This window comes from Hyperoodon ampullatus (assembly GCF_949752795.1).
Source record: "Hyperoodon ampullatus genome assembly, chromosome: 8".
Classification (NCBI taxonomy): domain Eukaryota; kingdom Metazoa; phylum Chordata; class Mammalia; order Artiodactyla; family Ziphiidae; genus Hyperoodon; species Hyperoodon ampullatus.
In genome coordinates this window covers 115,548,629-116,026,128 of record NC_136921.1, presented here as the reverse complement: position 1 = coordinate 116,026,128, position 477,500 = coordinate 115,548,629, and the positions used below count along the sequence as shown (strand labels likewise).

Genomic DNA, 477,500 nt, shown 5'->3' with positions numbered 1-477,500 from the left:
ACAGCTAGTGTGGCAGCCACGGAGATGCCTCTGCCCTCTGCTCTCAATTCAGAACCTGTTGTTCAGCTGTGGGAACACAGGCCTCCAGCCCCAGGGCAGCATCTGCAGGACCTGTCTCCTCATCTGGGTGGAAGCCCCGGCCTTCCAGGGCAGCTCCAGCCAGGGTCTGAGTTGGGAGGAGGGATTAGGGCCTGACCCCTCCTGCCCAGCGGGGACTCCCCTGAGGGGCCATCTCTGTCCTGCGATCTCTGGCCAATCTCTGGCCGAGCCTCTGTGGTGTCTACATGTTGGTCTGAGGTTCTCCCTCCAGATTTTGTCTTCCACAGGCCTTATATCTCCATAAACCTGTCCCAGTCCCAGGCCTGTCACGGTGTCTGCAGCCCGGACGGCCCGAACTGGCTCTGCTGGGGAGGGCAGACCAGGGTAAGCCGACACCTCCCCCAGGGACCCATCACAACCACCGCTCCAACCACTGCTTGGCCTTGAGGGCAAAGGCTGGAGGTTTCAGAAGGACAAGAGGTGGGGCCGGGCTCTGTGAGCCCTGGAGCGCCCGGGGTGGGGGAGCACTTCCACCTAGGCTGATGGGGGAGCAGCTAAGATACCCGGGCCGGAGGATGGGGAGCGGTGGCCTTGCCCAAGGTCACCAGCTGCTTAGGGACACAGCCAAGGCCACAGCCCCGGGTCCCCGAGCCCCATCCGAGTTTGGATCTCCTGCCTGGCCAAACTGACCCGGAGCTGCAGCCCTGAGGAGGGAGGAGACCGGGAGGCTGGGAAGCTGCGGGTCCACCCCTGAGCGGCAGAAGCAGCGAGGACCCTTTGAGGTCCTCCCCCTGGACCTCCGCATCTCCCCGGGCAGAGCACAGACGGGCAGCAAGAGGTTGGGGGTGGGAGGGGGAAGCCCCTCCCCGACCCCTGCATTGACTTTGCCAAGTGAGGCAGCCTCTCTCATCCACAGCGGGCAGAGAGCCCCTTCCTTGCAGGGGAATTGGCGGTCTTCAAAGAGATGCAGTGTAAAGAGCTCCCGGCCAGGCGTCTGGGGCTGCTGCCTGGGACCATCTGACCATGCCTCACCGGGGCCTGCGTGCTGGCTCCCCACACACTCATTTATGACCGGGGTGACCTGAGGCCTCTCCCGGGGGCTCTGGATGCCGGCTTATCGTCCCACCATCTCCAGGGCTAGTTCATCTTATGACCAGCAGGAGAGAAGTTTGGTGAACTGGCTTGACAAGTCTCGGCTTCCGCAGGTGCACAGCACGGCTCTCCCAGGCAGGGTCCCTCCCTCCCTCCCGCCCTCCCTCCCCACCGCCACTGCGTCTGAGCTATTAAAACGTGCAGTGTGTGTGGTGTGTGTATTTCCAATAGGCAGACCGCCTGGCGTCACACAAAGCAGAGGCTTTGGAACCAGTCAGATCTGGTTCAGTTACTTCAAGTTATTCCCTGAGCCTTGGACTCCTCATCTGTAAAATGGGCTAATAATGCATCGTTAGGCTGTGAGGATTAGATGAGATTGTGCAGCAAAGCACTTAGTCTGCTCTCTGATCTGGACTCAGTAGGTTTATTCATATTCATGAAGAATGAGGGAACCAGAGAGTACAGGGCGGCCCTGGAGGTGGAGCTGCCTGTCCCACTGACTCAGGTGGGCCCCTTGGCAGTCTGCATTTTTTTCCTTTTTTTTTTTAATTGAAGTATAGTTGACTTACAATATTGTGTTAGCTGTAGGTGTTCAGCAAAGTGATTCAGTTTTATATATATATATATTCTTTTTCAGATTCTTTTCCATTATAAGATACTGAATATAGTTCCCTGTGCTATGCAGTAGGTCCTTATTGATTATCTACTTTATCTATAGTAGCGTGTATATGTTCATCCCAAACTCCTAATTTATCCCTCCCCCCAACATTTCCCCTTTGGTAACCGTAAGTTCATTTTCTATGTCTGTGAGCCTGTTTCTGTTTTGTAAATAAGTTCATTTGTATCATTTTTTTCAGATTCCACATATAAGTGATATCATATGGTATTTTCTTTCTCTGTCTGACTTACTTCACTTAGCATGTTAATCTCTAGGTCCATCCATGTTGCTGCAAATGACATTATTTTGTCCTTTTTATGGTTGAGTAATATTCCATTGTATATATGTACCACATCTTCTTTATCCATTCATCTGTTGATGGACATTTAGGTAGTTTCCGCGTCTTGGCTATTGTAAATAGTGCTGCAATGAACATGGGGGTTGCATGTGTCTTTTCGAACTAGAGTTTTCGTCTTTTCCAGACATATGCCCAGAAGTGGGATTGCTGGATCATAGGGTAGCTCTATGTCTCTCTGCATTTCTGAACACTGATCTGATGGCTGTGGTTACTGTCCTGTTTGAAGAATTTGCACAAACAGAATCCTCTCGCACACACACTCTTGCATATCCAGGTGCATCAGCCTGTATCTGGGCACACATCTGCCTGCACACTGGAAACCACACTCTGTTACAGAAGTGGCTTTGCATGCACTCCTGCACATCCAGATACATGCACACATTCACCACGCCACACAGGCATCTCATGTATGTTGCACACACAGAGTCCTCCAGACACATGCCGTATCCATACACGTGCACAGCCCTGCCCCCACGCGCGCACACACACACATGCACACACAGGGTCCCATGCCTCTAGCATACATGCAGGTACAGAGAAGCAGGCTGACAAATCCCAGAGCCAGACCAGTGAGTGTGGTCGGCTCAGAGATGCAGGCCCAAGGAGAGGAGGGAAGAGCAGACGTTTTCAGCTGCTGAAGGACATCCCCAAGTAAAAATAGCCCAGCTGGGGCCTGCCCGGAGGGGTGCTGGGCAGAGCAGTGGCCCTGACGCCCCAGCACACCCATCTCTCCAGCCTCCAAACCAAGGTCTTCAGAGGACTTGCTCATGCAGCCCAGATGCCACGCGAAGGAGACGCAGTGAAAGGGCGGGACGCCCCCAGCTCATCCCCGGTGTCAGGGCGCGGGTGGGATGGCTGGAAAGCTGGAGGTGGGGGGAGCCCAGCATTCAGGGGCCCTGCTGTTGCCCATTTAGCCCTGGAGTCGTCTGAGGACCGCAGGGCAAAGGCACATGGTGACCCACTGTCCCCGCTGTGCCTGGCTGACTGCTGTGGTCCTAGGACTGCAGGGAGTGGGTGGAAAGCCAGGGTGCGGGAATGAGGGACCTGGCTGGCAGGAGAGGCCAGCACTCGGGGGCCACACTGGCCTTTGTGTTAGGAAGAGTGTTCAAACCTTGCCAAGCAGGGCCCTGGCTCCTGTGGGTCCCAGCTTGAACAACCTCAGCAGAGGGAAGGGAGATGAATACCAACGCTACTCTGACTCATAATACTGCATGTATGTCATAAACAAAAATACATGGCCATCCTTGACTTGTACATTTCAAGGAGGTGAATTTCACTGTATGGGAATTACACCTTGGTGCAGCTGTTTATACACAGGTCCTCTCACTCCTCCAGACCCCATTTAGCAAGACTGGCAGGCTGGGTTTTTCCTTCTCCCATTTATTCAGTCAACATTCTGTCACTGAATCTAGATGTCCAATATCCAACTGGGCCAGGGTTTCCCAAAGTCCAGGATCCAACACAAACATCACCTGGAATGCTATCAAAACGCTGATTTCAGACCCACTCCCAGGGTTCTGCCTCAGTGGGCAGGGCCAGACCTGTTTGGACCTCCTCCACCCCCCAATCCCCGGGGCCAGGTCCCAGGCTGGACGGGGGTGGGGTGCAGGCTCCTGGGCACCAGGACAGGACAAGGCTGAGTCACAGTGCGTTTGTGTTCGGGTATTAATAGAAACAGAAAACCCCCGATCAGCCGTTTCTTCCCCCTCTGGACAAGCCCAGACGGCACGGACCGCTCTTCAGAGACTCTGACCTCTGCCGTGTATTAAACAAGAGGCGGCGGGTCACATGGACACCTCATTAAATCTCCCTCACCGAGCGACCTTGGCGGAGGACGCAGGAGAGGGACAAGTGTCCCAAGGGGCGGGGCCTCTGTGAAAGGATAAATTAGCGCATCCTTTGTTTGCCAGTCAATAGGTGCTTCCAGGGGAGCTGGGGAGGTGGGAGCGGACTTTGTTTGCCCAAAGCAATTAAACAATACCCCTGCAATCCTGTTTATACTCTTCATTTGCTCAGCAAACCTGACCCTCGGAAATCGCTTGGGGCTAAACTCGGGCCCAGCTGCTGGTGGAGATTGCCACGTGGCCTGTCTGAGACCCCATGGGGCAGGGCTGCTCTTGGCTTGCACAAGCGGGGCAGGGGCTCCAAATGTACACAGTGCCCAGCTGGATACACACACACACACACACACACACACATACACACACCACCACCACCACCACCCCAGCCCTTATCTTGCAGGGCAAGGGAGAGTTAAACATCCCGGTTCAAGTTCATTCCATCTTTTAGCTAAGTACCTGACTTTTCAAAGGTCAGAGCAGCTGCCAGTTTGTCTCCTGCTCTCCAGAGGGCAACCCTCCTCCCTCTCCCTCTTTGCTAGGCTGCTGGTCCCCTGGGTGCAGGGGACAAGCCATGTTGCTCTCAGCCCCCCTCAGTCCTGTGGCCGGGGTCTCAGGGTCTGTTCACTGCACCTAAGCCGTGCAGGGGGATTGATTGCTCTGGGCTCTGCTTCTGGGTTCCCCGCTCTGGGGGCTGCTGCCCAGAGGTCCAGCCATGACCCCTAAGGACCCTAGGTAAGGCTGGCTGCTCTGCAGTTCTTGGCTAGACGTCTGACCCCTTGGCAAGTTCACGAGGCACTCGTCAGCGTCCTGCTGGTTCTCTTCCACGAAGCCTGGGGGTGCCGGTCCAAGCCCCTGTCATGTCTCCTGAACCTGTGTCACTCTGGAGGGCAGCCCTGCTGTGAAGTTTGGCCCCAGGTTCCAGGAGCACAGGGGACAGGGAAGGGGGGAAGTGCAGCATCCCCTTTAGCCTGTGGACTTTCTTTCTTCCCCCTCTCCTGGGATCCGGCCTGGGCTGCCCGAGGCACCGGGTCCCGTGGAACCCAGCAGCATCCTCAGCTGTGTCTGCCCCCTCCTGACCCCTCTCTTGCCCAGCTCCAGCTCACCTTGTGGTCACATTCTGTGTCCGCTCTACCGTACAGCAGCTTAGAGTAGCCCTCAGGGCTCAGACCTCCAGGCGTTGGACCTGATACATGAAGGACAGCATGCAGAACTCAGCAAACCTCTTCTGCTGCTGCAGAGCCCGCTTCCAAAGCTCTCGTGCTGCGACTTGGAGGTCCTAGTCTGGATCCACGCTCACTTTCTCTCTGTGCCTTGTTACAGCCCTGGTCCTCCCTGAGGCAGCGGCTGCCTCAGGCAGGCTAGTGGGAAGGTCGCATATGAAGCAAAGAAGAAAAAGCCTGCACAACCCCGCTGTTCTAGACGTGGATCTGCCCTGGGGGGAGGGGCTGGGAGGGCAGGGGGCGAACGCAGGAGTGTGTGGAGGTGGCCCCATCTGAGCCCAAGGACCTCCTGGCATCTAGAGGACAAAGGAGCCCTGCCCCTTAGCGAGTGGGAATGAGAAGGCTGGTGTCACCAAGGTATGAGGATTGAGAGGTGGAACTCCTGAACTAGACTAGGGGCCTCAAGAGGGTGTCCACCCCTTACCCCTGGGAACACGTGGAGATGCCCCCCGTCTTGCTCCCCCTTGGGCGGATCTTAATGCCCAGCTAGACCACGTGGGCCCTGACGGCGGCAGTTTGCCCTGCCTGCCCCTCAAAAAGTAAGCTTTGGTGGCAATGCCGAGGCAGAGGGACACTGTCCCCAGGTGTGCAGGACAGAAAGGAGTCCTCCCAAAGCAGGAGTCTTTGAAGGATGAAGAATCCCGCGAGTCCAGTCGCTGGAGGCAGATGCTGGTGCTCACGTCCCACCAGGCCACCCTCCACGGGCCCCACCCCTGCCTCAGCTTCCTCCCTGTGTGGTGGACACCCAGCTGGGGCCAGAGGGTGGGGGGAGCAGGGGCTCTGCAGCGCACCCCCGGTAGGAAACCAAAGGCAGTCTTCTTCTCGTGGCACGTTTGTACATTGGAATACTACTCAGCCGTCAAAAAGAATGAAATAATGCCATTCACAGCAACATGGATGGACCTACAGATTCTCATGCTAAGTGAAGTAAGTCAAACAGAGAAAGACAAATACCATATGATATCACTTATATAGGGAATCTAAAAAATGATACAAATGAACTTATCTACGAAAGAGAAACAGACTCAGAGACACAGAGAACAGACTTGTGGTTGCCGAGGGGGAGGGGAGTGGGGGAGGGACTGGGAGTTTGGGATGAGCCGATGCAAAGTATCATGTACAGAATGGTAAACAACAAGGTCCGCCTGTGGGGCACAGGGAAGTATGCTCAACAGCCTGGGATAAACCATCATGGAAAGAATATGGAAAAGAATGTGTGTACGTGTATAAGTGAGTCACTTTGCTGTACAGCAGAAATGAACACAACGCTGTCAATCAACGATAATAAAACATATCTTTTCTTAAAGCAACCCTCTCCTGGCTGCTTGCGAGGGTGGCTTCGCCTGAAGGTCAAGATAAAGTCCGCGATGGGGGGGTGGGAGTGGGGTGGGGAGAAGCCGCGAGGGTTTTGTTTGGTGCAGCGGCCGGCGTTGCCTCGGTAGCTGAGAACATCAGCTCTGGTCACGCTCCCCTCCGCTCCAATCCTATTACTCCCTGCGCTTGGGCACCGAAAATAGTCCCTGTCAGCCCCATCATCACAGTTCAGCGTTTCCACCACCGGCCACTGATTGTTCCTCGGACACAGGCCTCGTTAACCCCTCCGCTGCCAGCCAGCCGGGGGCACCTGGGCTGAGCGGCCACCTTTGGGAAAATGGTTTTATTTTCATTCCCTTCATCACGGCGGGGAGCTCCAAAGGGCGCCGAGGGGCCTCCGTGCCAGACACTGCCTACATCCTTTCACTTTAACTCGCTCAATAACCTGCCCTGCAACGTTGGCGGTTCTGTCTGCGTTTGTTGGAAGGAGGAGGGGAAGTGACGTGCCCAAGGTCATCCAGCCGGTGTGCGGCTGAGCCCAGGTACAGACCAGACCACCTGACTCAGGACCCCGGACTGCACCCAGGAATCTGTACTTTTAACCAGCACCACACACATGAGTGTGATGATGAAGTCCGTCAGGGACCCACAGCTGTCCTGACATGCTGCCGGGCCCCCAGACAGCAAAAGAAAATTGGCCTTTTTGCCATCCAGCGGGCTCTCCAGAGTATTAACATACATCACTCTACTTCTTTTCATCACAAGTAAATTTTTCACATCAGAAAATGGAGATTTCTTCCATGGCACCAGATTGTTCTCTCTAAAGAAAACAGCCAACAGTTTTACAGCAAAAGACCAGCCTGGAAAAAGAATGCATGTGTCACACGGTCCTGAGTGTGGAGTAGGCTCCCAAGAGGAAAGCAGCTGAGACAGTGGCTTTGAGGACAGGTTCTGGGACCAGACAGCCCCAGAGTTGTTGGGGGCTTGAGTGAGATGGTGTGGGTCTTGGGGCTGGCACAGGGCTTACCGCTAGTGGTAACAGCTGAAATACACTGAGGCCTTGATATGTACAAGACTGTCCTGAGAACTGTCTATTTATTAACTCATTTAGACTTGTCAGGCAGATTTTGCTACTAGCCCCATTTTACAGGTGAGAAAACAGAGGCTACTTAGTCCCGGAAGTACGGTTGGAAACTAGGCACCTGGCTTTGGAGCGTTTGTCCTGTCATCATTAGATGTGTCCTCCCGATGACCTTGACCCGTCACTCAGACACCGGTCTTTCTGCACCTGCCGGGCCTGGACCAACCACTCCTGGGGGCCCGTGGGGTGCCCTGGTAGGATGGAGGGATGCTCCCGCTCACTGGATGCGTCCCTTGCTGTCAGGAGGCTCTGTCCACTGGGCTCTCTCGCTGGGATCTGTGACATTCCCCGCATCCCCTTTCCTTTAGGCCTGGAGGTGGGAAGAGATACCGTGTGGGGACCAACAGCTTGGCCTTAACTTTGCAGAGAGTTCTTTTTATTAAACTCTCCAATCCTTCTACTTTGAGCGCGTGATCTGTTTCCTACTGTTACCCTGACTGGTACGGTAGCTAAAATATACAAAACCACTGAAATAAAAAAACCCAGGTTTTAGTGGACCAGAGCTAGAGGCCCTGAGATGGGTGGCTACCTGCCCAACTGTGCCCATGAGTTAGTGGCCCATGTGGGCCCCCCGCCTCCTGTGCTGTTCTTCACACCTCAGGCTCTCTGGCCCCAGGGGGAGAAGGGCGCTCAGTCTGCCCGCGGAGAGGAAACCCCAGACCCAGGAGCAGTGGACGCTGGACCCTGGGAGTCCTGGGAGCCGAGGGGATGGCCCTCGCTCGCTATGGGCCAGCTGTCCCCACCCGAGCCAGAAGCTGGTGGCCAATCAGACCTCAGAGGCTTTTGTAGGGCCTCTCCACTTCGTCTGTGAGCTTTCTGCCACGTTACTTCATCTTTGGGTTTTGTCCCTTCTAAGGGAAAGCAGTGGGCTGGCCAGGGGCCCAGAATGCCCCGTTCCCCTTCTCTCTCTCACCTGCGTGTGGACACAGTAAAGCTCCCACCCTGAAAATAATGCCCAGTGTCCCACTCAACGGCTAGTGATCAGTGCCTACTCCATGGCTTAGCCTAAGGCTCCGATTACACCTGACATTCAACTGCGACAGACGGAGTGAATTGGCACCACTGTATAAGTGAGCTTAGCAGAGCTCCACCTGCGAAAATACCCTGATGAAAGGAAGGACGTATTAGTCACAACGCTCAACGAAATCTTGCTCAAGTCTGAAAGGGCATTTGTGAGCCTTAACCTCCTTGTCTCCAGGCTCAGGCTCTGGGAGTCTCCGTGCCCCCCTCTGTCTTGGCACTGCTGCGTGCCCAGGCTTGGCTGTTTGCGGGCTGTTCCCCCACTAGCCGCAGCCCCTCCAGGCCCAGGGATGTGTATCGGAATTAATACGAACACCTTTCTTCACCCCCATCTGAACTTGGTAAAAGTTTGCCTCCCTCTCACACACAGCTCAACATGGCTCTTCCTAGGGCGTGGGAGCCCTTCCACTGGGTCATGCAGCAGCCCCACGGGAGCCTTCTCACACCCCTGTGCACAAGTGCCCAGGGCACATTTGAAATATGACTAGCACAACGGAGGAACTGAATTTTGCCTTTTACTTAATTTCCATTTACGTAGCCACGTGTATCTAAGTGGCTGCCATCTGGGCTGGTACAGCCTTGTAGCTTTTTGCTGGATCTTCTGATTCCAGCTGGAAGACGGGGGAGGTTTGGAGATCATTCTGAGACAGGCCTGGGACGTGGCAGTTGCCTCTTTTGCCCATGTTCCATCGACCAAAACTCATGCCTTGACCACATCCCCCTGCAGCGGACCCTGGAGCTATAATCTCGCAGGCGCCCTGGAGATAGAGGAGTGAGTTTGGGCGAGAATGGGGCAGCCCTTACCCCACACCCTACTGATCTCCTCCGTGCTTCCCAGACCTAAAAGTGCCTGGCAGGAGGCTGGCATTCAAGAAAGGGTTTTTGAATGAATGGATATGAACATGAGTAAGTTCATGTGTCTGAGTATCAACATGGATGAAGTGGTGAAAAAACGAGTGAAGCCTGGGCAGTGGATTCAGCTCCCAGTGGCTGCTGGGAGCTCCAGGCCACTTCACTGACCCCAGGTGCTCCCTTCCAGGACCCAGAATACAGGGCAAAATGCAAAACCTCAAACACAAGCAAATAGCACCATTTAAATAGCAAATATTGACCCTGCAAGGAGATAAGTAGAATACAAAGTGCAGAAGCACCAGGGCAAACTCCCAGCCAAGCCAAGCATGTGGGAGGCCATCTCAGAGCTGGGACCCCGGGGTCAGGGACAGAGTGGGCGGTGAAACCTTTAGGTGAACCTGCACACAAGCCACCAGCAAGGGGCTTGTGGGCTGCATTCTAGGAACCAGGGTCTGTGTCAGAAGGTGGGAGTGGCCACGGGAGGGGTCCCGGGGCAGGGAAGGGGTGTGGGGGGGAACCCAGGTTGGGGGTCAGGGGTCCTGAACTCTAACCTGCTGTGGGCCTGCAGGCAATCTCCTCCCTGCCCTGGGCTTCTGCAGCCTGAACAAGGAGAAGGCTGGACATAGGATTTCTGAGGCCCCTTCAGCCTGAGAGACATGAAATTGAATCTCACCTCTGCCCCCAAGAAGCTGTACAGACTCCAGCAAGACCTTTGACCTTCAGAGGCCTCAGTTTGCCCGACTATGAAATGGGAGGAATGCCGATAACTTGGGTCTGTGGGAGAAAGCAGAGCCTGGGACTTAGGCAAATGGTCAGAGTAGCAAGAGATGGATGGACCACCTCCCTGATAAGCCTGGCCTCTCCGCCCCCAGCACTGAGGACTGGGGGTCTGTGGGGGTGATGTGATCCCATGAGGTCTGTCTCCTTCAAGGAGATGGGAGATCCTTGAGGGCAGAGGCCCTGCCCAGCAGGGAGGGGTCGGGGGAAGCCTGACGTCCATTTCTATGGTGTGGATATGCCCACCACGGCCAATTCCGAGCCACCAGGGCGTCACGGAACATGGAGCTGGAAAGAGACGTCGCGGGTGCAGAAGGCTGGGGGCGGCCCTGGGGTCGTCCTCACAGACAGCCTGAGCGAGGCCTCCCCTTCTGCAGGTCAGACCCCGTGTGAGTGCGTCGGAGCCCTCAGAGCAGGCCCAGGCATCTCCTGGGCCCGCTTAGCCCCCGCCCTCAGTGGCCGTGCCCACCCCTGCCCCTCCCCACTGCCCCTCCCCACAGGGAGGCCTCGGGCAAGACTCTGCATGGCATTGACCGTGGGTGGGCCCGACTGGAGGGTCCAACAGGACTTCACTGGCACGCTGGCATGTCTGGGTGCAAACTCAGGGTCTCTCCAGGGTGGCTGGTACTTGGGCTTCTTCTGGGATGGCTGGCTTTCCCAGAGGGAGCATCCCGGGAGAAGGAGGGGAAGCCACGTGGCCTTTTCTGATGCAGGCTCAGAACCCGGGCAATGTCACTTCCGGCCCTGGATTCAACTGGGGCGGTGGGGGGCTGTTGGAATCCAACTTCACCTCTTGACGGGGAGTGCAGGGCCAAGTGCAGAAGGACACGTGGGGTGGGACACAGCTGTGGCCAGCAGGCACCAAAGGGGACCCTGTAGCCAAGCTCTCACCCAGGTCACTGCCTCTGTGGCAGCCTAGGGAAGGGCCCGATTCACAAAGTATTACTAAGAAAACGCTGGGTTATGACTGTCCAATAACGTGATAGTTAAGATGATCTGAGCAATAACTGTGTGCCAGGCAAGGAGTCCTCAGTGTACACACAGGTTATCTCATTTCTTTCTCACGACAATCCTATGGGGTAGGGACTGTTATTCTCCCCATTTTACAGATGGGAAAACCAAGGTCCATAACAGCTAGGCAGTAGTCTCAATAACTTGCCAGGGAGAAGCACAGGCAGACACCAGCATCGGGCCCCAGAGCGCCGCTGAGCCCATAACCATCGGCTCTTGGGTTTCCTTCCCGGGAAAACCAGGGCAGAAGCAGCAGGCTGGCCGCAGGCCTGCCACTTCCTGGCTGTGTCACTACTTCCCTGAGGCTCTCTGGGTCCCAGCTTCCGTGCCCATGAGACTGGATCCCAGGGCTTGCCAGGGGATGATGTGGAATCACGCATAGTAGTGTCAGGCATGGGATTGGTACAGAGCAAACATTAAGTTCCCTTCCTTGGCCCCCTCAGGAAGGAAACTTGAAGGCACTGCACAGAACAAAGCTCTATTGTTCCCCAGGAGGGTGGGGACGGTGGAATTCTAGTGATGCTGTGATGAAAACAACAGTGAACCCCACCTGGAAAAGGTAAAAGGGGTGATAACTGTAGCTAATCCTTACCAAGTACATCTGAGCGCCTACTGTGTGCCAGGCTTCCTACTAGGTGCTTTGCATCCTAAGCCCTCCCAACAAAGCTACAGGATGCAATAAAAGCGGCTGAGATTCAGGGAGTTTAAGCATCGGACCCAAGTCCCAAAGCAGTAACTGAAGAAGAAAAATTCGAACCCGGCAGCCTCTCATTTCCTGCGTGCCCTGTGTCTTGTCGGGGCTCCTGAGAGGCAACGCTGAAACACATAAGCTCAGGATTCGGAGGAAAAGTAGTTTGGGAATCACCTCTGGGAAGGGAAATGACAGCCTGCTGTCAATTACACAAATGAGTTGTTGGCCTGTGGCCAGCTGGTGTCAGATCCAAACTCCTCTTGGAGCCCGCGAGCCCCTGCCTGCTCTGGGTCCCTGGGACCTCTCTGATCTCATCTCCTCCCGCACCACCTCTGCTTGCCCCCTTGCTGCTTTTGCCAGTCACACTCCTGCCTCAGGGCCTTTGCACTTGCTGTTCCCGGAGTTTGGAGCACTCTATCCACACACCTGGGCGTGGTCCCCCTTCACCTCATCCAGGTCTCTGCGCCAAAGGTACGACCTCAGCGAGTTCTTCCCTAACTATTCTATGCATCATTATACCCACCCCATTCTGTCCCATTGTCCTGCCTTTTTTTCTTCTTTTGCCAAACAGCACTTGGTACTACCTGACATTACATTTATTTATATTTATTTTCTGTCTTCCCCACTACAATGCCAGCCCTCGGAGGGCAGGGGCTTCTTCTAAGCTGGATACCGCTGTATCCCTGGGGCCTGGAGCACGGCCAGCACACAGCAAGTACTCAGTACAGAGTCACAGTAATAAAAGAAAGACTTGATTAGCAGGACAAAGGGCAGGGCACGGGGCTGAGAGCCTTGTGACTTAAAAATCACGCTGAAGGAGAATCTACTTAAGGTCTCATTTTTGTTTTTGTTTTTTTTTGTTTTTTTGCTGTACGCAGGCCTCTCACTGCTGTGGCCTCTCCCATTGCGGAGCACAGGCTCCGGACGCGCAGGCTCAGCGGCCATGGCTCACGGGCCTAGCCGCTCTGCGGCATGTGGGATCTTCCCGGACCGGGGCACGAACCCGTGTCCCCTGAATCGGCAGGCGGTCTCCCAACCACTGCGCCACCAGGGAAGCCCTCATTTTTGTTTTTAATCAAAGCTTCATTGGTCTCAATGGATGGACACATCCTTGCCCACTGATTCCAGAATGTTCAGCAGGTCTTTCCTAATAAGGGAAATGTTCCTCCACGGCTGAGCATGACCACCTTACAGGCATTGCCCCAGAAAGGGTAGTGGTCATGATATCTTCACAGGACACACTCAAGGCATCTATTGCCCAAGACCCAGAGGCCGGGCTACTTCCCAGGTGTGCAACCATGCAGGAGTGCAGGGCCCGTGCTCAGAAGGGCTGCATGCTGCATGTAATGCTCTGTCGTCACCATCTTGAAATTCTTAACGTTTAAACAAAGGGCCCACGTTTTCACTTGCAGTGGGCACCGTAAATGGTGTAGCCAGTCCTGCCCAAAGAATTGACCAACGGTGGAGCCTTAGGCTTTCCAGATGTTGGTTATTTGTGGACAGAGGTTCCTTGGGGGGTGCTGCTCATCCACAGCTCCCAGAGTGCCATGTGCATCGCCAGATGAATTCACTGGGCACCTGTTGTGCGCCGGGCACTGTGTTAGATGCCGTAGGAGAAGAACAAAGGAGACATGGCACCTGCCCCTGGAGTTGCCAATCAAGACGAGAGACTGGCAGGTGACGGGAGAGGTTACAGGGCTCTCGCGGGGGCAGGGTGGGCACAGAAGGAAGAGCAACGTCGGCCTGCGTGGGTCCAGGTGCTGTTCAGCCCCAGGCAATCTGGCCCCCAAGCCCACACTGTCACCATCCCCACTAAAGCCTCTGCAGAGGCACCAGGGGGGAGGGAAGGAGGGGGACAAAGAAAGCAACATGGCTGGTCCTGGAACCACGAGTTCTGGACCCGCCTGGGGCCCCGGTGCCCAGGAGGAGCCGGAGCCAAGGATGCTGACAGGCTCAGGGGCTCGGGCTTCGTCCGCTCCGTTTGACGGCTGTTTTGTGGGTGACGGGAGCCCTGCAGGGGGTTAGACAGAGGGCTCTGTGTGATGACCTCTTGTCGAGAGAGCTTCGCTGCAGCTACCGCAGCCCCTGGAGGAAAGCAAGGGAACTCCCAGGAGGGAAAGAGAAAGTCCTTTCAAAACCTCTTCTCTGCTCCCCACACCCGAATCGCCCCTCCTTTACGGGGCCTTGACCGTGAATCGCCTTCCATCCTTACAAGCAGCCGGCGTGTTTGTTATTAGCCCCACGTGTCGGAGAAGGAAACAGAAGCATGAGAGCCGGAGTGCTGGGCTCCCGATCACACGGTCACAGGGCCGCAGGAAGAGAGCATCTGGGGGCCCGAGGGCATGGGCGCCCCAGCAGGGGGAGAGGCTCAGGCCAGCCGCCGGCTGGCGACTGTTTGCCACGGCGGTTCCCCACGTGGGTCCTCGGAGGGGGTGGCCGGCGCCCTGAGCCCCCGGAGGAGCCGCCGAGGGGCGCGGGCGCGGCAGGAAAAGAGCCTCCAGCTACCGGGGCGCTCGGCATCTGCGCGCTGGGGGTTCACGGCGCCCGCCCCGGCGCCCCGCCGGCCGCGCTTCCGCCTCTTCCGGGCTGTGCCGAGCGGACGCGCCGCCTGCGTGTGAACAGGGCTTGTTTTCCCTTCACGCCCTCGGGCTCCGTTTTTGTGAAGAACTTCCTTCTGTTGGCGCTTTGGGAATATTCATTCCTGGCGTGCGCAGCGCGCGGGCGACAGTTGGGCTGGGAAATGTACCCGCGGCTTAATTAGGGCATCAGCAGGCCGCGCCAAGAACCCGCCCCCGGACCCCAGGGACCCCAGAGCCTGTCCCCCGCTGCGGGAGGGGGCGTCACTGCTCCCGCCGTTGTGCGCACCATGATGGCTTCTGCTGCAGCCCGCGGGCCCGGGTCCCCAGCCTGCCCTCCGCCCTCTCATCCCAGCTCCTTCTACCCGCCTCCCCCAGCCTTCACTCACCCACCCGAGGGAGAGTCCTTCCCCGCCAGTGGGCGTCCTAAGGCCTCCTGACGCCCTGGCTCCTCAAACAGCCCTGGGCAGGTGGACCGTGATGGACCACCTGCTCTCCGTTTCCTGCATCCTCACCAGGGCATCCTCAGGAGGATGGGGTCACATGGAGGTTTCACCCTGATTTTGAGGAAGCTGAAAGTGACATTAACAGGAATGCTGGCAAAGCTGGGTATACACATCATCAGCCTACATGGTTCAGGCCAGGGTGAGGGGAGACCTCACACCCCCAAAGCCCAGAAGAACACTGCAGAAGAAGGCCAATTGGATTGACAGTAAATGTCAAGCCGAAAAATAAATATTGAAAATTTGACTGCATATTAAATTAGAATCCTGCTATAAAAAAAAAATCTGGAAAAATATTTGCAACACATATGGCCAAGGGTGAGCTTCCTTAAATGTTAAAGCGCTACTACAGTAGGATGAAATCAACAAGCCCAAAGAAAACGAGCAAATAGCAACAGGCACTCTCTCAGAAAGGAAGCACAAACGGCTGCTAAAGAAATGAGATGTGCAGCCTTACTCGTAATGACAGAAACAAATGTGGAGGGGGGAAATGACATGGTGGTGTGAATTTGATAGAGAAACCTCAAGATGTGTGGTCTCCTGGGAGAAAAGGACTGCAGGGAGGCGCTGTGAGCGGCTCCCACTGGATGGAAGGCCAGGACTGCATCCTGAGTTCAGCGGATGACGGGTCACTCACTCCTGGTGAGTACAATGGGCTGTGCAGGGGTGAAGCCTGGGGTGAGTCTTCAGCCAGACTCTGTGCAAATCTCTGCTCCATCACCTCCCAGCTGCATGACTGCAGGCAGCTTACTTTTATTCTCTGAGCCTCAGTTTTCTCATCTGTAAAGTGAGGTCAGGATGTGCTTCCAGGGAAGATTAAGATGCGGTTAGCAGAAGGGAAGAGTCCAGGAATGATGCTGAAGTTGAGAGAGGGAGACCTGGGAGGGGAAACAGAGGGGGCAGCCCTGGGACTGCGGAGGGGATGGGGTGAAGTTGGAGTTGGCCTTGGAGGTCCCACTTTCAAGGTTATCTGGTGGTGAAGGAAAGGGGAGAGCTTGAAGGAGGGATAGGATACAGAGGGGAAGGTGGTCAGGTTGGGGGAGATGAGCTACCTGCAGGCTGTGGAAATGACTTCAGGCTCCCAGGACCCCTGCTCTCCCAGCAGCATCTGAAAGCCAGGCCTACAGCTAACACTTACAAATGAGCATATTTTTTTTCCCACTTATATTTTATTCTTTTAAAGAAAAAGATAAACAATTCAATAGAAAAAAGTGAGCAAGAGATTAGAACAGGCCCATCATATAGGACTGTGTGTAAATGGCCAATAAATCCATTAGAAATAAGGAAAATGCAAATCACTACCAGAAGATACTGCAAATGAGCATATTTTATATGACCCAATCTAGCAGAAGTTCTGGTTACGCTTGCAGGGCCGAGGTACACACAAGGCCCATCGGAGGATGGGCCAAAACCCAGCCTCCTGGGCATTGTTGGAGATGATGACATTTAACCCAGAGCTGCAAGGACAGCAAAGCCAGAGGAGCAGTCTGAAGCTTATGTGAAGAAGGAAGTGAAAAGTCTGGCCTAAGGGGAGCCAGGCTCCATGGCCAAACAGCAAGGCCGACAGGAAAACAGATCCCGGGACCAGAGCGGGGAGCGAGCCTGAAGCACATGCTCGTGGAGTGGTGATGGACACGCTCAACAAACACTAGTCAAGTACATCCCTGGAAGGAGGCTGTGAGACATGAAAACAAGCTGTTCAAGCCCGTGCCCATGAGTACAGTGAGGATACAAAGACACGGTGGCTATGAAGCCAAGAGCTGCTGGAAATGTCGCCGCGGGTCGCAGCACTGACCGGGTCGGGCCCAGTGGCCCTGCCCTTGCAGCTCTTGAGGCAGGCATCGTGCCCCCCCACCCCCTGAAAAGTGTAATCGGAACGGGCAGAAGATGTCTTGCTAGGGCCGCGCAGCGGAGCCCAGGCTGTCCGGATTCACAGGGTTGCGTTCCTTGATGCCGTGGGCTCCTTCCACAGAGCAGGAAACCCTATTCGCCTTGGAGAGAGAAAGGGAAAGGTTATCAGGCTCCAGGGCTCACAGATTCCAGGGGCTGTAGGGGTGTGGCGGGCAGGCGGGTGAGGGAGAAATGAGGGCAGCAGTGGGGACCTCAGGAACAGGTCGCAGGACGCAGACCGCCCTAGCGTCCCCGCTGTTGTCTGGCCTCGGTTCCCCAGCTCCCGGGGCCTCCCAAGCAGACTTGGACAGACCAACAGACATATCTGTCCAATCAGCTCCAGGCTGGGCTTGCGGAGGGCAAACCTGGTTGGGGAGAGGAAATGGCACGAGACAAGCAAATTAACTGACGTCTGGGTCGTCCTGAGCGATGTGTGAGATGGAGGAGTGCCTGGCAGTGGGATCAGCCGGCCTGGGCTCCATCCTGGCCTTAACGGGCTCTGTGAGCGCAGTGCATTCTCTCTCCGAGCCTCAGTTTCCTAGATTGCAAAATGGTAGGAATAATGCGTTCATCACAGGATTGTTGTGAAGGGAAAATGACACAATAAACAGGAGAGTGTTTTGTAAACCGCAAAGCTAGAGGCCAGTCGTTTTATTTCACACCAAAGGGAGTGAATGTTTTGGGGTTTTATTATATTTTACAATGAACCTTGGTCCACCCCCAGCCGACGCTGGACACAGGTCAGACCTTAGAGCTATATCCTCAGCCTATGAGAGAAAATGCGTACAAGGTTTCCTCCAGAATGCACCGGGCTGCACAATCTTAGCTCCGGTGGCACCTCTGCCTCCGGGGAAGCTGGTTAGGCCCTCCGGGTCTCAGTTTCCCCATCTGCAAAGTAGAATCCTTGCCCCGTTCACACATTGCTGGAGGATGAACTTACTCTGTTTCCTCTTCCCTCTCTTCCTGTCTGGGGTTCTGTGGTTGGTAGCAGCCCTTGGGAAGGAAGGAGCCCTTGGAAACTTCTGCATCCTCACCAAACTCTCCCTCCTCCAAAATCCTCTGACACTCTGGCCATCTGCCCGCACAGCCCAATGCCAGACAAGGGTGCGTTTTGCATTCTAGTTTTAATGTTTCAAGTGCATCAGTGACATTTTCACAACTGGATTATAAACCTGAGAGGTTGTCTTTAACCTCCTTTGTGGAAATCACAACTGTTCTGTCTGCGTGACCAGAACGGGAACCCAGCAAAAGTTTGTTAGAGGAACCGGAACGGAGCAGCCATCCTACAGCGGGGCTTCCGGACTCAGGGCTCCTTCCCGTCCTGCTCGCAGCCTCCTGCTACCACACGGTCCTCAGCAGTCCCACAGCTTCAGTTTCCCGGACCTCGGATCCTGGGACCAGGCGAGGAGGGGCTGCCGCTCCCAGCTCTCACCCCGCCCGCAGGCCCGGGTGTCATCTCCTGCAACAACTGACAACGACGCCTCTACCGTGCTGGTGTCACTTTTAACACTGAACGTTCGCACCCCCGGCTGTCTGCGCAAGGAGGCCCCAGCAGAGCCGCGTACAGCCGCACCCCACGTGTGGAGCTGCTAATCCGGCAGTTGTTCAGCAGGTTCTCTCCGCCCCACATCCAAACGTGTTACTTCCGGAACGGAGCTGCACGAGCACCGAGAAGCAGCAGCGGGACCTGCCTGTCCCGCGCCGGCCTGCGGAGGCGATGGCAGGCAAAGATCTGGGGCCTGGGCCGCTGCCCCCTGCACACAGCTCCCCAGAAGTAAGAGGGCGAAGAGAAAAAGGAAAGGGGAAGCGCGTCACCACAGCACTTTAAATGTTTTATCAGAGCTGCATGTTTACCACGTTTTCAAAGAATATTTCATGACGTAATGGTTAAAGACAAAAGCGGCAGGCAGAAGCCTATGCACAAAGTGACAGCAACTCTGTAATGTGCGGGGTAGACATCACCACTGCTCACCTCTATCCGCCCCCCGCCCTCAACTGCCAGGCGCGCTGGAGGATCTCACTTCCTCATCCGCGGAGAGAAGGCGTGGCCACGTGACTTGCTTTGGCCAATGACGTGTGAGAGAAGTCAAAGCGTCACTTCCTGGTGGCAGCCTTTAATTGCTGGCTCGCGGCTCCCCAGCTCACACTCTTGCAGTTTCAGGCGCCCTGGGCGAGTGCGTGGTGTGCAGGGGCCTGGAGGCTGCAGGAGCCACCGGTGGGGAACAGCACCCCTGAGAGTCACCCCGACTCCTGTGGTGTGGGTATGAGCAGAAATAAACCTTTGTGCTGTTAAACCACTGAGATTTTTGTAGGGTTTCCCCAGCAGCATGAACTATCCTATATTGACTGGTATAATAAATAGATGATGGGAGTTCCCTGGTGGCCTAGTGGTTAGGATTCTGGACTTGTACTGATGTGGCTCGGGTTCAATCCCTGATCAGGGAACTGAGGTACCCACAAACTGTGGAGCCAAAAAAAGAGCAAAAAAAAAAAAAAAAAAAAAGCCAAAAAATATCATCAGAAAACATTGCAGTCGTGGGCGATTTTCGTTTTTGAACTTTTCTAAAATTTCCAGATTTTGTATAGTCAACACATATTACTTTTATGTATTACTGTTTTTCTTTCACTTTTATTGAGATATAATTGACATATAGCATATGTTTAAGGTGTTCTTTTGTGATTTTAAAACGTTGTTAGTTTTATCCATCACTAGCTTTTTAAAGTAAATAAATGTGTCCTTGGAGCTGTGCTAGAGGTTTCAGCTATGTCATTTCATTTCATCCTCAGAAAACCCTAAAAGAATTTTCTTGTTTTAAAAAGGAGAAGTCTGAGCTTTAGAGAGATTAGGAGTCAGGTAGTCTACACTCATTATCCCATTTATCTCCTCAGAGGCTCCGAGTATTTTGTTCCAGTTTCACAGATGAGGCTCAGAGTAGTTAAGTGAGCTACCTAAGGCTAATCACTTGGGAATTGAAGGAACCAAAATTGAAACAACAATAACCAGGACGGCAGACGTCTTTATTGGATGCTTCCCTGTGCAGGGCCAGGTATGATCTCATTTTATCCTCTCAGTAACTCGGTGATGTAGGTACTAGCATTATCTCAACTTTCTAGATGAAAGAAACGGAGGCTCAGAGAGACTGAACATCTTGCCTAGGGTCACAAAGCTAATAATTTCCAGAGCTGGGACTGGCATCTTGGTCTGTCCAAATTTTGGTCAGCTCATTTTGCCGAGAGCAGAAGTGGTACAAAAGGTGCCTTTAGGTATTGCACACATGAACATTTTTAAATTAAATTTCTATTTTATCAAAATATTTATGCAGAAAAAATTTTAAGTCAAATGGTTCCGTGAAAGTGATAATAAAAAGCAGCAATCCTCTCTTTCCTCTCACCACCCAGCCCCCTCCTCAGCAGCAACTACTTTCAACTCATTTAGCTCTTCCTTCTGACATTCACTTTGATATTTCTAAATATCATTCTTGACCATTATTTTTTAGATACTTATTGGCTTCCTCCTGTGTAAGATTGCTGATGCTCCACCAGACATCACACACAAACCCACACTTTTCCTTCCAATATAGTTCTATGACAGTTGCTAAATGAATACTCAGTACTTACATTATTTATATGTGTATTATTCATAGCTAAATAAAATAGTATATAAGGGTTGTAATTGCTATCTTCTACAGTTTTTTGTTTTCCCTGGAGTTAGTAATTCCCTCAGTTTTTCATTTAATTCGTTTTTTTAGGTAACATCACTAATCCATCCCACAGACATGTCTAAACATCTAGTGATATATTCAGACACATCTGGTAATGTATCAGTTCTATTTTTTTCTTGAAGCCCTCTGTCCTCCCTCTCCTGCCTGACCAGTTGCTCTCCTGGCTGTCTGTCTAGTAGAAGTACTGACATTTCTGTTCATCGTTATCCTGACATTTCCCTTCACCTCTTTCTTGTGTTGATTCCTTGTTTCTTAGCTCCTAAGCCATCTTCTCTCTTGGTTGACTCCATTCATTTTGCTGTAATATGTACGCCAGTAGCTTCCTTGGAAACTGCATATGGGAGTTCAGTTATTGGATAATTGATTGACAGTTTGGCTGAATGCCTAAATCTTGGTTGGAAATCATCTTCCCCCAGAATTCTGAAGGCAGCTCTCTATTAGCATCTGGTATTCTGGGTTGATGGTAAGAAGTCCAATGATCCACATTATGTGTCCTTTTCAGTCTCTGAAGTCTTCTAGAATCTTCTCTTTATCTCTGATGTTCTAAAAGAATTATTTAATAAAATTCAGTGTTTATTTTTATTTTAAAAAAGCTAATTTTAAGGGGGACTTCCCTGGCAGACCAGTGGTTAGCACTCCGTGCTTCCACTGCAGGGGGCTCGGGTTCAATCCCTGGTCGGGGAACAAAGATCCTGCATGCTGCGCAGCATAGCCAAAAAAAAAAAAAAAAAAAAAGCAAGTTTTTAAGAAGTTGAACTAGATAGATAATGCCATGAATTGACTTTTATATATTTTAACCCCAAGCTGGGGGAGATACTAGAAACTGGAAAGGAGGTAACCTATCAGTTTGAAGATTATTTGACTGTTTACTTGGAAATGCCACAAGAATCAACCAAAAACTTATTGAAAATGACAAAATAATCGAGTAAGGTAACTGGATACAAAATTAGTTTTCTATTATCAGTAGCTTTGAAATATACAGACAATAGCCAGTACTAAAATACAATGGAAGAAGACTCCATTAGCAAAAGCAACCTAGAAATAAACTTCTTTTAAGTGCAAACGCTCTGTGAAGAAAATTTTTGAATGCTACCAGAGAATACAAATGTGAACTTATACCACATTCATGGAAAAAAGATTCAGCATTATAAGGATGTCAGTCCGCCCTAAGTAACATAATCATAGTGACAATTCCAGCAGGAATTTTCGTGGAACCAGACAAGTTGATTCTAAGGTTGATATGGAAAGATACCCAAGCAGGATTAGCCAGGAAAAGTTTGAAAAAGAAATATAAAGAGCAGAGATAACTCTATCAGATATTTCTGTGTATTTAAAACCTATTATACAGCGAAAATAATTAAAAGTATAGTGCAAGTCCATGGATAGACATATAATGTAGAAATGATAGGAAGTCACCCAATATATATATAGGAAGTTACTATATAGTCAAGTTGGCATTTTCAAAACAGGATTTATCCATATTTGGTATTGGGACAATTGGCTACCCATCTGTAAAAGAAATGAGTGTACACCCTCACTTCATATGTTACACCAAAATAAATTCGACATGAACCGAAGGTCTAAATGAAATCATGAAAGCCTTAAAGGAGCAGGAGAAAACAGAAGACATTGACTCTCGCTATTCCAGCTCAATGCCTGGCAACGGTGAGCAGTCCCAACTTGTGGGTTGTTGACTGAATAACAGATTGATTGTCAGCTTCTGGACTAGATGCCATATGAGCAGCTGTGGATCAGAAGGCCTGGACTAGCTTTGCTGCATGGCATTTGTTTGGTTCTACCAGTGTTAAAACATTTTTGGCCTTGAGCTAATGTTTGGGGGTTTTTAAAAATATTTATTTATTTATTTATTTGGCTGCCTCGGGTCTTAGTTGCGGCATGCGGGATCTTTAGCTGCAGTTCGCCGGCTCCTTAGTTGTGGCCTGTGAACTCTTAGTTGCGGTATGTGGGATCTAGTTCCCTGACCAGGGATCGAACCCAGGCCCCCTGCATTGGGAATGTGGAGCCTTAGACACTGGACCACCAGGGACGTCCCTGAGCTAGTATTTTAAGAGTGAGAGATTGCCCATACAAATGGGGATTTCAGACTTACCCTGAAATGTCTAAATGTCTGGCAGCACTGGGCCCTCACTGCTGCACTGCATGGGCCAATCAAATGAGCCTGAGGATGTGGTGTGGACTCCAGTGACCAGAGCGGGTGAAGGGGCACGGTGGCCCATGAGCCGGAGCCCTGGGGTGGGGGTGAAGGAGTGAGGCTGTAGTTGAGGCGGGGGGACGGGGGGCAGTTCTTAGGTTGTCGTCACTCAGGCAAGATGTCATAGCAGAGGCAACAGAAGGGACAGGCTTGGCCAGAGGCAATTTAGAGTGTGAATCCACCAGGCTTGGGGACAGATGGGAGGTGTGGCTGTGTGTGTGTGTGTGTGTGTGTGTGTGTGTGTTTGGGGTGGGCAGGGGAACTCTTGGAGGAGGAACAAGGAAAGGACCTCCAGATTCTCCCTCAGGCGGGTAAATGCTCGTGAACACGGAAGCCAGATCAGGGCACACTCCTGCTTGAAATCCACACCCCTTGCCTGAGCCGTGTGGCCACGGCTCATCTCTCCTCCTTTCCTCTCACTGTGCTCACCTTGCACCCCAAGCCTTGGGCCATCGCAGAAGCTGCCGGGGGCTTTTTGGCCTCAGAGCCCCCGTTCTGGCTGTTCCCTCTGCCTGACACGCTGTTCCCCTGACTCTTGAGGTGGCTGGTTCCTCCTCACCCATCAGGTTTCCTCTTTAACATTTTCTCCCAAAAGAGGTTTGGAATATGCCGAGGGATAGTAAGAAGGCTGATTCCATGGGACTTTGGGGGCCCTAGAAAGACATGTAGATGTCCGAGTGCAAGAAGGCTTTGAAGGGGCTGGCGCTGCAGGGGGCACAGCGACTGGATCTGATTTACCTCCTGAAAGGCTGCCTCTGGCACCTGCTCGGGCAGGAGATCCCAGGGCCAGGGGGGCAGCAAGGAGGAGAATTCAGGGTACCTGTCCGGACAAGGAGGTGGCAGTGGCAGTGGCATGAAGACAGGTCAGGAGGTACTTTGTGCATGCGCGGGGGTGGGTGGGGTGAGAGCCGTGGGTGTTGGCAAAGAGAGTCAGGGGACTGCTTGGGTTCCAGCCCCAGCAGAGGGGAGGGTGGTGGTGCCGGGGTCCTAAGGCAGGGACCCTGGGGCAGAAAAGCACCAGGCAAGTGTTGAAGAGCCCCCGTCCGTGGTGGGCCTGGAGACAGTCTGATGGCGGCGGTGCTGGGGGCGGGGGAAGGGGGCATCTCAGCCCCACCAATCACGCCGGAGGGTGTGCACAGGTCTGCAAAAGGGAAGGCTGTGGCTGCAGAGCCCCTGGCCTGGCTGCAGCCTGACTGAGAGAAAGCACAGGGCCAGTGACCGGGGAGCAGGCAGATTCCACCTGTGACACGCCTCCCGCCCGCCCCTCACCGTGTTGGTCAAGCTCATCTGGAAAGTGAGGGTCTGGTGGGGAGACACGGAGGCTACCGCAAGGGGGCCCAGCACCCGAGGACCTCTGCGTTGTTCCCAGAAGGGGTGGCATTTAGTTCAGTTAATGTGCAAAACAGGAGTTAATGCTGTCCTTCAGGTGTAGCTGTGCACCTTGAGACCACATACCGCACCTCTCTGGGCCACCGTTGCTAGTCCGGAACACTAGGAGTTCATTGTTATGGAAATCAGGTAACTGGAGAGTACTGAGACTCCTAAATGTTTCTGATCTGAGCTTACTGCTCGTGACCCATTATTATGCTACTAAGGCTTGAATGAGGCCCAAAGCCTCACTTCCTCACACTCAGAAGCAAGCCCAGTTATTCCCATTGTACAGCCGAAGTCATTGAGGCAGTGTAGTTCACACAGGCGACCCAGTGCGTATCCACCTGGATGCCTCCCAGGCTTTTGGTATTTTATTAGGCAGCTCCCTCCACCGGGAACATCACCTCCAAAGGTAAAGTTCTGCTACCCAGGCACTGTCCCAACCCTTCCTCGTGCCTCCTGATTCGAGAAACTTAACGGAGCTCTTACTTTGTGCCCGAGCTCTTCTAGACTCTGGGGATTCCAGAACAAAACCGGGGATGCCCATATCTCGAGGGAAAGTGAGCAGGAAGAAAGGGTGGAGCTGACAGGCTGGCCTCTCTGTGGAGGTGACGTGGGAGCAGAGACTGAAGGAAGTGAGGGGGCCGTCAGGGCAAGGGCGAAGGCCCCGAGGCAGCCACCCAGGAGGCCGGTGAGACTGGTAATGTAGGAGCGCAAAGGGGCGTGAGTGGCCGGGATGGGCACCCGGGTGCTGGCTGACACTGGGGTCACCTAGTCTGGATGTCAGGGGTTGCCAAGCTCCCAGGGGATCCCCTTGGCAGTCAGGATGGCTCAAAGTTTAAACTTGGCTCTGCTGGGGTTTTGAGCAGAGAACCGACACGACCTGCCACCCTGACATAAAGGTTTCTTTATTTCAAGTTTAAATCCTTTTGTCTTTAAGCACTGATTTTACAAAATGTGATAGTTCCAAAGGGGAACTTCATTTCCAACTGAATTTGTTCATGTTAATTGCCTTCCAAATACATCGCAGCTAAGATGTGTATACGTTTTTACGTGTGCGTTGGAAGAAAGCACACAGAAGCAGCTGCTTTTTCAATATGCTAGGCTGGTTTCCCATCTCTGTCGGTCAATCCACCAGTCATGTGAGGGGAGAGTTGTCTGGACCTCGTTGTACATACTGAACCATCCGGGTGATGATTCATCTTCTCTGCTTGTACAACAACTCGGGACATTAAGCCAAATGCCTGATTACAATTTTTGAAGGAGGACTCTTTTTTTTTTTTTTTTTTCCCGGTACACGGACCTCTCACTGTTGTGGTCTCTCCCATTGCGGAGCACAGGCTCCAGACACGCAGGCTCAGCAGCCATGGCTCACGGGCCTAGCCGCTCCGCAGCATGTGGGATCTTCGCAGACCGGGGCACGAACCCGTGTCCCCTGCATCGGCAGGTGGACTCTCAACCACTGCGCCACCAGGGAAGCCCCTGAAGGAGGACTCTTTGTAGATGGCATCTCTCACTCAATTCCGACCAGCCTGCTGCTTTAAGGTCAAGTATAACTTGGTTCCTATCCTCTGCTGTCAGCCAATCAGTGTCTGCTGACAGGGCCCAGAGGCTCTGGCTCCAGCCCCACGGTGTCACCCACGAACAGCCTCCCACCCCACATGCCCAGGGTTTTCTTCTGACACAGGGTTTTCTTGACAATCCTTCTGATTGTGTGTGGAGACCAGGTTGTAGAGGGACAAAAGGAGAACTTGGGAGACCAGGTAGGGGACTGTAGCAATAGATGGGTGCAGCCGTAGGGAAAGTGTCAGATTCTGGAAAGACCCAGAAAGACAAGGGTCAAGGATGACGCTTACGTTTCTAACCTGAGCTACTTGGTGAACGGAAGGACCGTGGGCTGAGAAGGGCAACTCTTTTGAGAGTTCTGTGTCTTACCCCTCCTTCCAGGGCAGCACATCTCCAAGGGGAAGAAAGGAGGGCTTCCAGGTCACACGTGCCCCCTATACACACACCCTCCATGTTTTAGAGCTTCCTGGTCTGTTTCTGATCCAGGCTCAGAACAATCCAGCCTTTCCGGCATCAAACAAGCCAAGCATAGGGTTACCCCATGCCTTCCACAAAAATCCCAGGCCCCTTCGATCCCATGTGTGGCCCAGACATAAACCACACACGCAAGATGTGGAAAGCCCACGGCTGACCTTGCTGCCTAGCATCCACTATGGGTTAAGCAATGCTCATCAAGCATTTCCATTTTCCATATCTCCTCTTTTGCCTCCAGACAACTTACAGAAGCATTAAAAAAGCACAGCTCGGGGCTTCCCTGGTGGCGCAGTGGTTGAGAGTCCGCCTGCCTATGCAGGGGACACGGGTTCGTGCCCCGGTCCGGGAGGATCCCACCTGCCGTGAAGCAGCTGGGCCCGTGAGCCATGGCCACTGAACCTGCGCGTCCGGAGCCTGTGCTCCGCAACGGGAGAGGCCACAACAGTGAGAGGCCCGCGTACCGCAAAAAAAAAAAAAAAAAAAGCACAGCTCACCTCTTCTGGCCTCAGCTATGGTGAGTGATTTCCCACAGTGCTACCTGTTGTTGGCCCCAAGGGTCTGACCTGGGATTTGACACCCTCCACCTACTGGAGGCCATCTGGCCTTAGGGACAAGTGAGGGCTGCCACCAGCCCCTCTGAGCTGCGCCCAGGCCCCAAGCCCACCAGCCCAGAGGAGGGGGTGCCTTTTTCTAATTCCCATGAAGGCACCGTGTGGGCTGAGAGCAGTCCTGCTCGTGGCAGGGGCTGCGGGTTCATCTCTAGTGTCTGTTCCCTCCTCCTTTCTCAGTGTCAGGAGTTTTACCAGGATCCAGGTTCCCCTGGAACTACATTTCCCAGCCTCCCTTGCAGCTGGGTATGGCTATGTGACTAGGTTCCCACCAATAGGGTGGGAGCAGAAGTATCATGTGGCAGCTTCTGGGAACCGTCTAAAAGGACAGCTGGTATATGACCCCTACCCCCCTTCTTCTCCCATTTTATCATGAAAATTGTCAACTATACCGAAAAATTGGAAGAGTTATATAGTGAACACTCACCCATCCATCCCCTAGATTCTGTATGATCTAGCATCGATCTCTGTACCTATGTATCATCTATCTATCCATCCTTTTATCCCTCCATCAATATTCCTATTTTTGATTCATCTCAGAGTAAATTGCAGGCACCAGTATACTTCCCTCCAGATACTTCTGTGTATATTTGTGTATATATACTTCTTTACATATAATGAAATGAACAAACTTTCAGTGTACATTTGCTGAGTCCTGACAAATATATGGAGAATCAGCAGTCCAGAAAATTCCCCCACACCCCTTCCCAGTCAATCCTCGACCTTCTCCCCACTGCTAGGCAACCACTGTTCTGATTTTCTCCACCATCAATTAGCTTTTCCTGCTCTAGGATTTCATTTAAGTGGATCATTCACACAGTATATACTCTTGTGTCTCATGGGTTTGGGTCAGCATCCTGTTTTTGAGGGTCGTCCTCATTGTTGCTGTTTCGGTGGTTTCTTTCTATTGGTGAGTGGTAGTCCACTGTGTGAATATATCCATGCCCCTGTTGATGGACCCTGGGCTGTTTCCAGGCTTGGGCTATCGTGAGTAAAGCCATCTTTTGAAGGATGTTTCTATTGTGAAGAGTCTTGGAAGAAAACATGTCTCCCAATGGAGCAAATGGTGGGTGTGCTTCCTTCCCATTATAAAAGCTCCAGATTCCCTAATCCCCTGTAACACACCTCACTGCATGTGCAGCATCCATCTGGGCCCATCCACGTTGCTTCCTGGGACTTGGGAACAAGAGGAACTGACGCAAATATGCTGACGCTCTTACTACTTGCTGTGCTGTGAGTAATAAAGTCCATGGTTCTCACATCTTCTGCCAACCTCTGTAAAACAGTGGCAGGCTGACACACTAGCTTTCATGTTGAGTAAAAGCCCCTTCATAGCTCTTGACACTGAACATTCTTGTAACGCGTGTTTTGGCGACCATAGGTTTGCCCCCTTCCTCTTTGTCCTTCCATCCTGCTGCCTGGAGTGCAGATGTGATGGCTGGAGCTCTAGGCACCATCTTGGCCCATGAGGACCAGAGCTTTTCTCTAGGGATAGTGATGCAGGAAGGTGCAAGACCTGGGCCCCCCAGGTCTTTACAGATCAAAGTCGCCGTACTAGCTCTGGAATTTCACATGAGAGAGAGATGCCTTGCTTACTCTATTGTTACTATGGTGTTTTCCAACCCTATCTAATGCAACCCACATCATCACTCATCCCTTCTGAGGTATCTTCCCTTCCACCACTCCTCCCCTTTCCCTGTTAGGTAACGTACATTGTGCTCACCTCAGTGAATGACCCTGTCATGCCTCTAGCCCTTTCCACAGTGATCGCTTCCTGCATCCCTGTGCCTAGTATAGTGTCTGGCACCCAGTAGGTACTTAGGAGATGGTCATTGACAAAGTGGACAAATCCATAAAAGAGAGACTCAGGTTAGTAATGGTGGAAAAGGCCCATCCTCCAAGTGGTGGAAGAGGAAAAACATCAGATTGATATATGGAGGGAGTCAGAGCTTTAGGCCTGTGCTGTGTGACCGTGGGCATAGCGCCTGCCTCTCTGGGCTCAGTTCTCTGGCTCTGCAATGTGGGCTTTGGCTCAGGTGATGAATGTCCATGGACCCCACTGATTCTTTTTTTTTTTTTAAGATTTTTTTGATGTGGACCTTTTTTTTTTTTTTTTTTTTTTGCGGTACACGGGCCTCTCACTGTTGTGGCCTCTCCCGTTGCGGAGCACAGGCTCCAGACACGCAGGCTCAGCAGCCATGGCTCACGGGCCTAGCCGCTCCGCAGCATGTGGGATCTTCCCGGACCGGGGCACGAACCCGCGTCCCCTGCATCGGCAGGCGGGCTCTCAACCACTGCACCACGAGGGAAGCCCTGATGTGGACCATTTTTAAAGTTTTTACTGAATTTGTTACAATATTGCTTCTGTTTTATGTTTCGGTGTTTTGGCCCTGAGGCATGTGGGATCTTAGCTCCCGGTCCAGGGATCGAACCCACGCTCCCTGCATCAGAAGGTGAAGTCTTAACCACTGGACCACCAGGGAAGCCCCCCCACTGATTCTTAAGCCCTGTACTAACCCTGAAACCTTGGCCTTCCTGGCCATGCTTCCCTGCATCCTCTCCTATATGTTATGCTGGACCAGTAGCATCTCTTGGTGGCCAAGGGAGGACCATCCCTTGCTTTACCCTGGACTGCTCTCCACCCCAAGGTTGGGGAAATGTAGGTGCCTGGGCCACTTCGCAGCTGGGGGAGACTGGCAGCTGTAGCGGCCCAGCTGGTGGCATCATGTTGTTGGGTGCCTGGTCACCATGTCAATCTGCTCTTGGTGCCACTAATACCAATTTGTGAGCAGACAGCCAGGATCAGACAGGCCAGCTGTTGGGCAACTGTGGGCAGATCAGTATGTGGTTTGATTTTATGGCTTAGGGCGGGAATTAGAAATTAATTAGCAGACTTAAGTTTCTGGAGCTGTTTCAGACAGGTAGCTCCCAGGGGCCAGGTGACACCCATTCAACCCAGTGACCCCGACCCAGCCAGCCTCCTTCCATCCTGCTGCCATCCGGGGAGTCAGTTCTGGCTCCAGCTCTGGCTGCTGGGCGACCTGGCTGAGCCCCTTTCCCTCTCTGTGCTCAGCCTCCTTGTCTGGACCACAGAGGACTTGGGCTGGATGCTCTCTGCCACCTTCCCAAATCCAACCTCTTGTGATTCTCATTAGGCACAAGATGCCCAGCAGAAAGTAGAGCCCAGCAAGTCCTCTGTCCACCCCCTGTCCCCAGTGGGACCACTTCCCCCACGGCGCCCCTGTAATCTTTGCTGAGCTCCAGTATCCCCGTTTCCAGAAAAACCAGGCAGTAACGTGGAATGATCTGAAGCTGCAGTGCAGCTGTGTCACCCCCTCCACTGAATCCTCCACCCTTGCTGGGAAGGAAGCCCCTAACTTTGGCTGCAAGGCCCTGCCTGCCCGAGTCACCCCTCTCATCTCACAGCGCCCCCGCTCCCCCACATCGCTCACAGGGCTCCGGCTATAGCGACCTTCCCGCTAACCTCTAAGTGCCACCTTCCTGCCAGACACAAGGGCCTGCCACTCTCTGCTCGGTGGGAACCTCCCCACTGCCCCCCCCACCCTATCCTCCTCCAGGTCTTTGCTCTGATCCCTGCCCTCCCCGACCCTCATTAGCGCTCCCTGTGCGTTTCCATGGTACCACTCAGCACAGTGGGAAGCATAACTCTTAGGGTCATTTGTCATTTGATGTCCATCACCTCATCTGGCCGTGCGTCCCCTCAAGGCAGGAGCACGTCTGTTTTATTCGCCAATTTTGTTAGCACCTACTAGTTGTCCCCCACCATTTATTCTCTCTCACACAGTGACAGACCTGATTTTTAGCTTGGCCAGTGTTCACCCCAAATAAAGACCCCATTCCCAGCCTCCCTTGCGGTCGAGCATGGCCATGATCCCGAGTTCTGGCCGACGGGATCTGAGTGGGAGGATGGGTACCACAGCCAGCTGTGCCCATCCTCCTGCACCTCTTCCCCTGGTGGGATGCAGGGGTAAGGCAGGGAGCCCTTTGGGCCATGCGAACAGGGGCTTCACTCCAGAAGTGCCGAGCGACAAGGCAGAGGGGCCTGAGCAACATGCCGGCTGGGACTTTGACAAGAGAGAATGTCATGGTCAGGGTCCTCCATAGAAACAGAGCCAATGGCATATATAGAGATATACCTAAGGGGAAACTTATTATAGGCATCGGCGCACGTGATTATGGAGACCCAGAAGTACCACCATCTGCTACCTGCAAGCCGGCACCCAGGGATGCTGGTGGTGTTGCCCCAGCCCAAGCCCAAGGGGGCGGGAACCAGGGAGCCAATGGCGTGAGTCCCAGTCCGAGTCTGAAGCCCCCAGAACCTGTTACAGGGCGGGCATCCTGTAACCATGCTCAGTGATTTGTACCTCGGTGGGTGTGGGTTTGGGAGCTCACTGAGCTGATCCAGAGCTGGCCTTAGTGGAGGGAGGGGGAGGGAGTGGGGGCTGGAAACGAGGAGGGAGGCCAGAGCTGCAGGTCACCTCCCTCCCAAACTGGGCTCGGGAAAGGTCGACAGAAGAATGGGGCACTGACACCTACTTTGCCAGGGAGAACAGACAAGTGGCAGTCCTTCCACTCCATCAGGGATTCTAGGTCCATCCCCTTTGGGGGGTGCAGGGCAGTGGCTCTGAGCTCCCCCAGTCACAGTTTGTCCCCAGCGGGAAGGGTTCCCTGAGGCCATGGGGGCCAGCTCCCTGCCTCAAGGCAAAGATCCACCCAGGCCAAGCTGGATGGATGTGCACAGGCCGACATTTAGGCTTCAGGTGTCAGAAATTATCCACAGAAGCCGGGGCTCAGGAAGATCCCACGTGGCTTGCCTTTGCCACATCCCTGCAGAGATGCCGTGCAGGTGGGCCAGGCCCGAAACTGGGTAGACCAGAGTGCCGGCTCAGCCAGAAGATGAGTCAGCAGGCGGTTGTGTACTTTGTGCAAGTCTCACCATACGAAGGGATCTCCAGGCTTCAGCTCACAGCAGGCTCGGCCGGGGAGGTGAAGCTCCATCTGCGGTCACGACAGTGCAGAGGGACCCGGGCTGAGTGGGAAGGAAGTGAGCATCTGTGGCCTGGATCCTGGCCCCCAAGTGTACCTTGCTCTTGAGGAGCCTGAGGCAGGTCACTGCCCTGCTCTGAGTTCCGCGTTCCTTCCTGAAGAGGCTTTGGTCTCCACCACCCCCGAGGCTGGTCAAGTCCGTCAGGGCTGCTTATGAGCTGTGTGACCTTGCACAGGTGACTGGACCTCTCTGAGCTCCAGCCTTGTCAGCCGTGGAAAGAGGAGCATCACCACAGCTGTCTCGGAGGCTTCTTTTTTTTTTAAATTTATTTTATTGAAGTCTAGTTGATTTACAATGTGTTCATTTCTGCTGTACAGCAGTGTGATTCAGTTATATATATTCTTTTTCAGATTCTTTTCCATTGTGGTTTATTACGGGATATGGAATAGAGTTCCCTGTGCTCTACAGTAGGACCTTGTTGGTTATCTGCGTTTTTAAAATATTTATTTATTTTATTTATTTATTATTTTTGGCCGCACTGGGTCTTAGTTGTGGCACACGGGATCTTTGTAGCGACATGTGGGCTCTCTAGTTGAGGCGCGCGGGCTTAGTTGCCCCGCAGCATAGGGGATCTTAGTTCCCCGATCAGGGATTGAACCTGCGTCCCCTGCATTGGAAGGCGGATTCTTCACCATTGGACCATTAGGGAAGTCCTGGTTATCTGTTTTATGTATAGTAGTTTACATCTGCAAACCCCAAACTCCCAATCCATCTCGGAGGCTTCTTATGAAAATTAAAATGAGGTACCAATGACAGGCACCTGGAATGAAGAAGCTGACCCATTCAGTACAGTAAATGGGCCCCTTGGTCACAAACCCCGGCTTCAGACACTGCTGCCTGGTCGTCTGCTTCTGAATCGCATCACTTACTTCCTGGTGTGTCTCCATTGCACAGGGCTCAGGGCTGGCCCCAGGACTCAGACCTCAGACTTGCCTGCAGCAAAGCTGACTCAACCTCCAACCAGTATTTATTTATTTTTAATTTTTAAATTTTTTATCTTACACATAGGTTTTTTTTTTACATCTTTATTGGAGTATAATTGCTTTACAATGGTGTGTTAGTTTCTGCTTTATAACAAAGTGAATCAGTTACACATATACATATATCCCCATATCTCTTCCCTCTTGTGACTCCCTCCCTCCCACCCTCCCTATCCCACCCCTCTAGGTGGTCACAAAGCACCGAGCTGATCTCCCTGTGCTATGCGACCAGCCAGTATTTAAAAAGTCAAGATGTCTCTCTCTCTCTCTCTCTCACACACACACGCACACACACACGCACTCAAGTGTGCACACATACATACACAGACACACACCCTGCATTTCTGCCTATTCTAGATAAATCAGAAGACTGGGCCACCCTAGGTGCCAGTTCCTGCCGGGTACCAAGCAGCTGTCGCCCTTTCAGACAAGAGCCTGGGCTCTCCTCCCCCCGGCCCCCTCCCCGCCCTCTAGGTGACCTCTCACTTGCCCCTTCCTCGCGCCCTGACTGCCCCTCGGGCCACTGCAGTCCTGGCCTCCTCCTTGCTGCTCTATGTCTGCTGGGCTCATCTCTCTGGCATCCTCTCTCTGCACCCCCTAAGCCCAGCCCAGCCTGCAGCCCGGAGCCCGGAGTCGAATGCAGCCAACACCCGGCGACTGTGGTGCTTTGCTCTTTCCCCACAGCGCCCCCCTGTGACCACGCGTGGGGCTGGCACGCGCTTCGGGACAAAGCAGGTGCTCACTGTGGACTGGCTGTTTGAGCCACTGAAACTGGTGCCTCTTTAAGGAAGATCAGAACTCAGTTTCTGTGCCCCCTGGGGTGTAGGGTAAACACATGGCAGCGGGGCTGTCCAGGGAGGGGCATGGGGCCGCCTGCCCACGCAGACCCTCCAGCTCTTTCCTCTTCTCAGCTGACCAGGCTGGCAACACCCCGGGTGGCCTTTGAGGCCCCAAGAGCTGAAGATCTCAGAGCTGTGGGCAGCTTGGATCCCCAAAGGGCTATGTGGAGTGAAGCCCCTGCCAACCTAGTACCTGCCTCCTGGACTGTTGGACGAGAGAGTGATATGTCTCTCTTGGGCTTAAACCATCACGTTTTGGGGTCTCTGTGCTACAGCAGGTCAGCCTGGCCTAACTATTACAATCTTCAAGAGCAGACTTCCAGTCTTGGGATGTCCGGTTGCCCATGGCTATCGAGAATTTGGATGTGCACGCAGGCAGGGCACACACAGGTGACAGGCCTGCCGGCCGGTCACCACAAACAAGAGGTCCTCACTGGGCAGTGGGAGGCTGGCGTGAGGGCCCACTGGCCCAGGAGTGGCCACGCCATGACCCCGTGGTGGCGTCCCACCCTCCAACCCTGTGACACCCTGGTTATGTCCCACCCTGCGGGGGGCTGGGTCCTGGCCCTGTGGCTACTGCAGCTCAGGTTCCCACCCGAGCACCCTGGCCACCCTCCTCTGTGTCTCTCTCACACACAGGACCTGGACAGCCCCTTATCTGCCCTCCAGAGTGGACAGTCGCTCACTCCGTTTCCCCCAGAGCCTCTGTAGATGGAGGTTGGTGACACTGGTTTCCAGGACTCAGAAAAAGCCAGAACACTGCAAGGCAAAGCCGTTGGGTCTTCAGAAACAGAGCTGCCTGGGGAAAGGTGTGGGGAGGGATAAATTAGGAGGTTGGGATTAACATATACACACTACTAGCATAAAATAGGTAATCAACAAGGACCTACTGTACAGCACAGGGAACTCTAGTCAATAGTCTGTAATAACCTGTAAGGGAAAAGAATCTGAATAAAGGATGGATACATGTATGTGTATAACTGAATCACTTGGCTGTACACCTGAAACTAACGCAACACTGTAAATCAACTATACCCCAATATAAAATAAAAATGGTAAAAGAAAGATTTTGCACAAGAAAAAAAAAGTACTCAATGCATATTTTGAATAAACAGACAAATGGGGAAAAAAATGTGGAGCTGCCTCTCCCCCTCTTGCTGGCTGTGACAGCCCCGCCCTGTCACAAAGCCCTGCGTGGGAATGGCTGTGGCCAGCCTCACAGCTGAGGGAGGGACCACAGGCTTGCATGTGGATGGATATGGGAGCTGGGAGCATCACCCACGCTGACCACAGCTGCAGTGGCAAGCCTGGGCAGTGGGATGGTGTCAGGCCAGATGCAATGGGACACCCCAGGGCCAGGTCCTTACAGCTGATGGACTTCCAAGCAGCCCCTACACAGCTGTTTTTTATTTTCATTTCTCATCCCTTTCCCCCAAAATTATGGACCTAAACATGACAAAGGTGCTGATTTTACATCCCAGGGACCTGACCTGAGGGGGCTCTATTGGGGGAACCAACCCCTTCGGCCTGATGGAGCTTGACCGTGTTAGTCTGCAGGACTGGTGGTCACTCCAAAGCCAAGTTAGGAGGCTTCACGGCCCCAGAGGTTCCCAAGTCCCATCTCTGTGTCCCTCGCGAGGCCACTTTGCAGAAGGCAGCTGAGGGCTGGGTGGAAAGAGCGTAGACACCGGAACCCAAGCGCCCTGGCTTCCAAACTGCATCCACACGTAGTAAGTGTCTAGGCGTCAGCAAGAGTCATTACTCCCCAAGGTCTCAGTTTGCTCATCTGCAAAATGGGAAGAGGAATGCTCACTACACAGGCTTGTTGTGAAAATCAATTAACTACAAGTTTCCAGCATCTGCCATGGACCAGACATGTGACTATTAAGAATGACAAAGCCCTTCCACCCTCATCTCACTCACCCCCTGGTGATGGCGGCTTCCTTCGTGGCACCAGGGGTCCAGCCCTCGATGTCCCTCCCTACCTGAAGCTTAGTGTTGGCTCCTGACCTCTACCCAAGCTCTTCCCACCCACGTGTGCATACGCCTGTGTGTGTGTGTGTGTGTGTGTGTGTGTGTACGTGCGTGAGAGGATGAGGGGGCGGGGCCAGGAGCAGGTGTGTGTGTGGACCTCGGCGGAGATGTCAGGTTGGCAGCTCCACCAACCCTGGAGTCACTGCCCAAGGCCCTTCTCCTGGCATCCCCAGCGCCCCTTCTCCAGCCCAGCCCAGACCCACACTCCATTCTGCCCCCAGCAGGCCCCCTGAGATCAGACTGCCACCCTTTCCTGCCTTACCTCTGTCTCTGCAGGGCAAACCTCATCTCCTCCATGCCGGGCCTGGGGCTGCCTGCTGGCGGACCCCGAAACACAGGACTCGGGCCCTGCCTGCCTTCAGGAGCCTCAGAGCCTCCCGGGGAGGTGGGCGGGGTCACCAGAGCATGGATCAAGGCAGGGCATGCGGAGAGGAGGGTCTGGGCTGCAGTGGGGGGCTTTCAGTGTCTCCTCTCCCAAGCTGGGGTCTCCAGCCCCCCCTCCCCTGTTCAAGGCAAGCCCAAGGGCCTTGCCTTTCTTTTACAGCTTGTCCAAGCTAATAGCACAAACTGAGCTCTGAGAGGTAAGAATGGTTCACCACCTTTCCAAGTGGGTCCAGCCTGGAGCCTGGCCTGTACATCTGGCCGTCTCCTAGGTACCAGCCTTCTCACCAGCTGGCCTCTGCCGCCCACCTCCAGGCCTCAGGCCAAGGCTAAATGCTGCCCCGCTGGCTCCACCAAGAGCAAAGTCCACAGAGAGGTCTCATCACTGTCCCAAGAGGCCATCAGGGCTGGTGTTCTCTGTTTGGGGGCACAGGTGGCACTGTCTGCAGACAGGACCCACCCGTGAGCTGTGCAGTGAACCCTTCAGCCCACCTACGCTAAGTACTGAGCATCAGCCATGCTCCGGGCCTCACATTCAGAGCGGCAGGGACTCACAGAATCCAGAGCAGTCCCTGCCTCTGGGGGGATGGAAGATGAAGTTGGAGAGCTGGGTTGCAGTGGGAGGTGGGGACCTTCAGGGACAAGTTCTGTGGATGCTCCAAGGAGGGAGAGGGCTGAGGATCGCAGGTGGAGAGGTAGTCAGGGAGGGCTTCCTGGAAGAGGTGGGGAAGGGACCACAACTCTGAAAGGAATGAGCTGTCCTCTGTGTATGTGCCTGCTTCTCTCAACCCCTGAAAATGTCCCCTTCAGCACATTTAAGGGTTACAGCTAAATGGGTAGCTCAGCGCACAGGGTTCAGCTTATCCAAGGAGCGGGCCCGGGGTCTGTGGTCCATGGAGCAGCATCCCTGGCTGCCTGGCAGCAGCTCGGAAGCTCGGCCACATGTCCGGCTGCCCCTGAGCCTCCGCTTCAGCTGCGGTGTCCCAGCTCTTGTGCATCGAAGCCTCCAGTCCCCGCACCGTCTACTCCCCGTTCCCAGGAGCAGTGCTGCCCCACGGTCTCTGCACACGGCCTGCTCTCACCCTCCCTCTCTCTGCTCTCTGGACCCTTCTCTGTGTGTTTTGCATCCAAAAGCCCCAAGAGAGAGCATCTGTTTTGCTGGACAGACCCTGGGCTCTGGGCCATGCGCTCAAGCCAGGCTACTGACAGCTGCCCGGGGTCAAGGCTGCAAGTCTGGTGTCCCCAGCTGAAGCCAGAGCCTAGGGTCGCATGGAAGTGCTGGCCCTCCTCGGGGCAGCACGAGGGCGGCGAGAGCCCGGCGTGCATGGGGGGTGCCTTCTCAGGAGCCCTCACATCCAAGATCACCCAGCAATCCCAGAGCCCCCCAGGGCAGCCTTGGGCAGTGCTGCAGCCCGGCAGGAACTGAGGTTGGCAGGAGCTGTGAGACGCCCGCCTGCGACGCTGCCCCTGGGATGCTTTGCCTCGGGGCCTCTGAGGGACTCAGGCAACCACTGCGTGGCCCTCGACAAGCCACGAGCCCCGTCCTCTGACCAGAGTCAGGGCGACAGACGCTGAAAGCCGCTCGGAGCTCGCCAGACCTCAAGACTTTTTGGGCAAAGGAGTTTGGTTTTTTCCGCCACACGAAACACTTTTCTTTGATCTTGCCATGGTTCTTTCCAGGGAAATCTATTTTTAAAACCAAAAAAACATGTTTTCTAACCCACAGGACACAGGCGTGAGCCAACAAATATTTGATCTGAAAGCAATGCCTTGCTCAGTTTCAGCTTTGTTTTGAAGGGACGGGACAAAACATCATCCCCAGCTGTGCAGAGCGTGTGTTTGGCCCCCGGGAAGCTCTATGTTCCTTTCAGCTCGGAAATCTGGCCAGAGGTGTCTAACCAAAACCCCGTTGTGAGGGTCACATCGTTTCCAGTCTGGAGGGTGAGGTGGGGCTGGGTGGCAGCAAGATCTTCCCTTAAATAAGGAGGAACCAACATACCCCGGGCTGCGGCGTTATCGACCCCAGGTGCCGTCTTCACACACAAGGCGGCTTGTGCGGCAGAGCCACGTCCGCGTCCAGGCTCAGGGTGATGCTGTGGACGGTGCAGCTAACACGTAACCTGTTGACGGGTGAGCTCAGGGTGATGCTGTGGACGGTGCAGCTAACACGTAACCTGTTGACGGGTGAGCTCAGGGTGGTGCTGTGGACGGTGCAGCTAACACGTAACCTGTTGACGGGTGAGCTCAGGGTGATGCTGTGGACGGTGCAGCTAACACGTAACCTGTTGACGGGTGAGCTCAGGGTGATGCTGTGGACGGTGCAGCTAACACGTAACCTGTTGACGGGTGAGCTCAGGGTGATGCTGTGGACGGTGCAGCTAACACGTAACCTGTTGACGGGTGAGCTCAGGGTGGTGCTGTGGACGGTGCAGCTAACACGTAACCTGTTGACGGGTGAGATCAAGCTGTTCTGTTTTGTGCGGGTCTCTCTGTCTCTGGAGCGACTCGGCCACCCCTGGGGGATCCCTTCCTGACCCCACCTCCTCCCTGCTCCAGAGATGCTGTCCCCCCAGGCCTGGAGTTCCACTGACGTCGCTGTCCCCTAGGTGTTCCCAGCCACTGTCTCGGGGGCCAAATCACACCCTGCTCCCACCCTGAATAAGAGGGAAAACTGCCAGGTCCATCCAGTGACAAGAAATCTTGAAGGTGAAGGGTGAGTCTCGGGCAACCGGACTTCTCTGAGACCCGGGGGGTGTCTCGAAGCAGAGGCAGGTGTGGGGCAAATCCGAGAGGGTGGTGGACGCTCAGCCCCTCCCAGGCTGAGGCTTCGCACACATGCATGGAGACTCTCTGGGCTTCAGTGTCTTCTCCAAGCCACGAAGCCAGTATTTCATGCCTCGCAAGACACAGGTGAGGTGAGGACATAAGGCCCCGTGGCTGAGGTTGCGTGTGGGGACCCACCCCACCATGTCCATTCTCCCACCTTTCCCAGTAACACAAGCCTGGGTTTCACTGGGCACAGAACCACCCAGAATACACTACGTTCCCCCAGACTCCCTGGCACCTGGGTGTGGCTGTGCAGTTGGCCAGTGGGAGGTTAGCACAAGTGCTGCGTGGAGCTTCTGGGAATTTCCTTCCAAGACAGGACTTCAAGTTCACACTTGGCCCACTTCTTCGTCCCACCCTTGTGCTGTGATAAATCATGATAACCAGTCTCCTCAGAAATATTCCCACCTATCCCTGCTGGCCACGAAGTCCAGTACTTTATGGACGTCATTTAATTCACCTTCCCAATAATTCTACCATGAAGACATCATATCCCCATTTTACAGATGAGAAAACTGAGGCTCAGAACAGTGGCTGATGCATAATTTGAACCCATGTCGTAGAGACTCCAAAGCCATGTGCAACTGCCATCCATTCAGCGAACACCAATTAGATGCCTGCTCTGGGCTGGGCTCAGGATGGGGCCCTAGCAACAGAGCCATGAGCCACACCCATGAAGGGCTGTGGGTACCCGTTCGGCAGGGGGCGCAGGATCCGGCTCCCAGGCTTCACCCTCCTCTCCGCTTTGGCTCAGAGTCAGGTGGTGACGATTGTCAGGCCTACAGACTATCAGACCAACCTTCTGACTCCCCGTCTTTGCCACCTGTGAGTACCCACGTGTTCTTTCCTGCCCTCGTTTGGGATAAGACAGGAGCCCCTGGGAGGGATGCTGTACTTTGGCCATGTGGCTTCTGGCGTGTGTCTCCCAGGACCACCAGCCGGCAGGAGGATGGGGGGGCGGGGCATGAGCATGCACAGCCCCCCATGAGATGTAAATGGGGACACCCCAGGTCAAGCAGACCCAGAATCCCTTGGTATTCGGAGTCCGACCCCTCAGAATCTCTTAGGACCCAAGAGCTGTCAGAGTTGGGATTTTCCACCTGGTCCTGCCCTCTGCACCGTCCAAAGCACAGCAGCTCAGCATCTTTTCTTAAGAATGCTCTGCTACTGGCTCCAGCATTTTCTCTTGAGCCACTGATGCCCATCCTGCAAGTTTTAATGTGGGTGCCGGGAAAAGACAACCGAGTCACAACAGCAGCCTGGCCTGACAAGGACTGTAAAATGCCCCCAGACTGTGAAGATGCCAAAGTGTAGAAAGGGTCATCATAGAGTCCATCAAACATGGCAAGACAAGGAAGGAGGGTGGGTGCCGTCTTGAGGAGAGACCAGCCTGGCAGTGACCTGTCCTTGGGCTCTTCCCCTGGCGGGCTGGCTGGGCTGTGTCAAGACCCCGGGTGGCCACTGGGGTCGGAATGCGAGCGCTGCGTGCTGCTGGCTGGGTGCCCTTTGTTGACCTTCCTGGGCCTCTTGTCTCCTGGTGTGAAACGGGGCCCATAATACCCAACTCACAGTCGTTATGAGGCCTCAGAGAAAATGTGTAGAAAGAAGATGTGGGTGTTGATGCTTAGCACATATGGGAGCCTCTACATATCTGGTGGTCAGAAGGTTGAGAGGGGGCATCAGACAGGCCTGGCCCAGCTCCTGGCGGCCCGTGTCCGTAACCCCTCCGCAGATGCAGGACAGCCACGAGCCCACCTTGTGGGGCTGGGAGGGTAAATGAGGGAAGAGGACGGTCCATGCGCAGCGGCCACTGAGTTCCCGCTGGCCCCGGGCACGGCCTCCTTCCCTGTATGCTCGCCCTCATCCTCCTCAGCGGTGCGAGCGGGCACGACCGTCCCGGCCCCGCTGCCTGGCCAGCACCGAGCGAGGGCCTCAGCCACCAGCGCGTCCGCCCACCACCCCCGCTGGGTCCCCCTGGCCTCTGGCCTCTGGCAGTTGTTTCCAACCTTTCGAATCGCCAGCTGATCAGCTCCCTGAGCTCAAGGACCAAGGTCAGAGGCAGAAATAAAGACAAAACAGCTTAGCTGTCTTCAGTCACATTAGCTGTTGTGGGAAAGGTCAGTAAAACAAAGAGGAGATATCAGGTCTGACACAGAAACACAGAGCAGAGTGACCCGGGGGCAGATGGCAGGCTTTGGAAGCAGGCAGCCCTAGGTGCTATCGGGACAGCCTTGGGCGAGCCCTGCCCCCCCACCCCACCCTGGGGCCCGGCCCTTTGGGCTCAACACAGCAGTGATTACTACGACCTTTAGTATTTTCAGTCTCATACATGTAGGAGGCCCACGGCTCTTCTCTACACCGCCCCACCCCCACCCCGGGTGTCTTCACCAGCTCAGGACTCTAGTCCCATCCAAGGTCTGCTTCCAGCTGGGTTTCTCCCCTGAGCACACACACACACATGCCCCTGTGAGCTGGATATCTGCCCCACGGCCTGGTACCCGACTCTACGTCGGCGCGTCCAGAACTGAGCTTCCAGCCGCCCTGGGTATGGACCAGGTACTGTGGATGCATCTATGAGAAGAGGGGGGTCCGGGCCTCCTAGGAAGGGGAACCCGAAATCATCGGAGGGAGGAGGAGACTTCACAGGGGCTGCTGAACAGCCCCCCACCCCACGATCGCTGAGCTGAAAGGGTGACGCCGGAGCTGGCGTCCTGCCACGTCTTGTTGCTAGGGTACCCCTGCCCCGATTGTGCCGGGAGACGGGTCCCTGCTTCTTTGCCGGGGTCAGCTCTGCCTCTGGGACTCCCACCCTGGAGATCTGGATTTCATCTCTCTCCAGACAAAGGAAAAGTGGGGCTATAGGAGTCCACCGCCCGGGATTCCAGGAAGGCCTCTGCGGCGTCTGCTGCTTGATTTCCACGGACAGCAAACCTGCCCTGAAGGTGCCCTGCAGTCACCCAAGGGCTCCAGCAGGCCCACGATCCTCGGGCCTCCCATCTTGACCTACCAGCATCACACACCCCAGCCGCATCCTTCCTCAATGAGTTATTTTTTCCTTACTGGAAAATTACAATAGTGGTATATGTTAGTTGCTAAAATTCTATGATAAAGAAACAAACAGGGGCGCTTCCCTGGTGGTGCAGTGGTTGAGAATCTGCCTGCTAATGCAGGGGACACGGGTTCGAGCCCTGGTTTGGGAGGATCCCCCATGCCGCGGAGCGGCTAGGCCTGTGAGCCAGACGCCTGCGCGTCTGGAGCCTGTGCTCCGCAACAAGAGAGGCCGCGATAGTGAGAGGCCCGTGCACTGCGATGAAGACTGGCCCCCGCTTGCCACAACTAGAGAAAGCCCTCGCACAGAAGCGAAGACCCAACACAGCAAAAATTAATTAATAAACTCCTACCCCCAACATCTTCTTTAAAAAAAAAAAAATGTAAAAAAAAAAAACCAAACAAACAGGAAAGATGAAAAGTCAGTCCTCAACTCACCTCCCCCAGGGCTCCCTGCTGTTGACCGTTCTCTGGACAGGTGTGTGTGTACATCTGTGTGAATGCACGTGCAGGAAACGCTGCAAAGGGGCAAAAAAAGATGCAAAGGGGGTCCTGCTAATGCTGTAGTTCTGCATCTTGCTTTTATTTTCACTTACTGAGCTCAGAACTTTTCTCAGGGCCAGAGCAGCGTCTTGTTATTGGCTGTTATAGTTCTTTGTCATGCAGCCACCTTCCTGCCGCGGGACACACAGGTGGCTCTGCTTTCTTCTTGCCCTAGTACAGACCACGAGGCATGGGACACCTTCGGCGTTTGGCAAGGATATGTTCCTAAAAGTGGGACTTCTGGGTCACAACGTGCGTGCATTTTACATGTGGCTAAGCCTGCCCAGCTCAGCTTCCCGCTGAACGAGGCACTACGCCCGTCCCGTGTCTGTGGCACAGGTGCATCCCTGACCCTCCTTTCAGCTCTGCAGCCCCCCACCCCCGCCGTGGGTTTTTCCCATGACTGCTGAGATTAGGGACCTAGTCAACTGTTCACCGGCCAGGGGTGTTTCTTAGTCTCTGAGTTACCCCTTTCTCTCCTTTGCCCAGTTTTCTCTCCTGGGCTCTATGTGTCTTACTTATGGGCTCACGGAATCTCTTTAGAAGTCACACTATTAATCGGTTGTCCGTTGTACATGTTTTAAATATTTTCTCACAGTCAAATGTCCTTTAACTTTGTTTCTCATGTAATTTTGCCACGCGTCAGCTTTTTATTTTTATGGCCTCAAATCTGTCAGGCTTTGCTTTTCTAGCTTCTGGATTTTGTCTTGCTTGTGAGGCTCTTCCAAGATCTTGAAACTATTCTCCTCTCTTTTCATCCAGTGATTTTATAGCTTTGTTTTTCCCTTTCACAGGCTTGATCCATCTGAAATGTATTTTGTGGTGTGACACTCCCTTTCTTGGGAAACCTGGTCCAGCCTGGGCATACACACAGATGCTCCCACTGGTCCGTTCTCCCATCCACCCATTCCTTCACTTGTGCCCTCCACAGTGTTCTGAGGCTTCACTACACCCCCAAACACTGAAGATACAGCAGGGCCTGGCCTCACAGGGGTCACGTCTGCGTGGGGGAGACAGGTGGCAAACGAACAAACACGTGGTTAGCTAATGCGACTTCAGGTAATACGGCGGGGAATGGGACAAGGGGACAGAAAGTTAACACGGAGGTGATATTTTCAATAATGTAGTCAGGAACGGCCTCTCTCAGAAGACAGCCAAAGCCAGACATGCTGAGACATGAGGGAGGAGCCGCCTGGCTGCCTGGGAAGGGGCTCAGAATGGAGACAGCAGCAAGTGCAAGGTCCCCGACGGGGACGTGCTCCCCCAGGTCAAGGACAGCGTGAAGGTCGTGTGCTCCAGGTGGGGGCTGGGGGGTGGGGGGTGGGATTACGGGGCCTCGGAGGCCCCTGGGAAGGGGCAGGTTTCACTCTGTTATTGGGAGTCTTAGATGGTGGCCTTTGGTACATGCGGTGTCTTAGGAGGAGGTGGGCGGGTGGGCGTGTGTCTTTCTTTTCTGTCGGCCTTAATGTGGGTGCAGGGGCCCCATGCCACACTCCCCACACTGCACTCTCACTCCTGTGGGCTTTCTTCTTTTAATTTATTTACTTTATTTATTTTTGGCAGTGTTTGGTCTTCATTGCAGTGTGTGGGCTTCTCATTGCGGTGGCTTCTCTTGTCGTGGAGCACAGGCTCCCGGCGCGCGGGCTCACTAGTTGTGGCTCATGGGATCTAGAGCACAGGCTCAGTAGTTGTGGCGCACAGGTTTAGCTGCTCCTCGGCATGTAGGATCTTCCCAGACCAGGGCTCGAACCCATGTCCCCTGCACTGGCAGGCGGATTCTCAACCACTGCGCCACCAGGGAAGTCCTCTCCTGTGGTTTTAATAGCCACTAACGTGCAATGCCACACCCTGGCATATAGGGAGCCTTCCACGGGCATCCGAGCACACCTCATTGGAGCCTCACACCCAAAAGCTGCCACTGTGAACTCCTTCACTGCCTCTGCAGGCTCGAGAGAAGGACCTGGGGATGGAGGCTGGTCACCGGCTGGCCGGGGAGGCCACGCAGAGGACAGCAAGCCTGCCACCACCTGGACCAGCGGAGGCTCAGCCTTCGGCTGCACACTGCTCCCTGGACTTGGGAGACGGTGACAGCGGGTCACCCAGGTGATGGCACCCGTGCCTCATCACACTCCGGGAGGGTCTGCAGAGCTGGCCAGGACGAGGAGGGAGCCCCGAGCCAAAAGTAGGAGGCATAGCTGTCAGGGCTGGCCCAGCGCTGGGCCCGAGGCCCACGGTGAGAGGCAGCCGGGAGGGGCAAGGAGACCCTCAGTGTGGGGGAGGGGAGAAGAGGCGGGCTATCCCAGGGGAGGGGGCAGGGACTCAGAGAAGTGGGGAGACAAGGAGCGACCCCACAACATGGAAACAGTATCACAGTTCACCAAGGACTCACGACACCAGGCTGTGCTGAGAGGTGTCGCTCAGGGAAGGCTCCACGTCCCACGGGCCTGAACGCTGAGATTCCAGCCAGGCCTGCCTTCACCTCCGGGCCTCTTTTCATTTCTTTATTAACTCTTGTCCTTCAGAGGTGCCAAACCAAAGCCTCCTAATGCCATCTTTGTCCATCCTCGGGAGGGAAGGGTACAGCTAGCAGCAGAAGCAAGCAGGGTACGTGGGCCAGGGGTCATTTGGAGAAAGAGAGCCAGGCCAGATGCACAAGGTCCGGGAACCCAGGCCTGGGCAGACACAGATGCGCTTGGCAGGTGGGGGGCCTGGGAGGGAGGGAGCACGGGGACAGGAACGTCCCAGGGCCAAGCTTTCTCGGGCCGGCTTCCCACGGAGGGGCTGGGTGTCGTCCCTGGCCGGAGTCCACCATCTCCCCCCACCAGGAGGGCCGTGTGGAAGGGACACTGGGGGCGAGGTAGGCGGCAGGGCCTCCGGGGCAAAACCACGTAAGCTCTGGCCGACAGACTGAGGTGAGGGCTGGGCGGGGGCGGGCAGAAAGGCGAAGCAGGAGGAGCCGCAGACCTGGACCTCGCAAGTCGCGTCCACGTGAGTGTGGACGCAAGTCTCCTCTTCTGCATCGGGGCCGTTTTGTCCCTGAATGTGGACGCACTTCCGCTCAGGTCTCTGGAACTAATGAAACCCTTAGGCAGAGAAGGATATAGATGCTCCACACGCACATTCCAGAACTCAGAACCATTCAGCTGTCTCTCCAGACCCCCTGACCGTGACCCACAACATCCTCTTCACCCTCAACTCCACCAGGGTCCCCAGAAGTTCCCAGACACCCGGCCTTGAACTTGTCCGGTCCCCTCCCCCAACCCCGGGGTCCTTGATCTGGCGCCTCTTCCCCCAGGACCCCTCCTGCGGAGTTTTGACAACTGGCCTCCTCTCATCCTCCCGGCTCTGCCCTGGTGAGGCCCTTCCTAGACCCCCGTCCACCTTCTCCAGTATTCCCTTCCCACACTATACACAGGCTGTCATGCTTTGTCGCACATATTACTAACTACAAATAGTCGTTCCTTATTAGCTAGTTAGCTGGCTGCTTAATCAGTTATTCGGTTCCTGGTTTATGTCCGCCGCACCCCCCCCCAACTTGGTCGTAGGACCCAGAGGACAGGGACCTTGCTTGCCCTACTCAGCACTGTATCTCTTTGCTTAGCACAAAACGGCACAATGTCTCTGTTGAATGAATGAATGAATGAATGATTGCATCTACTGGACACACGTCCCCTGAGCACTTACCGAACTTTCCAGCACAGGGCAGCTCAGAGGAAAAGGACACGGCTTTCCACCCCGCACCCCCCAGGAGCTCCCAGCACCGGGGGTCACCTCTGTTGTCAGCCTGGCCCCGACCCAGAACCTCAGCCCTGACAAATGGCCTTCTTCTTACTTCCAGGCTGCCGGGTGGGCAACAGCTGCAGGCCCCTGGAGGGTGGATGCCCTGGAGGGGGAGGGGCACGGTGTGAGCCAGCAGTGGAGGGATGACCCCCACCCACGCAAGGGATGAGCATGAGGACCTCCAGCCCTCATGCCCTGGGGGCCAGGGGTGCCGAGGACACGGGCTCACCTCACCTCTGGGGAAGGCCTTCAGGCTCAGTACCCCTGTCACCAAAGCACACAGCTTTGGGAAAATCCAGCAATGCAGCCTGGACACTTCAGCAGCTTTAGCTCAGTTTTTTCAGAGTATGAGACCACTTGATTCCAATCTCTACGGCTCACAAAGAGGTCAAAAGAGGCTGTAAGCACATGGAGACAGGGACCCCATCAGTGAAGATGCTTCCACTGCAAGGAACAGAAAAAACCAACCAGAAAAGGCACTGAAGAAAATTTTACAGAACAAGAAGGCTTGAGGAAGGACAGCACCAGGTTGATCAATTCAGCAATTCAGTGACATCGACCCAGGTTCTTTCCGTGTTCCAACTCGGTTCCTCAGTGTGTGAGCTTTGTCCTCAGGCTAGCTCCCCTCATGGTTTCAACACAGCTGCCAATGTTCCAGGCATCACACACAGACACCACGGAGGGAGAGAGAATGCACATCTTCTAACATGTCTCTTTAGTCAGTGCGAAACCTCTCCCGGAAGCTCCTCCCCCAGCTCATTTCCTCTCACACCCTATTGGCCAGAATTGTGTCACATGCTTACTCTACACCAATCACTGACAAGGAGCTTGGGATTGCCATGTTTGGCTGAGAATAGTTGGGGTTACCCTTGAACCACAAGTGGAGGAGGCATGGACACCAGCAAATCCAAGTCGTACCAGTAAGGTGGACAGCCGTTGAGGAAGGGACTGGCTTCCAGAGCAGAGAGAACAAGGGGGGCCTTCAGAACCACAGAGTCCCAAGGGCCCCATGCACGATGGGTGTGTGGAAGACTGGAAACGCAGCCCTTGACCACCTAGCCTCCCAGGTGACAGCACAGATGCGTGTGGACCCCCGCCAGGGCCGGAACTGCAAATTAACAGACGAGGGAGCTTGTGAATCAGACTGGACGCCCGACCCTCTGGGCCGATGCTGTCCGGTGTGGAGCGCTGGGCTCCATAAACCTTTTGTCAAAGGAGCGCCTACGGAAGGGAATGAACTCTGGCTGGTGGGGTTGGCCTCGACTCAGAAACCAGGGCCTCCACCTCTCCAGAAGCACCCAGCCCAGGCAGCTGTGGGCACCTCCCATGCTCCCAGGAAAGACAGGCTCCTCCCCGGATGGTCAGTGAGGGAAAAACCCCACCCTCTGGGACTGCATCCACTTCCTGCCGGAGAATCTTCTCGGCCCTTTACAGGCGGGCGGCTTCCCAGAGACTCCGGAGGCCCTCAGCCCGCCATGAGGCTCCGCAGCACGGAAAGGGGCAGAAATGGACCCCCACCCCCACCCCCCGCCCGGGGTCGTATCTTCCCGCATCTTTAGCCGCTGTTGATGGAAAGTCAAATCACCCTTGAGTGGGAGGCAGCACGTGGAGGAACCTACATGCTTTTAGGGCCCGTTTTCCCATCTTGTCATCTGCTCTTAGCTCAGGGCTGAGCTAAGGCTGGTTCTTCCCAATTCCCAGCTGCAGTGTCATTTGACATTTCGCAGGAGCCCAGAAAGGCAACAGAACAGCCCCCATTCGGGCCATGATGTTGCAGCCTTCAGAGATTTCAGGGTGAACTCAGGCGCAGGAGTCGAGGAAAGCTGGAAGCTGAAGCTTTTTTTAATTTTCAGATGAGTTTCTTATCGATGAGCCCATCTAATTCGCTTTACAGCCCTGTAAGGCAGGCGACCTGGGGATTTTCATGCCCATTTGACAGATGAGGAAATTGAATGAATTACAAAGTCCCACCTTGGGTGACTGACAGAACTGATATTAGAATCCTCCCAGACCTATATATCCGGATAAAATTATAAGTAAAAAGATACATACACCCCTATGTTCATAGCAGCACTATTCACAATAGCCAAGATATGGAAACAACCTAAATGATTCACCAACACATGAATGGATAAATGAGATGTGGTACATATATACAATGGAATACTACTCAGCCATGAAAAAAAGAACAGAATGATTCCACTTGCAGCAACACGGATGGACCTAGAGATTATCATACTAAGAGAAGCAAGTCAGAAAGAGAACGATAAATACCATCATATGGTATCACTTATATGTGGAATCTAAAATATGACACAAGTAAACTTACCTGTGAAACAGAAACAGACTCACAGACATAGAGAACAGACCTGTGGTTGACAAGGGGAAGGAGGGTGGGGGAGGGATGGATTGGGAGTTTGGGATTAGCAGATGCAAACGAGTATATATAGGACGGCTAAACAACAAGGTCCTACTGTAGAGCACAGGGAACTATATTCAATATCCTGTGATAAAACATAATGGGGGCTTCCCTGGTGGCGCAGTGGTTGAGAGTCCGCCTGCCGATGCAGGGGACACGGGTTCGTGCCCCGGTCTGGGAAGATCCCACAGGCCGCGGAGCGGCTGGGCCCGTGAGCCATGGCCGCTGAGCCTGCGCGTCTGGAGCCTGTGCTCCGCAACGGGAGAGGCCACAGCAGTGAGAGGCCCGCGTACCGCAACAAACAAACAAACAAAACATAATGGAAAAGGATATGAAAAAGAATGTATATATATGTATAACTGAGTCACTTTGCTGTACAGCAGAAATTAACACAACCTTGTAAATCAACTATACTTCAATAAAATAAATTAAAAAAAAAAAAAGGGAATCCTCCCAGCCCTGGGCTGTTCAGTTACACCACTCAGGATGCTCTGTGGGTGAGCAGGCCCTGCACTGGGAGGGGGGCCCAAGGTTGTCCTCTCCACTCAGGCCCCCTCCAGCAATGCCTCCTTTTCATGAGACTCTTTCCCAAGGCACCAGGCTGTCCCTTCCGTTGGTTGAAGCCTCACGAACAAGGCTGGCTGATACACTCTCGGTGGTGATGCGATGCTTTGATTTTAGCTACCGACTGGGGGAGTCACTTGTGCCCGGTTGACACCTTCCCTTGTCAAAGATAACCGAGGCAGGACTTGGCCCACTTGGCTCCATCAGCAGAAAGGACACAAAGTCTCTCTCTCTGGGGTGCCCAGAGCCCCAAGATGCCCAGCCTACTGGCACTGCGCTTGTTGGGCAGCTGATTTTCTGAAGGACATGTGCTCCCTTGGACCGATAAGGCAAGACCCAGCTCCAGCGTCCTTGGTATCGCATTGCGAGGGGCTGCCCCGGTGCCTGCTGGGACCTGAGCCACCAGAGCACGGCCAGCCTTGGTCTCTGCCATGGGCGTGCGCCCCTCCCGTCTGGACCTGTGAAAAGGATGAGCCCTGGGCTCCCCTCTTGCTCAGGAGCCCCAGCCTTCCCCTCTGGGTCCACCCGTCTGGAAGGCAGCACTAGAGGTGCTCTGTGCTTTGCTCCTTTCCTTAAGCCCTTGACTCCGGGGAAAAAGCCATCATCCCAAAGGGACAAAAGCTGCCTCGAGCTCACTCCAGCGTGTCTCCCTGGCGGCTCTCAAGGCCCTCCGTCTCTCCCAACGCCAGGCCCTCCTCTCCCTATCTGTGAGGCCCGGCCAAAGCCCCTCCCCACCCGCATCCCGGGCCTCCTCGACGACCGTCAAGGGCCAGCTCAGGATTTTCAGTCCCACTCCTGTGTGGACAACCCCTGGATCTGAATCTCCAGTCGGGGTCTCTCTCCGGATCTCCAGACTGGAAGTGTCGCCCGGCCTAAGCCGCAAAACCGTTCGCGGCCAGCTTCTTCCTGGGGGAATCACGGTGGACGCCCCACCCCCACTCTGCTCCCCAGGCCAGTCCCAACCCCCCACCCCCCAGCCCCCGGAGCTTTGCTTTCAATCTCCGACATCTCCTCCCGTCCCCCGCACTCTCTTTCCCAATAGGGGCTCCTCTCCTGGGTCCCATTGCCCGAGATGGTCTCCCAGCTGAAAAGTGAACCCACCGTAACGTGCTGTGGGTTGCCCAGATCATAAATATTTGCAGCGCTACTAGAGATTTGGGAGAAGTGCCTCGGCCCAAAGGAATGGACAAAATGGGTGAGGTCGCTGACGGCAGAGGCACTGCGGTGGGGGAGGGGCGGGGTCTTCCAGCCCTCCGCCCCTCCCCCACTCTGCCTCTGCTCTCGGCCAGCTCCTGGCCTGGGGGATGAGCAGCAAAGGACCGGAGGCTCGTGTCCCGACCTTCCCAGCTCCGCTCCACCCTGGCCTGGGACCCGTGCGTGCAAAGCCAGGTCCCCGGCTGGAGGAGACCAGGTGGCCAAGGCCGGAGTCCCACGAGCAGAGAATTCAAGACTTGAACCGTTCAAAGTCTGAGTCCATTTAGAAAACACAACTTCCGTTCCTTAAACATCAAAGGGGAGTGATGGGTGGGGAGAGAGCGCAAAGCAGCTCGTGAAAGGGCTGCGGGTCCGCGGCACATCCCCGGGCTCCAGAGAAGCCGCCTGCGGGCGAGCTCAGGGTGAAGGAGTGATCACATATGGGCGAAATCCCTTCTCCATTATGCACCCGCCAGAGCGCAGGGGGAACGGCACACAGCACGGCCCCGGTTCAACGAGCTGGAGGGTGCTCTGAGTCACGGAGGGACCCCAAAGGCAATCAGCGCTCCCCGCCATCCCTCTCTGCCTTCCGCTGTGGAAACACCTGCGCTAGACGACGCCGGTGGGGCTGCCCCGAATCCCCGCGGTCCTCCGCTCTCCCGGACACCTCGGCCCCCAGCGCAGCTGGGCTCGCGGCCCGTGTCTGCCCTCCTGGCCCTCCCACTCCATGCCTGGGCGGTGGCCCTACCACCCCCTCGGATCCTTACAACAGCAACGGGCCTCAATGAGGGGGCGGGGGGCAGGAGGGCCTCCCGCACTCCGTCCAGCAGGGATGCTCCAGCAGGGATGCGGCTTCACTGTCCCCAGGCCTTCCTCCTGAGCTAGGCCTGTGCTGCCCGCAGCAAGCCCTCCTGGGTGGCAGAAGCTGGAGGCCTCCCTGGAGGAGGGGGCAGGGCTTCCTGTTATGGAAGGACCCCGCTGAGCCCCTGGACCCACTGCTCTCATCCCAGCCTGCCTCACGGCTCGTGTCCTCCTTCTCCTAAATAACTGCTCCTTCCAAATTCATCACCACCCTCCAGGCCTTTCCGAGATCCCCGTCCCCCAGGAAGCCCTGGGCTCACAACAGCCACTCCTGCCCGTGGCTTGTGCCCGTGCCCCGTCAGAGTTGAGGGCAGGTTCTGTTGCTCCGTCCTGGCGTTTGGCTAGAGGACCCAGCAATGCAGGATCCGGCTCCGCTCATCACCCCGCCTCCTCTGAGGTCCTCAGGAGAGATGCGCAAAGAAGCACGAGAACAAGGTGGCTTCGCGGATGCCTCGCTAGGTCCCACTTCAGGGAGGGAGGACTCCTGCAGCCGCTGGGAGTGCTACCCCCTTCTCCCCGCCCACCCGCCCGCCCGCAGTCACCTCTCTCTACCTTAACCCCCTCAGGATCCCCTCCCCGAGGACACGCCCCCTTCCTCAGCGGGACCGCTGCCTTGAGTGAGGGACAGCCTCAGAGATACAGAGGCTGGGGCTGCATCCTCAGGAGCCCCTCAGGGTGGGCCCAGGCCTTTGTGGGGGCTGCCTGGCAGCTGTGCACCCCTGCCTCTGCCCTTCCCTTCCATAGGGGTGTACCCCCAGAGCGCTCGCAATAAACATCCCACAGGCAGACCTCCTCTCCGTGGCAGTGGGCTCCCTGGGGACCCCACCTGCAACACATGCCAAGCAGGACATGGAGAAAGGGCCATTTTAGTAAAAACCGGTCTCTTCCATCTTTCCGTGCAGAGATCCGGAGAGCTGGGTGGAGAGCACATGTGGGTCCTCAGGCCGGAGAGGCTTCCTATTTCCCTGTAAACACGAATCCGAATCTTTCTTGACAGTCACGCCCTAACCCACACTCTTAGTCAGCATGCAGACGGATAAAACAGTCCAGCCGGGGCCCTCTTCCGGGGCCAGGAGAAACAGAAGACCCTGGAAGAAGGCAGCCCCATTCACTGCACATCTGTGAGGGTCAGGGTCCTGCCCATTGGTGCATTTTGCCATTGAGCAGAATAGTAGCTTCTCTTCCCTTGGAAGGAACATGGAAGGAAGCAAGGAAGCCAGTGGGGCAGTGGAAGGCCGGCTTCGCCTCTGAGCCTCTGATTTGAAGCTGAGCCCAGGGACCACCGCAATTGTTTCCGTCTCCACTCAGAGATTATTATTAAGCAGACAGTGATTTTAATCCTCGGAGCCTTGGTTCACTCCACTCTAAGATGGCAGCAGCTGCCCCACCCTGCCTACCCGGGACCTGGGTGAGGACGCGCTGAGAAAATGTATCAGGAAAGCTTTGTGAGCCGTGAGGAGGTGCACAAGAACAGAAGCCTACGATGACAGTGATGCTGAAGTTTTTCCCACGAGCGGGTCTGGTCCTCCGCTCCAGATTTCCACCACTCAGCAGGGCTGGGCTCAGGCAACTGGGCTTCCCGCCAGCCAGCAGAACCAGCCTGGACACAGGTGTTCACCAAAGCTGGCCACATGAATGAATTCAGGATTGAAAGGATCGGCGAGCACCCATTCACTTTCTCCCAAGGGCCCGAAGGCACACGGACAGATAGGAGGATCAGCGTGACACGGAATCTAGCCCAGCTGTTAGGAGACTTCGTGTGGCATTCCTCTCCATAATTATTTCATTCCCTCTGTCCTAACACATCTTGCGTGTTGATTTCTGTGCTGTTTGTGGTTGGGCTGAGACAGGGTGGGGGAGGGGGAAGGAAAAGAGAGACTTGGTTAATGCACACAGGGGATCTGTGGACTTTATGAAGAGTCCACGGCACCCAGGATACTACTCCTCAATATACAGACTGGGCACTGCACCAAAATGCCCAGCTGGGGGGGCGTGGGGAGGCTCAGGTCCAGCCTGCAGTCCACGGGTCAAGCCCTGTGCCCAGAAAGGCATTTTTCTCATTCTTACAAAGATGCCCCATAGGTTGGCGGTGCCTTCAGAGGAATGGTGCTGTTTTACAGCAGGAGAAGCTGAGGCTCAGAGAGGTTAGGTAACTTGCTCAAGGTCACACCACAGGTAGGTGGTTACAGCCAGGACACAATTTCATCTCTATCTGACTCCACCCGGCTGGTTTATCCCTGAGTCATACAATCTGGGCACGCAGATCATCCCTCACATGGGATGTGTTAGAGTTCTTTTGATTTCAAGTAACACAGACCAAACCAGCAAAAGAAAAAAAAAAATCCATTAGAAAGATGCTGGGAGGCCTGGTGGAATCTGAGGAAGGAACTAGAAATCCCAACAGGAAGACCCAAAGGACAGAATCCAGGAATGTCTGGGACAGCTCCGAGGACCCCAAAGGTGGAAGTTCATGGCCTTCCGTCCAGAACTCTGTCATTAACTTGATTTGGTTTCTGGTCCCTTGATTAAATTTCCAAAAAAATAATCTTTTTTTTTTTTTTTTTGAGAGAGAGAATGTGATTGGGCAGCATGGGTTAAATGTCTGCCCTTTCTCCGATCTTTTCCTGGGGTTGGGTCCCACAGGACAGTCATGACAGCCAACAGCCTATGGGTCATAGGACAATTGCCAGACCAGGTGCCTTAGACCCAGCAAGAGGGGCCACAGCCCTGGGCTCCATGCTTCAGAGGCCTACATATGAAACACACATACACACACACACACAATTGTAATAGATCCTTTTGAATTTTTTAGAGAAAAAAATACTTCTCTGAAAACATGAAACAAACTTTTTTTCCTTACATTTATCATAATTCAGATTTTTTGATGGAAATATATTCAAATTTTATACACTTTAAATATAATACAATTACACTTTCTTTTCAATCCTTCGGGTCAGGGCTGGCCAACTTTTTCTTAAAGGGCCAGATAATAAATATTTGAGGCTTGCAGGCAATATAATCTGTCCCAACTACTCAACTCTGCTGTTACAGCATAAAAGCAGCTATAAATAAAATGTAAATAAATGTGTGTGGCTGTGTACCACTAAAACTGTTTGTACAGAAATGATCTGTGTATATGTTGCTTCATGTGTAAGACAGTTTTTGGAGTTAAGATGAGCAAAAAGTGTTCTTTGATCAACTGTGAACAAAGATTGTCAAACCTCACCATACTGTCCACCGAACATAATATTCAAAGAAAGTCAATTCTGATGAAATCATTGTCGAACTTGCAGAAGCTAAGGCTCAAAATCAGAAACTGTAATGTTCTTCACTACTGTGACTGACCAATATTTAGATAAAAGTATTTTCGTTTTCCAAAAAAATAGAAAACCCACTGATGTGGGAGTTTGGGGTCAGCAGATGCAAACTATTATATAGAGAATGGATAAACAACGAGGTCCTACTGTGTAGCACAGGGAACTATATTCAATATCCTGTGATAAACCATAATGGAAAAGAATATGAAAAAGAATGTGTATGTATATATATATATATATATATATATATATACACACATACATACATATATATATATAACTGAATCACTTTGCTGTACAGCAGAAATTAACACAACACTGTAAATCAACTGTACTTCAATAAAATTAATTTAAAACAAAAGAAAATTCACTGATGTGACTTAAAAGTATGAATCCGTCACGTTTCTACTCCTTTCCTGTCTCCCACATCTGTTAGGTGCTGAGAAAACTCCAGAAGCTTAGGCTGTGGTAAAATAGTCTCTCCTGAGGGCAGGTCTTATTGAGAAGATCAAGGGTGGGGGGCCCTTGGGAGTTTGGGTGTCTGGGATTGACATGCACACGCTGCTAGGTTTAAAATAGATAAGCAGGGGACTTCCCTGGTGGTCCAGTGGGTGGGCTCCACACTGAGAATGCAGGGGGCTCAGGTTCCATCCCTGGTCGAGAAACTAGATCCCATATTCCTGCTGCAACTAAACAGTCCGCGCGCCGCAACAAAGATCCCGCACGCCGCAACTAAGACCTGGCACAGCCCAAATAAATAAATAAATATTATTAAAAACATAAAATGGATAACCAACAAGGACCTACTGTACAGCACAGGGAACTCTACTCAATATTCTGTAATGATCTAAATGGGAAAAGAATAGATACTTACGTACATATGACTGGTTCACTTTGCTGTACACCTGTAACTAACAGTGTTCATCAACGATACTCCAATGTAAGATAAATTTTTTTTTAAAAGGAAAACCGGGGCTTCCCTGATGGCGCAGTGGTTGAGAGTCCGCCTGCCGATGCAGGGGACAGGGGTTCGTGCCCCGGTCCAGGAAGATCCCACATGCCACGGAGCAGCTGGGCCCGTGAGCCTGCGCATCCAGAGCCTGTGCTCCGCAACGGGAGGCCACAGCAGTGAGAGGCCCGTGTACCGCAAAAAAAATAAAAAGAAGAGCACAACCAAATGTAACATTTGGTTCTCTCCATGTTCCTTCCAAAGCCCAAAGGAGTTCCCAAAGCATCATGCCTCCTTCTTTGTAGTAGAAGATATAGTGAATCAATTTCTCCTTCACTTTGGAGGGAGTATCTCAATATGTCCGAGACACCAGAAACCAGAAACTTCAGTGAGGTAGCCTGAATTTTAACGGGATTTATTGCTGATCCTGTAGCGCATGTATGTCTTGCAAAAACATTTAAGTACCTGTTACTTTCTACCCCCCGTGACCCGTGGGCTTGAGGTCAGCAAGGCAGTACACTAGCGTTATATCGTGTGGGGTGATGAGAGCATCGGAGTGAATTGTACCACAGAGCCAGGAGACTGAGGTAACGCAGACAGCAGATGGTGAAGATGCACTGCGATCCTTTCAGGTGAACTCTACTGAATTCCTGATGCCTTTATGCTCAGAGGGACTGCAAAAAGGAAAGGGTTTACCAGCTCTGATGCCTATCAAGATATCTCATCTAAAATAACAGCTGAAATTGAAATGACCACTTGAATAAGCTTACATGATCTGTATTCTCCAGGATGGACCTGTGCTCTGTACCAACTAAACAGGCAAGCTGTATGAGAGTGTAATTGAAATCACTTCACTGAACTTTTCTCAAATGTTCCACGTTGGCACAAATATCTGAAATTCTTCAAGGGTGTGGCATTGTATGGGCTGATGGCTTTGATAGGGAGGTGGAATTCTGGAAGCTTCCCCATGGCCCTTCCCTACTATAATTGTCACTATTCCACAAACCAAGGAGTCCGTGTGGAGATTCTGTCAATCCCCAAGCATGTCCAATCAAATGAGTCACTCAAAACCTTGGCAAATAAACATGGGGTAGATTCTGGCTCCCATTGCCTTCACTGAGGTGGATTTGAGTCAAAACTCCAATTATCACCTTAGCCGCAAAATCCTCTAGCTGGCCACAGTGATGTTTTGAGTTTCCAGGAATCAGTCTCAGCCCCAATGTTCAATAGCCATTTCTCCAGTGCAGAATTACCCAGCCAATGACCTGGCTCACTTTGTGGGAGGTCAGGAGGAAGATTCACATTCCTGCAAGGTCCTGCTTTAAGGGTGATGGATTCTTTCCATTGATTCTGGGTCTGTGCATAGAATCAGGTCTAGGGATTGATCGGTTAAGAGGCCATGTCTCTCTGTCATGATGGCCCAAGCCAGGTCCGAGAGGCTGTTAGCAGACTACCTGTCTATTTCAGCCTAAGATCCCCGAAATCAAAGCCACACCCAAGATCCCCGCAGGTCAGACGATCATCATTCCAGCCCCACCCTCTCCAAGGGTCACCACGCCCATTGCCTCTGATGGTCCAGTGCCACTGCCCGGCCTCTGCCCCTCAGGCTCCTCCATCCTTGAAGTCAGTGCCTGTTCATCCACACCATCTCTGACCGCATCCCTGGTCTTCAGAGAACAAGCATCGCAGCACTTTCCAAAGATGCTAGCACGTCCCTCACCAATGTGTTTCTGGTCTAAGAGGTGCCTCTTAGAGAACAAAATTAAGGGAGGGTTCCTGTGTAACAGACTCACTTCAGAAGCGTCATTTTACGGGGAGCTTCTGGCGTTTCGATGGTGGCCACCACTGAGTCCAGGCTTCTGTCACCAGCCAGAAAAGAGAGCTGCTTCCAGCTGCTTGGGACGCACATTGGACCCACATCTCCGGGAAGGCCCTGGGGTACCCCCGATGTAAAGCCCAAGGCTTGAAAGGTGCTTAGAAATAGAGCCCACAAAACACACTGATCGTGTGCCCTGGAGTCTGAGGAAGAGGAGATTTCAGAGATGATTCCCGGGTTTTGTCAAGAGGAGCTGGTGGATGGCATTTTTCTTTGGTGACACGGGTAAAGTGACAGGGATGCAGGTTTGAGGTCAGTGTTGCTGGTATGCCCACTTTGCAGAAGTGGAAATAAATGTCTCAAGGATGTAAGCAACTTGACTGAGAGCATACAGCTGCTAAGTGACAGTGCAGGATTTTTAAATTTATTTTATTTTTGGCTGCATTGGGTCTTTGTTGATGCGCGGGCTTTCTCTAGTTGCGGCGAGTGGGGGCTACTCTCTGCTGGGGTGCACGGGCTTCTCTTGTCGCAGAGCACAGGCTCTAAGCGTGCGGGCTCGGCAGCCGTGGCTCGCGGGCTCTAGAGCACAGGCTCAGTAGTTGTGGCGCACGGGCCCAGCCGCTCCGCGGCATGTGGGATCTTCCCGGACCGGGGCTCGAACCCGTGTCCCCTGCATTGGCAGGCGGATTCTCAACCACTGCGCCACCAGGGAAGCCCCGACAGTGTAGGATTGAGCCCACCCCGCCCCCGGCCACCCTTTCCTGCTCCCTCGCCTCTTTGGCTGTCTCCTACCCAGGTCTGCCCAGCTCTAGACGGTGCGTTTGGAGGATTCAAGCTAAGCACTTCGCATACTGTTTAAACTTAATGCTCTCTGCGTCCCTGTGAGGTAGATTCAGTCATCCCCAATATTCCAGATGAGGGAACTGAAGTGCAGACATGCTAATTAACTGCTTAAATCTACCAATGACTGGTGCTACCTCCTATGCTTTATCTCACCAGGCTATTAGGAAGATCAAAAGAGAAAGAGTTTGTGAAAGTTCTTTGAAAAGTTTGCTTCCCCGGGTATAATGCAAAATCAACTGTCCGCGGTCCTTTCTGTGGCTTCTTGCTCAGCGGCTGGGCAACTCTGGTGAGTACTGTGGCCAAGGAGACATTTCCTGTGGCTCAGGGGTGGGGGCCCAGGGCCCACCCCACGACTTCAAGAGAGCAGCCAACAGCAGTGGCCAGACCCCTGCTGCCAGGGTTAATGGGGAGGTCCAAGGCCTAGGCCTGCTCCAGTCAAGTGCCACCTCTGCTCAGCCCGGTCCTAGAGAGAGGGCTGGGCCGGGGGACGGGAGCGGACGCGAGGCTTGTGGATTTGGTGGGAGGAAAGGGCTCTGCGATGGAATGTGTTTCCCTTCCCTCCCCATGGAGAAAAGGGTGGCCTCCTGCCACGGTTGATTTTACACATCAATTTGACTGCACTAAGGGAGGCCCAGAAAGCTGTTAAAAACATTATTTCTGGGTGTGTCCGGGAACCGGGAGGGTGTTTCTAGAAGAGATTAGCATTTGAATCAGTTGACCCGGTGAAGACCACTCTCCCCCACGTGGGTGGGCATCACCTGATCCGCGGAGGGCCTGCATAGAACACAAAGATGGGGGACGGGTGAATCTGCTTTTTCTGCTTGAGCTGGGACCATCTTATCCTGCCCTCCACATCGGCTCCCTGGGTTCTCAGGGCCGTGGACCCTGGCCTTACAGCATCCGCACCTCACCCCCCCGTAACAGGTTCGCAGGGCTTCAGCCTCAGACGGCGAGCTCCACCGCGGGCGCCCCTGGCCCGCAGTTCTTCCAACTCGGGCTGAACTCCACTCTCTGGTCCCTCACCTTGCAGGTGGCAGATCATGGCATTTCCTGGCCTCCCTGATCTCGGGACCAAGTCCTGTAATAAGGGAGGGATCCGCGTGAAGGGGAAACGGTCCTCGGGAAATACCCTTGTGCTGGGTGTGTGACCACCACGTCAGCTCCCTGCCAGCTGCAGAAACCAGGGACAACTTCCCGCTGTCCTCCTCCCCTGGCCTCACCGTGAGGGTGGCCACGTCCAGAAGCCAGGCCGGGGTGAGGCGAGAGGGAATGGATGTCTCAGAAGAGACCCCTTTTGCGGCGTTCCTGCTATGACGTCAAGTCTGAGCGGGGAGCAAAGTAAGATGTACTGAGGTTGGATGGGAGGTTGAAACCAGAATCTTCTACTAAAAAAAGTTGCTCGATCCGCTTGCCACGTGGTTAAAGATTCAACAAAACTCGCTCGCCGACAGCCATGCGTTGTAGAGTTAAACCTCTCTAAACCGACCCTCTTCCGTGTAACTCCCCACTAGACGATCTGGCACGCGGCCCCGCCCAGGTGGACGCTGTTTCCCACAAGCCCTCTGTAGAGGGAAACCTGCAGGTCCCAATTCTCTCCTGTTAGCCTTGGCTGTGACCCCAGGCCTGCGGCCGGTGCAGAGAGGAAAAGGAGGAGATGCTGGATGCTGGCTCAGAGCTCAGTGACAGCACTCCCACCCCACTGACAGCGACCAGATGGCGAAGCCCTGTCCGGGACCACCCAGCGCTCACCGCGGAGCGCGCCTGTCCATCACAGGCCAGCAAATTAGCCCTTCGGGACCGCTGTTTGCAGCCCAGGGCTTGCTTCTTTAAGCCTTGTCCTCTGTGTCGGCTGTCTGTCCGTCAGAGATGGGTTTGAGAAAACCAAACCTAACACTTTCCCTAGGAAGCAGAAGTCGAGGTCAGAGGCTGGTGGCTTGGGAGGATTCTGCTCGTTCCTTCTGGCATCCGACCAGGCTGCATGGCCCGATGGCCCTAAACGTAGGGCCCGGCAGTCAGCGCCGGCACTGTGATCACAGCCACCTGTAGTCAAGGCCCGAGGGTGGGAACCAGGCTTCACGCGTTTCAGCACAGAGACGCTGGCCTGCCTGTTGGTCTGCAGGGAAAGTCAGATGTGGTCCTCAGCAGCTTCCGTCACTTCCTGTCGTGATGCTTTGCGTGGGATGGAGGGGCAGGGCCGCCCCATTCCGGGCCCAGCCCTGCAGCACGCGCACAAGCGAGGGCTCTAGGCCGGCCTAGGCCACGCCCAGGCTCGGAGTGCGTACAGCAGTGGCGGGGGGCGGGGATCAAACAGGGAGCCTGGAGCTGTCTTCTCGAAGGCTTCACGCAAGGGGCAACGAGCCCCAAAGAAGGATGAGTTTCAGGGTGACTTGGGGAGCAGACCGGGGGCGGGGGTACCCAGGATGAGACTCAGGGATGTGCTGCCCGAAACTCCAGGGAGGTCTCCTGCGTCCAGGCCCCGGGCTGCGGCCGAGGATGCGACCACAAGGGGCCAGCAGGACAGCGCCCTCAGGAGCTTCCTGAGAAGACACAGGAGCCAGCAGCCCGGACCAGGGAATGGTCCTAGCGGAGCGCTCGTGCGGGTGCGGTGCCGGAGGACTCCCGGGCGGGCCTGCGTGTCTAGGAGGCTCCGGACGAGGCCCCGCCCACCAATGCAGCCTCCCCCCCACCCCTTCCAGCCTCGACTGAACCCTTCCCCCTCCACAGCTTTCTTCTTTGGTGCCTTGGCCGGTACTGTCCGAAATGCTCCTCCCCGTCTCTGACGGGCAAACCCCAACTTATCCTCAGCCTCTCTCTGAAGCACCACCTCCCCTGTGCCCCTCCCCAGACGGCATGGGGGGCCCCTCCTCTGGTCTCTCCCAGACCCTGATGTGAGCGTCATAAGGGTATCAAATATTAACTCATGTTATCCTCCTCCTAACTCTGTAAAGAGACATTAGCATCTTCATCTTCGAGATAAGGCCATCAAGGCACAGAGAGGTTAAGTGCATTGCCCAAAGTCACACAGCGACTTCCTCTATAGCAGAAAACTCTTGTAACTGTTGACAGGTCTGACTCCCTTCCTGCCCAGGAGGGTGTCCAGATGCCAGCGGGCCTTCCCCACCTGGCTTCACGGTGCTTTTCTGGGCCAGAGTCCAGGGGATGTTTGTCCAGCAAAGAGTGCACCCTGGCCCACAAACCCCCGCCAGGTGGCGGGCACGGCAGTGATGCCTGTCAGGTGATGTTGCCTCTGCTTCCCCAGGTGCTGCCCTCCCATCCCAGAGAGGGCGGGTGACGGTGGGGCACGGCCTCCAGCAGCAAGAAAATAAACCTCCCCCATTTCTCGGAACTGGATGCTCTCCTGGCTCAGGCGTGAAGGCATTCTTCCAAGGGGGACCAGGGAGAGGCAAGAAAGCTGTAGACGACACGGAGTGAAACATGGGCCAGGCCTCATGAACCATGCTCTGGACCTTTGCCTTGACGTCAGCCCCTTTCACCCGGATGCCACCGCCCACGGTCTGTGCAGGCAGGTGGCTGGTCCCACGCCTGGGGACAAGGGAGCCTCAGGCATCAGCCCTCAGCCCACATGGCTTCCATCCTCAGGACAGGCTGGCTTCTTCTCTTCCTGGGTCCCCAGGTCTGTTTGTCACGCTGGCACCTTCCCAGGTGCCTGATTCCCAGCACGGTTGCATTTAGGCACATACCACAGGGCCTATCTGATTTGATTTTATTTTCATATTTATGTATTTATTTTTTGGTTTTGGCCATGCCATGTGGCTTGTGGGATCTTAGTTCCCCAACCAGGGATCGAACCCTTGCCCTCTGCAGTGGAAGCCCAGAGTCCTAACCACGGGACCACAAGGGAATTCCCAGGGCCAATCTGATTTTAATCATGTCTCCATAGGCTGGATGTACCCCTGCTCTTGTCTGCCTCTGTCTTCCTGACAGATGCAACAACAACTAGTGGGTAAGCACAGTCCATTGGCCCCGCCAGCCCTTCTGCAAACACAGGCAAGCACACGGGGCCACTCACAGCTACGCACATGCTTTTGCACAGATATGCACACACAGGCTTGGGAGTTCTGATCTCTCCCGGTACTCTGGACAGGCCCACTCTTCACACAGAGCTCTCCCAGCCACATCAGGATGAAAACAGGTCCCCGTTAGTCATGGATGGCTTTCCCAGAAGCCATTGCCTCAATACTCTTAAATAATGGGGAACTCAAGCAAGGCCATCAGCAAGGCCACCAGCAAGGCCATCGCAGCCATGACCAGTCAGAATTAGGTTCAGCCAATAAAAGTGGCTTACACCAGTGTTTCTCAAACTTTAAAGGGCGTACAAATCACTCAGGGATCTTATTAACCTGTGGTGTTGATTCAGCGGGTCTGGGTGGGACACGAGATTATACATTTCTAACAAGCTCCCAGGAGATGCCAATGCTGCTGGTCCTTGGAACACACTTTGAGTAGCAAGGGCTCAAACAAGATAGCTTCTTCCTCCCTCATGTTCTTGAAGTCCAGAAGGAGCCAGCCCAGGGCCTGTGTGGTGCCCCCTGGTCTCACAGACCAGCGTTGCTCCACCACGTGTGATTTCCATCTTCAGAGTGACTCTCATGATCCAATATGGCTGCTGGAGCTCCAGCTCTCACACTGCATTTCATCCAGCCCCTTTGTCATAAAGCAAGAGCTGACAGAAGAGTATGCCCCTTCCCTATGAGAACACGTCCGCATTTGCACACTTCCACTACTATCCACTAGCCACAGTGAAATCACATGGCCTCATTTATCCCTCCCGCCTTGCCCCTTTGGTAACCATAAGTTTGTTTTCTATGTCTGTGAGTCTGTTTCTGTTTTGTAAATAAGTTCTTTTGCATCTTTTTTTAGATTCCACATATAAGTGATATCATATGATATTTGTCTTTCTGTCTGACTTACTTCACTTAGTATGATCATCTCTAGGTCCACCCATGTTGCTGCAAATGGCATTATTTCATTTTTTTAATGGCTGAGTCATATTCCGTTGTGTATTTGTACCACAGCTCATCCATTCGTCTGTCGGTGCTGCTCCCACCCTCTTTGCACAGATGCCTTCATCAATGTTCACACGTTTGCACACAGAGCATCCCAAGACCCTCCTGCGTTCCAGGTGCCAGGCCTGATGGTGAGGATTTAGGGCCATTTCGCACGTGGGCCTGCCCTCAAGATGCCCACAGTCTGGTGGAGAGACAGGTAAGTCCGTAGACAATTTCAACCTGGGGTGGCAAGGGCCCCAGGTGAGGGACAGCGAACACAGACCCCTTTGGGGCCCAGAAGCCAGCCCCTCGTGCAGCATCAGAGGGGTGAAGACGGGGGAGGTGGCCACGACATAGCCTGCCCCAATCTGCTCTCAGCGGACCCTTAAGATGCCTCCAACACGGCCCTGGAATGAACCTGCGGGCTGAGAGCCCCCTGCGGTGCCAGCCGTGAGCGGTCCTGGGGGGTGGGGGACACTGGCCCCTCTGCTGCCCCCTCCTCCTGCGCCAGGACCTGGCGTTCTCGTGCCCTCCGCCTCTTGTCTGTCCTGGCCACTCTGTGCCCAGACTCCCTTTCTGAGCACTCCGTGGGGTGAGGCAGACTTTGTCTCCAATGAAATGAAATGATGGCAAATGAGGAGGGTTTCCGAAGGGGCCCCTGTCTCTTCTGTCCGAGGTCTTAGCCCAGGAGGGTTTTCACAACAGCCCTGGACGGTGCTCAGCATGAAGCATCTTCAACACACTTTGCTCAACAAACCCTTCTCTGACCATGAGCTCATCGCTGGGGATCCAGAAACACAAAGCCCCAGGCCTTGCCTGCCCCCAGCCCCGCGCTGGCGAGGGCCCAGGCCTGAAGGGTCACACGCACCCTGACGGACGTTCCTAAATCCTGGAGTCCCGGCCTGGGGACTCCCAGAGACACCAGACCCCAGGGGGCCAGCTGCCCCTCACCATGCGGGGCTCATGCTCCCTGGAGAACAAACAGCGCGCTGGGTGGAAGGCGGGGTGGGGGGCAGTGGGTGGATAGGACCGAAGCCGCTTGTCCCTGTTTACTCACCGCCAAGCCAGAAACACTCTGAACTTACTGGAAAGCTCCTGGGACCTTGTTTTCCTGAAGCAAGACAAAAACAGGTTGGACTTCTCCAGTGTTTACTCAAAGACTTAATTACCTAATTATGAACTGGGTTGCCTGGCAGGCTGGCAAAGGCCAAGGTGGGGCAAATGCATTTGTTTCTCACGTGACCCTGAGAAGTCTCAGGAGGGGGGCCGCCCTCCCCAAGACTAGAGGAGAAGGCCGAGGCGGGGCTGGAAGGGTCCTGGCTGCAGAGGAGGACAGGGCTGGTTGGAATGCTGTGCAGCTCTGAGCAGCTTACTTAACCTCTCTGAACCAGTCTTCATCTGCTAAGTGGAAATAGCAATACTTCCTCCACTGGGTTGTTGGTTAAACAGTGATGGCCTGGCACCCAGGACCAGGCAAAGGTGGCTGTTGTTAGTAACAAAGTCCTTATCTGGTCAGGCTGTTGGGGACCCAGATGTTCTGGAGACCCACCCACCACTTTCACCCTCCTTCACAGGTTGATTCCACCCCAGCAGGCACCTTCAGTGCCCACCCAGAGTTTGCTCCCAGCCTCGTTGCCCCCAGCACGACTTCAAGGCAGCAGGTGATGTCGGCAGATGTGCAATCACCACTGATGACAGGAAACTCTTCCAGCTGCTGAGAGAAGCTTCCCCCAGGTCACCTCGGCCACATCAGGACTCAGTTTCCCTCTGCTCTCGTCTTTCTGAATGCCCGAGGTGCCATGTGCGTGCCCTGTGCCCCGATGGCATCAGGCTATCCCTTCAGTCCCCTAGGGCCATCACCATGTTGCTGCTTGGCCCCCAGCACCATGGATGGGGAAGAAACACAGACCTGAGTACAGTGAAATTCCTGGTGGGACTCAGGGCCATGCAGATGGCTCAGAACACGTTTACATGCATTTTTAGATTAAAGTGAAAATGAAAACACACCGTGTCTTAATCCTCAAGAAGAAGCTGCTGACTCCAGTCTGGGCAAGTGTGGATTGGGGCCACCAGGACCTGGCACAGACCACCCGACCCTCCACCCCACGTGTAGCACCTCTGGCTCCTGACCCTCTGGGCACACGGGAGCAAGGGTGGGTGTTGGCCCAGAGCCCTCACTGTGACCACAGGTAGATCGCAAACAGCAGGCGAAAGCTTTCTTCCGTCCTGTCTCCAAGTCCATGCAATGAGGCTGCAGCGTCTTCCCCCAGGGGCTGGGAGAGAGGTGTCTGCTGCCCAGCCCTTGATCCAGGCCGGCCGGAGGCTTGCTCCGACCAGCGAACACAGGAAGCAAACATGCTGGGTCTGAGCCAGGCCTGAGGCCGGCGGGCTCCCCCTCCTCATTCACCCCTTGGCTCTTCCCTCTAAACCCAGAGTCCTTGGCGTTGGTAAAGTGACTTGGAAACCACAGCCCCTTTCCTGTGGGAGAAGCACCTGGCTCCTGTTTCTGGTGGAGAGAGGGCGCCGAGCAGGTGGTGAAGGAAGCTGGAAACGTACAGGCCTCCAGCCCCGAGCTGCAGAGGGGCTCACAGGGCCGCACTGGGCCTCCTTCCCCGTCGGAGGGGAAACTCCAGCAAGCTGAGTACCTCCCGGCTACAGTGATGCTCCAGCACAAGGGCAGGGTGCCTCGTCTGCCTGCATTATGGCTGGACTGCGAGGGGACCAAGTCCCCCTCAGGGCAGGAGCCCCAGCTCTTCTGGAGCAGCTGCTGCTAAACCGTGTCATGCTGCAGAAGGGACACTCCCAGCCCAGAGATGCTGTGTCCCTTTCCCAAGCCACGGAGCAAACGGGGGGCGGGCCTGGACCATCTCATGAGCAGGCGCGTCCTCAGCCTTTCACCAGGAGAGGCAGGTCCTGCCCCAGCCCTGCCACCTGCCCCTCCCCCACAAAACCCTGGACAGCGCAGATCTGAGAGTCTCTCTTAAAGACAGGAGCTCCGTGGGAGCTGGACTCCTGCCTGCTTCATTTCTCCGTCCTCCTGGTGTCCAGCGCTGTGTCTGGCCAGAGGAGGGACCAGGACCGGGCTGCTGAAGCAGCTCTTCTGACTCACTGTCCCTGGGTGCAAGGTCAAAGTCTCCTGAACAGAATATACAGCTCTTTTATAGATGAGCGGTTATCTGAAGATGTACGTTTGTGAGTATTCATGTGCGTGTGTGCACATGCGCACACCCATCCTTGTTACTGGATTGTTGAGTTCCTTGACAGCATGGGCTGTGAGATAAATGATAGATAGATAGATAGATAGATAGATAGATAGATAGATAGATAGGGTAGATAGATAACTGGGTAGGTGAGCGGGTTGGTAGGCGGACGGATGGATGGAGGGAAGGATGGATAGATAGACAGATCCAGCTGTTCATCCCTTATGACCCCAGCATGGTGATTTGATAGATAGACAGATAGATAGTAGGAAGGACTCAGATAACACGGGAGGAAGGAAGGCAGAATCCAGGGCAGTCCTCGTCCCTGAAAGAACAGGAGAGCCGGGAAGACCCTGCAAAGCAAAGGCTCAGGGCTTGACCTAGAGGGCCCAGTGTGGTCTGAGCCACTCAGTTTCTCTGACCTTCCGTTTTCTTCTGCGTAGAAAGGGAATGGTGATAGCAGGCTCTGCCTGTCAAGGATAAACGGGAGGATCAGCCTAGAAGACCATGGTTCACGGAGTGGACAAGCCCAAGGCTTTGAATCCAGACAGGGACAGGGTGCAGCTCTGGCTCTGCTACTTAGGTACTGCTGGACCCAGAGGACACTGCTTGACCCCCTCAAGCCTCAGCTGCAAACCTGGGAAAGGAAGTGGCTCCTTGGCAGGGGTTTGTGAACGTAGACGCAGGTTCCAGGTGTGGGACGGGTGCTCAGCAACGGTGATCGCCCCGTTGCTGCTCTCAGGATCCTTGTCTAGAAGGCCTGGCTCGCGGTCTGGAAGGTCAGAGCGATGAACGTGGAGGCGCGGCTGCCCTGGAGGGTACAGGCTGCAGAGAGGGGCTGAGGGGGCTGAGGTGATAAAAGCTCCTGCGCAGCTCCCGGAGGGGTACCGAGGGTTTGTGAGGAAAGCCCTTTCCTGCCCAGCTGACTCCCAGCAATGGGGAGGATGGGAGGGAGGTGTTGACAAGGCAATAAGAAGAGAAATCTTTTTTTTTTTTTTTTTTTCGGTACGCGGGCCTCTCACTGCTGTGGCCTCTCCCGTTGCGGAGCACAGGCTCCAGACGCGCAGGCCCAGCGGCCATGGCTCACGGGCCCAGCCGCTCCGCGGCATGTGGGATCTTCCCAGACCGGGGCACGAACCCGTGTCCCCTGCATCGGCAGGCGGACTCTCAACCGCTGTGCCACCAGGGAAGCCCAAGAGAAATCTTTTAAAGGCAAAAAATAAAAACCAAAACAAATGACAGGTCTGGAGGAGATGCCAGTGTTTGCTAACCTGTGAATCTGTTCCCCCAGGAAGGGGCTGGGGGCTTGGCTGCTGGAGATGGCCGCTAGCACAGCGGGGGACGGACCTGGCTTCCCTTAGACCTGGAGTGGGGACCAGGGCCACGTCACGGGGGATAAACGGGGTCTGGGGGCTCCACAGCCCTGGGTCCCCAAAGCGGGTGAATAGAGCTGGCCAGCCAGGGGTCCTGGGTTCTTCCCATCTGGTTAGGCCTCTTGTTCCTTTTGGGCCCTGAGATAATTTGCTTCCCTTTGGCCACCTACCTGTCCATGGTGTGCCCAGCTCACACCATGCAGTCCTTGTGTTGGAGGGACAGTCCTGTCCGCTCAGCCCGCTCAGAGAAACCGGCCACCCTCAGCCCCTCTACCGAGGCCACCAGGGTTTGGCCAGGGGTGCCCCTCGTCATCACCTACCCTGGCCCGTGGCCAGAGAAGATCAGACCTGCCTGACCCAGGGCAGCCGACCCAGGGTGGCTGGTTCCCAATAGTAGTCAGTCATAAGCTCTTCTCTACGTACCTGAGCTCCGACAGAATTTTCCAGGAAATGAAAGCCTGGATGCAGAGGGACTGCTTAGCACAGTGGTGCGGATGAGGGGATGCAGGGGCTTTCTGTGGGAGAGGAAGAGACGCTGAAGGAGGGAGGGAGGAAGGGGGCCAGGAGGGGAGAGAGAGAGAGCCCAGCCCCCTAAAATACCCTTCGTGGGGTCCCAGTACCAGTCCCCACAAATCCTTACATGAAATCTTACCATGTTAAAAAAAAGTATAGACTTTATTCTCTTAGGCATTTGTATTTTGAAAAATAATATATAGAGAGAAATATGCATAAAATAACTTCAGCTTAACAAATTATTGGTGAGCTAAATCATAGGCCAGCTGGAGAATGGAGATTGCAGCCCCAGCGAGCCCTTCCCGGTCAGCATCCCCCGTCCCTACAAAGGTGGCCAGCATTGGGCCTTGCAGCTTTTCTTTATTATCTTATAGAGCCACCCAAGCACGCGACCTTAAACACTGTAATTTAATTCTGCCAGCTTTTCAGCTTTACAGAAATAAATTGTACCTACGTGTTCTTTTGAGTTCAGCTTCTTTCATTCAGTGTAATGGTTTCTGAGATTAAATCACGGGTTTTTTTCCTGTGGTTTAGCTCATTCGTTCTCAGGGCTGTGGATGGTTCCATGGACCACACTGCAACGTGTGCATCCGTCTTCCTGTCAACTGACGTGGGAGTTGTTTCCAGGTGGAGACTATTACAAATCTCCCTTCCTGTCCTACCACCCAAATTTCTGTAGGTGTCCTAAGAAGAGCTCTCATTTTTACCACCAATAAGCAAGTTGAACATGAGGAAACAGCAGCTAACTTGAAAGTGGGGAAATCCAGAGAAATCCTGGTCCTTCTGAGGGACCCGATCCTGGACCTCTTAGGGAATGGAGATTCAGATTCATTTCACTTTCTGGGCCAAGACATCAACACAGATTTCTTGAGCACGTGGAGTCTGAAAAGAAGGAGAGGAGGCCAAGGAGGACAGGACCTCCGGCTTCCAAAAGGAAGCAGTCTTTGGGATGGGCTGAGAAGGAGGATTCATTTAGAGTAACCTGGAAATTATTTCAGTCGTTTGTACGGAAACCCCTAGAAACGTCTGAGTCTCCTGGCTTCCTTGTCTTCCCAAGCCAGGTGGGTGCGGAAACCTCTCCATCCCCGTCCAAAGGAGCAGCTGGTCACACCTATCTGGACATTGGAGCCCACTGTCTGCACCTGAGGGCACTGGGGGCCTGTGGGTGGGGACCACACAGGATGGAGCTTGTCACCTGGCAGCCTCCACAGAGAAGATGGTGCACGAAACAAACCAGCTTGTGAACCTCCTGCAACGCTGCTGTCCAATCTGAGTTCCTGTAGATGAGAGTTTGGGTGCTTGGGTTCAAAGATGGGAATTGGATCGCGTTCCCAGGCTGGGCTCTATGGATGCTGCGTGTAAACGCGTGGGATGTGCTCTGTACAGCTATAGGATGGGGACTTGAAAGATCCTGCAGGGCCAGAGGGACACATTCAAGAGACGGTCTGGATTTGTGTCCCACCTCTGACTGTGGCTTGGGAGTGACCGTCCCCCTCTCTGGCCTCAGTGCCTCGCTCTGTAGAATGCGGGGCCGAGTAGGAGACCTCTAAGGGCCATTCACTCTCCAACATCCTGTGACTCTATACATGCTCTGGTGGGGAGAAGGCCTCCAAACTGAGCCTGTACAACATGAGAAGACTTTTATGACCAGGGCTGGGTGTTATACACCAGAGCCTTTCAGGAAGACCCAGTGGCTAGCAAGGGTTCGGTTGATAGAACCCAGATAACCTCAGACCTGCCCTTGTGGGCTGTACTTGTCATGGTCAAGCATTGCAGATGGCTTTTATGGCTCGAAGAAAACACACACACACACACACACACACACACACGGATAAACTCGACACCTCACCACACAACCTTCTTCTTCACTTCGGATGTCAGGAGCCTCCCTCGGGGGGGTGCACAGAGCTCAAGCTCATAATCCATGGAACGGATATAACACAGTTTATTCAACCAGTTCCCCATAATGTACATAGAGGTTATTTCCAGTTTTTTGTTTGTTTGCTTGTTTTGCCAATGGTGATGTAACAGACAGCCTAGTGCATACATTCTCACATACTGTGGTTTCTAGCCCACAGGTCAGATCACATCACTCGCCTCCTCCAAGATAAAACACAAACTCCTCAGCCTGGGTTTCCAAGCATGATCTGACCCTGCCGCCTTCTCTGAGCTCACTTTGGATCACCCTCGTGCCCATCAGCACCAGTTACACCCACTCAGTTGCAAGACCTTGACCTTGCCAAACCCAATCCTGCCTTGAGGCCCCTGTGCCAGCTGTTCTCTCTCCTAGAAGGCTCTTCCTTGATCATCAGTGACTTCTTCCTCACCGTTCAGAGCTCAGGTTAAATGTCACCTCCTCCGAGAAGCCCTCCTGCTTGGTCAAGTTTAAGTACCCACCCTCACTCTCTTATATTATATTGATATTAATTCTCCACACAGCCCTCTGAGGCTTGGATTGCGTCCTTTAAAAAGATACAGCTGTTGAAACTAACACAACATTGTAAATCAACTATACTCCAATAAAATTAAAAATAAAAAAAAATTAAAAGAAAAAGATACAGTTGACCCTTGAATGATGCAGAGGCTGGGGGCCAGGACCCTCCACAAAGTTGAATATCCATGTATAACTTACAGTCAGCCCTCTCTATACGTGGCTCCTCCAAATCCAAGATTCTGTATCCATGGATTCAGCCAACCTCAGATCATGTACTACTGTGCTTTACTATTGAAAATAACACACGTATAAGTGGACCCACACAGGTCAGACCAGTGTGGTTCAAGGTCAACTCCTGGTACCCGTGAAAGGGACTATTTGGAAACACTCTTTGCAGATGTAGTCAAGTTAAGATGAGGTCAGACTAGACTCAGAAGAACCCTAATCCAATTACTGGTGTCCAAATAAGAAGAGATCATTTACACAAAGACACAGAGAGGAGTAGGCTATGTGACAACAGAGATCAGAGTGATGCATCCACAAGCCAAAGGCCACCAAGTGTTGTTGGTGGCCACCAGGAGTGAGGAGAAAGGCAAGATTCTCCCTCGGAGCCTCCAGAAGGAACCAACGCTGCACACCTTGATTCTGGACTTCCAGTCTCCAGAATTGTGGCGGCGTATATCCCAGTTGTTTTAAGCCACTCAGTTCGTGGTAATTTGTTACGAATCCCTAGGAAACTAATACACAGCCCTAATCCCGACCCAGTACGTTTCTAGTTTCTTTGTTTATCTGTGGTCTGCCTTTCCCACAAGACAGTCAGCCCCATGAGAGCAGGGCCCTGTCTGTCCAGTTCGTTGGCTACACCCTCAGGGCCTGACACATTGTCATTTTTGGAATGGAGTGACAATGTGTTACGTCTGAAAGAAGTAGATTCCTAGAGGTGAGCTGACGGACTTAAAATGTAAGTGCATGTTAATTTTAACAGACCGTCAGATTACCTTCCCTCAAATGTTCTAGCGTTGCCCTCCTCCCAGCGGGGGTGAGGGTGCGCATTTCCCACACCCTTTTTGGCTCTGGACACGTGTTACTCTGTTTAATATTTGCCATCTGGAGGGTGTACAAGGGATCTCATTTGCTGTTCTTTCATTTTCCTGACTATTGAGAAAGATGATGACCCCAGCACTGAAAGAAATGAATTTCCAGACTGAAATGGCCCATCAGGCCCCAACCCAATGGAAAACGGAGACCCAAGATGGCAAACCATCATGCAATTTCAGGATACACAGGGTAAAGAGAAGGTCCACACCTTCCGGGGCAAAGTGGGCTGTGTGCGGACTTCTCAGCAGAAACACTGCTAAGCTAGAACCTTAGCCTCAGAGCAAAGCTTTCAGAACTGCCAAGGAAAAGGATTTCCAACGCTATCTGTTACTCTTGTCTCATAACAAATTACTGCAAAACTTCATGGCTTTAAATAATACACATTATTATTTCACAGTTTCTGGAGGTCAGGCATCCAGGAGTAGCTTAGCTGTGTGGTTGTGGCTTGGAGTCTCTCACAGGATGCTGTTCAGCAGTGGACAGAGCTGCAGGCATCTCAAGGCTCAGCTGGAGCTGAAAACTTGCTTCCAAGCTCGCTCATGTGGTTGTTGGCGTGAGTGATCCGGCAGATCGGGAGAGCCCAAGACAGTCTCTTATCGTCTAATCTTGGAGGAGATATTCCATCACCTCTGCCGTATCCCAGACTCCAGACCACTCCAGGACCGCTGAAGCACATGACAGAGTCACGGTGACCACGTTCTTGCCCTCATGGGAGAAGGTCCTGCCGCAGCCTGTGACAGGCAGGAGTCCTCTGGGGTTCGGGAATCCTCCCCATTCCATCTGTGCCCACTTCCCAAAGCCACATCAGCTCTGCAGCCTCTTCATGGGGCTGAGTGCAAGGATCCTCCCCAGCACGCTGCCTGTCCAAACCCCACCTGGCAAGTGAGAGGCGGGAACCCAGTCATCCGGGGAATTGACGAGCAGCCTCACCTCTGAGCTAAGCCCAGGAAACCCCCAAGAAGTGGGACAACACCCAGGTCTCCCCATTATCCGAAGGCTCGGTGTTTGTGGCGCAGAGGCATGGGGGGGATGCAGAGGTGACTGAACGTGAAGACATTTCTATAGTTCACCAGTTCTTTCAATCATTGCACATTGTTGGTGCACCTGCCAGGTGCTGGTTTGCTAGAAATACCAAGATGAAGTACAGACCCTCAAGGAGGAGGGAGGTTATAAACCAGTAATTCCTGTACCAGATGGTGAGGGTAGCATGGATGTAAGGAAATAAAGCATTTATATCCCTAACCTACAACAGGCTTCCGTGAATTGATAAGAAAATTCAAACATAGTACACTCATTTCTGTTTAAAAAAAATTTTTATTGAAGTATAGTTGATTTACAATGCTGTGTTAATTTCTGCTGTACAACAAAGTGACTCAGTTATACATATAGATACATTCTTTTTTATTATGAATTATCACAGGGCATTGAATATAGTTCCCTGTGCTATACAGTAGGACCTTGTTGTTTATTCATCCTATATGTAATAATTTGCATCTGCTAACCCCAAACTCCCGATCCATCCTTCCCCCACGCCCCCTCCCCTTTGGCCACCACAAGTCTGTTCTCTATGTCTGTGAGTCTGTTTCTGTTTTGTAGATAAGTTCATTTGTGTCATAGTTTAGATTCCACATGTAAGTGATATCACATGGTATTTGTCTTTCTCTTTCTGACTTACTTCACCTAGTATGATAAACTCTAGGTCCATCCATGTTGCTGCAAATGACATTATTTCATTCTTTTTTTATGGCTGAGTAATATTCCATTGTATATATGTGCCACATGTTCTTTATCCATTCCTCTGTAGATAGACATTTATGTTGTTTCAATGTTTGGGCTACTGTAAATAGTGCTGCTATGAATATTGGGGTGCGTGTATCTTTTTGAATTATGGTTTTCTCAGGGTATATGGCCAGGAGTGGGATTGCTGGATCATATGGTAGCTCTATTTTTAGTTTTTTGAGGAACCTCCATACTGTTCTCCACAGTGGCTGTACCAACTTACATCCCCACCAACATTGTAGAAGGGCTCTCTTTTCGCCACACCCTCTCCAGCACTTGTTATTTGTAGCATAGTGCACTAACTTCTTATTACTGCTCTAACAAATTATCAGTTTTCTTCTCTCTGCATAGTCTGTTCTTTTAGGTTGTTTTCTTTTGTTTGTTTTCCTTTCTCTCTTTCCTCATGTTGGAGTTTTCCTCAGATGTCTGACGATCTTGGTTTACTGGTTGGTATTTAAGAGTGGAACACTCGGGCTTCCCTGGTGGCGCAGTGGTTGAGGGTCTGCCTGCCGATGCAGGGGACGCGGGTTCGTGCCCCGGTCCGGGAAGATCCCACAGGCCGCTGAGCGGCTAGACCCGTGAGCCATGGCCGCTGAGCCTGCGCGTCCGGAGCCTGTGCTCCGCAACGGGAGAGGCCACAATGGTGAGAGGCCCGCATAACGCAAAAAAAAAAAAAAAAGAGTGGAACATTCAAGAATTGACTGGAAGTTCTTAGGCTTTATTGGGTAGAATGTAGTAGGCAGTGACCAACCTTTTCTCGTGCTGCACCAACCAGAAAATAAAACTGGATAAATTACAAAAACAGTATTTTAAAGATATAGGAGCTCTGTGGAAAGTAAGAGGGCAAAATGAAACTAAAATTCCAGAGATGGAAGACTTCTTCCTAGGCGAGTTGGGTTCCTAGTCCTTTTCTTCCATGAGGACATCGCTGAGTCAGGGTCCACACTGAGTGTTGAGCAGAGAGGTCTGCTAGGGGGAGGGAGAATCCAGCAGAGCTTTGGATAGCCACGTGGATGAGCCTGAATGGCTTTACTGGATTGAGGCTCTAAGGCTGGGGGATGAAGGCTTGCTCACTGTCTGGCATCTGGGCTGGGGAGATTCCAAGAAGTGGGAGCTCCAACAGCTGCAGCTCCTTGGGCCTCCGTGTGTTTCTGTGTGCTCTCCCCAGCACGGCAGCTTCGGGGTAGGTGTTCTTACGTGTTGGCTCAGGGTTCCCAAAGCACGAGTCCAGGAGGAAGAAGGATCCAGGACAGAAGCTGTATCACATCTTACAACGCAGCCTTGGAAGTCCCATCATTTCTCTCCTTGAAGCAGGCACAAAAGCCCACTCAGGTTTAAGGGAAGGAGAGTAGACCCCACTTCTTTTTTTTTTTTTTTTTTTTTTTTTTTTGCGGTACGCAGGCCTCTCACTGTTGTGGGCTCTTCTGTTGCGGAGCACAGGCTCCGCACGCGCAGGCTCAGCGGCCATGGTTCACGGGCCTATCCGCTCCGCGGCCTGTGGGATCTTCCCAGACCGGGGCACGAACCCGTGTCCCCTGCATCGGCAGGCGGACTCCCAACCACTGCGCCACCAGGGAAGCCCGACCCCACTTCTTGACAGGAGAGTGTAGAATTCTCACGGAGCTTGTGGGACAGGAAATACTGTCCTGATTGTATCTGCTTTCTGATTGTCCTACTGATAGCTATTTTTGATACACACTATCCTAATTTTTATGTATACCACGTCCTCGAAAAGTCATTGTATTCATTCCCTATTGCAGTCACCACAAGCGTGATGCTTTTAAAAACACAGATTTATTATCATATGGCTCTGGAGGCCAAACTCCAAACTGCGTCAGAGGTCCAGCTGGCCAAATCAAGGTGCTGGCACAGCCTCAGCTCGTCTGGAGGCTCCAGGAGAACCCATGCCCCTGCCTTCCCTGGCTCCCTTGGCTTCTGGTCCTTTCCTCTACCTCCACAGCCCATCACTCTGCTTTCACTACCACATCCTCTCTGCCTCTGACCCCTCGCCTCTCTCTCAGAAGGACCCTTGTGATGACTTTGGGCCCAGCTGGATAATTCAGTAAGTCTCGCCACCTGCAAAGTCCCTTTGGCCATGAAAGGTACCATGTTCACAAAGTCTGGGGACTAGGATGTAGACATCTTCAGGGGGGACATTATTCCGTCCCCTACACTCACATACGTAGAGCCGCTTGTACGTGTCTTTCTTGGCTGGCAGTCCTGAGGGGCTGCTCCAGTGGACCTAAGAACGCTTCACCCTTATCCCTGGGGTGCCCACCCTCCAGCCAGAAGCATCCTTCACCACGTATAGACCACCCCGGGACTGGCATCAGCTCTAACACCTTCCTCCCTGGGCATCAAGCCTGCTCTCTGCTCCCAGAATTCTGAGCTAATACGGCTCTGTGGTCTCTCATGAGCCTGGCCCAGTCCCGAGAATCTATACGGCACTGTGATGCAGGGCCCTTTTTACACATTTGGTGAGTCCTTGGGTAACACACTGACCCTCTTTAGGTTTTAACCTGAGAGGTGACACAAGCTGGAATAGGTGATCAAAGCCAAGTCCCACCTGTATTTAAATTCAGCTCTGTTAATAGGTCCCTGATGGACAGGTCAGCGAGGGGACAATATGAGGGAGGTGAACGGCGAGATCCTCTCAGGAGGAGGCCTCCTCAGCCTCTGCCCGGGGCGCCCCACTCAGGCTGGGCCACCCCTGTGCTCCAGCCCCTGCTGGACCCTGATGTCCCCGCCTCCTCTGCTCCAATCACCACTGCCCACCCTTCGGCTCCCTCCCAGAGCAGACCCTCTTCCCACGTGACAAAGACACTCATTTCATCTCTCTCCTCTATAATAAGAAATTTCAAAGCTACAGACAAGTGCAAAGAGCAAAATAGCACACATCCATCTGCCACCTGTTCAGTGGTGATAATTTTAACAAAGTTTGCTTCCAAATTTTTTTAAGGCATAAAACACTACAGGTATAATTGAAGTCCCCTGTGTGTCCCTCCTGAGTTCCTTTGTCCTCCCTATACTGACCCCTTCCATCCCTAGAGGAAACCACTCTCCTGGCTTGGATGTGTCCAAAAAGAGTGTGTCCACATTCTTTCCATGTACATGTGCTTCTGTAAACAATAGATTACAGACATGACCTATGGCTACCTACAAATTCAGTGTAATCTCTATCAAAATGTCAACAGCTTTTTTCACAGAAATGGAAAAGCTGATCCTCAGATCCATATGGAATTGCAAGGGGCCTTGAATAGCCAAAACAATCTTGGAAAAGAAGAATAAGGTGGTGGGGCGGCATCTCATGCTTTTTGATTTCAAAACTTATGACAAAGCTATAGTCATTAAAACAGTGTGGCACAGGCATAAGTTATATAGACCAAGGGGATGGAATAGACAGCCCAGAACTAAACCCTCCCAACCCCCCTTTTTTTATTGGCATATAGTTGATTTACAATGTTGTGTTAGTTTCAGGTGTACAGCAAAGTGAATCAGTTATACATATACATATATCCACTCTTTTTTAGATTCTTTTCCCATTACAGAGTATTGAGTAGAGTTCCCTGTGCTATACAGTAGGCCCTTATTAGTTATTGGCCAACTGATTTTTGACAAAGGTGCCAAGATCATTCAATGGGGAAAAGAAAATGTTTTCAACAAATGACGCTGGGAAAACTGGATACCTACATGCAAAAGAAGTTGGACCCCTTACCTAACACCACACACAAAAACTAATTCAATATGCTTCAAAGACCTAAACTTAGGGGCCAAAACTTTAAAATTCTTCTAAGAAAGCAGAGAAGTCTCAACATTGAATTTGGCAACAATCACATGGATTTGACACCAAAAGTACAGGTAACAGAAGAAAAAATAGATATATTGGATTCCATCAAAATTTAGTCTGTTTTAGGAATAAAGACACAGACCTACTTGAGAATGGACTTGAGGATATGGGGAGGGGGAAGGGTAAGCTGTGACAAAGCGAGAGAGAGGCATGGACATATATACACTACCAAACGTAAGGTAGATAGCTAGTGGGAAGCAGCCGCAGAGCACAGGGAGATCAGCTCGGTGCTTTGTGACCGCCTGGAGGGGTGGGATAGGGAGGGTGGGAGGGAGGGAGACGCAAGAGGGAAGGGATATGGGAACAGATGTATATGTATGACTGATTCACTTTGTTATAAAGCAGAAACTAATAAAAAAAATTTAGTCTGTTTTTCAGAGAACAACAAATACCATAATATATTGCTTATATGTGGAACCTAAAAAATGATATAAATAAACTTACTTACAAATCAGAAATAAACTCACAGACATAGAAAACAAACTTATCGTTACTGAAGGGGTACGGGGGTGGCACAATGATAAATTAGGAGTTTGGGATTAACAGATACACACCACTATATATAAAATAGATAACCAGCAAGGACCTACTGTATAGCACAGGGAACTCTACTCAATATCTTATAATAACCTACAATGGAAAAGAATTTAAAAAATAGATGTATATGTATATGCATAACTGAATCACTCTGCTGTACACCTGAAACTAAAGTAGCATTGTAAGTCAACTATACTTCAATTAAAAAGTTTTTTAAATTAAAAAAAATTTTAAGAATATAGAGCTAAAAAAGGAGGATATGAAAAGAGAATATGAACAGGTGTATTACTCACATATGAAGGTTTCTGGGGAGAACCTGGAAACTTCCCAAGCATGTCCAAAAATGGCTTAAGAGAGGAGGGAAAGGAGACTGGCTTTGAGGTCATTAGAGGGTGGGGCTGGGGCTGAGGGGTCACATGCATGGACCAGGGCCTGCATGATTGGAACTTCCTGATGAAGCAGCACACCAGCTTTCTGATCAGCTGGATGGATCTAAGACAGGAGGGAAGAGGGAGTGGTGGGGCTTGAAAGACAACAGCAGTCAAATATCAACAATGGAGCCAGACTCTTTATTACAATCTGTGCCATAGACTGAAGGTGTGTGTTCCCTCAAAATTTATATGCTGAAGCCCTAACCCTCAATATATTCAGAGGTGGGAACTTTGGGAGGTAATTCTGTTTAGATGAGGTCATGAGGGTGGTGCCCTCATGATGGGATTAGTGCCCTTGTAAGAAGAGGAAGAGACACAAATCATCCTCTCTCCACCAGGTGAGGACACAGAGAGAAAGTGGCCATCTGCAAGCCAGGAAGGAAGATCTCACCAGAAACGGAAGTTTGATCTGCGACTTCCAGTCTCCAGAACTCTGAGAAATAAATGCCTGTCGTTTAAGCCTGCCAGGCTGTGATATTTTGTGATGGCAGCCTGAGCTAACTGAGACACTCTGTAAGTCTGCTGCTATTGTATTTTTTCTCGTGTCTATTAGTCTCATGTTTTCCACCTATTCACATGACTTGTAATTTTTTTTTTTTTTTGGCCACGCCGCATGGCTTGTGGGATCTTAGTTCCCTGACCAGGGATCGAACCTGGGCCCCTGGCAAGGTTTATCACAAGATACTGAATATAGTTCCCGGTGCTATACAGTTGGACCTTGTTGTTTATCCATTCTATATATACCAGTTCGCATCCGCTAACCCTAAACTCCCAATCCATCCCTCCCCCACCCCCCTCCCCCTTGGCAACCACAAGTCTGTTCTATATGTCTGTGAGTCTGTTTCTGTTTCATAGATAAGTTCATTTGTGTCATATTTTAGGTTCCACATATAAATGATATCATATGGTGTTTGTCTTTCTCTGACTTACTTCACTTAGTATGATAATTTCTAGGTCCATCCATGTTGCTGCAAATGGCATTATTTCATTCTTTTTTATGGCTGAGCAATATTGTGCTGTGTATATATACCACATCATCTTTATCCATTCATCTGTCGATGGACATTTAAGTTGTTTCCATGTCTTGGCTACTGTAAACAGTGTTATTATCATATGTTTCTTGACAGCCTTTTCCTCTGGCTGTATTTTGCATCCCAAGGACTGAAAAACTGTACCTTGAGAGCCCAGCCCCCAGCATCCTATACTACCCTAGCACACAGTGTCCAGTAAGAAAGTGTAGAGCAGCAGAATTCTCTAGTCATTCAGGCTCGTCCACGTGGCTGTCCAAAGTCCTGCTGGATTCTACCCTCCGCCAGTAGACCTCTCTGCCCAACACGCAGTGTGGACCCTGACCCAGCAACGTCCTCATGGAAGAAAAGGACTAGGAACCCAACTCACCTAGGAAGAAGTCTTCCATCTCTGGAATTTTAGTTTCATTTTGCCCTCTTACCTTCCACAGAGCTCCAATGTCTATAAAATATGATTTATGTAATTTATTCAGTTTTTTCCTAGTTGGTGAAGCATGAGAAAAGGTTGACTGCTACCTATTACATTCTACCCCTAAGTAGAACCTCTCTGGCTGCTTCATTTTTACTGCTGCCTATCATGGGACCATCCTTATGTAGGGGGTGGAGAAGTGTGAAAATGTGGTCAAGACAATAATACAACTTGGTGGATGTTTTAGCTAGTGGAACAGCTCCAGTGGAATTTCCAAATAGTTTTCTTTCTCACTCATGCTAGGCAATTAATGCCTTCCTCTCATACAGGGAGACTTGAATTTTAAGATTCTCATGGCTCAAGCAATGTTTAACTCAAAAAAATAAGTGTCAGTGGTGGTGTTTCATCCATCTGCAATGAGGTGAAGAATAAAAGAAGGTAAGTTCAGGCATGAGGTCTCATGGTCATCCTTTAAATCTTTCTTGCTTCACAACTACTGTCTGCATCTACTCCTTGGGCTGGCTCAGGATCTGAAGAAACAGTAGAATAACTGAAAGAGGGTGAGTTTGGAGTCAAGCAGACTTGCTCTTAAAGCCCCGTGTTACCTTAAGGAAATGACTTAACCTCTCTTAAGTTCTGGTTTCTTCCTCTGTTAAGTAAGACAGACAATGCCCACTCCCAGGGTTGTTGTGAGAATTATGTGGGGTCTAAAGTCCCCCCACCCACAGGAAACATCTATACATGGTCCTCATCGGTCCTCACTTGTCCTCAGCTTACTGCTCTGCAAAATTAAGGTGGTGCCAACGGTGCAGAGTTGTTTTGATTGTGTGGCTCAGAGAGACCATGTCAGTGAAGGCATTTGCAAATGGAAAATACTATGCACAAAGATTTGGTGCTCTTGGTGGCTGAGGCACCAAGTGCCTTATCTCATAGCAAAGTCCAAAGGCTGTTCTGGTTGATTTTTGTTTCTCCAGGCTCTTCACTGTCAGTGCAATCCTCAAGTCCCCCCGTCTTCAAAGAACAGCCAAAGGTCATCTCCCGTGGGAAGCCTCCTTGCAGGGGACCCAGCTGGTACCTAGTGTGCTGGTACTTCAGAGCCCGGTGGGCTACTGTCACCCATCTAATCCCTGGGTTACTCTCACCCTCCCCTATTAGGTTGCCACAGTGGTGCAGAGCCTGGACTCACACAAACCAGCAATCAAGTCAAACCTCTGCAACTTACTAGCTGGGTGACTTTGGGCAAGTCCCTTAAACTTTCCGCCATCACTTTCCTCATCTGTAAACCAGGGACGTAATTATACGGGCACACCTCCGAGATACCTCAGGTTCCATTCCAGACCAATGCAATAAAGCAAATATCACAATAAAGTGAGTCATATGAATTTTTTGGTTCCCGAGTGCACATAAAGGTTCTGTTTACACTATACAAAGTGTTAAAAGTTTTGTTTACACTATACAAAGTCTATTAAGTGTGCATTGTCTTAAAAAATGCACATACCTTAATTTAAAAATAGTTGCTAAAAAAAAAACGCTAACCCCCATCTGAGCGTTCAGGGAGTTGCAGTAGTGACATCAAACATTGCTGATCACAGACCACCATAACAAATAGGAGAATACAGAAAAAGAAATATTGAAACATTTCGAGAATTATCAAAATGTGACACAGAGACACAAAGTCAGCAAATGTTGTTGAGGAAATGGCGTGGATAGGATTGCTCAAGGGCAAGGTTGCCACAAACCTTCAACTAGTAAAAAGTGCAGTATCTGTGCAGTACCATAAAACGAGGTCTGGCTGCACCGATTTTGCAGGACTGTTGTAAGCAATGGATGAAACAACAGGAAGCCTGGTGTACAAGGCAGACACCTGCAAACGGCAATTGTCCCTCTCCCTGGGTCCCTGTCCCCTCCCGCGCCCACATGCCTAGCTCTGCGCTGGGTCAGCATCTACACTTCCTCTCCGCAGCCAAATCTCCTTGAGGCCCAGCTCACCAAAGAACGGCGCCCCCTCGGCTTCCCCATCTCCCTGGCAACAGGGGGCGCGGCTTTAAGGGGGCTGGGCCAAGGGCCAGTGGGAGCCAATGAGAGCGCGAGAAGGCCTCCAGGGAGCCAATGGGCGCGAGGTGGGGCGGGGCCGGGTCCTCTGGATGCCCCTCGCGGGGGCTCCCTGCCGGCCTGCGCTGTCCGTGGGGATGCGGCAGGGCGCCGGGCCAGCCACAGGCTTCCACCCCCTTCCCAGCCCGGGAGAGCACGAATAAATTAGCTATTCTTAGTAGGGCCTGAAAGGGAGCCCTTTCTGTCTAATAAGGAAGCCGAAGGTTTGTATCTATTTCTCAAACCCAAACAGTACAGTGATGTGGTCTGCCCGGTGCCGTGTCGGTGGGGCCCGGGCAGGCCCGGGGTGCTGGGTGCCCAAAGGGGCCTCCTGGGCAAAATCCGAGTGGTTTCTGCTCTGCTGGGCTCTGTCGAGGAGAAAAGATCATCTGTAGGGTTGGGGCATCCCCTGGGGTCCTGGCAGCAGGCGGCTTCAGCCCTCCGCCAGTTTGGTCCCCGGGCCCTTCCCTCGGCAGCGCCTCTGGACCGGCCTAAAGTGGGTGGGGGCTCGGGACTGCCGGTGGCCCCTGCGGACCTCACAGCGGACCTCACAGCCTCAGCCTGAGCCCTGCCCCGGCCCAGCTGCTTCTGCGTCCGCCTCACCCACCACCCCCTGCGCCTGGGCCCCTGGGCTCGTCACACAGAGCCCTTCCCCACGTTCCCCGCAAGATCTTCCTCGGCTGCTGCTTCTCTTGCTTCCGGCCTCAGCTTCCCTGACCACCCACCTGCAGGAGAGCCTTCCCGCCCCGTCATTCTCCAGCACACCATCTGCAGCTCCTTTCCGGGGCTTATCCCAGTATGGAATCATTAATTCATCTGTTCGCTGTCTACTCCCCAGCTAGTGTCAGCAGCTCCACCAGGCCGGGGACCGTGCCATCCTGTGCACTGTGTATCCCAGGACACAGAGTAGACACTCAACAAATACACGTTGAATGAGTGAATGAATGAATCCAAAAATGCCACTGGAGTACCTCCTGGAACCATTCTTGCTGCTGATTGACGAGTCTGACCAACAGCCCTGTCCTCCACCTTCACTAGAAGGGAGGCTCATCACTGGTGGTGGAACCACGTGGGGTCCTGTATTAAGTGACACTGTGGTCCAACACGTCGATACCGCTAAAAGGAGGAAAGCTCCTGCCAGCATCTCAGACCTTGGGAATTTTCTAGAACTGTGGTGGATGGGATGCCCAGAAATTCCTGAATATCTTGCTGATATTTTATTAAGTTGAGAGGGTCTACACTTGTCAAAATAATAATAAAAGTGACTGTTACGTACTGAGTGCTTGCTATGTTCCTGTACCAGGCATCTCCCTGTCTCAGTTCAGGATAACATAATGAAACGCCACAGACTGGCTGGCTTAAATAAGAGATATTTACTTCTCAGTTTGAGAGACTGGGAAGTCCAAGATCAAGGTGTCAGCAAATTCAGTTCTGGGTAAGGGCCTACTTCTTGGCTGTCAGGTGACCACCTCCTTGCTGTGTCTTCACATGGCAGAGAGAGAGAGCTCTGTTCCCTCCTCTTCTTATAAGGGCACTAATTCCATTGTAGGGTCCCCACCCTCATGACCTCATGGAAACCTAATTACCTCCCAAAAGCCCCACCTCCTAATACTATCACATTGGGAGTTAGGGTTTCAATATAAAAAATCTGGGGGGCACAGGCATGCAGTCCATAACATCCCTACAAAGACTATAGTCTCTACAGAAATAGCACAAAGTAAATGATTAATCTCCTTTTGTAGAACTCAGGTGCAGGGAGGTGATATGACTCATTCAAAGTCACACAGTAAAGCCAAAGATCAGTGGCCTCCCCCTGCAGTAAGCTGCTCCCTCAAACCTGCTAGCTCACCCATATCACATGGAGATCACACAACAGGCCCCGGACTCTGGTCTGCCTGGTCAATTAATCATGGAATTCGTGGCTGAAAAAAAACCCCAAAACTCAGAAAAATGGCATCCTGGATTGGATGGTACCTTTTGCCCTAAGCATCCCATTTTATTTTTAAGGTATATTCTTCTTTTTTAATTAATTACTTTATTTATTTTTGGCTGCGTTGGTTCTTCATTGCTGTGCGCGGGCTTTCTCTAGTTGCTGCGAGCGGAGGCTACTCTTCATTGCAGCGCGTGGGCTTCTCATTGCAGTGGCTTTTCTTGTTGTGGAGCACGGGCTCTAGGCGCCCGGGCTCAGTAGTTGTGGCACGTGGGCTCAGTAGTTGTGGCCCGCGGGCTCCAGAGTGCAGGCTCGGTAGTTGTGGCATGTGGGTTCAGTAGTTGTGGCTCACAGGCTTTAGAGCGCAGGCTCAGTAGTTGTGGCAAACAGGCTTAGTTGCTCCGCAGCACGTGGGGTCTTCCCGGACCAGGGCTAGAACCCGTGTCCCCTGCGTTAGCAGGTGGATTCTTAACCACTGCGTCACCAGGGAAGCCCCCAAGCATCCCATTTTGGGTTCGTTCATTTAGTCCTTCATCCCACAACGTGTGTTGAGAATCTACTCTGTATCCGGGGATACACACTGCACAAGACAGCAGAGGGTCCCCAGCTCCACAGGTGTGTTTCTGAAATTCAGGGGCAAGTCCATCAGAAGGACCATCCAGGCAGGGCCGCATCCCAGGGCCCAGGTTTTGCTGCTTCTCTGTCCCCAGGGTCTCCCCCAGGTCCACCTTCCCTCCGTCAGAGCCACCGGCGCCCCACACCTCCCCTTTGTTTCTTTATTTTTTCACCACATCGGAGGAGCTTTTAATGGGGGAAAGGGCCTAGGAATGGGGTTGTTTGAGGACAAGGAAACGAGCCACTTGCTGTGATGAATGTTCTTGAAAAGCAATGTATTTTTTCATGGGTAGCTTGCCGGGCTTGGGAACGAAAGTGCTTTGGCTGCCTATCAAATATTAACAGAGGCGACCTGTTTTCTCGGCGGTTCCCTTTCCCCACACACGCTCGCTTGCGCCTCTCCCTAGGCATGACAGAAATGACATCGAGTTCAAGGGCTCCCTGGGGTCCCCTCCACGGATAAAGTGGCGGCTGCTTTCGTGGACCCTGGGACCCTTTCCCTCGCACCCACCCTCTCCCCTCTCTGCTGCAAGGACACTCCCCCACTTCCCCATGGGAGGGGAAGGAGTGGATCCCCAGGCAACCAGAGGTCAAGTGGAAACCCTGGATGTACCAACAGCTGCCCGCAAGTTCAGCTAGAGAGGAAGTAGCCCTGCCCCTTTGCCCCTGGCCCCCAACCACACCCCCCATCGAAGCAGCCATCCTGACGTCTTCCCTGGTTTTCCAGTCCCCTCCCCAACCCTGAGCAGATTCACTTCCCACCAAGGATGGGCCCCAAGGCATCGAAGTGTGTCTGCGGGGAAGACCTCTGAGGCCACTGATGCTCCTAACCACTCGCTGGGACCCCGCTTTGCCAAATGATGGCTGCATCTGGCTGTCTGGGGGAGGCCTTTCCATCCCTGCGAAATAGGAGCTAAAGCAAGACAGGGCCTTCCCAGGACTGGGGAGGAGCGAGTGTCTGAAACTTACCGTGACAAGAGCCTGAGTTTTAGCAATAATTCCAGGAAGCCAGAAGTCTCCAGCTAGCTTGCATCCTGCGAGGAAGACCAGAACAAACCCCGCCTCTCACTCCGGCTCCCCTTTGAGCTGACTCCTGCTGTTCCATTTGCCAAAGGGACAGTTGTCAGAAACAAGAAGCCAGTGGAGGGGAACCCTCAGCCTGGACAGAGAACGGACCTCCCCGTCTAATCATATCGGCCACGTGTCTGGAGGAGTGACCTACCTTCCCCAGCAGAGGGCTGCGGGCAGGGACTTGGGTTTGTTCTCCCGAAGGGGGACTGACCTTTCCCATCTCAGTGATTACGGAAGAGAAGCCTTTATCCGCTCTGACAAGAACGTGAGACAGGAGCGGGGGTGGGCTTCCCTCGGCCCACTCTGCCAGCCCCGGTTCTGGAGCTGCACAGATCTCTGGACTGAGGTCCCCAAACCCAGCTCCTGGCAGAGCTGCAGAGGCGGGGCGTGGAGGGGGCAGCTCCTCCTTCCTTCTGGGACTGGTAGCCAGACTGCAAAGAGGGCCTCCAAAAGAGCTTGGCCTCCTGGTATCGCCCACTTTCAGAGTCCACTCCCCTGCAGTGCCGGCTGAAGCTTTTGTCTAGCAGAATGTGATGGCAGTGATGCTTGGACTTCTGAGGCGAAGTCCTAAAAAGCCTTGCAGCTTCTGCCAGGGTCTCCTGGGTGATGCATCTCGGGGTAGCTGGGCTCCATGTAAGAAGTCTGACTCTCCCGCCAGGCTTGGAGGAAGTCCATATACAGAGGCCATGTGGGGAGAGAGCTATCCGGCTGGTCCCCAGTCCTCCCAGCCACCCCAGCTGGAATGCCAGGCACGCCAGTGACACAGCCCTGTAGGATGAGATGCCCAGTGAAGCCTCAGGACTCCAGCTCCAGCCACCACCTCAGGACAACCACAAGAGAAGCCCCAAGTGAAAACCGCCCGGCTGAGCTCAGTCAACTCCCGAAAGAAAATGATAACTCCCTATTGTAAGCCACTGTGTTTCAGGGTGTTTTGCAATGCAGCACAGAAACCTGGGACAGAGATCCCGGTCTGGAGAAGCAAGAGCTTTGCAAGGAATTCCCCAGGCCGGCTGGCCAACGGTTTCAAGCAGTGGCTTTGAACTCGCTCAGTGTCCATTGGAAATCATGATTAGAACTCTGATATGGAAAAGAGATAAAAGCGTGGTAGTAGCTCTCTTTTTAAAAAGGTGCAGGAGCAATCTCCCCCTTCCGCACCGGCCCAGCAGCAGCCCCCGGGCAGTGAAGGAGGCTCCACCAGCTCTCCCAGGTGTCTCTCTCTCTTGCTCTCTTTTCTTTTTTCCCAATAAAACAAAACAAAACACGTCACAGCAGGCTTCCTTCAGCCAAGCTCCCCTGGTCTAGAGGGTATCCTGATGGGGCGTCCTGTGCCTCTGAAAGTAGCACACTCAGGCTCTTCCCTTTTTCAGGCCCCATGTCCTCTGGCGACGCCCTACCTTCCTTCATCAAAAGACACCAGCAGGGGGCTTCCCTCGTGGCGCAGTGGTTGGGAGTCCGCCTGCTGATGCAGGGGACATGGGTTCGAGCCCTGGTCCGGGAGGATCCCACATGCCGCGGAGCGACTGGGCCCGTGTGCCACAACTACTGAGCCTGCGCTCTAGAGCCCAGGAGCCACAACTACTGAGTCCGTGTGCCCCAACTACTGAAGTCCGCGTGCCTAGAGCCCGTGCTCCATGACAAGAGAAGCCACCAAGATGAGAAGCCCGTGCACTGCAGTGAAGACCCAACTCAGCCAAAAATAAATAAATAAATAAACAAACAAACAAATAAATAAAAGACACCAGCGGTCCAGCCAGTTCCCCTGAGTTGCTAGAACACCTTTTCTGGCAAGAGACACTGTTACCAAGAGACACTGTTATCAACAGACGTTGTTATCAGCTCACCTGTTAGACAGAGGAGAGGCGAGTAGATATCATCCCTGTGGTGCCAATGGGGAAACTGAGGCCAAAGAAGTTCAAGGTCTCGGTTGAGCAGGAGAGATTTCTCCAGCCTCAGTCAAGCCTCTCTTCACGCTGCTCGCCCAACCCCTGCGTGCATGAAGGCAGTGGGCCTGAGGGCAGGACACACGTTGCTCTTCCAAAGCCAAGCCAAGCTGAACCCCAACTCTTCCCAGGACCTCATGGGGCAGAGTGACCCGGCACGGCCCCTCCCTGGCTGGCTTGCCCTACTTGATGCTGGAGACTCAGCTCCTCCACGAGAGGCGGTGGCCACGGCCCTCCCCACGGAGACGGTACGTCCCGTGTCGATCTCGTTCCCTTTTCATCTTTAGCGCCGAGTCCCCAGACTCTGTTTTGCTCCTGGTGCTGACTTCTCGGGGAGAACAAGCCCTTGCATAACAAGCTCTTGACTTGTCTCCAAAGCCAAGGTTTGTTCCAATGGCTACGACTTTCAGCCTCCCCACATGTCCTTGAGAAGATGAACCATGCTTTTGTACCACAGGACATGCCAGGAATAGCTCCCACACAGTGCTTTTGGGAGGGGAGCTGTTTGAGAGGAAGAGGCCACAGCTCAGCCAGACATCTAAAAGGTACCATTAAGATGGCGGACGCCTTTTTCCGTGGTGCCTTGAGCAAGCCAGTGCGCTTTATTGCTCATCTCTTCCTTGGGGAGATCACGGCGTGAGAGTGTCCTGGGCTGCTTTGCCGGGACGCATGCTCTGGGGTCCACACGCACAGCCTGGGGAAGAAAGGATGCAGCAGCAGGGCCTCAGGATGTTTTACCTCTGCATCCCTGCCTGGATGCAGGGCTTGGGCAAAACAGACAAGGGTCCTTTCCATGCCTCTGTGGCCCCGTCACAGCCACCATCTCCCCCTCGCCGCGATCACCTCCCCCCAAGATCGGCAGATTTTCCCAACTGTCTGCAACTTCCCATCGAGGGAAAAATCCCAGAGGCAAAACCAGATTTCTGACCAATTTAGAAATGTCTGAACACACTCCACAAACAACAGTAGTGATAGCCACCAATTACCCAGTCATTACAACGACCAAGGGCAGTCCCGGGCGCTGGACACCCCCTGCAAAGGGTTTGGCCATCTCACTTGTCCAGAGTCTTGGTGAAGTTAAGAAACTTGCTACGTGGTACAAAAATGGCAGAGCTGGGATTCGAAATGACCCCTGGCTGGTTCTGCCCATTGGTGACACTGCCCTTGTGATTCAGGGGGCAGAATCTAAGAGAGAAACGAGGCTGCATTCAAGGCCTGGGATGATCTGGGTCAGCCTGAGCCAGACAATGGGGGTTGGCGACCTCCCTGCCCCCAACCAGCACTCCCTGGCTGGCCTCCACCAGGCAGACATGCAGGATGTGGAACCGGGCGGATCCTTGGGGAGCATCCAGTGGAAGAAAGGGAATGAGGAGCTGAGGACCCACTATGCAGTAGGGCCATCCCCATAGGAACTTGGTGATCCCTAGAGAAAGCCCATGAGCTGGGGGTTGCCTGACCCATTTCACAGATGGGGAAGTAAAGCCTCACTGGAGTTGCAGGACCCAGGAGACATGCACATTTCAGGCCAGTCCTGTTGAGTCCAAGGACTGTGCTTTCCCACCACTACCCCACGCTGCTTCGACGTGGAAAGAGCCTGACTTTGACCCCAGAGGGACCCAACTCCCTGTTTACCACCACTGGGTACCACTCTTAGGGCCCTAAGCAAACAAGGCTATGTGATATCTGCCTGCTCCCCGAATCATCTTTACGCTCGTATAGGATAACATCTGGGTGATTACTGTGAAAAAGAACAGTTTCTAATTCCTTCACTGTCCAGAAATGGGTTCCGTTGCTGTGCTTAAAAAATTGTTTTTCCCTCCTTTGGTATGTTAAGCCTTCTCTCCTGAAATATTATAATTTTCCTTGTTGACACCGTCACCTAGCTTTTTAAGGTCTTTCTGTGTAAATACAGCAAAGATAAATTTCAGGCCAACTCCCATCTGAATCGTTCCAAGCCTGGAATGCTGAGGGGTCCAGGTGCGTGAGCTTTGGCTGTACCTCGAGTCAAGAGGAGGAATACATTAACCCTGACCTTTCCAAGGGGAACTGGATGACTGAGTCCCATCCGCTGGGGAAAAGTGAGCCTTTCCCGGCACCGACCCGACTCTGTGACCTGAGGCTCGCTCCCGGAGCCTGGAGATGCTCGGAGCCAGGCAGGCACAGGGCAAGGTTCACGCCTGGGTCTGTGCTTGACGCCTTCAGTTTGCAGCCCAGGGCCACCCTTCGCTGGCCCTGCTCTCTGCCCCAGGACGCAGACCCATCTGGGCTCCCTGGCCCTCCACCTTCCTGTGGCTTTGGCCCTAGGAAGCCCAGCAGGAGATGGGAGGAGATTGAAGCTGGGGCATTTACGTTTCTGAGGCTCCCTCCCAGCAGGTCCCCCAGCCTAGCCATCCTCTCCACAGCGGTTCTGCTGACCGCCTCCCCCCCACACACCCACGCCTCTGCCTGGTCAGGGCCCCTCTGGGACCAGCTTCAGGCTGCTGCACTGGTCTTTGCCTGGGAGCCCTGATACTAGGGATAGGAGCCACCATTTACAGAGGCTTCTCTGCTCAGTCACTTTATCTACGTGATGGTGCATCATTCTTATAGCAGCCCTTTGAGGAAGGCATCCGCGTGTTTCAGATGAGGAAACCAAAGCGGCAGCGCTAAGTAGCTTGTTCAACGCGCTCACTGGTAAATGGGGAGGGCAGGATTACAGAGTTTCCGCCAAGCAGGCCACCTCCCGCTGGAACCATGGCGGTAGCTCCCCAGGGCCAGTAACAGCCTCCACCCCCAGGGCAGCCATCCTTGTCCCAGCACCAGTGTGACACTTTTCTAGACCCTCCTACTTCCACTCAAGACTCCTGACCACCTGGGTTTTCCCCAAAGACTGGGCCATCCTTGCTCCCCACCAGTTAGGGATGGGATCCACCACTTGGCTAAGATGCTTGCTGTCCAACCCAGAAACAGTGCATTTTGAACTCGACAGGATTGGAACCCAGCAGTCTCAGCCCCGTCCCCACTTCTGTTCCTGGATCTGCATCACATTTGACCTTTTGGCCTCCTCTCCACACTAACCTCTCACTCCTTTCTCTTCCCCTCTTGTTGCACCATTTCCCAAAAGTGTTCACAAGTGTAGACTGACAAAGAAAGAAAGAGAACTACCTACTTTATAGACAATGAGTAAAGAATGTCACCAGTAGACATAACAGTCAACATTAAGTACATCAACACGATATCGAAATCAGCCCATGAGGAAATAGGTAGGATTGACTAACAACTAAAGAAAGAATTAAATCTTCCTCATGAAGTTTAGATCTGCACCACGTGCTCAAAGGAAACTGGACTTGGGCTTCCCTGGTGGCACAGTGGTTGAGAGTCTGCCTGCCAATGCAGGGGACACGGGTTCGTGCCCCGGTCTGGGAAGATCCCACGTGCCACCGAGCAACTAAGCCCATGTACCACAACTACTGAGCCTGTGCTCTAGAGCCCGTGAGCCACAACTACTGAGCCCACTCACCACCACAACTACTGAAGCCCGCACACCTAGAGCCCATGCTCTGCAACAACAGGAGCCACCGCAAGGAGAAGCCCGCGCACTGCAACCAAGAGTAGCCCCTGCTGGCTGCAACTAGAGAAGGCCTGCGCATAGCAACGAAGACCCAACAATGCAGCAGAAACAAAAAGCAAAATAAGCAAACAAAAAAACTATAACATCATCCAAGATGAATACGCTCTGGAGATCTGCCATACAACACTGTACCTATAGTCAACAATAATGGATTGTACGCTTAAAAATTTGTTAAGAGGGTAGGTCTGATGTTAAGTGTTCTTACCACAATGTAATACATTAAAAAAAAACCTAACATCATCTAGACTCTCAAATGAACACTCTTTAGAATACAGTGTCTGGCATGCAATAAAAAATAATGAGGTGTTAGATGACAAGACCAAAAACCAGGAGAAAAAAATAGACAGTAGAAACAACAGACCCACAGAAGTTCCAGAGAGTGGAGTTATCAGGCACAGATTTTAAATTCTCGCTTAATATACTCAAGGAAATGAAAGAGAAGGTTAAAATTTCAGGAGAAAACAAACTATAAAAAAATTCAAATTCTGAAACTGAAACAAAAAGGGAAATTGAGAACACAGTGGACAGATTTATGAGCTAATTAGCCCTGGCTGCAGAGAGAATTAATGACCTGGAAAGGGCAACAAAAGAAAATATCCAGAGGAAAGCTCAATGAAACAAAAGGGTGGGACAAATGGAAAAGCTCATGAGAGACATGTGAAACATGGTGATGATTCCAGGCCTATAACTGGAATTTAAGAAGAAGAGAAGAGGACTTCCCTGGTGGCGCAGTGGTTAAGAATCCACCTGCCAATGCAGGGGACATGGGTTCGATCCCTGGTCTGGGAAGATCCTACATGCTGCTGAGCAACAACTCCTGAGCCTGTGTGCTGCAACTACTGAAGCCCGTGTTCCTAGAGCCTGTGCTCCACATCAAAGAGAAGCCACCACAATGAGAAGCCCACACACTGCAATGAAGAGTAACCCCCACGCGCTGCAACTAGAGAAAGCCACACGCAGCAGTGAAGACCCAATGCAGCCAAAAATAAAAAATAAATAATAAATAAATAAATAAAGACACTGCCAAACTATTAAAAAAAGAAGAAGAGGGAAAATGGAGCAGGAGACCCTTCTGAAAAGAAAGAGCTGAGATTTTTCTTCATGTGTGTGCTCTTCCCATTTAATCCATTCTAAATAATTCGAGTTTCTGGATTCTTTTGTCTTTGCTTTCCCTATTCTATTTCCCACCATCCCTTGTTCCTAATGGGTACCTTTTGAGACAATTTAGGGTTCAGATGTTGGCCCCTTGCAACATTAGTGAATTAGAAGGCAACATTTTCTGGGGCCTTCAGGGAACTGTGAGAAAGGATGATCTTTCCTCCCCTGGACAGTAGAATGTGAGGCCTGGAACTGCTGCAACTATTTTGTGAGCATACAAGAGTAGTCTTGGGAGGTGGTTAACACTACAGACACAGAGAAAGTGGTCTCTTCTCTCATTAGATCACCCAGTTAAGGCAAGCCTGAAGCCAACAACACACACACACACACACACACACACACACACACACACACACATCTCTGATTATTTGGAGCAATACATTCCTTTTAAGCCAGTTTGAATCAGTTTGTGGGTACTTGCAACCAAATCTGCCCTAAGTGATATAAAATGTTGGAAGTAAAACTTCTCCCTAGAAAGTTTCAAACCAAATCTATCTTGAAGTATATGCAAGGGCCTCCTGCACCCACTCCAATATTTAGTATTGTCATTTTGAATTCTGCTTCTGATAGGCAAAACAGTAATAATTTCTCTTTACTTTAAATTTTCCTATCTCTGATTTCCTGTGAAGTAGATTTTAAGATGTTTATAAACATTTTAATTTCCTCTGTTGTATATTGTTACCTTATGGCTATGACTTCCCAAGACCTTAGATTTCCATTTTTTCCCACTTGCTTCCATTGTTCAATTTACTTCAATAAACAAATGTGTTTTTTTTTACAAGCCTCATCAGACTGAGGGCCAAACACTGAGCTGCATGGGACAGGAGCCACGGAATCAAATGGGCAGGGCTCTGTCCTGGAGAAACCAACTCTCTGGTAATGGTGGACAGACAAGGATGCAAACATCTGGGTCAAAGGCTGATGACAGGCCTGCAGGAGGAGATACATGTTATGTTTATTAGGACTCTTACCTTTTATGATCACTGAGTAATTTGAATTATTTCTACCATCTAACCTTGTATTTTGTTTGTATACGCTTTTCCTTAGCTTATTTTTTTCCCCTCTCTTTCCTTGTCTTCACTTTACTGATTGAGTTTTCATTGTTTCTTTCTGTTCAACCAGTTTGAAAGTTATATATTCTATTTCTATTTTTTTACGTTTCAATATATATTCTAGCGCTAACCCACTATATTTTAAGATGCATACCTAAGCCTAATCAGTGTCTCTATTCTTCAGCCAAATGATACATGGAGCTTAAATTATTTAACTTCAATCAACCAATTAACAATTAGCATGTTATTGCTGTACAGTATTTCACTTCCACCTCATATTTAAACCCCTTCAACAGATTATTTTTTTAATAAATGCTTATTTGGATTTACCCACAGGCTTACTAATTTCTTTGCTTAGTTCACTACTTTCATCACACCCCTTCCTCTGGACCCAATTTTCTTGTTACTGAAGAAGATCCTTTATTGAATAATCAGGTGAGAGGCTGTGAGTAATAAACTCATTCAATTTTTTTTTAACTGTCTTATTTCATCCTCAGCCGTGAATGATTGTTTAGCTGGACACCAGTGATCAAGGTGACAGTTTGTTTTTCTTCAGGTTTTTGATGATTTTATCCCATTGTCTCCTGGTATCAGTTGTTTCTGCTGAGAAGTCTGCTGTCAGCCTAATTAGCATGCCTGTTTCGTTTCTCTCTACTCTGCCTGCTGTGTTTGCCATTTCATAATGATGTGTCTAGGTGTTGATTTGTTTTTATTTCAGTTTTTTGGAACTTGATTTGTTTCTTCAATTTTTCTTCACTATTCCCTCCTCCTGGAGAGAATGTGTATCTGGACTATTTCATTCTATCTCCCAGTCTCCTAACATCATGGTTACAGTTTTCTTCTCTTTATCTCTTCCTGTTGAGTTTTCCCAGACCTATCTACCACCTCCCTATTTCTCTCTGTTTAAATGATCCATTGAGTTGTGAGTGTTAATTACTACATTTTTATTTCTCGAGATCTATTTGGTTATTGTTCACATTTGTCTCACTTTATGTTTTCTTATTTTATCCTTTTAAATATTTTGATCATACTTATTTTACAGTCTTTTTTTGTTCAATTCTAGATTATTCAATTATTTCTAGTTCTTAGAATAGGAATCTTCTCTTTATTGACTCTTCAGGACTATTTTAAGGGACAGAAAAATCCCACATAAAACAGACCTAAGCAAAAGTAAGTTACTTGTTTCATATAACTGAAAAGTCTGGGTTATCTCGTCTTTAGTCACAATTTGACTCAGGACCAAAACACAGGGCCTAATTTCCCTTTTTTTTTTTTTTCTGTCTCTTGGACCCACTTCTTCTGTGTTGGCTCTATTCTCAGACATATAATTCCTCATGAGTGACAAGAGAGCTGCCAGCAAGCCAGCAAGAGAGAACCTCTGGTCCTATGGCTCCTATAAGAGTCTTAATATTGCCTCTGGTTAGTCCAGCTTAGATCGTGTGCCCACATCCGCACCAAGGACTGTGGTCACGGAAGGAGACGGGCTTGGCCTGGGGTGGGGCCCCACCAGTCCACCTCGTATGCAGGAAGGGCAATCACCAAATGGGCCACTGGAAGATGGAAGGATAATGGATGCTGGGGGGCATGGTGTGTGGGTGAGGGTAAGTTTCATTAAATGTTGAAAGACTGAATGAGTTTAGTCTGACTTTTATCTGACTCATGGGTTTGCCTTCTGCACCTGTCCTTCTCCACACACACATGCACACACATGCACACAAATGCACACACCGAGATAGCTCCATCCCCTGTCTTGATAGATGAACAAGCCCAGCCCAGAAAGCTCCTTTCCCAGTGGTTCTCATTACAGCACTGGGGCTGAGACGCTGGCCGGATTAGACCCCAGGCCTTCCCCTGAACTCAGCAGGGTCACTTTGCCTGGCCACGCCTGGGTCACATCCTTCCCCTGCAGCCAGGGACAGGGGCAGCCCCACAGAGCTGCACAGTCTGAGAGTGGGGGAGAGGTGGTCCCTAAGGAAGGTGGGGTGCTTTCCCGAGAGAAGGGGGATGGATGCTGTCAGGCAGAAATAGTAGTTGTCCTCTTCAAAGAGAAACCCACCAGTTCCCAAAGCCAACCTGTTCCCATTGGGCAGCTCAGCCCACCATGCCCTGCTCAGCCTCCCTGGGCCTCCCACCCCCACCTCACCATGCCAAGGACACTTTATGGTTTCTCTGGTATCTCCCATCCACAGATTTACTTTGAAGCTTTTCTCTAATTTCAGCTTGAACCACCTTCTAGAGTAGTGAGCTCCCAAATGGGTCATCCCCTCTCTAAAGCACGGCTTTGCTAGTCACTGAGATCATGAATCCTCACCGGCGCCTCTTTGGAAATCCCTGGTCCAGAACACGATGGATTCCATATTCCTCTGATCAAATGCCTTAATGACTCCATCCAGGCCTCAGACAAGCCTCTCCTCTCCCGAGATGAGCCGCAGCGTACAGACCACCCTCTCTTCTGTGACCCGGCCCCTTCCTGTGTGGTCAGACAGACCACTGCTGGTCCCAACCCCACCACTTAGAAACGGTGAGACCTTTGGTGATTTACCCAACTTTTCTGAGCCTCAGTTCCAAACCTGCAACATCAGTATAAAGATGCTCACCTGCAAGGTCAGGGGGAGGAAGTACTAATGGCACGGCTGGCAGGGTGGCCCAGGCACCTCGCCTGGTTCCTGTTAGCCCTCCAGGTGGCAGGGCCTCCTTCTCTCCTCCTGATGACCCTGGCTTTTTGCTCAAGGACTGGCCAGTCCTTGGCCTCCAGCTTTTAATAGCCACATATCTTTGCATCGATATAACTGCCCATCTGACCTTTGATCTCCGACCTGTGACACCTGCTCCTCCCCCCTGGGATTTCCCTGCTGGCCCCTCCCCTCCTGTGACCCCTGACCCATGAACTCCAGGCGTGGATGCAGCCACCCCAGAATGGGTTAGGGGAAGATGAGGAGGAGATTAGCAGGAGATGAGGACAGGTGACGTGGAGGAGGAGATGGCGGTCACACCAGGAGATGTTGCTAGTAGTTCTTCCTTTCGTCTGGAGAGAACAACCGTGGCTTCCACGTTGTCACAGAGCAAACAGAAGTGAGCTTCCTGTTTCACAATTCAGGCAGCTCGTTTCATGGACCTTTGACAGTTCTTTCATGTGCCTGAAAGTGGCCAGTATTTTCCCCAGGGAAGTTAAGGACAAGCACCGGCCCCCCATGGCCCCGCTCCCCCGGTGACATTATGCCGGCACGCCCAGCCCGAGGACACTCTGTAGTCACCTTTGCTGTGTGAGCAGAGGTTGCCGCACAGGTTTCCAGGTGGTCGAGCCCCATCCCTGCTTCCTCAGGACCCCGACCCTCTGATGCGCCTCGACCAACAGGCGCTGCCTGCTCTGCGTCTCTGGGGCAAACCTCCCGGTTTTGAATCTCTCCTGGGGCCTCAGGGGAGGCAGAGCCCGGGTGGGGGTGGGTGCTGGGTGTCACCCTCTTGCTACGGTTGGAACCACAGCCTAGGTCTTCCAGTGGGACCCTCAGACTATCCCCTGGTTTGGGGCTCATTAGTGTAGCTAATGTTTACTTCCTTCTCCTCTCCTGCCTCCCCCTCCCCCTGCTTCCCCTCCCCAGCCTCCCCTTCTCCCCTCCCCTTTCTCCCCCTCCCCCTTCTCCCCTCCCCCTTCCCCCCTCCCCCTTCCCCCCTCCCCTTTCTCCCCCTCCCCCTTCCCCCCTCCCCCTTCTCCCCTCCCCTTTCTCCCCCTCCCCTTTCTCCCCTCCCCCTTCCCCCCTCCCCTTTCTCCCCTCCCCCTTCCCCCCTCCCCTTTCTCCCCCTCCCCCTTCCCCCTCCCCCTCCCCCTTCCCCCTCCCCCTTCCCCCTCCCCCTTCCCCCCCCTCCCCCTTCTCCCCTCCCCCTTCCCCCTCCCCCTTCCCCCCTCCCCCTCCCCCTCCCCCTTCCCCCTCCCCCTTCCCCCCTCCCCCTTCTCCCCCTCCCCCTTCTCCCCTCCCCCTTCCCCCCTCCCCCTTCTCCCCTCCCCCTTCTCCCCCTCCCCCTTCTCCCCTCCCCCTTCTCCCCTCCCCTTCTCCCCTCCCCCTTCCCCCCTCCCCCTTCCCCCCTCCCCCTTCCCCCTCCCCCTTCTCCCCTCCCCCTTCTCCCCCTCCCCCTTCTCCCCCTCCCCCAGCCTCCTCCTCAAGGGACCCCTTCAGGTCACGGTCCCTCCGACCAAGCTGTGATCGGCCCCACGGGGAGGGAGGGGGCTGTGATGACGGCTGGGCTCCCGTCTGACCCCTCCCTGCCCCTCACCTGCTCCTGCTGCACTGCCCGCCCTTCCGCTTGCAGAGCAGGACCAGCCACAGTGTGGAGCCAGGAAGCACCCTTCTCATAGGGGTGCAGACTTTTGCTGGGAAGCCCTGGGCAGTTTCGCCCTGCTCTGGGCCTCCGCTTCCTCACCAACGCCCACCCTGGACAATAGCCATGAGAGTTACGTGAGGAGAGACGTCTGAAGGGATGGCTTCCAATCCAGCATCATCACGCAGCCAGACCATCACAGCTCACGTTCTCGACATGCTGAACACACACGGGACACGCGGAGCACCGGTGAACTCATCCAATCTGCACGGCAAGATCCCACGAGGTGCCCGTCCTCCAGCTGAGGAGATCACTGCCCAGAGAGGTCACGCAACCACACAGGGTCACACAGCTGGCGAGCCCAGGCATCTGCCCCTTTCTCTTCAGGAGGGAGCCGTCCCCATTTCTCTGAGAAACGTGTTCTGGTCTCTCATCGCCCCGCGTGGCCCGTCTCCCCAGTCCCCACCACCTTCTGGCTCCGCCGGACGCACAGACGGGGCTCTGGCTGGGCCGGGCACCCACTCCCCACGCTCCTCTGGCGCTGGCCCAGCCGGAGGCTCAAGACTCAGGCCCCCTCGGACTGGGCAGGGGACTGAGTTCGGGGCCACACAGTGGCTCTCGGCCCCCACGGCTCGGGCAGGCGGCTCTCGCGGGGGTGCACCGGGCCCCAGGTGCTCCCGGGACGTGTGGCAGGAGGGGAGCCCCAGGCGAAGGGCCCGGGAAGAAGGTGCCTGTTGTCTCCTCCATCTCCGGGAACAATTCCCCTTTTGAGCTTCTTGGCTGCAAGAGTTGAGAGATTCTTTCTCCAAGGCTTCTTCCTGACAGATTGATTTATCTGTTTTGGTAACTCGGCCTTCCTGAGAAACGGGGGGCTGTGCGCCAGGGCTGGCGTGCGGGCTGACCTGGGGGCAGACGAGGACCCGTCCCCCAGCCCCACGCAGCCTCGGACCCTCGGGCCACCTCCCTGCCCCCCGCTACTGACCAAAGGGAGGATGAGACCCATGGGCAGACAGCGGCTTCCTCCTGCTGCACCCCCCACCCCTGGCCTCTGCTCCCCAAGGTGGGTCCTGGACCCATTTTCTGGATGGGAAAGTTGAGGAACTGAAACCCACTGCCCAAGGACATGGTGAGCATGAGGCAGAGGTCAGATGTGGTGCTGAGCTTGGCCGCCTCCACACCGGTCCACGGGCACCTGAGGAAAGGACTCTGAGCCCCAAGAGGGACGTGGGCTGCTGGGCCCGAGCTGAGATGGGTGTGGCCTCCGCAGATGGGGCGAGACTGCAGGCTGACAGTTCTTCCCGGGTGCCCCTCACTGTCTCCTAACAGGAGTGCCCACTTCCTGCCCCGGCCGGCTGTCCCCCAGAGGTGTCCACAGCCCCACAGTCTGACCTGTATCCCAGCACAAACCCCTGCCCACTTCCTGTCTCCCCATCAGACTGCCCGCTCCTCCAGATGGGGACCCAGGACCCGAGCAGAGAGGGAAGGAAGGAAGGAAGGAAGGAAGGAGGGAGAAAGGACAAAACCCCCAGTGGGAGGCTCAGGGGTCCTAGGGCCATGGAGAAATCTACAAGGCAGGCTGTGCTTGAAAAATCTAATAAAATACAAAGGCCCCAAGAGCAGTTTCTTTCCTGGGTGAGGACACTGAGCCACTTCCTCAGGCAGACGACACAGCCTGGTCCTGGTCGTCTTTGGAGGGGGGGGAGTGGCAACGAGGCTGGGCATGAACTGGGGGTCTGAAGCCTCAGCAACCCAGACGCCCTCACCCCAAGTGTACGCCAGTGGGCATGTCACGTCTCCCTGCTGATCCCCACTTCCCATCTCTGTAAAGGGGGATCCTGGTGACACGGGGTCAACCAAAGTGGCACGTGGGGTTACACCCCAAGTTTCGTTTTGTGTATCATTGCAAATAACTCTAGGTCCTTCTGGGAGCAAGACAGGACTCTGTCGTCACAAATAAAACAATGTGTGATAAACATTGGGTGATAAATGAGGAGTTTGGAATTAACAGATATACACCACTGAACACAGCCTAGGCAAACAACAAGGCCCTGCTGTACAGCACAGGGAGCTATACTCAGTATCTTGTAATAACCTATAAGGGAAAAAGGATCTGAAAAAGAATATATATATAAAATTGAATCACTGTGCTGTACACCTGAAACTAACACAACTGTAAATCAACTCTACCCCAATACAAAAGGAAAGAGAGAAAACACTATGTGATCAGGGGCCGCTGCTGGTCCCGGGGGGCTCCTTTAGGCGCTGCTTCAGTCCCACCCTGAGAGCCCTTTCCTCCTCTCCTGGAGGGTCTTCCCGCCCCTCTCATACTGTCCCCAGGCCGCCAGGGCTCCTGACGCACGGTGACCTACCTTCCCAGGGCTGAGGCTGCCCAGGCAGCAGGGGCAGCGTCCGGGCCCCAATCGGCTCTGGCCCCGGAGCTGCTCTCGACCACCCAGGGGGCGTCTCCCAGGCCTCAGGCCACCGCTGGGCCAGTCCCCAGGTGTCCCCTCTGTGTGGCCTGGGGTCCTCACAGCGGCCTTGTTGGCGGCTTGCCGATCCTTGGGAGCCCCTTCACAGCTGAGAAGACGGATGCCCACAGCCAGACACCCGGCACCCGCCCCTCGGGGTCCCTCACGGTCCTTCCACTTGGCCCCTTGGTCCCCACCTCGGGGATTTTCTCTTTACACCTCCATGTTTGGCTTCAACTCCTTGCATTTTTAAAGACACAATTTTAAATTGTTTTTTAACTTGTGGTACGCTCTCCATGACATGAAATTTACCTTGTTAACCATTACCAGTGCAGCTCGGTGACAGAGACATCCATGTGGCTGTGCCGCCATTGCCACCTTCCACCTCCAAGACATCCTCATCCCGTAAAACTTACCCTGTCCCTGTTGAACCCATCCCCCGCCCCAGCCCCTGGACCCACCGTCCTCCTTTCTGTCCCTAGGACTGTGACAACTCCAGGGACCTAGTCTACACGCCATCACACAGCGTTTGGCTTTCTGTGACTGGCTTCCTTCACTCGGCACAAGGTCCCCGAGGTTCATCCACGTAGTAGCAGGTGTCGGAATACGTCTCCTTTTCGAGGATGAATAACATCCCGCTGTGTGAATGGACCACATGTTCGTCGTCCCTCCATCCGCTGAGGTCCTTCTGCGCTCTGAAGCCAGGGCTGCCCAGCAGATTCTTGCCCCTGGTGGGGCTCGCCCACACCCTGCCCTCCCCACCCACCGGGGCAGCACAGGGAGACAGGCCGGGTGAGGGGCTTCTGCCCCCTTGGCCCCGTGGGAGGTGGCCGCTGCGGGGCATCGACAGGCCTTGCTCTGCTGGCGGCCCTCCCCATGGGGCCCCATCCCACCCAGGCTCGTCCGCTGCTGGTTTCTCCCCACAGGGCCCCGCGTAGGATGTCAGGGGCACATGTGTGGCAAGGGGACTCAAGGAAAGGGCCGGGCACACCCCGAGGAGTCCGTCTCTCCCTCCAGGGTGAAGGGGTCAGCCTAGGGGGCCTCGGCCGTGCCCTGGAGGTGCCTCCCACCCAGCACTACTCAGCGGCTCGAGGCCCAGCGCAGGTGCTTGGATGGCCCTGACCCTCAGTCCAGCCGAGCGGCGCTCGAGTCCTGGTCTGCCCAGGACACCTGCCAGGCCCTCGGAGTACCCCCCCATCTGAGAACCCCGGTTCCCCTACCCATCCTCTGCTGACCTAGGAGGAGCCTAGGGGGCCTGAGAGCCTCAGCAGAAAAGAGTGGAAGGAAAAGCAGGACCTGCACCTCGCCCACCCCTGCAGAAGGAGCTCCTGAGAGCCAGCCCCAGGGCCCCCGCCACCAGCCGCCGACTCAGCGCAGGAGGGCTGCGTGCTCGGGGCTCAGCCCCTCCCTGGCCGGGCAGTCAGGTCAGGCCCATGCTCCAGGTGCGCAGAGGTGACCCCCGCCCGCACTGTGCCGGGAAACCTTGAGGCACCACAGTGACGGCACTGAAGGCACACACCGCCCAGCACCAATCGGTGTTCCCAGCACACAGGAAACAGACACAAAAGCTACAAGGGCACAGAGGATGGCATGGTCTAGCCCTGTGACCCAGAAGGGCTGAGCTTCGGTACTTATTACCTCTGTTATAACAATTTATTTAATTGTAAGTTTAATTTAATGTGTGATGACAGTTCTCAGCATTCCAGATCATCTAACTGCCCGTCAGTTCTGCTACCGCCAGCAGAGTGCCGCCCACCCCAGACGCCGAACCTGCAGACCAAGCTTTCAGCGGAGGCCAGCTTCACATCTGAAGCTCCCGACCGGAACCCCCAACACCCCCGTGGATGGTGGGTCCCACTGACATGCCCACTGCCCAGATGAGACCCTGAGGATCATCACAGCCTCATGCGGCTGGCACTCTGGAAGGACGGTGCCTCCCCATCTGTGGTCTCTGGGTGTCAAGGGGATGCCCTGCTGAAGCCCCTCCCCTGGGGGTAGACAGGCAGTCAGCGAGGTCAGCTGCAGCTGACAGAGAGCAGCGCAGGCCCCCAGCCCCACACCTGGGAGGATGAGGGCTTTGCGGCCAGGAGCCTCCGACCCTTCCACCCCCCACCCCCCAGGGCCTCGCTCACCAAGCAGCCTTGGAGGGTCATCTTCTCACCCAGAGAGACTGTGAAGGCCAGAGACAGGCTCCTTGGCAGACGCTGTATGTTAATCAGGTGGCTCGTGGGTGACAAACCAGCAGGCCACTATGGCACACCTGGAGCGCCCACGACCTGAAGCCCAGGGGCAGTAGGTGAAATGGGTGCCTCCCTGTAGGGGTCCCTGGACCCTCCCTTTGGCTGTTTTCCACTTGGGCCCCGTCCAGCTTTGCCCTCACAGAGCTTCTGCTCTAAAGGGGAAAAAAATAAGGTGCAAAAGGGGTCGGGAGACTGGGGGTTGCTTGTTCAATGATCTCATGTGATGAAAGAAAACAGCCACACCCACTGAAAAGGGCCGCTGATTCTGATGGAGCTTAGGCCATTGGGGGTGGGGGGGTCTGATCCTTCTTTTATAAATATGTTTGACTTTTTCTGTAAAAAGCCAACCTCCCCCAGAGGGGTCTGCAAAATGAAAATCAATTCTGTTTTATAGTTTGTGTGTGTGTGTGTGTGGTACGCGGGCGTCGCACTGTTGTGGCCTCTCCCGTTGCAGAGCACAGGCTCCGGACGCGCAGGCTCAGCGGCCATGGTTCACGGGCCCAGCCGCTCCGCGGCATGTAGGATCCTCCCGGACCGGGGCACGAACTCGTATCGCCTGCATCGGTAGGCGGACTCTCAACCACTGCGCCAACAGAGAAGCCCTTTTGGTTTTTTTTTTTTTTTTTAATGTAAGACGCCCCACTCATTCCTCTTTAAAAGCCGTACGTTTCTCTTCATGACCTACAGTGCATCACTTCTTCCCATTCTGACCTTAGTCTGCAGGAAACCAGTCGGTCCAGCCAGCCCCCAAGCCGGTCTGAGCACCTGCTGTGAGCATCCTTCACTGGGAGCTGAGGGCATGTGATCAGCCCCTGCAGGGTGGCTTACTAAGAAGGGCTGGGGCAGGGGAAGGAGGGGGAGGCTGCCCCGGTGAGGTGGTGTAGGCACGTCCCAGGAGAGCCCGGAGGAAAGCTTGGCTGCCAGGCCCAGATAAACCCAGGCAGAGGGGAGGGTCCCGGGGCAGCCGGGGCAAGAGCGAATTTTCTTGAGTAACAACCCCCTCTACTGGTCACCTCGGGTATTGCAGGCAGGACTCCTGAACCCTCAGATGGCTGCGTTTTCACATCACTGATAGCTGATAACACATCCCTACCTTAGCACCTCTGGTTGGAAAGGATGAAAGCAAGGGTGAATCTTACCCACCCGCCTTAAGGAATAAGAAATGTAAGTCCCCAGAATTATCTCCAGACACCAAAAATTCTCCCAGAGGGAAGCAACCCCAATTTTAGACAGAGGCCAAAGCTCGTGTGGATGGACCCACTGCTTGACAGTATCCGGGGAGCACACCTAGAGCGGGCCTGTCGGACACACGTCTGGACCTACACAGAGGCCACCTTTGCTTTGCCAGGGACTCCCTTCAACTCTGAGTCTTTGCCCAAGAAACCAGACTTGCCTCTGATCAAGCCTCTAGCTGCAGTGACCAGGGGGAGAAAATACACACCACGGGGCTGCAACCCACAAAGCCCAGACTTTCCTGTGGGAAACTCTACAGGACAAACAGCCAGTTTCTCCAACAAATAATTTGTGCAGGAAAAATGAAAAGGTGGAGAGGGACATTTGGGTTAAAAGAGACTTGAGAATGAGCGATTGCCAGGGGATATCGTTGAGTAAAAAACAATGCAAAGTGGGAACACGTATCTACCACATGAGATAAAAGGGAGTGAAAAGGGCAATATACATATACCTGCTCATTTTTGCAAAGGAAACACAGAAAGGATAAACAGACACCACTGAGATTGGTTAGCGACAGGGGTGGGAACAGAGTGGAAAAGATGGGTGAACAGGACAAAGGAGCTAGAGGGGGTGACACTTGAATGCACCTTTTTGAACAGTTCTGATTTTTAGAATCATGTTAAGAGTGCATGCACTCAAAACATTTTTTTAAAATAAATTTATTTATTTATTTATGGCTGCGTTGGGTCTTCGTTGCTGCGCATGGGCTTTCTCTAGTTGTGGTGAGCGGGGACTACTCTTTGTTGTGGTGCGTGGGCTTCTCATTGTCATGGCTTCTCGTTGCAGAGCACGGGCTCTAGGCATGCAGCCTTCAGTAGTTGTGGCACGTGGGCTCAGTAGTTGTGGCTCGCGGGCTCTAGAGCCCAGGCTGTGTAGTTGTGGCACACGGGCTTAGTTGCTTCGCGGCATGTGGGATCTTCCCGGGCCAGGGCTCAAACCCATGTCCCTTGCATTGGCAGGCAGATTCTTAACCACTGTGCCACCAGGGAAGCCCCAAAACATTTTTTTTAATAACAAGGATGGAAAGAATCCCAAAATGGAATACAACCAGCAGTCAACGAAACTAAAGAGTTTTACAAATGAATTATATACATACACTGAAAGGTAGGGAGGGGAAAACTCATTGAAGAAGCCTTGGGAAACAGTATTTTTATTATATTCTCTGAGGCTAAAAACATAAAAACCTGTATACCTCTATTATGCCTTAGGTGGTAGGTGTATTTTTCACAGGGGTACAGGAAAGCAATTCCGGATATATGCCCAGGAGTGGAAATGCAGCATCATATGGCAGCTCTATTTTTAGTTTTTTAAGGAACCTCCATACTGTTCTCCGTAGAGGATGCACCAACTTACATTCCCACCAACAGTGCAAGAGGGTTCCCTTTTCTCCACACCCTCTCCAGCATTTGTTGTTTATAGAACTTTTTTTTTTTTTTTTTTTTTTTTTTTGCGGTATGTGGGCCTCTCACTGTTGTGGCCTCTCCCGTTGTGGAGCACAGGCTCCGGACGCGCAGGCTCAGCGGCCATGGCTCACAGGCCCAGCCGCTCCGCGGCATGTGGGATCTTCCCGGACCGGGGCACGAACCCGTGTCCCCTGCATCGGCAGGCGGACTCTCAACCACTGCGCCACCAGGGAAGCCCGTTTTTTTTTTGTTTTTTTTTGTTTTGTTTTTTTATAGAACTTTTGATGATGGCCATCCTGACCGGTTTGAGGTGGTACCTCACTGTAGTTTTGATTTGCATTTCTCTGATAATTAGTGATGTTGGGCATTTTTTTCATGTGCCTCTTGGCCATCGGGAAAGCAATTCTAAAACTAGTTTATGTGCATCCCAGAATTGAGCCAATGAGTCAATACATTGTGGATAATGAGATCCAAGTCACTCCAAATTGGAGAGAGGAATTATAAATAAGGAGAGGAGAAGCTAAAAGGAGCCCTGTGGTGCTGGATTGGAGTTGAGGGTATCAGCATGAACTCATGGTTTTTAATATATATACAGATATACATATCATACATGCATATATAATATATTATATACATATAATAAATATAATAGTGTATACATATAACTCATGGTTTTAAATACATATACATATATAACATAATATATACATATAATATTCAATACATATAACTCATAGTTTTTAATAGATATACAGATATTATATTGATATATGTGCATGTGTGTGTATGTATAGAATTTTTTTTTTACATACATACTTTTCCTAGCTCTATCTGGTGAGAGAGCCCAGGAGCAATGAGCACACCCAGCACCCAGATATTGGTTCCTACAAACCATTCTCAGTGGAACAAACCAGGGCTCCTTAGAGAAACAGCTCATTCGAGGGCTGGCTCAGCAAAGGTACAAGATGAGCCTGGAACACCTTGTGATGGCAGAGAGGAAGGAAACACTCAAAAAATGATAAGGACACATCAGAAAGATACAGAAGCCGATCTGAAGGAGCTTCCGATGGCTAAATCTGGGACAATTGGAACAAGAAAATAAAGGATGATAGTAATGGCCTGTAAACCATGGAATAAAATAAGAATCCATGAGTTACACTGATATAAAGATAAGTGAATAAATACATAAGTGGTGGAGAAAGGGACGCCCTTCCTCACAGAGAAATCTCAAGTATTAAATGTAGAAGGACTGATGGACACAGAAACATGGCTATTTAATTAAAACCTCAGTAATGATTGTTTCAAGCAAGGATTAACAGTGGATGCTAAAACGAGTAGGCAAAAATATGACGAAAAACAAAATATTTACTCACTCTTAAATTATCTCCTCACAGGTTTGGACCTACAATTACAAAGGGACCTACTAATTACAAAGGGAAAAGTGGTAACTTCATAGTAGAGGAATCAGACATCATGCACCCCCAAAAGGCTACACTGAAAGGATGCAGCATCCCCGCCAAAAAACGCATAACCCAAATTGAATCACGGGGAAAGACCAGACAAACCTAAATTCTACAAAATAAGTGGCAGCTACTCTTCCAAAAAAAAAAAGATAACGCCAGACTCAGGAATGCTTCCAGATTAAAGAAGACAATTGAATTGGCAAAATTTAAGCAATATCTGTAGATGAGATCACAGTATTTCAAGCACATTAATTTCCTGATTTTGATCATTGTACTGTGGTGGTTATGCAACACGTTAACATTTGAAGAATCTGAGTGAAGAGTATAATGGGAATTCTTTGTACTATTTTTGCAACTTTCCTGTAAGTCTCAAATTATTGCAAAACGAAAAGTTGAAAAGGGAAGTCCTAGCGGGGCTTCACTCGGTCACTCTGGGTGGATCCTGACTCAACCTGGAAAGGAAATTCTGCCCCCTCTCAGATAACTGGACATCGGACCCTGGGCGTCTGCTGCTGCAGCCGTGGCCCTGCCATCTTGTAGAGATGCGTACCGAAGTATTTTCAGATGGCAGGATATGATGCCTGCGATTTGCTTTAAAATAACAGAGGGGCTGCAGGAGGTGTGAGTGTGGCAAGGCAGGGTGGCCAGAGGTTAATGGTTGGCGAGGCTGCAGCGTCGGTACCAGTGTTCATAATACTGTTCTGTCCACTGTGGTGTGGGCTCGAGATTCCCCCAGATAAAATGTGTTTGAACATACTGCCCAGAGGCAGTTCTCAGCCTGGACAGGGGAAGGCAGGAAGAGCGCTGGGGTTGCCGGTATTCCTCCCTGGACGCTTCCTCTCTCCGTGCCAGGCCTTCCCGGGTCCTGGCCCGGCGGCTTGGGGGCTTGTTCAGTCCCTCCCACGTCCCGATTTCAGAGGTTCTCAGTCACCTGCCCCTCCCTCCAGGAGAGCAGACTTCAGACCTGGGACCACTCGTCACATCTCCCCAGAGCAGCCCCTCCCGCACTCCCTGACCCCATCCCTGTCCATCGGCAGCGCGGCGCGTTTTCACGACAGCTAAATTCACCCCTTCTTTCTGTGGGCAGGGATGCTGTGGGAGTGTCCTCTGGTCCCCTAGGGGGGCGCCGGGACCCAGGGAGAAGGCCATGACTGTGGACAGAAGCATCCTCTGCATCGCAGGAGGCTTGGCATCCCCGACCCACCCTCTAAAAGCCACTCACAGCCCCAAGTCGCTGGGACAACCAGCCAAAGTGTGTCCGCAGCCCTGGTAGCTGCCACACCCCTGTTTCTTGGTCTTGGTCTTCCAAATGTCTCCTGTGGGCAGAGAGCACACGCCTGGTCAGATAAACGCTGGAGAGGACCAGCGGGCGTGTTTTCCACGCCCCCAGCCCCGCAGCAAGACCAGGCAAGAGGCTGGACATAGCGGTCCCGAACGGAGAATCCCAAGATAGCCTCTAGGGACCCAAGGGCAGAAGGGCCCTAAGCCCACCCTCCACGGAGAGCTCTGGGGAGGGACGGGCTGCAGTCTGAGTGCTAACCATTCCCTGAGTTCCCTGCCCACCCCCTAGGTGGCACAGAAGCTGTAGGGAAAGCTTGGGACTCGAAGGATGCTGGGGACGGTGACAGGGAGCCTCACTCTGAGGGGCACGGATGGTACCCGAGACCAGATTGATCTCTCATACACACGTACACACACACACACAACACACACATTCTCACACTCACTCTCACCCTCTAAACTTGAAGCCAGAGACCGTGACCAGCAAGGAATCAGAATGCATTAAGGTCCGTACTCTGCTGGAACAGACACATGAAATAGACACTAAGTTATGGAAAAGAAAACAAGGGACCCCTCTTGCATCCCTGAGTTGGTATAAAAGATTTAAAAATATGTGTCATCATTTCATGCTGTATGTAAGTCAAATCATTATGCTGGTCACCTTAAACTTATACGGTGCTGACTATCAACTATATCTCCATAAAACTGGAAGAAAAAAATAAAATAAAAACATACGAGGGCCTTCCCTGGTGGCGCAGTGGATGAGAGTCCACCTGCCGATTCAGGGGACACGGGTTCGTGCCCCGGTCCGGGAGGATCCCGCGTGCCGCGGAGCGGCTGGGCCCGTGAGCCATGGCCGCTGAGCCTGCGCGTCCGGAGCCTGTGCTCCGCAACGGGAGAGGCCACAACAGTGAGAGGCCCGTGTACCGCAAAAAAAAACAAAAAAAACAAAAAACATGCGAGAGTGCATTTAAAAAAATATTGAAAAGTAGGAGGCAGAAGCGCTTGATAAAATGCCTGCCACGGAGAAAGCCTGCCCTGTGGGTGGGGTCAGCCCGGAGCCTGGAAAATCAGACAAGCAGCTGGCTGGAAACACAGTCTGTCCGCGGGGGTCCATGGCCCCATGATCTGGCACACACACCACGCGGTAAGTCACTGGACCTTGCAGGTAGGATTTCCGGGGTTGATAGGTGTAAACTGGGATGGAGAGAAAGTAAAGGTGTGTAATTCGGTTTTTACTCTTTTCTCCTATGTCCTGACTTTTGGTGTCACTGAACGTGTTTGGGGCAGTGTGGATGGATAAGAAGTGTTGAGTGGTGGGGACCTGGGAACACACTGAACTTTTACAATTAATTATTACAAAACAATGTCCCATTTTAAAGCCTCCCTGTTGTCAATTTCCTGGAGGGTAAATGGGAAATAGACCACTGCAGGTGGGCCCTCTGTAATCGATAGCTAGTGCTGGTGGGCTCATCCTGGCCCAAGCCTCGAGCACCTAGGTCCCTGGATAAGGGCTGGGTCATGTGCACAAAGCCCACCCCGCCCAGACCCCCCCTCCCTGCCTTCCAGGCCGTTCTTGATTTTCTTCTGAAAGAAGAGCATCCGTGAGATCAGATGTCCCAACTGTGGCCTCAGGGCGCCACCTGGTGGTCAGTGTGCGCAGTACTGTTCCCCCCATCCATCTGCTCTGTGTGTGTGTGTGTGTGTGTGTGTGTGTGAGAGAGAGAGAGAGAGAGAGAGAGAGAGAGAGAGAGACACACACACACAGACAGACAGATGACAAGGGGAGGGTGGTCAGGAGCAGCTCGGGAAGGGGCAGCCTTTACTAAACCTAGTTTCAAATCCCAACTCTGCTATTTACTTAGTAATTGACCTTGGACAAATCACTTAAACTCGATGAGCTTGCTTCTTCATCTGGGAATTGGGAATAATATTCCTTCCCTCATAAAGCTGTTGGGTGAGTATATGGGGCATAGAGGAGCTCTCCGATTCTTCCACCCGTGGTCAGCAGGGTCGCTTTCACATGAGATGGGGGTCTTCTACCAACCAAGTGCTGCGCCCCCCATCCCACACCACCAACCAGAGCAAAACACAGTGAATGTCCAGCCCAGCACAGCCTGTGGCTCCTGAGCTTGGTCTACAGCTTTAACTAGCTCATACTTTAACTGAGGGCTGCTGTCTCCCTTTGGAGCTGGTTCCATTAAGGGAGGCTCATGGGAGCTAAGGGTCAGGCCTGCCAGAGCGGGGCCTGTCTGCAGATGCACAGGGCACAGAGGAGGACAGGAAAGCAGCAGGCAAGAGCCAGGCCTGGTGGGCAGATGGGCCGCCAGGTGAGCCACTTCCATTACTTGGGGCTGAACTGGGGTCACCACAACCGTAAAAATGGGCCCCAGCTGCAAAGTCCGAGGTGGAGTCTCTTTTCCTGATAAGCCTCAAGGTCCCTTTCTCATCCACCATGATGTCTCGTTAAAACTGGAAGAGATAAAGCTCTAATTCAAAAAGATACGTGCACCCCTATGTTCATAGCGGCACCATTTACAATAGCCAAGACATGGAAGCAACCTAAGTGTCCATCAACAGTTGAATGGATAAAGAGAATGTGGTACATATATACAATGGAATACTACTCAGCCATAAAAAAGAATGAAATAAGGTCATTTGTAGAGACATGGATGGACCTAGAGATCGTCATACTGAGTGAAGCCAGACAGAGAAAGACAAATATCATATGATATCACGTATATGTGGAATCTAAAATATGACACAAATGAACTTACCTATGAAACAGAAACAGACTCACAGACATAGAGAACAGCTTGTGGTTCCCAAGGGGGAGGGGGTGGGGAAGGAATGGAGTGAGAGTTTGGGGTTAGCAGATGCAAACTAGTATATAGAGAATGGATAAACAACAAGGTCCTGCTGTAGAGCACAGGGAACTGTATTCAATATACTGGGATAAACCATGATGGAAAAGAATATGAAAAAGAATGTATATATATGTATAACTGAATCACTTTGCTGCTCACCAGAAACTAATACAACATTGTAAATCAACTACACTTCAATAAAATAAATTTTTTTAAAAAACACAAAAAGATCTGGACATTCTGTAGCCCAAAACACGCTGGCCCGAGGGGTTCTGGATCAAGGGCTAAGGGTCTGTAGTAGAAACTGACACTGTCTCCTGGCTTATCCACAATGTGCATCCCTTAGAACTGTGAAAACTGAAAATTCTAATTCACTTGCTTCTTCTCACCTCTGTTACCCTGTGGCATATTCTGATTTCTAGTTGTATATTTACACAACTTTTGTCAATTTTCTGGTCACTGTCAATTAGACCATGTTTCTTTAGGCTCAAGTTTGAGGTCAGCCTTTGGCCGAAAACAGCTCAGAACAGCCTGGGCCTTCCTTCCTGTCTCCCGGACCATCCCAGGTGGGGCCAGCAGCCCATCACCTCCCAGCATCTTCTCTCTGCCATTGCCCACGAGCTCTGTCCTATTTCCTGGACCTTCTGGTCCCCTCTGTGAGCCCACGGAGCCCTCCTTAAGTCAGGGTTTCTAGATATTGAAATCAACAGGGCTGCAAGGAAAACCGATGATACAGGAAAACAGTAAATGCAAAGTAGTGGTGACTGCAAAGGTGTTCTGAGTGGTCTGCAACGACTGCGCTGTGAGATGAAAATGTTTGTGACTGAGGACAGAGCCATGGGTCCTGCTAAGGAAACTGTTTTCTTTTCCTTTTTTTTTTTAAACCCACGTACTGGAAGGGAACGTGACATTTCAGTTAGAGGTTACGAAAAGTGCAATTTTTTTCCCATACAAGTTGTGACCACCCTGACTTCTCTCCGTGGACCCTCAGGGTCCAGGGACCCAGATAAAGACCCCCTGAGCCAGTGGTCACTGCCCTGCCATCAGAGCACGATTGTGCCTATGGGGGACCCTGCAGGCAGGTCCTCACGGAGTCCCGGGCAGAGCACGGCCCTTGGAGCACGGGAGGCTGTTCTCACACCTCGTGTGCTGGTTCCGTTGCCACATGCAGCCTGGTAGCCTGGATCAGGTGGAGGGGACCTGGTTCCCTCACCTTGGGCAGAGGGGACAGTCGTAACTGGACAGGGTCCCCAAGGCCCTCTGGGTCCTGCTGATGCTGTTTCCTGATCTGAGTGCAGTACCCTAGTGATCTTTGCAAATTAATGGAAATTAAACTTCTATGAAAAATTTACTTTACAAAAAAAGTCAAGGAGGGGTTGGAGGGCTGACCATAGGGTCTTCTTTAGAGAGAGATGAGCCCTGAGCACGGAGTCTGAGGAGAAAGGGGCAGGTTTGGAGCTGTCCCTGGAAGAGACGGGAGGGGCCGCTGCGCCGGGACAGACTGCAGGGGGTGGGGAGGGATGGGGGAGGCCTGAGGGCGGAGCAGGCTCCAGTGACGCTCCTCATCCTCTCGGGGAGATCCAGACGGGAATGCAGGACCCACCCCTCCGTAGCCATGGCAATGGGACCCTGACCTGGTCCAAGGCGGGGCATTGCTCAATCGTACACCAGGTGTTAGGGCAGGGGCTGGGGTACCAAGATGACCAAGACAGACACAGTCAGCGCCCTCCCAGGGCCCACGGGGCCGAGTGGGGCAGAGAGAACGGCATGCAGTTCTAGGGCCATGTGACTCAGGCCGCAGGTCAGGGAGAGGAGGGCACATAGGCTGAGACCCAGGGGAAGAGTCAGTCGTGTCCAGAAGGAGAGGAGCCTGCCCGAGGCCCTCTGGGCGGACAGCAGAGCAATCCCCAAGCCCTACCTCACACTGTGAGTTAGAGATCTCATCTCACCTGCTCATTGGCTTGTAGGACCCTGAACTGTTGTCTATCTCAGGGATGATCTGAGCATCAGAATGGTGATGGCTACCATTTTATAATAGAAGGCAGTGACCAGGATCTCACTTGATGCTGCTGTTTAATCCTGTTGGTTTCATGTTCTTCTCCCCCTGGTCTAGGCCTGACTGTTGAACAAGTCAGTTGAAACCAGCGTCTTCTCTGTTACCTGGAGATACGTGTGTTTTCTTTCACAGGGGCTTAGATGACTTTCTGGAAACACGGAAGCATGACCTAAAGAAACATCACGCCAAGCTCTCCAGCTCGGCACAGGACAAGGGAAAAACACACTGGCTTTGCACAAACCCTTCCACTGCCTTAACATTTCCAGCCAGTGAAGAAAACATGGCCCAGCCATGCGTTCACCTGCTTCCCTGTTTTTCCCACATGTGATGGGCCTCACTTATATCGAGCTATAAATAAACTGTCATCCTTCTGGGGGAAAAAAATCACTTCATGAATGCTTTGCTGGATTGAAAACAGGCAGCATTTTTTTTTTTTTGCAGTACGCAGGCCTCTCACTGTTGTGGCCTCTCCCGTTGCGGACCACAGGCTCCGGACGCGCAGGCTCAGCGGTCATGGCTCACGGGCCCAGCCGCTCAGCGGCACGTGGGATCTTCCAGGACCGGAGCACGAACCCGCGTCCCCTGCATCGGCAGGCGGACTCTCAACCACTGCGCCACCAGGGAAGCCCCAGGCAGCATTTTTAAAGTGAAAAATTTCACTTTGTGGATGGTGGTTTGGTATTCATAAGGCTATTAACCTGTGAGAAGCTCCAGGACATTCCTCCCAACCAGAGTCATCTCTCAGCAGACTGACCCGGCAGCAGCTGGGGAATTTTATGGCTGTGACACCTGAGCGGAGAGGACTGCGTGAACCCCAGCAGTGCCACCTCCTGACCCCCGTGCCCTCCCCGCTGCAGGCCGGCACCACAGCGACACGGGGAACCCAGCAGGCGAGAGCCTCCAGAAGCCAGCTGGTCCGGGGGCCCCCTGGGCCTCTGATATCCCTGCTCTCACGCCACACCCGTGACCAAGGAGGCTCAAGATTAGCTTAGGGCTTTGAAGGTCCAAGATCATCCACATTTTACACACGTGGGGTGGGCTGGGGGACAGTGGAGGGGACAGCAGCTCCCACCTGGGGGCCGAGACAGCCCAGGCCACCGCGCAAGATGCACCGCAATCCCCAGACCAGCCAGCAGACGCCTGGCGCCCTGCCTGGGAAGGGGCCTCCGCATCCCTCTCTACATCTCAGGGCCAGCTCACAGGACGGGAGACGGGGGATGCGGGGCCCTGGTGTCTGCTCCCTACCTCCCACCGGGAGAAAACAGCCCCGGGGGAGGGCGGAGGCAGTGCGGAGACCCCGCTCCTCTGATGGACGTCCCATCCCTGTGGCCTCCGCGTCCCACATTGCAACTCTAACCCGCCACGAGGGCGGAAGGCGCGTCCTGCGGGCGCTGGGTCATCAGTGCAGCTGGAGACGCCCCCCGGTTCTCTCTCCGCCTGAGAACCCCGGGGTGGAGCCTCTGCGTTGGACGGTGTGACACAACGGTGTGATGCTGAGGGAACCCCTTTCCTCCCGGGGTCTCGCGGCCCCACCTGCCGGGAGGTTGTGAGCTCGGGGCTCAGGTGTGGAGCCCGGGGCAGAGGAGGAGCCTGAGGCTGGTGGGCATGCGGGGGCGGCCGTGGGCAGGACAGCGTCCTCACCCGTCACTCCCGAGGCTCGTGCGCTGAGCCCATCTCCTCACCTGTGTCCCCTGCGGCCCATCTCCACGTCCCCAGGTCCGAGGTCTGCTCCGGCCGGGGCACCTCCCCTCTGGAACAGATGCCCCCCGCTCCACGGGGCGCACCGTGCGCTCCGCCTGGTTCTCAGAACATCCCCCAACAGCCCCGTGGGGGAAGCCCCACTTCTGCTCCCCGTTCGCAGCTAAGGAAACTGAGGCTCAGAGCGGTTACTGCACTGGCCCGGGGACCGCATTGTCGGGTCACAGCGGGATTCGCACGCAGAGCCCACGATCTTGCAGCCTGTCCGCTCAGCAGGCTCTTCTCTCTGGCCAGCTTCTGGGGTTCTCCATCCTACCTCCCAGCTCACTTGCTGCTGCCTGAAAATAATCATTATATTTGCCTTTTTTTTTTCCCTAACAACTTAAGCAGTACAAGGTCATCTTGCAAAAAATCTAGGTAATACAAAAAAGTAAAGAAAAAGATAAAGCCCACCCACCTTTGCGTTCCCTTGTGCCTGGCTCTGTTCTTTGGTTATTATAGGCACAGGCTATATACAAGGTTTCTCAGACTTTTTTTTTACTTATAAAAAAAGTGTTATATTGAGAGTAATTTTCACATCATGAAATATTTGTGGGAAACGTCATTTTCGTGGCTGCTCAGTGTTCCGTGAACAGCTGAACTAAACTGTGTTCAATGTTAAGGGATTATAACTAATTCACCATTCAAAAGGCTGGCAAAGGGTGGGCTCTCGTGCGCCCCCTGGTGGGAGGGTAGAGCCATGCAACCGCTTTAGAAAGCGGTGAGCATCTGGGCCCCACTGGGTTACCACCCAGCAGCCCGCCTCCTCGGGACACACCTTAGCAAAACTCACCAGCACGGGCATCAGCAGATCAGTGCTGCAAGGCTGAGGTCCTCAAGCATGACGTGGAGACAAGATGCAGAAGAATAAAGACTATGCCGTTTATATCAAATTTAAAAGCATGCAAAGCAACACTGTGTTTTTTACAGATGCATGTATCCTGGAGGACTCATGAAGAAATGAATGTGAACTCTGAGCACGGTGTTCAGGACGGTGGCTGCCTTTGGTGGGGGAAGGCAACAGACAGAGATGGCTGGGGTGTGGACTATACCCAGCTACCCAGCTACAGACTGGATAGGTTGATTTATGAAGCTGTGTTATTGGTTACATAGGCGTTATATTAACAGATTAATTTTATTTTGTAAAAAAGTTAATCAAGAAAGAGAGGGAAGGGATCAACAAAACTGACAAGGCTTTAGCTATATGGACTAAGAAAAAAAGAAATTAGAGGCTAAATAAATGGAAACACATTCATGGATTGCCAGATGTCACTACTACCCAAAGCAATCTTCAGATTCAATGTCATCCCTATCAAAACCCCAATGATGCTTTTTTTCAGAAGTAGAAAAACCCATCCTAAAATTCATACAGAATCTCAAGGACCCCTGAATAGCAAAAACAACGCTGAAAAAGAAGAACAAAGCTGGAGGAATCACACTCCCTGATTTCAAACTTACTACAAAGCTACAGTAACCAAAACAGTGTGGTATTGGCATAAAGGCAAACCAATGGAATAGAATAGAGAGCCCAGAAATAAAGCTCACATATATGGCTAAATGATTTTTGACAAAAGACAACACCATTCAATGGGAAAGGACAGTCTTCTCAACAAACAGTGCTGGGACAACTGGATAGCCACATGCAAAAGAGTAAAGTTGGACCCTTACCTATCACCATATACAAAAATTAACCAAAATGGCTCAAAGACCTAAACATAAGAGCTAAAACTATAAAACTCTTAGAAGAAAATACAGGTCAAAGCTTCAGGACGTTGGATTTAGCAACAATTTCTTGGATATGACACTAAAGGCGCAGGCAACAAAAGAAAATATAGACAAATTGAACTTCATGAAAACGTTTAAACATTGTGCATCAAGAGAAACTATCAATAGAGTAAAAAAGGCCTCCCAAGGATAGGAGAAAATTTTTGCAAATCATGTATCTGATAAGGGATCAGTATGCAGAATACATAGAGAACATCTAAAACTCAACACCAAAAAAACCAACAACCCAATTCAAAAATGGGCAAAGGAATTGGGGCTTCCCTGGTGGCGCAGTGGTTGAGAGTCCGCCTGCCGATGCAGGGGACACGGGTTCGTGCCCTGGTCCAGGAGGATCCCACGTGCCGCGGAGCAGCTGGGCCCATGAACCATGGCTGCTGGGCCTGAGCATCGGAGCCTGCGCTCTGCAACGGGAGAGCCCATAACAGTGAGAGGCCCGCGTACAGCAAAAAAAAAAAAAAAAAAAAAAAGCGCCAAAAAAAAATGGGCAAAGGAATTGAATAGACATTTCACCAAAGAAGATATACAAAGGGCCAAAAAGCACATAAAAGATGCTCAACATCACTAACCTTTAGGGAAACACAAATCAAAACTACAATGAGATAACTCCTCACACTCATTAGGATGGCTGCTATCAAAAAAATAAAAACAGAAATTCTCAGGTGTTGGTGAGGATGTGGAGAAACTGGAATTCTTGTGCACTTTTGGAGGGAATGTAAAATGGTGCAGCCACTGTGGAAAACAATATGACAGTTCCTCAAAAAATTAAAACTAGAACTACCATATGATCCAGCAATCCCACTTCTGGGTATATACCCAAAAGAATTGAAAGCAGGGCATCGAAGAGATATTTGTACACCTGTGTTCAAAGCAGCATTATTCACAATAGCTAAAAAGTGGAAGCAACCCAAGTGTCCTTCAGTGGATGAACAGATAAGCAAAATATGGTCCATACATATGATGGAATATTCCTCAGCCTTAAAAAGTAAGGAAATTCTGACACCTGCTATAATATGGGTGAACATTGAAGATATTATGCTAGTGAAATAATCTAATCACAAAAAGACAAATACTACAAGATGCCACTTACATGAGGCACCTAGGAGAGTCACATTCATAAAGACAGAAAGTAGAAGGGTGGGTGCCAGGGCTGGTTCATGCTCTTACTTCACTTTAATTCCGTATCATTAATTCCACACCTCTCCAGCTTTGCGTCTACACGGCCGATCTGGTGAGCTTGTGACAGTTCGGTCACGTGTCCTACTGCTATGCTCGTCACCCAGGTTTACTAGAGGAGAGCTGGTCTATGGTTGATAAGGGGCTGGGGTTTCCCTGATAAAGGGACCCCGCCCAGCCAGTGGCCCCTCTGTTTTACTTCCCTCTCTCCTCTCCCCAGGCTGGGGGTGGGGCTATGAAGGGCTCTCCAGGGTAGAGGTAACAGGACAAAGAGTGAAGTCGATTGGAAAGCAGACTATAGCCATCTTTGTGGAAACACACCAGTTCTAAGTCCAATATTTTAAAAATTGAGGATTTCGTATTAGGGTAGAATCAGGGAGTAGAATACTTGTGCTAACTAGACTGGGGGTTCCCTGTGAGCAGGACCCATGTCCAATTCATTACTGGATCCCAGAGTCCAGCATAGGGCCTCACCCAGAGCTACCCAGTTTAGTCAGCATCTGCTGAACAAATATTGAAGATCTCATCCAACACCACATTCTGTGATCGTACTAAGAAGGAGAGATGTAAGGAAAAGAGGATATTTTCAGGATCTTTGAGTTTGTATTGTGACTCACGTGAATGAAAAGTCCTGGGTAGGTCATTCAGCGTGACCCAGGCACAGCTTGATCCAGGTGTGTACATGGGGTCAGGCACCAGATTCGATTCTCTCCATCTCTTGCCTCTGCTTTTGTCTGAGGTGCCTTTGGTCTTAGGGGGAGTCTTGTCAGGAGGGGGGCAAAGATGGTCCACAGCATCTCCTGGTGACATTCCAGCAGCTTAACAACCATAACAGAAACAAAGCTGCTTCCCTCTAGTTCCAGAAAGGGGAAGCTGAGACAGGAAGCAGAAAATAACTGAGGCTCTGTGTTCATTATCCTGAGATAAACCATAATGGAAAGAATATTTTTTTAAATGTATGTAAACCGGAATCACTCTGCTGTACAGCAGAAATTAACACCACATTATAAATCAACTATACTTCAATTAAAAAAAAAAAAGTGAAAATAACTGAGGTCCAACCTGCAGGTTAAAGAAAGCAGAAACACAAGTCAACCTCTGTGTAGGCAGTTAAAGCCTGCAAACCAGTGTGTCTTGTACTTCCAGGCCTTTTTTAACACAGATGACTTGGGATCCAGAAGACTTTGGGAAAAGTAGAGCCGCAGGACTGGCTGCCAAGGAGAACTGCTCTCACCCCAGAGCCCCAAGACAGGAGGGGCACAAAGAAATTCTGTTCCAGTCGTTTAGAATGTCAGTTCCTCTTCAGGAATTACAACCCATCACGGATGCAAACTACACACAGAGTCCGCCCCACTGTGGCGGTATCCGCTCCCGCCTGGGCGCAAATGGATCACCAGGCTGTCACCCCTGCCCCTCAGCGCTCTCAGTGCAGAGGCTCCAGGGAAAGCACGTGGCTTGGGGATTGGCCAGTGAGAGTCCTGCATGCGTCCCCATGGACACGGTGATTGGTTCAGGGAAGGACACAGGATCCAAACCAGGCCAGCCAATCAGAGGCTTCTAGGACACGCGAAAGCAGGCAGGATCTCAGCGCAGGATATCAAGGCAGGCGGGCTGCTCAGAGGACCGCAGGGTGCTGGCTGGTCAGGAGCCCCCTGCTACTCTCGGTCAGAAACAGGGTGCTGGCGGCACTGCGTGGCCACAGAGCTCCCGGGTTTTCTCCTGAGGACACAGCCTCGTCCACCCTTTCTCTCCTGGCCCAGGTCCCTGATGCATCTGACACCATTTCTTTGGCCCCCAAGAGGACTTCCTGTCTTACAAATGTCACCCCAGAAAGCGCCGCAGGCCACCCATACGGGCTGGGGAGGAGGGAAGGGGCTCCCGCCCGCAGCTGAGAGGATGTAAAGCTTGCTGAGCAAGGGGGGAGAAACACGACTTCAAACAGTGTGAAGGTTGCTTGAGTGGAAACATTTTGGCTTCCGTTTTGGCTGAGGCCACAAAACAAGAGATACCTCATGCTAAAGGTGGGCTGCAAGAACGCCATGAAGGACTTGCAAAAAGGGGGGTAGAGGAAAATAGAGATCCAGGAGGAGGCCTGGAGGGGCTTTTGACTCTGAAGGTGGGGGGCAGCGGGCAGAGCAGCCTCGGTCAGCCGCTCTTCCCCGGGAGGCACCAGGGTCCAAGCTTGCAGATCCTTCCTTGCGGTCCCCCCGACTCCCACCTCCTCCAGGCTTGGCCAACGGTCTGTCTCAAGGCAGGGGCTTCTCACATGTGAAGCAGGTAGAGCCAGCTGCCTTGCTAGCGTTCCAGGAATTGCTGGGATCCCCTGCTGCCCCGGTGGAACGGTCCTAAGGGACAGCAGGTTTGCTGGCTGAGGTCCAAACACTGATCTCCAGGCACCCCCAGCCAGCCCAGGCTCACCCTGAAATGCACCAGACAGGGGGCTCCACTCCTGACCCCTCCCGGACTGCTGTCTGTTTCTGTTAACGGGGGAAGAGCTGCCATCTCTCCGCCAGGTGTCCAAGCCGTAGCTTCTCTTCTGTGGCTTAAAGAGCCTGCAATCCCGTTGGGAGAATGAGCAGAGCTTCTGGGACAGGAAGAACCCTCCAAACCAGGGGGTCGCGTCCCCCACGGGGAACAGGAAGCCTCCCCCAGAAGGTCCGGGTTCCTCACTCCTCCGGACCCACCCGGTCCCTTCCCCCTCCTCCCCCTTTCCTCCGGGGCTGGGGGCGCAGGAAGCCCCCTGAGGAAGCAGGCCCCCAAATGCTCTTGTACGACGCATCCTCACAGCTATGGGCGTTTGGGGGGGACCTGGGGGAAGGGAAAGGCGTTGAGGGAGCAACTGGAACCTTTAAGTGGTGGTGAGGGGATGGGAACACCGAGCGACACTCTCCTCCAACTTTTCAACGGCAGGACTTTGAGATTGGACCCCGCCTCCGAAAGTGCAGCCTGAAAGCCCGCCACGAGGTGGCAGCGTAGAGCTAAGGATCGAGTCACTGCGCGCGGTCCTCGCCTGCGGGACAGGCATCCCACCGCCCAGGGAACTTGTGATTCCAGCTCTGCCTCGTGCAAAGTGTCTGGGACTTCACACCCCGCGGCCTCTCCCTGTCCAAGGGGAAATTACCCGGCATTTACTGAGCATTTTCAGTGTTCCAGACCCCGTGCTGGGCCCTGGGCAATCATGAGTCGTTAAATTGCAGCAGCCCCAGTGACCGTGGCATTTTGAACCTCGTTTTGTAGCCAAGGAAACTGAAGCTCCATGGAGGCTAAGTGGCTGCTCAGTGGCAGAGCCGGAATCCAAGACCAGCGGTCCGTATACAAAGTTAGTGTCTTCCCGGCCCACTGTGCTGGCTCCCAAAAACCCGAAATGACAGAGGCCCCTTGGCTTTTCCCCTCTTTGGGGGCAGAGGGAATGGACCTACCTGAAGGCTGCCTAGGGGTGCAGACGGATTCCCTGAAGACAACACCCCCGAACAGCAACAAAACCGTGCAACACAAACAATAAGGTTGTATCTCACTTCAGCACTTTGTTTTATCTCCTGTGGTCTCAGCATCCCTGGCATCCTTTCATTTTATGGAAGAGCTAATTGAGATTCAGAGGGGTTAGTCCCTCGGGCAAATGCCCAGAGTCTCCTGGTCAGACTCAGACCTCCAACCGGGACCTCTAAATCACAGCCTCGGTGCTTCTGTATGAAAAACTAGAATTGCGTCCCTTGGTTGGTTAAGTCAGGGAGGATATCACTGAGTCTGATTAGAACTTCGTTCCCTTGTTGGCTGGTCAGTTCAGACAGGAAGGTAGGGGCCAGGGAGAGGAGGAGTGGACCAGGGAAGGGACGGGAGGACTTCCTGGAAAAGCTGGAGAAGTTGGGGGATCGTGTCTCCAACCAGTCTCCACTGAAAGAGGCCGGGGATCGGCACATCTGGGTTTGAATTCTGGTACCACTTACCAGCTTCCCACGCTTTAGTTTTACTTTTTCTAAGACTGGGCGTGATTAATCATAGTCTGTATCTCAAGAGGTTTTCTCAGGATTAAATATTTTAAAAAATACATTTAATCCCTTACACCCACTATGATGGCTCCTATCAAAAAAGCGGGAAATAACTGGTGTTGATGAGGTTATGGAGAAACTGGAGCCCTTGTGCCCTGTTGGCAGGAATGTTAAATGTGGCCGCGTTGATGGAAATCCGTACAGCGGTTTCTAAAAAAAATAAAAATAGGGACTTCCCTGGCAGTCCAGTGGTTAGGACTTGGCGCTTTCACTGCCAGGGCCCCCAGTTCAGTCCGTGGTTGGGGAACTGAAATCCTGTAAGCCATGCGGCGAGGCAAAAAAAAAAAAAAAAAAAGTAGAAATAGAGTTGCTATATGATCCAGCAATTCCACTTCCGGTTATATACCCAAAAGACTTGAAAGTAGGGTTTTGAAGAAACATTTGTACACCCATGTTAGCCGCAGAATTATTCATAATAGCCGAAGCATGGGGGCAATCCAAGTATCCATTGAGAGATGAATGGATAAGCAAACTGTGGTCTATACAAAAAAATAGAATATTATTCAGCCTTTAAAAGGCAGGAGATTCTGACACATGCTGCTACATGGATGAACCCTGAGGACATTATGTTAAGTAAAATAAGCCAGTCACAAGAAGACAAGTACCGCATGATCCCCCTTACAAGAGGTCCCTAGAATAGTCAAATTCATAAAGCCAAAAAGTGGAAGGGTAGTTGCTGGGGGCTGGGAGAAGGGTGGAGGGGGGACCTAGTGCTTCACGGGGACAGAGTTTCGGTTTGGCAAGATGAAAAGGGTATTCTATGGGTGGATGGTAGTGGTGGCTGCACGGCAGTGTGAATGCGCCCAATGCTACTGAACGGGGCACTTAAAAATGGTTAAGGGGGTAAATTATATTTATGTATATTTGACCACAATTTTAAAATATAAAAAAATAAAGATGATCACATTATGAATACATAATGAAAAACTAAAGATAATTAGTGTATATATATATATATATATAATTTTTTCTAAATGAGCCTCTGGGTGACTTGATCCAGAGGTGTTTGTTCTCCCCTTGTGCGCCTACAGATTCTTCAAGAGATGGGGGTCTATGCCCCCTTCCTTGAGCTTGAATCTGAGTGGACTTGTGACTAGCTCGTGACCAAAACAACGTGACCGAAGAGACACAGAGTGACTCGCACATAGATCAGAAAAGTCCATTCAGCATCTGCCTTGTTTGCTGGGTTATTTGTGTTGGGACCCCTGAGCTTCCAAGAAAGGAGTTGGAGCAGCCCCCAGGGCCATCACACTGTGAGGAAGCTAAGATGTCACAGATGGTCCACGTGTAGATGCTCTGGTCAGGCGGCACCAGCTCCAGTCCTGGCCTGGTGGTCCACACAGCACGGAGCGGAGACAAGCCATCCCTCTGGGGCCCTAGCCAAGCGCCTGACCCACAGAACCCACGAGCGTGGTAAAGGAGTTGCTTCTAGCTGCTAATTTCCTAAGTTGCTACTGCTACACGGCAATAGTCACTGGAACGTGTGTAACACATCTGGAAATGCGTGTCCCTTTGAAAGTTCTGCCTAGTAGCACACTTCCCCCCTCCCCGTCTACTCCTCCTGGACTCCCTCCCTCTCCCCTTTCTACAGAGACACAAACACGTCAATCTAAAGTGTCTTCTGAGGGTGACCCCAGGTTGGGTTACAAGGAGCCTTGCAGGACCCTCTGCTGTGGAAATGTCCTCTGAGTTCAGGCTTGAAAACGAAGTTAGGTCACCCACCTTCATGGGAAAAGACACTTTGTAGGGAAGGTTGTCTGTCCATCCAGGGTTTGTCATCAGACGTTCTTTTCCCACTGGTGTCCTTTCTTGTTGCAGGGATGCTCTCTGGCCCTTAGGCTTTTCCAGGTTAAGCTCCACTGGACATGTGCTTCGAGCAGCTTCGCTCTGAGCATCACTCAGTCTGTCAGGTAAGGGAGCAGACCCCAGCCCTTCCCTGGAAGCTTGCAGTTTCTCCAGGAAGCGTGGGGGGGCCACCACGGTTCGGCTGTGACTGTGCTGTCCCCGAAGGGCACAGACGGGGCATTACTGGGGGGGCAGGGTTTCACTCCCCACCCTGCCTCACACCAACGGGTCATCTGGGCAAGTCACCTTGGCCCTCGGCCTCCCTCCTGTTTGCCGTGCGTGAGGTGACAAGCACCAGCCCACTTGCAGGGCCCGAGGTGTGCCATTCACTGGACAGGTATGACTGTTTGACACCTGAGCTGCCAAAGGGGACAAAGCAGACCCAAACCCTGCCTTCCTGAAACTTAGGTGCTCGTGGGGCAAGGCAGACATCTGAAACCAACCAAGTATTTACAGGCGGGGAATTCCCAATAATCGTAATTTTTAAACGCCAGATAAAATTTAGTGAAAAGCTGGGCTTCCCTGGTGGCGCAGTGGTTGAGAGTCCGCCTGCCGATGCAGGGGACACGGGTTCGTGCCCCGGTCCGGGAAGATCCCACATGCCGCGGAGCGGCTGGGCCCGTGAGCCATGGCCGCTGAGCCTGCGCGTCCGGAGCCTGTGCTCCGCAACGGGAGAGGCCACAGCAGTGAGAGGCCCGCGTACCGCAAAAAAAAAAAAAAAAAAAAAAAAATTTAGTGAAAATCTGGACTTCCCTGGGGGTCCAGTGGTTAGGACTGCACACTTCCACTGCAGGCGGCACGGGTTCGATCCCTGGTTGGGGAATTGAGATGCTGCATGCCTCACGGCATGGCAAATAAATAAAAAATAAATAAAAATTATGATTATGAACAGTAAGAGAACCAGCCTGACGCGACCACCCAACTCTTCTGCCAGAATCAAAGCTCTGCCGGGGGACTTGACCCCTGTCACATTGTCAGCAGTAGTATTTTATGACAAAGCTTATATATTCTGGTAAGAATCAGGTGGTTTCTAAATGATCTATATCTCCTAAAAGTCTACTTTATGAATGCAGCCTGAGAGGGCATCCCACTGTCATCTGTGTGTCTGGACTCCTGCTCTGTTTAGTGGGCCAGAGACCACCTCTCAGCCCCCTTGACTTCTGCCACACTGCCCCTGGAGCCACAGAAGCGATACAGCCCAGCGGCCTCCTTACGGGGAGCCAGTGTGGGGGATCTTGGAGGTTGCAGCCCTTAACGTTCTGCATCTGAACCCCTCTCTCAGATGGAAATCTTTCTGGAAGGAAGATTGAACTTCTCCCTAATTGCTATTAGCACCTCATTATGAATGAAGCAGCCCCCCAGCAGCTGTGATGCCCTCCCGGGGTGGGCAGTTTTAAGGGCTCTAGAAATGCACTTTCCTGTAGGGTAGCCACTAGCTACCTGTGGCCATTGAAGTTTAACTGTAACTTAATTGAAAATAAAGAAAAATGCCTCCTTCAGTCATAAATAGACACATTTCAACTACTCAAAAGCCACAGGTGGGTGGCTGTCGGGTTAGACAGCGCAGGGATGGAATATTGCCACTGGCACAGAAGGTTCTGTCGGGAGTCCCTGATCACCTGCTGACGGAGCATGGGATGCAGGGATGCAGAGATCCCCTTCCCCCGCCCCGCCTTCCAGCTCCTTCTCCTCCCAGGCTCACCCCTCCCTTGGAGGGACAGAGGCAGCTCTTTCAGCCAGGTTGGAATCCAGCTCTTTCTAAGAGGGCTCCGTTGGCACTTGGAGCCTCTGGTTCTTTGCTCAGGAAGGCCGGTGTGCTGGAGGATGTTTTGCAGCATCCCGGCCTCTGTCCACTGATGTCAGTAACCGTCCTCCCTCCCATTGTGACGACCAGAAAAACATCTCCCGACATTGCCAGTTGTGCTCAGGAACGGGGTAGGGTTGGGGGCCAGAACTGCTCTGGTTGAGAACCACTGGTTTAACTATAAAGACCTACGCTAATCTCGAAGATGGAAGCATCCTGCGGGGAGGAGTACAGGTTAGGCTGCTTCAGCCGTTAGCATCTCCCCAGAATTAATTGCTTAGGCAGAGCTTTGCCCCTTTTCCTAGTCAGGCCTTGAAGCCTTGAGGCCTTGAAGCAACGGGACCAAGAAAGCTCTGAGGGAGGCGACAGCAACAGAAGTGACCCAATTACTGACCTGCTTTGGGGCCTCAGGCTCAGTCTTGACGATCTACCTGGGTCCTGGTGGCCTGAGACCCGGATGCATACTTCGGGAGACGATTCAATGCAGAAGGGCACCAGGGCTCCCATTTATTTCCCCCTCAGGGGCTTATCAGGCAGATAAGCTCTGAATGTCTATCTTGGCTCCTTTCCTCCACCACAGCTGGCTCTGTTGCATCTTTTTTTTTTTTTTTTTTTTTTTTTTTTGCGGTACGCGGGCCTCTCACCGTTGTGGCCTCTCCCGCTGCGGAGCACAGGCTCTGGACGCGCAGGCGCAGTGGCTATGGCTCACGGGCCCAGCCGCTCCACGGCATGTGGGATCTTCCCGGACCGGGGCACAAACCCGTGTCCCCTGCATGGGCAAGCGGACTCTCAACCACTGCGCCACCAGGGAAGCCCTGCATCATATATTAAAATGGGAAAGGACTTCCCTGGCGGTCCAGTGGTTAAGACTCTGTGCTTCCACTGCGGGGAGCACAGGTTTGAACCCTGGTTAGGGAACTAAGATCCTGCATGCCTGGCAGTGCGGCCAAAAATGAATAAATAAAAATAAAATGGGAGAAATGGTTAATGTGCAACCACAAGTAATCCCCAAGTGTCTACTTTATGTGTATGCAGAGCCATCGCCGGCTGCCATCACCACAGATGGCCACAACAGGAGTGCCTGCAGTGACCCGGGAGCTGAGCCACCCTTGCCCAGTGGTGGGTGAGTGAGGAATGGCCCCTGTACAGCCTAACAATTCACAGAGTAATTGGTCCTCTGGGAACTAAGCCCAAGAAATATATTTTTACAGGTAACGGCAAATAAGACCCGAAACTCAACAAAGATGAAGACTGACTCCCGCCACCACCCACAGGAAAATTCACACGTTTTGACAAAGGCAATCTATAAGCCCGCTATGGACTCTGCAGTGCCTGGGATGGGATTGGAAACTGTATTCGTTGCCAGACTTGTAAAGCCCAGGGGAGCCCAAGGGAGCCAGAAACCTGCCCCTCCCCACAGATGACTCAAAAGGCAGAGGTTACCCCATTCTTCTGCTCCGAGTTGGAAGGGGCCTAGACCTGCTGGAATTTCGGGGTTTCTTCAAAGTCTGTGTGAATTTTCCAGCTGGTGTGTGATGGGTGGAAACTGGGGAGGGCATTTGGAATAACTTCCCTCATCTGGTCCCCTGTCAAACTCCTATTCATCCTTCAAAACCCTGCCTCTGACTCACCTCCTCTGTGCAGCCCTCCCTGGATCCCCCCACGATTCCCCCAAACATGGCTAGGACCAGAAATGAACTTTTCCAGAAAAGTCTGGTAATGGCAGGAGGGAATTACCATGCAGGAGAAAAAAGCTTCAGATTGGGCTGGAGCACCCCTGCTCGGCAGACATCTGGCTGTGCAGCCCCACCCACCAGCCTGAGGGAGGGGCGCTCTTCAGGTCTGCTACGAAGGTCCTTCCCCAGGATCCAGCCCAGCCCTCCCCGGGCCCCTTGAGGCCAGAAAGGATCCCTCCCTCACCTGGTTATGGGCTCTCCTCCCCAGTCACCAAGATCATGTGCTCAGAAGCAAATCTTCCCCCCGCCGCCCCCCGCGAGGACAACCAATGACAGTTGCAAACAGGACGACTTAGCCCCTGAGTGCAAACTTTCAGGACAGGAGTAGAATATCTGGCTTTAATTTCACAGTGTTTCCCCCAGCCTTTTCCCAATTAGGAATCAGAAGCTGCCAGAGGCTTACAGTGGGAACTTAGCCTCCACACCGTCACAACTGTAGGTGTGAGCATGTGTGGCCGCTCGGTCCCCTTGGGGGCACGGCCTGGGCTGTCACAACGGCAGGCTGTGACAATCCCCCGGACAAGGGCCGAGTCTCCTGAGGGCAGGACGAGACTAACTCTGTCTGTGTGTTTGCCAGGCTCTGTCCTAAGCACGCAGCTCGTGTTCACTCGAGTTCACAACACCGCCCTACGGGCAGCTGCCAACGTCTCCATTTACTGATGGGGAACCTGGGGCAGAGAGAGGCTGTGTAGCCTGTCCAAGCTCGCAGAGTCGGCACGAGGCCGGGATCGGGGCCGGAGGTCATGCATTGAACCACTACACCTGCCCCTGCCCTCCAGAAAAGTGCAATTTGCCTTTACTTTGGCCTTCGTAGAATCTAGGACAGCCTGGCTGGGGCTTGGAAATGGGGGGCCGGGTTTCCACTGGGCGACTCTGAAGAACACTAGGGTCTCTGCCAGTGACCCCCAGACTCTCACGGTACACCCCTCCTGTGTCTGCCGTGTGCCAGGCTGGGCCCCAGGGTGGATGTGAGGGCGGGCGCAGGTGTGTCAGAGCAGAGGCTGGCCTTCCAGCAAGGAAGCGACCCATGACCTGAGGGCTGTGGGGTGACACTGAGGAGGAGAGGGTGTGAGGGGGAGCCCCGGGGGCCCAGGCCCTCTAGTCTGCCTGTCCAGCTGCTCTCAGCCTCCCTCTGCAAGGACTAATGGCGCTGCCAGCCACCAGGGGCTGCCGCCTCTCCCAGCACTTGCCCAATTCCAAGGCCACTGTCATCTAATCCCAGCCCCACGCCAGGAGCACGGGGGGAATTAGAATGATTGGGAGGAAAGGAAACCCAGCGAGTCTGCTGCCCGAGGTCGATCCCATGCCTGGGGTCACCTGGATCCTCACGCCCTGTGATATCACAGATCCAACCCTGTTATTCTGCTCGTGCTTAAAGTTCTTCGGGGGTCTCCCGTTGCTCTTGGAGTCCATTTCAAAACCCGTGGGATCCAGGGCCTGCCTACCCTCAAGTCTCATTATTCCTCTCCCCACACTGTGGTCCTTCCTACTCTGGGGTCTCTGCTTGGAGCGCTCCATTCCCCCACTGCTACGCCCCACCGCACCCCGCACACACACCTGTATTTGTTTAATCCCAAGCTGGGCTGTATCCCAAGCCCAGCCCAGCGCCTGTCGTTGGGAAGGCACTCGGTAATTATTTTATGAATGAACGTCTTGATTAATGGGTGGATTTGTGAAGGAAGGGAAATAAGACCTGAAATTAACTAGTTTGGCCTAAAGCCATTGTTACCGCTCCCCCAGCTTCCTCACCGGCCACATCCTCTCACCCACCAGCAGATTCACATGCGCATTCTCGCTGGACACCTGCCACTTCCAAAGCCACAGAAATGACAAAACCAAACCCAAAAGCATGTCAAAACCCCAGCAGGTCAATTAGCAAAACAAAGGGTTTTTTCATTAAGTACTCAAAGCTTTGGGTTCCTGTTCTAATCCGCATCTCAGATGTCGCCCTGCCCCCAAAGCCGTTCTGGACCTTGGAAGCCTAAGCATCTGACTGGTGGGAGGGAGAGGAAGAAGCTCTGGGAAAAGCACCTGGAAGCTTGGCCGCTGGGAGCTGCAGCCCAATAGCGCTCCAAAAAGGATGCGCCAGCGCCCAGTCCCAACCGGCCTCAAACGAGTAAGGAAGGCCAATTCATTGTTGGTGGAAGTTGAAAAGCCCTTTGGAATTACTTTCCAAAACTTGATATACCACCTGACCCAGCCATTCTAACCTGAGTTTTCTATCCCTAACTATTTTTCCACTTCCATGCAAAGATCTGTGCACCAGAATATTCTTTATGACATTCTCCATTATCGTGAAAAGGGAAGCAACCTACCTGCCCACCAACAGGGGAAGGGTCCAGCACATCAGGTGCGTCCTCACCGTGGGGCACTGGGAAGCTCTTAGGACAAGGGGTCCAGAAAAAGTTGAAGGGAAAAAGCACATTTCAGAGCAATATTTATAGTATCATCCAGTTTATGTCTATCATATTTGAAAGAATGGGTCTTTCTAGGACATGAAGCGGAGTTGATGGGCCATGGGGTCACAAGGAGAGGACGGCTTCCAGGAGGGACAAACATTCAGCTACCGCTAGGAGGACGAAAAGGGGAGAGCGGACAAGAGGGTGCCCAGCCGTGAGCATGGAGGTGTGATGGCTCCGAGGTGGGCTGTGGACCCGGACAGTAAGGCAGGGTCCTTGCTGGGGGGGCGGGGCGGTGCAGAGGGTGCCCAGGCAGTAGAGGAGGGTGGCAGGCTGCTGGCATCATCCAGGACCTATGTGTCCTGAGAGCAGGAGGGATGACAGGGTGGAAGGTGGAATTGCTAGTGTGTAGCTGAAAAATGATCCTCTCCCTCTCATAGGAAGGGGAAATGCTCAGATGCAACCTGAAGCCGTGGCAGAAGCGGGCTGGAAGGGCGGCAGGAGCTGTCGGGCGGGGGGTGGGGGTGGGGGGGGTCGGGCGGGGGGAGTGCTAGGCCGGGTCCTGCAAGGGGCACTGGCCTCTGCTGCCGGGCGGGAGGATGTCCCTGACCCCTGGGCTTGCAGTCAGGTCTGCACTGCGGGGGCCTCTGTGGGTGGACTCGGCTGGCAGGCAGGCGAGAGAAGAGGACACGCAGGGATTGGGGGAGGTTAGTCCCTGAAAGACAGGAGGTGGCGCTTTTCTCCCGAGACCCTTAACTCCTGACTAGGGAGCCCTCAGGATCTGGATAGTGATCTGCGCCTGACCTCCGGCTGGAACTCATTGCTTCCTCCTCCAGAAAGAGAAAAGGCTTCCCCATTCAGACTCAGTATCAGGACGTCCTGTTTTCAGGGAAAATGTGGGGAGCGGACCTTTTGTTATGTCCTAGAAGTCACTGAAACCAGCAACTCCTGTCACTTTAGAGCGCCTCTCTGAAGACCAGCGCAGGTGATCTTGATCGGTATTGATTGATATTGAACTTGCCCCAAAGGAAAACGGTAAAGATGTTATCCCTGTACCCTCCACATTCCCAGGCAGCGGAGGAGTTTTTTACAATGAGCGCATATCGCTTTTATAATCCAAAATACAGAAAAAAAAAATTACTGACCTGAGCAACTGTTTCAGCACCACCCTTTCTAGTTGTTTGCCCATGGGTGGGACCCCAAGGCCCTGGCTGATGCCAGGATGGCTGAAGACAGGTAGACTCCTGCCCCACAGAATGCAATTCACTCTCATTGCATTTGCATTTATGTGCTTCATAGAATTTGGGATTTGCAGGAGTTATGGCAGTAATTTCCTAGTCCAACACAGACACAAGATTATAATCATAATAGGTGATTCTTTATAAAGGATGAGACCATGTACCAGGCTCTGGGCTGGGCACTGTGTGTGGGGTGGGGGGGGTTCCCTCTTTTCACCCTCACAGCCATCCGTTGCAGTAGGTACTGTGATCTGCCCATTTGACAGATGAAGAAGCTGAGGCACAGTGAGATATTGCCACTAAAAGTCTCTGAACTTATTTTTAAAACAAGCGAAAGTTTAAAAAGGAAAAAGGGGGCTTCCCTGGTGGCGTGGTGGTTGGGAGTCCGCCTGCCGATGCAGGGGACGCAGGTTCGTGCCCCTGTCCGGGAGGACCCCGCATGCCACGGAGCGGCTGGGCCAGTGAGCCATGGCCACTGAGCCTGAGCGTCCGGAGCCTGTGCTCCACAACGGGAGAGGCCACAACAGTGAGAGGCCCGCAAAAAAAAAAAAAAAAAAAAAGGAAAAAGGAATCTACACTGCTGGTGGGAATGTAAATTAGTGTAGCCACTATGGAAAACAGTATGGAGGTTCCTCAGAAAACTAAAAATAGAACTACCTTATGACCCAGCAATCCCATTCCTGGGCAAATATCTGTAGAAAACCATAATTCGAAAAGATACATGCACCCCAATGTTCATAGCAGCACTATTTACAACAGCCAAGACATGGAAATAACCTAAATGTCCATCAACAAATGAATGGATAAGGAAGATGTGGCACATATATACAATGGAATACCACTCAGCCATAAAAAAAGAATGAAATAATGCCATTTGCAGCAACATGGATGGCCCTAGAGATTATCATACTAAGTGAAGTAAGTCAGACAAAGATCATATGATACCACTTATATGTGGAATGTAAAAAAATGACACAAATGAATTTATTTACAAAACAGAAATAGAAGACATAGAAATTAACATGGTTACCAAAGGGGAAAGCGGGGAGGGATAAATTAGGAGTTTGCGATTAACATACACACACTACTCTGTATAAAATAGATGAACAAGAACGTACTGTAGGGCTTCCCTGGTGGCGCAGTGGTTGGGAGTCTGCCTGCCGATGCAGGGGACACGGGTTCGTGCCCCGGTCCGGGAGGTTCCCACATGCCGCGGAGCGGCTGGGCCCGTGAGCCATGGCCGCTGAGCCTGCGCGTCCGGAGCCTGTGCTCCGCAGCGGGAGAGGCCACAGCAGTGAGAGGCCCGCGTACTGCAAAAAAAAAAAAAAAAAAAAAAAAGAACGTACTGTATAGCATAGGAAACTATATTCAATATCTTGTAATAACCCTTAATGGAAAAGAATTTGAAAAAGAATATATATTTATGTATAACTGAATCACTTTGCTGTACACCTGAAACTAGCACAACATTTTAAATCAACTATACTTCACTTTTTAAAAAAAATGATTAAAAAAAACCCTCTAAGAGTAGATATCAACCAATATGGTATTGATCTGATGCTGAGTACTTAGGACCTGTGTTGACATCTTTTAGTCAGTCATGTGTTTCTTTTGGAAATTGTTTAAGATGATGGTTTTCAAAATGTGGTCCCCAGACAAGCATCACACCATTACTGTCACTAGGGGACTTGGAAATGCACATTCTCTGGCCCCGGCCCAGATGGACGGAAGAAGAAACTCTGTGGGTGGCGCCCAGCAAGCTGTGTTTTAACAAGCCCTCCAGGGGATTCGGATGCACCCAAAATTTGAGAACCTTGGTTTAGGCTTGAATTTTAAAGACAATAAACCATTCATCGTCCGTGACTGAATTCTCCTGGGATCTCTCAGAGCTAAGTAATTCCTCCAAATACTTGGAGCTAGAGATTAGTTCAATGCTTCTCACACTTGAAGATGCACAGAAGCCTCTGTGGGGCTGGCTGGGCCCCACCCCCAGAGACTCTGATTCAGCAGGTCTGGGGGGTGGCCTGAGAATTTGCATTCCTGACAAGTTCCCAGGCCCTGCAGGTGCTGCTGATGGGGCGGGGAGGGGGCGGGCAGGGGGCACACACGGAGGACGACTGAAGGAGTGAGTGCCCAGGGAGGACCTTGGCAAATTCAGACAGATCCCTTTTTACTTTTTGGATTAAGAAACTGAGATTTCTAACTGTGAGACTGCTGCAAAATAAGATCCGATTCAGGCACATCCAACTAGAAGAAGTGCATCCGGGACACAAAGTGAAGGGTCGGGGGGGTCCCTTCTCTGCAGGCTCCTTTCTGACAGCCCTGCATGTCCCTTTGAGGCTGGGTTCCCTGCCCATCTCAGACTCCCTTGGGGGAGGGAAGGCAAATCCGGGAGACTAATCTGTGGTGCAAAGGGCCGGGGGGGAAGATGGTTTAGGGGACTGTTGTGGAGCATCTGTGAACAGCCGGGAAATAACAGGTCCACACGGGCCTTCCAAGTCACTCCTGCACACAGACTACAGCTGAAAAGCAGGTAGAAATGCTGCCTTCCTGCCGGAAGGACCACGCAGGACCCTCCCGTGGGATACAGGAGCACGCCGAGGACAGCGCCTCAATGACTTGCTAAGATCACACAGCGGGTCCTGTGCTGAGTCGGCCTAGGAGTCAAGAGAAGAGTGATGCGAAAAGAGCAGAGTTGTGAGTGGAAGACCTACGAGGTGTTAGATGCTGAGACCTTGGTCCTATCTTTGAGGAAGGCCAGAACCGAGGTTACTGCATGGCTGTGTATGGAACAGAGGTCAGCATACAGGAGGGGGTCTAAGGCGGGGGGGTGGGCAGTGGGCAGGGGACACAGACCTCTTGGAAACAACCAGCTGAGCCTGGTTAGATGAAAAGGAGGGAGCAGGGGGTGATAAACAGGACGGGAGCCCTGATGGGAGCCTGATCCTCTGAGAGGATCACAGCATTTTCCGTGGCTGGAGGAGAGTGGGTGGTGGAGCCACTTGCTCTTGCACTGATGCTGTGGGGCCTGGACCAACGCAGGGCTGGGCAGTCTGAGAGGAGGGCTGACACAGGGGTGATGCTCATAAAACAGGAGGGAAGGAGGCAGCACAACTTCTAAAAGAACGACATAGCCGTTGATGACATGACAAAGACTAGTTAGAACCCACTAGATCCAAGATGGCGGAAGGGTCAACTTCCAGTAGACCTTGAGCCTCCTTCTATGCTCACTGTAATGCATTAGCTACATGACACACCCCCAGACGCCATGACAGTTCCGAGGCCAAACACAAAGGGCCAAAAAGTGGGTGGTGGCCCCATTCCTGGAAATCTCCACCCTTTCCCAAAACTAGTTGGACAAATCCTCCCACTCATTAGCCTATGAAATTACGCAGCCCATAAAAACAAACCACCCCATGTTTTGGAGCCTCTTGCCTTCTGAGACGGCCCACATTCTGTCTGTGGAGTGTGTTTCTCTCTAAATAAATCCACGTCTTACTATCACTTTGTCTCTCACGGAATTCTTTCTGTGCTGAGACATCCAGAACCTGAGCTTCCGTAAGTCCTGAGACCATATGTGTGACCTCAATGAAAAGACAGTGGGTTTGGGGCTTCCCTGGTGGCGCAGTGGTTGAGAGTCCGCCTGCCGATGCAGGGGACACGGGTTCGTGCCCTGGTCCGGGAGGATCCCACATGCCGCGGAGCGGCTGGGCCCGTGAGCCATGGCCGCTGAGCCTGCGCGTCCGGAGCCTGTGCTCCGCAACGGGAGAGGCCGCAGCAGTGGGTTCAAGTTCCAATCTGGGTTGTGTCATTTCACTTAGGGGGGAAAGTCTGAAGGACTTGGGAATTAATTGGATGTGGAGCAGGGAGGAAAGCAAGGGCATCGGGGGACCTCTTGGATGCACTCATCATCCTGTGTCTACTTATTAAGCTCCTGCTGCATACTAGACCCTGGATGGCAGCACTGGATTTCTACACTGGAAGATTCCAGAACTGCAATCTGGTCCACGGGTGTGGTTAGGGGACTCATCTTGAAGCAAACACACTGTTTTATCTGAATTTCCTGTTTAGTTGGGGTTGGAAAGAGTGCAGGTAATGAAGAGAGCAGAGGTCTAGACTCTCCCAAATCAACCCAAGTAGGACCTCCACTAGGTCCTAGGGATTCCAAGAAGATTGAAATGTTCTCCCTGCCCTTAACAGCCTCACAGTTTAGTAAGAGAGATGTACCAACAGATAATTAAAATGTAATGTGTCGAGTATGTCGAAGAGACACACACATCACGGCAGGAGAGTCTCCTGGAGAGTTATCTAATCCACTGGGGGAGGAAGAATGATCCAAGAAGACGTCCTGGAGGAAGTGACACTGGAGTTAGTTTTACAGCTTTCTGCCCAGGGCCTCCAGGTGTGGGGCTTGGCTGAGGGTGGGCCATTCACTGAGGTGGAGAATGCCGATAGAGGAGCAGGTTGGGGAGAAGGGTGTCAAGTTCAGGTTCGGACAGGTTGAATCTGAGGCTGCTGTGGAACTCCAAGAAGTGATGTCCAGGAGGTACTGGATACATGGGTCTGGACTGCCACCGTTCCCATTTTATAGATGGGAAAGTTCAGGCTCAGACTGGTTAAGGACACTGCTGACAGTGACACGGCTGGATAGTGGCAGACTTGAGCTTCAAATCCAAGCGGGGTGGCGCCGAAGGCCGGGCAGCTGTGCTGTGGCCCTGCGGGGGTCACCCTCGACAGACGCTTGGTGGCCTAATCAGCTGGCCCATTGGTCTGGAAAGGCCTTTCAGAGAGTTTCTGAAGGTGATCAACAGAAGGGAGAGGAATTAATTGATCAGAACCAGAGGGCAAAAAAAATGCTCCTATTAGAATGAGCTCACACTCTCTTGTCTGATTTCCTTTCGATGGTGAGATCAGAAGGAAAATGGCAGAATGTCAAGTTCCACCCAAACCACCAGGAATCCTTCCCCGTACCCAGCAGCCACAGCCTTCAACCCCCACATCGCCCTCCCACCAGCACTGCACCCTCAGGGCGCCCCCAGCCCCACCCTCTGTGCCATGAGCCTGAGCCAGCAGCACCTCAGAGAAAGGCCCAGGAGGCCCTCCCAACCAGCTGCACCGGAGGAGGTGGGCGGAGAGCTTTGCGACGCCCCGTCACTTCCGTTTGGAGGAGAGGGAAACTGAGGCCCGCGTCATGGGGACTTGGGTCCCCAGCCAACATGGCTCCGGTTATGGGCGTATGTGACCGACACATACGCCCATAACTGGAGCCATGTGGTCCAGCGAAAAGGGCGATTCAGGAGGCGGGCACAGTATTAGTCAGGACCTTGGCCAGGTCATGTGGACTAAATGATCCCCTCTCAGAGAACGTTTAGCTTCCCCCAAATTAACATTAAATGTCCTTGTTTTTTTTTTGGCCACACCGTGTGGCACGTGGGAATCTCGTTCCCCGACCAGGGATCTAACCCGTACCCCCTGCAGTGGAAGCACAGATTCTTAACCACTGGACTGCCAGGGAAGTCCCAGAGTTAAATTTTTAAGAAAAACCAAATTGTTCTTTTCCCCACGACCCCACTATGAGATTTTTTTTTCCCCTCCATTTTTGCTGGTGGTCTCGGTCTTATTAAACAGTAGTGCTCTCAGGGGACCCTGTTTGGGGCTGGCGTGTGGGCCACTCACCCCTTACGTTCAGAAAGGCTGCTTTCTTTACAGGACGCAGCTTTACAGGAAGCTCTCGGGAGCTCCTGCTCCGCGCACGTGCAAACCACAGAGCCCTCATCCTGCCAACAGTCAGGGCAGGGTGGCTGGTGTCCAACAACCAGGTTGCAAAGGGAGGGCCGGGGATGGGCAATTGCCTTGACAAGGGGAGCCCGTTACCCATGCTCACATCCTCTACCTGACGAGGCATGGCATCACCCTGAGCATCCCCAGATCCTGATTCAGAGGCTGGGCAGGGGCTTTGGGTTGGCCCCTGCCCCCCAAGTCCCCAGGGTTATTTTAACGTGCTCCCCTTGGCACCCTCCTGCCCTGTGCGACCAGCCTCCCTTACTCTCCCCTGTCCCTTAGCTTGGGTTCCTGACCCTGAGATGAAGCTCCAAGTGCAAATACTTTACCTGGCACGTCTAGAAAACACCAGCACGGGGGAAGTTTTCCTATGCCAGAGCCGCCATAACAAAGTACCACAAACTGGGAGGTTAAAACAATAGGAACGTGTAGGCTCACGGTTTTGGAGGCCAGAAGTCCGAAATCAAGGTGTCGGCAGGGTGGGTTCCTTCTGAGGGCTAAGCTTCTGGTGGTTTGCTGGCGGTCTATGGCATCCCTTGGCTTGTGGGAGCATCACCCCCATCTCTGCCTTCACCCTCACATGGTGTTTCTCCTGTGTGTGTGTGTCTCTGTCCATATTCCCCCTTTTTATAAAGACACAGTCATATTGGATTAGGGCCCATGCAAATGACCTCATCTTAACTAATTACATCTGCAGCAACCCTATTCCAAGTAAGGTCCCATTCTGAGGGACTGGGGGTTGGGACTTCAACATGTGAGCTTTGTGGGGGGAAATAAGTCAGCCCATAACAGGGATGGAGAAGTGAAACGGGGGAGGGAAGGAAGCCGATGCAGAGCGAACTGTCCCGCAGTTTTCCTCTGTGGGCAGCTAGTAGCCTGTGGGGACTCGGGAGGCGGAGCGGAGCCGGCGTGCGGGTGCTGAGGGGCTCACACACCAGCTCCCATGTGTCCTTGGTGGAGGCTGCTCCCAAGGGACAGAATTCCTGGGGGTTTCCAGCTGCTGTGCAAGCAGAGAGGTTCCCAGTGTCCAGACGGACCCCCAGGCCAAGAGTCAGGGGTGCTGGACGTCAGGCTGCGGGGGGAGTGCCCCAGATGGGAAGGGTGAAGGGATGCACTGCCACGTCCCCACCCGTGCCCCAACTCCCAAAGCCCTCCCGGTCACCAAGTCCGTGAACACAACTTAGGGGTCTGGACGGTCACACTTGGTCCTCAGCAGCCTCACCAGGATCTGATACATAGCCACCGTCTACTATGGCCAGAGCCGGTGCTCACATTTCTTTGAGGGAAACCACACTGGGGTTTTACGGGGGAGGGGCCGTGGGGAAGGCTGACACTGACTCACCAAGCCTTGTTCTTACTACACGTCAGCCTGGCCCGGCGTCAGTCCCCGGACGCCCCATCCTGGCCGCGCCTGCCATGTGCCTCCGGGAAGACAGGCAGGGGGAGGCACCGGAGGGGCCCCGTCTTCCAGATGAGGCTCCCCGGGCAGCAGGCAGCGGACCAGGCCCCAGGCCCCTGGATGCCACCATCTCATTCGAGCTCCGTCCTGGCATCAGCCTCTGTTGGACCCATGTCCACCAGACCAGAAGGAGGGCAGGGAAACTGAGGCACCGTTGCAGAGACGATCCCGTTCCAGTTCCACCCATTCATTCTAGACGTGGAAACAGAGGCCCTTGGAGAGAAGAGAGCTTCTCCAGTCCTCACACCGACTCCATCGTGATTTATGAAGACCGTAGCTAATAATTAAACCCTTCAGATCTACTGAACAGGTCCTGGCATATTAAGTGCTCGTTAGACATTTTCTGATTTTATCATCATGACAGCCCATCGGTAAGTGTTATTTACTGTCTCTGTGTGACAGATGGGGAAACCGAGGCCCAGATGAACTTGGCCAAGTGTGGCTCTGGGCTTGCGGGGGGATTTCACTCTGCAGACAGGGCCACCCCAGGATGAGCCATGCTGCTCTGGCAGGGTGGGGAGCCCCAGACCACGCCGGCCTCCCACATTCCACCTTGGCTCGGACCCAGCAACGGGAACAGACAGGGAGCACCCCGGGGCCTGTCTGCCGCCGGATCAAAGCACCAGGGTGGGAGGCCGCAGGCGCGGGCGTGCAGATCAGAGCAGGGCGGTGGCCTCTGGGCCAGGGAGGCCCCAAAGCGGCCAGCAGAGAGCCACGCCCATGCCAGGCCCCCATCTCACTCGGTCCCCCAGGAGAGGGCCTGGGAGGAGACAGGGAGGCCTCAGCAGGCCTCTTCCAGGAGCTTTGCTTGCCCAGTGGAAACCCAGCTCCCAAGCGTCTAACTGAACCCGGCCCCACGCCCTGCTGGGCGGCCAGCAAGTGTGGCAGCGCGCATACACGCGTCCACGAGCAAACGCTGACCTCTCCTTGAAACGCAGCTGCGGGAAACAAAAGCACAGCCGGACACCTGCAGTCAGAGCTCACTGGCCCCTCTGGCCTCACTGCCCTGGTGTCCCCTCACACCCCAACAGTCACCTGGTGAAGGAGGCTAGGGGTCTGCACTTTTCTAAAAAATTTGTTTCATTTTTTCCGAGTTTTATTGAGACATACTTGACATATGACATTGTATTAGTTTCAGGTGTACAACACGATGATTTGATACATGTAGATGTTGCAAAACTGAACCCCACGATAAGTTTAGCCAACATCCACCACCTTGCAGAGTCACAGAATTGCTTTTCTTGTGATGAGAACTTCTACTCTCTCTCTCTGTATATATATATTTGTGTGTGTGTGTGTGTGTGTGTGTGTGCAGTACACGGGCTTCTCACTGTTGTGGCCTCTCCCGTTGCGGAGCACAGGCTCCGGACGCGCAGGCTCAGCGGCCATGGCTCACGGGCCCAGCCGCTCCGCGGCACGTGGGATCCTCCCGGACCAGGGCACGAACCCGCGTCCCCTGCATCGGCAGGCAGACTCTCAACCACTGCATCACCAGGGAAGCCCTTGTGATGAGAACTTTTAAGATCTACTATCAGCTTTCAAATGTACAATACAGTCTTGTTAACTACCGCCACCATGCTGCACATTACATCCCCTGCTGTACAGGACTTATTATCTCATAAGTGGAAGTTTGTACCTTTTGACCACCCATCTCACCTGGTCCCCACCGCCCACCTCTGGTAACCACCAATCTGTTCTCTGTTTCCAAGAGTTCACTTTTTTAAGGTTCCACATGTAAGTGAGATCACGCAGTATTTGTCTTTCTCTGTCTGACTTATTTCACTAAGCATAATGACCTCAAGATCTATCCAGGCTGTCACTAATGGCCGGATTGCCTTTTGATGGCTGAAAACTATTCCATTATATCTATAAATATCACATTTATATATGTGGGTATATACATATACACACACATATATATCTATCACATTTTCGTTATCCATTCCTCCATTGATGGTCACTTAGGTTGCTTCCATGTCTTGGCTATTGTGAATAGTGCTGCTATGAACACTGGCGTTGTTTCCATGTCTTAACTCTTGTGAATAACACGGCAATGAACAGGAGGGTGCAGGCATCTTGTCCACATAGTGTTTTTTTGTCTCCTTAAGAAGTATTCCCAGAGATGGGATTGCTGGGTCATATGGTAGTTCTGGAATTTCTTGAGGAACCTCCATGGGATCCTGTTTCGCAGCAGGGAAATAACTCTTTCCTCTGTAACATTCAGGGCCAATAAAGTACACGTGCCAAAACAGAGCATCAGAGCAGAAGGGACTAAGAGATCACCCCTGCCCCGAGTGGAAGGAGGGGTCCAAGGCCACACGGACACCCGGCGGTAGAACCAGGTCTGGCCACCACGTCCTGACGCCAGCCCATACTCTGTCTTTTCCTGCATTTGTTTTCTACTACTGCCATGACAAATTGTCACAGACTTAGTGCTTCGAAGGACACGAGTTTATTATCTCACCATTTTGTAGACCAGAAGTCGAGGACAGGTCTCATCAGATGAAAATCAAGAAGACAGCAGGGCGGCATCCCATCCTGGCAGGTCCAGGGGAGAATCTGTTCGCTGCTCATTTAGGCTGTTGGCGGAACTCAGTTCCTTGTGGTTGTAGGACTAGGGTCCCCATTTTCCTGCTGGCTGTGAACTGAGAGCAGTTTCTATCAGACTCCTTGCCTCATGGCACCCTTCCTGTGTCTTCACAGCCAGCCATGGCCAGTGGACCCCTGCTCGGTGCACCTCTCTGACCCACTCATTGGCCTCCTCTTCCCCTTGGAAGGACTCACGTGATGAGGCTGGGGCCACCTGGATAATAACACAGGGGAATCTCCCCATCTCAAGGCCTTTAACTTAATCATCGCTGCAAAGCCTCTGTTGCCAGAGGTGACATAATCACAGGTCCAGGGTATTAAGGCGTGGATATCTTTGGGGAGGGGCGTTATTCTATCTACTGCATCTCCCTGCTCACTTTCAAGGGGACCAAACACATAAAAAAGACAAAAAAGAGTGGACCGCCAGCCTCGCCAAGCAGCTTCCTGCAGCCACACCGGACAGGCAGAGCACAGGGCTGGGGGCGGGGGGAGCGGGGTGGGAAGAGCTGTCACTCGGCCACCCCAGCCAGGCTCCGCCCACATGTGCCCGCCCTCCCCACCGTCCCCTCCTGCTCGCCTGCTTGCTGTGGTCCAGCGAGTGGGCTTTTCCATCACGAAAGAACTACATGAGCATGAAAGTTTGGAAAATACAAAACAAGTGCAAGAAAAAAAAACAACAGTCCCCCAAATAACCACGGTTATTATATTATATTATATATATTATAACCACAAGCTGCTTACTAAGCCCAGCCTTTTATACTAAGCATGGAGTGACGCTTTAAGACTAGAGTCATAATCATGTTATACTAATAAAATTGTATTTTGCTTTTTTCACACAGCATTCTCTTAGCTGTATCTTTGCCACATTGAAATAAATTATTTGCAAAACCTTTTCCATGGCCGACCTAATATTCCATTACGTGGATGAACAGACTACAGCTTACTTCATGATCTCCCCCCACAACGTGGGACATTTAGGTTGTGGTCATTATAAACGACATTTTGATGAACATCTTTTGCATAAACCCTCCCCCAGATCTGAGAAGCATTTTCCAAAAGAAGGGTTGTTGGGTTGGAGAGCATGAGCCCACTTAAAGGTTTAAAATGAGCTGGGCTTGGGGGATTCCCTGGCGGTCCAGCAGTTAGGACTGGTGCGCTTTCACTGCCAGGGTCCAGGTTCAATCTCTGGTCCAGGAAATAAGATCCCGCAAGCTGCACAGCATGCCGCCCACCCCAAAAAAAGAGCTGAGCTGAATTAAACGCCCTCAAATTTTTCTTTTGTTTCTGTCTCCCTCTTCCACAAGCATCGCTGCTAACCCATATCTCTCCAGTTTTTCTTCATGGGATGGGTTTTCTGAAGCTCAGAAATCTAAGATCACATTTCACCAGTTTCTTCTCCTTCTTCCAGGGTGGTGAGGTCTTATCTTTTCAAATTTTGATCCTGCATATTTCAATATGTATGTCTAAAAGATAAGGATTCTTAAAAAAATAACCCCAATACATTATCACCTCCAAAGAATCAATAATAATTTCTTATATTAATAATTCTCCCACCAGGGCTCAAATTTTCCCTGTCGTCTTACTTTTAGCCCTTTTGGTTTGATATTAGTTCAAATCAGGGTTCACATAAGGTTCATCATTGCAACTGGATATTATGTCTCTAAAATCTTTTCTAATTTATAGCTCCTTCTCCAACTGTTTTTTCTTCCTTGCAATTTATTTGTTGAAGAAACTGCGTTGTTTGTCCTGCAGTTTCCCATGGTCTGGATTGCACCTCATTGGTGGTTGTTTAGCATGCACCTCTGTCCCCTACATTTCTGCTAAATCACAGTTAGATTCAGAGGTTTGATTAGATATAGGTTTGATATTTTTTTAGCAAGAGTACTTCATAGGTAGGACTGTCTATTTTTTTCAGGAAGAACAAGGTGTTTACTGTTGGGATGTCTTTCTTTTCGCCATCCATCAATTCACTAGGGGGTGTGAAATGGTGATATCCTGATTATGACATTCCTTCCTTGTTTATCAGGCTGGAATGCTCCTAAAAAGAGAAGCTTCATATATATACATATACATATATATATATATATATATATATATATATTCAATCTGTCCTCACATGGAGATATTTGGATTGTTTCCAGTTTTTTGATATTATGAGTAATGCTGCTAGTAATGGTCTTCTGCATATGCCCTTTTGTACTGTGCCTGAGAGAGATGCCTGAAAGTAAGATGTGTAGGTCAAAGGGGTAAACGCATATGAGATTTTGCTAGATATTCCAAATTTCCCTCCGTCAGAGTAGTCCGTTTTGCATTTCCATAAGAGTGCCTATTTCTCTACAGTAGAGCCTCACTGACAGAATAAGGTGTCAAACTTTGGGTCTTTGTCAGTCTGATAGGTGAGAAGCAGTCCCTTGTCTAGTTTTAATTTCTGGTTATCCCAGTACAGCTTATGAGAAAGCACTTCTTTCATCCACTCATTCCTGATGTTTATCGAAACTGAAAGTTCCATACGCAATCAGGTCTGTTTCTGGATTTTGTATTCCATCCCATGGGCTTATCTTTTTATCCACTCATCGATACCAAATTGTTTTAATTATAGATACTTTTTAAAAGTTGAAGTATAGTTGATTTACAATGTCATGTTAGTTTCAGGTGTACAGCACAGTGATTCAGTTATACATATATCTATTCTTTTTCACATTCTTTTCCCTTATAGATTATTACAAAATATTGAGTATAGTTCCCTGTGCTATACACTAGGTCCTTGTTGGTTCTCTATTTTATATAGAGTCGTGTGTATATGTTAATCCCAAACTCCTAATTTAACTCCTCCCTTTTCCCCTTTGGTAACCATAAGTTTGTTTTCTATGTCTGTGAGTCTCTTTCTGTTTTGTAAATAAGTTCATTTGTAGCTTTTTCTTTTTAGATTCCACATACAAGTGATATCATATGATATTTGCATGTGTCTGGCTTACTTCACTTAGTGTGATCGTCTACAGAGACTTTCCATGATGTTTTAAGGTCTGATAGGTCTGCCTGTACCCCCTACCATTGCTTTTCATTTTCAGGGTTTTTCCTTATCTAGGCCTGCTCCCCCCACCCGCCAAGGAAAGACGGTACTTCTATTTGGATCGCAGGGATTTATACATTAACCTCAGGAGAACTAACTCCTTTACGATGCTGAATCTTCCTAACCAAGAACACATATCTTTCTGTTTGTTCAAGTCTACTTTCATGTGTTTCAATAGTGCTTGATAGTTTTTCACATACAGGTTTTGAACATTTCTTTTTACATTTACTCCTAGCCAGTTTATACCTTGTTCCTCTCTGCTATCACAATCTTGCTATCTTCTGTTTTATTTTCTAACTGGTTTTGCTTATTTATATGAAAACTTTTGACTTGGATGTTAATTTGGGGTGGGGGGAGACTGCTATCTCATACACCCTGTGGGTTAGCCTCAGCTACGGACCAACTCGCGCCTGCGCGAACCAGCTTCCTGCCTCCACTTTGCTGACACCCTCTGCCACGCGGCCTGACCCTGGGTGGCCCCCAAACCATCTCCCTCCTTCTTGGATTGATTCAGAGGCAGTGGGAGCTTGCCTCTCCCCGGCTGACTTCTGACAAACGAAGCTCCCCAAGTAACCCAGGCACAAAATAAAACTCTGACACCAAACATTTAAAAAGACAAGTCGAGAGAATTCCCTGGCAGTCCAGTGGTTAGGACACAGCGCTCCCAAGGCAGAGGGCATGGGTTCGATCCCTGGTCAGGGAACTGAGATCCTGCCGCAAGGCCAAAAAAAAAAAAAAGACAAGTTGAAACATTGAAAGAAATAATGGATAAAAACAGAGGAGGTATCAAAGGGTCTCCCCTTTGATATGTATGTGTATGTGTGTATGCATTTGGGAAGATTTGTATGTGTATGATTTTGTATTTGTATGATGTGTATGCATTTGGGAAGATTTGAGTGTGACTGTTCTTTTTTTTTTTTTTTTTTTAAGCAGAGGTCTTCTTAGAAGCCCATATGATTTAAATTTATTTATTTATTTATTTATGGCTGTGTTGGGTCTTCGTTTCTGTGCGAGGGCTTTCTCTAGTTGCAGCAAGCGGGGGTCACTCTTCATCACAGTGCGCAGGCCTCTCACTATCGCGGCCTCTCTTGTTGCAGAGCACAGGCTTTAGACGCGCAGGCTCAGTAGTTGTGGCTCACGGGGCCAGTTGCTCCGCGGCATGTGGGATCTTCCCAGACCAGGGCTCGAAACCGTGTCCCCTGCATTGGCAGGCGGACTCTCAACCACTGCGCCACCAGGGAAACCCATGAATGTTCTTTTACTGAAGTCCGTAAGTGACCTCCATCCACATCATCTTCTTTCTGCTGGAGAGAATGGAGTGGATGGAACCCCAGGAGATGGATGCCTTGGAAACCAGCCATCTTCCACACTGAATCTCCATTGCTTCCTGGTAACTCCTTAGAGAAGCGACTAATTTAAGTTAAATTCGATACACTATGGGCAGGGAGTGTCTATCCTTAAGATCAACGTGTGGGTCAGTCCAGTATCTTGTAAAGATTTCATCACATTTTAATTAGGAGTCTTTAATAATTTCTCTTTTTTACATATAAAATTTTTTTATATACATCCAACAAATCATCACCACAATCAAGACAATGATCTAGAGATCACCCACAAGTGTCCTTATGCCTGCTTCTTTGTTATCCATTCCTCCGTCCCCAATTCCTCTGTCCCTAAGCCGACATTGATCTGATTTTTTTTTTAACTGAAGCATAGTTAATTTACCATGTTGTGTTAGTTTCAGGTGAACAGCACAGTGATTACGTTATACATATATATATTCTTTTTCAGATTCTTTTCCCTTAAGCGTTATTACAAAATATTGACTATAATTCCCTATGCTACACAGTAAGTCTTATATGTAGCAGTCTGCATATGTCAATCCCAACCTCCCAATTTATCCCTCCCCACCCCTTTCCCCTTTGGTAATCATAAGCTTGTTTTCTATGTCTGTGGGTTTACTTCTGTTTTGTATATAAGTTCATTTGTATCAAATAATTTCTTTTTAAATTGTCTTAAAATAGTGTCTTTCGTTATTATGTGACTGGTGAGGACTACTGATATTCCTTAGAACCACTGACGTCTGTGAGATGATGCTACTTCTTTCACTTCGGTTAAGAAACCGACAAGGGCACTTCCCTGGCGACGCAGTTGTTAAGAATCCGCCAGCCAATGTAGGGGACACGGGTTTGATCCCTGGTCTGGGAAGATCCCACATGCCACGGAGCAACTAAGCCTGTGAGCCACAACTACTGAGCCTGCACTCTGGAGCCCGTGGGCCACAACTACTGAAGCCTGCGCATCTAGAGCCCATGCTCTGCAACAAGAGAAGCCACCGCAGTGAGAAGCCTGTGCACCACAATGAAGAGTAGTCCCGGCTCGCCGCAACTAGAGAAAGCCTGCGCGCAGCAACAAAGACCCAACGCAGCCAAAACAAAAAAAAGAAAAAGAAAAAGAAAAAAAAAAGAAAAGAAACCCACAAGGCCTCTTGAGAAAAGTTCTTTCAAGGGCTGGCCCTGAGGTGGAAGGAAGCCTGACCAACATTCGCTGGATCTCTGAGCCCTGCTGATTTTGCTGCCTGCTCTCCACCCCAATGCCCTTCCGTTCTCTCCCCTCCCAGGACGGCTGCATCAATGCCCCTTGGTCCCTTTCCCCAGGTCTTTCCTTTCCTAATCTACCCTGCACTTGGAAATCTTTCAGAGTCCTTATTGCTCTGAGGCGACACAGGGGCCAGTGGGAGTACCACCCAGACAGGGACTAGCAGGTAGAAGAAAGCAAGGGCTGTATCTCATTCATCTTTTCATCTCTGAAGTTCATGGTACATGGTAGAAGCTCAACAGAGCCGAATGAATGAATACACGTGTGTGCATGAATGTACCCATTAGCCAAAGAGTTTTGGTCCTTCCACACTTGACTCCCTCCCCACTGTGTCCTTTAGGGTAGCCCTAAGAGGGAAAAGGATTTTCGCTGGTTGCTTCTGTGGGAAGGGGTTCCGGACATCTCCCAATTTGGCACAAATCCCCTGTGTGAGTCTCTGCATGGCTTCATCCCACAACGTTGTCTGGCAGGGGGTTGAAGATTTGGGCTATAAATCAGAAATGATTGTTGGTCTTTGGCCCGCCTGGCGTCCTCCCTCTGTGTACCTACCTGTCCTCCTATTGGTGCCCCTGCAGGTGCCATCTTTATGTTGCTTAGTTCTCCTACAGAAGCTGGTTCTTTGGAAAAGATCTGATAAGTTTATTCACAGTGGTAAAGAGTATCCCCTAGCAAGGGTCTGTGTTAGCCCTCTCAGGTGTATCTGCACTGTAATAACAGACACAGCCTAAAGTCATAGGACTCACTCTTGACTTCGCAGTGTCACTGGTCCCAGAGAGCCTGTTGGGAGGTATACTGGGATGGAAGGAGCGGGCGAGACTGAGGGCCATCTCAGGACCCCTGGAAGAGTGACACAGGATCAATCTCCTTTGGGGATTGGCCCTTGTTCTGACGCCTTCTTAGCCGCTGCCCACCCCTCACTTACTAAATCATCTTGTGTCCTTCAGTTGTGGCCAAGTCTGCGTGTCTCCTGATGAAAGTGTAGATTCCTTGAGGGTAGGGATTGGGTGTCTCACTTCTTTCTAGCGTGTCTAAGTGCTACCTTCTGGGCCTTGTGGCCAAGCCACAAAATGACACACCTGGCGGGCTACCTCAGAGCCTTTTTCTAGTCTTTTCTGTGTCTCCGGCCAGATTTGTGTGGCGGATTGTGTATTTCCAAAAGTAGCCCCGGCACCATTTCTGCCCCCACATGCTCTTCAGAATCTTGCCTTTCCCCATCGAGAAGCAGAGTCTAGTTTTCCTGCCCTTGCATCTAGGCAGAACTTTGGGTCTCAATGAAAAGCATGCAGCCAAGTGATGCTGGGTGACTTCCAAAGGTTCCTAAAAAGTGATAGGGTTCCTGCCTGGCTACCTCTTGTGATGCTCACCCTGGGAACCCAGCTACCACCACGCTGTGAGGAAGCCTACACTAGTCTCAGTCCTGAGACCACATGGAGAGGTCCAGACCAAAAGGAACCGAGGTCCCCAGCCACCAGCCGGCATGAACGGCAGGCAGTGGGAGGGGCAAGTCTTCAGAGGACCCCAGTGCCAGCCTTGGAGCCGTCCAGCTGAGGTCCCCACACTGGGAAGGGGAAACAAACCGGCCCCATGATGCTCCGTCGAAAACCTTGACCCACACGATCTGTGTGCATAATTAATGGTTGTTTTACACCGTTGAGTTTGAGGGTGATTTTCTACACAACCCTAGTAACGAACACTGTGCAAAGATGCACAAGCCACTTCTCTTTGCGCCTGGATTTTCTTGTCAACAGGTTCCTTTTACAGGAGAAAAGGGAGAATCGGAGCACCGCTTCCCCCTCTTCCCTCCCCTCACTGACTCTCCCTCAGCCCTTCTATTCCCGTCCCCCCCCCAGCTGTATTGGGGTAGAATCGGTGTATCAAACTTGTACCTACTTAATGGATACAATTTGGCGAGTTTGGACATATGTATACACTCGTATTACCATCACCACAATCCAGATAACAAATATATCCTCCCAAAGTTTCCTTGTACCCCTTTCTTTTCTGTGTGGTAAGAACACTTAACATGAGATTTACACTCTTACATTTTTAAAATTATTTATTTATTTATTTTTGGCTGCGTTGGGTCTTCGTTGCTGTGCGCGGGCGTCTCATCGCGGTGGCTTCTCTTGTTGTGGAGCACAGGCTCTAGGTGTGCGGGCTTCAGTAGTTGCAGCACACAGGTTCAGTAGTTGTGGCTTGCAGGCTCTAGAGTGCAGGCTCAGTAGTTGTGGCACATGGGCTTAGTTACTCCGCAGCATGTGGGATCTTCCCGGACCAGGGCTCGAACCCATGTCCCCTGCATCGGCAGGCGGATTCTTGTCCCTTCCTTCTTTTTTAAGGACGTTATTCCATTGTATGTTTATACCACAGTTTCTTTATGCATTTCATCTGCTGACGTACGTTTGGGCCGTTCCCCTATTTTGATTACTGGGAGTAATGCTGCGATGAACATAGGAGTGCGGATATCTTTTCAAGGTCCTAATTGCAATAGTTTTGGATACATACCCCAAAGTGAGATTGCTGGATATTCTATTTTTAATTTTTTGAGAGACTGCCATACTATTTTTCATAATGGTTACACTATTTTGTACCATTTTAATTTTACTCCACATTACTTGTGCACTGACATTCCCACTGTCAGTGCACTAGGGTTCCATTTTTTCTACTGCCTCGCCAACACTTGCTAACTTTTGTTTTTTTGATGATAGCCATCCTAACAGGTGTGAGGTGATATTGCCTTGTGGGGTTTTTTGGTTTTTTTTTTCCGGCTGAGTAGCACGTGGGATCTTAGTTCCCTGACCAGGGATCGAACCCGTGGCCCTTGCACTGGAAGCGTGAGGACTCTTAACCACTGGACCGCCAGGAAGTCCCTTGCCTTGTGGTTTTGATTTGCATTTCCTGGACGGTGAGTGACGTTGAGCATCTTTTTGTATATCTGTTGGCTATCAGTATGTCTTCTTTGGTGAAATGTCTATTTAGGCCCTTTGCCCATTTTTTAATCAGGTCATTTGTATTTCTGCTATTGAGTTTTAGGAGTCCCTTACATATTTTGGAAATGAACTCCTCATCAGTATATGGTTTGCAAGTATTTTCTCCCATTCCATAAGCTGCTTTTTCACACTGTGGATTGCTTCCTTTGCTGTGCAGAAGCTTTTTTGCTTAAAGTAGTTCTATGCATCGATTTTTGGTGTTTTTGATCCTTCATCCCGTCTTCCTATCAGTGCAGCCTCGCTTCCTCAGGGAAGCCTGCTCGGCGCCCCCAACTGCTGCCTCCCGCTAGTTCAGGTCACCGGTCGTAAGCTCTTAGAGCACTTGGTATTTTTTCTTTACCCAGTTCGTGATTATGTATTTGTTTGTGGTTATTCATGAAACATTAAGCTCCATGAGGGGAAGGATCTTGTTCATTCCACTCATTGTGATGTCGCATCACTTGGAATGGTGCCCGGCACACAGAAAGTTGCTGACTGAATGAACTGGCACTCGCCCAGGGTCATACATTTAGCTCTAGACCTGGGGCCAGGGCCTTGTGTCCAGTGTTCACTTCTCTGCTCTACCAGTTTGCCTCCGCTCCAAAACTTCTGTTGTTTTTGTTCAGTGCCCAGACTTCTGACCATCTAGAGATCAAGGCGTGATGTTTACACTCTCTCCTCAAACCAAAAGATTCCATCTTCTTCTCAACAGCCACCTTCTTGCCAAAATAAGCCAGGAAAGGTTATGAGAGTGCCTGGATTCCAGCAGGAGTGGAGCGGGTCTGAGAAGAAAAACAGAGAAAAGGAACTATCCCAAAATGTCGATTTGTTTAAACTTCTTCGCCAACTTAACAACACAAGGAAACCAACAGAGACAAGCTTGTAATGAAGTAATCAGCCAATGCTGCTAATACTCCAGTAACATGAAATGATTCTGCACATTTCATGGGGTAGATATGAATGGGGTCATTAAAATATGGCCAAGGAAGGGAGGGAGAGTTTACTTTTTCTGTCTCCTTAGTCTGTGTCTGAAAGCTCAGCAGGAATTTAAACAAATAGCATGGAGGAATGGTGAATCTGATCAGATTTAAAGAGAAAGTCCCTTGCAAACTTCTCTTCCCTTTAATAAATACATTGAGTTCTGCAAGTTTGGCTTTTTTAAAAACCCTGCAGGTTTTTTTTTTTCCCCCCCAAATCTGGAGAGCCTATTTGAGAAACTGCATCAAATTGTTGGGATAGTGGTCTGCATATATATATTTTTCTAGATCAAGAAGAAATTGTTCTGTTATGTAAATGAATGTAAGGAGAATAAAAGGAAGATAATGCTCCCTCTTTGATTAAAAAGTGAAAAAGTTAGAGGAGGGTTAATGGCAAATGGAGAGAGCTACTGAGAAAAAGGGATTACATCAGTAAGATAGGCTGGTGAACGGAGGGTAGAATTGGGCCTCTGAGAACTTGGTCCCCCTGCATTCTAGACAAGATCCAACTGTAGGAAGGAGGGCTGAAGGGAGAGAGCTGCTCTCACCCCCACCCCCTACAGGGTGAATTTAGTTGAGCCAATGGTTCAACTAAACCTACTGAACTCGTGGAGGACAGCAGTTCAGTGCTCTGGCCTTGGACAAGTTACTTCACTTCTTTAAGCCTCAATCTTCTCACCTGTAAAATGGGGGAGAAGAAAACCTACTTCACAGAGTTTTGTAGGTTAAATAACGTAAAAGAAATATAACGCGTCACCCAGCACATCGTAAGTGCTCCACAGACGTTGGAGAGAAAAACAAAAACCCTCCCCCAGTGAGGCAGTCTTTGGGGGAGGACCCTCAGCCCTAGAGAGGCTGGGGGCGCCAGCGATGGGTTGGGGGACACTTCAGCCAGCTGCCCCCCGCCGCGCTTCTCCAAGCCGGGTAGCTCGGTGCTGGGCTGCGGTGCGGCCTCAGGGCCCAGGGCTCGTCACCTAGTTTGCTTAAGCAAGTTCTTTCACACACACACCCATACACACTTTGGCCCGAAAATTCGGTGAGGTTTTTTCTTCCTTCTTCCTCTGTTGTTGTTGGGTTCTGATTACTTCCATCTGGTTGAGGCAGCTTGACTGGAGTCTCTAAAAACAAAACAAAACAAACAAAAACCCTTCCTACCAAACACACAGGCACCGAACCTAGAAGGCTGCTTCGCTTCTCACCAGCAGGCGCCCAGAGGGCGACTCGCGCAAGTCGCGGCGGGGGGTGCGCAGGCCGCACCCCGGCACCTGCGCGCGCCGCTGGCCGCCAGAGGGTCGGCGCAGAACCAGCCCCCCTAGAGCCAGCCTCCCTCCCCGCCGCCCTCCCGTCCCCCGCTTCCGCCCCGGCGCCCGGAGAAGCGGGCGCACTGGGAACAGCGACCCGGGCATCTCCCGGCGGAGGGGAAGAGGGAGGCGGGGAGGGCGGGGGATTTCAGAGATTGAAAACAGAGCCTTCCCCGCGCCTCGGCTCCGGAGCTCATCTGACTTGAGTTAGCGACGCACCCCCCCCGCCCCCGCCCCCAGCGCCTTAAAAAAAGTGTTGGAGACTGGCGCGCTCCTTCGTTCTCTGCTCGAACTTTCTTCGTAGGTGTGCTCTCTCTCGCAGGCGCTGGGGAGGAGGGTCCTCGGCCGCCCCTCCCCTCCGGGTCCCTCGGGTCCCCTCCGGGCGGGGGCGCGCGGCGCGGGCGGGGGCTCGGCGCCCGGTGTGCTGCAGCCGGGCGCGCGGGGGCGCTGCGCCGTGCGGGCGCGCGGCGGGCTGGAGCGCGGGAGTGCCGCAGCTCGCCAGCCGAGGCAGCACGGCTCCGCGGACTTTTTTTCAAACTCCCATCAATGAGTCTTCGAGGAGGAGCGGGAGGCGGTGGCGGCGGCGGCGGCGGACGCGAAGGAAGGCGAGGAAGAGCCGGAGGAGCGGGAGGAAGGAGCGCGGGCCGCGCGGCGCGCCCGGGCCTCGGGGAGCTGCTAGCTCGCCGGCGGTAGGGTGGCCCGGCCCCCGCCCGCCTCTCGGTCCCCTCCCCTGCCTGGCCCGCCCCGCCCCGGCCGGACTGAGTCCCGGCACACGGCAGCCCGCGGCGGCTCGCCGCGCCAGCCAAGTTGGGATGGGGGCCCGCAGGCACCGCTCGGCGCCCCGGAGGCCACCTGCGTGCTAGAGGCAAACTTTTGTCTCCCTCGGTAAAGTGTCTTTGGCCTTCTTTTGCTTGCTTTTCGTCGCGAAGTGCCCCCTACTCCGGCCGACTCCGGGCCGAGGGGATGCTGCGCCGTCTCGGAGGGTCCCTCGGCCGGGTACCCGCGCCACGGCACGGGGATCGGGCACCGGGCTAGCGGGCGGCCCGGGTCCGGGTTCCGGCCAAGCCGGGCGGGGACGTAAGGGGGGGTCCGGGGAACTCGTGGCCGGGGGGCGATTTTGCATCCCCCTTCCCACCTGGGGGAAAGAGCCAGTCTTCTTGGGGTGCGCAGCCAGCCGGCCTCCACCCCGTCTCCACCTCGCCCGAGCCCCGGGCTGTTTTCTCGGGAGGTGGGGGTAGCGCCGGAGGCTGGGGTGCTGCGAAGCTCCAGAGGTGGGCGGTGGGAGTGTGTCTCCGGGGAGTGTGCCGGGGGTGGAGGGGCTGCAGCCAGCCGCTGCGAACTTCTAACTGCACTCCTCGGCGCAGCCCGTCCCGAGCCCTGCCTTTCTTTCTTTCTCGCTCCTTCCTCCCCCTCGTCAGGCCCTGTTGCCCCCTCCCCCTCGGTCAGGCTCTTCCCTCCGGCCTCCCTCCTCGCTTCTCTCCTCCGCCTCTATTGCCCTCCGCCCCGAGAGCCGCTTGACTTCCCGGAGGGATCCGCGCGTAATCCCTCGCCCTTTCCTCGGGTCCCCCCCACCCCGCACTTTCTTCCCCGCCCCCACTCATCGTCGCCCCCCCCCCCCCGGCAATCTCTCAACAAGTATATTTGCTGAGGAATTTGAAAAATCCACTACTGCAACTTGATCTGTGTGTGATGGATGGGGAGAGGCGCGGAGAGAGTTGGGCGCCAATCCTATTAAGGGTTTAGAAAGGGGAGCGTTTTCCCCGGACGGGGGCGGGGGGGTGTGTAGAGGGGGGGGAGGAGGAAGGGGCGCGTGCTTGTGTGTGTGAGTGTGAGCGCGCCCGCCGCGTCGGGGAGCTGGAAGTCCACCCATCTCGGCGCCGTTTCAGCCCAGCAGTAATTGCTGTCATTTCCTAGGAAACCCGACTTTTACTGCGCGGGGAGCTCGGGATGGAGCCCGCGCGCTTCACCCCGGGTGACCGGCCGCAGGGACGCTCGTAGGCTTTGGGTCTCCCCCAGGGGGCCTTCTTCCACTCTCCTCTCTTTTGTGTCATTTTGATGTGGCTTTCCGAGTTGATCCCGGCTGGAAAAGTCGCCCTTTCCCTGGAGTCTGGTGCCGGGCCCCGGGGGTCCTTCCTGCGCTCCTCTGCCCTCCGGCCCGGGCATCCCGGGCGGTGCTCGGCCTGCGGCGCGGACTTTGCAGCCCGGTGGCCGCGGCCGCGTCCTGGGCCCCCGCCCCGCCGCCCCCGCCGGGCGTGTGAAGGTTTAATCCCGACAGCTCCAGATAAAGGAGCAGTTGTAAAACGCTCGTATGCTGTTTGCTGACGAGGCTCAGGGGGATGTTGGAGAATTTGAAAGTAAACGTTTCCCTCGCAAGCGGCATAAAATAGTGTTTAAGCAAATATTGTATTGGAGTGCTCAGGGGGCTCGGTGCCAGAAAGGAAAGTAAATAAACGGCGAAATCCAAAATGTACAGCCGTGGAAAGCCACGGAATAGGCGGGCTCGCCACCGGTGCCCCCGTGAGACCTGTTTGCTCTAGCCACCTCGCCTGCGAGACCCCTCCCCGCCCATTTCCTTACCTTGCCTGGGGGTTTCCTTCCCTCGGTGGCTTCCCTGTGTGGGCGCCTGGGAGCGGCTTTGCACTTGGCTCTGCCGGGAAAGAAGTCATTGTGTGGCTCCCTGGGCTGGTCTCCCCAGGGCCAGGGAGGGCACCCTGACTGTGCCTGGCTGCTGTGAGTTTTGGTGCCCTTTAGGCTCTCCCCAACTTCTGGTCCGCCCTGGGGCAGGAATTCTAGACTATAGCCTCTAGGCCACTGCAGCCACATCCCTGCGGAGCCTCCCTGGTCCCTTTCTTCTTCATCTTTCTTGCTTTCGTTTTCCCAGACTTAGTGCTTCCCCCTTACAGCTGAGGGTTACAGGAAATCATGGAGATGTTCTCCCCCAGATTTTAGGTCCCACTCAAACCTAGACGCATGGAGAGTTGTCAGTTGTCAGAGCGTTTCAGAGTTAGTTCAAGTGTGTGATCTTTAAGGTGGTTTGTATTTGCCCTTTGCTGGGAGAAGTACGCTCATTTCATGAGGTTAGTTAGTGACTCTAGGGGGATTTAAGCTAAGGCAGTGGAGGTGAGGGGCCCACTCGGCCAGGAAATAGCCCTCGGGTGACCCGGCGGTCTCTTGGTTTGGCATCTGAGTGACAGACGATAGTCAGAGCAGTCTGTTTTCAAAGTCTGTGGGCGAGGATACCAATGGGAGAGAAACGCTTCCAAAGCAGGGCTGGGCGCGCCGGAACAAGGAGGCAGGACTGGCTGTTAGGGATGTTTTTTTATCTTCCGTGGGGATTGTTTGGAGGGGAATTTGCACAGGGTTCAGACTACTTCAGCAGGGCCTCCCAGGCTGCTTCCAAATTCACACTGACCCTGCCCGTGGCCTTGGAGGGGACTCTTGGCTTGGCCCACCTTGAAGGGTGTATGGGGTTAGCGAGGCCCTTCTGGCCGGGCGGCCTTAGAAAGGCGGGCCCGTCCATGTTCTCAGGGATGCTGCAGCCCACCTGTGGGGAGGACACTGAACAGAGAAAACCCTTTGGGTTGCCTGGCTGGAAGAGGGGGCCGCAGGGCCGCTGGTCAGCGACTCCTTGCCCGGCTGCAGGGGCCTTGGGGGCTGTGTACTGTAGCTGGCTTGTTTGCACTGCAGACTGAAAGATACACAAATACTTCATGCTTTGTGTACACCCACACGTGCCCTGTACACAGTGCAGCCCCTAGGGCTGGATTAGCCAACCCGGGGATTCAGCAGGCAGACTGACAAAATTGAATATTTGCCTACTAAACACCCTTCCTCCAGCAGGGCTTCTCTTGACCCCCCGGGGAAGGGCGGGGGGGACCGTCACCCCACAGATGCCAGCGATTTCTTCCAACTGGGACCAGGAGGTTGTCATGCACACTTTGAAAGGCTGTGTGACTCCTACACACCCAGCTGGCTTGTTCAAGCACAAAACCCAAGTCCCACATCCTTGTGGACTCAAGGGGTAGGGCGGCCTGCCTTTTCCTTGGGCAAGTGTGTGTTCAGCCGGGTTTCCTTTCATCTGGATGACGCTCGCTCCTGCTGGTGACGCTGGCTCCGGGGAGCTGGAGCCACCTGCCCTGCCTCTTTAGGATGGGGACGGGTTCTACCTGTGCCTGGGCCTGTTTCCCGGTACGCGGGGACAGCCAGGCCAGGCCAGGTGGACCTAGCTGTGGACCACTGCAGCTGTACCTGCTGGACCCTTTGAAATGGAACCCCGGGGAAGCAGCTCCCCGCCCCCCTTCTTTTCAGTAAGTGTCAGAGGCTCGCACACGTGAAACACGTGAAGAATGCCAAAGAGAGAAACTGTATTCTCAGATTCCAGAAAATATGGAGAGGCCGCATAGGTGATTGTACTAGCCACCGGAATAGGCAGCATTTTCAGTGAACAAGGCTCTCTGGCTTCTAAAGAAGGCTCCCGGGAAGGGAGGCTTCTCTGTAATTGTGGCCTCAGGCTTGTTTAAAAGACAGTTTGGGAGGGGGTCCTGTTTGTTGTTAGGCAGTGTCTTTTGGTAAAGAGCAACAGCTTCGTGGGTTTTAAATAAATACGTGCCACCAGATTCAATACTGTTACGTATTCCAAAGTGAATTTGAGTGTTTGCTGTGGACCGTAAAGGATTAAAAAAAAAACAACATTGATCATTGTTGTTAGATTTTGAGGGTGACCAAAACATCCTTAAGCTACAAAACTATGTTTGAACCCCTGGGAAAATGCCCCAGCGATACCAGCAGACTTTCTGCATGTTTAGTGCATTATTGTCCCCAATTCCTGCGTCAACAAAAGCATCCTCAATATAGTGGGTTGTGTTTTGATTCTGGCTTCTTAAAAAAACACACATGGGGGAAAATAACTCACTTAAGATATGACCAAAGAGTTCATATTAAACTGTTTCTGAGATTTTTGGTTTCAAGTGAAAAAGTTAATGTGGTTTTGTGTGTGTGTGTGTGTGTCGTTTTTTAAAAAAAAAAAAGGTTGCTGGGAAGTGTGTTTTAACTGTGAGTGCCCTGTTACAGGCATTAGCATAAGAAAAAAGTTTTAGTGCATTTCCTATTGTCTTGAATGAAGAGTTTCAGCAAAGGGAGGGAAGGCAGCAAAAGGGTGATGATCCATTGAGATTCTTGGGCAGCCCGGGCTCATCATCTGCCCCTGAAATCTGTGATCGGATAGCACTTTTATCTCACTTTTCCATTCTCCGGCCTTTTTCACACGTTCACTTTTTGTCAAGGTTTATTGATTATGTTTTCTTCTCTGCAAATCTGTGGAAAATTTAATGAACCAAACACAGCAGTGAGATAAAGGGGGCTTTTTATTCATTAGCAAGGGATTGATTTCCCCCCTTGGGCCGAGGGCCCCTGGCCTCCAGCAAGTGAGTGGAGGGGGTGGGAGGAGGCGGGGCCTCCCCGCAGACCAGCAGCGGCTCAGCCCGGGACTCCCGGCCCCAGCGAATATCAGAAGCTCCTCCTTGATGGGGGTTCCGGGCCAGCCCCAGCCGCTGCCGCTGCAGACGCCGGCCTCGACCTCGGGGGCCGGGCTCCTCCGCGATCGGGGCTCCCTGGGCTTGGTGGTGGGGGGGTGGAGGCGGGGGATGCTTGTCTTCCCCACCCTGACAAACCTCTCGAGTGCCTGGGCCTTCCCGGGGACACAGTTAAGTATGGCTCTTCCTCCAGCCCCGTCTCTCAGACCTGTAATTAAGCAAAGCCCCTGGTGTGATTATGCTTTGCTGACTTGGCTGGGTTTGGAGCCGTTTCTCTCCACGGAACAGGGTGGACTTTAGCTCTTTGCAGAGGCTTCCTGGGCAGACTGCACAGCTGTCTGTCTGTCTGTCTCCCCGACTCCCCCATCTCCCTTCTTCTCTGCCCGCTTTGTCTCCTTCCCTTCTGTCTTTCTTGCCCCCTTTCTTCTCTCTCGCCCCCTCTCTGTCCCGCCCCTCCCCTCCCCTCCCCTCCCCCCCGGGTCTCCCTTCTCTCCTCCCTCCTGTCTTTTCTTCTCTCCCTCCCTCCCCGCCCCGCCCATCTCCTCTTTCCTTGGGCATCTTTTTATTTCGCTCCCTCTCCTCCCCCCACCTTCCTCTCCCCGCCCCCCTCCAACTTCTGCCCCGCGGAGGGCCGGCCGGGAGGCCTCCGGGACGCGGCGTGCCCAGGCCGTGGGGACCGTGTCGGCGTCCGGGGACCCCTCTGCGCTCCGAGAGCCCGCGCGCCGGCCGCGCCGCGTCCCTCCCACCTGCCCGCCCGCCCGGTTTGTGGCGCCCGAACAATGGCCACATTGTCCCGGCCGCGCACCGGCCGCCCCGGCGGGTGGCAGCAGGCGGGACCCTGCTCGTGGCGGCTCGGGAAGAAAGCCAGCGGCCCAGATCCAGATCGGCCGCCTTTGTCGCCGGGTGGGAGACCGCAGCGCCCGGGGGAGCCGGCGCCCACCTGGGGAAGGCGCTTCTCCAAAGGGCGCCCTCCCTGCCCTCGGCCGCTCGCCCTCCCTGCCCCTTCCCAGTGCCTCCCCGCCCCCTTCTCCGAGAAGGGATTCATTCGACTTTAGGTGACAGTTTGCAGAGTGAATGGAGAGCATTTCGCTAGAGCCAGGAGAAGAGCGGCCACGTTACCGAACTTCGGGCGGCATCCGGAACTTTTTCCGTAAGGCATCTGCGCTGGTGCCGAAGGCCCCCTTTTGCCCTGACCCCCACCTTCCCCACCGAGGCAGGAAAGGAATGGTGGTCTCTCAGAGCAGTATCCCCGCCTCAACCCATTCGCCTTGACCTGTAGGGATTCAAGACCTCTTAGCGCTTAGAAAAAGAAGGATCTTTGAATGCTTAGGATGTTAAAAGAGCATCCGTCCCTGCGTCCAAGCGGACGCTTAGCAATGCTCTTTTGTGTGCTGGACAATGCAATAAGTCAGGCCGACTTTTGAGCCACATTTATAAGGAACTGTAAGGGCCGCTCAAGTACACTTGTGCTAAGTTGAATTGATTGAAATTTAATGGCGGTTAGTGGCGATGAATGGTAATGATTTCCCAGCGTATCTTTGGCATACTTGACATTAATAACAGTGTGTGTGTGTGTGTGTGTGTGTGTGTGTGTGTGTGTGTGTGTACCCGCACCGGGGGCCTGCCCCACACGTGAGGCGGGAGCATTATTCATTTCCGGAGATGCCAGCCCTTTGCCTCCTTCCTCTCCTGAAATGCTTTTCCTTCTCACCATAATTCAGTTGTTCAGATGATTTTTTAAAAAAACAGCAAAGGAAAAGAAGGAAAGAGAAAAATCTTTCTCCATTGAGTTCGTACATCATTTCAGCATAATTTTGTGCTCGTGATTTTTTTTCAATTCCTTCGTAAATCAGCTTCTCACATACCAAATCTGATGAATTTGTTTTAGCTGCCATCATGAATTAATGTTATGCAAATAGAAGCTTTGCAGGTGAAATGATTTACTTAATAATTTCAACTTCTAATATTTAAACTCATTCATTATGTTGGGAGTTTGAAAAAAAACAAGTCCATATTTTTAAACCTGCGTTGGGGGAGATTGCTATGCAAGTATTTGCGGTGTAGGCAGGGCTTGAAGGCCGGAAAATGGCTCTTCATGTGTTGATTCTTTCTTGGAGAACCTATAGTTCACCACGCGGTGGCTTAAGAAGCAGGGGATAGAAGTCTTAACAAGTGCCGTCTGTGGGTGGGATGACACAAAGGCATTGAAATAAATCCAAGGTGACCATCACGGTGATATACCCCCGGGGCTGAACATGTTCTGCTCTGGGCTTCGCTTTTGAACTGGTCTTGACTGAGCCGGGTGGTGAAGGGTGAAGGGGCTCCGATGCCCCCTGCCCTCATCTTTGTCATTTGCTGGTTGAGACCATCTTAAGAGCAAGTTTTTAATGCCTGCCCATGAAGGTAGCAGTGACATAAAAAGTTGGGCAGAAGACTGCCCCCCGTCCCCCCACCCCGAAATGCTAACAAGACTTTCTTATGTGTGTCATCTTTTCAGGGTGCTTTCTTCTGGAAAAAGTTGAGGTAGAGAGTAAAAGGGATGGATAAATGCCCTGTGATGAGTAATGAGCCGAAACCCTTGGGGTTACATCTGGGAGAGTGACACCCATCACTCCAGAGCTGGGTGACCCTGTGCCAGTCGCTTGGCCTCTCTGTGGAGGGGGAGGGAGCTAGGCAGATGTGATCTCTCAGATCCTCCAGCTTCACCAGCCTGGGAGCCAGCGCACCCGGCCTCTCACGGCTGTCTTTAAGACTCAGACATCAGGCGGGGTGGGGGGACCAGGGTCTGGGCAAAGTGGGGGGTCTGGGTCTTTGCCTCTGCTTCCGGGGAGAGTGAAGTGAGGCCCTCTCAAGGAATCTGCCTCCGCTTCCCATCTCCCCCTGCCTGTCACCCTGCCTAGTCAGCTGTAGTGCTCAGGGCAGGTCCGGGATGTGGTCACAGGGGCAGCGGGGATAGAGTGGACTAGGGGACGTTGGTGGAGGTGGGGGAAACGCTCGGCAATGCCTTTTCAGACTCTTCTGAAATATGTCTCGGATGTCTGACGATAAGGGTCGAGTTTTGACTTGCTGTCTCCAAAAATTGAGGTCATCGTGATCGGACGACGAGTTGAAGGTTCATCATTCAGCCATTTCTGCAGACGGCAGTGGGTTGTGTGGGCTTGATACATTGTGTGTCCAGGCAGCGACAGCGTATTTAGGGCTGGCCCTCGCCGTCTGCGGAGTGCTCGCTGGCTGAGGGTGCCTCGTTTCTGCAGGGAAAGAAGGAATGTGACTCAGCAGTTGCTCAGTCAGGAGCTGTCGGGTGTGCTGATGGTAGGATGGAACAGGATGGCAGGCTTTGAATGTAATTCAGATGTCTTCATCTTTAGAAGATGTCACACACGTGATGTCATAGGTTACACACGTGAAGTAGTGTGTTAGGCTACTCTTCCGGTTAAGTGTGAATGTGGTGTGTGTGATATCTCTGTTTATGCGGATATACGTATATACCAGGAAGTCTTAACTACCAGCTCTCTTTATGAATTAGATATTTTTCTTCTCCTAAGACGCACTTCAACAAAAAGAGAAATAGCATAAGAGAGTGAAGTCAGAACGGGAAAAGAGCTATAGAGGCAAATCTAAGAAAGCCTCCAGCGGGCTTCCAGCCAGGGATTCAGATGGAAAGCTGGGGAAATATGCAGATTCTCGGGCCCCCACGGAGACCCTACTGAATGTGAATTCTTATGGAGGGGACCCTGAGATCCGCCTTTTATCAAGACTTTAGGGCGGGGTGATGGGAATTTAGTGATTTCTTTCTGTGATGTCCTTCACTTCCTCTGTGATTTTTGCATTAACAAAGGGAGAACGTTTGCTTCTTTAAGCCTGGATGGATAACTCAGGATTTAGACTTTCCAGCTATTTGCCGGACTGGAGGTTGGGGCACACAAACTAGCTGAGAATTGAGCTGCTTCTCCTCCAGAACAGCACAGAGAAGTGGGCTCTCTTTCTGAGACTGTCAGGTGGCTCCGGCAGTCCCCTGGTTTGCTGTGAAAGATACCTGAAGCCCCCAGGAGAAACCACAGAGCAGCGAGCTTATTAAATCAGCACCTTCGTTTCTGTGCTGTGGGTTCTTGGCTGGAGGGTCCCTAGGATCGCTCCTTTGTTTTTTCCTGTATAAGAAACTACCTGTGCACCATGATGGCTGTCTCACTGCTTCAGTGGCCAGAAGTCAGTCCCTCTTTGGGTCCAGTTCTGTGTTGCAGAGTTTGAGCAGATCTTTGGGAAGTGTGACCCCCACTGAGGTTTGACCGAAGGGCTTACCTGTGGTGTCTTTATGGTTCCTGAGAAGGACAGGAAGGATGAGTGAGGGGCTGGTGCAGGCTGTCATGCCTCCCAGCCGTGATGGCCTCAGGCCTGGAGCTGCAGGAAGTCTGCCTTGAGGAGGAGGGGCTGGTGGAGTGGCCTGGCCTCTCCTTTGCCCAGGTCCACCGTGAGGGAAGCTTGTGGCTGAGGTGATCCGCGGTGCTGGCTGGCATCTCGCCGCCAGCTCACAGCATCCGCTGCCTGCATCCTAGCCTTGGCATCAGCATACTTCGAGAACATCCCGTCTCCTCACTAGGACTTGAGTCTCCTTCAGAGTGAGAAGGCAAGAGAGATTCCAGAAGGAGCCTCTGATGAGTACAGGGCAGCTGGGTCATCAGGGTGGGCGTGGCTTCTCAGCTTAGAGTGGGCGTCCTGACAGCTGCCTTCCAGGTGTGTCTTAGTGTGAGATGGGGCTCTGAGTGGGAGCCTGGCATGGCCCTCGCTCAAGGGCAGGGTCCCAGCGATGGTGGCCTTTCCTGTCCCTGAGGTCCAGCTGGCCTTGGAGACTTGGGCTCTTGGGTGCCTCTGGCTCTGACGATGTGGACCAGCTTTGGGGAGCATTGCGATGTGTACTGTCCTGGCCTGCACACTGTTGGCTTTCTGTTAATATTTCAAGTGCATGTGGGCAAGGACTTCCAGAGGGAATGGAAAAGGACCACTTCCATACATTTGAAGCTGGGCCTTGTGGACTCAACCCGTCCACTCTGCCCTGGGTTCCGACTGCGGCCGCTTGGAGGCACTGGAGAAGTGCGGTCTTCTTTCCGCGTTAGCTCAGTTCCTCTGCTCGGTCTAGACCCCCCAAGGGCAGGTTGAGGGCACACTGCCCGGCGGCACCTCTGTCCCTAGGAGCCCAGTGGGAAGTGCGCTGAAGGCTGGTGGCATTCCATCTCCCCTGAATCTCTGGTGTCCAGCATCTGGGTGCCGCATCCGTGTCCAGATCTGGCCCTCAGTCCCAGGACCCTTGGGGCCCCAGGGCCCAGCCTAGCTGTTTTACCAAGAACAGCTAAGGCCCCACGCTCTAGGGCGATGCTCCTTCATTGACACCCCTCTTGCCATCCTCCAGGGACCCCCCCTTGAGCAGGCAGTCGCTGGTGGGCAGGAAAGATGGAGGTGCCATCAGGCTGAGGGCCCCTTTGGTATCTTTTTTTGTTAAATAAATGTTATTTATTTATTTATTGACTTCTGGCTGCGTTGGGTCTTCATTGCTGCACACGGGGCTCTCTCTAGTTGCGGCGAGCGGGGGCTGCTCTTTGTTGCGGTGCGCGAGCTTCTCATTGCGGTGGCTTCTCTTGTTGCGGAGCACGGGCTCTAGGTGCGCGGCTTCAGTAGTTGTGGCACGCGGGCTCAGTAGTTGTGGCTCGTGGGCTCTAGAGCGCAGCCTTGGTAATTGTGGTGCACAGGCCCAGTTGCTCCGCGGCATGTGGGATCTTCCTGGACCGGGGCTTGAACCCGTGCCCCTGCATTGGCATGTGGATTCCCAAGCACTGTGCCTCCACGGAAGACCCTATCTCCTCATATTTTATTTTACTCTCTTTATTACTTTGTTGGGCATTTAGGTTTTTTTCTAGTTTTTGTTATTGTAGATAACACTGGAATAGACATCTTTGTTTTTTTGTTTGTTTTGTTTTGTTTTTTTGTGGTACGCCGGCCTCTCACTGTTGTGGCCTCTCCCGTTGTGGAGCACAGGCTCCGGACGCGCAGGCTCAGCGCCCATGGCTCACAGGCCCAGCCGCTCCGCGGCATGTGGGATCCTCCTGGACCAGGGCACGAACCTGCGTCCCCTGCATCGGCAGGCAGACTCTCAACCACTGCGCCACCAGGAAAGCCCTGGAATAGACATCTTTGTGTGTGAATGTTTATCTGAGATTCTAATCATTTCCCTAGAATAGATTTTTTTAAAATATTTATTTTTAAATTTATTTTGGTTGCGTCGGGTCTTAGTGCGGCAGGCGGGCTCTTGGTTGCGGCATGCATGTGGGATCTAGTTCCCCGACCAGGGATGGAACCCGGGCCCCGTGCATTGGGAGTGCGGAGTCTTACCCACTGGACCACCAGGGAAGTCCCTAGGATAGATTCTTATAAGTGGAATAACTTGGTGGAAGTATTTGGACAGCTGTTCTTGAGGCCCTCAGTAGGGTTTAGAGGATTTCCATTAGTAGTTTTCTAGCTTTTGGGGAGAGATGTGAGATGTTAGATTGAGGTTCTCAGAACAGCTATGTACAAATCAACGTAGAGCAATTAGTTGTGTGCCTTCTGCCTGCCCAGTGACTTGCAAAATATGGACTCATTTTGCAGATGGGTGACCTGAGTCTCAGAGACATCGGATAATCCCTGCGTTTTCCTGAGCAGTGGGAGGAAGAGCCCTGGGCAGAGGCTGGTGCCCAGACCAGGACCGTCTCCTGGAGCTGGCTTCTGAGTGCTGCCCTGGCCCACCCTGTGCAAAGGCTGCAGCACTGATTCTCAACCACGGCTGTTTGTTCCCCAGGGGATATTCGCCCATGTCTGGAGACGGTTTTGGCTGTCATAACTGGTGGTATGGGGTTGCTCCTGAGATCTAGTGGGTGGAGGCCAGGGATGTTGCTTAGCGGCCCGCAGGGCACAGGGCATTCCCCGCGACACAGGATGGTCCAGCCCAAATGTGCCGATGCTGCGACTGAGTGACCCTGGGTGAAGGTCACCAGCAAGGCCTGCTATAGGGTTCCCCTCCCTGGCTGACACAGCAGGACGCTGCGGCCGGGGCTTCGGAGCAGGCAGTGGTGCTTTTTCACACCTCACTCTCTCACCAGGCTGGAAATCTTCAACCTTCTTTTCTGTGCCCTGAATTTGAAGCAGTGCGGCAGTTTCCATCAAGAGGAGTTCCTTGGGCAATCCGTCAGTTAATCAGCCTGCACTTACTGGAGCAGCTGTTCTGGGCCTGGCATGTGTTAAGCTCACCGCCGTAGGCTCACACCTTGCTAACTTGGTTAGGAGCTGGCGGCCATCGAAATCCCAGCAGATTTCTCCAGTGTGCATCTGTCCTCCTCCTGTATCCTCCACGTCTAGCAGGAGGCTACTTTAGGAGAGCCAGCAATTGGCCGGTGTGACCTCAAAAGGCAGTTACCTAGGAATATGAGCCAGGACCAGACACCGCTGTCATCTGAGGGAACCTGTCTGCTTTCCTGGCTTCAGGCTAAGTTTCCTACTTAACAATGAATTTTGTACCGGCTCTTCCTGGCTAGTCAGGGATCATAGAGTCCTGGGTCCTAATAGTGAAAAGCCCAGGGGTGGGGGCCATTGGCGGTGGCTCATTTATTTAACCAAACAGCTGTGCCTGAGTAAGTCCGGGAAGGCTTCCTCTAAGAGGCCAGTGTCACTTGGAGGATGAAGTGTACGGAGGGGACCCAGCAGGATACAGAGGGGCCCTTTATGAGAGCCTGGGATGCTTCGAGGGGGTGGCTTTGTGATCCCAAGGATGGCTCCACCAGCTTATTGTCAGCTGTGGTTTATCTTCATCCAGGACCTGAGGTATAAGCATTCAGGGGACTCAGGTTCTTTCTGGGACTGGAACATTTGCGATCTGATGTGCAAGCAACCAAGTGATTATCACCTGTGCCTTTTCATTTACCTCCTTTTGGGTTTGGGCCAAGTTCATTTCTCAAGTTGCTTTTTTTCTTACAGTTAGGCTTTTCCCTCTTTTGTGGAAAAGAGGGAATTCCCGGCAAATATGCACATACCTCTTCTCATCCCACCAACCCTTGCCCATCTGTAGGCAAGGATATGGTGTCTGACCCTGCCTCCACCAATTCTTGACCTGCTCCCTGAAGATAACTCCTGCTCAGGGTCTGTTGGAGAGAGTGATGGGTGGAAAAGGGATGAGAGGACTTCCCTGGTGGTGCAGTGGTTAAGAATCCGTCTGCCGATGCAGGGGACACGGGTTCGAGCCCTGGTCCAGGAAGATCCCACGTGCCACGGAGCAACTAAGCCCGTGCACCACACAACTACTGAGCCTGTAATCTAGAGTCCGCGAGCCACAACTACTGAGCCTGCGTGCCGCAACTACTGAAGCCCGCACACCTAGAGCCCGTGCTCCGCAACAAGAGAAGCCACTGCAATGAGAAGCCCGTGCACCACAACGAAGAGTAGCCCCAGCTCTCTGCAACTAGAGAAAACCCGCGTGCAGCAACAAAGACCCAATGCAGCCAAAAATAAATAAAATAAATAAATTTAAAAAAAAGGGATGAGAAGATGAACCTGGTTTTCAGAACACTCTTGACTATGATCCTCAGGAACACTTTCAGTGATTTAAGAGTAGTAGTTGTCATGCATCCCACCATCCATTCATCCATCCATCCATCCATCCATCCACCCACCCACCCATCCATCCATCCATCCAACCATCCATTAATTTATCATCCATCTATCCATCCATCCATCCATCCATCCAACCATCCATTCATTTATCATCCATCTATCCATCCATCCACCCATCCATCCATTCATTTATCCATCCATCCATCCATCCAACCATCCATCCATCCATCCAACCATCCATCCATCCATTCATCCATCCATCCATCCAACCATCCATTTATCCATCCATCCATCCACCCACCCACCCATCCATCCATCCATCCAACCATCCATTCATTTATCCATCCATCCATCCATCCATCCATCCATCCATCCAACCATCCATTCATTTATCCATCCATCCATCCATCCACCCACCCATCCATCCATCCATCCATCCATCCATCCATCCATCCATCCATCCATTATCTATCATCCACTCACCCATCCATCTTCCACCCATCCATCTTCCACCCATCCATCTATTGATCCATCATCACCCATCCATCCATTAGCCATCGATTGTCCATCCTTCATCGTACATCCACCCATCCATCCATCCCTCCCTCCATCCACCCATCCCTCCATCCATCCGCCCATCCCTCCATCCATCCATCCATCCATCCATCCATCCATTATCTATCATCCACTCACCCATCCATCTTCCACCCATCCATCTTCCACCCATCCATCTATTGATCCATCATCACCCGTCCATCCATTAGCCATCGATTGTCCATCCTTCATTGTACATCCACCCATCCATCCATCCATCCATCCATCATCTGTCCATCCATCCATCATCATCCATCCACCCATCCATTATCCATCATCCATTGATCCATTTATCATACATCTATTCATCCATTGATCCATCTATCTTCTATTCATCCATTATTCATCCAGCCATCATCTTCCACCGTCCATCCATCCATCCATTTATCATGCATCTGTTCATCCATTCATCCATCCATCTTCTATCCATCCCTCATTCATCCATCTTCTATCCATTCATCCATTCTCTCTCCATTCATTCATCCATCCGTCCATTGACTACAGGAATTTTAAAGGCCTTTGCTGTTGGTCCTTGGCATACCCTTCCTCTCCTATCCATGGAGCCAGTAACTCAAGGGTCACATCCTGCATGGAATCATTCCTGTCTCAGACCTAGGCTTCCGCTTGTCCCTGGGGTTTCCCTTACTTAACACTCATTGATACAGTCTTGCCATCGTCTTTTTATTTGTGCTTAGTAATTGTTTGTTGATCAATGGATTCTAGGAAATTTCTCATTGGGAGAAAATGGCATTTGTTCATTTTCCTTTGACAACCCTCTAAAGAAATATGAGCCAACCAAGCGGGCTCCAGATCGGCTTCCTTGATTTCAGAGAGCAAGAGTGCTTGTTTATAAAATTAGTTTGTGATATGGCAGAGTTGTATTTTATATAATCCAAGTATGTGTTGTAGTTCATTTGGGCCCCCTACATAATCTCTGTGTACAATATTTTTATAACCACTCTGAGGGGTTTTTGGTGGGAGACAGGGTGTTTTAGTGGTTAAGGCGTTGGAAATGTAGCGAGGTAACCGGGGTTCTAGTCTGGCTTTGCCTGGAGGTTAATAGGAGACCTTGGGTGAGCCATTGTCCCCCTCTGAGCCTCTCTTGGTTTATTCCTTGTCCATCAAATGAGACGGTTGGAATAGGTCATTTCAAGCAACCCTTAAGCCATGATATTCAGAGCCTAGGATCACAGTTTCTCTACTTTAGCAATTAGAGAGGGTTGAATTTGGGGTTTTTAGACTCGTGGTTGGTCACATCACTGATTTGCTTGAATAAGGAAGCAGCCCTTGGGGGCTTCCCTGTTGGCGCAGTGGTTGAGAATCTGCCTGCCAGTGCAGGGGACACGGGTTCGAGCCCTGGTTTGGGAAGATCCCACATGCCGCGGAGCAACTAGCCCGTGAGTCACAATTACTGAGCCTGCACGTCTGGAGCCCGTGCTCCGCAACAAGAGAGGCCGCGATAGTGAGAGGTGCGTGCACCGCGATGAAGAGTGGCCCCCACTTGCCGCAACTAGAGAAAGCCCTCACACAGAAACAAAGAGCCAACACAGCCATAAATAAATAAATAAATAAAATTAAAAAAAAAAAAAAAAAAAAAGAAGCAGCCCTTGGCCTTGACATTTCCATAGGAGGTGCTCCATCTCTAAACACCATGATGGTCTCTGGTGGCAGGGCCTTAGAGGCCGTGCACTGTTTTAGCACCATCACCACGGGTTGTGCTAGGATAACAGCCCCATGCAGTAGGAATCATCGTGTGCATTTTAAAGATGCTGTGGAGGTTGTCTGGTTTTACTGGACTTGCCCGAGGTCCCACAGCAACAACAATCAGTGTCAGTTTCCCATTCATGGGGGGCTCTGCCGTGTCCTCGGAGGGCAGAGCAGGGCACTGTCTTTGTCTCCGCAGAGACCCCTCTGTCTGGGAGGCCCGTCCCTGGCAGTCCTGATAGTGGGAATATATGCATGGTCCTCTCATCGGTTCCGACCTGCCTCTTGCATCTCCCGAGCCAAGAGGTGGTCCTTTCTGTGGAGTCCGGCTCCCTGAGTGGGGACAGTGAGCCTCTCCCCCGGGCTAGTTTTTCCCCAGAGAGCACCCCCTTTCCGGGGCAAGTCTGGGCTCTTCACGTTCCACACGACGCAGCTTGGCATCCCTTTGGTGCCGTGGCCAGCACTCCGGAGGGGGACCGTCCAGATGGGAGCTTGCTGCTCCAGCTGTGGCGCAGCCATTGGTGGGGGGAACGGGTGCATCAGCCCTTAGTCTGGAAGGTTCAGGGGAGCAGGGGCTTCGGATCGGGCACAGGAGACAGACTGCGCATCCCAGCTCTGTGGCTCCGTTTTCTCATCCGTAAAGTGAGGATATCTGTGGACCCGTATCCTGGGGGGTTAATGAGGATAAAAGGGTTTATATGTATCAAGTCCCTGGTACATAGCATGAGATCTTTTATTTTATTGAAACATAGTTGGTTTACGATGTTGTGTCAGTTTCAGGTGTACAGCAAACTGACTCAGTTATACATGTATATATGTGTATCTACATTATTTTTCAGAGTCTTCTCCATGCTAGATTATTATAAGGTATTGAGTATAATTCCCTGTGCTCTACAGTAGGGCCTTGTTGGTTATCTATTTTATATACAGTACTGTGTATCTGTTAATCCCAAACTTCTAATTTATCCCTTCCCCCACTTTCCCCTTCGGTAACCATAAGTTTGTTTTCTATGTCTGTGAGTCTCTTTCCATTTTGTAAATAAGTCCATTTACATAATTTATTTTAGATTCCACGTATCAATATAAGTGACATCAGATGGTATTTGTCTTTCTCTGTCTGACTTAACTTCACTGAGGATGATAATCTCTAGGGTCATCCATGTTGCTGCAAATGGCATTATTTCTTTGGTTTTTTTTATGGCTCAGTAGTATTCCATGGTATATATGTACCACATCTTCTTTATCCATTCATCTGTCCATGGACATTTAGGTTGCTTCCAGGTCTTGGCTGTGAAATCTTGATTACTATTAAGAAGGCAGTTCAATGGGCACCATATTTTTGGCAGCTACATCCTACTATCGACTCATTTAAGCTCCAGTCAACCCAGATCCCGGTTCTCATTTGCACATGCTGCAGTTTAAACCAGAGTCCCCAGCACAGTTTCTGCTAAAAGACCTCTTAACAGGGGCAGAGCCTGTGCTTACCAGCACCTGGACACTTTTTGTGCCCTTGTTTCTGACTGGGAAGGCAGTCAGTTCGTTAGCAGGGGGAGTTTCTGAGAGGTGCCTGGCTGTGTCCTGTCTGAGATCAATGAGGCACCCCCTGGACCTTACCTTCAGGCCGCCTGAGGGTGATGATGCAGCCCCACGTCTCTCCTGCCATGCTCCAGAGAGGTCTTTCCAAAGCAGGGCTCTTGGCCAGATCCCTTCACAAGCCAGGACGGTGGCCACGCTCTTCAGCTGATGGACCTGCTCAAGGTTGCAGGTAGTTGCTGGTCAGAGAACATGTGGCTTCACGAGGCCACTGACCACTTGGCTCCCACAGGGCAGCCAGCCCCCTATGGCCCCTCAGGGGTACTCTGCCCGACAGGACAGCTGGAGTGAGGCTCCCTAGCCTAAAATAGGCTTCTCCCCATTCTCACCCCAGCTCAGGGCTCTTGATGGCCCCAATATGAAAACAACAGATTTGTTCCGGATTTATCAAACATTTTGTTCTGCTTTTTGGTCTACTTAATTCTAGTCTCTGTTTTTCTGTTCCTATCCTTACCTCCCTCAGTATTTTACAGATTTGAGATTGTATGGTTTATGGCAGGGGTCCCCAACCCCTGGGCCAGAGATTGGTACCGGTCCGTGGCCTGTTAGGAACCGGGCCGCACAGCAGGAGGTGAGCGGCGGGTGAGCCAGCAAAGCTTCGTCTGTATTTACAGCCGCTCCGCATCGCTCGCATTACCGCCTGAGCTCTACCTGCCGTCAGCATTATGGTGCGTTGTATAAATATTTCATTACATATTACAATGTAATAATAATAATAGAAATAAAGTGCACAATAAATGAAATGCACTTGAATCATCGTAACTTCCCCCCACCAACCGCCCCGGTCCATGGAAAAATTATCTTCCATGAAACCGGTCCCTGGAGCCAAAAAGAGTGGGGAATGCTGCTTTATAGTTTTGACCCTGTAATTTTTACTTAATACCTTTTGTAAGCATTTGTTGTAGGCTCTGTCAGAGTGTTTGGGCTTGATCCCCCTTTTTGGACATAGTTATTTTTTCACTATCGTAAGTAACTCTTCTAAAAACACCTTTGTATATAAATGCTCTAAGTTTCCTAGTCTACTTGACTTTCCTTTTAAAAAAACAAAACAAAAAGAAATCATTTGGGGCTTCCCTGGTGGCACAGTGGTTGAGAGTCCGCCTGCCGATGCAGGGGACACGGGTTCGTGCCCCGGTCCGGGAGGATCCCACATGCCGCGGAGCGGCTGGGCCCGTGAGCCATGGCCGCTGAGCCTGCGCGTCCGGAGCCTGTGCTCCACAACGGGAGAGGCCACAGCAGTGAGAGGCCCGTGTACTGAAGAAAAAAAAAAAGAAAAAAAAAAGATCATTTGTAAACTGTGAAGAAAGATTTAAAAAGAAGGAAGTTGAAGCCACCATGACCTCGGGGTTCTGCTCCCCTCATTTTCTGTGGGGACCCCCAGCACCTTGGTGGATGTTTTTCAGGACTTTTCTACTTATGTTCACCAATATTTTCTACACTCAGGGAATCACATCACACATGCTGTTTTATTGTGGGTTTTTTTAAAATTTATTTAATTTTTGGCTGCATTGGGTTTTTGTTGCTGCGTGCGGGCTTTCTCTAGTTGCGGCGAGCAGGGGCTACTCTTCGTTGCGGTGCGCGGGCTCCTCATTGCGGTGGCTTCTCTTGTTGCAGAGCACGGGCTCTAGGCGCGTGGGCTTCAGTAGGTATGGCACGCAGGCGCAGTAGTTGTGGCACGTGGGCTCAGTAGTTGTGGCTCACGGGCTCAGTAGTTGTGGCTCGCGGGCTCTAGAGCGCAGGCTCAATAGTTGTGGTGCATGGGCTTAGTTGCTCCGCAGCATGTGGGATCTTCCTGGACCAGGGCTTGAACCCATGTCCCCTGCATTGGCAGGCGGATTCTTAACCACTGCGCCACCAGGGAAGCCCAACAGTGTTATTAATACATTGAATAACCTTATAATACGTCATTGCACACATATGAGTATATCTTTGTAGATGACTTCCTAGAAATGAAATTATGGGCATAGAGGTGAGAGTTTCTGTAACTCAGGTAGATATTGCCAACTCACTTTCTATAGACGTTTACATTCCCACCAGCAACCGATGAGTGCGTATTTCCCCATATCCACCCCAGTAGAATGTTACAATCAAACGTTTGGATCTTTGCCAATCTGATAGTTGGAAGAAAAGCTACATCTCAGTGGAGTTTTTTTAAACTGTAAAATTTGATGAGTTTTGACTTACGTCTGCAAACCACAATCCCGAGCGCGACCACATCCATCATCCCCGTAAGGTTCTTCCGGCCCTTTTGTAATCTGTCCCTCCCACCTGCTCTCCTTCCCCGGGCAACCACGGATCCGTGTTTGGTCGCTATAGACCTGTTTGCCTTTTCTAGAGTTTAATGGAACCATAGAGGTTGTGTGCTTTTTTTTTTTTTTTTTTTTTGGTCTGGCTCTTTCACTCAGCGCAGTTCCTCTGGGATTCATCCATGTTGCACAGAGCAATGGTCCATCCTTTTTATTGCTGAGGAGTATTCCATCATATGGATGTACCCTAATTCGTTTATCCAGATGCGTGTTGATGGACATTTGGGTTGTTTCCAGTTTGGGGCTATCACACATAAGGCTGCTACGAACATTTTGCACAAGTCATTGTATGGCTATATGCGTTCTTTTCTCTTGGGTAAATCCTGAGGGGTGGGACTTCTGGCTCAGAGGGTAGATGTGTCTAGGTCATGAGGTAGGTATGACTGACTTTTCAAGAAACAGTAAAACTGTTTAACAAAAAGAATTGTACAATTTTATATTCCCACCCGCAGAGTATGAGGATCCCAGTTATACCACATCCTTGCCAGCTCTTGGAATGGTCAATCTTTTGAATTTTAGCTATTTAAAAAAAAATTATTTTCACTCACATATAGATAGGCCTCTTTTTTTTTAACCATATTATTCACCCATTTAAAGTGTACAATTCGATGGTTTTTTGTATGTTACCTTATTTTGTAAGTGTAGTAAAATATATGTAATATAAAATTTGCTATTTTAACCATTTTAAGGGTACAATCCAGTGGCATTAATTACATTCACAGTGTTGTGCAATCATCACCACTATCTATTTCCAAAACTCTTTCATCACCCCCAAGCAGAAACTCTGTACCCATTAGGCAGTAACTGTCCATTCTGCACCCCCATCCCTGTAACTTCTACTTTCTTATTTTTTTCTCTCTTTTTTTTATTAGTTGCTGCTTTATAACAAAGTGAATCAGTTATACATATACATCTGTCCCCATATCCCTTCCCTCTTTTTTTTTTTAAATTGAAGTATAGTTGATGTACAATATTACACAAATTACAGGGGTACACTATGGTGATTCACAATTATTTAAGGTTATACTTCAGTTATAGTTATTATAAAATATTGGCTATATTCCTGGTGTTGTACAATATATCCTTGAAGCTTATTTTATACCTAAGAGTTTGTGCCTTTTAATCCCCTACCCCTATTCTACTTTCTGTCTCTATGAATTGCCTATTCTAGATATTTTATATAAGCAGAATCATATAATATTTGTCCTTTTGTGTCTGGTTTCTTATACTTAGCATAATGTTTTAAAGGTTCATCCTCATTGTAGCGTGTGTCAGAACTTCATTCCTTTTTAAGGCTGAAGAGTATTCCATTGGATGTATAGACCACATTTCGTTTGTCCATTCATCTGTTAATGGACACTTGGGCTGTTTCCAACTTTTGGCTAGTCTGAATACACTGCTGTGAATATTGGTGTACAAATGAATTTTAGCTATTTTCATGGGTGTGTGGTAGCACCTCATTGTAGTTTCAATTTACGTTTTCCTAATGAATGGTGTGCTTTTTAAAAAAAATTTAATTTATTATTTATATATTTTTGGCTGCGTTGGGTCTTCGTTGCTGCGCGCGGGCTTTCTTTGGTTGCGGCGAGCGGGGGCTACTGTTCATTGCGGTGCACGGGCTTCTCATTGCGGTGGCTTCTCTTGTTGCAGAGCATGGGCTCTAGACGTGCGGGCTCCAGTAGTTGTGGCACGAGGGCGCAGTAGCTGTGGCTCACGGGCTCTAGAGTGCAGGCTCAGTAGTTGTGGCACATGGGCTTAGGTGCTCCGCGGCATCTGGGATCTTCCCGGATCAGGGCTCGAACCTGTGTCCCCTGTATTGGCAAGCGGATTCTTAACCACTGCGCCACCAGGGAAGTCCTGGTGTTGTGCTTTGATGTGTTCTATTGCCATCTGCATTTCTTCTTGGTATAGTATCTGATTTACCCTGGCAACTCCCTTTTTTTAAAACCTTGGTTTGTTTTTTAATTATTCAGTTTTGAGAGTTCCTTATATATTCTGGCTACCAAGTTTCTTATCAGTTTATATGCTTTGCAAATATATTCTCCAAGTCTGTGGCTTATCTTTTCATTCTCTTAACAATATCTTCTGTAGAGTAAAATCTTTTAATTTTGATTAACTCCACTTTATAAAATGTTTCTTTTATAGATCATGCTTTTGGTGTCGTATCCAAAGAATCTTTGCCTACACCAAAGCCACAAAGATTTTCTCCTGTGTTTTCTTTTCAGAAGTATTAAAGTTTTAGGTCTGTGGTCCATATTGAGTTCATATGTATACAGTACAAAGTATGGACCAAGTTACTGATTTATTTACAGACATATCTCGTTTTACTGTGCTTTGCTTTATTGCACTTCACAAATATTGTGTTTTTTACAAATTGAAGGTTTGTGGTGACCCTGCATCAAGCAAGTCTATTGGTGTCCTTTTTCCAACAGCATTTGCTCACTTTGTGTCTCTGTGTCACATTTTGGTAATTCTTGTAATATTTCAAACTTTTTCATTATTATTATATTCGTTTGATGATCTACGATCAGTGATCTGTGATGTTACTATTGCAAAAAGAATATGACTTGCTCAAGGTTCAGATGATGGTTACACTTTTTAGCAATAAAGTTTTGGGTTTTGTTTGTTTGTTTGTTTGTGGTACGCGGGCCTCTCACTGCTGTGGCCTCTCCCATTGTGGAGCAAAGGCTCCGAACGCGCAGGCTCAGCAGCCATGGCTCACGGGCCTAGCCGCTCCATGGCATGTGGGATCCTCCCAGATTGGGGCACGAACCCGTGTCCCCTGCATCGGCGGTGGACTCTCAACCACTGCGCCACCAGGGAAGCCCCAGCAATAAAGTATTTTTTAATTAAGGTATGCATGTTGTTTTTTTAGACAACGCAGTTGCACACTTAATAGACTACAGGATAGTGTAGACATAGCTTTCATATGCACTGGGAAACAGAAAATTGGTGTTGACTTGCTTTATTGCGGTATTTGCATTATTGTGGTGGTCTGGAACCAAACCCGCAAGAGCTCCGAGGTCGGCCTGTATTTATTTATTTGCAGATGGCTATCTAATTGCTCCAGTACCATTTGTTCAAAAGATTATTCTTTCTGCACCAAGTTGCCTTTGCACCATTATATAAAAAAAATCTGTTTCCCGTATATGTGTGGGCCTATTTCTGGACTTTCTGTTTTGTTCCTTTGATCTATTTGTCTGTGTTGGCTCCGACACCATACTTTCTTGGTTACTGAGTTTTATAATAAGTCTTGAAATCAGACAGTTTAGCCCTGCAACTTGGTTCTTCTTTTTTTAATGTTGTTTTGACTATTTTAGACCCTTTGCATTTTCATGTGAGTTTCTCCAAAAATCCTGCTTTTCAGATTTTGACTGAGAGTATGATGAATATAGATAAATTTGGAGAAAATAGCAATACTGAGTAATCTGATCCATGAACAAGGCGTGTCCGTCCATTTGTTTAGGTCTTTTTTAAAGTCAGCAATGTTTTATAACCTTCAGTGTACAGGCATTGTATGTCTTTTTCAGATTTATCCTGAGATATTTTATGCAATTTGAAGCTGTTACAGTGATATTTTAAAATTTCAATTGGCTAGTATTTAGAGATATAAATGACTTGTGTGTATTGTTCTTTTATCCTCTTTTGTAGATTCTATCAGATTTTGTACATAAATGATCACATCATCTGCAAATAAACACAGTTTTATTTCTTTCTTACAATCTGGATGCCTTTTATTTAGTTATTTTGCCCTCTTTACTGTCTGTAGACCCTCCAGTACAGTGTTGACTAGCGGTGGTAACAGCAGACATCCTTGTCTTGTTCTTGATCTCGGACGGGATAATATGGTGAATCACATTGATTGGCTTTCAAACCAATTCTTTCGGTTTTTACTTCCTGTATTTTGAAGCTCTGTTGTTAGGTGCATACATGTTTAGGATTGTTATTTCCTCTTGATGAGCTCACTCCTTTGTTATTATGAGTGACTTTTTTATTTGTTTTGTTTTGTTTTTGGCTGTGTTGGGTCTTTGTTGCTGCGTGTGGGCTTTCTCCAGTTGCAGCAAGCAGGGGCCACTCTTTGCTGCGATGCACAGCCTTCTCATTGTGGTGGCTTTTTTTGTTGTGGAGCACAGGCTCTAGGCATGCGGGCTTCAGTTGTTGCGGCACATGGGCTTCAGTAGTTGTGGCGCACGGGCTCTAGAATGCAGGCTCAGTAGTTGTGGCACACGGGCTTAGTTGCTCTGCGGCATGTGGGATCTTCCCGGACCAGGGACCGAACTCATGTTCCCTGTATGGGCAGGCGGATTCTTAACCCCTGTGCCACCAGCAAAGTCCTGAGTGGCTTTCTTGATCTCAGGTAATAATCTTCTGGCTGTTTTTTTTTTTTTTCTTCCTTTTTTTTCAATTTTTCTTTGCATTTGTAATTTTCATCAAATTTGGTACATTCTTAGCCATTATTTCTTCAAATATTTCTTCTTTCCACTCTCTCTTCTCCATTTCTTCTTTGGGGACTCCAATTACACATATATTAGGCATCTTGAAGTTGTCCCATAGACCACATGCTCTTTTCTTTTCTTTTGTAATTCTCTGCTTTTCATATTGGTTAGTTTCTATTGCTATTTCTTCAGGTTCATGAACCTTTTTTGTGCAGTGTCTAATCTGCCACTAATTGCTTCCAATGTATTTTACATCCCTAGAAGTTGGGTTGGGTCTTTTTATATCTTTAGTATCTCTGCTTAACTTTTAGAACATACGGAATCCGGTTATAATAACTCTTTGAAGGCTCTTGTCTGCAAGTTCTAATGTCTGTGTCTGCTCTGGTTCAGTTTTGATTAATTGATTATTTTCCTCATTATGGGTTGTATTTTCCTGGGGTTTTTTTTCATGCCTGGTTATTTTTTTTAATTTTTATTTATTTTTTTAAAAGCATTTAAAAGCATTTATTTATTTATTTATCGATGGCTGCATTGGGTCTTCGTTGCTGCGCACAGGCTTTCTCTAGTTGCGGCGAGCTGGAGCTACTCTTTATTGTGGTGGGCGGGCTTCTCATTGCGGTGGCTTCTCTTGTTGCATAGCATGGGCTCTAGGCATGAGGGCTTCAGTAGTTGTGGCGCACAGGCTCTGTAGTTGTGGTGCACAGGCTTCGTTGCTCTGCGGCATGTGGGTTCTTCCCAGACCAGGCACAAACCCGTGTCCCCTGCATTGGCAGGCAGGTTCTTAACCACTGTGCCACCAGGGAAGTCCCCATGCCTGGTTATTTTTGATGGATGCTAGATATTGTAAATTTTATCTTGTTCAGTATTGAATATTTTTGTTATCCTATAAATATTTTTGAGCTTCCACTGTGACATCGTTGATTTACTTGGAAGATTTAACCTTGCTTTTAAGATTAGTTAGATGGGACCAGAGCCCAGGGCTAATGATTCCTCGCTCTTGAGGCAAAATCCTTCTGAATTCTCCACCCAGTACCCTGTGACTTCTGAGGTTCTCCAGTCCGGCTGGAGGGAACAGGCAGTGGCCCTGTGTGTGCTGGGCACTGTCCTGGCTGGTGGGAACAGGCAGTGGCCCTGTGTGTGCCGGGCACTGTCCTGGCTGGTGGGAACGGGCAGTGGCCCTGTGTGTGCCGGGCACTGTCCTGGCTGGTGGGAACGGGCAGTGGCCCTGTGTGTGCCGGGCACTGTCCTGGCTGGTGGGAACGGGCAGTGGCCCTGTGTGTGCCGGGCACTGTCCTGGCTGGAGGGAACGGGCAGTGGCCCTGTGTGTGCCGGGCACTGTCCTGGCTGGAGGGAACGGGCAGTGGCCCTGTGTGTGCTGGGCACTGTCCTCTGCTTCCCTGGCCCTGGGACAGCACTGCATGTGCTGGTTGTATTCTGCAGTGATCCCAAGGGGACCCCTGCCGATCTCTGGGGTTGTCTGTCCTCTTGGCAGTCTGTCGTTCAATCTCTTGCTGCCCTGGTCTCCTGCACTTCAGCGCTGTCTCCTCAGGTCAGGGGACCCACCAGGTCCGCTTGGGTTCCCTTCCCTGCCCCGCACCCTGGGGCATTCTACTTAGCGCTCCCCGCCTTGTGTATTTATGTCTCTCAGGACGACTTTCCCTTTGTTGCCTGCTGTGCAGTGTCTTGAAAACCATGGTCTCACAATGTTTTGTCTGGCTGTTTGGTGGTTTCGGGTGGGACCCTAAATCTAGTTCCTGTTATTCCATCTTGGCTGGAAGCAGGAAGGTTGATTTGTCTTTTTCTCCCTCGGAGGACCTTTCCCGTTTTAAATGGCATAGAGAATTCCACGGCGTGGACGGTCCTCACCCTGCATATGCTCATGGCCTGACTTGAGCGGGCCTGGGGCCGAGAGGGGCAGGGGCACCTCCCTTCTTATCCTGGCCGGTCCCGCCTGGGGACAGCGAGGCCTCCGAGAACATCTGTGTGGGCCGGAGGCTTGTGTTTCACTGCTAGCACCACACACAATCTCGGCAGCCTGTCCAAGGGCCGTGTGCACAGTTGAGCGTGGGAGCTGCGTCGGGGCAAAAAAACCCCAGAGCGCTCCGGCTGGCCAACAGAGGCTCTCGTTCAAGATGTTGTCATGGGGAGACGGGGGAACGGAAGTGGGCAGGGCCTGGTGTGGACCACGCAGGCCGGGAGGCCTGGCCCTCCCCGGCCCGGGCCTCTCGGGCCTGGCCGCGGCACCTGGGCTCGGCCTCCCCTCTCCTGTGATGGAGTGCTGATGCCTAGGCACAGAGGTTCGGCCTGGGCCCCTGGCCTGCCCGCGCACTCAGGAGATGGGACACTGGGGCCAGGCCCAGGGCGCAGACCCAGGGCCCCCTTGAACGTCGGAACTCGGCCGCGGCGGTGATGGAAAATGTCTGCTGGGCCTCAGCCTCAGGCAGGGCGGCCGGAGGAGGCTGTAAATCAGGCAGCCGGCCGTCAGCTGCCTCCGCCTTCCTTGGCCTGTGGAGAGGGCCGCGGGCAGGCCCTGGGGAGCCCATCGTCTGAAGGCTGGGCCAGGCCGGCTGTGGCCACTCTGCGGGGCCGGAAGCCCAGAGGGAGAGGCACAGTGAGGCTGCGGGCCCTGGGTCCTGCCACTCTGGTCCTCTCAGGTGGCAGTGGCCTGTCCAGAGACACACAGCCTGACCCAGGGCTGGGTACCGCTGGCTCTCCCCCTCCTGCGGAGAAAAGGGGAAGAAAGGGGCACAGTGACTGGGGGCTACGCTCTTTCAGGGCCTGATCTCACATGAATCGCCCTGTCCGTCCCCCCACCGCCCCGTGGCAGGTTTCCTTCTTTGCTCATCAAGGCGCCATCGCTATGTGTGGCCACGCGGCCAGAGGGTGCGAGCGGACCTGGGCGTTCCCACCTCTGCACCGTCGGGTGAGAGGCCCACCGGATGGCACCTTGGGCGAGTGAGGGGCCTCAGTCCTGGGGGCTGCCTCAGGTGATCGCAGAGGCCCTCCCGCGGCCTTCCTTCCTGGGCCCTGTCGGGTCAGCCCCTGAAGGGCACGGTGATCCATGCTCGCTCTGTGCCTCTGGGCAAGGCCCTTGCCTCTCTGGTCCTCGGTTGTGCATCTGTCAAGCGACGGGGATATGACCATCTCAGGGCCTACACCAGCTCTCAAACTCTTGGAGGCTCCCTTTGCCCTGGGGTGTGAGCTCTCCTTGGGATGTCCAGCTGGGGAGTAGCCCTGGAGTGGGCTCGAAGGAGGGCCTGGGGCCTCCCAGAGGACGTCACTGTGCCTTTGAGGGGATGCCTGAAAGTCTGGACCTTCCAAGGATCAGAAGGGACGAGGCTTCCCCAGGGTGACCTCTGGAGGCTGTGTTGGGAGATCTGGGGGGATTTTTCCCCTTTGGCACCTGTGTGTGTCAGAGGGCTGTCTTCAGGTTATTCTGTGCAGGTGACCACATTTGAATTGTCCCCTGTGGTCCTTGGTGACTTGTCCCCGTGAGCCCCTAACAGCCCCCGCTGCCTCCCCGCTAGCTGGGCCGCCCCCCACCCGCCGATGCCTCAGTCAGCTCTTAGGCCACCGCTGAGGCAATCTTTCCTTCTCGGCGCTTTCTCAGGCCTCACCTCGGTCTCTTTCTGCTCTGTTCTCATGCCCTGAAGTTGTGTGTTTGCCTCTTTGCAAAAGCAAAACAAAACAAAACTGCCACAGTATTTCCAGGTCCTTCTGGAATCCTGCCCTCTCGTTCCTCTTCATTAGACACACTTTCCTCCTCTAAACCCTGTCCCGGGACGTTCTGACCCTGAATGCCCTGTTGTGCAATCCTGAGGGGCTGGTCCAGCACAGGGAGAGTGGGGCCGGAGGGGGCGGGGCTGTCTAGACTGGGCTGCACCTTGGCTTTGCTGCAGCCAGTACTGTTGCCAGGCATTTCTTCCCATCGATTGCCGGTCTGGATCTTGGTACAGTTTCACTGCTGTTCAAAATAAAGGAGTTGGGTGACAGGAGAAAGGCAGATCCCCAAGGAGGAAGCTGCACTCTTGTAGCCGTCTTCAGGCTGGAGTCTGCATGAGGTGGGAGAGTCTGGGGACTGACCGGGAGGGAGAATGTCCGGGCTGGGGCTGTAGTCTTGGGCTTATGGGGCTCTGGAGCCAGGGAGGGGGCATCGGGACCAGCATGTCCTCATCACGAAGCCCTTGTCCCTGGCCACGGTGCCCCATGTGGCCCCAGCTTGGGACGGCTGCCCCCTCCCAACCGGCTCTGGCCGGGGCCGGTCTGAAACCCAACGGCGGGGGCTGCAGCGGGGCAGAGAGGCTGGAGGGTACGGCAGCAGCTGCTCTCAGCTGGGAGCCTCCTCCCCTTCCCCCCAGCCCCCTCCCTTTTTCTTCTCCTTCTCCACCCATCTGTGTGTCCGTCCATCCATCCAGGGAACACTATTGAGCGCCACTGGGAGCCAGCATTGTGCCCAGCTTTGGGGACATTGACTTAGACCTGGTTCTTTCCCCCCCGGTGGTGGGGCTGGGGTGGGGGAGGACCCCTAGGATGTCAGGGGGCAGGGGCTGTGCTGGAGGGGGCTTCGCATGAGATGAGCTGTCGAGGGCCTGTGGCTGCTCCAGACTCGGCACCGAGCCCAGGCCTCCCGGCTCCATCTTTGCCGTGTCCCTCCCTCAGCAGAGCAGAGCCCAGACCCTCTTGGGCCGTGGGTTCCCCATCTGGAGAGTGAAGGTGGGGATCAGAGACCCTGAGGACCCTGGCTCTGACGGGGGGGCCTAAGCTGATGCCGCGGGGCCGGAGGGATCCGAGGAGGAAAGGCTTCCTGAGCTGGGGGCTGGGAAGGGCTTGGGGGCCACGGTTGGGGTTTGACCGGATGGAGAAAAGGGCAGTGCGTTCCAGATGGCAGAGTGCTGGGGCAGAGCCCTGGAAGGTTCTGGAACCTGGCACGGGAGGTCCGGGGTCTGGCCCTGACGCCTTCTCTGGTCTCATGACTCACTGCATCCAGATGCTAACCTATTGCTCCAACTGGACCGGCCTTGGGTCCCGTGGATATACCCGCACCGCTGGCCCTGCTGGCCACGCCCTCCCTGGCGCCAGGACAGACTCCTATCTGGCTGTCACACTTTTGGTTGACCAACTGGGTCTCAGATCTCTGTGTCCCCTGCACCTGGCCAGAGCATTGGCTCTCATCAACCTCGGCTGAGGGAAGGAAGGAGGGGGCGGTGCGGAGGGGAGAGGAGGTGATCACTTTGTAACATATAGAAACATTGCATCACTGTGCTGGGCACCTGAAAGTCACATAGTGCTGTAGGCCAATTATACTTAAATACATTAACTTTTAAGTGATAAATAAACAAAGTAGACATTACATCCTGGGAGGGACGTACTGCTTACCATGACGGGCTATAGTTAACCACAGTGTATTCTACATCTGAAAGGTGCTGAGAGAGTGTATCTCAAAAAGAAAAGAAATACGTAACTATGGGATGTTTGCTACCTAGACTTCTCGTGGTGAGATTTCACAGTCCATACACATGTCAAATCATGATGTTGTATACCTCAAGCTAACACAGTGTTATACGTCAGGTATAATATGTCTCCGTGAAATGAGAGTGGGGAGGGAAGGAAGCATTTGTTGGGTTGAGAGGGTTTGAAGGCCTGGGACCCACTGGGCCGGGGCTGCTGTTAGGAAAAGGCTGAGGGGAAGAAAAGGAAGCTTCTCGTTGAGGATCCAGGTTACGAAGGTCGAGGATGGCTTGTCCTGAGCCGGGGTGAGGTGGGTGCTCAGGGGAGCGAGGCTGGACATCCCGTGGGCACTCGGGGGTCCCGCTGCTGTCTGGCCCCTGGGGGGGGATGGGGGTGGGGGAGAGAGCCCTCCAGGGAGGAGCCAGGAGGGGCCGGCTCAGAGCGAGGGGACCGCCTTCTAATGACAGCCTCTGGACAGAAGGACGGGGGGCCGCGCTGTGTCACCGGCATGTGCCATCTTGTCCCCGGAGGAGACTCTGCGGACTTTGCGGCCTGCCTTTGCTCAGGGATCGGAGGCTGGATTTGGCGTGTCCGTCACGTGTCGGTGGGGTATGGCTGCGAGGGGCAAGTTGGGGCCAAAACCCAGAATCATTTTTAAAGGTTTGGGGGCAGGTTCTCTTCTCAGAGGGTTTTGTCAGCAAGGGGGCCTTTTATGTTTCCCCAGCCGGCCAGGGCTTTGCAAAGCCTGTCTCCTCTGTCCGTGGAGATAATCACAGAGACCTGGGAGGGCATCTTGCTCTGAAAACTTTCCTGCCAGGTCCCAAGAAAAGCCACACTGGTGATACAGACCCTGAGTGTCTCCCAGACCTTTCCTGCTGGGTGGAAGTCTCCTGGGGCCTCCTGTACTGTCACCTGGATGTGTCCAGCATCCTCAGAGCTTCAAGGAGGACGGCCTCTGTGTTCTGATGGCACCGGGCACAGAAGGATGTGCAGATGAGGTGCCAGAGCCGGTGTGTGGCTTGCAGTGCCCGGACTTTGGTGTCGGCCAGGTAGGGCAGAGCCTCGGGCCGAGGTATGCGGCGGCCGCCCTCCACGATGGCCACCTTCCACGGAGCTACCTAAGGACATGCTAGGAAGGGCTGTCACAGGCTCGGGAGATGCCCGCAGGAGACCCAGGCTGCTCCTCCCAAGTTGTCAAGAGCAGGCTTCCTACCTCCAGAACCCAAGACTGTTAGGTGTGCCCCAGGGATTGGCTGATAACCCAGACATACTACATGTGTCAATGAGAAGGTTTAATTTTTTTTTTTTAAGAACTGACGCTTTTAGGTTAGCTTTTTCATGATGTCACCCTCATTTACTTGTACCTCCACCCAGATTGGGAGTGAGGGGTGGATCCCAGCCGGGCATCAGGTGGGCACGAAGCTTCAGGCCCTCCTGGGGAGACCCCGGCCAGTCTGTTGTGCCCTGGGAGGGGGCAGGGAGAGGCCAGGACAGCTCCCTGGAGTTTGCTTTCTGCGGCTCCCCTTGTGCACAGACTCTGCAGACAGAAAGGGCCATGGCCCTTTTGGAGAAAGTTTGGGAGAAGCCACTTAGTCTGGGGCTTTCTGGGATCTTAAAAGCACGAGGTGCTATTTTGAAAGCTCTGCGAAGTCCTCCACTCAAGCAACTTGTTGCATGCTGACCCAGCATTTCTAAAACTCACCGCATGTGGAGCTGTAGTTTCCTTGAGAGTTTTTAGGTGTGTCTCCGATCAGAGGCTTCTGAGTTAGCCCTGGTCTGTCTGCCTTTGTGTCTCTTGAGGCAATGACGCGCTGTCACGTTGATTCATTGCTCCTTGCTGCAGACGCCCAGCGGAAGAGCTGAGGGTCCTCTGTCTAGTGTGTGGTGAGCGCTGCCTTGCTTCCAGCACTGAGGCCCCTGCCATCCACAAGGCCCGGGCTAGTGTCCACCCTGCCAGGGGTCTTTCCTTGAACCTTCTTCTGCCCTTGGGACGGAGGGTTCATCTCTGCCCGTCCCACCCTCTTCCCAGACATCCCAGCCTGGGACCACCGGGCCTTTCCCAGGTGCCCTTGGGGTCCAAGGCCCCATTCACACCCTGAACCCAGTCCTGGATGCTATGGAGTAGGTGACCTTTTGCCTATACCTCTGGGGACAGAGTGCCCTTCACTGCACAGCCCACTGCTGGCTTTTAGCCTTTGAGTGAGGCCTGTCCCAATGGCCGGGTTGAGGTTTTGGGAATATTTTTATGGTACTTTAGAAAGCTTCAGAATTTGCAGGTTTCGAATCATGTGGTAGGGCTTGGGGTCCTCCTGGAGATAAAAGTGGAGTTTCCTTCAGTGTGGCAATAACGCTGTGACTACCCTATGCTTACAGCACCCCTGGTTCCTACCTGTCAAGACTCCCTGTGCTTGGAGACCCAGTGTCAATGCTGCCTCTCCCAGGAAGCCTTCCCTGACAGCCCAGGCTGCTGGCGCCTGCAGTGCCCACTCACCTCTGTGTCTTCCTTTTGCAGGGAATCTGTGAGGCCAGAACACTGAGGACCCCGGGGGGTGGGGTGGGGTGGGGACCGGCCTGAGTAGCTGCCCACCCATCGGGGTGGGGAGGGGGGGTGCGCCTGACCCTTCCCCCTCACCTGTGCTGTCAGTGAGCGCTCGCAGCCGTCCTGCCTCTGTCAGGGCCATCAGGGCTCGTCTGGGGAACACACAGGAGGTTCTGCAGGATGAGATGGGTCTGGTTGGCCCAGCAAAGCTCCGGCTGCCTCAGGGGCAGCGTGGAGGTGAGTCGGAGTTCACGACGTGTGTCAGAGACCACGGTCTCCTTTGTTTTTGAAGTTCGCTGCTTGATTTCCTTCTGGCGTGTTCCAGTGCAGGGCATGAGATAGGAGATGTCGGTGCAGAGGGAGAATTGGGAATTGAAAAAGCAGCAGGAAAAAGGCTCCTGGAATCCGGACAGCATTTGTGTCACAGTGGTAACTAATGCCTGTTTTCCAAACAAGAGTCCCTCTGTGGATGAGGCCTCGGGGGTGTCTGGGTCCCCTGCTAAGCGCCTCTCGAGTGGCCGATGGGGGTTTCCTTACATCCCATGTGGAGGGTTCAGAGGTTCACGCTGGCGAGGCCGGGCTGGGGTGAGTTATTCCTGCTGCTCCTCGGCATGTCTGCAGCCGGCCGACCCTTCCCGACCCCGTAGCCTTCAGTCCTGCTGTGGTGCGTCAGTCTGGACCTATCGGCCTCTCCGGGAAACGCAGCAGGCGGCACGGCCCTTCCCACCCCCTGGCGGTGTGCGGGCGGCCAGCAGGCCCCGCCAAGCACGTGCCCACCTGACGGGGACCCCCAGGACCTCCTCACTTGGGGAGGAATGTCCCCCAGCCTGTCGAGGGAGGATTCAGGGAGAAGCCCTGGGGTAGGTAGGAGGGCATGGAGGCTGCCGTCAGCGGAGAAGACAAGACGGTGGTCAGGAGGGACCCCGTCTCAGAAATGGGAGAGGGCGTTCCTCCCCCTGTAGCACACTGTGCTGTGTTCACTGTAAGTCTGAGAAAGCCAGGGAGGTGGCGAGGGCCGTGGAGGAGCGTCTCTGTGCTCAGGCTCTTCAAGACCTCGTGCCTCAGTTTCTGCATCTGTAAAGTGGGGATGTTATAGTGCTCCCCCCACTATAACACCCGGGAAGGGTGATTTTCACGAGCCACTTAGCGCGACATGACAGAGTCGGCGTCTGAAAAAAAAACCCAGTGGCCATCATCATCGTATTATTATCGGGAAAGATTCCAGTGAAATTCTTGGGGCTGATTCTAGGGGCTCCAATCACGGGAACTCGCCGTGTGGGGCTTGTTCCCAGGTCTGCGGTGTCCCTGGGTGGGAGCTGTGACCGAGAGGCAGGTTCGTCCTCCCAGGAGAAGGTGGTGGGGGCCAGAGGGAGGCCGGGGCCTTCGGAGTCACACCAAGGCCTCACCCACAGGAACTTGGGCACCTGCCTCCTCACCTGTGCGCAGTGGGGGTACTCACGGGCTTTAGCAAGAGTGAGATGCGGAAATGGCCGCAAGGCCTGATGAACATGCAGCCGGCTCTGAGTCAGGGCAGCTCATCTTTCCCTCTGTCCGCAGTGGGCCTTGGGCTCTGTGGGAGGCGCAGACCAGGGCCCCTGAGCACGTGGCTGTGGCCCGGTGGGCTCAGAGCTTTTCCAAGTCAGAGCGGAGTCTGAGGCCAGGACTTTGGGTGCGCTGAGCAGGGCGCGGGGCGCAGAGGGGCGACAGCCTGCACCCCAGCCCCGTCCAGCACCGGGTCCCTAGCACGTTCGGCGAGATCTTTTTATTCCCGATCGGCCTCCGAGGAGACAGCACCCCTCCCCCCCCCGGCGTCTGTTGCTGCAGAGAGGGTCACACAATTACAGGTCTCCTCATTTCCAAACCAACTGGGAAATTAAGTCGCATCTTCATCAGAGCGCTGTTAGTACTTTCCAAGGAAGGAGTAATTGAAAAGAAACCTTTTAATACCCTCCGCAAACTGGCATGGGGACACGGGAGCCAGGGGGCTTCTCCCCACCTCCCCAAGGTCCCCCTGCCCCGCCGCCCCACCTACCGCCGGCCTGTTCTCCAGCAGCCCCAGCCTCAGCCCTGGCTCCGTCCAACAACCTGCCTGACCTTCAAGTTCTTGTCTGTTCCCTGCTTCTTTTTCTCCAACTGGAAAAGGAGGTTGTGCAGGACCACTCCCCATGGGCGCCGGGAGGTGACGTCCCTGGAAGCCGGGGCTCCGCCAGAGGCACGTCCAGAGCCTCCGTGCCCGGTGGGGTGGCTGCGATTCTCCCGTCGGCCCCGGCACCCCGGCTGCCTCCGCGCCTCCAGGCTCAGCCCATGCCCATCGCCTCCCGACCCTCTCGGAACCCAGACCCACCCAGGCTGTTCTCCACTGAAGTCTTTTTACTTTGGTCTGCGCCGCGTACTGCCGTGTTGTTTTATTAGAAGCTGCGGCACCCCTGGTGATGGAGTAGCGGTAGCGTTCCTAACTCACGCCTTTCTTGGGCGTCCGCTGGGGGCCAGGCTCTGGGCTTGGTGCTCCTGTGCAGTGGGTGCATTTATCCCCATTTTACAGAGGGAGGCACTGAGGTTCGGAGAAGTGAAGTGGCTGGTGGAGCTGGGCTTCCCGGCGAGGCCCACCGAGCTTGGCCTGCGGAGCCTTCTCCCCACGGGAGGGCAGGGAGCTCTCCCTGGTCCTGTTTGCGCGTGAGAAGACGCACGCGTTCAGCCCGCCAGAGGGCAGAGGCCACGAACCCTGCTTCTCTGCTGCTGGCTCTGCGCAGATCGTGACTTGAGCTGCCTTCGGTGTCAGGCTGACCTGGTCACTTAGTGCGGCCTGAGCACTCTGTGTCCCTCTGTGCTTCCCTGACTTTGCATATGGGACGGAGGTCCTTGTTCTTGCCTCGTAGGCTTGTCATGAAGATGCAACAACAGTCGGCACTTGGATTGAAGGGATGGGTGGATGGATCTGTCGGTGGAGGAATGACGGGAAGTCAGGAGAAGCTCCTGGGCCCTTAGACTTGCACTCGGCACTGCAGCTTCCTCGGCAAAGTGGGCGAAAGCCAGCATGCCCCCTACTCCTCAGCAAGCCTGCAGCCAATGCTGGGCAGTCGGCACTGCCCGAGTCCAGGGGGCTCTTTTCTTTTGCAGAGTGGAAGTTTCCAGGGCTTCCTGGGGCCTGGGGACACCCCCAGAACCTCAGGGCCCTGTGCATTTAGCCCCTTGACTGGGAATTCGTCTCTGCATGAAGCCCCCTCCAGGCCCTAGAGACCTGGGCCGGACTCCCAGCTAGGCTGGGGCACCATCTGCCCCTGTCCCCCTGCTGCCGAGGCAAGTGCACCCGTGGGGCCGGAACTCCAGAGCTTGCCTTCTAGCGGCGATTTCCCTGAGTTACGGAAGGCAGGCTCAGAGACTTGCCCCTTGGGGTGATCCCGTGTGTGTGCACCAAGCGTGTGCCCCGTGTGCTTCTGTGTGAGGGCATGTCTGTTTCACCTGCACGTTGTGTGTGGCTGGGGTTATTTATAAATGTGCGAGTGTGTCATCGTGTGTGTTTGTAAGTGCATCCATTGCGGGTGAGTGCATTTCTGATTGTGCGTGGATTTGGAGTTTGTAGAAGTTTGAGTGCACACAGTGTGTGTGTGTGTGTGTGTGTGTGTGTGTGTGTGCACGTGTGCAGACATAAATGCACAGACTCTAGACGTTGTCCTCCGCAGAGGGAGGGAGCGGCCCGGAGCAGGCTGAATTGAAGCCCGCTTGGCCAGGGTGCTGGGTGGTGGTGGGTCTTGGAGAGCTGGCAGGATGAGGCGCTCAGGACTTGGCCTTTGACATTGGATCCGAGGCTGAGGTGGGGTGGGATTGACTGAGCCGAGTACTGTGGGGTCTGTGAATCGCTGGGGCCGGTAAGCCTTGCCCGCACAGGAGCCCTTCCTACCCTGGGCTGAGAGGCTCTACTGCCCACTCCCAGCCCCGAGTCGTCCGCAGGCAGAGGCCTTTCCAACTCAAGGGGGCTCGGCTCCCAGGCCGAGGCCCCTGGTGGACCCCAGCAGCGCTCGTTCTGTATCCCGGTCGGGGCCAAGTCCACACAGACTACGCTGGGTGGTGCTCCCAGGAACTGTGCGACTTTGCAGCCCCATGCGAGGCTCGCCGACCCTCAGCTTCCATCTCCCAGCCCCGCTCCCCCCCCGCAGACACTCACACCCTCTGTGCTGCGGGTCACTGGCTTCCCCGGTCTCCTGGTGCTCGCGGCCTCCTCCCCTCCTGGCCTGTTCCTGGCCAGCTCCCCCGGCTGGAGGGCCTCCCCGCGCCATCGGCTCCCATCCAGGACGTCGCTCCGTCCGGTACTGCTGCAGGGCCGCCGGTCCGTCTCCCCGGCTGGACGAGGGGTGTGTGAGGGTGGGAGCAGCCCTGTCTGGGTCCTGCCTTGGGTGCCTGGTGCAGATGTAAAGGCACTCGGGGGCATTGGTGAGTGACCAGGCGACCCGGGAGGGTGCCCTGCCTTTGGGATGTTAGTGCTGGGGGGCGGCGAGGTGCGGCCTGATGGGCAGGGGATCTGCAACGGGAGTGATGCGGGCCGGGACCTGGGTGCAAAGGCCTGAGTGCTTGCCCCTCTTTCACTCTGTGGTCTTGGGACTCTCAGTTTTCTCATCTTGCAAGTGGGCCTGGGAGCCCTCTTGAGTGTCGTGTGGATCTGGAAAGGTTGCCAGTGGGCAACGCCCAGCCGTGTGCTGGGTGCCTGTGTGTGGCTCTGATTATAGTAGTAGTAATTGGGGCGCAGCCATGAGCGCTGGCCCCATCCGGCTGACGGATGGAAGGAGGCCTCCTCTGTAGGCCCACCACGCCCATCCACCTCCCACCTGCTGAGTCTGAGGTAATGTTTGGAGCCCAGGCATTGGTGCTGACGTGCATCTCGGCCCTGCTCGCCCAGGCCCAGAGCCCACCAGGAGCCCTCGTCTGGCCCGGCCACCTGGGCTCCCTGGCGGCGAATCAGAGCGTGTCTTTGGAGAACAAGCCCGAGCGAGCCCAAGGGCAGCCGTGCGATCCCAGCGCGGGTGCTGCTTTTGGGTGCTGCCTGACGCCCGGCTCCCCCACCGCGGCTAAGCCTCTCCACGTGGGCTCTGCACGCAGGGCGGGCTGGTGCACAGGGTGGCAGCCAGCGGCCCCGGGGCCAGCGCTCAGGCAGGGGGACCGATCCTGCACTGCCCCTCCCCGCATCCCTCTGCCGGTCAGGGAATGTGTGGGTGCTCCCTGGGCTCGGCACCCTGCTGGACTCAGGAGAGAGGCCACGCAGCGGGACACACGAGACTCGGGGCCCTCTCTGGCTTTGCCTCTCGCCTGCTCTGACCTCGGGCAAGTGGCTCCATCCATCTGGGCCTGGCCTTCCCCACGTTTGTAAGATGACCAGGTGACACTGGCCGGTTTCCAGGGGCCCTCCCTCCCAACTAAGGGTCCTTGGGTAAATCAAGGGCCATGCCCTTTCTTGAAGACATTTGCAGCCTCCTGAGGAGACAGGACATGTGCCACTGGGGGCCGCATGCTCTGGAAGAGCTGTTTCAGCGAGTGGCTCAGACACTGCGCCGTCTGGGGGCCGTGAGTCTTCAGGCAGGTGCCCGGGGCTGCCTTGGGGTTCCTTCTGCCCATCCCAGCGGTGAGCGGCCCGGTGCAGCCCTTTTGTGCATTCAGCTGCCTGGCCAAGCGTGGAGTCTCTTTCCTTCCAGAGGGCTGAGCTTGCCAGGCCTCCCCAGAGTTAGGAGGAGAGAGGAAGCCGGGCTCAGAGTGGGCGGTGTGGCCCCGTCCCCTCCCTCCTCGTCCCCTGCGCATCACTTGTGGACTGCACGCTCCAGGGCTTGCACTCTTACACAGCTGTCTCCGGCTGGGTCTCTGCTGCCGGCCCCCCTGGCGTCCTGAGTGACCCGCGTCACTCCCTTCCTTAGAAGCCACGTTGCCCACTTGCACAGATGAGGGGTCGTTGCCTGTGCCAGGGCAGTTTGGCTGGGGGGCTGTTGGATGCCCTGCAGGAGAAGGACCCCCCACCAAGGGCTGCTGGGAAACGTGCTGTGATTGATTAGCAATGTCTGCCTTGGGCCAGGAGCGGGGTTGGCACTGCCGGTCTTGCGCACACCTTAGTCCGGGATAATGCTCAAACTCTTGGTAACACCCAAGGCTTCCCTCCTCCACTCCTCTCCCAGCTCCCAGAGACGGAGGTTCTTTTCTGCAGTTAATTACTGGTTTCCTTGTTTTTTGCTTCCACTAAGCAAACCCTTTGGAGGGTACAGACCACATTCATTTGGTATCCACAGGGGCTGGTGTGACACCCAGCAGCCAGGGGGCACTCAGTAAATGGCAGGGGCATGTTTTAGTAGAAACGGCTCATTCTCAGCCCCCAGGAACACCCACAGTGGCCAGTTCCAGGCTGAGTGGCTGGAAGGGGCTGCACGGATGCCCCGAGGCCTTTCCGCGGGCTCAGAGGCTCCCAGCTCCGGGGGACCTGTCACCTGGCTCGTGGTGGGGAGAGGAGAGTAATATCTCTGCTGTGGATAAATGGTCTGGAGTATATTTTTAATTATTATAGATGAACAATCCAGGCTCAAAGTGGAAAGTTCAGGAAAGTATACATGAAGAAGAAGAAAAGCCCCGACGGTGCTCTGATTCAGCAGTGACGCGTGGTGACAGATCTGTTTCCTTCCAGAACCTGCCCCCACACCCCCGCAGTAGGTGACATCAGTGAAGGCATCCTGCTTCATGTGCAACTTTGCAGCCCAGATTTTGTCACTCGGTATTTTAACGTAAGCCCTTCTCACGGCGTTAAAGAAGTCTGTAAATATGATTTTCAGTGACTGATATTCCATTGTTTGGACATGCTGGGATTACTTAACCAGCCCCTCATCTGGGGCCATTTGGAATTGTGTTCACTGTTTTGGGCTTCTGCATTTTCCTGTGACAAGCAACTTTGTAGGAATAGCTGTTGAGGTCTCTCTGTGGGAAGATTAACTCGAAGGGGAACAGGTGGGTCAGAGTGCAGCTGCTATGAAGGCCTGAGTGAGATTTTTAGGGTACTTTGGGGGAAAGGGCGAGCGAGAGAAGGTCCTCGAGTGTATGCCTATAGAGTTGGTTCCAGGATTAGGGTAGCGGGGTGCCCCAAGGCGGGGCGCTGTTCTGAGACTCTGCTTTTCTGGAAAGGGAAGGCAAGGCCTGCAGCTCGAGTGGGGAAGAGTCCCGGCGTCCCTGGCGTTGTGTGGCATCCTGTCGCCTGGGGTCATGGCTCGGGCAGGGTGCCGCCTTTCAGGTGAGAAAGTAGGTGTGTCTCATCCAGGCTGCTCAGCTGGATGTGCTGCCGGATGCCCCGCTGGTCCCCCTGCTTCTCCACCTCCCTCTGCACTCACCCGGGGGGGTGCGCTCCGGGCCAGGCACTGGAGAGAGATGATGATCACCGTTCATCCCTTGTGCGTACCCTCTGGGAGCCTCTCCTGTCCAGGGCCTGCCTTCAGGTAGCTCCCAGTTGGCAGGGGGTGGGGCAAGTGGCCGCGTCCGCAGAACTGCAGGTGCCGTGAACACTGTGATGCTGGTGGCACAGCCTCGGGGCTCAGAGCTGCGCATCCACCTTTGTGGTGGAGAAGCTGAGTTTGGACTGGATGTGGGAGGACCACCAGGGGCTCCCTGGGGCTGGGATCCTGACCAGAGGGGCCTCACCCTGCTCCCTGGCCCCCATCAGCCACCACCCTTCCCTGAGGAGCATCCTGATTCCGAGGTGAGGAGGAAGCTCCCTAAGACAAGCTGACAATTTAGAAAAGCATCCCAGCCTCCACTGATGCTGGGGGTGGGGCTGAGGGCACCGCTGCTGTCTGCCCAGCTCCTGACCCGGAGACATCCTGTACCAGCAGCCCCTCAAGACATGTCTGAAAGATAGTGAAAGATGCATTGGTGAAAAATCTGGCCGCTGTTGGGTGCATTTGAGGTAAAAACCATACCTCTTTTTTTTTGTAACTGCCTTGTTGAGATATACTTCATCTACCATTCACCCTTTTAAAGCACATAATTCCATAGTTTTTAGCTGTACACCTGAAACTAACACAACACTGTAAATCAACTATACTTCAATAAAAAAATTTAAAAGAAAAAATAAAAATGAATAAAAAATTTAAAAAATAGTTTTTAGATGATTCACAAAGTTATACAACCATCACCACTATTTATTTTTATGACATTTTCCTCACCCCAAAAAGAAACCCCACACCCAGTGAGTAGTCAGCCCCCCATCCCCTGGCAACCATTAATCTACTTTCGATGATGACACCCTTTGGTGTGTATTTAGGTGCAGGAATTCCTAGATAAGAGGTCAAATACTGATAACCCTTCGGTTAGGCCTTCACTGTGTTTTAAAACTCGGGAAACCTAAACTGAAAATCCTACCCCTCACTCTGTTGAGGGTCTGGTACCCTGGGCCCGCACCCTCCCATGGGAGGAGTCAGCCAGAGGGGAGCAGCGGCCGTCTGCCCTCCACACTGGGCCTGCTGTTAGCCACAAGCCTCACCACTCTCTATTGCCTCTTATTTGCTTCTCTGCATGACCCGGTAGGCATGGCAAGCGGGGGGTCCTTGCTGCAAACCCAGGTCCTTGCCAGGCTTAAAATCTCTTTTTTCAAGGGTGGGTCTGTGCAGAAGTTGAAGGAACCACCCTCCACTGCCATCTCTATGCCTGGACACGCAGCCCCTCGCCAGGACTGGCGGGCACGGGCGCGGGGTTCTGAGGAGGGACCTCGCTGTCCAGCCCGCCTCCCCTTCCATGACGGGCATTCCACGCACTGAATCAAGCCGCATGTAGACAGGCACCTGTTTAGCATCTTACGCCGTTTAACCTGCTGTGATGGAAGCTGTGGCAATTACGTTTCAATTGAGATGCACGCTGCTTCAGCAGACTTGAGACAGCTACAGCTATTGCTAATTAATTTTCTTCCGAAATGACAGCATTTAATAATTTTGCTCCGTGACGCTCATGTTATGGATGTAGTTTACCTCTCTGGGTGCCGTACGGTGGTTTCTACCCAGAGGTGGCTGGGGGCGTTCTCCTGTGTCCGCGCGGTGGCTCCAGACGTGAGCAGCCGGTTGTGCCCCACAGCTGGGCAGTTCCTGGTCCTCGGGGCATGGGGGCACCTTGCACCACTCACCCCTCAGCACAGAGCCCAGGGCCTCTACCGGCCTCTGATCCTCCAAGGCAGGAGGGCAAAGTGATGGAGTGCCTGGGACCTGGAACGTCCCGTATGTAGACTTGGGTTTTAACTGTGAACTTGGGCAAGTGGCCCTCAGCTGCTTCACTTGTAAACGGGAATAATGGTGCTTCTCCTTGAGGTGACCAGGAGGCTGCACAGACCCCGTGTGAGCCACTGGCCCAGAGCGTGGGCCTTGTGGGCACGGGCTATGGCTCTACCTGAGACAGGGACACTGCCGGCTGTGGAACAGCCGCCTGGAACTCTTCCCATGGGCCCCTGACACTCCTTTTCCCCCCGGCGCTCGGCTCCTGGGCCTTTTTTAATGCTGTCGCCTTAGGTAGGTACAAATTCTGTCCTGGGCTCAGCTCTGCCTGGGGGCTCAGACTGTCCTGTTAGTGAGACAGGGATCCCGCAAGCCCTCTGAGATGGGACTGAACCAGATGCTAGTTTTTGTAGTAATGGCAGCTCCTGAACCCAGGCCAGCACCAGCAGCTGCCAGGCAGGTGGGAGGTGGCACGGTGTGGAGAGAAGGCAATGGCATTGAGCACCTGCTGGGCACCTGTCTTGACACGTATGGACACATTTAATCCTCCCAGTGTGGAATGGTTTATGTTATACCCAATTTCCAGATGGGGGAAGCTGAGGCTCTGAGAGGTTGGGTTACGCAGCTGGTGAGAGGTACTGTTGTTAGCTTTGGAATCCAGTTCTGTCTGACTCCAAGCCTGAGTGCTTTCTCCGCTCTGTCACCTGTTAAGGGGAGACGTGCAGCCTCCAGCCCTGGGCGGGAGCGGCTGAGGTCAGGTAGGACAGGTGTGTGCTTGTGAAGGAGGTGGTCAGTGTTTGTGGAACCCAGGGCTCTGGTCTGGGACCATTTCTGGCAGTGGGTCATGGAGACGCTGGTGAAAGCTGAGGTCCCCCTGCCAGCAAACACCCCGGGGCCATCTGCACACTTTGTGTTCTGGTTGTGCGGCTCCCCCATCTGCCTCACCAGGCACCCGCTGTGCTGCTGTGCTGCCTGTGCTCTGTGACTTGTCCTGGGGACCCCGCTGACACAGGCTGGGAGGGCTGGGGAATGTGGGAATGGACGGCCGGGCACTCCCAGGGCAGGTCAGAGTGGGTGTAGGCCTCCTCGCGCTTTCATTTCCTTGACCCCCACCCCCATCCCAGTCCTGAAGCCTGGATGTGCTGTGAGGGAGGGGCCGCTGCTGGGACGGGGAGGTGAGTTCTGGGCCGACCGTGCTGTGCAGCCCCAGGGAAGTGTCTTCCCCTCTCTGGGCTTGAGATCCCCACCTGGAAGATGGGGGTTTGGTGAGAGGCTCCGCTTCAGCTGGAAGGCACTAGGTGGGGGGCTGGGAGTGTGGTATTGCAGATAGCGGCGTCGTGGCGGGGCGTGGGGGGAGGAGGGAGCGGGGCAGAGGCCGCTGCGGGCGCTGTACGCGGAAGTCCGTTCTGGAATGGAGAGACCCGGGCGCTCCCCGCTCCAGAAACCTCGAAGGAGGCCTTTTCCGTGAGCCCACCCGGCCGAGGGGTCGTGCGAGGGTTCAGAAGGGACCAAGATGCAGTCCTGGCCCCTGGGGGCTGTTCTGGGAAGGTTGGTCCCAGCTGTGTCCTGGAGGCCTGGCCGCTGCCCGCCGGCTGCCCCGAGAGGGCTGCCCGCTCGCCCCAGCGTGCGGGTGGCTGGAGTGGGTGCCTCTTTTTTCCCTGTGCTCCCAGCAGACCCCTGGGCCTGCCCCCTGCCCTAGACCTGTGTGTCCGGGGTGGGGGTGGGGTCTGATTGGGATGGGGAGCAGCGCAGTGAGTCTTGGGTGGCAGCTGGGCCCTGTGGACGGAGGGTGAGATGCAGGGGGCCTGGCCAAGACCCCAGACTCACCGCTGGGCTCTGATCCCCCCATCCAGCCACCTGCGCGCCAGCAGGAAATGGCCGGCTTGGGGCCGTGGAGGCTGGGGTGGGCGCGGGGTGGGCAGGCATCTTGGTAGCCCTTCTCCCAGAAGGGAGCGGGAGGGAAGGGTGCTCTGGGGCGGCCCTTGTGCGGCGGGCGGGGGGCCTCGGAGGCTGCACCGGGAGCCCAGAGCAAGGAGCGTCCCCTCTGTCCCCGAACCTGGGGCCTCTCCCACCCGGAAACCCCCTCCTGTCTCAGCCGTGAAGCTCCTCTCTTTAGAGGGACCGCACCCGGCCCCGGCCCCAGCAGTTGCAGAAGCAGTGCTGGCTGGGAGGGCCCTGGGGTCCCACACTGGGGGCGGCGCTGTCGGGGGTGTGTGTGTGTGAGTGTGAACGAGTGCGTGACTGCAGGTCCGTGTGCAGGTGTGTATAAGTGTGCCAGCATGAACCAGTGTGTAAGTGTGAAAGAGTGTGACTTTGTGTGTGCTTAAGGATCGTGTGAGTGTATGTGTGTAAGCGTGTGTGAGTTGCTGGGGGACTTTATGAGTCTCTGTGCGTGCATGTGAGTGTGTGCTGGAGGGGCTGGGGGCAGGGGTCCCGTGCCCCCCGATCTCTGCCCGGGTCCTGGCCCCGTCGCGGCTGTGGGGCTGCTGCATCTCCCGGAGCGTGGGTTGGAGACGGGGGCGGGGCCTGCAGGCGCCCTGAGCCCCGTGGATCTGCAGGCCCGCGCCCTGCACGGCCGGGGGAGGGGCAGGCAGGGGAGCACGGTGGTGGCTGCAGATAAAACGCGGGGTCTCAAGCAGACATCTCCTCCCTGCTCGGGGGACGGGGGTGAGTGCATCTGCGCTGTAGCTTAGGGCACCTGAGCCCAGGGTGGGTGGGGCAGAGAGAGCAGAGAGTCTCGGACGGGGCAGGCAGGGCCGCCTGGCTGACTGATGCGTCCCCTCCTGCAGCCTCTCGGCCTCCTGAGCCAGCCGGTCCCCGTCCTCAGAGACTGGGGCTGGCGTGGGCTGCTCTGGCCTCCCGGCCTCCCTGTCCTGACCTCCTCCCCTCCTGGCCTCCTCCCTCCTGGCCTCCTCCCCTCCTGGCCTTCTCTCCGTCCCGGCCTCCCTCCTGGCCTCCTCCCCCGTCGTGGGGCACTGGTTTCAGCCCCCCAGCTTCCTGGCTGTCATCTCCTGGCCACGTCCCACCCCTCCTGTGACTCAACCTGCTCCCCTGTTCGTCCTGGCTCAGTCTCAGAAGCTCATGCTGCCGCCCACACAGGCAGAGAAGATAATTAGGGGAGCGAAGTGGATTCTCTGCCAGGTTCCCAGGGCAGGTGACGAAGGTGGGGGCTGTGCGGAGCCCTGGTCTCCGTGGCCTGTTTCAGGAGAGCGGAGGCCGGGCAACAACAATAATAATCATGGTTGACATCTGGCATCTACTGAGGGCTTTCTCTGAGCCAGGGGTACCATGTTATCTAGCTCACTGTGTACAGAGACGTTAGCCAGCTCACCAAGGACACACAGCAAACTAGGGGTAGGGCTGGGGTATGACCCTAAGCACTTGGCGGTCCTGCCTCCCCAGACCTGGAACCACCGCCTCTGTTCTCCTGCCCACACCTGGCGGAGCGCAGGTTGGTGCTGTCTGGGGTCAGCGTGTATGTGTGTGTGTGTGTGTGTGTGTTGTGTCACGGGTGTGTTTGTGTTTAGGCAAGTGGGGAAAGAAAACAACACCCGCATCCTTTCTCAGCCCCGTAGACATCACTGCATGGGGAAGGAATGCGGATCCGGCAAAACATTTATTTCTCCACAGTACGTAAATATCTTGGGGTTTCTCAGTGCTCAGAAAGGCATCTATTACTCAGGTCTTACTTAGCATCATGAAAAGGGAAGCCTGGTGTGGACACACACACACGCACACATGCACACAGGCACGCACCCTTTAGCAGCCGGAAAGCAGGCGCTCCTTGGATTCGGATGAGGCAGGCGTGTTGAGACCAAGGTCTAAGTGCTGGGCTCCGGCTGGGAGGTTGGCCTTGTGTCATCTTCCGTTCCTTCTTTCTGTTGGGCAGACGGCTGTCTCTGCGGACACGCAGGGCCTGGTGGGGTGTCCCTTCCAAGGGTGGGAGAAGACGGGAGGAAAGAAAGAGAGAAAAAAAGGAATGAAAGAGTAAGGAAGGTAAAGGAGAGGGATAAAGAGAGAGACATGACTGCTCAAAGCAGACGCTGCGGAAGCCTTTCCAGGGACGTGGGGGTGGCAGTCACTCACTCCACCTCTCCAGCAGGAAGATGGGTTTCCCCGCAGGCGGGTGTCCCGGGATCCGAGGGGGGATGACGAACGCGGAGGCCCTGGTGCCCTAGGAATCGATGGAGTTCCTGGCGGATACAGATAGGAAACCTCAGTTCGGAGAGGTGAAGCCTCCTGCCGAGGTCCCCCAGCTGGTAGGTGGCAGTGCTGGGCCTGGGAGCCTCATCTGCCTGGCCCTGGCCAAGCTGTCCCCTCCCACTAGGAGGACACTGTTCCCCTGATTCAGGTCCCCGTAGCCCTCTCCGAGGGTCCCTCTCGGGTGAGCCTTCCCCATGCTCTGGGCCGGATGGCCCTGCCCGTCCGTCACCAGGCGTTACCGTGACAGGGACCACGACAGGGACACTCGCTGGTGGACCTGCTCTTCAATCCACCCTCACAACTGGATACCTCCGGAAGGGCTCAGAAACTGCAAGGCCAGGGGCTTGGCCCAGTAGAGGTAAAGTGGAGGGGCTTGTGGGGGACCCACAGCCCGTCTAGAATAAGCCATTGGTTGCCAAGTGTCAAGGAGCATTGGTATCGGGACGCAAAGCTTCGCCGTGTAAACGCGCGTTAATCCTGTCTCCCCTTGGCTCAAAGCCTTCAGTGGCCCCCAGTTCCTTCCGTATCAAATCCAGACTCTGGCCCGTCCTCCTTCCGTGCAGCCTGGTCCCTGGCTGTCCCCTGCCCCCTGCACTTCTCAGCACCTGTCTTACCTTTCCTACCTGTTGTGGGCGTTGCCTTGCTGTGAGTGCTCCGAGGGCAGGCTCCAGGGACCCCTTTTCTGTCCCCAGGGCCTGGCCCACAGACCCCCAAATATGCCGGGAACAGAGCCAGCAGCCAGACCTTGGCTCTCTCTTGGCTCTTCCCCAGGCCCTGGGAGCTGAGCCCCAGGGGCCGGGGGTCTGGCTCCCGTGCAGGCTTGTCTCCGAGCCCCCCTGATGTCTCCCCGTACCCGCCCTGCTCAGATGCTTCTTCCCTTCCCTCGGTGCCAGCACGTAAAGGAGCCCGAGGGGGCCTGGAGGGTGCACGGAAGTACTGGAGATGTGGAAACCGAGGCCCGGAGCGGAATGTGAGTTCTCCAAGCGGTCGTGGCACAGAGGTTCCCAGGGCCCGGTTCCTCTCTCCCAGTGAAGCACGGTGTCAGGCTCTGGGGAGGCTTTTCCGACGTGTTTCTGAGCAATGTTACGTCTCAGGGGGCTGGCGAGGTGACCCCCCCACCCCCACCCTGCTCCGTGCCCACAGCTGTCAGGCTGTCTGCTGACCGCAGCGAGGCATCCTTGCTGTCTGGGCCTGATGCACCCGAGTCCTGAGTGGCTGCCATGGGTCCCCCGCACGCACGTCTCTTTACTCCCCATGGGCTCTCGGCAGAAGCCTCTCTCTGCCACGTTTACGCGTCTGGGAAAGGAGCCACTAGCTGTGCCCACACCTGGGGCTGTCGGGAGGATGGGGTGGGAGATGAAAAGTCGAGCACCCAGCAGGGGCCAGGCCCTCCCAGCTTGCAGGGCCTGTGTGGAGGGCGCAGGAGTGTGGGACACCACCTGTGGGCGGGGTGTGTGATGAGTTCCCAGGGAAACAGGGCTGGGGCTTTGGAGCCAAACCTGCCCACACTGGCACTGGCTCTGCAGCTCGGGGCAGTTTACTGTTGACTTCTCTGAACCTCAGTTTACTCATCTCTAAAATGGGGATCACAACAGTACCTTCCTCATGGGCGTCAAGGTGCAAACCAGTGACGTGGAAGGGGCTCTTATACGGGAAGGAGCTCAGTGGCTATGAATCCCCCGACTCAGTTTTCCTCTGGATCTCTTAAAGGTGTGGCCATTTTAGCCAAGCCTCTTGGAACCGAAAAACAGGACCCAGGCAGGTAGCCTCTTGGCGGTGGGATTTCATACCCTGGGGGTGGGGTGGGTCCTGGGGAATTTAGGAAAGGCGGTACCTGTCGGAAGCAGCAGTCATGCCTGAACCTGGAGGCCTGGGTCGGAGGCGTGATGTCACCCGGGCATGGTGCTGGATCTTTCTGGCAGTTTCTTACCTGTGAAGGAGGCTGATGGCCTCTGCCTTGCTGGTGCCTGGTCGCTGTGGATGGGTGGGCGCTTGGCCGCTGGTGGCAAGAAAGCAGTTTCATTGTTGGCGGCTCTTCTTTTACCTTTAATGATTCTCTTGTTCTACAAGGAGTGGGCATGCGGCCCCCAAGTCCTTATCCCCCTTGGGGTCCCCTCGTCAGGTTTGGGAGATAAGGCACGTCCGGTCCCCTCTGGGGAAGGAAGCAGGGGTTTTCTATAATATCAGCTCCTGCCGGCTCTTCCCCAAATCTTCGCCCCTTGGATTTTCTGGATCTCCTGTTCCCTTTCTGGGCCCTTCCACGCCCAGCACTCTGTGGCCATTGTCTCTCCTGGAGGGAAGGTAGGCAGGGGTCCAGAGGGTCCACCTCCACCTCGGAGGGTCTCAGCACAGGCTCCCCCGACCTGGCCGCACTCCAGCCCTCGTGGGGCCTTGGTCACGGGCAAGGATGGTTCAATGGCTCTGGCTTGGGTACTCTGGGTCACAGGAGAAGCAAAGCGGCTGGCACAATTCTGGGCTTTTGAACATTTCCTTTGGGGATGATTGGAGTGGGCCCTTGGTGGGAGGGGAGACGTAGGGGGAGACTGAGGTTTTGAAGACCGTTTTCACAGGATTTCTGATAAATTCAACTTGGGGCTGCCCATGATTTGGGGCCCGCCTGGAGGTTTCCAGCCCAGTTTCCTGGCCTCTGAAGGGGAGGGGCCTCATTAGGATGGGAAGCCAGGCACCCTGGTGGATGCTGGACCCCGTGGGGGCTGTGCACGGACAGTGCTCAGACCCCCAGGCTGCGTCTCCTGCCTGGCTTCTCTCTCTCCTAGTGTCTCCTCTGTAAGAGGAAGGTGGTGATGCTTCAGAGTGAAGTTGTAGGAAGGGAAGCCTGCTCTGGTGGCCGCTGAAGGGACCTCCTCTCTGCAGGCAGAGGAGTTGGGCGGGCCGACCTTCCTCCTTTGCCCTGCTGCCGTCGGGGCACTGGAAGCAGTAGCCCCCTTTCTGAGGCCTGGGAGGCCACGTCCCCTCAAAACGGGTCACTTTCTGAGATTACTCCTACACCCCTGTCCATCGTGGTTAGAAATAAGGCTAGATTTGTAACGTCTCCTGGCATTTTCTCTATTTTCATTACTAAAGAGCATTTTAACGGAAAAAGCAGTGTGACTTTACATTAAGGAACATTGCCAGAACCCAGCATGACCCCAAGTCCCATCATCCTAACGCTAGAGTTTTTTTCCTCTATATTGTCTCCAGTTTATTCTCCAGTTGCAGTTACGGGATGCATTCAAGTTTGCTTTATTTTCACCTCCCGCGCGACCTCAAACATTTCTGTCTTTATAACAGTGACCTAAAATAGCTGCAATACTCTTCCACTGTGTTGCTAAAATACAATGTATAGAAACGATCTCCCTCCTGTTACCATGGAGGTGGCTGCCAGGGCTTTGCCAGCGTGGATGGGGGGGACATGTTGCACGTGGTCTGGTCCGTGGCAGGCCTGGGGCTCAGCAGATGCTTTCCTGCAGGTGGTGGGCTTTTAGTAATCAGGCTGGCTGGAGTTCTGCTCCCTGGTACACCCTAAAGCCACGCGCCACCCAGCAGGTCTCCTTTGCTTTAAGTGCCTTCTGCTTGTGAGGTGCTGTCTAGATGTTTCGTAGTCATGAAATCACAGTCATTCGTAACAGCCCTGGAACATCACATTCTTAGCTCTGTTTTCCATCAAGAGATTCTAAAGTAAGGAGGAGCTGGGTCACTTGCCCACAGTTTCCAGCAAGAGGCCGACCCGGGCTTTGGATCCGGTGCTTCACTGCAGTGCCTCTCCTTTGGCGAGCTCCCCATCCTCTGGGGGTGATCACGCAGAGGCTGGATGATGAAGTCTAGAGGACTCTAGATCAGGGTTACTCGACCTCGGCTGGGTAATTCTCTGTTGTAGGCGGCTGTCCTGATCCTTGCAGGATGTTTAGCAGCATCCCTGGCCTCTACCCACTAGCAGCTAGTAGCACAATTTGGAAACAATAAAAAATGTCTCTGGGTATTGTCAGTCATCCCCTGGGGGTCAAATTCACCCCCAGTTTCTCACGTGCTGGAGAGGATTCCTAAGTCGGATGGGAGGTTGGTGACTGGATCTCTGAGGACCTCTGGGACCTTGTGGGGCTCCCCACCTGCTGGGATCCCTTGGTGGACTCTGTCCGCATCTGTGGTGGTTGATTGGAGAGACTGGGTATGGTGACATTGGGGAAGGAGTCGTGGGACCCAGGTTCAGAAGTGCCTCTTCTACGTGTGGACCCAAAGTCCAGACGCAAAGCCTCCCAGTCATGCGACGTGCCCTGGGGTGGGTACCCTGCTCCCAGTAACCACGGTGGGTGACAGTCCTGTGACCGGGGGCACCTAACCCTTTACCTTCTCTGTGGCTTCTGGCCATTTTGGAGGACTCGCCTCATTTGAGGAGACCTTGCGTGTCACCCTGGTCTCTGACATGGGCTGGGACGTCCTGGAGCATCTTCCCGGGGGCGGTGCTGTCAGGAGTCCAGAGCCTAGCCCACCCGTGGCACCCCGACTCACACATCAGGCCGGGGTGGGGGGCGGCTCTGGCAGGGAGCCTGTGATCTGCGGGGCTGCGAGTAGACTTGGGCTTTAAAGAGTCCTCTCATTTCCTCTCCGGAAGCCTTCCAAAGGCCCTGGGAACAAAAGGGGCTTGATTGAGTGTCCCTTGGAGAGCTTCATCGAGAGGGGGGGAAAGAACAAGCAGCACACACTACAAAGCCACTTCATTCTGCGTGTGGTGTCATGCCAAGAAGCACTGAAGTGCGGGTACAAGCAGAGAGGCGTGCTCTTTTTATCAGGAGAGTGTGGATTGGCGGTTAGAGCCGAGGACAGCCATCAGCAAACTGTGCAGGGATTTTGGCACCCCTCACTCCCCTCCAGCCTCCTCCCTCCAGTCCGCTCCATTCCTGTTCCCTTCTACTTAGAGACATTAACTTTTTATATGACAGCCACTTAAGGCCCGACCTTACCTCAGGGCACTTTGCATTTCAATAGGCTGTTCTTGAAAAATGAAAAAGCTTCAAATAAGTGAGTCTCTAATGGTAGAATTTCAGGTAGTGAGTAGGAGGTGGCTTTTTTTTTTTTAGCCAGAGAAGTGACTCTCTAATGGTAGAATTTCAGGTAGTGAGTTCTATCAGGCACCTTCTAGGCTGCATCTTTCTGTCAGACTCTCAGGGACAGTTAAATAACTTTAACAGCCATCGACTGTGTGGCAGGCAGTAGTGGGGGACGGTTTAGGAGACGGCTGACTTCAGTACGCCAGGTTTATTTATTACTCTGATGGCTCCCACTCATTGCATATTTGTAGGACACTGACCGTGTGCTGGGCAGTGTGTCAGGGGCTGGGAGCAAATGTCAAAGAGCCAGACCACCCGGAGAGATGGTTAAGCAGAGACTGGAAGTGTCTCCCGAGCGCTGTGTGATGTGGGAACCCTGGAGGCCCTCCTGGAGGAGGTGGTGCTGGCCTTAGGCTTCAAGGTATAAACGGGAGTTCATTGGGCACGGGTGGGGAGAGCATGATCGCAGAGGCTGACAGGCGGTGTCTGGGGGTTGCAGACTTCTGGAAACACCCCCGTGTGAAGGACGAGGTCTGAGTTGGTGGGAACAAGGCTGAAGACGTAGGGAGGGTGTGGGCCTTGGGGGTTCCGTGTGCCCAGATGTGCAGTTTTCCACAGGCTCTGAGGGTCAGTACTCACCCTCTGCTGGACACCGGCCTCCGGCTTCCCGCTCGCAGCCCAGACCCTGCCCTCCATCTGCTTTAGCAGACCTTTCTGGACCTCGCCTTCCTCCCTTTGCAGATGCTTATTCACCTGTTTCTCCAGCAAGCCCTCCCTGACCTCCCTCAGGTTAGCCCAGGCCTCCTGTGGCCCCCTGAGCTAGTCTATCAGGAAGCGTATTCTCATTGTCACTGTCTGTCTCCTTTCAGGACTGTCCCCCCTTGGCTGGGCGCTCTGGGAGAGCAGTGCTGTGTTTAATTCACCTTTGCGATCAAGGTCCCAGCCCAGGCTTGCCACACAGTGGGCCCTTGGGAAATGGTGATCTCGCTCTTGTCCTGAGTCGTGGAGCCCTGGGACTTCCCTGGCCTCCCTGAGTGGGCAGGTCCTCAGGCTGCAGCCCATCCACCTAGGGCTGGGTGGGTGTCAGGTTCCGGGCCTGGGGTCCCAGACAACCGGTTTGAGCTGTGATGTGTGACGGCCAGGGGATGGGAAGTGAGTGTGCCGGCATGTGGTCTCCCAGGCGTGCAGGAAGCCCAGGAGAGGTGGGGACTGGCCAGGCAGGGTCCCAGTCCCGCCTGGGACAGCTTAGCAGGTGTGCAAAGCTGCCAGCCAAAGGCAGGACACTCCTGTTGGCTTCAGTGGCCAGGGTGGTGCTGGCACAGCCTGGGGAAAACCCATGGCTGAGTCTGGCAGAGACACCGATGGAAGAGCTGGGTGCGGGCATCGCCTGGGCCATGTGGGGAAGGCCATGGCCGGGCAAGTCAGAGCAGGGTGCTGCGCAGGCTGAAGCAGGAGATGCCGGCCCACCCACTGGCCTGGGTCCCCCCAGAGCCTTGAGGGCGGAGCCGCTGCCGGAGATCTGCAGCCAGCCCTCCCCACCCTGCTGTGCTCCCTACCCCGGGCCCAGCACCACCTGCGGAGAGGGAGACCTCAGGCCTAGGAGATTGTTGGTGCTCAGTATACAGTTGCTGGTCCATGGATGCAGGTGGCTGGGGTCTGTTTACTTGTGTCCTGTCTGTGCTCCCCACGTGCCCAAATTCCTGTTTCTACCCAGTTGTGGCATGACATGACACTCCCCGGGGGGTCCTGCCTGCCCATCTCGCTGGTGGGGTGCTGAGCCCAGAGATGGGGGGACACTTACCCAGAGTTGCACAGCGAGCGAGTCACGGTGCTCTTCGGACAGGGGAGTGACGTAGTCAGCTGAGGCCAGCCAGCCAAGGCATGAACTGGTAGGGAGCCTCGTGATAGTTCCTTTGCATTGTTGGCAAGGAAGGGGCTGCTCTGTATATGAGCTGCCTGGGCAGGGGACGTTACCAGGTGACCTCTGGAGGCTTTTCTTGGTGCTGGACTCTGGGATCAGAGGAAGATGTGTTTTGGGCCCTAGAGGGGCTCCTTGCCTGGCAGCCTTGTGATGTCAAGGGTCCTCAGCAGGCCTGAAGCAGGGAGATCAGACCAAGGTCCTCTCCACCTCTGGACAAGTTTAGCCTCTTCCTGCAGCCAGCCCAGAGCTGCCCCTGCCACCCAGCTGGGGGCCAGCGCTGCCCAGGCCGCTGCTCAGGAGAGCCTCTGTGACTTTGGTCGCTTGCGCCCAGATGTTTGGAGAGATTTGTCCAGGGTCTGCACCTGGACATCGCCCCCGCGGTGTCCCAGACCTGGGCCGAGGTCGGGGTCCCCCTGCACCTAGGGGCCATGGTCTGGGTTATGATTAGAAGCACGTGGGAAGGCCACCTGTTACCGTGCCTCCGACTCCAAAATGCCATTCCCCAGCCTACAGTTCCACTAGGGGTAAAGAGCTCCTTAGGATGCGTAATGGCTCAAAAAGCAACTTTTAACCAACAAACACTCAATTTTTTATTTGTCTTGAAAATAGTGTGAGCTTACAGCACAGGAGGTAAGTTTCCATAGACTTGGGTCCTCAGCAGTGTCCATGGCAAAGCCTTCCCTCCCAGGGGTTTACGCGTTAAGGGAAGGTGTGCAGTTCGTATGCCAGTAGCGGTTTTGCCCTCAAGACCTTTTTCATCGCTGAGCTGGCAAACACTGCCTGTGACAGGCATTAGGGGTTGCCGACAGCCCCCCCTCCTGGCCTCATGTGCTGCCGTCCACCTCCCCTGTGCTGCTGGGTCCCAAGAGCGCCAGAGCCTTGTGGGCAACGAGGCTTGAGGTGAGGCTAGGAGAACAGGAGGGTTCTCTCAGTTTGTGTGTTGTGTCAGTCATCAAACGTGGACTAAGCCTTTGTCCGGAGCCGGCGTAACGGGGATGGCCACGGCAGCGGTACTCAGTGTACGGTCACATTGGGACTTCCCTGGCGGTCCAGTGGTTTAGACTCCATGCTTCCAATGCAGGGGTGCAGGTTCGATCCCTGGTCGGGAAACTAAGATCCCACAGACACCGTGGCCAAAAGAAAAAAAAAATAAAAGAATACAGTGACGCGGGAGTTTGCCCTCGGGCGGCAAAAGGCAGAACTGGCCTGGTGGGGGGCTGGCAGGGCAGGCTCTGGGGAAGTAGCATTGCAGGCAGAGCTGGAAGTGCGTTAAACTGGGCGATTTCGGGGGGGACCTGGGGGGCGGTGAGCCTGGAGGGGTGGATGGGGGCAGATCCCGGAGTGGGGCTTTGGTGCCATGGAGAGTATTTGGACCTTGCTATGCAGCCACTTCCCCGCCTTTCTGGTCCTTTTCCCGCCTCCGAGCCTCCTTCGGGGGTTTTCTCCACTCACTGGGTCTCTGTCCTTGACTCCCGCCCCTCCCCAGGCTCGGATGAAGGGGCCCTGGCAGGGGCCTTGGTGCCGGTTGATGCCCGTACGCCAGGCCCGTTCCCGCCGTGCCCTCCACCACCGGGCCCCTGCGGGTGGGCGCCTCCCTGGCCTGCAGCCTGCCCAGGGCCGTCTGTTTTTCCTCCTTGGGCCAGAGGCAGGGCTTGTTTTTCCCCCGGCTCAGGAATCGCGCCTCAGAAGCACACAATGCAGCTGTTAAAATATCTGGGTCTGGCCTGGCGGCTGCACAGCGGACCCCTTGTTCACCTCGCAGACGGCGCGCCCAGGGGCCGAGCTGGGACTGCCTCTGCTGGCCGCCTGCTGGGGGGGCGGGGTGGGGAGAGACCCCGGGCCTTGCTCGGGACTTCTGCTGCTTTGGGCCTGTCCACGGAGGAAGGGGACAGACAGCAGCATTTGGAATCAGCACAGCACGTTCCAGAGAGATGCCAACCTGAGCGTTTGCACGTTAGAGCCCAGAGGCCCAGACGCCTGTGGTGGTGGGGGCTCAGGATGGAGAGGAATGGGGGCCAGGGGCTGCCTTGTCCAGTCTCGGACAGGCCTGCTGCCGGTGCCGGGGCTCCTGAGTCAGGTCTTCCTGCCCCAGTTGGCAGACAGGTGTGTGGTCTCGCTGGGGCTGCAGTTAGGATAACGTGGTGAGTGTTTGAGTCGGGATCCCTGTATATGCCAGGCCCTGTGTTCTTAATCCTCTCCATGAGGGACACGCCGTTGTCATCCCCATTTTACAGATGAGGAAACTGAGGCTTGGGGGGACTCGGTTCTTATCCATCGCTCTAGGTAGCGCTGGGATGCGAACGTGGACCTCCTTTCTCCAGAGTCTGCCCTCCCCGTGTGCCCCCCCTCTGAAGGCGCCGGCTGCTACTGACGTGTGCAGGCAGGGGGTGTTGTCAAAGTCTCAGAAGCGGCACCAGGAGGTGGGTTGGCTCTGACTAGGGTTCAGGTGGGAGGGCGTTAGGGCAGGCTTCCCAAGTTTTAAAGCGCGGCTTCCTTGCGTAGAGCAGGGAGGAGAGAATGTTCTGGGCAGGAAAGCAATGGCACAGAGGCAGGGGGATGGAGACGACCTGGTATTTTCAGGGAGTGAAGCCGCGTGCAAGGGAGTGGCAGCTGCAATGCCATCTGAAGGGTGAGCTCTTACGCACACCCTCCCGGAAAGAAAAAGCCTCTTGCCCAGCTCCGGTCCTCCTGACGCCCATCTCCCCTTATCTGAGGGCGGCTGCTGCATTTCCCATCGTTGAGGCCTCCTGGCTGCTGTTCTGGCCCAGCAAGTCAGAGCACTGGGGTCATGATCTATTTTCCTGTGCACCAGCAAGCCCAGGGGCCGGGCACATGAGGGAGCTTTCCTACTTGGAAAAATACATTCAAGGAACGATAAAGAAGCAGGTGCCCCGCTAGGAGAGTGGCTTCTGCATGGTGCCCGCCTCTGGCCACAGCGGGTAGAGGGGAGGCCTTTGACCTGAAGCTCCTGGGAGCAGCTGGGCTTGTGGCAGCCAGGCTGGCTGGCTGGCGCTGCAGAGGTGTGTCCGAGACTCCAGAGGCACAACTCCTCACCTAAACCCCGGTCTCCCCCAATCCTGTCTTCCTTGGAAAAGGGTGCCCGCCTGTAGAGGTTCGCCTGCCTGGCCAGCCTTGAGCCAAACCCCACTGGGGACCCGATGTTTGCAGAGCCACTGCTGCAGGGTGTTCACGGCCCTGCGGGGAAGCTTGACCGCCTTCTTAACCATGCTGGGAGTAGGGAGGATGCTCTGTGTTACAGGGGAGGGGACGGAGGCTCAGAGAGGGAAAGCCGTGTGGCTGGACACACCGCTGATGTGGACCGCACTGGCCCAAGCATCAGTGTCTCACTGTGGAGAGGAAAATACACAAAATACACTTTGGAGAGGAAAATGTCCCTGGCCGTGAAGGGCACGCAGAGCGTCCCCAGCTTGGCGCCGTCCTGGGGAGCCCTCCTCTCCCCCCCTCCCCGGTCCCTTCAGGATGGGAAAGCGAGTGTCAGTTTGATCCGGGGGGCTGAGCCGAAGCCCATGTCTGGCTCCCTCATGCCTCCAGCATGACGGGCTAGGACGCCCTTTGCTTTCCCGTGGCTGCCCCGGCACTGTGGTGCTGGACGGCTGTCCCTAGGGTCTGGAGCGCCCTCTAGAATGTCCATCTTCCAGGTGGCAACACTGAGGTGACGGGAGATGGGAAGACTCAGTCATCCACTTGGGGAGGATGTTGACGAGTCCTCGGGACCTTGGGGCCATGAGAGAGAGGGTCTGCTGCCATCTTTTTAGTTACAGTGTCGTTATAATTATCATTACCAGAACTTCCCTGGTGGTGCAGTGGTTAAGAATCCGCCTGCCAATGCAGGGGATACGGGTTCAGCCCCTGGTCCGGGGAGATCCCACATGCCACGGAGCAACTAAGCCCATGCGCCACAACTACTGAGCCTGCGTGCCACAACTACTAAAGCCCGTGCACCTAGAGCCTGTGGTCTGCAACAAGAGAAGCCACCGCGATGAGAAGCCCGCGCACCGCAGCGAAGAGAAGCCCCCGCTCGCCACATGTAGAGAAAGCCCGCGCGCAGCAACGAAGACCCAACGCAGCCAAAAATAAATAAATTAATTAATTAAAAAAAACCCAATTGTTAATTATTATTACCTTTCATCAGTGTTGCATTGGCGACGCATTTTTCACTCCAGAAACTTTCACGTGTTTTATCTCATTTGATCACAAAAATAAGTCTATGATCAAGGCTGGCCGGGTGTTTATTATGTGTACGTGTATCCAGGGTATGTGTGTGTGTGTGTGTCTGTATCTCTCTCCGCATACGTGTATGTGTGTGTGCGTGCATCTGTATGTAACTGTGTGTGCACTTGTGGGTGGCCCTGTATGAACGTGTGACTGTGTGTATGTGTGCCCACGCTCACACAGGTGACTGGGTACGTGGTCACGGTTGTTGCTGTAGGTTGTGTGTGCTCTGCGTGTGTGCCCATGCGTGTGGGGCCCAGGCAGTGTGCCGCACGGGCGAGATCAGACAGGAGGTGAGAACACCAAGGCCCCGAGTGGCTGGGATCGCTGGGAAACGAGGTTTCACCTCTCTCCCGGAGGTTGATTTTGCCTGGGGAAGATGCTCTCGTTCCTGTGACTGACTCATCAGGAGAGCTCAAAGCAGCCAGGTGGGGGGATTGCAGGATTCAGAGCGATTCGGTCATTCTCCTCTGATTATTTCTTTTAATAAATTTATTTATTTTATTTATTTATTTTTGGCTGCGTTGGGTCTTAGTTGCCGCGCGCGGGCTTTCTCTAGTTGTGGCGAGTGGGGGCTACTCTTCATTGCGGAGCACAGGCTCTAGGCGCGCGGACTTCAGTAGTTGTGGTGTGTGGGTTCAGTAGTTGTGGCTTGCAGGCTCTAGAGCGCAGGCTCAGTAGTTGTGGCACACAGGCTTAGCTGCTCTGCGGCATGTGGGATCTTCCCAGACCAGGGCTCGAACCCGTGTCCCCTGCATTGGCAGGTGGATTCTTAACCACCGAGGCAGCAGGGAAGACCTCTGATTATTAATTTATTCTTCAAGCCTGTTCTTTCACTCCAAGTTCCTCATCTTTGCTGTGCTGTGGCCCACTCCTCAGGATAATGCTGTAAATGCATAGGATAAAATGCATAGGATTGGGATGGATAAATTAGGAGTTTGGGATTAACATATACACACTACTATATTTAAAATAACCAACAAGGACCTACTGTATAGCACAGGGAACTGTACTCAATATCTTGTAATAAAATATAAGGTAAAAGAATCTCTGTGCTGTAAACCTGAAACCAACACAAATTGTAAATCAACTATACTTCAGTAAAAAAATAAAATGCATAGGATTACGACGGAGGCCAATGGTACTGACTGCAGCGATCATAGGTTAATAGATGTGCTTCTTTGCTGGCACAACTGGCAAGGTGCAGGGGTGGTGTCTAATGCCGACCTTGACCTTGAGTGCAGCACCATGGTGAGCACAGGTGATGCCCTGTGACGTGGTGTGAGCCCACCCGTGGCTTGTGCTGGGGGCGGGCTCACAGGCTCTATGCCTTTTAACCACCTTCATGCCCGAGGGAAACACCAACTTCCGGCTCCAAATTAACAAAGATAAAAATACATTTATTTCCATTCATTTGCTTTAATTGGAACTTACCAATTATTTAGAAGCTGGAAGCAGTCTTAGAAGCACCCCATGTAGTTTTTTGCTAAACCTGCCTGTGCATCAGAAACACCCGTGGAGCTTTGTTTAAAAGTTTGGAGATTTTGTCCCCCACCCTCTGCCTGAACCTGTAGCATCGGAATCGGCAGGAGAAGGACCAGGAGTGTTTCCAGAGGCTCGGGGTCCCGCCAGCACCCCCAGGGGTCCCGAGGCCCTGGGGGGCAGGGGCCCTGTGTGCAGCTCCAAATGGAAAGGGATCTTCTGGCTGCAGGTCCGGTGTCCCCCCGTTTTCCCCGGCAGAAGCCCAGGAGCGTGGCTTCCTGGGTAACGTGGAGGTGTTGACTCTCTCCTTGCCCCGTGGGCGCTGCGCTCTCAGCCCCTCTTGTTCCGGAAGCTTTTGTGGAGCCCATGGGCAGTCCCCCAGCCTATACCACAGGCCGCCAGCTGAGGTCTGGGGACCCGAGGTCCCGCTCTGCTGTCCCCAGCTGGGCTTCCCGGGACCCCGGGCGCCTGGTGTTTACCCAGAAATTGTGCTAATCCCGGTAATTCCTGTGACTTACGCAGCCTCTGTCTGCTGCCTCCCTCTCCTGGGAGGGAGGGGGAGGGGGAGGGCCGTGGCTGATCCGTAGAAAACGAGGCCTGTGACACAGTGGTCCCTGCAGGGGACACCCCCCACCCCGACCGGGTCAGCTCCCCATGGGCGCTCGTGGAAGCCCAGGCACTCCCAGGCCCACTGCTGTCTGAATATCTGAATACACCCCCTCCCTGCTACTCTGTCCACCTGGTCCTGGGGTGGCCTCGCTCTGAGGCTTCGGGCAGCGTTCCAGCCGGAGGACCTGGCTCTAGACTTGGCCGCTCTCCCTCCATGGAGACTGGCTTTGGGCAGCTTTCCTCTTCCTCTGTAAGAATCGGGAGGATGCCATTCCCTCTGACAGCGTGAGCCGGGGGGAAGCTGGCGTGAGGCAGCTGCAGCTGCTGGGCCCCAAGAAAACCCTCAGGCCCTCTTCTTTCTGGTCTCCTCACATCCCTTATCAGACGTTGTCGTGGTCCTTTCTTGACTGATCCTCTTTTTGGCCCTGGCATCCCTGATGCTAAAGTCCAAGGATTCTGAGTTGCTGGCCTCAGTTGCCCATCTGCCTCTGGGGATGCTCCCCAGCAGCCTGGGTTTGGTCACTTGGGCCGACCCTGTGGGGGCCTTGAGTCCTGTCCTGGTTTCTGGTCCTTCAAGCCTGCTGCCCTCCAGGTGCTGGCCTGGCTCCCTGGACCCATCTTGTCCCGTCCACAAGGGGTCTGAGCACGTGCTCAGCTGGACCTGGGGACCCAGGGTCGCAAGGCCTGGCCCTGGCCTGGAGGAGGTCATGGTTGAGCAGGGAGCCAGGTGGGTACATAGCAGGTTATGGCCAGGCTATATGAGAGGTGCCGGACCGGGGGGAAGGACACCCAGTTCACTTGGGGTGGAAGCCAGCTCCCGGCCTTCTGCAATGTGAGGCACGAAGCTGATTGTCCATAAAGAATTCTGAAATAAAGAGTTAGGGGAAGAATGTACAATTGCCAACTCCTTCCCACCCCCCCACCCCCCCATCCTGGTCAGCCTCAATGGACGGTGCCACCCGCAGGGGCGTGGTGTTGGCAGGCGGTCCTGGACAGAGCCTCAGCTTTTGCCTATCCATTGGCTGGTGGTCCCCGTCCACCAATCTCGCTTCCTTGGGTGCAGCACTAGGACAGGGCCTGTGTCGAATCCTCCTGGGCTTCTGGCGTAGGCTTCCTCAGACTCAACAAGCACCTTAATGATGCCAGGGGATTCTGGGGCAAATCCCTTTGCACTGCAGGGTCCTCACTCGAAGGACAGCTCTCTGTGATGCTCCAGAGTACAGCTTTGGGGCCAGACAGCCTGGGTTCAAGGCCTGGCACAGCCACTTTTAAGCTGTGCGTCTTTGGACAAGTTATCCACCTCTCTGAGCATTGGTTTCTTCCTATGTAAAGTGTTGTGAGGATTAAATGAACTCACTCTTGCAAAGAGCTTGGCACCTGGTCAATGCTTGTTCAAGGCTTGTCGTTCCAGCTTCATTTTGATTTTTGTCCTTACTTCCAAATTCAAGGTGTGTTTCAAAGTTGAGCCTAAATTCCTTCACCTGACCTTCTTGGGAAGAAAACTCCGATTGTTCACAAAATCACTCGTATTTCCAAGAGCTGTGATTTCCTGCCTCAGAGGTGCAGGGTCCTTGCCCGGCACTCCTGAGCTGTTGATCCGTGCCAGCCTGAGTGGGGAGCAGCTCCGGACCTGGTGGTGATGATGAATACAGATGGGGGTACTGGGATGCTGTAGGGATCTGGAAGCAGAAGTGACCATGATTGGGCAGGAGCTGGGGGGCTTCCCAGAGGAGGTGACATCTGAGAGGCATCTTGAAGGAAGGGTAGGAGTCCATCACACAGAAAGGGTGAAGGGTTTCTGGTGGGTGGTCCAGGGTCAGGGCTGGCTGCTTGTGAAGGGTGGGGGTGGGGGGAGATGAGGAGGCTGCAGGTAGACCCAGGAAGACTTTGCCTGAAGGCCCCAGGGGCTCAGCGAGGCCTTGGCCAGCTTTGGTTCGGGGAAGGTGCTTGGCTGTAGGGTAGAGGGGAACCTGGAGGGGGACCAGAGGTGGCGTGAAGGTGCCCAGGACCCAGAAGGGAAGGATGCCTGGCAGAGCAGCCAGCTGGGAGAGGCCCCGCGGGCCAGGTGCTTTGCGGGTGAAATGATGGGAATCGCAGCTGATCAGATGAGGGGGTGAGGATGGGGTGGGACGGTGGCCCGAAGTGCCAGCCACGTGGATGGGAGGGTGGTCCCTGCGGCCAGGCTAAGGGGGCAAAGAAGGTGGAGCAGGCGTGGCCCAGGGGCTGTCGCTGGTGGCCGCTCAGCCAGCCAGCCTCTTACAGCACAGATTATACAAATAGGCTTAAAGGATCAGCTGGCAATCCCGAAGTCTCCAAGCCAGAGGAAACCTTATAACTCACCAGAATCCTCAGGGAGATTTCCCTGTCCCTCATCTATCTTGGGTTTTCTGGACGGGGGTTTTGAAAGACTGGAAACCAGACAGTCTGGTGGGTGAGGTAAATCCGGGAGGTCCAGAGCTTGGGCTGTTCGCTTAGCAGGCTGGCCAGGCTGCAGCCGCCTCTGGCTTCACACCCGTCACTCTTGTAGACTCCCGCTTTTTGCTTAGAAAACCATGAGAGTATCGTGCAGACGTTTAAAAGGTGAGGTTCTGGGGCCTGCGGATGTAAGATTTGCAGCCGCCGGGGATGGAGCTGACCATCGCCTTTGGTTTCTGCCCCCCGTGATCCACGGGCTCTGCCCAGAACCCTCTCCTCCCACCAGCGTGCAGACCCCCCTGCCTTCCTTCTGAAACAGCAGCTGTGGACCTCTGCTCTCTCCAGTGGCTGCCCATTTTTTTCTTCTTTTCATGGCAAAGATTCCTGACTAAACGTCTGTGCCTGTCTCTCCCTGAGCCCACCTGGGCCCTGGTCACCACCGCGCAGCGCCGGGGCCTCTTAGAGCCTGTGATGGAGATAATCCTTCCCGGCATTTCTTTCCTGGGTGGGACTCCTGGCCCCCACACTCTCCTGGTGATTTTACTTTCTCTTCCTTCCTGCTCCTCCATCCCTGCGCACTTCCTTGGCTGGTTTCTCCTCTCCCTCCTGGAAATGTTGGAATGCCCGGAGTCTCGTTCTGGAACTTTCTCTACTTCTCCCCTCCGCCCTCTCCCTTGGACATCTTGCCCTGTGGCTGCCATATTCCCATCTCTAGCCCCTGCCTCTCCCCAAGCTCTGCCTTGCATTTCCAACAGTCTTGCTTATCTTGAAACAAAATTTTTTTAAACCCTTTTTATTTTCTATTGGAGTAGACTTGATTAGCAATGTTGTGATAGTTTCAGGTGTACAGCAAAGTGATTCAGTGACACATAAGGCATGTATCTATTCTTTTTCAAATTCTTTTCCCATTTGGGTGGTTATATAGTATTGAACAGAGTTCCCTGTGCTACACAGTAGGCCTTTGTTGGTGATCCGTTTTAAATATAGCCGTGTGTACAATATAGCCGTGTGTACATGTCAATCCCAAACTCCCTAAGTACCCCTTCCCCCCACCGTTCCCCCCGGTAACCATAAGTTCGTTCTCTAAGTCTGTGAGTCTGTTTTGTAAATAAGTTCATTTGTATCATTTTTTAGATTCCACATATAAGCTATACCTTTCTCTTTACATGATATTTCTCTTTCTCTGACTGACTTGACTCAGTATGACATTCTCCAGGAATATTACTCAGCCGTTAAAAAGAATGAAATAATGCCATTTGCAAAAAAGTTTTATTGAAGTAGAGTTGATGTACGACATTGTGTTAATTTCTGCTGTACAGCAGAATTATTCAGTTTTACATATATATTCTTTTTCATATTCTTTTCCATTAGGGTTTATCACAGGTTATTGAATAGAGTTCCCTGTGCTCTACAGTAGGTCCTTCCTGTTTCAGTCTCTGCGTGTCTTAATAGGCGTCTCAGACTTAACACGGCCCAGACCCAGCTCCTGGTTTTTGCCCCGAACCTGCTTCTCACCCACTGTGCTCCATCCCAGCAGACGGCACCACCGTGCAATCGTCCAAGTGCTCAGCCGAAAATCAGAGCCATGTTTGACACTACCCCCATTCTTTGAAGAAACTTGGCTTTCAAATGTCTATTCTGTAATATTTGATACAAATACTGAATTAGCAGTATCTGTACATGATGCAGCATCACTTAGTAAAACGCTTGCCTTCAGAGCCACTGTCCCTTTAACCCAGACAACCAGTATCTCCCCAGGTCACTGCAGTCGTGCGCATCCCCCACACCTGCCCTCCGCACACTGGCAGAGTGACCCCTTTGTGCTGGGAGTCCTGTCGCCTCCCCCTTCTGCTCAAAACCCTCCAGGGCTGGCACTCACCTTCCTGCTGCTCCTCCAACAAGCCAGCCTCCTCCCCCCCAGGCCCGCGGCTCCCGCCTCTGCCCTCTGGCTGCCGGGGGCTCCCTCAGACCCTCGTGTGGCATCCCGTCCCGTCCTCAGACAAGCAGGGCGGGAGCACCCCTGCCCGTGCCACCCCGCCCTATCCTGCTCCCCTGCTTTCTTTCCTTCTCTCTCACTAATGAGAGCCGAAATATACATCTATCTTCCCCCTTTACCTATTATGTCTCCCAGGTAGGATGTAAACTCTGTGGGTTGTATCTTCTGCACCAGGCACAATGCTTGATGCGTAACAGGGGCTTGAAAAGCTATTGGCTGAATGTGTGCACGTGCGTCAATGGTGAAAACTCTGTGCAATGCAGGAGTGAACGAATGAATGAAAGAAGGAACGAACACACCCGTGCGTAGGTGACAGGTGGAGCCGGTGAGCTGCAAAGGAACGGGAGAATGCGGGCTCGCCTCTGAGGACCGATGGGTCGCGGTTCCTGTATTGATGGTTCTCGTCCTGTGAGCCTGAGAGGACGGGCATTACTTTCTGACCCCGTTTCTCAAGGTGGTTCTTGCTGGTCGCCACGCACGGTACTAGGAACTTGTTGCTTAGATTTGAAAAATCGGGGGGAACAGGCAGTGAAAAACGCTCGGCCGTGGTCCGTGAGGTCGCTCAGAAGACCAGATGAACCTCAGAACGAAGAATTCTCAAAATTAATTAAACCCTCCTTCGCAGTGATCAGAGAAGGCGCGCGTGGCGGTGGCCGCGGGGGGGAATCTGCATCGCGCGTCCCGGCTGGGTCTGGGGGCCGCGTTGGTGAGTGTCTTTGTCTCCTCCTCCAGGGCTGCCACCCAGGACTATGCGTGGCTAGGATGGAGACGTCCACCTCAGCCACGGCCACGGACAAGAAAGAAGCCAAAGGTGGGATCCTGGAGGGCGTCGCTTTCCCCGACCCCGGCAGGAAGGCCTCGGCCCTCGCCGTAGCCACCCAAGGAGGTACTTTCTGTTCTGCATGGTTGGCGGGGGGTGTTTTTCATGAGCCCGTTCGCACTGAATGAGACGGGAGGCCAATGTCATCGGGCAGCCATGCTGGGTTTTTTGGGTGGGGCGGCCTGGAGGGCGCCCCAGCTTTGGGGACCCCAGGCACCGGAATGGATGCTTGCGGGTGGATCTCGAAGGTCCAGCCGCTCCAAATCGGGGGGTTTGGGCATCTCGGGCTCCAGCCGGAGAAGGGGAGAGGGAAGGCAAGGGAGGCTCGGGGCTGTGGGGCAGCCCTGGGGTGCGTTCTGTCAGCACAGATGTGCCAGAAAGGCTGCTGCTTGCCTCCTGCCCGCCAAGGGCTATTTTGGAAAGTAATTGTCTCCTGATCCCTTCTGGCTGTAATTAGAGGGTCAGGTACAGAATTTAGCATCCTTAGGTGAATTTCTGGCCAACTTAATTATAACAGAAGGACCCCCCCCCCCCCAGCCACAGCCTCTCATTTCACTGCCCCGAAGAGAAATAGTCTCTGGTTTCCACTGGTCCGTGCCAGCATCCCATTGGGAAAGCTTGGCGGGAAGACGAGACCTCCCCTTGTGTCTGCGCGGTCCATCTGGAGGCCACAAAACTATTTCTGTCTCCGAGGAATGGAGAGACTTAGATTTCTTTTCTTCCCCTTTTTATTCAAGTGCATTTAGTCATAGGCCCTGTTGCTCTGGCCGCTGAAGCACAGCTCCCAGAGCAGTGGCGGAAACGCGCCTTCGCCGGGGTGGGGTGTGAGTGCCGGCCGCGCCACTCACATGTTGATGTCTGCAGATCGCGGGGGGCTTTGCTCAAGTGCAGACCCGAGTCGGTGAGTCGGGGCGAGGCTGAGTTTCTGAAATTCTAACCAGCGCTCGGATGATGCTGGGACAGCCGGTCCACGGGCCGTGCTGGGTGCAGCTTAGGGCCAGAGTGCAGGGATTCGGAAAGACACTCAGAGCAGGTAGGAGTCAGTGTTTCCAAGAGCGAACTGGAGGGCCTCTAGGTCATTGTTACTACACTGTTTTTATTTTCCCCCCGTGATTCTCAGTTGGAGGTCATTATCAGGATGTGCCACCCAAGTCAGGAGGGGGAGAGCCCGGGCCAGCCTTCGGGTATTTGGACTCCTGCTCTGCGTGACACCCCTTGACCCCCGTCCCCGCTAGGGGCCGGGCTCTCTAGGCCCTCCCTCTGTGAGGGTGGAGGAAGGAGCCAAAGCCCAGGGTGGACCACGTGCAGGTGGTGTCGGGAGCCAGGGGATGAGTGGAAGGAGGGGATGGAAGACCCAGGGTGGGGGTCTGGCGGTGGTCCCAGGGCTGGCTTGTCCCGGGCCTGGCTGGGTCTGCACGTGGTCTGTTCCTTCTCCTGGGTCGGGGCCCACCCTGGCCTGTGGCGACACCTCAAGCTGTCCCTCTGCCTGATGCAGAGGCGCCTGGGCCTCTGAGGCCTGAGTGGCCTCGGTGCATCTCTGACCCACCCCCTGGGCCCTCAGCTGTCCCCGCCTCGGCCTCTCCCTAGCCCGGACCCTAACTCCCTCTGGAGCCATCAGTGGATCGTGAGCTGCCACGCAGCCCAATTCACTGCCATGTCCCGTAGCCGAGAGCAGACTCAGGTGGTCATTAGAGAGAAATTAGGGCATGATTGGGAAGGAAGTCCTCTAGCATCGGACATGGCTGTCAGCAATGGGGCAGTGATCGCAGATGCTTGAGGGGGTCTTGGTCTGGGGAGTCAGGCCACGGGCCTACAGCTTGGGTGCAGCAGCTCCCCGGAGGTACCGACCTCTCTCTACTTGCCCCCCCCAGGATGCGGTCCTGCCCACCCCGCAGGCCCCGTCCCCAGGGGAGCGCTTGACTGGTGAGGTTCCAACCCTGGGTGGACGTGGCCCTCAGCCCAGTCGCCCAGGACAGGTGGCTTGTTGCCATCAGAGAGAGTCAGATACGTCCCTTGCTCCCTGTAGCGCTCTCTGGACAGCTCATTTGGGAAGGGCCATCCTGCAGTCAAGGCAGAGCAGGTGGCATCCGGAGCGGGTCCCCTGGGGCTGGGGGACCGTGACGTCCGCGTTCTGCGGGTGGGGCAAGGTAGGCCGGCGGTGCAGCGGCGAGTCGCTGGCCTGGGTCCCCGTTCCAGCCCCGGCCTCGGTCCTGGTGTGGCAGGCCATTCCCTCCTGGGCCTCGTGTTCCTAAGCTGTGTTGTGGGGATGTTTGGCAGATGTTATTCCAAGCCTGTGTGATCTCGTGACGTCGGATCTTCCTTAAATCTTACCCCTGGGGGCAGAGGTGCTGTGAGCAAGCCTCCTCTTTTACGCAGCAAACCGGAGTCCCAGACGGCTCCAAAGAGCCTCTGCTGTGGGCCCCTCTGCCCGCAGGGGCGTACGCCTGTGGACAGGTGCGGTGGGGCGCCCGGCAGCACAAGGGTGTCCGTGCATGTCCCCCACATGGAGGTCCTCTCAGGGCCAGGATGCTTGCACTCTGCTCTGGAGCTCAGCACTCGGCTCCAGGCCTGGTGGGAGGCAGTGCCTGAGGGTCCCCTGTGGCCCTGAGTGACGTCAGGGGAAGGTGGCCTCGGTGAGGAGCTGGCCGGAGGCGGGGGGAGCTCAGCCCGCCGGCGTGGGGCTGGTGGAGAGGGCAGGGAAGCTGCACAGAGGCCTGGGAGACGGGCAGTGCTGCCCGGTGCGTGCTGGGCTGGGGCAGGGGTGCGGGGAGCTGAGAACTGCCTGTCCAGGGCCCTGTCCCTGAGTTGTTTCTGGAAAAGATGGGGTAACCATCATGGTCTGGGAGGCCTGTTTGCTGAGGCAGGGGCAGGACTGAGCTCATTCCCTGTGGCTGATCAGGTGACCACTCACTCGGCCACCTGGGCCTTCTGACACCCAGTTTATCCCTTCCGAGTCCACAAGATCGTACCCATGATCCGCACCGTGGTTTGCAGCTTTCCCGGAAGGAGAGGATGGCTTACGCAAGCTCAGTGTTCCAGGGCCTGTTACACATCTGTCCAGAGAAGGGGGAGTCCTGTCTGAGGATGTCGGGAGCATGGGGTAAGGAACGCAAAAGGGCCAGACCCTGTGAACTGGTGGGGCAGTGATCACCCACCTCTGCAAGGTTGCCCAGAGGTGGGAGGTACCCTGTCTTGCAGGCCAGCTTCTGACCCCTCATCTGCCCCCTGCCAAGTGCCACTGGTTCCGGGAGCTTCAATCCCATCCCTGGAATTGTAGGACTTTGGTTCTAGGACTGAGCATACCTTTAGGCAGAAAGATTTCATTTCTACATTATTTGTAACTGTGAACATTTGGAAACAACCTACGTGTTCAGTGATAGGGGATTGATTAATCAAACTGTGGGACGGCTGTTGAATGGAACATTATGTAGACCCTGCAAATGTTAATCAAGCCTTTATCATAAGGGGGGGATGTGTCTGTATTCTAATATTAAAGTGTAAAAAAGCAGGATGCAAATTATATCTCACCTCTGTTGTTACCGACCAGGGTTCTTGGCCTTCCCCAAGCCATTGAACTTGACTAGAGGCCAGACAAGAAATTCAGGCAAGGCTTCATCTGGGCCCTGCTGTAGCAGGGGGAGCGAGAAAAAGCAACAGGTTCCCTTGCTTGCTGGGGGGTGAGCCTTTTCCTTATATGGAGTGGGGGTAGGGGTCTTCCAGGGGTCCGGTTGGAGGCGTGGCTTAGGTTCTCTGCCCACCCCCTTGGTGGTGCTGGGTGCAGTGGGCATGCGCAGGACCCTCCTGTTGCTCCCAGCTCTTCAGAAACGGCAGTTGGGTTTCTTTGGTCTTTTTGTATCTTGTTGTCCAGAATTTACCCCAGCTGGGCGTGCACGCAGTTATTTTTAGTCCCTTACAGTCGCTTTGTATTTTGTTGCTCCAGGAGACATTTGTCCAGGTGCAGGCACCGCAGCCAAGGGCCCCAGGTCCCAGCCTGTCTATCACAACTTTATAGTACATAGAGGTACCCTTAGCAGTGGTCGTCCAGATGTTGGGACTCGGGGTGATGTACATGGCACATAAGAAACTCATCCCTTTGGTTCTTAAGGACCTTCAGCCTTCTAGAACCCACTATTCGAATGTCAGTAAAGGGATATGCCTGGCGGTCCGGTGATGAGGACTCAGCGCTTTCACTGCTGGGGCCCCGGGTTCGATCCCTGGTCAGGGAACTAAGATCCCCCAAGCCGCGTGGCGTGGCCAAAAAAACCCCAAAAAACAAGGAAGTCTGAGACGCAGAGGTGCGCCGGAACCAGCCTGCGCCAGCGTGGGGGAGCCAGGTGTGCACTCCCTCTTCCTGTCTCTGCCATCTGCGACCTTAGGTAGGTCACTGGACCTTGCCGTGGTCGGAGTATTTGCACCATGAAAACTGGCAAGCCCGTGGACATGTATACACTACCCAGCGTAAAGTGGAGAGCGAGTGGGAAGCAGCCGCATAGCACAGGGAGATCAGCTCGGTGGTTTGTGACCACCTGGAGGGGTGGGATAGGGAGGGTGGGAGGGAGGGAGATGCAGGAGGGAAGAGATATGAGAACATGTGTATATGTATAACTGATTCACTTTGTTATAAAGCAGAAACTAACACACCACTGTAGAGCAATTAGACTCCAATAAAGATGTTAAAAAAAAATGGGCAAACCCTAGGCATCAGGGCTGCCTCAGCCCCTCTCCTCTCCCAGAGCCTGTTGTTAAATTTCCCCCAGCACGTGACCCATCATATCTGGAGACTCACTCAGCTTCCTTGGCCTTGTTTGGAATGAGGAAGGGAGTAAGGGTCCAGAGCGAGGAGGTGGGCGATGAGGGAGGTGGGTGTCCCTGGTGGCAAAGCTTGGAAAGGACAGTCAGGAGGTCCTGGGTGTCGGGCTGCGGTGCGGGGGTGGCCGGCACGTCTGGTTCATGGGCGGCCAGAGCCTCTCCGTGTGTAGGTGGGACCGAGATGAGGTGGCGCAAGGACTTGCCCAAGGCCACCTGCTGCTTCCACGGAGAGCGGGGTCTGGGGCTCGGGGCTCCTGCCTCTCCCACGCGGAGCATCTCCTTCCTGAATCTGCTTTAGAATCGTGATTTTAGATTGTTCGCGGGTGATTTGGGTCTTAAAGCCCAGCCCACCGGTACCGTGTGTGAGCGTCCAGCCTCTGCACCAGCCCTGGACAGGCCTCATCTGTCGCCATCCTTGTCATTCCAGCGGGCTAAGAGCGCCTGCTCCCCTCCAGCTCTTGGAGGTCTGGGACCGTGACTTCTTTGCAGGAGGACCTTAAAAGCCTCCTGGCTCGCCCGGCCTCATGAGGCTAGACGTGCTCGGGGCTAGGTGTTTCCACCGGGAGTCCCTACTTACCTGGCCATGATGTGCATCAGAAACACCTTTGCATCACAGGGCTGTACCCAGGGGACAAGCGGACCTGCGGCCAGACCAGATGGCAGAAGCCTTGGCCGGTGGGGGCTTTCCCAGCCTCTTGAGCTGTTGTGCTAACACTTGGGAGGCCATCAAGCAAACTTTAAAAACGCATTTTGACCCAGAGCTATTTTTCCCTTTAATTTTTCACATGGCATAATTTTAAAGGCAATTTGATTCAGATGTTTCTCATTTTTTTTACCCTGAAACTTCCCTAATGCTGTCGTATTTCCCTCTTCAACAGTGGATTTTCTTTCCAAAAATATTTCCGAACCTCTCTGTGTGCTTCAGCTGAGCGCCAGAGACCAGCCACCCCACGCCTCCAGGGTGGGACGATCAGAAGGGCTGGAGCCATAAAGCTCAGAGCTGGGTCTCGACCCAGTGAGCTTTCCTTGTCCCCGAAGTCAAGACAGGCTTTAGCAATCCTATGACGCATCTGTGGCGAGTGCCCACCACGTCCTGGCCAGGGTGCTCCCAGGGTGGCCCCTCCATCAGCACCATCAGCATCCTCGGGACTTGGGCCCCACCCCAGACCTCCTGAAGCAGAGCCTGGGAGTGGGGCCCAGTGAGCCTGGGTGATTCTGATCACTCTTAAATGTTGGGCCCTCTGTGCCCTAGCAGCGGGAGGCATGGCAAGTCTTTCTACGTGAAAAGTGGGACTTACACGCAGAGCGGCTGTGCAGAAATTACAGGCGACGTACAGCGTGCTCACACCTGCTTGGCATGGGCCTCTGGGGGGGTAGGAGCTGCCTCTCTCCTTGTAGGCAGTGTGGAGTCGTAGCCAGAATCAGCCCAGCCTCTGGATTCAGACCACCTGCTTAAGGCCCAGCTCTGCTGACCTCAGGCAGGTCTGTGCCTCAGTTTCCACATCTGTAAAATGGGCACAATAGCTCTACCTGCTTCATAGCGTTGGGGGAATTACCTGAGTTAGCACATGTAAGGTGCTGGGTACAAAGTGAGCTCCAAGTTAAGTGTTTGCTTTATTAACTATCACCAGCTTTCCTTTCCTAAGTCAGGCTCTGCCTGACTTAGAAAGCCTCTCTTCTTTGGTAACCCTCACTAGTGGACCTCCCGAGGCCGGGCAGGTGGTGGGAAGCCTAGATTTCTGGTGTCTTCCTACTCAAGAAGGCGGAGGGAGTGCTGGGCTGGAAATCAGATGTGGGTGGTTCCTATCCTGCTTGGCTCCCGCGGGGCGTCCTGGATCGGTGACCTTAGTGCGTCACCGGCTTCATTAACTCAGCCTTGTGCACTGGAGGGTAGGACCAGATCAGAGGATGCTGAAGCTTGGCCGCACCTTAGAATCTTGTCAGGAGACTATAATAAATGCAGACTCCCAGGCTGCCCAGACCTGCTGAAACGGAATCTCCCGGGGCCGGGGCCTGGGCCTGTGTATGTTTAACAGGCTTCCCGGGTCATTGGCCACGGCATGGACAAGACCCCTGGAGGTGGTGAACTGGTGCGAATTGCAGCTGGTAGTCCTGGCAGGTTGGAGCCCTGCGTGGCTGTCAGCACAGCACTCCCTTGCTACCTAAGGCCTCCGTATCACTAAGCTCCCGCTGGCCACGCCTTCATCTTGTTCCCTGGCTGTTGGCTTCTTGGAAAGTTTCTTCAAAGTACGTTTTTGCCCAGAAGGGAGGCATCCACCTCTGTCTCAGAATGCTGTGCAAATGCCAGAATATGGAAGTAAGGTGGTGGGTGTTCTCTCTGTGATGCTCAGGCCAGGACATCCCAAGTCGCAAAGACCCCACCCTGCCCTGTCCTCCTTAAGTATCTCAGTCCCTGGTGTGTCTGTTTCTGAGCCTCCCCGAGTCCCCCACCCCACCCCGATGCCTCTGTGACAGGGCGCTGTTTGTTCCCCACTGCATCCCCAGCAAGGCAGACACATAGTAAGTGATTGCTGAGTGAGTCTGGTGCTGTCACGCCAGCTGTGTGCCCGGTGGGCTGGGGTGGCCGGCTGCCTCTGCTGCCCCTGAGGTCCCCTGGGACGAGGGTCCTTCGGGCCTGGCCTGCTCCTGGGCCCTGGCTCCCGTCCCGAGGCTCCCTGGACGGCAGGGAACTTGCTGTGTGGGTCAAGCCTCCTTGGCCACCTGAGCTGCCCGGCTGGGCCACACACTTGCTTTGGGCTCGAGGATGCACTCACGTGTGACTAAGTGGACAATTACTCTTATTTAAGTGATTTTCAGGATGGCTGTTGGTGCCGCTTCTGAGCTTGTTTTAAAGGCCCAGCCACACAGAACAGCCGGTTCCCATAAGGCTTTTCCAGAAAGCAGAGCTCAGTTATCTGTGACAGCGCTACACAACCAGGAAGCAGGGTACAGCACAGTCGCCTGGGCGTTTTCAGGGTGGGTTCTGAATGACTTTTTTTTTTTTAATTGAAGTATAGTTGACTTACAATACTGTGTTAGTTTCAGCTGTACAGCAAAGTGAATCCGTTATACACATACATATATATAACTCTTTCTCAGATTTTTTTTCCACTGTAGATTATTACAAGATACTGAATATAGTTCCCTGTGCTACACAGTAGGGCTTTGTTGTTGATCTATTTTATATATAGTAGTGTGTATCTGTTAATCTCCAATTTCAAATTTATTCCCCCTCCCTCGAAATGACTCTTGATGACGATCTGGCGCGGTCTCTGGTGCCAGGGGTGTCCTGGAGGGTCGGGGTACCTGGGTAGAGGGTGAGGGCTGGAGCTTCCTTCTGGTCCTCCGTGGAGTGGGGGGTGGGAAAGAACGTGGCCCCTTTCCAGTTCCTCACTTGTTAGCTGTGTGTTCTAGGGCAACTCAGTTAGCTTCTCTGAAGTCTGGAAGATGGGGATAATGGTCACTCCTTCTGGCCACAATGGGGTGAAATGGGACAGCCTTTGAGAGTGGCTAGCAGAGCGCCTGCCTGGAGGCCAAGTAAATGGTGAGGACGTGGATCTGAACCGGCTTTCCTCTTGCGTATGGTGGCCTCACGCTCGGCGCTGAGACCTCGTGCTCTAGAAGCCACTCAGAGCGGCTGCCACCCCCTGTCAGACGGGACGCCCACTTGCCCCGGTACAGCAGGCTTCTCCACCCCACACCCCCGCTTCCAGCCCTGAGCGTTCGAGGCCAGCCCGGGGTCTGCGCTCTGGCCGCCGCCCCTTGGCTTATGTTTGGACTTCAGACCCGCATTGCTGTGCCGTTTGCTGGCACGTGAGCTGCCCTGGCAGCATAAAGGCGTCCCAGGCACTGCTGTGACTTCTGGTCTTGTTTGTCCCCAGGACATGGGCCCCACCTCGCAGACGCAGCTTCATTTCTCCTGGCTCATTTGCATGTTAAACTGTTGCAGGGTTTGGGGAAATCTTCAAAGTCATTTCCAGCGATGGAACTGGAAGAAGCTTTAGCCATCATCTGGTTCGAATCCGTTCATTTTACAGATGTGGAGACTGAGGTCCAGACACTTGAAGCACAAACGGTCACCAAGGGACACCATTGGGACTGGAAACTGATTTCCCAGGCGCTGCCTATGGGTTGCGGGGGGAACCCAGCTGCCCCCCCAGCCCTGCCCCCCTTCTGGCCGCAACCCCAGCTTCCCAAAAGGACGGTATTTATGTTAGAAACATTTTTCTGAGGTTTGGTTCTGTCAAAACTAATTTTAGCATTTCTAAAGCTTGGTGAAAATACAGCCTCATTACTTTGATGTCAGCGCCTAGTTTACTATTAGTATATTCTGGGGTTTATCATTTTAGGCATGTTTAACACGGCTGCACCAGGCATGCACTATTAAATCTGGCTTATTTTACATTCCTGTCCGGAATTATTTATTTGTAACAATTTCCTCTCTATCAGAAGACACAGCTAATGCTGCGTTTTAATGTGTTATTTACACACAAAATAACCTATTTGCAACTCAGTATGTGCCGGAGGGAGGATGGATGGGTCCCGGTTTCCTGCGTTCTGTTGTATCGGAGTTTAACAATCTGGTTTGCTAATAGAACCATTTATCACTGGTGTGGGGAGGATAATTTATTTTATGTTTGTGGCCAGGTCTCACGGCGTCTGATCTTGGGAACATCTGGAAGATAATGAGGGCAGGCCTGGTGTTCGGGTTGCCTGTGGGACCCCTGGCCTTCCCGAGGCGGCCTGGGGGCCTCGGGGTTCCCTGAGCTCACGTCTACCTCCCACAGATGGTTCTGGAACTCCGATCAGAAATGTGATGGTGGAGACACTGCCTCTGCCCTCTAGGGGCCCCCGGGGTGAATCCTGCCCAGGGAGGCTCCTGGGGATGCGGCGTGAGAGCTGGGCCCATAGGGATGCTCGGGGTTTCTCCAGGTGGGAAGAGGAAAAGGGGGTGGTCCTTGGTGGGGGAGCAGCAGCAGAGCGGCTCCTCGGGGTGCAAGGGCTTGGGGGTCAGCGAGCTGGCCTCCTTGCCTCTACTTTGGGGTGGGTGGCCTGAGAGGGGCCGCAGCCTCGGTGGCAGGTGGAGTGCTTACACCTCCCTCTGCTCCCCAGGGCATCAGGGAGCCAGCCACAGACGCTGAAGGCAGGTCCCCGCCGCGTCAGGTGGGCAGAGCTGGCTCGGAAGCCCAGCCTGCAGTGGGAAGGAGCCTTAGGCAGAGCGGCTGGTGGCAAGGGGTCCAGCAGCCAGGCGTGGCGGGGTGGGCAGTGGCATCTGGGGACCAGGCAAGGAGGAGGCCTTCTGGCTGCCCTGGCGTTAGACCCAGGGCTGGCCGGGGCGCCCAGGTGGGTGTGTGGCCACTGGACCACGCGGGCTGAGGTCCTGTGGCTCCATCAGGGGCCCCCCTTTTCGGCACACCGATGGGAAATGCGGGGAAAAGCGGTGCATCTGAACGCCGACACCAGAGGGGGCAGGTGGGGGTGGGGTGAGAAGAGTCATCAGGACGCAGGAGCCGTAGTGCTTGTCACTAAGGGCTCGGCCCACGGAGAAGCCAGACACCTCGACTCTCGACGCCGATGCGGCACTTGCCTGATGCCTGGGTGATCAGCAAAACTGCAGGGAAGGGGAGGCCCTGAAAGGACCCTGCGGGCTGAGTCGGCCCTGGTAAGGCCACGGCCTGCAGCTGTGTGCCGTGCCTCAGCTGGGGTCCTGCTGGGAGCAGCTGCACACTCGGATCAGATGGCGGGGGAGAGGTTACCAGAAGGGTGTTTGCAAAGTGTGGCGGGGCTTAGAGCAAGCCACGGGGCTGGCGCACGGAGCACAGAGCTCTGGGGCGGCCGGCGTGGTCGGGGGCTGACGCTCGGGCTCGGACAGGTGAGGTCTGAATCCTTGCTCTGCTGCTTTCCAGGTGGGTAACCTCTGCTGACCTGGACCCTGGTCTCCTCATCTTAAAAACGGACAAAGTACTTATCTTTTGAGGGCTGCAGTACAGATAACCAGTGTAAAATGCTTAGATAGTAGTTGGCATATGGTAGACATTCTGTAGGTAATAGTTGCTGTTAGTGTTTTTATGGCTGTTGTTAGGATTATTCTAGAACTATTTCCCAGAGTAGCACGAACGCTTCCAGTAGGTATCTGAGAGTGAAGGGATGAAGGAATGAATGCACAGGTATCTGAGCAGAGTCTTCACAGGAGGGGCAGTTTGCCCGTGATGTGCAAGGGGGATGGCATTGTAGCTGGAGGAATAGCATGTGCAAAGGTCCTGGGGTCTGAGATGGGTTCAGGACCCGGCAGCCCTTGGGGGAGGGGCTCCCTTCACTCCCCAGCGCAAGTCTCTGCCTTGGGGCTGTGTCCAGAGGCCCCGGCTCCATCTGTGTCCTCCAGCTGCTGCACAGCTGTGCGTGGAGGCTGGAGACCCAGCCTGGCCTGACCCTGGAGCCCCACTCCGGGTTCAGCCAGCCTCTCCTCCGGGGCAGGCAGGGAGGGAGGGGGCCGGAGGGGCTCCATCTTGAGAAACTGCCCTTGGCTCTTTCCCTGTGCCTGTGTGCTGGCTGGCACTGCTCCCAGCAGGCGCGGACCACCGGCTTGTGTTTGCGGGGAAAGGGGCGTCTGAAGCCCTGACACCGGACACAGCGAGGCTCGTTTCCACACCTGACTTTCCATCCCATTTGAGCAGCCACGTTTGAGAGGAGGGTTTGGGTCTGGTGTGGTGCTGGCGGTGGACAGCAGGCTTGAGCTTTGCAATCCCGGCCGTCCTGGAAATGAAGCCTCGTGCGTGCAGGGCAGGGTAGCACACTCTACTCCCCACCCTTAGTGTCGCCTTGCCTCTGGGTTCGTGCAGAGGCCCACGTGGTCATTCATCCTTCTTTGTGACCTAGGTTCCCTGGTGCCAGTGTCCTCCCCGGGGACAGCCTGTGGGCACCGGAGTACCAGGGCTGGGGCAGCTGAGTAGGGGTGGAAGAGTGTCCTAAAGGGAAGCACAAAGGACCATAGATGCACCTTGCTGCCTCTGCGAGTTCTGAGGCTGGGCGCAGGTGGGACCTTTGTCCCGTTTCTGGTCCTGAGTCTGCCCATCGGTCACAGTTCTCCAGACTGCGTTGGTGCCAAGGAAAACAACAGGTGCCTTCAGTCAGGTACGAGCGTGGGCCACCCTTGCCTGATGTGTGAAGTGGGGGTGACAGGGCTCACCTGGCCAGCCTGTAGGGGGCAAGGGTCTGCATGTGGGCGGCAGGGGGCTGCTGTCATTATTCTCACGGGATGGTGACCTCACCTGCAGAAACTCCTGGCTGTGCCATGAGCGGCCAGAGCGGTGTGGTGCTTTCCAGCTGACCTCTGCCCACAGCGGTGCCCTCGTGCCAGGCCCCCAGCTCTGCCAGCTCTGGGCTAACTATGGGATGGGAAACAGGGAGAGAGGCCCTAGCAATTCCGCTCCTAGGTATCTACCCAAGAGAATTGAAAGCATGTGTTCGTACAAACCCTGAGAAAACCATAATGCAAAAGCACACATGTTCCCCAATGTTCATTGCAGCCCTATTTACAATAGCCAGGACATGGAAACAACCTAAGTGTTCGACGACAGATGAATGGATAAAGAAGATGTGGTACATATAGACAACGGAATATGACTCGACCATAAAAAGGAACGATATTGTGTCATTTGTAGAGATGTGGATGGACCTAGAGTCTGTCATATAGAGTGAAGTAGGCCAGAAGGAGAAAACCAAACATTGTGTATTAACGCATATATGTGGAATCTAGAACAATGGTACAGATGAACCTATTTGCAGGGCAGGAATAGAAATGCAGCCATAGTGAACAGACGTGTGGACACCGGGGGACGGGGAGGGTGGAACGAACTGGGAGCTTAAGTTTGACACAAATACACCACCATGTGTAAAACAGATAGCTAGTGGGAAGGAGCCTGCGGTGTAGCACAGGGCGCTCAACACAGTGTTCTACATGGGTGGGATGGGGGTGGGGGATGGGAGGGAGGTCCAAGAGGGAGGGGATATGTATATACACACAGCGGATTCACCTCACTGTACAGCAGAAACTAACACAACATTGTAAAGCAGTTATACTCCAATAAAGAAAAAACTTGCATATAAATGCGTATGGCAACATGATTCGTAACAGCCCAAATGGAAATAAATGTCCATTAGCTAATGAACGGATAAAATGTTGTCTGTCCACACAATGGAATATTAGTTGGCCATGAAAAGGAATGAAATCCTGAAACATGCTTCAACACGGACGAGCCTTACTAATAACAGTATATGCTCAGTGAAAGAAGCCAGATGCAGAAGGCTGGGCATCGTAAGGTTCCCTTGGCATTAACTGTTCCGAATGGGCAAGTCCGTAGAGACGGAAGACAGACGCGTGGTCGCCAAGGGCGGAGGGGAGGAGGGAACCGAGTGGCTGCTGATGGGTGCGGAGCTCCTTCTGGGGCGACGAGATGCTCTGGAATTAGATAGAGGTGAGGGTTGCACGGCACGGTGATTATACTAAAAACCACTGAGCTGTATGCTTGAAAAGGGTGAATTTTACGGTATGTGAATTACATCTCGGTTTTAAAAGAGAAGGAAGGAAGGGAGGGAGGGAGGAGGTGAGGAAGGAGGTGAAAGGGGGCGCCTGGGGCACCTGGGACCGACCTTGAGGCGGCCCTGAAACCCCGGCGGGAGTCCCTGGGCTGCCTGAGCACCGCCGCCCCTCAGGGAGGACCCCACTTTCCCTGGCTCATTGGCCAACTCTGTAGGCTCCAGAAGCTCTGAAGTCACTGGAGTGGAAGGACGGTGTTTAATGACAAAGTAAATAATTACATTAAGGGTGTGAGTACGGAAGGGAGCCGAGTAAATCACTTTAGAAGGGGTACCAGCCTCCAGCTCACTTCTGGTCCTTTATCACCGCATGACGGCCTCCCTCGGACTCCGGATAATTGACCGTGGCCGGGCTGCGGGCTCTGCAGCAGCGGGGGCCGGGGGCCTGGCGTGGCTGGAAGAGGTGGCTTGCCAGCATGCCAGGGTGACCCGGCAGCCCTCCTCCTGCTTCGGGTGGAGGAGCCCCGGGGTCCCTGTCCTGCTGGAAATCAGATGCTTGGCTGGGAAGGGCCAGCTTCTTCTGAGCTTCCGAGTGGGAGGGGCTCAGGGGCCACCTGGTCCACTGAGGCCCAGAGTGGGGAGTGGTCTGGCTGAGGCCACACAGCGAGCACAGGGTGGACCACGGTAAGGTGCCAACCTGGGACCCCCAGGCCAGGATGCTGTCCCTGCCCCAGGGTGGGGCTCCCGGGAGGGGTGGGTGCTCAGTGTGCGGGGTCCCACGCCCTCTTCAGAGAAGCCCCACAGAGGGCAAGTGCCAGATGTCTTGCAGTTGCTGGGAAGCGGGAGATGTGGCCAGGGTCGGCGTGATGAAGGTTCTGGGCTCCAGCACGCCCTGCAGCCTCCCCTGGCCTGGCCTGGCACCCAGTCTGACTCCTCCCTTCCCTATTTTCCCTTCACCCCGTGGTCTCAGCCTGTCCTCAGAGAGTCCCTCCTTCCTCTCCCCAGCCCCCTGCCCGCCCCTCAGGCTGGCTCTCAGCCAGCAGCCATGGAAGATGGACAGGAGGCCGGACTTAATGCTGAGCCCCAAGGGGGCCATGTGTGATGTCTGAAGATCCAGGAAATGGCGGTACCCTGGCCTGAAAGGATGACTCTTGATGCTTGGTGGCAAGTGACAGAAACCCACTCAGACCCTCCAGAACTAGCTGCGCCTGAGGCCCCAGTGATGTCACTGGGACACTGGCCCTTTCTCCCCCGGCTCTTGGTGGGATGGGTGGACTGGTGTGTGATGGGGTCAGAGCTGTGGCTCTTCAGGCAGCAAATTTCCTGGTCATTCTGTCTGGGACCTCCTCCTGGGGCTGCCCCTGGAGTGACCAGGCCTGTCCCCAGCGCCTCATTGCCCTTTTGAGCCCCCCGTGGGGGAATGCAGAGCGCCCCTGAGAGTTGCCAGGTGAGAGCCTTAGAGAGGAAAAGCCAGAAGTTTCCGGGGGGTGGCGTCACTAAGGAGCGGTCCTCCAGGAAGGAGGGGCCTGTGGGGGAGGGCTCCGAGAAGGGGACAAGAGCGGAGGCCCGGGGTGGGGATGAGATAGCGCACATGGAGGGCGGGGACCAGGGTGCCTGCTTGCCAGGGGCTTTCACGCGAAGGGGTGGAATGAGAGATGGAGTTGGCAAGGGAGCTTTGTAAGCTGTGGGGAGCCTTGGAGGCGCCTCAGAGGCATCTGGACTCTGGATAGCAGGGAGCCATTGAAGGTCCTTGAGCAGGGGAGGACGATTTCGAATAAACTTGCTTTTTTGCCGGGTTAACTTATGTCCTGTGGCTTGAAGCCCCCGCAAGGGAAATGCCCGCGATTCGGGCTGGATGTCTGCGCTTTGCAGATCCCGCTTCTCCCTTCCTGCTTTCCTCTCCCTCCCTGGCTTGCTTCTGTCTTCCGCACGCGTTCACTGAGGGCCTAGTGTGTCCTGGAGGATGTTATGGGCACCGGGCCTCAGCAGGGGACACTCAGGCAAGGTCTACTTTTCCTGGGGGGAGACAGTCTAGTTGGGCAAGACAGGCAGGTCCTCCCATGAAAGGCCACACTGCTGAGAACCGGAAACAGGGACCCTGGCTTTGGGGAGGCAGGGGTGGGGGGAGGTGGTGTTTCCCAGAAGAGTTAAGGCCGCCGCGTCTTGCAGGTGTGCTGCTGAGACAGCATGGAGATGGCTTCCTCTGCTGGGGGAGTCCGGGGGGAGAAGAGACTGGGGGGCCGGCTCAGGCTGTCCCTGTGCCAAGGGTCAGTGTCTGTCACACCCGGTCTAGCCATCCCTGCGTTGGGAGCAGTGCTGGAGTGGAGCCCGGGGATCCAGACGCCCTGGGTCCAAGCTGCTGTGGCGGCCCGGTCTTTCACCCGGGAACGGGCTCGCCCTGCCTGGTGGGGCTGTGGTCAGGACTGGACCCCTCCTGCTGGGGCTCCGGAGAGGCCAGCCGCAGTGCCAGTGCGGGGGACCGCAGGCCCATCTCTCTGTTTCTGCGGTCATCGTGCCCAGAGCGGGTCCTCTGTTCTTTGGCTGTGATGACGCCTCTGGGTGACATCTGTGAGGGGGTTCTGAAGAATTCTTAGTGTGCCAGGAATGGAAGGCTTTAGAACTCTCCCATCAGTGCTTGGAGCAGCCCTGACCAAGTGTCCCTGCAGGGCTGTCGGTGGTCAGAGATGGTTTTTGTGCCCGTATCCCCAAGGAAGAGTCAGAAGCTCCTGGGATCTTAAAAAAAAAAACAAAAAAACAGAAAACAGAGTCGGTGTTTCCCTGAGCTGTGTTCTGGGCGCTCCATTGCTTTGGGGCTGGAGTGGCCTTTGCAAGTTCTTCCCAGAGGAGGTGTGGGTGGGGAGGGCACCACCTGTGGATGAGGCCACATGTCCTTGAGCTCCGCCTTCCAAGAAACATCCCAGCTGCACCACAGGGAACAGCCTGAGCCCCTCAGCTGGCTGTGTCTTGAGAGGAGAGAACCAAGCCCAGGGGCAGACTCAGACTCTGGGCCCTGCTTGTTGCAAGAACTTAATGGCTGGGTGGCTGCCTGGGGCAGATGGACACCACCTCGCACGTCTGCTGGACCAGCCTCTTGCCAGTGGCCTTACACGTACAGCTGCATCAGGCCCTCCATCCTCAGATGCCTCAGGCCCTCCATCCTCAGATGCCCCCACCCCACCCCGGCCCCCACCGCCAGTCTCTTGAGTGCAGGCTCATCCCCACCAGATCACCAGGCTGTGCCAGTCCCGTAGGCCACCTCATCCTGAGGAGAAGGTCACCCCAGCCTCACAAACCCATCCAGGGAACGTCTCGGACTGTGCCCCGGGTGTGAGGTCACTTGCACACATAGTTCTCATCCTCGGAAGCTCTGAGATGGCGTTCCAGTGCACGTGGTTTACTGGGAGGTTAAGGAGGGGGCTGGGACGTGAGACAGGACAGGTATGGGGTACCTTAGCCAGCCGCTACCACTAGGAACTACTGGGGTTTCATCCCTCAGGGAAACCCCGGGACCCCTCGTGATGTATCCCACCCAAGGGGAAGGGAGCCGAGGTCTGTTTAAACACCAGCTCCTGTCACTTCCGGCCTCTTGTGCAGTGGGGCAAAATGGGCTTGGGAGGTAGAGGAAACCCTCAGACCGTTAACCCCAGGGGCTAGAGATTGGAAGCTGAGCGTGTGTGTGCATCACAGTGGTAGGAGCGTGGGGACATGAGTGGGCATCACAGAGCATCGGCCACACGGAGACAGAAGTGGTGGGTACTCATAGGTCGTGACCGTTGCGGGGTTAGGAATCGTCTTCCGTGTCCCTCTCTGTGATTTCACAGAGGTGCATTCAGGTGGCTTAGCGATGGATAAGTGTGGAGCCTTAGACTCCCCAGGGAGAGGCAGCAACTGGGCTGTTACCAGACGTCAGTGCCTCAGTGGCACAGAGTTATCAGATTCTGTGTTGAGAGAACAGGGTTTAATGGGGGTGAGCCCAGGAGGACAGGAAAGAGGCTGCTGGTTGCAGAAGGGGCCGGAAGCGGGCCTGAGGGACCCGCAGGGCCCCCTTGGTGCATCTTTGAGACAAGGCCCTGAGGACCATCAGTGCCAGAAGACCAGAGCACCAGCCTGGCCTGGAACGGAGGGGACCCCAGACCCCAAGTGCCAGGGATGAGCCTGATTTATAACCAGTCACTAAAAATATACACAGTGAAATGAAAACTGCCGCCACTGAGCAGACTCATGCTGGCCATTGTAAAGATAAGTAACGGCAGTTATAAGGCCACTTAAACCCTTGCCTTTGGGGTGTGAAGGGGTCTCTGCAGACAGTACATCTTTATCAAGAAACGTTTACTCATAAAAAACCCACCAGGAAGCGGGAGAGAAGGTGGCTCAGCCACAGGGCTTTTCTGCCTTTATGGAGCCGCAGCCCATCGGGAACCAGAGCCACAAATCACCGTGTCCAGAGATGGGGGTGGGAGTGAGTTAACCCTGACCTCAGCCGTCCAGACAGTGACCCAGCCCCCTCCTGCATCGGTGCAGGGGACCACGGTCGTCCGCGTTGGCTCCCTGGCACCACGGGCCAAGCGCAAGCTCTGTGGGCACGCGTGGCCCCTGCCCACCTCTCCAGCCTTGTAATGTCCCTCCCACATGCCGGCCTCTGTGCCTTTGCGTGGCTCTCCCTCTTCCCGGATGCCTTCCTCTGCTCATCTACCAGGGCCTCCCGCTGTCCTTTGCACATGCCTCGTGGTCCCCTAGACACCCACTCCTGTACCAGATGCAGGTGGATCGGGGAACAGAGCCGCTGTGAGTGACACAGGACCAGGGCTGTGATGGGACCAGCCCCCAGCGAGCTGCAGGAGCCATGGAGGTTCCGGACGGCTGTGGCCGCTGTATCTGGTGCCCGGCCTAAGTTGCTGTAGGTCAGTGGGGTCTGCAGTGGGGAGAACGTGGCTGTGGGGACAGAGCTCATGTCACCTTCTGTGGGCTCCCAGCCTCGGGCTGGACGGTTTCAGGGGAGCTGCAGAGGCAGCCCGCCCCTTGCAGCCGTTTCCACATCGGGCCCGGGAGCTGGACCAGCCGTCTCTGCCCAAGTCGCCAGGGCAAGCCAAGGATCAGGGTGCCTGCTGCCCTTTATCATGGGTCCCCAAACTTTTTGATCCCTGAAATATGACTGAGGACCCCAAAGAATTTCTGTGGGTGTGGTTTATATCTCTTGATATTTACCTTGCTAGAAATGTCACATGAGAAGAAATTTGTATATTTTAATTTTTAATTCATTTGAAAATAACAATGGTAAATCCATTATTTTTATGAAAAATAACTATTTTCTAAAATTTAAAAAAATTGGTGAGATGAATGGGATGATTCTTTTGTAAATCTCTCTAATGTTGGGCTTAGTGGAAGACAGCTGGATTCTCACACCTGCTCCTGCATTTTGTCTGTTGTGACATGTTGTTTTGGTTGAAATATGGGAGGACATCTGGCCTCACATAAGGCATAGAGTTAGAAAGTGGAGGGGTATTTTTAAAGCCTTTTCAGCTAATTGTAGATATTCTTCTCTGATATTACACCAAAACTTGACACGTGGGTGTTTCTGAAACGTTACTTGCAATGTGGCATCTGAAACCATCTCGAAGCCCTTTCCATATTCTGTTTGTTAAAATCCACTGGTCTACCTTGTACTTGGAAGGGATATTTTTTACCCAGGCATCATTTTGTATCATCACACTTTCGTCCTTTGGAAATATTGGCTCACGGAGTCGTGAGGCTATCCAAACGTACCGACAGGGATGAGAGAGAAAGACACATCACTTCTTGGTATTATTATGAAAATGCCGTGACTTTGCCCCTGCCCTGAAAGAGGACCACTGCATTACAGCATCCTTGCTACTCATCTCACACACGTTTTGCCGTGGCCAACCCTGAGATGGGAATTCTTGGAAATGAAGTGTCAGCTTAGCGATGCCGCCCCGGGGGTCTCTCCCTGAGGCTCCCCCATGCCCCTTGGTGCCACCTGCCCTCTGGCTGCACTTCCTCTCTTCCGCTTCATTCCTGACTGTGTGCTCCCCGGCTGAGCGCACGTCCATCAGGACCCTGCCCCATCTCTCCACCCAGACGGCGCCCAATCCAGTGGGTGGTCTTCATCCCTCCTCTTCTGCTTTCACGTCTCACCAGCTCCCTCCCCTTGACCCTGGCCCTGGACACCCCCGCCCCCCCGCCCCCACCCCCACCCCGCCTTGACCCAAGGTCCCAGGGGCGTGTCCTCAGCCTCTCCTCTTCTCATGGGAGCCTCCTCCCCAGGCTGTCTTGCTCTCACCTGGTGGAGGGGGGCCCGCCTTCTCAGTCATCTCTGCTCCGTGACACCCGCAGTCACCTCACTGGCTCCAGACCTGCTTACCAGTGGCCCACCCGACATCTCGCCTGTTCTTAGGTCCTATGTATCCTGGGCTGAACGCATAATGCTCCTTCTCCACCCACACCTGGACCCCCGCTCCCCCCACTGGGGGAGGCCCCTGCCTGCCCTCCTCTGAGGGTCCAGCATCGTTTACCTCTCACTTGTACATGATGGAAACTTAAGGGACCTGTGCCCCGGATGATGCAAGATGCAGCGTGCCACGGGCCCTACTGCGGATGGACTTTCCTTAAAGCCTCTGTGTACGCTGGGACACAGGAGGCCCAGAGGGGTCCCCAGACTCGCCCACCAGGTCACCACGAGCAAGGGGAAGACTGGAATTTGATGGGGTCCTGAGCCCAGACCCGCACTCCTCCCCTGCTTCGTGCCTTCCCAGGCTTCATGTCCTTGGTCCAAGGGACCGCTTGGCTCCGTGCCTGCACCTGGCAGAGGCCAGAGCTGCCTGAGCTTTAGGGCCCAGCGCCTGGCAGCAGGGAGGCAGCAGGAGCCAGAGAACTCCAAGGAGTGCCAGCTTCCCCCCCACCCCGGGGAGCAGCAGTACCTCCTGTGAGGCTGGCAGCGGGTGGTGGAGGTGACAGCACCTGTCCTGAGTCTGATAACATGGCTGCCATCTGCAGTCAGGATTTTTTTTTTCTCCATCCAAGAAGACATCTCTAAGAAGAGAATAGCTCTGCCATCCCTGAGCAGCCTCCGGGCAGGCGTGTGTAGGTGCCAGGGGCCCAAAGCAGAGGTAAGAGTGTGTGCTGACCTTTTCAGCTGGCTGGGTTCTCAGCTGGCGCTCAGTGTCGTGGGCATTTAGGCCAGACAGGGCCAAGAGCCAGGCTGGGCCCTGACATTGGGTAGGTCCTTACAGGGGAGGGGGTCTCGGCAGGTCGGGAGCCAGGGTGTCGCTCTATTTCAAGACCAGCAGGGCCCACTAAGATGCTGTGCCCACCGCTCCCTGCCCTCCCTTACTCCCCGCTACACCCCCAGCCCAAACACAAAGGCCTTCTGAGCCTCCTGACTTTGGGCTCCCAGGCACGTCTCTGCAGGGGACCTCTCCCACCTCCCACCCGCCCCCAGTGTCTTCCTCTGGGCCACCTGCCTCTCCAAATCTCAAGGCTCCTTCAAGGCCAAGTTCAGTTAGTCAATTCTGTTTAATTCAAAAAGCATTTGGTTGTTTATGGAAGGCCTGCTGGTTAGCCTGTTGCCAAGGCCACCCGGCGATTAAGTGGTACAGCCAGGACTTGAACTTGAGTCTGTCTGAGCCCTAAGAGCAGGACTGTCTTCCTTCCCACTGCTGCTTCCCTACTCCTGTCTTCTGCTGATAGCCTGCTTATCTGGAGCAGCCACAACCTCCTGCCCTCTTTAACTTATACCCACTTACGTCTAATGGATATAAACCTGTTAGAATTGTTTCAAGACCAAGAGTCCAGGGGCACTGAGTAAGGAAGGGCCTCTTCTGTGGATGAATTATACACTACTTGGTGCAAGGCCTCTGAGGCTTAGGTCTGGGGCCTCAGGGGCTTCTTGTCTCTTTCTGGGTTCCTGGCTGCAGTTGATAGACAGTTGCCCTGAGAGGTGAGTGACCTCCTGATGGGTGCAGTGTGTTCCACACTTAAAAAGTACCGATGGTAGATAATTCAGTGCGATAGAACGCTAGTCATCGGGACTAGCGTTTGTGTCTTCTCTCCACCCCCTCTATTTTTCCCCCTTTGCCAGTCCTCTGCCAGCGGCTGAACCCCGACGGCAGGCACAGAGGATTCTCCATGAGCCTCGGCCTCAAGAACAGCAAATCTGAGGGGCTCTGTGACAGGCAGTTTCTTCATCTGGTTGCAGGCATTCATCAGTGTGCAAATACCCCACCATCCAAACCTCAGGGAGCTCACCAGCCAGGAGGAGGGGGTCGCAAGCACAGGGCTGGCATCTCAGGATGGTAAGGGCTTCCAGAGAGGTCAGCTCTAGATGCTTCTTCCCGCCCCTGGGGGAAGAGAGGCCAGGAAGGCTTCCTGGAGGAGGCACGCCTGTGCTGGGTGTTGAGGGATGAGTAAGAGTTCACTAGGCAGAAAAGCGGGGCATAGAAAAAGAACATGAACACAGTCAGAGGTTAGGGTGGCAGCTGAAACGGTGTGAATCCGGGAACCGCTGATGGTTTTGCTGAGGGACCTTCTTCAGCAGCTTCTCCTGAAGCCTCGTACCCGAGAAAGACCAGGGTTGACCAAGGCAGGCGAAGGAAAGATTCCAGGAGGTCCCTTTTGCCTTCTGTCTGGTTTTCCCAGCCATGTCTGTGTTCCCTGTGGCTCCCTGAGAATCAGGGCAGTGGAATGAGGGTGGGTTTTTGGACCAGTTTCCCTTCCCCTCACGCACCCAGGCCCTGCTTTCCCATCTGATGTGAACCCTCAGCTGTTGCCCTCATATCTGCTGAATTCACAGCGCCTGGGCTCTGGGGCCCTGTTAGGGGGACTGTGAGCTTTCATCCTGGTTGGATACCCTGGAAGCCTCAGAGGGTTAAACCGCCGAGCCAGCTGCGGAGCATCAGTCCCCTCTCCTGGCGATAACGTCAGAGGCTGACGCCGGGGACGACAGAGCTGCCTGGAGGCTCTCTCTGGGGTGGACTCGGGCCGGGACCCCGTAGGTAGGCTGGCTGCAGATGTACGGGCCTCCGGACGCCCACGGGGATGGCCAGCATATGGATCCTGGTGGCCTGTGTGTCTGGTTTCTTCTCTGGGAATTCCTTCCGCGGTGGCCAAAACTTCAGTGGGGAAGGAGAGGGTGTGGGTGCTGGAGGAGCGGGCTTCTCCTTCTGGCGGGGAGGGACTGGCTTTTCCTTAAACAGACACTCGGCATCCCCTCGGCGAGGGGCCGTGTCTCTTAAGCAGCGGAGAGAAGCAGGGAGGATGGGCTGCCCTGTGGCTCTGGGGACCCGGAGGGGGAGGTGCTCCATCCGACCCGGCCTGCCAGAGCAGCAGTCCTTCAGTTGGCTGAAGTGCCTGTTTTCTCAATTTGTGTGTGATCGGGAGGCCTTCCGACGGGGCTGCCGGGTACCGACTCGGGGACTAGTGCGTGGCCTCCCCGTGGTTTCACATGCCTCGCCGCGACCTGGGAGACCCCTCTCCCGGGGAAATGGGAAAAGTGTGTGCGGGGCCCAGAGCACCAGGCCCGGCCATGCCGCCACCAGGATGTGACGGGAACGGTGTTTCCTGGGGGCGTCTGTGCCAGGCAGGCTCCCGCGGATGCAAAGGGGTGGACGCGCCCGGTGGATCAGTGGCTCCTGGGCTTCGTGGATTGAGTTTCTTCCACCTGCTACGTGATGTGTTTTTCTGCGTTGACTGGAGGTTGGGAAGAAATGTCCAAATTAGGGATGGGCCCGTGGCTTAGCCGAGCAGCATGATGAGTGAACTTCCACCGTGGAAGAAATGTCAGATCCCAAGAAGGAAATCCCAGCTTTGGGGAGGGTGCTTGGTCTGGCCTAGGCTGTCAGACCCACGGAGGGGCTGGTAAACTAGTGTCCGGCGGGGCACCCGACCCCAGACCCAGCCTTACAGGTGTGTGGTGGGGCCCACCTGGACACCTGGCTGAGAGCCGGGCATGAGGATGAGTGGGGAAGCTTTGGGGGGCCAGGGAGGGCAGGCACACTCTGCCTGGCCCCCTCCACCTTCCTTCATTCTTCCTTCTTCATTAAGTGGATGGTAGGCTGGCGTCCCTTTTGTCCGCTCTGTGCCAACCAGCCCTTTACGAGGTTGCCCGAGTCTGTGCAATGACCCCCAGAGGCAGGTGCAATCCCATTTTACAGACAGGGCAGCCGAGGTTCTTCAGTGTCAGGTGACCGGCCCCGCCGGACAACGGTGGGACGCGGTCAAGCCGAGCCTCGCCTGCGCAGGGCCACCATCCACGCGTGGTACCCAATGGGGGTTTTCGGGCTTCGACTCCACGAGCCAGAGGGGAGAGTTGCCTCGGGGAAGTGGGCTGCTGGTGCATCGGTGTTCGCTGTGTCCCATGCCTCCGACTTGGAGAGGAGGCTGCTGTGGCTCAGACCGGGCCTCGTCCAAGTTCTTTTTTATTTTTTTACATTCTTCGGCCGTGCCTCACGGCATGTGGGATCTTAATTGCCTGACCAGGGATCGAACGTGCGCCCCCTGCAAAGGAAGCGTGGAGTCTTAACGACTGGACCTCCAGGGAAGTCGCTGGTTCCAGTTCTTGCTCTGTTCCTGACCAGCTGGACGGGACTTGGAGCGCGTAGCTTCGCCTCTCTGGGCCTCAGGGTCCCACCTGCAAAGCACCCACCTGCTGGGGGCCCGGATTATCGTAGGCTGTTATCAGCGAAGCAGTTGTAACAGTGCCTGGCAGGCGACACGCTCACGGAAGTGTGTGGGTGAGAACAGCTTTCCAGAGGGAGCACCCCGGTCCCTCATACATCAGGCCGCGGGTGCAGTGCTAACCCTGCACACAGTAGGTGCTCCGGGCAGCGCCGGGAACAGGCGTGGGCTGTGGCTCAGGGCACGTGGACAGAATGGATTTGGAAGCATGTTAGCGAGCAGCCTGGTGGGCCGAGGGCTCCAGAACCTCTGTGTCCCCGCCAACTTCGGAGCCTTGCCCCCATCAGGGGAACTCTTTGCACCCACTTGCTACAATTAATCTGAGAGACTTGGTGACCCCCGCCTTCCCTTAGTACATGGCTGAAGGTCATAAGGGCTGCACACAGGGCTGCTTCTGCAAATTACATGTTTGCCTTTTTTTTTTTTTTTTTTTTTTGGCTGTGCCTCACGGCTTGAGGGATCTCAGTTCCCTGATCAGGGATTGAACCTGGGCCCTGGCAGTGGAAGTGCCATGTCCTAACCACGGGACCGCCAGGGAATTCCCACACATATTTACCATTTTTCTGATTATTAAAGCGATCTGAACATTTGATTCATGCAGAAAAGCACAGTGGACGTGGTAACGCTCTTCCTTGCTTCTCCCTCCCATCATTCAAGTGTCAGCACATTTTTTTCCCAGTTCTTCTCATTTGTTTTTTCAGCGTTAGGTTCAGTGAAGGAAATTTTAAAAACAAGTCCTTGGGCTTTTGGAGCTCAAAGCTTCAGAGGAAATGTAGAATGCAACCCAAAGGACGAATTTCCCGTCTGATTTTATTTTCAACAGACGCCAAACCCATCTGCCGCCCCTTACCCTGGCTCTTCGGCAGGGCCCCCCAGATATTCCCCTTACCCAGTGGGCCTCTCCGCAGAGTGGTCCCCGAGAGACAGCCCAAAAGGGTGTTGGGGGAGACACCTGGCAGGTGTGCCCAGCGTTTGCAGTGAGCGCCAGGTGAAGGATGGGCAGGCATCCCTCCTGGGGCGCCCGCTTCCGCCCCTGCTGGCGGCCTGTGTTTGCAGCGGGGCTGCACCCCGTCTTTGGTATGCCGTTTTGTCCCTGGACTTAATGAGTTCTGCAGGGACGCGCCACTGTAGCTAAAGATCATTTACCTGAATTGCTTTTTAATTTCTGCCATGGGGAGCTGGCCCTGGCGCAGTATAATCACACGATAATTTACAGCAATCCCAAATCTATAAATTTGACCATGCCGGGTTGGGGGAAGGGACCAGAGCTATGTGAGGGCTGGGGGCAGAGGACCCCCCCATTGTTAAATTAGCCTCCGTTTCTGGGTGCAGGTTCCAGGTGCTGGGTGAGCATGGAAGAGGCAGAGAGGGATGCTTCTTGCCCGATAGACGCTGAAGTTTTCTTTAACACCAAGGACGAGTTCGTCTTGAGCTGGCCTGTGAGAGAGGACATGTGTGTGATTTCACATCTCTTCTGATCTGCCCGCGTGGAGCAGTTGTGCTGCGGAGCCTGGGGAGGTGGGTGGCTGGGGGTCGTCTGTGAAACCCATGGCACTGGAAGGCAGGGTTCAGAAGGCTCCCCTGAGTCTTTTAGCACAAACCCTCCCCCCATCCCGCCACCGCAGGCTCAGGAGAGGAGAGATGGTCCTCGGGGCGGGGCGCAGGGGATGCTGGGGGGTCACCCGGACACTCCTCCTGGCTGGGGGCTGATGGAGTTGGTGGCGGCCCTACAAGGGTGGAGGGGACACTGCCGAGGCCGCAGGAGAAGTGAGGGGCTTTCCTCTCTGTGCCCACCTTGTGAGACCCACCTTCTGTGCCCACGGAAGGATGTACACGTGTGGTGGCCCTTCTTTGTCCGTGTCATCGGGTAATTTGCTCCTTTCCGCTGAAACCACCCACAGAGCAAAATATCCATATTTTCTTTGCACAAAGGCAGTTTGTTAATTAACAGAATTCCGTGGTGAATTAACCTTATATAATAAGGAAAAAATAGGCTTTTCTGATTTATTGGTTATAGAAATCTAAATGTTCGTATCTTGGGTGTTTTATACTGGGATAACGTTTGTTTTTAATAACAGTGGGAGGCCATAGCTGTAGCCAAAAAGCCGTGGAGCTTAGGTTCAGAGAGGTTAAGTCACCTACCCCACATCACACAGCTGGTGGGAGGAGATAAGGCATCTGAATAACTCACCTACCCCCAGTTCGCTGCCAGGCTGTCCAGTTGGAGCGACGGGAGGAGCAAGGAACAAACAAGAATTCCTCTTTTCCTGGAACCGGAGGCAGGCGGTGGGGGCGGTGGGTAAGTGTCTGTCTCGATGGTTCTCAGCAGAGCTGGTTGTATGGTGGTGCCCCCGGGGTGCCCTCCCTGCAAGGATGTGCAGCCCCTGTCTCACACCAGGCACTGCCCCTCTCCTCCAGGAGGCTGATGGTCCTCAGGCCTGGCTCTTAGGCCCATGAGCGCTGGTCCTCAGAGGTGGCGGAACCGTGGCTGCGCAGGGACCCTCCAAACACTCCAGCCTGTGCCCCTCACTCTCTCTGGCCGGAAACCCTTTCCTGCCCCCTTGGTCTACACCATCCCCTCTGCAGCTAGCCCTGAGGGGGTGTTCTAGGTGCTCTTTGAGGGTCTGAGCCCACCTGGGGGGCTTGGCCGTGAGCTAAGACATCCCCACGGCATGATGTCCAAACCACAGGGAGCCCTCAGGACTCGAATCGCCCTTGTCAGCGACACCACCGAGAGGGACGTCCCCACGGCGTTTCTCACGGTGGAGCCCGCAGGCCTCTGGCCCCATAGTGTGACGTGAGGATTGGGGGAGAATTAAAGACCCCGCTGAGAGTCGGAGAGAATTCACTGCTTTTGAAGGAGGCTGCTCATCCCTCAGGTTAGAAGCGTAGGCCCACGGGATAGAGCCCCTGACCTGGCCCTGTCCGCCTCTGCAGCCACTCACCTGCAGTGGCGCCCTAAGGCACCCATCCCATCTTTTGCCTGCCGCCTCCTGGAAGCCCTCCCTGATTGCAGCCCTCCCCCACTTGCCCCCTTCCCGGTGAGTCCCTTTGCCCCCAGAGCCCTGTTGTGTCCCCTCCTGCAGGGGTGTGTTCTGGCCGGGAGATGTCTGGATAACCGGGCGGAGGACCACAGGGATGCCCCCTTCCCTTGTCTGCTCTGGTTCACAGCTGTCCCCCTCACGAGCCTGGGCAGCTCAGAGCTTTGCACTCCGGCTGTGGCCCAGCAGTATCCTGGCGACAGCAGGATGCGGGGGCTGAGAAGCCCACGGGCCCTTGTGGCTGGGCACGACAAGAGGCAGCTGTCTTTGTTATGACAGAGCAGGGCCTTGGGCCGCGGCCAGCCTCTGTCCAGAGACAGCTGTGACGCTGACGGCCAGCCCGGCGGGCGGGTTGGGTGGGAGCCCGTGGCCGAGCTGGCTGGGGATGCAGAGACACCGCTGGGGATGCAGGGGGCGTGGTCTCCGTCAGGTCACGTCCACTCCCGCCTCCCGATTCAGGAGCTCCTGGGCCACCTCATACCTCTGTTGTCTGCACGTAGAGTTTTCTTGCGCGGGCCTCTGAACTCAGTCGGCTCCCTCGGGGGCTGCTTGCCTGGGGGCAGCGAGTCTCCATACCGAGGAGCCCCCTGAACCGGACTGGTGAGGGGACAAGTCCACCCGCGTGGGGTCTTCTTGAGGGTGATTTGGGCTGGTGGAGATTTTTGTGCTGTGTCCAGACTCTAGCCTCCAGCCCCTGCAAAAGATGGGAATCCCTCTATTCCTGTTTACACATTAGGCACCCGAGACCCAGAGAGAGCAGGTGCTCCTCAGGTCACGCAGGTAGGAGAGGCGGATCTGGACCCAAGCCCGTAGGATTTCAGAGCCCGTGGCCTCTCCAGGTCACTCCAGGGAACGATTTGAGAATCGGGCTGTTAATTCTCTCTGTGGTTATGTAAGGCCCCAGTGATAACCTTTGGAGCCCATTTCAGATCAGCACCACACCCCCTCCCCGGCCCCCTCCCTCAGACACTGGCACATCCTTCCCCGTGACCTCCTTGGAGCTGCGTCTGCCCACACCTCAGCTTCCAGGACCAGTGGGGTCCCACCGTCTCGCTTTCTCATCCTGAGTCCATGAGGGAGCACTGTGTCCCCTGTCTCCAGAACAGTGCCTAGCACGGTGCATGTCCATAAATGTTTGTCAGGTGAATCAGTGATCAGATGAGTGCTTCAGGGACTCGTCCAGAGCCAGCCCAGAAACGCACACCTCTGACCCTGTTATCCTGCCCCATGGCCATCCTCTTTCAGGCTGGTGGGATGGCCCACGTGCAAGTTTCTGCTGATGCTTCTTGCTCAGTGGCGAACCCAGCCTGCCTGAGCCAGGGCTCCTGCTTGGAGAGGGTGATGGAGAATCGGGAAGATCACACTCTCTGAGGTGGCCACTCTCAAAACCCAGAAAATATTACAAGTGTTGGCGAAGACACGGAGAAATTGGAACCTTAGTGCATCGCTGGCGGGAATGGAAAATGGTGCAGACACTGTGGAAAACAGTCCGACAACTCCTCCAAAGATTAAACCTAGAATTATATGATCTGGCACTGCCACTCCTGGGTATATACCCAAAAGAAATGTAAGCTCTGGATACCCATGTCCATAGCAGCATTAACCACAATAGCCAAAAGGTGGAAGCAACCCAGGTGTCCGTAGACAGATGAATAGATCGACAGAGTGTGGTCTGTAACATACAATAGAGTATTACCCAGCCTTGAAAAGGGAGGAAATCCTGACACAGTCTACCGTCTGGATGAGCCTTGAGGACATTATGGTGAGTGAAATCACCCAGTCACAAGAGGACAAATACCTTGTGATTCCACTTAGACGAGGTCCCCAGAGGAGTCACATTCACAGAGGCAGAAAGTAGAAGGGTGGGTGCCAGGGGCTGGGGGAAGGGGCACCGATGAGTTACTGTTTCATGGGGATAGAGTTGCAGCACGGGACTGTGTGAAGAGTTCTAGAGATGGATGGTGGTGATGGTGGCACAACGTCAATGTACTTAATGCCACTGAACTGTCTACCCTTAAACACAGTTAAAAGGAGACACTTTGTGCTATGTGTATTTTAGCACAATTTTCAAAATTAAATAACAATCAAGAAAAACAATGAGTGGGGAGCCAGGTCCAAAGACCCATGGACTTAAAAAAAATGTATTTTACTGACGTCTAGTTGATTTACAATGTTGTGTTAATTTCTGCTGTACAGAAAAGTGACTCATTTATACCTATACGTACATTCTTTTTCATGTTCTTTTCCATGATGGTTTATCATAGGATATTGACTATAGTTCCCTGTGCTCTGCAGTAAGACCTTGCTGTGTATCTATTCTCTATACATAGTAGTTTGCCTCTGCTAATCCTAAACTCCCAGTCCATCCCTCCCCCACGCCCACCCCCGCCCCGCCTTGGCAACCACAAGCCTGTTCCCCATGCAATTCTCAGGGACTTTTAAAGCTGGGGCAACCATGGGGCCCCGATCCACCGACCAGCCTTGTTTTACAGACAAGGACAGCCGGCTGGGACCCTGCCCCGGTTTTCCCGAGGAGGTGTTCTCGGGGACTCGAGGCCACTGTTCCAGAAGGGAACAGCCCCTGTCTGAAACCCCTTGCCTTGAGACTTCCATGACATTGGAGCTCTCAACCCCAGACAGACGACGCTAAGGGCGAGGCTGGTGGAAAATATGTTGGTTTGAGAAATTTAAATCTGATTTTTCTTTTTTTCTTCTCTGTGAAAAGAATGAAAATCCAGAAGAAGCTTATTACAGGCGGGCTGAGGTTATTTCGGGAAGCAGCAATTAACGGTTTTATACTTTTCCTTTCCCGTTTGCCCTTGCTGCCCGCACAGGTCTGGGAAGCTATTAAACCTTCACCCAGCCTGCAGCCCAGAGGAATCTGTCCTGCCCTGTTTCTCCTCCGCTTGCACGCCTTGGGAAAGAAAAGAAAGTTCCATTCCTATTAATTACAGCCTAATCCTCTCAGTAAGCACTTGGTGAATGTGTTCGGAGCTGAGGATTAAAGCCCTCTTCTGAACAGAAGAGTAAAACGAAAGGAAGCGTGTATTTGGGCGGACGCTGTCATTGGCCACGTCACCCACTTCTCTTGTTGCTAAAATGGATGCTCTGCTGCGGCCGCGACTTCCAGCTGCTCCAGATCACTGTCCACGGTCACACCCTCCCCAGGAGGTCACCTCGCCCCTCCAGGCTGAGGCCGGCTGGGCTTGGGAGAGGCAGGCAGCATACACACACACACGTACACGCGCGCACTCACACGGTCTCACACGCGTGTGGATGTGGACCGCAGGGCGGTAGTTCAGTAAACTCGCTCTTTCTATGTGGGCACGTTGCGGGAGTCTCTGAGTGTATTTCTGACCGCGGTGTGTGTCTTTTTTTTTTTTTTTTTTTGGCCGCGAGGCATGTGGGATCTTAGTTCCCTGACCAGGGATCGAACTTGCGCCCCCTGCTTTGGAAGCGCGGAGTCTTAACCACTGGACCAGCAGGGAAGTCCCGTGGTCTGTGTTTTTATGAGGCCAAATGATTCAATGATGCTTCAGTGATTAAGCCCTCAGGCCCGGGAGTTGGACAGACTTGGGTTGAGCCTCAGCCCATCCGCTTCCTGGCTTTGTTCCGCAAGCAGAACGAGCCCCAAGCCTCAGCTTCTCATCTGTAAATGGGGATCACAAAGTGTTGACCTCATAGGTTGCTTGGTAACTGTCTTCCACGAGGTCTTATCCGCGTCGGTCAATATCATCCTCATTCTCTACACTTGCGTGATGCCCGGGGTCCCATCGCTTCCCTGGGTGCCTTGTGGCTGGGGATAGGGATGAGGGCCTGGGGTGGAGGACAGCCTGCCCCCTCCAGGCTGGCTTCAGGAGGGGGCCGTGTGGGCTGGAGAGCCTGCATGCTGGCCAGGACCCTTTCCTGGGGGGCCTCCTTCCCTGGGGCTTTGGGGTGCCCAGAGGCAAGCGCGGGGCCCTTTGAGCCAGCCCTGTGCCAGGCACTCGGATGGAAGGGGTGTGGCAGGTGGGAGGCACGTGTGTCGGGGAAGGGCGAGGCATGCCTGTGTGTGTGCCCTTGTGCACACGTGCTTACAAGAGGTAGCTTTCAAGCGGAAGTGCTTTGGGTGAAAATTGTGGCAGGTTTGGAGGTCAGCGTTTGCTGTCGCCTGGAGGGAGTCCGGTTGTGGCGGTGGCCTTCCCGATCAGCCACCAGACCCTGGGCAGGTCACAAGCCATCTCCATCTTCAGTCCGAGTACCTGCCGTCCAGGAGGACAAGTGTCAGGCTGGCTTCTAGGTGCAGCCACGTGGGCCGTGCAGTGCCACCCTCAGGGACCCGGTGTCCCTCCTATGTCGCCTGTCTGACTTAATGGCTTAGCTCCCTCTGCCCTTGGAGGGTCCCACCCTGGCCTCTGCCCCGCGCCATGCCCGAGGCCCTGGAAGGTCCCTAGCCCTGGGGTGTTGGATGCACAGAATGGTGGCTGGGCTCCCCCAGGTGGCAGGTTGCTCAGCTTCTGTGTGTGTGTGTGTGTGTGTGTGTGCGCGCGCGCGCGTGTGCGTGAGTTTGGGCTGCAAAGACACATGCAAACTACAGGCACCTGCCAGGCTGCACCCCATCCATGGGGGAGGGCCGCATGGTGCTGGCGACACGTGTGCAGCCCAGCGTGAACCTGGGGGCCCACTTCAACCTGGCAAGGCTGGCCGCGCTCAGGGCAGCCGGGGGACAGCGGGCTTGTCTCCTTGGGCTCTTGTGGGCCAGGCCAGGGCCGTGTACTGTGGAGGGAACACGAAGTTGGGGGGCGAGTTCTCTCTCCAGGACCCTCCCGGCCAGGCCAGCCTGTGGGGCTGTGTCCTCCTGCCTGTGTGTCCCCATCACACTCTCTCTGCGTCTCAGGTAGCTGTCCCCACCGCCTATTTCCCATCCCCACTGTCCATCTCTGCATGCGTTGCAGTGCCTGCCGCTACGTCTGCTTGTCTATCTGTGCCTGTCCTGCTGTCATGCTGTTTCTCTCATTCACTTCCTGTCCCTGTATCCCTCTCCATCCCCCGGTTTCACTGCCTCGATCTCTGCCTGTCTTTTCTCCTGGGCAGTCTCTTTGTTTCTCTGTTATTCCTTTTCTTTCTACCAGTCTCACTTCCTCTCTCACTCTGTTTGTCTCTGGCCCATTAAAAAACATTTTTTTATTTATTTACTTATTTATTTGGCTGTGCCGGAGCTTAGTTGCAGCGCGCATATGGGATCTAGTTCCCTGACCAGGGATGGAACCCGGGCTGCCTGCACTGGGAGTGCCGAGTCTTAACCACTCGACTGCCAGGGAAGTCCCTGTCTCTGACCCTTCTCTCCCCGCATCTGCCTCTCTCTGCACGCGGAGGTCCGTCCTGAGTGGCGGTGGGCCCCGTCCCGATGCCGGGCCTTCCCTCTGCCGGGCCTCTCGAGCACACTTGAAGTTCCTTGAGGGCATTCAGTCCAGGCCCCTGGTAACTGTCCTGCTTGGACAGTCGGCGGGCGCTCCTCCAAGGAAGACCACGGTGCAGTGGCCTCACCGTGTTGGGGACGGGTGCCTGCCAGGATGCCAGCCTCGGCCAGGGCAGCCCCTGGATTTTCCCGAGAGACAGGCTGCATGTGTCACGGCCGATGGGCTCACACTCAGGATGGAAAGGCTTGGCTCGGAGTATTTTTAGTCTGTGCGTTTATTTTGGTTGGGGCTGGTATTGAGCAAAATAATAGTTTCCATTCGGAGAGCATCTTCAGTGTTCCTGAACCCATGGAAAGAGCTTTATGTATATTGTCTCTCATTGTCACAGTCCCTGAGGATTCGTGTCGTTGTCCCATGTGATAGTGGCAGAGAGAGGGAGGGGAAGGGAGGTGGTGCACGCGCTGGTGGCTGGGAGCTCAGATTTGAATCCCGCTTGGACACTTACGAAGTCCTGAGCCTCCCCAGGCCTCGGTGTCTTCATCTGTAAATGGAGTGCGTTGTGATTCTTACCTACCAGGGCTGATATTGGAGGTCCCTGAGGGCATGCTTATAAAGTGCCAGCCTGTGGTAAGGATCCTCTAAATGCTGCCAGCATCGGGGAGATTGGAATATTGCTGCCCGAAATGTGAGCCAGTGAAGGGACTGGTGGAATGGGTCCCTGCTGGGCCGAGTCCACCGCGGTACCTGGGGGAGGATCACAGCCCCTACAGGCACCGCAGTGACTTCTTTTTAGCTGGTTCTCCCAACCAACAGTGAAAAACCAGGCCATCCTGTGGCGTTTGCCTGGTGATGAGGGAATCACCGTGGATGGGGCCCCCGTTCATGCCTGCCCGGTCCGGGGCTCCAGGCCTCTCCTCCTCCACGGGGCTGACCCAGCCTGCGCGCCAGGGGAGCCAGTTCCAGGTAGCTGGGAGCGCAGACCTCCCTCGCCTTCCCCTCCAGGGCACTCGAGGTCAGACAGCAGCCGTCCCCCGGAATCGTGGCTGTTTGGGGATGGCCTTTGTGTCTGCACCGTGCGTCCACCTCTCCGGCACCGCCCCTGCCTCCGGGGTGCGCCTGGCTGTGACTCTGTGCAGTGTGTTTGGGCAGCTGGAAAGTAAACGACTTGCTGTTCTGAAGGGCAACTCTGCACCCCCACCCCCCCGGCTGTGTGACCTGGACAGGTCACTTCACTGCCTGAGCCTTGGGAGGGAGGACACCTGGGCTGCGTCAGGTGGCGGCTGGCCTGGGGAGAGGGGCCCTCCATGGGGCAGCAGCCGATTAGAGACTCCTGAAGCTCTGTGTCCTATCGTCTGGACAGATGGGGACAGCTGGAAGAGATACCCTCCCCCCTAAAGCATGGTGACAGGACACTGTGTGTTCAGGTGGCAGGTCACAGAGAGGCTTGGGGCCGGGAACCTGGGTTTGCAGCCCTGTCTGCTCTTCCCTGGGCTCTGTGTGACCCATTTCCCACTCTGCAGGACCCAGAAGGTCAGGGCTGTCATGAGATTGGCTGGATGAGTAGGTCCCCTCCCGTGTGCTGCTCCCCTCGGAGCCCTTTGCTCCCTGTGGACAGGGGTGTGCAGGCGTCCGGCAGCCACTTTGTGCCGTGGAGGTCACCTCCCTCCAGGCTGCTGGTTGCCAGTGGGGAGCTGAGGACTGCCAAGGCCCCTGGGCCAGCAGTTTCTTTCAGCTCTCCCTTCCTCCTCACTGGTGGGTAGGAAATATGCAGGCCATTTAGGGACACTCAGCATTTGAATTTCAGATGCACTTTCAATAGAATCCACAAACCAAGATTTAGAATTCAGTTGGAAACCAATTCTCAGGCCTTCCAAAGCCGTCTTAGTCCTTAAAACTAGCACGTAGCCCGTAAGGGGTCTGTCGTTGGCTTGTCTGGCCCTGCTGAGGTCAACAGTGTGTTGGCCTACTTCTCGGTCGGATTCAACGTGACTGTGAATGCCAGTGCACGGCTCTGGGGGTGCGCCCCCCTCAGACCATCACACTCCGGGGTCCTCTGCAGAATGTACAATCATGTTCTAAAATGTCGATTTTAGTAAATATTATTCACGTATGGTGAGGCCACCAGGTAGGAAACAGTTGTCACTAAAAGGTAGTGTTATTCACAGACCAGAAGAGGATGGGGCCCACCCCACCCCACAGGGCCATGTAGGGGAGCGCCAAGGCCCAGGGTCAGTCAGGAGGCAGAGGGGGTGGGGACCTTGGGCAGGAGCCTCTACGGTGGTGTTTGCGGGCAGGAGTTGGGTGAGGCAGGATCAGCGGGCTTAGGATGGGCTAGTTTGAACCTTTCCAGTGGGCTCTGGTATGTAGGGCGATCTCAGCTGTCCGGGCTCTGGGGTGATTAGGGCAGAGAAGTGTTGCCTCCTGGGATATAAGAGCCAGATCCAAGGGGTGGTCTGGGGTATGGGCTCTGGACTGGCTGGCTTGCATATGAAAGGCACATTCCCCTGCCACATTTGCAGTCTTTAAGAATTGACCAGCCCTGGAAGGGGCAATCTCTCCCCAGTCAGTGAGGCCCCAGATGCCAGAGCATCAGGAACACAGAAAATAAGAAAATATAGTTAATAGAAATAATCCGGAGCCGTGAGATGGGGTCCGGGTCACTCTAGACCCCTTTGCTCACAGACCGTTTTCTGGCCTCCTTGGCATGTGGTTTCTGGCACCTCTGTCCCTTGCCACGTGGTCATTGCTGCAGGTGTACGGGTCGCCAGTTTTCTGCGGGGGATCTTTTGCATTGTCCCGTCATGGTCCTGGTTTCCTGGACTGGCAGATCGCGTGTAAGGAAGGACCTTGCCGTGCAGCCCTCACGTGGGCGTTTCAGTGACCCTGCGTGCCAGGTTTTCAATTTAATACGTGTGACTGATCTCATTTTAATTTGCACTCCCTCATTCACGTAGTGGACATTGTGTTTTCTTCTCCCCAGATTGGCCCATTCATCCGTCTTCTTTGCCTAGCTTTCTATTGGATGGCTGCTTTCTTCTTGTTTTTTTTTTTAAGAGATACTAATCACTTGTTGTTTAGATGTGTTATAAATAATTTCTTCCAGTCTTTGATTGGCCATTATGTTTGCTTATGGTATGGTTTATCGGGACAAAGTTGTACGTTTTAGCATAGTTGAGTGTATCATTCTTTTCCTGTGGCATGCGTTCGTATCTTAAGAGGTCTTTTCCTACCTTGAGGCCATAAAGATGTTCTCTAATATTTTTTCTAAAAATTATGAAATTGTACATTTACATGTAGTTTTTTTTTTTTTTTTTTTTTTTTTTTTTTGCGGTACGCGGGCCTCTCACAGTTGTGGCCTCTCCCGTTACGGAGCACAGGCTCCGGACGTGCAGGCTCAGCAGCCATGGGTCACGGGCCCAGCTGCTCCGCGGCATGTGGGACCTTCCCGGACCGGGGCACGAACCGGTGTCCCCTGCATCGGCAGGCGGACTCTCAACCACTGCGCCACCAGGGAAGCCCTACATGTAGTTTTAAAAAAACTAGCTGGAATAGTTTTGTCTTTGACGTGACATAAAGTATCAAATTTTGTTTTCGTTGTCTATGTGGATGGATAAGCAACTGTTCCAGTAGCAGTTACTGCATTTCCTAATTTGTAAATGCAAAAGCTATCCCGTGTGTTGCCCTTGTATACACGTGTGTCTGTTTCTGGCCTATCCTGTTGCGTTGGCCCATTCACTTCTCCATTTGCCATCCTATACTGTCTTAGTCACTGTAGCTTTATGTTAAGTGTAATATCTCATGAGATGAATCCCCTCATTTGTTCCTCTTTCAAATTGCCTTAGCTCTTCCTTGGCCTTTGTTCTACCATGAGAATTTTAGGATAAACTTTTTTTTAGATTTCCTGAAAAATCTCCATTGGGATTTTGATTGGGGTTGAAATGTTTTGATTGGTATTGAATTGAACTGATTTGATTAATTTGGGGAAGATGGCCATCTTTGTCATATTGAATTTTCCCCACCTAGGATCATAATCTTTACTGTTTCTTTTATAAGAAAGTCTTTTGAGTTTTAGTTGTGTCATAAAGCCCTTACATATCTTTTGTTAAGTTTTCCCGAGTACCCTACACTTCTGTTGCTTTTGTAAATGGTAAACGTATACTTGAAAATGACCGTTTCTAATTCTTTATTGCTGGCGTCTAGGAATGTAGTTGCATTTTGTATATTAATCCTGTTTCCAGCAATCTTGCTGACATCTTATTAAATGTATCCGTATAGATTTTATAGGTATTTTATTTAGTCTTGTTATTCACAAATTATGGAAGCCTTTTCCTTCCTTTCCAATGTTTACATCTTTTATTTCTTTTTTACATCTTATTGTGCTTTTTAGAATATCACTGTCTAATAGAAATATGATGTGAGCCATTTGTTTGATATAAAAGTTTCTGGTATCCACATTTTAAAAAGTAAAAAGAAATAGGTGAAATTAATTTTGATAATATATTTTATTTAACCCAATATACCTAAATATTAGCATGTTGACATGCAATCAATATAAAAATGATTGAGATAGTTTATATTCTTTTTTATCCAAGTCTTCAAAATCCAGTGTGTGCTTTATACTTAGAGTACATCTTAGCTTGGACGAACCACATTTCAAGTGGGGAGTGCTTATTGTCTTGGACCCCAAGGTCTAGAATCTTCACTGTTGAACAGAAATTTGGTGAGTGGGCATTTTTATCTTGTTCCCGACTTGAAAGAGAATGATTCTGAAGTATTACTATAAGAATAATGTTTAATGGTTTTTGGTAGCTTTCCTATATTAGGTTTAAAATTTCCTGTTTTGTTAAGGCCCCATAATTGTGAAGGGAGGTTGAATTTTATCAATGCTTTTCTACAAATAATGAGACAATGATAAAATGTCTTCTTTATTCTCTTATTGGATTGACTTTTATATTGACACATTTCTATTATTGTAATAGCATTTATTCTAGGGATGAACCCACTTGAGTTTACTTTGTTGGATTTACCTGGTAATATTTTCATTAAGATGTTTGAATCCATGTTCATCAATGAGATCAGCCTATGAATTTACTTTTTTTCTGTTCTTATTTAGTTGAAGTATTCACCAGATTAGCCTTATAACATGCTAAGGAATATTATTCTCTCAAATATTCAAATATTTGTATATGTTAAGGATTTTCCTGAATTATTTGTATATGTTAAAGTATTTGTATATATTTGCATATAATCACATTAGTGTATGTCAAATATCGGCTAAGGATTGTCCTCAAATATTTGCATTATGTTAAGGATTGTTCATTCCTGTGAGGTTTGGAAAAACCCAAACTGCAAAACTGCCTGGTTTTGTTGGTCTGTTAAGAGTTCTTTTTTTAAAAAACTGCTGATTCAGTTTGTTTAATGGTTAGAGGTAATTCCCATTTTTAATTTCTTTTTGTTTGTCTTCCATAAAATCAATCAATCCCTCTCTCTTTAGGAATGTGTCAGTTTCTCCTGTTACCAAATTCATTGACAGTGTCTCTAGTTATGTCCCTCTTTTTATTCCTAACGATGTTGATTGCTGCTTCTCTGTGTTTTGCTGAACAGAGGTGTGTTGGCTTTATTAACCTTTTCCAGTTGCTCGATTCCCTCTTGTTTCTTTGTTTTCTGTTTCATTGATTTTTTCTCCTGTCCTGTATCCTGTTCCTTCTTTAGGTTTGCATCAGTGTTATTTTCCTAATTCCTGGAGTTGGGCCCCTAGATGACTGACTTTCATTCTTCCTATTTTTCTGCTCTCCCTGACATCAGCATGTATCTAAGTGCTGCTTCACCTCCATCGCAAGAGTTCTGATATATTGCAATTTTATTCTTTTCAGATACTTAATTTTTCTTCAGTTTTGAAAATTGTTTCATCCATCATCTCTTCCCATTATGCCTTTCCCACTATTCTCTCTATTCTTTCCTTCTTGGTATGTTCCATGTGGTATCTGTTGACTCCTGCTTGTGGGTGTGTAGGTGTGGTTTGTAATTTTGGATTGTACTCCAAGCCAAAGGAATGAATCTCTAATGGTGAGATTCCAGGCTTGGTAGATTGTGAACAGAGATTTTATCTGTCGGAAACCTCTGTGGCCTGAGTGAGGCTTTCTTCCTCCAGAGTGGTTTTCTGTCTAACTCTGCCACGTTCCTCAGGGGTGGCACAGGAGTGGGATCAACTTTGTATTCTTTTCAGAGCTTGGCGGTTCCTGGAGCCCGGGGACTTCAGTTGGAGCTATCGCCCAGTAAGAAGGGAGGCAGGTTGTTACTAACACTCAGAGGAGACTTTTAAAATCCACTGCCCGTTTCCCAGGCAGAAGTGCAGGCACCCAGGCAGTCTTGGGGTGTCCCTGTGCTGGTGGGCATTGAAGGGTGTCCATCCCCGACAACGCTGTAGCCCTGCCAGTGACTTGACTGCACAGGGGTCTCCCATCCTCTCCCTGCAAGGGTTGCTAAAACAGGACCAGTGGGTTGCAGAGATGCCCTGGGAACCCCCAGCACCAGCTCACCTGTTCCCGCTTTGGTCTCCAGATTCCCTCTTGGTTTTCTGCACACCCCCTCCTTGTCTTCCGGCTCAAATGTGCATCTAAATAGATATTCATTATATTTATTGAGCTGGAGAGATTACCTTGTCAAGTCTCTATGCTGATTTTTTTTTCATATGCAAAATGAAATGTAGGGAATGAGGTTGATGGGGAAAGAAACCCACGTTTGGGGAAAGGGCTGTCATTATTATCCACTCCAGGCAAAAGACCCATGAAGCGGTCGGTTTTCAGGAGAGGAAATCCTTGGCGTCTGCCTTATTCCCAAATCCACTGGCTAAGTCCAGGACTGACTAAGCCTTCTTGGACAGGGACCAAGGCTCCTACATGCCACACCAGGGCCCAGTGTTTGGGGTTCGGCCGGCGGGGGTGGGGAACCCGGTCCGCCTCCTTGCAACCTTGTGCTGGGTCCTCTTGCCCCTTCCCTGCTGAGTCATCTTTGCAGGTCACCTGACCGTTCTGTGAGCGCATCCTTCTCTAGAAAAAAATATTTTGGTGACCGTGATTCCCCTGACACTGAATTCACGGGCTTAAGGTGACTTCAGTGGGATTCGGGGGGATTATTATTGATTATGACTTCCTGAATTTCTTCCTTGTCTTCATTCATTCATAGAATATTTACTGAGCCCCTGTGAGTTAGGTGCCGTTCTCGGCGTGGCACTGTGGAAAACTGCATGACTTTTGGCATGCCAGGGGCTGGAAAGGCAGAGGAGAGCTGGACTTGCCTTTCAGGCTCACCAGAATGTGGTGGGGACAGGGCTGTCCCCAGAGTCCCCGTGCAGAGCAGCAAGAGTGCAGACACGGGCCAGCTGGGGTCTCCAGGTCCTCAGCGGGGATGGCGTCCGTGATGAAGCCAGTTGGGAGGGAGTGTGAGTGTGAGTGTGTGTGTGTTGGAGTGTGAATGCATGTGTGTTTGTGTTCTTGCTGGGGTCTGGGAAAGATGAATGCAGCCTCTTCCCCTAGCTCCAGTTCACCTTTTATTGGGGACAGTCGGAGGTCTTTGGCTTTCTGTTAAGTTTTTAATTATCTCATTATCAGAAATAGTGTATCTTTCACGATTCCAAATTCAATTGTTACAGAAGGGTTTATGGTAAAAAAAAAAAAATGTTCCTCTCCACCCTGTCTCCCCACCAGCCAACTGCTCCTGCTCCCTGGAGGCCACCGATGCCACCAGTTTCCCACACGTCCTTTGCGAGATATTCTCGATGTACACATGTACATAATACATATATTTGGGAATATTTATATACATGTGCCGATCTATAAATTTACACACAGACATACATATATGTTTTTTAATGCACTTGTCAGCATCTAGCTATTTTGGCTTGACAATGTATCTTGGAAATTGGCCCATATCAGGCCTGAAGTGCTTCTTCATTTGTTTTTATGGCTGCTTGGTATTCCATTATATGGACAGACTATAATTTATTTAACAGGTCCCACTCTGATGGATATTTAGATTTCCAGTCTTCTGCTGTTTTCGAACAATACTGCAAGAAATCGTCTTGTGCTTCACACATTTGAGAGTATGTGTAGGGTAGAATGCAGCATTACTAACTTGCTGAAGTAATAACCAGAGCTCCAAGTCAAGGCCCCCGGCATGGGGGCGGACTGGCCTTGGCCTCCTGAGCTTCCTATGGGCTGAACCTGCAGTTATAGGACTTTTCCTAAGACCTTCATTCACAGACATGCCAGGTATCGTTTTTGAGGGAGTGAATGACAATACTTACACTTCAGAGAAATTACAGTTAGTAGCAGTCACAGGAAATAGTTTTGTCACTTTTACAGATTATCTGCGAATGAATTCCAAGAAGGGAATTCTAATTGTATTTCAAATGAAAGCAACGCAGGAGAGCTGCCTAATTAGGCATTCCGTGGTCTGGGTAGAGATCTGGCCGAGGAGTCGTTCACTGCTGTAAATGTCGGCTCGTTAAATTAAAGATGATACAGACGATGGCACGAAAACAATGTGAGAGTCAGATTTGGTGGAAACTTCATTTTTGACCTAACGTAAGACGTTTTCCCATAAGCTACTGTGTGCACCGGGGCAGACCTATAACTAAAGGCCAGGATCCTGTTCTTCTGGCCCAGAATGTGGTGACCGTGAGGGATACCACTTCAGGAGCCTGTGTTGGGGACCGGCCTCTTTGCTGGGATGCTCTCGTCCCGTCCTCCTGACAGCCCTGTCGTCATCCCCACTTTACAGACAGACGGCTGTGGCTCAGGGGGTGATATTACTTTCCTGAGGTCCCACGGCCAGGATTCATGACCAGGACTCCGGCGGGGCTGTTGAGAGCTGAACCCTTCCCCTTGACTCCCCGGGACCCACCTGAGCTGCGAGGTGGCAGGTTTTGACCAGGATCTGTCTATACTTAGAGCTGTGCTGTCAGTCAAAATAATTCCAAACAGGGCATCGGAGGTGCTGTCGAAGGCCATTAAGTCCCCTGTGTCGTCTAGAGAAACATTGCAAGAAGGAAAACAAGCACCCTCCCCGCATTTGGGGTCCCCGCAGTGAAGTCCCAGGAGAGCTGTGATGCTGCGGGTGCCTTGTCGCCGGCCGAGGGCGTCAGAGGGGCTTTGGTGGGGGGAGGCCGGGCAGCCTGGCCCTGCCGCAGCCTGCAGCGTGGTCCCGGGCTGGGCCTGTGTCGCTGTCTGTTACCAGGGGGCTGGGGTCCTCTCTGATGTCACAGCGGAGCCCCAGGTAACCCCTGGCAGGCTGTGCTTGCTGTTCCCCCAGCTCTAGATCCGCGATCAATACACTTGGACTGTCAAGGGCCAGACAGTAAATATCTCAGCGTTTGCGGGCCATACCCACGGTCTCTCTCACACCTCCTCACCCCTGCTGTGGATGGAAAAGCAGCCTGGACAGTCTGTACCTGATGGAGCAGGACTGGGGTCCAGTCAGACAAGGGCTGGGGGTTGATTTGTCCCTCAGGCTGGAGTTTGCTCACCCCACTCCAGTTGACACATGACATTAGGCTGAATCTACACCAAACGAGAGAATCCAGCCCCACTTGGATACAAACCCCACTTTCTATGTCTTTGTGGGTGCAGAACCATTTGGAGGGCCTCCACCCTCTGTCCAGACACCTCACGGCCAAGTGCAGGGGGAGAGCGCTGGCTGGGGAGCCAGCAGACCCGTCTCGAATTGGTCGTGTAGCCTGGAGCAGCCTCTGCTGCTCTGAGCCTCACTTTCCCCACCTGCCAAATGGGAAGGTTGTCTGTGATTTCTCAGAGATGCCTGCCAGCTCCAAAATTAATATTCTCTTCCCTGGACGTTGTAGTTTTAGTTCATGTCTTTGGTCACCATGACAAACTGGATAAGGTAATTTGGTGTTGTAACCTGTCCCCCGAAAGGCCCTTAACCTCTGGGGTACCCCATCTTAGCAGACCCGAAACCTTTAGTTGCCAATTAGGAGGGGCCGTCCTTGGTGCTTCCTTGGCCCACGTCGTGTCGTGAAAAGATGCACCTGTAACTCGCTGGTGAGGCATGTGTTAGCCCCTCCTCTGCTGTCTACCTGGAATTGCCCCCTGTGTAGCCAGGAGGGATGAGCCAGTGAGACAAACAGGGGGAAAAGATACTTTGGAAGAGCGAACAGGGCAAAGCTTTATCCTTGCTTCTGCATGTATTTTGGCTGTTCCGAGGGAAGGTGTGCTGCACTAGGAGGTAGCCCGCTCACGCTCGCCCAAGGAGCTGCGTCAGTCAGGCCCCATCCAGCAGCCACCGCTCAGCCAGGCCCAGGGACGCCCAGGCTGGCCCCGACCTTCAGCTGATGCTCACGCACGAGCACACGGCAGTTGCCAGCTCGGCTGGGTTGGTGCCTCCGGTCTTGTCCTCAGACACTTCCCCCAGCCTCGGTGGCCTGGGGGCTGGAGGAGCGCTCCCTGGGAAAGCTGGAAAGGGAACCCACAGGCGTTGGGAGCTGCATTCACTTCTGGGGCTGACGTCTCTCATTACACCGCTAACGAACTTGGGCCTTCATGGGGACCTTCGGTTTCCTGATTCAAATCATGGGATGGGGTGGGTACCTGCCTGGAGACCTGTTTCCGTGGTAAATATTCATTATTTACTAGGCTCCGCGCACTGTGCCAGAATTTATGTGTAATACGATAGATGTTATTAGACGGTTTTCCTAATTGCTGGGCACCAGGCTGAGTATTACCCAGATCAGCTCATTCGGTCCTTACAAGAACCTTCTCCATTTCATAGACTGGAAAACCGAGGCTTAGTGGTCTCTAGGGTCACAGCTGGGTCTGGGCCGGGCTGACTCCAGAGTGTCATTGGGTGACTCTGCCTTTCCCCCCTGGTCGGCAGGCGGCATCACTGGCAGGGCCCCAAGCATAGACTAGACCTGGCCGTGTGCTGTCATTCGAGGGCTGTGTGCTGCTTAGGTTCTCCCGAGTCAGCAGGTCACTTTCTAGCCATGAGCTGTCTCCCTTCCACCTTCCTGAAAGCCCCTCGTCTGGGGGTCGTTCTCTGGAGCTCTGGAAGAGCCACACTGTGGCCCTGGGCTCTGGACCCTCCATGCTGTGGCCACTGGAGGAGAAAGACTGGGCTCTGGTGCACGAGGGCTCTCAGAAGGGGTTTCATAAAACCCTCCACAGGCTCCAGCCCTGCCTGGCTGGGTCTGGAGGAGCCCTGGCATCTGCATTGTTAGGGAGGCTGCTCTCCTGAGGGGCTAGCACCTCTACCAGGCCCTGCCAGCCCCTGTCACCCCAAGGCGCCTGTCCTGCCCACTCGTTCCAGGCCCCTTGACCGTGCAAGGTCAGGAGGTGGGAACGGCAGCGCCGTCGGACCCCCACCCCCCAACCCCGGAGGGTCTGGCCCTAGCAGAGCCAAGGCCCAGGCTTGGATCCAGGCAGACGCCGGCTTGGCCCTCAGCACCCCTTGCAAAATAACTCCCTTGGGTGAGTTACCGCCTCTCTCTGAGACACGCTTTCCTCACCTAGAAATCGGTGTCCGTAACTCCTTCCCAGAGTTGCTGTGAAGATGGAGGGGTCTGTGTCCTCAGAGGGTGACAGTGGACCACGTGTCCAGCCCAGGCCTTTGCGTGGAGCCCACCCTCCGGAAGAAGTGTTTGTTCCCAGCTCTGATGCATGGGCCTTGTTCCTTGGAACAGACCCAGGTTTCAGCTGTGTCTCTGCAGCTCCCAGTAGGGTCCTGACCCGTGACAGAGCCCAGCCTGGTTTGGTTTAGTCTCCAGGTTTGGGGCGTGTCATGGTTAGACTGCCTTGTCTATCTGTGTTTCTGGGGGACTCTGGGCCTGAAACAGGAAGGGCAAGTGGGCCACCCTAGGGCAGGCCGGCCCTGGAGTCAGGCAGGGTCAAGGTTAGCTCCTCTTAGGCCCTGTGGGTGCGATGCTGAGGGCCCACGATGCTGTTAGGGGCCCATAAAAAATGTTAAATTTTTTTTTTTTTTTTTGTGGTACACAGGCCTCTCACTGCTGTGGCCTCCCCCGTTGCGGAGCACAGGCTCCGGACGCGCAGGCTCAGCGGCCATGGCTCACGGGCGCAGGCTCAGCGGCCATGGCTCACGGGCCCAGCCACGCCGCAGCACGTGGGATCTTCCCGGACCGGGGCACGAACCTGCGTCCCCTGCATCGGCAGGTGGACTCTCAACCACTGCGCCACCAGGGAAGCCCTTAAATTGTTTTTTAAATGAGAAGAGAGTAAATGACTAGAAGCGAGCACGGAAGCCTGTGTTATATTCGTCTTTAAACCGTACGTGTGTAAAATAGAATTTTACAAATGAAGGGGCCCCCAAAGGCAATAGTGCTCAGGGCCACGAGGGTAGCCCCCCTCCCCGGACCCCTTCCCGGGGCCCTGAGGGTCAGGAGGAAGGAGAGCTGGCCAGAGGGAGAAGGGGGTGCACAGCCACGGGCGTCCGGGCGGCGGGGTCCCCCCGGGGTTCCAGCCGTGCAAAGGCAGCGACGGCTGCGTGTCTGGGCCTGCCGAGCCCCAGAACTCTGACTGGGAGGCAGCACGTGAGTGGTGAAAATCACACCCACCCTCCTGCAGCAAGCCGGGAGATTCTGGTCCTCGGATGCTCCTGCTTCCTGGGGGGCCGGGGTGAGGGTTCCTGTTTGGAGCCAGGGAGTTGATTGAATCCAGCCGAGGCCAGGGCCCCGTGCGGAGGCTCAGAATGCGGCTGGGTCCCTGCCAGCACCCCTCCCCTCAGCACATGTGGTTCCAAAGCCCAGAAAGGGGGGAGACCCACGGGGGCCGCAGCAGATGTCACAGCCCCCCGCAACACGCTTCTCGTTTATCTTTTATTAATGGCAGGCGCTTAGGCAGGGGAGGAGGGAGAAGCCATGAACAATACAGGCTGCATCTTGCTGGAGCTTGTCGGGCGGTGCTGCAGCCGGCACCGTGCACACCTGAGCCCGTCTCTGAGGCCCCTGGCCTCTGAACTTGGGAGGAAAGCTTTTCTCCGCCCTGGATGGCACTTGTGGAGCTGCCTCTGGGACAGTCCTGGGAAGACGAGGCCCCGGCCCTGGCCTGTGGTTTGCACCAGCGAGGCCTGGGCCTCCTCCATGAGCAATCCTGTGATGTCTGGGGCTATGCCGCCCTTCCCCTCATCTCATCACCCAGGAAACTGGCGTCCGGAGCAGTGATGCTCACATAGTGTGTTCACAGCGGTGTGGTACCCGACCCCCTGACACTGGTCTGGGCTTGTCTCCAGCCTTTCATTTTATTTTTGGGTTGAGACAGGGTATTTGGGACAGAGACGAGAACTTAGGTCTGTTTTTCATTGTTCTTTCTATTCTTGGCAACTTTTGCCGAGGGACCTGGCAGAAAAGGGACGCTGGGGAGGGAAGAGTCGAAAGAAAAAGAAGTCTCCTTGGCTCCTTTGCCTTTTCTGCTAAAAATGGTGGCAGTTCTGTGTTTCCACTAAAAATAGCTAGTCCTCTGTCAAGGCCACCCACGCAGAGGATCTGGGGACTGGGGGAAATGAGACACGGGTCCTGGACATCGCCCACCTGTGTGGAGAGGTCTGGAAGCTCCCAGATAGACACGTTCATGGGAGACAGGGCAGGATCGGGGAGTGGGCCGGGGTGCTGGCTCTGAGGACCTGAGCTGCACACCTGCCTGTGTGTGACAAGGACAGTACTGTACTGTCGCCAGCTATTCCTCGAAGTTCCTTTAAGAGTAAATGGGTGGCAGATGAATAGGTAAACAAACTATGTACAGACCTACAGCAGAATATTATTCAGCCTTAAAAAGGAAGGAAATTCTGACACATGCTACGTCATGGACGAACCTTGAAGACATTATACTAAGCAGAAGAAGCCAGTCATAAAAAGACAGATGTTGTATGATTCCACTTATATGAGTTACCCTAAATAGTCATTCACAGAGACAGAGAGTAGAGAGATGGTTGCCAAGTACCAGGAGGATGGGGGATGGGCAGTTAGTGTGTGATGGGGATGCAGTTTCAGTTTAGGAAGATGGTGGTGATGGTTGCACAAGAATGTGAATGTACTTAACCTCACCAATTGTGCACTTAAAAGTGCCTGAGGTGGCAAATTCTATATTATGACTATTTCACAAGATTTTTAAAGAAGATTCAGTGGGAGGTGGCACCTCTCTTCCTCGTGACCCCCCCAGTGGAGAATGACTGAGATCGGGTGTTTATCTTTTATGCCAGTTATGACTTGATAATTGGCTTCTTCTGCAGAGAAACTAAACTGACTCTCTTGGGTCACCAGGGCAGACGATGTGGGTGGTGAGCCCCAGAGCCGAGCCTCATGCACCCTGGCATTTAGGGATCCCCCAGTGGAATAGTGAAAGCCTCCACTGGACGAGCCCCACTCAGCGTTGTGGAAGTCTCTCATCTTTAAGAATGAATAGACGTCCAAGGTTTAACAATATCTGGAGAAAGCCTGCTCCATGAAAGAGCAAAGTCAACATAAACCATGGGCAGAGTATTGTTCCAGGAGAAACAGAATCAAGAAGAAATGAAAATCTAAGTGACAAATAGAGCCTTCTCATTGGTGTTCTCAGAAAAACTGAGAAAGCATTGCATCCATAAAACAAGAACAGGATGCTATGAAATAAGAATTTTTAGAGAGCAGAAAAACAGCTTATTAAAAATTGAAGTATAGTTGATTTACAATGTTGTGATAGTTTCTGTTGTACAGCACAGTGATTTCAGTTATACATATATATATATATATATATAATATTCTCTTCCATTACGGTTTATCACAGGATATTGAATATAGTTCCCTGTGCTATACTGTAGGACTTTGTTGTTTATCCATTCTATATATACTAGTTTGCATCTACTAACTGCAAACTCCCACTCCATCCCTCCCCCAGAAAAAACAGCTTTAGATGAACAATATGATGGTGGAAATAAAAAGTTCATTAAAGGAATGGACAGTGACTCATGGAAATACCATGGAAAGGAGAATAAACAGGCAAAGGCAAAGAGAAATAAGAGGAGAGTTGGGAAAGCTAGACTATTAAGGCAGGTGATTGAGCATATAACTAATGGAAGTTCCAGAAAACGGATGAGAGAAAATTATAAAACAATTAATAGAAGAAAATTCCCCATATCAGAAGGGCAGACATCCTTACATTAAAATACTCTTCTGGGGCTTCCCTGGTGGCGCAGTGGTTGAGAGTCCACCTGCCGATGCAGGGGACACAGGTTCGTGCCCCGGTCCGGGAAGATCCCACATGCCGCGGAGCGGCTGGGCCCGTGAGCCATGGCCACTGAGCCTGCGCGTCCGGAGCCTGTGCTCCGCAATGGGAGAGGCCACAGCAGTGAGAGGCCCGTGTACAGCAAAAAAAAAAGACATGGTGTTGTAATGTATTCCTTATAAGGGTCAGGTAGCTGTCAGAAGAGGTAAAAGTAGAAAACATTTTAAAAGTTCAAAGTATAATAAATAGACGCCTCCAGACCATGGCAGGTGGGAGGGGGGGAAATGTCGCTGTTCATTATAAACCTTTCTGTGCTGTTTGATTTGTTTTTCATTGTATGCAGAATTGCTTAGATTTTTTTTAAGTTTAAAAAAGAATCGTGAAAATGAAAATGAAGCAATGTGAATGAGCCATGGTTTGCAACAGGAACTTTCTGGGTTCAACTCAGGGAAGTCTGGACTGGGCTGTGGACCCACTGGCTTGAGCCCGTTGATGAAGCCCTGCTGGGCTTGGATTGAAGTGATCTCTCAAGTGGGGACTTTTCAGTTCTGGTATTTTGCTCTATTTGGGTTACTCTTTGGGGAAACAAATATGCAGACATACAGCCATTGGGCCTGGGCAAGTTAAGAGGCGGTGGAATGGTAGTGGCCTTGCACTTGGGGAGGCCTAGCAGACACTGTCACCTGTGGCTTGGGCACCCAGCTCCTCTGGAATGCAGGCCTGCCCAGGAAGCCTTTGTCGGGGGCTCCTTAGGTCCTGAGAGGACCCATAGGTGAGGCAGGCCCAGTCCCCACCCTTGGGTGTGAGTCAAGGTGGAGTGGGAGGCCCCACCATGGAGCGCTTCCTGGAGGAGGGTGGCAAGTGCCCGCCAGGCAGTGGGCAGCAGGCAAAACCACTGTGGTCCCTGCTTCCACAGAGCTCCTGTGCCCTTGGAGGGTGGGGAGGGTGAGACAATACACAGGTAAAACACACATGAGACCATTTCAGCGAGAGCTGCTGGGAAGGAGATACAGAGAGCAGAGCAGGAGAGGGTAATCAGGGAAGGCCTCTCGGGGGAAGTGACATCTGAGAGCAGAGAGCCGTGGTGGAGCCTTAGGAAGACGGTTTGCAGAGAATCCGACTGCGGCTGGGCAAGGCGGCGCAGAGGCCCACGGGGAGGGAAGTGGGGGTGTCCGGTTGGGGGGAGGCTGGGCGGGTGGGAGAACATCATCACATCGTGCAGAAGTACACATGCCCGCAGGGGATCCCGACGGAGAAGGACAGACGGAGTCTGCTGTCCGTGTCCCACCCAGGCCGATGTCAGGCAGGGACAGGCATGTGAGAGCCATTTCCTGGGCAGGGAGCATCCTCCTGGGCCCATTCGTGGGGCCAGCTCCGCACTGGGCCTGGCCGGGGCCACTTCAGGCCAGAGGAGGTGCTGCAATCCTACCCTGCCCCCTCCGGGCTGGGGTGTGCTGCCCCGCTCCAGCCTTGGATGGCATGCCTTGTGGGCACCCATAAAGTCAACGCAGGACGGAGGAACGGCACTGGGAGCCAGGGCCGGCGTTCCAGAGGCAGGGCCGCCCGTAAACACAGACAGACGAGGCAGCTCTTCCGTGGTTGGCTTGAGGAAGGCCTCTCTGCCCACAGACATCTCTCCTGCCCGCCCCTCCCCAGCCCACTTGGGACTGAAGCCTGGAATTCCGCCATTAGAGGTTCATTCCTTTGGCTTGGAATACAAACATCCCAGTGAGGAGGTAAGCCTTGAGCCATCGCTGGTACTGAGCACCTTGTATGCCTCGGCGGGGCATCAGGGCCTTTGCCATTCCACGGAACAGCTAGCCTGCACCCCCTGTGCCCCGGGGAGCTGTGCACTGTGCTGGCTCTGGGTGTGCAAGAATGCGTCAGTGTCTTGTGAGGGTGTCATGGGTGCTGAGAGAGAGGAGCAGCCAGGAGCAGGGGGAGCACCCCTCCACGCGTTATGGCGCGTGTGTGCCGTTCAGCTCCTTGGGGAAAGTCAGTTACGTCGCTGTGCTTGTCTGCATTTTACAAAAGGGGGAAACGAGGCTCGGGGAGGCTGTTACTTAAGCACGGCTGCACAGCTTGAGCTCAGCCTGGGCTGCTGACTCCAGGGCTGAGCTCTCCCTCCCGTCCATCCTCTCTTCTCTTCTGCCACTTCAGGCCAAGAAGCTTGATGAACGCCCTCCTCCCCCTCTCTGCTCCCTTTGCTTCCTTGGGGCTCCCCTCGTGACACAGCCCAGGAGCGTTTGAGGGTGCAGGGATGCCTGCCTCAAGCTTCTCAAGTAGATGCTGGTATGGGCTCTGGCGGCTGTGCCTGGAGTCTGAGCCGTGGTTGTTGCCCAGCTCATCACCCACGGCCACGCTTTTCCAGCTCCTTCATGCTGGACCCCAGGTCAGGATTTGGGCCACCCATGTATGGCAGGTTTGGGAAGGCTGTTCCTGAGCCATGAGGCAGGACGGCCCACAGAAAGTAAGCTGGGCTGGGGAGAGATTTGGACAGTTGGGGCTTCGCTCTAAAATGGACCTGCACCCTCCCTTGGGTCTCTACTGCCTGTAGGCTGTGCAGCGCCTGGCTGGCTTTGGCCTGGGACCAGCTACCGTGAGGGAACTGGCCTGATGGCCCACCGGCCAACCCCACCGCGCCAAGAATCCCCAGGCCTTCTGAGCTCCGGGGTACCGAGTCCCAAGCCCCACCTGCCCCCCACTCTCCCAGTATTCTGCAGACCAGTGTTTCCTGGCTGCTTCTGTTGTGTATTCCTCATTCTCGGGGCATCTCAAGAAGCCTTGTGTGGCTGGAATGGGTTACAAATCCAGACAGGTAAGCCCCTGATGGGTGACTGGGACCTTGCAGACCTGGCTTCTTCTCAGGCCCAGAGGGAATGGCTCTCTTTGGGTTGAAATGGACCCAGGGGCCCTTTGATTTATGTCAAGGGGGGAGCTGCCTGGGCAGGCAGAGGTGTGGGCTGGGGGCTTGCGGGAGATGGGGGTGGGGGGGATGCTGAGAGGAAGCGCTCATTCCTCCATGCTTTCTGGCAGTGCTAGTCTAAAGACCAGCGGAATGTCTCATGGTGTGTGTGCTCCAATCTGGGTGGGGCTGGGAATCTCGGTCTTTGAAGCCACTGTCCTTCCTCTGTGGGCACCTGCAAAAGATCAGGATCTAAGCTGAGTGTCTGTGGAGGAGAGAAAAAAGGAGAAGTGAGGTGGGGTTAAGAGTCAAAGACAGAAAGGAGGAAATGCTCTGATTAGAGAGCTTCCATCCATCCACATCCCTGTCTACCCACCCATCCCTCCATCCATCCATCCACCCATCCACTCACCCATCCCTCCCTCCCTCCATCCACGCCTCCCTCCCTCCATCCACCCACCTATCCAGTTCATTCTTATTGATCACCTGCTCTGTTCTGCTCATTTCCATCCAGGTCCCACCTCTCAGTGGAGCCTCCAGGGATCAGCCACGCCCTCACCGTTTTTTTTTTAAATCTCTTTTTGCACTTACAACCTGACCATGACCCTTGGCCCTTGCAAGTCGTCCTTACTATTTTCTTATGATTCTCCTTGTTTCTCTTTGTGACCCCCTCAGAGACTGTAAGCCCCTTCACTCAGAGGCATGGTTGCTTCTAATTCTCTTGGCGCTCTCCCTGGAGCGGTCACTCAAAGCATCTTTCGTGGGTCGATGGAAGGGTTACTGCAGACACTTAAATCCCTTGAGATCGGGGCTGCCTGGCACTGGTGGAGAGTGGTTGAGGTGAGAAAGGGGTTCACACTGCTGGTGCTCGGGGCAGGGGGTGGTACCTGCAGAGCACAGCATACTTTGGAGCCAGGGGAGAGTGGGATTGATTCCTGGGGCTGATGACCTCAGGTAAGTCACTTAACGCCCCTGAGGTTCATTGTCTTTATTGTCGAGAAACAAGATGTAAACGATCTGTGCAGTGGAATGGATGTACTCCACGTGGTACCTGCCACGTGGCTGGTGGGTGATGCCTCCCCTCCCCCACGTCCATAGAGCCGAAGACTGATCGAGGCCTCCTTTGACAGCCCCACTCCACCTCGTCGAGCCAGACGAAGCTTTCTGAGGGCGCAGGACTCCTGGGCCAGGGCCAAGCTGTGAGCGCCGGTGGGCGGCCTCTCGTGGCTTCCCTGTCCCGGCTCCACCCTCAACTCCTCGCATCCTGCTCTTTTCCCTGTTGGGCCCCGGAGCCCCCCAGGCGGGATGGGGAAAGGGACACGCTGTTGAGTGACAGGACGGCTTGGGTTCCGCCTGGCGCCTTGTGTGGGCCCTCCAGCTGGGGCCTCCTGTGCAGCCTGGTGGCCAGCAGCCTGGCTCTCGGTACCTGGGAAGCGGTGGAGGTGAGCTCCGGCTCAGAAGACGTCAGGAAGCGGGGAGGGGGCCTCAGCCTTGGGGAAGGCGCTAATTGCTGGGGCCCACAGGCGTTTTACAAAGCCCGATTACCCATTAAATAAGTATCTCATTTAGAAAGCGTTTCTTAACGTAGGGCGGACTCCACCCCAAGGCACGGGTTTTGCAGTGGATTGTCGCCTGTGTGTTCCAGGCTCGGGCAGGACTGGAGCAGCCTGGCCCCGGCAGTGCCTCTGCACCAGGCTCAGTCCCGGCTGGGCTTTGCCAAGGCACAGCAGGGTGGGGCGTCGCCTCCCCGCGCCCCAAGATGACCTGGCTAATAGCCTCATTACAAAGATGCTCTTCATCCATCTCATAAAGGAGGTCGCCTGGCACTGGGCAACCTCCAGTTACTTGCTGTTTTCTGGGACCCTGCCCCTGGGTCCCTCAAACATCTGGCAACATCAGAGTTGGGAGGGCCCTTTTTCCTTTTTACAAGTGAGGCCATTCAGGTCCTGGAGGTGCTACCCTGAGGTCATAACTGAGTTGGTTGCAAAAGCAGAAGCCAGGGCCTCCTGCCTGAGAGTCCAGAGTTTTCCCCACTTCCTCCTTCCTTGGTCTCGGAATGTCACGGGCACCTAAATGTGGCCCCTTCCCCCTCCTGCAGGAAGAAACTGTTTCCTGAAACGTGAGCTGGGAGGCTGTGTGGGACGAGCGAGTGACGAATGAACACAGCTAAGCCTCACAGCAAACAACCCTATGGATGAGCCTCCTTTTTTGTTATTAAAACGTTATGCCTACTTTCTAGAACACGTGTAAACAGTACCGAAGCCCATACAGAAATGCAGGCCTCGCCGGCTCCCAGAAGTCACTGCAGTGGCCGGCAGGCACGCGCCCTCCCCTGGCTGCAGGGTGGAGAATGGATGGGCTTGGCGGCGGGGACCCAAGAGGTCTGGGGAGTTTATTGAGGTCCCCCAGGTGGATCGGTGGTAATGGACCAGGGCGGCGTCCACTCTCCTTTTCTGACCTACAGCCCACACACGGCCAGGGATTTCTGGCTCCTTCCTACCCCAAGATGCCCCAAGGCACAGCTTTGGTCCCAGGGCCGCCGAGGAGCCGTGTGGCTCTCCTCGTCCCACCTGGCCTCACCTGGGCCCCTTCATCTGCACGGTGGGGTCCCTCACCCTTTCCCTGCTTTCATCCTGGCCCTCAGATTCACTCAAGCCTCTGGCCCAGGCCCCGGAGCTGCCTGTGCTCAGCCAGCTGTCAGTGTCATTTATAAAAGCTCTAAAGGCTCCCCTTGGACTTGGCCCAAAGTCAGGATTCTGGGAGTGGGACTCGGCAGTGGTCCCCATGACCTGGAGCGGTGAGGGGCCCTTTGGAGAGGTGGCTGGCTTGAAGGATGAAGGGTGGAGCGTGCAAAGGGACCTGGGGCAGGCATTTCCGACAGCCGTCCTGGTGGGTCACAGATGGGGGGGCGGGAGGCCTGGAGCTAACCCGTTGGTCTTGGGAGAAGGTCCTGTGGAAGAGTCCCTTGTGTGCAGGCCGGGGCTCATCCCAGAGCCTGGGCCCAGCCGCACTGGTAATAGGGAGTCATGGAGGGTTCTAGAGCAGTGGAGGTGCCAGGCACCTGGGAGAGCAGAAGGAGTCAGGCTCCGTAACTCGGTTCCCTGAGAGCTCGGATGAATCACCCCACTTCTCATACTGTAGGGGCTGAGGTCCCTACCTCACAGGATTGTTGTCAGAATTGGAGCTGATTTCCTTACGGCCCCCGATGCAGTGCCCACAGGCGGGAAGTGTGCAGTGCTGGTGGTGGTGATGTAACCCATGTGAGTGATGATCAAGGCTGGGGGCTGGACCACCAGGCCCTTAAAATCTTGGAGCCCCAAGACCCATGCCCCCAGGAATAAAACTGTCATTGATTGTTCTGTGGCAGGTGATGGATGATGGATTAAGGCTCTAAATCCCTCTGCTCTGCGCGCCATCCCAGGGCTGTCCGTGTTCAAGGCGCCGCTCTCCTGCCAGGCTCCAAGGCTGCCTGTAAAACACTGCAGTGGGCACAGGCCGCCCTATGTAGTGGGTGCTAAAGTGAGTATAAAACACAAAAAGTACTGGCAGGCCGGCGGGAGAAGCCGGGGGTGCCCTCCGCCGTGTTTCCTTTGCCCAGGGCCTGGCTTCTCTGGGATTCAGCTCAAGGTGAAAAGAGCTGGGAGGTGGTCCTGGTGCCAGGCCGATGGCTGAGGCCAGCCACCCTGTAGCCATCTGGGCTCCTGTCAAGTCCTTTTGTTCATTTCCTTGCTTTTTAAGACCAAAAAGCAGTCTCATGTTTTAGTCTCTAAGCCCGTCCGGGTCTTGGGCCCCTTCGGGGACGTGGATGCAGTGGACTACTGATACCACAGCGGGGTTGATTGACTCTCCACGGCCCCAGTGCTACTCTCCCGGCTGCCTGACCTTGGGGGCACGGGGGCCGGCTGAGCTGAGCCCCTTTGTTAATACAGATGAAAAAGGCCTTAACCTGCAGGCCCCGCACAGCCCACCCTGGAAAGGTGCTTGCTTGCCCGCACGGTAAGCGCTAAGAGCCTCCCGAGCTGGCCTGTCCACGCTACAGACTCATTAGGGCTGGACCACAGAGGAATCGCAGAGCTAGGCAGGGATTGTGTCTGCAGGCTCCGCAGCTCGGCAGATGTCAGTGAGCTGATCGTTTGTCATTTTTTATTAATGAGCGAGTGCCTGATTCATTATACATCTGAGGGGTGAGCCAACCCAGATGGGGGGAGGAACATGGAGACGCACAGCTACCACGGAAGGGGTGACGTGGCCCCGTGTGTGAGTCTCTTCTTCCTCTTTCTCCCCAAAGGAAACAAGTAAGAAAAGGCGTCTGTCTTGGGCAGGCCAGGTGCATGATGGCAAAGGGGAGGTGGCCAGATGGGATGGTCCCTTAGCCCAGGGACTGGGGCTCCTGGGGAGCTCTCTGTGGCCACTTTCCCCTTCTCTCCCGTTCAAAGTCCCCCGCTTACCTGTGCCTTGGGGGTCAAGCAGGGGGAAGCCAGGTCCCCCAGGCCCAGGGCTCTAGATGGAGGAAAGACTTAGAGAGCCCAGATGTCTGTGCGGGAGCCCTGCGAGGAGACCTGGAATGCACTTCGGGTGAGCTCTGGCCCCAAAGGCATTTACTAAATGTTTGTGGGGTGAACACATGCCTGCACGGAGATGCCTTCTAACAGAAGGACGCAGCTCTCCTGCCACCCTGCCAGCCCTCACTCTGCGCCAGGCTTCCTGCTGGGCGCTGGGGACACAGCAGTCCTCGCTCTCCGGGAGCTCCTGGGAGTCTTGGGTTCCGTCTGTCCTGCCACCACACCGGCCGTGGGATCTCAGGCACTCTGGTCTCCTTATCTGTAAGATATGCTGAGCAGTGTCTGCCCGGCTGCCTCTCCCGTGGGGTGGATCGGCCAGAGCTGTGAGAGCTGGAAGCCCTGGGAAGTGGCCGTGGGTCCGCCAGGAGCACCTGGCGTCCAGGTGAGCTGGCCAAGCGCACCTGGCCCGGCCGGCGCGGACTGAGCTTTTGCATTCTCGGATCTGTGAAGAGATATGTTGCATCTTACTCATCACTGCTTCACTGGTGCGCGTGCTGAGCGGGCGCTCCGCAATTCTGGGCGAACGAGGGGGTCCCCAACAGCCCCGGGGGAGTGGGAGGTGGGCCCCGCCCCCATCGGTTGCCCGTGGGTCTGAAGTGTGAGCGCTTCACAGGAGTGGCCACTTTCTAGCTGTTTTCACTGGTGTTCACAGTATCTGCCTCCTCGGGTTGCAAGACGATCAGAGCCCTGGAAACAGCCCCTGCTGTGGCTGGACCACCAGAGGACCTGGCATAGACTACTCACAACTTGACCTCGTTAAAGTTGAGGAAGGCTTCTTGCCCCAGGTCGGCAGGCCAGTGAGAAGATGATGTGCCCATCCTGGGGTTGGGAGGGGCCTTGGGAGACCCCGGGAGCACGAGGGCTGCTTTGAGGTCCCCCGAGAAGGGCTGTCACAGACGCTTCTGCTGCCCGCTCCACCCCCAGCCCCCTGCTGAGGACTGCGGGAGCCGTCAGTGCCCGCCCCTGCCCCAGCACCCCGAGAGGACCAGCCCCGGCTGTGGAATCCACCCCGGCCATTTCTGCTTTGATGATGCGCCGTCTGCTTTGCTTCAAGCCCTAGGATGCAACAGACGTAACAGACAGATCTTTATTCTCTTGTAATCAAATGCTTAATGGCTTTCAGTCGGCTTCATTATGGGGATTGTACTTTCTATTTTTAATTTTTTTAAATTAATTTTTATTGGAGTATAGTTGATTTACAACGTTGTGTTAGTTTCAGGTGTGCAGCAAAGTGATTCAGTTATACGTATACATATATCCACTCTTTATTTAGATTCTTTTCCCATATAGGTCATTACAGAGTATTGAGCAGAGTTCCCTGTGCTGTACAGTAGGTCCTTCTTAGTTCTCTATTTTATATACAGTCGTGTGTGTATGTCAATCCCAGTCTCCCAGTTAATCCCTCCCCTCTCTTTGCCCTTTGGTAGCCACAAGTCTTTTCTACACCTGTGACTCTATTTCTGTTTTGTAAATAGGTTCATTTGTACCATTTCTTTAGATTCCACGTATAGGTGATATCATATGACATTTGTCTTTCTCTGGGGATTGTACTTTTTATTGATTGATTGATTGATTCATTGACTGCGGTGCGTGGGCCTCTCACTGTTGTGGCCTCTCCCGTCGCGGAGCACAGGCTCCGGACGCGCAGGCTCAGCGGCCATGGCTCACGGGCCCAGCCGCTCCGCGGCATGTGGGATCTTCCCGGACCGGGGCACGAACCCGCGTCCCCTGCATCGGCAGGTGGACTCCCAACCACTGTGCCACCAGGGAAGCCCTGTACTTTTTAAATAGAGGTTTCAGCTGCCGATATGCAGTATCCCAGCACGTTGTGGGTCACCTGGAAACCTACTCACATGACAGTATTCAGCGTGGGAAAATGCATCCAGGGTCCAAATCACTGATTTGCAAAATGCTGAACTTGAGGAACACAGTGCATTTGTAAGTGGGAACGGCCTGGATTCAGAATCAAATCAAGGGTCTGATGTATCCTGTCCCACGCAGGCACAGACAAGCCACGGGAGGGCGAGGCCGGGGGAGCCCTGCCCGGAAGGCTGGTGCTCTGAGGAGGTGGGCTTGCGAGGGCCGAGGGCCGGAGGGAGGCTGTGTGCCGGCACTGCAGGCACCTTAGGTCAGCGAAAAGGCCCGTCCAGCAGCCCGATGGCCGGTGTGTGGGGAGAGCAGAGAAGTAGGCGCTTTCCAAGGGTGGGAACTCGATTTGGCCATCATCTACTGGGCTTTAGTGGAGCCAGGGCCCAGGGTGAGGAGAACCCGTTTCTGAGTGGGGGGCTCCGTGAGGGTGGAGTGGGGACAGGAGGCAGTTGGGGGCCTGGGGGCTGCAGCAGTCCTCCCGCGGGGCCTGTACAGGCCACACGCCTGGGCAGGGCAGCTGCTTCCAGGGAACGTGGCCCCTGTAGGCGAGGGAGCACAGTGGCCACGGCTGTGGCTTTGTAGCCAGGCTGTTTTCCTCTTGCACTCTCTGGTATGGCTTCCTCGGGGCCAAGACAGCTCAAAATGATCCTCCGGGTCTGTGAGTCCCGTTCTGTGCTGAGCCGGCTGCGTCTGTTTGTCCGGGAAAGAGAGGGAGGGGAGTGGTGGGCTTCCTGGAGGAGGGTCCCCTCTCTTACCCCTGAGCCGGGCATTAGACACAGCGTGGCGTTCAGCCTCTCTGGGGCTCTTTTCAAGTCACAGAAGGACATTGCTTTAAAGCTTGGTGGGAGGGGACCAGCTCAGAGTCATTGCTGCGTGTGGAAGGTCTGAACAAAGGGTAAGCAAATGCCTCGGGAAGGGGTGTCTGGGGATGGTTGGGGGCGCAGAGAGCAGCCCCTTTTGTGGAGTGTTATTCATGGTTGGGTCAGGAGCCGTCTCCTTCTGGCCCCGGGGGGAAGAGAGGACAGTGAGGTCCTGCGGTCCTGCCCGCTCAGGCCACCTTGTTTCCGTCTGTGAGTAGCCTTTGGGGTGGGGGTGGGGAGGTGAGGCAGGCTGGATAAATCCAGCTTGAGCTTCTAGAATGTTCAGAGGCGGGACTGTAGGGCTTTGGGAGGCTCCAGAATGGCCACGTGCCCTAAGTCAGGAAGCATCTCGCTGGATGAGCTCAGAGCACGCAGCTTCTAGGCCAGTCCTCAGCCGTCTGGGGAGGACTCCCTGCCGACCCTCACCACTGCTGCCGGATGCAGCGTGGTGTTCTCACCACCGGCAGGGAAGCGGCCGCTCTGGGCGAGGGTTCCCTCAGGACAAGGACCGAGGCTCTGGGCCTTCAGCCTCCGTCCCGCCCCCACTCCCGGACCTTGTGCTCCCTCGAGGCTGAGGCAAAGTTTGGGTCACTTCCCTTGTTTTCTTTTTGTGGGCTTTGTGGTGCCATCTGAGGCCGTACCACCCAAGAAGGGGTCTGCTTTTTCGTTTTGCTGACCCAGGAGGTTTGGGGATGAGCCTTCTGTGTAATCGACCGAGACAAACCTCTGACCCTTTGCATCTCCACCAGCCCCATCTGCTTTGGCCGTCTCCTGCACACCCTCCTGTCCCAGGAAGCAGCCTTGACTCAGCACAAGCCTTGCTCCTTGAAGTGTGGGAGGAGCGTGCAGGCCTGGGATCCGGAGGCCCTGGTGATGCCCGGCCTGCGAGTCCAGACCCGTCTGGGTGTGGGGCCTCGCTGGGGGCTCTGTTCCTGGGGCCAGTGGCTGGCCATGTGCCATGTGCCCTGGGCAGGTCGGAAGAGGGGCGGGGGTGATGGGCACGCGGGCCGCCTCCAGCCCGATGCCGTCTGCCCACGGGCAGCGCTGTCTGGACCTTGCGTGAGGGATGCACTGGGTGTTTATGGTACGGGACCGACCTTTTCCTCCTTAGACTGAGGGCGATGCACACAGTTCCTTCCCGATACCAGGGAGGACCGTGCAGGCCTGGGCTGTCTTCCTACCTTAGGCGTGGGTCCCACAGCCTCCGCCTTCTGTGCAGGAATGTGTCTTGCTTGTTGGGCTCACGTGTGCTCCTGAAGGCATATGGGGGAGGGCCCAGAGGGCTGGGGCAGGGCTGGAGTTTGGTTACACCCAGAGGGGGTCTCCCGTGGCGGCGTGGAGCTGGGGACCTTCTAAAGAGGAGTGGGACCTAAGAGGGTTAGGACGTGGGGAGGGGGCGGTTGGTTCCGGAGCCTCCCTCCTCCAGGTCCGTTCCTTCCCCACCCCTTTCCAGTCCTGGGGTAAATCTCTAGCCTCTTGTACTTCAGTTAATCCCTTTACTTAAGGCAGGATCTCCCTTTGGGGGACAGAATGGCCGCTTTTCATGATGCCTTGAGATCAAATGGGGGAAAGGGTACAGCATGGCGTTGGGGGTGGAAAGGGCTGAAAAGGACAATGATATTGACCCCTCCCCCCTGTTAGGAGAAAATACAGAATCCCTCCACCAGCTCCGCACCTGGCAAGAGTGGGCAGGGTAGAGGCTTCGCAGGATCAGTGACGCTGGCAGACCTCCCCTGGCAGGTCCACAAGCCGTGTGTGATGGGCACTGCTTGTCCCAAGGTAATTGCCACGTCCCCCCTCCCTGTGGAAGGGAAACGAGTCGGGGGAGGAGTGAGCTTCCGCAGCCTGGAAAGGACTCCACACTCAGAAGACCAACTCCGTTAGTGACGTTTCAGCTGGTTGGGGTTGGTGTCATGCTCCCGTGACCTCTGTGTATGAAGGGCCACCCTGCCTGGGGTGGGGTCTCTGCTCCCTGGCTCTGTGGCTCCCAGTGCCCTCAGGGCGCCAGGGAACCTTCCAGAGATGGCAGGGGGACAGCGGCCCGCGGTCCAGTCTTTCACCACCTCACTGGGCACCTTGGGCGAGTCACCTTCTCTTCCCAGGCCTCCGTTTCCCTTCTTAGCATCACGCCCTCTGGTCCACATGGGCCCCTAAGGTCCCAGCCAGCTCCCTCTCCCTCTCTGGGGGTGGCAGAGTGGCGAGCCTGAGGCATCACAGCCCCCCAGCTCTGGACCCTTGTCCCGGGACAGCCCAGGCCCTGGAGGACCAGCAGGCACGCAGCTTCTTCCAGCAGGAAGGTGCCTGCAGCTCCCAGGCTGGGAAGGGTCCCTGCAGGGAGGAGTACACGCTGCCCACAGCGGCAGCTGGATCCCCGCAGGCCAGGCAGCCTTTACTTTAGCTGCTTTCCTGAACGCTCCCGAGCGCGCCAGCCGCTCGGGTCATCAATGATTCACGCGCCCCGCCTCCCTCCCGGCGGCCGCCTGATGTCCCCTCCCGCGGCTCCGTCCCCGCTCCCTCCCGGCCGGGTAAGTTGAAGGAGAAAGGCAGCTCTCCGGCGTCGCTTCAAGTGGAAATGAGGAGACGGCCGCTCTTGTTTGCACAGGCCTGGCCTGCAGCTTTCCCCGGCCCCGCCCTCCCTGGGTCGCCGCCCTCCAAGTTCGAAGCCAGGAGATTGAGCTGGGCCCAGGCCCGGCGAGCTGGCTGGGGGCGGGGAGGGGGAGGAGAGGGAGGGAATGAAAAGAGCTGGGAGGGGTGGGGGGACGGGACTATTGCCGCCCCCCCCGAGAAAACAACGCGAAAGTGAAGTGACTCCTGCTTGGGGACGGGGAAGCGCTAGGTTGTCGGGGAGCCGGTGGAAGGGAAATTGACATCGTCAGTTGCCGGATTTCTCCCTCCCGACAGCCAGCCGCTCAGACTCTCCCGGTGCCAGCGAGAACTCTGAACCGGGAGTTTCTTCTGAGACCTGGCAAAGCTGAGCGTCTGGGAGCTCAGACTCCGCCCCTGCAGTTCCCCGGTGGTCTTAGCAGCGAGGAGGACTCGCAGAGAAGCATCTTTATTGTCTGCGGAGCAGCTCCGAGTTGCTTGGAAAAACATGTGGGTGTTAAAGCTGAGCTTCTCTGGGAAGATGCTGTGTTCGCATGAGGAATGAATTTGGGAAAAGTTGAGCTGAGGAGAGGAGGAAACAAAATTGCATTCAAAGAGAATGTTCTCGAGGCTTGGCAAAATCTGCAAGAGACTTTCTTTCATGGTCCTTTTTTAGCATCCTTTTGATTCTTCCGTCTTTTGGCTTCCTGAGAGTCCGTACTTGGCATGGCCTTCAGGGCCCCAGGAAAGAGGCCCCCAGGGGTCCTGAAACTGGGGCACTTGTTCCAGTCGGGGTGATGGTGCCCCTGAGGCCTTGTGAACTGCTCCCTGGTGTAGAGGAACTCAGGGGAGGGACAAGCAGGGACAGAGGCCCCCTCAGCCCCTGTCGTTGTGTGGGCTGGTCCCTGGGACATTTGTGTTTTCCCCTTTGCCAGGTGGAAGCAAAGTTAGGTAGGGAGGTGAGGCCTTCCTGGTGGCTGCCTTTGGGGGCAGTGGTGATGCGACCCCATATCAAATCAGAGTGTGATCGTGCTAAAGGAGAAGTGTCTGGAAACCCACAGGTAGTGGACAGTAGGGAAACAACTGCTGTCAGCTCGAAAGGTGCTTCTCAGTAGGGGTCCCCAACCCCGGGGCCATGGACCGGTACCGGTGGCCTGTTAGGAAGCGGGCCGCACAGCAGGAGGTGAGCGGCGGGTGAGCCAGCAAGCTTCGTCTGTATTTACAGCCGCTCCCGATCGCTCGCATTACCGCCTGAGCTCTACCTGCCGTCAGCATTATGGTGAGTTGTATAATGATTTCATTATTTGTTACATGTAATAATAATAGAAATAAGGTGCAGGGTAACTGTAACGAGCTTGAATCATCTCGACACCATCCCCCACGCCTCCCCCATCCCGGTCTGGAAAAATTGTCTCCCACGAAACCCATCCCTGGTGCCCGAAAGGTTGGGGACCGCTGTTATAGAGGGGGAGACCCTTCCCAGCCGAGGGAGCAGCATGTGGTCACCCTCTGAGGGGGCAGGAGGAGAGAGGACAAGTCATTGTCCCTGGAAGGTGGCGAGGGGCCAGGGGAGGGTGGGGATGAGGTGGGAGAGGAGATGGGCCCCCTGATGTCACAGACCATGAGGGTTGGGACCCCGATCCTCAGGGCAGCGGGAGGACGTGCCCGGGTGTAGTATGGGAACATCCCCCTGGCTGCCACGGTGAGGCAGGGCTGGAGGGACAGGAGCAGAAGGCCTCGGAGGGGACCGAGACGAGGCCTGGGAGCGATGAGGGTGGCCTGGCCTGGAGCGGGCTGGGGAGGCGAGCTTCCTCCTGCCGGCTGTTGGCGAGTCGGGGCAGCCTGCAGTCAGGGGGCCGGGCCCTGTGCATTTGAGTACAAAGTGCCATTCGGTAAAATGGACACAGCTCAGTCTTGCCCGTTTGTGGTTTTTAAACAAATTGGGATCCCTGCTTTCCAAACAATTTAGGGTTTTTTTCCTAACCAGCCCCATCGCAAACTTTTGAAGCATGAAATGAATTTTGCTGGACCCCGCCAATAGGAGCCTTTCCCTAGACAATGCGCTTTATGAAATGGCTGTAATCCTCCCAGGTAATGAGCGAAAGCTACACTCTCCAGTTGGACCCAGCATTCCTCCTCCTGATTTATGATATATTGGCAAAAATAGTAAACTGATAGCAGTTGCAAAATAGTCATCCATCCCCAGGTGGTGTTGCTTCAAGTATAGGAAGGTTCCAGAAGGGGGGTGCCAGTGAAGGAACAGTTTGGCAATCCCAAACACATAAAGCACCGGTGAAATCAAATCTGTGCATTTGTACTTTGAAGTCGGAGGAATGGAGTCAAGAAGGAACGGAATGCAAGCAAGCCCGTTCTCAAAGGTCAAGGGACGTCCCCTCCTGGGCTCCGGACTGCAGCGCGTCCACGGCTCTCTCTGCTTGGTTTAGTATTTTGTTTCTCTTTCTAGACATTTTCGGAAATGTTCCCCATTTCTAGTATGTATAAGTCTGTTGGGCTAATGTGTAGTATTGTGTTTTAAAGCCAAGTCTATCAAAGGTCTAAGTGGCATCTGTGTATTTTAACTAGGGTTGGAGTACAGAGCCTCCAAGTGTTAGTTGGTGCCTGAGAGACTAATGTTCTTAGGGGAAAAACTAGGTTTGGTTTGCGGCATTGTTTTCACGAAATTGCCTGTGTCTCAGTGAGTTATTTCATCGCTGTGGATTACTTGTGTCAGTGCAAGAGGAAACCATGTCCTTCATTGGCTGAGTGAATGAGTGAATGAATGAACGAATGGGGAAGACTGTGGGGATCCGTCTAGTGTCTAGGCAACACCCCAGCCCCCCCACCCCCACCCCCGCCCCCGCCATTTTATAGCTGAGGAAACTGAGCCCTGGAGAAGGGAGCAGCTTGGTTTGGGTCTTTTGCTTGAACTGGCGAAAGCGATTGGAGTGGGATGGACCCCAGCCAGGGTGCGATTCTCAATGACATTGACCCGAACTGGAACTTCACAGGTGACACTGACCCACAGCGGTGTCAGCCTAGTCTCAGCCCCTCACGGGAGGGCAGGGTGTAAAGTCGGCAGTACGGGCCCCTGTGCTGAGGCTGCGTGGGTGTCTCAGCCCCTCCCAGCCCCACGTGCCGGCTCCAGACCCTGCATCTGCCGGAGGGCCACCAGCTCCCAGTCGGAGCCCAGTGCCTGGATCCTCAGGGCCTTGCTCGGGAGGGCTACCGTCCTCCCACCATGAGCTTCCCCTTCCTACAGAGCTGGCAGCCAGCAGGCATGCAGTACATGCCACCCGTACCCACCTTTCAGTTCAGTGAGCAGCTGTCGGGCGCCAACACTGAAACCCAAGGTTCAGTAAGAGGTGGTTGGAAAGGCAGAGGCCGCTCGGGATTTGGGACAAGGCTGTCAACCCCTGTCCTTGAGGCCAGGACTCCCGAACTGAAGAAGGCAAATCCCAGGACCTGGAGAAACTGATTGGAAGGAGTGGCTGCACTAGCCTTGAACCGGGCAACCAGGAGAACGAGGCAGCCCTACCCTCGGGCCTGTCCTCCAGGCCACGGCCCCTGGGCTGCCGCAGGGGCCCTGACCCTGACACCCCTGGGAGCCTTCCTTATCCCAAGGTCATGGCTTTTTCCTCAAAGAAAGGACTGCGTCCCCCTGCCTCCCCGGGGCCTGCGCTGAGCTGGGCGTGCCCCTGTGAGCATTTGCATTGCGGATGCGCGGGAGGGGCTGGCTCCTTGGAAACGGAGGTGAGACCTTCCCTCCGGGGGTCCTTGCAGGGCTGGAGATCCTGGCCCAGGTCTCCCCCACGCCCCCTCCTGCCAGCGCCGCTGTGTCCTGACACCCGGCCAGCCACACCTGCCCAGGACAGGAACTTTTCTCTCCCTCTGTGCACCTGGGCTGTCCAAAGGTGAGCACTAATCACGGCCGATCTGTGCTCTTACAGGTGTGGGTTTGCGAAGGACGGCTTTTGTTCTGCTAACGTCTAAATCTATTTAATACCTCCTCCCTCGTTGTCCATCATCATGACACATGATTTTCCAAAGGATTTACTATTAGTTAGCAGCACAGGGCTTTCTCCCTGGGGTCGCAGCTACTTGCAGTGAGAAAATGCATGTTCAATGTAGCAATTTGTCTTTATATATATATATATATATATATATTTATTATAAGAGTAAATGAGTTATTGTTGGAGACTTCAATATTATTGCAAATTAGGTGCTGCACATGGCGCCGGGGCCATTTATTATGTTTTCAGCTCCCACGGCAAGCGTGCCCGCTCAGAAATGAGTGGAGAGTTCAGGCCCTTTCTGCGGGGAGCCCAGGGGGACGAGCAGGGTCTGGGCATGACGTGGCACCGTGCCAGGGGCGGAAGAGATGGGGAGCCGTCTGCGGGGGCAGGGAGGGAGCACGGAGGTCGTCCTCGTGCCAGGCGGTCAGCAGTGGGTAGCTGATGACCCGGGTCAGCAGACTGGAGCTTCCTCCATGTTGGCGGCAACATGACCCCAGGCTTGGCGGCAACATGACCCCAGTCTGTGACACCTGCCCTGTGACCTGCTCCAGGTCCATGTGGGGCAGTGGTCAAGGAGCTGAGGTGGAAGGTCTGGGCCCAGTGGGGGACCCCTCAGCTGTGACCTCACTTCCGGGCTGGTGGTCCCCGCTGCAGAGGCTGCATCTGGGTTCTGACTTGGGATGAGCTTCTCACAGATGGGGTGGTGGCTTGACCCCTGCTTAGGTGCTGCTGGTGACCCTGTCCGATAGCCACCTGCCCGGTCTAGAGGTGGACACAGGGGCTTCAGGATGCTTAGAAGAGAGCTGGGTCCTTGTCCACCCGAGTTAAGTCCACAGGGCAGCGTGAGAGGGCCACGTGCCGTGAGAGCCAAGGAAGGGTAGGGTAGAGGCCCTGGTACGCAGCCGCTCCTTGAGGCTGGAGGCCCGGGGGGAGGCCGCCAAGCCAGTGGTCAGGGACACAGGCTTCTGGAAACCGACCAGCCCAGATCGCAGTCCTGGCTGTGCGTCACCTCGTGTTTGCGTGCCCATGGACGAGATGCTCGATCTTGCTCCAACCTGCAGTTTCTGTGCTGGAAAACGAGGCTGATAACCCATAGGTGTCATGGGGATTCAATAAACTCGCGTCCCTGGACCCCTCAGCGTGGTACCAGCCCAGAGGAAGCCTCAAGATGTCACTTGTTCAATTTACTCTTCCCTGGATTTTTCTGAAAACGGGACGCTAAACCTTAAACATAAATTATTCACTTGATCTGGTTACAGTAGTAACATGTGAACGGCAGACCGGAGGGGTCTATCCACAGCACCACCCAGACAGAGCCCGTGGTGAAATCTCAGACCACACGCTTGTCATCTACTTCTGTGTCCACATATTATACACACACATCTGTCTTCTTTTTTACAAAACGGGATCTTGTCGTATTGGCTGCTTTGGAACCTTTTCATGGGCCAGGGCATCCTGTGCACTTCATGACCCCTTGTCATTAAAATTCTACAGCTGCTGTCCTCAAACTTTTGGGTCTCCGGACTCCTTTACACTCTTAAAAATTGTGGAGAACTCCAAAGAGGTTTTTTGGAGGGGGTTGTATCTATTGATATTTACCATTTTCGAAATTCCAACTGAGAAATTGGAAAGATATTTTCAACTCATCTTAAAAGAATAGTCACAAAGCCACTCCATGTTAATGAAAACAAGCCATTTTCATGAAAATATTTTCCAAAGCAACAAAAAAATCAGAAGAATGGCATTCTTTCCGATTTCTCATACCTCTCAACTGTCTGGCTTGATAGAAGGTAGCTTTCTCTTATATTCTCTGCTTTTGATCTGGTCCATGGTAGCCTCTGGAAACCGCCACTGTCCACTTGGGAGAGAGCAAGAGTGAAAAAGATAACATCTTAGTCAAATATAAAAATAGTTTGACTTTGGGGAACAGCTGAGAGAGCCTTGGGGTCCTCGGGGATCTTTAGACTACGCTTTTAACTGCTTACAGTGTTTTGACCTTCACGCTTGAGGCTGGGCCGTGAGCATCCCGAGAGCGGTCAAAGGCTCCCTGGACCCCTCCTCTGAGCATTTGGCTGCATCTTTCTCCCCATTGCCTTAAAATGGGACGGACGTAAAACCTTTCTTGTTTGCAGAGTGTGTATAGATGCCCCGGGTTCTCAGCCGGCCCAGAACCTCGCCCGGGTCGACTTCTATGTCCAGAGGCTGGTCCAGGAAGGAGCTGCTGCCCTCAACATCTGGCCACAGGGGCAGGCCCTCAGCTCCTGCCCGTCCTCACCCCAGAGGGCTCCCGGCCTCAGGCTGCCTTCCCAGCTGGCACCCCACGGGCCAGAGTGATGGCGTTGAACCGCACGGGGCCTCTCTTCCAGAACCGCCCCTCAGGCCAACAGAGCCTAGTCTGTGAGGGCTCAGTGGGTCTGTGCGAGGGCCCCTGTTTGCCTTGGCATTGGTCTGATTTCTCGACTGGCTGGCCAGCCCTTTTCAGAAATTGGCTGGCGTGTTCTGAAACTTTATTTTTCAAAGAGAAAAATTCCTGGACCTGGAGCAGGGGGAAAAGAGAAAAAAAAGTTAGGATAATAATCAAAATAACCAGTAGCCAAAGTAGAATAAGTGAGGGTTTGGAAATGCTGAAAGTCATCCGAGAACAGTGTAGCTCACCCATCAGGAGAGAGGCTCATGGTGGGTGGGTGGGAGATGTGGCCCCCCATTTATGTGGAGCAAGGCTATGCCGACATCTCCCTGCGTCAGCGTTTGGGAAAAGATGGATGTGCCTGGGGGTGGCCTCACTCCTGTCTGTAAGCAGGGTCCACGTCGAACATCTGCAGGTGGCATCCATCATCCATGACCTGTAGCACTTGTACTGGTTGTTTATGGTCTCTTGGCATGCGTTGTTTTCTCGGGGCTGAAATGTAGCACGCTAATGAGGTATCTCTCTGCTCAGGAGGACGCGGGTGGCTCGAAAGATGCCTAGGCAGCATGCTGCCGAGTTTGTCAACAGTGGCAGCTGCTGCAAAGAAGAAAAGGGAGTGGCAGGGGCAGGGGAAGCTGGGAGGAGCTGCAGCCGGGGCACAGTGGGGGCTGGATGCCCAGGAACCTCCGCTCAGCCAAGGGTCTGCCTGGAGGTGACTTTCATTTGGGATGTTTGGGTCTGGGACTGTCGGCCCTGGGACCAGCGATCACTCGGAGGAATGTGGCTCGGGAGTGCCAGGACGACCTGGGTTTGGGTCCCAGCTTTCTGCCCTTTCAGCCTGAAACAGGCCCATTTCTTCATCTGTCAGATGGGGAGAGGACACCCCCGTTTCGGGAGTTGGGAGACTTAACCGTGGCCTGGGACTGTGCTGGGCCCGTGGAGGCGGGGCCGCTGATTTTGTACTCGCACGGCCTCCTGATCAGGGACCTGGGCGTGGGCAAGTGCCACCGCCGTCAGCACCCAGTGTCTGAGCAGCGTGGAGGCTGCGGCATCTCCAGCTGGCCACCGGCCCGACAGGCACAGGGCGGGCTCAGGGGCCCGGAGAGGTGGACCAAACCTGGGGGAACACCGAGGAAGGACCTCAGGCTGGGTGTCTTAGCCAGGGGACTCGTGCCCTGGGTGCCAGAGTGGCCGAGGTGCTTCTCACTTGGAGGGAGGGCACACAGAAGGAAAATGGCCCAGGCAGGGAAGGGGAGGGGCTGGGGAGGACTTCGAAAGCAATTTGCAAGCCAGACAGAGAAAGACAAATATCATATGATACCGCTTGTATGTGAAATCTAAAAGGAAAAAGACCCACGAATGAACTATTTCCAAAACAGAAACAGACTCACAGACACAGAAAACACACTCACGGCTACCAAAGGGAAAGGGGATGGGGGGATAAATTAGGAGGCTGGGGTTGACATATGCACACCACTGTGCACAATGTAGGTAGCCAACGAGGGCCTACTGTACGGCACAGGGAACTGTACTCAGTGTTACGTAGAAACCTATAAGAGAGGGAATCTGAAAAAGAACATATATAGTATACGTAATATATATATAAACTGAATCTCTGTGCTGTGCACCTGAAACTTACACAAGGTTGTAAATCAACTATACTTCAATAAAAAAATTATTTTAAAAGAGAGGCACTGGGCTTCCCTGGTGGCGCAGTGGTTGAGAGTCCGCCTGCCGATGCAGGGGACACGGGTTCGTGCCCCGGTCTGGGAAGATCCCACAGGCCGCGGAGCGGCTGGGCCCGTGAGCCATGGCCGCTGAGCCTGCGCGTCCGGAGCCTGTGCTCCGCAACGGGAGAGGCCACAACAGTGAGAGGCCCGCGTACCACAAAAAAATAAATAAATAAAAATAAAAATAAATAAATAAAAGAGAGACACTGTATCCTTGGACTAGAAGAGCCTTGATAGACGCACCATGTCCTGGGTGAACCCTCCCTGCTTGTAGCAACAACAGCAATAATAATACTAGCCGCTCCTGTTTATACACCACTAGCCATGGCCCAAGCCCTTTGCAGACACCGTCTTTTTTCTTGTCCTCGCACCCAACCTGTGTTATTACCTATAAATTCTTTGCAGTCACAGTCTACATCCCAGGAGGATTCTAATGGAATTCTGCAAGCTGATTGTAAAATTCACGTGGAAGAGGAAATCACCCCAGAGCACCAGGACTGTTCTGTCCAGAAAGACAAAAAAGTGGAATGGGGAGTTCAGGCTGTTTTTAACAAGGATGGCTGTTCAGATCAGCAGAGAAGAATGGATTGTTCTGTTGGTAGAATTAAGACAATGGGTTAGAGAGAGAAAAAAATTAAATCCGTACCCCCTACTCTTTACAAAAATACATTAAAATGGATTCAAGATCTGAATTTTTTTTAAAAAATCCAACTTATGTAAGTGAACTTCTCTATTCACCCCAGTGCTTTGGCTGCCATGGGAAGCCTTACACAAGACACAGATGTGAAAGCCGTAAAGGAAAAGATGAATACATCTGACTATATCAAAAATGCATACCTTGCCCCGACCTTTATTTTTTATTTTTATTTTTTTGCGGTACACGGGCCTCTCACTGTTGTGGCCTCTCCCATTGTGGAGCACAGGCTCCGGACGCGCAGGCTCAGCGGCCATGGCTCACGGGCCCAGCCGCTCCGCGGCACGTGGGATCTTCCCGGACCTGGGCACGAACCCGTGTCCCCTGCATCGGCAGGCGGACTCTCAACCACTGCGCCACCAGGGAAGCCCTCCCCTGACCTTTTTATTATGAGAATTTTCAAACGTTCAACAGCGCTGAAAGGACTTTACATGAACATCCCAGCCCCAGTTCTGCTGTGAATGTGTTCCTCTCCTGGACCATGTGTCTGTCTGTCCATCTGTGCCCCTTTCCTACCTCGGCTCCATCTGATGTTTGAGGCATCTCGAAGGAGATTTCCGCCATCAGTGAAATTGTAAACTTTTGTATGAAAAAGATGCCCTAAACGGAGTTAAGAGACGTGGCAGCCTGGGAGGAAACACGCCACACACAATTGAAGGACAGGAACCTTCATGGAACAGAGAAAAAATTGTCCCACTTTTCTAAAAATGGGATAAAACACAGGCATAGTTAATTACTAGAAGAGGAATTGTCAATGTAATTCGAATAAAAGGAAAACCCCTGAACCTTCTTAGCATTTAGGGAATAGATCTCAAATTGGCAAAGACTTAGAAGTCGGCTAATTTTGAAGGAAGGGCAGGGTGCGTGGAAACAGCACTCTCTCCGCTGCTGGTACAGTGTCAGCTGGCTGTGGGGCTGGGGGCGTGTGGCAGTGGCTAATGACAGTTTCCCTTCTCAGGGTCTACCCTGGAGGAACAGCTGCCCACGGAGCCCATGAGGCCTGCACAGAAAGGTCCCTTGTAGCATTGTTTATAGTAACCAAAGATTGCAAACCACCTAAGCAATACAGAAATGGTTAAACAAACGACGGCGTTTCCATTTTGAGGAATCATACACAGCAGTTAAAAGTGAATGAGATCTCTTCCTTCTGACCTGGGCTGATCTCTAAGAAGCATTGCTAATGGAGCCATAAACAGAATACATCTCTTGCTTGTTCAGTGAAAAGGAGAGAAAGTTGGAAAGATAACAGCCAACCTTTACTGGGTCCTTGCGGTTTCAGGCTCTTTCTGGCATCTCTGTTCCTCAATATGTCTATGTAGTACTATTCTTCCCATTTTACAGATGAAGACAGTGAGGTGAGGCTTGCCAGGATCACACCTGAACTTGCCTGCCTGCAAAGCTGTTGCTCTTTCTACAGCGCCTTTGCTTTGTCCAGACCTGAAAATGTGGTACCTGCACAGAGCAATGGCTCAGGAAATTGAATTCCCTCCCCACCCCCAGTTTTCAGACCTTGCTATTCATTCAAATACTGCAATATCTAAAAGCATATACAGCTGCAGATCAGACACAGCATTTAGGTGCAAGCTGGAGAAGGCAGGGGGCATGTCATGGGCAGTACACTTTGCAGAGGGACGAGTGTCCGGGGGCGGTTCCTCCTCCTTCAGGGCTGGCCGGAACTTACCTAGGATGCCTTACCGGCTGAGCAAGCATCTCTGCTGGAGAAAACAAACTCCTCAGGGTGGTGTCATGGACGGCCACTCCCCCTAGTGTCCCGCTGGGCATGCCCTGACCCGAGGGGTTCACAGAACACCAAGCTGGGTTCAAAGCCTTGATCCAACAGCCAGCCCCTCCCTAAAGCTCATCAGAACCCTCCCGCTGCAAAGATGCATGAGATCGAATCTCGTCAGAGGAACATGTTAAAGTCCCTTCACTGGGTTTAAAACATTCACCAGAGAAAGAAGACAAGTGAGGGATGACAGATGGGAGGGGGCTTGTCTCCCCAGGGTTTGTAGCAGAGGGATGGCCTGATGGAGGGATGCAGGGGCAGCCCAGCTGGCAGAGGTGGTGCCTTCTCAGGAGTGGCCTTGCTCCGCTCTGTAGGCTGGGTCTGGCCAGCCGGCAGGGAAGAGGAAGGCTCTGCTGGCCCCAGCTGAGGCAGGCTCTGGAAGGTACCCGGGGGCAGTCGGGGGCAGGCCAGCGTCAGGGCAAGCAGCCAGGTTCCAGCAGAGCAGTGACTCGCTCAGCAGAGGCTGATGCTTCAGGGCCCTGTTCGCACGGCCCCCTCCATGGCCTTATGATGAAGCATAGACTCATTATTTGGTCTCTTTCTTAAAGAGCCTCCTCCACCCCAGCTATATAAGCTTCAGACCCCCTGGAGCCTGGACCTGTCACTCACACGGCAGGCAGCAGCAGGTTGCAGGGCAGGAGGTGGGCCTGGGGCCTGGGAGGGGCTGGGCCCTTGGTCCGCAGGTGATGCGTCTGCCCCAGGCTTGATCCAAGCCCCTCCCCGGGGTGACCATGGGGGCCGCTTCCCCCGCAGACCCCGAGTGGGAGGCCCTTGCTGCCCACTTGTCCATCATACCGTGTTAGTCTGAGCTTCCTGAGACTGGCCTCCAGACCTGGGGGATGTCCGGATCCTTTATTGGTTTCTCCGGGGCCTTGAACGTAGACACCTGAGAAGGCCTTTGAGTAAACTCCTTGGATGAAGGTTAAAAATGACCACACATCCTTCCAAAGAGTTATGAGGATAGAACATACATACAGCAAACAGCACACATCTCTTTTTTTCTTTTTTTAAAATTGAAGTATAGTTGATTTACAATGTCATGTTAGCTTCAGATGTACAGCGGAGTGATTCCGTTATACATACATATATATCTATTTTTTTCAGATTCTTTTCCCTTACAGGTTATTATAAAATATTGAGCGTTGTTCCCTGTGCTATACAGTAGGTCCTTGTTGTTTATCTATTTTATATATAGTGGTGTGTTTGTGTTCATCCCAAACTCCTGATTTATCCCTCCCCCTACCCTCCTTTCCCCTTTGGTAACCATAAGTTTGTTTTCTATGTCTGTGAGTCTGTTTCTGTTTTATAAATAAATTCATTTGTATCGTTTTTTTTTTTGGATTCCACATATAAGCGATATCATCTGATATTTATCTTTCTCTGTTGGGCTTACTTCACTTCATATGATCCCCTCTATGTCCATTCATGTTGCTGCAAGTGACATTATTTCATTCTTTTTTTAGGGCAAAGAGCACACATTTTAAGTGTACAGTGTGGTGAAATTTTTTCATTTGAACACATCTATGTAACCAGCATCAGATCACAAAACAGACCAAGGCCAGCATCCGGGAGCCCCTGTACCACTCCTAGTCTCTACCCGCCGGGATGACCCTGCTCTCGTCTCTGCTGGCATCTCTTGCCTCTGCTTGCTTTCGTTATTTATATAAATGGAATTATGCACCGTGTGTACTTTTGTGCCTGGCGTCTTCTTTATGTTTGGGGGATTTGTTCATGTTGTTACCTGTCATTGTGGTTTGTTCATTCTCATTGGCGAATAGTATTGATTCCTTTTTGGTGAATACAGTGACATACACTGATCTGTTCCAGTCTTGATGGACATTTGGGTTGTTTCCAGTTGGGGGCTGTTCTGTGCTGCGTGTGGACACCCTTGTACGGTCTCAGTGGGCATACGTATGCATTTCTGCTGGGAACCTACCTAGGAGTGAAACTGGGACCTTAGGTGTGTGTGTGGTCAGCTTTAATAATTACTGCCGATCTTCTGAAATCGTTGTACCAGCTGCCTCAGTTTTGATACTGGGATTTGCTATTAAAAGGTTGTTTTTTTAAAAAAATTATCTGTATTAACATCTAGGAAAAACCATTCGGATAGAGATGGATCCATTACAGTGCTGGCTGAGCCTGTGAGTCCCTGATGGGAAATCAAAGAATTGTGAACTTCAGAAAATAGACCTGGATGAATATTCACTTACACACTGACCCAACCACTCACATATTTGTTCTTCCCCCAGCCACAAATATTCACTGTGGCCTCCTCCCTCCTAAGAAAGAAAAAAGAAAGACAGAATCCTTTGTACAGTCAGATGTGTTCGTTATTTCTTGTGGCCAATAACAGCTCTGACCAAGGAAGCCCATCTCCTTATACAATGAGGTCCATGCCGAGCTGCCTAAGCAGAATCATGGATGCAGTAAAGTCACTTGTAAAGTGTTGAAAGACTTGGCTGAATAAAGGGGAAAGTTTAAATAAATTGATGCCCGTCTATGGAACGAGACGGCATGAATCCGCTAAAGTGATATTTATGCAGAATCTTAATGATCATATAAAAAACTAAAAGCAGAATATAGCATTATGTACACTGTATGAAACATATTTTTAAAACTCATATTCTGTAGCAGAAAGAAAGAAAGCAAACTTGGTTTAATTTTTTCTAGTTTAAAAAAACCTTTCTTCTACTTGACACCCTCTGAGCTCCTGGATTCTGTATCCTTTCTGCCCTGTCGGCACTGCCCCCGTCTCCGGGTGCATCCACGGAGGGGCTGTGTGCGTGTGTGTGCGTGCGTGCATGCGTGTGCGTGCGTGCGTGCGCACCGGGCACTGCACCAGGGGCCCCGCCTGGGGTCGCCTCCTGGATCTCAGCGGTGCATGTGGTTTGTCGCCCAGCCAGGGCGGGAACTTCACTTTCTGTGGCTTCTGTGTGCACCCCGTGCCCGGACCAGTGCCTTTCCACGGCCGGCTTTGGCTTAGGCAAGAGGCCTTTGGCCAGGCATTGCCCAGCCTGGAGGAGTTTGCAGAACAGTGGGGGAAACGGATCTGGTGTTAGGGAATCTCTTAGTGGAAAAGACCAGGTGTCAGGAAGGCCTGGAGCGTCAGTGCAGCCGTGTCTGGAGGGGGGCTGTGCCTGACGCTGGCCGGTGAATGGCAGGAGGTGGTCAGGTGTGCCAGGTGGAGGTGGAGAGAGAGGCCTGTCCGGAGGCTGCCACAGGGTCTCTCCAGGTGGGGTCGATCCAGGGTGAGCCTGGATCCCAGCGTTGTGTGGGGAGAGCTGGCCTAGGAAGGCTGTGTAGACGGTGGACAGCACCCCACGTTCACCAGTCTGCCCCGGCTGCAGCCCTGCCACAAGCTGGGCTCCTGGGCAGTTCTCAGGCTGGACTCACTTAATGGCCAGGCTGTAACCCTGCAGTAACTGTTACTACTTAGTGACCGCTTAGGAATTACTTGGTTACTCATAATTACTACTTAGGAGTTTGTGGACCAAAACCCGTCTGTCGATTGCAATGCAGTGTGTTAAACCCTGTTTGCAGGCTCCTGCTCTAATGAGGAGCTTTGAACCCACCAGAGCCATCCTGCCACGTGACGGGGACCCTTCAGCCAGCGGAGCAAACCAGTCATTTTCTTCAGCATTTAGCTGAACTTCCACAGTTGGCTGTATTTCAGCAGTGAGGATTTTAAATGCCAGTTAAAATGCCCGTATGGAGAAATGTGTGTGCATTTCAAATGTGTCCATTTCGTATGCGAATTGCGCGGGAGTCCAAGGCAGGGAATAAATTGGAGTGTCTAGGGATGCCCTCCAGCACCCCGTGACCTGCCTGCACGCACGGTCTTGATTGGGCGGGATGTGCCTGACTTTCTAACCTTCATCCCGTTGGGGGCTCTTATGGGGAAGGGAAGGGTTTCTTTAAGGACCCTGAGCATGGAGGTTGGGAAAGCAGAGGGTGCTTCTCTCTGCAGACAGGCAGCACTGAGGGGCTGCCAGCTTAGGGCCCACTGTCCACAAGCTTGGTTTCTTCCCAGTGTTTTACATGAATGTCTAGCACCTGGCCACGGGGGTTCTACTTGTTGGGAATTTCAATTAGAGAATTGGACAGACTTAATTACTTTCCCTTCAGATTTAAAGCAAGGGGACGGATTCATTTTTCCTCCTCTTTCCCAGCCTGGGCAGGGCCACCTTATCCAGGTCCGGTCTCTGCGGTTTTACCCTGTCGTCTCAAATCCCCCCTTCCTGCCCTGGGCCCCCAGCTCCGCCCCCAGGAGGGGAAACCAGGTCACTCTGTGGTTATTAACAAACAAACACAAGCCTTGTTTGGCCCCACTAAAAGGCAGAGCTTGTGGGTTTGTGTCCGTGCCCTGGGACACCCCAGACAGCAGGGATCCTCCAGAAAAAGCAGGCGGGCGTTGCGTTAGGACAATTGAGGCGTCTGCATACGAGAGAGATGATCAATGGCTAGATTATGTCTTTCTCGCGTGGAATTTGATTTGTACGTTTTTGTTTTTTGTTTTTTTTTTTGCGGTACGCGGGCCTCTCACTGTCGTGGCCTCTCCCATTGCGGAGCACAGGCTCCGGACGCGCAGGCTCAGCGGCCATGGCTCACGGACCCAGCCGCTCCGCGGCATGTGGGATCTTCTCGGACCGGAGCACGAACCCGCGTCCCCTGCATCGGCAGGCAGACTCTCAACCACTGTGCCACCAGGGAAGCCCTGTACGGGTTTTGAAAAAAAAAATTGTTTTTTTTTTTTTTTTTAATCTAAGGTGCTGAATCATTGTTTTTCGACATCATTGTTGTATGCAAGACCCAGCTCAGCGTCCACCTAGGTAGAAATCTAGATGTTTCTACCCCAAGGAGAAAATTTTGAAAGGAGTCCTTCTGTTCAGCCATCCTTAAAGGGCAGCATCTCTTGGTGGAAAAAGCTACTTGTGTTAACCTAGTAACACGGCCTCTCGGAGCCTCAGTTTCTGCATCTGTAAAATGGGGGGTGAGGCACGAACCCTATAACATGTTGAATCCAGTTATCTGCGCGAGCCTGTCTGTGCACAGAGGTCCCATTAGTGTTATTACTTTTTCACCGGAGACCTTGCTTGTGATGCTTTCAGGAAAAACGGCTCAATTCGGAGCTTCTGGGCCCTACAGTTACCCATGCCACACCCAGAAGTGCCAAGGCTGGTACAGTGTCCAGCAGGAGGAAGGCTCGCCCCTCCTCCCACCCCCGGGGCACCCCTAGACACGAGAGGGCAGGTAGGAGGAGAAAGGGAGGGCAGAAGGAGCTGGCAGCACAGCCGTGCTGAGTGCTGAGGGGAGGAGGGTCCCTGACGGCCCAGCGTCTGAAGAGCGCTCGCAGCGGGCCAGGTCCTTGGAGATGGACGGTGACGATGGGCTGGTGAGACCCGACAGTGTTGGGCGATTCCAGAGGACACTGCTGTTCAAGTACAGGGTGCGGGAGACACTTCCCTGTTGCTTGGAAATCAAACAGCTCAGTTGACTGCAGGGGTCTTACTTGACTGTGAGTGTACGGCGGTCTCTGGATGGACAGTTTGGCCTGCGGCAGGGGCGGGGGGGCACTCACTTCTGGAGGAAGGGGTGTGTGATGGCCCCGGAGCCCGTTGCAGGAGTTTCACCTTCAGAAGAAGCCCAGGGCACGGCGAAGGGTGGGCGAGATCAGGCATCACGGGGCAGGAGCTCCCCGTGGGTCACCAGCATGCCTCACCCACCAGGAGGGGGTGAGGGTGGCAAAAGCGGAAGCAGGAGAGTGGTGTTCAGGGCGGGGCCGCCCAGCTAGCAGGCGGTGGGAGGGCCTAGGCTCCGCTCTGGTCTCCCGGTGAAATGCGGGCGGTCCCTGAAATTCCCTTGAAGCTCCGTGAACATGTTAAACACAGATGGAGGGTTGGAGACAGAGCTGGGCGGAGGGCAGGGGCCGCTGTCACAGGGCAGAGCTGTCGGGCCCCTGGGCAAGGCCCGGCCCAGCCCTCTTTGTGGGGGAAGCGTCCGCGTACCCCCCGCCTTGTCTGTTGTCTCCCTCGGCTGTCTCTCCCTAGTCAGACAGTGGGACATCACCGCCTTCCGGGATGTTCCCTCGTGCGTCCCGCAGACATTCTGGGCGTTGTTCTCCACCCTCCTCTAGCCTCCAGGACTGACACGTCTGGTCTGGCCTCACGCCTGGACTCACATTTGCTCTTATCTGGGTCTTTATTTTTTCTTTTTCTAAGTCAGGTTTATTAAGGTATGATTTACATACAGTAGCATTCACCCTTTGGAGGTGTACAGTTCCATAAATCTTAACAAAGGCATATAGTCATGTAATCCCCAGCACAGTCGAGATATACAACAGTTCTCTCCCCCCAGAATGTTTCATCCTGTGCCTTTGCAGTCTCTCCCCTGCCTCATCCACAGCCCCGGCAACCTCTGTTACGTTTTCCGTCCCTGTAATTTTGCTTTTCCCAGAACATCATGTAAATGGCATCATATAAAGTATGTTTAGCTGGGATTTTGGAGAGAGAAAGAACAGGGTCCCTTCGGTCCCTGGAAGGGGGTCAGCCTTCTATCTGCACCTGCTCTAACGAGAACTGCAGACTCTAGTCAGGCCTACGAGGAGGTCACCTGGAAGACCGGCCTCGCTGCAAAGGGAGTTGTGATGTTGGCAGAGGTTTGTTGAGCCTTGGCTACGTCCGCTCCTTAAATCCCCGCAAGAGTCATAGGAGGATCGGTATCGTTATGATTCGGTATCTGGGAGACAGGCTCAGAGAGGTTCGGTGATTCACTAAAGTTGCACAGCTGAGATACGAGCCCAATTCTGTCTTCTTCACTAGTTTGTGCGGTTCTTCAGCCGAGCCTTGGACAGATGTTACTTACTAGTGACAGGTAAGGCTCTGGCACCTGATGGGTGGTGGTGGGTAGCGAGGCGCCTGGACCACGTCTCCAGTCCCTGTCTAGGGCCGGGGGGCTTCCTTCCAGGTGAAATAATTTGTGCCTCGGACCCTCCCTAGGAGACGTGTGTGTTGAGGCATGACTTGGGCAGGGGAATTTGCACGCTGCTGCAAGCCCCTCTGTGTTCTGTGTTGTACGTTTGCAAGGCTGTCACCTGAGGTTCCGCAGCGGGGAGGGGGTGCTCCAGGGACCATGGGCAGCTCCCAGCAGGCAGCCCCTCGCCGGGCTCATAGCCACACAGAGCAGGTGGGGTCACACTCACCCCCTGCCCGGGCCTGGCCAGGCTGCACCAGACAGGGGAGAGGGTGCCCACCTTGGAGAAGGCAGGGGCCGGGGCTGTGGGGGAGTTAGGTCTCCCGCGCAGATGGCAGCGTGGACGCATACGGTACCAGAGGCTGCCCCGCTGCACATGCTGGCCAAGGGGAGGGCTCAGGGAAAGGACAATATCGCCGTCCGGGGACCAAGTGCCACTAAACCTTATGGGTAATGGGTTTTCCATCCCCTGGGTAATAGGAGACACCAAACAATGAGGACATTACTTAGTGAGTCCCTCACCTCCATGGCCCCATTCAGCAGACTCGGAGGAAGGACACTGCCCAGCATTGAGCCGTGTGTGGATTTAATGGGGTTTCCAGCTAAACCTTTCATCAAATTTACGGCTGTGCCTGTCTCCTGACCTTCCCGCTCTCCCACATTCTTTTCGGAAATGAAGCTGTGTGCAGGCTGGGTGGTGTCACGTCCCCGGCGTCGGAGATATACAGCTGTGGGCCTGGGTTGAGATGGTGGATTTAATCAGGTTGGGTCCCACAGTGCACCTACCCCTAAGCCAGGTGACATTAGAAGAGCCGCCGGGGTCCAGCTGACCTGCACAGAGCCAGCGAGTTCTTATCCTGCCAGCTACACACCCAGGCCCAAACCTGGCCCACCTCCCTGCTGGAGCGAGGCCTGACATCTGCTCACCCCGCTGGCCTGGAGGACGGGTCACTGCACCAGATTCTCCCAAGAACCCCCAGCCTCCCTGTTGCTGCCCTCAGCGCGGGGCTCCCGGACTCACTTCTCCTTCTTCCAGCCCCCGTGCTGCTCCTCAGCGCCCTCTCTGCCCATTTCTTCCCCTAAATGCCCCTCCTACCTCTCTGCCCATCCACATCCGACTCCCCTTCGACTGCCTGCTCAAACATCACCACCTCCAGGAAGCCTTCCCCGATTGCCCTTTCCCCAGCAGGAAAGTTCTCCTTTCTGGGAACTGCGGGGGCACCATAGGCACTGCCTCTGTGAGGCATGCTGCCTGTTAGAATCTGCAGCCCCGAGTGGACTGTGGGCCTTGAGGACAGGCCTGTCTCTCTGTGTCCAGTTGCCACTGGGCCTGGTCCACAGAAGGCACCCATTATTGTGGACACCGTCCCTGTCATTGCCATAAGGCCTTATGATCAGACCCCTGCCCCAGAGAGTGAGGATGAGGATGTGGTCGGGCTTTGTGAATGACCCACCGCGAACAGGGCAGGCGTCAGGCTCGCAGATGGCCCCTCCTCACTGCCAGGGCACCAGCCTCTGTGTGTCTAGACTCTGAAATAACTGGCCCCACGGGAGGTGCCCCTGCACCTGTCTGCTCCAGCCTGGAAACACCAACCAGGCCTTTCTGACTGGCCTGGCCGCCTGCCCTCCCGTCCCTGGACGGGGCAGGCAGCTTCTCCTGCTCCTCTCTGCTCTCTTCGGGGGCGGCGTGTGTCTTCCCGGCCCTTCCCTTTCTGATGCCGTGTTTGTCTGACTGGCTGCCTAAGAGGCCTGTGGCGGAGGCCATAGCAACAGGCAGCGTCCAGCGCCCACTTGGACAAACACAGCACGCGAGGCGGCTGCTGGCACAGGGCGGTGTCTAGCAGGTGGGCAGAGTAACTCAGGCTTCAGGCCGTGGCGGGGGATTCAAAATCAGATCGTCTCCACTCCCTGGAAGCCGAGGGAGCTTTGAGTTGGAAGCACCAAACTCTCCTTGGACATGTGAGGGATGGGCGCGCAGACGTGGGCCGTGGTCGTTACAGTCAAGTAACCTCTGTTAGTACAAAGGACCGTGGGTTAAAACTGGACTTTTCTCCCTCTATAGCTCTAAGAGAAGGAAAAGGGGAAAGCACACCTGTTTACTGAGCACCTATTATGTGCCAGATCTTTCTGCGCTCATCAGCCTGTGCTCCTCAGGCCAACCTCACGGAGGGGGGATTCCTGGTCCCATTTTACCAAAGAGTTTAGGAAGGGGAGGGCCACGGTCTGACCTGTACCGGGGAAAGGTCACACTAGCCTTCCTGATGGGCACAAAACAGCAGGCGCAGAGTGGTGAGGCCAGGAGACTGCTTAGGGGAGCTACGACTTAGACAAGCAATAGCGAGGACTGGGGCAGGGCTGGGGTCGGTGACAGAGGTGCTGGCCCCAAGCCACATCCAGGGTGTGGACTCGGGCAGGGAGCAATCCAGGACAACACCAGCTGAACGGATGGTGGTGCCTTCCCCAAGATGGGGGGCCCTGTGAGAGAGGGTGCGTGGGGAGGAGATGCCGAGCTCTTTCTTTGTTGGACGTGTCACCTCCACGACGCCCAGCGCTCATGCGAGGGATGGACAGGGTGATCCCATACTCAGAAGAGAGGTGTGGGCCCAAGATGCAGCTCCAGAAACACATGGTGAGAGACAGGCACCCAGCACACCCATGTGTTTTCTCTGTAGGGGCCAGGGACCCTCCAGGACAAGGTCCGGCTTCTCAAACGAACCTCGAAGCTGGTCCCAAAGGATCCCTGTGGTCATTGAAAGCAGGTGCCTAGAAGCCCTGTCTGAACACTCCTGCATCGCAAGTGGTGGGTAGTGCCAACCACGGGGACCCCAGTGCAAGGGAGCATCTGTAAATGCAGCCCAGGGGCAACCTGGGAATATCCCCGCATAGCGAATCTGGATTGATGCTCAGCAAGTTAGATCCGTTCCAGCCAGAGCAGCGAGCCTGTGATTATAACCCTCTTAACAGCGTCCTTTTCCTTGCTGCGCTGGGTGTTGGCATTCCAAGGGGCTCGTGTGATCAACGTGGGGAGAGCTGCGCGTGGCCGCTCGCTGGTCCTGGCAAAGCCCAGGTCGGCCCCGTTTGAGGTTAGCCTTGAGTCAACTTGAGCCATGTACTTGGGAGCCTCTGAAAGGACACGGGTGCACACAGATCATTATAAGGCTAATCAGAAGTTTGGGTATTTAGTGGGCTGTGTACACAGCAGTCATTGTTGGCAAGGGCCCTTCTCCCACAGAGGCCATTATTCTGGAGCGGGGTGCTGTTTGCCTGGTTTTGTCTGGACCACGATTTGCATCCACTTGATGGATTGTCAGGGTCGGGGGGTCTCTTCCTGGGGAAACAGTGGAGTGGCTGCTGAGTAAACCCTTGAGCGGAAGGGGAGTGCTAATACCAGCGTTTGCCCAGGTCCTCAGAGGGCTGGGCTCCTGGCGCGGTGCTCCATCAATATGACAGGCGGCTCCGAAGCTTTGGACGTGCGCTCACAAGCCCCTTTCATTGCTCGCTCAGACAGGGACCCGGGAAGTCCACTCCCGGGCGGGGAGAGGCCGGACAGCAGCGGCTCAGGCGCAGTGAACAGGACCTGGCCTGCGGGCTCTTGGTGTGTGGACAGCTCTGGGGGCTGCGGCTCAGTTCAAGTTTGCAGAGTGGTCTGGAGTGGCCTTCCTCCAGTCCAGCCCCGTAGGCTCCCCTAAGCCCCTGCCCTGTCACCTGCCTTCGTCTGTCTGGCGGGCTGCTGTCAAGAGCCTCCAGAGGGGGGTGGGGCAGGGGTGGGAGCTGGGGGCTTTACTCACTGTGGGGAGGCCCCACCCCGACCCACCCCCTGCCGGGATAAACACTTTCAGTTCCAAAATGCCCTGCCATCCAGCGCTGTGCTGCCTTTTTTGGCGAGGCAAGAGGTGTTTGGGGTTTCATTTTGGGTGTTTTTCTGGGACATCTGTGACGCCTGGCGGTGGTTCGTTTTCCTCTTGATGGGACATCGTGGCCGAGCATTAGGAGTGAGACCCAAAGTTTTATCACTTATTTTTCATTGCCTTTTCTCCTCTTCAGACACAAAAGACTTCGACCCTAAGATTCAGGGCAGGACGGGCAGCAGACACAGACCACATGGCCACGCTCCCCTAGGCAGCCTGCTGTTCAATATAGATGCGCCTGCATTTGGGTTTGGTTTGGGTGTGGAGGGTGGTACGATTTTTTAAACGACAGTTTACATTCAGAACCATCAGGGATTTTCTTTCATCACAGTCAGAACCGTGTGCTACAAGTTGTTTATCATCAATGATGCCCGTTTTCCTGGAATGGGCTTCTATTCAGAGTTGCCACTTGTTAGGGGTCCAGCTCAGGGCTACAAGTCACCGCTGGAATCTGGGCTCCACTGCGGGGCTCAAGGTGACCCAGACGAGCCGGTAGTGGAGAGTGACCTCAGTAGTGGATCCGTCTTTCCAGAGACCCCAGCCATTCCTAGGCCTGTCAGTTAGCAGTGACTTCATGGTCCTCATTCTCTCCATTTACTGGTAAAATGGAGGCAGGTGAGCTGCCAGCCCAGCACCAGGTGGGGACCAGGTCTCCTTGTCCCTGGGGTGGGGAGGGTACAGTGAAGAGGGGCCAGGCTAGGTGGCTGTGAGGTCATTAGGTCGGGTCCCCAGGGGAACAGAAGAACGCATCTTATACCTGTCCTCAGGGGCCCACAGAGAAAAAGTCTCTTCTCGTTCAGCTCTTTTCTGGTCCTGCCTATCACAAAAGGCTGTTGCGTAAAGATCAAGGTATGTGGGGGCTAGTTTAGCCTGTTTCGATGTTCCAAGGGAGTTTAAATGGCTCTTTCTTTGCATCTCATCTGCCCTACCGCCTTGTCAGCCACCTGAACCAGTCCTTAGAAGGTGGTCGGCAGGTAGAGGTGGAGAAAGCATACTGCCCACCTCAGGGGGTGCAGGTTTCCTCACCCGAGGGGGGAATGAGAGATCAAAACACCATGTGGATGTAACATCTAAAACGACAAGACTTTTTGAGAAAAACAGTCTTCAGGATCCAGGGCCAGGCACAAGATTGGGACACCAAAAATATGACTTGCAAAAGGACAAAAAACAAACAATGAATTGGACCTCACCAAAAATTTTTAAGTTTGCTCTTCAAAAGACCCCGTGAAGAGAATGAAAGCTACAGACGGGAAGAAACTATTTGCAAACCACGTCTCTGACAAAGGACTGTTACCTAGAACATACGAAGTGCTCTCAAAACCCGACAGTAACAAAAGAAACAATCCAATTAGAAACTGGGCAGAAGACATTTCCCCAAAGTGGATGTATATAGATGTCAAATAAGTACGAGGTACGCGAGCTAAGAGCGCCGTGAGATTTCACTGCCCATCTATCAGAACAGTTAAGATAAAAAGTGAGTGACAACCCCAAATGCTGGTGAGGTTTTTAGAGCAACTGGATACATTGCTTGCTGAAGGGAAGGTAAAGTGGTGCAGCCACTCGAGAGGAGGGTCTGGCCGTTTCCTACCAGATTAACCGTGTACACACCATATGATCCAGCCATTGCCCGCTTGGGCGTTTATCCCAGAGAAGTGAAATTTTAGGTTCATGCCAACACCTGTGTCTGAATGTTTTTAGCAGCTTTATTTGTAATAACGCCAACAACCCAGGTGCCCTTCAGTGGGTGAATCAAGTGTGGTCCATCCGTACCGTGGAACACTACTCAGCAATCAAAAGGAGCACTCTCTGGATATTCACTCTAACTTTGATGAGTCTCTGGGAAAGGATGCCGAGTGAGAGAGCCCATCCTCAAAGCTGACAAACCGTACGATTCCATTTAGGCAACATTTTTGACATGACGAAATGTTAGTGATGGAGAACAGATGAGTGGCTGTCAGGGTGAAAGACAGATGTGAGGGCGGGAAGGAGGTGGGTGTGGTTGTAAAAGGGCACATGAAGGATCCTTGTGGTACTGGGGCCGTTCACCGAGGTGGTGGATACACCAGCCTGTGCGCGTGTGTGGGCACACGCACGCAGGAGTACCAGTAAAGCTGGGAGAATCAGAAGATGGAGGGATGGTACCATTTTCAACATTAGACTCCTGGAAAGGGGCCCCTCTCTTTCCCCCGCACCCCCATGGATGACCAGCACCAGACCCCACTGAGGCCCCGTCCCCTCCCGACCCTGCAGGACTGTCTTCCTCCTGGCCTCTTGCTTGACTCTGCAAATTCTAGTTACCTCCTTGGACTACTTAACCCAACACTCCACACGGGCGTTTGTTAAAGTATTGTCCTGTTGTGTGTGTGTTCCCCAGCCCACCCCACTGAGGGTGGAGGGGAGGGAAGGGAAGATTTGACCTCTTGACTCTAGTCCCAGTGACCTCAACTGGGCTTTGACCTCTTGAACGTTCTCCTGGCTCACAAGGGGGAAGTTTGTTTCAGGAGAGGTTTCAGCAGGTGGAGGGTGGGCTGGAGCCCCGCCCCCCGCCCAGGTCTGGGAGGGCTGAGATCTGGGTCATGGACCCAGAGGGTCCATTCAGTGTTGGTTTTGTGACGCAGGGAGCCAAGAAAGCCTTGTGGGGTGTTGGGCAGTGCACAGGCCTCTATTTGCACGTTGGTGAAGTGGGTGCGTGAAGCCTGCTGTGTGCATCGCAGCCAGCAAGGGGCCGGCACGGGGAGGGTTCTAGTGCTGGTCTAGAACTAGACCACTAGTGCTGGCGGCAGCTTCCTACCGCCTCCTGACCTGGGTCCTGGCACCTGAGAGCTTTCTCTTGCTGCTTGCCTGGTGGCAGGCCAGGGCTCCAGGAAGTAACCCCTGAAGCCCGTGGCTGTGGCAGAATTGGTGTATCAGTGACCAACTCCCTCACCCTCGATCCCGCCTACACCGCTCCCAGAGCGTCCCTGCCATGTTAAGCCTGGCTTCCCGGTGGGTAGGGAGTGTGCTGATGCCCTGGTTAACCTCCTTCCCTTGCTTGTCCCTGGCGTCGTACAGGTGGCCTGTCACCTCCAAAATAAACCCCGTGGACTCACGTCCTTGTCTCTGGGTCGGCTTCTGGGGTACCCAGGCCAGATGGGTCTGATGCTGCTTCTCCAGCAGGCACTGTGGACTTGAAGCCAGGTGGGGTAGCCCACCACTCACAGTGGGGTGGGCCTATCCACCATGCCTCGGTCTCCTCCTCGTGTGCAAAACGGGGACCATGACCCCTGCCTAGCCCAGCTCCTGCCACCCGCTCACATAGTTTTTATTATTATTATTATTATTATTATTATTATTATTATTATTATTATTTTGGCTGCGTAGCATGTGGGATCTTAGTTCCTGACCAGGGATGGAACCTGCGCCCCTGAAGTGGCAGCGTGGTGTCTTAACCACTGGGCCACCAGGGAAGTCCAGTGACTAGTTTTTTAACTAAGGTGTCTTAGAGGGACTGGCTCAGATATCTCAGTAGCCCAGCCTGTCCCCACGTAGTTTGGGGGGAAGGCTGAGTTGCCACAGCTTCTAGAAGCTTCTTTTTCATGTTTCTATTTTAATTTTTGCTGGTGGACGGAAGTAAGGGGGAAAGGTGGGCTCAAGGCAAATTCAGCTTCCCAAGAAAGGGAGCGTAGTTTTCAAAACGCGGTGGGCCTGCCCCTTGGCTTCCTTGCCCCGCCCGGGGTATGTGTGTGGCTCGGGACAATTAGGGTTCTTGCTGGGCGCCCATAGCCCCCCGCCGCCGCTGCAGCCGCTGGCCGCCGAGCCTGTCTTGAAGGATATTCTGAGAACCGGCTCCTTTCTGGGAGCGTTTATAAGAGATTTCTCATGGCTCAGTTCCCCTATAGAAAAGTGGGGATTGTAAGTCTTGCTCAAGAAAGAAAGTGAACGGAGTGAGTCCGAGCCAGGCAAGAATACGTCAACAGTATTCAGGGCAGCGTCTTGGGAGGAATTACCCAAAAAAGAAAGAAGAAAAGCTGAACACAAAACCAACCAAAAAGCAAAAAAAGAAACCTTGCAGCAGACTAAGAAAAGATGGACAGGACACATCCAAACTCCCGGACCCAAGCCGTCGAACAAGGGGGCAGACATTTTTGTGGGTCTCTGGATGCGTTCGGCGTCCTTAGCTCAGGCCTTTGTGGGCCCCGTCTGGGGGAATAGTTAGCAAAGCTGTTTCTTTTGCATAAACCCAAGTAATGACTGAGCCTAAGGGGAGAGGAATTGTGTGGGGCTGACAGCAGAGTGATTTAACGAGGGGCCACCTGACCCCCTGCACCTCCCGGAGTCCCCTGCAGAATAAATTCCCGTCCTTGCTCGAACTGCTGCATGTTAATCACCGCAGAAGGCTGAGGCCCAAGGGAGGCCCGTTGTGGGGACAGAAGTCTTGAAAGGGGTGGCCAGGGTCCTGCTGGGGCTATGCAACAGCTCGAGCTGAGTTGAGGGGCATCACTCAAGTTTCCTTTCTCTTGACCGCTGAAAACCCGACTTGCCAGCAAGGGTGTGAGTCTTAACTTTTGAGCTCCATTTACCCTCCTGGTTCTTCCAAAGCATTTGCTTGCTTCCCACCTCTGTGTGCTTTCTTTTTTTATTTATTAAAAAAAATTTTTTTAATTGAAGTATAGCTGATTTACAATGTTGCATTAATTTCTGCTGTACAGCAAAGTGACTCAGTTATACACATATATACATTCTTCTTTTATATTATTTTCCATGACGGTTTATCCCAGGAGATTGGATATAGTTCCCTGTGGTCTACAGTAGGGCCTTTTTGTTTATCCGTTCTAAATGCTTTCTTTTCTTTGCTTTGCTTTTTTTTAAATTTCTTTTTTAAATTTATTTATTTTTGGCTGTGTTGGGTCTTTGTTGCTGTGCGCAGGCTTTCTCTAGTTGCAGAGAGCGGGAGCTACTCTTTGTTGTGGAGCACGGGCTCTGTGAGCGCAGTCTTCAGTAGTTGTGGCACGCTGGCTCAGCAGTTGTGGCTCGGGGGCTCTAGAGCACAGGCTCACTAGTTGTGGAACATGGCCTTAGTTGCTCCGCGGCATGTGGGATCTTCCCGGACCAGGGCTCGAACCCGTGTCCCCTGCATTAGCAGGCAGATTCTTAACCACTGCGCCACCAGGGAAGCCCCTCTAAACGCTTTCTGACTGCAACTCATTTTCCTTATTTTTTAAATGCAATCTTGGTGGCAGATATCCGGCCTTTTAGGAAGGAGAGCTTCTTGGTGCCCACATGATGACTGGGTTGGCCAGGGCTAGGTTTTAACTGTGCCCTGGAGGCCTTTACTAGCTCTTAGAAGCGCCTGCTCTGTTCCCTCTCCTGCATTCTGTTCCCTTGCCTCTCTTTCTAGAGCACCACCAGTGCTGCTGGGTCAACCCTTACTGCTAGGGGGTAGGGGCTAGGGGCACCGATTTCCGTGGTGCTAACCTATGGATCGGGTAGGGATTGGAGGGGGAGGAATTTCAGCATCATCAAGAGACCGCAAATGAGAGAAGATGGCTAGGGGGCATCAGCTGGTTTCAAGCCCACACAGAGAAATCCACACCCCATCATTTTGCCTCTTTCCTCCAGAAGAAGCCCAGTCCTGCTTTCTCGGCCTGGTGGGCCTCTCCCTAAGGGCGCGGCTGACAGTGAGGGAGGGAACTTCCCGGAAGGGGCCCTGGCCCCGAGTCTGTGGACCTCTCACAACCCCCACCCCAGGCTGCCCTGGGTCTCTGTCTGCTGCGATGCCCACGGTTCTCTCCTCTTGGGAAACTGGGAGGAAAAGGACAACAGTAATGATGAAAAAAACCCTGAAAATGCAAACTTGGCTGTAAATATGGAGCAGAAAAGTTTTGCTTGGACTCGGCACTGAATGGATGTGTGGAAGGAATGGTCCAGCGTTGGAGGGGGAGAGGAGAAGTTAAGCGTTTTCTTTTGAGAACCGGGATGAGAATCTAATCAAGAAGAAATACGCGTTTCTGACTCAGTGTCCGCGAGAGAGGATGGGCCTCGAGGAAGTGGAGGTCTGGGAGGCCAGACACACACCCCTTGCTTTCCTCTTTGTAAAATAAAGGATCGGATCCCTCTGTGACTGCTGAGGTTTTCCAACAAGTGACGTGTCGATATATGCAAAAGGCTCTGAGATCAGTACTCCTTGTCTTTCTCCTGGTGGGACAGATGGGGCTCTGCCCTCCCGTGATCTGGATGAGGAAACCGAGGCCAGGAGAGAGCACACGAACGTTGGTAGGAGGCTGAACCGTGGGCAGGTTCTAGGGATGTGGTTCAACCTAAGAACCTAGCTAAGAGTTAGAGTGTGTGCTTTCTTCCCCCGTCTCCACCTCTCCCTCCCTGTGAGAGTCTGGACAGGTGGGTTCCCAGATACACCTGGTCCTGTACCTCTCAGCATCAGCTGTGGCTCAGATTTCTCCCTCCCTTCCTCCCATCCTCCTCCCAGCCCTCCCTCTCTGTCCCCCACTGAGGACCCCCGGAGGCAGCCGCCACCCCACCGCAGACCTAGTCCCAGACCTCATGGAGCTGAGGCTCAGTGGGAGAGCCTCTGGGGAGTCACGGGGCTGTTTGGGGTCCAGAGGGGCCCTGTCTTCCCTACCCGAGCTGGTGTGGGGCGGGCAGGTCTCGGGCAGAGTCCTGAGAGAGGAGTGTCAGCCAGGCTGACCAAGTTGGGGCAGGGCGTGTATTTACAGAGGCAAGGGAGGTGGCCTTCCTTTCTGAAGGATGAGACTTTCAAGACGGGCTTTAAGGTGCCATGGTTACAGCGTCACAGTTTCCAGGGCAAAATTGCACTCCAAACCGATGGCATTTTGTCCCCTTCCATTCTAGGTGGGAGCAAAATAAGGAAAAGGGCTGAGCTTGAGCTTCAGTTCTCCAGAATGTAAGAAAACAAAATCTAAACATCTGAACTCTCAAAGGTCTACTTTTTAACTGAAAATGTAAATTTATATATATATTCAGGAGTTGGAATGTTGTAGTTACCTACTGAGTAGGCGGCAATTTTTGTATGTTATGAACATGCGGTTCATTATTTTGTGGTTTTATTTTACTTTGTACTTGTGTTTGCTTAACCAAAGTGACTGTTTGGCTTATAAACACGTTGAATGCGCTTTACTGCCCATGGGATATGTGGTGTATATCCTTCAGAAAAATTTGCTGGATCAGGAGGGAGGGAGCCTGCACCTGGGGGCTGTCCTGTGAGCAGAGGCCCCAGAAACAGGAGACCAGGACTGTCCTCTGTTACGACACCCCAAACACCCCAAACGAGGGTGCTTCCCCCCAAGCACCTCTCCCACTGGTGCTCCACCGCGCACCCCTGAATCACAGGTGCATCCAGAGTTGCTGATCTCGCCTGCCTTCAGCCTCAGGGGAGGAAGCTCCCTGAGTTTATTTCCTGGGAGCGGAAATAGGGCTCCATCCTTTCGCTCCTCAATCTTTCTCCCCGCCCGGAATATTTTGGAAAAACAAACAAACAACAACAACAAAGGAAATGGGCTGTCAGGCTTTGCCATTAACATCTGTGACCTCAGGAAGGCAGGTGACAGCTGGACACTTTAGTTTCCCTGTCGATACAGTGAGTGGGTTTGACTGATAATCTCTTAGGTTGAACTGATAATATCTTTGATCCTATACATGTATACTTTGATTTTGTCTTTAGGGTCCTCAAAGTTTATGAGGCTTTTCTCACTCAGTTTCATGAAATCGTCTGGTATTCCACCCAGTGGAGTGGCATTTCGTCTTCAATGGCAACGTCATGTCCAATTAGATTGGTCCTTGTGCTGATCCTTGGGATTTCTACCTTTCCAGCTTCCGCTGTTCAGAAAAGTAAAGGCAGTATTATTTTCCCAATGAGGATCCCTTTACCTGTCGCGTTTTCTTACTGTTAACGCACGATGCACTTCCCGTACACACCCCCTGCTTCCAAATTAGAGTAAAATGGAACGGCATGATGCACTGCTAGAGTAGATTTAAAAAAAAAAAAAAGAGTATGATAAAGGAAATCATTCCATTCCTGTGAGTTTGGGATTATATTTTCCCTAGACATTTGCCGTGTTTACAGAGGAAAAGAAATGTCTCTGTAAACATAGGTTGTATTTACAGTGAAAAATAAATATCGAAATAAATGTCAAGCTTTTAAAACTGAGCACTGGCAGAAGTCCATGCAAATGGATGGACCCGAGGGCTTCCCTGACTTGGGGTATGCGTTCTCAGATCTGCTCTTAACTCTGGGGGGTTTGTCTTTCTCTCCCCAGCGCCGAGCCCGGCTTTAGGGAGGGGAAATGAACAGTGATGGAGCATCCACTATGGGCTTGATATTTTACACAGAGAGCCTCATTTTCTCACCACCCTGGTACTACTACTAGTCTTTAGATGAGGCAGCTGAGGCTCAGAGAGGGAAAGCAACTTGTCCCGAATCACACAGCCAGCAGTCGGTGTAGCCGGCTGTCTCCCCAACCCAGATGGAAGGGCGAGCGGCTGGACCAGTGCATGCTCCTGCCCTTCTAACCCAGATCCAGGGCAACAGCCAGCTTGCGGCACCTCCAGAGATGGGGCCGAATGGAAGAGTGTGTCTGGTGAGCAGGGCAAGAGTCTCTCTCCACTCCCTCGGCCTGGGATGCCCGCTGTGTACACGTTTGTATCTTTTCACTGAACTCCGGGGCCTTAACTGGAACCTCTTCCAGTGGGCAGGCCGCCTACACACGCCCCATGACAGCTCTTGCCTGCGGCTCACCGTGAGTGAAACTGCAGCTGGGCCACATTTGTGCCTTTGAGTTTTACAAGCGGGCATCTCGGTGGGAGATGGGTTTTGCAGATGCCTGCAATATAGAAGCAAACACCCTGGAATAGGAGGGAAAACACATTTCTCACTTTAGGGGTTTGCTTCTGAGGGCTTCTTTTTTTGGAAATGTGTCCTCTCTCTCTCTGCCACACACACACACACACACACACACACACACACACACACACACACACACACAATTCCTCAGGCTGCAGCTGTGGAAGGCAGGCACCGGAGGATGGATTGGTTCCCCCCCGACCTTCCCCGCCCTGAGCATGCTCCTGGCTGGACCAGCGTGGGACCATCACCCCTCCTGGGTCCTGGAAGGCCTCTTTGGCTGTGTGACTGCAACTGGCAGTAAACTGAGAGCGATTGTGTGGCCATAGCAGACAGGGGAGGCTGGGCTCTTGCAGCCCGGGGACCCACTTTCCGCCCAGGCCCGGCTTGGACCTGGACATAACGGGGCCTCGGTTTTCCATGTGCTCGACAGGAATGCCTCTCTCTTGTGGCGGCTGTGAGGGTTAAGTGAGGTCCTGGATGGAAATACGCCTTAGAAATGAGCCTGCCCGTGGAGCATAAACGCAGGCTGTTTTCCTTACTGGTGTCCAGCCCAGGTGTGGGCCCACAGTGAAAAGTCAGCGCTTCTGGGAGGGCCAGGGACCCTTTGTGGGGGTGGTGCCCCGACTCTGTGTCTGGCTTGTTGAACGCCAGCTGCTGAGCTGCAGCTCCTGATTTCCTGGATCTGGGCTGATGCCTGAGCGTGTGGGGCCACCCTGAGAACTGTGGGCCAAGCGTGCTTCACTTTGGGTTCCAAGTAGGGCCGGGCAGAAGCTTCTGGGGAGCTGGATGAAGGCGGCTTCTTTGCTGCCCCCGCTGCCACTCGAATTCCTTCCCCCGTGTCCTGCTGCTGCTGCTCCTGACTTTTCCTTTCCTGTCTTTTCTCGTTCCTTCTTTAACGGACTATAGCCCTTCCACCGGTGCTCTCAGACTTCAGTGTGTAGACGAATCACCCCCAGGATCTTGCTGAATTTAGCTTCTGAATCCGTAGGTCAGCATGGAGCCCAGGAGGCTTCATTGTCAACAGACACCAGCCGATACCAAGGCTGCCAGGGCGTTGGACCACACCTTGAGTATCAGGGCCCAAGACAGGCGATTTCCAAGTATTAACGTCACTTCTAATTGGCAAACCCAATTGTCATGGTCTCCGTGACCTCAAGGCAACTCACCCACTAGCTTGGTGACCCTGCGCACAGGATCTGAGCGAGCGCTGCCTTGGTCACCTCTCTGTGCAGTCGGGAGGATAAACCCAGTCCCGGGAGGGTTGTGTGGATGAAACAAGATGAGGGGACATTGCCTACGGCCTTGGAGGCCTTGGAGGAAAATTAATTGCTGTCCGTCTTTTGACTCAGCCCCTGGTAGAAGAGCCAAGAGATATGGGTGGCTATAGTTGTATCAAAAAAGTGGAAGGTGTGTTGGCTGGTTTGCCCAGGTTGGTGGAGGAGGCCCCGGGGGAGATCCCCGCACCTGCTGACCCCCAAGTTCAAGTTCAGCATCGTGCCTTGAGAGTGATGAGTAAAGACCCCTCAGAGCATCTGTCTGATCGCTCAAATCCCTTTGGACTTTTCAAGAATTTGAAATCACTTTTACTTTTCTTTTTTAGGTCAAAAAAAACCAGAGGCTTTTTGCCTGACGAGTATCCATCTTAGCTTTGGGGGTTTGCACCAGAGTTCTTCTTCACACATTCACGCACTTACCCTCACCCCCACTCGAATCTGGAAACAGTTTTTAAATGTGTATTTTCTTTCAAAATAAAGCCACTAAAGCTTTACCAAGATGAGCCGCTGCCATGAAATCCACATTTGGCAAACCTCTGTCATCTCTGTTTTACTGAGTGTAGACTATTATAAATTAAGTGAAGTCACTATGGGTTCCCCCCCGCAACTGGTTATGGAAGTTGAGCTGCTCCCAAGTAAAAGAAAAATTATGGCTGGATGTAAAGAGGCATCATTTAAAAAGTGTCAGGATACAATTGGGTTCTTAAAAACCACGCAGAGCTGCTAAATTCACATGAAAATTGAGTGGTGAGGGATTGCCCGGGGTGACAGCGTCCTTGGCATTGATTTATCCCATCTGTTTGGCCAACCCATTACTTCAGGGCTCGGGTGGAGACGCAGCATCCTCCAGGAGGGTCTTCACGGCCCCAGCCCCCAGCTAGGACCTCTGCTGAGCACCGGACAGCAAGGGTCTGCCCAGACCCCCGGGAGGAGGGTAACGTGTGCGGAACCTTACTTCACCGATATTTTGTAGTGGAGTCTAGTTGATTGACAAGGTTGTGTTAATTTCTGCTGTACAACAAAGTGACTCAGTTATTCATATATATATACATTCTTTCTCATATCCTTTTCCATGATGGCTTATCACAGGATATTGACTATAGTTCCTTGTTCTCTACAGTAGGACCTCTTCGTTTAGCCATCCTGTATATAAGAGTTTGCCTCTGCTCATCCCAAACCCCCAATCCTTCCCTCCCCCACCCCTCCCCCTTGGCAACCAACTCTGTGTCTGTGAATCTGTTTCTGTTTCATAGATAGATTCATTTGTGTCATATTTTAGATTCCACATATAAGTGATATCATGTGGTATTCGTCTTTCTTTTTCTGACTTACTTCACTCTGTATGATGATCTCTAGGTCCATCCATGTTGCTGCAAATGGTGTTATTTCATTCCTTTTTATGGCTGAGTAATATTCCATTGTATATATGGACCACATCTGCTTTATCCATTCCTCTGTCAATGGACATTTAGGTTGTGTCCATGTCTTGGTGACTGTGAATAGTGCTGCTATGAACATGGGGGTGGTGTGTGCACTTATCTTTCTGAATTATACTTTTGTCTGGGTTTATGCCCAGGAGTAGGATTGCTGGATCATGTGGTAGCTCTATTTTTAGTTTTTTGAGGAACCTCCATACTGTTCTTCACAGTTGGCTGCACCAGTTTACATTCCCACCAGCAGCGAAGGAGGGGAACCCCACTTCAGAAAGGGGACGTCAGCCACAAGCACGCCGCTTATTATTTATGATCAGATCCTTGTGGTATCATCTTGAAGGTTGATTTGAGGCTGCCCACAATCATGTGGTATTGTAAGTTCTACCGTGATCAAAATCTCTGTGCCCGCACTTTTCACCACTTAGGTTTTTACCCTGGAGGAGAGGAAAGAGGTGGCGTTGCCGAGTCGAAGGGTATGATTCTTGAGATGTATTTCCAGATTATTTCTAGCAGTCATTTCCAACACAGTGCTTCGAAATGCCCTCTCTAGCATGGCGTATTCTCATTAAGAAAAAAATCTTGCTAATTTTTTTAGGTCAAAAATAGTATTATTTAATTTTCAGGACACCAAGACGCTTTTGTCTTTTTTTTTCAAAAACAAAAGAAGAAAGTCCTTGCTTAAGGAAGCTTTGAAGGTTGTAGAGACCCAGCTTGGTGGAGTCTTGCTGGAGCCCGCTCACGGCAGCTCGCGGGAGCCTGTTCTGTACGTTTCCAAACTCCCGGTTCTGTGATCACTCCTTGGTAGCTGGAATTCGGCCACGGTGAGAGCCTTTACACTGCAGAAATTGGCAAATGATGCAAACCAGGCCTCCTCCCTCCCCTCCCTCCAAGACCTGGTCGCTAACATTATCAGCTCTGCAGCCATTTAACGTGTGGTTAGAGAGGGCTTGCTGAGAAAGCACACGATAGCAAGAAAGCCTGCTGTCTAGTTAGAGAAGGAGGAGTCTGGTTAATAGCAGTGGACACTCTGCAATCAAGGGCTGGATCTTTGCAGCCCTCCTAGTCCCCACGTGGGAGAGAACGCGTTCCCTTCAGGCTTGAGTATTCAAGGAAGGAAGATTTAGAGCTTAAGCCAGATCTCCCAGAGCCCGCAAAACACGGACGAGGGAGGAGTGAAGAGTGAGAGGCGTGGCGTGTTTGAGGGACCGCCAGGAGGCCCTCGTTTCTCGTCACGGGTGAAGGCTCACGTGAAAATCCCAGCTGGTGCCGTGAACCTGGGCTATGACATCAGCCAGGGCCCCTCGAGGGTCCGTGCTGCCCACCCCCCGACGTCCCTCACGGGGCTGGACCGTGGTGGCAGGATGCTGTGTGTTTCCCGGTCGTGGCATCTGGCTCCTATTGCGTCAGAGGTTGGGGTTCACCGTCCGTAGTCTGCAGCCCTCATGATTTCAAAGGCAAGGCTTAACTGGTCCCCAGTGCTGGGCTTTTTTCCGTCTCCCAAGGAGAAATGAGTTCTGTTGTCATGATGGATGGAACAGGACACGTGGAGCTTGCGAGTATATTTGGAAGTTGCAGAAGGGGTTCATTTTGAGACTCTGTGTGTAAGACACGGTTCAAGCTGGGGCCCGGGAAAGGAAGTGAGACCCAAGAAATGGACAGCAAAGGAGGGGTTTCTTGAGGCCAGCTCTCCGTGGCAGAATTGGGGCCAGACAGCCAGGGGGAAGTATTCAGGTTTGGGCTTGGTTTGGTTTAAACAGGCAACTCAGGGTCACTTAAATAAAGTGGCCCCTGGCCTCTCTGGGTGCTGGGTGCTGTGTGCTGGCGGCTCTCCCCGTCAGAGGCCTCAGTGATGGAGCTGGGATCCAGCTCTTGGGTCTGGCCATTTCCAGAATCTTCTGCCCTCGAACCTTCGACTTTGGCCCGGGAAGACAGGCTGGCTGAGGATGAGGCCCCCCAGCCCCGGCTGGTCTCCAGGTTCCTTTCCTTCCTTCACGTCTGCACGTTGTCTGCCCGGGCAGGGGACGCAGAGTCTGTCCACCCTGGAGAAACACAGAAGCCCGCTCCATAGAGGCCCCAGAGCTGGCAGTAATGCAGGGGGAGGGGAGACGTCCACGGCCCCGTGATGCTCCCGCTTTCTGCCCACTTCTTTCCTATCTGAGGGGTTATGACAGAAGGACCCACGGGAGGGGGCAGGAAGGAGATGGGTGTGCCCGAGGAGGCGTTGGTGGGCCAGGGAAGCAGGGGCTCGCTGAGTGGGGGCGTCTGTAGGGGGGGTGGGGAGGGAGGCTGGGGAGCATTGGAGGGCGAGGTGCACGGCAGCCTCGACTGTGACACAGCGGCGGGAGGGGGCCGTCCTCCGCCCACCTCAGTCCCGGGAGTGCGTTCATCCGTTAGGGGAGCCGTGGGCAACGGGTACAGCTCTGTGAGTGGTGCCAGGAGTGACCACGAGGATGGATGGCGGCCCTGCCTGCCTTGAGATCCGATGCTTCTGGAAAGTGAGCCTTTCAGGAACACCAAGCTCCGTCCCTACCTGGAGGACACCGAGACGGTTGAACGAGCTTCCTGTAGGTGGAAGCCACTCGTTCGTTCGTTCTTCCTCACCCCCTGAACACTGACCTTGCCTTCCACCCAGATGCTTATTTCAAACGCGACCCCTTCAGACTGGAAGGGCAAGAGGCCTGGGCTCTGAGGGCAGGTCCCTTCCTGGCTCTGCTTGTGACCTCGTGACCTCTGGGTTTTGGTTCTCGAACCATCCAGTACAGAACCACACGCCCGCCCAGCACCTCCTGGGTGCAGGACAGGGTGTCGTGTGAAGGTGCACAGCTGTTCTCAAGGCTCACAGCCCCTTGGAATCCCCCGGGGAGCTTTCAAAAAGGCTGATGTCCGGGAGCCCACCCCAGAGGCTCTGTTGGCCAGAGCTGGGCTGGGTATCGGCATTTGTAATTCCCTGGTGTTTCGAATACGCTTGTAGACCCTGCGATCCCCTGAGGCTGAGGACCAGGGGGCAGAGGGGTGATGGCCTCCCTACCGCCTGCCCCTCTGCCTGGGCCCTGGCCCCACGGGGAGGGTGGGGTCTGCAGCCGGCCGGGAGGGGGCCGGGGAAGGATGGAAAGTGCCCGCACTGCAGGCTCTCCCTCAGCCATTAAAGTTTATCGTCGCCGCAGACAGTGATTGAAAAAGGCTTTCTGCAGGACTGAAATGTGAGCAATGAAACTTGCCAGCTGATACAGACCCAGGGCACTTATCTCATAAAAATATCCTCCGTGTCAAAAGGTTTCAGTAAATGTGGCTGGTCGTTTCTGCCAGCCTCAGGCTCCCCCAGGGCCCCCACGAGGGGCTATAAAAGGGGGCTCAGTTCCTGCAAAGGAGGAGGGAGGGAAAGGAGGAACAGGGGAGGGGAAGCTCAGCCCTGCCTGCTGCTGGCAGGGAAAGCGCCGGCTCCTCGGTAGCCCCGCGGTTTAACTGGGAAGGTGCTCTCTGCTCTCCCGTGTGTATCCTCCAGTTGCCAACTTCGAGGGTGACAGGGCCGCTCCCCCAGGGGCAAGCGTGCCGACAGCCAGCCAGGGCGTGAAGTTCCATTTGTGTGAGCTCACTGACCTCCCCCAGTGACCCTACAAGAGAAGGAAGTTACATAGGCTGAGCCTCCGAGAGGTGAAGCAATTTGCCCAAGGTCACACAGCTAGAAAGTGGCAGAACTGGGATTAGGAAACCAAAACCCTCCTCTTTTCTGGACACCCAGAGCCAGGGATGAGTTCTCACTCTGTTTGGAAGCTGGGTCACTGCCAGAGGCCCAGGCTGATCTGGCCAGGCCTCTGCCCACCGCCCCGGGGCTGCTCCGGGGCCTGGGCTTGTGGTGCAAATCAGGCTGAGGAAAGACTGCCTGTCTGCCTCTGGGGGGCTCCTCGGTGGGGACGCAGGTTTTCGAGGCGGGCTCAGGAGAGACCACTCTGTGGTGTAGGGGCTTGACTCAGGTGTGGCTGCCTCCTGGGGTCACCAGGGACTGCTGAGGAGTGGGCTGCATCCACCCCCATCCCAGTCCGAGTTCCCATCCAGGTGTCAGTGCACCAGCACATGCTGCCCCCCGTCCGCCCCTCTCTGGGCTCCAGTTACCTCCTGAGCCCACTGCTGGCTTGGATGGAGGTGTGCGGTCCAGAGAAGGGCCAAGACTTCTCTCTGAGAAGGCAGCTGTGCTAACTGTGGGCAGGGCCCCTCACCGCCCAGCCTCCCAAATCGGCATCCCCTGGGAGCCAGGTCAGGCCCTGGGCTCGGGCACCACAGAGGCAGTGGGAGAGCCTGGGCGCGTGGGTCCAGTAGGAGGTCAGGGGCTTGGGCACGCTGGGGGCTCCTGAGCCCTGACCCAGGGGAGGCGAGGGTCCTGTCTGCATGTGGGTTTCCTTTCTCCTGGCCCGCACCCACGCGTGGGTGATGAGGCCCGCTGGACCCTGGGGTCAGCCCTCCTCCTGGACAGGATGCCAGGCAGGCTGGGTCCAGAGCAGAGCCCCCAGGACCCAGGCCAGCAGCCCACAGGCTCAGCTTCAGCGTCCGAAAGCCCGAGGGGCCAGGTGAGCAAGAAGCAGCTGGGACAAGAGCCTGGCTTCCTGGCTCCGGCTCTGTGCCACCCGTCCCCGCCCCGCCCCCGCCACCTGTCTTTACACACTTGCCTTGTACGACTTTCTCACCGAGGGTTCCAGCCACCACCCAGATCACAGCCTCTTCCAAGAGCTGTCCCCTAGCTCAGGCCTCATTTCTACAACTAGTCCCTGGATACGTGCCCTCCCCGCCGTCCCCGTGGTCCATGGGCATCTCAAACTCAGCGGGTCGGAAACCACCCATTTTCTGGCTCTCAAAGCAGCCTTTCTCTCCCATGTCTCCTCGCATAGTTGGGGACACCACCACCCACCTCAACCCCAGGATGCTCCACTGGACCTGTCTCACTCTTCACTCACCCCCGCACCCTGCAGCCCCAGTCCTGCCGGCCCTGCAGCCTGCACTGGCCGTGACCTGTCCCCTCTCTGCCCCCCGCTGCCATCCCTCCAAGGTTAGGTCTGCTGCTCCAGTCCGTCTCCTGGCCTCCGGCATCATCCTGCACACAGCCCACTCTCTGCGCCCGTGGATGTCAAATGCAGATCTGACCCCGTGGCTCCCATGCACAAAACCTCCTGCTGTCTCGCCATCACCAGCAGGCTAATGTCAGTGTCCTTTTTTAAAAAATTTATTTTATTGAAGTATAGTTGATTTACAATGTTGTCTTAGTTTCAAGCGTACAGCACAGCGAATCAGTTATATATATATATGTATTCTTTTTTAAAAATTCTTTTCCATTATGGTTTATCACAGGATATTGAATATAGTTCCCTGTGCTCTACAGTAGGACGTTGTTGTTTATCCATCTTCTGTATAAGAATTTGCATCTGCTAACCCCAAACTCTCAGTCCATTCTCCCCACCCCCGCTCCCCCTTGGCAACCACAAGTCTGTTCTATGTCTGTGAGTCAGTTTCTGTTTCGTAGGTAAGTGTCAGAGTTTAGATTCCACATATGTGATATCATATGGTATTTGTCTCTCTCTTTCTGACTTACTTCACTTGCTATGATAATTTCTAGGTCCATCCATGTTGCTACAAATGGCCAAATTTCATTTTTTTTATGGCTGAGTAATAGTCCATTGTCTATATGTACCACATTTTCTTTATCCATTCATCTGTCAATGGACATTTAGGTTGTTTCCATGTCTTGGCTATTGTGAATAGTGCTGCTATGAACATAGGGGTGCATGTATCTTTTTGAATTATAGTTTTCTCCAGATATATGCCCAGGAGTGGGATTGCAGGATCATATGGCAACTCTATTTTGAGTTTTTTGAGGAGCCTCCATACTGTTCTCCATAGTGACTGCACCAATTTATAATGTCCACTGTCCTTAACATCCTGTAAGGCATGCCATGCCCAGCGCCCCACCCCCACCCCACCACCACTCCCCTGCTGTTGATGCTGTGACAACACCAAGCACTCCTGCTGTTTCTCATCTCTGTGCCTTCCTGGTCCCCTCCTCTCTCACCTGTCACCTGTTGCCTTGAGTGTCTCCCACTGGCTGGCAGATCCTTGAGATCAGGGCTGGTGCATTTTCCTTCCTGCGTCTCCAGAACAGAGCCTGGGCCCAGGAGCTGAAGACGTGTCATATGGTGGAGAAGACAGAACGGGGAGCTGGACTCCCCTGAGGACTCTGAGTGGACGTGGCCTCCCTTGGGAAGACCACGGGGAGTGCCTTTTCTGCGGCCAGGGACTTGAGCTTCTCCATTTGTCCAGCCACACTGTCCTAAGGAAGCAGTCACGACAGACGGGCAGAGTGCGAGGGTGGCTAAGCCTTAGGCTCTAGAATCGCAGACAGGGGATGAAATTCTTTCTTGCCTGTGACTCGCTGTGTGATCTTAGACAAGTTACGTACTCTTCAAGCCTCGGTTTCCTCATCTGTAGAATGGGGGCAGTCATAGTGCCCCCTCCCCCACATAGGGTTGATGTAAGGGAAAATAAACATGAATGTCAGGTGCACAGAATTATGCCTGGAGTGGCACTCAAAACCATTTTTGTAATTGTACGTCATTCAACTGATACTCTTTTGAGTTTTTACCACTGGACTTCTGGGCGTGGAAAAACAATATTATTACTACAGTGAACAGTAGAGACACGGGGTGCGCGGTGGCCAGAAGGCCGGTGTGGATGGCACATCGCGGCCTCGTTTCCGTGTGGGACCCCACATGATCCCCTGCCCCCCGGCACTGTGGGGTGAGCAGGGACCATCCATGGTGGGCTGTCGCCCCGTGGTGATGAGGGAGGCCCTCAAGTCCTGGTCTGGTGGTCTGTCCACCCAGCTTCGGCCTGAGTGGTTGGCCAAGGGGTGCCCAGCTCTGTGGCATCTGCTCTGGAGCTGTGGTCTGGGGCAAACCAACGTTAGGAGAACAGCTCCTGGCTCGGGCTGCTGTTGGTCTGGCCTGGAGGTAGATTTAGGGTGGGGGGGGTTGGCCTGAGAATCTTATTTTGACCAGAAAGGAAGGCGCATCAGCCGCCGGGAAGCTCACTGCAGTGCTCAGCTTATGGCTGGTGGCGCAGACTGTCTGCAGGGGGACGGGGGTTCAGCTGAGGGCCGGAGTGCCCTCCTGCTCTGACCTGAAAGGACATCTCCAACCGGTGGGGGACAATCGGCTTGTGCTAACAGTCTGAGCCCCGGCAGAGTGGCTGCGAGGGTCCCCCGGCCCCAGTCCCCTGTGTCTCCACAAACCCCAGGATGTCATTCCTTATTGGAAAAAAACGCACCCTCCTCTTTTTGGCCAACTAGGTGATGAGGGTCCCACAGGGAGATCACCTGGAGGTGCCTCCCAGACTCAGGAAGCCCCCTGCTGCTCCCACCCCGGCTGGGCCCCCTGGCCTCTGCCCGAACGTGGCCCTGTGGTCCCCCCACCCCACTGGAAGCTCCGCTTGCCCTCCTAGCTGCCCGGCCAGCCCCGCCCTGTCAGTTGTATCCTTACTGCGTGTGGCTCTTCCAGAGCGCCCTCTGGAGAGAGTGTGAAATACTCAAAAGGGCCCTGGAGAAGGGCTGTGGATTTCACGGCTCCAGGCCTGTGAAGCTGATGCTCAGAAGAGTGAAAACACACACATGCATTCACACGGCTGCTGGGTTGTGCACCTCATTTACACCCACTTTGCACACGGGGGTCCTGGCCCGTCCCAGGCCACCTGCTGGTCCTCATGCCGGTGGGCAGCAGCACTGGATGGAAGAGCTCCCGGCTGTAGCCATAGCGACAGCTCCTCCACGGCACGCAAGTACCGGCCTGGCCTTGGTTGGGGGGGCGTCCACCTCATTTACCTCAGGGTGCCTCCAGGGCCACTGATGACACCTGCAGTCTCCCCGGGCTGTGGTTTCTTCCTTCCAGCCGTCCTGGCCCAGCCTCGATCCTGCGGGGCATCTGGTCCACCCCTGCCGTGGGACCTTTGCCTATCCGAGCCATTTGTAATGCGAGCAGGCAGTTGGGGTCTCCCAGTGGCCCCCCAGGCCTGCGGCAGGGTTGATGGCAGGGCCCTCAGCCGCCCTGTCCCTTGGCAGGTGTGTGCGCAGGGGTGTCCCCTCCTAATCACAGGCTGCATTTTAATTTATGCAGACGGGGGAGGGATGTTGGCAGGAGTCACAGACATCCATCACCCCACCTCCCAGCACCAGTCAGTTGTCAGCGGGGCCTTAAAGATAATACACTCTCTGTTTAGGGCAGTTACTTCATCTTGACAAACTCCTGTGTTAAGCAGGGCTCTTAGGGGGGCCATCATTAATCAGCACAAAACCAGGTGGGTGCCTTTTCTGAACTGTAGTCGCCCCCGGGGACCCGGGCTGGGCCCTTTGCCATCCTCGCCGCCCTGTTTACACACGCAGTATGCTGACCCCGCGGAGGCTGTGAGGTACCGAGCCGCGGCGGGGGAGGGGCCCATTTGTAACGCCGCCAGGCAGCACATTTCCAAGCCCGGCAGAATGATCCATGGGGGTGATTAGCAGGCCCCGGGAACCCAGCTGGGGAAAACAGATAACCCCCTCTCGTGGGTCCCTCCCAGACTCGCCCCCAAGACTTTGCTGGATCCTTGGGTAGCACTTAGAAGCTGCTGCGGGAAATACTCCTTGCATTTTGGGTCGGGGGGGTTCAGTCCACTTTTGGAAAGGCCACCGACAAAGTGCAAAGAGCAAGTTCAGCCCTGTGTCTCCTGGAGTTTGTCAGCTTCGCGACTCTGCCCTCCCAGGTCAGCTGTGCCTCGCTCCTCCGTCACACACCCGTGGCTCTGGTCGCACTGAAGCCCCGCCCCAGGCTGCCTGGACCAGGAGCCGGCAGCGGGACAGGGCCCTGGGCCTCCTCCTTGGCTCACGTCGTATCTTCATGGTCCTAGAAGAGCTCTCACTGCCCCGTCGCGGCCGTAAGGACGTGGCTGGAATTTCCCTGGGTGGCCGTGACACTGATGCGCTGTGTGACTGACCCCGGCCAGGCTCCTGAACCTCTCTGCCTCAGTTCCCTCACCTGTAAAATGGAGAGGATGATGATGAGGATGCATTCCTCGTCGAATACTATGAGGATTAAATCACACACAGGAAGCCTCCAGCATGTAGGAAGCCTGGTGCACGTGCTGTCAGAACAACTTTCGATTTCAGTCTGTGAGGAGGGCCCCAGCTGATGAGCTGATGTCCTGCTCTTCCTATGACTACTGTTCTAATACTACCCTGTGTGCTACGACGGCTCTGTCTAATGCTGCCCTGCCTGGTGCTGCCGTCCTGCCCACTGTGTGTGCATCTGTGCAGCAGGACTTTCTCTCCTGTTAATTTATGCAAATTTATGCAGAACATGGGCAGCTGTGGGCCCCCTTCTTATCCTCAAGTCTCCTTTCCAGGAGTGAGAAGACTCCCTCATTCGTTCACCCCTCATGTATTCACGCCCTCCCTCCGTGCCAGGCACCAGACTCTGGCTTGGAGGGGATGGTCCAGAGGGCATATCTTCTGCCTGATTTGGGGAGGCGGCAGGAGACCAGGAAACATCACAGGCACATGTGATCTTGATCCGGACCAGGGTTCTCAGACTCGTAAGCAATGGAAGTTGACTAGAGGCCAGTCAGGAGATCCAGGCAAGGCTTTCCTGGGGCCCCGGCTGCAGCAGGGGGAGCGAGAACAAGTAGCAAGCGCCCTTGCTCTTCCCCAAGGGGGGGCGGGCTGGTTCCTTATATGGGGTGAGGCTAGGGGTGTGTCCAGGGGTCCGGCTGGAGGGGTGGCTTAGGGGGTCTGCCCACCCCCTTGGGGGTGTTGAGTGCAGGGGGCATGCGCGCAGGACCCCGTTTTTGCTCCCAGCTCTTCAGAAGTGTTATTTGCGTTTTTGGTCTTTTTGTATCTTGTTGTCCCTAATTGTAGTCCCTGACTACACACGCACGCAGTTACTTTTAGTCCGTTATAGTTTCTTTCTATCTGTTGCTCCAGGTGACGTCTGTCCAGGTGCAGGCACTGCAGCAAAGGGTCCCAGGTCCCAGGACCCAGCCTGTCTCAGACTGGATTTGTTTTGGGCAGCATGAGGTGGCCGTGATAAGTAGGAGATGGGCTTGGTGGGAGGAGCGGAGTGAGCCTGGGTAGTGGGCTGGGAGCTCTCTGGGGTCTGCGGGGGTCCGGCTGATCCTGGGGGCGGGATCAGAGGAGTGCGAGGGCCGGGCCCTGGACTCCATTCTGCCTGTGACAGCAGGGCCTGGGGGCCACCTCCCAAGCAATGGGTCCCCTTGGCTGGGGTGAGGCTGGACCCACAGAGCAGGGCCGTTGCCCACAGCACCTTGAATGGGACGAAGAGGCCAGACTGCTCTGGGGTTTGTAGCAAGGGCAGCCCTGGCTTCTCTATCCGCCAAACACATTGTGTGTGGGAGTTTGCCCCTAGATGTTAAACCCTGTTTGTTTTAAAGGAAGTACACTCTGTCTGCTTTTAATTCACACACTTAGTTCATCAAAATATTGTTTTGCAAGAGGTTTTTTTGGTGTCCAGGAAGCCTTTGGAGTTTTTGCCTGACTCTCCTCTAAGAAGAGTTTCATTCTAGGAAACAAGATTCTGGGCCCTGCTCAGGGCCAGTGGATCGGGTCTTGAGGCCATGTTTTCTGTGCTTGTTTCTCCACCAGCAAAATCAGAGGAATGGGCTTTTCCTGGGGGTTCCATGGGTGGTGTACAGTCCTGCAGGGTAGACATCCACTGTCCCCCGGACGCAGCAGTGGGAGGTCGTGGGCGGCGTGTGGGGAGGGGCGGCGGGAATGGCATGTGCTGGGACCATCATTCAGACAGTTGGGTCCAGAATCACGCGGAGTCAGTGCTCCCCAGGGAGCTGGGCTTCTGGAAGTGTTACAGGGCTTAGCCAGTGTTTGTTCCCAGCCCTGCCCGCACCGCTTCCCGCATGTGCTTTGCTTTCTGGGGACCCTCTTAATTGTCATAGGGTCTCAGGAGTCCAGTGGCCCACTGCCTTGTTTGGGAATGCCTGCCCAAGCCAGTGGGAAAGGCACTGTGCAACAATCCAGGGCAGAATTCAGGGAGGCGCTGCACCCTTGCTCTGCTTGGCCCTGACGGGTCAAGGGTGGGGAAGGAGTTTGGGATGAACATAGACACACGACTGTATATAAAATAGAGAACCAACAAGGACCTACTGTACAGCACAGGGAACTCCACTCAATACCTTGTAATAACCTATAGTGGAAGAATATGGGAAAAAAGAATATATATATATATATATATATGTAATTGAATCACTTTGCTGTACACCTGAAACTAATGCAACATTGTAACTCAACTATATTTCAATAAAAAATTTAAAAAGTAGATAAGCAACGTGGATATATTGTATACCAGAGGGAAATTATAGCCATTATCTTGAAATAACATTTAAAGGAGTATCATCTGGAAACACACTGAGTCCCTATGCTGTACACCTGAAGCTAATAAAATATTGTAAATCTTCTATACTTCCATAAAAAAAATTAATAACTAAATAAAGTCAATAGATTTAAAAGAACGATAAACAAGCAAAAAAGGGTGTGGAAGAGATGAGCCTGGGAGCACTTGTGACTTAAACGGATGCAAGCAGAGGAGAAACTGAAGGGAAGAAGATTAACTGCTTGTCAGTCGGCTAATTTGAGGACCAAGTAGAAGTCTGCAGGGAGCTCAGATTCAGAAGCGAGGAAAGACTGGGGTTTGGGAGCGCACTCATCACCATCATGTGTCGATGAGACTTTGCTTCACCCAGACTGGAATTCAAAAGCAAAGTCCAGTAATGATACCTGGTGAGGCCTGGGTCATCCAGTCAGGTGACCACGAGCTACGCGGGCTGTCCTGCACTTCATATGCAGCCGATTCGAATTGAGATGCGCTGTCAATGAAATACATAACTGACTTGGAAGACTTAGTACAAATAAAAGGAAATAAAATATCAGGTTAATGATTTGCATGTTGAAAGGATAATATTTCTGATATACTGGGTCAAGGATATTGTATTATGAAAAGTATTACCTGTTTCTTTCTAGTTTTTTTTTTTAACGAGGCTACTAGAACATTTAAAGTAACATAGGTGGCCCGCATCACACGTCTGTGAGGCCAGGGCTGTCCTTGACAGCAGAGGAGACTCGTTTTAGGTAGAGGAGGTTGGAAGGGAAAGCACCCTGTTGAGTCATGTATAATCGTCGGGACCATTCTGACAACGGTCTCTGAGGAGTGGTCCTTAGGGGTCTGCCTCAGTGAGGGAATGAAAAGCATTTGGGTTTTTTGTTATTGTTGTTTTTTGTTTTTATTTATTTTATTTTGGGCTGCCTGGGGTCTCAGTTGCGGCACATGGGATCTTTCATTGTGGCACGCGGGCTTTTCCCTAGTTGTGGCTCGCGGGCTCCAGGGCACGTGGGCTCTGTAGTTGAGGCGCACGGGCTTAGTTGCCCCACGGCATGTGGGATCTTAGTTCCCTAACCAGGGATCGAACCCGCGTCCCCTGCATTGGAAGGCGGATTCTTAACCACTGGACTGCCAAGGAAATCCCGAAAAGCATTTCTAACGAGCCGTCCATGGCAGGAAAGTGAGTGCCGCCCACAGAGCTTGGAGGTGCTTGGAGGCTGTCCTCACAGCAGATGCCACTGCCTGGTTTGGCATCTCGCTGGCTGGCTTTGGCAGGCTCTGCCTCAGAACACGCCCTGGAGTCGGGGGGTCTTGGCCAGCCTGGGGAAGCATCACCAGTGCCTGGTGGGGACGAGATGCTGTGACCTGCTTGAGATCCACAGCACAGTGACCCCAGGCTCTCTTGGGGCCCTCAGGAGGGTGGGAGCCAAGGCCAAAGCACAGACTGGGGGGATCTTTGGCTGGAGCTCTGTAGGAAAGAGCAGATGCTGGGAGGGAAGCAGAGTAGCAGGTGACACCCCGGGGACCCATGGGGAACAGGCAGAGGAGTGGCATAGGCGTCCTCCTGAAAGGGCTCAATGCCCCCGTGACAGGTGGGCTTTTCAGACAATGACAGGACAGCATCGAAGCTGCCAGCTGACGGGGCTGCTGGTGCAAGCTGGCAGGTGAGTCAAGGGCATGTCCCAGCAGGTGAGCCCGTGCAGCGTGGGGTCCACACTGGGAAGCTTGCATCTGTCCCGGGCCACCCGGCTCACCCCGGCCTCTGGAGCAGGTGGAAGGAGCACGGGGACAGGTCACTCTTCTCCAGACCCTAGGCTGGATTCGTGCTTTCTGCAAGGCTCCTTAGAGGGCTGCAGGGGACACCGTTGGAGCCACAGTCCCCTGGGTCTCAAATCTATTGTAGATTTTGAGGTTCTGCATACTCTCTTCTTTGGGACAGATTCTGTGGCCAAGACAGCTTTCAAATTTAATCAGGCTTGACCTTCTCCAAAGTTTCTTTTGGTCTTAAGAATCTGTAATGTGGAACCCCATGGGTCTACCCCGACAGGCAGGCCACTCTTCCCTTCTCTACGACGGCAGAGATCTCCCCAGGGTCCCCCTGCAGATCCCCCCAATCTCCCAGCCCTCACTGAAGGAGTGGGAGGTCTGTGGAGATGGCCAGGTTGGCACTGCTGGGGACCCACTCTGCGCCTGGCCTGCACAGGCTCTGACATGTTAGCTGGTCTCTGCTTCGTGCCTGCCTCTGACCTCAGTCCTGTCACCGCCACCATTTTACAGATGAGGAGACCAAGGCACCGGAAGGTTAAGTGCATCAGCGGTGGGGCCGCTGGGCCAGGGCGTCAGCTGCAGCCTCACTGCTGTTCACCACAACCCCGAGGCCTCTGGCACAGGTCCTGCTGGCCTCCTGTGGCCTGTTTCCCTCCTCTTACCACCGCCCTCTGCAGGTGTCTCGGTCAGCGCAGGCTGTGTAACAAGAACACCAGAGATTGGTGGGGGGCTTAAACAACTGACATTTATTGCTCACAGTTCTGGAGGCTGGGGAGTCAGAGGTCAAGGCGCCAGCAGATTCACTGTCTGGTGACATCCCACTACCTGACTTATAAACTTCCCACGTCCCACTGTGTCCTCACACAGTGGAAGGGGACATGGGTGTCCCTTTGATAAGAGTCCTAATCCCATCATGAGAGCTCCACCCCCGTGACCTCATCACCTCCCAAAGGCCCTGACTCCAAACACCATCATATCAGGTATTAGGATGTCAACATAAGAATTCAGGGTTGACGAAAACATTCAGTCTATAGCGGAGAGAGACAGGTCCCAGGACTGCCCGGGCTCCCTTGCAGTGCGGGCCACATGGCATTTGCGTCTGGCCTCTCCCCGGGGAGTCTGGTCCAGCCGTGGACCGTGCACGCCTCTCTGCCTGCCCACCCCGCCCTCCAGACCAGCCTCAGGGCCCTCCCCCCGTGGAGTGGCTCGTGCTGGCCCAGCCCAGCTATTCTGTCCTGTTTTGTCAAGCAGCACCTTGGAAAGGCCGGCCCGTAGCTGTGGTGCGGGCCCAGCCGCCGCCCTGGTCCTGCCAAGCCCTGTGTGGGCCTGGGCCTCCGCCCGCCGGACACCCGCCCGCTTGTAGTGTTGGAATTTCCTGTCCGACGTTAATTTCCCCCCACTATTTTTCCCCCCAAAGTGAGACAAAAACTCTTTTTAATTGCATGCTCTGGAGTGCCAGTCAGGATATTATGGTTCTTATTAAGTGCTTCCCGTGGGGCAGTGCCAGGCGCGGGGCAGGCTCTGGAGGCAGCCCGTCCCGGGGCTTATGATTGGGGGTAACAGTGCCATTTGCGTAAGGCCTGGCCACCGGGAAGGAAGCTGTCCCTGGACTTGTCTGTAATGTCCTGCCTCCCAGCTCTGATGCTTCAGCCATTACTTGGTTCCCACTGGGAGAAGCTGTGGCCATGTAAGTCCACACGTCTGGAGGGCTGGCCTTTGAAACTGTCCAGGTTTGAAAGTGGACTGAGAACCCACAGTGAAGGGAGGTGTGCACGGGGGCGCTCCACATGGTTTCTTCAGCCCTGTGTGCACCTTTGTTCTTGTACTTGGAAAAGCGCAGTCCCTGGGTTGCATTCCTCGTGAGCCTCTGGCCATATTCAGAAGCCCTGGTAAATGGGGCAGCGTGGCGGTCCCCGGGGTTCAGATGTCACGCCCAGGGCCGTCTCTCTCATCAACCACGTCGAGTTTCTACAGCTGCAAACGTTCTCCAGCCAGGACGATGCATAGTAGGCAGAAACATGAGAAGTCATCTCTTACTTAACTGGTGCCAGTGGGAATTCTGGGGCTACAGCGGTAAAACGGATCATCTAGGCCAATCGTTTTCCAAGGGTGGTCCCTGGCAAGCTTGGTCAGCATCACCTGGGCACGTCTTATAAATGAAGATTCTCAGGCCTGTCCCAGGCCCACGGAGGCTGCAACTCTGGGGGTGGGGCCCAGCCATGGGGTTTTAACAAAGCCTGCGGATGATTCTCAGGTCTGAAAAGCACTGATGTTAGCGCCTAAGTAGGTGCGTCATAGGTGTGCCTCTTGTTTTGTGTATCGCATCCTTGAATCCCTGAGAGGGTCCCAGAGAGAGGCAGCCCTCATCCTGAATATACGGCTGAGGCCACGTGGTTTGGGCCAGCATCCACACTGCCTCCCAGCCTGAAGGACACAGCATCCTCTCCAGCTCTCCCAGTCCTGGCCCCTTGAGGGCCCAACTACAAAACCACCTCCTCCAGGGAGCCTTCTTGGCCGCTCTGGGTCCCACGGAAATGGCCCTTCCCTGACTCTGAGGCTGTTGTGACAGCTGTGCCCGTGGACCCCGCTGAATCCCACGGGGCCAGGCTCTCCAGCTTTGCAGACGGCCTCCGCCGAGGCGCCTGGTGCACTACCTGTGGGCAGGAATGCTGTTCCTCGCTCTCTGGTGCTTCCAGGGCCCTCGAGCAGGGTCCTCCTATTTGGACAGAGCAGAGGAAGCCGTTGCACCGTGGGTGTGACGTTCGCCCTCTGGGCTGTGATGGGCCAGAGCTGAGAGCTCCACGCAGGGTGGTGTGCAGCTCCACTCTGGATACCCGAGAAAGCTGAGGAGCTGGACTCGTGGGGCCTGCAGCCGGTGCCAGTCAAGGCCATTCTAGAGGGGTCACGTGTCCGACCTTCATCGTGTCCCTGAGTCAGACCTGCGTGCTGAGGGAGGGGGCATTCAGTCTCTTCTTTGGAGCTGGTGCCGTCATCTCTGGAATCTTCGGGGAAGGCGTGAGCGCCGCCTCCCCCAAGGGGGAGGTTCTGGGATCTCCACAGGGATGGGAGGGGGTGTGGGATTCCAGAGGAGCCCCGCTTCAATGGCTGAAATGTCGACCTTAGCTGTGCACAGGCCCCGAGCTAGTGTCCAGTAACCGCTCGAGGGCTGGTGGACCTTCCGGGTTCCCTGGGGCACAAAGTAAAGGTGCGGATCGCCATCCCTTCCCTGCACCATCAGTCCTTTTTCTCTTGCCAAGCGTCTTCACCTTCTCGTTCCCTGAAGAGTTAAACAGTTTAACTGACCAAGCTGGGCATCCAGGGTGGAATGGAGACTAGCGACCTTCTCTCTGTTGGGAGAGTCCTCCCCAGAGGTGCACTTGTCCGGACCGTCGATTCCCCCCTCACTTCCAGGAGGGAAGAGCGGGGTTTGATGCCAGGAAACTGGATCATCTGAACCGCCGCCCTCCAGCACAGGGGAGCCATCCCCTGCCTGGGACCGCTCGGCCTCGGGCTTCTTTGGCTACTGCCTTTCCCAGGAGCGGAGTGGCTGCTACAGCACGGGATGATGTGGCTGGCTGAAGGCACATGAGGAGAAGGGATGGATACGATTCTCCAAAGCTGCCTTTTAAACAAAATTCACAATGCTGTTCATTGGAGCCATCTGGCCACCTGCGAATTCCCTCCGGTGTTTGTTTCGTCTAGGGCAGCGCGGCACAGGTTCTAGGCAATGAACGGCAGGGAGCCCTGGAGTTTGCAGTAGCCGGCCTGAGCCTCCTGCCAGTGAGCCATGTGGGAATGGGGTGGCTTCAGCAGGGATAAAATCGTAGAAGAATGTTCCCGCAGTGCCCCGAAGCCCATGGCCCGTCATTTCTGCCCTTCCCCACTCTGTAACGCCACGGTTCCCATCGCGGGCGCGTTCAGCAGTGGCCAGCGCCTCTGAGATCCAGCTGGATGCATCTCGGGGTCTCTTACCCCAAGAATCGCAGAAAAGGCCCCGCCATGACGCTTGTTCACCTCTCCTGAGATTCACAGTGATGGAGAAGGGGGCTCCTACTTGCCGAGCTCCTGACCTGTGCAGACACTGTCACAGGCTGCCCAAGAATTGGGTGTGTGTCATCCCATTTTACAGATGAAGACTGAGGCTTGGAGCCCTTGTCCCTTGCTAGCAAATGACAAAACTGGGGTTCACACCCAGATCTGTCTGGATTTATGGCTCACGTGCTTTCTGCTCTATCCCAAGCCCCTTAGGCCGTGGGGACAGGTCATCCCTTTCGGACTGTCCTCTGACTGATGGGTAGCTCAGGGGTAAGGCGGATTGTAGTCAGCTGTCAAGTCCACTATGCTTGACTTCGAGCCTTCTCGTCTGCCGTTTTTTTTCTCCTTCTCCTCCACACTAGCCCCTTCTCCAAAGATACAGATGTTTCTTGCTGCCTGGGTCCTTCGGTTAGGGGGAAGTGACCTGGTAAGTCATCCGTGAATTTTTCACATTAGTGTGAATTTCCCAAGGTCCATTTGCTTTTAAGAAAAAGAGTGAAACAATTGCACTGGATATTTCTTAAGATGCAGGGAATTATAGAGGACAAGAATGTGATCAATGAGTCATGAAAGGGGAGTCTCAAGCAGAAATGGGGGGTCAAGAAGCCCTTTCCTGGTCCCCAGAGCCATACCTCCATCTCGGCTTCTCAGAGGGCACCGGCACCCAGCAGATTGTCCCTGACGCAGCCCCAGCCGCAGCCTCCTGCACAGCCACCCCAGGACATGGTCAGCTGCCCGAGAAGGACGGGGATCGGTGCCCTGCCCTGGCCCCTGGCCTCCTGCCCAGGGCCCCGCGGGCTGCGCTCAGATGTGTTTGTGCCTCATTGAACTCAGCCCTGTATCGAGCCAGGACCAGGCCTCCTTCTAGAGACTCCCGCCTGCACCTCCCTTGGTCACTGCCAGGGCTGGACAACTCTTCTCGCAGACACCCATCTCTTCCCTGGTCCCAAGCCTGGAGCCCGTGTGCTCTCAGCTCATTCCCTGCTATGGTCTTTTTTTTTTTTTTTTGGCTGCATTGGGTCTTAGTTGCGGCACGCGGGATCTTTGTTGTGGCATGAGGGCTCCTCATTGCAGCATGCGGACTTCTTTCTAGTTGTGGCATGCAGGCTCAGTAGTTGTGGCTCGCGGGCTCTGTAGTTGCAGCACGAGGGCTCCAGAGCACATGGGCCCTGTAGTTGTGGTGCATGGGCTTTCTAGTTGTGGCTCATGTGCTCAGTAGTTGCAGCACTCTGGCTTAGTTGCCCTGTGGCATGTGGGATCTTAGTTCCCTGACTAGGAATCGAACCCCCATCCCCTGCCTTGGAAGGCGGATTCTTAACCGCTGGACCGCCAGGGAAGTCCCCTTGCTGTAGTCTTGATGGGAATGGCCACATAACTGGAGCCCATGCTGATCTCTAGGGACTGGACAGCCCAGAGGGCTGGGGCGCCCCCAACACGTCCCAGGAGATGGTTGCTTCCCCCGGCCTGGCCCCTCTGTCTACGTCTCTGAGCCCAAGCCTCAGGGCAGCATCTCCACATTGTAGTGACACGTGACTTCATCCAAGGAGAATTCCTCCAGCTGCTGCCCTGGCTGCCTGGTCGTGTTTCGATGACCCAGTTTTCCTGATTCTTTGTCGGAACCCTCTGCTGACACTCCCACCCCCACCCCATACCGTCCGTCCGTAAGTCGCCAGAGTCGTCATTAACGGGGCATCCACTAGAGCCAGGCTTCCAGGGGAAGGTCCCCCTTGTCCCCTTTCAGTGTCCTGCTTACTCACACAGCGAGATCCTTATACCAAGGACACTCCCCACACAAACGTGCCCTCACCCCTGGGACCACCAGCCAAGGAGCATTTAGCATGTAAACCTTAGTGCAGAAAAATCCTGGGGTTTAAAAAAAAAAAAGCCATCACGCCACCATCGTCAACTTCTTAAACTGTTGGTCTTTCTGTGTAGGATCAAAACCAAATGTGCATTTTTTTCAGAGGGGGCAGGGAGTTCCATAGAAAATTCCCATCTTAGAGTTTCTTCCTCAGAAACTTAAGAAGAGAGCCATTTCTTTGAAATGGCATGTGTGTGTGTGTGTGTGTGTGTGCGTGTGTGCGCACGTGCGCGTGTGCCCCCCCATCATGCTGAAAGGACATGATTTACTTTGGATTTTTTTTTAACTGAAAAAAAGAGCCCACAATGAAAACAGTGTGTGGACGGGTCCCATTCAATATGTTTCTGGAAGGCCGCCTTGTTCTTTCCGTTCATCTTCGTTGTGTTCCTTGGGTGCTGCTGACGGCCTCTGGATGGCGTGCTGTCTCGCGGAAGGTCCAGAGTGGGAACTCTTCTTCCTTGGCCTGCCCGATCGGCTCTGGGCAAAGCATTCCCCGCTGAATGTTTCCATCAGGGCCGTGGGGGCCGGCAGGGGTCCATGCTGGTCTGAGAGGGTCCTGAGTCCTCAGATTAGCCAGCGTCAACCTTCATCCCTCAGTTTACCTGTGGTGCAAAGCTGGTCCCAGGGACGGTTGGCGGATGTACAGGGCTTAGGGCTTAGGTGATGGGGCCAGGGGCTGAGTGGATTCAGCAGGGCTGCTAGGTCAGTGAGTTGTACAGAGGGGACCATAAAGAGGAAACAGTGCCCAGCACGTGCCCCCTGCCCCGGTCCCCCTCCCTCCTCACCCCCCCTCCGTGACCTGCTCAGAATCCTTCCTAAACCCTCACTGAGTCACCGGCTGGGACAAGCATGGCCCTTCCCCGGGGGAGCGGGTGACCTTTCACAAACAGCAGGATCTGGGAGGAAGACGCATGGAGCTCATCTAATCCCCGTTGTACGAAAGCATAACATGAGACCCAGACAGGGGACAGCATGTCCCCAGAGTCCCAGGGCCGCCTAGTGGCAGGGCTACTCTGGGATTCCTGGATAACACATTCCCGGCCTCCCTCAGCCTGACTCTATTCATGCGGCCTTTTGAAAAGTTTCATCAGAGCACGTGACTCCCTACCCAGGACCCCCCGGGGGCCTCCCAAATCTCCCAGAAAATAACCCCGAAGTCTTTCCCAGAGCCTGCCTGCCCGGGCTTATAGGACCTCCTAGCTCCACCCCTCTGTTCCAGCCCAGGCGGCCTTGTGCTGAAATCTCCAAGCTCTTCCCCCCACCAGGCTCTGGGCCTTGGCGCTGGCCTCGCCCCACCAGGCACACCCTCTCTCGGAGAGCCCTGACTTCTCCAGCGTCGCCCGAGCCCCCTCTGTTCCCCTGCCCGACTCGGTTTCCTTCCTACTCTCAGTGCCCTGATGTGAGGGTATTAATGTATTTCTGGTTTGCTCCTGTGCCCTCTTCCGGGCAATGTCTACAGCTCTGTGCTGGCAGCAGCGCAGCAGCTTTGTGACTGCCCTGCCGGGAGCTGGAGCAGTGCTGCTACACAGCAAGCACTTGATACAGGCGGATGAGTGAACGAATGAATGGCTGTTCCTACAGTGACTGTGCCCAGAGGTAGCCCCCCACCCCCGACGTGAATGGTCCGGTGGTTCTCTGAGGTGGGCAGAGGGGTCCGGACAGCGGGTCCCCGGGTTGGACTCTGGCTGATGGGAGGCGTGGCGCTCCATCCTGGACCGACACTGGGAGCTGCTGGGTGGGAAGTGAGCACTCCCAGGCCCTATTTGCTGAGGGCCAGCTTTGTGCCGGCGCTGTGCTCCAGGAGAGCACACGGGGATGAGTGCAGAGAGACAGTGAAACCAGCGGTCACCAACGGCCTGATCGTGGCTCACCTAGAGGTACAGACACGCCACTCTGAGCCTTGATGTTCTTTCCTGAAAAATGGGGATAAGGACGGGGTTAGTGGTCAAACTAAACGAGACGCCATAAGCAAAGCCCCACGAGGCAGCTGACGTCACTGAGGGTGAGCACCTGAGGCACGTCCCCTCCTGACCCAGCTGGGGACTGCCACACTCCAGCTGCTGGCCGACCCGAACGTCCCTGCCCGGATGGGAGGAACCACTGACACGAGTTCCCAGGCTCGTCCTGAGGATCCCAAGCGGGTGAGGTTGGGGTGCGGGGGTGTGGCCAGAGCCCCTGCTGCCTGCTCGTTCCATGGGTGTCAGCCATCCTGGGAGCAGCAGGGCTGGGGGAAGTCCTGCCCTGCGGCCCTGACTTGAGAAAGAGGAAGCCGTTGCCTCCGTAACCTCACAGGCTGCACCCCAGGACCTGGCAGAAAGGAGGGGGCAGCCCAGCTGCAGTAGGACCCTGCAGGCGGCTGTCCCTTACGCCTCTGCTGGGAAGCCCCAGGGTCCTCCTCCCCAACCTCTCGTGCGCGTGCGCACACACGCACACACATGCGCGCACACACGCACACACATGCACACACACACATGCACACACACGCACAGCCTGGTCTTGTGCAGCAGCCTGGTGACCTCGGTGCCATGTCCGCTTCATGTTTGCCAGGTCAGCTACCATGAGCGCTTCATTCCTGGGGGTTTTATTGCTCTTTAGACCTGGACAAAGTTGCATGACTTCTGAGAAGAGTACTGCTATAGCTGGGGCAGAGGGGAAGGTCTGGGCTCTTGTGGCCTCAGGGGACCCCCTTCAACCTCTGCAGGTTCGAGATCGGGGGAAAGGAGCATCCCAGGGCGCTGGAGAATGGTCGGTGGGAAGACTGGGAATTCTGGGGTGAGTGCAGCCTGAGCTTGCCGTGAAGACCCAGGAGTTGCTGTTTGCAAGCACTGAGAACAGGGCCCAGTGCTGTGTGAGCGCTTGTTAAACATGACACATAAGCAAGGTCGGGACAGAAAGACCCCGGGATCACCCTTGCACTCAGGGAGCCTCGGAGTGTTCGTTGGGGTGGCATAGAGGGAAAAGCCCATGCCCAGCTGTCCAGAGCCTTGGATTCACCTCCTGGCTCTGTTGTCTTTCAGCCTCATGACTTTGGGCTGAAATCACCCTTGGCCTCCATTTCCTCATCTGTGAAATGGGCACAGTAACACCTACCCTGGCTGCCTCAGGGGGCTTTCGGATATGCAGGGAAACAGAAATAGACAAAAGCAAACCATGTTTTATTTTGTTAACAGTACTGTAATCTGGTCTGCCTGGCTGCATTTAAAAAAAAAAAAAACGGAAACAAAAAAAACATAAAGGCTCTTTCCTGCAGGTCTGGGGAGGTGAGTACTGCTTCCCTGCTGACTCCCCTGGGGATTTGGGGAAGCCCAGTTTGTCTCCCAGGCTGTAAGCCGGCGAGCAGGCCCTCCGCCCTCCCCAGGGTCTGCAGGGATCAGAGGGTGACTTGTCCCCTGCCCCACAGCCAGTAAATGGTGTAATCATGGTTTGATTATGGACTGCGGGGCTCCAAACATTAGTAATAATTGTCATCATCAGCAGTAACACGTACAGAGTGCTTCTTATGTGCACAGGCACCTCTCGGCAGGAACGTTTTATCTTCAGGGCAACCCTAAGAGTAGTTGGTGTTACTTGTTTCTGGATGGACACAGGGAGATGCAGAGGTAACGGAGTTTGCCTGAAGCCAGGCAGCTGGTGCGCAGCAGCTTTGCTCCAGGTCTGTGACTCCCAGAGGGTGGCCGGTTCTCCTGTCACCGTTTTCAGAGTCACAGCTGCACGCCCAGCCTCACCTCCTCAGAGGACACAGGCCTAAGGGGAGAAGAGGGTGGTCATTCCCACAATCACCAGCCCCGGAAGGGAGCGCCCGACTGCAGGGATGGGGCAACGCGCCAGTGTCAGGTTTCCTCGGAGCCCAAGATTTGTGGAGTCTGGGTTTGGCAAACTGATTTAATCAGAGTGAGAGGATTTGCTTTCTTTATTCCCAGTCGCCGTGGAGGGTGTCAGGATTGTGGAATTAGGAAGAGAAAATTGAATATGTAAAAATTAAGGTTAAACGTCAGGAGGAAGGTTTCCTCTTGTTAAAAATTCATAAGCGATGAACCCAAGTGTCCATTGGCAGGTAAATGGATAACCCAAATGCTGTATATCTATACAAAGAATATTATTCAGCCTTAAAAAAGGAAATTCTACTACTCAGCCATAAAAAAGAATGAAATAATGCCCTTTGCAGCGTTATGGATGGACCTAGAGATGATCATACTAAGTGAAGTAAGTCAGACAGAGAAAGACAAGTATCATATGATATCACTTATATGTGGAATCTAAAATACGATATAAATGAACTTATCTATGAAACAGAAACAGACTCACAGGCATAGAGAACAGACTGGTGGTTGCCAAGGGGGTGGGGTGTGGGGCAGGGATGGGTTGGGGGTTTGGGGTTAGTAGATACAAATTGTTATCTATAGGTGGATAACCAACAAGGTCCTACTGTAGAGCACAGGGAACTATATTCAATATCCTGTGATAAACTATAATGGAAAAGAATAGAAAAAAGAAAATATATATGTATGTATAACTGAATCACTTTGCCGTACAGCAGAAACTAACACAATTGTAAATCAACTGTACTTCAATAAAAATATATTTTTTAAAAAAAGGAAATTCGACACATGCCACAGTGGATGAACCCTGGGGACGTTAAGTGAAATCAGCCGGCCACAAGACAACAGATACTGTGTGATTCCACTCATACTAGGTCCCCAGAGGAGTCAAATCCATAGAGACCGAAAGGAGGGTGGTGGTCGCCAGGGGCCAGGGGAGGGGGAGAGGGAGTTGGTGTTTAATGGGGACAGTTTCAGTTGGGGACGATGGAGAGTTCTGGGGCTGCCTGGTGGTGGCACACTCAACTGTACGCTTAACCATGGTTTAAAATGGTAAATTTTATGTTATATGTATTTTACCACAATAGAAAAGGAATTTGTAGTGCTTACAATACCAGGATCTGCTTGCACAGACACAGTTGGCAGCATTATCTGTGTGCATTTACCACCATAGGCCTGGCAGTCAGCTGACCTGTATGCGTGGAAAACGAACCCACTGGATGTCTTTAACCTCTTGAGTAATTCAGACTCAACACTCAGCCTCACTGGCCCGTGGCCCTCAGCCTGAGCGAGAGCTGACTGAGAAATCTTAGCCCTTTTCCCCGTGTAACTACTTTTTCAAGAGCCTTGTTTTCCTAAGGCCTATAATTATGCTTGCCTCCAGGGTACCCAGGAATTTTTTTTTTTTTTTTAATTAGCAGAGAGCATCCTTACACGTATCATGCTTTGTGGAGGCTGACACACTCTGGCAGCCAGGTCTCACGTGTCGGCATTGGCATCCCGGGGGCCGGCGCACTTGGGGTCCGTAATGCATATTGAGAGCTGGAGCATTCACAGACCCACAGAGGTGTCCACTGTGGGCTGCCCACAGGACGGGGCTCGGGGGCACTCGGCCTGCCTGAGGCTGGCCGCAGCCGGGAGCTGGCCCTGCCTCCACAGACAGTTCTAGGTCAGTGTCTCCAGCGTGGGGGGCCGCAGCGTCCGGAGGCCGTGCCCCGGGGCTGCGGGCGCCACACCCGGCCAAGGCCAGGATGGGCCGAAGCCTGCCGGCTCTGTCAGCCCTGATTTGCGGCCAAGTCTGTCATCTCCCCGAGTTCAAAGAGCGCTTAGCTGCTTGTCTTTGTCAAGAGCGCAGCTGGGGGTCTTTTATGTGAAGGATGTAGGGTTCCCGGGCTGACTTTGATTATTTATTCATCCCCCTTTGTGGGTGTGTGATAGCCGGGCACCCCGGAGCCCCCCCCTGTCCTGAGCGCTGTTGCTCTGAAATTCATTGAGCTTTAAAGCCCTTTGAAAAGTGCTTTTCGAGGGAGGGGAAAAGTTTTTGAAGTCCTGTTTCTCTCTCCCCTCCGCAGTGCCGACACATCTCCTGCCACCGTTCCACGCCCCCTTCCCGATTGACATGCGACACCCGGAGGGAAGGTGCCATTACGAGCCTCACTCCATCCACGGCGCGCACGGGTAAGTTCCGCCCGCCGCCCCGGCCTCGTCCCTCTGTTCCGAGCTCCTGATCAGCGTCGTCCACCTCTGTCACCCCGGCGTGCGCTGGCCCGGTGTGAAGGGGGGACTGTGGGGTGTGAACCCCGGCTCCCCTCTGGTTACCTGAGAAGGAAGCGCACCCATCTGCCACATCACGGCTTCCAAGGATGCAGGGGGTCCTGCTGTGTCCACAAGCGCCCCGAGACTCTTCCCCCATCCAGGCAGTGGGGACGCCCTGCAGAGCAAAGTCCCCCTATAAGTACCGTGACTTTGGATCAACGTTGTCCCAACACAATCATCCATAGTGCCCCGCCCCCCTTTCATGCTCTCAAGTGCCCCAGTTTGGACAGTGAATCACAGGGTAACCCTACTGGTAAGGACACGCTCAAGGTTGTTCTTTGGGGCCTCTCGTACTCCCTGCTCTAGGACCCCCCAGGGAAGGCGTGTGTCCCCTGAGTGTCTCTCTCTAGACCTGTCCCTGCCCCTCTTCACTCCCACCCAGGGTCTCGGAGCCCGTAGCTGATGTCACTTTTCTTGGTCTTTATGACTCCAAGACTCGACCCCTTGCTACCTCATCCATTTTGCTTCCAGGAGAGAGGCTGAATCCTTCACCCCACCCCCTGTATCTCCACTGCGCCCCACACCTGCCTCTTGACCCAGACACCGACCTGTCCACACCAAGCTGCCGTTATGGTTCTAGCCCACCCGTACCTGGGTCTCAGCCCCTACTGCCCCCCCTGCCTGGAACGGCCCCTCCTCCTGACCACCTCCTCCGGAGTCCCGAAGCCTCAGCTCAGGGGCCACCTCCTCCTGGGAGCCCACCCTGAGTGGGGGTCCTTCCCTGGATTCCTCCCACACTCTAGCACTGGAATGAGGTGTCTTCACCCTCCGTCCAGCGGGCTCTGAGCTTTGCTCTGAGAGCCATCGATACCCTGCGTGCATTCCACCCATTGAAGACAGACCCCGCTCCCTCTCCCAGCTCCCGCTGGAGTAAAGCCAGTCAGAACTCACTGAGACCCCACTATACTCAAAGTCCTGTGCCTGGGAGGGGGGCAGGTGACTCCTGTTTTGGGGCACCCGCTGCTCACCCCAGACAAGGCAAATCTGGGACTTCGGTGTGCTTTTTCAAGAGGTCTTGTATGTTGCAATAATCTCAGACATATAAAAACTTTGCAAAACTAGTGCAAAGATTTCCCGTATACCCTCACCCGGTTCCTCAAACGGTCACTTCTTACATAACCAAAGACTGGGCCAGTGCTATTAACTAACTCGTAAATCGTATCTAAATTTGGTCCGTTGCCTGTGGATGTCCTTTTTTTCCATGGTCAGGATTTAGCCCTTGCATTTAGTTGTCATAACTCCTTCGTCATCTTTAATCCAGGACATGGCTCAGTCTCTCTTGCCTTTCATGACCTTGACACTTTTTCTTTTCCATGATGGTTTATTACAGGATATTGAATAGAGTTCCCTGTGCTCTGCAGTAGGACCTTGTTGTTTATCCATTCTCTATGTACTAGTTTACATCTGCTGACCCCAAACTCTCACTCCATCCTTCCCCACCCCCTCCCCCTTGGCAACCACAAGTCTGTTCTCTATGTCTGTGAGTCTGTTTCTGTGTCGTAGATAAGTTCATTTGTGTCATATTTTAGATTCCACATATAATTGATATCATATGGTATTTGGCTTTCTCTGTCTGACTTACTTCACTAAGTATGACAGTCTCTTGGTCCATCCGTGTTGCTGCAAATGGCACTATTTCATTCTTTTTTATGGCTGAGTCATATTCCATTGTATATATGTATCACATCTTCTTTATCCATTCATCTGTTGATGGACACTTAGGTTGCTTCCGTGTCTTGGCTATTGTAACCAGGGCTGCTATGAACATTGGGGTGCATATTAGAGTTTTGTCCGGATATATGCCCAGGAGTGGGATTGCCAGATCATATGGCAACTCTCTTTTCAGTTTTTTGAGGAACCTTCATGCTGTTCTTCGAAGTGGCTGCACAAATTTACATATGACCTTGACCCTTGAAGAGGAAAGGCCAATTACTGTATAAAATGTCCTCGATTTGGGTTTGCCTGGTGTTGCCCCCTCATAAATTCAGATGATGCATGGGGGTGGATACTCCCACAGAAGTGGTGCTGTGCCCTCCTAGGGCATCGTGTCGGGGCCCATGACGACCATACTTCTCATCCCTGGAGATGGCTAACTTTGATCGTTTGCTTATGGTGACGTCTGCTGGGTTTCTCCACTTTAAAGTTCATCCCTGTGTAATTACAAGTCCCTTGTGGAACAATACTTGGGTAATATGTAAATTCCTATTTCTCATCATATTTTCACGCACTCACTTGAACATCCATTGTTGATTCTTGCCAAAAACAGTAACGTCTAGTATTTGCCAAATGGTGATTTTCTATTTCCGTGATTCCTTCCACATTTATCGACTGGAATTCTCCTGTAAGGAAGAGTTGTCCCTTCGCCCCCATTTCTCTATTTATTTGATCATTTATCTCTGTCAAATCAATGTGTGGATATTTGTCTTCTTCTGTGAGTTATACTCTATTGCTGTCGCTATTTATTGTGTTGTTCAAACTGTCCCAGATTTGTGCAGTGGGAGTTCCTTCAAGTTGTCCCCTGTGACATGCTGGGATCTTTGCGTTTTATTTTGGTGCATGTAGCTGGTTCTCACTTGACTAGGACCTGCTGCTGACAGGCCTGTGTCCCCCTGGTGGGTGGTGGGGCTGTTTCAGCCCTCTGCCCACCTCCCACGCTTCTCCAGCTGCAGGTGGCTGAGACCACAGCTCAGGCGGCTTCTGGAAGGTGCATACTCTTAGAGCTGGTAGATCACCCCAAAATTGCTCAGTTGGTGGCATCTGAGAATCCTGTGAGTATCAAGGGAGCTGAGCCCCTTTCCAGGAGGGGGTTGGAGTGGCTGATTCTCTGCTCGAGAACTGTTTGGCTGGTTCCGTGACATAGATCCTGAGCACGGCAGGCCTGCAGCGCAGTGCTCCCCGCAAGGGGCCCTGTGCTGGTCAGAGACATGCGCACTGCTGAGAGCTCCCTGGGGGAGCGTACAGGCAGGTGTGCGTCACTGCAGGGGAGCATCCTGGCTCCCACGTCCCCACATACCTAGGGGCAATGACAGAGATGTAAGAAGACGTCACCATTGACGATTGCCGTTTCTCGAAATAACTCTGACCTTGTAGACAGGCTCTGCTGTAAACACTTCCTGTGTTCATCTTACTTAATCCTCTCAACCCTAAAAGATATGCATTTCATGTCAGCCCCACGTTACAGATGAAGGAACTGAGGCAGCACACAGAGAGGTTAAATAATTCATCTTAGGGCCCCCACTGAGGAAGTGGGAGAGTTTGAAATCTAATTACCGCCTCCTGAGCCCCGGCCCTCGGCCACATGCTGGCCTTGCTCTTGGGAGCACATGTATGACCACAGGTCCCCTGCACGGGTCCAGACGATTCCTTCATGAAAGCTCACCTAACCCTTTGTTAGGGCACTGCCCCCAAACCTCTGGACCAGCCGCCTCCCCTGGGAGCCTGCTAGCAATGCAGAGCCTCAGGCTGCAGCCCAGACTTGCTGAGTCAGAGACTCTAGGATGGGCCCACCGTTTGTTTTGTTTTGGGGTTTTTTTTTTGGTTTTTTAAATAAATTTATTTATTTATTTTTGGCTGCGTTGGGTCTTCGTTGCTGCACGCGGGCTTTCTCTAGTTGTGGCGAGCGGGGGCTACTCTTCGTTGCGGTGCACGGGCTTCTCATTGCGGTGGCTTCTCTCGTTGCAGAGCACGGGCTCTAGGCGTGCGGGCTTCAGTAGTTGTGGCCCGTGGGCTCAGTAGTTGTGGCTTGTGGGCTCTAGAGCACAGGCTCAGTAGTTGTGGCTTGTGGGCTCTAGAGACCAGGCTCAGTAGTTGTGGTGCACGGGCTTAGTTGCTCCGCGACATGTGGGATCTTCCGGACCAGGGATCGAACCCGTGTCCCCTGCATCGGCAGGCGGATTCTCAACCACTGCGCCACCAGGGAAGCCCTCACACATTACACACATTACACACATCACACACACATTACAGGCTTGAGATGCTCCGGCTGCAGGCAGGACCTTGGCCCTGAGTCAGGGGCCCTCAGTACTGTCACTCCCCAGGCTAGTAGAGAGCTGTGGCCGGGAGGTGGCCCCCCTAAGTTTTCTCCAGGCTCTGCCATTCCCCAGGTCAGGACTGGACACAGGCCATGTCCCATCCCGGGGCCTGCTTCCCTCCTGGCCAGTGAGGGACAGAGAATGGCTGGGGCACCCAGAGAAGCGGGAAGTGGAGGAGGCAGGCAGCAGGCGAGGGCTGGCCCGGCCAGCAGGCCCGTGGAGATGGCCTCGTCACTCACTGGCCTGGATGGCTCTTTACTTGTAGGGCTGTTTCCTGCTGCTGGAACTGCCCGTCTCCAACTTGGTGGCTTAAAACGATGCAGATGGACCCTCAGAGAGCTGTGGGGGACAGAAGTCAGAAGTCAGTCTTCTGGGCCTAAAATCAAGGTGTTGGCAGGGCTGGTTTCCTCCTGGAAGCTTCTGGCTCCTGGAGAGAATCCATTTCCTTGGCTTTTGCAGCTTCTGGAGGCTGCCTGTGCTCCCTGCCCCTCACCACACCGCCTCTTGGCCTCCTGCGTCTTTCTCACGTCCACTTCTTCCTCGTCTGCAGGAGTTTCCTGCCTTTGCCTCTCTTAGAAGGATGGCAGTGATTGCTTTTAGGGCCCTGAAATCCAGGAGCACCTTCTTGTCTCACAATCGTTAACTCAGTTCCATCTACAAAGTCCCTTTTCCCATAGAAGGTGGCATTCAGAGGTTCCCGGATTCGAACACGGACATCTCTGCCTGTCATTATTCGGCTCATTTGTGATCACCAAGCCCCAGTGCTAAGTCTGGCATCACCCAGCAGAAGACAATAAAAGGTGTCAATCATCTGTGCAGGGCCTGCAGGGGCCAGGCTCTGCACTGCAGCCTCGTTGTGTGCTATTAGGTGCCCCTCCTGACGGCCCCGTGAAATGGGGCTGTAGTATGCATCTTACCGATGCAGAGGCTGAGGCCCAGAGGGCTGCACCGACCCTCCCAGCTCACCCTTGCACGGTGGGCCTGCTTGCTTCCGCTCCAGTGTTGAGGGGCCCAGCACCCCAGCCCCCCACCCCCCAAAGCCCGCCTCTGGCTGGGGTGCGCTCCCGGCATCTCTACGTTATCCTGGAGGTCGTTGGCTCCTGCCCAGGCCACAGGAGGGACACAGCGCGTGTTCAGGGCTAACCTCGGGCCCTGGAAAGACTACCCGTTCATCCCCCTAGGTGGGTGCCCCAGGTGGGAAACAGGATAAAGCCTGGGAGGAAAACGGGCCCCCTGGCTGTGGCTTCGGTGATCAGTGTGGTCGGAGCCCGGCGCAGCGCCCGGTCCCTCAAGCCCCTGCTGTAGCCGCGCCTCCTCGCCGGCACCAAACGCGTCTAATCACGCAGACGTTGCGCAGCAAATGACGTGGGCTGTCGTCTCCCGTCCTGTCGCCAGAGCCTCTGCGGCTGCTCGGCGCCCGGGACCGCTGCCCATTGGCTCGCCTGGCCGCGGTGGGCGTGGCTCCGGGCGGAGCGCTCCGCCCCCGGCCCTGCCAGGCCACCTGGGCTTGAACCCCAGCGCTGGACGCAGCAGCCTTGGGATGTGACTACCTGACCAGCCTGAACGGATGAACCTGTTTTCTCATCTGTAAAAGCGCATGATAATAGTACCTACCCCATCTACTGCGTTATTTGGAAAGTTAAATGGGGTAAGAGGAAGAGCGCATTTAGAACAGTTTGGAAACATGCACTAGATGCTAAGGAGGACTGTGATTACTGTCGTTATTAGACGAGGAGGTTCCTTGTGGCCAAAGCAGGCCGTGGCGGGACCTTGGGAGAGGATGCCGTCTGGGGGCCGCACCGCGCGAAGGTGGAGAATGGGGATGGCGGGAGGAGGGGTCTCTTTTCCCCCCAGTTGAGGAATTTGGACTTTACCCTTTGGGCAACCAGGAGCAGATGGGGAGTGGACCGGTTCGTTTTCAGGGTAACCATGGGAGCTGTTGAAGGAGGGGCGTGGGAAGGACACCGGCCACAGCTGTCACTGTGGTTGGGACAGAGGAGGAGCCGGGCCAGGGCTGCCCGCGCACCGGCCGAGCAGGCAGCTACACGGGGGCGGCGCAGGCGGTGGGTCCAGGGTGCGGAAACCCACCCCGTACCTCCCATCTGGACGGCTCCCTATTAGACACCCACCCCCCAGCCCTCTCCAGAGCTACCTTCCTGGAGGTGCAAACCCAGCACCGGCCTTGCATGGCTTACTAATGCTCAGATGGTTCCAGAAGGGTAAAGGACACTGGACTCGTGGAGCGGCACCTGTCACCTGCATAAATCACAGGTGATGGGGAGACAGATGGTTGGGGGATGTTCTTGCCGGTCAGGTGTGGTTTTCCTGTGACCCTGCCCCCCCGTGGGGACGCGCTCCTGCGTCTCCAAGAGTCCGTTCTCGAGGGCGGGGGGGCTGTCCTGCAGTGTCTCCATCACCTGGTAACCGCAGCAGGGAACAGCTCTGTGGACCCCCTCCCGCCCCTGCCCCTTGGAAACAGGCTCAGCGGGTAACGTGGGGACCAAGGCTGAGGCGGGGCACGGCAGGGCCCTCGGCTGGAGCCCCCCTACCTCCTCGGTGTGTGCGGGGGTCAGGGCCGCCTTGGGCCGGGACCAACTCACGTGTTTGCAGGGAGGGTAGAAGCTTGTGTTGCTGGTGCAGTAGACTGGGTAGATCTCAGCTCCTCACCCTGCTTGTGAGGTCCTTCCCCTCCGAGCCCTGCACTGGGCCTTCAGAGAGGACCAATTCCAACTGCTCACAGCCCGGAAGGGTTAGAGACACCGGCTCGCGGAGCAGTTCTCAAACCTGGCTGAAAATCTGAACTAGGATGTGTCTCAAAGATGCACATTCCTAGGCCCCAACCCCAGAAGTTCTGGCTCTTTCAGGCTAAGGTGAGGCCTGGGAATATGCCTGTTTGTAGACACCCACAGGCCAGAGTTAGGGGCCACCCTGCTTATTTTTAACCAAGAAAGCGGGCCCAGAGCTGTGTTTTGGTTGTCCAGGGTCAGAGCCAGCAGGCTTTTAGGCCTTTTCTCTCCATGATAACAGCTCTGCTGTATGGGTGTTAAACATCCCCCGGTTCTGCCTCATCACCCACTCACAGGTGCCCACGAGTTGACCTAAATCTCTTCATATTCTCAGTCTGCGGAAGGAGGTGCGCATGCTGGAGGGGGGTGGGGGGGAAGGGGACGGCCACAGCCATCTCACCCGTAGGGAGGACAGTCCCCCGCCGGTCTCCATACCTGACCTCTGACATCCACGACCCCCAGCACCTGCCTGGACTCTGGACCTGAAGATCACCCGATCCTGAGCTGTAATGCGCAAGCAGTGTTCCAGCCGTCACGGCCAAGGCCACCCTCCATGGAGAAGGAAGGGTGCAGTGCTCTTGCTAGGGACGGATGGCCCCGGGACTTAGCCGTCAGTTCTTGAAAAGTCCACACGTACTTTAAAGTCCTGGGTACTTTAAGGAGTGCCAGCTGGTGGGTGTGAAGACCTCCGCTTCCCACCGTCTTCTGGCCACTCCGTCACGCGTGTACACTGCCCACCCCCACCCCCACCGGAGCTGTTCAGGACGGCCGGACCCTACCTCGTCCTGGCGACTGCATATCAGTGGGGATGGTCCTCCCCGCTTCCCTCAAGAAGGTAGTTTCTTGGCTGTTGCTGGCTGAGCTCACGAACGGTCAGGTCTGGGGGGATTTGAAGATGGCTTTTGCCAAGGTCAGGGTTCCATGAAGACGGCACCGGCTCGTCGTGAGAGTAATAAACACGCAGTCGGCTCGGCTTGCAACTCACCTGCGTTGTCCCGGGCCCCTGACAGCCCTGTCCTCAGCCAGCCACCGAGGGGAGCAGAGAGATACACGAAGATTTTCTTCTTGATTCTTGGCCCAACGCGCCAGGTTCACGGCTCAGAGAGGACTGGCTTTGCTTGTGTTTCGAGAAGACCCTTCTCTGCCCTCTGCCAATGTGCGTGCTTTTGTCAAGCGACAGATAGAAGAAAGGAAGAAACTTCCAAAGGGCATGTCTGTCCGCCTGGATCCCGGGCCAAGATGCTGCGGGGGCTCCCGGTCGCCCACCAGGGGCCTTGTCCTCCTCCGCCTCGGCCCACACTGCCTCTCCGTCTCCAGGGAGCGCTCCTTAAAAGCCTCGTGGCTGACCGCATCTTCAGAGGAACTGCCCGGCAGGTGGACGCGGAGCCCAGAAAAGCCCAGGACTATGCAGCTTGTAGGGCGGCTCGCCCTCCTCCCTCAGCTGTCTGAGGGCCGAGTGACAGATAGATGTGGAGCATGGCTCCCGGTGACGGGCGTGGCCCTCAGAGAGACCTCCAGGCACGTCCCTTCCTGTCTCTGGGCGGCAGGATGCTGGGCTCTCAGACTAACTGAGATGCAGCCACAGCAGCCTGTGTCCACCCTCTGGATTATGTCATCTGACCCTCATCAACACCACATAGAAAGGCAGCATGTCACTCCCGCTGGATATGTGGGGAAGCGGAGGCACGGCGAGCGTGACCGCTGTCTCCGGGGACATTCTGCTAGTAAGTAACACAGCGGGGACTTGAACCAGGGCAGCTTGACCCTAGAGGGCTGTTCTCCGCCCTGACCCCTGTGGAGAAGCCTCCCTCCTCTGAGAGCTTCAGATCCCCAGCTCCAGGATCTTGCTCAGCGGCGTGGGTCAGACAGCTCATTTATAATGGAATCCGCCCGTAAAAGTTTAATGAGGAGCGTGTCTGATAAGGTGGCCCACTCTTTGATCTTTGCTGAACGCCGGCCCTCGCAGAAGGGTTGCTGCCTGAATCTGGGCTTTGCAGAGCGCCCATGGTCAGCCGAGGGCAGGAGAGGCCCCGGGAGTGAAGCAAATCTTGATGTGCAGAAATGAGGCGGGCCTACAGCAGCGGAGGGTGCACAGAGCAGGCGTGGGGAGGCACTGCCTGGTGGAAAGGTCCTGCAGGGTTGAGAGGTGATCTTTCTGGCTCCCCTCCGGACCCGCTGGGCCCCCGTCATCTTGGGCAGTTCCCATCCCACACCCCCAGGATTTAGGAGAACAGGGTGGGGCCAAGGTTCAAGTCCTATGCCATCTATATACCCTTGACATCCTTGGGCTGGCTGTTAACCTCCAGAGCCTCAGTTTCCCCATCTCTAAAATGGAGACAAAACAGTAGCCCACATGGGGTGCTTGTGAGAATTAGGTGAGTGAGTGAGTATAGAGCACAGAGGACAGGTCCTGGTGCCCAGTGATTGCTGGACAATGGCTTTCTCTTGCCACTCTCCTGTTGACACCAGAAGGAAACCCACATTTCATTCCAGGCACTCTGCTGGGTGCTGGGCAGATGATATTAGATCCAGTCCTCTCAATGCCCTGTAAGGTGGGTGATATTCTCCCCCCTTCATAGAGCAGAAAATTGGAGGTTTCCAGAATTTAAGGGCTTGCTAAGATCCCTCAGCCAGAAAGTGAGATCTGACCCTCAAGCCTGAGCTCTTCTCTATGCTGTGATTATCCTCGGAGAGGAAGAGGCATCTCATTGTAGGTCTTAGGGCTATGCTGTGTTATCTTGGCTGTAATCAATCCAAAGGAATTAATCACTAACAGTAAAATTTCAGGTGTTGGCGGACAGATTGGCCTTTGAGGGGGGCGGGGGCGTCTTTTCCCACTGTCCGCCTCCGTGTCATTCACTCCGGGTGGAAGCTGCTGCCGGTGCCCAGAATGCATCCGTTTATTGAGCCTAATTCATTCTTGCTGGATTTATCTGTGTCCCAAGTGCTGTCACTCGGGGTCACTCCTGCCAGCCTTGGTCCACACTGGTTGAGAGAATTTGTGAGCAGTGCCCTGCCCCTGAGTCCTGTTGCAGCCATTCTCCAAGCCTCCATCACTGCAGCCAGCATCACTGTACCAGTTATGTGCCCTGGGGCCCACGGGGAAGAAATACGTCCGCACCATGTGAGCTCCTTCCTTCATCTTACCCTTCCAGGAGCTGTATTTGTGAAATGTGAACTGGACCTGTCCCACACAAGCAACGTAGCGTTTACTTGTTGCTTCCCTCAGTGGGGAAGTTCTTAGCACTTGTTCATTTCACGACACTCACCCAGTGCCTGTGATGTGCCAGCCTTGCACCGGGGATACGGTCCAAGGAGGTGCAGTCTGGGTGCTCACAGACAGCTCATGGCCTGGGGTGGGGCGGGAATCGAGCGGTTACAGAGTGGTGTGCAGGTGGGAGAGGAAGGGTCGGGGGAACCCAGAGCACCAGGAAACCAGGAGGGGAAAGCGTTTGTCAGCAGGAAGGCACGGAGGCCTGCCTCTGCCCGTCCCACTGTTAGCCCCAGAGTTGCTCTTGTTCCAGTGAGGGGCCTCGACTCCTGAGCCCTTTTCAAAGCACACGCTAATGGACTCCAAAACTGGGTAGAAATCGATAGCCCACCCCCCTCTAAGAAGACGAGATGTCTTATCTAAACTATTTGGGATTATCCATCTCGTTTTGACAGGCATCCAGGAAAGGAAATTCCACACACCCCGTTGGCTGGCTAGGCCAGAGTGGAAGCATTCTCACCATGGAGGAGTTTCCCTGCATGTAGCCCACCCTCCGCCCAGGCCTGTTCTCCTTGCTTAAGCCCAGACCCCTAGGGAAACCTAACAAAGCCCCTCCCCCAACCCCACGACCAAGTGTCTCACTCCCATCCGTGCCTCCCCCTCCAGCCCCCTGCATTTGCCCTGTGATGGGACCATCCCCATAAAACCGTGACTTTCTGGAAGATTCTGCTCAGCTGTGCTCAGCCAAGGGTGGCGGCTCTTGCAGTTGCAGGACCCACATACCCAGAGGCTAGCTCACACCTCAGGTACCTGGGCAGCTCCCCAGACAGGTGAATGGAGCCCACCACCTCCCCTCCGCCCCCCAGCTCTGCACATGTCATCCCTCTGCTAGGAGAAAAGGCTCCTTGATAACTCACTCTTGTTTCTTCTGCTTTTTTGGGTTTGTATGTTTGAAAGCACTGATCACTTTCCCATCCTTGTGCTCCGAGGAGACGAAAGTGTGATCAGGGGTGGGTGACTGAATTAACCCCCGTGGCCTGTGTGGCTAGAGCTTAACCAAGTCCATCTGTATGGCCTCCTTTGTAGGTGCAATTTTATAACCTAATTTCCCTACCAAAACATCAGTGTTTACTTAGTAAGAAATCTGCTCTTCATCAGCTGGACACAGTGATTTCTTTATTATGGCTCTGCCCTGCTTGGGGAGTGACAGAGCTGGCGCTCAGCTAGGTCTGGCGGAATGTGCATGTCTGGGATGGGAACGGGGTGAGTGGAGGGTCGGAAGGATTGCATGTGTATACAGACGTGTGTCGGTCGCAGAGCAGGGTTAGGGTTAGGGTTAGAGTTAGGGTCTGGGGATGGCTGGGAGGGAACCTGGCAGCAGAGAGATGGAGCGGCCAAGGTGAGCCCACTGGGTGACCCCGGAGACAACCACTGGACCCTCAAACCCTGCTAGCAGCCCACACAGGTTCTCCACAACAGCCCTGCGGTCTCTCCACTCCCCACCCCAGAACCCCCGTCCGCTCGGCCAGCTTCTAACCAGAGGCCAGCTTCTACCCAGCCATCCTTTTTAAAAATCTGATCTTATTACACTGAAGACGTACAAAAGGATAGTAAAAGCATGGTTACGATGTAAAGAGTATGAATGACCATTGTCCCCTGCTCTGCCCGGGAACGGGGGATGTGCCAGCACCTTTGAGGCCCCGTGTGGCCCTCCAGGGTCCTGCCCCGGGGCTCCCCCTCCACCACCCTCTGGGACTTGGAGTTATCACCCCCTGTGTCTGTAACAGTTGTACCTGATGTCTGACTCTTGTAATAATACATTGTTTGGGTTTGCTCTGTGTGCTTTATATAAATAGAGCAATTCTATTCTATATAAATAGAATCATTGCAGATGGATTCTTGGGGAACCTGGTTTTCACGGGTCACGGAATGTTCCAGGGAGTCATCCCATTGGTGCGTGGGGCTCTTAATTCGTTAATTCTCACTGCTCTGAAGCAGTCTGGACTGACAGGCACCTGGGATGCGTCTGTGCTTTTGCTATTTTGAACATCATTGCAGTGAAAGCTCTAGCACCATCCTCCGGGCCTCACGTACCACCCATTCCTTAGAATAAATGTGTGTTTGAGAATGAAATTGCTGAGTCATGGGGTAGTCACGTTTTAACCCTCCTCCATGTTGCCAGATTTTTTGCCGAGCCACTCCCACCAGCAGTGTTTGAGGGCTCAGCCTGCTCCGCACCCTTGTTATCAGGGTGATGTCATCCACATTTTAATTTTTGCTTAAATGGCATCTCCTGTGATTCGATTTTTTTACTTCCCATATCTCTAATGATGCTGACTACATGCTTTCATATGTTTCTTGGCCAATAATGTTTCCTGCTCATGAAATGCCTGTTCAGCTATTTTGCCCATTTTTCTATGGAGTTGTCTTTTTCCTATTGATTTGCCTAAGCTTTTTATATATTAAGGCTACTCTTTTTTTTTTTTTTTTTTTTTTTTTTTTTTTGCGGTACGCGGGCCTCTCACTGTTGTGGCCTCTCCCGTTGCGGAGCACAGGCTCCGGACGCGCAGGCTCAGCGGCCATGGCTCACGGGCCCAGCCGCTCCGCGGCATGTGGGATCTTCCCGGACCAGGACACGAACCCGTGTCCCCTGCATCGGCAGGCGGACTCTCAACCACTGCGCCACCAGGGAAGCCCCACGGCTATTCATTTTGTGGTTGGTTATCTCTGGTGCAAATATCCTCTCCCAGTCTGTGCCCAGTCTCTTTGCTCCCATGATGAAGTGTCTGGGTGACGGGAAGGTCCTGTTAAAACCCGGCTCAGGTTACCAACATTTGCTTCATGGTTTTCCCCACGTGCTCTCCCCGCACCCAGCTGTCTGGTATGACCTTCAACCCTAGGACTCTGCTACCTATTCCCCGATTTGACCTGCCCTTTTTTCAGCTATTCTCCTGTCTCGAAACACCAAGCCTGCACCACTCACTGCTTCCTTTCCATTCCTCTGTAAGAGTCGAGGCCCAGCTCAGATGCCACCTCCTGCAGGAAGCCTTCTCAGATTGCACCAGCAGAGTGAATGAATCCTTTCCTTCCCACCCCTCTTTCTGCTCCAGCACCTTGTATACTGTTTGTAGGCTGCAGTCAGTGTCCATGCTCCCACCCTCATCCCAGAGGTCCCAGCATGGTGATTTTGTTTTATTGGAGTATAGTTGATTTACAATATTGTGTTAGTTTCATGTGTACAGCAAAGTGATTCGGTTACATATATGTCTTTTTCAGATTATTTTCCATTATAAGTTATTACGAGATGTTGAATATAGTTCCCTGTGTATGCAGTAGGACCTTGTTGTTTATCTATTTTATGTATATTAGTGTGTATCTGTTAATCCCAAATTCCTAATTTATCCCTCCCCCACCTTTCCCCTTTGGTAACCATAAGTTTGTTTTCTATGTCTATGAGTCTGTTTCTGTTTTGTAGGTAAGTTCATTTGTATCATTTTTTTAGATTACACATATAAGCAATATCATATGGTATTTGTCTTTCCCTGTCTGACTTACTTCACTTAGTATGATCATTTCTAGGTCCATCATGTTGCTACAAATGGCCTTATTTCATTCTTTTTTATGACTGAGTAATATTCCATTGTATATATGTGACACATCTTCTTTATCCATTCATCCGTCAATGGACATTTAGGTTGCTTCCATGTTTTGGCTCTTGTACATAGTCCAGCGTTTGTGATTTTGTGGGGGTGTCTTTTTCCGAACAGCTTGTCATCACCACGGCCTCTCGGACACTCATGCCCTTTGCTGAGATCTGTGCGTGGGAGGGGGGCTTCAGAGGCAGGGGAATGTCAGGGTTGACCAGACACTCCTGGTTCAGCACGTGTCAGTCAGGTTGGCAGCCACCTGCCCCCCTTCCTGGGAGCGGGGTCCTGGCCGAGTCTTCCTCCGACCTCCAGCTCCCCGGCCAGCATCATCAGAGGCCCATACTCTGAGGCTGGCAGAGGGAATGATGCGTGACCACAGGAACAAAATCAGTGAATGGCCGGCTGCTTTGGTCCAGCTCCTGTTTACAGGTGTCCTTTTTGCTGGTTTTCAGAGCCTCCCCACGTGGACAGGGTGCAGCCCAGATGCACCAGAATGTGCAGGTTGGTCTCTGATCTGGGGAGAGGCAATTCTCCAGTGATTTCCAAGAGAATTCACTGCACCTGTCTTTACAGTTGCAAAGCCCCTTAGTATATTTTGAAAAGGACTTGATTTCTGGAACTTTTAAAATTAATGTATGAAAAAGGTGGTAAGCAACCTTGCCAAGGTACAGTTTCATATGCCAAAAAAAAGGAGACAAGCAAGAAACAACAAAACCAACAAACAAAAGCCTTGAAGAGGGGACTTCCCTGATGGTGCAGTGGTTAGGAATCCGCCTGCCAATGCAGGGCACACGGGTTCGAGCCCTGGTCCGGGAAGATCCCACATGCCACAGAGATCCCGTGTGCCACAACTACTGAGCCTGCGCTCTAGAGCCCGCGAGCCCCAACTACTGAATCCCACACGCCTAGAGCCCATGCTCCGCAACAAGAGAAACCACTGCAGTGAGAAGCCCGCGCACCGCCACGAAGAGTAGCCTCCACTCTCCACAACTAGAGAAAGCCCGCGCGCAGCAACAAAGACCCAAGGCAGGGCTTCTCTGGTGGCGCAGTGGTTGAGAGTCCGCCTGCCGACGCAGGGGACACGGGTTCGTGCCCCGGTCCGGGAAGATCCCACATGCCGCGGAGTGGCTAGGCCCGTGAGCCATGGCCGCTGAGCCTGCGCGTCCGGAGCCTGTGCTCCGCAACGGGAGAAGCCACAATAGTGAGAGGCCCGCGTACCGCAAAAAAAAAAAAAAAAAAAGACCCAAGGCAGCCAGAAATAAATAAATTTATTTTTTAAAAAAAAGCCTTGGAGAGGAGATTGAACTCCACCCAGCGGGGCGCGATGGAGCTCTGTTTCTATCTGTTCGTAGGCCAAGGGCAGCGGCCTTGCCGTGCAAGGGTGCCTGTGAGAGCAGACACATGCCCGCCCTGCCTCCCGGGCGCGGAGGAGCCCCAGCTGGGGGAGGAGCAGCAAGGCCAGCTTTGGGGGTTCATTTACTTTCTGGCGCATCAGTGGGCCCGGGGCCACCTGCCCGCTGTGTCTGAGAAAGTGCATGCTTGGCCCTGAGCGGCTTGGCAACAGCAGAGGGTCCTGGCCTCCCCACGCTGAGCCCGCCAACCCCGCCCATGGCCCTGGGATCCTGGTGGGTGGTGCATCTCAGCCCAAAGGCAGGACCGGTGCGTGCGAGCACGCGGTCCCCAGAGTGGGCAGGGTGGGTGTGTCGGGATGTGTGCAGGGCGCGCTCAGCTAAGCTAAGGGAAGCTGGTGACCGTGTAATCTGGGCGGCTGGAGGGAAGGCACGCTCCAGTGCCCTGTGACGGTGCCCTGTGACGTGGGGGATGGGACCTAGTGCTCAGGTGCCCTCCCAGTCTGGAGGGGAGCTCCTCCCTTTCCTTGCCCGCTGGCCACTGATGGAGCGCCCACTGGGGGGTGCAGGGCTCCTCCAGGAAATGACACGCCGGCCCTGCTTCCTGTAGGCCTGACCTGCTCGGAAGAAATGTGACAGTAATGACAGCAGTTCCCGCTGCGTCCCAAAGGCCTCCTCCCCCCCAGCACAATAGGCACGACACACCTTCCTGGCTCTTAACAAGTTACCGCAAACTCCGTGGCTTAAAGCAACAGAAATTTATCCTCTCACGGTTCTGGAGATCAGAGTCCAAACAGTATCACTGGATCGAAATCAAGATGTCAGCAGGTTTGTGCTCCCAAAGCGGGCTCTGGGGGAGAGTCGCTTCCTGGCCTCTTCCACCCTCTGGGGGCGGCTGGCGCTCCTTGGCTTGTGGCCGCATCCCTCCGGCCTCCGCCCCACAGTTACAGCCTGCGCCTGGGGCTGCGTCTCCAGAGGGGAGACAGACCCCATGTGAGCTCATCGCCACGTGACCAGCCAAGATGGACGTGCCCAGGGTCCAGGGAAGGAGCCATCCTCCGTGTCCGGGGCAGGGTAGGGATGAAGAGGAGGAGTGGAATGGAGGAACAGGCAGGCGTCCAGGGCCAGCGCTGTGAGGAGTGAGTGAGGCAGGGCGCAGGACCAGAGAGGGAGCCGCGAGGGGCACGCGTGCTGGCTTTGCGGGCGTGTGGTCTCCTGCTGTCACGAGGGCCGTGGGTCACCCCGAGAAGCAGGCCGGAGGTGAGGTTCGTGGGCTCGTAGCCCCAAGCGACCAGACCTCTCCTTTTTCATTCTCAGTGAAGGGCCCTGGACCAGGCGAGGAGAGGGTGATGCCCAGGGCCCTGGACCAGGCGAGGAGAGGGTGATGCCCAGCACTCGGGTGTCAGTGTTCTGGTCCTGCTGTTCCCACCGACCTCGCCATGGCTGTGCCAACTGTCGCTTTGGGTGTCAGTCATGCTGTCTGTGAAATGGGGCGCAAAGGGCTTATTCCTGCCTGTTCTGGCCCTACTGCCCCGCACAGGAAAAGGTCTTTGAACAAAGCCGCCCGAAGGAGTGCCTCTGGGTGGCCAAGGGCGCTTCCTCCCAGCCGCCGACCCCGCGTGGGGGATCCTGCCCTGACAGCTCTGCTGAGTCTGGGTGAGTCCTCTCCGCATTGTTCTCCCTCCTCTCCAAACAGGCGCAGTGGGTGGGGTCCAGGGGCACGAATCCCTGCACGTCGGTCCCCTCCTCTCCCCGAATTAAGGAGCACGTTGGTTCCTGCCCCCGCGCCTTGGCTCCGCGGTGCCGGGGGTCAGACGCCCCCCCGACTCCTCCCATCAGCGAAGGCCCCCCAGCCCCGCCCCCCAGCCTGGCGGAAGCCAACGCCCTGTAGGAACGCACCCCATCGGGCCAGCGCCCAGGGACGGTGCCCGTCCTCAAGGGTCTAGGCGTGCTCGCTCAGGCCCAGCCGGCTCAGGCTGAGATACACACGGACGTGCAGGGTTCCCAGCGCCCTGGCCTGCCCTTTCATCTGCCTGCAAAACTTTTGTGCCAGCGCGTGGGAAGGGGCCTGGGGCTGGATGCTGGGGGACGCAGGCTGGGGCCACTCCGCCACCCTCTGACTTCCTTCCATTCGCTCATCTGTTAAACCTAAGAAAAGAGACGGCGGGCACAGGCCGAGCACCTACTAGGCGCCCAGGAGCGCAGCGTGCACTTTCCACACGGAGCTCCTTCCCTCTCCCAGCCGCCCCATCCTGCCAGCCGGGGTGGGGGGGTGGGGCGGATAGCACGACTGACATCCACAAGGGGTGACCGAGCCGTAATTCACGCCCAGAGTCCGGGCTCTGCCCGCCTGTGGGAGCAGCTCCCCTCCGCCTGCTCCCCGGCCCCCAGGGTCCAGCGGAGGCCGCGTCTGCAGAGGGACACCAGGCTGGGCTTGTCAGGGGCAGAAACAGCTGTGCGGGGAGCTTGCCTGTCCGTGCGTTCGCTCCTGGGGACGTCAGAGGGCTGAGTCTGCCTTCCCAGAGTCAGAAAGGCGCTCGGCCGCTTACAGCCCTGCACCCTCGGGCGAGGCTCCTAGCTGCCCGAGCCTCGGGTCTCCTCCTCTTTGCAGTGGGGGCACCGACCTGCCTTGCGGAGTTGCTGGGCGCGCTGCACGCCATTGGCGTCCAGCGAATGTTGACCACGTGCTCAGGAATAGCATCCCCGGCAGCGCCCACTTAGGCTGGAGCGGCAACCGGCCAGCTAGGTCTGCACTTGCTTGGTCCCTTTTCCTCCTTTCTTGGCCCGGCTGGTGGCCTAGCCCTGAAATCCAGTTCGGGGGGTCGGCAGGGCCCTCCAAAGAGGGAGGGAGGGAGGGAAACAGGAAGGAGCCTGCTAAGGAGAGGCCCTTTGCTGGGCTTGCCTCCAGGGAGGAGGACACACACACACACACACACACACACACACACACACACACACGTGCACGCGCGCGCGTACACACACACAAACGGAAGGGCCAGCACAGCTGCCCGTGCCGCCCAGCAGCTATGGGCAGGATGCCAGCAGGCCAGAGGGTGCACAGGCCCGAGGACCTACGGCTCGGGTCTGCCTTGCAGGAAGCCGGGCCCCTGGATCACTCCGGGCAGGGGGAGGCTGATTAGTCAAGGCTCGCCTTGACAGGCCCTGGCAGTTGCCTAAGACAGAAAAAGTCAGCTGAAACTGGTTGAAACAAACAAACAAGTGCATTGGCTCAGAGAACTGAAAAGGCCGAGGGTACCAGCTTCTGGCAAAGCCAGATCCCTCTCCAGGGGCTCAATTCAAGAAACTGGTTCCACGGCGTTCAGCTCTGATGTTTGTGTATCATCTCTGTTCCTGGCCTCTCCCCTCAGGGCCCCCAGTGACTCCACCCACACAGCAACCTCTGTGGACAGAGCATACTTCTTTCCCAAAGGTTTCAGCCCAAGGGGCTGTCTGGGGCACATGCCCATCTCTGATGGTGCCCGGGGATATGGAATGTCTGATCGTCAGGGCACAGGCTACATGGCGCCCACCCACAGCAGAAGAAGGGAAGTGGGTCCAACACAGATCCGGCCCAAAGCTCTCTGTGGGCTCTGCTGCTCCGCTCAAGATATAACCTTCGCACACACGTTCTCATGCTCTAGCCTTTCTCTGCACGTGCTGCACCCTTTATTTGCAAAATGTGCTCATGAACGAGCTCCTAGGCATCCTTCAGAGCCCAGCTCAAGGTCACCTCCTCTGAGGAACCTTCAGGCAGAGTTAGGGAATTTGTTCCTCTGCTGGAACCTTTAAACTGATTTGTGTTTGTGCCTCTTCCACTTGGGCTCTGAGCTCCCTACAGGTCGCTGGGAACAGAGCAAGGGCTTGGGGCAATTTTCTTGGGAAGATTAACAAATATGGGAAGAAACAGTTGATAGAATCAGGCTCAGATGAGCTCAGAGCTGGACCGAAGGGTAGGAGGGAAGGCATAAAGGTAGTGTCCAAGCTGAGCAGCCTGCAGAAAGGCTGACTTTGCCGGTCCGGTTGACTGAGGCCTGCAGGCGTGTGAGTGTGCACACGTGTGTGCCTACAGCCCGGGAGAATGTGACCATCTTTTAAAATGAGCTCACACATCTGGTCCCTCCTCCCATCCTCAAGGTCCCTTCCTTGAGTCTCTGCCCAGTTGCCAGAATTCAAGGCCTGGATGGGCCACGGCTAAGACCAGGGTCAGGATCCCGCAGCCCACAGCGTGGAAATGGAAGAAGAAAGGGAGGCTGTGGCTGAGGGGTGGCCTGAAGCAGCAGCTCCGATTTCACGGCATCTGCCTTGCCTGGTAGGTCCGACGGCACTGTTCTTGGTTCCCCAGCACTGATAGCACCGCCTGTGTGGGGACTGTCTGTCAGGCGGGATGGGGCAAGCATCCAAGAAAGAGCAGCTCTGGTCCCTGAAGGACCAGCCTTGAAGGGTGGCTGCGTTGCTGTGATTTCAGGGCTGCTGGGAAGGCCCCTGGTCCCTCAGATGCATTCCTAATGCTTCGAATTCTGCCATTTGAGATTCATTCCTTCGGCTGTCTTCGGTCTGTTAAGACGACAGTCTCCTGGGACATTTGTGACCGTGGAGCCTATCGGTCATTCACAGCACAGTGTGAGGGAGAGGCTCCGTCTCCCTCCTGAAAGCGGACTTGATTGTGCGTGGTGATGGGATGGGAGTGGGGGTGAGGATAGGGAGCTGGAGTGGGGCAGGGGATGGGGGGGTAAGTTCTTTTCTTCCCCGGGGCCACCGCCACCTCCCTGATCCTGCACCCGCCAGAGCCCCGCTCGCGCACACAGTGTCGACGTCGCAGTCATCAGGAGCACCTGCTTCTCTGCCGGGGGACAGGCCCAGGTACAGGCTCGGGTCCAGACCCACCTGGATTGGTTGTGGTTCCGATACTTGCTCTCTGAGTGACCTTGGGCAAGGGACCTAGCCTTTCTGAGAGTGTTCTCATCTGTAAAATGGGCATAAGGTGCCTACTTTGTGGATTTTTAAATTTAGATCAGTAAACGAAATACATGCATGTGACCCCACGGCAGCTGGCACCCAGTCTTGAGGAAATGCCAGGTCAGGGCACAGCTGAGCGGTGCCATGCAGAGGGGACATCTAAGGAGGCTTCCCAGAGGAGGTGTCTCAACAGTCGTCTGTAGCTGTGTTAATGGGCCTGTTGTCTTGGGTCCCACAGGCCCAGGTCAGCAGACGCTCCGCACCCCGAGCTGGCTTGTTGCTGAAAAGGGAAGGGAAGGGGCTTAGTGCTTGTGAACCCCCTACCATGTGCCCAGTGCTGGTCTTTGTCTACCACCTGGAGAGGCACCAGAGAGGACCAGCGTCCTGGCCGCGGCCACCCAGCTAAGTGGGAAGGATCGGGGTTGGCCCTGTCCCGCTGCTTCCGGACGCCGACCTGGGTCCCCCTGGACAGCCTCCAGAACCCAGCTGTGCTCTGCGTTGCCAGGATTCACCTTTGCTTCTCTCCCCACTGGGAGGCTCTGCTGGCCCAGACCCCACTCCCAGGCCTGGCACCGGAAGGGTAGGGGCTGTTCCGTGCACGCTGTCATCAGCTCTGTTGTTACCTAACCCACCTCATTGCCATCCCCTGTCGAATCTGCTTAGGGGCAGGCAGTGGCCTCTCTGAGCTGCCTGCTGTGTCACACCAAGGGGACAAGGAGTCCTCGACACTGTTCCCTGTTGGGGCAGCGAGAGCCTGGGCTGAGGGTGGCACCGTCCCGGCAGTGAGGCAGCTTGGGTTGAGTCCCGGCCTGCGTCTCCGGCCACACAGCTTGGGGAGGTGACCTCCGTCTCTGGACCCAGAGCCCTCGTGGGTGAGGTGCACTGTTGGTGCCCGAGTTTTCATGTCTCCTCCCGGCGGCCATCAGGCTGGCCATCATCACGGGCTGCTGTTCTGAAGTCAGCATCCCTGTGGGGAGGGGCGTGGCCTGGAAGAACCTCGAGCTCCTCCCTGTTTCCTTGGAGGATAATGTGATGAGAAGGGGATAACAGAGGTCACTCTCCTCCAAAGGATGGTAGCAGAGGTGTAGAGAGAAAAGTCCCAGCTCCTCAGCATGGGGACTCGGCCCCCACCTGCCACCTCCGGGCCCAGCTGCTGAGGCTACACTGATTCCGGCCCCGCCAGGCAGCCCCACAGCGGGGTGCACGACAAGACCCCCTCCAGCCTCCTGTTTGGCCGGTGGGATGGGAGTCACCTTGGACAGACCAGGGCCACCATGTGCCCTCCATGTGTTCCTTTAAATCCCCACATAATCACTGGCTTGTCTTGTGGGGCCTTAGCTGTGGTCCTTGCACCCCACAGGGTGACGTGTTGCTAGGGAGGCCTGGCCAGGCCACTTAGGGCCACCAGCTTTAGTAACGCCAGGCTGCCCTGCCCTCGAACCTGGCCAGCATCTTGCGGGCCCTGGAACCTACCCTGCCTTGAGTGCCCAGTGGTGGACCAAGGCTCTGAGGACAGGAGACGCATCACGCACTCACTCTTCTCCCCTGGACACATGGCCTCTGTGGCCCAAAGCAGAGCCACTTCTTTGGTCCCTGGCACTCAGTGCAGTTTCCTCACAGGTGGCCTGGCCTCTGATGGCGGCTTGTGAGTGAGGATAGCTGGAGGCTGTGACTGGTGGCGGAGGCTCCCTTCTGCCAGGCTCAGTGCCTGGTTCACAGATGTGTCAGCACCACTGGCTCTGAAGATACCTCTGAACACCTGCGGGATAACAGTTGCCTGCCAGATGCTTGATGCAGCGGTGCCTGGGACACGCCCTGCTCTCTGGTTGCCTGGGAAACACACCTGCCCACCTAAGATGGGAACCGTGCCCCCCGGGGGGGAGCAGAAACCTCATGCCAGGGGAAGGGTTTCAGGGAGAGCACCACTGACCACCGGGGTCCCTTGACCCAGGCTTGCAGGGAAGAGAAGGAATTGCCCTGACGAGGTATAGGGTGCAGGTAGGCCAAGAATTGGCATGGGCGAAAGCACCACAGCGTGGAAGTGCCCCGGCGGGTTCATTGGATCTGTACATCCATTGGAATTACATCTGCAAAAGCTCAAAAATAAAGTAGCAGAATGCATACACCCAGGCCTGTAGAGCGGCCTCTGAGCATGGAGCTTCTGTAACCCAGATGTTAAGACATCTGGATGTCACCTGTTTGGGTCCTGGTTCGCACTGTGTCATAAGCACAGTTTTCATGCCCTGTTGCACATAATCAGTAATTAGCTCTGGTGTGCTCCAGCCCATGGACAAGTCATGCCCTCTCTGAAGTAAGCGGTTCTCACAGCCCCTTTTCACACATCTGACGTCAAGGTTTTGAGGGCTTCCCAGGCACATCTGGATTTTGCCTTCAAAGTGTGGTACTAATGCTGTAATAACAACTCTCACTTATTGACTGGTGGCTGTGTCTCAGGCACCATTTGGGGGACTTTCATCCTCATGGCACCCCTAGGAAATGGGCACTGTTGTCATCCCCATTTTACAGATGAGGAAACTGAGGCTTGGTGAGGTTAAATTACTTGCTCAGCGTAACTGAGCTGATGAAGGCTAACGTTCTTTTTTTTAGTTTTTATTGAAATATAGTTCATTTACAGTGTTCTGTCAGTTTCGGGTGTACAGCAAAGTGACTCAGTTTTATATATATATATATATATATATATATATATATATATATATATATATATATATATATATATATTCTTTTTTTTCTAGATTCTTTTTCATTATAGGTTATTACAAGATATTGAGTATAGTTCCCTGTGCTATACACTGGGTCCTTGTTGTTTATTTATTTTATGTATAGTAGAGTGTATCTGTTAATCCCAAACTCCTAATTTATCCCTTCCCTTACTTTTCCTCTTTGGTAACCATAAGTTTGTTTTCTATGTCTGTGAGCCTATTTCTATTTTGTAAATAAGTTTATTTGTATCATTTTTTTAGATTTCAAATATAAGTGACATCAGATGGTATTTGTCTTTGTCTGATTTACTTCACTTAGTATGATAATCTCTAGGTCCATTCATGTTGCTACAAATGGAATTATTTCATTCTTTTTTATGACTGAGTAATATTCCATTGTATATATGTACCACATCTGCTTTATCCATTCATCTGTCAATGGACATTTAGGTTGTTTCCATGTCTTGGCTATTGTAAATAGTGCTGCTATGAATATTGGGGTGCATGTACCTTTTCAAATTAGTGTTTTCTCTGGATATATGCCCAGCAGTGGGATCACTAGATCATATGGTAACTCTATTTTTAGTTTTTTAAGGAACCTCCATACTGTTCTCTATAGTGGCTGAGATTCTAATGCAGGTTGGTCTGATTTGAACACATATTCTTTGCACTGTGTCAAGTCACAGAGAGGCCTCTATTTTCTGAAAAATCGAAAGTGAAATCTTTAGATTTGGTTCCAGTGACTTAGTTGTGCTTTCACAGCAGCTCCCCCCAGTCTGATTTTTACTTTAATATGGGCAAGTTTTGGAGTAGCTGACCTCAAAATACCCCTGTAACTAACATGCTAACAGCTGCTTGCAGGCCCCCGGGGAGCAGGCCTGTCCTTTTGTTGAGCTGAGCAGGTACCTCCTGGAGGGCTGACCATAGAGATGGGCCACGGCCACACCAGCCCCAGCCCAGGGGACCACGCCAGGTGCGTGCCCGATTGTCAGTGGGCGTCAGAGAAGGGAGACTCTGGGAACATCAGAAGGAGTTCCATGTAAGGAAAGCCAGAATGATATTCCAAAATTTTCATGACGGCTCAGCGTTTCCAAACGCTCCTTGAATCCTGATCTTTTCTTGTACAGCCGATCCCGTGGCTGAGTGCTTCACTGCAGGGATTGTCCCACGGAAGCCCCAAAGTCTCCATCTTTCAGGGCATCTCCTGATTTCTCTTTTCCTCAGTTCTGTTAAGAAGATGAGCTCTTTGTATCTTCCCCCTGGTGTTAGTATTTTCACGGTCTGTTTTTCATACCAGTTGGTAGGATGCGGGCGTTTGTCCATTTCGTAGACTTACTTGTTAATGCGTCTGGTCCTGAGCAGCCACCGGGGAAGCAGTGGTGACAACTCGCAGAGGTGTGTGGCCTGCCGAGCTTGTGGTCCAGCAAATCCAGCTCTGTGTGTGCAGAATTCCATCACCAACATGAGACGGGTGGGTGGGCAGCTGCACCAGCCCTGGGAGATTTCCACCTGCGTTTCCTGGCTAATGTATGAGGTTTGAGACTCTGTATGAGGGTGACCAGGGGATGTTGGCGAATAAATAAAGGTGCAGCCGCCAAGGTTCTGCTCCTTGACGGGGTTCCCTGGGCATCCTCCTGGGTGGGCCACACCTTCTTAAAACGTTCCCCTTTGTCTCTGCAGGCCTCCCGCCCTGAGTGGCAGCCCGGTCATCTCGGATATCTCATTGATCCGACTTTCCCCGCACCCTGCCGGCCCTGGGGAGCCCCCCTTCAACGCCCCACACCCGTACGTGAGCTCCCACATGGAGCAGTACCTCTGCGCTGTGCACGGCAGCCCCACGCACCCCGCCATCTCGGCGGCCAGGGGCCTCAGCCCTGCGGACGGTGAGTAGGGAGGGCCTGAGGCACTGGGGTGGGGGGACGGATGCTAACTCTAATGCTGGTCATTCCTCAGCCGCTGTCCGTAGGATGGTCAGTGGCTGGCCTTCCTCCCTGCCCCCCATCAACAGTAGGTCTTTCGATAAATGAGCGGTCCAAGACAGGGGAGCCAGGGATGCATTGGTTTTTGCACTCATTAAAGAACTATTCGTAGGACGTCCCAGGTGACGCAGTGGTTAAGAATCTGCCTGCTGATTCAGGGGACACGGGTTCGAGCCCTAGTCCGGGAAGATACCACATGCCATGGAGCAACTAAGCCCGTGCGCCACAACCACTGAGCCTGCGCTCTAGAGCCCGCGAGCCACAACTCCTGAGCCCATGTGCCACAACTACTGAGCCTCTGCTCTAGAGCCCATAAGTGACAACTCCTGAGCCCACGTGCCACAACTACTGAGGCTGCGCTCTAGGGCCCGCGAGCCACAACTACTGAGCCTGTGCTCTAGAGCCCATGAGCGACAACTACTGAGCCCGGATGCCACAACTACTGAAGCCCACGTGCCTAGAGCCCACGCTCCACAACAAGAGAAGCCACCACAATGAGAAGCCCGTGCACCACAACCAAGAGTAGCCCCCGCTCGCCGCAACTAGAGAAAGCCTGCACGCAGCAACGAAGACCCAACACAGCCAAAAATAAATAATAAATAAATTTATTTTAAAAAGAACTATTCATAAACAGCCTTGGCATGCAAATTACGTAATAAGAATGGTGACGTCTGTTTATTCATGGAGGTCCTATCTTAGGTGAGAATTACTTGGTTGCAAGATGCCAAAGTCTGCAGAAGCTGGTGTTAAGCAGAGTAGGTGTTGTATTGGGGTGTCTCAGGGCCCCCCCAGAGTAGAAAGAAGGCAGAGCTGGACAGGTTTCTGTCTGCATCTCTGGCAGGTCAACGCATGGCCTCTAAATGGGACCCCAGCCCCAAGGCTCCGGGGTGACCACCAGTGACTTTGTTTCCCTCCTGAGAGGATGCTGGGTGGCCCAGCTCAGTCAGATGGCAACCCTGTTCAATTCATTTGAGACAGAAGAGGGCAGAGTCACAAAGAGAAACCAGACAAGGTGAATGGCTGCAGCCGCGGGACATGAAGACGGCCAGCCAGAATGGGGCCATCCGGAAATGGCCCTTCACCACTGCTCCTGGCCCTGAACTCTGCGTGGGCCCCCGAGTGGCCGCGACCAATCCGGGATGTGCCAAAGGGTATGACACATCCACACAGAGCCCATGTCTCCTGGGAAGTGGACCGGAGCTCCCCAGCCTCTCCTGGCGGTGCAGGCCAGGGTCCAGACGCTGTTCCTGCCTTGAAGTTCACACGTGGTGCAGCGGGCGTCATGGTGCCCTCAGGAAGATACGTCCACGTCCTAAGCCCTGAACCCGAGAGCGTGGCCTCATGTGGAAAAGGGCCCTGTGCCGATGTGATTAAGTTGGGGATTCTGAGTCGAAGAGATCATCCTGGATTATCCACGTGGGCCTTAAATCCAATGACAAGTGTCCTTATAAGGGACACATAGGTAAGAAGGCAACGCAAAGATGGGAGTGATGTGGCCACAAGCCAAGGAAGCTGGCAACTCCCGGAAGCTGGAAGAGGCAAGCAACAGGTTTTCCGCTAAGGCCTCCGGAGTGGGTGGCCCTGCTGACACCTTGATTTTGGACTTCTGGCCTCGAGACCTGAGGGAGAATAAAAATCCATTTTCACGGCAGTTAGCAGCAAGCCTGTACTAACTTGTTACAGCAGCCCGAGGAAACTAATACACACGGAGACGGGGCGGTCCTCTCGAGGCCTGGGTCAGGGAGGGCCCTGAGAGATGTCTGTAGGAGGCAGAGGGGTCCACCAGACCAGCCTGTGTGCGTGTGTGTGTGTGTGTGTGTGTGTGTGGACAACGGGCACTCAAGGAAGGCTTCAGCGAAGAGGCACAAGCCAGAAGGGGGAGGGGAGGGCATTTCAGGCACAGGCAGGCCAGGCAGAGGCCGTGGGGCTGCAGACCAGGGCTGTCCCTAGATGATGCAGCAGGAGGAAGCGGGGGGAGGCTGACTGCTTCCGTGGACCGGCTGCTTCCTTCTGCCAGACTGTGTGCATCTCCTTTGACACCTGCCAAGACTAAGAGCAGGGAGGCCAGTTCCCGGGCTCTGGATTCCAACTCCCTGCTGTGTGGCCTTGAGCAGCATCTTTATGTCTTTGAGTGCCAGAGTCCTCATCTGCGGAGGGATCAGCTCATGGCGCGACGCCAGTGAAACCGGAGAACGGATGCGGTCCCCTCAGCCCTGTGACTGCACCCACCCAGCGGGACGCCCCGCACAACGTTGGCTGATGCTATCTTTTTTTTTTTTTTTTTTTTTTGCGGTACGCGGGCCTCTCAATGTCCTGGCCTCTCCCGTTGCGGAGCACAGGCTCCGGACGTGCAGGCTCAGCGGCCATGGCTCACGGGCCCAGCCGCTCCGCGGCATGTGGGATCCTCCCGGACCGGGGCACGAACCCGTGTCCCCTGCATCGGCAGGCGGACTCTCGACTGCTGTGCCACCAGGGAAGCCCTATCATTTTTAATAGTAATTTGACTAGTGGGTATTATTACCCCCATTTTACAGATGGAAAACTGAGCCAGCTCAGAGAGGTGGCACCTTCTTAATTTTGCACACCTGGTAAAAGCCAGGACCCCCGAGGGGTATGTTTGGTTTCCAAGCCCCCCTTTAACTAACACCACACCCCTGAGTGCCAGGCCCCCTCAAGATACTCTGAAGTTCATCCTCCCGGCCTCTTTGCTAAGCCCCGGCAGGGCTGAGTGCGGGACTGGAGGCGGACCGCCCGCCCCGGTTCTGACGGGCCAGGAGCTTTATCTGGCCAGGGCGGGCGAGCGCTCGCCCGCCATCCCGTTTTGAGTGCTGAGTGAGTCTGACCTGGCGCCCAGCTGTCTGGCCACCCTGGCACCTCCGACTGCATCTTCTTTTTCCTTTGGAGACTATGCCGGACCACGGACCCTGGAGCTCTGGGCGTCTGTGGGGCTGGGAGGAGGAAGCAGTTGTTTACGGCTTTGAGCAAGTGGAGGAATGCGCAGGCTGGGATCTGGTTGCCCCATCAGCAGAAACAGCCCCGCCCCAGCCGGCTGCTCGGGGCTGACCAGGGACGGCGGGGGAGAGGGATCCGGGGGGCTGGGGAGGGCTGCAGGGCCCGGGGGGGGCCTCCTCGGGCCAGGTGCGTGTTTCTCTTCTTTTTGGCCAGGTTCTGACAGTTTCTTCCTCTCCCTCCCTCCTGCCCACAGTGGCCCACGAACACCTAAAGGAGAGGGGGCTGCTTGGCCTCCCCGCTCCAGGCACCAACCCCTCAGACTATTACCACCAGATGACCCTCATGGCAGGCCACCCCATGCCATATGGGGACCTGCTGATGCAGAGCGGGGGTGCGGCCAGTGCACCCCATCTCCATGACTACCTCAATCCAGTGGATGGTGAGTACTGGGCCAGGGTGGGTGTGGGGTGCAGGACAGGGGCTGACGGCCCCCCTGAGGCCGAGGAGGGTGCTTGTGGCTCCTTTTGGCGGGGGGAGGAGCCCAGTGGAGGAATCTGGGCTTTACCCCAATCCCTGCCATGACTGCTGTCCTTGGGAGACTGCGTCTGAACAACACGCACAAATACTTAGTGAGTCATCATGGGCCGGGAAGTGTTGTAGGAACTGCAGTCACTCCAGGGAACCAAAGGGACTCATCCCTGCCTTCATGGACCTTACTTACAGCTTAGTGGGGAGAGACAAACAGTTCAGGAATGGGGTGAGGGCACTGGGTGGACGAGGGTGCCATCTTGAAAGAGGAGATCCAAAAATCCTTACTGAGAAGATGATATTCAAGCAAAGCATTGAAAGGGATGAGCCGTGCAGAAATAAGCCAAAGAGTGATACAGACGGGAGAGACAGCAAGTGCAAAGGGCCTGAGGCCGCAGTGGGCCTGCTGGGATAAGAAAAGCCCGGGAGGCCAGTGTACCTGGTACCCAGTGAGTGAGGGGTCAGTAGGGTAGGGCCAGAGTTCGGGGGCTGGCTGTGCCGGTCGGTCAAGGCTTGGTGAAACGTTGGCTTTCACGCAGAGTGAGGTGGGGCCCGTGGACGGGGTCGGACTGAGGAGGAATGAGACCTGACTTATTCTCAAAAGGAATTCCATTCTGGCTGCTGGTCGGAGAACAGATTTAGGGGCAAGGTGGAAGCAGGCCGTCCAGCTGGCAGAGGTGGGAGGAGCGGTCATGTTTCAGATGGACCTTGAAGGAAGAGCCACAAGATTTGTTCCCGGATGGGATGTTGAGTCAGGGAGGAAGAAAGGCATTGAGGAGAACACTGGGGCCTCAGGCCTGAGTGGTTGGAGGACAGAGTTGTCAGTAACTGAGCCGGGAGGCTGCAGGCCAGGCACGTTTGGGGCCGCGGCCGGTCGGGCGTTCCGGGGAGATGAGGTGCCTGGTGCCCATGAGGTACCAAGTCCCCCGCCCATCCCCAGCCATCCTCACAGCTGCTTTTGCAGGGGCAACTGCACCCTAACCATGAGCCAGCCCCTGGGGTCAGATGGAGCCCCCTATGTGGGGGAGAAAGCTGAAGACATCTTCCCCCCTCCCCAGTCAGCGCTGCTTCACCTGCCGGTCCTGGAGCTCATCCCAGAGACCCCCAGGGATCCAGGCCAGGCAACGGGGCTGGAAGCCACAGCGAGGGGCCGGCAGGCGGCTCCTGCGGATTTATCCTCCTCAAGCCCTTTTTCACTCCCTGGTGGCAGGGAGCAGACAGAGACCTGCAGGAGACCTGCTGGGTTGCAGGCAGTCCCGTGGGGCCAGGCAGGGCTGCAAGACTCGGGGGGGCCCCTGCACCCCTCAGCCACCTCCCGTCCCCCAGTCCTCCGCCCTGGGCTTCCAGTCCACACCAGCCACTGCAAGTCCACCTGATCGGCTGGATCAAAGCCAAGCCCCTCGCTTCCTAAGGCCTGGCTGAGATCTCACCTCCTCCAGGAAGTCCCTCTGGATGCCCCCTCCCTCCCCTGCTTTCCTTGTGACCAACCAGGATTCTTGACCCCCTCAATCAATAGGAATTGACTAGAGGCCAGACAAGAAATTCAGGCAAGGCTTTATGGGGCTCCTGCTGCAGCAGGGTGGGGGGAGGGCGAGAACCACTAACAAGGTTCCCTTACTCCTTTGCTCCCCGCGGTGGGGCGAGCTGGTTCCTTATCTGGGGTGAGGATGGGGGTGTGTCGGGGGAGGCGGGGCTTAGGTGCTCCGCCCACCCCTTTGGTGGTGCTGAGTGCAGGGGGCATGTGCAGGACATGCTTTTGCTCCAGGCTCCTCAGAAGTGGCAGTTGGGTTTTTGGTCTTTCTGTATCTTGTTGTCCATAATTTGCCCCAACTGCACATATACACAAGTTGTTTTTAGTCCCTTATAGATTCTCTGTATTTTGTTGCTCAAGAAGGTGTTTGCCCAGGTGCAAGCACTGCAGCCAAGGGTCCCAGGTCCCACCTGTCTCATCGTCTCTGTGCCCCGCTCACCTCACACTTAGGGGCCACCTCCAGCGGTCCCTAAGCACCACTCCCCTGCAGCGTTCCCTGCCCTCCCCCACAGGAGTGTCCCTGGGCAGGAGCACGGCAGTCCTCCCAGTGCCAGCTCTGTGGGTTTTGTCCCGTGTGTCACCCTCAGCCTGCCCTGAAGGGAAGCCACAGCACGACCAAACGATGCCACCAGAGTCTGGTCCCTGGGTCTGTCTCGCCCCCGTGTCTTCCCCAGGATGGTGTTTCGTCCAGGACGGGCACACAGTGTAGGGGTGCAGTGAGGCCTGTTGGCCCCCTGAGTGCGTAAATCTACATGCTTTTCTCTCTCCTCGCCTTAGCAGCCCTACAGGTGCCCCCCACAGGGAGCGGGAGGGCTCTGGGGAGGACATGCGCGTTGCTACTCATCTCAGTTAGAAACCAGACAACAGCGACAATACAGGGCATAAAGTTTGCTGCCGTTGTCCAAACGTCAGATTCCCCAAGCGATGTCTGCCTTCCAAGGCCTCGGGCTGGGTGGCACCAGGCCAGCCGGGCAGACACGGAGAAGCCGTGGCCGAGGGGTCTGGTCAGGCAGGTGTCCCCAGAGGGCGGGAGAGGCCGAGTCAGCACCTGTGAGCGCCTGCTGTGTGCACCTGTGAGAGCATCCAGGTGCCCGTGTGCCGTGCCTTTCCGTACACTCCCCGGGTGACTCCCCTCAGCCCCCTTCCGAGGCCAGAATGACCGTCCCTGCCGTAAGGTGGGCTCCCTGGCGTTGCCAGCATCCACAGACTTGCCCAGGCCGCAAGTCAGGGTTCCAGGCGCCGCTCCGTCTGTCACCAGCATCACGGGCTCTCCCTCATGCACACCGCCCCAGGCAGCACAGCACATCTGAGGGGCCCCGTGAGCCATGGCCCCAGGGAGAGCCCAGTGGGCAGAGCAGCTGGGCTGGAGCCAGCGTGCTGCAGGGATGGTGGTACTGCGGGCAGGTGTAGGCCACGCCGGCTTGAGCTGCGTCCTCACTGGGACAGCTGGCGCTGCTGGGACCCGGCGGGGCCTGGACAGTGATACCCTGCCTGCTGTGTGAGCGTGGCTCCGTGCCAGGTTTACAGTGGGTACTCCACGCATGCTGGTTCCCACCTCTTTCCACCGGTATCCTTTCCCTCTTTCAAATCTACCACCTTCTGCAGGGTTTTGTCTGCCAATTGCCGGCACCACCGTCCACCCCATGTCTGGGCCCCATGCCACACCTCCTCCTGGACACCTTTTCCTCACCACCAGCCCGCCCCCGCCCCAGGCCAGCCCACCCAAGACCTGCCAAGTCTGCCTTCTCAGCACCCCTGCCGGCCATCCAGTCCTGTGCCGGCTCCCAGCTCAGCCTCCCTCCGCCCCTCCCATGACCCTCGGGGTGAAACCCAGACCCTAGCACATGGCCAGCGGCCTTCCCTCCAGCCTGCCTCTCCCCCCCTGCGTCCCTGCGCCCGTCCACCGTCCCCGCAGGCTGGCCTCGGTCCGTCCCGCGCCGGGTCCCAGGACTCGGGTCAGCCAGCACTGCTCCCGGCCGCCGCCCGCATCAGCTCCCCTTGGGCTCCGCATCTCCCCCCGCCCACCTGCAGGACCCGAGGGGCCCCAGCTGTAACTGGCTGGCCCTTCTGTCTTCACGGACCCAGAGCCCCGCAGGTCCAGGAGCACCTGCCAAGGGGCAGGGCTCTGTGTTTGTCGGGGGGTGGGGGGAGGGAGGGAGCTGCAGTCACAAAAGAACCCGGGGTAGAAACATGCAAACGAATCGGAAGAAACTGCGAGGCCAGCAGCTGTCGGCCTGCAGGGAGCCTGGAAGGGGACAGGCAGCTTTGTTCTGGGGCGCTCAGCGTTTGGCAGTGTCTGGGCTGAGCATCTGACACACGGGGGTCGGGCGGTGGTGAGGAGGTGAGCTCACCATGGGCGTGGGAGCCGCCCCGATGAACTCAGCACAGCCCCCGGCATCCTGTCTCCGCCTTGGTCTTGAGGGTGTGATGGGCTTCAGTCGCAGAGCAGAGCTTCACCCCCTCCAGCCTTGGTCTGGACGGACACATGGGTTTCTCGGGCTGAGGTGGGGGTTGGTGGCGACCCGGGGGTTTTCACAAACCCCTGTGAACATGAGGACCGGGTGGTTTCTTTTCCTTCGTTCCCCATCACTTACCTCCGAGGAAATCAGAGTGAAGTCCAGCATGAATTCCTATATTTGTTGTTACTTAGTTTTTTTCCAAACCAGTTTCAGCCAGAACTTTTGCGTCCACTATTTAAAGTTTTAGGCATTTCTGTGCAGCTCCGATGCCTACGTGGCCCCGAGAGACTCGGGCCCAGACCTGCGCCCGGCTGAGCCCAGACCTGCCTCTGGGTCTGTGTGTGTGTGTGTGGTGGGGGGGTCCCTGGCCCCTCCCCTCCTGTGAACCGTGGGAACTGGGAAAGCCCACCAGCTCTGGTGTTTTCGGCTGGTCCCAGCTGCACGGGTCTGGGGAGAGATGCTCCCGGGAAGCCTCTGTCCACCCCGTGGAGGTGTGAGTGGGTCTTCCAGTCGAGTTTCTTTGTGCTCAGACTCTCACAGGGAAAGGTGTGCAGGCCTGGGGCCCGGGCAGCGGGGCTCACGGGACCACCTGGGAAAAGGCCCTGAGGCTCTGAGGACATGTGTGTTCATGTGAGGAAGCTGCCCATAAACGCGATGGGGACACGTAAGCTCTCTGCCCGTGCAGGGGCCCTGAGAGTTGGTGCGGAGTTGGGGAGACTCCGTGTGTGTCTCTTCGCTCTATCTTTTTCGTGCACACACACACACACCCTACCTACATACCACATACACACCCACACCGTAAACACGCACACACCATACACATGCACACTCACTCCTCGTTCATTCATGAATGAGGGTATTTACTGAGCACCTACTACATGCCAGGCATGGTGCCAGGTGCTAGCCACACAGCATGCCAAGCCCCGCTCCCGCAGTGCTCCAGGGGGGCTGCTCTGTGGAAGCTCCCTGTCGCGGCAAAGAACACCTGTCCGGAGGCCGCCCCGCCTACTCAGCCTGTTTCCTCAGCACCCGCACTGCACATTCCAAGAGGAGGCGGAGCCATGGGGGAGAGAACATCCCAGGGGCGATGAGTGTCAAGCTGGGGTGTGGAGACCAGGGGCACCCGGCTGTGAGGAGGCCTGGGGAGAGGGTGACAGGAAGGCCACCAGCTCCACATCCGGCAGAGCAGTGTCCCCAGCCCACCCACTGGCAAACCACCCGCGGTTTTACCTTAGCCAAGTGCCACCTACACGGTAACTTATTTAGTCTTATATTTTTAAGCGACTCACCTTAAAATAGAACTTTATTTTTTTTTCTGAAGTGGGAAACCCCATAATATCTGGGGAAGATGTCCCCGTCTGTGTCTCCGCGACGCCTAAACGATCTCCTTCAGGTCGTGTGTGTGTCCTGCGCTGGGGAAGATGCCACAGCCTTAGCGGCAAGGCTGGAGTCGGAGGGGTTCTCGCTGAATGGAAAAGCCAAGCCCTCCGTCCCCCGCAGAGCACGGGGCCGGGCTGTGGGCGGGACAAGGGGCATCTCCAGCAGAAGCCGTCCCCCCTCTGCCGGGAGCCTCCTGGCCTGCAGGTGGTCAGTGAAGGCCCATTGCCCCTGTTCTTTAAGGAGTGATGCGGCTTTGGAAGGTGATTGATAAGCAGTCCGGGGATCCGAGGTTATTCTGCCTAGTGGTCCTCTAGAGGGCGAGGAGGTCACTGCTTGTCACTGGGGCCCTAACGTGGAATTTTCTCACGTGATGCCGTCGAGTATTGGTGATTTAACGGCGGAGCCGCAGCCGCCGCCCCCCGCCCCACCACGCTGAGGAGCTTGAAATGTCTCCGCGTGAAATGTTGTGTGCTTACAGCCCGTATTTCCTACGAGCTGTATATTTTATGGTCGTATTGACCCTCACTTCACTCGGGTGTCGCCTCCGTCTGACGCCCGTTCCTTATGCTGCCTGCGGTCCGGGGAGGTCTCAGGAACCAGTTACACTGGTCACGCCACCGAGGGGCAGTGGAGCTGACGGAGGGGCTGCCAGAGGCCCCGTCCTGGGAGGGCGTCCGCACCCAGCCTGCCGACAGGAGGGAGACGGAGGGCACGGTGCCAAGGGCAGGCTCAGGCCGAATGGTGTGTCCGGCTCACCTGGCAAGCCTGCCCAGAGTCTCGCGGGACAAGCGTTACGAAGTCACTTTCCAGTTGAGGGGCCTCGAACCCAGAGCCCTAAGTTTCTTTGTCTCCATCACAGACCTGGGAGACGCGCTCGTAGGCCTCAGCCCCACACCTCTGGGCTCCAAAGCCTCGGCGCCTTCTACTCCCCCGCAAAAGGGGGTGTGAACAGCTGAGTGTGGGCCAGGTCAAGGCCCTCAAGCTGGATTTCCTTAGAGCATCTCCTTAGTGAGTCCAGAAACGAGCCGGGCGAGGGACTGGGCCATGCAGGAATGCTCCCTAAGCAGTGCGGATCAGGGCTCACAAGCCCTGCCACGAGGCTGTGCCCTGCCGTCCCCAGGGAAGGCGCGTCCCGGCCCCGAGGAGGCCCATCCGGAGCTGTGGGCGCTATGCTGCTCGGTAGTCCGTAGTGACCCTGAGGTGGGCGCTCTGGGCGCATCTTCTGGGTGAGGAAACGGCGCAGAGAGGTCCAGCGACTCGCCCAAAGACACCCAGTTAGAGCTGGCAGGCAGGGTCGGAACCTGCGTCTGCCCGGGTCCCGGGCCTGTTTCTGCATTTCCGACTATCCCAGGGACAGAGATTCCCCCGCCCCCACGAGCACTCTGGGACTACCTGGGGTAACCCTGCTTTGGTAGTGTCTAGTGATCCTGCCCAGAGCCACAGGTACCACTGCCATCTCCCACCAAGATGCTGAGCTCCAGGAGACGGGGCTGAGCATCCTTGCTTGCGGCTCCCCCAGCATCAAGGCCCGTGCCTGGCAAACAGACTTCTGCAGGAGGGCCCGATGGGTGTGTGAGCTAACGCGCGAACGAGCGAAAGAAAGAACTAGTGGACAAAACAGCGTCCAGGTCAGGTGGCGTCTGGCGTTTGCCCAGGTGAGGGCAGGCAGGTGGCTGGTCACCCAGCGGCTGTCGGCTCTCAGAACGGGGGCATCCACAGATGAATGGACATGACGAGTCTGCCAATCCTGGTCATAAATCACAGGAGGAGCCACGGGAAATGAGTGCCAGGCTTTTCTTTCTATTTAGTAATTTATCAAGGGAAGAGGCACATTAATAAACATATTTCCCTTGAGGGGAGGGCATAACAGAGATGAATATCACTGTCAGATCTGGCCTGTTTCGTCTTGTTAGGGGCACACGAGAGGGTGGGAATCCAAATATTAGTAGCAAAATCTTTTTTTAAGTGTATTATGAAGATGTGTGTGTATTTCTTACTTTGTATGATATTAGATGTACCCCCCATCTTGTATTTTCCCATTTACCACTCAGTTCATAAGTAACAGGAATCTTCTGGAAGATTCACTTTTATATCTCGGAGTTGCCTTTAAAGTGAGGATGAACAAGGAGTGAACCCAGTAAATAAGAATGAAGAAGCTTGGAGGACACCCGGATAGGCGGATGACTGTTTAGGGACAGATGTCCTCCGCTGTGGCTCAGTCGTCTTCTCTAGATTTGCTGCCCTTTTCCCCATTATTAGCTCTCAGCTCACCCTGCTCACCAAAGAGGCCTCCTAGCCCCTAAAGAAGCCGTGTTCATTCACAGTTTCATTCTGGAAGATCTGCTGGGTTCAAGGCACTGTCCGTGGTGCTCCCCCTGTGTCCTCAGGACGTACCTACCACACTGCCCCCATTGTGCAGATGGGCAAAGAGAGGCTCAGGAGGCTGAGTAATGCACCCCAGGGCAGCCACTAAGTGTCAGGCTGTCTGTGTGCCCCCACTGGGATGTGTGTATGTGTGTACGTGTGTGTGTGTGTGTGTGTCTGCTCTCCTGCACCCAGGAGAGCCCTCCCCTGATACCTACCCTCCCCACCTGAGCAGAGGCAGTGCGGTGGAGGTTCTGGTGTCCACCTGCCTGCTTTCCTACCATTCTCTACTTCCCCCGGCCACGTGGCCTTGGGCAAGCTACTTGTCTTCTCCTTTGTAAGATGAGGCTCATCATAGTTCCTTCTTTATAGGACAGTTGTGAAGATTAAATGGCTTTATACTTGAAAATGCTTAGAACAGTCCCGAGCATTCGCAGGGCACTCAGTAAATATGACTCTGGATGGCTGAGCCTCCACTGCCCCTTGACACACCACGCCTCTGCCCCATGCCCGGCTTTTGGCATCTCCTATTGGACTCACCATCGAGCCAGCCGGATCCCAGTGCTGGGATATAACGGTGAGCGGGGGGACCGAGTCCCTAGTTCACAGAGGCGGGAGAAACAGAAGCAACCAGACATACACAAGCAGGTGCGAACTCCCCCGAGCTGCACCTATTCACAGAGGGGGGACCGTGGTGCCCTGAGAGCGTCCCAGGGGGACCTGCCCAACTGCAGGAGGTCAGCGATGGTTTCCTGGGGAACGTGATGACCCTGCTGAGGGCAGAGCGCTGCAGACAGAAGCAGCAGTATGTGCAAAGGCCCTGTGCAGGAGGCTGGCGAGAGGGAGCCAGGGGCACCCACGGAGCCACCGGGTAAGCCACGCTGAGGACTTGTGCCTTTTTCCTAATAGCAGTGGGAGCTCTGGAAAGGTTTGAGGTGGGCAAATGCAAAAACATGATCTGATTTGGCCGCAGTGAGGAATGTGTATTGGACAGCAGTTAACTAAGCGCCCCGGGATGCCCCAAGCAAGTGGGGGGCTGGGCTGGTGGAAGTGGGAGATGCAACTGTGAAGGAGGTGAGGAGGGGGAAGCGTCAGGCCAACTCCCGGGTCCCCCCGCTCTGCTGCTCTACGGGTGGCGGGCGCCCGCCGAGCCCAGCCCTCCAGGAGATGAGCAGGGTGGGCTGAGCTGCGGCTGCCCTCAGACGCAGGAGGCCAGGTAGGCAGCTGGCTGTCAGGAAGTTCTCTATCAGAGCCGCTAAAGTGAGGACTTAAAAGCTGTTTGTGGTGAGAGCGGCTTCCTGGCCCCGCCTCTCCCCTCCTCTCTGAAGGTACACTCAGGACAGAGGAAAGCCACACAGCAGGGCTTCTTTGGACCTTGGTCCAAATCCTGCCCTTGAGCAAGTCGCTAACCTCCCCAAGCCTCATTTTCTTATCTGCACAGCTGGGTTTGCATTTGGGGGGGCAGTGATGGCCGTTCATTGCAACAGTGGATCTGAATGTCACTAAGGGGTGGCTGTCGCTGGCTGTTGCTGGTTCAGTGCACCAGAATTCAGAAGCAGGGACTTATCCAAACACCACACCAAAGGGACACACGCTGTCTCTAGTTGCTGATGGGCCAGGACACATCTCTGTGGTCCGGGATGCTTGTTCAGATGGGTGGTCGTGTCTGCGGCACAGCCCAAGCGCCGGCTGGGGAGGGGCTGCTCCGTCGGACCCTGTGAAGCAGAATGCGGTTGTGTGACCTTGTGTCCCTAGGCGTGTGGGCTGGGGTCCTTCCCGCCACAAGACCAAGGTGGTGACACGGCCCGAGTGTGTCACCTGCTGGCCTGGGTGCCAGCCGTGCTCCCAGGCCCCTCTGCGGGGCAGAATGAGCTGGTGTTCACCAAATGGGAGCACCTTCCGTGAACCCACCGTAGCTCTGCTTGCTAAGACATCTGTAAGCCCCAGGCCTCAGAACCCAACAGAATCAACGGACGGCCAAAAACAAAGATGTTCAAGGAAAAGAATACCCTGAGTAACTCAACCTTTTCTCCCAGCTGGGAGCTTTCCCACAGGCGCTTCATCCTTTCTGGTTGAAAACAAAGTCTGTGATTACACGCGTGCACTTGTACAGACATACGTGCAGGGTACTCACCCGGGGCAGCTGGTCTTGGACCCAGCATCCTTCATCCACAAAGGAGATGGTTAGCAAAGAAGACCCCAGAATCCCCTTCCAGCCGGAGGATTCTGGTGGCCCAGCCTTAAAGGGGCTTCCCAGATTTGCCAGCCAAGGATGGGGTGGGGGGAGGGCTGGGCGTGGTTGCCCCCCAGGGCAGAGGGCAGTGGGCAGGGGCTCGGCCGAGGCTGCTCCTGTTGGTGGTGGTGGGATTTCTAGGGGGTCGGCTGGTCCTGGGAATGCGGGCCCAGAGAGTCACAGGGTGTCGCTCCTGCCCTCAGTTCTCCTGCAGTGGTGGAGACAGCACACTAACTCGCAACCCCGCAGCCAGGACATCCTGCGTCTCCCTGGAGGAGGGGACCTATGGGGTCTGGGCAGGGCTGAGCAGGCAGAAAGGAGGAAGGCGGGCGCCGCGAGCCCGGGAACCGCCGAGCGCGGCTGTGGGTGCTGATGCGCTCTTCAGCACAGCCCTGGAGGTCGGCACTCGGGGACCCTTTACAAAGAGGAAACGGGCCCGAGGAGGGTCTGGGCAGGGTGGGAACCTTGGCATGTGGATTCTTGTCCAGCAATGTGGTCAGACCATTTCTCGGCTGCTGTGTGCCCAGAGGGGAAACCAGAACCCTGGTTGGGAGAGGAGGGGCCATCAGGAGGAGCGGTCTGGGGCCCCTGGTCCTGAGGAGCGGGGAGCCCGGTCTGGGGGCAGGCCCTCATCCCTCCCTGCAGCTCCGTGTGTATGTATGGGGAGGGGGAGAGCGCGCCCACGGGCAGTCGTGTAGGGCACCGCGCGCGTGCGTGCACGCGTGTTTAAGGCAACAGGTCCCCGAGGCCCAGGCGACTCCAGAAGGGAAGGACCTCGGTGTTGGAGAGCCGTCTGTGCACTGCCAGGCTGCCTTTTGCCGTGGCATCCTGCGTCCTCCCCACCCCAGACCGGCCAGGAGTCTAGGGCCTCTGCTTGGCGAATGTCCAATCGGGGCATTTCGGGGCGATCCTGGTCGCAATGTGAGCCGTGGCCCTGGAGCACGTGACTCCTTTCCCTCTCCTTCCTGTGGAAAAGTCACCTGCTGGGATGCTCTACAGCAATAAAAAAGGCGCCAGTTCCTGCCACGCACAGCTGCGTGGAGAAACCTCACCGATAATGTCGGACGAAAGAAGCTGTTTGAGAAAAAGCATTGATAATTCCATTTACGTAAGAGACAAATACGCAAAACAGGCAACGCTAAGCTGAGGGTGAGAGGCCAGGTTGGTGGCTGCCCCGGGGAGGGTCCGGATGGGGCAGGGAGGCTGCTGGGCGCTGGCCGGGCCGTGCTTCTTGGCCCGCTGCGGGCTTCACTGGTGGGTTCCCTTTGTGAGAGGCCACCGAGCAGTTCACCTACGGTTTGTGACTTGGCTGTTGTGCCTCAGGCGTTGCTGGACCCGGTCTCGGCCTCTGCGTACCTAACAGGACAGGCAGTAACACAGATCCTCGGCACACCAGGTGTGGACCAGGCCCATCATACAGATGAGCAAACTGAGGCCAAGAGAGGCCCGTGCCCCAGAGCCGCCAGCTGGACAGGGGCGGATCCGCAGTGCCCATCAGACTGTCCCCACCCCCAGTCCCCTTCCCCCGTCACGTCACCCCCACAAGTGCGGTCATGCTGACGCGCCTTGGCTTGGCTGTCCTGCAGTGTCGCGTTTCTCCAGCCCCCGGGTGACGCCCCGCCTGAGCCGCAAGCGGGCGCTGTCCATCTCCCCACTCTCGGACGCCAGCCTTGACCTGCAGCGCATGATCCGGACCTCACCCAACTCGCTGGTGGCCTACATCAACAACTCGAGAAGCAGCTCGGCCGCCAGCGGCTCCTACGGGCACCTGTCGGCCGGCACTCTCAGGTGAGCCCAGCCCGCGAGCCGGGGCCAGGAATGGGAGCTGGGCTGGGGCCCAGTGGAGAGGGTCCCCGCTGGCCCCCCGGGAGAAACACAGGACTTGTTTGGGGTTTTTTTTTTTTTATTGAAATATAGTTGATTTACAGTGTTGTGTTAGTTCCTGCTGTACAGCAAAGTGACTCAGTTATACACATATATACATTCTTTTTCATATTCTTTTCCACATGGTTTATCACAGGATATGGAATAGAGTTCCCTGTGCTCTACAGTAGGACCTTGTTGTTTATAGGACTTGTAAGTCAGTCTACTTGCGACTATTCTAGGAATTCAAAACCAGTAGTGATGACTTTGAAACATGCCAACATTTGGGTACATCTTCATGGGCCTCTTTTTCACTCACCAAGTGATTTTTAGTAAACCTTACCGGGCCTGTCGTGAAAAATTCCATCATGAATGGAATGTAACCCTTACCGGGGCCTGTCGTGAAAAATTCCATCATGAAGTCAAAGGGGACTTTCCTAGTATTTCAGCAGTGTCACTGACCAGCACTGGGACCGCTGGAGGTGTGACACTGGCTTGGCCTGCACGTCTCTGGGCTGGCAGACGTCTCCCTCTGTGGTCACAGCACACGCAGACCTCACCATCACCGCCCGCCCTGTCCCCTCTGTGCAGCCCTTGACTCTTCAGAAGACTCAGACCCCAGCCAGCTTGGCTGAAACCCATGTCCTTACCCTGGCCCTCCTGAAAGAGGCCAGGGTTAGAGGAGCTTAGGAATGCCAAGAGAGCTCAGCCCAAGGACCCGGGGATAAGGGATGATAACAGTTATATCAGTTATCTTTTGCTGTGTGACAACAAAACAAAAACAAAAACAAAACCCCGCAGTTTCAAACAGTAAGCAGTTAGCCTCTCGCACCATTTCCGAGGGCCAGGAGCATGAGACTGGCGCAGCTTCAGGTCTCTCACGAGGCTGCAGTCCAGATGTCGGCCAGGGCCGTGGTCCCCTGGAGACTTGACTGGGCCTGGATGTCTGTTTCCAGGATGGCTTGCCCTTGGGCCTGTCGGCACAGGCTTTAGTTCCTCTTCACGGGAGCCCCCTCACGTGCTGCTTGAGCGTCCTCACAACATGGTGGCTGGCTCCTCCTCCCCCCGCCCCCAGAGGGAGTGACCCCAGAGAGCAAGGAGGAAGCCACGGCATCTTCTGTGACTTAGCCTCCGAGTGTCCTGTTCTGGAAAGAGTGGCCCGTATGCAGGTGGCGTGGTAGAGCTCAGAAGACAGAGGACAGGGGGAACCGGAGGGCTTGGGACACACTTCCTGGACGAGGGGGCATTAGAACGGGGTTCAAATAGTCGGGGAGCATCAGTGATGCAGGGGCGCATCTCAGGCGACAGAGCAGTGAAGGGCCAGGGACAAAGGCTGCGTCCTGGGGCAGGGCCTGGGGGCTCCTCACAGACGTGGAGGCCTGAGACAGCTGGCAGTGGGGAGCCACGGGTGCTTGAGTGGGTAAAGCCACGGTGACGGGGCAGTCGGCAGCGTGCCCGTCCCGACCCCCGGGCAGGGTCCTGTCTGCCCAGGAAGCGTGAGCCTCACAGAGTCCTGCCCCCACCCCACCCCACCCCTCTCCATCACCTTGTCTGCCGTTCTCTGCAGCCCGGCCTTCACCTTCCCCCACCCCATCAACCCCGTGGCCTACCAGCAGATCCTGAGCCAGCAGCGGGGCCTGGGCTCGGCCTTCGGACACACGCCACCCCTGATCCAGCCCTCACCCACCTTCCTGGCCCAACAGCCCACGGCCTTCACCTCCATCAATGCCACGTCCACGCAGCTCAGCAGCAGCAGCAACTGTCTGAGTGATGCCAACCAGGTAGGTGGGGACGGGGGGCGCGGGGCCACCAGGTACTCATCCACGCCAAGCGAAGGCCAGTCGTGGCCGTCTCATGCCAGGAACCTGTGGAAGGACTCTGGGCACGGGTCTGGCTGGCACCGTACCCCTGGGCAGAGGCCACGTGATCAAACGGGCCTCGGGCTGGATCCCCAGTCAGGAGACCGGGGCTGGGTCCTCACACTGCCCTCACGCACCGTGGGCCAGCACCCAGCCTCAGTGCTTTGGCTGCCTGTCCGATAAGCATAACGACTAAATGGAGAAACCCTAGCATTCAGAGTCAGGCATCATACAGGGACCTCATACACAGCATGTAACATGGATGGCTGAAACAGGTAATTAATATTGTACAGCTCAGTTTGAGAGCATGAGTTTACCCAAGGCCATCTTATGTGACCTTCCCAACGGGCTTTTGACATGCCCGGGCCGGCTCGCAAGTGCTTGGCGTGCTCGGTGCCATGAGCATTTGATGAATGAACAAAGTCCTGTTTTGCAGATGAGGAAATGCAGTTGGAGTCCTAGAGACAGTATCAGATAGTAGGAAGGGTGCAGGCCTCAGAATCAGATCGTGTTTTGAACCCTGACTTACCTGAAAGCTCTTTCAGCCTGAGCTCACACGCCTGCAGAGTGGGGCTGCCACCGGTACGGGGTCACTGAGCCTGGGCCCACCTGGGTCCTGGTTAGAGCTCACGATGACCGTCCTTGAGGTGAAGCAGCTGCCCAGGCCACCCAGCTGGCAGGGCAGAGGCTGGAAGTGACCACGTGCTGGGGAGGAAAGACCAGAGGCCGTACGGTCTAGGAGCGGCCCTCTTCTAGAAAGTTCTCCCCAGGGCTCCAGGCGGCCACCCAGCACCTCCCCCAGACGGTGGCTGTCGGCCTTTGTCGCATCCCCTGACTCCGCAGCTCTAACCCGCGGGTCCTGAGGAGCCAAGCTCTTCTGTCCCGCTCCCTGGACTGGCCGGCCCTGTTGTCCTCAGACCCAGAGCCGCCCCTGCCTGGGAGGGCTGAGAGGGCATTTCTCAAAGAGAGAGTCTCTGCTCCGTCTCCGTTGGGGGGTGGGGGCTGAGTGGTAGGGAGGAGGGTGATGACGGGCCCGGCCCTGGGCTCCCCGGGCTGTGCCCTGGGCACGAGGACCAAGCTGTGCAGTGACTCAGTTTCTGAAACTGCAAACTGCCTAGTGCGGAGGGTCCAGGGTAAAGCCCAAGCAGAACTTTGGGGTGCCCCCCTGTGCTCCCCTCTTCCAGAACAAGCAGAGCAGCGAGTCGGCCGTGAGCAGCACCGTCAACCCCCTCGTCATTCACAAGCGCAGCAAGGTCAAGACCGAGGCCGAGGGCCTGCAGCCGGCCTCCCCTCTGACCCTGACGCAGGTAACCTGCCGGCCGTCCTGGCCGGGCTCGAACTGGGGCCGGGCCTCGTCTTCTGGGGCAGCTGCCTTGGGGCCATGACCCTGTTGAGAGTGGGTGATGGACGGCTGCCTGCATGAATGAATGAATGAGTGAGTGAGTGGACCCGAGAGGGCGGGGCAGGCACGCCAGGAAGCTCAGGGAGGACCAGAACTGTGTCCCCAGCTCCCTGCACCCACCTCACAAGTGGTCATCAAACGCCTGCCTGAGGGGGAGGGGGGAGGGAGGGGAGGGAGGGAGGGAGGGAGGGCTGCAGCTGTCTGTCCCCGCAGCACAAGCCCCAGGTCAACTGAGTTGCTCACGGCCCCTGAATGGCCCAACCCCCCGCCTCTGTGCGCTCTCCCTGGAAATCTGAACCCCACCCTGTTCCCTGAATAGTAAGACTCACATCTGCCCAGACACCCCCCGCCCCTCCCCGCCACCCAGCTTCTAGGTCACTGTGTCTCCTGCGCTGCACGGTAAGCTTTGGAGAGGTGGCATTTGGGAACAGTGCCTGGTTTGGCTCTGCGTCACCGGGTTTGCCTAGGGCCTGGTGCGCAGCGGCTGAGAGGGAATATTCTCTAAGGACTCAGCGCACATTTGAGGGGGTGAGTGTTACAGTGCCTGGGAGGGGAGTGGGGACAGTTCCTGGCGGGACGGCGAGGAACCGAGCATCCCGCAGCCCAGAACGTGCCTGTGGTGGGGCTGAGACCCTAGTGCAGGTGTCTTTCTTTGGAGAGCCTGCCGGTTATTCCAACACCAAGCCGACAGGCACACAGCCCCAGCTCCAGGGGAGGGGACGGCATGCATGCTGACCTCCGGGGCAGGCCTCTCGTGGTGGCCCGGTCTCCACCCGTTACTGCGGAATCCGCAGCTATGACACCACGGGTCCTCGGGGCCTCTGGCCCCCGTCCCCCCTACATCTGCCGGGCCATCCTTTATCAAACCTGTAAACCATAGGGCGTGCTCCAGGCACTTAAGTTTGATGAAATATTGGGTTGTGTTATTGTCAGGCAAACAGAGAGGTTGGTGACAAATTCTTCTCCCCTCACTGACACCAGAGCATCTCTGCGTGATGCATGGTTTCCACGCGGCTGGCCATCATCAGGGGCCGTTGAAATTGATGAGGACGGTGAGCATCTACGGGAGATAAACTCACCGGAGCCATGGGGCAGGGCTGCGGGGAGGCGCTCAGCACCGGGGAGCCCCCAGCCCCGCCCCCTCAACCCGGGGGGCTGCACAGAGCCCACCCTCCTGCCCAGCTCCGCTCCTACCTCGTGTCATGGAAGGACAGCCGTTTATCACGAGGAGGTTGTCACCGTGTCACTCAGTGTCCTGACTCTGACCTGACTCCTTTGCTCCCTGACTCATTTGCAAGGTGGACGGGCTTGCTTTCTCTTGGCAGCAAATGCAACAGAACGAATCCCTTCTCAGCTTCAGCCCTCGGGTTCCTGGGCTGGGGTGCTGCTCGGCTGGAGGCCCAGGCCCACCCACCGCCCCTGCACTCTCCTCGGATCATGTCCATGTGACAGCGTCTTCTCGTCTTCTCTGAAATAAGCAGGGCAGGCAGCTTGAGGAGTAATACGTCTATTTCCAGTTTTTCTGCAAGTGCAGAGGCATTAGGGGGCCCCAGCCCTCCCACGGCTGGAGATGCGGGAAAGAGGCCTTCCTGCTCCTGCTTTTAATGTGGACCCAGTACTGCCCGGGGACTTACTGGACAACACGTCATTTTCCTTTTCCAGAACACGTGCATTAATTGTAAGGCGCTCTGGGAGACGACACTCAGAACCCACCCCCTGGAGAGACCTCTGCAGCCCCAGTGGAAAGCCAGTCTGGGGTGCGAGTCCGCACCGGCCACAGGGTGGGGGTCACGAGGCCAGTTTCTGCTCCGAGAAGTGGACTCAACTTCAGGAGGGAGGCTGAGATGGAGGCTGCAGCCTCCGCTTCATTGAGTCCCTGTAGCCTTTGGGAACTGGGGTGCCTGTCTCTGGGGAGAGAGTGTCTGTCCCCCCTTAGCCTGAGCTATAAATGCTTTCCCCCGAGGCTCTTCTGAAAGACAGACATTCCTGCCACTTTAGAAATCGTTCAGAAGTAAAGCAGGTCCCCCAGCGTCTGCCCCTCTGCCTGGCTTTGTTCTGAGCCTGCCCCACAGGCCAGGGGATACTGGGGAGGCCTCGGCCTGCTCTGGAGGGCCTCGCCGGGCCTCCTTCCCAGCCTGGCCATCTGTGCCTCTCCCCAGGTCCCCGCTCCTGGTAGCACTCAGCCTGTCCCGTGTGACCGGCTTGGAAGCTGCCCCTGGCCAGCTCTGTTGGCGTCCGCTGGGATGGGGGGGCTTGTGGGGTTGACCCTCAGTCTGTTGCTGGTTTGGGAAGAAAAGCCTTTGTCTTCTTTGAAAGGAATTTCGGGTGCCTGTGATCCATGGAAGGCCCATCTCAGGGGCCTTTCCTTTACCTTGAAACGGGCATACGTGGGCCCCATCGTGGCCGGGAGACATGAGCCCAGATCTGGGCAGCCTCAAACTCACTGTGTCCTGGAGGGAGCCGGTCGGCCTCTGCTGGAACGTCAGGGTGCCCGGCTGTCATACCAGAATACAAACACCCGCATTTTAGGGCTGTTACAGGGAAGCCCGATGCTGGGAGAGTATGTGAGTGCCATGTGTGCCCTTGGGAGGAGGGGGCAGTGTGAGGGTAAGGCCAGGCCAATGCGTGTGGAGTTTCCTCTTGCCTCCAGACAGGAGCCGACCCCGCACACACTCTAAATACAAATGCCCGCCGCCCCCCTGAGCCTGAGGGGCCTGCCCTGGCTCTCCCCAGGGAAACCCCATCCGATAAGCAAAAGTCACTGCCCTCCTGTCTCCTGTCCTCTTTGCCATGGCCACTGACCCAGGATTGATGGGACTCCGTGTGGATGACCGGCCAGCATGTGTGCATGCTTGTGCGTTCATGCCTGTGATGTGCGTGTGAGCACAGGCGTGGCCCCACCTAGACCAGCCCACGGGTCCTCAGCCCAGCCTTCACGGGGCTGAGAGTGACCTTTCCTCAGGGCCAGGTGGCTGGATGTGGCTCATGTGTGTGTGCCCTGCACCCCCCACCCCCACCCCAGGAGCAGCTGGCTGACCTCAAGGAGGACCTGGACCGGGACGACTGTAAGCAAGAGGCGGAGGTGGTCATCTACGAGACCAGCTGCCACTGGGAGGACTGCACCAAGGAGTACGACACCCAGGATCAGCTGGTGCATGTAAGCCCCCGAGCACCCTGGCCTGCCTGCCGGTGCCCAGCCCAGGCCCCTGCTAGAGAGAAGGGGCTCCCGGAGATGCCTGGGCCACCTGCTGTGCAAGTGGAAGGCGTGATTAGTTACCTAGGCCGTGCTTGTTTCTAAAAGGGGACTTATAAATATGTATGTAGTACAAGAGATTAACAAAAATAATGGAAAATTAGAAGGAAAGGAACAATAAAATGAAGCCCAAAGTAAAGGTAGTATTAAAAACCAAGTGCTCTGAGCTTGGTCTTTTTTTATTTTTATGTTTTTCTGGAGCTTCCTGGCAGCCAATGCAAAGAGGGAAATAAGATTAGGTAAGCCAGCCAGCATCCACAAGATAACAACAAACCTGACCCTGAAACCTGAAAGAAGTTTCTCCCATGGAGGGAGGAGTTGGTCATTTCCTCTTGGAGACCATGCACAGATACCCAGTGTACATGGGTGCAGCTGGGTGTTTACACCCATACAGGGAGGAGGCTGCTGTATGATGCCTGGGTGCTGACGGATCAGGAGATCAGAGAAGGCCGCGGGAGCTGGGTGTGCCCTTTCAGGGTCTGCCTATAAACTTTCTACAACAGCAGCCACTGTGGGCTTACTCATGCAGTGCAAACAGCAGGAACGGGAGCTCAAGGTAGGAGGTGCCTGGCTTCCGACCTGGCTCCACCACAGCTAGCCAAGTGGTTCTGAACAAGTGACTGAACCTCTATGAGCCTCAGGTTTTTTCTCCTGTAAATAGAGGTGAAGCCCACTCTACAGAGGGGTGAAGGTTGACCATGATACCAGCATAAGCACTTAGCAGAGAGCAACCCTCCATACACGGGCATTCCCTCCTGGTTTCCTCCTCCCTATTCCCCAGGCAGGCCCCGAGTGGTTCCCTCTTCTCCATCCAGGAAAGAGCTTAAAGTCAAGAATAAACCTCCCCCAACCCCAATGCACACTCCTTGGTGAGTGAGTGTCTGTAAAGGTGAACCTACATCAAGCTGGAAGCTCAATTGCTGGGTAGATCCCCACTCGGCAACTCTCTTACATTTTAACCAATTTAATTGTAAATTTGAGTTAGCTACCTGACATTTTTTAAATATTTAAAAAATTATGTAAGTATTATATAAACATGTTCTCTTTATAATCAAATTGAGCACTATGGAAGTATACAAAATGTAGAGTAAAAATCCCCCTACCCTCTCCTTTCTCACCTCCAGAGACAAGCATTGTCCAGAGTTGAGCGTGGATCCTCCAGATGGCTTCTGTTCACACGCACACACGCACACACACACGCTGGTCACACCCAGGAGCCATCCCACGGGAGCCACCTCCTCCCTAGCTCTGTGAAATCAACATTTAAGACACCACCCACTCCCCCTGCTTCCTTTTCTCATGGGCTTGCTCTCAAAGACTGTAGGTTTCTTTGGTGTTGGGGTTTTTCTCCCCACATTCTCACCCAGGGGACTGGACTTTCCCAGCAAACCCATTGCCGCTGACATCAAACCTATAAAGCAGGGTCTTATCTAATCCCCCTGGGACTCAAACATAATTTTTCAACCAAGTGCTCTGAGCTAGAGTTCACATACACATCTTTTTTTTTTTTTTTTTTTTTTTTTTTTGAGCTTCCTGGCTGCCAGTGCAAAGAGGGAAATAAGATCAGTTCAGCCAGCCAGCACCTGCAAGATAATAACACCTCTTTGGGTTAAACAAGTCTTGAGGTGGAGTAGGGGCCACTGGAGCTGTGAGCTGTGGGACAAATCAGATAGATGAAAGGGGGAAAAGAGAAGACCTGGAGCCGGGAGGGGTTGCAGGCAGAGAGGGGGAGGGAAGGCTGTAAAAGATGCTCAGCAAGGAGTGGGTCAGCCCTAAAGCGCAGGGAGGGGATTCCTCAAGTGAAGGCAGGGCGTCCAGACGTGGGAAGAAGGGCTCCAGCTGCAGGCTCCTGCCTGGGTCCCGGGGCTGTGGGTGACCAGCTGCACCTGGCCCTGAAAGGAGCCGGTTCCTGTGTTGGGGTGTGGGGAGCAGGCTGGTCTGCTCAGCTCCGTGTCTCTCTCTGCTCCCTGGGAAGATGGACGGCCTGGGCACGCCCGCGAACTGGAGCCCCTAGTCAATTCTTAACAATTTGTTGCTAAGCAAACCAATAAGAAAAAAAACGAAAGGTATTGTCAGGAAGCATTTTTATCATTTGAAAGGCTTTCAGAATGGAAAGTGAGGCTGATATAGTAAGATTTCCCTGGTAGTTCAAAGCGCCGTAGATTTTGCTTGCTCTGATGTCGGCATTTGGATGCATGACGGTCCAGCCTGTCACCCAGGGCACCAGGGCCCAGCGGTCTTCTGTCTTGCGGGAAGAAGATGCTGCTGGACCCCAGATGCTCAGCTCCGGCACAGCCTTGTAGGTTGCAAGGTCTACAGAAGCGCCGTCCAGTAGAAAGACACCACCAGCCCCAGTGCCAGCCCCACATGTAGTCTTACATTAGCTAGGGGCACGTTTAAGCAGAGTGAAAGGAAACAGGTAAACTTCATTGGATTCATGTATCAATATTTTGTTTAACCTAATATATCTAATATTATCCTTTCTGCATGCAGTCAGTATATCACAAAATTATTGAGATATTTTACATCCTTTTTTCATTCTCAGTCTTTGAAACAGGTGTGTGGTCTATACTTACAGCCCATCCTGGTCGGGACCAACCACCTTTCAGGGGTGCAACAGCCACGAGTGGAGAATGGCCACCAAATGGGACAGTGTGGGTCCAGACGTGGTGGCAGAGATGCCACCATTCCCGCTCCCCAGTTAAACAGACAACCTGAAAGATTAAGGGCATAAAGGTCCTGAGGCCCCACCCACGTATCAACACATCCCAAAGCTCAGACGTAGTAAGAGCCCTGCCCCAGTGAGGACTGCAGCCTTCAGTTAAATCATGAAAGCAAGCAACAAAACCAACTGTCCTACTCAGGGCGGCTTGCTGCTCTGCTACCTGTGACAGAAAACCTCCGTGGCCTGTTGCTCCCCATCACAGGGAGAAACTGCCCCCCGGGGGGCGCACAGGTGATGGGCCCAGGGCAGAGGCCAGAAGGCGTGGGGGCAGGGGCTGAGAAGAAGAGAAAAGTCCTCCCCATGCTCCTGACCCAGGGCAGTGCTGGCTGGGGTGGGTCTGAGGCCCACTCGTCCAGGGAAGGCTTTCTGGCCATGCACTTCCCAGCTGCGCCTGAGATGCAGCCTGAGCACCGAGGGCCCCCACCACCACTGCAGGATCAGCTGGATGTCTTGGGCTGTCCCGCCTTGCTCTCCTGGGCCGTTTTGTCCCCCGGGCAGCATCACACAGTGCCCAGGGCACACCGTGAGGGTCTGACTCTAGCTCCATCCTGGGCAGGCTACTTTAACAACCTGGGCTTTTGTGAAAAGGGGACAAAGCTGTCATTTCATGGGTCACTGTCAAAAAGAGAGACGAGGATGCATTTATGTTTCTGTTACGATAAAAATGTTAGGGAATTCCCTGGCGGTCCGGTGGTTAGGACTCGGCGCTTTCACTGCCGAGGACCTGGCTTCAACCCCTGGTCAGGAACCAGATCCCACAAGCCTCGTGGCCTGAAAGAAAAACAAAAATATTATTTAAAAATTTCTGGAACCATAGGGACAAGCTTGGGAGAGGCTGCTCATGCCCCCACTGTGTGCATGTCTGCCCCACCGCAGCTAATGAGTGCCTACTGTTTGCAGCCTGGAAGCATCATCATAACCATCAGTTCTCCATAGACCAGAGCCTAGAGCCCAGACTGGAATGAGCGGGGTATCTGTGACCATCATGGAGGGTCACTTTGATGACTAATTGGAAGATGCAGCCCAGATAACTCACGAGGAGGCGTGGCCGGCACCTGGATGCTGGCCCATGCGGCGGCTGGTCTGCATAGACCAGGTGGGGTCTGGAGGGGTGGGTGGACGGGCTCACCCTTCCCCGTGGGCTTCTTCCCGGCAGCATATCAACAACGAGCACATCCACGGGGAGAAGAAGGAGTTCGTGTGTCGCTGGCAGGCCTGCACGCGGGAGCAGAAGCCCTTCAAGGCGCAGTACATGCTGGTGGTGCACATGCGCAGACACACGGGCGAGAAGCCCCACAAGTGCACGGTGAGTGGCCGCGGGCCGGCCCATCGGCCAGCTGACGGGGCTGGTGTGGGCAAACCTGGTGGAACAGCGTTGGGACAGGCCTTGCCGACAGGGTGTCCTGTCTGCCCCCGCCCAGTCGTGGGTCCTGGGGGCCCCTCTTCTGTCTGTCTGTCTGCTGCCCCAGAGCTTTGCTTACTCTCCCTGTGGGGCAGCGTGTGCATCTCGGTACCTGCGGGGGTGGGGGGGCGTGCTGGTGTCTCTGTGGTTGTGTCTGCGTTACCAGGAGCCCCACGGCGCAGCTGTGCCTTCACCCAACAGGGTGACCCCGGGCAGGGGGCCAGCTTGGTGGCTCCCTGCAGCCTGTCCTCCGCACAGAAAAGAGTTTCACTGGAGCATCCCAGATTGAGCGATGACGGATTAAAAGTCACTTGGGTTGAGTTTCTTAAAAAGTGGGGACTTAGTGATAAGACCTTTTAGACAGTCTCCCTTATGGAGTCAACAGGATTTGTGACACTATTGGGTTGGCCAAAAAGATCGGGGAAACCCAAACGAACTTTTTGGCCAGCCCAATGTGTTTGGTGAGACCTTTTTTTAAATTTTTATTTTATTTATTTTTGTCTACAGCAGGTTCTTATTAGTTATCCATTTTATACATACTAGTGTATACATGTCAATCCCCATCTCCCAGTTCATCACAGCACCACCCCTCCCCCACCACTTTCCCCGCTTGGTGTCCATACGTTTGTTGTCTACATCTGTGTCTGTTTCTGCGCTGCAAACCGGTTCATCTGTACTATTTCTCTAGGTTCCACATATATGCGTTAATATAGGTGAGACCCTTTTTTTTTTTTTTTTTTTTTTTTTTTTTGCAGTATGCGGGCCTCTCACTGCTGTGGCCTCTCCCGTTGCGGAGCACAGGCTCTGGACGCGCAGGCTCAGCGGCCATGGCTCACGGGCCCAGCCGCTCCGCGGCATGTGGGATCCTCCCGGACTGGGGCACGAACCCGTGTCCCCTGCATTGGCAGGCAGATTCGCAACCACTGCACCACCAAGGAAGCCCTAGACCCGTTTTTAACACACAGGAATGGCTCCCTCTTTCAAAGAGCGGTGGCCCCGTGATGCACTCCTGTGGCTGTGACAGAGGCCTCTGGGAAATGCTCTTTGTGAATTACCGTATTTCATAGATTCTGAGACATACACTTCGTTCTCATTTTAATGACTCTGAAATCAGTCTGTCTTAAAATCGGTGGTGTCCAGGATTCAATGAAATACACTACCTTCGTGGGCAAGGTTTTGGTTTTTTTACGTTGAGATAGAATTCACATACCATAAAGTTCACCCTTTTTTTTAAGAATGTACAATTCAGGGCTTCCCTGGTGGCGCAGTGGTTGAGAGTCCACCTGCCGATGCAGGGGACACGGGTTCGTGCCCCGGTCCGGGGGGATCCCACATGCCGCGGAGCAGCTGGGCCCGTGAGCCATGGCCACTGAGCCTGCGCGTCCGGAGCCTGTGCTCCGCAACGGGAGAGGCCACAACAGTGAGAGAGGCCCGCATATCGAAAAAAAAAAAAAAAAAAAAAAAGAATGTACAATTCAGTGATTTTGAGCGAATTCACAGACTTGTGCAGCCTTCACCACTAGCTAATTTTAGGACATTTTCAACACCTCCCCAAAAGAAACCCCACACCCACCAGCAATCACCCCCATGTCCCCCTCCCCTGCATCCCCTGACCACCACTAATTTGCTTTCTGTCTCTATCAACATGCTTATTCTGGGCAGTTCATAAAAATGGAATCAAACACTGTGTAGCCTCTGTGTCTTTTCCTTCATTTAGCATGTTTTCAAGGTTCATCCATGTAGTATCATGTATGAGTATTTCATTTCTTTTTGTGGCTAAATAATATTCCACTGTGGACAGATCACAGTTTTTTATCCATTAATCAGTTGGTGGCTATTTGCATTGTTTTCACTTTTAGGCTATTAACACTGCTATGAACATTCACTTTCAAGTTTTTGTGTGGCTATGTTTTCAGTTTCTTACGTATATACCTAAGAGTGGGTCATAGAGTCATAGAGTGGGTCATTGCTGGGTCATAGAGTAACTCTATGTTTAACTTTTTGAGGACCTGCCAAACTCTTTTCCAAAAAGGTGACAGTATTTTACATTCCCACCAGCCATGGGTGAGGGTTCTGATTTCTCCACATCCACACCAAAACTTGTAGTTACCTGCCTTCCAGTTACCTAGTCATCCTAGTGTGTGTGAAGTTGCATCTCATTGTGGTTTTGATTTGCATTCCCCTAATGACAGATGAATTTGGGCATCTTTTCGTGTGCTTATTGGCCATTTGTATATCTTCTTTAGAGAAATGTCTACTCCAATATTTTGCCCATTTTTAAATTGAGTTATTTGTCTTTTTGTTGTTGAATTGTAGTGATTTTACTAGAGCCTGATTGGATATATGATTTGCAGATAGTTTCTCACGTTCTGTAGGTTTTTTTTTTTGTTTGTTTTTTCTTTTTTTTTGGCGGTACGCGGGCCTCTCACTGTTGTGGCCTCTCCCGTTGCGGAGCACAGGCTCCGGACGCGCAGGCTCAGCGGCCATGGCTCACGGGCCCAGCCGCTCTGCGGCATGTGGGATCTTCCCGGACCGGGGCACGAACCCGTGTCCCCTGCATCGGCAGGCGGACTCTCAACCACTGCGCCACCAGGGAAGCCCCTGTAGGTTTTCTTTTGATTTTCTTCATGGTTTCCTTTGAAGCATAAAAGTTTTAAATTTTCTCAAAGTCCAATGTTTTCTTTGCTTGTGCTTTTGTTGACGTATCTAAGAAACCACTGCCTTGGGCCTCCCTGGTGGCGCAGTGGTTGAGAGTCCGCCTGCCGATGCGGGGGATACGGGTTCGTGCCCCGGTCTGGGAGGATCCCATATGCCGCGGAGCGGCTGGGCCCGTGAGCCGTGGCCGCTGGGCCTGCGCGTCCGGAGCCTGTGCTCCGCAACGGGAGAGACCACAACAGTGAGAGGCCCGCGTACCGCAAAAAAAAAAAAAAAAAAAAAAAAGAAACCACTGCCTAATCCAAGGTCACAAAGATTTATCCCTATATTTTCTTCTGTGAGTTTTATAGTTAATAAGTATAGTTTTATTTATATAAACATATAAATATATACATGTATACATTTAGTAAGGTAGTTCTTCCATTTAGGTCCTTAATCTATTTTGAGTTAATTTTTGCAGAGGGTGTGAGATAAGGATCCAACTTCGTTCTTTCGCGTGTTGTTACACAGTTGTCCCAACCCCATTTGTTGGAGAGACTATATTTCCCCCATCGAATGGTCTCGACACCCTTGTTGAAACCCAGTTGAGCCTAAATGTATGAGTTTATTTCTTAACTCGCAGTTCTCTTCTGTTGATCGATACATCTGTCCTTATGCCAGTACCACACAATGTCTTTTTTTTAAATTGATGTACAGTTGATTTACAATGTTGTGTTAATTTCTGCTGTACAGCAAAGGGACTCCGTTATACACATATATACATTCTTTTTTATGTTCTTTTCTATGATGGTTTATCCCAGGAGATTGGATATAGTTCCCTGTGCTGTACAGTAGCTTGATTACCATAGTTTTGTCGTAAGTTTTGAAATTGGCAAGTGTCAGTCTTCCAAATTTGTCCTCCTTTTGCAAGATTGTTTTGGCTCTTCTGGATCTTTTGCAGCAAGTTATTTTCTTAACACCCCGAGTGGTAGCAAACCATAGCCCTCTGATATGAGCTGTGAACTGCAGAAACAAATAAAAGGCATTGGAGCCAAGTGTGCCCAGTCAAACTGGTCCGGAGTAAAGGGGAGGATGTGAAGAATGAGACAGTTCCTGCTGGGGTTTACGTGTTATTCTGGGGGCAATTTTCACAGCTACACTGGATGCAATGGCGGTGTGTTTGGAATAGGTACCTCCTGCAGTGCTCCTTCCTTCCTCCCTCCCTCCCTCTCTTCCTGCCCCTGTCTCTGGCTCCCTCTTTTCTTCCTTTCCTAAAATGTTTATTGAGCACCGCACATGTTTCTCTTCCTCAGGCGCTAAGTCCTAGGAACACAGAAATGAACAAGACCTAGAAAGTACCCGCTCTCCAGGAGCTTGTATCCTATTGGGAAGGCCAGATAACAAAATGATTAAGATAATTATAAACTGTGTTAGGGAGTATAAAGGGAAAAGGGTGGTATTATAATTAAGAAAATCAGAGAATTGTTCTCGGAGGAGATGACCTCAAAGATTGAGAGGGAGTGGGCCAAGCCAGTGCCGGGGTGGGTGGGGGTGGGAAAGAGGTTCCAGCCAGAGGGCACAGTGTGCGCAAAGGCCACTCGCCGGGAAGAGCTCAGCGGGGTCAGGGAGCAGAAGGGACCGAGGGTGAGGATGGCCAGCTCCCTCAGGGACGCGGAGGACTCTGGATTTTATTCTCAGCACATTCAATGCACAGAACAGTTCTAATCAGGGAGTGGCGTTGGGAGACCGTTGAAGAGAACATTTACAGATTATTTCCCATAATCATATGGGAAGAGTCTTTACAATGTGCTGTTGATTTTAACGAGCAGAATAAGTAACTGAACGCTCGAGATGTTCCCGATTTGGGTTTTAAAAACGTGCGGGGATGAACTGCAGAGTCCCCAGAATGAGACTTGCCGGGGCCGTGGACGGTGTCATTTTCCTGTCCCTTCCACGTTTTTGCGACGTGTCCTCTATATAATCAGGAAGGAAGGTAGATGCTGTCGCTGAGATCCGTGCGCCTGGCTGCACGTGCGGGGCAGAGCGAACGCCGGGGAGGGGGAGGGGCCAGCGGGCCGGCCGCCAGGTCAGGCTCCCTGCGGTGGATCTGGGGCGCCCTCACTGACTGAACCCGCCTCTTCCCAGTTTGAGGGCTGTTCGAAGGCCTACTCCCGCCTGGAGAACCTGAAGACGCACCTGCGCTCCCACACAGGGGAGAAGCCGTACGTGTGTGAGCATGAGGGCTGCAACAAAGCCTTCTCGAATGCCTCGGACCGCGCCAAGCACCAGAACCGCACCCATTCCAACGAGGTACCCGGCCCCAGGGAGGCGGGCAGCGGGCGGGCGTGCGCCTGGGGCCCCGCGGACACGTGCGTGAATGCATCACCCTCATCCCACGGTTTCTAGACGCCCGTAGGCCATTCGGTGCCCAGGTGCCACTTCCCCCCGCCCCCTGGTGTGGGGACTCGGCACGCAGCGGCAGCCCTGTCCCCCCACCACAGGCTGTCAGCGTGCATGACACGCTCCAGCCGCTCGTGCCGCCCGGGCCTGCGGAGCTGTCGGTCCCTCCCCACGTGGGGCGCAGAGCAGCCTCTGTCTCTCCTGGTAGCCAGAGCCCCAGGCAGGGCTGAGGGAGCCCAGGGAGGAAAGTCGGGTGGGAGCTCGTGGTGACTCTGTACCCACCTTCCGGTCCCCGCCCAGCCACTCAACTGCTGTCACTCGGGTAGACTCAGGAAAGGATGTTTCTAAACGTTTTGATACATTTTGGACCCCAAAGGGACCTGCTCCAATGCTGGCAGGAAGTTCGAGGACTTCCCAAAGGTATCTGAACCCCTCAGAGTGTCTAAAGACAAGAGCTAGCCTCGGATAGGGGTGTGTGGGGGTATGTGTGTTTGCAAGTATGTATGTGCATGTGTGTGGATGTGGATGTATGTATTATGTGTGTGGGTGTTTACATACGTGTGTAAGTGTGTGTTTACGTGGATGTGTGTGCTTGTATGTGCATACATGTGTGTACCTGTGTGTGTGTATGCATGTAGACAGAGTATGTCTATATGTGGATGTTGCTGGTGTGTGTGTGTATGAGCTCAGGACCGAGGTTCAGAAACCCTGGGTTTTCATCCCACTCCTGGGTGACTTGGGGCCAGTGTCTTTGACTCTCTGAACCTGTCTTTCCTCATGAGAGAGAGCAGGTGTTCGCGCTGTGTCACAGACGTATAACGAGGTAATACACTCGCTACTGATACCAAAAAGCCCAGCACCCCAATCGCTATGCAGATCACACCAGGCACTGTGTGTCCCCTCCCTCCACAGGCTCTGATCCATGTCCCCGGTCCGTGGTGGGGCCCCCTTAACCACAGGCTTACGTGCAGGAAAAGGTGGCAGGCGAAGCCGGCGGGGCGGGGCTCCGGCGGGGCGGGGCTCCGGCGGGGCGGGGCTGACGTGGCTGCGTCCAGGGGTCCAGCGCCTTCCGACAGTGCCGCCAGCTCTGCCGAAGGACGCGGCTTCGGGAGGACGGACGGTGCTCCCACGCGGAGTCTGCCTTCCTATCCCATCCGTAACGCCTCTCCTCTTCCAGAAACCCTACATCTGCAAGATCCCAGGCTGCACCAAGAGGTACACAGACCCCAGCTCCCTCCGGAAGCACGTGAAAACGGTCCACGGCCCAGATGCGCACGTCACCAAGAAGCAGCGCAACGACGTGCACCTCCGCACCCCCCTGCTCAGGGAGAACGGGGACAGCGAGGCCGGCGCCGAGCCTGGCCGGGGCTCCGAGGAGAGCGCCGAGGCCAGCAGCACCAGCCAGGCCGTGGAGGACTGCCTGCACGTCAAAGCCATCAAGACCGAGCACTCCGGGGTAAGCAGGGCTGCGCAGCAGAGGCCCGGTCCATACCCCGCCCCCAGGAGGCCGTGCCCAGCAGCACCAGGAGCGCGAGGATGTCCCTCCTCTCCCCAGCTCAGCTGGCCCCCATCGCCACCTCGGGCCCCCACGGAACCTGTTTCGTGCCAGGTCCCGTCCTGCTGGGCAGGCCGTGGGTGACGGGGATGCCTCCCCCGACGCGGTCCGTTTGCAGGGGGCGGGGCGGTAGCCGGTGTCTGCCTTTCCAACCAGGACCCGCCGCCGCCGCAGCCGCCCCGCCCCTCTGTCCTGTCTCTGCGTCCTTGCCCCTCTGGCCCGCACCCCTTTTGTTCTAACCACCTGTTCTTTGTCTCCACCTCTTTCTCCTGACTGTACCTCCCCTAAGGATAGACGGTACGGAGGTGAGCGGAGCGGCGGGGTGGGCTCTGGGCGCGCTGGCGCGAGTGAGGGGGGGCTGGGGCGCTTGTCCGGGCTCCTGGCGGCCGGGAAGGCAGGCACCGCAGGGGGGGGCCGTCGGAACAGCTCGAGGCCGGCAGCAGGGGCCAAGCTTGCAGGCACAGGAGGAAGCGGTGGGGTCCGAGCCCACGTGAGGGTCAGGGCAGGGTGGGGGTGTGAATCTGGACTGCGGAGCCGGGCGGGCGTGACCTACAGAAGGCCTTGAGTGCCGAGGCGAGGGATGTGGGCCGTGCTGTGTGCAGCTCCCCTGGAAAGGTCAGGAATTTGGGAGCCTTCGGGTTAGAAATGAACCAGGCATGCTGCACCCCAGGTGAGCCTCATGTGGGCTCAGATCCCAGGTCACGGTGGAGGGAGCCCAGGTTCTGTGGGGTTCCACCCCGTACACGTGTGCCACGGGCTCTCGCCTCGATTCACCCTGTTGCAGAGGGAGGGCTGGTTTGGGGTGGCCACTCAGGTCAAGGGCGAAGGCTGTGTCCAGCAGCTGCACCCTCCGCGGTCAACCCTTCCCTTTCTAGCAACCCACCTCCGGCCTGCTGGGCAGACGGCAGGTAGCAGGCCTTCACTGTTTCTTGCTTTATCGAGCGGCCCACCCCCATCGCTGTTGTTGGGGTACTTGAGTCTCCTCTTTCCTGTCAATTTCGCGCGGCTGCGGCAGCCTCTGTGGGGCTCAGCTTAAAAGGGTCCACATACTGAAAGCTCTACAGGCAGAGAGCTCCGGCCCAGACGTTGACTGGGAAAGCTTAGGAGCATAGCAGGGGGCTAGGGCGGGTGGGTGGTGGGTGCCTGGCGATTACCCGCTGCCTTCTACTCGCCGGGTGGTCTCCATCCATCCACCGACTCTCTCCAGGAGTCAGTTCGGGTCCCGCTTACAGTTGGGGAAGCCGGGGTTCAGAGCAGTGATGCTTTGAAAGCTCCTCCATACGGCAGCTTCCTGCCCCCGGGTGTGCAAGGGTGCAGCGTGGGTGGTGGGGCCGGTGGGTGCTCGCACCCTCTGAGTCTGGTGCCTTCTCACCACGCTCCCCACAGCTGTGTCAGTCCAGCCCCGGGGCCCAGTCTTCCTGCAGCAGCGAGCCCTCTCCTCTGGGCAGTGCCCCCAACAATGACAGTGGCGTGGAGATGCCGGGGACAGGGCCCGGGAGCCTGGCAGACCTGACAGCTCTGGAGGACCCCCCGCCGGGGGCCGACGCCTCCGCCCTGGCCACGCCTTCTACCGGTGGCCTGCAGCTGCGCAAACACATGACCGCGGTGCACCGGTTCGAGCAGCTCAAGAGGGAGAAGCTCAAGTCGCTCAAGGATTCCTGCTCATGGGCCGGGCCGGCTCCACACACCCGGAGCTCCAAGCTGCCCGCCCTGCCGGCAAGTGGTGAGTGGAGGCCCCGGGCGTGCAGGTGTGCCTTGGAGAAGATGGATCTTACAGGCCCATTGCACAGGTCAGGGAATTGAGGCTCAGAGAGGTGAAAGTGCCTTGCTCAGATCGGTGGCAGAGCTGAGACTCGGTCCAGGCCTGAGTGGCTCCAAAGCCCACGCTCTTCCGGCTACAGCATGCTGCATCCCATGAGCCCCAAGGCCGGCAGACCCAGCTCAGCTCTTGCTCTCCTCGTGAGCCATCCACTTGTCTATCAGGCACCTGCCGCGCACACCACAGCAAAGGCCCTCGGCAGGACAGTGATACGTTCCCGGTCCCTGTGGTTAGAAGGCCAAGTTACGAGATGCCGAATGAGCAAGTAGCGCCGAGTACAGAGCTCAGGGTAGCTCGAGAGAAAGCAAGGCAGCCGGGAAGGTGCAGGGAGGGCGTCACGGAGGGGGCGGCCCTGTGCTCAGCCTCGGGAAGCGTTGGCCAGGCTTTGAGGTGGAAGACGTCTTCACCAGGCATTTCTTGAGTGCCACCGTGCCAGGCTGCGCGCCGGGCGCCAGACACCTTGGGGCACTGAGCCTCCAGACTGCCCTCCAGGGCCCAGTGTGCACCGTGGCACTGAGTTATTAAGAGGAGACCCCTGAGAGGCACCACCGTGCTCCTCCTTGAAGGGGGGATTCGTTGCACCAGCTGTCGAGGGAACTGCCGGCAGATGGCCTTCAACTCCCCACCCCCTCCAGAGATTGCCTGGGGTGCTGACAGCTGCCTCACCCAAGGTCACCCTTCCCGGCATGGCCCACATCCAGGGATAGATCTCTGCAGGGCTGTAGAGGCTGCTCAAGGCCCAGAGCTGCCTATGAGATGAGCCGCGGCTGGCGGTGGGCCTGCGTTGCAGCTGTCTTCTCCCTAACCACTCTGCTGCCTCTCCGCAGCACCCCGCCGTGGCTGTGGGTCTCAGGACACTCCCCCTGAACAGCCTGCTGGGTAAACTCAGTCCCAGGGGAGCCCACCTGGCAACACCCATCCGTAGATGGTGGGGATGCAGGGAGGCTGTGGCCAGGGCCCTCCTGGGCTCTTGGGGATAACGCAGTGCTACGGAGAGGCACATCCCATCCACAGCTGGAGAAACTGAGGATGGGACCGAATGAGAGGGCAGGGCCAGCCGGGCAGTGCTAGACGGGGACCGGGCCTCCTGACTTCCACCAGCCGCCCTGGCAGTGAGTGCCACCATCTGCTGACTGTCCTTTCCTTTCCTCCTCTCGTTGAGAAATCATTGGCTGCGTGCCTGCTGGGTGCCAGGCCCCGTTCCAGGGCTCTAGGCCCGGCAGGCTCAGCGCGGCCCAAGCAGGCAGAGCACCGCCCCTTGTCCCCAGTCCCCGGCGCTGACCTCTCTCCTCTCCCGCAGGCTCCGTGCTGGAAAACTTCAGAGGCGGCGGCGGGCCGGCGGGGCTGCTGCCCACCCCGCGGCTGTCCGAGCTGTCCGCCGGCGAGGTGACCGTGCTGAGCCACCTGCAGGAGCGCCGCGACAGCTCCACCAGCACGGTCAGCTCGGCCTACACCGTGAGCCGCCGCTCCTCGGGCATCTCCCCCTACTTCTCCAGCCGCCGCTCCAGCGAGGCCTCGCCCCTGGGCGCCGGCCGCGCACACCCCGCCAGCTCCGCCGACTCCTATGACCCCATCTCCACCGACGCGTCGCGGCGCTCCAGCGAGGCCAGCCAGTATGGCGGCAGCGGTGGTGGCGGCCCGGGGCTGCTCCAGCTCACGCCCGCCCAGCAGTACAGCCTGCGGGCCAAGTACGCGGCGGCCACGGGCGGGCCGCCCCCCACCCCGCTCCCCGGCCTGGAGCGCGCTAGCCTGCGGACCCGGCTGGCGCTCCTGGATGCGCCCGAGCGCACGCTGCCCGCCGCCTGCCCGCGCCCGATCGGGCCTCGGCGGGGCAGCGATGGGCCGCACTACGGGCCAGCGGGGCCGGCGCCCTGCTTCCCCCACGAGGCGCCGGGTGGTGGGGCGCGGAGGGCCAGCGATCCCGGGAGGCGACCCGACGCCCTGGCGCCCCCGCGGGTGCAGCGCTTCCACAGCGCCCACGACGTGACCCCGGCCGCTCTGCCGCCGCCCTGCGCCCAGGGCCGAGGCCTCCGTCTGCAGAGCCACGCGAGCGCCGACGGCGGCCTGGCCCGCGGCCCCTACTCGCCCCGGCCGCCCAGTATCAGCGAGAACGCAGTGATGGAGGCCTTGGCGGTGGGGGCGGACGGCGCGGGCCCCGAGGTCGGCCTCGGGCTGCCGGAGGACGACCTTGTGCTGCCCGACGACGTGGTGCAGTACATCAAGGCGCATGCCGGGGGCGCCCTGGAGGAGAGCGCCCCAAAGGTGTACCCCCCGGAGAGCACCTGCTTCTCCGAGAGCCCCAAACTGCCCAGCCCCGGGCTGCACGGCCGGCACACGATAGCGGCTGCAGACTCCAACGTGGGCCCCTCTGCCCCTGTGCTGGGAGGCTGTCCACTGGGTTACGGGGCCCCCTCCAGCCTGAACAAAAACAGTATGCCTGTGCAGTGGAACGAGGTGAGCTCCGGCACCGTGGACGCCCTGGCCAGCCAGGGGAAGCCCCCGGCCTTCCCACAGGGCCACCTGGCAGTGGTGCCGCAGAAGCCAGCCTTCAGCCAGTACCCAGGCTACAGTCAACAGGGCCTGCAGCTGAGCCCCGGGGTCCTGGACAGCTTGCAGCCACACCTGCAGCCCTGCGGTGGAGCACCCTCCGCGCCCAGGGTAAATTACATGCAGCAGCTGCGGCAGCCAGGGGCAGGTGGCCAGTGTTCCAGCATGGCGGCTGCTGTGAGCGCCCACCCCGGCTTCGGCCAAGCCCATCCCCAGCTGAGCCCCCTGGGTGGGGCCCCGCACCAGTTCCCCCGGTCCTGCAGCAACATGGCGGCCAAGCCAGGCCACCTGGGGCCCCCCCAGCAGATGGAAGTTGTCCCTGACCCCGCCATGATGGTTAGCAGCCACAGGGAACTTGACGGCCCCAGTTCCAGCCTGGCTAGGATGCCACCACCTCACCTAGCCCAGAGCTACCCCCAGCAGAGCCATCACCTGGCCACAGCCATGAGCCACGAGGGCTACTGCCAAGGCCCCAGCCTTGTGCCTCCCCACCAGCCTGGCTTCGTGGGGCCTCAGCAGGGCCCGACGGGGGCGGCCGGATCGAGCTTCGGCCTAGTGCAACCCCGGCCACCTGCAGAGCCCGGCCCTGCTGGCCGCCGCCGTGGGGTGCGTGTGGGGCAGCAGCTGGCCTATGCCAGGGCCACTGGCCATGCCATGGCTGCCCTGTCGGCCGACCAGGAGTTGGCAGAGTCTGTGCCCAAGGGGACGATGGGTGGCGTGTTGGCCCTGACTCCCCAGGCACCCCCCCAGGATGCGGGCGGGGCCCAGGACCACAGCACGCTTTACTATTACGGCCAGATCCACATGTATGAGCAGAACGGAGGCCTGGAGAACCAGGCCAGCTGCCAGGCCATGCGGCCCCAGCCTCCACAGCCCCAGGCCTTGCCCTCGCCAGGGCTTAACCAGGTGTCCAGCACTGTGGACTCCCAGCTACTCGAGGCCCCCCAGATTGATTTTGATGCCATCATGGATGATGGTGATCACTCCAGCTTGCTCTCGGGGGCCCTGAGCCCCAGTCTCCTCCACGGCTTCTCCCAGAGCTCCTCCCGCCTCACCACCCCCCGCAACTCCCTGACTCTGCCCTCCATCCCCGCGGGCATCAGCAACATGGCCGTCGGGGACATGAGCTCCATGCTCACCAGCCTGGCCGAGGAGAGCAAGTTCCTCAACATGATGACCTAAGGCCCCGGCCCCTGGCGCTGTGCGGACCCTGAGGGACCAGCGCTTCCTAGAGCGCGGGGCTTTCGTCCATTTCATCTTTTTCCCCAAAAAGTATTAAATAGGTCTGAGGGAGTTTGGCCAGTGGCTGGTTCAGACCACAGAGGCTTTAAGGGCAGGTTTATGTGCGTCCTGTCTGGTCTTCTTTTTAGATTATCTGTCGGAACTCTGAAAAAAGCCTCAACAGAAAATGCAAGGCAGGAATGCAAACTCGTTTACACAGCGCTTCGCAGCCTTTGGTGTTTATAGGACCACTCTGCTCTGGCTTTGTCACCTCTGTCATCTGGCTGATGAGGGGTTACGTTGGCCCAGGGCTTTCCGAGCACACGTGGAAAGAGGCGAGAGGAACCACATTTGGGTTTGAATCCGAAAGCCATACTAGGTATTCTAATCCAGGAAGATACGTTTCTTGTTCCAGTACCTGCAAAGTAAAGGAATTCATGGCCCACCGGAATTCTTCTATGAAGCTTAATTCTTGAGGCCTCTAACATCCCTTGCCATGGAGTGGAAGAAAATTTTTACCTGGGTGATCTGGAAGCACATCCTGATTCCGGGTTTGGTAGAGCAGGCATCTCTACCCCGCAAAGCCAAGTTTACAGTTGGCCGACTGTCCAAGTGTGTGTGGATGAATAAAGTATGGAAGTATCACCCAAAAAAAGGAAAGAAAACAGTGTAATACTCAGGGCAAGCCCAGAAGCTACCCTGGCCTCTCCAGACCATGTTTACAGTGTTCCCGCGTGTAGAATGTAGCCCTTCCTGAGAAGAACACATTTCTAAATACCTCGGGGCTGCCGGAGCTGCTGTGGGTTAAGGATGGCCAAGGTGAGCTGAAGCGTGGCCTGGGGCCTGGGTAAAGTGAGCATGCCAGGCGCCCAGCTTCAGGCTGCCCTGGAGGTCTCCCAGTAGGACGAGAAAGTCGCGTGTTTACCCAAGCCTGTTTCTCCAATGCACTACGCACCCACTTGACCATGGATAAACCCCAGGGCTCGACAGCAACCTCCGACCAAGTTCCTCCAGGCCGTGCTGTTCGCTCGCCAGCGGCCCAGTGACCAACCCCCTAGCTACAGCATGCAGTCATGACGTCTTCTGGATTCCCTTCCGCCGCCCTCCTGTTCATTTCACAGAGAACGGTGATATGCATGATGTTTTCGGTGGGGGTGGGAGGGTGAAGGGGTTGATTGTTGGGGCTCTGGGGGACATCCCTGAATTCTCCTCTTCAGCATTGGCCAAGCCGCACCTGGAAATGGAATTTGCAACTGACATCAGAAGACATTGTTCTGGAACATACAGTAGGGTAAATAGGTGCATCCACCCCGCCACACACATGTACAAACACCGCACACCTTTCCCATGTTGAATTCGTGGCAGCCTTGCCAAATCCACCTGCACCACTATGAACCTGGAACCGACTCTGACCCTGACTTCAACCAGGACAGGGCCGAAACCTCACCTGGGCCTCTACATCCCAGAACAGCAAACGCTTTGTCAGGGTCCAAAGTCAAGGCCAGCTTCAAACGACAGCCCTGGGACACCTCCAAGGCTCTGGACTCTGTGTGGTGCACGGTCTTTCCCCGTGCTAGGATTTCACTAGCTGTTCCCAGCCTGTATATTGTCTGTACAGAAGGCAGCATCCCTGAAAATACTGTAGGTGAGTCATCCGGTCAGATTTATATGTCCAAAACATTTTTAGCTTTTTCTACATGCGATGAATGGAGATGACATACTCAACTTGTAAATAAGTCTTTTTGTACATTAAAAAAGTAATTTTTTCATAATTTATTTGGTCTATCTGCTTCCTCCTTGACAGTAGTTAATGAAAACCTGGGCCATAAATTCGGTGCATTTGAACGGAAACGAGGCTGTATTTTTTTCTCAGCAGCGTCAAAATTGACTATCCCGCCTTGGCCAGGAAATGTTTAAAGCTGGGACTTTTACTGCCTGTCTGTTTGTTGTCTGGGGCGGGGCGGGGCGGGGCGGGGTTTGACGCGGTACAGGGGATGTCTGGCTGCTCTTTCAGGCCGCTGGACGGAACATCTGGGTTGGTTTGCTGACTGGTTGTTGACGCGAGGTGCAGCTGTGGTCCCAAGCCCTCCGCATGTGGGCAGCCCCCCTTGGACGAGCAGTCGGCTGAGCACGGTTGAGTCGTGGGGAGTGGGGAGAGGAAGCCGGGCGGCCCCCCGTGCTCTGGTGCAAAAGCAGAGTTAGGGGGGCGGGTGTACCACCTAGATACCCAGCAACCAGCCTGGGGCGAAGGGGCCCGTGGGGAGCAGCCATGTGCAGGACTCTGAGCCCCGGGGGGCGGCCCTGGCAGGTGCACAGGGGGACCCGGGTCTGGAGAGCCAGCAGGCTGCCATCGACAGCGTTGGGGCTACTGCTCTGAGCCTCAGGGGGACTGGGGAGAGGGGCCATGGGTCCTTGGATGAATTCTGCAGCTGGGACGGGAGGGCGCAGGACCGGGTTGCCAGGGGTAGAAGGCACCTTCTGTAGGGCCAGGGATGCTGGGCCTCTGCACGCCCGGCCCGGGCCGCTTAGCGCGCTTCGCTCCCGGAGAGAAACCTTGACACCCAGCTCGGAGAGTCAGGAAGCCAAAACCGCGTGCGGCGCACTCAGCTCAAAACTATTTTTGTGGGTGTCATGGATGCACGGAAAAAGCCTTCTCTGGTAGTAAGTGTAGGAACCGCCCCGAGGGAAACAGAATTCAACGGTTTCCTTTCTGGGAGCATCCCAGAGTCTTTGCTGTGCATTAGGGGAGCCTTCATGTCTGTGGCCGCATCTTCCTGGTGGAAAGACTACAGCCCCGGGGAGCCCCTCTCTGTGAGGGGGGGACTTACTTAGCTGATTGCACGCTCCGGAGGAGGAACTGAGCGTACCTGGCTGGGCCCTTTCCTCTGCTTCTCTCAAAGCCCGTCCTCAGGCTTCGCATCTCCCCTGCTTCTTAACGTGCTAAGTCCCCGGAAGCAGCTCTGCCCTGCTTTGGGGACGGGGGAGGCCAGGATGTTCAATGCTGCCTGGAACCGGATGGGCCACGGTATTAAGAAGCCCATAGAGGCCACTCAGCTCAGCCACGCGCTCTGTGTCACTTAACCACAGCCACAGTCGTGCTGCTGAAGAATACTCACGCAGCCTCAGCACCAGGTCACGGCATCTGTTTGGCTGATGAATCTGGGTCCGCTGGGATTTGACTGATCCCGGTTGGGCCGGGCTGGGCAGCTCAGCTGGGAGCAGCTCATCCAGCCGGCTTGGCGGGGGCGGCTTGGCCGTGTTCCACATGACCCTCATCTTCCTCCCTGGTCAGGAGGCCGGCCTGGGCATTGCCTTCTCAGGGTAATAGCGGAGCATGAGAAAGCAAGCAGAAAAGGTTCTGCCTCTGCTCAGAATCAGGGCACCATCAGTTTCCCCGCATTCTTCTGGCAAAAGCAAGTCACGTGGCCAAACCCCTCATCAGCGACGGGACGTGTCCTCCTTCCACGGGCAGGAGGGCGACAGAGTGCCCATTTCTCAGCAATAATACAGTCTCCCGTGGTCCGCCCTCACAGACTCATGTCCCTCCCACAAGCAGCATGCACTCACGCAAGACCCCAAAAGTCTATCCAATCAGTCATTAGGCTCAAAGTTTAAGATCGTGTGGTCTATACCTGTTCTGGATGCGTCTCTCCTTGACCCAGAGACTCATGAACTAAATAGAGTTCATACGCACACCCAGCGCACAGAGTGGACCAGAGCTGGAAGCGCGGCAGTTGCCACTCCCGTCTCAGCCGCTGGTCCACAGCATCTGAAGTCCTGCTGGGGAAACGTCGCCAGTGGCCCTACCCTGGGTCACCCTATTCCTGGGTGGAATGTTCCCCAGTCTGTTGTACTCTGCCGCTCTGGCGTCCACATCGGGGCGTTCTTTATTTTCCATCTGCCTTCCCATTGTACAGAGGGCATTGAAAAGTATACCTCCTTGGGTGGCAAAGTACCGTCCAACCTCTTCCTGCCTGCAGAAGGTTGGGAGCCTGAGGTCCTTTATGTGTCAAACACCCTCATTGTGCTCCACACTTACAATACATGTGCCCACTCAACTCCCTCAGACATGGAGGGTTTTGATATTTGATTCCAGTCCACCCTGTGCGTCAAAGCCACACCTGTAATTCCTTTGGCGACATGCCCCATCTCTACATTGATTACTGACACCCCACATCAGGCTGTGTCTAGGCACCGCATTGTCACTGAAGAGATATTCAACAGTCACCTTATTCCTTTCAAGGGCCACAAGACCAAGGGCATTAAAATCAAGAGCATACCCTAGATTTCGTCTTTACCCTGAGGCCGTGTCTCACCGGCACTGCCCTGGACTTGGTCTCTGTGCCCCAGGCCAGAGCTTCGTCTGAAGATCTGGGAGCAGCAGGAGAAACAGGAAACAAGGAATCATTTCATTTTCTAAATTCTGCTTGACACTGGCTAGTTCCTTTCTGAACTCATCTCTTACTTTGGGTACCTTATCATTTACAGCTCAAAGAAGCTGCTGTTTATAATATTTTGCCTGGAAACCAGCCTGCCGAATTCCACAAATTCATAGAAACGTTTTCTCCCTCCCCAAAGAACATAGGTACTCATTGTACCAACTATTTCTTCACCACATCACCCAGGTCACCATTTTTCTTGCCATGTTTCCAACCTCCTCTAAATGTCCTCACTGCCCAGTTCCAAAACTATGCTCCATATTTTAGGACTTGTGACAGCAGCCTCCAATTCTGGGTACCAAGTCCTGAATAAGGACCAGTAATGCTATCTAATAAAAACCACGAAAGTCCTGAAACCTAGGCCACCCAGCATTTCTTTAGTTCAGGAGTCTGTGAGTCAGCTGAGGGTGTTGCCCTGGGCGGGCAGCTGAGGCAGCTCAGCTCTGTTCCTGGGCCTTCTCCCCCGGACCCAGAGCATCGTTTGGACATCATGTTGATGGCATAGGTCCAAAAGCGCAAGTGAAAATACAGGAGGCCACTTAAGACCTGGGCTCGGAACAGGAGGCAGGTCACATAACTGAGCCCCAAACCAATGGAAGAGGGAAATGCACGCCTCCTGTAGAATTATCGCAGGTCGGTATCTGAACAATAATCCAACCTCCCGCATCGGACCAGCTTTGATCATAATAAGACTGAATCCTAGCCTCCATCTCTCTCTCCTGACTCTGTATCTTAGTTAGCTCTAAATCCAAAAGGGAGGAGAGCGGGGACATTCATTGTGGCCCTGTAACCAATGACGTGCCAGAGTCAGCTTCTGAGCCGATGATGTGCATCTCTTCCCAACTCTGTATTCAGAGAGCTCATAGTGATCACTGACATTGGCCGTGTAGGGAGAATTCATACCATGGAAATCAGCAAACACCACCAACCAGGGCTTCCTGCCTTCAACCGCAGAGAGCTGGTCGTTAAACATTTGCCAGTGTACCTAACAGCATGCTCGAGTCCTGTGAGTTGCCAACAGCCTGATACGTCCAGAGGTCTCTTCTAAGTTTCTACATCCCCAAACCCATTTTGTGGGAGAACTTTTTTTTTTTTTTTTTTTTTTTTTTTTTTTGCGGTACGCGGGTCTCTCACTGCTGTGGCCTCTCCCGTTGCGGAGCACAGGCCCCGGACGCGCAGGCTCAGCGGCCATGGCTCACGGGCCCAGCCGCTCCGTGGCATGTGGGATCTTCCCGGACCAGGGCACGAACCCGCATCCCCTGCAGCGGGAGAACTTTTGAGTCCAGGGTGCCATGGGCTTTCAGACGTTAAAAGTCATGCAATCTATCTTATAATATTGCTTATATGTGGAATCTAGAAAAATGGTACAGATGGGCTTATTTGCAAGGGAGAAGTAGTGCCACAGATGTAGAGAACAAACGTGTGGACACCAAAGGGGAAGGGGGGGTGGGATGGACTGGGAGATGGGGAGTGACATATATTCACTGCTACGTATAAAATAGATACCTAATGAGAACCTGCTGTACAGCACAGGGAGCTCTACTCAGTGCTCTGTGGTGACCTACATGGGACGGAGATCTAAAAAAGAGTGGATATACGTGTACGTAGAGCTGATCCACCTTGCTGTACAGCAGAAACTAACACACCGTTGTAAAGCAACTCTATCCCAATTTGAAAAAAGAAAAAGTCATGCAATCTGTTGTTCCGAGGAAATTGACTAGCTGAGGTAAAGGACACCGATGAAAGTGGAGCTGACCCGCTGGTGGTGAGAGCAGGAGACCGGAGCCCACCCCCCACCCCCACCCCCGGGTCGCCCCGCCAACCAGAGCAACACACACATGGGCCCACAGGGGGGAGTTTGCAAACCAAACCTCTAGTTCGGCCCCGAATGAATCGAGGCCCAAAAAAATGAGCACGTTCTAACCTTAGGTTTAGGACTCATGCTTCTAGAATCCCGGGAGCAAGCTGGCTGCCCCAGCACCGATAGCACAGGCATGGCCCATATGTACTATTCAGTCCTTTCCTTCCTTCTGGCTCTGATGGTCTGAGTTAGTCCTTTGAAATAAAGAGCTGTGTCTGATCCAGCCCATGAGAGCCCATCAGTGGTTCTGATTAATTCTGCAGAGTTTAGTTCCAAATCCGGTGGTTCTGGAAAGCTTCACAGAGGTGGAGTGAACCAAACATTAAGAGATGAGCAGAAATTGGATCTTGTGAGCGGCCTTGCAGAATGTATTTGAACGTGAGGCTATGTCCGCCGTCTACAAAGAATTCTGAACAGAGACCTGGAGCTGTAGAAACCTTGAGGTGTCCTTAAGAGGTACTGGGGTTTGTTTTTTAAATGGATTGGGGGTTAGGGGAAGAGAGGAAGAAGCCTGTGACCTGGCAGCTGGGGACCCGAGGTTTGGGGGCCAGAGTCTCACCGTAGAACTAGTAGCTGTCTTGTGACTGTGAGCTGAGGGTCTCTGATGGGCCCTTCCAACTCCAAAATGCACTCCACTGGACTGCCTCGGTTCCAGAAAATCTATTACGGAAGCATGTTTCCTCTGGGTGCAAGCATTGAAGCCCACTGAAAAAGACGCCATGGGTACCCAGTTCATTCAAACGATGAAGGAATGCATGGAGGAGGCCATGGCAACATTCTAAGCCCTCATCAACTGCTTCCTGAGCCACCTGGGGATTTCTTGCAGCTGGGTAAGCGTGGAAGACCTGCTACATGGGGGCAGACTGGTCTTCTTCCACGCAGGGGACCCGCGTTCGCTCATCAGTTCAAGTTCGGAAACACATTCTCTGGACTCAGAGGTCATCTGAGGGTACTGAAAGGTGACCGGTCTTCAGCTGCTTCTTAATCTCCCCCGTCTTCTCCTCTCTTCCTCCTCCTCCTCCTATTTCTTCTTCTCTTCTTCCCCTTTGCCTTCTCTTCCTTCCCCCCTCCTCCCCCCTTCCGCTCCCTCCCCCTCCGCCTAATCCTCTTCCCTCCTTCCCGGTGTTCCATTTTCTTCCCCTCTGCTTTGAGAGCAGAGCTGCCGGCAATGAATCCTCTTTGCTTTCCGCCATCCGAGAGCATCGATGTGACCCCTCCCCCTCCCCCCCCACCATCTTCTTCTTCTTCTCTTCTTCCCCTTTGCCTTCTCTTCCTCTCTTCCTTCCTTTCTTCCCCACCCCTCAGCTGGTGAACATGAGCAAGAACAAGTGTATGAGGCCAACATGGGATTGGGTCACTGCAGGTAGGGTGACGTGTGTGATGACGTCACGCACAGGAAAGGCATGATGCGCTTGAATCATGGGGCAGGGAGGGGACCCATAAAATCAGCATAGTTTGAATGGGAAATAAGACCTGATCCAGGTTTTGAAGATGAATAGGAAGTCGCCTGAGGGGGTTGGAGACTTCTCATCAGAAACCATGGATGGTCGTGAAGAACCCAGGGGCAAGACGGGGATAAAGACACAGACCTACTAGAGAATGGACTTGAGGATATGGGGAGGGGGAAGGGTAAGCTGTGACAAAGCGAAAGAGTGGCATGGACGTATATACACTACCAAACGTAAGGTAGATAGCTAGTGGGAAGCAGCCGCATAGCACAGGGGGATCAGCTCGGTGCTTTGTGACCACCTAGAGGGGTGGGATAGGGAGGGTGGGAGGGAGGGAGACACAAGAGGGAAGAGATACGGGAACATATGTATATGTATAACTGATTCACTTTATTATAAAGCAGAAACTAACACATCATTGTAAAGCAATTATACTCCAATAAAGATGTAAAAAAAAGAAAACAAGAAACCATGGATGCCAGAGGTAACTGGAATATTTTTTAAATGCTGAAAGAAAAGAACTGTCAACACAGAACTCTGTATCCATGAAAATATCCTTCGGGGATGAAGGTAAAATAGACACTCTCAGATGAAGGAAAATGAAGAGAATTCACTGTTCATAGATCTGCTCTAAACCAGAAAGGAAATGATATCAGAAGAAAACAGAACATCAGGAAGGAGGGAAGAGGAATAGAAATGGTATCATGGTAAATACAGTAGAGCATCCTTCCCTCCTGAGTCCTTTAAAATATATTTAACAGTTGAAGCAGAGAGTATATAACATTGTGTGATGGGGCTTTCAATGTACGTCAATGTCATAAGACAAATGTGTCATAAAGGAGGAGGTGGTGAAGGGACTTAAGGGGCTAGATAACAACATTCCACTTGAAGTGGTAAAGTATCAATTATCAGGACACAGAAGAGTTCAGCATGTATATTGTATTTCCTGATATAATCAATAAACAAACAAACTGCAAAGTGTTGTATGCAGGAACATAATAGAGAAATTGAAATGGAATGGTTCCAATAGCCCAAAAGAAGGCAGGAACAGCAAAACAAAGACAACAAAGCATAAAACGGGGGAACTACGGCCAAACATATCAACAATGACATAAAATAAAAGTGGTCTAAAAGCATCAATTAAAAGACAAAGAATCGGGCTTCCCTGGTGGCGCAGTGGTTGAGAATCCGCCTGCCGATGCAGGGGACACGGGTTCGTGCCCCGGTCCGGGAAGATCCCACATGCCACGGAGCGGCTGGGCCCGTGAGCCATGGCCGCTGAGCCTGCGCGTCCGGAGCCTGTGCTCCGCAACGGGAGAGGCCACAACAGTGAGAGGCCCGCGTACCGCAAAAAAAAAAGACAAAGAATCAAGTTGGAACACTCACCCTACCGGATTTTAAGAGTAACTCTAAAACTGCCGCAATCAAGACAGTGTGACATTGGTGACAAGGAAGACACAGATCAATGGAATGGACCAGAGCAGGGGTCTGCAAAATACAGCCCAAAGACCAAAGCTGCTCTGAGGCCTGTTTTTGTATGACCTGTGAGCTCGGAATAGTTTTTATATTTTTAAAGGGTTGTTTTTTCAAAAAAGCAGATGGGCATCAGATCTTAAAATATTTACTATGTGGTCCTTCTCAGAAAACGTTTAACCAATCCCTAGAATAGAGAATCCAGAAATTGACCCACACAAATATGACCAATTAATTTTTCCAATTTTTTTTTTTTTTCGGTACGCGGGCCTCTCACTGCTGTGGCCTCTCCCGTTGCGGAGCACAGGCTCCGGATGCGCAGGCTCAGCGGCCATGGCTCACGGGCCCAGCCGCTCCACAGCATGTGGGATCTTCCCTGACCGGGGCACGAACCCGCGTCCCCTGCATCAGCAGGCGGACTCTCAACCACTGCGCCACCAGGGAAGCCCGACCAATTAATTTTTGACAAAGATGCAAAGACAATTCCATGGAGAAAGGGTAATCTTTTCAACCAGCGGTATTGGAACAGCTGGATATCCATAGGCAAAAAAAACCCCAGAGCCTTCATCTAAACCTCATGCAAAAATTACCTCAAAATAAATATACAATATAAAACCATAACACTTCTGGGAAAAATATCATTGGTACCTGAGTTTAAGCAAAGAGTCCTTATACACAACATGAAAAACATGACCCCGTAAAAGAAAAAAACTGAGAAACTGGACTTCATCAAAATGAAAAAGGTGTTCTCGGCAAGAGACACCGTTAAGAGAATGAAAGGCAAGCCATAGACTGGGGAAACATGGTTTTTTTCATCGCATATCCTAAGAACATCAGAAGCATTAGAGAGGTTTTTGCAAGGGCACGGCATGTGCTAAGACTTGCATGCTAGGGGAATTCCCTGGTGGTCCAGTGGTTAGGACTTGGCGCTCTCACTGCCGGGGGCGTGGGTTCAATCCCTGTTCTGGGAACTAAGATCCCGCAAGCAGTGCGGCCAAAAACAAAAGACTTGAAGACTTGCATGTTGGAAACCTCGTCCAGCTTCAGGATGGGGAAGGGCTTGGCAGGATGTACAAGGCAACACCAGGAGCCCAGGCACCGGGCAGTTAGAGGCGACCAGGGAGGGATGGATGAAGGTTGCAGGGGGACCCAAGGACTACTTAGGAGGCGAAATCCAGAGGACGTCGTGGAGGAGTGAGAGACGGGGACGTTAGGAAGCCGTCCCGGGTGTCTGACACACCTGCCCCTGAGAGATGAGAACTGGGCCTGGGCGAGTGTGACGGGTGGGGACGGGGTGGGGCAGGGCGGGGTGAGGCTCTGGGAGTTCAGATTTGCACACGTTGAGTTGGTGTGTTTTTGAGACATCCCAGAGAGAGCTCTGAGAGGTGTTAGGATTGTTGGGGCCGTGATGCCAGCTTGTGAGCCAACCACGTGAAGGAGGTTGAGATTACCTGGGACACCGTGGAGCCTCAGAAGGGAAGGGGCCCAAAGGGAGTCTTAGGAAACCCCAGCAATCAAGCGACCAAACCAGGAGGCCGCGGCTGCCAGGGAGTCTAGAAGAAACGGCAAGAGATGGAGCGGGAGAACCAGAGCTGGGGGCGGGGGAGGTACCCCAGAAGGCATGGAAGGAGCGTTTCCAAGGAGGGAGGGGCGACAACAGCGGGGAGCAGCCCTGATCATCGCTAGGCTGGGCAGCCTTGCAGTCACCCTTGGCCTTGGCCTTTCTCTCACATCTCAGAATTCTTTTGGCTCTAACTTCAGAGAATATCCACAATCTGTTCACTTTTCACCACACCCCCCTGGGGCCCCTGGGGCTGCTGGACTCCCCTAGGTCCAGCTCAGGAGAAATTCACCAGCCAGTTGCAAGACCCTATGACTCTGCCACGGAGGGAGAGTTTCACTGTGAAATGACTGGATCAGGGCTTTCTCTTCTCCCCCCGGAAGAGCCGGTCGACCAGCACTCCGTTCCACTGCTGGATCCCCATCCTACCCCAAGCCTCCCTGCTGCTCTACCTGCTTCCTCCACTGTCTGCTACGGCCTATCCTCATCCTCCAGTTGGAGCCTCCTTCCAGATCGTGTCAGTTCTCCGCTTAGCACCGACCCTGAGCCCCCTCCCACCCAGCCTGAGCACTACAGCCGGCAAGGCTCTCCACGACCTCGTTGGCTCCCACCCCACCGCCATCACTCTCCTTCACCCACCCTGGCCTCCTTGCTGTCCCACAGACACTGCTGGCACACTCTGCCTCACGGCCTTTGCACGGGCTGTTCCCACTGCTGGGAATGTCCCTCCCCAGAGAGACACACGACTCGCACTTTCAGGTCTTTGCTGTCCTGACCACCCTATGTAAAATCATACACCCGCTCCATCCCTGTCTCCTTACCTGCTGTATTCTTGCCCTGAGGTACAAATGAGGTCAAGCTCACAGTGTAATTTACGCTTGCTGAGTGAGCTCATTGGCTCTGGGAGCAGGAGCTGTGGTGATGTGTGAGCCGGGCAAGGAGACGGGGAGGTGGGGAAGCAATGGGAGACAACTCTTTCAAGAAGGGTTCCAGCTGGACTTCCCTGGTAGCGCAGAGGTTAAGAATCCGCCTGCCAATGCAGAGGACACGGGTTCGAGCCCTGGCCCGGGAAGATCCCACATGCAGCAGAGCCACTAAGCCCGCGAGCCAAAACTACTGAGCCCACACGCCGCAATTACTGAAGCCCATGCACCTAGAACCCGTGCTCCGCAACAAGAGAAGCCACCACGATGAGAAGCCCGCCTACTGCAACGAAGAGTAGCCCCTGCTCGCTGCAACTAGAGAAAGCCCGCGTGCAGCAACAGACCCACTGCAGCCAAAAATAAATAAATAAAGTAAAATTATTTTTTAAGAAAGAAGAAGAAGGGTGCCAGCTAAGGGGAAAAAGAAAGAGAGAGCAAGAGCCGGGGAGGGTCTATGTGATTTTTTTATGGGAGACTTAAGTGTGTTGGAGGCACACACTGAGAGGCACCCCGCTGAAGGGAGAGACCACTAGACAAGGAGGAGTGGGCCAGCTGGAGTGCATGGTGGGGATCCAACTGGACGGCCGCAGGGCGGGAGGATTGGCCTCAGATGGCAGGAGGGCGATGCCTCTGTTGGAACAAGAGGGAAGGAAACAGGAGGGTAGCGGATGGAGGTGGGCTTGTAGGTTTGGCCCTGGGAAGAAAAAAGAGCTTCTATTCTTCCCTGGGACGTAGGAGTTGAAGTGGTCCACGGGGAGACCAGCGATCACAGGCTCAAGAAAAGAGGAAAATGGGACTTCTCTGGCGGTCCAGTGGTTAAGACTCTGTGCTCCCAATGCAGGGGGCATGGGTTTGATCCCTGGATGGGGAACTAAGATCCCACTTGCTGCATGGCCAAAAAAAAAAATGAAAGAAAAAAAAAAGAAAACAGGAGACTGTTTGGGATTGTTAGTCACTGGAGAGTGAGTTGTCCCTGAGGACACTTTGAGGATGATCACCAATTGACTGCCTGCCCCGGGGTGGGGGTGGGTCTTGTCCAGCGGAGAGGTGTCACTCAGGGGTCTGGAGAGAGCAAGCTGGGGTCCCCGACACTGGCTCTGGCTGGGAAGATCTGACAATGGGGCGGTGGGCAGGGAGGTGGCAGCAGCGAGCCCTATGGAAACGAGGCCCCAGCCACACATCGTGGGCCACTGTGGCCAAAGAGCCAAAGATGTCACTTCCCTCCTACCTGGGCATTTGGATTCCAAGTGCCAGGTTGGGATGTGGGGACAGAGCCTCTTTCAGGGAGCTGTCTCTCTCCTTGAAAGAAACTGCCCTGGGGCCAGGGAGGCACGATGGCTAACTGTGAGCTTTACACCGTGGTGCGGAGGGCGAGGAGGACCCGTTAGCCCTGCTGCCTTTGTCCCTGCAGCTCAGCCAGCTGCTGGAGTGTGAGGTAACCCCAGCCCCGTGCCCTTTATTGCCTCGGCTCTCTGGGAGTGCCACCAGGCCCTGCTTTACGAGCTGCCAGCACGGCTTCTATGAGCAGACCCGCTGTCAATAAGGGCTGTGTTTTATATTATGGGCAGGACGATTTATGGGCCAACCAGCCCTCAGCAGACAACCATTTGGCCAGGGAGGAAAATGACCTAACACTTCAGAAATTTGGAAGCAGAAAACAAGGTGTGTGTGTGTGTGTGTGTGTTGCACGTGGAGCTACGTCTGTGTCTCCTCCACATGATCTGCCTGACTTACCAGGTACTGGAAAACAGGAACAGCTCCGTTAAAGATGTTGGTTATAAAAATGAAATGAAATGACTCATTTCCTTCTGGCCTTTGCATCACACACTAACTATGAGGTTTTGGGGGAGAGAGGCAGGTAACCAGAAGGTGGTCAGTTCCTGCCAAATCAACCTAGATTCCTTTCTCTCTAGGTAGGTCTGTCTTTCAACAGAGCGTATCAGAAAATCTCCCATGGGAGCATTTGCCCTATTTTATTGAAATATCTGTTCAGGTCTGTCTTCCCACCAGACCGTAAGCTCCTAGAAAGCAGGGCTGTCTCTCACTGGAGAGACATTCTTGGTTCTTTTAGTTGCAGCTGGCCCAGAGCAGGCGCTGAAGTGGTCTACCAACAGCCAACCTTCCCCATTAGACAGTGAGCCTCTTGCCGGCAGGTGCCCTGTCTGGGTCAGCTCAGGCCCTGACTCATAGGAGGCACCCAGGAATGTTATTGCACTGGGATGCGCTGAACAAGCCAGAGAACTATGGGTCAGGTGATTGTCCATCCACTTAAGTGGATTTGCCACTGGTGGGCTGCCATTTCAGATGACGCTGAGAATAAGAGTCGGGGGATGGCTTCAGGGCTCTTCCTTCTTGGTCTTTTCACTGCCCCTGCCTCCTCCCACTGACCTCTGAGTGGCAGAGTGTCCCAGGCACAGTCCCCATCCCTTTCCTATGTTTTCTCTCCTCAGGTATGCTCACAAAATTTCAAGACTTTAAATACCGTTGATGTGCTAATGACTCTTAAATGCATACCTCACCCACTAGGCTCTAATATTTAGCTGCCTGCTTGACGTTCCCTTGGAAGTCTCATAGGCATCATCAATTGAATATTGCCCATCAATCAGTTTGGGCAGTATTCATGCCCAAACTTTCTTCTCCTCCAGGATTCCTCATCTCAGATCTTGGGACTTCTTAGATGGATATAGATACAGAGATGGAGATGGAGGGGGAGATGGAGATGGAGATGGAGTTGGAGGTGGAGTTGGAGATGGAGATGGAGGTGGATGTGGAGACGGAGGTGGAGATGGAGGTTGAGATGGGGAAGGAGGTGGAGATGGACGTGGAGATGGAGATGGAGGTGGAGGTGGAGAAGGAGGTGGAGAAGGAGAAGGAGGTGCAGGTGCAGGTGGTGATGGAGGTGGAGATGGAGAAGGAGGTGGAGGTGCAGGTGGTGATGGAGGTGGAGATGGAGAAGGAGGTGGAGGTGGTGATGGAGATGAAGATGGAGATGGAGATGGTGATGGAGATTGAGAATGAGATGGAGTTGGAAGTGGGGATGGAATTGGACATGGAGATATATAATTTATGGTTTTTTCTCCTACATTTACTAATGAAATTCTACTGTAAGAAAGAGCTGCCTCTTCCCTTCCATTTATGTATTTTTTTCTCCTTTATTTATATCAGTATAGACAGGTGAATAGTTATGTTATTCTCTTCTGTTAAAATTTAATAGCATCATTTACTTTTTTGCTCAAATTATTCTAGTTAAGACCATTGGGATGTGCCATGTGTCTGGGGCTGCGTTGGACTCGTGTGTGTCGTTTCCTTTAACTCTCACCACAGAAGAGAGAGCTACTGTGATCTTCTCCAACAACTGAGAAATGGAGGCTTGGTTAGGACACCTGTTCACCCAAGATCACCTGAACAGATTGTGGAGAAGCCCAAAGCCTCTCATCAGGTGTCCCACTGGGGCTTGAGCCCCTGTTTCTCCCAAAGCTCAGCCAGCTCAGGCTTGGAGATGGGTCACCTGGGGTCCCCTGTCACCTTGAGAGAGTGGTCCCCTCCATTCTCAGGCAGAGAAACTGAGGCACGGAAAGGTCTTCTGGCTGTCCAAGGTCACATGGTGCCAACATGACTGGTAAGGCGGGGTGCCGAGGGTGTGGGTTTCTAAGGGCCTCCGTGTGGCCTGGCTGGTCATCCACACCATACCCTCCTCCACACGGCAAAACTATTTTCAGTAATAATCTTGTAAGAGAAAAATATTAATGAACAGAAAAGAACACTGACAGCGAAATTTCTCTCTTGCTAACGTTACACACACACACACACACACACACACACACACAATTAAGAAAAACTTTAAAGGAAAGGAAAATGAAAGAAATCAAATATTATAGTACTTCAAAGGAAAATTTCAACAGTTTATTCAATACCTGTCCTATCTACCTAGCAATTTGAACTTCGATACCTAGTTACAGGCTGAGGTAATAAAGTCTTACATAAATAATTATCTTGTAACTAACAAGTGACTTTTAATAAAATAAAAACATCTTCAAATGGTACAGTTTAAGCAATTACTGACTCCTACGGTGATGTCATGTTTTATTTTGTTCCAAAATAACCAACAAACATTGAAAAATATAAATTGAAATTTTAAAGGGACTATTCAAATTCTGCCAAATAGTTCATGTGTGAACTGAAATCTGCACTTACCAAACAAAAACTTTATGCTGTTTAAGTGCTTTTGGTTTCTAATATTAATTAGCACAAGTTCTGGAATTTTCTCTTTCATCACTGGACTTGAGCAGTTTATTCCAATGAGCGTTGGAAACATTTACTGTGCCTGAAAGAGGCTTGACTAATTCTGAATCATGATCTTACCCTTGCAACATGTGTAGCTGAGTCCGTATGTGTCAGGGGCTGACTGTATGTAGGGGAGTTCTCAAATTATCTTCCATGTAAAAAACTAAAAATAGAGTTACCACATGATCCTGCAAACCCACTCCTGAGCATATATCCAGAGAAAAGTATAATTCAAAAAGATACATGCACCCCAGTGTTCATAGCAGCACTGTTCACAATAGCCAAGACATGGCAGCAACCTAAATGTCCATTGACAGCTGAACGGATAAAGAAGATGTGGTACAATGGAACACTACTCAGTCATAAAAACAAATGAAATCGTGCCATTTGCAGCAACATGGATGGACCTAGAAATTATCACATTCAGTGAAGTAAGCCAGACAAAGAAGGACAAATATCATACGACATCTCTTATATGCAGAATGTAAAAAAAAAATACAAATGAACTTATTTACAGAATAGAAATAGACTCACAGACATAGAGAACAAACTTATGGTTACCAAAGGGGAAAGGTGGGTAGAGAGGGATAAATTAGGAAGTTTGGGATTAACATATACACACCACTATCTATAAAATAGATAAACAACAAGGACCTACTGTAGAGCACAAGGCACTATACTCAATATTTTGTAATAACCTGTAAGGGAAAAGAATCTGAAAAAGAATATACATTATACATCGTATATAACTGAATCACTGTGTTGTACACCTGAAACTAACACAGCATTATAAATCAACTATACTTCAATAAAAAATATATATACCTTCCATGTAGAAGCCAATGTTTTTAAAGGATAACTAATAAAAGAGTGCTCATTAAGCTTACAAGAATACTATGAAGCGCTTCCCTGGTGGCGCAGTGGTTGGGAATCCGCCTGCCAATGCAGGGGACACGGGTTCGAGCCCTGGTTCGGGAGGATCCCACATGCTGCAGAGCAGCTGGGCCCGTGTGCCACAGCTGCTGAGCCTGCGTTCTACAGCCCGCGCGCCTAGAACCGGTGCTCCGCCATGAGGGAGGCCACCGCAATGAGAGGCCCGCGCACGGCGGTGAGGAGTGGCCCCCACTCACCGCAACTAAACAGAGGGCCCACGCGCAGCAACGAAGACCCCATGCAGCCAAAAAATAAGTAAATTAATTAATTAAAAAAAAAAATAAGAATAATACTATGAAAACCAGAGAAATTACTCAGAACTTAAACCCACGAAAGATTCTTTTTCAGAGGAAAATCTTATCACTGACATTGTTTAGATTGCTGGTGCAGGTTGACAGTGAGAAACAGAGCAATTCAATCTGGTTTATTATTGCTGTCATACTTTTCTTTTTTTTTTTTTTTTATTTATTTATTTATTTATTTTTGGCTGTGTTGGGTCTTTGTTTCTGTACGAGGGCTTTCTCTAGTTGTGGCAAGTGGGGGCCACTCCTCATCGCACTGCGCGGGCCTCTCACTATTGCGGCCTCTCTTGTTTCAGAGCACAGGCTCCAGACACGCAGGCTCAGTAATTGTGGCTCACGGGGCCAGCTGCTCCGCGGCATGTGGGATCTTCCCAGACCAGGGCTCGAACCTGTGTCCCCTGCATTGGCAGGCGGACTCTCAACCACTGCGCCACCAGGGAAGCCCTGCTGTCATACTTTTCATCAACCACACACCCGCATGCTGCGTGCACCCAGGGTGGGCCCCTCCCTCCCGTCACCTACCCTCAGTCCTAAGGAAGCCTCACGTAACCTCTAAGCATCTTCTGCTAAGGGGATACGATAAAGGGAGGCCCCCTTTCTGGCCTTCTAGAAGCACCAACGAGCCATTCTCTGGACCCCAGAGCCCTCAGCTGAGTCACGTGCCTTCCCCAGCTCTCTTCCTCCTTCTTCCAGACACTTGCCTGCCTCATCAATGTGGGCACGTAAGACCTCCGCCAAACTGCACCTGCAGGTCACACTGGTCTCCACCGGGGTCCTTGCTCATCCAGCACCGAGTCACCCCTTGGTGCATTTCAGTTGGTGCCTGGTGTCCAGCTCTGTCCCTGCTGTGCCCAGCACCCATCATGCAGTCTGGCAGGGCTGCTGAATGAGAGAGGAAGGCAGGGGATGGGCACTCGGCCCTTGGCTGGGGAGATCCACAAAAGAGCTAGATGTCTGGAAGACCTGGGGGTTGCCCTGCTATCCTCCCAGGCGAGTAAACCTTGTTGCCCCCACCCCGCATGTCCAGGCAGGCCACGCTGGTAGGAGGTGGGGAGGGCACTCTCTGCCCCTGTGCCATGCCAAGCCCCATGCCGAGCACTGTGTATGTATCTCCTCATTTCAAACTCACAACAACCTTCCCGGCCTCACGCCTGCCTGCTCACCAGCCTTCTGCCTCCCTTCCAAGGGCCCGGTCCATCACGAGGCCCCCTGCTGACTAGCACTTTCTCCTGCTTTGAAATCCCAGAGAGGATCTGCCTGACAACAGCCCTTCCCCTCCCCCCAGTGGTCTCTCCTTGGTCCACCCCACGCTGGCCAGGCCGCTGTGCTGATCGGGGGCTAGGGTCCTGTCTAATGCAGGGAGGCCCTATTACTATTATGCCCCTCATTCTACAAATGAGGACATTGTAGAGAGGTTCCAGACTTGCACGGGAGCCCACTGAAGGTGGGCCTGTGCTCCCCATCCTGTGGTCCCCACCCCAGGGAAGCCCCTGGAAGGCAGCAGTGTGCTGCAGGCTGGTCTCCGAAGTCAGCCAACCCCAGGTGATGGACTGACTTCTGCTGAGACTTATAAGCTATTTGAAGCCATCAAGGGAAACCAGCTTCGTGTACATATCAACTCTGTTTGGCAAAATAGCTGGAGTTGGATTTTATTTCTGCTGGGCATTGATTACAGGTATTAATTTGAGAATCTGAAAATTCAATAAAACAGACTAAACCTCCCAAAGAATGAGTGGAGACCATCAACCCGTGCTGCCAAGGGGTGTGAGAGCGAGGTGGGTGGGAAGGAAAACCCAGGGTTGGGTCAGGTCCTGCAGCTCTCCGGTCCCATGGGGCCGCCCAGCCTGCTCCTGCCCTGGCACTGAGGGCACAGTGACAACACAGCCCTCCTTCTGCAGGACACCTAGCCTGGCTCTGCAGGAAACCAACATCATGGCGAAAAGGGGAGATTTGGAGATTCTTGTTTTTTCAAGTTTGATTTTTCTTTTGAGGTGTAATTGACATATAACATATTAGTTTCAGGGGTACAACATAATGACTCAATATTTGTAAACATTGCAAAATGCTCACCATAATAAGTCTAGTTGACCTCTGTCACCTTAACAAAGCTACCAAAATTGTTTTTCTTCTGATGAGAACTTTTAAGATCCATTCTCTTAACTTTCAAATATACAATACAATACTAGTAACTATAGTCACCATGCTATACATTACACCCCTAGGACATACTTATTTTATAACTGGAAGTTTTCATCTTTGCTCATTTCTCTGTCTCCCCGACCATTGCCACTGGCAACCACCAATCTGTTCTCTGTATCTATGAGCTAGGTTTTTTTTTTTTAGATTCCACACAATGAGATTGTACGATATTTGTCTTTCTCTCTCTGACTTATTTCACGTAGCATCTTACCCTCTAGGTCCATCCATGTTGTTGCAAATGGCATTATTTTATTTTTTATGGCTGTGTAATATTCCATTGGTATATATGTACCACATCTTCTTTATCCATTCATCCATCAACGGATACAGGTAGGTTCCATATCTTGGCTATTGTGAATAATGCTGCAATGAATATGGAGGTGCAGATATCTTTTTGAGTTAGTGTTTTTGTTTTCTTCAGATGAAAGCCCAGAAGTGGAATGGCTGGATCATATGATAGTTCTGTTTTTAATTTTTTGAGGAACCTCCATACTGTTTTCCATCAATTTACATCCCACCAACAGTGCACAATGTTCCCTTTTCTCCATATCATCTCTAGCACTTATTTCTTATCTGTTTGATGACAGCCATTCTGACAGGTGTGTGGTTTTGATTTGCATTTCCCTGATGATTGGTAATGGCCAACATCTTTTTATTTACCTGTTGACCATCTGTATGTCTTCTTTGGAAAAATGCCTATTCAGAACTTCTGCCCATTTTAAAATCAAATTGTTTGGGGTTTTTGTTTGTTTTTGGTTTTGCTATTGAGTTGTATGAGTTCTATATATTTTTTGGATATTAACCTTTATCAGATATATGATTTGCAAATATTTTCTCCCATTCTGTAGGTTACCTGTTCATTTCATTGATGGTTTTCTTCGCTGTGCAGAAGCTTTTTGGTTTGATATAGTCCCATGTGTTTATTTTTACTTTTGTTTCTTTTGTTTTTGGAGTCAGATTCAAAACATCATCACCAAGACCTATGTAAAGGAGCTTACTGCCTATGTCTTCTTTGAGGAATTTTATGGTTTCAGGTCTTTTGTTCAAGTCTTTAATCCGTGGGACTGTTGATTAGAAGAGTCCAAAGAGATTCAGCAAACTAGAGTCAACCTTGAGTGAATCCTGGTGCAGAACTGAAAAAAAAAAAAAAAAAAAAAGCAACTCTAAAGAACAGTCCTGGGATAATAGGTGAAATCTGAATATGGACTGGGTATTAGAAGACATTAGAGAACTGTTAAATTTTGGGGTGTGATAATGCTTTTATAGAAGAATGTCTTGATTCTTAAGAGACACCTGCTTAAGTATTTAATTAAGAAATGTCATGATGTCTTACTTTGAACTTACTTTGTAATTTCCTTTTCCTTTTATGCATTTGTCGGGTCTTATAACAGGGTTATTCTGGCCTCCTAAAACAAGTTAGAAAGTATTTCCTGTTCCTCGATTTTCTGAAAGAGTTTTGTAACATTAATATTATTTATTTTTAACTGTTTAACAGAATTCACCAGTGAAACCATCTAGTCTTGGGGTTTTCTTTGTGGGAAGATTTTTAAAATTATGAATGTAATTTCTTGAATAGATATAAGGCTATTCTGATTCTCTATTTCTTACTGAGTCAGTTTTAGTAAGGCATGTTTTTCAAGGAAATCGTCCATTTTCTTTCAGTTGTCAAATGCATTGGCATAAATGCAAATATTCATAATATTTTCCTTTTTATTCTTTAATGCTTGTAGAATATGCAGTATTATTTCCTTTTTCATTTATCTTAGTGGTAATTTCTATTTGCTCTTTTTTTTTCTCAATTATTCTTGCTAGTGGCTTATCAATTTTATTTATCTGGTCAAAGAATCAACTTTTTTCCCCTAACTTCTTTAGGTGAAAACTTAGATCTTTGGTTTTAAATCTTTCTTCTTTTCAAATATATGTTTCTAACAGAAATTTACCTTTAGGTACCAGTGTAGCAGCATGTCACAAATTTTGATGTGTTCATTATCACTCATTAAAATTTTTTTAGATTTCCCTCATGATTTTTTTTTTTTTTTTTTTTTTGCGTTATGTGGGCCTCTCACTGTTGTGGCCTCTCCCGTTGCGGAGCACAGGCTCCGGACGCACAGGCCCAGCGGCCATGGCTCACGGGCCCAGCCGCTCCGCGGCATGTGGGATCTTCCCAGACCGGGGCACGAACCCGTGTCCCCTGCATCGGCAGGCGGACTCTCAACCACTGTGCCACCAGGGAAGCCCATGATTTATTTTTTTGACCTGTAAGATATTTGTTATTTATAAATGTGTTAGTATACAATACTTGGGATTGTCTAGGGGTTTTTTTGGTTTGTTTGTTCTTTTTTCCTTCCTGATTAAATTTTAATGTTGTTGGAAAACGTTCTATAAGATTGCAGTCTTCTGAAATTAACTGAGAATTATGTTATGGTCTAGCAAATTGGTCTATCTTTGTGAACATTTCACATGCACTCAGAAGAAACGTGTATTTTGCAGACGACCCAAGCTTGAATCCAGGTCTGCTATTTACTAGCCCTGTGAGTTAAGCAATAAATACAGCTTCTCTGAGCCTCAGTTTCTCCAAATATAAAATGGGAATAAATGATGATATAACTGACCTAACAATGTTGTGGTGGGAATGAAATAAAAGGCTCTTAGCACCCTGAAGTCTCGTTCTCTGTTAGCTGTCCTCTGTTTTCTCCTGCTTCTTCTCATTGTTATTATTACTGTTATGGCCATAATCGTTATTGTTGCTATTGTTGCTGTCACATAGTTGCAATCATCTTTTTTTTTTAAACGTCTCTATTGGAGTATAATCGCTTTACAATGGTGTGTTAGTTGCTGCTGTATAACAAAGTGAATCAGCTATACGTACATACATACATCCCCATATCCCCTCCCTCTGAGTGTCACTCCCACCCTCCCTATCCCACCCCAAATCATCTTTTTTTTTTTTTTTTTTTTTTTTGCGGTACACGGGCCTCTCACTGTTGTGGCCTCTCCCATTGCGGAGCACAGGCTCCGGACGCGCAGGCTCAGCGGCCATGGCTCACGGGCCCAGCCGCTCCGCGGCACGTGGGATCTTCCCAGACCGAGGCACGAACCAGCGTCCCCTGCATCAGCAGGCGGACTCTCAACTGCTGCGCCACCAGGGAAGCCCCCAAATCATCTTTAATTGAACTTCTGAGACTGCCATTGAGCCGTGCCCCCAGGGGAGTTTCCAGTGGCTTATTTTACAGTCTGTTACAAAGCTATTCTCACCATGATGATGATTATCACCCTCATAACTAAATTGCATGTTTTACGTTCCACCCGGAGGGGACTGTGGAGGGAGGCCAACCCTGCCATATTCTTGAAGCCACAGGGGTCTCCCTGGCGCAGACCAGTGAGGTCTTCTGAGCCGACCAGCCTTCTGGGGACACCTGGTGTTTGATAACACAACTTTCTCACTCTTGACTTCTTTGATGTGCTACATTTGCGGAGGCCTAGATGGTGTGTCTTTGGGTGATTATCTTCTGTAGGGCACATGGATTGGAGGTCCTGATGAGACAGGCTGGGACCTGGGACATAGGACCCTTTGCTGGAGGGCTTGCACCTGGACAAACGTCTCCTAGAACAATAAAATAAATAAATAAATAAACTATAAGGGACTAAAAATAATTGTGTGCATGTGCAGTCAGGGCAAATTATGGACAACAAGATACAAAAAGACCAAAAAAACCCAACTGCCACTTCTGAGGAGCTGGGAGCAAAAACAGGGTGTTGGGGGCAAAAGCATGTACTGCACACGCCCCCTGCACTCAGCACCACAAAGGGGTGGGCAGACCACCTAAGCCACGCCTCCAGCTGACCCCTGGACACACCCCCACCCTCACCCCATATAAGGAACCAGCTCGTACCCACCTCGGGGAGCAAACAAGGGAATCAGAAGCCCCAGTAAAGACTTGCCTGAATTTCTTGTCTGGCCTCTTATCAATATCTATTGATTGCGGAAGGCCAAGAGCCCTGGTCGGTATCACTGATCTCTTGCATATTAGAAGGCATTTTTCAGTTGTCTTCACTGGTGCCAGGGGATCTGGCTGGGTGTAATATCTCAGGCTGTGAACTTTCTCCTACAAAATTGCCTCTCCACGGCTCTATTGCCTTCTGACATTGGAAACAGCAGAACAGAACTCTGAGGTTAGCCTGATTCTTGTTCCTTGAGATACAACTCTTATTTTTCTGTCTAGTAGCTTAAGATTTTTTTCCTTCATAACACAATCCCCGAAGTTTTGCGTGGTGTAAGTATAAACATCTTTCTTGATCCATTTTGATCCACACACACAGCTCTCTAGCCGGGAAATCTCTTTTTGATAATGTATTGATCACTCCTTCCATGTGTTCATTTATTCAGGAACTATTTATTGAGTACCTAGGTTCCAGGCACTGAGAATACAGCAGTGAAGAATATAAAAACAGCAGTGAAGAATATAAAACTCCTGCCCTCAGGGAGCTTCCAGATGATAAGGGAAACAGTCAATAAGCAACAAATGAAAATGATAAACAAGAGCTCCAGGCAGTTCTCCAGCAAGCAGGTCTTCGGAGGGTGGGTGCAGGTCAATGGACGCGGCACCCAGTCCCATCCCTGAGAGCACAGGACGAGGGCAGCCCCGTCTGGAAACGCCCCCACTGCCTCGGGCAGTCACGCCGAACAGACGGATCCCATGGACGCTCCCGGTGGCTAGAAAACGCTGTCACTGTGGTACCCACCTCTGCCTTGACTTGCGGGAGGGGATTTGGAGGGACAGATAATTGCACAAAACCACATACTGTCCTGCCTTGAAGTTTCTCTTCTGAGCCCCCAGAAGCCCCAGGGCTGGAGAGGTTATTTATGTTAACCTCCTATTTAGAAATTAAGTTCCGATTTAGAAATTAAGGATTGTAATTTAGCATTAACCCAGACGTCAAGACATAATGAGACACACTGTGGGGGAAATTGGATTCCACTTTGCCAAAGACCCATTTTATTTATAATAACCAGCCACTCACATTCTGCCAATATTGATGGATCATATGTTTAAAATTTTGATAGCTCATTCATTTCTATAATTACATTTATTTCAAATTAAATAAGTCTCGTACACCCTTGATATACAAAGAGACAAAATTAATTTGTGGATCCGAATTAACCTGCCCTTCAACCCCTGGAACTGTCCTTCCTAGAAGCCCTTGGAGAGCGACATTCTGCCATTTCACAGATGACGATTTGCATATGAACCATTTTTAACCTGGAAGGGGTTTGTCCTGGGGCTTCAAGGGAAGTGTCATTGCAAACGGGTGGGGGGAGACGGGGCCATTTGCCAATAGAGCCGATCTGCCTGGAAAACAGCAAAAGCCATGAAGAGGCAGCTGCCTGGTGTTGCAGGTAAGGTGTGAGCCTTGGCACTTGTCCCCAAACCTCTGGTTACTTTTGAGCGACCTTGAGCAGGATTCTCGCAACTGCCCTTTCCTGAGCAGGGTGGTAAGGATGCCCACTGCTTCCTGCTTGCCCACACACCTTGCGGGAGGCCCGTCTCCTGGCCACAACTGGCTTGACCGAGAGTGGAGTCAAGGGCAGTGTGGCCGATCCACTGGGCATGGAGACCCTGAACAGCTGGGCTGCGTGAATGACATTGAGGGGCACTTCCTGTGTGGTCAGCCTGAGTTCACACCATGTACACTATGGAGAAGCTGGTCCAGAGAAAGGATGGAGTTGCCTTGCCGAGATGGGCAGAAGTGGTAGTGGGCAAATCGGGGGGTGGGAGGGGAAAAGAGAGAGAGAGAGAGAGAGAGAGAGAGATGGAAAGGGGGAGGGAGAGGCATTTGCCCTTGACTCTGGCCCCAGCTTCCCTGCACCTCAGCTGCCCTTGGTTCCCTGTTCCTGGTCATCCAAGCTTGCTCTACATTTGCTCAGGGCACCCTCCTTCGAGCCTGCAGACTGTGACAGGCTTTGGCTCTGAGCTAAGCCCCGGGTTCAGGGCGAGGCCTCTGCCTCGGTGAACGCACCCTCTAGGGCAAGAGTCATCCCAAGTACCACACAGTGTTCCCCAGCTATGGCTCAGGGTGCCCACCCTGCTCTGAGCTTCAGTGCCTTCGCCTGTGACGTAGACTTAACACTTTCCTGGCAGGAGCCGTGCAAAGATAAGGGTAATGTGTACGGAACGTCAGCCCAGTCCTGGTGCGTCTTAGGTGCTCCACAAGTGGCAAAAGAAAAAAAGACAAGGCTGTCAACACAGAAACATTGGGGGAGGGGAGATCGTGATGGAGGCCCCTGAATTTGGGAGGAGAAAGGCGCCGAAGAGGGCAGCCATTCCTGGATTAGCTGGGGCTGAGAGATGTGGAACCTCGCATGCCCCAGTGTGATGGTAAAATGTGGGAAAGACTGCAGGGTGGCATCCAGGTCTCAGATGTGGCCCCGGAGAATGACCTGTCCATGGAGTGGCCTGGGAGGGCCCACATATTTTCGCAGGCCTGGAGTGGGGAGCTGAGGTTATTGAGGGGTAAGTCCATGAGGCCTGCTGGGGTCCTGGGTCCAGAAACAGCAGAGAGGGTTGCCCGGGAGATAGGAGGAAGGCTTGGTTCCATCCCAGGACTATCATGGGGGGTCAAGGTGGAGCCCGCAGACTGGGGCGAGAGAGCACTGGCCGTGGCCTGAGCCAAGGCTGGACAGGACATGACACACCTTGGTCCTTCACAGGGGCCAGCTGGACGGCCACTGAGACATGGAAACACCCTCAGGACACCTGCCTAATCTCCTCTCCCTCCCCAAAGTCATCCTGGTCCCAGGGGTTGGGGGTTGGAGGGAATTCTGAATTATAGAGCTTTAAACCCACAGTGGCTAAAAAAATTGATTTTGACTCCGCTTACTTGTAAGTCACTAGGAGCCATCCAACAGAATGGGGCTCAGCATCAGAAATTAAGTGACGCACAGACATAGAGAACAGACTTGTGGTTGCCAAGGGGGAGGGGGGTGGGGGAGGGATGGATTGAGAGTTTGGGATCCACAGATGCAAACCACTCTATAGAGAACGGATAAACAACAAGGTCCTACTGCACAGCACAGGGAACTATATTCAACATCCTGTGATAAACCCTCACGGAAAAGGATATGAAAAAGAAGGTATATATGTGTATAACTGAACCGCTTTGCCGTACAGCAGAAATTAACACAACGTTGTAATTCAACTATACTCCAATAAAATTTAAAAAATAAAAAAGGAAGGGCTTCCCTGGTGGCGCAGTGGTTGAGAGTCCGCCTGCCGATGCAGGGGACACGGGTTCGTGCCCCTGTCCGGGAGGATCCCGCATGCCGCGGAGCGGCTGGGCCCGTGAGCCATGGCCGCTGAGCCTGCGTGTCCGGAGCCTGTGCTCCGCAACGGGAGAGGCCACAGCGGTGAGAGGCCCGCGTACCTCAAAAAAAAAAAAAAAAAAATGAAGGTTTGCTCTTGTATACTTGACTCTTGTGAGCATGAAACTTAGCCCCTGCCGGCATTTCACAGCCTCCCACCCCTCCCCAGGAGGATAGGAGACTCTCCAGCGCTTGGGAATCATATTTAGCAGGAAAACCTCCACAGAGGCACGTGACTGTCTTCAAAGGTTTGAAGAGTTGGCATGGCAGACGGACTTGGTGCCTCCTTTTCAGAGGATCAAGGTGTTAGTAGTTTCAGGAGGGGAGCCGTTTGCAACTCAGGCTGAGAGATAAAGGTTTCCTGCCCCCCACCCACCCCGTGCTCTCCGCCTCGGGTGGGTGGTCGGCCCAGGGATGGAGTACCCTGTGTTAGGGGCTGCAAAGAAGAAAGCGTTTCCAGGTCCTCTCTAACTTAGAGGCGGACAACTGCCTACCCAGAGCTGCTGTGAAAGAGTGAAGAGAATCCAAGGCCAGACCCTGGGGACTCACGGGGGTCAGCACTGCAGGGAAAGTGACATTCCTTAATTCACTCCTGCAGTCCCCACAACAATCCAGTGATAGTTGGAGTTATCATCCTGATTTTACAGTCGAAACCGATTCAACGGGAGTAATGAACCTGCCCAAGGTTACCCACTTACTAAGCAGCAGAATCAGAGAGAAATTGCACCCTTGTGCCCTTCCCAAACTTTCCACACCTCTTTAATGACTTATATTCTAAGAGGGAAAATTTCAGAAGACCAAACTTTTAAAATCTCTTTATTACATTCTGTGGACTTCAGAGAGAATTCTGACGTGTAAGTCAGCTCAGATAAAGCCTCAAGTGGGGACAGGCAAACGCGCGATTGTCCTGGCATCTTTCTGCACCGCCCGGAGTCCAGCGCTGTTTGCCTTCCCTCCCCAGAAGTCTCGAGCTCTTGGTACTGTATAAATATTTCAGAACATTTGGGCCTGCAGGAGGAAGAGGGAAGGAGCCCCCCCTTTGCGTGTTTCTGGGACATCGTGGGTGAGGCGCTAGGGACTGCGGGCGGGAGGACAGACCAGGCAATGGATCTGGGCCTCCTGCCCTGTCTCTCAGCAAAGCTCATCCACAGTCGTCGGGTGGTCCATCAGGAACCGCTCTGGCTGACTTACCTGCTAAGATGCTTTGTGGCTGCTACTTAGAGATGCCATTTAAAATTCAGTACTCACCGAGGGTTCCATGCACTGTAGGCTCTGGATAAATGTTGCTTATGAATTTGGGAGGGAAAGAAGCCATAAAATCCAGAGTGTGCTGCCCACAGGAATCTGACACAGAGAGCCCTGCGTAGGCCACAGGGTCCACGGGGGCCAAGGGTTCGGACCCTACCCTGCCCCCTGGCCACCCCTCTGCAAATGGGGCCATCACTGGTCAAGCTGCAGACCCACCAGGGGTTGTGAGCACTGCGAGGGATGGGGAAGGAAGCACCAGGCTGGGGGGACTCTGTAGACCCAGTGTCCATCAGGGTCACCCAGACCTGGCGCTTTGGCCAGTTGTACAGGGAAACAGCTGTAGTTTCAAACAATGAACAACAACACCGCCCCTCAGCTTCTCATAGTGTTTCCTAATTAATTTGACAGCAACTAGGCCTCTAATGCCATGTGTCAACTTGGCTGGGGCTCAGTGCCCAGGGATTTGGACAAACACTGTTCTCGATGTTTCTGTGAGGGCGTTTTTGGATGAGATGTGCATTCATTCATTCATTCATTCATTCAGTTAGTTAGTTAGTTAGCTAGTTAGTGGTACACGGGCCTCTCACTGTTGTGGCCTCTCCCGTTGCGGAGCACAGGCTCCGGACTCACAGGCTCAGCGGCCATGGCTCACGGGCCCAGCCACTCCACGGCATGTGGGATCTTCCCAGACCGGGGCATGAACCCATGTTCCCTGCATCAGCAGGTGGACTCTCAACCACTGCGCCACCAGGGAAGCCCGAGATGTGCATTTAAATTGGTGGACTTTGAGTAGAGCAGGTTGCCCTCCATAATGTGGGTGGGCCTCATGCAATCAGTTGAAGGCCTGAAGAGCACAAAAGGTTGACAAATTCCCTGAGCAGGAGGGAATTCTGCCAGCAGACTGCCTTTGGATTCCAACTGCAACTCTTTCCTGAGTCCTCACTTAACTGGCTTCCCCTATCAGATTTTGGATTCACCAAGCCTCTGCAATTGTCTGAGTCAATTCCTTAAGGTAAATCTTTTTCTCTATATAGTCACCTCCTATTGGCTCTGTTTCTCTGGAGAACGCTGACTAACACAGCATCTAATGCTGTACCCCTTTGTCTGCTCCTGATTCTTATTTATTTAATAAATATAAATAAGGTTTAAGAAATAAACCAATATTTATAAATTGAAAAAACAAACAAAAAAAAACTAGGCCTCAAAGATGTCCCTCCCCGGATGGAAGCACCAGAACAGTTTTGTGACTTAGATTTTCCCTGCAGATAGGAGGAGAGTTTTGCCCCCCGTGACTGGGGCGAGCCCCAGCAAGTGGCCCCTGCTGTGTCCAGGGAGCTGTTTCAGTGCCAAGTGGAAGGGGTCAGAAGCAGTTCGGCACAGTCCTCATGTGCTGGCTTCTAGCACCTTCCCCAAGACAGTGCTTTGGAGAGTAATTGTCAGGGCATTTTCAGCTACGAGTAAGAGAAACTCTGACTCCACCTGGCTGAAGCAACCACATGAAACTCTTCGGCTCCTCTAACTGAAAAAACCCACAGGGCCATCTTCAGACAGATGAGGGTTGGTCCAGGCATGGAGAGCCTGGCTATTCCCATGACAATGCTTTTCATGTCACGGTGGCAACTTCATCCTCTGTTTGCTAAGGCTCCTGTAACAGATGACCTCCAATTGGGTGGCTTAAAATAACAGAGGTTTATTCTCTCAGAGATTGGAGGCTAGAAGTCTGAAATCCAGGTGTTCAGGGCTGGGCTCCCTCTGCAACTCTAGGCAAAATCCTTCCTTGCCTCTTCCAGCTCCTGCTGGCTCCCAGCAAGCCCTGCCATTCCTTGGCTTGTAGCCGCATCCCTCTGATCTCTGCCTCTATCTTCCCTCTGTGTTTTCTTATCAAGACATCAGTGACATGGGATTTAGGGCCTACCTAATCCAGGATGACCTCAACTTATTACGTCTCCAGAGACCCTCCTTCCCAGTATTTCCCAACCACATTCTGAGGTTCCAGGATAGCAGGGGGTACGCTTCACCCCACCCTGGTTGCCCGCCTTTGCAGAAACAGGAGAGCTGGAATAACCAATGAGGAGACAGGGCCTGGTGGACACGCAGGTGTCTTCCCAACTATGGAATGAAAGCTTGAGGGTGGGTATTGTGGGGACCCTACCCAGACCTCCTGGATCCTTTTCACCGATTCTGTGTGCCTCTGCCTTTAAGTGCCTACACTTGACACTCTGTAGAGGCTGCCCTTGGGTCACTGGTGAGGCTCATGCAAAGAACTGGGGGTACTTGAGAGTTTGCATTCCCAGGGGACAGTCCTTTGCAAGCTCAGCTCCCTTGCTTCAGGGGAGGGTCACTCACACCTGAGTTCCCCTATAGAACCAGCCACTCTCTGCAGCTACCTTCCCAAGACCTAACCTGAAGTCACACCCTGGCTTGGCTTCCGCCATCCCCCAATGACCCCCCCAGGAACATTTCCATCACAAGCACTTAACTGGGAATCCTCATTTCAGGGTCTGCATATGGTTAGGGTTGCCAGATTCAGCAAATAAAGATATAATAATAAAAATAAAATAAAGATTAGTAATACTTAATAACAATAAGTAAAATTAAAATAGTTCATTTTATTTTAAAACTTTTTTAATTTTAATTTTTTAACCATTTTTAAAATTGAAGTATAGTTTTTTTTTAAATAAATTTATTTATTTATTATTTATTTTTGGCTGTGTTGGGTCTTTGTTGCTGCGTGCGGTTTTGTCTAGTTGCGGCGAGTGGGGGCTACTCTTCACTGCAGTGGCTTCTCTTGTTGCGGAGCTCGGGCTCTAGGCGTGTGCGCTTCAGTAGTTGTGGCTCGCAGACTCTAGAGCGCAGGCTCAGCAGTTGTGGCGCATAGGCTTAGTTGCTCCGTGGCATGTGGGTTCTTACCAGACCAGGGCTTGAACCTGTGTCCCCTGCATTGGCAGGCGGATTCTTAACCACTGCGCCACCAGGGAAGCCCTGAAGTATAGTTAATTTACAATGTTGTGTTAGCTTCAGGTGTACAGCAAAGTGATTCAGTTATTCGTGTATATCTATTCTTTTTCAGATTTTTTTCCATTATAGGTTATTACAAGACCTTGAATATACAGTAAATCAATAAAAGCCCAGTGAAATTTGAATTTCACATCAAGAACAAGTTAATTTTTAGTATAAATATGTCCCATGAAATAGTTAAGACATACTTATATGAAAAAATAATTTGTTCTTTACCTGAAATTCAAATGTTAGTGGGTGTCCAGTATGTGGTTCCCAGCTTCTGGGGACCCTAATTTCAGACAAACTGCGCTCTGGGTGAACCAACTTAGGACACGATCTTGTTCCTGAACCAAATCACTGTAACAGGAGACAGAGGATCCTGTCAGAATCCAGCCTGGGTCTGTGGGTGACACAAGTCCACCTAAACTGTAGGGTTGTGTGCTCCATGTCTGGGAGGCAGGTGACCACAAGGACTGTTACCACATGTAAGTGAACTTGTCTCATTGTTGGCGGTAGTTGTAGTCTAGAATGTCACAGTGAATCTGAGTTATAGCACTGAAGCATTGCTCCCAGGGAGGATACAGGATCAGGGTCCTGAGCCTGCAGTCACCACATTTTTGTCAACAAATCAATACAGAACCTTGAGTGTTTCTGTGTAAAGACACCTCATCTAATCTACACTCTGGATTCGTTCACACTCAACTCACGGCCAACAGCGCTGTAACTCACGACTAAAAGAAACTCATCTAACACACATATTTTCTCCAAAAGGCACATACAGCCTTCTTGGGCTCGGGACACTAGATAGCATTTCAGCACATGCCGGAGGGCTGTTTCAAACAGTGAAATCACCCACAGAAAGCACAAAAATGTGACATTAAATAGACCATGAAAAGGACACTAGTTTACAGTCTGAGCTGACACGAGAAGGCAGACTCTCATTTTGTCCCACTCCAGCTGGGAACGGGCACATTGAGTGACTCAGATTTTTGCCCCTGTGCTTGTGCCCACAAATGACCCCAAAAGTAAGCACTGCGAGTATTGATTTGGGGGTTACAAGTACATTTTAGCAAGTAGTCAAATTCACAAACACAGAATCTGTGAACACTACTATATATAAAATAGATGACCAATAAGGACCTACTGTATAGCACATGGAACTCTATTCAATATCTTGCAATAACCTATAAGGGAAAAGAATCTGAAAAAGAATAGACATATATATGTATATGTGTATAACTGAATCACTTGGCTGTACTGAAACTAACACAACACTGTAAATCAACTCTATTCCAATAAAAATAAAATAAAAAGAATGAGGATGGACCGTACCTGTAAAACTTCGTTAGTGGCTATTTGCAGAGTTACCTGTGCTGGTTTCAAGCGTACTCATATTACGTTTACTCTTCGGAGAATCCCCTGCTATGAAAATAGAGGGGCCAGCTAGGTAAACACAGAATGCGGACAAACAGCCTATCACAAGGCATTCTGTTTGCACTCACTCTGTAAAGGTGGCACCTAGCCACGCACTCGGTGTACACACAGTAACTCGAGTGCCAGGCGCCACATTTGCCTGTCTCTTTAGTACCTGTAAGATACGAAATTCCTGAACTCAGCCCATAGCTGCGTTTATCTGTAAACAGAGCTGCTTGCTTTTTTTAAAAGCAGGGGAAAAGCCATGCCCTGAGCCACTTTACAAGTTGCTGCTACTATGTACACAGCCATCTGCTAGCAGCTTGTCTCACATATCCGAGGTCCTGGTGCGACTGTTTAAGCAAGAATCGTGATTTTCAGGGTTTGGAAGGGATCATCCCCCCAAGCCTTTATTTATCTCTTGAAAAGTTTTTTCTTTCAGATTGACTGTTTGCCCAAAACAATCAAAGCATCAAAAAGTTTTCCTTGGCTAGAGGGATGCATTGGGAGTTTGGGGTTAGCAGATGCAAACTATTATATAGAGAACGGATAAACAAAGTCCTACTGTAGAGCACAGGGAACTATATTCAGTACGCTGTGATAAACCATAAAGGAAAAGAATATAAAAAAGAATGTACATATATGTATAACTGAGTCACTCTGCTGTATACCAGAAACTAACACAACATTGTATATTAACTCTACCTCAATAAAATGAATTGAAAAAAAAATGTTTTTTTCCTTGGCTAGAGCTGGCAGGCTTCTCCCACAGAGCTCTGCTCAAATGTCAGTCTGTTTTCCCAGACACTAGAAGGGTATCTTGGCAGAACTGTATTGGGGTGGGGAGGTGGGGCTTGGCATGGTCCGATGTTGTCATGGCAGGCCTCCCACAAAAAGGGTTCCTAATTTTTTATTTTCCCCAGTTTTTGAATTTCAATGAATTTCACCATTTTAAAATTCCTTTTATCTTTCCCCCAGATTGTATATACAGACAGTTTTGGAATCAGCTGTTCCTAAAAGGCTTACCCAGCTGCGCCCTAACCCGCAGCCCCTCCCCCGACAAGGCAACTGCTTTGGACTCTCTGAGTCGTTTCTTCAGGCACTGATCACCTTCTTGTTAGTAAGATGCTTCTATCTTATTGATTGATCCATCCTGGCGCTACGTGTTCATTTCCTGTTGGGTAGCTGAGTCTATAGCTCTCCCGACCCTCCTGCATGTGCCTTCCCCACCCCCTGAATATAATTATATCATTACTCCAAGTTAAGTCAACAGTATTTATTTCCATCGTTGTAATCATATAAATAGTGTTTGCAGCAGAGCATGATTTTCATTTCTTTTCCCTGAATATCTTTTCTTCTTCTTTAATAACCGACAAATTTTTTCACCAGCTTAGTTTTCTAGGGGCTTCTTGCTGGTTTCTCTTTTCAAATGCTCCACAGGTCTGACGCATGTCAGTAATAATTTGTTTGTTTTTTTAATATTTGTTTGTTTATTTGGTTGCACTGGGTCTTAGTTGTGGCAGGCGGGCTCCTTACTTGTGGCACATGGGCTCCTTAGTTGTGGCACATAACTCTTAGTTGCGGCATGCATGTGGGATCTAGTACCCTGACCAGGGATCGAACCCAGGCCCCCTGCATTGGGAGCGCAGAGTCTTCACCACTGCGCCAACAGGGACGTCCCCAGTAATAAGTTTTTTTCAAACCCCAAGCCCAGCTCTAACAGTGCCTTTCTACCTGGACCAGGCATTCCCCTGGCGTCCTCCCTCCCGGGGCTCCCATGCCCCTCCCCCTGCCTTGGGACCCCACAGCCTCCTTACTCTCAGTCTAGACCCTTCCTTTGCTAAAGCACATCCTCTGGTAGTTTCCTCGGGAAGGGTGGCTGGGAAGTGGATTTTCTGAGGTTTTTGAGGCTGACGATAATTCTATTCTACTGTCACATTTAAATCATCGTTTGGCTGGGTAGCCCATTCTAGGTTGGAAATAAATGTCCACCGTGCTGGAACCAGGGGTCCATTTTCTTTAGCACCAGGTGCTGCATGGAGCAGACCAGCGCCACTGTGATTCCCGTTCCTGGGGGTCTGACCAGGTGTTTTTAATTTGGAGGCTCCAAGAATCCTCTCTCCTGTCCATAAGGATCATGCATTCCCACTTCATCATCCAGGCAGGAAACCTCGCCACGACATGCCCCGGATTGGATGGGTGCAGACTTCCTTCCTTCCACATGCTCTGGGCATCTCCCTGCCTCAGTCTCACTTGCTAGTGTTTTGCAGCCTGGGCTCCACCCTTGGGGACAAAGACTTGCCACCTTGGAAGCTGTTTTATGAGACAGGAGGCCAGGGCGGTATGCGCATCCCAAAGAATGGGGAACCAAGCAAGAGATGGTGCAGGTATCAGAATGTGTGCATCAGACGGGGTCTGATCTGAGCCTCTGAGGGCGGGGACACCCGGCCCGCACTGTGCAGTCTCTGTGCCAGGTCAGCACGGCCAGGCTGGACCACAGTCCCCAGAATGCCACTTCCAGTTTGCTTCCCGTCACACTGGGCCACAAGGGCTGTCCTCTTGGGGTATGGAAGGGGTCGTGGCCACTTTGTAGCATATACACACCTTCCCCCAATTGACAGGCCCACCCTGTCTAGCTGCTGGGGGAGGAATCCTGCAGATGGGGTTAAAGTCCATCATCAGCTGGCCTCAAATAATCGAAAGGGGGAAATTCCTGGGTGGGCCTGACTTAACCAGTTAGAAGCCCTTTGGGAGGACCTAGGTGGCACCGAGCAGAGACTCCAAACCACAGTGGGGGCTCCACTTGCTCTCCTTTGCCCTGGGTCCTCCCTCCTGACTGCTGCCTGGGACCACAAGCCTCTGCTGGTGTCTGTGGAGTCCAGCCTGCTCCTCATCGGCCCTTCCTGACCTCCGGCCTCTGGGCTTTGACCTGCTTAGTGAGTCCCCATGATGGAGTAAGCTGACTCCCTGTAATAAATCCTGTAATTTACATACATATATCCCATGGTTCTGCTTCTGGGTTGAGCCCTGACTGATACCCAGCAAAGAATCTGCCTTCCCCTGGGGGGCGCTGCTGTGCTCAGGACTCCACTGTTGGGCTGGGTCCCCCGGGGGCAAGCTCAGGGGTGGCCCAGGACAGTGTGCTCCCAGGCCATCCTCTGGGACTTAGAAAGCCAAATTCTCCACCCATTCCCAGAGACTCAAGTTTGAAAACTACTGCTCTTGGGGAATTGAGGTGTCCCACCCTCTGCTGATTTCTGCTCAGGTGCCCACGTGGAGTGAGCCGGCTGTGCTGACCAGGCCCAGGACACCCTCAGGCTCTCTTTCCTGTCTGCAAACCAGCCCAGGGATCTGCCCCCAGAGCCTTGTCCTTAGAGGCGCAAAATACGAAATGGAGCCCAGGCTCTGAAAGTCAAGGCTGCCCCTGCCCCTTACAGTGTGAGGACTTCCATCCGAAGGCTGTCCGGGGTTCTCAGAATGAGACCAAGCTCACGGTGTCGTGAGGAGGCCCCGCGTGATCGGGCCCCTCCCGGTCCCTCCAGCTGCTCACCCCCCACCCTCTCCAATCACCTGCTCCCAGGGCCTTTGTACCTGCTGCCCCCCTGCCGAGGGCTCCCTTTCTTCACTGGGGACGCCTGCTCATCTTCACTCTCAGCCCTGATGTCACCTCCCCAGGCCTTTCCCCACCAGGGATTTTCCCAGCATCCTATGTGTTTCCACTCATCACAGCTTGGGATGATATATTCGTTCTATTTTTCCATATTTATCATCTATATTAACAGCTATCTTCCCATCGGCTCACCCAGGACAGACCCCCACGCCCTAGGAGGTTCTTCTGGATAAAAGTTTGTTAAATGGATAAACGGCCCTCCGTGCGTCACTCCACATCTCCGAGGTTCAGTGTTTTTAGGGGGGAAACAGGGCTGATGACATCCACCTTGCAGGGCTACTCTGAGGATGAAATGAGATGACAGTCCCGGGCCCCGTGCGTGGCCTGCAGGGGGCGCTCAAGGGTCCCAGCAGGTGTGGCTGGCGGTTGACGCCCTCCCCGCAACTTGGCTAACGCCCCCCCACAGGCTAGAAGTGCCCTTCCCCCTGCGCCTGCCGCTCAGCCCCCGGAATCTGCTCCCCGTCTGTCTCCACCACTCCCGAAAGCTCCTCCTGCACAGGATCTGTTCCTTCATCATTTTCACCCCATTGCTGGGTATGGTGCCAGCACAGAAGGGACCCCAGGGGTCTTAGATGGGGCCCCCCAGAAGCAGGTCCTGGGACAAGGGCCCCTGAGCGGGAGATGTATTGAGAACCTGCTCCCATTAGAAGCCAGTGGGAAAACTGAACAAGGAAGAAAGAAAGGGGAGGGGGCTGAGACAGGGTGGAGCTTCAGCTTGACCTCAAGAGGGGCCCCCACCTGAGGCCAAAGAGCTGGGCTTTCGTTCCAGGCACCGGCTAAGGGTGGGAGGGCAGGGGAGGCCGGCAGCTCCCAGGCGCTTGGATTCCCTGGGCTGGGGCCGAGGACTCCAGGGGGCTGCGGTCAGTCGCTCCTCCCAGGAAGAGCTGCGGGCGCCGTGTGTAAATGCAAAAGAATGAGGCGGGGCAGAGGAGGGCACGCAGATGGTGGAAGGACCCAGAGGGGGTTGGGAGAGCCCCACCCACGCATCACGCTCCACAAAGCTTCCTCCCGCTTCCCCGAAGGATCGCCCTGACGTGAGAAGGAGTCTCTTGAAGACTGCAAAGGGACAGCTCTCTGTCTGGCGTTTCAGTCAGGATGGCCAGCCTGGAGAAAAGCGAGCTATGCTTGCTTGGACAGTGGGTCAGCCTCCAGCCTTGCAAACTCCACTCGCCTCTGTGGCCCCGCCTGGCCCCTGGTGGCTCTGGGGCCCCGGGCTGGTGGGTAGGAGAAGGACCAGGAAGCCTGGCATCCCGCTGCAGCCTGAGAAGTGACCACTGCTGCTCAGGTGAGAGATGGCTTGGTAGACCTTTTTCCAAGGAGAGGGTGGGAAAAGCCAGATGGAAAATCCTGACTTGGCCAATTAATACGAGCAGCAGGAAAATTCCTCAGTTGATTCCCTGACAACGAATCTCTGTTCCCAGGTCCATGGGAAGGCAGAAAAAATGGATCCCACGTGAAGGAAAATTGAAGGGTGCCCAAAAGTTCATCAGGACTTTCCTGTCTTCCCTCTCTGGGTTCCCGTCCAGCAAAAGTTGCAAGAACATGTCTCCTTGTTTAAGCAAGGTAATTTGATCCGGGCAATAATCATCATAAATATTCATGGTTTCGCCTTAACATTAGGATAACATCTGTTTCCAAACATCTGCAATCTGTTTTCAATGCTTCAGTAAAATGTAAATTAGCTCTAACTAATACAATAAAGCACTAATGGGGATAATGGTAATGAAAGCTGCCCATTAGGGCAGGAGTCCAGCCCCGTCTCCAGTGGCCAGTTGTCTGGAATTCTCCAGAACTTCCCTCAAATGGAAGGGGCTTAGAAAGCCTCTCCTGGCCTCCTGGCTTGCTGCCTAAACCAGCTAACTCTGCACTGGCCAGGGCCCACTCTGGGCCTCACCCTTCTCCAGAGGATGCTCACAGATCTTTCTAGAAGTCGCGTCCACCTAGGCAGGTCCCAAGCACAGAGCCCTCTCATGCTGCAGAACAAGGTCCAATCTCTTGGCCTGCAAACCAGACCTGTCACCTGTCCCTGCCCCAGCTCTTGCTAGCATCCCTAACCCCAGCCCCAGAATGCCCAGCACCCTCCGTTCCTCAAAGGTCCCAAACACCCCTTCTCTTTTGTTTGTCCTTTACCACTAGGTCATTGGCCCCATGCCGAGAGCACCCACAACTCAGTGAGGAGAAGACCAGCTGACAGTTGTGAAACAGACTGTCCCTCCCAGGAGAAATGCTGAGAGTTTATAATTTCACTCTCACTAGTCATAATTATTTTATTTTATTGAAGTTTAGTTGATTTACAATGTTGTGTTAATTTCTGCTGTACATCACAGTGGTTCAGTTATACACATATATACATTCTTTTTCATATTCTTTTCCATGATGGTTCATCACAGGATTTTGAGTACAGTTCCCTGTGCTCTACAGTCAGACCTTGTTGTTTATCCATTCTGTATATAATAGTTTGCATCTACCAATCCCAAACTCCCAGTCCAAGCTTCCCCCAGCCCCCTCCCCCTTGGCAACCACAAGTCTGTTCTCTATGTCTGTGAGTCTGTTTCTGTTTTGTAGATAAGTTCATTTGCTCTATATTTTAGATTCCACATATAAGTGATATCATATAGTATTTGTCTTTCTCTGTCTGGCTTACTTCATTAGTATGATCATCTCTAGGCCCATCCATGTTGCTGCAAATGGCATTATTTCATTCTTTCTTATGGCTGAGTTATATTCCATGGTATATATGTGCCACATCTTCTTTATCCATTTCTCTGTCCATGGACATTTAGGTTGTTCCCATGTCTTGGCTATTGTGAATTCACTAATCATAATTTTAAACAAATTAAAACAATGATGAGCAATAAATAATAGTATGGGTTTATGTTGTTAGGTGAAATAGTTAAGTTGCAAAAACAATTTGTGTCAGATGATTCTACTCTCTTTTATTTAAAAATAGGTATAGGGCTTCCCTGGTGGCGCAGTGGTTGAGTGTCCGCCTGCCGATGCAGGGGACACGGGTTTGTGCCCCGGTCCGGGAAGATCCCACATGCCACGGAGCGTCTGGGCCCGTGAGCCATGGCCTCTGAGCCTGTGCATCCGGAGCCTGTGCTCCGCAACGGGAGAGGCCACAACAGTGAGAGGCCTGCGTACCGCAAAAAAAATAAAATAAAATAAAATAAATAAAAATAAAATAAAAAATAAATAAAATAGGTATACATATTGGGGAAAACTCTGGGGAAAATATGGATGCAAATGCATCTCTTAAGAGATGCAACTCTTAGCCAAATTGGTAAGAGTTACCTTTGAGACACAGAATTGGGGGAGGTGACTTTGTTTTCTTATTTGAATTTGTTACAGAAATATGTACTGTATTGTTTAAAGAAAGCCACTTATTAGCTTCAAAGGGGAAAATAGAAACTTTATTATGAACCAATCTGGAGGCTACCCTCTTAACCAAGTTATCAAAATGAGCGTCACCATCAGTGGGACAAGGTGACATCATGTACCTCCTGACATGATGTGCCGAGGAGGACATAACGTCCCTTCTGCGTCTCCCTGACAAAATGCACAGCCTGGTCTCCCCGCCATGGTCCTCTCCCCAACAGCTCTGTGAGGGCCTTCTGCTCTGACCCCTGGCACTGGGGAACCTGGGGGCTGAGGGCCCTGAGCCAGTCAAGTTCATCCACGTGGCAGCTGGAGTGGGGGTGGAGCCAATGGGGGGTAGAGGCTGAGGAGGAGCCAGCCCAACACGGTGGAGTCTTGGTTTTAGCCCAGCAGCTGAGTGGCTCGGGGCAAGTTCCTGAATCTCTTAAGCCTCACATGGGTCAAGGTCTCAAGGTAACCAGTACAGTCTCTGGCACATTCTGGAAGTTCAATAACTCATCATCTTTCACTTCCTTCTCAGGTGAAGACTGCCCAAAGCATTCAAAGTGAGGCTGAGAGAAAGCTCTTTCCCTCAATTTCAGTAGTTAGTCAATGAAAATACGTTTGCATGTCGTCAAGCATGTGTATATGAAATTTAGATGATTTAAATCATTGTTAAAAGTTCTAGTCACTAAGGATAGTTTTTTTAAATGGCAAAAAGAAGTGATTAAGTGAAGATTCACTGTAAGGGTTACTGGCGTGTCTCGTGGTATGTGGACCTGAGTCAGTCACGTTACCTGCATGTCCCATAACTTCAGCCTTTGGTTTCTATTCATGGATGGTGTGAATGTTGCCTTCCTATATCTAAACTTAATTTCTGTTTGGAGTCCCTACTGCACTGCTGGTGTAAACTTAGGTTCAGTCCATTCAGAATACCCTATTTCTTTCCTGGGGGCTTAAAGTCACAACCAGCCCACCCTGGCATCACAGGGACATCTTAATTCTGGCTGCTGTTGGGTTGCCAGGCTGGCCCATGTCTTCAAATCCCGTCTCCAACACCAGGAAACACCACTGCTCTCTTGAGCCTTGGCTCAGGGAACCTCTGCAGACTCAGGCTCATCTGCCCATGCAGACCTCTTAAGTAGCCGCTTCCCTGGGGTCTGGCCACCTACCAGGAACTCTGCCTGGGAAGGGGAACCCTGTGGTCATTAGCTCTGATCACCAAGCATCCCCAGGTCTCCTTCCAGGCACTCCTCTGCCCCCTTGAATTAGATGTGGACTCTGACGTGCTTTAACCAATGGAAATTGAGAAGCGACAAGTGGTACCACCTGGCAGAAGCTTTTAGAGCCAGACTGCGATTGGCCGTACTTCTCTTTTCCTCTGTCGTGGACATCAGTGTGACGGTGGCTGCTCCATTCGCCTGAGTCTTGGAGCGAGAAGCTGCGGGCAGGATCCCCAGCCTGGGTCCTGGGTCCTGAGAAGAGAGCTCCCAGTCTACCCATGATGGATGTGGAGTGACCAAGAGACATTAACCTTAGTTTGTTAAGCCAAGGAGATTTGGCCTTGTTTGTTACTGCAGCAAGGCCTACCTATCCTGACAGCTACAGACACAAGTTTCCTCTGCTCTTGACCTTCAAAAACAACTTAGTGTCTGACATGCATCCTTGCTCAGCAGGAGACAGGGCAGGGCAGGAGGCCCTCTCCTCAGGGACTCCGGGCTTCTCAACCAGGGGGACTTTTCTGTGATGCCACCCTGTTTCTTGTTGGTTTTTCGCTCCCTGGCCTGGCGTCCATCCCCTCAAGGCTGGACTTTTGAAACTTAAAAAGCAAGACATGACTCTATTTTCTCTACTGTCCTGCTGTCCTTCTCTGAGGCAACAAACGCAAACTGACTAGGGGAAGACCAGGGGTGACAGTGAGATGGAGAATGAGAAATGGGATGGATTGGGAATAGAGAACGTGAGAGGCTGAATAATAACCCCCCAAAGATGTTCATGTCCCAACCCCCAGAACCTGTGAATAGGTTGCCTTAGGCAAAGGGGTCTTTGCAGTGTGAATAGGTTAAGGGTTTTGAGAGACAGGGGGATTATCCTGGGTCATCTGGGTCATCCCAGTGCAATCACTAGGGTTCTTGTAAGATGGAGGTAGGAGGATCACAGTCAGAAGGAGACATGAGGACAGGAGCAGAGGTTTTAGTGGTGGACTTGGAAGAAGGAGGAAGGGCCCATGAACCAAGGAGTGTAGGCGACCAGTGGAAGTTGGAAGAAAGGCAAGAAAACAGATTCTCCTCTGGAGCCCCCAGAAGGATGCAGCCCTGCCAACACCCCGATTTTAGCCCTGTGAGATCCGAGTTGACTTCTAACCTACAGAACTGTAAGATAATTAAATCTGTGTTGTTTAAGCCACCAAGCAGGTAGTGATTTGTTACAGCAGCAACAGGAAACTAATACTCTTCGCTACTAGTTAAAATATTATCCCGCCCCATATGCAGCCCAGGTGGGGTCGCTAGGGTCCGTCTGCTCTTGTCATCGGTTTCACACAAGCCCAGCTGTGTTTTGCCCCCACACTGCTCTCACCAGCCCACTCCACTGCCACTTCCCTGATTTCTTCCCCCAGTATTCCAGCCTTCTGGACCCCTGTATCTTCTTCAGACTGAGGATCTACCTACTTGTTTTGAAAACCCGGAAGACCTACTTCTTTGCCTTCTGCTTCCTCTGCTGGGGTGAGCCCTGGTCTCCACTCCTCATTTGAGTTCCCACACAGCAGCCACTCCAGACGGAGAGGCCCTTTCAGCCACCGCTTCTTCAGCCCCCAACCCCAGTTGTTTCCTCTCTAAGGGTGTATCCAACCCCCACCACCTCCAGCCTTGACAGAGCAGGGACGCCCGGGTCGCCGGCTTGATCTTTCTGGGCTCCTCTAAGGCTGCTGTGCCCAGAATGGTAGCCACTACTCCATGTGGTTATGCATATTTAAATTAAATTAATGAAAAGAAAAGTCTCCGTGACCCAGTCAGGTTAGTTCACACTTCAAGTGCTTGATAACAACACAGGGCAATGGCTACTGTATTGGATGGCAAAGATATGGAAATTTCCATCATTGCAAAAAGTTCCATTAGACAGCCCTGCTCTGAAGCATTCTTCTTTCTCTTTAATGCCTTTAAAGCCCTGGTCAGCTTAGAGAAAGGAACACCTGTTTACATTTACACCTATATTCTCTCTCCTCGGAGCATTTGTATTGTCTGCCTCTTCTCTGCCTAGGAAGTGGCTATTTCCAGCCCATAATAAAGGATTTCCAATATGTAGGATGAGGCCATGGGCCTTCCCTTACTGTAGAGATTTGAAAGCTTAAACTGCATTTCTCAGACACCCTTGCAGTTAGAAGCTTTTACATGAGGTTAGAAAACAGAAAGGAGATGGAGGTCATCTTCTTAAGGCTTTAGGCTGTTCTCTTCTGACAAAAAAGAAAGAGCAGGGTCCAGCCCCTACTGCATGGTGCTGAGAGGTGGCTGCAGCAGTGGCTGGAATCAGCCACCAGCCATCAGCTTCACAAATCACGAGACAGATTCTCCACGACCAGTGTGTAGGCAGTAGGCACAGCTTCCTCTGCCCAGCACCCTGGTCCCTGGGTCACAGCTATGGCTGTGTGCTCCTGGAATCAATTTCCTGTTCTGTGGTCCTGGTGCTCATTCCTGGAGACCAAGGCTGGAACTTACCCCTCCATCCCTTCAAATGACTTTGTAAATATTTAATTCCCTGTATTAAATCCCTTTCCGCTAAAAATACCTAGTGTGGTTTCTGTTCCCTGCACTGAACCCTGAGTATTCAGCAAGGAGCCAGGGAACAGCTGGGTCAGGTAAATTCTAAATCAAGGTGGCCATCTGGGCATCTCGAAAGTATAAGGTGTCCGTGGTCCAAATGATTTGTCCCGGGAGCAATGGTTCCCAACCTCCATTGCCATTGCTCAGCAGAGCTGGAGCAGTTGACACATGACTTCACTTTATGAAATGTTTTTTATAGCCCAGCTCTTCTGGAACCCCAGAATAAAGGGGTCAAGGAGCCAAGACAGCTTCAAACACCATAGCTAGTGAAAAAACAGGCTTTTACTTAAAGCTAGATTTCACAGAAGTAGAGCTATAGGTCCAATGCTACAGTCAAAACGTGATTAAACTGTCAAAAGTACATGAAATCAGCCACAGAACATTGTGAAGCACAAGTCACAGTTCTATTTGTTCCGTGGGTGTGGAAAAACAATTTTTTTCCATCATGATGGAAAAACAACCAAAAGACTGAGCGCCTGGTCTGATGGGTCTCCCTGCCACTCTGACCTCTGCTGTCCTACACACCTGTCCACACCATCTAGTTCACTCCTGTGGCTACTTGCATGGCTTTGCCTCCCTAATCCACACGTGTTTTACTCTGCATCCATGATTCAATAATTTTAGCGCAGTTAAGTGTGGTTTCTTCCCCAGGAGCAGCAATTCTTTGGAAATCATATCCTAATAAACTCACGGTTATCTCCTTGGCAATCTCCTCACAGCAAAGACAGCTGAGAGGCTCCACCCATGTGATCACCAAATATTTACTGGACACCGCTGTAGGTGAATAGCGACCCCCCCCAAATCGGTTGAAGTCTTAACCTCACAATGTGACCTGATTTGGAAATAAGATCACTCCAGATGTAATTAGTTAAGATGAGGTCATCCTGGAGCAGGATGGGCCCCAAAGCCGAATGACCAGTGTCCTTTTAAGATGACCTCTTGCCTTCTGAGATGGCCCACACTCTGTGGAGTTTTTCTCCCAGGGACCCTCTCACCTTCTGAGACGGACCTCATTCTGTCTATGGAGTGTGTCTCTCTCTAAGTAAATCCAATTCTTACCTTAAAAAAAAAAAAAAAAAAAAAAAAAGGAAGAAAGATGAAGGCCATGTGAAGACAAAGGCAGAGACTGGAGTGATGCAGTGCAAACCAAGGAACATCAAAGATGGCCGGCAACCCACAGAAGCTAGAAAGAGGCAAAAAAAAACAAAAAAGGCTTTGTAGCTTTTATAGCCTTCAGGGGAGCATGGCCCTGCTGATACCTTGATTTTGGACTTCCAGCTTCCAGAACTGAGAGACCATAAATTTCTGTTGTTTTTAACAACCAGTTTATAGTATGTGGTTATGGCAGCCCTAGAAAAGTAATACCAAGCAATAGTCTGGGAGCCGGGGTCCGGGGGGAAGGACGTGGTGTGATCTCCATCCTCTGGGAGCTCTGAGCCTCTCCTTCCCCATCTCTCTCAGGGCTTCCTTCCTCCCATCTCCCCACAGCCTCCTCCTTGAGCACCTCTGGGCAGCAGTTTTCAGCGCTGGTGTTGAGAAACCGAGCAATAATCCCACCTGGCCAGCCGTCACTGTGATTTCAACCCAGAGGCCATAGTCCCCAGCACTTTGGCTTCGAGTGCGCTATTTTAGTCCTGCTCTGATTCTAACCGGGGGTCCTAATTTTATAGACGGGAAAACTCAGGCCAGGGGCTGAAGTGACTTGCCCAAGATCAGGTGGGTTAGCGCTGGAACCAGAGTTGGTGCCAAGGCCCCAGACCCCAGTCTGGGTGTCCCGATCCCTCTGAGGCCCAGTGAGAGCTGGAAGCAAAGCCTCCCTCTTCCCAGAGACCGTGTGTCCTCAGCCAGCGCTCCATCTCCGGGGATCCCTGGGACTCACCCATAGCAAGCCCTGTCTTCTTCTTCCCATTCCAGACCCTGCTGGTGCCAACTCCCAGCCCCCAGTCTGCTGGGGCTCCCTGACCGCCTGCGCTGAGACTTCTTCCGGGCTGGATGGACATCCACCCCCTGAACCAGATGTGTTGTACCTGGAACTCCCGGAGCAGAACCTCAGTGAGGACGCGGGGGCTGAGGGCTGGGCTGGAGGCCTGGGTCGGCCACAGAGCACAGCTGTGGACGCCGGTGATGTGGAAGCGAGTTTGCTTACGCAGCAGACAAGCTGGCATGGAGGCGTGCATTCGACACATCAGTGCCTCCCAGCCTGTGGGGGGCCCCAGGCCCTTTAAGAATCTCCTGAAACCTATGAATCCTCCCTTATGACATGAGACGTTCAGACATACACAGGAAGCTCTGCACACAACCTTTTCAGAGGATTTCTAGCCACCAGAGTCCAACTGCATCCGCCTTAGGGGTCCACAGAATCCAGGTGAAGACCCCAGGCTAAAGGCACGCAGGTGTGTGAATACAGATGTACGCACCACATGTTGACAGATATATTCACATTTAAAGGTGGTATTCATTCTAGGGCTTACCTTCCTTAGGAGTACTTAGAGCCAGAAATCTGTAAAGTTACGTGTGTTGAATGAAGAGGAGAGAACTCAGGCTTTGGGTACCACAGATCTGTGTTAAAATTCCACTCTCCTAGCCATGTGATGCTGGCCATGTGAATTCACTTGTCTGAGCCTCAGTTTCCAAATGTGGATACGTGTGAGGTTGAGAAGTAGATTTAAAATGCTCAGTAGAAGAACAAGCAGCAATTTAAATATTAACCAGGGACTTACCTGGTGGCACAGCGGTTGAGAATCCGCCTGCCAATGCAGGGGACACGGATTCAAGCCCTGGCCCAGGAAGATCCCACATGCCGCGGAGCAACTAAGCACGTGCACCACAACTACTGAGCCTGCGCTCTAGAGCCCGCGAGCCACAACTACTGAAGCCCACGTGCCTAGAGCCCGTGCTCCACAACAAGAGAAGCCACCGCAATGAGAAACCCGTGCACCGCAACGAAGAGTAGCCCTCGCTCGCCGCAACTAGAGAAAGCCCGCGCGCAGCAACGGAGACCCAACGCAGCCAAAAATAAATTAACTAATTTTAAAAAAACTCATTAAAAAAAATTAACCAAGAAAGTCCACTATATAGTGATCCTTTTTCTCTCTTTCTCTCCCTCCCTCTTCGTCTATATATAATATACCATATATATCTGAAAAGATATTCACCCAAGTGTTACCAGTGCAGAGACTTAGATAGAACTAGAGATGACTGAATGTACTTTCCTGTATTCAACAAAGAGCATTTATTCTTTGCGTATAGACAAGAAAAAATAAACATTTTAATTTTTTCAAACGAAGTGCCTAATACGGTGTTTGTCAGAGAGTAGCTGGCCAATAAATAACGCTTATTATTACCTTTATGTATTGCAGGAAATATGTTTCCATATCATATGAAGTATATTATTAAAGAATCACTGTGTTCATTCACTCACAAGACACCTGTGGAGTACCGATGACATGCATATAAGGTGTTGTCTTGGACCTAGGGGATGGGGTGTGTGCAGAAAAAAAAGAATCTTACAGGATGGGAAAGGGATGAGACCAGACAGATAACACAAAGTGCCATGTACCAGGGCAAGTCTCCCAGATTGCCTGGGGAGGGTGCGGGCATGGGAGTGTGTATCGGGGTCTAGGAGGCGAGCACTGCGTGGACAAGCAATATCTCAGCAGCCCTTGAGGGCAGGGAGGGAGGAGGGATTTCCAAGGAGGAGATGGAAGGGTAGAGGAGCTTCCAGAGGGAAGAAGGAGCCAAGTATAATTAGGAATGAGAAAGGCAGCAGCAAGCAAAACCTTCTGACCCGGGGGCACAGGGGGGAGTGGGCACAGACCACAGAATTCTGGCCTTGAGTTCCGGGCTGATGCATGTTGACGTCATTCAACGGAAGATGGGCATTGGTGTGTTGCCTCTTGAGCAGGGAGTGATCTCATCAAAGCTTTATGTTTTCAGTTAGGACAGCTGTCATTTGCAAGGAGCAGAAACTGGACCACAGTAAGTCAACCAAATAGGGTTTTTCTTTCTTTCTTTTTTTACAAAATATTTATTTATGTATTTTTGGCTGCACTGGGTCTTCATTGCTGTGCGCGGGCTTTCTCTAGTTGCGGCGAGTGGGGGCTACACTTCGTTGCGGTGTGCAGGCTTCTCACTGCAGTGGCTTCTCTTGTTGCGGACCACGGGCTCTAGGTGCGAGGCTTCAGTAGTTGCAGCACTTGGGCTCCATAGTTGTGGCTCGCGGGCTCTAGAGCGCAGGCTTAGTAGTTGTGGTGCAAGGGCTTAGTGGCTCCGCGGCATGTGGGATCTTCCTGGACCAGGGCTCAAACCCGTGTCCCCTGCATTGGCTGGCGGATTCTTAACCACTGTGCCACCAGGGAAGCCCCCAAATAGGGTTTTTCTTATTTGCTTTGTTTTGGGTTTTTTTTTCACAGAACATGGAATCTGGAGGTATAAGGTCCAAAATCTGGCTGTAGGCTCTACTATGCTATGAATGAGGTAGGTGCCTTTTTCCTTTCTGCTCTACCATCCCTGGAGTGTGGCGTTCATCCTGAGGTTGCCTCACGGTTACAAAATGGCTGCTGGCCCTCCAGCCTACGTCCATAGTCTAGGCAGGCAGACGGGAGGAGGAGGAGCAGGGAAAGGAAGAACGAAGAATGGGGAGGAGGATGTGGCGGAGGGGAAAGGCTCCAACCCTTCCTGAGGATCCACAGGAGGCCCCGTGGGAGGGAGGACAGGGTGGAGAGGACCCGATGGGTCTGGGGACTCCTTGGGAGCTGCAGACCCTAGAGGGAGGTCAGGTCCAGGCCCGAGTTGCATCCTCGTGGTTCAGGGCAGATCTAGATGCAGACGGGAACCTGATGGAGCCCTGGCCCGCTGCCCCATGTGAATCATGCTCCCGGTGGGGTGCCCTGAGCAGTGCTCATTCATTCATATTCATCTATTGGCTCATTCACTCAATGAGCCATTCACTTAGCAAACATCCCCCAACCCCACAGTTGCCCTCTTTCTCACGACTTTGTTCACTCCTCTTGCAGCTATTGGTGAGCACGTACTACATGCCAGGCAGTATGATAGGTGCTAGGCTCCAGGTGGACAGGACAGACAAAATCCCTGCCCTCTCGGCGATGAACAGACTCACTGAAAGAAAAGAAAAAATTCTACTCTCTTATACTATACAGATAAACTCCTTATGCTTCTAGTTCTTATGCAACAATATAACCCGAATGAATTTTCAAACGTAATAGAAATCAAACGCTAAAACTAATAACAACATACATGTTTTTCTGCATCCAGATTCTGACTTGCGGTGAGGATGGGCCCTGTAAAACCAGCCCTTCCTCCACATTTTCTATCCCCATTCTTGCTCCGTGATGTCACGGGGGCAGAAAGGCAGGGGTCAGAGGGCTCACAGGGACGGCCTCTCCTGGCGGGGGCGAGGCAGATGCGGGGGTCCTGAGGGGGGTCACGAGCAGGAGTGTGTGAGCTGGCTGGGTGGGCCAGAGGCTCTAGCAGTGGGAGGGAAAGGAGGCAGCGGGTGACCCCTGGAGAGCCTGAAACCCTGACTGCCAGGACCTTGGGCACTGTCCTTGGCAGTGCAGAGTCTCCAAGGGCTGTGACCTCGTTTCTGTTTAGCAGGACCATGCTAGCCATGATGCAGGGATGGAAGGGAAGACGGACAAGGTAGGAGGTTAGTGCCACGGTGGGACCTCCAGGTGGGAGGTCTTGGATGCCAGGCTGAACCTGGGAAAGAGGGCTGGGCTGGACACCTATCTGGGCATCAGCAGTAATGGCCAGGGGCGCCAGGCCCCCGGCCTGGGCACAGGGACAAAGAGAGAAGGCCTCAGGGAATCAGGCTCCTGAAGAAGCCTTGTGGTGGAGGAGAGGAGAGAGAACTTGGTGGGTCTCAGAGGAGGGCACTCGGCGCTGTGCTGGGGTCCAGCCGTGGCCAGCGGGCTCCGAGCTCCTAGGCCCTGACACCCCCATGGGCAGCCTTTGCTTCCTGGGCAGGGTCTCGTTCCCCAGCATCAGGGATGGACTCGGGCCCGGAGGAAACAGATGCCCACCTTCCCAGGCCTGTTTTCCATTCCGGTGCCCCCATAAATTGCCTGGAGCCGCCCCCACTATCCCCGGCTGCTGCTTTGCAGTCGGGGTGTATCAGTCATGATAAGACATTACTTAAAGCACCGGTGACAGGGCCTAATCAGTCTTTTGAAATATAGACTTCTCCCCACACTGCGGGCAGGGCCGACATTAATACACATTTATGCAAAGCAAGAGCTGTAGCTGTCGGGGGCTAATCTTTACAAGTATGATAAATGATGTTTATTTTCCATGATGGAACGAAACACCCCAGCCGACAGTAATTGTAATAAAAAGGACAGATCAACTTCTATAAAGTGATTGAATTACCCTTCGATTGCATTAATGTCCACACTCCATTGTGTCACCGGCATCCTCGAGGCTCCGAGGACGGTGAGCCGGACGGTCACCCCTGCAGGTCAATGCTTGCCCTTCACCCGGGCTGCTGGGGCCAAGGGGACCGCCTGCTGGCAGCGATGGGTCCAGGTCCTCCAGCCCAGACTTTCATCTCCCCGCGTATGAGGCGTGTGGGCTGGGATGTGCACAGCGCCCAGCGTCAGCCTGGAAGGGCCGGGAAGTGGGGCGGCAGGGGGTGACTCTGCATGGCCAACCTTTGGGAGCAGAAAGCAGGGGGCTTTGTCTAATCCTCCCCATGGCCCCGAGGGGTGGTTATTCTGCCTTTGCAGGCGGGGAAGGGGGAGCTCGGAAAGGTTAACTGGCTTGGCCAAGGTCACACAGCTAGTGAGTGTCAAAAATGGGGTTCAGGGACCTCCCTGGTGGTCCAGTGGTTAAGACTCCGCACTTCCAGTGCAGGGGGCGCAGTTTCGATCCCTGGTCAGGGAGCTAAGACCCCACAAGCTGCGTGGCATGGCCAAAAATAAATTTAAAAATAAAATTAAAAATTAAAAAATGGGGTTCACATCCAGGAGTGTTTAACAGATTGCTCTTGAGGTGACTGAGGGGACCCCTGGCTCACCAGATCTTCCTCTGATGTGGGACCAGGTACCCCGCCCAGCTCCACAGAGGACGGAGGGTTAGGCTGGTCCATGTTCGAGGCAGAGGTGTGGACACCAGGAGGCCCAGACCAGAGATGCTGGGTGCCATCTTCTAGAACCACAGCCCGGGGTGGTGTGCCGGCGGGGAAGTGCATGGGGTTAGCAGGTTGATGAGTTTTACACTCTTTTGAGACCTCAGTCTTTCTACCTGTAAAATGGAGCTAAAGAGCAGCACCCTCTCACAGAGCTGGTCACCAGTTCAGTGAGAACAGGGTCCCACGAGGGTCTCTACTGGGTTGTCCCCCAGAGTTGGACATCTCGGGAGATCCAGTGACCCTGTGGGGGTGAGGGCTGCCGGGGTCCCCAAGGAAAAGGGAAAGGCATCCCTGACTTATTATCCCCAGAGATGCCAAAGGCGTCTAGATAAAGTGCATCTTGTAATAAAGTGCATGGCTCTTGTTACTCACTTGGCTAAAGCCATCCAGTGGCCTCCACTGAATTCAGAATAAAATGCCAGCTCCTTAATCCACAATTTGTCCCTGTGTACATGGCACTTTGTTCAAGCCACCAAAAGGGCAATTTCATAGTGGTCCATCAAAGAACAGTTTCTGAGACTTGTGGTTGCTAAGGCGGAGGGTATGGAGGAGGGATGGATTGGGAGTTTGGGATGAGCAGATGCAAACTATTATATAGAGGATGGATACACAACAAGGTCCTACTGTAGAGCGCAGGGAACTGTATTCCATATCCCGTGATAAACCATAATGGAAAAGAATGTATATATAAAACCCTAACCCTAACCAAATCACTTAAATTAACGCAACATTGTAAATCAACTAGACTTCAATAAATTTTTATAAAAGAGCAGCTTCTCTTTATGGAGCCTGGTTCCTGTGCTCTTCACTTACCCTCACCACGGCCCTTCACAGGCGGGGACCTGAGGCTCAGGGAGGGGAGACCACTTGCTGGTTAGTGACAGAGGCAGGCTTCACACCCAGAGCAGCAGTGCTAAAGCCTGCTGGACCCCTGCCCCTGCTGCCTTGCCCGGGGGCCCTCCCCTGCCTAATTGCCTTTGGGGGCATCCACTCTGAACCAACAGGTGGTCTGACCAAAGAGAATATTTTCAAAATGATGCATTGTTATTACATTGAAGCTGAAATCTAACCAACTGGAAATGTTTCTGAGCACAGCCCTGCAGAGTTGCCGTAGGGCATGCAGATGGGGACCTTGCGTCATTAGCAGCCCCGGGTATGGGCTCTGCAGCCGTCTGCAGTGGGTGGCCAGAGGTGGGGTGGGGTAGCATGCCAGGGGGAGGTGATGGGCAGCCCTCGGGGGTCTCAGTCCCCAGCACTGCTGGGTGGTTGTTCTCCAACTTGGGAGTGCACGAGCGTCCCCTGGAGGGCTTGTTGAAACACAGATCAACATGGTCTAACCAAACAACGGAATCTTGTTCGACCCTACAAAGGAATCTAGTACTGACGCAAGGTGGATGAATCCCAAAAAGGTGATGGTGAGTGAAAGAAGCTGAACACGAAAGGCCACACATCGTGGGATTCCATGTATATGAAATATCCAGAATAGGCAAATCCATAGAGACAGAAAGTAGATTGATTGCGTTGCCGGGGGCTGTAAGAGGAATAATTGCTTCATAAGGATAGGGTTCCTTTTGGGGGGGATGAAACTGTTTTGGAACTAGAGGGGGCTGCTGGTTGCAGAAACATCGGGAGTTCACTGAATGTCACTGAACTGTGCGCTTTAAAACTTCAGTTGATGATGTGTGAATTTCACGTCAGTACACACACAGGCACACAGCTTGCTGGGCCCCTAACCTGCACAGTTGCTGATTCAGGTGGTCTGAGTGGGGCCCCGAATGACCATTTCTAACCAGTTCCCAGGTGCTGCTGATTCCCAGACCATGCTTTGAGACTCCATACAAGGTAACTCAGGACCTCCGGGAGGCCCCGGCTTGGATCAGACCCCGCTGGAGCCGACCGCTAGCGGGAGACCACAGGAGAGCCCGTCTGACACCAGATCCATGGGGGTCATTGACCGCCTCCCGTTAAGAATTTGGGGCCAGTGGTTGTTCCCCTGTGAGTTCTCATTTCATGTTTATATTCATAGCTTGTTCTTCATTTTGAAAATCCCTCATGTTTTAGCTAAAACAGGAATGTCTTTCACATAAGGGTTTTAAAAACAGGACTGCTTGTTTTTTGGTTTTTGGTTTTTTTTTTTGCTGTACACGGGCCTCTCACTGCTGTGGCCTCTCCCACTGCGGAGCACAGGCTCCGGACGCGCAGGCCCAGCGGCCATAGCTCACGGGCCCAGCCGCTCCGCAGCATGTGGGATCCTCCCGGACCGGGACACGAACCCGTGTCCCCTGCATCGGCAGGCGGACTCTCAACCACTGCGCCACCAGGGAAGCCCCAGACTGCTTGTTTTTAGAACTGGCTTGGAATACGCCGCTCTCCCTCTTGGAATCAGTGGGGGGCCGAGGGAGGCTGTGGAGCCCAGCCGGGCGGCAGAGCCCTGGACCCCGAGTACCCCCGCCACACCCGCCTCCGGCTTCCCCCAGTCCCCAGCTTCAACCCCTGCGGACACTCTGGGCGGCACCACAGTCCCCGCCGCTCTCCCCGGAGGACACTGGGTCAGCCTCTTCCTCAAGCCTGGGGCCGTCCAGGCTTTCCCATCGGTCCCTCTGTGGAAGCTGGGCAGGCAGGGGCATCCCTGACTCTGCCTGTTCTTGACCTCCCTGGCCCACTCCCCACCCACTGCCGCCCACCGCTTTACTCACCGCCCCCAGCTCTCTCCAGGACCGAGGGAGTGGGAGTTCCCACTTGTTCTCTGCACCTGCCCTTGGTCCTGTCTGTGGTTCTCTGCCCCACAGCCAGCGAACCTGACACGCTTCCCTCGTATCCATGGTAACCACCAGCGCTCCGAGGTCACCCACAGCCCCACCACGCTTCCCGTCACTCTGAGCTGCTCCAGCCGCCCCCGGCCCTCAGCACGGACAGTTCCTTCTTCCTGCAGCCTCACCCCTACTCTCACTGCCCACCGCCACCGCCACCCCATGCAGGTAACACTACGCAGCCTCAGCCCATCCTCCTTCAAAAGCCACTTTGTCAGGGACGCCTTCCCTGGCCCAGACGAGGCTAGGCCCCTGCCAGACTTTCTTCTACCACCGGCTCCTTTCCTTCACCGTGCCTCTATTTTTTTCTTTATTGTTTGTGTTTATACTTTGATTTCTGTGTGTGTGCGTGTGTGTGTGTGTGTGTGTGTGTGTGTGTGTGTGTTTAAGGTCTACCTCTCTCCACTGTGGAGGATTCACCAAGGCCCAGGCAGTGAGCAGTTTGCTTGGGGCTGCATCAGCCCCGGGCCCGGGCCTGGCCCCGGAGAGACGCTCCAAAAATGCCTGCTGAACCGGTGAACGAAGGAATTGCTTTTGTCCTCTGGCGTGGTTGGGGGTGGTGGTGCAGGGGGGTTGTTTTGCCGCAGAATAATACTGAGTGTTTAAATGCTGTGAACTGCCGGGTTCTTGCTGCGCCTGGGTGTGTGCACGTGGGTGTGCCCACACACGTGTGCCTCTCTGGACCCTGGACAGAGATGAGACAGAAAGAGCAAGCATTCCTGGCATCGGCTCCCAGATGCATGACCCTGTGGGGGAGAGACACAGGGTGGGTTCCTGTCGTTCCTGGAATTCCACGGAGTGGGGAGGATGCTCTGTTTACCTGGGACTAGCCTGGCCCCTGGGACACACCTCCCTGATGGAATTTGGAAGACTCCATCATCTTCTTTTCTGGCTTCTTTTGCTCATTTTCTCAGAGAGTGAATCCTCACCAGGCTCTTCCCCACCGTCCTCCCCTTGGGGCGGGAAAGGGACGATCAAAGCCTTCCCCTTTTCAACTGAGGCGTTCCAAGGGAAGGGGGGCCCTCATCTATGTCCCCCCGACCTCCTGCCGTCAGACAAGCCTGCAGATCACTGGCAAAGACCCTGCAGACACAGACATTTTACAGAAAGCCCGGCTACTCTGATCCCATCCAGGCCTGGAAGGCTGGACCATCATCAACCTTCTGCTGCCCCCGTGACTCCTGGGCTGTGGCCATCGTCTTCGTGGTACTAAGCCCTTGGCCGTGTCTCTGTTGCAGGTAAAGGCAAGAGTGGCCGATGTCTTCAAGAAGGGGGGGCACCACTGACCACCCTTGAGCCAATTCTAGGAGCTGAGCTTGGATCCTGTGAACTTTTAGCCAAAGGGAAGACATTAAGATGTTAATGTTCTATTATTTCTGAAATTCCTCGTCCAAGCATCCTCTACCTCACATAGATTCATTCAACAAACTGAATGAGGCCGACTTGATGCCCAGCACTGAGCCCTTGACCTCGGAGAGAGAAACATGAAGCAGACATGAGAACTCCATCTGAGAGGCTGTGACAGGGAGCCCAAAGGAGCGCCCTGCCTGGTGGGGGGCAGGGAGGGCGGCGTCAGTTAGGAAAGGGGCCCAGATGAGGGTGTGAGAGCTGAGTGACAGCTGAGAGGGCTTGGGGTGGGGGTGGGGGGTGAATGGTGGGTGGCGAGGAAGCTCTCCCCTAAAGGAAGAACACAGACCAAAGGCACAGAGCGGGGCTGGCCCGTGCTTCCCAGAGCAGAGGTGGTAGCAGTGTTTGGTTTCTCATTACTCCACCTCCAAGCCATCTCCGCCAGCCCTTGAACTCCCAGCACCCGCCAGCAGGTGCTGGTTAGCGGGGGTCGGAGCCGTTTGCCAGGGCGGTGGTGCTGCAGGGCCGGCACTCCTGGTCCCGAGCCAGGTTGGATGGGCTGCAGCGATGGGGGAGCAGGGGAAAGGTGCCTAATAGGTGGTTCTTAATTATTATTATTACTTTTTATTAGGAGCCCCGGCTGTCCAGACCATAAGGACGTGTGCCCCCCACCTCCGCTGGAGCATCATTAGGGGATGCATTTGGGTGACACTAATGAGATTGGCTCAGGGAAGGACCAGAAGCTGACCATGGCGCCGCTGGTTGGGGCGGCAGGGTTTCAGCCGCACTTGTATTTTTGTCAGCAGACTGCTGCTCGCTGAGCCGCTTGTGCATGTGCCCCTGTTGCCTCTGGGCTCAGGCTCTGTTACAACTTGTTATGATTATCAGGGCCGTGAGATGGGGAGGCTGGGTGGAATTTCCACCCTCATAATGAGGAAGGTGGCCCTGGCCTCTGGGACCCTCCTTGGATATCCCAGGGGGCTGCAGGTGGGAACCACGGTGAGGCCCAACCCCATCTTTGAACCTTGCAGTACTTTCTCTCTCGTCTATGCAGAGGGCATCACCTAGCCCAGTCCAGTCCGTCCAGAGAAAAGAACCTATTATCCCGAATGTGATGTAAGCAGCTATAGCACAAGACCACCACCTTCACTTGAAAACCTGCCCTACCCCCACCTCCTACAGGAAGACCTCCCTGATAATACACGGACATTAGTTTCCTTCCCCTCTGTCTGTCTGGGTACCTACTTGTAGGGCGGCTCTTGGCATACTCTTGTGTCGTTTACTTGTCACATGACAGTGTCTCTAGCTGGTTGTGAGGACCCAGAGAGCAGGGACTGTCTTTTGATCACCTTCGTACCTCCAAGGCCCAGACACTCAGTGCACACACAAAACTTTTCAAGATGTTTGTGACGTAGAGTTGACCTGAGCTGGGAGCACTTATGTTCCGGCATAGCCACTGTCCAAGGGCAGGACATCGGGGACAAAGGCAGACAGAGCAAAAGAGACTGAGGGTCAGGCAGACTTTCAGAGGCCCAAGTGAGCGCCCTGGAGAAAGGTCCAGAGACAGGCCAAGTGGTGTCAGAGTCGGCGTCGCCAGGGACCAGCCACTTATACCCCCCAGATGTGACCTCCCTCAGGAGTTCCTGTGGTTTGTCGCTGACCAGATAAGGCAACGTCCTGAGAAGGCAATAGAAGACAATGATTCTCAGGGCAAGTAGCCAGGCAAGGGGTACTTCTCAAAGCTGTTCTGCTGAACTGGGTTGGGGTGGGGTGGGGTCCTTGGGGTGGGGTTGAGCAGAGGTGTGCCCACAGCCAGGTACACGAAGACGCCACAGAGACACAGGCCACAGTTCCCTGACCACCTGTTCTACACAGCATGGGGGCATGAAACCATCCTTTTGATACCAAAACAAAGACAGATATGTTGTAAAGTAAGGTGCCAATTTTGGCTATTTTTTAAACAAAGTGTGAAACATCTAAGCAATGTCACACTTCTGACTCTCTTTCTCAGCCGGCAGGGCACAGGGGTTTGTTTGCTCTTTTCTCCTTTGCCCCTCTGGGGTGTAAGTGGCTGGGAAACGCCACAGAGAGGAGGGAGAAAATCAGAGACTTTGGCTGAAGAGGGAGGGGAAGGCTCCGTGTGGAGGGGATGTTGGCTCAGGAGTGCCCCGTCCAGCCGGTGGGAGTGATGCTCTGCCTTTCCCTCTGTGTGGGCTCCTTTCCGCAGACACTGCCTCGCGGGGGAGCCCAGAGGAAGAAACGGGGTCCCCAGCTCCGGGACGCTGGCAGGGTATGTTGCTGGAAAGTCGCACAGGCGTGAGAATGGGCAGCACACTGCGGCCCTCTCCGTGAGCCTCCCCACTTCCTTCTCTCCTCTGGGGGGCTCAGTGGGGCACCTTCCTGGGGGCAGGAACCTTCCCATGGTCCCCAGGTGCACCCCCAGTGGGGTCTACTGCAGTGGGCTCTCTCGCCCCCGCTCTCTCGCCCCCAGCTGGCAAGGGGGCACCTAGGCTTGTGAAGGGAGGGAGGGCAGGGGAGGGCAGACATTTATCCTCTCCCCATCCCGCCCACCAGTTCCCTCCACCCGGGGTCACTTCAGGGTAGCTGCATCCCTTAACCAGAAGTCACAACGCAACGCAGCTTTCTCCTTTGGGGTTTCCTGCCTCTCCGGGTGGAGGGTGGACACAGCTCTCCCGCTCTGCATCCTGGAAGGTGCACTAGCTCTTGGGTTACCCCTCACCTGCCTACACCTGTGTAGTTAGTCCCATGATTAACATCTCCCCTTATTTATCCCGTGTGGCTAGACAGTGGGAGGATGGGACGGGCAAACGAGAGATCAGCTTAGACATTTGGGTGGGCAGTGGATTCTAGACGGCCAGTTTTGCTCAGCTGTTTTGGGGAGCCTGATACATCGTCCTGAAGACAACTCTGACGCTATATCCCGGATTAACAGCGGGAAAGTGCTGTGATCCATTAGTAATGTCTGCCATGGGAGCAAAGGCTGGGAGGAGGGACACGTGTGCCCTGTATTCTACCACCCCAGGACCCATCCTAGAGGGCGCTGAGCTGCAAGAAACGGGACTTGGGTCTCTCTATATGCTTTGGTGGGAGGGAAGAAGAAGTCATCAAAGTCATTTTGAAGAGAGAAGCACAGCCCTCACTTTTTCTCTTCGGCAGCATGGTGTTGAGGGATGTGGACAGAGGGGAATTAGTGCGGGGCCACTGCCGTGGACACGAGGAGGTCAGAAATAGGAGCATGCAGTGAATGAAGAAGGAGGGAAATGCTGGGGAGGGTGAGAGAGATTTTGAGGCCAGAGTCCTAGGACTTGATGGCTTGTTGATTACCAGGGTTGATAAAGAGCCAGACTGGGATGACTCTTTTTTTTTTTTTTTTTAAATAAATTTATTTATTTATTATTTATTTTTGGCTGTGTTGGGTCTTTGTTGCTGCACGCGGTTTTGTCTAGTTGCGGCGAGCGGGGGCTACGCTTCATTGCAGTGGCTTCTCGTTGCGGAGCTCGGGCTCTAGGCATGTGCGCTTCAGTAGTTGTGGCTCGCGGGCTCTAGAGCACAGGCTCAGTAGTTGTGGCGCATAGGCTTAGTCGCTCCGTGGCATGTGGGATCTTCCCAGACCAGGGCTCGAACCTGTGTCCCCTGCATTGGCAGGCGGATTCTTAACCACTGCGCCACCAGGGAAGCCCTGGGATGACTCTTATAATCAGGCTACAGGGAGGATGTAGGTACCATCATGGGAACAGGAGACCCAAAAGGATCGGGAAGAGGTGGGGGAGAGAGGTCGGGAAAGTGTAAGATGTTCTTATTGTCTTAATACAAACCCTGGGCTCTGAACATCCTTCGACAGGTGTGCTCTGGGGTGGACTGGTGGCCATTCCCAGTGTCCACTCCCCCCCGAGCTGGCCAGTAATGAGGCAGTTCTAATTGGAATCACGGTGGTGGCACCATCTGGCCTCCAGGAGTGAGTGACAGCAGGGGGAGGGGTGGCAGCTGGCCAGGGAGGGGGAGGGGCGTGCAGCTGCCACACGGGGGCCTGGGGTCTCCCTACCTGGGGCCAGCTCAGCAGCCCACCACCCCCCTGCTCCTGCCGGGACCTTGTCTTCTCAGTGACACCACTCGGTCCTTATCCCCTTAGCCTGGCCTCCCAGTTTTCCTGATTGAGTTATTTTTTCTTCCAATTCTAAAATCCCCAAGTGCTCACTGTAGAAAATTAGAAAAACAGAGCTCACTCCTAAGAAGGGAAATCCACCCTAAGCCCACCTGCAGGGAGAGGGGCTGCTAAGAGCTGGTCTATTCCCTCCGGATTGTTTTCTTTCTTTTCTTTTCTCAGCATGTTTGGGGTGGACCCTGAGGCCACCAACCTGGGTCTGCAGGAAACAGTGCGTCCCATCGGGCTGGAAATCAGCTTCGTGGGGTTCTAAGCTCCGCCCCCCACTGGCTGGTGCCCTGTCCTGGGCCTCACACGGTGCCAAGGTGTGTGTGAGTGGGGACGGCTGTCCAGGGGCCCTGGGTCCGCACGAGTAACTCCGGAGAGAGGCGGGGACTCTGGCTGCGCGTGCATCGCTCTTGGACTTGGGGGTCTTGGAGAGTTGGGAAAGGGGTCCCCTGTGACCACTGATGACTGGGACCTTCCCCGGGGCCTCTGGGCCCCTGACCTCCTCTACCCCGCCCAGCCCTTGTCTAGGGGGAGCTCCTTACACCCCCCATTTCTCCTTGTCACGTGCTCCTCCCCCAACTCTGCCCTTCCCTAATAGACTTGGAAGCCCACAGAATCCAGAGGCTGACTCATTTATAACCGGAAACAAGATCCTCTTTACCGCAGGGGCAGGCAAGGCAGAATCTTCCTGGGAGGCGAAGGAGGCTAGAAAGAGAAAAAGAAAACTCCCGCCATAAATAAGTCCCCGTCCTAAAGCAGGCTGAACTGTTGCATCCTGACAGACACACGCACTTTTCTTACAAAATCGAGACCATAACGTACGCACTGCACGCCTTCTCAGCGTTTCCCTCCACCTTACACTGTGCGTATTTGCTCATGTCTTTGGAAAATGTGATTTTTGCTGGTGGCTTCTAAGGTTAATTTAGTCAATGAGCCAGAACCAGGGGGCCCAGGAGGTCAGGGACCCGTCGTGGATGTGAGCAGAGACTTGTAGCAACAACCTGTTTCCTTTCTCTCTCTCCTTCCTCAGCCCATCCCAGCCCGGCGCCCTTCCCTGCGGCCACTGCCTCACTCAAGGACCTACCCTGGCTTCCTGCTTTGATCACATCAAGTGTAAACTCTGGCTCCACACCTCTCCATAACCGGGCAGGCCCCTTCTCTCCTCTGCCGGCTAAGGCCCCCAGGCTCACGCCGTGGGTAGCCCTTGTCTCCGGGACACCAGTCTCCGGAAGTTCTCCCCCCACATCCCCCTCCCAGCTCTCCCTTGGCCAGCCAGCCCCCACCCCCTCCGAGCAGCGCCCGCTGCCCTCTCCAGGCACTCCCACCTCCCTCTCTGCCGAAGCATCTCCTGAGGGTGCGAATCGCTGCCACCCCTGGGGAAGCGCTGAGTTCCTTGGGGGGCATGACCGCCCCCTCCCTGAGCCTTGAGGCCAGGCGCTCAGGGCGGGATGGGTTTGGGTCTGACGAAGGGGTCCATGACAACGGCATCTCTCCGAGGAAGGGCTGTGCCCACTGCTGGGCGTCAGGGGGCCTGGCTCTGGCTAGGGCTGTTTTGCTGTCCAGAGCCAGCCAGGAGCCAGGCCCAAGCCCCACCTGGTTGCGGGGAGAGGGGACAAGGGGGTTCCAGCAGCCAGCCCGACAGCGCCCCCTGGCGGGAGCATCGCATGTCCGCCCGTCCGGCTGCCGCAGGGCTTCCCCACCCTCACTCAGAATGTCATCCCAGAACCCTCCACCCATTTCCGGCTGTTACCCCATCCTTCGCAACCCGCAGATGAGAAAAACGAAGCTGGGCAGGGAAAGTGGCCAGTCCCAGGTCACAGAGGACACTTCCAGGGTGGACATTGCTGTGTCACTTGATCCTCACCCCAGCCTGAGAGAAAGGGGCTCTGACGAGGTCCCTGGCCAAGCCATTCAGCTGGGGGGTGCTAAAGGCACCAGTGAGTGACCTGCACCGCAGAACTTCAGAAGTTCTGGGATTTGACCAGTAGCCAAGGGTGAAACAGGTCGAGGCAGAGAGTGGAGCATTCAGGGTGGGCCTCCTGGAGGAGGGTGGCTGATCTGCATTTGGCAGGACAGGAAACATCTGGATCTGGACAAGAGACCATGAGGAACATTCCCGTGGGGGGACCAAGAGGAGCGGCCGAAAAAGAAGTTTCTTTCTTGGGCTTTAGAAAAGGCAGAGGCTCTGCAGAGAGAGTCAGTCCCTTGTCACAGTTTTGTTTTGTTTTATTTTTCATTTTAATAATATATTTTATTTAACCCATATTTGTTGGGGTTCCCAAGACCACTCCCAAGGGAGGTGGTTCACTAGGAGGGCTCAGCATACAGTTGTACCCATGGCTAAGTTGTTTTTTTGTTTTGTTGGTTTTTTTTTTTTTTTTTTACAGCAAAAGGATACAGACTGAATCAACACGGGGAAAAGGTGTGTGGGGTGAAGTCCAGAGGAAACCAGACTCGAGCTTCCCGGAGCTTCTCCGGATGCAGTCACACAGGACACGCTGAATTCCAGTAGCTGTGACAACACGCGTGCAATACCAGGAAAGCAATACCACGCGTGCAATACCACCAGGAAAGCTCCTTAGAGACTCAGTGCCGGGTTTTTACTGGGGCTGTAGGAACCTCTGCCAGCACAAACCCAAATTCCAGACTCCCCAGAAAGGGAAGAGCAGGAATTTAGCATAAACCACGTTTTTATGCAGACAGTTGAGGCCCGGTGAGCCACTCTCACCGTTTAGGGGATGGTGGGAACCTCCCAGGTCACAGGTTTCCAACAATTGCTCTGGACTCTTACACTATTTCAGATGATTCGCCATTAGACAAAGAGCGAACCTCTACGCAAAGCACACTCGTTTTTCTGCTTTTCCTCCTGCCTTGCTGGCTCTTCCGTTTAGGTCTCCTTCACTGGTTCCCTGACCTCTCAGTTTTGGGGGGCCCAGGCTCAGCCTTCCCATCTCTCCTCCTGTCACTCTCACATCCATCCCGGGGTCTTTCAATCCCATCCGTCGTGCAGGTGTCTCTCTCCGTTCAGCCCTCTCTGCATCCAGATCTCAGACAGGCACCTGGAACCTCACGTGACTGTCACCATGACCCTCATCTCTTCCCCGCCACAAGTCCCCCTTCCCCATCTATGGGATCATCACCCACCCAGACACCAAGCCGTACACGGGAGTCTCCCTGGCTTGTCCCTCCTTCCCCACGTCAGCACCACGCACGAGACCTCTCTCTGTTATCTCAAGCTGCATTCTTCTCTACCCACTCCTGTTTTCCCTCCATCCAGACCCCTCCACTGCCACCGCCGGGATGGCCGTAGTGACCTGTCTGGTCCATCTGCCTGCTCTCCTGTCCTCTTAGAGACCACGGTCCACAAAGTGGCCAGAGGGAGTTCTTTATTTTATTTAATTATTATTATTTTTGGCCGCGCCTCGCAGCTTGCAGCATCTTAGTTCCCCGACCAGGGATTGAGCCTGAGCCCTTGGCAGTGAAAGCGAGGAGTCCTAATCACTGGACCGCCAGCCAGGGAATTCCCTGCAGGGAGCTCTTTACAATGTGTGTCTTGCATCCCTCCCACAAGGACTGCCTGGCCCTGCCCGCCTCTTTTCACTGGTCCCCTCCCTCTTGTTTCAGCCAGCTGGGCCTTCCTCCACCAGCACCAAGCTCATCCCAGCCCAGCACCTTCCCAGGTGAGGGTGACAGCCTACAGGAGGCTGTGGCTGATGGGTCCAGAGCCAGCAGGACAGGCGCAGGGGGGAGGGAAGATGGCTGTGGGTGGGGACAGCAGGGACACACAGAGCCTGACAGGCTAAGCTGGAGCCCAGAAAGAAGGACCGGGCCCCAAGTTCATCTGTTCCATCTCCGAGCCTATACTTTTCATGATGGGCTGACCTGCAGGAGATGCTGGAGCCTTCTTCACAGAGCTAAGCACACGCCCAGCCCAGGAGTGGAGAAGGCTCAGGGCGGGGAGGGGGGCGGTCTGGTGGGAGCCTGAGGCACTGCGGCCCCACCGCCTGGCACCGTCTCCGTCCCCTGCAGACCAGCGTCACCTCGAGGACCAAGGCGGGCGGCACCATCTTCTGAGTGTCAGAGGGATGTGACTGCCACCCCCTTCCACCTTCACTCACATCGTGTGCAAACGCTCTCTTGGGGTCCAGCTTAACCCGAACTGCCCAGGGAAGGGAGTTCTGGGAACGGCATTTCATCTTAGGTGAGGTGACCAGGTACAGGTCCGTCACATCACCCCAGAGTCTGACCCTGTGCTGGGCCCTGGGGCTACAGGTCCCACCTTCGGGGAATCTGTCATCCTTGTGAAGAAGACAAGTCAAACACGACTTAATACACATGTCAAGAAGTGCGGGCCAGGGGCCTCCCTGGTGGCGCAGTGGTTGAGAATCTGCCTGCCAATGCAGGGGACACGGGTTCGAGCCTTGGTCTGGGAAGATCCCACATGCCGCGGAGCAATTAAGCCCGTGAGCCACAACTACTGAGCCTGCGCGTCTGGAGCTTGTGCCCTGCAGCAAGAGAGGCTACGATAGTGAGAGGCCCGCGCACCGCGATGAAGAGTGGCCCCGCTTGCTACAACTAGAGAAAGCCCTCGCACAGAAACGAAGACCCAACACAGCAAAAATAAATAAATTAATTAATAAACTCCTCCCCACAACATCTTCTTAAAAAAAAAAAAAAAGAAGTGCGGCCAGGCGGTGGAGAACCTGGACTGGTCCCCAGGGAGGGACATCTGGGCTGGATGGGGGGGCATGGAAGTAGGCTGACCGTGCAGGGCCAGGATCCTGGGGAGGGGCCAGCCCAAGCCAGCAGCCAGGACCGGCACTTCTGGGCGTTGGCTTGGACGGTGCTCCCCTTGAGAGTGCAGGCTTTGGAGTGGAACCAGCCAGGGAGAATGACTGTGGCCACCTGGCTCCGGGGGTGGCCTTGACTTTGCAGAACCTCACATGCCCCTCTGGAAAATGGGGCTGTTGGAAGAATTCAGGACAACCCAGGTACACACAGCACCACGCCTCGCCTCCAACCCTATGTTGGCTCTTCCTAAAATTGATGTTGTTATCAGATCCTGAAAAGTTCAAGGGAACGAGGAGATTTCCTGTGTCTTCCCAGCGGGCACTTTTTTTTTTAATATTTAAATTTTAGTTCTAAGGTTTTTTTTTTTTTTGGCTGCGTTGGGTCTCCATTGCTGCGCGCGGGCTTTATCTAGTTGAGGTGAGCGGGGGCTATTCTTCATTACAGTGCGTGGCCTTCTCTTGTGGAGCATGGGCTCTAGAACTTGCAGCACGCAGGCTCAGTAGTTTCGACATGCAGGCTCTAGGGCTCGTGGGCTTCAGTAGTTGTGGCGTACGGGCTTAGTTGCTCTGCAGCATGTGGGATCTTCCCGGACCAGGGCTCGAACCCATGTTCCCTGCATTGGCAGGCGGATTCTTAAGCACTGCGCCACCAGGGGAGTCCTGTCACAGACTCTCTTGAACTTGGGAATTGCCTGAGTGCAGAGGGGCTGGGGCCCAAGGTTTGCAAGTGGGCCCTTCCTTCTGGGGTCTCCCCCGACCCCCACTCCGTCCTACCCGCACTACCTCATTCCCCATGAGGGCCTGCGGCCGCCCCTGCCAGCTGTCCTGATTTACAGAAAAGGGCCGTGATTCATCAGCCAGTCAGCGCCGAGGGCAGCCGTGTTCTTTCATTTCCCTGCCCCCTGACCCCCAGCACAGTCCCAGGCAGCGCTGGGCAAGTGTATTAATCATGCACTTTAAAACTATTTAAAGGAGGAGCTGGGCCGTGAGCAGAGTCTCCTTTAATGGACTTGTTTTCAGCGGAGGGTGAGTATGCTAATTAGGAGATAAAACAAACTGGCTGTTTGAAATGCAAATGAGCCCGTGAGGCGCTCCTGGGGCCTTGGTCCCCAGCCGCTGCTTTGGAAGCTAAATCTTACATCTCCAGCCACTTCCTGCCATCGATGTTTAACCAAAAAAGAGAGTGGCTCATTCTGAAACTGAGAGGCGCTGGGTCTTGTTTTCTCCCCCTCTTCTTCTTCTTTTATTAGGAACAAGGATAAAAGTCCCCCTGCGGCCCCGCGTGCGGAGAGACCCAAGCAGAGGCAGCAGCTCTGCACGCCTGCGGACCCCCACCCCGCCCCTCAAGCCCCTTCCTCTCCCTTCCCTCCGCCTCTGCCTGGATCCGGGTTCCCCGACTGTCTCCCGTCTGCCTTCCTGCCCAGTTAAACCCTCTCCAACCTTCAAGCTGCCGGTGGGAGCCTCCGGGAGGTATCGGAACACTTCCCAGCCTCCGGCATTTCCCTTTCGGCGGCCTCCGCTAGCCCCTCCCGCCCACCACCAAGTCTAAACCCCCCTCTGGTCGGGCCTCCCCAAGCCCAGCCCACCCCAAAGGGCCTGACCCTCCAGGTCCTCCTCCAGCTCCCACTCACCCACAGGACTCGGGGTGAGCGTCACCTCCTCCAGGAAGCCCTCTCAGATCTCTTCCTGTGCCTGTTAAGTCCCCGGATGTGACACCTGTCTTGGGCGCGGCAGAGGACCTCTGTGTTCCTATATCTGTCATCTCCCCAGGACCAAGGGCTCCCTGGCGCAGGAGCTGTTTTCTTCCCCACTCGGCCCCCGCCTGCTCGTCCAAAGCTGGCATTTAGTAAATCCTGTTGAGCTGGGTTGACCACAGGGGAGGCCCACGAGCTCCCTCCACCCAGTGACAGGCATCCTGCCAGCCCAGGGGTGACCTCCTGCAGCAAGACAGGTCTTGGAGAAGCACAGAAGTGCATTCATCCAAGGGGTGCCTAAATCCACCTCCTTGAAGACACAGCGCTTCACCTGCAGGGATCTGCTCCAAGTGTGCCCCTGTCGATGGATCGGGCAAGTCTCACCCCTTGCTTCTTTTCTAGATGTCAAGATTGAGTCTGCGCTCCCACGGTCCAGACAGCCTGCCTCTTGGTGCGTACAGGGCTCTACCTGGGCAGCCCCGCCCCTCCCCCTCCCACCTGTGGGGTCTCTCCAACATTCCCGAATCCCAGCTGCTCCGCGTATGGCCTCCACCTTCCCCGGGCCGGTGCCCAATCGGAATATTAGGACATTAATACCGTCTTCGGTTCCCTCCCCTCCCCCAGCGCCAGTCTCTCCCCCCACTCTGTCCAATCCACTGCATCTCACTGCTCCCAAGTCCTGATCAGACTGTGTCAGGTTGGATGGTCCGGGAAGCAGATGCTGAGAGGCAGTTAAGGTGCAAACGTTTATGTGGGAGTCTCACTTAGGGAAGCAGAGGGAAAAAGCAGGGAGGGGGGAGGAGCCTCCGACTGCGATGCAGACCCCAAAGGACCTGTGCCCCCCCGGCCCGTGGGCACTGGAGCAAAGCGTGTCCATCCCAGGAGACCCGTCCTGGGGACAGTTATGGCTGGGGCCACCCCGTTCGTGTGACTTCCGCTCGAAAGCTGATCACACTAACAGCTGGAAGCTGAAGGCTAAACACTGCTCCCAGGTGGACAGCAGTGCTTTATCCAAGGGGTTCTGAGCGGGCCCCCTCCTCAGGTCTTAGGCAGGGCTCCCCAGAGAGCAGGGCTTGTACAGGGAGGGGGAAGGAGGCTGGGAGGGCCACTCCCAGGTGCTTGTGAAGTCAGCGGCCCCACGGGCACTGGTGCTTGAGCTTGGGACCTCCCGAAAGGCATCACGGGATGCATGTCAGACCCATCGCCTGGGGATGAAGGAAGGAGGATTCATCCAGCCACGGTGGCCCCATGGGGGTTCGCTTCCCCTCACACTTCCTGGGTGCTTAGGCTTGGTGCTGAGCAGTTTCTGCCAACACCCCCTGTCCCGTGTGGACCAGAGGCAAGGCGCCGTCCAGTTGCACCTGTGTTAGGGTAACCAAGGTAGCAAGGCGCTGGTCAGGCAGCAGAAGAGATGGGAGATGGCAGCTTGTCCAGGGCCGGGGGAAGATAGAGCTGGTTTGGGGACCCTCGTAAACTTGAGGGGCTTATATGCACATCCAGGAGGAGAAGTCACATCAGGATGTCTCTTTAACCGTCTGTAGTTGGGGAGATGCCAGACTGCAGACATAAATGTGGGACGACACGGAAAGCCATGGAGGGGCCAAGCTCACCTAACGAGGGAAAAGACAATATGTATTTGGACTGAGACTTCAGAGCTCCCTCAAGGTCGAGAGATGAGGAGGAACAAGCCAAGGAGACCAGGCGTCTCTGCAGGGGCAGGACAGCCAGGAGAGCGGCAGCCCTGTGGTCCAGGTATGGAGGGAGGCCAGTCTCAGATGGGGGCTTCCCTCTAACTGCAGGGAGAGCGGAGGATCTGGCTGTCCAGTGGGCGTGCTTGGTAGTGGGAGGGCTGTTTCCTTCCGATGCTCTTGCCTTGCTCTTTTCTCGGTGTAATAAGAGGCAAAAAGTTGGGAGAAATTCGAGGAGGCTGTTGGGACTTTGAGGAAAGTGAGGATGAGAAAGTCTTCCGGGACATGGTGGGAAGTGGATGTTGTGGGTTCTCTTTCATTCAGCCTGTGGTGTGTGTGTGTGTGTGTGTGTGTGTGTGTGTGTGTGTGTGTGTGTGTAGATGCACGCCCCAGGGATCCTCACCCAGCGTTATTCCCAGGCTGGAGTCAGGAGGCTGGTGGGGTGTTGTAATGAGGCTCAGGGTACAGCTTCGTTCAGTGGAGAGCATCTGGGGTCACATATAGTCCTGGCTGTGCCTGTCACGTAGCAAAGTCACTTTCAGCCTGTTGTGCCTCTGTTTCCTCACCTGTAAAAGGCACGTGCTGGGCTCCTGGAGTCCAGCTCCATCTCGCAGGTCTAGGAGACCACACCTATGCTACATGGACAAAGCGGTCATACGCTGTTCTGGCTTTGATCGTAGACGGTGTTAACTGCACCTGCACAGAAGCTGTTCCCGTCACTGGTGCAGGTCCCAGAAAAACCAGAATCCGTGAGGTTTAGGGAGCACCGTGGCTACCAAACTCCAGCTTTTTGCACGGACGGGTGGGGAGGCACCACCCAGAGCAGAGGGGGCGGCTTCCGGGACTCCTCCCTGAAAAGCTCTTCCAGCTCCAGGAGGCCGTGTAGCCACAGGCGAACAGCTTACTCTCCGGGGATGGGACACGGTCAGCCCTGCTGGGTGAGTGGTCAGCCTGCACACTGCATCTGCCCCCCTGCTGCTCACAGCTCCAGTGCGGGGACTGTCCGGGTGCTGTTTGTTGCGTGCTCAGCACGGTACCGGGCACACGTAGGGTCTGGCGCCCGTTTGCTGAAGGGCTGGACAAGGGCAAGGCGTCTGGGGGGTGACTCGGTGTAACTCTCTGTCTTGTCTCCCTCCCACTCTGCTTCCCCTTCTCTGGTCTTTGCCAGCACATCCTGCTGTGTCCCTCTGATAAATGGCCGGCTCCTTGTTCACAGGAGGGCCATGTGGGGGGCCCTGCAGGGAGCTGTGTAGGGCCTTGTGCTGCCTGACACCTTTATTAATCGCTCGCCTGGAAGATAAACAGCTTGTTAATTAAATTTGCAGATGTTGCTAAATTCGGAGGTGTTTTGATTGTTCAGTCCCAGGAAGATAGAATGGTCCCACACTGGGTCTGGGAGGAGTCAGCCTGAGCTGGGCCAGGACATGGGTGATTAGGCTGCGTGGTCACAGGAAGAATCACGGCCAGCTTTGCTGCCCACTTGCTCTGTGCCAGGCACGGCAGGAACTGGGAACTGCGGGCCTGGGTGCCAGCTACTCACACCCCAGGGTCTTGGAGCAAGTTTCTTCCCTTCTCCAGGCTGCGATTTGCTCAATTCTGCAAGATGGGACCTTCAAGGCTGTGGTCTTTGTGAGCCTCACAGTCCAGGGGGTGGTCAGCACCCACTGCCCCAGCACAAAGCTCCCCTAGGGAGCCTCTCTGGGGAAGTGGGGGGCAGTCAGCCAACCTGGATCTTAGTGGGAACCTCGGGGACCTGGTAGGTGTGGGGAGGGTTGAAGATTCAGGTCTTAGCTGTTTGTAGGGGTGTGGCGGTCTAGAGGTCTGTGGGTCTAGGAGATCAGGGGTGTCTGGGGAGTCCGAGAGTTCTGAGGAATCTGGGGTCTCAGGAGTCTAGAAGGGTCTGAAAATGGGGGACAGTTTGTAGGGTTGTAGACCGTGGTAAGCTGAAGATCTGAGGAGTTAGGGTCTGAGGACTGGGGTTTGGGAAAGCTGGAAGTGCTGGGGGTCTGGGAGATCTGGGGGCCCTTGGGGATCTGGGTCTGAGGATTTGGGGGGTTGGAAGATATGGAGCCTTGGGCTGTCTGAGGGTCAGAGTCTTAGGGTCTGGGGCTCCAGGGTGGTTTAAAATTTGGGAATCTAGTGTCTGGGGAATTGCTGGATCTGGGGGCTCCAGAATTTAGGGATGGGGAGCCTGGGGGAACAGGGATCCTGGGATCTTGGATCTAAAGGTGCCTGGGAGTTGGGGGTCTGCGGTCTCAGATAGTCTTGGGGGTCTGGGAAGCCGAAGGCTCTGGGAGGGTTTGAAGGGGTGAGGTCTGTAGAAGCCGGAGTTGAAAGCGGAATGTGGCCCAATATCGCCACCTAGTGCGCCTCCCTCTGCATTACAGCCAGCGAGGTGGAGGCGGCGGGGGCGGGGAGCGGCCAGGATCGCAGCTGTCCAGCTCTCCGGGCATCTCCTCTCCCCTCTCGGGGCCTGGAACCTCCCAGGTGCTCAGCGCCCTGCAGGGAGGAGGAGAGCGAGCAGAATCTCCAGGTTTACAAACGTGCAGGCCGGGAGCGCTGAGGTCTGTTTCACCGATGCGCCTCCAGCGCCTGCAACAGCACGTGGCGTGCTGTGGACGCGCAAGGCGTGTTTGTTGAACCAGGAAACTGGCATTTTCCAAGCAGTTCATCTGACGAGGGCAGCGCTTACCACCTTTGCATGCGCACACGCAGATACACCTTGCTTTGAAAGTCAGGCATCGTGCAGCTGCTGAATTGGAACAGGATTTTGGAGACGTTATCCTAAGATTCTGCCCTGAGTAAGGACTGCCCACTCCCGCGCCCCCAGGGTGTCTGCCGTCCACCCAGTTCAGAGCCTGTGGCCCCGGCAGGGCTCACGTGACAAGTCTTAGTTTCAGCGCTGCTTCCCAAGCTCCTGGGCTGTGCAGGACCTGGGTCTCTGTTCTGTCTTGGCTACGAGAGGGGAGGGGACCGGCGAGCAGGGACCGTCCCGCAGTGTGGACCGGGTGGTGACAGGCGCACAGGTGCACCGGAAGAGAGGCGGCGGGACTTCGGCCCCTCCAGGGAGTCGGCCCGTCACAGGAGAGGCAATACCAGAGCCAGAATGAGCAAGTCAGAGAGAAGCTGGGTAGAGGGAACAGCAAGAGCCAAGACTTCCTTGGAGTCACTGTAGAGCAGCGCGGGGTGGGGTTGGAAAGGCTGCGGAGAGGCGAGAGCCTGGAGCTGAGGCTGAAGGGAGGCTGGGGCCAGGCCTGGGGCGGAGGATCCCTGGGGGGCAAGGGGCTGGGACGCGGTGGGAGAGTTCCTTTAGAGGGAGTCCTGGTTGCTGGGAGGGAAGTGGCTGGGCAGGGAGGCTGGAGACGGGGCCAGACCAGGGGCTACGCATTCATCTGAGAAGAGATGACAGAGGTCCTATAATAATCAGAGTAATAATATATTTTTAAAAAATTTAAAAATTTTATGAAGTTTAGTTGATTACAGTGTTGTGTTCATTTCTGCCGTACAGCAAAGTGACTCCATTATATATATCTTCATTTTCATATTCTTTTCCATTATGGTTTATCCCAGGAAATTGAATATACTTTCAGTATAGTGCTAAACAGAATGGTAGTAATGCTATCAATAATTATGCCAACAAGCACTGAGCGCTTCCTGGGTTCACTGACTCATTTACTGCTTTCAACATCCCCCTGTTGTTGAGGTTAAGCCACTTGTGCAAAGTCACCCAGCTGTGTGGCTCCAGAGCCTGTAATCCCTCCGAGCTACTGAGGTGAAGAGGAAGGGACACCTGGGGACACCTGCAGTGGCCTTATGCCCTCCAGCACAGAGTCCTAGCCTTCTTTTCCCTTTGTCAGGCCTGCCACCTGTAAGTTTCCTTCTACAGGATCGACTCCTCAGGCTTGTATGCAGACGTGTTTACCAGGACCCGCTCTCTGCCGATGCTGTGAGCCCGCCCTCCCAGTCCCCCTGGATTTAGAGGGAAGGCTGTAGTTTACCAAGGAGCAGGGATACCAGCCATCTCTCTGTCATGCAAGAGAGACCGGGGATGGCAGAGGATTAAATTCCTATGGGTGTGAAGTGTAAAATGCAAGTTAATTTCCTGCAGGAAAGGAAATCCTAGACACTTCAGCCAGATGATGAGTAGGACTCCAGACTGGGGGTGGGGGAGACGGGGGAGGGAGGTGAGCTATGAAGGCAGCGAGAAGCTGGGGAGCTGGCTGCCTCAGCATTTGGTCGTGACCCAAAACAGACTTTTCCGAGGGGATGCACGTGAGTAGACCAGGTGACAGAGGTGCTGCTCAGAGACCCCAAATCCTCCTCCCCTCTTTTGACAGCTCTCGTGGGCTTGGCCTCCACGAGATACAGGGACTTATCTAAGGCGCTGTATTAGCTCTAAACGGTGGAAAGGAAACTGCTGGGGTTTCCAGGATGTAACAAGCAGGAGGGCAGAACAGCACCGATTTCACATGAAAATATTTTTGGGGAAAAATCAATGATAAGAATTTAACATGCATGTATTACAGATATTTTTAAAACGGTTTTCAGAGGAAAACCGCATTATTTTCTTCATGTTGATATAATATACAGTATTCTTAAGTCCAGGAAGAAATCATGGCTTTTTGATACACACGCCATTGATCAGAGGATGTGAAATGCTCACCTTGGCTGGGATGGTTTGTGCGGCTCAGCTCTGCCACTAGAGGGCGGCAGCACCCGTGGTTTTAACCCTAAGGTCTTGGCCTTCTGTCCTTGGTGACGGGGGCAGGATACTTGGGGGATTTTGAAGGGAGGGCAAGAGGGCAGTGCCTCTTGATTACCAACCAAGATGGTAAAAGTTTTACTTCTGTGCACCAGAAACTACGATATGTCATTTAAGCATCATTCTAAGCCCATGAGGAAGGTATTTTGAGCATCAGAGAAGTTAAGGAGTTTGCCTGAGGTCACTCAGCTAGTAACTGACAGAGCTGGGATTTGAACCCAGGTCTGCCCGACCCCGAGGCGGGAGCTCTTCATCACCAAGGGCCCTCTGCCCGCAGGTCAAGGTCAACATAAAGATCTCTGGACCCCCGGTCTTTCTGCAGTGCCGTCTTCTTCCATAATCTGATGCAAATGTGCATCTCAGCCCTCTGCTTGCCCCTACGCCGGGCCCAGCTGGGGAGCAGCAGCAGGATCCCTGAGTAAAACAAAGCCAAAGCAAAGTGCAGGAGCTGACGCAGTTCCTGTCTCCTCTCCCCTGGCAAACCAGCCGGGCTCTGCTGGCAGCACCACTGGCCTGAGTTCAGGGAACTCCAGGCCGTGCCGTGGGCCATTTGGGCAGACCCTCACCCTGCCTTTGACCACATCCAGAGCTAAGCTGCATGTCATGCTGACGGGACTAGGGCAAGAGCAGGCAATAGTTTCCCCCATGAAATAAACAAGTGATGAAGGATGGAGGGAATTCCTTTTCAAGCCTCTGTCCAGAATTCCTTGGTGGGTCCCCAGTTTCTGTTAAAAGCAGCCTCAACACATGAAAAGATGCTCAACATCGCTAATTATTAGAGAAATGCAAATCAGAGCTACAATGAGGTACCACCTCGCACTAGTCAGAATGGCCATCACGGAAAGTCTACAAACAATAAATGCTGGAGAGGGTGTAGAGAAAAGGGAACCCTCCTACACTGTTGGTGGGAATGTAAGTTGGTGCAGCCACTATAGAGGACTCTATAGTTCTCTATAGTGGTTAAGGAACCACTATAGAGATTCCTTAAAAAACTAAAAATAGAACTACCATATGATCCAACAATTCCACTTCTGGGTATTTATCTGGAAAAAATGAAAACACTCATTTGAAAAGATACATGCACCCCAATGTTTATCGCAGCACTATTTACAACAGCCAAGGCATGGAAACAACCTAAATGTTCATCGATAGATGAGTGGATAAAGAAGGTGTGAGATATATATACAGTGGAATACTACTCAGGATAAAAAAAAGAAATCATGCCATTTATAGCAATATGGCTGGACTTAGAGATGATCATACTAAGTCAGTCAGAAAGAGAAAGACAAATACCATAAGATATAGCTTATATTTGGAATCTAAAATATGACGCAAATGAACTTATCTATGAAACAGAGACAGACTCACAAAGAGAACAGACTTGTGGTTGCCTAGGGGGAGGGGAATGGGGGAGGGGAGGACTGGGAGTTTGGGATTAGCAGATACAAACTATTATATAGAGAATGGATGAACAACAAGGTCCTATCGTATAGCACAGGGAACTGTATTCAATATCCTGTGATAGTGACTCCTGATAGTCCAGTGATAAAGAATCCGCCTTCCAATGCAGGGGACACGGGTTCGATCCCTGGTGGGGGAACTAAGATCACACATGTCGCGGGGCAACTGAGCCCGCTCGCAGCAGCTACAGAGCCCGCGCGTCACAACTCCAGAGAAGCCTGTGTGCCTCAACGAAAGATCCCGCATGCCGCAATGAAGATCCCATGTGTCGCAACTGAGACCCAAAACAGCCAAAAATAAAGTTTTTTTAAAAATTAATTAATTAATTAAATATTTTTAAAAATCCTGTGATAAACCATAATGGAAAAAACTATGAATAAAAAAGCAGCCTCAGCCCTCCAGCTGAGCCTGAACGACCAGGTGACCAGGCAGCCTGGGGTGAGAAGCATGGAAGGGGGAGCAGGCAGCGCTGGGGGGGCGGTGCCATGCTCTGAGCAAGAGCCTTTCGGAACTAGGGCATGAATGGAAGGGATGAGAGAAGCAGAGGGAGGAGGAGGGCCACGAAGGAGAGAGCATTCTCCACCTCCAGTGTGATAACAGCCCCCACGCAGGGATAACAGCCCCCACGCAGGGACACGCCGCCGCCGGCACCATGCTGGGCTCTGAGCCTGCTGGATTGCCTCTCCCCTAAGCTTGGGGCGTCCTATCCCCGTTTTACAGGTAAGAGGACTGAAATGCAGGCAGCCGTGCTAACCTGCTCAAGGTCAACCACCACCCAGGCTCTGTCATCCTGCAGGCCTGCTGTCCCTGTTCCTCTCCTACCCACCCAGCCTGTTGGGCTCCACCAAGCGCATGTGCAAAGCTCCTCCACCATGAGGGTCAGGGCTTCTCTCCAGAAGGCTCCTCCATCCTTCCCGCAAATCGATGCTTGGTGGGGACAACCCATTCGTATTCGCAACACCCCAGAGCATCCCTGAACCCAAGCTAGGACGCCTGATACAAAATCCCTCACCACCATCCCCTCCCTCCCGGCAGCCAGGGCTCCTTGGTTCTGCTTCCTGCCAGGGTGTCAGTGGCCTGGCCCAACCTCGATGCCCAGGCACCCGAGGGTCTAACTAGCCCTGATCTCAAGCTGAAGGGTTGGGGGAGGGGGGTGGCCTTGAGAGAGGAGCATTCCACGGGGCGATGGGCTTGGTGAGTCTCAGGAATCAAGACCAGGGCCCCGTTACGACTGTCATGGGCCCCATGCACTTGAAATAGCAAACGTTACATTTGAAGACTGCACTGGTATAAAAGCAAATATAATCCAGACCGGATCCATTAGTATATATTGGTTATGAGGCTATTCTTTTTCCCTCTGATGTAAAAATCCATTGAAATGAAAATATTTTCAGAGGGCCTAGAAGTGACTGGTCCTAGGCCTGTGTGCCCAGTGGAGCCCTAGTGGCTGGGACCGGGGTGGGGAGGGAGGGATCACGGCCAGGTGAGGAGGACACGACGGCGCCCGGAGAGCAGGGTGGGGCCGCAGCCCTGCCACACCCACGTGAGCTGTGCGGCGGGTACGGGTATGGCTGGAGTGCCTTCTTGCCCTCTCTGAGCCTCTCATTTTGCCTACCATGTAGATTAAGGCAGAGGTGACAGGAGAGGCTGGGGACAGGGGGGCACGTGCTGGGTACACAGGTGAGGGCAACACAGTCCGGGATCCCTTCCCTCCCCCCGCAGCAGAGAAAGAAAGGGGGCCCATGGTGAGAATGCTCTTTGCCCCGAGGGGCCTGGCAGGCTCTGGTGAGGGAGGTGGCATCCTGGCTGGGTGGACAGGCACATGCTGCGGACCTGTCAAACACCCCCACACACACACACCGACACCACCTCTCTGAGCCTGGACTTGGCAGTGGCCGTGCCCTCCACAGATGTCTGGGCAGCTGCGTGCTCCTCCCGGCCACCCCTCAGCAGCACCCCCGGGACTCCCTGGGGTCTGCCTGGCCCTCGGCTGGATTTCAGGCTGTTCTGACTTCATTCATCATGGGCGCTTGGGGATGCCCAGGCCGGAGGCCCCGGTCAGGCTTGTGCAGGGGGCTGAGCAGGGGCTCACACACGGCCTCTGGAGGGCCACCTTTGGGCCACACAGGTCAGGCTCAGGGACCCAGGACACTTGGTCCTTCCTGCACGGGCCAGGTGCCCTCTGCCCCTCACCAGAAGCCTGCAGCCTGGGCAGAGAGATGCCGACAGTCCTACTGAGAAGGCAGGTGGGGACAGAGACCAGCAAAGACCTGCCAGATGCCGGCGGGAGGCTTCAGCGAGGAGAGGCAGCTGCCAGAAGCAGCGGCAACTGTCCCCCCAGGCTCGGCTCTGGCTGGGGGGTGCCCTGTGCCAGCCACTCACTCAACACCCAGGGAGAGCCTCTGGGGCTACCGTGGAGATGGGCACCTGGGTGGACGAGGCAGGCTCACTTCCAGGCAACAGCTGAGGACAGAATAAACTGGTTGGTTAGAAATCAGGGGTCAAATGGAAGGGTCCAGACAGCCAATAAGATGATAATAATAATAATAGTTACTACTGAGTCATCGTGTGCCGGTTGCCAGACAGCGGATCAAGCACTTTGCACATTTTCTCTCGTTTAGTCCTGATAATAACCCAAGGAGGAGAAAACCGAGTCAGTGGGAGACTGACGTCAAACAACTTGTAAATGGCCAAGCCAGTGTCCCAGCCTAACCGCCGCCCTCCACCCCCACCTCTGCCCCTCAGTCTGAACAAAAAGACAGAACCGAGAAGGGAGAGGAGGACAGGTAAAGAGCAGGGAAGGACAAGGAGGGGCGCAGCAGTAGCCTGAGAGGGGACTCGGAGCAGGTGCTGCCAGAGGGGACACTCCAAGTGCCAGGTGTCTGTGCTGCCCCATCAGCATCACCCCTGACAGGCCTCCAAATGGAGGTTGATGAATCCAGGTGAAAGGGGGCCGGGGTGATGCTCACACCAGCATCCTGCTCAGCACAGGTGAGAACACAGGTGAGACAAGAGGCAGAACACAGCTGGCTGTGGCCCCTCCCAGATGACTCCCTGCCCCCTCCTAGAGGGTCACAAATACTGGCGTGAACACGCAAAAGGATGAAGTTGACCCTTATCTAATGCTACAAACAACAATGAACTCTACATGGATCAAAGAAATAAAACTAGAACACTCTGTAAAGAAAACGTAGGGTGAAAACTTTGCAACATTGGATATGGCAATGACTTCTTGGATTTGACCCGAAAAGCACAGGCAACAGAAGAAAACATAGACACACTGGACTTCTTGAAAAATTTTTAAATGTTGTGTATCAGAAGAAAATATTAACAGAATAAAAAGGCAACCCACGGAATGGAAGAAAATCTCTGCAAATCATAGACGTGGCAAGGGATTAACATCCTGAATATAGAGAGAAGTCCTAAAACTCAACCACAACAAAACAAACTACCCAACCAAAAAGGGGCAAAAGACTTGAATAGACATTTCCCCAAAGATGATATACAAATGGCCAATGAGCACATGAAAAGATGCTCAACATCACTAGGCATTAGGGAAGTGCAAATCAAAACTACAGTAAGATACCACCTCACACTATTAGGATGGCTACTATCAAAAACAAAACAAAACAGAATATAACAACTGTTGGTGAGGATGTGGAGAAATTAGAACCCTTGTGCACTCTTAGTGGGAATGTAAAATGGTACAGTCACTGTGGAAAACAATATTGTGGTTCCTCAAAAAACTAAAACAATATTGTGGTTCCTCAAAAAATGAAAAATAGAACTGCCATATGATCCAGCGGCAATCCCACTTCTGAGCATATACCCAAAAGAACTGAAAGCAAGGACTGGAGCAGGTATTATTTGGACACCCACGTTCATAGCAGCATTATCACAATGGCAAAAGGTGGAAGCAACCCAAGTGTCCATTGACAGATGAATGGATAAGAACATCCATACAATGCAATATTATTCAGCCTTAAAAAGGAAGGACATTCTTTTTTTTTTTTTGGAATATGTCAACATTTTTTCAAAAAGTTAAAGTTTTAAAGCTATTACATTCTTTTTTTTATTAGTTTCTGCTTTATAACAAAGTGAATCAGTCATACATATACATCTGTTCCCACATCCCTTCCCTCCTGCGTCTCCCTCCCTCCCACCCTCCCCATCCCACCCCTCCAGGCGGTCACAAAGCACCGAGCTGATCTCCCTGTGCTCTGCGGCTGCTTCCCACTATCTAGCTACCATACGTTTGGTACTGTATATATGTCCACGCCTCTCTTTCGCTTTGTCACAGCTTACCAGGGAGGACATTCTGACACTTGCTACAGCATGGATGAACCTTGAGGACATGACGCTGAGTGAAATAATCCAGTCACCAAAAAATGAATACTGTATGATCCCACTTACGTTACGTGTGTAGAGTCGTCAAACCCATAGAAAAAGAAGTAGAAGGGTGGCTGCCAGGGGCTGGGGGAGGGACGCATGGGGAGTTATTGCTTCATGAAGACAGAGTTTCAATTTTACAAAATGAAAAGGGTTATGAAGATGGCTGGTGATGGTTGCACAATGTAACGAGTGTATTTAATCCAACTGAACCATACATTTGAAAATGGTTAAGATGGTCAATTTTGTGTAGTGTGTATATTACCACAATAAAAACAGTTGGAGAAAAACATCATCACAGTGTCTCACAGTTCTGACGGGGGCAAAGCGGGCAGACCACTTCCCACTCAAAACTGAATAGTAACCAGAAGAGGGAGTCATAAGCAAAAGGCAAGTAAGTATGGGGGACTTCCCTGGTGGCACAGTGGTTAAGAATCCGCCTGCCAATGCAGGGGACACAGGTTCCAGCCCTGGTCCGGTGAAATCCCACATGCCGCAGAGCTACTAAGCCCGTGCGCCACAACTACTGAGCCTGCGCGCCTAGAGCCTGTGCTCCACAACAAGAGAAGCCACCGCAGTGAGAAGTCCGCACGCCGCAACGAAGAGCAGCCCCTGCTCGCCGCAACTAGAGAAAGACCCTGCACAGCAGCGAAGACCCAACGCAGCCAAAAATAAAAATAATAATTTTTAAAAAGGCAAGTAAGTATGGATCAGAGGAGGAATTCCATCCAGAGGCCCGAGGGCAATGGGGTAAAGGGAAATCAGATAAGTAGTCCTTCATATTAAAAAAATTAAAGGTAACATGGCTTCTTAGAGAAAAATAAAAGACAGTAGATATGAAAGAGATTGGAGCAGAGATATAAAAATTACATTAGAAGGAGGGGAAAAGTGAACTGCAGGAGCTCAGGAAAGAAATAGAAGAGAGAAAGAAAATTCTTACAGAGAGAAAAGCCACATTAGAAGCAAAATAAAGGGGACGGGATAGTGCAAGATAAAGTGGAAAAGAACAGTGAAATGAAGTGATTAGGGAGCAGATAAGAGACATAAAGGGATGATTCTTTGGAAAAAGAAAACAGAATAAATGAATTTTAAAAACCAATAAAATGTTAATAGAAGAAAACCTTCCTGAAATGTGGAAAGGTGGAAATGGTCACAGCAAAAAAGATTCCATTATGTCCCAGTGAAAATGACAACCGTCCATGTGAAGACATGCCCTAATAAGTTTGCTGAGCATCCAGAAATGGTCCTGAGAGTTACCTACAATTAGGAGGAGAGGCCAGGATGGGGGAGTAGGCAGACAAAAATCACAACTGCTTTCAAAGCAGCTATGGCTGAGAACCACCTGCAGATGAGCAGAAAAGAAAGGGCAGAGATGCTGTACAGTCAAGACCCACACCCCTGGGTGGGCAACCCACAAATGGGGTGACAATCACAATGGCAGAGGTTCTCCCCAAGGAGCCAGGGGTCTGAGCCCACATCAGGCTCCCCAGCTCTGGTCCTGCACCAGAAAGACAGGCCCCCAGAACATCTGGCGTTGAAGGTCAGCAGGGCTTGTATACAGGAGAGCCGGAGGGCTGTGGGAAATAGAGTCTGCTCTGAAAGCGCTCACGAAACACCTCACATGTTTGTTTGTTTGTTTGTTTTTTGCGGTACGCGGGCCTCTCACCGTTGGGGCCTCTCCCGTTGCGGAGCACAGGCTCCGGACGCGCAGGCTCAGCGGCCATGGCTCATGGGCCCAGCCGCTCGGCGGCACGTGGGATCTTCCCAGACCACGTGCGGGCACGTGCGGGCACGAACCCGCGTCCCTTGCATCGGCAGGCGGACTCCCAACCACCGCGCCACCAGGGAAGCCCCACACCTCACATGTTTAAATGCTTAGTACAAACAACAAGGTCATACCATGGAGCACAAGGAACTATATTCAATATCCTGTGACAAACCATAATGGAAAAGAATATATGTATGTATAACAATCACTTTGCTGTACACCAGAAACTAACACAGCATTGTAAATCAACTATACTCCAATAAAATAAAAATTTTTTTAAATGCAAAAAAATGCTTGGAACAAAATCAGAACTTGCACTTGTAGGTTAGATATACTAGAAGCAAAAATTCCAATGCAAATACCTAGGCATGTTGATTAAAATAAAACAAACATCATTTGAAATGACTACCCGAACATATAAGGGATCGAGGAAACCCACTGGGACCAAAAGCTAAGAGGGGCTGAAAGTTGAGTGACAGGTGGGCCACCCTGGAAGCACCTGGCAATTCCTGAAACCCACAGTCACTCCTTTTAACAGCCA

At 53.8% G+C, this 477,500-nt stretch overlaps 1 protein-coding gene across 1 annotated transcript; it reads left to right on the top strand.

Annotated features, from left to right (window-relative positions):
• Positions 1 to 151,961: 151,961 nt before the first annotated feature.
• Positions 151,962 to 397,601, top strand: GLI2 (GLI family zinc finger 2; the record flags this gene model as incomplete). Its single annotated transcript, XM_079710035.1, has 14 exons — positions 151,962 to 152,240; positions 215,986 to 216,139; positions 334,591 to 334,696; positions 359,215 to 359,417; positions 362,719 to 362,904; positions 374,547 to 374,748; positions 376,391 to 376,604; positions 377,867 to 377,989; positions 381,107 to 381,241; positions 385,219 to 385,368; positions 390,244 to 390,408; positions 391,676 to 391,954; positions 393,440 to 393,776; positions 395,173 to 397,601. The coding sequence occupies exons 2-14, from the start codon at positions 216,016 to 216,018 to the stop codon at positions 397,599 to 397,601; spliced, it is 4,653 nt and encodes a 1,550-aa protein (XP_079566161.1). The 5' UTR covers positions 151,962 to 152,240; positions 215,986 to 216,015.
• Positions 397,602 to 477,500: the final 79,899 nt, after the last annotated feature.